The 547,973-nt window shown below is 40.7% G+C and overlaps 7 protein-coding genes and 1 long non-coding RNA gene across 19 annotated transcripts in view; 3 read left to right on the forward strand and 5 right to left on the reverse strand.

Moving 5' to 3' along the window:
* Positions 1 to 60,734, forward strand: part of SMG7 (SMG7 nonsense mediated mRNA decay factor) — an 84,036-nt gene extending 23,302 nt beyond the window's left edge. For 2 of the 7 annotated variants that reach the window (XM_046681437.1, XM_046681436.1), the window contains exons 2-24: positions 12,324 to 12,462; positions 22,266 to 22,297; positions 24,641 to 24,758; positions 26,797 to 26,929; positions 33,150 to 33,321; positions 34,506 to 34,577; positions 35,449 to 35,599; positions 35,988 to 36,123; positions 39,922 to 40,084; positions 40,436 to 40,592; positions 43,587 to 43,657; positions 44,906 to 44,966; positions 47,534 to 47,653; positions 48,552 to 48,978; positions 50,779 to 50,923; positions 51,405 to 51,787; positions 52,407 to 52,778; positions 53,513 to 53,662; positions 55,612 to 55,692; positions 56,176 to 56,335; positions 57,016 to 57,186; positions 57,307 to 57,452; positions 58,342 to 60,734. In XM_046681437.1, the coding sequence (XP_046537393.1) occupies positions 12,347 to 12,462; positions 22,266 to 22,297; positions 24,641 to 24,758; positions 26,797 to 26,929; positions 33,150 to 33,321; positions 34,506 to 34,577; positions 35,449 to 35,599; positions 35,988 to 36,123; positions 39,922 to 40,084; positions 40,436 to 40,592; positions 43,587 to 43,657; positions 44,906 to 44,966; positions 47,534 to 47,653; positions 48,552 to 48,978; positions 50,779 to 50,923; positions 51,405 to 51,787; positions 52,407 to 52,778; positions 53,513 to 53,662; positions 55,612 to 55,692; positions 56,176 to 56,335; positions 57,016 to 57,186; positions 57,307 to 57,452; positions 58,342 to 58,455 (3,651 nt within the window). In that variant the 5' untranslated portion in view covers positions 12,324 to 12,346 and the 3' untranslated portion in view covers positions 58,456 to 60,734. Of the gene's footprint in view, positions 1 to 12,026; positions 12,041 to 12,323; positions 12,463 to 22,265; positions 22,298 to 24,640; positions 24,759 to 26,796; positions 26,930 to 33,149; positions 33,322 to 34,505; positions 34,578 to 35,448; positions 35,600 to 35,987; positions 36,124 to 39,921; positions 40,085 to 40,435; positions 40,593 to 43,586; positions 43,658 to 44,905; positions 44,967 to 47,533; positions 47,654 to 48,551; positions 48,979 to 50,778; positions 50,924 to 51,404; positions 51,788 to 52,406; positions 52,779 to 53,512; positions 53,663 to 55,611; positions 55,693 to 56,175; positions 56,336 to 57,015; positions 57,187 to 57,306; positions 57,453 to 58,341 lie in introns of those variants that run through there. The other 5 variants (XM_046681439.1, XM_046681441.1, XM_046681440.1 and 2 more) reach the window with 5 other exon arrangements.
* A 966-nt stretch (positions 60,735 to 61,700) lies between these two features.
* NCF2 (neutrophil cytosolic factor 2) lies at positions 61,701 to 91,915 on the reverse strand. The gene is made up of 15 exons (XM_046680431.1): positions 91,543 to 91,915; positions 89,628 to 89,710; positions 82,803 to 82,911; positions 78,124 to 78,258; positions 77,110 to 77,217; positions 75,522 to 75,581; positions 74,056 to 74,099; positions 72,390 to 72,531; positions 72,098 to 72,166; positions 71,012 to 71,087; positions 69,276 to 69,301; positions 68,721 to 68,872; positions 68,486 to 68,597; positions 64,558 to 64,735; positions 61,701 to 62,278 (listed from the first exon to the last, which is right to left on the reverse strand). Exons 1-15 carry the CDS (start codon positions 91,714 to 91,716, stop codon positions 62,166 to 62,168), a joined length of 1,581 nt encoding a protein of 526 aa, XP_046536387.1. The 5' UTR covers positions 91,717 to 91,915; the 3' UTR covers positions 61,701 to 62,165.
* Positions 91,916 to 120,063: 28,148 nt separating this feature from the next.
* ARPC5 (actin related protein 2/3 complex subunit 5) lies at positions 120,064 to 129,355 on the reverse strand. Its single transcript, XM_046683347.1, has 4 exons — positions 129,007 to 129,355; positions 126,597 to 126,669; positions 124,259 to 124,435; positions 120,064 to 121,406 (listed from the first exon to the last, which is right to left on the reverse strand). The coding sequence occupies exons 1-4, from the start codon at positions 129,147 to 129,149 to the stop codon at positions 121,344 to 121,346; spliced, it is 456 nt and encodes a 151-aa protein (XP_046539303.1). The 5' UTR covers positions 129,150 to 129,355; the 3' UTR covers positions 120,064 to 121,343.
* An 8,706-nt stretch (positions 129,356 to 138,061) lies between these two features.
* On the reverse strand, positions 138,062 to 144,807 carry APOBEC4 (apolipoprotein B mRNA editing enzyme catalytic polypeptide like 4). The gene is made up of 2 exons (XM_046682270.1): positions 144,646 to 144,807; positions 138,062 to 140,628 (listed from the first exon to the last, which is right to left on the reverse strand). Exon 2 carries the CDS (start codon positions 140,596 to 140,598, stop codon positions 139,498 to 139,500), a length of 1,101 nt encoding a protein of 366 aa, XP_046538226.1. The 5' UTR covers positions 140,599 to 140,628; positions 144,646 to 144,807; the 3' UTR covers positions 138,062 to 139,497.
* Positions 144,808 to 221,509: 76,702 nt separating this feature from the next.
* On the reverse strand, positions 221,510 to 236,125 carry LOC124250438 (uncharacterized). Its single transcript, XR_006891558.1, has 3 exons — positions 235,967 to 236,125; positions 226,727 to 226,920; positions 221,510 to 221,651 (listed from the first exon to the last, which is right to left on the reverse strand). It is a non-coding gene; the product is annotated as an uncharacterized LOC124250438 (long non-coding RNA).
* A 15,021-nt stretch (positions 236,126 to 251,146) lies between these two features.
* Positions 251,147 to 369,047, forward strand: RGL1 (ral guanine nucleotide dissociation stimulator like 1). The gene is made up of 18 exons (XM_046682269.1): positions 251,147 to 251,327; positions 252,315 to 252,425; positions 287,972 to 288,180; positions 307,377 to 307,454; positions 323,381 to 323,565; positions 326,703 to 326,827; positions 328,272 to 328,487; positions 331,978 to 332,081; positions 335,633 to 335,717; positions 340,761 to 340,850; positions 343,244 to 343,330; positions 344,678 to 344,710; positions 346,768 to 346,889; positions 349,469 to 349,558; positions 355,370 to 355,556; positions 359,437 to 359,691; positions 363,826 to 363,940; positions 366,619 to 369,047. The coding sequence occupies exons 1-18, from the start codon at positions 251,301 to 251,303 to the stop codon at positions 366,804 to 366,806; spliced, it is 2,307 nt and encodes a 768-aa protein (XP_046538225.1). The 5' UTR covers positions 251,147 to 251,300; the 3' UTR covers positions 366,807 to 369,047.
* Positions 369,048 to 375,041: 5,994 nt separating this feature from the next.
* Positions 375,042 to 480,025, reverse strand: COLGALT2 (collagen beta(1-O)galactosyltransferase 2). Of its 4 annotated transcripts, none has more exons than XM_046680531.1 (12): positions 479,389 to 480,025; positions 419,872 to 419,982; positions 417,316 to 417,433; positions 415,408 to 415,542; positions 411,313 to 411,517; positions 405,727 to 405,846; positions 396,058 to 396,134; positions 392,283 to 392,389; positions 385,162 to 385,294; positions 383,924 to 384,051; positions 380,642 to 380,848; positions 375,042 to 378,555 (listed from the first exon to the last, which is right to left on the reverse strand). In XM_046680531.1, exons 1-12 carry the CDS (start codon positions 479,649 to 479,651, stop codon positions 378,279 to 378,281), a joined length of 1,881 nt encoding a protein of 626 aa, XP_046536487.1. In that variant the 5' UTR covers positions 479,652 to 480,025; the 3' UTR covers positions 375,042 to 378,278. The 4 variants fall into 4 exon arrangements, with proteins under 4 accessions (XP_046536487.1, XP_046536490.1, XP_046536489.1 ...); XM_046680534.1 differs by lacking the exon at positions 479,389 to 480,025 and adding an exon at positions 446,900 to 447,021; XM_046680533.1 differs by lacking the exon at positions 479,389 to 480,025 and adding an exon at positions 432,087 to 432,161.
* A 17,357-nt stretch (positions 480,026 to 497,382) lies between these two features.
* Positions 497,383 to 547,973, forward strand: part of TSEN15 (tRNA splicing endonuclease subunit 15) — an 88,376-nt gene continuing 37,785 nt past the window's right edge. For 2 of the 3 annotated variants that reach the window (XM_046683569.1, XM_046683572.1), the window contains exon 1: positions 497,383 to 497,571. In XM_046683569.1, the coding sequence (XP_046539525.1) occupies positions 497,455 to 497,571 (117 nt within the window). In that variant the 5' untranslated portion in view covers positions 497,383 to 497,454. Of the gene's footprint in view, positions 497,572 to 500,039; positions 500,122 to 500,397; positions 500,534 to 522,086; positions 522,229 to 522,755; positions 524,161 to 547,973 lie in introns of those variants that run through there. The other variant, XM_046683570.1, reaches the window with a different exon arrangement.

Consider the following 547,973-nt stretch of genomic DNA (forward strand, 5'->3'; position numbering starts at 1 on the left):
GTCAGTTTCAGGCTGTAATCCCACCAGGTTATATATTGACTTGCTTATTATCTCTTCCCGTAACCCCTAATCCAGAATGTAAATTCCTTGATAGCAGGAATCTTGTGTACTTTCTTCACTGCTATATCCCAGGTCCTAGAATAGTCTAAGATATAGTAGGCCCTCAAATATTTGTTGAAGGAATTAATGGTAAATTCTATTCTGCAGCTATTTTCTATCAGCAAACAAAGTGGTTACTCTGGCAGGTGTCTCCCCCTCCCCCAGTCTTCATGTTTCAGGAGTTAGAAGACTTTATGTAATATTTTCTCTCTCATGTGGTTAAAATAAGTGGTCCTCTCATGAATGGTTTATACCTGCACAGTCCAATACAGTAAATACTAGCCACCTGTGGTTATTGTGCACTTGGAATGTGGCTGTTGTAACTGAGGAACTGAATTTTAATTAGATTTTATTTAATTAATTTAGAATTTAAAAATTTATGCTTCATTGAGTTGTTGAAACAATTTGGGTGTGTAAATCTACCTTTCAATAGTAATTTTATGAAATCTACACGTCATATATTTCAGTTCAAAATTACTTACTTGACAGTTGCTGTGATTGTAAAATAAACACCAGATTTTGACTACTTAGTATAAAAAAATTGAAATCTTTAATAATTTTTACATTGACTATCTGTTAAAATGCTAATGTTTTGGATATGTTAGGTTAAGTAAAATACATTAGATTAATTTCTCCTGTTTCTTGTTACTTGTTTTTAAGTAAGAAGAAATAGGTTGCATATGGTAACACATGTAACTCACATTATATTTCCTTCTCTTGGCCAGTAGTTAGTATAGGCCATGAGGAGTTTTTATCGGAGGATTTTTACTGTTAAAAATTTTTGTGTATGAAATCGTATTTGCCATCTTGAGGTTTTTATTTAATATATACTTTTTAAATACATGAATAGTATCTTAACTACTTTTATTCAACATATTTATTCAGGAAAGACTAGATAATGAAGCACTCTTCCAGGCAGTTTTGGGGGCTTTAGTATGAATTACGCTTTTGGAGGTTGATTGAAGAAATAACACCTTAGGATGTAATATGTGCTGTAAGAGGTACAGATTGAAGGGTTGGGACCTCACAGAAATGTCTGAGGAGGTTTTATGAAGAGTATATCATCTCCCTAAAATAGGAAGAATTTTATTGGGAACTGGAGAAGGATATTCCAGGCAGAGAAAATATAATAACTTTTTTTAAAAAGACACAAGAAGAGTCAGAAGTGTCTGAAGCATAGTTCATGAAGGGGAAGGTGTAAGGAGACAAAGTCAGAGACTAAATTGGGGGATGTTGAATGGCAGGCTGTTTAGTTGAGGCTTTATCTCTGGATAAATGGAAATTCGTTTAATGTTTTTGAGCTGGAAATTGATGTGTTTAGAATTGTTTGGTATGATAAATTTGGGAACTCTGGAAGTAAAGTCATGCAGACCGTTTGAGGAAATTGCCAAAATCCATGTCAGAGACAGTGAAAGTCTGAATCAGGGTACTGAGAAACATCTATGAGAGAGAATACACGGGTGTATCAATGGGTCTTTAGTAACCGGTTAGATATGAAGGGGGAAGGAGAGTTATTGATGATATTGAAGTTGGCCATGGAGAAATGGTAGCACTTTTCATGGAAATAGGGAGTAAAGGTACGGGTGTTGAAGGGAATATTTTGTGAATATCTGTGCTGAGATGCCGCATAGGCATTTGGAATGGGGCCATAGCATGAGCTAGGCTGGAAATAATTGACTTCATAATTGTCTTCAGTAACAGTGAGACTTGAATCCACAAGTAGGGAAGGAATTATAGAAGTCTAAGGATATCAGGGCCAGATTCTTAGGGAACCATGTATCAGATGATAATAAAGGTCAGCTTCTATTCTTAATAATTCTGTTACTGTATATAGGTGGAAGCAGAAAGAAGAAACAAGGGGCTGGCCCGGTCGCACAGCAGTTAAGTTTGCACATTGTGCTTCGGCAGCTCAGGGTTCGCCAGTTTGGATCCCAGGTGCGGACGTGGCATCGCTTGGCAAGCCATGCTGAGCAGGTGTTCCACATATAAACTAGAGGAAGATGGGCACGGATGTTAGCTCAGGGCCAGTCTTCCTCAGGGAAAAGAGGAGGATTGGCAGCAGTTAGCTCAGGGCTAATCTTCCTCAAAAAAAAAAAAAAAGAAAGAAACAAGAAATAACCTATCAAAAAGGTGGAAGGGGCCAGGAAAAGCTAAGTTTTCCTGAAAAGCAGAAAGTTTTCCTGAAAGGGTTGCCCTAATGCAATAATTCTCAAAGTGTGATCCCCAGACCAGCAGCATCAGCGTCACCTGGGAACTTGTTAGAAATACAAATTCTTGTGTCCTGTCTCAGACCTGCTGAACGGAAACTGGGGATGAGGCCCAGCAATCATTTTCAAAAGCTCTCCAAGTGATTTCTTATGTGGGCTAAGTTTGAAAAAATGCTGATACAGTATAGTATTGGATACTGCTACGAGTTCAGGAAGTATAAGGACTGAGAAAAAGCTCTTAGATTGGACAAAGTTATTATTAACTCTTGAGAGAATTTGTTTCACTAATAAGGATGGAGGCCTAAATGCAAGTTTAGAAGTGACTAGGTGACCAGAAAGTGAACCCAGTAGCTATATATTATCTTTTTACAAAGTTTAGAGGCAAAGAGAAGGATGGTTGCTTGAAGGGCATAGCAGGATCAAGGGGAACTTTCTTAGATTAGAAGGACTGAAGTACGTTTTATGTTTGGGGCTTCAGCAGACTTAATGGAAAAGGGCATTTATTTTGTAGAAATTATGTTAGTCTGAGCTGTGAAAGCTTTCTGTGCAGAAAGCATTCTAACTATAAAATATTTAGAAATTGGCTTATAGGAGACTTGTTTTTAATTGTTTTATTACAAATGTATATATACATTGAATAAAATTAGAATGTTATGATAAAAAATTTTGTAATATTAAATTGCCACCAGCACTATTCACAATATCTCATCTGTTTTATGAGTGTAGAATATGCATTTATGCATGTACAGGTAATATATTTTAATCAGATTATGTTCATATGGCATATACTCTTTTAAATCACGTTAATTGAAGTAATCATTATATGTAATAAAATGCACACATTTTAAGTGTACAGTTATGAATTTTTATGAACACATACCCCTGTAACTAGCGTCCTTATCAAGATATGGAACATTTCTCAATCCCTCAGAAGTTCTCTGTCAGTCCCCTTCTCAGTCACGCCTAACCCTGCTTGTTCCTCTTTGCCTCAGGCAATCAATGTTCTGATTTTTATCACTATAAATTACTTTTGCTTGTTCCGGAACTTCATAAATGGAATAATACAATATGTACTCTTTTGTGTCTGAATTCTTCTGCTTGACGTGTCTTTTGAGGTTATCCATTTTGTTGCACGCGTTGGTAGTTTGTTCCTGTTTACTTCTGAGTAGTATTCCGTTGTATGACTATACTGCAGTTTGTTTATCCATTCACATTTTGATGAACCTTTGGGTTGTTTCTAGTTTTTTGCTATTGTGAATAAAACTTCAAGAAACATTCTATAAAAGTCTATTTGGACATTTGTTTTCATTTCTTTTTGTAAATACCTGGGAGTGGAATTGCTGGGTCATATAGTAAGTGCATGTGTAACTTTACAAGAAATTACCAAACTATTTTCCAAAGCAATTCTGACATTTTGTACTCCTGCTAGCAGTGTTGCTAGCAGTGTATGAGAGTTCTGATTATTCTACATCCTCACCTACAATGCTTGGTGTTGGTAATCCTTTTGATTTTCACTATTCCGGTGGGTACGAATTGGTATCTCACTGTAGATTTACATTTCCCAGACTATTAAAGATGTTGAGCATCTTTTCATGTGCTTATTGGCCATTTGTGTGTCGTCTTTTGTAGTGTCTCAATCATTAGCCAGTTTTTAAAATTGGATTCTCTTATCTTTGAGTTCTTTTTATATGTTTTGATGTAAATCTTTTGTGTGTGTATACTTCTATGTGTATCTGTTTATATATATCGTCCAGTCTGGCTTGCTGTTTCACTTTATTCATGATGTCTTTTGAGGAGCATAAGTTTTAAATTTTAATGAATCCAATTTGTTGGTTTTTTTCTTTTCTTGAATCTTTTCTTGAATTTTTTATTTACCCTGGGGCAGTGAAACTTTTCTCCTAAATTTTCTTCTAGAGATTTCATAGATTTAAGTCTCACTCAGTTTTAATTAATTTTTGTATACACTGTGAGATATTATTTGAGGTTAATTTTTCCAGTTTTTAGATTTTTATCCAGTTGTTCCAGCACAACTTGTTGAAAAGATTATTTTTCCCCATTAAATTGCCTTGGCACCTTTGTCAAAAATCAGTTGGCTATACACACAAACACACATTCACATGCATATGTATACACATACATAAAAAGACGAGTCTGTTTCTGGACTGTGTTCTATTCCATTGATCTTTATATATGTGCTTATACCAATAGTAGAAGGACACTGTTTTGATTTCACAACTCTATAGTAAGTTTTGAAATCAGGCAATGTAAGTTCTCCAACTTTATTCTTTTTGAAAATTGTTTTGACTATTCTAGGTTCTTCCATTTCCAGATAAATTTTAAAACTAGCCTGTCAGTTTCTACCAGAAACAGCCTGCTAACGTTTTGATTGGCATTGTATTATAGCTATAGATCAGTTTGGGGAGTATTATATTGATCTTTTAAAAGAATCAGCTTTTGGCTTTTTGTTTTCTGTGTCTTTGTTTTCTGCTTTTCTTTATTTCCTTCTATTTAATTTTTGGTTTAATATGCTTTTTTTCCCCCCAAATAAGATAGACACTTAGATCCATGCTTTTAGACCTTTCTTTCTTTCTTTCTTTTTTTTTTTTTTGAGGAAGATTAGCCCTGAGGTAACATCTGCTGCCAATCCTCCTCTTTTTGCTGAGGAAGACTGGCCCTGAGCTAACATCTGTGCCCATCTTCCTCTACTTTATATGTGGGACATCTACCACAGCATGGCTTGCCAAGCGGTGCCATGTCTGCACCTGGGATCCGAACCGGCAAAACCCAGGCCACCAAAACTGAACGTGTACACTTAATCGCTGTGCCACCAGGCCAGCCCCTAGACCTTTCTCTTTTAATGTAAGCATTTAAAGCCTATAAATATCTCTGACCACTGCCTTTATTGAATCCTACACATTGTGTTTACATTTTCATTCAGTTTAAAATATTTTCTAATTTTCTTTGTGATTTTTTCTTTGACCCTATGATTATTAAGAAATGGATTGTTTCATTTCCAAATAGTTGAGAAATTTTCCAGCTCTCTTTCTGTGTTGATTTGCAGTTCTGTGATTTTAGTTCTTTTAAATTTCTGGAGACTTATTTTTTGGTCCAGCATATGGTCTATCTTGGTGAATGTTCCATGTGCACTTGAAAGAGTGTATATTCTTCTGTGGGGTAATATGTTCTATAAATGCCAATTAGATCTGTTTGGTACAACTTTACTAGTTTTCTGTCTACTTGCTCTATTAGTTACTGAGAGAGGAGTTTTGAAATCTCCAAATAATTGTACATTTATCTATTTTTCTTTTCTCTATTTTTGTTTTATTTCTTCTGTTACTTACGTCCTTTTTTTGTTTTGTTTTTTGGGTTGGTTTAAGGTTTACAATATGCGTTTTTATATTATACAATTTTATGTATAATAGAAAATTTTACAACAGTATACTTCCATTTCCTCTCCTTTTGTTATTGTCAAACATCTTCTGCATTTATTTTAGACCCCAGACTACAGTGTTATTTTTATTAAAAGTCAGTTAACTTTTAAATGAATTTAAAAACAAGGAGAAAAAGTTATTTTATATTTACTTACATATTTATTATTTCTGGCACCTATCTCTTTGTGTAGGTCCAGGTTTCCATCTGGTATCATTTTCTTCTAGCCCCAAGAATTTCCTTTTTAATATTCCTTATGGTGTTGATCTACTGACATCAGGTTTCCTCAGCTTTTGTGTTTCTGAAATGTCTTTATTTCATCTTCAGTTTTAAAGGATATTTTTGCTGGATATAAAATTACAGATTGACAGGGTGTTTTTCCCCCTCCTTTCGTTACTTTGAAGATAGTATTCCAGTATCTCATTGTCTTCTGGCTTGTATTTCTTCTGATAAGAATTTGGCCATCATTGTTATCTTTATTATTTATCTCCTTATTAATCTGTCCTTTTTTTCTGCCTGCTTTTGAGATTTTATCTTTATCATTGATTTTTTACCATTTGACTGCCATGCTTTAGTATGGGGTTTTCTTTTGATGTTTAAATGCTCAAGGTATATTGAGCTTCTTAGATCTTTGGGTTTATAACTTTCATCAAATTTTGAAAATATTTTGTCATTATTTCTTCAAATATTTTTTCCATAATTGATCTGAGCTAGATTTTTTTTTTTTTTTGAGGATGATTAGCCCTGAGCTGACTACTGCCAGTCCTCCTCCTTTTGCTGAAGAAGCCTGGCCCTGAGCTAACATCCGTGCCTGTCTTCCTCTACTTTTTATACGTGGGATGCCTACCACAGCATGGTGTGCCAAGCGGGGCCATGTCCGCACCCGGGATCTGAACTGGCAAACCCTGGGCCTCCGAGAAGCCACCAGACCGGCCCCATGAGCTAGATTTGATATGAATTCTTATCTTCTTGGGATCTGTTGCCCAATTGAACTGGCAATTTGATTTTGTTAATATGGTATAAAGTTGTAAATGTTACTTACTACACATTTAGCAACTAAAGAGGGAATTTTTTTTCTTGCTGAGCAAAGAAGAACTTAAATACTGGATTTTGAGTGATGTTGGAATCACAAAGAAGCTACGTTGTATCTTTGCTTTTAGAGGAGCTGGATGGGAGAGGATAATAAAATTTAATCTTACTTTATGTTCAGTGCTATCTAAGAAAGTTGTATAGTGTAAAAATTTGTCCTTGAAGATATCCCCTCCCCTTTTTTTTAATCATATATTCAGGAACTTTTTCTATGAATAACTTTGGCCCTAACATGTGGTGAAAATTACTTGTGGTGATGACGTAGAGTCATTCCAGAGAACATTCTACCATTGCCATTGAAGTCTGTGTGTGTTTATTTCTCCTGTGTAATTCATGCAAGAAAATAGAGTAAACCTGTGTTATCTGGTAGTTATCTTATTAATCAAAATTTTCTGAAAGTTAGGATTTTTGTTTTGCATTTTGAAGAGAAGGAAGAGAGAGTGGGAAGAACAACTAGAGAGACGTCCTGGGACAATCTATGCTAGAGGCCAAAATAAGGAAGATTTCCTGGAGAAGAATTTTTCAGGTTTAAGGGAAAGGGGATATGGATGGGTCTTATGCTGTTAAAAAGGCAAACTCTGAATAAGTTATAAGCAATAAAGTATTCACAGTTTAGCTTTGAATATCTGAATTGTTGAAAACTGAGGTCAGTTGTGCATCATGGAATAATGAATAGAAATTGTTTATGCTCTGGAATTCTGATACACCTGGATTTGAATCCCAGTCTTAGCACTTACTATCTTTATGATCTTGGGCAATTTTCCTAAAATCTCTGAGCCTTTGTTTCTTTATTTATAAAATTGGAAAAATAGTAATTATCTCAAGTTGCTATGAAAACTAAATTGGGAATAGTTTATGTAATCTACTTGTTATTCAGTAGGCCCCCAATAACTGTTAGTCATCTTTCCTTCTCTGTATATTCACTTTAAATTTTATTCTTTCATTCATGGACTTTTTTTCCTTTTAAACGTGCAATATTTAAACAAACCCCTATGGCATTCATGAGACTCTGTTTTCAGCCTTTTTTTTCCTCCATTGAATCTTTCCATCTTATTATTTATCGCATTCCATCCCATTAAAATATGTTATGTATCCCATCTTAAAAAGTTTTTTGACTCTCACATCTCCCTCCAGCTACTGCCTCTCTTCCCTGGATAAAGATGTCTAAACTCAGTTTTAGTCTCAGTTCCGCTCCTCCTATTTTCTGTTGAAGTCAGTCTATGGGCTTGTGCCCCTACTTCTCCACCGAAATTGTTCTTGATATCCTCAATGACTTCCACATTACTAAATCCAATAATCAGTTCTCAGGCCTCATTTTACTTGATGCATCAGCAGCATTTGTTGATTTTGCCCTCTTTCTTGAAGCTCTTTCTTTATTTGGGTTCTAGGACACCATGTTCAACAAATTTTCCTTTCACCTGTCTGGCCATTAGTTCTCAGTCTGTTTACTGTTCCCTTCTCATCTCTAGCCTCTGTATACTGATGACTCTCAAATGAATATCTGTAGTCTAAACTTTTCCTTTAAGCCCCAGACTCTTTAACTATCAGTTACATTCGTGGGATGTATACTAATCATCTCAAACTTATCATTATCAAAAATAATAGCAAGTGCTTATATAATACTGTGTGCCAAGTATTGTTGTCCCAAAGTGGACTCTTCCCCCATACCTACTGTATCATCTTTCTCTTGTTATTGAATGGCAAATCCACTATTCCAGCTGCTTAGACTGAAAACCATGAATGATTTTTGATTCTCCTCTCTCTCTCTTTATTTTTTATTCAACAAATGTTCTTGGTCAGAGTCTGATTACATCTTACCAGCTCCACTGCTGCCTGCTGGTCCAAGCCTGTCAATGCTCAACATAGCAGCCAGGTGGAACCTGTTAAAATCTACATTAGATCATATTGCCTCTTTGCTTTAAATCTCCAAAGTTTCCTGTCGCTCAGCCCATCTAACTCAAGTTGGATGACTCAGTCATCCAGTGGCTCACCCTGACCCTGAATGGTCCAAGATGACCTCACTCAAATGTCTGGAGCCTCAACTGTGGTAGCTGTGATAGGTGGGAAAACTGGGTCTCCTCTTTCCAAGTGGTCTCTCATCCTTAGCTTCATAACATGGTGATGATGTTACAAAGGGGCGAGCCCAAATACCCAAGTGCTTATTAAGCCTCTGTTTGTGTCACATTTGCTGAAGCCCCCTTGGCCAAAGTAAGTCACATGGCCAAGCCCAGGGTCAGTGTGTTAAGGGAGTTCACAAGGGTGCAGATGCCAGCAAGTGTGTGATTCACTGGGGGTCATTAATATAACAGTCTTCCATCTCTGTGATCTTATCAGGTTTAATTTGTTAAATTATTTGATTATAATACAGCACCCCTTTATTCAGATAGGAAAATAATAAGTAAAAAAAGAAGTCTGACTAGATAAAACTGATGTCTGAAAGTATAGGCTAAATAGTAGTTCTTTGGTGGAAAAATCAGATTTGACTTTTGTATATCTCTTATTTTTTGATTTCAGAGACCAAAACAAGTAGGGAATACTGTATGTACCATAATAATGTACAGATTCTTTTATTTTGTTAAATCAGAGAGTATCTTAAATATTGTTGGTAGCTGTTTGAGTTAACTACCTTGGCCATCTTCCATGTTATCCCCCTGTTCCAAGTTGGGAAGTTGTGCTTTATTTGTCCCTAACCTAAATTTATATGGTGTTTTGCCTTATATAAAGGACTGTTTGCTGTTTCTTTTTCCAGTCTAATTTTTTTTACCTGTCACTTCTCAAAGGATATAGTCACACCCTTGTTTTCTTCAAATCAACTCTGTTCTTTGTCATGTCATATTGTCGTCTCAGTTATTTTCTCTCATTCTTACCATTTTCCAATAAGTCTGGTCTGTTATTACTTACGTTAACACTCATCTTAATTGTAGTGTCTACTCATATTTTTGCTTTCACTTTCCTATCTTTGTTTGAAATTCTGTTAACCTTCTCTTACCATTGTAAGTATGTGCAGTCTTTGATTACTTTATTATGTCTTCAAGGGTAGTCTTACCTGACCTTTTATGTATTGAAATACTAATTTTATTAAAAATTGCCTTCCTTTTATTTTTCCTCTTTATTACCTGTAAGGCATTTAGTTATTCATTTTTAATGCATTAAATAAGTGGTTTATATTATCTTGCTATTTTATTTCAGGAAGATACAGGGATTGTTGTATAGATCCCAATACGAAGAAAACAAAATCTGAATATTTCAGAGACCCAAGTAAATGATCATGGACTTCTCTAATTGTATAAAATAGTAAATTTTCTGAACTTAAAAGGAAGTATGTTATTCCTGGTTATCAATAAGATGAAAAACCTTTCAAATTATTTTCTTGGAAGACTTTTGAAGGTGTTGTCAATGTTGAGAAACCTTGAATTTTTAGGGTCTTGGCCTTTTGAAAGACTGTTTAGTCCAAATTAGCATGTTTGTTTGAGCAGCTTGCTGTCTGGCAGGCGTTGTTAGGCACCAGATATGCAAGGTTAAATAGACAGTCTCTAGTGGAGGAAATGGGTAAACAAATAACTTCATCATAGTGCAGTGAGCGCCGTAATAGAAGTGGGCATTAAGATGCACTGGGAGTGCTTGGCCGAGCCAAGGCCCTCTTACAGGAGTTGCTGACTCTTAAAATAAGAGAAAGGGTAACCAGACAAGGAGGGAAGAGGGCGGGCATTCCAGGTTGAGCGACAGAGCATGAATAAAGATACTGAAGGGGAAAAATAGCAAGGAACTGAAAGTAATTTGGTTTTGTTGGGTCATAAAGTGTAAAGTAAGGAGCTGTGGGACCTTACATGCCGTAGTAAGGAGCTTGAGTTTTATCATGGGCTATTTTCTCTCAGTCTTTCCGCTAAAGTACAGCTAAGTCACAGGAGATTGAATATATGCTTTGGAAGTATGGAAACAAAGTCCACATAGACCTTCTGCATGTTTGACTGGTGTTATATTGTTAAAAATTAAGAATAACTTTGTCTTCTATTCTAGAATTGATAAGTGGAAGTTCTTAGCTTTAATTTCCTAATTTATAGAATGAGGATAATAACAACATTTCCATCTTAGGATTGTTGGGAGGAGGAATAATATATATAATGATGATAATAATGACAACGACAGTAATAGCTAACTTTTTTTGAGGGTTGACTTACCAAGGAATGGTCCTAAGTGCTTTATTTCTATTACCTCATTTAATCTTCAGAACATCTCAATGAGGTAGGTACTTTTATTATCTCCTTCTTACTTCTAACAAAACTGGAGCATAGAGAAGTAATTTTCCTAAGGTTACATAACTAGCAAGTTGCAGAGCTTGGTTTGAACCCAGGCAGTCTGAATACAAGACACTTAACCACTACATTATACTCCCATTCTATGAGACCATGCATATAGAACATTCAGCATAGCATCTGCCACATAATAATTGTAAATGTAAGCAGTTATCAGTAGCCAATAATAATTACTTAATTTACTTGGTCCAAATCTTTGAGTTAAATATATGTCCCCAAGAAATTGTGCTGTTTTTTCTGTGGCTTAACTCTGGGCATACCATTGAATGCAGACAGTGTGACACCCAATCCCATGCTTTTAACCACTACTTTCTGCTGTTTCCTCCTTCCTTGTTGGTCTGTCTCCACAGCAGATTTTAAATCCATGGCAAGGGGGCTGGCCCAGTGGCACAGCGGTTAAGTTCTCACATTCCGCTTCGGCAGCCCGGGGTTCACCAGTTCGGATCCCGGGTGCGGACATGGCACTGCTTGGCAAGCCATGCTGTGGCAGGTGTCCCACATATAAAGTAGAGGAAGATGGGCACGGATATTAGCTCAGGGCCGGTCTTCCTCAGCAAAAAGAGGGGGATTGGCGGCAGATGTTAGCTCAGGGCTAATCTTCCTCAAAAAAAAAAAAAAAGTCCATGGCAGGGACCATATCTGTTTTGCTCATCATTGTATACCCAGTCCTTAACACTATATCTAGCACATATAAATGACCAAATCATTGTCAGTATGTGAATGAAGATCTAAAAAGCTCCCATTTTCAGCTGATCTTAGAATTTAAGCATTATTCATACTACCTATAATGTGATTTAATTGCTTTACGTGTTTTTTCTTGGGTAAGCAGTCCAGTTTGGACCAGCCACCTGCTCCTGTGTTCTCCGGGGCACTCTCACCTTGGTACTACAAGAACTCTGCTGGGTAACTGGTGTCTGTTTGTCCTGTAGAAGTCACTCAGCTTTCAGACAGGGAGGGAGATTAGGATACCATTTCGATCTAAAACTAGAATGTTAGAAATACACAAAACAGAATTTTAAAATGTGTATTCTAAGAAACTAAATACAAAAAGGAAAAAGAGCTTTGATATTTTTCCTTTGCCTTTAACATTAAATCATTTCAAATAAAGAGAAATAATTTAATTTTCTTCAAGGGGGTTCTCTGTTATTGTGGGTTAACTCATATTTTCCTCCTCTCCTCTGTCTAGAATGTCTTAAACCATTCTACCTTATGAGAAATTGGATGTTCTTGCAGATAGTCATTGTGGGAGAAAACGTTTCATTTAAGTCCCAGATGAGGACCGGAAACTTGAAATCAGAGGAGCATCTGAAATCAAGTAATATTAGGTAGGATAAAAATTACAAGGGATTTCTACATGTTTGTATTCCTTTTAGAGATGTGTGTTAAAGTATTCATATTCTGTGAACACTAATAGAGTTAGAGACTTTCTGAAGCATTTGATATTGGCCAAGATGGGGGGGAGGGGAGTGCTAAAGATTTTTCTTTACTTATGTGGCTTCATGAGAGCTTTGGCATATGTTTACTTTGTCATGAACATTTATATCTTATAGTCCAAGGAAATTTTTTAAACATTTGCTAAAGTAAATTTAAGAAATTTTTATGTATGAGATCTCTGTTTATGGTAAGCATAGGGACATGTGATCAATCTTGTAGATTATCCTTTAGAATGGAAATTCCTCTGTTTTGGGTTATATATATAGCTGTTCATTTGAGTACAGGGAGCAACAGCTCTTGGTTCTCTATGTCAGCATGGATGTAGTCGGACCTCCTAGGTCGCTATACAAATAGGTATATGATAGTATGCTAGAGAAGCCCTCTCTAACCACATGGTCAGGTAGTAACTCTTGTCATAGCAGCTTGTATCAGTTTTAAGGACAGAACGTGTGAAAGTGCTTGATCTCAGAGATGTGGCTTTTAAATGAGAAGTGATAGTTGCCCCTAGAAATTGATAACATGACAGTGATTCCTATAGCCAGATCACTCCAGAAGACCCCCTTTACTCTATAACGCTTATGAGCTCTGGAACCAGACTGCAGGGTGGAACCCAAGCTCTGCCCCTTCCTATTTGTGTGACTTCAGGCAAGTTATTTAACCATTCTGTGCCCCCATTTCCTGACAGATTTGTTGTGAGAAGTAAAGATTTAATAATATATGAAAGCATGTAAACAGGACCTGGCAAATACTAAGTGATCAAACTATTATTATTGGGCTATTAGTTAATTATTAACAGATGAATTTAGAGTCTGTAATCACTTATCATGGCATTTCTATATTTATAGTTATGTAATCAAAACTAATGTTTGGAGAGAAGTGAAAAAATATAAATTCTTTTCCAGTTTTTATGTATGTACCTCTGGTTTTATTTTCTATGCATAGTACGAATGTGGTCATCATGACTTTCAAACAGTTTGTCTTTTGTCACTTAGCATTATGTGGTGGTAGATGACCTAGAGTTTTTGGCCTCCACCTTGGAATGTTGTCTTCTTCAACCCAGTGTGCTACTTCACAAAGGATCCTATGTCAGTAACCAGATTAGCAAAAGTAATTTGGTGGTCACTGAAGCATTCATGTCACAGTTGGATTACCCTTCCCTCTTGGAGTTATCACTTAGGTTCTTTTATCTAACTTACTTGTGGTCTTATTTGTTCCTCATAGCAACTCTGAAAGAGAGTTTGTATCCTGTTTTACAGATGAAGAAATTGAGGTTTCTTGGAAAGAAGCTCCAAGGTGGCACTGCTAATATGTAGGAAACCAAGATTCAGACCTAAGTCTTTTTTATTGTATATCATTTCCTGTTACATAAAATTGCCTCTTCTATGATGCACATTTTACTATTCATTAATTCAACAAAATTTTATACCAGGCAGTATCCCAGGTGTTAGGGATACAGGACTTAACCATCTTCTCCCTCACTCCCAGTGGCTCTTCTCCTTCTCCAGTTGTCCTCTAGGTATATATCTCTATCCTTATACGCAACCATGTTGTTTTGAAATTGTCTGAATGTGTCTTTGTATCTTCCACTCAACCTTAAGTTCCTTAAAAGTAAGTAGTACCTACCATCATTAAGGCTAGCATGTGTATTATTATTTTGATTATATAGAGTAAAAATATTTACCTGTTTTAATTTGCACTTACTAGTTGTATTTCCTTTTCTGAATTAGTGGTTTGGTCCTCTGCCCATTTATCTGTTGATGCAGTCATGTACCATAGAGCAACATTTCAGTCAATGACAGACCGCATATACAACAGTGGTCCTGTAAGATTAGTACCATACAGCCTAGGTGTGTAGAAGGCTGTGCCATCTAGGTTTGTGTAAGTCCACTCTATGATGTTTGCACAACAACAAAGTCACCTAATGATGCATTTCTCAGGACATATCCCCATTGTTAAGCAGTATGTGACTGTGTCCTGATTTATTTTCATATTAATTTTTCCATTGTGTCTGATCCATATGGTTCTCAGCACTTTTTCTCAATTCTTTTTTTTTTTTGCCTTTCGTAAGGTTCCCTTTCTTATTCATTTTGTAATTATCCCAAAGATTCGTCATTCTCCTTAGTTTATCTCCCTCAAACTTTCAGACACTGATCTGATCTCCTACTTTATCTCTGAAATCGAGGCAGTGTATCTGTGAATTCTCTTGACATCTCTCCACCCCACACTACAGCCAAATTCTCTTAGCACATTTCTGCGTAACCTTACTTCCCTCCAGTTTCATCCTGACTCTTTTTCAAAGCCAATCTTGCTCCTGTCTTATTATTCACATTCTCATCTCCTTCTATCTTTTCCAGACCATGCTTTATCACTTTTGTTCTTTCTTATATCGTCAACCTATTTATTTCTCATAGCTTCGTTTCTTCATTCTAGACATGCTCAGGTCTCTCTCACTGAAAAAAAGAAACTTTTCTTTACCCCTGGCTCCCTTCTCAGTTTCTTCACTCCCCAGTGTCTTAGGAGTTGACTTAAACTTCTCCTTCTCATTTGTTCTTCAACCCCATGCAATTTGACATTGTCTCTTCTCTGGCAAGACTATTGTTGACCCTCATTTCACCAAATCCCACATAATTTCCAGTCCTCATAGTACTTTTCTGCTTCCTTTGATATTGTTGACTGCTCTCCTTTTTTGTCTTTTTCCATACACCCCTCTTCTTTTGCCCTCACATACCTGTTTGATAGTTTCTTCTTGCTGGTCTTCATGGACTTTGTTTTATCTGCTCCTCAAAAATGAAGATAGCCACTTCCACCCTTCTGCCTTTCTGTACAATTACATTTACTCTCATGCTTTTAACTGTCACCAATGTGCTGATCATTGCAGCTCTGTATCCCTAGTCTTGATATATCCCCTGTGCTTCACACTCATCTCTAAGTGTCTGCTCACAGACCTCCACTTTCTCACATACCCAGCTATCCAAGCTAACAATCTGGGAATGATTTTAGACTGTTTCCTCTGTTTTATCGGTCCTTCTGCCAGTTGCACTTCCAGATATTTCTTGAATCTAGGTTTTTCTGTCCATCTGTATTATCACTTCCTCTCTTCCTGTCTTGCCCTTTTAAAATCCAACTTCCATGGATCTTGTTACTGTAATCTTTTAAAAATGCAGTTCTGACATGCTATGCCCCTGCTTAAAACTCCAGTGGTTTCCTATTACTTAAAAGGCAATCTCAGCTCCTTAACATGGAATGCAAGGCCTCACAGTCTGCCGTCTGCCTTGATTGTCCAGCTCATCTCCTGTAGCTTCCTGTCTTACGTTTTGTGCTCTAGTCTACCTCCTTCAGTGGCTTAGCTTTGCTTTTATTGTTGTGCTATTTTCTCTGCCTGGAAAGATAACTCTTTCTCATCCCTTGAGATTCTCAGACCAGAATCCTCCCTTAATAAAACTAGGTACACACTTTCAAATAATAGAGATTGTAGAGTGAATGTTGTAATACACAGCATTGGAGTGTCAGGAGATTTGAAAATTCATGGCAAACTGTAAAATGCCATAGAGAGAAAGCAAGTTAGTATTTTCATTATCTCTTACTGAGAAAAACTCCTTTAGGAGTAGCATCTTCCCTGGCTGTTCTTTTCTACAGGAGATTCAACAGTAGAGCAATATGATTTATTTTTTCCTGATTAATACCATGAAACTTGGTGATGTCTTAGAGATCTGTAGATTGTGTTATGTGTGCTTGCGTCTGTAAGCATACACTCACTTTATAGTTTCTGGCCTATTATTTAGCACAAATAATTGTGATTAAGGTATTATGTTTCTGATTATAATTGATGAATGTTGTTATTATCTAAAATACTCCTTAGTACTCTATGGAAATAAGTAAACAAATTAACTTGAAATAAAACCTGCCCTGGCTCTTATTTAAATTTCCAAAAACGTACTCTAGCGTTGCCTTCCAAAACAAAAGAGGTTGACCCACCTTTCCTTAGCAACTGTGAGTTTAGAAGATATTGGCTTTTATTTCTATGTTCTGCTCGTAGGAGAAAGCGGGTTGGGAGTTCAGGTAGAAGGAATCTTTATTGTATCTGCCCCTGATTTGGAAGTATCTTATATTTTTAAACTGTGAATCTTAATGTGTGTTCTTAAGAGAGATTATCCTATGTATGTTAATCTTGCATTGTTATATAAGTGCTATGTATAATGAAGATATTTGTTAAAGAAAATAACCATTAATTTTCATTTTTTTTCCTCTAGTGACATTATCAAAAAATGGTCATAAAATGTTTAAGTATTGAAAGCCCCAGTTCTAAGATGGGCTATCAAACATTCTAGATTTTTTTTTCTTCCAATCTCGTATAAGAGAGGAACTATGATATAATGGTTAGGAGTTAGCCTCTGGAACCCAAGTAATTGAGTTCAAATGCTACCTCTACTGCTTACTAACTTGATGACCTTGGACATGTTACTTAACCTCTATCTCCTTGGGTTTGTTCAGCTATAAAGTGGGGGCAGTAATATTATATAGAGTGGATTAAATGATTACTTTCTGTGAAACCCTTAGAATAGTGTCTGGCAATAGTAAGTGCTATACACAGTGTTAGCTATTTTAGTACCTGGTACATTAGAATGCATTAAATGTAGTTATAGATCTTGACGATCATGTTGTGTCCAAGAGTATTGTTTTGGATTGTTCGCTTTCAGCATATTTGATTATCCCTGAATGTTTCAGATTTTATTCAGTCTTTTAATGACTTTTTCTATTTTCTTTTTTTGTTTTAGATTTTATTTTTCCTTTTTCTCCCAAAGCCCCCCAGTACAGAGTTGTGTATTTTTAGTTGTGGGTCCTTCTAGTGGCTACTTTTTCTTTTTTATTGCTTGATGGAAGTGCTTAATTTCTGTTATTATTTAAGAACTGAGACAATATATTGAGTGTTTTTAAAGCTTTATGTTTTATAACTATATAATAGTGCTGTTTTATTATTGAAGACATGATGATTTTAATTCTTGGATTCTTCATTTATTCTTTTTGTTTTTTTTTTTTTAAGATTGGCACCTGAGGGGCTGGCCCCGTGGCCAAGTGGTTAAGTTCTCGCGCTCTGCTTCAGCAGCCCAGGATTTCACCGGTTTGAATCCTAGGCATGGACATGGCACCGCTAGTCAAGCCATGCTGAGGCAGCATCCCACATGCCACAACTAGAAGCACCCACAACTAAAAATACACAACTATATACCGGGGGGGCTTTGGGAGAAGAAGGAAAAATAAAATCTTTGAAAAGAAAAAAGATTGGCACCTGAGCTAACATCTGTTGCCAATTATTTTTTTTCCTCCCTCTTCTCCCCCAGTACGTGCTTGTATGTTCTAGTTGTGAGTGCCTCTGGTTCTTCTATGTGGGATGCCACCTCAGTGTGGCCTGATGAGCGGTGCCATGTCCATGTCCAGGATCTGAACTAGTGAAACCCTGGGCCACTAAAGCAGAGCACACGAACTTAACCACTTGGCCATGGGGCCGGCCCCAGTTTATTCGTTCTTTTCATTAATTCCTTCAGCTTAAAGTAAGAATAAAAAGGAACTCATGTTGCCACTCCATCTACCAAGAGAAGACACTTTAAAACTCTTATCTCTTTATACAAGCATTGGCTATAAACTGTAATACTAATCTTTAACAGTATCAGCCTTTAACAAAACTAGGAGGTCTGTTGAAGTGTAGTATTTTGTTTTCTTTATAAAATAAAATAATCGAATAGCTAATTTTGTGTTAATCTTTATGAAAGCAGTTGATGTAAGATCACATATCGATTTCGTTTCTTATATATTATGTACTATTAAAAAAGAAAACTAATAACTGGCGAGGGGATTGGGATTCCTCTTTTTGTGAGTTAGTAATTCTTAGTTTTTCTGTCACCTGTCTGAGTATTTTTGGTACACAGAAAAAGGGAAGAGTTAGTGGGTAATAGTATATAAACCTCATTAGGTTTTAAACAGTTTGCAAATAAATTCCATAAAAAAAATACAGCATGGCCTATAAGTACTAACTTTCCTCTTACATAAGAGTGTATTTTTTTAACATTATGTCTTCATGAGAAGATTATAGTATTACCTAATAAAAATAGATCTGAGGAAACTTATTGATGATTCTTCATATGGGAAAACTATTTGGCTTGGGAACTTATGAATATTTTACTTCTCATTTTTTTGATTGAGTACTCCCTAGAGCAGGAGAGGCAAACTTTTCTGTAAAGGGGCCAAATAATAAATATTTTAGGCTTGGTAAGGCCATGTGGTTGTTGTCTCAACTACTCAGCTCTGCCCTTGTAGCAGAAAGCAGCCATAGACAATATGTAAACGAATGGGCGTGACTGTTCCAGTATAATTTGTTTGCAAAAATAGATCCAGGGTGAAGGAGGGAATTTCACCCACAGGCTGACCACTGCACTAGAATATGAATTTTACTTCTAGTGGTGTTTCTGATAAAAATCTCAGATATAATTTATTTTCTGTTGTGAATAGATCTTTAGCCTTGATGACTTAAATGTTAGGCTTTAATTGACAGCACGAAAGTGAACTAGGTAAGTCTTTGTTAGCTTTTTATGTCATAGAATTTTTTATTCTAATTTGAAAAAATGGAAATAACCTGGACTTTGAAGTCAGAAAGAACCAAGGTTGTACTTAATTGTACCTAATTGCTTTGTGACTGAACAAGTTATTTCACATTTCAGCGCTTCAATTTCCTTCTTTATAGAATGGAAATAATAGTAGCTATCTCCCAAGGTCGTTATATTTTCCATTTAGCTATCTTTTCATCAATTCAATTAGGCAAGATTATTTTAGTCTTTAGAATGTATCTCTTTCGGAACCTAGGAAAGAGCTGTGCACAGAGATCATCACCTCTACCCTTGTCATACTGAGGGATCAGATCGCCTGGAATTTCAAAATACTTTAACATTTGTGTCAGATAGTTTTTATGACATTTTTGTACTTTTGTTAGTGCTTGAATTTTTAGTTTTACTTTTTTTTTGGCGTAGATTGTGGTATATAAAAATAGAGAGTAAAATTTCAATCTTTGTTTATCACTGGAAGCCTATTCCAGAATCTGCTGAAATTCTGGTTCTTCTCTTACTGACACCGTATGAGAGAAGCAGATTATTTATAAATAGTTCTTGTTATATGCTCAATATGGTCTTCGTTTGACTGGAAATTGCTATCCTCATTAGGCAGATGTTAGCATACTGAAATGATTTTTGTTCATCTTTAAAAGCAAATCTTGCTGGGAATGAGAAGACAACCTTGAGACACATGATCCTAAGTGTAAGGTATCTTGTATATACTTGAGTACAAATTTTTAGCTAACATGGAAGTGTAGTAAAATAAATCCTCTGTAACTAGGGACAGAATGAAAAGGTTATTGAATCCAGTAAAAATGCATAGTTAGCACTGGCTCTCTCACTATAATGTTCATAAATTAGTGCTCCAGTAGGATTTTTGAGGAGGAGGAGAAGAGGTTGTTGTGACAATGGCAGAATAGGATATGTGGTATTCATTATTAAGTTGTATGATCTTAGGGTTTAAGGGTATAAGCCAACAACCTTGTGAGAATTTTTTTTTAATGGCATAAGCTTAACACCCAAAGCAAACAGTGATATTTGTGTCTTCTGGAATTTCCATTGTATGGATAATGGAATTGGATGTGATGGTACATTTTAGGACTAAGTATAGCTGTTTATTTAGTATGGTTTATTTATACTGATAGTTCTCATACGGTTCATGATTATCTCTCTGGCACTCTATTGTGATTCTGTTGTTTAAACACTTAATTATTTTGAAACGTGAATATCTTTTTAAAGGCTAAGAAAATGAAAAGATTCGTGTTAACATTTTGATGAAACTAAAATTCACAACTGATATTAAATACCTTATAAATTATGTAAAACATTTGCAGTAAAAATTTTAGAATTTCTCAATATTCTCTAGCTTTTATGTCGAATTTTGTTTTTAAGAATGGAAATCTCTTAAGCTTGTATACTTACCTTCTTAAATAGAGTATATGAACATGATTTATCCTTTTTCTTTTCTTCAGTTAAAATAGTATTTATTGAATGCCCACTGTGTCCTAGTGCTGTGCCAGTAGGCATAGGGGTTGTGATGGCAAGCATTCTTAAAATCTGTGATGCATATTATGAAGAACAAATACAAATGCTTTGGGAGCATAAAACAGAAATATCCTTCATCTATTAGGGTTCAAGACAGGCTTCCTGAGGAAATAATGTCTGTGACTGAGGCAAAGGATGGGTAGTCATTAACCAGACAAAAGGGAAGAAGGTGTTCCTAGCAAAGGGACTCTTCTTTACAAAGGCCCTGAGTGTGAAGGCAGCAGAGCACATTGGAGAAACCAGAAGTCCAGTGATTGGAGCACAGAGATCAAGGAGAGAAGAAAATAAATAATGGTAGAAATAGAGTGCAGAGACTCTTTTTAGAGTGCACATGACTACTGAAGAGTAGGACACTTTAAAAAGGTTATGTTTTTTACCCTAAGAGCAGTGGGAAATCATTAAAGTGTTTTAAATGGGCAGTTGGTAAGGCCAGATTTGCATTTTTGAAAGATCCCTCTGACAGCAGTGGGGAGAAGAGTGAAATGGAGAAAATGGTGGTTTTGCAGTAATCCAGGCAAGGGATGGTTGTAACTTGAATGAGGATGACTGAAGAGGAAGTAAAGGAAAATTGACAGATTCAAAATATATTTAGTAGGTGAAAGTCTCTGGAGTTGAGAGATTACTAGGGATTTGAGAGAAAGTTGTCATAGATGTCTTCCAGGTGTCTGCCCCTCACAACTGGAAAGCTGTGATACATTTGTTAAGGTAAAAAACACTAGAAAAGAGAACCAGGGATGCAAGTGGGGATGGGTCATGAGTTCAGTTTTAGACCTCTTGAATACAGGCACTTCTTGAAGAATTTAAGAGAGAGAAAAGCGGCTAGAGGAGAACATGGGACAGAAGGTTTTAAAATCTGTGAGAGACTTGGGCATGTTTAAATACTGAAGAGAAGGAAGGATCCAATAGAGAGGGAAGTTTCAAAATTTTTGAAAGAAGGTAAGGGATAATTAAAGGAGCAGAAGTCCTTAAGAAAGGCTAGAAAGAGCATACCTAAGTAGATTACTGGCCTTAAGAGCCGCAGTACCTCTAGTGTTTTAACAAGAGAAAGAAAGAAGTGGGCTGTGAGAATGTAGTATTTAGTGACTGGGCATTGTTTTTCCTGAGCTATGAGGCTGTCCTTTGCTTTAAGGGGTCAGGGGTGAGGAACGGTGCAGAAATTAGCAGCATGAGGAGAATGGAGATTTGAAATATAATGGCTAGTGAATTGAGAAACATAGGATTTCCTGACTGCGTTGAGGGAAAATTTTTTATTTAGTGAATATCATTTAATGTTATCTTAAAAACATCAGATTTGGAGAAAAACAGCAAGAAAGTGAACTCTACTCAGTAGAAAAGTTTATGATGATCCTGTAAACTTTTAAGTAACGGCATCAATTTGCCATGATCTAGAGCTAGCTTGGATGTTAAAGCAGGGACACTGTTTGCACTGCCACAAATAGAGCTGTTAGGCATCCGTATTGTAGTGTATGATTTTACTTAACTTTTAACTTTTGGTGTTATTTATGTTGGGTAGTTTGTTTCTAACTAATGTTCTTTTTTCCCTTTTTTAGGCAGGCAGAAGTCCTGAAGGCTGACATGACAGGTATTGGCTGGCTTATTTGTTTTTCACAACTTACTTTATACCACTAAATTAAGGAAAGGGTATCATCTTTCCTGTATTACTTGTAGGACTGGGCTAGTTGCCAAAAAGGATGATAACTTAGTATTTGCTTTAAATATTTACTGTTTTTGACCTTGAATACTTACTAAGATGACTTGTCAAGAATTTTATATAATCTGTGCTACATTGAATTGAATATTACCTAATTTAATACAATAAGCATTAATTTTTATGAACTATTTATCAGCAATTTAAGACATACAGAAAAATAATTCATATATCATATGAACACAAATGTCTGGTGTTAGATTCATATCTTCTGTTTATAATTCCCCAAACTTGAATAGTAGGTAAACCTTCAGAAAAAAATATTTGCAGGAAAACTCTACTGAACATCCTTGAAATTGAGTGAGCTACCTTGACACCTTTCTTTTCTCTCTGTCTTTTATGTTTTGAATAATAGCTAAGATGTTTTTGAAAGATTAGCTGGACTTAGTAACTAAAAGGAACAGGTGATTTTTACTCCTAAAGTAGGAAATATATGGCAGTAACGAAGTAGTGATCATTATGCTCTCTATAATAGCCGCCCTATAGGCCATCCTAAAATGTAAGAGATGTATGATAATGAATCTCATTCTGATTTTTGAGGAATTTAGTTCTGCAGTGAAATCCATGAAGAAGAGTGAAACTATTGTGGTAACGAACATTCTTGCCAAAATTTACAATCAAGAGGAAATGGGCTTATTTCTTCTTTTTTCTCAACTTCTAGAATTGCAGGCAAATGTTCAAAGAATTTGTGAGTAATTTCATTGTCATTTAAGGAAAAAAGCAAAAAACCCCACCAAAAACACTCTGTATGGGTTTACTTAGTAGCACTTCAGTTCTTCCCATTATTAATATCATTGTCAGCATCTTCCATACTACGGATATCGGTGTCAGCTCTGAGCTGCCGTATTGTGTTCTTATATTGGCGTTGGAAGCATAATCTGTATTTATGACAGAAATCATGCATGGAGCAATGTCAAGCCATCTATGCCTTTTTCTTAAGTATTGAACACCCTCTGTAAATAGGCTTAGAGTTTGACTTTTATAGGGAACATTTGACTGCCCAGAAATGTTAACTAAGATAGTAAGTCTACTCATTTAAATGATAGTCCATCTGATAGATCAGAGTTAATGATTCCTTATAATCCTTTTCTTGGCATTGATGAATTGAAGCAGGGTTGAATAAATCTATAAATCTGTTTATTTAGTCATTAAAAACTTAATAAGAGACCAATAAGCTGATAGTAGGCCCTATTTTTAGTAGCCAGCAAACTCCATTGAGGATTAACTCAAATATTCAGGAGACTATTTGCAGAATAGGATTATGGTGGCTATAGATACTCACAGAAGACCTAAAGAAGAGTGAAGATTAGGCCATTGTGCATCAGCGAAATACGAAATGCAACCAGGCAACCTACCTAGCAGTTGGAAGTATATAATTGATAAGTCCATTATTAAGAAGTTCTATTGAGGCAGCTCACTGTCAGTTATTACACTCATAAGCCTAGTAATTGGAAAGGCTATTGTGCCTTATAGGACTCTGGCAGACATTATGGCCCCAATTTGGTATTTGTGTAGTGAGAGCCTGACTTCCTGATTTCATCTTGCACTCGGTCTCTCATTTGGCATCTTGAGCAGTTTAATCACTGTCTGCTACCCAGTTCTCATTTACATTGAATGGCAAGTATGAATTGCTCACAAAAGTGTCTTGGCAAACAGTCTTACCAATCATTAAAATAATGCTCACTGTCATGGCTTTATTGGCTTGACATATATAGAGTAACAGCAGAGTGCCCAAACAACTGCTGGATTGTGAGCTGACGTGAGGATTCTGTAAGGACAGTTGTAAGAATGATTCAAAAGAAAAAGAAAAAAGCTGCTTTGGACAAAGAGATATAAGAATAAACAGACCAACTTGGCAGTCCATCACTTCAAATGGGGTGACTTATGAAGCGTATAGCTTCCTCTGATATGAATACATGGAAATCCAAACCAAGAGCAAAGGGTGAAGCATTTATTTTTTTGGCCTTTTTCATTTCATAGTTTTATTTTAAAGCTACAAGACGAATACAGAAGCATTGTAAACCAGGTTTAGTCATTAATCAAAAGGTGGAAGTCATTTGAAACGTAGTAGTCTAAATCTTCCATAGCACTCTATGGTATACACTTAAAGCAGGATTTTGTTTTGGGCAATGGAGAGGGAATGAATCATTGGTGTGGTATAATGGTCTTAACTAGCTGTTTATCTGTCTACTGTTTTGTTTTGTTTTGTTGCTTCAGATTCTAAGCTGGGTCCAGCTGAGGTCTGGACGTCCAGGCAGGCTCTGCAGGACCTGTACCAGAAAATGCTAGTTACTGATTTGGAATACGCTTTAGACAAGAAAGTAGAACAGGATCTGTAAGTATTATCACTTGGGATGTCCCTGTAAAATCGAGAATCTCACGAAGATTTTAGAATAGAAAAGAACAATTTGGTTGTTTCTTTTTAACCTATCTCAGAGTAAGCTTTTTCAATGAAAAGAAAAAAAAAATTTTTTAGTGGTTATGTGGGGTTTTTTGGGGGGTTTTGGGGTTATTTTTGCTGAGGAAGATTTGCCCTGAGCTAACATCCATTGCCAACTTTCCTCTTTTTTCTTTCTTTCTTTTTTTTTTTTTTGCTTAAAGAAGATTAGCCCTGAGCTAACATCTGGGCCAGTCTTCCTCTATTTTGTATGTGGGTCATCGGGTCAAGATGGCTAACTTAGTGGTAGGTCCACACGCAGGATCTGAACCTGCAAATCCTGGCTGCCAAAGTGGAACCTGTGGAACTTAACCACTACACCATGGGGCCAGCCTCATACTTGTGATTTTTTTAAACAAAATATTTGACCATTGGTATCACTTTAGATACAGTCTTAGGTGGCAAGAGGGGAAAATGTTTAGAGTAGAGTCTTATTAAGGTCTTTAGGGCATATCATAAAAACAAGTGTATGTATATTTCAAGTACTAAGGCAGTATTTGGATTCTTTATGTTGTATTCAGTCCTACATTTAAGCCATGATTTAGAAAAAGAAATTCAAGAGTAGGCTTTAGATAAATCTTTCTATGGTAAATGTGATTCTGAAAATTTCTCCCAAAAGAAAATGTGTTTGCATTGTAAGGAAAGTTCTTTTTAGTCAAATAAATAGGTATTTCCTCCCCCCCCCCCCCAACTAAGACTAAAGAAAGATTTTGTATATTTAGGCTATTCCACTCATTCTTTCTATGAGGAGTGAGATGGCAGATGACCAGATTCTCAAGTGAGTAAACAAGTGCCTTTCGTGGAAGGCCTTGCCCTATTATTTGGAACAGGGACATTAGCCTGATGGAAAATTAAAAATCAATTAAGAATATGCTATTTAGAAATGCCCATTACCCTAAGTTGTGGTGAAGGTTAGCTTTTCCTGTCTTGCACACCTTTCTTGATACTTTGTATTTTTGGGAGATCTAGTAATAGACCTTAATCACAAGCACTCCATGTCTGTGATATTAGAGTCAGGGTTCAGATTATCAGAAATGCTGAGGGAGTGATTACACCCTCATAAGTCATCAAAACTCCCAGTGCTCTAGAGCCTCAAAAGTTGACATTGGTAAAGAAGTAGGTACTTTCCAGGTAGGTTGTAAACCCTTTATCTGTGTTTGCTTCCTTTCATCAAGGCAGTAATAGCTTCCCTCCATCCTAGTTCTGTGTTTTCTTCTTTAATTTCCAGGATAGGGAGTGACTGACTATATTTTACCATAACTGAATTTAAAATGGTTCTCTGTACAACTTGATTAATGAAAGGCATTTTATAACGGGATTTTGGTATACCATATTTCAGCATTGTGTTGTTTCTTATTTTAAATAGCCAAAATTGAAATGTTAAAAAATGGGCTTATATTTCCAGCTCCAAAGAAAATATTAACACCAAAGGAAATAAACTATTAAATAGAAATAGGCCTGAGTGCTGTGGGAAATAGATTTCAGGGAAATAAGAGATATGGCTTAATATTTGCAAAAGAACTTTTTCCCCCATATGTATCATTTGATAGGGTACACTCACTTGCTTTTTGGCACATTGTATGGAAATTTGTTAATAGCTTACTTTTACTTCGGTCTTGCCACTGTAGTTCTGATTTCGTACTGGGATTCCTAAATAGGCGGTAACTCTAGTAGCTCTAAAAGATTAATAGCTGAAGCCCCAATCTGATTATTCGAACATTTGGTAAGTGTTTATTAAGTTCAGTTGGATTCTACTGCGTGTCTAGTCTTGTTCAAAGGGGAGCATAAAGTTATTTAAATCAGTGAATAACTTTAATGCTGGTTTACTGTCTAGTGTGTTATAATTATAACGAACAGTTCTTTCTTGTTCTCAGGGGGACCAGTGTCTGCCCAGTGAGTCACTGCTATACCAAATAGAATTACATTTTGTTTTCAGCTGGAATCATGCCTTTAAGAATCAGATCACAACACTACAAGGCCAGGCAAAGAATCGAGCAAACCCGAATCGGAGTGAAGTTCAGGCAAATCTTTCTCTGTTCCTAGAGGCAGCTAGTGGCTTCTACACTCAGGTGAGTTTCTGCATTGTATACCAATTTTCCTAGAATTAGTGGTGAATATTCTCTTTGTACACATCTTGTTGTTTATAGAAGCACTTTGTATAACCACTGTGTGGGCCATTGATCACCTATAATTTCAAATGAATAGAAATGTCCCAAATTGTTTACCTTAACACCTTTCAAATAATGAAGACTTGGCTCTTAGAAAGGTCGATGTTTCAGCTAAAAGGTTGGAGGTATAACTGTGTGAATAGAAAAAGTGTAATAAAAGCAGTGCCTTAGTGAAGCAGCAGCAGTAGTTAGTTACAAACGGTATTCGAGCAAATGTGAATTTATAGGTATGGGTATAGTCATCGTGAAAGTAACAGCTATGTTGTGCCAGGTAGGAAATAGTCAAAATTTGTGATAGCAAGTGAGTTTTCATAGTATTATGTATACAGTAAAATTTGTATACATAATACAATTGCTTCAAATGCTATTAAACTACCTAAGAAGTGGATTAGCTTTTCCTCATTTTGAATAATAAGCTATTATTCATCAGCCTCAGAGACTTTCCTTGTCCTTAGTTATATCCTGATATAACTTCTAAATCTGACAAGGTGAAAGAATAAATGAAACTTTTTTCTGAACAATGAATTTTCTTTATTGTAAGCAGAATCCTTTAGAAGACTCCTTCTTATCCATTAGTAATAGCATTCATAATTTAATTAATAAAATGTTCGTATAGAAATTCTTATCTTACACTGACAAGACAAGGTTTTGAGGATCTTGCACTGAAAGAAATCTTTAGGCTGTTCTCTATACTGCTGCTTGACTTTTGCTGCCTGTGTTTTAGTTCCATTTTGGTTGTACCATTTCTTGGAATGAAAAAGAAGGAAAGACTCTCAGTGTTGGCAGATGTCATATGGTTGGTTAGCCATCATCTTCAAGAGATTAGTTGTTTTACTTAGACTAAAACATCCGTCACAGTTCATCATTGAAAGAACTCTTGTGTTTCTTATTCTCAAAATTTATTTTCAAATTAATGCTAATTTTAACAGTACAAGTTGATACTTCTGGAGAGAGGGGTTGAGGTGTGCCACTAACTAGTCCTTGAAGCAGATGTATTTTACAGGTAGCTGCTGAAAGCCTGCTGTTTGTAAGATACAATGCTAGGTACAGAGGATATGGAGGGAAAAGAGGCAGTCTTTATCTTCAAGGGCATATCCAGTCTAAATGAAGAGATGGATACGTTAATAGATATGTTTTTTGCTTTCTGAGTATAAAAACAATGCATACTAATTTCAAGAAATTTGAAAATTATATAAAAGTCAAAGAAATTTTTAATAATTCTCCCATTCAGGATAAATTACCACTTTAATATATATCTTTCTGGTGTTTTTATACTTTTGTACATATCCAGTCTTGTATCTGCTTTATAAACATAATGTAAGGTTTTTCTTGTATTGTTAAACGGTTTGATAAGGATCTTTATGTCTAAAGCATTTTCTCTAATACTGGATTAGTTCCTGGGGACCACTTGTTCATGGGATAGTCAGTGAAATCATTGGATGAGTAAAGTTTTAATACTGTTGATAACGTTGTTTTGTCTTCCTAAAAGGTTATTATTTATATTTTTATATTTCCATCAGCAGTGTATGCAAGTGTCTATCTTGATGTACATTTGCCAGTGTTAAGTATTTTCAATAAAAGTGAATGAATGATTGAGTAATTTAAGCTTGGTAGATGGAAAATAATTTTTCATTTAAAATTTAGTGTCTGGATTGCTGGTGATGTTGAAGTTCTTTCATATTTTATTAGATATTTGTATTTTATATAATCATCTATTCATTTATTTTCCTATTCATCATTTGGCACCTAGTTTTTCCATGATGATTTGCCTGAACTCTAAATGGATATTAATTTTTTTCTATTATTTTTGACAAACATCTTTTTCTCCAGTTTCTTCTGTTGTCCTTTTGTTTTATTTAGAGTTTTTTGAAATACAGATAGATGGTATCAGGTTGGGGGTATTTTTGGCAATAAGTTTTTTCTTTGTCCTTAGATCAATGGATGTTTAGTAATGACAATAATAATTATATTTAAAGAAACAAATAGGTATTACAATTCAAATCTTAAAATTTGAAAGAAACACCAAAATCCTACAGTAGAGTAATAAATAAATTATGGCATATCTGTTAAATGGAAATAGAAACTATTATAAATGATAGTTATGAAGATTGTTTCAAGAAGAGAAAATTGTATTACTATTAAGTGAAAAATCATGATATAAAATTATGTTTACAGTTTGACTCTCTGTGCTAATTGAGTAGTCTCAGCTCAGTGGGGTGTTAACAAAAATGGTATCTTTTTTTTCCTCCCCAGTCACTACTTTCAACTATGCTTTTGTTGAATTCTAGATTTCCATCAAAATGTCTTGCACAGATTCCATAACATTCTGGTTGCTTTTAGGCTTTTGAATCATGATCCAGTTTTAAAACTCCAGTCTCATTTCTGATTCAGATCTCTTTGCCTTCCCCCATGCAATAGAAACTGGAACTATGAGCACAACTGAAGTGCGGGGGAGCAGTAGGGACTTGGTGCAGCTGGCCCTAGTGGAGGGAGAGGGAAGGCATCTACTTCTGCAATACTTTTTTTTAAGATTTTATTTTTCCTTTTTCTCCCCAAAGCCCCCCAGTACACAGCTGTATGTTTTTAGTTGTGGGTCCTTCTAGTTGTGGCATGTGGGATGCCGCCTCAGTGTGGCTTGATGAGCAGTGCCATGTCCGCACCCAGGATCCAAACCCACAAAGCGGAGCTCGTGAACTTAACCACTCGGCCATGGGGCTGGCCCCTGCAATACATTTTTATAATAGCCAGTATACAGATTGTACAGATTGGTTTGTTCTCTTGGAAAATGATTCTTATTCTTTTTTCTTTATTTTATTTTTTCGAGGAAGTTTAGCCCTGAGCTGAACATCCACCGCCAATCCTCCTTTTTTTGCTGAAGGAGATTGGCCTGGAGCTAACATCCATGCCTATCTTCCTCTACTTTATATGTAGGATGGCTTCATAAGTGGTGCATAAGTCCACACTGGGGATCTGAACTGCAAACCCCAGGCCACTGAACTGGAACCTGAGAACTTAACCACTATGCTACTGGGCCGTCCCCAGTGATTCTTATTTTTATGATGTGACATACATGTAATAGATTTCCAGAGGTTTAATTGGACATTGATAAACGAATCTGTGAGGAAGTAAAGCAAGAATTATCATTTTTATTGAGGGGGCATGGTATTTGCTAAAACACTTTGTAAGCAGGTGAATGATAAAATCATTCAAATGTCTCAAAATATTGTTTTATAAGGAAAAATATATAGGTAATCTAATTTTGCAATTTATTTTTTGAAATTTTTATAATCATTGATTTTTTTCCCCACCTGCATTTCATAGGCAATGGTTGAATAATTACAACAGCTGTAGAATGAACAGTAACCTTTTTTTCAGATATCAATATTAATAGGACTTTTTACTTGCATTTTTATGTTATTTTGATTTGATAATTGCAACAGTTAGTGATGTTGCTAACAATAATGTTTCATACATCTTTCTTGATTACAAGCGGTGCAGATTAAGCCATCAGATTGAGAAAGTAGACCAAGTCCAGATCATTGTACAACCTTCTAGGCTAAGATGAGTTTTGAATTTTAATCTTAAATGTAGTTGCAAGCCATTGAAGAGTAGGCAAGGGGGTAACATGGTGAGATTTGCATTTTTAAAAGGTTACCCTGGATGTGAATTAGCAGGGGTCAGGAATGGAAGCTAGTTAGGATGTTACTGTAGTAATGGAAAGAAATTGATGGATTTTTGAAGTATAGCCAATGGGACTTGCTGATGGTTTGGATTGGATATGTGGAATCAGGGTAAGGGAAGAGTCAAAGATGACTTGAGTTGTCTTAATTCTCCATTCTTAGCATTGAGTGAAGAGGTAAAGAGCAGTGAAATAGTGTAATAAGTTTTTTCACAGGATAATTGCCAAATACAGTTTTGTTCAATTTATGAAACATCTGTTTCTCTTCTTTGGTTCCACCTTGTCTCTGCCTCTAAACCAACTAGAAACACTCTCACCCAGAATCTTTGAGCCAGCAGAAACTTTTCTGATATCTCCACCCACAACTCCTGGATTCAGGCAAAAAGTTCCATGTGATGTTTTAACCGTGTTTGATTTACTTTTTGTGAACATTCTTTTTTCTTCTTCATAGATGCTCAGCCTTGCCTAGTTTTCCAGTCTGTTCTTTCAGCACCTAATCAGCTCTCTTCTTTATCTTCTGTCACGTTTCTTCATGCCATCTTCCACAGTCATCTGTTGTTTTTTTCCATTTTTTGTTCCTTTCCTGTGCTTCTTGCCTTCTAGCCATTCTGGGCATTAACTTGTTTACCCAGTTTTATGTTAGCAAATTTCTTGCCCATTACAAATGTACAGGTATAAGTAAAGATGAAGTAGATAATTTGTATGCTTGGTGAGAAAGGGTTCACGGAATTTATATTCAGTTATGGAGGTGGTTTTTAGGGAAAAGGTGGGACATTTCAAATCTTTCTGAGTTGGGTCCTCAAGGTGTCTTATTTTGTATTGTGAATTCTGCACGTTAGAAAGAGTGGTAATAGAGCCAAAGTATTTCTAATTCTGTAGCCTTAGTCAAATCACTTGATATTTCTGTTGCTTTCATATCCTCATCTGAAAAAAGGAGTTTTATATCTACGTATACTGTATTGCTACTAGTTTAACATGAGGATAAAATGAGACAAATGTATCAAATAACCTAGGGAATAAAGTTTATTATAAATGTAGAATATTCAGTTGGCCTATGCTGTCTATCATGTTTGATAACTCTCCCTCCCCGTTTCTCTCTTTCCTCTCTTTCCCCCCTACTTTATGTACTTGTCTTGCAGACAAAGATGCAGATTTTCTTATTCATCTCTGTGTCTCTATTGCTTACCATGGTGTCTGATAGAATAATTAAATATTTGAATGAATGTATTTGTAAGTAAATATTTGAATGAATGAGAATAGAATGAAAAACTGTTTGGGGATCAAGAGTGAAACCTTTGGGGGATAGGGTGGGAGGAGAAAAGCCTTCGAGTGGGGACTGAAAAGGAATGATTGGTGAGATAAAAAGAACTAGAAAAGCTCAGTGATCAACCATAAGATCAGCTGTTTTAAATGCAGCAGAGAGGTCCAGTAAGATGATGACTGAAAGATGTCCATTGTATTTACTTATCAGATAACTGGTTGTCACATTGACAACAGTTTCACTAGAGTGGTACTAGGTGGTAGAATGGGAAGAGGGGTTGTGTGGAAGCCAGATCATAATGGATTAAGGAGTGAATCAGAATTGATAAAGCAGGTATGATACATGGACTCCTTTGAAGGAGTTTAGTTGAGAATAGGAAGAGACATTAGAAGGTTGCTAGAGGAGGAGTTTAGGGTCAACGGAGAGTGTTTGGTTCTGGGTTTGTTTTTTGTTTTGTTTTTTTTTTCAGTTCTTGCCTGTTAGATAAAAGAATGAGGGGATGGCAGGCAAGAGACAGAAAAGAATAAAATAGTCATGCTTAGGCAGAGGAATTAGATCTGATTAGGAGGAGGAACCTCTCATACTGTAAGATTAGAGAAGAAATGTTGGGCAAGAATGGGTGGTCTGTATAATGTCAAAAGTCCCTTCCAGATATGTAGTACCATCAGATCTACTGTGTGTGAAAAACGTGAACTGTTCTTGGGCTTAAGAAAATAAATCTCAAGAAACTCCTAAAGTCTGACAAATGTGTTGGCTTGCATTTAAGTCAGGTTTGTAACCAAGCAATCTTTGATGGTTTTTGTGTTATTTCTAAGAGGATAGCACGCAATCTAGTTAGGGTAACACACTATTTAGTAGATGGATAATTTCATGGAGTTGCTTGCTGAATGTGTCTGTATACCCTAGTCAGGTAAAGTATTTCTAAAAAATGCTGCTGTTCCTTTTGGATACACATCTTGGGTTACTCTAATACTTGAAAATTGAAAAGATATGATTTTTAATGAATGTTACTAGTTATCCTATGAAAGGTTACCATATAATTTTCTTACAGTCCTTGCTCAGATCTCTAGCAGTATGGGATATTAGATACATCTGTTAAAGTATACAGACTTTACTGGTACAACATTTCTGACTTACCAGTTCTGACTTAATAGTAAATCTTGCTCATGTTTTCCTTTTAGTTATTACAAGAACTGTGTACAGTGTTTAATGTAGATTTACCATGCCGTGTGAAGTCTTCCCAGTTGGGAATTATCAGCAATAAACAGACGCATACCAGCGCCATAGTGAAGCCGCAGTCTAGCTCCTGTTCCTATATCTGCCAGCATTGCCTCGTCCACCTTGGAGACATTGGTGAGCCTTTGGTGTGAAGGAATTGATAATACCTCCATTCTTGTCTTTGGAGTAGTCATAGAAAGAAACTCTTTTCCTTTAAACTGAGCATGCACACACAATTTAGATTGTCATTAGAAGAAACTATAAAAATGTGTTTTAAGGAACTTAGATTTTCTCAGTGTTTTGGAATTGGCAAAGGATCTTGAAGGAAGTAACTTTCACTAAGATTTAAATGTTATTCAGTCTTTATGCAGTTGTAGGCAAATAATAAACAGCAAAAATATATTCAAAGCTAAATTTTTCAAAGTGGTGCCATAATATTTTCTCAGTTAATTGCGAGGTTTATAAATTACTCCTTCTGAAGCTAGATTACCTTCTTTCCTTCCTACTAGTGCTTTAAAAGCTAATTTTTGTTTCCTTTTTAAAGTTAAATTTGTATTTCTATTTTATATGTTTTATCTGGGAGTGTTATGTAACTTACTTGTTCTTGTTCATTCCTTTAAGGTGACCTTAAAAAGGTTGTAAAACAAATTAACTATAGGATTATATTTTGACTGCCCTCAAATAACAAGGAATGGAGAACATTATTTCTTTAAGTTCAAGGATTTTAGATATCTTGATGTCATAAATCATTGACTCCGTTAGGAGTCACATCAATAAGCACCAAGTTCTGCAGAGATGCAACAAGCAGCGTATTTAGGTTGTTTTTGCTTTCAGTGTATTCTTTGCACACACTTTCTTAATGTTGCAATAGATATGAGGCATTTTTCAAAATCATTTTATAAGATATTGAAGAAATACATAATTTCCAGATCATATTGTATAGTGTTTTTTGTTTTGTTTTTTTTTTAAGTGCCATATAACTCACCCCTTCTTGTGGGCCGGCTCCAGGTCACCAGCATAGTCCGTAGTGGGAGCTGGTGATGCATGACACTGGAGGACCTGAAAATGGGGGCTAGGTAAGCTTTAAAATTGGTTACATGCTGAATGTCCCAAATAGGGAAGGCCGGATGGACACTTCACACATAATCCTATAGTTAATTTGTTTTAAAGTATTTCCTATCTTCAATGATTTTAAATTAATTTTAATGTGTTTATTATCTTTAGAATTTAAAACTATACCTGTTTTGGAAATGTTACCCTACTGATTGTTTTGTTTGTTTGTTTGTTTTTAAACTAAATTTTCTTTTTCCTCCTCTCAGCTCGATACAGAAATCAGACCAGCCAGGCAGAGTCCTACTATAGACATGCAGCTCAGCTTGTCCCCTCTAATGGTGAGTGGGCCTCTCATGTCAACTTGTGGTTGACTATGACACTTTATTCTTTATAGCAATGTGGAAAATAACTCAAGGCTCTTCTTTCAAGTTTTATGAAAGCAAAAGATGTTGAGTTTTGGTATTAATTGTCCTATTTCTCCTTTTAACTGTACATTCTATATAACCGGAGATGAATTTTTTAAAAATAAGGTAACTGTTGTCAGTAAAGCAATATAGATATAGATCCCCTAATGTGATCTAAAATTCTTTCAACAACTCTGGCTTCCATAATGACTTATAGAATACTTATCTCTTTAATTCTACCATTTTCCTCCCGAAAAATTATCTATTACCTAAAAGATAGCACTTTTGTCTTTTGATGGCCTCAAAATAGGTGTTAGCAGTGATTCTTTAATTAAAGAAATTAACAGCAGATTTTTGGTGATGTAGGTCTTTCTTGTTAAGCCATATTGAAATTCCTTCAGATTCTAAAAGGAGCTCCTTGAAAGCAGGTGGCAGTGGGGCAAACTATGCGTTTCATGTTGTCTGTGGCTGCTTGCCCACTACAGTGGCAGAGTTGGGTAGTTGTGGTAGAGACTGTTGGCCCACAAAGCTAAAAATATTTACTATCTAGCCTTTTCTGACGTCTTATTTGAACTTACAGTGCTCTCCGCCCTACTTATGTGACTTTTTAAACTAAACATAGTATGTACCGTCAGTGAAGTGTGCTGTTTTATGTTATGCCCATTTGTAATGAAGTAGCCATGAGATTTACTTTATAAAATACTCCCCATTATTAATTTAAAGGTTTAAAAACTGATCATCTGTATTCTGATAGCAAGACTTTGTGCATCTTGGGTTACTTTAGAATCTTCACTTTCTCCTCTAGGTCAGCCTTACAACCAGTTGGCTATCTTAGCTTCTTCCAAAGGAGACCACCTGACCACAATTTTCTACTACTGCAGAAGCATTGCTGTGAAGTTCCCTTTCCCAGCTGCCTCCACTAATCTACAAAAAGCACTTTCTAAAGCACTGGAAAGGTAGGGTTGACTTTTCCAAGAGGACTTTGTGTAACCCGGTAGCCTTTTACCCCTCAAATTTGGGCATACAAGAAATAATAGCCAGTTACTGATGCTTGTTTTTTCTTATAGTTGCCTAATTTCTAAACATATAGATGTATTGTAATAGTTTTGTGGGTAGTTGTCACTGAATTTCGACCATCCAGCATCTGATTTGTTCCAAGTAGAGTACAGGCTGCTAAATGCGAACTCCTCTGAGTGTGTTGCAGTTGCAAAGTTAGTCACATACAGAGTCTCCTGTGTGTGTGTCAAGTGCTCAAATCATGTGTTTTTGCAAACTGAAGCCTCCTTTAAGAGGTTTGAGCCATTTTGCTGCCTAAGATTCATGGAAATTTTTCTTTCATTTCAGCCGGGATGAGGTGAAAACCAAATGGAGTGTTTCTGACTTCATCAAGGCCTTTATTAAATTCCACGGTCATGTGTACCTGAGTAAGAGCTTGGAAAAGTTGAGCCCTCTTCGAGAGAAATTGGAAGAACAGTTTAAGGTTAGATTTCAAAAATAGAGAATTTCTTGTCTTTTTTAAATCAGGAAGCATAAGATTTGGAGGACGCTGACTCGCAGTTTTTATGTCATTACTTAACTGTGAATTATTGGTAAAAGTTAAATTTGAAATGTATGAAATCCTTGCCTCCAGCATCCCCTCAATTCAAACTGAGGTACTGTCTATATAAAGAAATACAGCAGCGGTGATTTCATTAAGTAGCTGCTATTTGGCAGAAAGTATCAAAGTGGGGAAAAAACAACTCCTCCTTCCTTCTCAGACTAAGCGCCTTTGTTCCTCAATTTTGAAAGTACTGCTTTTGATGGTTTCTGTATTCTTAGATATGATTCTGTTACCTACTTTATAGATATCTCCATTCTGCAAGCCGAGCTCATTACTTCTATTGTGCTTTGATCCATCAGGATTTCTGGTAGTTTGAAGGAAAGGAATGAGAATTTCATTCAATAGGAATATTTTTTTTAGTGATTTGTATAAGGACATAAAATTAAGTAAACTTTGTTCTGTTTATATATATGAAAGTGATCTCTTATTAGTGTATTAAATTAGCAGTTTAAATGTAATCTATAAAATATGGGAGAAGTCAAAATTGTGTTAACTTTATTTTTAATTCATTTATTCAATAAATATTTGACCATTGTGTATCAGTCACTGTTTTAGTTACTGGGACCAACAGTAAACAAGACAGTCTCTAAGAACATTTTATATTTCTTGGTTACTTCTGGGTATCTCTATATACACTTGGGGAATTGTCTATAACTGCTTTACACTTTTATAAGTATTATAAAAGTCTCATATTCCAGAGACTGTAGGACTTAGACAGTTAAGAGACATAAGTTAGCCAAATATAGTCAGTATGAAATAGTTTTTACAGATAATCATTTTTTAATTGATAGTTTTTATGTGCAAGAGATTATACTAAATAACTATAATAGAAATAGTTTGTTTTAAAATAAGCTTCTAGAGTCCCCTGCTGTTTTCTGCTTCTCTTAGTGGCCTATTTAAAATTAGACCATGTTTTATAGAGTTAGGTGCATGAAAAGAATAACTTTTTAATGCCCTAGGCTATTCAGCCTGAAAAGAACAAGTCTAAATAGTTTCATTGTAAGTTTTCAGATGTATGAAGGATTATTTAAAAAAACGTATCTGTGTCTTTCCTGAGGTCAGAAATAAAATTAAATCCTAAAATTTAAGTAGAGATCTGTAAGAAGTTGCTGAAGATTCTCTCTTTTGAGAACTTAAAAGTTGAATTGACAGCCATCTTTCTTGGATGGTTTAGGTGCAGTCCTGTTAGTAGCAGGGCATTGGACTAGATGACCTCTTGAGATTGCTTCCAGCTCTGGTTCTTTGAGAGACATACTACCTAAATGGGAGGGAGGGAGAATGTACCTTAATGAGATCTTGTCTCTGTAAGTTATTTTAGTCTAGAATCTAGTCATTTTTGCATTTGGTTCAACCTTAAACACTAATATTCTCTTCAGATATCTATTTCTGTATGTGAAGTTCTGGTGGGTGTATGTGGGCAATTGCTAAAATACACTTTGGAATATCATTTCAGTACTCTAAAGTTAAACATAGTATGAGACAGATCTATTTTAACACTTACCCAATACTGAAATATCAGAAGAACATTGTTGGAGTGAAATTTTAGCATAGTTGAGTAAATACTCAAAAGTGTTTCTAAAGCCTCTGTAGATAATCAGTATCATCCACACTTCAGTGTGTCTCTCTAACTTGCAGTTTTTAGCTACTAAGCAGAAATGTTTACCAAGTTGAGGTTCATTGAAGGATTTAAGGCCTGGGATTTAGGAATTGAAATACAAGGCTCTTTATATCTGTTAAATGTGTGCTTTTCCCTAATGGTGTTTAGTCAGTATAGTCCTCAGCTGCTGTTAAAAAGCGTCTTTGACTCACAGTAGGTCAGTTCCAATTTGATTTTGTTCTTGGGGAGACCCTCTACTCACTACAATACAATCTAAATTTTATGAAATTACAACTGAATAATTACGCATTTACTTGTCAAGGTGTGGGTTTTCACTGAGTACTTCACTGAGTTTTTATTGAGTACCTGCTGTGTGCCATGTGCTCTTCTAGGCTCTTGGAGATACAGGAGAGAACAAGACAAAGTCTGGGCCTTCGTGAACTTATATTATCACTTGCTAGTCTAGGCCACACTCGTATGCGTTAGCACTTCCATGTATACACAAAAAAGTCCTTTAGAGGGCTGTGATTCTGTTCTGTAGGATGTTGCCTTCTAAAATAAATGCCAGTGGATTTATAGATACAAGGGATACATTGCTGTATTATACTCATAAGAAAAAAAGCTTTTTGAAAAATACAAATTAATATTCTCATTTTATGCCAATATTATTCATTTGTGTAAATGGTCAGCTTATCTAGAAGGTTGGATGTTCAGATTGAAGGAGAAATTCTGTGGGAGAATTCTGGAGAAAAGATAGGATTTCAGGACTTAGTGAGGAAAGTAAAGAAATTCTTGATGCCTTTGGAGAAGCAGTAAGCATTCTAGATGTATATACTGGAATGGCAGATGGCAAGGAGGCTGAGAGATGATAGGGAGAGTAGAGTTAAAGTGGAATGGAATTGTGTCTATCGCCAATGATAATGTGAAAGATCTTGCTAATAGAATCATAGAACTTATTTTGGCTATTTCAGATTCTTTAACATGTAAATAGAAAAAGAAATCTCAGGGCAAAGGCAGCTCTAAATTTCTGAGATGGTGGGATCTCTTGTCACTGCTGGTAGAACTGTAAGTAAGGTTATCTATTGTCACCATAAAGCTAGTGACAGTGACTCCCCACTGTCTCTCAAAATTTTCCCTGGGCAAGGAGGGAGGTTGAGGTTGGCTGTGGTGAAGCCAAGATAGCATCTCTAAGTAGATATCAACTTTGTTAGGAACTTGTGTTTGAAAAATATTTAATATGGGAGTTATCTAAAACAACTGCGGATATTAAGGTAGAAGGGTGTTTAAGTTGAGGCCACCAACTCAGAGCATGTAGGTGAATTCTTCGTTACAGTGCTGGTTAGCAGGTCACTACAAACACACAGTTATTAAGTAAAAGAAATTTGATGATGAAGATCATGCATGTACTTTTCCAATAGAGGAAAATATCAGTGTAATAATTTCTAGAAGTGCCTGTAACACGTTTGTGATGGCGTTAGTCTGTCATTTACCATGTGTTTCAGAGTATATTCTTGCTATATACCTCAAATATAAATAAGTTTAAATGTATCAAGCCTTTGAAAGAGTAAATTTTATGACGTATTTTGGAAGTCATACGTTACATATCAAGAGTTCAAAAATGTATTTTTTTGTCTTTTTGTTTGAAATTCTGTTTTTCACTGTGCATCTACTTTCTAGTCATTGGTCTCAATTTAGTATTTTAGTACATGTGCATCTCTTATAAAACAGCTTCTAATGGATTAAGATGTATAAATTTATTGATGGACCCCCAAAACTTCTTTTTTCAGATCACATTGAAAAAATATGTAGTTTCTCAGGGAAAAAAAGTGTTGTGAAAAACAGCTCAGACAGCTCTATGTTGTCTGGGTTAATTCCTTTCAAGGCAGAGAGTCAGCATGAGAGACATCAGACCACATCAGACTCGATTAAAATACTGGAGTTAAGAGTAGAACAATTTACTCATCTGTTAATTCTACTGTTACCCATGTGGCTGTAAATACAGACTGCTAGTTTAATTCTTGTGTTGAAGATGGTTCCTGTTCTTGTGATAATATGTGCAGTATTCCTGTCTTCTCTTACAGAGGCTGCTATTCCAAAAAGCTTTCAACTCTCAGCAGTTAGTTCATGTCACTGTCATTAACCTGTTTCAACTTCATCACCTTCGTGACTTTAGCAATGAGACAGAACAGCATAGTTACAGCCAAGATGAACAGCTGTGTTGGACACAGTTGCTGGCCCTCTTTAGTGAGTATTAAATCATTTAACTTTCTGTACCATTTTCTTTGGAAAGCATAATCTTAGGCATTTTTATCATTGTAACAAAGCATTAGTGATATGTAAAAAACAAAGTGTCCTGTATTTCTTAATATTGAATCAGGAGGCCTAGACCCTAAGTTCTAGCCTTTTATCTGCTGACACCCACTTAGCAACTCTATAACATTTTTAACACTGGAAAGAAAATGCCTTTTTAGAAGGAAGCTGTAAAATATTTAAGTGTTAAGTAAGATACAGCAGAAGGCTCATAATCATATTTTAATTTGGACTGTTATACAGTTTCAAATATCTGATGCTTTCTGAATACATTTTTTCTTTAAGTGTCTTTTCTTGGCATCCTGTGCAAGTGTCCTCTCCAGAACAAGTCTCAGGAAGAGTCCTACAATGCCTATCCCCTTCCTGCAGTCAAGGTCTCCATGGACTGGCTGAGACTCAGACCCAGAGTCTTTCAGGAGGCAGTGGTGGATGAAAGACAGTAGTAAGTGTCTTAGAATTTCATGTTAGCTTGTGTGCTTTGTTTGTTTGATAGTCACAGAAAAGCAGAAACTGCCTTGTAAAACACAACATTTGAACAATGGAAGACTTTGTATTTTCCACCTACTCTCTGGAAATTGAACTGTGAAGACCTCTTTGTATGTTTTTCATTTATTTGTTTGAATTCTTCAAGTGAGGCACAATCTTAAAGATTTCTGACTCCCTGTGCACTCCCCCTATTCCTACTTGCCATCCTGGGGAAAAGGCATTTATCACATTTCAAAATGAAATTGAAGTAAAACCAAGTTGTTTCTTATCCATTACAACATGCCTCAGTTTTCTGTTCAGGTGTTAAGGGGAGAGAGTTTTACTTCATTTTTCTATACATAAGTTATTTGTTAATACTTCACAGTGACACCCAATTTGAGTTATATTTGTTTGTTTTAAGCATAGAAGATTGAAAGTTATTTTGGCTCTCTGGATTTTCTCTGTAATCTCTGCTCAGAATAACTCTGACAGTTCTTAGAAACTAATGATTTCACAGTGACGAATGAAAGCTTTCCATTTACCTTTCATTATAGGGATAAATACTTCCTTTACAGCAAGTTGCAGTGAGTAGTAAGTTCATCCCTGCATATTTTGATGGTGGGTATAAATAGAATCTCTTTGAAATTTCTGCTTTGTGGCTCAGCATCTACACATTGACCAAGGTCACAACCTAGAAAATGGCCAGGCTGCATTTAAGACCCTGTGATCCCTCGACTGTGTAATTCTCTTTCTTTTTCCCTCAAACCTGACTATAAGCTCCTTCATTTTTGATTTTGTCATGAATAGATTTTAGCAACATAGCACAGCATACTACACATCTCCTTTTCATGTCAGTATAGGTATTAGTAAGTAATACATATTTTTAGGCATCACTTCCTTGCACAGAATTTTTATTTCTTAACCCAGAGGCTATGTAGTTTTCTTTCCCTTGTGTAATTTAGAACCCAAACTTGTGTTTGGTTCACTAAGCTGTATCAGTAATGCTATGGAAGAATTCTGTGTTTTAGATTTGCTTATAGGGTTTTCATATTTATGGGCAGAGATTGATATTTTTGTTTTGTTTTGTTTTGTTGTTCCTGTACGGTGACCATTTTGACCCATTCTGTGCATTCCCGTTTCTTGTCATGGCAAAGGATATTCAGCCAGAAGGAATAGTTTTATTTACAAACTTCCTTTTTCCTCTTTTCTTCCCCGTCATTTACTGTTCCCCCTTCCTCCTATCAGATTTATCAGGATCTTTAGAATTAAGCCTTTACAGTTATCATTGTGTCTTAAATTATGTTACTGCTCATTTTAAAGACACTAGTAGGGTATTTCTCTAAATCTGGAGATTTTCTTTATATGTCTGATACATTAAAGTGATAATCTTCATTTATGTCTTTTAAATAATGAAGAAACAATCCTTTGTTTTTGTGAACTCAGGATTTTACATATATTCAGATAATCTTTAGATTCTTGCTTCTGAACCTTTTCAATTTCTATAACTTGTTTTCTCCTGTACTTTTTTGAGAATGTGTTATCCTAAGGTAATAAATGTTTGAAGTAGTGATGTATATTTTCCTTTGTGGAAAGCAAAGTTAGTCTTAGGTGACTCAAAATGGGGTAAAGCAGTGTATCATTAAGGCATCTACTCATGCTCTTTTTATGCAATCTGTGTTTGTTGAAATACAGAGAAATACAGATTTCTTGAAATCTCATATTTGTTGCATGAAAATTTTTCTTTTCTAATATTCTTTTTTAGGTTATGAACCTTTTTCAACTATCTCATAATATGTTACATCTGCAAAGGCTTTCAGGAGACATTTGTTCTTCACTGTTTCTTCTTATATATATGTGTGTATATATATATATATATATTTTTTTTTTTCTTTTAAAGATTGGCACCTGAGCTAACATCTGTTGCCAATCTTTTTTTTTTTTTGTCATCTTCTTTTCCCCAAAGTCCCCCAGTACATAGTTGTATATTCTAGTTGCAGGTCCTTCCGGTTCTGCTATGTGGGATGCTGCCTCAGCATGGCTTGATGAGCTGTATTAGGTCTGCGCCAGGATCCGAACCGGCGAAACCCTGAGCCGCTGAAGCAGAGCGCTCGAACTTAACCACTCAGCCATGGCGCTGGCCCCCCTCTTATATTTTATATATATATATTCATTGTTTTTTTAAATAGCATTTTCCATATTTCAAAGTGTACAACTGTCAGAAATAGTTCTCTACTTCCAGTTTTTTCCATGATGTGATATTTATATGCAATTTTTCTGTCCTGGGCACCTCACCCTAGGCCTTTTATTTAACCACACTTTTCACCAGCATTGGTTGTTATATATTCCAAGAAAAGCTTACTATTACCTTAAGTAGAACACGATTACTTCAAATTTAAAGTACTAAAAATATTTTTCAATATTTTGCAAACTTTTGCAAAATTTGACTGTGTATTAGGAAACAGTTTAGAGGTAAGGATATTGGAACAGTGTGTGGACTTTATTGTGTCATAAACAAAAAGGCATTTTCGTCACCTTGAACAGAGAATGTGATTTGACTGTGGTGTAACCATATCCTGTCACAGTTTAAGAACTAAAGTCAGTTCCACAACTGATAACTTGAGTGAAATCTCCATGGAAACATAATGTGTTGTTTCTCTGGTCTCAGTTTTCTCAGTCAATATCAATTTCCGGTCTTTAAAACTAACAAATTATTTTCACCAGTTGTTAAATTCGGAGCCTGGGAAATGATCTGCAGTAGTAGGTCCCTATCCTGGAAATTTGACCCTTCTCGTGTATCTTTTTATCTAGACACCTTTGAAAATATGTTTTAGGAGATCATATGGGCTTTAAAATGCTGAAGCAAGGGAAAAATACAGAAAGTCTGTGTCCTATAGATAACATTTTCGTGGCTTATTAGTGTTCTGGTTTCTCTTGTGTACAAAAAAGTCTGAACTGTTTGTTTAATTTACAGCATTTGGCCCTGGCTAATTTCTCTTCTAAATAGTTTTCATCCCCATGAAGAGGATCTTTCAAGTACTAATGGTAAGACTAAGGTCTGCCTTAACCTTGTGTTGTTGACATTGCTCCCCATCACTAATAGTGGGCTTAAGGCCCGAGAGAAACAGAGAAACTCTTTATGATACAAAAGGTTTTTGTTAAGTGTTTGACTTTTAAGTTCAGTATCTCAGAAGTGAGTTTGAACTCTACACTGATGAAGTGGGTAGAAGGAGAGGTAATGTTCTTCCAGTTCTTTCAGCAGCTTATTCTCCTGTTTAGCTACATTTGAATAGGAGTCCAGAGAGTGCGTTGCCTTCAAATTCTTTCCATCTTTTTCCCTTCCTCCTCATTCTTACTATTTTTTTAAAAAGGACTAATGTGAGTAACATTATTCTGTCAAAGTAATACCTGCTTATCATATAGAACATTTGGAATATACAAGCATAAAGAACATAAGTCATCCATAGTTCTCTCATACAGAGATACTTTTTCCGTCATATTCAAGTCATAGTGTATTTCCTTTAGGCCTGTATCTTATGTATACATATACACGTCTGCATGTGATCGGTATCAGATACAGCTTTGTACCAGTTTTAAATTTAACATTATATTGCTAGCATTTTTCTTTGTCATTTAAACATTTTGAAACATGATTTTTACTGGCTGCATAATATTCTGTCCTATGGCTATGCCATTAATTTATTTAATCATAGTCCATTTGCTTTAAAATTTTCCCCATGCTAAAAAATCCTGCACTGAATAATCTGTAGTTGACTCCTTTCTGATTATATTTCTTCCATTAGATCAGTGCTAAAGTTGTGTTAATTTGCAAATGAATCACCTGGGATCCTGTTAAAATGCAGTTTATGATTCAGTATGTTTGGGATAGTGCCCAAAATTCTGCAGTTCGTACAAGCTCCCAGGTGATGTCAATGTTGTTATTCAATACTTTGACTAACAAAGAGATACCTAAACAATTAGGATTACTGGATCTGAGGCTGTGAATTTTTAAGACTGCTGGAAAAAAAAGTCTGTTGTACCCATCCTCCTCAGCATTGAGTAGTAGGTGAGTAGCAGGGCAGTGTCTAGGGCCCAAAGGCAAAATGGAGGATTTAATAGTTGTTATTTTGTTAGGATTACTGTAAAGAACAACAGAGAACTATGAGCATTATAGATAGTTTCTTTCTGTTTAGAAGATAATTATTTTTTGTTTATTTTTTCAGTGGGCATTATTCTCCTGAACAACAGTATTTTAATTACAATGTTTACAAATCTTGATTTCTGCTTCTCTAGTTACACCACTTCCAGAGGAGTTTGAGTTACAAGGATTCTTGGCTTTGAGACCTTCTTTCAGGTGGGTGGCAGCTGAAGGAGGTTTGTTTCATTGCCTGTGATTGCAGTATTAAAGTTAACAGGAATCACACTTGAGTGTAGAGGAACCTTAAATCTATCCCAGCTTTGTCTTGTTTTCCCAGCAGCAAACTAATAGTGAATGTTTTTTGATGTGAAATGGATTTGTGTATGTCGTGCCTTTAATTCCTGTGTTATATGAATACTAAATACTTAAAAAATAAGGAGGAAAGGAAAATTGCTTCTCCCAAGTGATATTTAATCACTGAATTTTACGTTTTATACTTCTCTTGAAATTAGAGGGAAAGTCAAAAATGGGAACCAAATGTAAGTCAAAGAATATTGCTTGACATTTTTTGTATCAATAATAATGATAAAGCAGTCTAGTTTTCCAATCTTCCTTCGTCTCTTTTTTTCCTCTTTCAGAGGAATAACTAACTTACTCCTTTTCAGGTCTAACCCTTTCATCTGGGTCCTTGATCCCATCCCTTCCTACCTCACCAAGAACCTTCCTCCATCTGTTACCCTCTCTTTGCATTGTATTTCCATTATCTTTCATTTTTTTAACAACTAATTACTTCCTTTTAGTTTAGTAACATACAAGTATGCCCTGTTCTTTTTAAAAAGTAAAATTCATAACCCCATCTTTCTCTTCATTATCAGACTTCTTAAAAGAGTAGTGTGGGCTAACCTTACTGACTCCGCTCTCAGTCATTTCTTAGCCTACTGCACATTTAGCTATCAGTGCTCTCCTATTTATGAAATTCCACTGACTTCTTTGTAATCGTCATCCTATTTGGTCTTCTTTAACATTGAGTATGTTGATCCCCTTCCTTCATGAAACCTTCTTTTCCTTAGCTCTGTGACACCACTCTTCTTTTACCCTTAACACTCAGTCTTTCACTCTTTCTTTTGTACCAAATGCCTCAGAATATTGGTACTCTCCAAGGTTCTTTTCCTTGCCCTTTCCTTCCCACTTTCTCCATTCTCCTTGGTGATCAAATCCATCCCTTTGTCTTGAGCTTTCATTTCATGGATAGTAAGTCCAAAATTTTCAGTTCTGACTTCTTTTGGAGTTTGGACTCATATTTCTAACAATATGATCTCTCTTATGCATCTCAAACTTTAACATGACCAAAAATGAACTTATGTTTTGTTATTTGGTCAACAAAAAATGATCTTTCTGTATTTATCTGTGTGCCATTATCTACCTACATGAACAAGTTAGAAATCTGAAAAATCCTTTTTCTGTTAATTTTTCTCATAAAGTCTTTGTGATTCTGTGTCCAAAATGCATCTTAGATACAGCTCCTTTCATTTATTTCTGCATGGTTCAGGCTTTTATCGCCATTTACCTGGAATATAGAAAAGCTTCCTAATCAAGCTTCCTAATCAACCTCCCTACTTACAGTCCCTCTCCTTCTAATAGTTATTTCTACCCTGCTTCCACAATTATATCTTTAAAGTATAGACCTGATGATGTCCCATTACTAATATAAAAACTTCAATTTACCCACCCCAGTTACTCTACTGTCTTTTTTAGCTTGACATCCAGATGATTAGTTTTTCAGCCACATTTTCTATCACTATCTAGTCCTTAGTTTTTAAGTCATGTTTTCTGCCACTTCCACTCCCTCCCCCTCAATTTTAATATGTAGCATACTTTCACTATGTTGTATTCTTGAATAGCTCTGCATCTTTATTCCTCCAAAACTTTGTTCATGGTATACCTAGAACATTTCCTTTTCCTCTCTGCCCTTCCCTTAGCAACCTGTAAGCACTTACCCATACCTGTCTGGGGTCCAGCTCAGGTGTCACTTGCTCTGTGAAACCTTTTCAGAGCTTATGAGAAGCAACTAACCCTCCTTTTACTATGCTCTCTTATTCTTTGCATAGTTTTTATTGTAGTACTTGTCAGATTAAATCATAATTATCTGTTCCTTAAGATAGGGACTATTTCTCATTTATCTGTGTGCTCAGCATCTAGCCTACTGCCTGGCAATTCTTAGATTCTTTAAAAAAAGAGAGAGAGAGATACAGTGTCTTGAGTTTAAGATGAAGAAATCTGAGAAATCCTTATTTTTTCAGTTGATTTACCTTCCTAATTTCATTGAGTTTTTTGCTGTATATACTTTATGATATTTATACATTTTTCTGATTTAGATTTGGCCACTTTAAAGTGGATAAATTAATACTATTTATTAGAATAGGCATCTCAGAGACCCTGAGCATTGCCATGGTCATTTCAAGAAGCAAATTACTTAGGTAATGCAAGGCAAGTGTTAATCAAAACTTTTTTCTTACAAGAAAAGAATCTTTCCTAATAAAGGGTGGTGATTTATTTGAGCTCCTCAATTAGAAAGTGAAATATAAGTTAAAAGTATCATCTTAATGTGGTAAATTTGCATATTATCTTTGGCAGCATACAGTCAAACAAATGCAGTTGATGACATCAAGTAACCAGCCTGTATGGAAACATCTGAAACCATTGCAGTTAATTAGGTGAACTTGGTTGCCTGGAAAATATCTTTAGTAGTTTAATTTTCTGTAATTTGCTCATATCAATTTTAGGAACTTGGATTTTTCCAAAGGCCACCAGGGTATTACAGGAGACAAAGAGGGTCAGCAACGACAAATACGACAGCAGCGCTTGATCTCTATAGGCAAGTGGATCGCCGATAATCAGCCAAGGTATTCCTTACTGGATACACATACACAGCCCACACATGTTTTAGGCTTTGGTATAATGCTATTGATCATAAACTCTTATGTCAAATGTTGGTGACACAATGTCAAATTATCACCCTAAGTAGACTCTTGTATCTCTATTCTTCCCATTGCAGAGCCTCTTATAGAGGAGTTGGCCATGTCTCCTTTGTTTATCATGAGCTTCTCCTCTAGTTTATAAACATCTATGTAAATCTAACTAAGTCTTATGTTCACAGTTATGGTGATTTGTATTGACAGGAGCATGGTCGTCAGTGTCAGTCAGAACAGACCTGGATGGTGCTAGTGGCTAGTTAAATACAAAGCACATATGGTAGTTGGTGTAGTGGAAAGGGCACAGGTTTTAGAGTCAGACAGGTTTGAATTCAGTTTCTAGTTCTTCCACTTCCCCAAATGTGTGTCCTTAGGATCTCCTCAGTTGATTATAACCTTTCCAAAACCAGTAATTATTTCATATTCATTCTCATATGTGGGTTTCTATCTTACTGTAAACACTTAAATGGTTGCATGTTTGAATGAACTTATTACCTCTGAGCTTCAGTTTTCACACCTATAAAACAGGTATTATAGATGGCTATTTCAAGGGCCTAGTCTAATGCCTTGTGCTTAAAACATGCTTGGTAAATGTAGCTGTAATTATTAGAAAAAATCAGAATATGTTGTGATGATGTTAAGTGTGGTAACGAGAATCTGAGTTTCTACATAACTACTTTTTGTGTTCCTGAATCCACATTGTTATATTCTGCTATTTCCAAGTTTTTAGGGCTGGGAATGTATTGCCTGTTGGATCCATACACAGTTCGATTGTTACTGTTTTTTAGGTTTATGTTTTTCATATATGGATTTATTTTTACTTTTTTAGGCTGATTCAGTGTGAAAATGAGGTAGGGAAATTGTTGTTTATCACAGAAATCCCAGAGTTAATACTGGAAGATCCCGGTGAAGCCAAAGAGAACCTCATTCTGCAAGAAACATCCGTGATAGAGTCACTGGCTGCAGATGGGAACCCAGGGCTAAAGTCAGTGCTGTCTACAGGCCGAAGTCTAAGCAACAGCTGTGACACAGGAGAGAAACCAGTGGTCACCTTCAAAGAGAACATTAAGCCACGAGAAGTGAACAGAGACCAAGGAAGAAGTTTTCCTCCCAAAGAGGTGAGAAGGGACTGTAGCAAAGGAGTAACTGTAACTAAGAATGATGGCAAGAAGGACAACACCAAGAGGAAAACAGACACCAAGAAATGCACCTTAGAAAAGTTACAGGAAACAGGAAAGCAGAATGTGGCAGTGCAGGTAAGCTGTATTTGAACTATAACGCAGGTAGAGGAAGGCTCACACAAAAGGCAAGAGTTTTCATTTTGTTACTAAAGCCTTGAGAATTTCTGTTCTGGAAGCTTGAATGCATTCTTTGAATGCTGCATAGTAAGGTCACGTAGAGAGTTATGGTAGGTGGTTATTTCATCAACTCTTGGGAATTAGAATGTGAGTGAAAAGAATCTCAACTTGGTTTGACATTTTTGTCAATTCTCTCCAGTTTTAGTGGTTTGAAATGATCAGTTTAGAGCTGTCAATTCCACAAAGAGTTATATTTCTTTTTGGAAGGTATAATTGCCATTTGTTAGTGCTATCGTGGGAAATTTGGGGTCTTTTATAGATCCAGTAGAACCAGGAGTCTATCAAGGCTTATACAATTTTTTTTTCAGATTCACTATACAAAATAAAATGTATTCTTGGAAAGATGAGGCTCTTTTCCTTGACGTTAATTCCTGTCCCACCCAGTAGCATTATATTGCTTCACTATTATCCTAGCTCATGGGAATTTGTGAAGCAAGAACCCAAGTCTCATACTGGGAAAAAAAAAGATAAACACTGCTCAATTATTTGTGACTTTTTAAAAAAATCTTTTCAGAGAGTTACAAATGATTTCATATAAACGGAAAAGGGTCTTTGTGGTGGTTTTATTAATACCATTAATGTTTGAATAAATATGTAAGTAGCCATTTGATTTGTTAACACGATTTGGCAAATGTCTTTGCAGTAGGCATGTGGAATCTTACATTATTGAAGGTTGCTTGCACGTAAATAATACCTTCAATGCATTTTCCTTATCGGGTTTTTTTGGGGGAAAGGGAGGAATAAGAACATAATAGTTTTATTTTAAGGTTAATAGTAGGGGAGAAACAGAGAAAAACATAGTAGAAATTGAGAAAAAGCACAGAGACAGATGGGGAAAGGCAAGGAAAAGATCACGTGAACTATAAAGCTGAAGGGCCAGTGTCTTAGGAGTAGAGTCCAGCATTTCCTGTCTGCTCTGCCTCCTTTCTCTGTAACTGCCTCCCAGCAAGGTCCAGACTGAAAATAAAATCTTTCTGGTCTCTCATCCCTCTTCAGTCTGCTTATAGATGATTAAAGAAAGGCTGACAGTAATCAATATATCGCCACCCGCTGTACCTCTTCCAAAGTTTTATATAAATCCTTCCTATTTTCTCTCACTTTACTCATCTTGAGCAGTGCTTGTGTCACCTAATTCTCTCTGGCTCCATGTGTAGGATCTCGGGGCCTGTTCCTTATTTATTCTGAAGGATAGGGTTGCAGTGTAGAGGATGGATGCCTGACTGCTCCACTTAAGGCTGCCCTGATGAAATTAAACTGAGGGCCAGAGCATCTTACCTGTGCGTTAACAGTCATTATTAATTCGTAGTTCATGTGTTATTTAATGAGCTAGACTTCGAAGGGCCCTGGGGCCCATAACAGGTGGCTTAAGATCGTAGACAGCTATTTTAACCTCTTGGCATCAGGTGTCTCATTTGTAAAACAGATGAGCTCTCAGGTCCTTTTGGTGTTTAGTATTTTTATAATTTTGTGAAAACAAAATAATTATCCTAGTAAAACTAAGCCTATATATTTTTATTGCTAATTAAGTAATTTGTTTTGATTTTTCCATTTTTAATTTAGGTGAATTTAAATATCTTTGGTATATGCTTTTTTTTTTTTACTTAATGGGGTTTTAAATACTTTCTTAGAGTAGGTGCCTCTTTCTGATACATCTGAGTTTCAGATTATTATAGATAGTTTTGCTTCTGTTGGTCATAGGTGAAATCCCAGACAGAACTAAGAAAGACCCCCGTTTCTGAAGCCAGGAAAACACCTGTAACTCAAACCCCAAGTCAAGCAAGTAACTCCCAGTTCATCCCCATTCATCACCCTGGAGCCTTCCCTCCTCTTCCCAGCCGGCCAGGTAAATATGTGTTTTGTAATTTCTTCTACTTAATCCCATCTGTGTAGAAGTTTGTGTTCATTCATTGAGTAATTTATACTCTGTCAGAGGAACATTACTAAGCCATAATGTTATAAGGTAAAAGGAAGTTCTCTTTTCCCTAATGCTTATGAAATTATTTTTGAGCTGGTTCTCTGTAGTCTATATACAAGTTCATGTTTATCATGAAGGAATTCCTGTCACTAAACGTAGATAGCATTTAAGAAACCCCGTTTAGAACACTCCACTTACTTCAGTGGATGGAAGGAGCAGCCAATAGTCTGTATTTAATTCTTGAAATCAAGTTAAAGATTGACACTTGATCCATCTTACTTGGTGGTTGGTCCCTGCCTTTTATAAGTTTATTCAAGACCTCTTCCCCACCCCACTGCAAAATAGCATATTTTTGCCTTTCTTTGGCTAAGTTTCTTTGGAACTAAAGCTATGTTCTTCTATTTTGAAGGGTTCCCGCCCCCAACATATGTTATCCCCCCTCCTGTGGCATTTTCTATGGGCTCAGGTTACACCTTCCCAGCTGGTGTTTCTGTCCCAGGAACCTTTCTTCAGCCTACAGCTCACTCTCCAGCAGGAAACCAGGTGCAAGCTGGGAAACAGTCCCACATTCCTTACAGCCAGCAACGGCCCTCTGGACCAGGGCCAATGAACCAGGGACCTCAACCACCACAGCCACCTTCCCAGCAACCCCTTACATCTTTACCAGCTCAGCCAACAGCACAGTCTACAAGCCAGTTGCAGGTTCAAGCCCTAGCTCAGCAACAGCAATCCCCTACAAAAGCCGTGCCAGCTTTGGGGAAAAGCCCTCCTCACCACTCTGGATTCCAGCAGGTAAGTTACAGTTAGGGCTACTTTTCAACTCCAATAAGGATGGGGGAATAATCAGTGTTTGGCTAATTAAAAATACTAGTTAGGCTTTCACATACTTGCTTAGACTTGTAATGATTATGGGAATACAAAAGTATTGTCTTGGGCATTTAAGAAAGTTCAGATGTTTTCCTTTTTACTTTTGTAAAGGATAATAGATCTTGACTATCATTCCTTATTGCTACTACTTCTCAGCTTTATAGAAAAGTATTTTCTGTAAATAATTCTCTCGTATTTGAGCATAAGCTACAGAAGGGAAATAGAATCATAATCTTGATGCGGTATTAAGATAGCTATGACACCAATGTTAAATATTTTCATCCCCACAGCACTTGAAGCGGGAGAGGGAAACACACACTCTTTCATTAAGCCTCTTAAATAATTGAACTGAAAGAGCATATGAGTTCAGTGCCCATTATCTGTTCCCAGAAAGCTCTGTCTATTGAAAACCTAAAGGGTAAAAGAAATTGCTGCATTTTGTTGGTTGTAAAATCTCTCAAGTTCATTCTGTGATTCCTGATTACTGAGTGTAAGGAACATCGCATTTTATCCTCATCTTGATGACAGGCATCTCTTTTTTTAGTATCAACAGGCAGATGCCTCCAAACAGCTGTGGAATCCCCCTCAGGTTCAAGGCCCATTAGGGAAAATCATGCCTGTGAAACAGCCCTACTACCTTCAGACCCAAGACCCCATAAAACTGTTTGAGCCGTCATTGCAACCTCCTGTAATGCAGCAGCAGCCTCTAGAGAAAAAAATGAAGCCTTTTCCCATGGAGCCATATAACCATAATCCCTCAGAAGTCAAGGTCCCAGAATTCTACTGGGATTCTTCCTACAGCATGGCTGATAACAGAGCTGTAATGGCACAGCAAGCAAATATGGACCGCAGGGGCAAACGATCACCAGGAGTCTTCCGTCCAGAGCAGGATCCTGTGCCCAGGATGCCATTTGAGGTCTATGTCCTTTCCTTTGACTTTCTCAAGTAGATGTTTATAGAGGTCCTCTGATTCTTTGATGCTGCAGAATGCTGCTGAGTAATCAGTGCAGCTCTTGGTCTCCTCCTCACAATTGCACAGTGTGTTTGATTCTGGGGAGCTGAAGAATTCTGTTGCTGATTTTGAACTGTGATGGTCTGGCAGAGAAATCATGCAGAAATCTCTAACACAGCATGTTAGAGAATTCTGAGACAAAGCTCCTCTCAGTTGGGCTGAATCATCTAAGTTTAAAAATAGGTTTACTGCATATTTATACAAATTGCGTTCTGAGAGGAACAAAGTCAGCTGGTTATCTTTGATAGTGGAGTTCCCCTTTGCCTTTTTATTCATGACAAACAGGTGTGTGTTTGTAACTTTTAAAAAGAGCTGTTTCTCTGTTTGTTAGCACAAGGCATGCTAATCACTTTGCTCCATTGCGTTGTTTTACTCACTAGCCACGTTAAGCTTCTGTGTTCTGCTCTGTTTGTCAATATTTTTACTTCTTTCTGTTGTCTTGATCTTTCACTACCATTGTCCTTGTGTCACTTTGCTTTTGTGTCTCAGAGGCTTTTCCTCTTCGCATAGTACTGGCTCACAATTAATATCTTCTTCCTCCTTGACTTTAGTTGCCTTCCGTCCCCTTAATCATGCTGCCACTCCTTTGTGTTTTGTCATCCCTTATTGCCTCTCACTGTGATCCTTTCTGTCATTAGGACCCCAAGGGCTCCCCTCTGCTTCCTCCGGACCTGTTAAAGAGTCTGGCTGCCTTGGAGGAAGAGGAAGAGCTGATTTTTTCTAACCCTCCTGATCTTTACCCAGCTCTGCTGGGGCCTCTCGCCTCTCTTCCTGGACGAAGCCTCTTTGTATGTATTTGACATAATTCTTCTTGCTCTAACCCCAGCTTTTTCCCTAAGATTTTATAGTACTTGGAATGAGTGATTTCTTTTTCTGAGGCTTTCCTTTACAGAGCTGTAAAACTTATTTCCTGATCGCCCAAACTAACCTTTAAATGGTAGTAGAACATCACAAAACATTTTAACTCCATAATTCCCTCAAATTTTAGAGCCATGGCTTTGTTATACGTGTTATCCAGAAAGCATCCTGCAGGGCTGGTCACACACAGGATGTGTTGCTGGCAAATTAACTTACTTTTCAGGTGGTACCTCCATCTGGACCCAGGAATTTCAAATGTCATTTAATCTTGCTTAGATGGAGTGAGATTTTTGCTCATGTATTCAAAATATGAAATGAAAGACGTTATTGAATGGTACGTGGCTCTTTTATGTTTGGTTAACTAAGAGCCTTGATCTAAATTCAGAGTCAGATTCATAAACAGAATGAGTGAAAATGAAGAGGATTCTATTTATAAACGTTGTTGGAGTGCCATAAATGAGTGAATACAGAGATAAATAACTAGGATGATGTAAAATAAAGTCTAAGAATTGATTAGTGGTATCTTTTAAAAATAATGTTCTAAACCCAGTCTGCATTTCCAAGGATGTCATTCTGTACACTCATCAATATTTACAATCTATTTTACTAAAGTGAGGGAGTATAAAAAAGGGAAGAAAGATGTGTGCTATGTGGTTTTTTCTCCTCCCTTCACTCCATCTTAATAAAATGTAAAACAGTTTTGAGTCTTACTTTCTTGCTGTTTCCTTCCCATAAACATGGGGCAATAAAACATTCATAAGATTAAAATGCATTGATTTTACTATTACGAAAAATAAAAGCTTATAAATGATCCTCATGACAGAAGCTGCCGTCCCTGGTATTTAAAGTTCCCTAAGAATTTGCATGGTTGAGTGGCCATAGAGACATCCCACTTTTTCCCCCAAGCTGGCAGAAGTAAAAGGTCCCTTAGAAATGTGAACAGTGCCCTGACAGCACCCAGGTGGTAGGGAAGCCCAGCTGCTATCCTGTTGCCTCTACACGTTTGCTTTGCTTGCTGCTTTTTCTCCTGGGGTGGCTTGAGGGCCTGGGGGCGTGCCTCTCTATCCATCTGCTTCCTACCCACTTAGTTCCTGTTGTGTTGGCCCCGTCCATTGGAAAGGAAGCTGATTCTGGAAGGCGGGGGGAGGCCTTTTTAGTGGGGTTTTTTTTTTATGTTTAAAAAAAACTTTGACTATAACCATTCCTATATTTAACATTGTTAATGATATAATGTGTGTGAAAATGCCTCGCATGTAGTAGGTGTTTAATAAGTGCCTTGTTGACCAACTATTCAATGCCAGTAAGCATCAGAGATTCAGCTTTTTTTCTTTGTCCTAATAACTTTCTTAGGGCCAATAAATGTAAGCTTGACTTTAGGAACTATTTTAATATATACCATAAATAGAGCTGCTTAGGAACCATGTTAACAAAACAAGTTGGCAAATGGATTTGAAAGACTTTTTTTAAGTCATTAATGTCAGTGTTTTAAAAATTTGGGGAGAAAACAGTGCCAGATCTTGTAAAAGTATTTTAAATGCAGCTGTTGACAAGGGGATTCATGAGACTCATGCTTGGTAAAACACTCAGAACTGCTGTTTTCCAGAGTCTCTGGTCCCTGCCAGGATCTCTGTGCTAGATTAGAGGTACTGGTCAAGGAGGGTTCTCTTTGACTCACCTGCGGCTGCTGGAGCTTAGCTGGTGTCATGGTATTCAACAGCTTTGAATTCACATCTTCTAAGCCTTAGATTGTACATGATGGATGAGTGCAAGTATGCTTAAACTGTGGTCTTTCACTTTGGTTGTACAGTATCTTAAGGTTAATATTAAGAAAATGTAAGGCATAAATTAACTGCCTTTTTTTTTTTTCGGGACTGTGAAGAAATCCTTATTGGAGAAGCCCTCGGAGCTCATGTCACATTCATCTTCTTTCCTGTCCCTCACCGGATTCTCTCTCAATCAGGTGGGTAAACAGTGAAGAATCCTGCTTTGTGCTTTCATTGTCAGCCAGTGTTTTCTTTCCCATTCTATTAAAGCACATCTGTTTTCCTCTGTCCGTTCTCATCTATATATTGGTTTCTTCCAGATATTTGATTTTACCCCCCTCCCTCTGATTGGGGTACACTAGCGACTTGTGTGTTGTTAAGTTTGAACACATTAACTTCTCATTAATATTGAAATCCTTAGGACTTTGTTGTTTAACCAAATAAATTATTCATACTTTTTAACCTGGGTGGTTTAAATAGACCAAAATGAAGGATGAGGGAAAAAGCAAACGAAAAATGAGTTTAATAGGAAAACTGAAAGAAATAAATAAAAGCCTTCAAAAGTTTGTCTTGTTAAGAAAGACTTAAGCTGTATCAAGCATCCATGAACCTGAATGTGGGATTTTCTTACCTCTCTTTCCTTGGAATGAGTTTGTAACTTGGTTGTCACTGTCTTTCAGGAAAGATACCCAAATAGCAGTGTGTTCAATGAGGTATATGGGAAAAACCTGACAACCAGCTCCAAAGCAGAACTTAATCCCTCGATGGCCCCCCAGGAAACATCACTGTACTCTCTTTTTGAAGGGACTCCGTGGTCTCCATCACTTCCTGCCAGTTCAGGTATTGACTAGTTTTTAAATTTACAGACCTTGCATTTCCTATACACTCAAACTGATTAAGAGTTAGTATGATTTTGTAATTATAAAAATATTATTTATTTATTTTTAAAGTAACTTCTGAAAGAAAATAGGAAAAAAAGCCTAATGAACAAGTTCACATAATAAATGCCACTAAAAAAGCTTTTTACATCCTCAGTAACCAGCAGAGTTGTAATCGAGAAAAATATGGGTTCTAACTTAAGGTTTCCAGATGTTTTGTTTGTGGATATTCATTCTTTGCAGGAAAAGTTGCACTTTTAAAAATAGAGATTTTAGCATCTCTGTTTTATAAATGGAGTCTGATTTAATAGTAATTCTTAAGGTTAGGCAATTCTGTTTCTGACAGAGCAGACCACTAGATACTTAGCTGAAACAGGTTGTGCCAGAATAGTGCCTGCACTTGACAGAATTGTATACTGTTTGGTTTTGTTTTTTTTTTTAAGGCAAGGAAATGTGCCCTAGATATGTGTGGTAAGACAAATTAGTGCATCTAGCGGAGTGGGCCCTTATTTTGCCTTTCCCCTAAAGCCCAGTGGTTATTTTTAGTAGAATTTAAGTGATCAGATATACAGGAAACTTGAGTTCTTGGTATGTTTGTGAAACATCTTATATTTAATGTCCTATGTTGTTATTATTTAATAGATCATTCAACACCAGCCAGCCAATCTCCTCATTCCTCTAACCCGAGCAGCCTGCCAAGCTCCCCTCCAACACACAACCATAATTCTGTTCCATTCTCCAATTTTGGACCCATTGGGACTCCAGATAACAGAGATAGGAGAACTGCAGATCGGTGGAAAACTGATAAGCCAGGTGAGATCCAGACTTCATTGCCTAGCAAAAGTGAAATAGCTTACTCTGTCCTTCCCTGGCTTTTGGCATGTGGCAATAATAGAGCATCTTGAATTCTTCTTACCCCTTTTTATCCCTTAGCCATGGGTGGATTTGGCATTGATTATCTCTCAGCAACGTCATCCTCTGAGAGCAGTTGGCATCAGGCCAGCACTCCAAGTGGCACCTGGACAAGCCATGGCCCCTCCATGGAGGATTCCTCTGCTGTCCTCATGGAAAGCCTAAAGGTGAGTGGATTTTAGGAACAAGAACCACAAGAGATGTCTCTGCTTTCATTCACATAGCTAGGCTTATTGCTAAGGCCCTTAGAGTTAATTAATTCATAATACATATCTAGCAAAGTCCTAGAAACATGGTCTGCCTTATAAAATTCTTGAATGGGATTTTTTTTTTTAATTTGTGAATTCACTAGTGATAAAGCAGTAGCTTCAGGGGGGCAGAAACACCAAGGTTTTAGTTGTATTCTAAGGTTAAGAAAAGTCTGATTCATCTTGGAATGGTTGATTTAAGCATTTTCTGAGCAAATAAAAGAAGGGGGTCTAATTTTAGAAATGTTTCATTTGCTTAAAACCTTTATAATAATATTCTCTGTAGGGGCTGGCCTGGTGGCTCACTGGTTAAGTGCACACATTCCGCTTCGGCAGCCCGGGTTTTGCCAGTTCAGATCCCCGGTGCAGACATGGCACCACTTGGCAAGCCATGCTGTGATAGGCATCCCACATATAAAATAGAGGAAGATGGGCATGGATGTTAGCTCAGGGCCAGTCTTCCTCAGCAAAAAGAGGAAGATTGGCAGCAGATTACCTGAGGGCTAATCTTCCTCAAAAATAAGTAAATAAATAAATAAAAGCTCTGTGTTCCCATATGGAGCTGAGTTTTAGTAAAAAGACTTTATACAAAACGTACTTTTACCTTTGCTGGTTTAAAGTAATCTTAATGGAAACTAACTAGTCTTGAAGACAGTCTTAAGATGACTTTTTCTAATAGCTGGATTTTTTTAGGGGGTGGGGATCTTGGGACATATATGTCTTCGTATTTCGCTGGGATTGAAAAACAAATTCCTTTCAGACAACTAGCTATTTGACCTCTGCTGACAAGCTCTGGGCTATTTTTCAGTCTATCTGGTCCAGTTCCATGATGCATCCTGGACCTTCCGCTCTGGAGCAGCTGTTAATGCAGCAGAAGCAGAAACAGCAGCGGGGACAAGGCACCATGAACCCTCCACACTGAGGCCAAAGTGGCAACCCCGGGAATGAAGGCTCCATAAACCATGGCATGTTGGGTTTGCAGGACTGGCCCACACAGTCCCCTGCGGGTGGCAGCCCTCTTTTCTGCTTCTTGCTGTCGAGAGGGTGTAAGTGTTCCACCAGCCCGCTGAGTGTGCACGAAATGTCCGCAGTGCAACAAAAAGAAAAAACCGTCAGGAACTCTCCGTCCCCCCGGGGCCTTCCGGAGGGAGAGAGGAACTGCTGTTTGTCTCACTCAGTTACCTGATATCACCGCCTCTCACCTTCTCCATCGTGCATGTCCCCAGCCACATGGGAAGTGAAAGCTGAGAAGGGAAGGCAGATGGGAGAAGCCAATGGGAACTTCTCAGTCCTTTTTTCCTCTTTGGGGAATAAAATAGGAATCCATTAATGATTGCTTTGCTGACTGAGAATGTAGTTGAAATTATTCCTAAACATCTTTTATTATTGTTATTACTCTCAGAAGTAAAATATCACACTGAATTCTTCCACAGACAGATGTGCTGCTTCTAGGCAGTGTGTAGACAGGAGAGCCCCGTTCACTGCTCCTGGGAGAGGTTGGTGGTGACAGGATGGGGAAACTGACCTCTTCAGCCCGTGGGAGTGTTCCAGAAGGGAGAGTGCAAGGCCTCAACTTTCACACAGAAGGTTCTGGTAGGCCCTCCTCTGGCCTGGAGACTCCAGCAGGAAATGCCCTTCATCTGTAGGTGCTCGAGCCCCAATCGAGGATGCAGTGTGGGTGGTGGTGCTGGGCTGGACTAGCAGATGACTGCTGTAGGATTTTAAATTAACGTTTTTGATTCCTGTACATTTTACGGTAGCATAGCAAGCAGTCTCACAGAAGGCAGGCCAGTCCATTCATGGCCTGACGTATTTTAATAGGTAGAAGCTTTCAGTGTGGTCATTTTTTGTTTGGTTGGTTTTTGTGCCCCCATCCCACTTACCACCCACCTCCTCCTGTCCCTACCTCCACCCCTCTTCTACCCTATGCTGTATGCTAGTAATTGTTTTTATTCCTAATATGTGTAACATCTCGCCAAGAAGCAACAGCATGGGGGCCAGCAGTTGAGGCCCAAAAGACAGTCTGAAGAGGAAGGAAGCAGCGGCGTCCACATAGCCCACAAGGGGGCCCGGCCCCTGCCCGGCCGCAGTCTCCCAGCCTCCACTTTCAGAGTGAAATTCAAGGCAACACGGACACGTGTGCATCACGCGCAGAAGAAAACACAACGAAGTCCATTCTGGAAAAGGTGAAGGAAAGGAAAATAAACTTTTATTTGATATTTATTAGAAGGAAAGAGGACTGAAAATTTTCTTGTGTAGAAACAGAAGGACAGCATTTCTGTTAGTCATTTCCTGGAAAAGTAATATTTTAAGAGGAAATTATGGAAACAATCTAAATGTCCAATTGCTGTGCTAGTGATAGGGTTTATTTTCTGGGAGGTCTCTCCTTTGTGTGTATGTGTGAGTGTTTGTGTGCGCGCACACGCCCATCTGCTCTCCCGGAGGGGAGGGGTGATGTGTATGAGTGTTTGGCGTTAGTGTGGGACTTAGAAGCTGGAAAACAGCTGCAGAGCAAAGCACATCCAGGAGCCCCGGTTGTCACTGGAGTCTGGGCAACCCCAGCAATGAAAAGGGGTGAGATTAATGCTCATTGCTCTTCAGAGAGAGTGGTTGGAGCCCTGTATTACATTATTGCTTTTAGTTTGACATGGTGTTTGGGTTTTTTTGTTTTTGTCTTGTTTTTTTGAAAGGTCTGAAAGGGTGATGCCCTGAACTCAATGGCAATATGAAACCCTTCGTGCTTCTCTCCAGCCCCTTCCCTGTGTCCACCTTTCTCCCATTCCCTCCCTGCCAAGCCTCCTTCCCTACCACCTTTCCCCTCTTTGTGTGTTTGAGCTCTGCATTCAGGCAGCTGCAACATTCCAGTGTTTGAACTGTCACTGATTCTTGCACCCTAGACGAGCTAACCAGGTTCACCATCTCACTCCCAGTAGTACCCAGGTCCCATCTACAGCCCCATTTCTGCATGAGAATTTGGTGTTTGGAATGTTTTCTGACTCTTGGGACAGGGTTCCTCGCCTTAGCATCCTCAGTGTTGAGTAATGAGGGGGGAGAGGAGAATCTTCATCAGAAACTGGTTTTGTGTAGTAGCCTTTCTTTTGTGTTTTCTTTCGTTTTGTTTTGTTTTGGTCTGTCTGTGCAAGACCTGCAGCTGCTGAAATCAGCTTTGCCTTTAATTAAACCATGTTCTCTCCAACCAGATCTGTGTGTAGATTGTTTCTTTTCTATCCTAAAAGAAAATGCAACTTAAAAAGCAAGAATTTAGTCATCTAGGAGAATGCAAAGATGGTCAGAAATCAAATATGTGTCAGGGTTATTTTTGCTTTTAGTAGCATTCCAAACCAATGTGCATTGTATAGAAAGGGGTGGGTAGAAAGAAAATGACTGTCAAAATTCTTTTATTTAATAAAGAAAGAATGGTTCATGCAAAGGAGTTAACAACCTACCATTTTTGTCCCTATTGTCACTGTTAATAAGGCGTTTCAGAGATAGTTTATCCTTTTGGCCTATAAAATCCACTAAGTCTCATCAGCAGTAACAGTAATTAGTGTTCTTAGCTTTGGGATTATGTTTCTTTGAGTTGCGTCCAAAATTTCCAGTGGGAGCCTGCCAGGCCTTCAGTAGTGTCCCCTGAGCCGTGCCATAGCTTAACGGTTTGTGTGTTCACACTGGTCAGCTATCCTTTCACCTAGGTGTTGACTCAATCTACACTTCATTTCCTAACTCTGGTTTTCACAAGCACCTACACACTTGAAAAATTGTTAACAAAGCCATACCTACTTTACAAGAAGAAGGAATGGAGAGGAATTAAGGCTAGTCCCTAAGGTCTGGTATTTATGGAATCCTTCACCCAGGTTAACCCTGAAAACCTGGGCCATTTGGTTAAATGGTAAATAAAACCATAGCATTCTACCATGTATATTAGTATAGTAAATATTATAAAATGTTAACTAATAGGATACTACTAACCAACTGGCTTCCTTGAACGCTGCTGCTTTTCATCACTTAAGTGTTATCCCTCTCTGAGAAGGCATGAATGTCATTCTAGGATTTTAATTCTCTGTGGAATTGAAGCTTGTTCCATGGGAGCCTAATTCAGTCTAGGTTCTGTTTAAGCAATGAGACGTTCAACAAAAAAGAAAAGTTAATTTTGTGTGTGTGCTGTCTGAATTACCTGTAAGGCTCTAGGAGTCTGTGACAATAATGGTACAGAAATAGGGGTATTTACACCTAGGCCTTGGGCCTGCATGCTGGGTGTCTTGTTTTTGTAAGTTTTTTATTGAGGTATCACACATACAGAGAAGTGCACCAATAAGTGAACCACTCGGTGAATTTTCACAAAGTACACACATCTGGGTAGCCAGCACTCAGAGCAAGAAACAGATTATCAGCACCCTAGAAGCCCCCTCATGCTCTTCCAGACACTTCAACCACTCTCCTCACCCCACCACCCCACCAGGGTAATCATCATCCTAAGTTCTCACATCGTTGTCTGTTAGGTTAAATTTTAACAGGGAAATGTAGATAATATTTCCAAACAGTAACTTCTTGGTACAGTGTACTGCAGCGGCGTGCTACATTTTGCAAATGATACTACTCCCTTTTCTTGAGCTTTGTAGGTTGTGAAACATCCTAGACCCTTCTAGGAGTGCTTTCCAAGTCTGTAGTTGCACGTTCTTCAACGAAAGCTTTAGGGAAAATGCCAATCTTCCCTTTGCACTCCCCTTCCAGCCATTCTTCATTCACTGATAAAAGAAAAAGTATACATTGATTTCTAAAACCAATATAGAGAATGACCTCATCTAGATATTCCACACAGATCTTTTGTCAAGTCCTCCACCCCCAAGAGTGTTAACAGGGAAAAGTCAATATTGGAAGGTGATTTGAGGTAAGAGTGAACATAGGACTTAGCCCTCTTTTTATTGGTTGCTGTCTTAGACATGATAATGAAGGAGTAAAACGCAGAAGAATCAATTAGATTTTTCAAAAAGTTGCCAGAGAAATAAGATGAAAGAAATTGAACACTGAATCTTTAGATAGGATTTTTTTAACAGAGGAGAGAGTTTTATCTGAGCTCCGTTGGGAATCTTTGTTTTGACTACTGGAAAGGAACATGCCATTGGTTAAATATGCTAATAATAAATGTTCACTAGTGAATGATCCAAGAATTGAGAGTTGGAGCTAGTGATGGGTTTAGTCCGTGTTTGTAAAATTACAGGGATTTTAATAGCTCCTATTTTGAGCCTTTAATAAAGTACAAGTACCGTACTAGGATATGTATGCTCTCTGACTTCATGCTAAGTCAGTCAGCTGTAGATAGTATCCCCGTTTTACTAAGGAAGAGGAGAGCCAGCGAGATTAATAGTTTATTCAGGGCCACTCTGCTAAGAAAAAGCTTAGGTATGACCGACTCCACAGCCCACCCACCAGACCACACAGCCAGGTTAGGAGTTCATCTTTGGATGTCAGCCATCTAGATTGGACGTTAGAGCACTGGGGCTTGCAGCCTGTCTCCAGAAACTGCTTTAATTTGTGTGGGGTGTTGCAGGGCTTCAGAATTTTTTCTAAAGTTCCCCCAGGTAATCCTAATTGCACTGTCTTGATCCTTCCTACTTATAATGTGAGTCATGGAGTGGAATCCGGATCCTGGGAGCATATTACAAATGCACAATCTCAGGCCCCACCCCAAACCAGAGTCAGAATTCATTTTAACAAGATTCCCAGGTGATTCACAGTAAAGTTTGAGAAACTTTATGAATGAAACCGTCTCGTAACTGAAATACAATTGAACTAACCTCCAGACCCACTCCATGTTTGTGCTGAATTCTGTTTTCTATTTAAGCGTTAAGGATAACTTTTCAAAATATATGGGTGCTTCCTGAATTAAGCCAGCTTAGACTTTTGTACATATTACAGTAAGGAATACTCCACCTTCTCTCCATATCTACTCAGAAGGTTTTTCAGTGTGTTCTCGCGTTTTTACCTTATCCCTGCCCCTCCCATCCCCCCAAAAAACTGGACAGTTTAGCTGTTTGGTTGATATTGGCACTTAAAAAATAGCCCTGGGAGTTACTAAGCCCAATTCTTCCTGTTGAGTTTCCCTTCTCCCTTGTCAGGAGATGCGCACCGCCAGTGCACCTGCTTCTGTGTTCCATTACTCATTTTGAGTTCATTGCCACACTCGTATACTCACCCTCTACCTCGTTAACTTTAAAATCTCCCACTCATTTCGTAATCTGATGGGTTTCTCTTAAAATTGATAATAGTCTTCATTTTTCACTACTTTGCATTGCTAACATGCAACATTTCAGCCATGTGAACAAAGCTTGTGATGGGACTCTGATTTGTTTCCAGGTAGAGAAACAAGACTGTGTCAAACCCTGAGTTAGAACAGCGCTGCTCAGTGGAGTCGGTAGCCCAGCAGCGCCTGTGAGCTTGTTAGAAATGCGGATTTGTGGCCCCCCCCCAGAGCTGAGTCAGGATCGCTGGGAGCTGGCGCAAAGAATTTTATTTAACAAACTCTCCGAAGGATGCTTGGGCATACTGAACTTTGAGAAGCACTAAGTTAGAACCTCCACTTGCTATTTCAGTTTTTAATGTGTTTGGTTCCTAACAGAATCAGGAAAGTCACCAGAGACACAGAGCAATATCTGAATAGCTACTTTGAAGGCAAAATGTATCCCTTTCCCTCACTTTTGAAAAATACGTTAATTCAGAGAACTGTGGTTTGCGAAAGATAAGTATCGTATGGCTTGGTGCAAAGGCAGAATGATTAAAGCCACCTTCCATTCGGTGCCACTGAGAATGACAATCCCTTCTTCCAAAACAGCCATCTTTAATAATCAAAATGTTCTCTAAGTCTGCCATTTGTTGCTTCCCTGCCCATCAGCTGAAAACTAGGAACGAGGTTGAAATTACTGGCTAAGGTTTGGTTTGTAGGTTATTGATGTTTTCTTCTCTCTGCCCTTGAATTTATTTCTGCTAACATGTAAATAAGTCTCTATAATCCAGAAGTAGTGCTTACCCCTTGATAAAACCAGGATTATGTCCCCTTCCAGAAACTCCAGGTCTTCTGGTTGGGTAGCCTCATAACTGAAGAGTGCTACCACTTGGCTCCCTTCCTTAATCTGAGGTTCTTTTGTCAGGTTATTAGCATCAGATTTTTCACTTCCCTTGGATTCATCTGGGAAGCCTTGGTCACCCTGAAATGATAAAGGGCCTGTTAGTTTTTCTAGCTTCCTGGCTGGTGAACGTTGAACATCACTGCAGGAATCAGGGAGATGTCAGTGTGGCACCTGGGATGTGAACTCCGAAAGGCAGGTTTGTGAGCAGCGCCTAGCACGGCCCTAACACGTGCTTTATGAATACTGGATGGTCACATAAACGAAACCAAAAGGTCGGCAGGACCACAGAGGCTTCAAATCTTACCAAAACCTACAGTAATCCTGGAAAAGGTGGAAGAGGTGCTATTGTTGCTTCTTTTCAGGCTGAGAAAGCTTGAGTCAAAAGTAAGTGACAGAACCCACAGTCAAACCTGGTTTCTAACTCTGAACCCAACACTCCTTCCCCAGCACCCACAATACAGGGACCTTGTTAGAAATGCACATTTTTGGATCCATCCCAAACCTATTAAATCATGAACTCCCTGCGAGTGGGGCCAGCAATCTGTGTTTTGAGAAGCAGTCTAGCTAATTCCGATACTTGCTAGAGTTTGAGAACCACTTCACAGCGCCTATGATCTTTCTAAGGCCCTGAAAAAGGCTTTACTTTTTTATGTATGTAACTACACATCTTAGTCACCATTATGGTCGCTTTTGACCCACAAATGTTGAAAAGAAGGAGAAGGATGCAGTTTCTAAAGATGTAAATCTTAAGATTTAACAAGTCAACATTAGAAAACCCTTCTAGGCTAAATGCTGTACCTAGTGTTGAAAGTTCTAGTTTCCTAATGCCGTTTGTCCCAACCTTGGCAGATCCTCTTTAGTGAGGGGTTGTTCAGTAAGGTGGAAATGGCCCTAAGGAGTCCAAAGACCTAGGGCTGTCCACTCCACTGCTTAACAAGCTGTGTGTCCCTGAGCACGCAGCGTAACCTCTCTGAACCTCACTTTCCTCACCTGAAATTGAGACTAGAAGAATGAAATGAGATGATGTAGAGTAACAATAGCTGGCAATTATTGAACACTTACTCTGTAACAGTATCATTCCAAATATATATAAAAATATTTAAACGTGGTTAATAAGTGTTCCTGCGTAGAGTAGATACTTAATGGATGTTAGTTCATTTTCCTTCTCTTCCGGTAAGTGAATGAGAACATGCTGGCTCTCTGCCTCCAAGTGTAACAATGAGCTCCGAGGCTGGATTGAGTTCCAAAAAGACTGGTGGGAATTGGGGGAGACTTAGCCATGTACAGCTGCTAAGAGGGTGGAAGCTCTTTTCAAAGGACAAAAATTAACAATAATAAAAACAAAAGGCTTTTAAGTGAAGAAGTTCACGCTTAGAGCTAAACTACTACTTGGCAGAAGCCTTTTAAGACAATACTGACGGGATTAGTCCAAAGACGGATGGAAAACCTAGAGGGACCTTTCGAACTTTCAGGACAGCCCCGGCACCAGCGCTTATCCTTCCCCAGGGTCCTGGGGCCTCTCCTCTCAGCCAGAGACGCCGGGGGTCTCAGCTCCAGTGACTCCACTTCCTGAAGGCAATTTTCTGAATCCTTAGATACCGCTGACCTGGGGTTTACTATGGGCCTTCCTCCAAGCCCATCCTCTTTAATTCTCCCACTCATTCCCCGCTCCACGCCCCCCCCGCCCCACCAGCAAACCTTTGTCTTTGATTTGAGTGAGAGTCTACCAAAGAGACCCTTCCCCAGCTGAGCAGAAGGCCCTGCCCAGTTGTGGGGATGACGGTTTGGAGGAGGGACTCAGCCACCCACTGTGGGCCCAAGGCCTCGATGGGCTGGAATAGCTCTCCCAGTGTGGTCATTTCCATGGTCTCACATCCACTTGTGGGTGAAAAATAGCAGCTCTCCAAAGGATTCACATATGAACTGTTTCATTTGATACCCCCTAGATTGATATAACTGCAGATGGCACGGTTTAAAAATGCTACAGCAGAAAACACGGGTTAGTGGAGGAAGAACAGAAGCTCTCACAGGGACCCCGGTTAACCACGGCTTTGGTCAGCGGAGAATGCAGTCTCATTAACTCTGTGTTGGACTCTGCAGCCCCAGGACTCTGGATGGGGTGCTGATGACTCAGAGGAAGCCCACTGGCCCGCCTCGCTGAGCTCGCTGCCTGGCTCATATGCTCCATGAATCATCAGTCCAAAGCAAGACCTAATGATTTTCTCCCTGGCTCACATCATCCTAGTGCAGCAGTGTATGAAGTCTCCCATGATCTGGCCCCGTTGCCTCTCCAACCTTGTCTCCCACCACTCTCTCTGTTGTGTCCAGTAGCACTGAGCCCCTTCACTCACTATGCCGACTCTTACGGTCTTCCCTCTGTTCTCTCCATCTCTATAATGTATCCTAACCTCCACCTTGCTAATTCCTATTTACCGTTGTAAGGCTAAGCTTCCAGACAATTTCAGCATCATTTTCTCTAGGGACTGCTGACTTGTCCCACTTCCCTCTAGCACTTTGGGGTGAGATACCCTCCCATGTGCTTACACGACACAGTATGCCAGTTGTGCATCTCCATCGCTTAAGATATGCTTCGTAATCATCTGTTTGCCCTTGTCTTCTCCCCCAGAAGGGCCTGTGTCTTACTAGTTTTTCAATTTCCATTGGCTATCTAGAGACCAGTAAGTGCTCAGCAAATGTTTGTTGAAGAATAAATGTCACTAGACAAACACTGGAAACATCCCAAACGTCCACCAAGAGGTGAGTGAATAAGCAAACTGAGGTATCCATACAATGAAATACCATTTAGCAATAAAAAGAAATGGACTATTAAAACACAAAAGAATATATATACATATATATATGTTCTGTACAATCCACTTATATGAAGTTACATAAAAGGCAAACAAAAATGTGTGTTGACAGAAAACCAATGGTTTTCAGGGGCCATGGTTGTGGGAGAGAATTAACATCAACAACAACAAAAAGAAATGGCAACTTTTCCCTTGGAGACTAAGGGACAAGGTCCAAGAGTGTTCCCTTGTAGCTACTACTTCTAGCCTCTAGAGTTGCTCTTGACTCCCTTTATTCTTACAGGAAAGTCAGTTAACTTTTCTAGACCTCAGGGCCTGTAGATAACCTGCCCTTGTACGGTCAGCACAGCGAGGTGTTCAAGAATATGGGCAGGCTCTGGAGTCACAATGCCCGCCTGAGCCCTGGCTCCACTCTGACCGGCTGTGTAATCTTGGTCAAGTTGACTCTCTTTGCCTTGTTACCTAAATTATAAAATGGGATAACAATACCTACCTCCTAGAGTTATGGGGTTCATAAACGTTAACACACAGAGTGCGCTTAGCACAGTATCTGGCACGTGGGAGGTTCTCAATAGATGCTTGCTCTTGGCAGAAGGTTGTATATCCAAATCATCTCTGTGAGATAAATGCTCACTATTTTCTTTCACTCTGACGTGCTCTCTCCAAAGGAAACTTCTGGTGAAGAATGACTATGAGCTTAGCCTCAAGCTATGACTTCATTCCAACCTTGCTTGGGCCCAACCTTGAAACAATTAAGGGTGGCAGCAGATGGAAGGGACTCGGAGCTTTCTGTGGGCTCCTGGGCCTGCTCTGCTCTTGTGGGAAACCCTCTCCTGGCTGCAACCAGGGTGAGGATGCAGACGAAAGGGAGGCAGAGCTGCGGATGGTTACCCATGTATCCCCAACACCAAGCACAATGCCAGGCCCACAGAAGGTGCAGGATGAATGTTGAATGGTTGTGGAGGAAGCGGCCCAATTGAAACATGACCTTAGGTGCCCTTGAGTTCACTGCACTCACCACTGTGTTCTCACACCATAGGGTCAAGCAGTAGTTTTTCACTTGGCCCCAGGCAGCCTTCATGTTCTCTTGTGAAAGGGGCACCAGCTCATTGCTGTCCCTAGGCCGATAGCTGGGTAGAGATAATAGGAACTGAATCAGAGAACATCAGTACAGAACCATCCTCCTCTTCTGTCCTCCAGGCCAGCACCAGATCCCCAGCTGTACCCCCAACTGCTGCCTGCATGGAGCTCACCTCAGCTTAGTGTGTTCTGGCAGGAGTTCCAGTTTCTTAGACACCATGTCCCGCACCTGGCTGTAGGGGAGCCCAGGCTCCGTCTCCATGACCACTGTGTATTTGTAGTGCACCTTCAGCGTGTAGGGCCTGGGGACACTGATCTTTACTTCCTGAGGGGAGAGGAAGAAGAGGGAACTTGTGAGTGTCTGAGGCTTCCTCTTAGCAGCATCCTGGATCATGAGGAGTACTCTCTGTAGCAGGGAGAAGGCCAGTAAGTAACTGGTTTCACGGTAACATGAAGGGCTTTCAGAGGTCCTCCATACTCAACTGTTGCTTGGATAGGAATTTCTACTGAGTGAGCTCTGGCCCACCAGCTGTGGGCTAGTAGGAAATGTGGGTCTGGCCGGGAGCGGGGGGAGAGGGTCCCTAGCCCATGGACTGTGTACATATGGTGACAACTGGTCTGCCCTTCCTTTGGGACTCTTTCTATAATCCAGGGAGACATGCCCATGGTGACAACCTAAGCTCTTCCATTCTCTACCACTTGAAGTAGTACAAGAAAAAAACTGTTACCTTGGGCTCTTCTTTTTCTTTCTGACCTAAATGGAGAAAGTAAGGAGTAAAACAAAAGAAGATGATGAATGAACACTCTTCACCAGCCCCTGCCACACACAGAATGAAACCTCTTAGCACAGGGCACCCAGCTTCTTACCCTTTAATCTCTGGGGTGATTACTAACTTTCATAAACTGTGGAGGATATCTCACCCTGGCGAAATGTGAAGGCCAAAACCCTGAACGCACAAATGAACCCAGCCTCTGCTTCTGGGGAGCAGGTAGGTAATTATCAGAGGACCACCATATCCTCCTCAACCCATAGGGTTAGCAGAGATCCCAAAGGTCAGTCAGGGCTCTGTAGCAATGGAAAGCAGGCAGTGCGAGATGAGCCAACAAGCCACAAGGAGAAATATCAGAGCCATTTATTTTAACTTTGTCCTTTATTTTTGTGTATGTTTTCTAATATACATAATATGTTAATATAGCAGGATGCATATAATTTATATAAAAGTATTCATAAAGATATTCACTACATGGGGGCGCACGATCAAAAAAACCCACTGATCTCAAACTCAGCTGATCATCAGAATCACTTGGGAAGTCTTTTCTAGAAATGCAGATTCCTAAGCCCAATTCCAGTCCTGAAAAATCAGAATCAAAGGTCTAGGAATCTACAGTCTAAAAGTCTTCCTAAATTAATATGTGATACTTGATGGGCCCCTAGATAGAAAAGATAAAAACAAAAAAGCTATCAAGGACATTTTGGGGGGGGAATTAGAGAAATTTGAATATGAAATATACATTCTATAATATTATATTAATGTTAAATGTCCTAGATATAACAATTGTATTGTGGTTATGCAGAAGAATGTCCTTGTTCTTAGGAGATACAGGCTGAGGCGTAGGGTGAAGTGTCATGAGTCTGGAACTTACTTTCAAGTGGCTGAGCCACTTGAAAAAGAATTTATAGAGAGAGAGGAACAGGGCAAATGCATGGTACAAAATGTTAACAATTGGTGAGTTTAGATGAAGGTATTCTGGTGTTTATTATACTATACTTTCGACTTTTCTGTAGGTTTGACATTTTTCAAAATAAAAATGAGGGTGGGGAACATCCCAAGTGATTCTGATGATCAGGTGGGCATGACAATCATCGATCTAGGATCTGGACAAACCACCTGTTCAATGCATCTCTACCAAGCCCTTATTCGGAATCTGCTTCAACTGCCTTAGTGAAAAGCCAATTACTTCCCAAGGCAGCCCTCTCCACACATCAGGAGACAGGAGAGCCTTTCTTCCCCTTGGTTCTTCATTCATCCCTGAGGGTCTGCACAGCAGTTTCTTTTCCAGATAGAGCCCCTCAGACATTTGAAAAGAGCCACTCCACCCGCTCTGAGGTAAACTTGTGCAATTACTTCAACCTCTCCTCATGGGACTTGGATTCACTACTTGACGACAGAGGGGTTTGGTGACTACTTGCGTTGGCACAGTCACCGGCCTCCAGAAATCAGCTACTTCACCCTAGTCCCATGAGTGTTCTGGAGCAGGTAGAGAGAAAGGGCATCTATTTTCTATGTTGTGGGTGGGTGGTGCAGGAGAGAGGGGGCTCTGGGGCTGCGTGGTCATAAGCTGAGTGGCATGCTGGGAGAAGAAACAGAAATTTCCTGGAAGGCTAGGAGAGCAACTCTCCATCAGGAAGCAGCCTGGAGCTCTCCTGCGCCCAGGCCTAGGATGTTGCTCCAGGGACACTAACCTGGTGTTGACTGGGGTCTCCCAGGAGCACCGGAACTGGGAGGAGCTGGAATATCGGACTCTGGGGAAGTTTCCTCCTGGAGGGGACAGGAAGAGACGGTGAGAACCTTCATGCAGACAGTACTTAGGCAAGGGTAGGAGTGGGGGGGCGGGGGGGGAGACTCTGCAGACCTCCATGGAAAGGAGCCAGATGCAAATGACTTCCTAAAAGTTGGAGTGGTGGTGACATTCAGGGGAGACTAAGGGAAGTGTTGGTTAAAAGGGGAGGCAGGGTTGGCCTGGTGAAAACAAATCACAGTAGAAATGAGAATCCTAAGCCACACCCAGAAGGCCCCTGCTGCCTAATCACCCCTTTCAGGCACGCTGGGACTCCAGTGGAGATGGGGTAGGCCCCTGAGCTCTTGTCTTAGCTCACCCTCTCACTCCACATCTTGCTCCTTCAAAGGAAAATTTCTACTTCTCATTTGTATGACATTTAAAACTTTTCAAGTCATCTAGATATAGTGACTGATCAGGGAGGGCCGAAACACAGAGGACAACTGGTTGCAGCCTAGAGAGAGACAGGTTCCACTGCCATCAGACATCAACATGTCTCCTCAAATCCAACAAAGACCTCTCAGCAGCGAAGGGCAGGCCTTTGAGGGGTGATGGAGGGGGTGGTAGCAGCTTCAGAAGCAGTGGCTGGTAAGCTCTCCTCTGATTCAGTGCTCTAAAGGAGACCTCAATTTTTCATGGTATTTCACCAGCCAACACATTGACTATTCTTCTTTGGAGTAAAGAATACACATCTGGGAAGACCTAACCTTCATATACTATAGGCTTTGGTCAAGTCACCCCGGTCCAGGAAGAATCATAGAGGTGGGTGGGCCCAATAGGTCCTGCTGATGCATCCACTCAGCACATCTGGGCTTTTCCTTCATCCCCAGGTTCAGCTCTGGACAGCTAGTGCCAACTTAAGGCAGGTCCGGGACTAGGGAATCTTTCTTCAGTGATTATGACAGTGCCTCTTTCATACTGCTCTTCTCCCCTCCGTGGAGAGATCTGTCTATGCGGGAGGGAAATGGGTCAGGCCTTGGTATTACATTACCTGCGACTGCTGTTGAGGATGGATCCACAGCTCAACTGGTTCAAGGTAGTTGCAGGGAACAAGCCCCTTCTGCAGTGCAACGTCACGGAATCAGAACGGGGAAAATAAAGATGTGCTCATCAGTACCCACACCATAGAACAGCCCAGAGACATGGGGGAGGGATGGGTGTACAGCCCAAAGGAAGTAGCTGGTCTGCAAATAGGGTAGCAGATACTGCTCCTCAGAAAACTCTGCCATCTGCATCTGCCATCTCCCGTGTCCAAAAACACCACCCCCTGGTCCTCTGAATACCTGCCCGTTGAACATGACGGTAGCCCAGTTATCATTGCCCTTCTTCAAGACAAAGACGATGTTCCCCGGCATGACCTGGAGCTCCTCTGGTGTCTTAGGCACAAACCCAAACAGCACACGGTGAGCTTCCCCTTCCAGAGCCCTGCAGGAGGTGGACACAAGATCCTGTCCTCTGTCTAGCCTGGACCGCCTCCCCTCCCATGGCACTAAGGGACAAGCACAGTGGACTTGGAGCCAGGAGACAAGCTCCAGCCTCCCTCTAACTCCACATCTAACTGCCTATGTGACCCTGAGCAGGGTGCTTGCCTGCCCAGGCCCCCAAGAGGACTAGGTAGGAAACTGCACACAAACGTGCCCCGTAACCATACGTGCAGTGGGTCAAAAATAAACAGAACAAAACAACACTAGACAACAAGGCCTCGCAATGCTTGCCCTCTCTTCCCTTCTGAGCAGGAAGGTCCCTGGGTGTGCTTGGTCAGCTCCCAAGTCTGAGCTGGGTTGGATCAGGTGCGTGTGGCAAAGGGACGGGTATAAGGTGGAAGAGAGGTGAGAGCCAGCTGGGTGCAGAAGGTGAATGGGGAGTAGGGAGGAGAAATCACTCAGAGCCAGCGTATCAGGCACATGGGGGAGAGGATGAGAAGCAGAGCCGGGCTGGGAGGAGGATGGGGGATGTGTAAAGAGGTGCCGAGCCTGCCTTGCCGCTGTTATGCAGTGTCATTTCCCCTTTACCACTTCCTCAAGACCGACAGCTCTTCAGGGTTCTGGGACGTCCCATTTGTGCCACTTTGGAATGTGTAACTGAGAGGCTGGCCTGGAGGCCCCCTGTCACGCTGACTTCCAGGCTGGCTCCCTCCACCCACTCTGGGCCTGCTGGTGGGTTCCCTGTCACGCTTCCCTTTGTTACTTTCCCTCAGCCCTTCTTTTTGTTTCCAAACCTCGTGTCTGTTTACGTAGGGGATACAGACTCCTCCAGCAGACAGACAGTTTAGGAATGAGCTAATCAGCCCCCTCATTTTTATAGTTGCTTTGGTACTTTCTTCACTGTTTTTAAACCTTCTTTATTAGGTGGGGCTTGCTTCCTTACTTAGAGGAAATTTGTCAGAAAGCTGTAGGTTATGCCATCCTTTGTTTCTCTTCTTACAGAAGAATGACTTCTTTCTCGAATCCTTCCTCTTTCTTCAAAAAACCTGTGCCCATAGGGACTGACAAACGCCCACACAGGAGAGGAGCCACCATTCTAGCTTCTCACTCTGCTCGCCTGACACCAGGGAGCTCCAGCTGCCCCTCCTCTGAGGGGCCTGCAGTAGGTTCGAAATGTCTCTCCAACCAGAGGCCAGTGCTCTGAACACAAGGGGCTGTGTTCATGGGACGCCGCTGGACTTCAGCAACAGTCCCTCATTATAGGAGTGACTGTGCATGTTGACCTGGGGACACAAGGACACCACGTAGATGTGGCCAGGCCCCCATGGTCAGTCCTACCACAGTCGAGACTCCCACCCCCACGCTGTCACTCCATTCTAACCTTGAAAGCAGAAGGAGCCCACACGCTAGGCTACATCACAGAAGGTTTAGACCCTGACCCCAGCTTCATCTTCTCAGCCGCTGTATGGCAGCAGTTCAGGCTTGGAGCTTGGATATTCCACGTATCGACCGAAATCTAACTCACCTGAAGCTCTCTGGGGTTTTGGGTCTGGGCGGAGGCTCAGCTGCCTATCGAACATTCAGGAGAAATGAAGAAGGGAAGAAGGGGGAGAGAGAACAGACTGTTAGTGGTAATTTGAGACTCCTTCCAGACCAGAAAATCAAAGAATGCATTGCTGGCTCCATCAGAACACAGCCTAGGGAGAGGGCGCAGTGCACCCTGACTAAACACTGGAAAATAACACCTCCCACCAGCTCCCTGGGTACAGGTTTCACCAGCACAGCAATCCATCTGGAGCCAGACCTGGTTTCTGGAGAAGTTTAGCTGTCACAGAGCAACATGGCGTCACAAGGGTGCTTTTGACCTTGAACTCCATCCCTTTCCTGGGACAGTTTCCAAAAGCTCTGTTCTATAATTAATGTCTGCTATATCACATGACACTTGTGGGTATTTAAAATCCACTCAAGATCCACTGACCAGGCAAGAATCTGCTTTCAATGTCTGTTCCCTGTTCTAGGCTGACCACCATGGAGTCTAGTCATCTGGGCTTCTTCCCCCTCTTGGAGTTCTCTGGCTGCTCTGAAGCCCCAGGGACCTCTGCAAGGCTTTATTTGACTTTATTGTGAAGAAGGAGATCAAAGAATCTCGAATCTCCTTCTAACCCCCTTTGTTCTTCTCACCCTCCAGAGCCCCAGCCTTGGTCTCATTCTAGGCCAGCAGTCATGGTTCTCACCTGACAGACCATCAGCACCGCTCTCGAAAGTGACCAGGTGTGTGCAGACTGGAGTGGAGGCGCCACACTCGGAAAACCCTCCCTCTGCTGGGGCTGACCCATGTCCTTGCTCATCATAGCTCTATTGCAACAGAGCTCGAATTTTCCTCAGCCTGTCTAACCCGCTCCCCTTCACAAGGAAGCTCTGCCTTTGCATTTCTAGACCCACTGTCATCCAGTCCACCTGGGACCATCTCTCTGAGCCCAGCTTGGGTGGAAAAATGGTTCACTCTGGGCATCCTGCCTGTGTTCCCAGGGGAATCCTCTGCCCCAGGCAGATGGATGGAGCCAGGAGAGCCCAGGGCCTCAGGCCCCAGGCCACATGGGAGTCCCCTACTAGCCCCTGTGTCCCAGAAGAGGCATTGTTAAAAAGTCTTCCATAGCTTGCGTTTCAATTTTCTGAGAGAATAGTCGAGGCTTCAGTAGAGACCATCAACAGAAGCTCTCTTAGAACTTAGAGAAGTGAAGACTGGAATTTGAGGGGAAGCAAGAGGGCTAGTCTCTGAGGACTAGAGGTTAAACCTAAAACTGCCTTCTTCCCTACCAGTCCTGGGCCCTGTGACTGAGGACGGTCAGGCAGATCCCTCGGCAGCATTGAGAGGTCAGTTGAAGGAGCCCTTAAAATGAGGCAGGTGGTGCGGCACCAATATCCTCCCCAGTTGGATGTTTCACAGAGAGCTCTGGAGACCTGGATCCATGGAGAACAGGACTGTCTCACCTGTGGCTGCAGAGGGGCAAACCCCGAGAAACTGTCTTGATCCACCACAGATGCCACGACCTGAAATCGAGGAAGGAGGGCGTGAGGGTTCTGCCGGCACTGTTTCTTCACCCTTCTGGGGTTTCCCCAAGATTCCCTCCTTTCTCACACCCTAGATCCATTCTCACTGACGTCTGGTTCCAGAAGTGGACAGTGGCTAAGGATTGGATGCTGACCCTCTGAGTTAGAAGTTCCAGCCACTGAAGAAACTAGTTCCCTCCCCACCCCCGCTACTCCAGCAGGCTCTCTCTGTATATTTTTTTTTCTGAATTTTTTATTCAGGTGAAGTTCACATAATATAAAATTAACTGTTTTTAAGTGAACAATGCAGTGATATTTAGTACAATCACAATGCTATGCAACCACCACCTCTATCTAGTTCCAAGACATCTTCATCACCCCAAAAGAAGACACCATACCCATTAAGCAGTTAGTCCACATGTCCCCTCCTCTTGGCACCTGGCAATCACTAGTTTGCTTTCTATTTTTGTACATTTACCTATTATAAATATTTCATACAAATGGAGTTATATAACATGTGGCTTTCTCATCTGGCTTCTTTCACACAGGGTGATGTTTTCAAAGTTGATCCATGTTTTAACTTGTATCGGTACTTCGTTCCTTTTTATGGCTGAGTAATATTCCATTGTCTGGCCATAACACATTTTGTTTATCCATTCACCAATTGATGGACAGTGGGGTGTTTCCACTAACCCAGGCTCTCTGGAACTCTCTTGAACTACTGTGCCACAACCAGCTATCTTGTCAGTAGGCAACTTCAGCCCTACTAATGTGTCAGAGTCAAGTGCAGTTTGGGAAGAGGACTATTGACTCATTTTGGATAATTTCTGAGAGAACTTGAGACCCAGATTCAGAAAGAGTCCAGTTTAAGAAGAAGTCTAGGGGCTGGCCTGGTGGCTCAGCGGTTAAGTTCGCATGTTCCGCTTTGGCAGCCCGGGGTTTGCCGGTTCAGATCCCACATATGGACATGGCACGGCTTGGCAAAGCCATGCTGTGGAGGCATCCCACATAAAAAAAAAAGTAGAGGAAGATGGGCACAGATGCTAGCTCAGGGACAGTCTTCCTCAGCAAAAAGAGGAGGATTGGCAGCAGTTAGCTCAGGGCTAATCTTCCTCAAAAAAAAAAAAAAAAAAGAAGTCTAATCATTGGCTGTGGAAGTGAGACTACAAGGAGCATTAAGCCAAGAGGATGCCATGTTGGTCCATTTCCCTAACAGGTTCTCTCCACATTAGTGCACCTTGTAGTCATTTTCTTTCCACTGGTTCAGACCCCAGGACTCAGCACCTGTGAGTAACCCTGGGGCTCTCACCCCGGGTCAGGTTGGAAGGGAGGAATGAGAGGAGCCTGGAGAAAATAAACTAGCAGCATTTGCTCACCTTTCAGCAAGACCTCCACACTGTAAACCATCTCTCGCTGTCAACCAGACCACAACCCCAGGTGGGTGCCCTGTTCCCAACAGTCCCTTTCCCCTTGCTCCACGTGGCCCAGGCCATGGGAGACTCAGGGGAAGCTGAGAGGTCCCACTTACCGTCGCCTTGCCCAGGTAATCCTTCTTGGCCAGCTGAGCCACCTGCTTCTCATTTGGTCGAAACAACCTGCCCACAGGGATCACCACCGGCTCGTACAGCTTCTGTTTCTATAACACAGAGAGCAGAATATTTCCTCACTTGTGAAATGGGGGTTACGATGCCTTACTTGCCTCCCTCACTGAACAGATGCAAGGATCCATCAAGATAATCTCACGACAGTATTTTTTCAAAATTTGTAAGGACTGAACGTGTTACTATTTCCAGGTATCCAAGGTAGGAACAGTTGGTTTCAATTTCATCTTATAATGAGAGGCTGTGTGGACGTCTGTCAGTGTTATTTGCCCAGCCCCCTCTTTTCCTGGGGAGGCACCCCTCTTCCTCTCTGTGTGGCCTGGGTGGGGCTGTCACTCACAGCACAGGAGGTACCACAACCACAAGGGTGGCCCAGGACCCAAGCAAGGCCCATGACAGTGCTCTCTTGGGATTGCTGTCTGCTTACATGGACAGACATACAAAGACTGACTTGAGCCCCCTTGTTCCTGGTGTTTTAAAAACCTTATTTAAAACTAGCGTCATCATCCCAAATGTGCTCAGACAAACAGGGGATAATTTTCACCATTCGTTCACATAACCAATACATTTTTGCTGAGAGCCCGTCATGTGCTTGGCACTGTGCCATGCTGCTGCGAGGACTCAGTGCTGAGCAAGCCGGCATAGCTTCCCCCTCACGTGCCCGGTTCCAGCCTCCAGCCTCCCGCGTCCCCTGTGCTGCCAAGGAACCCCACTCAGCGGGCGACGTGAGGCTGGGCTCTGCTGTCCCAAACTCTGGGCCTCGGCTTCTAGGCACTTCCAGATTCAAGACGGCACATGGAACTATACCCCAAGACCAGCGTTACCCAGAGCTCAGAGAAAGTCAAAGCACGACTTTCATGGTTTCTCAATCCATATGTCCACTGAAACAAATAAAAATCCGATGAAACCCTTTCCCCGGCCCATATCACCAGCACACTTACCCAGACACATTCCATGGCTTTGTCAATTTTGGAATGTCTGGGCTCCGACTTCATGCTCGAAGCCAATGCTAAATGTTCTTCAGCCTTTTTCCATTCCTCCTTCTTGGCATACATGAAAGCAATATTATATAACACCTAGAAAAGCACAGACCACAACATAAAACTTGCGGCTGCTCCAAATCTAAGAACCGAGGAACAGCTTGCATGTGTGCTCCTGGAGTGTCGCGTGCCGACATTTCTCCCTTTCCCAGCTGTCCTGGGAATATCTAAAATATAATACAATCCATCTTGCTACCCAGTTATGTCCAGCACAAGGATGGTATTAAGACAACAGCATGTAACGCATAAATCCAATATCGTGTGCATTCTTTCAACAACCAGGTCGGTCAGGAGAAGACAAGAACTATTGTGTTGTTTTAGTATCAAGAAGAGTGACGTGCTCAAGGACCCTTGAAGAGTTGTGAATAAAATACACATATGTGGCCTCCAAGACAAGCTCCTGCCACTGAGCCTAGGCTGAAAGACTGGACAAGGGTAGAGTGGCGAGAAAGAAAGTTCCAGATGCATTGTCCTGCACCAGCACCAACAGAACCCTGCCCAGAACACAGGAGGAACAAGACTGTGATATAGTCATATGGGCATGAGGAAAGCTCGTGGGCAAAAGTCCAGTGCACGTGGAGAGACTTGACACAAAGCCAGGGCGGCACTTCACCTGGAGGAAGGAAGTGGCACTTTCACCAATAGTCCTAATTTTCCAGGTCTTGAGTTGGGTGGTAGGTTCATGAGTGTTTGTTTTATTATTATACTTCACAACTTACACATAGAAGCAAATAATCGTTTGGTGCCTCAGCAAGATAAGAAAAACCACTTGACTAAATGAAGTAAAAAGGACTCTCAAGCAAAGATGAAAAAGCAACAGAGAGCAGAAGAAAATCAAGATGGCAACAAACAAAAAGGGTTCACTTTCCTTCCTTCCCTTTTTTTTTTTTTTTTTTGGCGAGGAAGATTGGCCCTGAGCTAATATCTATGCTGATCTTCCTCTATTTTGTATGTGGGAGGCTGCCACAGCATGGCTTGATGAGTGGTGTGTAGGTATGTGACCAGGATCCAAACCTGTGAACCCTGGATTGCCAAAGCAGAGCACACAAACTTAATTACCATGCCACCAGGCCGGCCTGCACTTTCCTTCTTTTTAACAACAGTGCAGCGGGTTCTGAGGGCTCCCTGCGCCATGTGTGAAGAATGAGCTGAACAGCCAGGAGTTGCTGCAAGATTTTCACAGCTGAAAGTTACATGCATCACAGCCGGAAGCCCTGGGTGCAGTGGGGCCTGTTGCCAGGGCCTCAGAGAGGGGATATTGAGGCCCAGCTAGAGAAGGGCACTGTTGGTCTTCCAAGCTGTAACACGCAGAGGCGGTACAGTGGAGGGGTGAACAGCACAGGTACCTCAGGGCTATTTTCTAGTATGTGGCCCCAGTTTCATTGTAAAATAGTGACAATAACGTTTCCTGCCTCTAGATGGTTGTAAGAAATCAATGAAATCATTCACACAAAGCACGGAGTTCAGTTGTGTGGTACATGGTGGGTGCTCAAACAATATTCATTACTATTATTACCATTATCTGCAGTACTATCTTAGGACTTGCTGGGAGGCTGAGCAAAAGAAGGGCATTCACCCCCGCCCCCGAGTCTCGCAGGCCTTCTCGGGGAAAGTAACAATGCCACACGGTTGGGGGGAAGATGACAGGGCTGAGTTTTGCAGACTGATGCCATCTGGAGATTCTTTGTGATTAGAATCACAAGGCTAAATCTATGAAAAACGTTGGGCTCCTGGAAATCAGTGCTGCCTGTTGGAGGCAGTATCATTGTCATTGTTGTCATCATCGTATCGTCATCATCATCATGATTGTTGATACCATTTACTGAGCACCTATTATGGGCCAGGCACTTTATCTGCATTATCTCTAAACCTCCCCACCACCATCTGAGTGAGGGGCCTCACTCCTGTGCTTCCATACTCCCTCTGTAGCACTTCTCTTACCCTAACCTTACCATCTCACCTTACACGTGACTGGGCTTCTGAGCACTGACACCTTGTCTTGTGGACCACTGGACCCCTATTGCCTGACACTAGCAGGCATTATCAATGTACGCAAAAACGAATGAATTGATTAATGAATGTGTATGAGATAAGAATTGAAACCTTCTTTACAGATAATGAGGAGCCTGAAGCTCAGAAATGACACATATCCTCCCTAGGATCATACAACTAAGTGTTGGGATGGGATTTGATTCCTATCTCTCTGATTCTGAAGTCCTTGCTTTTAGTGGTAGCCAGCTTCCAAGATGGCCCCCAGTGATTCTCACCTCCTGGTACTCACCCTCGTGTGTAGTTCCCTCCCACATCCAATAGAGCTGACATGAGCAGCCAATAGGATATTATGGAAATGAGGGGCTGTGACATTTGAGGCTAAGTTACAAAAGACATTGACACTCTGCATTACTTTCTCTTGGATTATTACTTTCTTCAGGGGAAGACAACTGATGTCATGACAAGACAGGCAGCCTTTTGGAGAGGTTCATGTGGCAAAGAACTGAGGCCTCAAGCCAACAAGCAACACTAACTTGCCAGACATGTAAGTTACCTCAGAAATAGATCCTCCAGCCCCAGTCAAGCTTTCAGATGATGGCAGCCCTGGCCAACGTCTTGACTGCAACCTCATGAGAGCCTCTGAGCCAGAACCACCTAGCTCAGCCACTCTTGGATTCCTGACCCCAGAAACTGTCAGATAATAAATGATATTGTTTTAAGCCACTATGTCTTAGGGTAATTTGGTGTCCAGCAATGGATAACTAATATATTTCTCCTCTATACCAGTCATCCACCCACACCATGATTTGGTTCAGGGCCTCATCCAGATAAAAGGAACAGTGTATCAAGGCAAGAATGGATGGGTGTGGGGATTGGTGTTTCCATGGAGTTAGTGGCTAGTGCTGGCTGATGGGGACCGGGACCAAGCCCAGAAGAGATCTGGACTCCTTCCAGCTGGGCCTGTTTCTGAGCTTTAACGAGCTGTTTCCTTCTGCATAAATGCTTGGCTGGCCCAGACTATCCCTGACCATGTGTGCAAGAAGAAAGGAGAACTCAAACTTCCTATTTGGGTCTCAGCCACCTTCTGTTAAGACCTTTTCCTACAACGGGTTTTATGACTTAGTGACTGAAAAAGCATGAGACTCTTTTCAAAAGATGGTGTGATTTCTCAGGGTTATCTCTGGTGGGAAGGGAGGGGTGGCATCATAAATAGGGAATTACTGAAGGGTCCCATGAGTCAGAAAGGCCTCCAACTCTCAAAGTCCAGCCTCACTTGTGGAGCGGCCCACACAGCCACTATTTCCTGCCCCTGTGTCATTTCAACTCCAACTGTGGGGGAAATACTCCTCCCACAGAATTCTGCTTTGATGTCTTTTTGGCATGATCTTTCTCTGGAGCTTCTTGGTTCCCCATGCCTTTAACCTACATAAGTGGTTCTCAATTGGAGGTGACTGGTAATGTCTAGAGATATTTCAGGTTGTCATACTGGGGGAGGGGGTGCTACTGGCATGAAGTAGGTAGAGGCCAGGGATGCTGCTAAACATCCAGTGATGCACAGGACAGCCCCTACAACAAAGAATTATCTGGTCTAACATATCAATAGTGCTATGGTGGAGAAACCCTACTCCAGAAGCTGGCCAAATGCCAGCCAATTCCCACTGCAAAGCCTCATTTCCCTAGACTGTGAGAAGTGAAGTAACTTGCTAGCCTGCTGCATGGCTGGAAGGGGACACACATCCCAAGGGACCTGGGCAGCTGTGGCCTCTATTATTAGCCTCCAGTGACCCTGGGAACATTCGGCTTCTCCTGCCTGAGAAACTAAAGCAATGGGACTTTTTTCATCAATTCTTCTAAATAAAGATCTACAATATTTACAGGGGTTTTAGTTTTTAAAGCCACTGGTGTATGTTTGGAGGATAGGACGGGAGTGGGGAGGGTTGGTTGAAAAAGTTCACAAACCTGCGAAGTCAAAGCCAGTCATGTTTCTCCCTTTTGGTAATACAGAAAATAAGTTGTCCTTCTGTGGAAACCTTTCCTAAATTTGTTCTTTAAGTTCTTTGAGCAAGAGGGGACAGACTTGTGCCAAATTATCCTCACTCTCTTTTTGGGTATCAATCAAGTACATGAGTCCGACCCATTAATCGCAAAGAGCATTGTCTGTAATTTGGGCACAGAACAAGGTTACAGTAGGCCCTGCATGGATAGTGAACCTACGATTTTGGATTTGTTAGTATAATGCTGTGCAAATAACTTGTCAATTTGAATTATGCAAATTATGAGGAACACTTTCACAGGCCAATGCAGTCGTGTCCAGCCTCCCTTCAGAGAGCTCAGCGAGCTCATTTCTACATCTCTTTGAGCCTCACATTAATAAAATGAGTGCCCTAAGGTAACTGAATACTCCACGATGATCCTGGAGTAATCACCTGAATCTTTTCTTAAGGGAAAATCTGAGTCCCAAGGCATAGGAGACGAAATACCTTTTCCAAGCTCGTGGAAGTGTCAACAGCTGACTGTGCATCTGAACCGCCAGCTGCCCCTCGGCCACTACCCACGACTCCGGCCCAGGCTGGGCCCTCTTTCCTTACCTCACAAGCAAACAGCTTGAACTGTAGCCCCAGGATCTTGTAGTCTATCAGCTGGTTCCCTCGAAGCTGAGTCAAGGCCTCTTTAAGGTCTTTAATAGCTGAATCATATCTGCAGGAGAGAGGGAGAAAATAAACCTCTCGAGGGCATGGAGGAATAAAGGCGGAATAAAATGTGTGCCTGCCTCCCTTTCCCCATCCCTCTCACTGGGACAAGAAGCCTTTCCAATCCCTTTTGACCTGCTCTAGTTTTTCACCGACCCTGAGCCCAGTATTGCATGGAACTCAATGGGAAGGTGCCCCCTGGGGTTGTGCATCCCAGAAACACTGAGTGCCCCACAGTCTCAGGTGGTGCCAGCTATTTTCTTCTCTGTTGACTACATACAGCTCCCACCTCTCTGACGACCGGCTTGTCACTTTCCAATGGTGCCCTCATTCTCCCCCAGGAGCTCCAAGCAGAGCCAGCACCTGCTGGCCCCTGTGTCTTGTGAGCTGATTCATTTCTCACTCCCCACCAGAAGGCCAGGCCAGCCTGACGCAGCTCTGAGGGGCCCCTTCCTACAACCACCGACATCACCTTCCTGCTCAGAGCCTTCTCCTCTGACTTCTTTGGAGTTCAACTTAGCTCTTGCTTTTGTGGCCTTCTTAGTCTCCCCTCCCCTCCCCTCACCTCACACACACTTTGGAAAAAAAAAAAAAAAAGAAGCCACCACTTAAGCCAGATGGCATTTCTAACAGTACTCCTGGCACTGCCCTTTCGCTTGTTGGATTGGCATTGTGCTGACTGGCTCAAGGTGCGTCAGGGCTGCTGTTGTGGGATTTGTGGCAGAGAACGGGGCTGACCTCATCAATAGTGCCCATGGGGGTGTGGGCAGGATGTGGACACACACTCCTGAGGAAGTTGCCCAGGGCTCCTTGGCCTGCCCCTGACCTCCACAGAGGCCCTGGTGGGAGGGAGCCATTGCCGGGCTGCAGGGGGTGAGAGCAGCAAAAATCAAGCTATCCCCCGGCCCCCGGCTCCCTGGCCTGGCAGGAACAAATTTGGCTGTCTGGTTGTGGCTCCCACCCAGGAAACTGAACTGAAAGTCCCTTGGCCACTGTCTGATCCAGAGTTGCCATGGGTGGTTTCTCTTGGAGGCAAGCCTGGAATTTGCACACAGGTTGGGGGGGACCCTCAAGAGGTGATGTGGTATAGTGAAGGCACCCCAGGACAGGGGCCAACAGACGGGGACCAGATCCACCAGCTCTGCCACCAGCTGGGAGGCCCTGACAAATTGATTCCTTGGCTTCAGGCTCCTTGTCAATAATATAAGGAGCATGTTGTGTACTAGGAGCATATTATATTCAAGGATCATATAATATGAGGAGCTTTCTAGTATGTCGTTCAGGATCTGACTTCTGGAGTCAAAACCACATGGACTTGAGTCCTGGCTCTGCCACTTACTATTTAGTGACAAAGGGGAAGTTATTTAACTTCTCTTTGGTTCCTCATCTTTAGAATTAGAGAATAATAATAGAACGTGCCTCACAGGACTGTTGTGAGAACAAATGAGAGGAAGCACTCAGGTGCTTACGATGGTGCCTGGCACACACGTAGTTCACTATTATTAATATTATATTATTTGTCCAGCTCTAAAACTCTGACAATGAAATTAATATACCAGTCGTTTATGACATGCTTCCTTAAAGCTCTATTCTGAATTAGGTATTGTCAGGAGATAAAAATACACGGTTCTAGAAGCTGGAACTCTGATCTCAGGAAAGCTTGAGCTGATGAGAAGGGTAGGGTGGCCAAGAGAGCCCTACGGAGTGTGTACCCAGGGTGGCTGGGGCAGAAGCTGGAATTCTGTCATCGTTTGGTTAGAAGTAACTCCCACAGCAGCAGTGGCTGTGGGAGTAAAGGGAGAAGACAGCCTGGGTTTGAAACAGGAGGATGGCTTTCTCCAACGAATCCTTGTTAATAAAGATGATTGTAAAACCTGTTAAAAGCATGCAGGCCATTCCTCAAGAAGCAAGAAGCATTTCAAGTCTTCTTGACTTGAAAAGGAAATTTCTAGATCCTTTGGGGCATTCCTGTGAAGGGGGAGACAGTACGCATCCCTGTTCCTTCTTTCTAAGCTGGAAGATTAGATTGAGGGACTGGTTTCGATTCACTGAGCCAAGAAGGAGGGGCTGGCAGAAACACAGGTGTCCTGTTCCATGGCTAGATACAACTTCGATTGTGTTGCACGGCCCCTTTGTGAGATAGCTGGAGGTCCTCTGGGGGTGCGCTTTAAGATTGTCAGCGTTAACCTACAAATGTGCCTTCCTCCAGCGAGCTGGCTCAGCAGATGTATTTCAGCTGTGAAGTAACACCACCTGTGTCTACCTGGTATTGTGTGAGCCCAACAAAATCCTGCTCATAGCTCTCCCGTCCATCAGGATGTCTAAAGATCTGGGCCCAGTGGGAGGGAGAGAGAAAGACCTGATAAATTATTCAAAGTGCTTGCTTTGTGTTAAAAACAGGGTGGGGATGCCCCTATTAAATGTCCATTTTTAAAAATATCTTTAAAAGCGTCGCCCTAACTGCCTCCCCAGGCCGCTCCTCAGCTCCCAACTTGTTTACCGGGAGCTGCCCCCCTGGGGCATCACTTTGACACACGGCTCTGTTTCCCCGCTGCACGCGGTCTGAATCAACTCAGTATGAAAATTCCAAAATAGCACTCAGCCCTGAGCGCTGGCGGCCATGCGGCGCAGCCCCTACCTCCCTCCAGCCCTTCCTCGGGGGTTCTGTTTGGTGCCATTTGGAACCCACAGCGTCCCCTAGGAGGCCAAGGTGCTGGAGCTTCCTGCAGGGTTCTGCTGGGCTGGGCGCCAGTACTTTCTTCACGCCCACATCCCCCTGACACCCCGCCAGAGCCTTGGCTGAGCTGGTCCCCAAGCCCCCGCTCCCCCCAGGCAGGGGGTCACCAGTGCAGCGGCAACCTTGCTGGGCCTTTTCACCAGCTCTGAGCGCAGAGGATTTACAATCCTCATTTTTGTCATACTCCCTGTAAAGATTTCTTAGTAACCACTGACGTTCCTGATCCTTCCGGTGCTAACTCCCCACGCGGTCTAGAATCCTGCTGCTCATACACTTGTATCCAGGATAATGGAGCAGTTTAGCAAGCCAAAGGAAGTCAAAATGTCAGACACCTCTATGACAGGGGCTGGGGGCCCTGCCCTTTCCAGTTCCAAAGACAGAAGAGAAAAGACCTCTCGGGGCCAGCTCCATCTAAAGGGTCTCGCTGTTACTCTCATGGCCCTCAGATTCATAAGGCCCAGGATCTGAAGCACAGCTTAGATCTCCCTTCCCCTTTCGGGTGACAAGGCTGAGATCTGAGAGGTGGGACCGTCTGCTCATAGTCATCGTTGAGGCACCATCTGCCTTCTCAGAAATGCACCCTAACTTTGTTCTGTGGAACTGTGTGATGACAGGAGAGCAACACAGGAAAGTGGGGCAAACAGAGAAAAAAACACCCATAACGTTATCACCCTAAAACAACCCGATTGTAATCTGAAGGATTTCCCAAACCACTCATTAAGAAGTAGTTTTTCTAGGTCCCCATGGCACTTATTTAAAAATATCTCTTATAGCACTTGCCCCAGTCTGCCTTATGTTATAGTTACTAGTGTTGTGACCTGTTCCCCCCTTTTGATTTATAAGTTCCTTAAAGTAAAGGCTATATTTTGCTTGCTTTCATTTAATTAATTCAATGAGCATTTATTAACTACTCTGCTAGATACTGAAATATAAGAGTGAATAAATAAAGATTTCTTCTCTTAAGAAACTCACAGAGTAGTGGAGGAGACAAATATACAGGCAAATATCTGTCACAGAGTAGACAGATGCTATAAAAGGAGGCAGAAAAGAGAATGGTTGCCGCCCTAGTGGTTGAGTGTGGCTGGGCAATCGCACAGACGAGTGAGTGGGCGGGCAGTGGCTGGACCACATGGGAACAGGCAAGGGAACTTGGTCTTTACCCTCTAGTAAGGGGAGCCACTGGAAGTTCTTAAGCAGATCCCATTTATTTTTTAAGAAGACCACTGTGGAATATGGGCGGAGAAGACAAGACTGATGGCTGGGATATCAGTTTGGAAGTGATTGCAATAGTCCTGGTGAAAACTGATGGTCCAAACCAGGGCAGTGCTGGTGGGGATGGAGAGACAGGGGTGGATTTCAGAGATGATTAAGAGGTCAACTTGACAGGGTTTAGGAAAAGAGACATTCTGAGTTGATCTCAAGTAGAGATTTAGCAGCTGGTTGGCTACAGATGGAGGTCAACACCATGGCAGAGAGTGGGAGCCCTAAGGGTTCATGTACTGATTTTCAGGGGACACTGAACCCCTTGAAATTGCACATAACAGTATGTAAGTGCAGGGGCCGGCCTGGTGGTACGGCGGTTAAGTGTGCGCGTTCTGCTTCTGCAGCCCGAGGTTCGCTGGTTCGGATCCCAGGTGCAGACATGGCACCGCTTGGCAAGCCATGCTGTGGTAGGCGTCCCACATAGAAAGTAGAGGAAGATGGGCATGGATGTTAGCTCAGGGCCAGTCTTCCTCAGGGAAAAGAGGAGGATTGGCAGCAGTTAGCTCAGGGCTAATCTTCCTCAAAAAAAAAAAAAAAATATATATATATATAAAAGGTAAGTGCTCGTGTGTGTTTTTCTGGGAAGATAGCCCATAAATTTTACCATTTAACAACCACTCTTATGGTGATAAAAGGGAAAAGTATCAAGAGCAGATCCTTGGGACAGGGGACACCAGTGCCTATGGATTGATCGAAAGAAAAGGAGGAAGCTCAGGGTGGAGAATAGTGCCTCATTTATATTATTTCCTCTAAAGGTAGTTTTGAATTAAAGATACCATTTGGAAGACTCCTCTCAGATTTAACGATTATCAATCACAGACTAATGGAATTCTGAATTCTGGGTCTTATTCCTAGATCTTTCTGACTCACTCAAAATCTGAGCCTTTCAGAGTCTGGCACTTCCGGGCATTTTCACGTAGAAATTTCTTCTGGGAGCCTTCCCTCTTCGCTAGTTGTCTCTCCTCATTATAGACTGTTAGAGCTAATTAAAGGATGGCCTTGGCCTGCCCCATGGCTGAGTGGTTGAGTTCCCGCGCTCTGCTTTGGCGGCCCAGGGTTTCGCCGGTTTGGATCCTCGGTGCGGACATCGCACCTCTCATCAGGCCACGTTGAAGCATGATCCCACATGCCACAACTAGAAGGACCCACAACTAAAAGTATACAACTATGTAGCAGGGAGCTTTGGGGAGAAAAAATAAAAATAAAATCTTTAAAAAAAAGGATGGCCTTAGAGTTTGTCTTTTGAGATTTAAGATCAACTACAGGATTTGCGCCCAGGCCTCCCTGCATATCCTATACATCTGGAGAATCTAGGGGATGAGAAGCAGAAGGATGTTAAGAAGGAAGACAGGCATGATGCCCCTGAAAGATAAACGCCTGCTATCTTCTCTGGATCCCAGGCTGTCTATCCCCAGATTGCCTCTGTGTCTAAGGGGATTTTTGGGGGGGAGGGGGAGACTTCACTTCTGCTCGTCCTCATTCTCAGAATTGACTGTATCTACATCTTGGAAGTCCTCTGAGCGGCTTGTAGTTGCCCCTAGCAACAGCTGAGCACAGCACCTTTGATCTTAAACCCTAGGACCAAAGTCTTTCGAAGTTGCACAGGATCAGAGCCCAGCCACCTCCCCAATGCCTGGACGTTCTCTGCAGCCTCCCCTCTGCCCCGCCAACGCCCTGCCTCACCTGCTGCTTGCACGTGTGCGTGTGCACACACACACACAGACACAAACACACACACTGCACACCATGCTCCAACCATTTCTGCAAGTTCTTCATTAGCCTGAGCCAAATTCTTCTTCCCTAGAACTTGTGCACACTAATGTAAGAATTTCTACAAAGGGCCAGTTTGCCATCCCCTAAAATATTTTAAACTGATGCTCAGAAGGTTTTTCCTTGTTATTTGCTATTGGGGTATTCGGGGCAGGGGAATGGAAATTGACATTAACTTGCATTTTCTATTGATGTTTTTACTAATTATTTTGTATTGACTGTGAACACATAAAAAAAAATACAGATAGGCTGATAGAAAAAAAGGGAAATCCGTACAGTTTCACCACCCAGAAAGAACTGCTGACAACGTTTTGGTCTATGGCTTTCCAGACTATTCTGGGAACCAGAAATGGAATTATGTTATACATACAGTTTTGAAATCTGGTTTTAAATTTAACATCTACTGTGAACTTTTTTCTGTATTAATACATACGCTACTTATTTATCTGCGTTAATATGGTCTTATACATAGAATGTTAGCAGTTCATATTCTCGTTTTGGTGTCTGAATTAGATTTCACTGCAAGAACGAAGCAAGGGTTTCCCATGGTTTCGGGATAATCTTCGTTGTGCGACAGCTCAATCCCTCCTGGTAGCAGACCACCATGGGTATTCCCTTGATGGCCAAAATATTTGCAACCAGGACCTCCCAGGCTACGACCCATCAGGGACGATTGTGGGGTACCACACCAGCTGAACACCAGGTTGTAGTGTTACATAGGCTCATTGTGAGCTGTGACACAGCTAGGTTACAACCAGTCACAGGCCTGCCTTCCCTCCCCAGCGAGGGCTTCTGCCTCGTGCTAATTATTGCACAACTGCCCCAAGAAGGTCCAGTCACGTTTCCCTACAGAGGCTGGAGGATACCTCTCAAACGCCAAGTCTAGCAGCACCGAGACCCCCTCTGGGTTTCTCTGCATAATTCCCCAGCTTGTACTACACTGGACCGCTTACTTCTCTATCCGGTAGTAGAGCATCCCCCGTTGGAAGTAGGCCACCGCCAAGTGCTTGTCTCGGTTAATGCTTGCAGCGAAGGCCTGCGGAGAGAAGGGCCCTTAGGTGGCTGAGGAGCCAGGTGGTGGTGAGGTGTGAGATGAGCCAGAGGGTGAGGCTAGAAGGGACCTGAGAACGGTTGGTGTCTTGAAGGTCAGAAGGCCAGGGTGAGAATGCCCTGTGTTGTCACTTCCTAATGGCGTGGCAGGAGGCGATTTCTGTAATCTCCTTGAACTTTATTTTTCTCCTCTGTAAAATGGGGATATTAATATCTGCCTTTCAAGATTACTGACAGGATTAAAATAATACATAAATGTAGTTAAATATGAAAATAGCAAAATGTTATATACATTATTATTATGTTTGTTTGTTATATAAATTCATTATATAAATATTATACAATTAAAATAATAACAACTAAGAATGCACATAAAATGCCAGGAGCAAGGACTCATGCAGGAAACCAAGGAAAGGCAGAGAGAGGGAGAAGGCCAGCAGCAGCAGAACGCCAGGAGAAATCCAGAGCAGTGGGAGGAAGGCGCGGGAGTGAGCAGCTGAGGGTGCTCCAGGGGCGACGCAGCCTCACTGCTGCCAAGGAGCATCCCCGTTTCATCCCGGCACCATCCCTGCACTCGGACTAGCTGCCCTGCATTGTCAACCTCTTCTCCCCGACAATGTGCACTTCCGTGCGCTTCGTCTCCAGTAGCCCTTGGAATCAGTGGTGCTCAGAGTCAGCCCCTCGGCAGGCCCCTGAGAAAAGGTGGGGGCCGCTGTCCTCTCTCCAGCCCAACAGCGGGGGCCCTCGGCGCTCCTGTCGGCCCACCCTGGACCTGAGGTGGACTTGTCAGGCTGTGCAGGCATTCCAAGAGGCTTCTCTCCTCCCTCTTCTTGGCTCCCCAGCTGGTCACAGTAAGGATGGCTGTGGGAGGAACTGGCTCTTTGAGGGTGCTGGGGAGTCAGTTATCTGTCCATACCTTCTTGCAAAGACTGGCAGTAAAAGGTAAAAATAAGAACTAGCATTTACATAGTGGTGTGAAGTTACACAGCACTTTCACAGTTGGTGTCTCACTTAATCCTCATGATGTTTAACCTCTCAAGAAACTGAGACCAGAAGTCTACATGACTTGCTGAAGCCGGAAGATCCAGAGAAACGCAGAGCTGGGATTTGATCCCAGATCTTCTGCTTCCAAACTCCATATCCTTTCTGCTTACCAGGACCAATCCAAAAGTGATTATTGATACACTCAACCCCATACTTGGGAATATGAGAGAGAAAAAATATTTGAAAAAGATGCTAAGACATCCCACACCATGCCCTTGGCAGACATCATCAAACAATCACAGTATGACTTCCTCTGCTAGCCTCAGAATCCTTAAAAGAGTGTGCCACATCACTGATCAGAATTGTCACTTGAGATGCAACCTATTTTTCTTAAGTGACTCCTCTTAGTCTCTTGTGCAGGCAAAGCTCACATGAGATATTCTTGGAAAGCCAAAAGAGGTGCTTTAAAATCAGGTGCAAAGCAACGAGATGGAGATCTTGTTGTCAGCAGTTCAAAGAAGGAAACACAATGAGGGGAGTCTTCATAAAGGTATTAAAGCGTGATTCCAGAATGATTTGAATGCATCGGTGAAGAAAGGAGAGCATAACCCACAGCTTGTGGTTCCCAGCCTCGCTCCCCAGTAGAACCGCCTGGGGAGCTTTCAACACCTATGGCTGTCCAGGTCCCTCCCCGGGCCAATTATATCAGGATGTCTAGGGGTGGGGCCTGGGCAGCTTCTGTTCTTTTAAAGCTCTTGTTCTTTTAAAGCTTTTGTTCTTTCTAAGGAGCAGCCAGCGCTGGGAACCACTTACTACAAAGGCCCCTCCACTCACCTTCTCTGCCTCCAGCATGTTTTCCAGGATTGTGTGTATGCAGCCGATGTTAAAGCAAATCCTGGAGTGAGGATCCTGGATGGCGATGAAGGCATCCAGGGCTCCCTTCCAGTCTTTCTTGTCGGCTGCTAGCACCCCTTCATTCCAGAGGCTGATGGCCTCAGCCAGGGACATGGTCAGATGCAAACCAGGAGGCGGTGAGTGCTGCCAGGAGACCGGGAGAGGACCAGCAGGTGTCTCCCCGAGTAGGGCTGCCCTCAGGCCTTCCTTTCCTGGCCTGGTGCTCAAATGGGGTGCAGCCTCTCTTAAGACAACTTCTCAATGTTGCAAAGACATCCGGAAATGTCCCCACTTTTCAGCAACTAACGCCTAAGCCTGCCATGAGAGAAAGGGAAAGAGAGAGAGAGGGCAAGTGGGGGGTGGAGCCTGTAGGAGGGAGGAAGTACTTAAGATACTGCCTGGGATAGCTCAGTTCCCCAAAATGCTTCTGCTCTGTCACGCAGCTGGTCCTCTGTGTCCTCCACCTCTGCAGCAGCTTCCGGTCAGAGCAAACTCGGCAGGTCAGGGCAGGTCCCCGGGCCTGGATTTCCACACTCTCCTTAAATGACAGTGTTGGGTGAGAGAAGAGTACTCTTCAGTCTTAAACGAATTCCTTGCTCACTTTCTCATCACCTCATCCACAGTCTTGATGTGTTTGTTTTTTTATCTTGAGCTCAAATCAGCAATTAACACCTTTCTGAGGTAGGATGGTCTTGGGTGCCCATCTGAGTCTGAGATAATATTATGAAGGCTTAGGAATCTCAAAGGGGACCAATTTCCTGCAAATGCCAAAATCAGGAGACAGATACGACAGTGAATTATAACTTCTCCATCCTTCTTTGAACAACTGAAGAGACGAGGGGTCCCACCGGTGACTGATGTGTTTACCAGTCTCCAAAAATACAGATTTAAGATTCCTTTCCTTGCTGCCCTGGAAAAGTGAAAATCAGTAAAACCTCCTTGAGGAATAATTGGGAGTAGAGGGTATGACCAGTTTCACTTACTAAAATCCTGACTTCTGTTAATATTACGTAAAATGCATGTTTATGAGGGTCAAATACTTTAGATGCCAACTCTTGCTTTGTAGCAAATGGAAGAACTCACCAGTTATCACCAAGCTTCTCCCAAGAGCCTGAAAAGAAAACTTAAAAATGTATATTCCAGGGGCTGGCCTGGTGGCGCAGCAGTCAAGTTAGCACATTCCGCTTTGGTAGGTGTCCCACATAGAAAGTAGAGGAAGGTGGGCACGGATGTTAGCTCAGGGCCAGGCTTCCTCAGGGAAAAGGGGAGGATTGGCAGCAGTTAGTTCAGGGCTAATCTTCCTCAAAAAAAAAAAAAAATTGTACATTCCATTGGGCTTGTAGGATTGAGGAGTGAGAACTGAGAAGACTTGTGTCTTTGCAGATTGTTCCCTGTGTGTGGGAGGACTCCCCACCTCACTTCTTTGCCTGGCAAACTCCTACTCATCCTTCAAGGTCCACTTAAATGTCACCACCTCTCTGAAATCTAGCCCCAAAGTCCAGGTAGCAGAGAGAATTTTTTCCTCCTTTGTACTACCTCTTCCCAAACATTTACTTATATTTGTTGCAGTTTATCTCTTCATCTGCTCAACTTTCAGACCCCTTGAGAGCTCGAGCCATGCCTTTTCATTCTAGGATCCCTAGCACCAGTACTCAATAAATGATGAGGGGCTGTATTCCAAAAAGGAATCAGAAATCACTGGCCAGTGACCTGCAGTGGCAGTGACGGCAGGAAGGGATAACGCTAGTCTATCCAGTGAATAAATAATCATAGCTCCATTAGCACATTGATTATTCCTAAGGAAACTAAGTGGTTTTGTAGCTAAGCTAGACTTTATTGAAACGTTTTTGGCCCCCTTTTTTTTTTTTCCAAAGATTTTATTTTTTCCTTTTTCTCCCCAAAGCCCCCCGGTACATAGTTGTGTATTCTTTGCTGTGGGTTCCTCTAGTTGTGGCATGTGGGACGCTGCCTCAGCGTGGTCTGACGAGCAGTGCCATGTCCGCGCCCAGGATTCGAACCAACGAAACACTGGGCCGCCTGCAGCGGAGCGTGCGAACTCAACCACTCGGCCACGGGGCCAGCCCCTGGCCCCCTTTTTATTTGATTATCCTAGCCTGCCAGAAAGAACTCTCGGTAAGCTGACCCCCGTGACTTTTCTAGCCTTGTTTTCCAGAAGGCCCCTTCACAGAGCCCTACAAATGCTGCTGCTCCTTCCTCTCCTTCTAGGCTCAGAAGCTAGTTCCTCACGCTGGCTCCTCTCCCTGTGCTGCCCTTCCCAGGTCTGCATCTTCTGACCCACCTTGCAGAGCCTTCAAACCTTCCCACCTTGCACACCTTCCTTCAGAAGCCCCCCTGAAGTCAGCCCCCCCCCCCCCCCCCCCCCCCCCCCCCAACCCCCCCCGACGCCCCCCCCCCCCCCCCCCACAAGTCCCCAAACCCATGATCTGACCTTCTTCTGAACTCCCACGGGGCACTTAATCTCTCTCCACCAAGGCAGAGTTATGCATGCACATGTGTCTTAGCCCCTCGAGCACACTGTATACCTCAGGAGGAACTCCTGGGACTGCCCCATCCTTGTGTCCCCCAGAGCACTAACAATGCCATCCATCCCTTTCTCTCTATCGCTCTTGTCGCCAAGCCACCATCAGCTCATGGATGAATATATAGTCTCCTAATATCTTCTTGCCCTTCCATCCATACCCCACACAGCAGCCAGACTGAGCTTTTTTTTTCTTTTTTGAGGAAGATTAGCTCTGATCTCACATCTGCCACTAATCCTCCTCTTTTTGCTGAGGAAGACCGGTCCTGAGCTAACACCCGTGCCCATCTTCCTCTACTGTATGTGGGATGCCTGCCACAGCATGTGGGGTGCCATGTCCACACCCAGGATCTGAACCGCTGAACCCCGGGCCACTGAGAAGCGGAACGTGCGAACTTAACCACTACGCCACTGGGCTGGCCCCCAGACTGAGCTTTTAAAAGCACAAGTCAGATCACATCTCGGCCCTGTCTTAAAACCCTCAGTACCTTTGCACTTCTCTTAGGATGTAATCCAAACTCTTTCCCCTGCTGCCGGAAGGACCCTGCCTGCTGCCCCTTGCTCGTTCCATGCCTCTCCCTCCCAGTGCCCCGCTGCCCTGGGCTCCTCAGCCTGGAATGCTCTTCCCCCAACCCTCTGCCTGGCTGGCTCCTACTCATCTTTCACTTCCTCTGAATAGCTTTTCTTGACCTATGACCTCACTAGGATCACCCTGCTGTCTCTCTCCCAGCCCACAGTTCTCTCTGGTCACAGTGTTTGCCACAATTTCTAACCGTATATCATCTGTGAGTCTGTTTCTGTCCCCCAGTGCAGAGACGGCCATTACTACTGTGGTTAATTGCAGCAGTCATGGATACCGCTAGCAGATGGCCTTTTGAGCCACCCTTCCCTCCCCTTCCTCTTTTTGGTAGAACCCCAGTTCTGCTCGGATCTCCATTCTTCTGAGGCCATGTGCTTCAGGGGAGATAAGCCCCCAACATTGCCTCAGAGAGTGGGTTTCTGACTGGTTTAGGCAGAAGCATGAGGTATAATTCTGCTGAGAAAGTCTGCTGAGGATTTCTGGGATTTGTTTTCCTTACTGATAAAAAAGACACATGGGAAGAAACAGTACTTGTTTTTTGCTTAGACAGGATTGTGAAGATGTGCCTGGAGCAGTGGCAGCTGTCTTGTGACCATGAGGAGAACCAGCTCAGAACAAGCTATTGTCTTAAGGAAATGAGAATGGAAAACTAGAAAGAACCTGGGTCCTTAATTATCTTGGTAAGTTCCTAAATTAGGCAATCTTGGAGCTGACCTGCTTCAAGATTCCTTTTTTTGGTGAAATAATAAATCTGCTTATTGTTTAAGCCACTTGAATGGGTTTTCTGTTATCTACAGTTTAAAACGTTCTGAGAGATATACCACTGTATTCTCAATACCTAGCATAGCACTTGATATAGTAGGTATTCAGTAAACATTATTTATTGAATAAATTTTGTTGAGACATTGGTCAGATAACTCAAAGTTTCAGCTCAGTGTCTTCGAAATTATTCCAAAATTCTGAATAAACAAGATTTACGTATAACTGGCTAAGAAACCACAAAATCCTGTTGCAGGCATTCATTCAGCTGGAAGCTAAGGACACTCCCAATGTTTTCCTTTCTCTCGGAGCAAGGACCCTGTAAAATCAGACTCATTATTCCTTGGCACTGAGCATTTACCTCCTCAGCCCCACTTTTAGTGTTTTATCCTTCTTTAACTTTTTCTGCTACATGAGGCTTCTCTCTCAAGCTCCTCAAAGGGTAGAACCACATCTCAATTCTCCTTCAGTCTGTCACACTTAGTGTAGTTCCAGGCACAGGACAGGTGCTCTGTAGACCCTTGTTAATTGGTTAAATGAACCAAAAGTAAAGGAAATTGAATCCTACTTGAAAAAATATAATTTGATTGAGTTTGTCAGTATCACATTATTTGCATAAAGTGGGGTACATTTATAACAGCAGGGAAAAGAATATACTTTCTATGCCCTCATCTCGAACATCAAGTAGATATTTACACTGAGTACCAGACAGCATACCCTCAGCAGGTGGGCACAGAGACCTCCTTTATTGTCTACAGACTTGGCCTGGATTTCACAGGGAGGATACAGAAGACTCAGCATGGGTCCTGTTGTTCAGCAAGGCTGGTTAAAGGCCTCAGCGCTAAGCCTTCCTTCTCCAGGAAGACATCATTAGTTAGTTCTGTCTAACCTACTGTTGTATTAGTTTTCGATTGCTGCATAACAAATTACCACAGACTTAGTGGCTTAAAAGAATCTAGATTTACCATCTCCCAGTTTTCTTGGATCAGGAGTCTGGTTATAGCTTAGCTGGGCCCTCTGGTTGGAGTGTCACAAAACTGAGATCAAGGTGTTAGCTGGGCTGCATTCTCATATGGACGCTTGATGGGGGAAGGGTGTGCTTCTAAGCTCCCTCATGTTGTTGGCATAATTCATTTCTTTGTGGATATGGAAGTCATGATGCTTACTTCTTTAAGGCCAGCAATGGAGAGAGAGTCTCTGCTTCACTGCATCTCTGACCTCTAGACCTCCTTTTAAAGACCCACCTGATTAAGTCAGGCCCACCCAGGATATCGCTCTTTTGATTAATTTAAAATCAGCTCTTGAGGGATCTTAATTATCCCTGCAAAATCCCTTTACCTTTGTCATATTCTATAGGTTAGAATCAAGTCATAGGTCCTGTTTGCTCAAGGGGAGGAGAGCAAGAGCAGGGAGCACTGGGGTCATCTTAGAATTTGCCTACCACAATTATAGACTTCCACTCTCCTCCTCCCCTGACTCACCAGCGAGGTTAGTTGTCTCTGTGCTCTCAGAGCGGCTTCTCTCTACTTCTTCTATTGTGTGTTCAACCATACACGATTCTAATTGCTTGTTTAAGTGACTGTCTCCCAACTAGACTATAGCTTCTAGGAGTATAGGACTTGCGCCTGCTTTTGTGCCCATCAGATGGTAGAGTCTCAGAATACATGCTAAATATCAGGGCTGTGGAAGGTGCTTTTAAAGTCACTGTAACGATTTAGTTTGGTTGATTACATATATCCATCCTGTCATCAAAATGAGGGCGTGTATAATGCCTATTTTTTTAAAGGACCCTCACATTGAGCACCCCAGAGACCAGGATCATTTTCATCTTTGTAACCCTTATACACACAATATCTAGCACCTACATAGGTAGGTGCTCAGTAAAAGTTTGATGAATGAATTAATGAATGAACACATAATGATTGAAGCCCTGAACCCTGAGTGCAACAGGCTAATACACTGGATCCTCACTATAAAATTACTCTCTGACTTTTTGGCGCCTATGAATCCTGCCCATGCTTGAAAGCCCAGCTTCATTCATCTCCTACGCGTAGCCTTCCCTCGCCTAAGTTAGTCTCGGCAGTTTTCATTCTTTTGAATTCCTACAGCATTTATGATCAAACCTCAAAACACAAGAACTCTGTGTTAATTATCTATTTTCTACCTTATCTATTCAGCTAGCTATAAGCTCTTTGAGGGCATGGAATGTGTGTTCTATTTCTTTACATTTTTTCATAGAACCTAGGACCTAACATCTTACGTCAAAAGCTTAATAAATATGCGGTAATCTAAAAATTTTTTTGAATTTATGGCTGCTCTGATTTGATTCTAGTCTGCAGCTCTTATAACTTTCTCTTTCTGGACACAATTGGCCTTTCCGGTCCTCTGTCTTCTCTCCATCGTACCCGTCCACAGACCGGGATCTAGCCACAGAGCCAGCAAGGCAGTTTGCATCTCTCCCTTGGACATGCTTTGTAATCCGTGAGGCTTTCTCTCTAGGAAGGTCAGGTCCCTGGATAATTTATCTGTGGGTTTCTTCTGCATATTTCCCTCAAGTGAGCAGATCCCAAGTCAGTGGGTATCTAAGGGGAAATGCTGCTCTAAGCAAGACAGTTACTGATGCAGAAGGAATGGGAGCTGACCAGGAAGAGTTAGAAATGTACCTCACATTTAGCAAAATAGAATTTTTAAAGATTCTGTTTTGCTTCCCATGTAATGTTCCTAACAACTAAAACAGTGTCTGGACGTGCGATAAATATTTGCTGAATGAATGAATGAGTGTAGAGTAGATCACTATTAGGCTGTGTTCCTCCCCCTACTTCTGCACGTCTAATCCACAGCAGATGAGTAGGCCCTGTGGACACATTTGAACTGCATGATTTCTGGCTGGTTGGACCATGGTGGGCATCTGACAAGCTGGTCCAATTAGGTTCTATCTCCTGTGAATCAGAATTTAAGATGGAGAGACAGCAGGCTCATCTCTTTGGGGAGATGGAATCATGACGTGTAAACTTAAGAGCTGTGATTCTGCCATGAGGTCCAGGAAAACAGAGAAAGCCAGTCTGCACAGAGAGAAAATGAAGCAGATGCCCAGTGAGAATCAGACACGAGAGACAGAGGCAGTGAAACCCAGTGACTTTCCAGCCCCTGATGCCAGCGTCTCCTGAGGCCCAGCAAATCCCTGCCCTTAGCCTCTGAGAGACATTTGTAGGCCCTTGTAATAAATTTCAGTGTTGTATCCCCTCCACCCTAAACAAAAGAGCCTTGGCTGATAAAAAATGAAAAATAAATGTGCGCCCTTGGCCCAAGACTTTAAAACATTCAATTGCTAAAGAGAGATGGGAGATTCTCAGAAACAAACATAATCCCGCAGTACTCAGGGATCCTAGAGATGGAGGAAATGGAGAGGCAACGGGACTCCCCAGGGAACTCTCTCAGGAGGCCAGACATGTACAAATGTTGGAGGACATGTCTCCCGACTGAGGAAGAATCCAAATGCAGGGCAGAGATCAAAGGCAGAGTACTGGGAAAGCGGAAGCCCAGAGTGAGCTGAGGCTGCAAGAAATACTGAGGACAACACAACATATAGGGCTCCTTAGTGTCGGAGGAAGAGCAGGGAGGATCACTGCTGGGTGCAGATGGCGTCATGTTAACAGACGTCAAAGAGAAAGCAGAAATCCTCAGCTCCCGCTTTGCTCCTGACTTACACAACCAATGAAGACCCAGACAGAGGATGGGAGCAACGCTCACAGCCGCTTTAAAGAAATTCCGGTTATCAAATCCAGACTCATTAAAGCCCAGGAACCAAAAGACTTTGCAAGCATGATTTCTAAGACCTTGTCGGTAACTGAAACACCGTGAAGACTGAGACAGAAACTAGAAAGCCAGACGGATGGGTAAGCGTGATTCTAGTTTTCTAAAAGGCATGAATTCTAAAAACGACATCAAAGACTTACCGGCTGATCCCTGGAAAGAATTCTAAAATATAGATTATTAAAGAGAGGCACTCAAAAACAAAAAGGAAGCTGGGACCTTTAGGAACTAGCATGCATTTACTAAGAACAAAGCAAGTCAAAGCAAACTCTTTTCCTTTTTTGAGAAGACTTTCCTGACAGGTGCACCCGGAAGGTGCCATGTGCAAATATCCAGAAGATGTTTGGCCAAGATATTTCTTAGACAAGACAATTTAGATGATTTAGTTAGCTAAATATGACATCCACAGAGTCCTTTTGATGCATCAATGTCAACTTGTGCTTTTAACCTTTTTATAAACAACTTGGATCAGATATACAAATGACTCAAAGCTTGGAGAGAGCATCAACATGTACAATAACAGAATCAGAATGAAAATGTTGCCTGACTCAGACGGGTTCACCCACACTCCAAGTTGAAATTTGATAGGGATAAATGTAAAGATTTACTCCTAAATTTAAAACTTAACTTCCCAAACACAGGAAGAAGACAACTCTTAAGAACAGTGTGCTGGAAGAAGCCTGGCCAATTAGGTTGACTGCAAGCTCAGTATGAGTTAACAGAATCATGTGGTTGCCAAAACAGCTAAAGCAACTGTAGGCTGCATTAAGAGAAGTACAACCAACTCTTGCGTCAGATGGTTCTTGACTCAACCACTCACCCAGAGACCTGAGTAATCTCTCTGTTGATCAGCACATGAGACTGGCCCCAACTCCCCAACTCAGAACACACTTACTCATATCCTCTCTTACCCACAGTGCCTGATGTCTGTCATCCAGGGCTCCCATCCTGACTTGGCTGGTCTTCACATCTCTTTTGCCAGACCCCTTGGCTGAGATTAGAAGACATTGTCTGGAAGGCCCCTATTTCAGTCCTCTTTCTCATCTGGTCACAGTTCAACTATCAAAGCAGACAGAGCTCATGCATTCTTCACAGAGGGAAGCAGCCCCTTCTCTCTGGGGCTCACGTTCTTTTCTGGCCTTCAGGGCAGTCAGCAACATGGACTTCATCAGCAGATGATATGACTGAAGAGCCTTTCTTAATGATGGGGTTCTTCCACTTCCTTCTCAGCACTGGGGTTGGCTTACCTTGTCCAGGACTTTCACCTGCTTGACAGTGTACACCAAGGCCGTCACCCCACTCAGGTGAGCACTGGGGTGAAGAGTCCAACCCATGAAAGCAGTGTTTCACCAAGTACGGACACATGCGTTGATGGTTCATGACACGATTTTAGATAGCACATGGATAAACATTTTTATCATAATAATTATTGTATTATTTTAATTCGTTTAATTTTTGGACAAATGATACATTCACATGGTTCAACAAATATGAAAGATTTTCCTCCCATTACTGTCAAACTCTGCCTGCCCAATAAGAACCACTTGTATTAGTTTACTGGCATTCTTCTCTCAGAGAAAATTTTAAGCATATCCAAATGTAGACCCCTTGTTCCCTCTCTTTGTGCACATACCATTTGATACACAGTTCTGCCCCTTGCTCACTTCTCTTAACAACAGCTCCTTATCAGGACACAGAGAGTGTCCTCGCTCTCTGTTTATGGCTGTGTAGTTTTCCTTCATATAACCGGTTCTCTACTGAGGGACAGTCAGGTTGTTTCCAGTTACATGCTATCATAACAATGTTGCGATGAATGTTCTTGTATATACACCATTTCACACATCTGTGACCATATTAATAGGATAAATTTATAGAAGTAGACTACATGCAACAGAGTTTATTTTAATGTGTATTAGAAAAAAATATATAGCTAGCACACCAAACCCAAAATTTCACAGTCATTATCTTTTATTTTTTTAAAGTGAATTAATAAAAGAAAAATATTAAGTAAATAACAGCAAAGGTGGGTTGAAAATATGGCTAAAAATTATGAAAGTGATATACACGGGGTTGGAGTTTGAGAAACACCGACCTAGCGTGAAACTATCAGCTTCCCTGCCAGAAGCTCCTAGAATCTCCTTTTCTTGCAGGGTTTAAAGATAAAGACGATGTGCAGAGGGGATGGGAGAGCTGTGGGGTCCAGAGACCTGGGTTCAAATCTTGGCTTTCCCCCCTGTGGGTCTTCCAGCCTCTTGCAGCCTCCCTTTTCTTACGTGGAAAGGCACGTTGTAGGGGAGGAGTAGTAACACAGTCAAGTGCTTGGAATGTAGGGCCTACGTGGTAAAGGCTGCTGTTACAACTCAGCCATGTTGAGTGAATTTGGGGAAGAAAGAGAAGTCAGAATCTTTGTTCTGGCTAGCACCTCTCCCTTTCCACACTGATCCTCTATAAAAACGTTTATAGTGGCAGCTAGAAGTGAAGCCAGACACGATATATAACAGGAGCGTGACCCGTGCAGTCATGCAGGGCTGCAGGCTTATAAGGTCCTCATGCTTGGTTTAATTCTCTGATATCACTATCTTGAAGTTCTTAATAGTTCTGAACAAGAGGCCCACATGTCCATTTCGCACAGGGCCCTGCAAATTCTGTGGCCGGTCCCGTACGCAGTGTCAGACACGCATGGTCTCCCTTCTACCACCACTCCCGACAGACTGCCTCCTCTCGCTCCTTAAACTTGCTGGGGGATGCTCCCTAAAGAGCAGGGGGATGCTCCCATCCCCTTGGGACCATCTACTGTGGCTAAAACCTGTCCCCTTCTGCTGTGGCCTGGGGCCCCTTCTGCTGACACCTTCTATCCTTGTCCTACATCTATCACAGACTTCCCCCAGAGGACACTCCCAACATCACTGCTAACTTTGGGGCCTGGTTCCAAGTTGCCCTAGGTTTTCCAGGGAGTCTTAACTGGTCAGAACCAGGGTTTGGAGATGCCTCCGTGACTTCTGTCCCTACCCTTGCCCCTGAGCTCCATGGAAGCACTTAACCTCCTGTGGCCCTCTGTCATCCTGTGTTTTGACCAAAAATCATTGTGTTTGGGGTCGGAAATCCTGGATTCAAATCCTGGCTCTGTCATGTACCACTCGAGTAAACTTTCACAAGTCACTCCAATTCTCAGGAGCCTCAGTTTCTTCATCTGCAAAATGGTCGTAAGAACAGGGCCCGATTTGTTGGTTTGTCCTGAAACTGACATGAAATGCCACGTGAAAGTGTCAAGCAGCTGCTCACACGCAGTGAGTGCTTCAAGATTTCCAAATTTGTAACGGAAAAGTGAACAGACCGTCTTTGTTCGCTTCGTGGGGTGCTGATCCTCGGTTCTGACATTACCACCCTCCTACTCCAGGCTGATTTGAGCAAAAGTCTCACAGCGTGCTGGGTGCCACCTCCTCAGCCGGACCTGGGACTCTGAATTCCACCTCTGTCCAAACTTGAGCGCTTCTCTCTCGGCTTCTGGTTTGTCTGCTCTCGATTTCTTTCTAAGAAAGCCATTTCTTTCTTAGAATTCCTAGCACACAAGAGCTTTGCAGGATGGTTTATCACACTGAGGTACAATTAAAGCCATAAAATTCATGATCCTCTGTCCAGGGTTATTAAATCCTCGGAAGTCCCCTTTTACACAAAACACTGGACTTCCTGCTTTAGAATCTGTTGTCATTTTCCATCAAACACAGATTTTCATTCTTCCTTCTCTCCTTCTTCAGAATGTCTGCTTACGAGCCATCGGTGAGGCGGCTGTTTCTCACAGCCACGGTTCGTCCAGATCCTGCCTTGCTCTCTCCTTCAGTCCTTGTCCATTGGGACATAGAATCCTGGAAGGAAGATGAGGAAAGAAGGTGTTCGGAAGCCTGGAGAAGTGGTCCTTAACAGGGCAAGGAAACATATTAAGAGGCTATTGCAATATTTCAGGCAAGAAATAATAAAGCTCAGGCAGCCACAGGAAGAGAGGAAGAGTGTGAATAAATGCAATTTTGCACAAGGAGATAAAGGAGAGGAGGAACCAGACAACAGAGTCCCCGGTATTTCCAGCCAGAGTGACCAGGGGGTTGGTGACACTAGTGGCTGCCACAAGGGATGGAGGAAATGGAGTGGTAATCTCATCCTTTCCCACAGTTTCCTATAAATAAGTCTCAAATGATTCTTCTGGCTGTACTGTCTCCCCAGAGCATAAATCTTGAGATTGGCTGATAATGGCTTTAAGAAAATGAGGATTGCACTTCTGCAAATTCCTAATGAAGGCAGGTGGAGCTGATGAAGGACTGCAAGACAGTGCTCAGAGAGGCAGGAGAAGAGTGAGGGTGATGTAGTCACATGTCAGGAGATGAAAGGTCAACAGTGTGGAATGCCGTGGAACGATGAAGGGGGTGAAGGTCAAGGCAAGGTCATTGTCAGAGCTGGGACAGTGGATTCAGGAGGCAGAAGTCAGGTTGGGAGGAGCTGAAGAGACAACGGGAGGGTGAGGTGATAAAAGGGTAGGCTGTTTTCTTATGACCTTTGAAAAGGAAGAAGGAGAGCTCCACATTTAGTGGGCTCCATGCTCCCAACAGGTGGGAATTGCCCCTGGGACCACAGCCCTCATCCTTTGCTCTGTGTCTTCTTGCACTGGCCTCACACCCCGTGCAGGTTCAAGAGTCTTTCTGAAACCTTGGTCAGTCTGTAGTAACAAGTTTCCACTGATGAAACGTGGTTTTTCTTCTCCTTTCTGCATAAGCTCTAACTGCCTTCCTCCTGAGCAGAACTGAGCAGCTAAATTATTTCCACAAAGTTCACCAAATAAGCCAAGAAACGCCTGGGGTCCCAGAGAAGGGGTTGGTGGCAAGTAGCAGGAACTCTGAGTTCCTCAGAGCCCACTTGCAAGGGGTTGAGGTCTGAGGCCAGTGGTTTCCAGACATTTTCCACATGTGCTTCCTGGACATGAAGCTCAAATGGCGAACATACCTCAAAGGTAGCGTGGATGTGGAAGAGAAGTCATGACTGTGACAAACCAGCAAAAGTCCTGCCCTGGTAGGTGTGCGGAAGTGGGAAGGGCACGGGTCCTCCATGTTCCCACTTTATCTTAGAGGAGGTTGGGGAACAGAGAGCTGAAACCAATGACCAACTAGGAGTATAGAGTTCTCAGACCTTCATCGAAAAGTAGCAGGAACTGCCCAGCCTCTTCTTCTACAACCCCTCCATCCCAGTGTTACTGCCTGTCTGCCATTGTGGCTCCTCAAAGATGAGCCCAAGCCCATATTTGCAGCTTCACCCTGAGGACAATTGCGTATTTAATTGCTGTAGCTGCAGAGGCTGTAATCCCTCAGGGGCAGGAGGGGTCCTGGCAACAAACTCTGATAATAACCCCAACTCTTCATTGAGTTCTTACTGGTGCTGGGGAAGCTTTAAGCACTGGGTGTGCATCATTTCATTTTCTCCTTACGAAAATCCATTGATGGTAAAAGGAGCTGAGTCTTAGTTTAAGCACCTTGTTCAAGGTTACAGAGCTCATAAATGAACAGGATTAAACCCAGGTGTGTCTGACTCCAAAGCCCATTTACACCCTGTAAAGAAGAGGGAGCGAGAAACTGCCTCCTCGGAGGCATTTCACCTATTCTGAATACACTCACGCATTTCTTTTCTTTCCCAGAATCCAAAAAATGTCAAAGATATTTCAGCTGTAAATTTTTTTTTTTAACTAATTAAAAAAAAAAAGCCAAGAACTTTTTCTTTCAGGATTGGTGCTTTCCTGCCTAGAAGCAGAGAATGATTTGACGTCAGAGGTCTCCTAAAACCCTGCCCCACGATCTGATAGACTCAAGCCTTTCACTGACACAAGCACAAAAGCTGTCACTTCCTGCTGTTCAGTCACTGGTCTGGGACCTCTCAGTCCATCCATCAGAACTTGAGCCTCCCCTGATGTGAGTCTGACTATGGGAGAAGCAAGCCCTGTAGGAAGCTGGGCCAGTGGCGCCGAGGGCAGAGGTGAGCAAGGCTGGACCTCAGAGTTGGGGCAGAGGAGGCTGGGAGTCAAAGAGGTGGGGGCTTCCATCAGCACGAGGGCCGGCCAGGGCGCTCTGCATTACTGCTTTGCCCTCCTAACTTTCTAAAAGCTTAAATAAACTAGAAACAACGTTTCCTTACCCTGTGACCCCAAACGACTTTCTGTAAAGGCAAATAAACGGCAAAATAAATACAAAAACAGCCCTCTTTTTAAACAGTCTGAGACATTTGGAATCGGGAACCCCCCGCATAGTGCTGTGTCTTTCCTTTGTCAGCTGTGGTGTTTGTACCTCCCAAGGTGCTGGCCCCACAGGCCTTAGCTTTAAGCACAGTTTAGCTGAAGAGAACCAGGCCTGCAGCTTGCAGCTCCATCCATCTCCTTAGCCATTGTCCTGGGCCCAGGTGCCTTCTCAGATCCCACGGGGCCGCCCAAGGGGTCCCAGAATTCTTCTCCGGCTCAGGCTGGGGCACCTTGACAGAAAGGGGGGCAGGGGAGCAGGTGGCCTGCTAGTAGAATCGGGGATTTGGTGACTCCCTGCTTTCCTGAGATGATTTGTGAAACTACAAATAAAGTACTGCTGAGGTCATCTGCCAAAGCCAAGCGGAGACCAACTCTTAAACAACCAGATTTTCTCTGCCTGAGGAAGAAGCAGGTGAATCCTTGTTCCCCGGGGCTTTCACGTTAACACTGGAAACATCTGTGTCGTCTGCTGATACTCCCACTGAGCTGTTTTCAGGCCCCAGTCAGAGACTCCTCAGACAACTGCTCACTCTGGATTCCACTCCTAGCATCTCTATAGCAACCTGGGCACCAGCTGGAAGACCCAGAAACTCAGCAGCACCCTGCTTACCAGCCCTGAGGAAGTCACTCAACAATCCACAAACAGGAAATGTCGTTTTGCCGAGGGCTTTTTTTTTTCTTTCCAGTTAGAGTTCTGAGGAATAAAAAAATATGTTTAGTTGATGGTGAAGTAGGTTTAAAAATCTGATGCTTTCTGCTCAATTCTAAAAAAAATTATTAACAAATTGGCTCTGTTACGTTTTTATGTCAAATATTCATGTTTTAAATTTAGCAATTCAAGGTCAGCAATTCACTTTCATTTTGTTCCTGGGGAAAAAATTCATAATGCTGCATCTCTGAATTAACCGTCTTCTAAATGACATTATAATAATTTTCTTATCAATCTTTGTACTTGTTGTTTTTAATGAGAAAAGGAAAAGGAGATCTGAAATCCAGGGTTGATGTCAAGCTTAAGTCCTCAGATGATTACAAAGCCCTACTCTGCACACTCGAGTGGCCTCTTAAGCAAGGGTTGGTCAAGATCCTCGCCCTGAAAAAGCTTATGTGTGATTGGAGATGTGAAGAACCAGGGCAACCCAGTCAGGGACAATCCCAGGCCACGTGAAAATGACCTCTACATTGTGTGGGCCGAACACCATTTCCAGAAGATGAAAATGGCTTACGCTTAAATTCTTGGGACTTTGAACAAATATATTCAAGTTAATTCTACTTTCTCACAGAGGTAAAGTGTTCCAGAAGATCGGCTGTCGTGATGCGCCATCTTTGGTGAACCAAAGGGATTCCTTTTTCTTTTTTGGATATCTTTCAGCCACCTGACTTTCAATAAGATTTCCTGTGCTGCTTATAATACGTGAAACTATAACACCTGTCTAGATCTCAAATGACACTTCTGGATCATTTCTGAATGATCTGGGGCCCAGTTTGCTGAATCTTGAGCCAGCATTTGGTTGATTATCATTATTGCCCTTGCTTTAGAAACTATTTCCCAACCATTCAAGCAGCCGAGTTGGGGTTTCTGCACTGCAGCTGATTACTCCATGCTTCCGTTCACCAAGCACCCATTTGGGGAGGTAAAACAATAGAATCTTTGGTTCGTTTGTTCCCCGTGAACTTGACCAAAAAAAAAAAAACACCTGTTACCTTTGACCAGTTGACCCCCCCAGTTCAGTTCTTTTGAACTACTCATGCCCAGCATGAATAAAGGGGGTATTTCCACTTCTGAAGGAGGCCAAGTTTAGGCCAGGTTGTGGGTGGGGAGGGAGAGAAGAAGCCCAGGTGTCAGGTGGGGAATGCAGGCTTGGGGAAGCCCTTATTCATAGTCTCTTTTTTGCTTGATCCATAGCAGCCCCTCAGGTAGTGCTTGTTAGAGGAACTGACCCTTCTCTCCCTCATCCAGTTCCTGGGCATCCCATGAGTCCCATTCAGGGGTGAGGAAGTAAAAAGGGCTGTGAAATGAGCCTCACTGTCATGTGGTCTCTTTTCCTAATTTGGTCTGGCAGGCCTGGGCACAGGGGCGTGGGAAACATATCTTTCTTGGCAAGGGGAGACGGGAAATCCAGAGCCTTAGATTTTTCCATTCAGTGTCTGAGCTGACACTCTGGATGAAAATCTCCAGAGGACTAGAGCTGAGCCATAACTATCTTTTTTTTTTTTCTTTTCTTAACTGTCCCAGTTAGAGCTCTTATGTGATTTCTAGGCTTGGAAAATGCATCTTTGTGATAAGGGTGATGCTAAACATGAGCAAAAACGTCCACTCCTGAGAACTATACTTTGGTGGCAAATATGCATTTTCCCACTAATATAGATATATAAAAAAAGGTCTGTATTTTTCCATAGTCTCTATTTTTAGTTCTCTTTTTCTTCTGATGGCAGAAAACATAATCTTATTCAGTTCCAGGCATACTCAGACACCAGATTTAAACCTACTCAAGTTCCCTACTCTGAAATCCCCAAACTTTTGAGGGGGTCTATAATTTTCTCCCTTTGAAGCTAACTACTCTGGGAGACGATGGCCTCCGGGGCCTCTCCTATGAGTTCCCATCCAGCTGGTGTCTCTCCCTTCTTTGTCTTCTCAGGGGTGGGGAGGGTGGGAGCAGGGGAGAGAGTGGTTGGAAGGGGAGGATGGTGGAGAGCGGAGGAGACCAGCTCAGCAAACATTCTCCATCCCTCCATCCTATCTTTTGGCTTTATATAAGGACCATCACTTTCAGGGTTATAAGGGGAACAATTTGCTGTCTTTCTTCTCTGGCTCCACGATGATAATTCTTCTATGGGACAAATGGTGCCTTCCTGTTTCTCCACAGGAATGGGGTGACAAGTCACAAAATAAAAGGGAGGGTGAGAGGGAAGTCATCCATTAATCCTTCATGACATTCCATCACTACGCTTTGTTATTGTGGGGACTCTCTTCTATTACGCCGTCCCTTGTAGCATGGACTATCAATGATGGATGTACCATTGATGAGCAGAGGGCTCAGGTCCAACACTAGCAGCTCACTTGCTACAGGCTGGAACTCAAGGCAGAAGGTCCACAGGCCCTTTGTTCTCTCAGCATCCTGAGGAGAGGTGTGCTTGAATGGGGCAGACAGCATGTGCTGTGGGACCCTGGCTCCCACTGCCTCTATTTTCCCTTCTCTTTCCTTCTGCCTTTCTCTTTTATGCTCTCTCCTTTCCTTCTCTCTTTTGAAGTATAATTTACATAGAGTAAAATGCACATGTATTAAGTGTACAGCTCAGAGAATTATTACCTGTGTATACCCATGTATACATGACCCCCATGTCATCACCACCAGAATGATCCCTTTTTACGGGAGATCCTGAGTTCAGTCCTGAGTGTAGCTGGGACAAGTGCAGCGCACAGAATGGTCTGACTTTGGGTGCTCACTGTTTATAAGGGTTTCCGGCTTTTGAATTCCTCAACTCCTCCCACCCCGGCTCCGATGGCCAGGTTGGAAAGGCTCCACCAAGGAACCTTTGCAGGCTAGAGGGCCAGCAAGGTCCCATCCACTTGTCTGGGAAGGAACTCAATCACCAATCAACCTCTACAAAGTCCTGGGTGGGAGTATCAGTGGGTCTGTTCGCGACTCATCAGTCACATGAATGTGCTGCCCCAGATGAGGAGCTGCGTCTTGGGGGGGCATCTTAGTGACACCCTGCTTGTGGTGTGGGCTGAGCTACGAAGGTGAGGTCCACACAGCTTCATTTCCTGGTCAAGTACTAGCACAGAGACACGAAGCAGAATCAGCTGAGAATTGCTCTGAGGTTTTCTGATCACAACCATGGCCTTTGACAGAGGAATTTTTCCTCCACCTCTTTGAGATATTCCCATGATTAGTAGGGTCTTGGGTCCTCTCAAAAGGCCACAGACCGATTCATCCAGAAACTTCACTCTGAAAAATGCTCACTGCCAGCTTTGGAAAAGTTGAAATTAGTACCACCTTTCTGGAGAAAATCTAGTAACACATTCATAATACACATTGATTCAGCAGTCCACTTCTAGAAACCTGTTCTGCTGCAATATGCAAATGTGTAGACACATCCCCCCGACACATGCAAACATATATACACATTGCAGCAATGTTTTTAATAGGGAAGAATTTTTTAAAATCTAAGCTACCACAAGTAGGTGAATGATTAAATAAATTAAGACTTACGAGTGCAGGAATAGAATGAAGTAGGTCTCTATGTGCTGATAGTAAAAGATGGTCAAGCTACTGTGTTAAGTAAAACAACACAACACAAAACAAAAACCTAAAGAGTGTTTGATATCTTTTTGGTAAATTAGTAAGAATATGATATTAGCACATGTATAAGGGGGATGGAAGTATATACTGCAGTATTTTTTTTTAAAGATTGGCACCTAAGCTAACATCTGTTGCCAGTCTTCTTTTTTCTTTCTTCTTCTCCCCAAAGCCCCCCAGTACCTAATTGTACATTCTAGTTGCAGGTCTTTCTAGTTGTGTTATGTGGGACACTGCCTCAGCGTGGCTTGGTGAGTGGTGCCATGTCTGCACCCAGGATCCGAACTGGTGAAACCCTGGGCCACTGGAGCAGAGCGTGCGAACCTAACCACTCGACCATGGGGTCGGCCCCTATACGGCAGTATTAACATTGCTTATCTCTGGGCTATGGGAGCAATGCTAGAGGACTTTTATTTATAGCTTTCATATTTTGGTATTGTTGGAATTTCATAGTGACCTTGTATTACTTTTGAAATTGGAAAAACTATGGAGTTTTTTGTTTGTTCTTTTAAGAAAGGGAAGAAGTCTGAAACTGATGAGAGAGTGCAGAGAATTTTTCCCATGACTGCTTCCAGAAACTCTAGGTTCGGCTAGCTATAGAGTTGGTCCCAAGGGGGAGAGAAATAGTAAAACTGGGGTGGAATGTGAAATGAAGTCACTTCTAAGCAGAGAGACACTCCTTAATCCCGGGAGCTCAGTGGATGTAGTAGCAGCTAACTGCTCCCAATGATCCCAGCTTCCTGGTGTTCACAGCCTTGTATAATTCCCTCTCCTTGAATGTGGATTGGACCTACTGCCTTGCTTCTAATGAAGAGAATATGAATAAAATAAGAAAAAAACTAAAATAAAACAAAAACATCAACAATTAAACAATCTTTAAAAAGTGAAAAAAACCCACCAGAATGCAACCAAAGTGATGAGATGTCACTTCCAAGGTTGGGTAACAAAAGACTGATTTCCACCTTGCTAGCACTCTCTTACTCTCTCTCACTTGCTCACTTTGGTGAAGTCATCTGTCATGTTGTGAGCTGCACTATTGAGAGGCCTGTGTGGCCAAGAGGACAGTCTCTGGGCAACAGCCAGCAAGACACGGGGGCCCTTAGTCCAACAACCTGTTCGAAACTGATCCTGCCTTAGTTGAACCTTGAGATGACTGTGGCTCCCAGGCCAACACCTTGATCGTAGCCTTGAGAGAGACCCTGAGCCACATGACCCAGCTAAGTTGTGCCCAAATTCTTGGCCCAAGGCAACTGTGAGATAATAAACGTGTGTTGTTTCAAGCCTCTAAATTTTGTGGTAATTTGTTATGAAGCAACAGATAAGTGATATAGTAGGAAGCAAATGTGACCCCCTGGTCACTCAAATGGGGCAGAGGCTTCAGGGGGCAATAGCTTGTTACTTAACTCTATCTGTATGAGAAGGTCCGCTTTTAAGACTTTCACTAGAATTTCCGAATTTGGAAACCAAAGGTGGTTCTAGGGGAAGTAGAGAAGTCTCAGGGAATGATGCCCTGCCTCCTTTGTACAAATGTTTCATACATCAGGGGTCTTAAAATGGGAGGGTAGAGCAGAGGTATTCGTAGCAGCCAGCCTCCAAGATGGCTCCCAATCATCCATGCCTCCTGGCATTCATGCCCTTATATAGTTCCACAATGAATCAGAGCTGACCTGTGTGACCAGTAGAATACTGCAGACGTGACTATATGTGACTTCCAATGTTAGGTCACAAAATTGCAGCTCTTCCTTGCACACTAGGATAGTTTTCTCTGGTGGAAGCCAGCCACCATGTTGTGAGGAGACTCAAGAAGCCTCGTGGAGACACTCACATGGAGAAGAACTGAGGCTTCTTGCCGAGAGCCAGCAAAAACTTGCCAGCCTTCTGAGGGAGGAACCTGGAAACAGATCTCCAGCCTCAGACAAGACTTCAGATGACTGTAGCCTCCACTGACATCTGACTAATTTCATGAAAGACCCAAAGCAAAAAGTGCTCTGTAAGCCACCACCAAATTCCTGAGCCATAGAACCTGTGAGAGATAATAAGTGATTTTTGCTGTTTTAAGTTACCATGTTTTAGAGTAATTTGTTACCCAGCAATAAGTAACTAACACATTCTTGGTTGTTTTTATCATTCAACGTTCATTTATTTGACCAATATTTTCTGCACATCTGCTAGATGTTGGGTAACTGTGCTAGACATGGGAGAAATACAGTAAGCGTAAACAGACAGCAGCGCTGGTTTTCATGGAGTGGACCACCGAGTAGTGACACAGGTAATCAAATAATCATATAAATAAATGTAAATTACAATAGTGCCAAGTACTACACAGGAAGAGGGCTACAGCTACTCAATGCTATGAGGGGGACCTAACCTAGATCAGAGGGGGTCAGGAAAGATTTTCCTGAGGAAGTAAACTGAATGAGGAGTCAGTTAGGTGAATGGGAGGGCGAGGAGAAGAGCATTCCAGGCAGCAAGCATCATGTGCAAAGGCCCTGTGCTGGAGGGAGCATTGTAGAGGGACTGAAAGGAGGCCATTGTGGCTAGGGCTCAGAGAGTGAGGAGGAGCAGAGAGGCTGGGAGACAGAGGCCAATCTATGCAGGGTTTTGTGGCCATGTTAAGGAGTTTGGATTTTATAGTAAAAGCCATAGGAAGCTCTCGAAGCCTTTTAAGAAGTAGAAAAATATAATATGATTTCGACTTTAAAATCTTTGACTAAAATAAAATCTGACTGTGTACAGAATGGATTGGACGGCACCTGGGGGGAGACCAGTCAGAGAGTTGTTTCAGCAATCCAGGCAGTGTTACCATCAGACAGCATGTTTACAGTTCCCAAACACAGTCAGCCTTCTTCTTAATATTCTTTAAAAAGAGTAAATTATTTAGACATAATTTTTGGCCTCTCAGAAGCTACCTCTTGAAAAATCAACAATGGTAGGGTCAAATAGGATGACACGGAGACATATAAGATAGACGAAAAATTGAGAAATAACTCCACAATGACCCAGATTGATCAGTCAATTAATACATTAAAAAAAACTAACATTTCTTGAAAATCTAATGGATATGCCAGACATTTGACACTCCTTGTTGATTTATGTCCTTTAACAACTTCATGCTGCAGATGACGTTGTATTCACTTTACAGATGAACACACAGTCTCAGAAATGTTAAGTGACTTAAGAGGCCACATGGCTTACTGGGTCTGTTTCTTCCAAAGGGAAAACTTGTTTTATTACACCGTATCACCTACATCTCTTAAGACTCCAATTGAAGTCCTTCCAGTAGTGGAAAAATTCTTCTTTATAACTAGACACCTAAATTCTACGTGATCACTACAATATGTACATATTTCTCCAGGCAATATAATTCTCCAAGCTAACCTCATTAAAATGGGTACAATAATACCTATATTCATTCATTCATTCATCATTCAACAAAAGGTACCTGGTCCTTTAATAAAATATACAAGAGACTCCAATTAACGTGGAAGTTTTATAAAGTGACCAAAGATAAAGAATCCGTGGACCCTGCCCTAGAAGAACCTATGTGTGAAACACACATTTATTGTGTGTGGAATAAGAATCCCGTTTCTGAGAACTATTCTTCCTTTATGTTCCATCCATAGAGTTACAATGAAAGTTTCCATATTAGTAAAGTGTGATCCAGCCTACTCCTCACAGTTGATTGGCCCAGAGGTTGGTTCTAGACTCAAGCTGGGCCAATCAGAATCCTTCCCTGGGGTTTTAGAAGTGGAGCTGAGGAAGAGAAGGCAGTTTTGGTCTGGGTACCTGAATTTCCAAATGGAAAACTTAGGGGGCTTTTGGTGGACATGTTTTGTCACGCGACTGGTAAAGGAGAGGAAGCTGGCTGGTAATAAAACCAAGAACAGAGCAGATCTGCAGAGAAAGGGAGGTATGAGTTTTAGGTGGTTGGAATGCAAAATTAAGAAGAGCTTTAGTCAATATTGTGTTGTACAGCATCAGGGAGCACAATTTACACTTACTTCCTGTGAGTGGCACCCCTTAGAACAGGACTGCATAGCATGAATGGGGTCCCCTGAAGTTGTGCTATGAGACAGTCCTACTTTTAGCTGGGGACGGGGCTGTAGATAAAGGCCAGGGGTAAATAACTCAGGTATTGAATATAATTGAATGGCACGTGTGCTGTCATTCTACCCCTCTGAACCCCACTGCAGACATCACTAACTCTCGTGGTCTGTCTTCCTGCTGGCCCCCAACATGTCCTACTCATCACAACACTCCAGAGAGTCACCATGGAGCAGCACGTGCCTTGCCTATAGACTTCCTGGCTCAACAGCTGTAGCATGTCATTCCTCAGTGGCTTTGTCTCAACAGCAGATGTTTTCCCTCTGGGTAGAATAAACACTGGGAATTGTGTCTAAGTTAAGGAAATCTTCTGCTTTTTATCTGAGGACCAAGAAGATTTGGAACCAGTGTTGAATCACTTGGTGGTACCACGATATCAGTTAATTAATTTGATTTAATACCGATAATGAACAGGATTCTAGAATGCTAATTGTGTGGTTTCTGACATCATGCTGTTCCCTCTGCCCGGCATTCCCTTTCTGATCTTGTCTATTTGGCAAACTCTTATATAGCCTTCAAGACCCAGTGAAATCGTTATATTCTCGCAGTTTTTTTTCTTAACTTTCACTCTTGGAGCGGTAATTGCTCCCCATCTGGTATTCTACATGACTTCATTCCTTTCTCTGTTCTAGCTTGTTTCCTAAAGAATTGTAACTTTTGCTTGTGTGTGTGTTCCCCAGAATCTAAGTCCTGAACAATAAGGATTGTAATTTACATGCTCTAAGTAGCCCGTGGCATGTAGATATTTGATAGAATGACACTGAAATTGTACCTCAACATGGGAAATACTTTGGGTAGTTTTAGCTGTATATCTTAAGAAAAACATCCTCCAGTCCTAAGAAGGGCAACTGAACTAGTCAATTAGGAGCTGTGGAGACTTCTGCACGAGGATACAATAATCATTAGAAATCTTAAATCTGGAACAGCAATTGTTGAGAAGAAAAAAATCAATGTTTTAAAATTTGAAAAAAGTCTGAAATTTAAGATCATAAAACAACAAAGGAAACTTTAGGAAATTTTTATATTTTAATTTTGGATCTGGGAAAATCTTTCTCAGTATGACTTGAATCCTGAAAGCTAAAAATGAAAAGATGAAAAAACTCAATTATATAAAAAGAAAATAACTTTTTACTTCATAGCGAAGAGTATCATAAAGTCAAAAGAGAAAGTGTGAGAAAATGTTTGACATTCCTATTACAAACAAAAGGTTTATACCCTTATGATATAAAGAGCTCCGACAAAATCAATAAGAGAAAGACCATCAAACGGGCAAAGGAAATACAGAAAAGAAAATACAACTGGCCCTTAAACATACGAAAAGATGCTCAACCTCACTTACATGAAGAGAAATGCAAATACGTGATACCATTTTTTTAACCTATTAGATTCGCAAAGATAAAAATGTTTGATGACAAACACATAGGGAACTCAGCATTCTTCTACATTGCCAGGGGAAGTGTAATTGATATGACTTCTAAGGAAGGGAATCTAGCCTCCAGCATCTATCAAAATTATAAATGCACACCCTTTGACCTAAAATTCCACTTTTAGAAATTCATCTATAAATGGGCTTGAACGTAGGTAAAATGGCTTGTGCAATGTTGTACAATGCTATTCATTGTAGCATTGTTTGTAATTGCAATGGATCAGAAACCACCTAAATCTGTAGGGAAATGGTTAGGTAAATTATGGTACATTTATTCATACAATAGAATATTAAGCAGTCATAAAAAAGAGTAAAGAAGTTCTTAATATACTGATAGAAAATTATTGCCAAAATGTACTGTTAATGAAAAAGCAAGGCATAGAACACTTTGTATAGTATGCTGGCATTTATGTAAAAAAGGGAGGGAAATATTAGATAGGTATTTGCTTGTAAATGGATACACTGTATCTGGAAGGATGTCCAAGAATTTAGTAATATTAGTTGATTGTTGAAAGGGGAACTGAGATGGGAAGGGAAATAACCATAGTACATCTTTTTTGCCTTTGCATATTGAAACATATGAACAAATTACTTACTTGAAAATAAATGAATAAAAGTTAAAACGAATAAAATTATAAAATCATAGGGCAAGGAATACACTGGTCTTTAACTCAGTCATCAAATTGAAGAAAATGTTAATTTAGAGGTACTTCTGGAGTCCTGATTCAATTTTTGGATAAATAAAAGGAAGCACAATGTTATTCAGTGGGACTGTCCGTTTATGGCATTCATTGCCCTAAGAGTGATGTGATTAGAAAATTCTAAGTATAAGTAGAATCAAGAAGGGTGATATAAGTTCATGGATACTATTTAATGATTTTTTACCTTTAAGGGAAACAAAAAGTGTTGGGACACATCTCTGATCTCAGAAGATGATGCCACAGAATAATGAAAGCTGCTCCACATAAATTCCCTGATGCCACCGTCAGCCAGATGTGAGCTGGAATTCTGTCCCTTAGCCACTTTCTCTGGTGAGTTGTAGAGCCACACACTATACAGTCTGCACATGCTACCTATCATGGCTCTAATTTCCACCTAAGACTGAAAAATTCTCTGCCTAAATGTCCACAGTGAAGTGAATTGAATTGTGACTAAACTTCATTAGATCTAAGCTATTTGAACCTAGGGGGATTATTTCAGGTTTTGTATAGTTTTCACTTGTTTTGTGCTTCTAATATGTTCTCCATTTCAGGCAGCCTAGGACTTGCACGTAGTAACTTGAGGATATCTCAGGCGACTTGGCTCAATCAATATTATGCAACCAATCAATATTTGTTGAGCATCAACTATGTCCAGGGATCGTGGAGAATGAGTAAGACATTCGTAAGCTATGATGGCTTCGGGAAGGCCATAGAGTCTAGAAGAAAGGTCAAGATGGTGTGTCCTGGAGAGCATTAGCTCTATGCTAGGCTGGAAAGCATGGAGTCTTAGAACGCTGGACTGTGGAGTTCAGGTGAGTCATACACTATTCAATCTGTGTTTTCATTTATATGCCCCTTGGGGAACTGTTTCATAGAGAAATAAGAGATGTAAACAGAGATAATTTATGCTTATTATCTTTAAACATCCAAGTAACATAAATGGTGAAGGAAAACAGAAATGTAAGCGTGAACAGTGTCCCATGTTGTTTGTGGTTGGCTCATCAATGTGGGGAAGCAGCGCCACCTTGAGGCCAACGATATGCTGTCTCTGTGCATCCCTGGCCTCTGTAGCTTGACTGGTACAAGAGGCATCTGCATTTGAGCACACAGACATTTCAACACTGGGGTTTTCACATATTCTATCAATGATGTTGGGCTGAGGTAGAGAGGGGATGGGGGAAAGATCTATGGCAGGAATTTGGACAGAAAAAGCCTTGTTTTAGAGCACTGCACTCTAAAATGTTCAGAGCCCCTTCGATCTGCTTTTTAATTGGGCTTCTCCTCCCATTCTCAATCACTTTGGTGCTCTTTTATACTTTTTTGTCTGTAAGGTGAAGTTATTTGCAAATCTAAAGGGAAACTAATGTACTTAACAACTGGTCGTGGATTTTAGGTTATTTGCTCAATTGCTGGCCAAAGCAACCTATGGAAATAAAAATCAGCACTTTCACAGTTTAGAAAGAAGCAATTTAAACATTTTGAGTCAGTTGGAGAATTGTGGGAGGGCGTTACTGAAAGTAATCTGCCTGAGCACTACATATTTATTAGTAGAAAAGACTCTGAGTGCCGAGGCATGAGCATCAGGTAAACTAGCTGGAAAAATGAGGCAGGAGGAGTAGAGAGGGAAGGAAGTGAGCAGATGTAGGGACTGAGGAGAGAGAGGGAAAGAAAACAGGGAAGAAAAGAATTACGGGAAGGGAAAGATACAAGGCAAATGAAAACAAGAAGTGGAAAGGGCAGAGGTAGACAACAGCCAGGTTAGAACTTATCCAAACACAAGCAAACCCAACCCAAGGCTGGCTGACATGAGATGGTGCCAGGCACCAAGGACACAGCCACATATTTGTTGTTGGGCTGGTGCCTGATGAACGGTGCCTTGGTTCCTTATCCACACAGGTCTATGATTTTGATCCCGATTTCCTCAAGCCCAGAGCTGTCTCAGGGATCTCCCATTTCCCAGGACTTCCCCTGCAGAAACTCTGATCTTCACCTGGCTTTGAAACTAAACTGTGAGGGCACTCCAGAAGCGTGGACCAAGATAAGCTTGGGGTACGTCCAAAGTGGAGCCCCAGGCAATTACATTGCACGGGGCCAAAGGGATTCTTAGGAATTCAATCAGGCAAATAATTTTTAGTTATGACCAATAATCTGTTGAACTTGGCTCATGAAATGAGATTGCAGCTCTGGTTCTTGCTAAAAGGCATTGTGATAAAACTAATTAAAATAGAAGTTAATTAGTTAAAATACATCATCTATGAAAACGGGGAAAAGAGGGAACCTATTAAAAATGTTGGGTAAAGAGTGAGACACAAGAGAAACTGCATGCTTTGAGATGCCCAATCCTCTGTCACTTTTCTCTCTTCTAGTGGAGTTATGCATGTTACGGGTATTGACCTCAACCTCACAACTTTAAAAATCAACAAAAGGCAAGTAACACTCATGGCGAGAAAATAGCAATGCTCCGTGCGCTGCCGAGCATGCTTCTAGTTGTCGCGGCATCTCTCCAAATCTTTCTGACTTCTACACCTGTCCACTTTTGCCTCTCCTAAGGGCTCTTGAGTGGATTTTACATCTCAACAGTGCCCCCCAAGCATCGAGGTTTGAGATTTCTAGAGAAAGCCCCAATCCGTCCTGGAAACATCTGTAATGCCCCAAGCACCGGACTTGAGAAAGAAGTGTGGTATACCCTTGCAGTGAGGCAGATGTGAATTGGAATTCTGGTTCTGGCACCTACAAACCCTGTGATCTTTTATTATATACACTAAGCTTCAGGTCTGAAGGTAAAAATACACCATGGGACTGACACATAGTAAATGGCTTTTGTGTTTTAACCCACCTCACTCAGAATCTAACTTTGGAAATCAAAAGCCATCTTACCAACACATGCTGGGGGTACTGTGCCTTTGGTTTCCTGCTATTTGTGCTATATTTATTTGTGTTATATTTCATACACTTGTGTAACTCTGGGCCACATGGCCCCAGGCAGCATCACTGATGTCGTTTCAATGTTAACAGACTACCTTTAAGTGACTAAACATAACTGACATTTCCAGAAATGACCAAAAACACTTAAAGGATAAAACCATTCATACCCGCTTCTGTGCCAAAAGTGCCTCTTGGCATTTGCATCTTTTTTTCAGCAATTCATCCTGACTATCCCCGACTCTTTCCACCAAGATGATATTGTGACATGGTCAGTATAACCCAGGCTGACATTCAGCCAAGATGCATCAGTTGAGCCAGTCATTTTCAAGCGGCATCCATTCTGATTCAGTCCCTAGGCTGTTATTGTTAAATTACTATCTCCTCTGAGCTAATAGATGGCAAATTTTGAACACATCCATTCTTGTGACTATAAAATATGAAACTCCAGAATTTTCCCCAACACTACAGTTGTGAAACGGATGTTAAGAAGGATTTTACAAAAAAGCATTGCAATATCACTTTTGCTCTCATTTTAAAGTTTGTAAGTGATTCTACCTACTTGACTACCTCTAATATCTATTGCTTAGCTTCTCTTAACTCAGGGCCCTCTGAATGGCCTGCAAGCTTCTGAAGCTTTAAAGCAGGAATTCAGTCAGGGGTGGGGGGAAAGCACACAAAAAGTTGCTGCAAGCAGGCAAGGGAAAGAAATGGATTTGAGGCAGAAAGAAGTTTGGAAGCTGGGAATCAATGACAGCGGCCACTAGGCTAATGTGCACATTCCAGTTCAGGTGTCTGGGCAGTGACACTGCAGGGTACAGCTGCATCCGGAGGGCTAAGGAGCCACCCCAAAGCTGCCAGCAGTGCTCTGGCATCATTAATGACTCTCTCCTCCTCTCTACCACCTTATATTTGAATAAAGTAGTTTTATAAACCTTCTGTACCAAAATTCTTCTTGTCAAGAGTATGCTCACCTGGTGGGAAAACAAACAGGAAATCTTTCCTCTTAATTAAGTATACCCTCATAAGTATTAAAGAGTCAGGAAAATAAATTATTCAACACTGACATTTTATTTTCTGAACTTTATCATTTTTACAAAACAAAAAGCAGGTATCAAAAACAGCAGAGAGTTTACAGAATTTCTGCACCAGTTTTCACATAAGTCAGTGATTATGAAACTGGTGTCCACTGTAAATACTAAACACAGGCTGATTTTTCTCTTGGTCATATGCGTTCAGGCGGCTTCTTTTGGAGCTACTGAGTAATAACTTTTTATAAGCACCGGTCATTTGTTGACAACTGATTTGGTTAGTCCAACGAAGTAAACACTTTCTCCTGCGTGGCATTTGCTTTTTTTAAAAAACAGAGCTAAAATACAGAATGTGTATGTGTTTGGATCGGAAGCAAATCTTCTGAGACCCCAATTACCCTGAAGAACACTGAAGACATTTATAGGGCGTGTTAAATACTACTTATGTGCCTCATAATGTCTGAGGCAGCTACTGTGTTTCTACAGAAAACAGCATTTCATTCAGAAGCTGCCCAGAGTTTAAACTACATCATAGTTTCCACATCCTTTCTGATTTGGAGCAGTTTCTCCAAACAGGGCCATATTATTGGAACAAAAGTCGTATGCTCACGCCAAACAGGCTCTGGTACTTTACAGATACATTTGTGTAGAGCAAGACTCCTTGCTCTGGACCCTGGGGGACCACGAAGAAATCAAGAGGCCATGATTATGGGATGCTGAGAGGAAGAGGCATACTCAAACTCACATGATCTGAAGGCAAGCAGAGACAAAGCCGGAACTTGGTAGTGGCATTCACCCAACACTTGTTCCAGAAACACATTTTGCTTAAATAAGGGAAGTATGGTCCAGTTTTGCAATGTTAATAGCTGCCAGTCTCTCAAACATATTTTTTTTTATAAAGATCATTTCCTGGCTAGCAATGAGTTAGGAAACTGGCCTCAAATCCTGATCAATTTTTTCACTATTAGTCAAAAACAAAAACACCAGTCAACAGGGGTTAAAAATTGCACAATTAAACTTGAATGTAAATTATATTATATACAGACTGGTATACACGTCACTGAAACAGTTTCGAGAGCAGGAAACACTCCTGTTAAAACATCTCTCCTATATTATCCCAATTTTCATTAAAGGAAAACTGATATGTAATTTTCTTCTTTACAAATATGAAAAAGGAAGCAAGAAGGCAAAGCTGAGAGAAACAGATGCTACCCAAAGGGGAGCAGTGGCATTTGGTTATTTTGGTCTTTGTACCAGCAACTCCGACACCCGCAGGAGACATCCAGTTCCTGCCGGACTACACGGTTTTCCTCGCAGTCAAGACTCGAACAATGGACCCTACTCCTCCGGCAGCAAGTGCCTGAAAACAAACCAAAGTGGAGCTGTTGACAGAATCACAAAGGGTCAATTCTCACAACAAGTAAAACATTTTTCTTAAAGAAGGAATGTGTGCAGCTATCGATTTTGAATTCACTAATTTTCATAAATGTTTCCTGAGCACCTATTATGCACCAGGCACTGTGTTCGGAACAGGGGACACAGTAACACACAAAACCTTCCGAGTCCCTGGCCTTGTGCTCTTACACTCTAGTCAGACACCAGTCTACAATCTAGTATGTTGTTTTCGAATAACAATATGTTCTTAAAGATCTGCAGCAAAATCTTCTTGCCTAAAACACCTGCTCAAATATAAATTTAGGACATCTAGTCTGCTCTCATTCTCAGCACTGTCAGGAAGAAATTCAAACTGGGACCAACCATCCCAAGTTCCATTTAGATTAGACAGACTTTGTCAGATTTTTTTTCTCCCAAGCTAAGAATATATTATTTAATAGCTAAGAACTTAGGAACTTTTTGACCTTACCTTGAAAAAATCAGAAGTCATGATTAAGTATTAGGAATTCAAAGCTCTGGTTTACTTGTGTTCAAAAACACTTACTGAATACTTTTGTGCACTGGGTAGTGTGCTAGATGCTGGATATACAAGAGTGAGCAAATACAGCATCTCCTGCTCTACTGGGAAGAGACAGATGCATAAACAGATCATTTTAATATAATATAATGTATGAAATGGCAGAGCTCTGCTTTGGGTGCTATTAGAGCACAGAGGAAGGGCATGTACCCAACCTGAGGGTACAGAGGAATGTGGAATGATCAGGTAAGGCTTCCTGGAGAAAATGATACGTTAAATGGAGAAGTAGGCAAGAGACTGACATAAAAGGGTAAGGAGACACTCAGGCAGAGAGAAAATCATGAGCAAAGGTATAGAGGTATGAAACATTATGGTGTTTTCAGGGAAAGCACATTAATACGCTCACTGCTGGAGCATAAGGGGAAGAATGACATGGAAGATGAAGCTGGACTTGGGGACCTGCATTTTATTCTGCAGGTGACTGACAAGGATAGATATGGATTTCAGAGGGGGCATTCTGGCTACTGGGAGGAGAAGAGAGATGACAGAGGCAAAACTGGTAGCCAGGAGACCGACCAGTTCAGGAAGCCAGAGGAACAGACTGGGAGAGATGCTGCGGACACTTGCATTATAGATGTGTCTGAGTGGATGATTGGAAAGTACTTAGGGGCTAAGATTGGCAAAACTGGTGACTGATGTTAGGAAGAAATGAAGACTTAACATGTGCTCAGTTTCCCCATCTGCAAGAGGGGGAAGAATAAGTAAGCTTTCCCTCCTAGTATTTTTATGACATTACATGAATTAATATTTATAAAGTGCTTGGAATGTAGGACGTGCCCAACCAATGTTTGTCATGATCCGGAGGCTATACTGGAACTAGGCTGCTTGGGTTTTAAAGCTGGCTGTTCATCTGTAAATTGAGGGTGGTAAAGATGTTTATATACCCTGTAGGGTTGTTCCAAGGATAAAAGAAAGAAACTAATAGTACAGTGGCTGGCAAACAGAAAGTGTTCCAGGAATAGGATGACCATATAAATTATTCTCCAAATTGATACACTGTCGAGTGAAAGCGAACTCTTCATAACGATGTTGGGACGACCAGCACAAACTGGGGCTGTCTGGGGAAACTGGGAGGTATGGTTACCCACGCATAAATGCTGCTCTTTTTGTTTGACAGTGTATGAGGGATAAAGTGACTTGACCAAGGCTATAGAACAAGTTTTACTCCCTATTCTTATCTTACACGTGTGTTTTCACTCAGATAGACAGATAGCTTCCGAAAAACTGAGTTTTGGGAATTGTCAGAAGTTAGAGAATATACCCCTTGCCTGTGGTTGGTTTTATTTAAATGTTACATCGTTTATATTTATACCAACATAAGAGTTCAGTATTAAAGATTACCTTACCAACCTTTTACCTAAAGCTAAAAATTCCCCATAGCCATTTTGTTTGTTTGTTTTTGAGGGATAACATACTAGCATCTGCTTATATTGCAAAATAAAATGCACGGAAACAGAAAAAAATATTTAAGAATTCTTGATCCTATCTCTCACTTTTTTTTAAAATTGAGGTAAACTATATAACACACAATTTGCCACTCTAACGATCTTTAAATGTAAAGTTCAGTGGCATTAATTACATGTACAATTGTACAGCTATCATCACTATTTCAAAACTTTTCATCACCTCAAACAGAAATTCTGTACCCCATAAGCAATAATTCTATTCTTCCTTCTCCCAAGCCTTGGGTAATCTCTAATCTACTGTCTGTTTCTGAATTTGCCTATTCTAGATATTTCATATAAACGGAATCACACAGTATCTGTCCTTTTGTGTCTGGCTTATTTCACTTTGCATAATGTTTTCAAGGTTCATTCATGCAGTAGCAGGTATCAGAACTTCCTTTTTTTGGTTGAATAATACTCCATTGTACGTACGTACCACTTTTTGTTTATCTGTTCATCTGTCAATGGGCACTTGAGTTGTTTCCACCTTCTGGCCACTGTCAAAGAATTCTTGATTTTTACTGCTTATTTTCTTTTCAAAGTTTTGATTTAGTTCAAAGTTTAAGATTATGTTTAATGAACAATAACCATTACTGAATAAATATGTGTTGCAAATCAGAATCTCTTAAGACCAAGGCTAGTAAGCATAAATCTAAACTTTCATTTTCAGGTAGTTATTTGTCATAACAAAGATGTACAACCAACAAATCAAAATAGTTAGAGGTGAAAGAGGTTGTCGTTGTGATTCTCTCTTATAAAGGAACCAGTCATATGGATTCATAGTGCATAACTTACCTTTTCATGCCACTGCAATAACACAGCACTGCTATTGTCAGAGGGGCTCTCAAAGCCTTTATAAATATACTTCATGAGGAGATCCACACCATTCTTGTCCAGGGATTGAACTGCCTTTTCAATATCATTAGCTTTAAAAGAGATGAGTACCTTCAAGACAATGCTCCCCGCTCGATCCTAGGGCAAATAAAGAACAACATTTAGACATACGTGTGGGGGGGGATTACAGTTTTAGAAAGGCCACATGAGAAGGTGACATCTGAGTTACAGACCTGAAGGACACAAAAGAGGAAACCTTGGGGGTATCAGACAGAGGAAACAACAAGCGCTGTTAGCGTGTGTTCATGGAAGAGCAAAAAGACCCAAGGTGGCTGGAGCAGAGCCGTGGGAGAAGAGGACAGGAACTGAGACAGGCAAGGGGAAGACGGATCCCCACAGCCCTGCAGGCCATGGTGAGGACTCCGGCTTTCACTCAGAGAAAGGAGAAGATGTTGGAAGGTTTTGAGAACAGTGACACAATCTGACACATTTTAACAGGATCACTGTGGCTGCCATGTTAAGCATAAGCTGGGGGGACGAGGGCAGGGGACAAGGCAGAAGCAGGACTAGTTAGGAAGATACTGCAATAATCTAGGCTGGTTTTGGCCAGCATGGTAGCAGCGGAGGGGGTCAGAAGTGGACAGATTCTTGACACATTAGAAGGTAGAGCTGAAAGGATTTGCTTACAGACAGATCCGACAATTTACCAATTTATTAAATCAACATTGAAATTTTACTTCTAGATCTTAACAACAACCTGAACAAGGAAACTGAATAGCAGTTCTAACTAGAAACACTCTTCAGAAATAAGTTATTAATAAATAAAAATTTAAGTTTTTAAGAAAACATTTTAAGTTTCAAATCTATGGTCGTGACTACAGATAGAAGACATAGTGATCTTCATTTACAATGATCTGTTTTCTTTAATAAAGGCTGCTCCAAGAGCAAAGTTATTTTTTTACCCATCAAGCCAAGCAAAGGGAACATTTAATTTACCCTTTCAACAATTCATTTCTCCTTCCATTTAAGATAAATTGATACCTTTGGCATTCCTACTGGTCAGCATTTTACAGAATGTTTCTACCACCTACTGTTATCTTCAGTTTAAAGACTATGCACTTACCCAATTTAGAAAAATATCCTAGCATACAGAGCTACAACTCCCACCCACAAACTGTGATAAAAAACCACCCATATAAAAGCAGAAGGTGGTAAAATCGAAATTTCCATGATGTTCCTCCAACTTTTAAAAACCAAAGAAAATTTTCCCCTTATACAAAAATATGTTGCCTAGATAATTATTACACATTTACTTATTACTTACTACTATTCAGTTAAGATTCTTGGGATTCCTACGATGTATGAATAGCTACGAATGGAGGGGACCATGGTTTGGGCTTCATTTTAATAAGTAAGTAAATAGGTTCTTAAGAATTACTGAAAGACTGCCACAGGGAATGTAAGCTACACACTTTTCTAAAGGGCAATTTGGCAATATCATAGGTACTGAAAGCCTTAAAAAATGTGCATTCTAAAATCCAGCGATTCACTTCTAGGAATTTATTCAAAGGAAATAATTAAGAATTAACCCAAAATTATTCATTTCAGTACTGTTTACAACAGGAAAAAAAAGGTCAATAATCTAAAAATATGACAAAAGGAGATGAGTTACATATAAACAGCAGCATATCTATATTCAGCCATTAAAAAATGTTATAGAAATAAACCTACTGTCAGGGAAAGATGTCCATGTACATTGCTATCCAGTTGAAAAAGCAGGTTATAAAATTCCATTTTTATTTAAAAAAACACTCACAGAAAAGATCTATAAGCATATAGCGCCACCAAAAAGTAATAACTATTATCTCTGGTTGATGGGATTATGAATGATTACGTTTTCCTCCCCCCTCATCTCTGAGTTTTCCATAATAAATATTTAAGACTCATAATGTAAAAAAATCTTTAAAAAGCAAGGAAGTAGAATCTGTTTATTTCGTGAAAGGTTTGCTTATTCTTCAAGCCTTTGCTCAAATTCAACCTGAGTGGCTTCCTCTAAGACACTAATGATCTGTCACTTGAATTTAGTGTCTACCACGCAGTATTAGCATAACGCTATGTCAGAGTGTTATTTTTTCATATGTAAATTTTTACCTATCAAACTACAGGGCAAGCTCTTCTACTTCAAAGATAAGTCGTTAAAAAGTACATAGTTAAAACATTTGTCCAAACTGTGACACTTCAGAGGATTCTGGCAAGAGTGCTAAGACATCAGCAGAGATCAGTGTCATCTGTGACTCACCTTCACCGCCTGACTCTTGGTGTTGATAGGGGGGTTTTTCAGAGCTGCCTGTAGGGCAGCCATCATGTTTCCTGTGATGGAGGTTAAGGGGACAGCAGCAAAGGGCAGACCTCGGGAAAGCATTATAACCACCAGGAACCACTGGTTCTTAAGACTTGACTTTATGCACGGAAAGAAAAATTCCTATGGTCCCTATGTTCAATATTGGAAAATTCAACAAGTTGGTTTCAAGGATGTCAATCAAAGGTAAAATAGTGAAAACAAAAAGAGAACATTAGAATTTTTTTCATAAAGCAAAGACCCTTTCATCTTTGGTTCTCATTAGCAAATGAACACCTTGATAACCTTTCACTTTCTAGTAAGACACATGCAAACATTATCTAGAGTGATATTGAAAAAACTCTGAAATATATATCAGAATTATTAGGCCCCAAAATGAAACAGCCTATCCTCAGACAAAATATGTCTTTTTATGTGATTCTAAGCAGAAAAATAAAGGCTAAACTTTTATTAGAGATATAGTCTATATTAATTGAAATGCTGGCAGATTAGCAATCTGAATAACATATATTAGCAATCTGTCAATATTCATGAAGATACAATAATTCAATGACCTTTAGGTGGCAACTTAATTTTGTTTTGGATATTTTCTCTCATTATTTCATAAAGGTCATTCAAACTGTCTTAGGCCATACTTATTAAATTTACTCTCTCTTTGAAAGCACCAGTGAGCCAGCAAGTACGAGACACAGAAGGCCAATCAGAATGTAAGAATGTACAGTCATTCCCCTAAAAGGAAAACCACACGGAGTTCATTTGTTCCTCCATCTGTAGTGCCTGACCAGAGCTTGTCTCTTCTGGTTGTACCAAGAGTAGAAGAGACAGTATCTCTATATTTTAAGATGAACTGATACAAAAAGCAGATCTCCTATATGGACACAGCAGCACTATTTAAGAGTCAGAACACAGCACCTAAAATAAGTTAGTTTCACAAAACATCATTTACCCGTCAAAGGATGTTTTTAGACAGAATAATGTTCATCAATTATGTTCTGAAGAAAAAGGTCTCAGGAAAAAACCTACAGTTGGTGGTAAGCTATTATTTTCAAGCCTTGATGGACGTATGGAAACGCATGCCTTTTGTAGACTGGCTCATTTTAAAGATCCAAAACACTTCAGCATGTAAATGATGCAAAATAGCAACAGCTGATTGTGAAAGTTGTGGCAATCAAAGAAACATCTGTATGTTGATAAATGTTTAATGCTGTATTTTAGGTGCCTTTAAGACCAGATATAGTTGCTACCAAATATTTTCACTCGTGTATTTCCCCATTATAATAGGACATTGATGAAGAAAGAGTCTAAAAAGCCTTCCTTATCTTATGAATACACCCAAGAATAATTAGAAACGAGTGAATTCAGTAATTGAGAATCTCTAAAACTACAGCTTGGGTTATCGCAACATTTACACTTTTCTAAAAAAGATCTGATGCAAATACTGTTATGAATATTCAAATATGCAAAACCAAAACCCAGGAACTGACAGCCACGTTTTAACTAAAATGGAAATAACTTCAGGATTACAAAAATGATCCTGCTTTGTACAAATGACTCATCTTCTATTTTATTCATTGGGGTTTATTTTAAATACTTCCAAGGATTCTCCACATGCATTCCCCCTCTTCTCTCTATTGTCCTTTGCTGAGCAGGTAAAGGCTCCAAGCTTGCTTCATGGGAGTTCTGGTTGTTTTGGACTCACTCCTGTTCCACCGTTAACAAATACTGTGCAACCTATATTGTGTCACATCCCTTTCTCTTAAAAAAAGAAAAAAGAGCGAGCCCACGGGCGGAAAGGACACAGGGCCTCAATTCTGCAAACCGCCCCTTGTCTACCGGCAAGAAATGAACTACCCTAATGCCACCAAAACAAAACTACAACAGCAACAAAAACAAAATCCTAAAGAAAGACGCCCGCTCTTCCCAATCAGAAATCTCTGGAGCCAGCGGGACCCCAGTAAACGCCGTTCTGGGGAGGAAAACTCAGGCGCCCTGCAACAGCCCACTGAACAGCCCAGACGCTGCCCCAGCGCGGAGGGCGCGGCCGCCGAGCCCCCTCCGGGGAGGCAGGAACTCCGGGCGCCACCTGAAGAATCACGGCGGGAAAAGCGCGCGGGGCACGGCACGGTCCCGAGGGCTGGACCCTGGGGTCTCGGGGCTACTCGCTTAGAAATGGGAGAGCCCCTTGCCTTCTTGCAATAGGGAACCCCAAAGAGACAGGTTCGAACCGCGCGGGCCGCCGGGGGCAGCTCGGCGCCAGTCCCCGGGAAGGGCCGTCCCCCTCGGACCCTGCAGGCGGCGGGGTCCCGGGACCAGGGCCGCGAGGGATGGGGAGGCGGGAACGCAAGGATATTGCCGCAGGCAGGAGTCCACCTCGCCCTCGTCGGGCCCGGCCTGCCCGTCGCCCCCGTCTTCCTCGTCCACGAACTTGTTCTCGTCGTACTCATCCACGTCCACCTTCCGGAACCGGGCCGACGACACCGTGTTCTTCGACATCCCCGATCCGGACCGGGGGCAACGGCCTCCTCTCGATGCTGCCTCTGCCTCAGCAAGCCCACCGTGATAGGCACCCACAGCCCGGCGCCTTCACTTCCCTCTTCCGCTCTGGGGCGTAGCCGGCAGGCGCGGCTCGGCGGCTCTGGGCCTGCGCGCCAGCCCCGCTCCTTCCTCCTCGGCTTCTAGCTCTCCTCCAGCCTCCCACGCCGCCTCCACTCCCCTCGGGGGAGCGAGCGCGACGGAGGTGGCGCGGCGCACCCAGTGCGCAGGCGCGAACTCTCCGCAGGAAAGGGGCGGGGTGGGGAGAAGGAGGCGGGGGCGGGAGGGGCGGGACAGGAGGGAGGGCAGAAAGTGGTGCCGCGGGCGGAGGTAAGAGGCGATTGGTTGTCCAAGGGCGTCACGTGATCCCGGGGGGTTTCCATAGAAACGCTTCTCTGCGGTCCAGTCCCGGGGGCCTTAGGTTGCTGGCGATGGGCACTGGGGGCTGGTGGCCTTGGCTTTTGCTGCTGCTGCCGCCGCCAACGACCTGTCATCGGGGTCCTGCGTAAGGGCCGGCTGGCCCGGACTTGCCTGTGGGGTGGGATGGACTGGTTGCCGGACCAAGTCCCCTGCAGTTGGCAGGAGTATGGGGCGGAGTGATGCACGCCCGAGCGTCCAGCATCGTTCTAGTTGTCAGAGACATCGCTTCGGACCGTGCGCTGCCGGTGGCTGCGTTCCCGAGCCGGGAGCCTCTTTCCCGGGGTTGGAACTACGCTGCGCGGCCAGCGGGAGGTCCCCAAGGACGGAGTCGAAAGGCCATATCTTATCTGTCAGTGCTGTGTGACAGCATCGCGACGGCACCTGCAGAACCTGAACAACTAGGTATCATATCCATTGGGAGGGAGGGGGAGGTGTCTGTGCGGGGGCTGGGGTCGGCTGGCAAAACTGGGGTGAACCTGTGGAATTTGGGGTAGGACCAATCATTGACGTCTTAAAATAAGTGGTTGTTTGCAGCAAGAATGCTAGAAAAGGGTAGGGGCGAGTTATGCTTCCCGGTGCTGAGAGGAAACAAAATGTGTCAGGATTAGTAAAAAGCAGACGTTTAAGATTTATATTTGTAATTCAGGATTTATAGATCCCGCTAGGCCAGTTTTTAAAATTATATTTGACATTCCAATTTCTAAGAGCAAAGCTCTTGAGGAAGTCAAGGCACTAAGACTAAGGAAATGTTAGTTGTGCTGTGGGCATAACACTGAAGTACAAATATTTTCAGAGTAAAATTAATTTGGACATTTGGCTGGACACTGCTCAGATGGCTTTATGTTATCCTCACTTCCTGTCAGATCTAGTTTAATGCCACCTCTAGCAGAAGGCCAGCTGTTGCCCTGGTAAGTACCCCAATCCTTGGTTTCCTGTGCTTGAGTCTTGACTCTTCCACTCATAATCTATTTGATTGAGGCATACCACTTCAAATTCTGAATCTCCGATTCCTCATTACTAAAGTGGGGCTAATAATGTGTACTTCACAAGATTGTTCTGAGGATTAAATACAGGGAGTGTTTTGAAGCTCTAAAATTCTACATAAATCTAAATGCTTATTACCTGTGCCATTGATTTTGGCACTAGGCTTATAAATTACTTAATGATATATGGTATTTCATCTTGCCCCTAGAAGAGATCGAAAGATTCTGGAGGGCAGAGACTGTCATATTTTTCTTTTTGCATCTTCCTTTACATCCGAACATAAAGCTAAGCATGTGGAAGGTACTCAACACATTCAAGTACTCAATTATTCATTGAAGAATGAATAAAATGTGAAAGGGAGTACAGTTTGAGAGTCACGCTGAGAATAATGAATCAATAAGAAAGAGAGATCTCCAAATCAAACCTTTGTTGGACATATATGCATGCATAAGTATATATCTATATCAATAGGTATATCAATATGTATATCTATATATCTATATCAATATGGGTGCACAGAGAGAGAGAGAGACCCCTCAGGAATGACATGGATCCTTTTTTCTTAGGAGGATGAAGCAATATGGCATTTTTCTTTTCCCGGTTAAATCACTCTTCTAAAAGATGTATCATTAGGTGATAGAAGTGACATTTCTTTAAATTAGCATTCAAGTTATGAGCAAAAACATGGTAAACCTCCCCAAGGACTGTCTTAAGACAGCAAAGGAAAATTTTCTACCTGTTGGTAATATTTATTTTAAAAAGTCATATAGCAAGGTATCAGATCATTACTATGGTGAATGGCATTATATAACTTAGAATAAAGATTGGTTTTAGTGTTTTTTTCTCGGTTTCAATGTTTTGCTAACTTTGTAAGAGCTAAACAACACAGTTGTTTAGGTGCTAAAGATGATTGTACTTTTTGTTCTCCTGAATCAAGATTTTCTTTGAAGAGAAGATTGAACATTAGAAGCGCCATTAAGAGCAAATGGAAACAAGGATTCAAGAGCTAATACATCCCTTCTCTTACATTTCTATTCTTTTGTATTAGGTCTTATTTAGGAAATTTCTTTAATCATTTATTTTAGAACTGGGAGAGAATCCTGGGATAGAAATCAACTTAAAACAATAGTGAGGGGAATTTAAAAAATCGAGCTGCTCAAGGGTATAATTGTTTTGATTGCTCAGAATTTTCCTTTATATGTTGAATGTGTTAAATGTAATTCTCAGCCACATAATGCATATTACATTTGAGATGTAATATTGTCGAAAGTGTCCTTTTCCGATTGCAATATTCTTTGTCTCACAATGATAAGTATCTAGTACTTAGTAGGTACCCAACACATTTCTATCCAGTAAATTAATAATCTGACAAGTTAATTTTAGAATCATAATTAGAGATTGAGTATTTTTTAATGGACACATTAATTACCTCCTTACCCCCATTAGCTAAAGTTGAAATCTTTATAGAGCTTTGGGGAGATTTGTGTGTGTGTGTGTGTGTGTGTAGAAACCTGTCCTTAATCATCTTTTAGTTAGAAAATACACATTATTCCATTTTCTTGCAAATTTCAAATTTGCAATTGTAATCTTGGTACTTAATTCATTTTAGGTAATATTATTCTCCCTATTTTAATTTTCCAAATAAGTGCTTACCCTGAAATAAAGGATCCAAAAGGTTTTAAACGTTTTATTTATTGTGTGAATAACCTGGTTTGGTTCCATTCTAAAGTAAGACTGAATCGGAATTTTCTCAAGGTTAATGCTACATGATAGTATGTAGCTCCCTATTTTCTGTGACGATGCAAAGAGTGAAGGGTCTTTCTGGTTAGAAAGGATTTTGATAAAACCATCATATAATGGGTCATTCTTTTCAGGTATTTTAAACCAAGTACTCTACCTACTATGTGCTTCTTTTCTCCAGACTTGCCACTAATTACTTAAAAAACGAATTAAGACATTGACTCCTGCAGCATGGCACTGTTGTTTTTATTTGAAATGGAAGTGAACCCAGTGTTAATCAAATATGTCAAACGTATTATTAATATAAAATAAACAAGTAAATTTCAGTTGTAGTAATGATGATTTAATACCACTATTCTCTAGCAACATAATTACTACAATATTAAAAGATTTTTTAGCATGTTACCCATGGACTATATTACAGTTTTTATGCTTCTACTTAATATCCAAATCAACTGGTTCTGTGTTGAAACAACCAACCTTCAAAACTTCCAGCGTTTTTCTTTTTGGTGAGGAAGATTAGCCCTGAGCTAACATCTGTTGCCAATCTTCCTCTTTCTGCTGAGGAAGATTGTCCCTGAGCTAACATCTCTGCCCATCTTCCTCTATTTTGTATGTGGGATGCCGCTGTAGCATGGCTTGATGAGCGGTACGTAGATCCGAACCTGCGATCACGGGCTGCCGAAGTGGACTACGCGAACTTAACCACTACAGCACTGGGCCAGCCCAAAACTTCCAATTTTTTGTGATTAACTTTAGCTTTACATAACTTTATGATTACACACTGAAGTAGAGTAGGTAGGGTGAACTATTTTACAATGGGACCTTTATTTATTTATATATTAGTACTTCAAAGATTAAAAAAGTGTTTAATCTGTACTCTTGTCTCAGGAAAAGAGTTTAGTGCTAAATGAAAGAATAAACCTTGTTTTTAAAACATTGTTGTGAATGAGACTTTTTTCTATTTAGTTTTTTTACCTGCTTATGATAATGTAAAGGGAAACTATAGATTTTAAAATTTATTTTTCCTGTATTCTCTCCCATTACTGGGATCTCTTATTAATGCTAATAAGTTGTTTTAAGGTTACATTTCTTGTCATAGTGTGCAATTATAACGTCTGAGAGGATGATTATTTACATCATCTTTTCCAATATTATATCATTTTTATTTATTTTTCTTATCTTACTGCATTTGCTAGATTCTCAAAAACGGTGTGGAAAAGTTGAGTGATAGTAAGCTTCTGTTCTGTGTTTCTGTTTTAATGGAAATATCTTTGGTATTTCACTAGTTTATATTTCTTGTTGCTTTTTGATCTTTAAGAATGACTACTGAAATTATCAAATGCTTTTTTGGGGGATTTAATGATAAAAATCATATAGTTCTTGATCTTTTAATTTATGAATGTAATGAATTATATTTATGTATTTTTCTGCACTGAACCATTCCCACGTTTCTAGAATAAACTCTATTTGGTTACTGTTTTAATTACTTGCTAGATTTGATTAGTTTATATTTTGTTTACATGATTTCAGAATCCATATTTATTAGTAAGATTGGTCCATTGTTTTATTCTTTGTGCTATCTTTATCTGGTTTTGATATTAAGCTTAGTCTAGCTTTGTAAGATGAATTGAGAAGATTTGCATCTTTGTTTCCTATACTATAGAATAGTTTGAATAACAGAAAATTACTGTGCTATTTTTTCTTTGAAAGTTACAGAATGTGCTTGCAAAATTATCTGGGTTTGCTCATATTTTTAGAGGTAGATCTTTGATCATCTTTATCTTCTGTGGTTGGTGACTTGCATTTCATGTAGATTGCCAACTTATTGGCAAGAAGTTGCACAAAATATTTTCTTATAATTATTTTAATATTTTTCATGGCCATGGAAAAATATTACTTTTCTCATTACACTGTTGACTATTTAAGCAAAATATTAAAATTGACATTTTTTCTTTTTTCTCTTCCTAACCTGATTGTCACAAATTCTAGTAGCATGTTTTTATTTCTTATAGAAAATAGCCATCACAGATTCATAGTTTTGATAAAAGTTGAAAGATCCTACAATTCCTATCCTTTTCTACTGTCTCTTCTTATCCTATTAGTATTTTATTAATAACAGTAACCACTTGAGCATTTATTGTATGTTAAACACTTGGTAAATAAGCCCTTTACTTCCATTATTTAATCCTCAGAGTAGCTCTAGGGCCTAGGAATTAGTGTTCCCATTTTATGGATGAGGAACCTAGAACTCGGAAAAGTTATGTAACTCAGCCAATGATACTTAACTGGCAAGGAGCAGACCGGGGTGGGAATTAGGTCCGTCAGATTCCAAAGCCTGTGCTTTTAATCACCACTGCCCAATTCCAGTAAGTCTTTCTCATTATTCCCAACTATAGTACTTACCTTTGTGCTAAAAATAAGGATATCTCTAAATACCAAGGGTCTAAATAAACCCACACGATAGTTTGAAATGACCTATAAATAATGAAATTAAAAAGTCTTGTTATTGTAATGATTTTTTTGAAGTCTCTTTGTTTTTCAGATATTTCTGTGACCTTTTCCCACCTTATCTCAGTTTTTTGAGACTAGACATAAAGCCTATTCCCTAATGTTTAGTCTACCACAAAAGATAGCACTTTTTTTGGTGTATGGAGAGATCAGTGTGGGTTGATTAATAATTCCTCTTAGTTCAAAAAAAAATTGTGGCAGAATACACGTATCATAAAATTTGCCATCTTAACCATTTTTAAGTGTGCAGTTAAGTACTATTAAACCCATTCACACAACATCACCACCATCCAACCATCACCACCATCCAAGTCCAGACCTCTTTTTATCTTGCAAAACTGAGACTCTGTTCCCATTAAACAATTACTCCCCATCCGCCCTCTCCCCAGCCCCTGGCAACCACCATTTTACTTTCTGTCTCTATAAATTTGGTGTACCTTACGATAAATTCTAGGTACCTTATATAAATGGAATCATACATTATTTGTCTTTTTGTGACTGGCTTATTTCACTTAGCTTGATGTCCTCAAGGTTCATCCATGTCGTAGCATGTGTCAGAATTTCCTTCCTTTTTAAGGCTGAATAATATTCCACTGTATTTATGTACCACATTTTCTTTTTCCATTCATCCATTGATGGACACTTGGGTTACTTCCACCTTTTGGCTATTTTGAGTAATGCTGCTGTGAATATGGGGGTACAAATATCTCTTTGAGACTCTATTTTCAGTTCTTTTGGATGTATACCCAGACATGGTATTGCTGGGTCATATAGTAATTCTCTCTTTTTTTTGAGGAACCAATTCCACTCAATTAACTAAATAGGGCAATAAAGCAATGTTCCATTGCTTCAGATACATCCCTGAGAGTCAGGTAAAATAACCCCAGGGCTTCTGTTTAGTATGAGGTCCTGGGTAACAGGGAGTGGGGGTGGGAAGAGGGCCACAACTCTGGGATCTAGAACCTACTTAAGTTCTCCCCCCTAGCCCACCCAGCCGAGCTGGCTCCCATAGTCTAGAGGATGCCATTGGTACAGTGGTTTGGGCAGAATCACAGAAAAGCCTCAGGACTGGTTCTAAGTGGATGGTGATTTTCCCAGGCTTTGTAGGGCGTCCACGTTGTTGTTATTTTGAGAGGCATTAAAGCATCGTGATTAGGAACATGGATTCCGGAGCTAGTCCTCCTGGGTCTAACTCTCAACTCAGCCTTTACTACGTGGGCAGTTAACTTAAGGTCTCTGTGCCACAATTTCTTTATTTGTCAAATAGTTGTTATAATAATATCTACTTCATTTGATTACTGGGAGGATTAAATGAGTTAATATATGTAAGTGCTTACAAAAGTACGTGACATATAGCTCTCACTAAATGTTAGGTAGTAATAATATTATTTTTAATTAGTATAAATTACCATGTGGCTTTCCTTAAAAAATTGCACCGTGACTCAAAGAAGTTACATAATGGCAGTTTAAAGAGATAAGATTTGCTCTCAGGCCCGCAGGATTAGATGGTAGTTTGATGAAACATTCACATCTAAAGAAAATTGATGCTAGTCATGATAGGAATTGGTTATAGAGGTTCAGGTTATCTCTTCCAGTCTTGGCCCACCTAAACACTGTCCAAGGGGTGGGTGCCCTTGTGCATGCCCCACCATCCCATACCAGTGGCAGATGTCTGCCCGTGCTCCAATAAGCAGAGTGTGATAGAATTAAACATTGGACTCACAGAATGAACTCCTCTACTCCACAAAGCCATCTTCTGATTATAATTTGGTTTCTCCTGTAGTTTATTTACATGGAGAGGCTGTACAGGCTCGAAGACTTGAATATCTGGTTGCATTTCCAGTTGTAAGTCTCACTGGAAATCAGTACATTAACTTTCTGCTTTTACATGTTAATGTTGGGAGCTCTGTTAATCCACATCTGCCCCTGTTTAATAAATCCATTTTGAAAAAAAGAAAAATCCATTCTTTCTGTATTGACTAAGTAGGTATTTGAGGCTACAAAGCTGAAAGCCAAATCCTGGACCATGGCAGATTCACTAAGGTAATGTTCCCCTCCCCCACCCCTCATCAGTTTCTTGGGATATATCCCCCTGCCTTTTTTTTTTTTTTTTGATGAGGAAGATTAGCCCTAAGCTAACATCTGTTCCAATATTCCTCTAGTTTCTGTATGTGGGATGCCTCCACAGCATGGCTAATGAGTGGAGTATGTCTTCGCCCAGGATCCAAACCCCATGAACCCAGGCTGCCAAAGCAGAGTGCATGGAACTTTAACCACTTGACCAGAGGATCAGCTCCCCCCCCCCCCCCCCCCCAGCCACCTTTTTTAGATCACCTCACCACTAGCTGCTTCAATTTATTGGCTTCTATTTTCTTTTAAGTTATTGGCTTTTAAATTCTTTGACATTTCCATATGTTCAGTGGCAGTGATAACTCTTCAAAACCGCCATTGCCAGTTTGCCGGAGAGAGCTGGAGCGTTCCAACTTCTGCTCTCCCGGCCAGGAACCCATTGTACGGTGAGCAGGAAGTCCTGACCACTGCACCGTCAGAGGTCCCTCTGGAACTATTGCTCTGCTATATGCCATCTTAGAGCAGATAGAGGTGAAAGGAAACTTAAAGATGAGCTAGCTCATATCTCTTGTTTTTACAAATGAGAAAATAGAGTCTACTTGCCTAGGGCCATATATCTTTATGCTCTCTTAACAGTCTCTTGTCCAAGGCTTGGCTGTATTAGCCTGGCGACAGGACCTGTCAGTAATGTTCTTCTTCCTAGCCCCAGTCTTATTTAACCAGTAAAAAATTCAACTGCCAGGGGCACTTTTCTTTCTGATGGTTCTGGCGACATTTCTCTCTTTGATAATACCATTGCCATCCAGGTTCATATTTGAAATACAAATTCATCATAGATTTCAGACTATGTTTCTCATGGGTCCTTTGAAACCTGATTGAGGTTGTCATCTTTTTGACCACTTGGAGATAGATTTCATGGCAACTAGTTGGATCTACTTTTTATAATGATCAGGGATGCTAAATTTGTCATGTTGGGGTCTTTTTTTTTTTTAACTCTAAGTCGCAAATTGTAGACATATTATTTCATGATCTAATAATAGACTTCAACCTCATTAAATAATAATCACTATATGCCCACAGCACAATTATATTCCAATAATTCTGTAAAAATTTTCAGGTCATCAATAGAAATTCCTTTAAAAATTTTATTCATGTTTATTTTAATCACAATAGAAACTTCTATTCTAAATATTTTTCTTTTCTGTTTTTCTTTCCTTCCTCCTCCTCCTTCCGCATGGAGTATTACGTCCTTTAAGTTTTTTGTTCTAATGGCAAAACTATCTTATTAGCGTAACATTACTTTTTACACATGTTAAGAAAAAATTTAGTAGCAAGTTACAAATGAACGTACATTTTTCTTGTAATGCATTTTTACATATTTCCAGGAGAGAAGTGAGGCCACAAATGTGAATTAATTAAACATAAGCAAAGTGCTTCAATGTACATGCTCAGAGGGTTAGTTAAGGAACACTTCCTGGAAGTGTGTTTTGAACAAGATTTTAAGAGAAGGTATAGATATGCGCTGGTGAAAAAGAAGGGGTCAGAGAAAAAAAGAAGTGAAACATACAAATTATGCTTTGCGGAGCTATATAAGAAGAAGGGGGAGTGGATGCCAACAACAAAAAAATGTGCTTTGCAAGATGGTTAAGCAGGCACCTGGCTGGAATGGAGGATGTTGAGGAGTAGTGACTGGTGAAGTTACTGGGATGTGGTTTCACAACCTTGCTACCCACATCTTGCCTGGATACTCTGCTAGATCCTAAGGGAAAACCAAAGAGGAAGAGACAGTGCTTGACCTATAGAAACTTACAATCTTGCTGATGAGACAGGGCCCCAGGAAGGCCGAGGAGGAGCCTTGAAAGCCAGTAAGAATGGCTTGCGTTCTGTATGGTGTGTGAAGGAAGGAGCCTCTGGAGATTCTCATGTGTCATCCTGCCTCCATCGTCTGCTCAGGAGGGAGAGGTCTGAGCTGGGAAAGATCAAACTGAGCAGGTGGCTAGGTTTCAAAACTCAATTTTTGTAGCTGTGTCTAATCAATTAGCAGAAGAGCTTTTTCCCCACACAAAACTATTTTGAACCACTTTAGAAAAAATGGGCTGCCTAAAATCGTCTGTCCATGATTAACGATTAATGGAAAATCACTGGTTTGCTTTCACAAACAGCACTTAATGTCAGTAACTTCAGGCTGTTTTCGAATTTTACAGTAAATTTTTATCCTGAAACCAATTTAGGAAGCTATGTAGTCCATGGGCTTTTTTAGTGGAAAGATGATATGGGTAGATTAGAATAATGACATTCCTTTTCCACACCAAAGTATTAGCAAGGTACTAATGACTCCATTTTGATACTGTCACTTTCAAAATAAAGGAGAGAGATCAAGTTGCTTATGGAAGCATTTTGGGTTATGTTAAAAATAGTGTAGCTTTATGATAGTTGAGATAGTAAATAATTCAGGTTTTGCTCTTAGTATATCAATTTATCTCCATCTTGGATCAATCCTAAGAGAGAAAGTTTCCAGATTTTTGTTGGCTTTCTAATAAATCCTCTGGGAGTTGTTTGTTCTCTTGTTGTAGGAATGTAGATCTTATTTTTTCCCTTTCTTCTTCTTCTTCTTCTTTTCATCTGCCTCTTTGCTACTTGCAAACTGTTCTGTGATTTCCACTCTTTCTATGGGCATTCCAATGGGAGGCCTTCCGAGGTCCTTGGTTTCCTGGAATGATATTTGAGGCATATTTAAATGCCTTACAATATTCCTGGGTTTATATGGGTTTTGATCCACATGGATTGGTGGTAGGTCTCTGTAAGGCACCAGCACAAAAACAACAGGAACCCTAAGATCTGGGGTCAGGTTGGGTTGCACTTGTCCACTTGTCACTTGAAAAGACTGTCCGGGAAAGACGTTGTTTAAGGGGTAGCTCCCTAAAGCTTTTATGTTCTGAATCTCTTTCATCTGGGGAAGAATATCAGTGAAATAAGGTTTGACTCCTGTTATGGCATTGATTTCATATGCATTGTGCCTGTCAGCCAGTGCTCTCCCAGGCAAAATGGGCTGGAAAACAGTTGGTCCTGAGACACCACTCACAAAGTTGTCGAGGAGGGAATGCCAAATCCCACCACTTATCGGGCTCAAAGTGACCTGTGGCCATAAGCTGGCCAGGCTCCGGAGAGCTTCGCGGTTCCATGCTGAGGCAGGAAATTCAGTCTCAGTATGATACAGCTGAGAGAAGTAAATACTGAGAGTGACGTCTGGATACATTATCAGGAAATTGTACATTTTGCTGATGCAGCAGTGGTTAGCTTCATTACAAGGGGAGTTGTTGGAATACAGAATGATATGCCTGATGCTGTCGTTATTGTGTATGGCCGAGTCAAAATAACCATTCAGCTCGAACAGCATTGATTCTGGATGGGTGTTACTCCCAGAGCAACTGCTAGCATGACCCTTTTGCACCAGGCTTCCAGAAGTAGTTTTTAGTTCATAAAATGTAAGGTGTTTTGTTTGAGGGTACATTGGCCCATAAGGGAATCCGAAAATCTGATAAAATTCTGTATAGGGAACTCTTGCTTCTTCACCTGTCCGAATATGGTAAGGACAATTGCAGCAATCTAGAGAGAAGCTTAGCCAGTAATAAGGTTTCACTATTGTTCCACGATTTGCTAGGTATTCCTCATATAAAGGCTCCATTGCTAGTTTTATTGTCTTCTAGCTGCAACCCTAAACGAGAAAGAGAAATTATATGTAAAACCAGTGCAGGAAAAACTAAAGACAATGCATTAATTTATTGAGCTATACTTTTCTTTAAAGGAGGTAGCACAGTAACTACAGTAGCATCTTTATTCTAAAAGATAGTGATATCTATCCATAGGTTAGAAAGCTCAGGATTCATCTTTCTTCATTGAGGCTCCTGGGGAGTGGGGAGGAGACGAAGACAACAGCGTAACCCAGCTTGACCTGTTGCATGGATTCTGAGGCAGTAGAGCAAATGGGTTAGCAGCGCAGATTCTAGAAACAGGCTGCCCTGTTCCAAATCTGGGCTCTGCCACTTACTAGCTTAGTGACTTGTGGCAAGTTTTTTAACATCTGGGAGCCACAGCTTCCTTGTCTGTAAAATGAGGATAAGAAGAGTTCTTACCTCCTAAGATTGACTTGAGGATTGAATGATTAAATATATGAAATGCTTTCTTATGTGCCCAACACATATTAAAGACTCAATACATATTAGCTCTTGGTAGTATTGGTGGAAATCCCCGGGTTATCTAGATGATTCTTGTTTGTGAAAGCCCAAAGAAATCAGCAGGGCTTTTGCATTTTGTTCACAGTGTTCTTCCTTGGTCCCTTTGCTGGATATGATAGTATCTAATGTATTGCACAGAGGTTTTGAGTGTGCTTGCATTTAAATCAGCTATTTCTTCAAATCATTGGCAATAAGTTGGAGGTGGTTATCCTTTTGGGAATAGGATCGTGGGGTCTATTTTGCTTAAGGCACTTCTTGTAGAAGTGCCACTGGAGTATTCTTTGGGTGGTGAACTCATTCACTGACATTTGAGCGTTTTATCTCCAGTGGGTAGGTCTTATTAGAACATTTTGGAAACTTTGTTATTCTGGAAAGCAAATATCGTTCTCAGGATATTTCAAATAAATAGAGTCTGGGATGTTAAACCCAAAAAGTTGAGATCTTTAAGTAATGATTTTTTCTTTAAAAAATATTTCTTTTGTTATCATTGTTCCCAAGCAGCAACCTAGGTCCTTTTTTTTTTTAAGATTTTATTTTTCCTTTTTCTCCCCAAAGCCCCCTGGTACATAGTTGTATATTTTTAGTTTTGGGTCCTTCTAGTTGTGGCACGTGGGACACCGCCTCAGCGTGGCCTGATGAGCAGTGCCATGTCCTCGCCCAGGATTCAAACCAGTGAAACTCTGGGCCGCCGCAGCAGAGCGTGCAAACTTAACCACTCGGCCGCGGGGCCAGCCCCAACCTAGGTCCTTATAATGTAGTTTTAAAAACATTTTAAGATAACTCTTTATTATACAAGTTTTACATGTTTCTTGTAGAATATTTTTTAAAATACTGCTACATAAAGGAAAAAATAAAAACTCATGCCAGTTTGTATCAGTTTACATTCCCATCACTAAGTCTGTTCCCTCCAGTCTTTTTGCTATGTATGTTTGTTATGCACAACATAAATAAAATCATGTTCTATACTTTGATTTTTCCCTTAGTATTATATCATGAGCATTTTTCTGTTATTAAAAATTCTTCAAAAGACACAACATTTATGGCTAATTAATATTTTATTACATTACTATAACATTTAGATTCTTGCTTCTTTTTTGTTATAAATAACACTTTGATGCACATTTCCATACATAAATCATGTCTCTGATATGAATTTTCTTTAATGTAGATTACTAGAAGTGGTATTATTGGATCAAACTGTGTCAGATTGCTTCCTAGGAAGGTGTACCAGTTTTATCGTGTTCTCTCCCGGTGTTGTTTGTCACCCACTTTGCCAATCTGAGAAGTGAGCATAAGTATCTCTTTGTGGTTATAATTTGTACCTTTTCAATTCCTAGGGAGGCTGAACACTTTTTCACATGCTTGTTGGTCTGTAGTATTTATTCTTCTGTGAAATATATTTGATCCCTTATCATTTTTTTGTTTGGGGTTTTCCTGATTGATTTGCAAGAACTCTTTATGTATCAAGAATATTAGCTGTCATATTTGTTGTAAATATTTTGTAAAGTATTTGTTTATAGAGTCTTTTAATTATGCGGATGGTATTTTCAATTATACCAAATTGTACATTTTTATGTGGTCTAATCTTTACCCTTATGATTTATTTTTACTATTGTATTTAGAAAAGACTTCCTCATCAAAGATGAATTAAGTAGTCCCCATATCTTCTCCTAGTATGTATGATTTCAGTTTTTACATTTAGCTTTTTGTCCAGGCAGCAAAATGGACAAGGCATAAAATTTAAAAGAGATAAACTAACCATTGCAACAAAATGTATTTTTCACTTTTCAAAATCTAATTTATCATTTCAGAAGTATTTATTACCGCCTCTCATATGGAAGCGTTTGATCAACTTCTGTCTTCCTCACCCCAGAGCACCCCAGTCATTGCTGCGTTTGATGCAGCCTGATCTCCAAGGCTGAAACCTGCAAGTCCCTTTGCTAATCCTGTCCTGGGCAGAAAATATTTTAGAAGCCTCAGTCCAGCTGTAGATGGAATATGACTTTATTCGTGTCACCACTGTCCAAGTGGCAAATAGCTGTGCAGTAACTCTGGGCACCACATACCGATCAAATTCCAGATTTCTTCTAACCTCTGTCACGTCAGCTTAGTCTATAGGATTGGGCGTTTACCTCAGTTTCCTCCTTAGTGCTATAATTTCCTGATGCAACTGAATTCCTGCCCTAAGGCTTCCTAGACCTTGCATAGCTTTTCCTTGGGACCCTGCACTCTTTTCCTGCTTAACCCTTGCAGTGGACTGATCACCTGAAACCTGACACCATCTCCTGCTTTATCTTAAGCATTGCCTTCTCCCTGGATCTCCTCTCTCAGCCTTACTCGTCAGACTGGATCTCTCTGAATTTCAAACTTGCTGAAACCAAGCCCAAAGTGTCACTCTCTTTTGAATATTGTGCCCTGGGTATGGTCTGTGTGGGGTGGCACACCTGATTCCCAGGTTACTACGCAAATTACAATTTCACGCCACCCATAGAAAATTTACAGATTGATTTGGCTGAAATGTTATGGAAGAAGAACAAGGAGGCCCTTCTTGCCGTTACTTTTTTTGGTGGTTGGGGGGATGGAGTTAGCTATTTATAATGGTCCCAGGATTACCCTTTTGGGAAGCAGAAGTCTTCTGTCTTTCAAGATAAAAGGCAGTATGGAAACTCCCGATTGCTTTTCTAAGCACTCCTTCCTTTGTGCGCCCTCTCCTGCAGCTATTTTAGCCATGAATGGTACATCATTGCTCTAAGGAGATCTTGAGGACTAGTGGCCTTTGTACATAATGGAGGGAGCTGTGGAGTTTCATTCTAACTGATAGCTTTTCATTTTTCAAAACCACCTGTGTTTCCCTGTTAGTGAAGTCCTCCCTTTTCAGAGGGTCTTTCTGGCATCGTTCTTTTATCCCCCTCAACTGAAGGGGAGGTAGGAAAGAACTCTTGCCTCCTCTGAACTCTTACAGAATTTATGGTTTATATCATCAGTTTGTCATTGATCACAGACTGTCTTGTATAGTTAACTTTTGGTATTTGTCCTTTCATTCTCCCCTAACAAGGCAGAGATGTGCCCTGTTTATCCCAGGGCCTCCCTCAGGAACTTGATTGGTTCCCAGGCCAGGTTGCCTAAGACTTGTTTCCCCAGCCTCCTGTGCCCGTACCACCCAGTCCTTTCCTTCTGCTTTGTCTGTGCTTGGGAAATGCGTGTTGCCCCCCATAGAATAGATCTACTGGCAGTAAGAAATAGAGATCTGCCGAACCCAGCTCCTTGCATCCGGTTGTGAGTGGCCCCTGGACTGTGGCGGTGGGAGGACAGCTTTCCTTAGCTCAACATAAATGAACTGTACGTGAGGACAATCTGCTCTCTTTTCACCCAGCTAGGATTTAGTGCGTACTGTAAAGCACAGTTTGCACTGGAGTAATTGGAGAATGGCGTTCGCCCTTCCCAATCTGTGCGCAATCTGTTAGCATCTAAAAACAAATGTTAGCAGTTATAATTACCATCACTTTGTCTCCAGGCTTGGATCACATTCCAGGTGTTCCAGGAGATGGTCCATTTCCTTTTTTTCCTCCTTTAAGTCCCACGCCCTGTGTCAAGTCGCTTCAGAGGGCAATTGTGCTGTGAAGATTCACTTCCTATATCAGTTCAGGACTCTTTCTGAACCGTTTGTGTGTGTTAGTTCCTTTGGACTTTGCTGTCCTGAGTTAGAAAGAACTTGCTGAGGTGTGGCTGCCTCTAAGAACACTGTTGAATGGGCGCCATGGTAACGTTCGCAAAGTAGCTACTGCTAGGATACGGCTCTGACACTTATTACTTTATTTGCATTTCAAACCACCTGTTCCAAAGATGAAAATATACATGAATGCATATTCCAGCCTGGATAAAAGCGTAATATCTGACTGTTTAAGTGAATGTGTTGGAGTTTTTCTCTTTCTGGCTGTAAGAATCAAATTCTGGGGTCGTGCTCCTCAGTGCCTTTGTCCTGATCTAGAATAGGTGCCAGGCTTGGTGCGTGGACAGGATTTGTTGGTTCTGTTGCCTGTGGAGGCGCCAGGGCCTCTCCTGGGGAGGATCACCCTTTTGTGAGGGGGGGGCCCGCATGAGAGGTAGCAGAGACTTCACCAAAGAGAGGCGCTGTCTACTAAAAGGCCCACACGTCCTGAAGGGGAGCTCTTCATTTTGTCCAAACCTAGGTTATTAGGCGCCAGCAGTTTCCCTCCTCTTACAAATGCCCTGGGAGACGCTTGCTCCTGATGTGAATGTGGTTCCCTCCAGTTGAAGACAAACTTTGCCCTGGATCAGTTGCGGCCCTTTCGGCCCTTTCTCTGGGGCTGATGGAGGAGCCACTCGTCCTTCTGCATTCCTTTCCCCTGCCGCCCTCATCTCCACACATCTCCTAGGACAGTAGACAGTTGATAGTCATGATCTGTTGTTTGTGCTCACTCTGGGTTATTCCCTCCTTCCTCTTAGGCCACTTGAAGGAGCGAGGGGTGATCCCTCTTGTGTGTTTCCATTAGTTACCACCCAAAGTTCTTACCATATATACTACTCTAAAAATAACCCATGAGGGTAATGGAAGCACCTAGAAGGCTTCCTGCAGCAGCTCACAACCTTTAACTTGTTTCTCGGAGTCAAAATTCCAGTCTCTCCGACAGCCACAGTCCTGTCTCATCTAGGGGCTCCTTCTAGCTCAGATATTTTGTGTTGATCTCTGTGGCTTTTAAGGGTCTCAAGTGTATTCATTAACTCCTCAGCTGTTTATTTTTCAGTTACATTTTCCTTCATGCTGTCTTCAGTGCATGCTGACTGTCATATCCCATTCCTTCCCCCACCGTTTGCCCCTGATCATGCCTTTGCTGTTTTTGCTCCTTACCGCCATTTTCATAGCGTCTCCTAACTCAATGAACTTGTAAATATAAAACCAAAAGTTGATCCTCAAAGTTCATCTTTTATTTAACCTTAATAAATGATATTCTATTTAAAAATACTACCTTAAAAATGCGCGTCTATGCACTAGTATATTTACCAATTGCATTTTAGGATGATTTTAGGGAGAGGCAATCCTAAGTAGCCACCATTTTTTAAAACAGCTCTATTAAGTTATAATTGACAAATAAAAGTTGTGTATATTTAGGGCTTCCACTTGATGTTTTGGTATACTTAAACATTGTGAAAGGATCATGACAATGAAGCTAATTAACATATCCATCACCTCCTTTATCGTTTTTGGACAGTGTGTGTGTGTGAACACTTGGGATTTACTCTTAGCAAATTTCAGGTATACAATACAGTATTGTAAACTGTAGTCGCCATGCTGTACATTAGATTTCCAGAATTTATTCATCTTGCATAACTGAAACTTTGTACCTTTTGACCAACGTCACTGCATTTCCCCCTCCCCCCAGCCCCTGGCAACCACCATTCTACTGTACGCTTCTGTGAGCTTGACTATTTTAGATTCCACATGTAAATGACACCATGCAGTATTTGTCTTTCTGTGTCTGGCTTATTTTGCTTGGCATAGTGTCCTCCAGGGTCATCCATGTTGCCACAAATGGTAGGATTTCCTTTGTCTTTTTTTTAAGGAAGATTAGCCCTGAGCTAACATCCACTGCCAATCCTCCACTTTTTTGCTGAGGAAGCTTGGCCCTAAGCTAACATCTGTGCCCGTCTTCCTCCACTTTATATGTGGGATGCCTGCCACAGCATGCTTGATAAGCGGTGCATAGGTCCGTGCCTGGGACCTAAACTGGCAAACACTGGGTGACCTAAGCGGAGTGTGTGACCCTAATGGCTATGCCACCGGCCGGCCCCAGGATTTCCTTTTTAAGGGTGAATAATATTGCATTGTATGTATATACTGCATTCATTATATCCATTTATCTATGGATGGTCATTTAGGTGGTCTCCCTATCTTAACTGTTGTGAATGATGCTGCAGTGAATATTGGAGTGCAGATATCTCTTTGAGATCCTGATTTCAGTTCTTTTGGATAAATACCCAGAAGTGACATTGCTGGATGATATGATAATTCTATTTTTAATTTTTTGAGGAACTGCTAAACTGTTTTCCATAATGGCTGTACCGATTTGCATTCCCACCAATAGTGCACAAGGGTTCCCTTTGCCCACATCCTCACCAACACTTGTTAGCTTTTGTCTTTTGATAATGGCCATACTAACAGATATGAAGTGATATTTCATTGTGGTTTTAATTTGCATTTCCCTGATAAGTCGTGATGCTTGAGCACCTTTTCATGTACCTGTTGGCCATTTGTATGTCTTCTTTTGAGAAATGTCTATTCAGGTCCTTTGCCCTTTTTACAGTCTGATTGGTTTTCTTTTGCTGAATTCTTTACATATTTTGGATATTATGTTTTCTTCTAGTGGTTTTACAGTTTCAGCTTTACATTTAGGTCTTTAATCCATCTTTTTTTTTTTTTGAGGACGATTAGCCCTGAGCTAACATCTGCCACCAATATTCCTCTTTTTGCTGAGGAAGACTGGCCCTGAGCTAATATCCGTGCCCATCTTCCTCTATATGTGGGACGTCTGCCACAGCATGGCTTGACAAGCAGTGTGTAGGTCTGCACCCGGGATCCGAACCTGCAAACCCTGGGTCGCCGAAGCAGAATGTGTGAGCTTAACCGCTGTGCCACTGGGCCAGCCCCTTTAATCCATTTTTAGTTGATTTTTGTATGTGGTATGAGATAAGGGTCCAATTTCATTCTTTTGCATGAACTACCATTTTTTAAGCCACCATATTTTACATCTGTTAGGTGTAGGAAAGCTCCAAAGGAAGGTTGACTTCGCAGAGCTCCATTTAGGTTGCACAGAATGGCTTCTAAAACTGAATTTAGTTACAAGGAAACGAAGGACCATGATCATGGTTCCTGCTCACAATTCTCTTTTTTTTCTTTCTGGGTAATTTGTCATTTATCTATTTATTTTTAAATTATTTTATTGAGGTCATATTGGTTTACAACACTGTGTGATTTCAAGTGTACATTATATCAGTTTTGTGTATAGACTGCATCGTGCTCACCACCAATAGGCTAGTTTTTACCCGTTACCATACACATGTGCCCCTTTACCTCCTTCACCCCCCTCCCCCCACAATTCTTATTGCTACTTCGGCATTTACAGGAAGGGAGAAACTTTGAAGAAACATCTAGTTTCCCAAACAGACTCCTTCGTTCTGTCTTCGTTTGTTAACATGCAATGTTTCATCTTCATTCAGATGAGTTATGATGTATATTATGTATATAAATATGCAGTTATTATGAAGAAGTTTTACAAAGGCCAAACTCTCCTACACTGATATAGATTTTTAAAAGACCTTTTCAGTTTGACACTTCAAAAATTGTTTCTAATCTCTGTTCTGGCATCCCCGTTTGGGGTACTATATCCAAGATAGCTTGGGTGTTGCTAGCTGCTGCATGTAAGGTGACTTTCTCTTTGGGTGGCAAGATGTAAAAGAATTTATATTTTATTGCTAAAATTTTTAACTTTTATTTGAATGTACTGTGTCCAATTAAGTATGTAATTCATTGCTTTTGTAGAAGTTTGGTTAGCATTCAATAACAACACCCACATTCATGTAGCAGTAACAAACTACCCAGAAAATGGAAACTGGAGAAGAAAACAAGCATGAAATAAAGAAGAGCAGAGAATCCAGTAGATTTCACGGAGCTCACTAAGGAGTTAAGTGGGACAGATGGACTAAGATAGATGTTAGGGTTGAGAGGAAAGGGAGACAAAAAAGCAGAGGCTGGATCGCCTAGCTTGGGGGTCATAAGCAGAATGGCCACAGGGTGGCAGCACAGTCTTTGCAGTGGGAAACTTTCTTTTGGCCCACCTGTTAGTTTGCTAAAACCAGACTTTTTCTTAGACTTCCTCCATGTTGGTCTTCCCCATTATCCTAGGGAAACACCCACAAAATGTTTAAAATGAAAAGTAACTCCTAAAACTTCAGCTGAGGAAAAGTGCAGGATGAAGGCGCCATCTTTACTCTCAGAGTCTGTATAGCTGTTTTAAAAAAGGTTTCAGACTATCTGTGGGGAAGGACTAATTTAAGTTTCCAAACTATTATATACTGATAACTTTGTAAAATTCAGTGAAAATGATTTTATAGAAAAATGAACAAAAAAGTCATCGAAAATATAAGCCCATTTAAAAATAATTAGTTCAGGGGCTGGCCCTGTGGCTGAGTGGTTAAGTTCACGCGCTCTGCTTTGGTGGCCCAGGGTTTCGCTGATTCAGATCCTGGGCACAGAAGTGGCACTGCTCATCAAGCCATGCTAAGGTGGCATCCCACATGCCGCAACTAGAAGGACCCACAACTAAAATATACAACTATGTACCAGGGGGCTTTGGGGAGAAAGAGGAAAAATAAAACAAATCTTTAAAAATAATTAGTTCAACAGATATAAAATTTTTAAATTGCATTTCAGTAAATATAAACAGAATGCTTGTCTATTTTTGCTTTTATTGCCTGTTCTTTTGATGTCATATCCAAGAAATCATTGCCAAGACCAATGTTATAAAGCTTTTCCCTTATATTTTCCTTTCAGAGTTTTATGGTTTCAGATCTTACGTTTGAGTCTTTAATAGATTTTGAGTTGATTTTTGTGTGGTATAAGATAAGGGTCCAGTTTCATTCTTTTGTGTGTGGATATCCAGTTTTCCTAACACCATTTGTTGAAGAGACTATCCTTTCTCCCTTGTGTAGTCTTGGCACGCTTGTCGAAGATCAGTTGACTGTGGGTTTATTTCTGGGCTCTCTCTTCTGTCCTATTGATCTATGTGTCTGTCTTTAGGTAAATATGAACAGAACAAACATAACATAGAAAAAAAAGGAGAAAAGAATTACCAAAATTATACATGTTGCTTTTATGTATAGATGATTAATATGGAGAATCACTATTACTATTATATTCTACAATTATATTAAACAAAAAATTTATGAAGATATAGTACAGCTCCATAGTCAATGTCCTATATATATGTATTTTATGAACATCACATATATCCATTCTTAAAATTTTTATTGTGACCAACCACCTTGCTTCTTGCTTGTTACTTTAATCTAGGTTGAACTGATGACAACACTATCTGCAGGGTATAATGTATATCCAAACTGTTTTAATAGCATCATAATAGAGAAAGCTGGTTTTAAGAGGTATGTTGCTAGGAAGAGAGGAAGAGATTTGAAAGCAACTTCACAAGCTCAAGATATCTCATTTTTAGCTTTTTAAAAAATGAAGCAAGTGATGTTGTATTTTCACAATTCCTCAACGATGCTTTATCAGTAACTGCTTCCAACAATTTGTCCTGTAAAGTTATATTAAATTTAAATTATCTTCAGTGAAAGGAATGGTTTATGGTTCCATGAATTTCCTATGTATGGATCTTCTTTTGATGGAGAATAAAAATTTTAGACCTCCTATCAATTCTCTCAGGTATTTGGTAATCACTTTTTGCAGCTGTGCAATATCAGAATTATTACCTGCTGCACTGATGGTAGTTTTTAAATTACAAAACATGACATAACAATCTGTGGAAACGCTGTTCTTCCACACTTTTGATATTTCTTTTGACTTTTCAGTCATCTGCTCCTGAAAAACATGTTGCATTTCTTCCTTGTTTGAAAATATTAAGATTATTAACATACTGAAGATTTCAGACAAATAGGCAAGTCTGGCTGTCTAATATATATCTTTAAAAAGTTGGGCCCAAACTCATTTCTTATCCAGGAGTTTTTTCAACAGTTCAAACATTTTCTATGGAACTTTCTTCCTAGAAAACCATTGTATCTAGCATACAATAATAGTTGTTTATAATCACCTTCCATATTATCACATAAGGAGAATATCTCAAATGTAATGCATTAGCCTTTATGTAATTCATAGTTTTTTACTGTGTCACTAAGCACGTGGTTTAGTTCAGCTGACTTTTTTTCATACTAAGATTTTATCATTGAAGAAAGCAGTGTGTGGCTTTACATTCTGGCTCAAGCTCTTTAATCGGAGCAATTACTTTAGAACCTTCTCCTATGCAAGATTTAAACTCTAAATCACATTTTCTGATATAGATCCTACAAGGTCATATCAAATTTCTATAAAATACTCTCAGTTTCTGTACTTGCTGTGTTCACATTGTTAACAGTTTGTGGATAGGTGCTGGTTCACAGACTTAGCTTTGAGTGACATTGCTTTTGTGAACTTCTTCCAGCCCACTGAAGTCACTATTAGGTAGTGATCCTTCCCCCCCGCCCCCGAGGAAGATTAGCCCTGAGCTAACTACTGCCAGTCCTCCTCTTTTTGCTGAGGAAGCCTGGCCCTGAGCTAACATCGTTCCCATCTTCCTCTACTTTATATGTGGGATGCCTACCACAGCATGGCGTGCCAAGCAGTGCCATGTCCGCACCTGGGATCCGAACCGGTGAACCCCGGGCCGCCGAGAAGCGGAACGTGCTAACTTAACTGCTGCGCCACCGGGCCGGCCCCTAGGTAGTGATCCTTAAGTTCACTAAATTTTACTTAAGTTAATTCCTCTGGCTAGCTTGTAATATAAATGATAAGGAATTTAAATGAAAATATCAGTTGTTGAACAGAGATTAATATTTACTGAATGTGTGCTCTGTGCCAAAAATTCTACATGCCCTACGTCACTAAGACGTGGGTATTATTACAATTTCCATTTTACAGATAGGGAAACTGAGGGTCAGAGTGTTTAACTAATGTTCAAGATAACATAGCTAGTAATTGGAAGAGCTGGGATATGAAGCCAGAGCACTCTAAAACTCTTTTCTGTATAGCATCCCTCCATCACATCCTGCTTTTTGAACAAAAAGAAAATTTCAAGTTTGTGACCCAGTCTTAAGATAAATGGGAAAAATCATATTTCAAAAGTGAGAAAATGATAAGAAAATATAGGAAAAGGGTGTCATGCTATGATGATAGGTATGTGTGGGAAAACAGCTGGAAATGTTTCTGGCAAGAAGAAAGAATTTTTTTTAAATCAACTTTATTGAGGTATAATTTACATATAATAAAATGTACCCATTTTAAATGTGCAGTTCTATGAGTTTTGACAAATGTATATACTCGTTACCACCATTTCAATAAAAATATAGAACATTTCCATCAACCCCGAATTTCCCCTGTGTCCTTTCCTTTCCCATCAATCATCCTTCCACATGGCTCTAGGGTGGTGCTATCTATTTGCTGTTACTATTGATTAGATGTGTTTTTTCCAAAGTTGTACATAAATGGAATTATAAAGTATGAACTCTGGCATCTTTCGCTTATTGCTCAACATAATGTTTTTGAGATTCCTTCATGTGATTGTGTATATCAGTAGTTCATTCATTTTTAATATTGAATAATATTCCATTGTGTGGATATGCTATAATTTATCTGTTCACCTGTTGATGGGTATTTGTATTTCTAGTTTGGGGCTATTATGAAAAAAGCTGCTCTGAACATTCATGTCCAAGTCTTTGTGTGGACAGATGTTTCTATTTCTCTTGGACAGACACTTAGGAGTGCGATTGCTAGGTTGTATGGTAAATACATCTCAACTTTCTAAGAACTGCCAAACTGTTTTTCAAAGAGGCTTGTTATTTTGTATTCCCACTAGCAGTGTAGGAGCATTCCAGTTACTCCACATCCTTGTCAACACTGGGTATTGTCAGTGAGTGGAAGTACTTAACATATTGATTTAGAAAGGCTAGTTTCCTTTAAGCTTGTTGTTTGACAGGAAGGGAATGAACAGTGGTTAGGATTCTGTAGGACTTCTCTTTCTTCATTTGGATAGCTAATCTCCAATAAGTCCCAAGGGCACCATACTCATCAAGAAATTTGGTATTTAGCTTGTCAGTGTTTTCAGCTCCTCTTGTCCCAGTCTCTTCTAAATGAAGTCACTGATAGTGTTGAGCTGAGCTCAGTTTGATCTTGTCCCTGAATTAGGGCAGAGTATGTGGAAGCTGAGAGAAAATATGTCCATCAACTCAGCAGAGGATGCCGTGAGCTCTGAAAATCCTCGAAGTGGTTGCTGTCAAGAAGTCTGTTGTCAGTCTAATGGTTGTTTCTTTATAGATGATTTATTTTTTCCCTGGTGACTCAAGACACTTTCTTTGCCTTTTCATGCTTTATAGTTTCAATATTGTGTGTTTAAGTGTGGATTTAGTTTTATTTATCCTTCTTGCAGCCCGAATTTGGTGATTCTTATTTTTTGTTAAATCTGGAAAATAGCCATTATCTCTTGAAATATTCCTCTCCTCTGTTCTCTCTTTTCTCTTCTTTTGGAACATTGATTAGGTATATGTTGAACCTTCTCATGTATCTTACGTGGCTCTTAATTTGTCTGTTGTAATTCCCATTGTTCATCTTTCAGTGCTGCGTTCCAGGAGTTTTCTCCTGGTAAATCATCTAGTTCTCCACTTTTCTCTACAGGTCTTTTTATCTGCTGTTTAACCCACTTATTGAGTTTTTTAAATCAATGAGTATCTTTATCATTTCCAGAAGTTTTATTTTGTGCCTGTATTTTCCTCTATTTTCATAGTTTTGGGGTTTTGATCTAATTATTTTAAATGTTCTTATTATATAGTCTGTAACAAATAATTCTATTACCTAAGGTTCTTAGGGGTTTAACTCTGCTTTTTGTTCTTTCTGCCCACTCTTGCTTATGGTGGATTGTTCCTTTGGGTGTTGTAAAATTTCCTTTTTTAGGTCATGCTTGGTGGGGATCCTATGATCCCCGCACTGGAGGCGTATCTCTCTAGAGCAGCGCTTCTCAATCTTTGCCGTACGTTAGACTCACCTAGTGAGCCTTTAAAAATTAGGATGGCAGGTTGAACCCCAGACCAGTTAACTCAGATACTCCCAGCAGGAGACGGAGGCATCACTGTTTTTAAAGCTCCATAGTCAAGGTTGAGAACAGCTGCTCTAGAGAGAATTTGCCTTTAAGTTTTACAGACACTTCGAGTGTGTTTCTAGCCCTGGCTCACTTCAGTATCAATTTGTCAGTTCTGGGTTCCTGAACTACTTAGGCAGTATAAATTTTTTTTCAACAGTACAAAAACATTTTTAGTAGAGATTATCAACAAAGCCAGGTTGATTCTTTTTGTTTGTTTGTTTCCAACTTTATTGGGGAATAATTGACAAAATCATATATATTTAAAGAGTAAAACATGATGATTTTATATACATATGCATTGTGGAATAATAACCTAGATCAAGCTAGTTAACACATCCATCACCTCACATAGTTAACTTTGTGTGTGTGGTGAGAATGCTTAAGATCTACTCTCAGAAACTTTACAATACCATATTATTAACTATAATCACCATGTTATACATTACATCCTCAGAACTTATTTATTGTATAACTGAAAGTTTGTATTCTTTGACCTACATCTTCCTATCCTCCCCAACTCTTGGTAACCATCATTCTATTCTGTTTCTATGAAATCAGCTTTTTTTTTTAAGAGTCCACATATAAGTAATACCATACAGTATTTATCTTTCTCTTTCTGGTTTATTTCATTTAGCATAGTGCCCTCAGGTCCATGTTGTTGCAAATGGCAGGATTTTCTTCTTTTTTATGGCTGCATAATATTCCATTGTATATATTTATACACTACATTTTCTTTATCCATTCATCTGTTGATGGATGTTTGGGTTGTTTCCGTATTTTGGCTGTCGTGAACAATGCTGCAGTGAGCATGGCAATGGAGATATCTCTTTGAGATACTGACTTAATTTACTTTGAATATATACCTACGAGTGGGTTTGCTGGATCATATGGTAGTTCTAGTTTTAATGTTTTGAGGAACCTCTATACTATTTTCCATAGTGGCTGCACCAATTTACATTTCCACCAACAGTGTATAAGGGTTCCCTTTTCTCCACATCCATGCCAACATGTTATCTTTTGTCTTTTTGATAATAGCAATCTTAACTGGCGTGAGGTGATATCTTGTGGTTTTGTCTTGCATTTTCTTGATGACTAGTGATGTTGAGCATATTTTCATGTACCTAATTGACTATTTTGTTTGCCTTCTTTGGAAAAAATGTCTATTCATGTCCTTTGCCCATTTTTTAATTAATTTTCTTTTTGCCATTGTGTTGTATGAATTCTTTAGATATTTTGGATGTTAACCCTTTATCATATATATGGTTTGCAAATATTTTCTCCCATTCTGTTGGTTGCCTTTTCAACTTATTGATTGTTGCTTTTGCTGTGCAGAAGCTCTTTAGTTTGTTGTAGTCCCACTTGTTTATTTTAGCTTTTGCTTCCTGTGCTTTTGGTGTTGTATTAAAAAAAAATCATTGCTAAGAGCAATGTCAGGGAGGTTTTCCCTATGTTTTATTCTAGGAGTTTCATAGTTTCTGGTTTTACATTTAAGTCTTTAACCCATTTCAAGTTAACTTTTATGAGTGGTATAAAATAGAAGTTGTTTCATTCTTTTGTATTTGAATATCCAGTTTTCCCAACACCCTTTATTTTTGTTTTTTAAATTTCCATGTGTACTTTTTAAAATTTCAAATGTTCATCATTGTATTTTGATTTCTGTGTTGATTACATCATGTTCATCACCCAAAGACTAATTACAATCCATTATCATACACATGTCCCAACACCATTTGTTGACGAGACTATCCTTCCCCGTTGTGTGTTCTTGGCACCCTTGTCAAAGATTAGTTGACTGTTAAGCATAGGTTTATTTATGAGCTTTCTATTCTGTCCTGTTGGTCTATGTGCCAGTACTGTACTCTTTTGATTACTATAGCTTTGTATATAGTTTGAAATTAGAAAATGTGATGCCTCTAGCTTTGTTCTTCTTTCACAAGATTGCTTTGGCTATTTAAGGTCTTTTGTTGTTCCATACAAATTTTAGGATAGTTTTTCTATTTCTGTGAAAAATGCTATTGGAATTTTGATAGGGATTGCATTGAATTTGTAGATCACTTTGCGTAGTATAGACATTTTATCAATGTTAATTCTTCCAATTCAAGAACATAGGATATCTTTCCATTTATTTGCTTTTTCTTCAATTTTTTGCAAATATTTTCATCAAAGTCTTATAGTTTTCAGTGTACAGGTCTTTCACTCCCTTGGTTAAATTTATTTCTAAGTATTTTATTTTATTTCTTAAATGACTGGTCTGTACTTTTCTTCTTTTTTTTTTTAAAGATTGGCACCTGAGCTCACATCTTTTGCTAATCTTGTTGGATTTTTTTCTTCTTATCCCCAGAGCCCCCCAGTACATAGTTGTATATTCTAGTTGTGAGTGCCTCTGGTTGTGCTCTGTGGGACACTGCCTCAGCATGGCCTGATGAGTGGTGCCATGTCTGTGCCCAGGATTGGAACCGCTGAAACCCCAGGCCACCGAAGCGGAGTGCACGAACTTAGCTACTCAGCTACCTGGCAGCCCCCTTTCTAAGTATTTTATTGTTTTTGATGCTATTTTAAATGGTATTGCCTTCTTAATTTCTTCCGATAGCTCCTTGTTAGTGTATAGATGTGCAAATGATTTTTGTTGTTGATTTTGTATCCTGCAACTTTACCAAACTCATTTGTTGGTTTGAACAGTTCTTTTGGTGGAGTCTTTAGGGTTTTCTGTATATGAGATCATGTCATCTGCAAACAGATGATTTTACTTCTTCATTTCCAATTTGGTAGCCTTTTATTTATTTTTTCTTGCCTAATTGCTGTGGTTAGGACTTCCACTACTCTATTGAAAAGAAATGATGGGAGTGGGCATGCTTGTCTTGTTCCTGATCTTAAAGGAAAGGCTTTTAAGTTTTCATTATTGAGGGTGATATTAGCTGTGGGCTTGTTATATATGGCCTTTATTATGTTGAGGTGCTTTCCTTCCATACCTAATTTGTTGACAGTTTTATCATGAAAAGATTTTAGATTTTTTAAAAAAAATCAAACTGGGGTTTCTCCAAGATTCTCTGAGATTGAAGGTAAGTATATTTTGCTGGACTTGAAAGCTCTGGTTCTTTTTTTTCTCTCCCCTAAACCCCTGTGCATGGTTGTATATCCTAGTTGGAAGTCCTTCTAGTTCTGCTATGTGAGCTGTCACCAGAGTATGGCAACTGACAGGTGGTGTGGTTCCACCACTGGGAAACAAACCCGAGGGCTGCCAAAGTGGTGAGAGTGCTGAACTTTAACCACTACGCTATCAGGGCTGTCTCAAAAGGAAGTTGAATTTTGTCAAATGCTTTTTCTGCATCTACTGAAATGATCATATGATTTTTACCCTTCATTATGTTAATGTGGTGTATTGCATTTATGGATCTGTATGTTGAACCATCCTGGCATCCCAGGAATAAGTCTCACTTGATTATGGTGTAGGTCTCTTTTAATGTGCTCTTGAATTCAGTTTTTGGTATTTTGTTGAGAATTTTCACATCTATGTTCATATGTTGACCTGTAATTTTCTTTTCTTCTAGTGTCCTTATCTGGCTTCAGTATCAGGGTAATAATGCTGGTCTTGTAAAATGAGTTTGGAAGTGTTTCTTCCTCTTCAATTAGGTAGTATAAATTTGAACCTTGTGTTTGGGGAGTCTTTTTTCCTCCCACCAACTGTATGCTGAGGTAGACACGTTCCTTGTCATCTCTTTTTATTGAGAGAGTAGCCCTTTGAGGGTTTATGGGGGCAGAATGGGGCTCTGTTCCACTCCTTCACTTTGAGCAAAGCCCAAAGCTTCATCATCTATTTCCATATGACTGTAAAAACCCAAGCTTCTCGCTTACGAGTATCAACAAACACTCTCTGGACAGCCTAAATATCAGTGCCAATGTAACACATTTATGTCTGCGTTCTTCCCTGGTTTTGGTTCTAGAATTTCCCTTACTTTCCCTTTGACTCAGCCATGCATTTAGAATCTTTGTTATATTTCATCCAACAATTCTATGTTTGTCTATGTGCTTAGATCACAATGTTGCTGGAAATAGAAGTCTTACTTACAACTGTTAGTCTGTACCTTCAAGGCCATGCTCTGCCCTTGAATTCATCCTTCTGTTCCCAATGTCTCCCTGAACCACGTGTGAGTTTCTGTGTCTTTGGACGTGGTACATTGAGTTTGCAAGCATCCACCTGGGAGACAGACCTGTGGACCTTGTATGTGTTTCCCTAAACTGTGCCTGGCCTGGTCTTGGCTTCATCTTGCTCCAGTGTATGTTGCCAAGGTCCCAGGATGCTTTGAATTCAAACCTACCTGAATTCTGTCAACCTTTATTCTTTTTCTTCTATATCCAAGTCTCTGTCTTCACTGACTTGCCAAACATAACTCAAGTTTCAGTTTATTTCCTGGATTCATCTTTCCACAAAGGACTCTATCCTTGATTTGAGAGTTTGTAGTGTGCTTTATTGCAATGTGGGAATGGGTCCAACTCAGGATTCAGATTTCTAGGATGCCCAGATGGTCTTAGCAAAAAAGCTTCTAACTTTCCACCTCATTTAAAAAAACACTTAACTTACTGAGTATGTAAATTTCAAAGACTTTCTATTACATGTTGATCATGTATGTACCTATAGTATTAATTGAGGATCAACCCTGAATTACTCGTTTTGTCAGAAGGAGGAATTTACAGTTGAGGGTTCCCTTTGATTTACTTTTATTTGCTTAATTCATGAGCAGCTATCTCCCTGTATACCAAATACAACCAGCTGTGGCTAGATTGTGACTGTTGTAGTCTGTGCACCGTTTTACTCTGAGACCTCATAAGGAAATTGAGTTTGGTGAAAAGCATCCAGAGAACTGTTGGCAGTATCGGGTGGATCATTTACCCCAGTGTGGAGTTTTTTTAGGAAGCCCTGCCGAGATCACCACTGAAACATCAGTCTTACTCAGAGAGCAACCCCCTAGCCCTGTGCCAGTGGTGTTAGCATTTGATTATGAACATGGCTTTGAAGATTGAACAAGATATCTGGTGGCCAGAGAGCACTGTGCGCTTGTAATGAGCCCACAGAAATTGTGGGTTGAATGTTTGGTCAGTAGTCTAGTAAAATCTTTAATCTGTATCAATTGTATCCTTTGGGGTTCATGTTCGTGTCCTTCTTTCAATCATTTTGTCCTTATTTGGATTTCTCTTCTTACTTTCTCTCTTCCCTTTCTTGGCAGTATCTTCAAAAGGAGTTAGGAGGGTCTCCCAGAAGTTGCCTTTGAAGATTGTTGCTATGTATATACCTGTCAAAAAGGATTGACCAAACGCTGTTGAAAGCTATTTTACACATTAAGTCCTGAGCCAGTCTCAGCTCTTCTGTTCTGATCTGATCATCCAGAATGATCTGAAAGAAAACCATCAGAGCTAATTATAGAGCCCACAGTGATGTTCAGATACTTTTTTTCTTCATTTTCTCATGCTGGGTACTCAGGAATTTTGCACTCTGGATGAACCCAATTTACATTTTTTTGGGGGATTGGGAAAGTAGAGTTTTGGACTTTATTTTGAAGGCAAAATTCTTTAATTTACTTAGGAAACACCAATTCTTTATGGCTTTATTTCTCCTTCTCTCTCTCTTTTTTTTTTTTTTTTGAGGAAGATTAGCCCTGAGCTCACATCTGCTGCCAATCCTCCTCTTTTTGCTGAGGAAGACTGGTCCTGAGCTAACATCCATGCCCATCTTCCTCTACTTTATATGTGGGATGCCTGTCATGGCATGGCTTGACAAGCAGTGCGTAGGTCCGTACCCCAGATCTGAACCGGCGAACCTCAGGCTGCCAAAGCAGAATGGACGAACTCAACAGCTGCGGCACTGGGCCGGCCCCCTTCTCCTTTCTCTTTTTTCATTTTTCCTTTTCTTTTCTCCCTTCCTTCCACCATTTTTCCCTCCCTTTTTTTCTTTCCTTCCCTTCTTCCTTTCCTCCTCCCTTCCTTCCTCTCTTCCTTGCCTTCCTTCCTTCTTTTCTTCCTTCCTTCCAACCTTCCTTCTTTCCTTATGTCTTGGGAGCTTGGAACATACCTAAATATTTTAGACAATGGATATTGTTGAAGGGAAAGTCTTATTTACAAAACTGTGGTTTAGAATAATAAGACCTCAGCCTTGGAAAGAAAACTTCATGTTTTCCTATTTCAGTTATTTAACTAATACTTGAATCGCCTCTACTCTATCCACAGCCTCTGATGGGATACCTATGTCACCTACAGTGATGGGGAGCTCTCTTTGTCCTGAAGTAGCCCATTACAACTTCGAACACCTTTGACAATTACTTAGTTATTCTATATGTTGAGTTAAAATATACTTTCCTGTAACATCTATCCACTGCTCTTTAGTTTCTCTCCTTGGGACCATATAGTGCAGTATTTTTCAAATTTTAGGCTGAAATCCAGCCTAATTCTGTTTCTAAATAGAATAGAAAATATCAGAGTGTATCCCAAGTAACAAGGTTTTCACGAAACCTTTGTCTTGATGGCATAATTAAGTTATTTAATTATATAATTAACTACATATGTGAACTGGATCCTAATGGTTAAAAAAGTTTGAAAGCTGCTGGATAGAGTGTGTCTGTCGTCTTCCCCGTGGCCGTCCATCTCGTTGAGCTGTTCTCATGCCCTACCAAGTCTTTTCTTCTCTGTGCTGAACCCTTCCTTCCACTCGTCCATTGGTGTCATGGTCTCACATCTCCTTGCCATCCTTAATACATCCTAGTGTACGTAATTTGTGTGGAAAATACGGACCTGGAATCAAAACCGTGTCCCTCTCTGTGCTCCAACTGAAACAGAGGCAAGCAGGGCTACACAGGGGCCACTGGCTTTGAGGTCTATCTCTTCAGTTAGTATAAGCCTCATGGCAAGCTGAATAGTAACCTTGGGCAAGTTATTTACCTCTCTGTGCCTCAGTTTACTTATCTGTATATAGGATAATACTTCATAATATTTTTGTGAGTATTAAATGTGTTAATATCTGTAAGGGACTTAGAATAACGCCAGCCATGTAGTAAGTACTTAGTGAGCTAATATATTTTTAAACCTATTACAGCAAATTGTTGATCCATTTAACTTTTTATCAACTCAGATGTCTCAAGCTTTTGGTGTGTGCTGTAAATAATGTGGTGGTATGTCCCCATTTGCCATGGGCAGCCCCAGTTTGCACCTGTTGTCCTAGCGTAATTCATACTGCCCCGTTCTACACTCAAAGGTGGCCCAGGTAGAACTTTGTGTTTGATTATTCTAAACTATGTTTTTGTCGTAGGAATTAATATTTTCCCAGTTATATGCCACCCCAGTTATAAACCACATCTTCTCTCACTAATTACTTGATCAATTATGGACTTATGTGGAAGATCTTGCTTTTTTCCTATTGAAACTTCACCTCAATTCTCCACCCACCACCCCACTTTCCTTCCTTGATAAGTGGCAGAACCAAGATTGAAGCCAGAGTCCGAAGGCTAGGCTTTTCCCTCTGGGCCCAATTACCTGGGTTTTATTTGGCCCACCATTCTGTTCTGTGAAGACCTTTGGATTCTGATTAGTTCATTCAGGGTATTTACTAATCCTCTCAATCTCGTATTATTCATATGCTTTTTATTCATTCAACAAATCTTTAGTGAACTTCCGCAGGATGCCCGGTCCTGTTCTGGGAGCCAGGGATGGAGGAGGGGACTGCAAAGGTTGCTTTGTGTCCTAATTCTAGTAACCTGGGGTTACCAGAGTAAGATTTACATAAAGCCCTGAGTCTGGTCCTTAGATACTCCCTTCTGGATTAAAAATCTGTATCCATTAAAAGTAGCATTTGACAATCATTTAACAGATAATGAGTCTGTTTGTATTATCACTCAGTCTGTATTTCTTCCTCTTGTCCAAAGGATACTATAAACCTACTGTCAAAGCCCTTTTTCTTGTTATACCACATCTGTCATATTTCCTAAATTTATTAGTCTGCTGTGAAACAAGGAAATGGTATTGTTTGGACTAACTCACCCTTAGTGGTGGCCACATAGCGTTCTTTAAGTGACCACATATTTTAATAGTTTGTGCTAGAGTGTTGTTGTGCTCTAGTAGTTTGCAGAACTTGCATTTTATATCGTTTTGAAAACTGGGACTTTCTTTCCTTTCGCCAGCTTCTTCTCATGTTTGCTAAAATTCCTTAAAGATACCCACCGTTGGCTCAGTGATCTCATTTGCTGAATTCTTTCCATATCCTAGCATATAGTTTGGCCAGGCCAGGAGACTTAAGCTTCTTTAGAGAAGCTAGATGCTCTCTTAAAATCTTACTCATCTTTGGTTTCAGTTCCCTCTTATGAATATATGAATGAATTCCTCCCTGAAATTTGGACATTGTAACAGTTGCTATGTATGAAGGCTTTACTATGTGCAAAGCACTATTGTAAGCGTTTACACACATATCTCCCTTAGTCATGCTGTATCATCGTGACATAGGTATTATCTCCACTTGAGAGATGAGGAAAGCAGGTCACACACAGTGAGGTATAGAGAGGGAACTTGAACCCGGTCTGTAGTGCCAGGATGTCTGGAGAACAGGGTACCCTCAGGACTAAAATTTGGACAGAGATTCCTGATAAAATAGACCTCTAAAACGGAAGACTTTCTTCTAATGTGATAAAATTAAGTTTGCATTTGTTATTTATCATTTTGTTGATAATTCATAGTCCTTATTTAACATAGTAATTATTTTACTTCCATAAAGATGAAGCTTATTAAAGCAGATGTCGATGAGGAGGAACTTTGGGGGGAAAGCAGTAATAATTTGAGGAAAACTGTCCAATTTGTTTTCTTGCAAAGCATCCACAACGTCTCTTTGTTTGCTTTTCTTCGCAAAATGAAGTAAAGAATTTGTGCAGCTGTGTGTGACCTCCCAGGCGGTGTAACACAGTTTGCTTTCTGTGGAATAGATTGATGCGCCACAGTGCCTTCTTTTGAATGATTTTCTCATTTTCCAAGATTCATATTCTTTCTTCCCATGATACCATGATCAGTGAGCTTAATTTTCATCAGTTTGTATCAGGCTACTTCCAAAAAGGATTTGAGGTGATGTCGGTGTCTGTTGACTTATTAACAACATGAAAAAATATCATTTCCGTATTACTAACATTATCTGATACTAAACACCAGGCCCTATAAAGACAGGGCCCCACATCTCTTCTGTCCACTGATGCATTGTTAGCTCTGGCACCGTTCATGGCACATTGCCACGTTAGTTGAATAAATGAAGGAATTGATAAATGGCGATCTCCACGTTAGCTTTAAGAGATTTTCTGTACCACTTGTATTTCTTTTGTAGGTAGTGAGTTGAGAAGCTCCTTTGTGTCTCTTTTTAGAAGGAGCAAGAGTCTTTACGAAAAGGTGTAGGGGCCAGCCTGGTGGTGCAGCGGTTAAGTTCGCACCTTCCGCTTCAGCGGCCCAGGGTTCACTGTTTCAGATCCTGGGTGCAGACCTACGCACCACTTATCAAGCCATGCTGTGGCAGGCGTTCTACGTATAAAGTGGAGGAAGATGGGCACACATGTTAGCTCAGGGCTAATCTTCCTCAAACAAAAAAAAAGGTGTGATGTTTGAAAGGGCAAGAGTACTTCCTAAGATTTTCGATTTTGAAGAAGTTTAGTTAGCTTGGTGAAGATCCAGTCTGGGCACAGGCTGTTTATGTGAACGAGAGGAGGAGTAGAGGAGAGTATTTGCAAGGGTGGAGCAAGAGACCTCTCACTGTCTCTATTAGTCCCCCTTTACAAGCCCAGAATAGTTACAGGAGCTGCTGGGGTGGGGCACTGGCTGTATTGACAGTCTGCTTTTGAGTAGAAAGACCAGGAGACTTCAGTCCAAAGTGGACAGAAGAGCCTTTATCCACAGGGTCTAAGCACAGTGTAGACATGAAAGGCTAAACCCATAATTTGCTCCTTGCTCCTCCTGCGCTTAGGATGTTAGTGGCAAGTTGCATTAGCAGAGTTGAAGACTGAGTCTTTCCTTTGGAGAACCTTATTTCTTTCCACTTAAATTATAATTATCATCTGAAAGTATACCAGTGTTTGATTTAAATATTTTTAGATTTACATTTATGTTTATATTTATATGTAGTTATATATTTAAAACCTCATCTAGTGAACTTGAGTTAGAGGAATAGCAATTGGGGAAAGGTATATAGTAAAGTAGAGAACACCCTATATTGGCCTTAAGAGGTTTTTCCTGTTTGCAATGTTTAAAATTTCTTTAATTGTTCAAGAACTTTAATTTTGTTAATAACACACATTCTTAAGTTTAACATAAAACCTGGAAGAGAACTCAACAGCCTGGTTATGAATCGGCAATGCCATCTACTGCTTACTACCTTGGGTCACAATTGGAAGCACCAGCAAGGGACATGGGAGACTAGGAAATTCTCCTCTCTGTTAAGGGACTTACGTAGAGAGTAAAAAGTATTTCTCCCCATGTTAAGACTTTAGGTTTGTATAATCAGAAGGGATCTTCCTTTTAGTTGAAACATGGCAAAGACTATAGTTTTCTTCAAGGCCCCTTAGTGTTGAATTTTCAAAAACATACAGTAACGTTAAAAACAGCAGTTATAATTTCGTAAAGATTACGTAAAATCTTTTCTGTGACAGCAGCTCTCTAGGTGTTCCAACAAAACCTTGGATTATAGGTTAAATTGGATAAATCTGTAACATAAATAGGGTAAGCAGACATAAGTAAGCAAAGCGTGTGAAGAATGGGATCAGACAGTAATCTTGCTCCCTCCATGCTTGTTGTATGGTTACACGGTCATTTTGTGATCCTTAATTTGTCTGCTACTCTGAAAAATTCTTTCCAACAGTTAACAACTATTGATGAGTTCAATCAGAAAGAAAAGTCTACCTATTCATTAGTTTTAAGTTTGTACTAGGTAAGTGGGATCTTTGAAATTTCTAGAATAATTTTATTTTAAAACCTCGGCACTTGTAAGAATATTCATTTGATTCTTATTTTACTTTTTTACTTTACCAACACACATTAGAGTTGAGCAAGAATCATCATCGAGACCAGTTTTATCAGTTCTTTGGTAATTCCAAGCCTCACAGTGGAGCTTCCTGAAAATAGTTCACGAGTTGCTGTTTTTTCCCCATTAGTTATACATGCCATGCCAAATCAACATTATTTTTAGAAGTTGTAATTTTTTATTATACTACCCTTTTGTGTAGCTTTCTTTTTCTAATTATGAAAGTAATATATGTTAATGAAAAAATTTCAAATATTAATCATTCTCTGTAAACTAAGCTCCTGGAAATTTTCACTGTTAATAGCTTGGCATAGTATTTTCAATTGCTGCATATGTTAATGAAAATCTTCTCTCTTTCCAGTGGACCAGAGGTAGGGGTACCCCGTCTTCATTTTCTTCAGTGGCACTTTCTTCTAGGGAATTTGCTGGCAATTTGTTTTGCTCCTTTGCTAAGGTAACTGGTAATTTATTACCATGGTCAGGAAATTTGCGTTTCCACTCTTGGTATTACTGTTTCCATCCTTCCGTAATGGTTAATTTCTTAGGAGCTTGACAACAACACGTACTTGTGTAGTGCTGTGCAGATTTCCTAGCATGTTCAGATGTGTATCAACCCAACATAGAAAGGTTGGAGAAAGGTGAAAGACTTTGCCCAAGTTAGCTAGCTAATAAGTGACAAAGCTATGATTTGAACCCCTTCTGATTACACGTATCCTGAGGTGAACTCATCTGGTCTCATGACTTTAAATACTATCTGAATTCTGATGATTCTCAAATTTGTCTTTCCAGCCCTGACTTTTCCCCGTAGCTTCAGGCTTGTATATCCAACTGTCTTTTTTTTTTTTTTGAACTAACGTGTCCACTTCGATGGCATCTCAAAATTGACTTAGCAATAAAGAAAGATCCTTGATGTCCCTACCCCATCCTGTTTATCTTAAGGTCTTCTCCATCTTAGCTAATAGCATCATTAGCCATTCATTTGCTCAGGCAAAAATCTTGGAATAATCCTCAATTTCTCTTCTTCAAGCTTGACATCAAATCCATCAGCAAGTGCTAAATCTAACTATTTTTCTAGTAGCCTACTTTAATCTCTTATCTGGTTTCCCAACTGTTTCTCTCCTTCCATTCTGTCTCCCATTACCTTGTTTTATTTTTTCATTGTACTTAATTATATATGATATTATCTGTTTATGGGTCTGTTGCCTGTGTTAATCCTTCTAGAAGGTAAACTTGACAAGACAAACAAAAAAAGTCTGTCATCACTGAATCCCCGGGGTCTAGCACACTATGGCAATAACAGTGAGTGTCATGTTGAATGAATGCATGAATGAACAAGCAAATGAATGAAAGAAAAGAAGAAATATTGTGCTCCTTCAGTATCTGGAGATTCAGGAAAAATCACTCCTTTGCTGGTTTTCTCAGGGCTCTTTTCTAAAGTATTGGAAGAGTTGAAAGACTTTTATTTAATAATATGTTCTTGAGATTGATATTAGAGTCTTATAATCTTAAATGTATGGTATCATTTGAGCCTTGTTATATGCATCTTTTGCTCCCTGAGATCTTTCTGAGAGATTTTCTGTGGAAACCTGAAGAGGAAACCAATTATAATGTTTTCAGGGAGAGGCCTGGCCCCATAAGTGAAGTGCACATTCAGTGTGCGCTTCAGCAGTGATATAAAAAAGAAAAAAGAGGAGTGAATGCAAAACATCTTTGTCTGCTTTGGACTGCCCTTCTTCCAGGAAGGTTAACTTTGAATAAAGAGGAAATTGATATTGGGCTGATTAATAAATTTTTAAAACTGGAAACTTGAAGGTCCAAGGATCCTGAAATACTATATTAAAAAAAAATCAATAACTATTAAGAAATGCAAAGTGAGGGAAGGGAAGGGTGGAGAGAGAGATTGATTGGTCATTCTATAGCTGGTGTAATGGAAAAATTTTTTTGTATCAGCAAGATCTGATCTGGGCTTTGATTCTAATCTTGCTGCTAACTGGCCACGTGTCCTTGGACAGGTTGCTTCTGGAATCTAGGTTTGTTATCTCTGTTGGAGGGAGGTTTAGGATGATCACATGAGAGGAACTTGGGAAAGAATTCCTATAAGTATAAAGCATGATACAAATATAGCCTTTTATCCTGATTATCATTATCTCACCATTCCAGTATGAGGACCCAAGTCGTTATTCTCTTGTTATTTTCATCTTTGGGGTTCTAGAACTCCAAGGGCCGTGAAAAGCCAAGATCTGAACTCAGAGTTCAATGAAACAACTCGAAATAGTTTTAAATAACTTTTTTGGGAAATTTTTGCCTCCTTGTTTAATTGATTGTTCGTGTGTATCTGAGATTAACAACAATAACACCTTTTATGTAGCACTATTGGTGAGGCTTTCTGTCTTTGTTATAAATTTATAATAGGATCTAAGGATCTCAAATATGAAGTCTTCTTTGGATATATCAGGGGAGAAAGAATGAGGGCTTTCATGTCTTTAAAAGCAATTCCAGGGTCAGGTCTCTGAAAAAGTATTAAGTGCCAGGAATGGCACCTCTGCAGCCATTTGTTCTTGAATTTTTTTTTCAAGCCAGACTATTGATACATTTTAATACCATTAGTGTTTCTTAAATAAAATTAGTTTAGCAGCGTTATTAATTTTTGTTTTTAAAATGCAAGGCAGGAAGAAGAGCCTTCAGCAGTGTTATTGCATGTGTTTATTAAATGAGTCCCATTTCCAGATATCAGAAGGCATGTTTTTAAGTGTTCTGGAGAAAAGTAAATTTTTTCTTAAGTCCGAGCAGATTGTTTTGTTTTAGAAATACTGAAGATGCAATATGTGAATCATATTTGGATTTTAAAGCAGGATATTAAACTTCACAGTAAAACTGATTCCATGGTTGTTAAAGCCCAAAGAGAGGTTTATAAAGCCAGCAGACAGCGAGGCTGAAACTCACTTGGAGAAGTAATGATGCAGGAATGGAAATGTTGAATAAATAACTTGGAAACCATTTTTTTTCTTGATGTTATTTTATCCCATGAAGGCAGACAGATCACTAAAATTAAAATTGTGTTAAAAATCTTCTCTGTAAAAATATGTAACCTAATAAAATGAATGTTGAGTCACTCACCTGTATTTCTTTCCAAATCCATAATTGAGATTTGGGTTGGATTTCCAAACTAAAAATATTAAATCTACTTAGTATTTGGAAATTCATATTTGCTAGGCAATGCACCTTAGTCAGTCTTTTAAAATAAATCCCATCACTTGGTTCATGTAAATCACCCTGCAGGTGAGGTGAGCTGGCCTTATTGAAATGGAGACTCAGCCGGGCTGACTAAGGAAGGTGAGGAGGGGGTAAAAGAGACCTGTTATTTCCATGCATTTGTGTTTTTTGCATTTCTGTTACCCTCCTGGGATGCCTTTCCCATCCTCGCTCATCTGGTAAATTCATACTAATTCTTTCAACATCCATTTCAAGCATCCTGTTCTCAGTGATGACTTTACTAACATCTCCAGACAGATAGTTGCCTTCTCCTTTTCAACTGCCGCCTTCTGTGTACCTCTGTTATTGCACGTAGCACAGCATAAATCATTTACTTACATTTCTGTCATTTTTGTGTCTCCAATGCCTATCTTAGTGCCTAACACATAGTAGGGACTTAATAAATGTTTGCTAAATGAATGAACAGAATGGTGAGTGAAAGCCGCTGAGCTCTGCATAACCTAGATTCTACTCAAAAAGATATGTTTCTTGGCTCCATCTTTCTCCTTGGGCAAAGTAGAGTGTAGGACAGAAGCTACCTATAGGATAAGCAGATGACTGGATTGGTCATTCAGTAAATATGCATTGGGCTTCTGGCACTACGTGTGCTACGTGCTGGGGAGGAAATTGCTGAGATGTAAGGTAGACTCTGCTCTTAGAGGTTTACCAGTTAGATTTAGAGGTATAACTTACCTGTATGAATCATTTACAGGGAAATTGAATGCTAAATTATAAGACTCGACTCTAAGTGTCTCAGGAAGCCAGAAAAGGTAGAAACCATGTGAGCTGAGGGAGTTGTGGAAGGCTTCATAGGGGAGACATGAGTTAATTTGGGCTCTGCAGTATTGACCGAAGGAAGGGCTGAGGAGGTGGGAAGCCTTGGGCCTGGGGAAAGTTGAATGCTTGACTGTGTGGGGATCAGCTTGTGGAGCAGGGTTTCCCCTGGGGACTACAGGCCCTTTGTCTGCCCCTGGAGAGGCTAGAGGGGCTTCGAACCTCTGGAATTATTTGAAAAATGTTGTTTGTGTGTGTATTTGGGCTTTTTCCAGGGATAGGGTTCAGCTTTTAAAGGTGTAGATGTAGAATTTTAAAAGAATGCAGATTTTATAATTTTAATCAAGAATAGGTAGCATTTTAACCAGCTGTCTTTTTATGAGGTCTTAAAAGGAGGGAAAAAGGGAGAATTCAGGGACAGGGGAGGTAAGGGAAAGAGAGAGGAAGGAGGTTCAGGCTAATGCTTGAAGAGGCAAAATAACAATATACGTATTAATACTTATTAATGATATTTCCCTGAAAGTGTGTCAGTAGCCATGAGGCATCTTTAGCTAATTATCAAGAGATCATCTAAGCAAAGAAAGCCAATAATCTGTGGCCAATACCGCCTATTTCAGAGAAAAAAAATACTGTACTAAAAATGAATGAAAGTGTTTCCCATTGTTGCCCAGTTGAAGATATACTAGATCCAAAGGCAGACTATTCTTTTTTTTTTTGAGGAAGATTAGCCCTGAGCTAACATCTGCTACCAATCCTCCTCTTTTTTCTGAGGAAGACTGGCCCTGAGCTAACATCCGTGCCCATCTTCCTCTACTTTATATGTGGGACGCCTACCACAGCATGGTGTGCCAAGCAGTGCCATGTCCGCACCCGGGATTGGAACCGGCGAACCCCAGGCCTCCAAAAAGCGGAACGTACGAACTTAACCGCTGTGCCACCAGGCTGGCCCCCCTTATTTATTTTCCTTTCAAAGGCAGACAATTCTGTTGACTTGGCTGGGATTTATTTCTTTGTTATTTGTCAGTGTCTTTAATTTAATCAACTAAAATTGGGTTTTTTTTTAGGGATTATTCTATTTAACCTTTTGAGTTTAAGGATTTATCTCGATGAAAAATCTGTATTTCATCATCAAGATTGAACATAATGAACTTGACTTGATTGCTTGCCATAGATGCAGATCCTTTTAATATTGGATGCTCAATATATAGAGAAAACATTCAGATTGGACCCCTTTTTCAGCCATTCCCAACTGGAGGTTAACACACTCACATATCAGGGGCAGGAATGTTGGATTTCCACTTCTGGTTTAGTGAGCCTTTCTCTATCACAAACATGCTTTGAAGTAATAGCTCTGTCATGTCTCAAGGGTGAGTTCATGAGGAAGGAAAGAGACACATGAAAAAGTCTGTTCATTTGTTCTTTGCTTTGTTCCAAAAAGGATTACAATGAAGAAGTGTGTCATATTATTGGTTTATGAGATTGATAAGAACTTAGTAACCGAGGAGCAAAGAAGTTCTAAGTTTATGCAAAGAAATAATGCCACAGGAGATTTTTCTAGAATTCTTTCTTTAGGAAATTAACTAATTTGATAATAGTTAGAAAAGATAGTAATGTTGAGAGAGGGAATAGATATATAAACCTCAATTGTATGTCACACATCAGTAAGCCATAATTTTACATAAAATTCAGTTTAATTGGAAAGGCTGAGCAAGTTGATGATTTTGGTGTGTATATATATATATACATATATTCCCATATACATATGTATGTATAGATACATACATATGTATATGTATAATGTTAGAATCATACAATATAAATTTTAGTGTGATAGATATCTATTGTAATATAGTAATATATACTTTTTTAGTTCTTAATATCTTGTACTTTAAAAATTTTAAAGTCATGCACACAGCAGATACATATATGTGGACATTTCAGATGATTGTCCTGCAAGCTGGGAAACGTAGTGTCTTCAGAACTTGCCCCTTGCTTTGGGACCAGGTTGGACAGAGAAAGTATATTGGCCTAATGGGCCTTTCCTGGGGCTTGGGGCTTGAAGGCTGGAGGTTGGCCCAGGTGAAATAATTAGAGAATCCAGAAGTGCACAGTGTGCAGTCCATGTCCAGAGTGGAGCAATGGATCAGAACTAGATAGAACGTATACATCGTCAATTCTGAAAGTGAAGCTGGTTAAAGGGCGTTCGAGGGCAGGGTGAATGAAGGCTCACAGGGGAGTGAGAGCAGGTCCAGGCCTTCGTGAACAGGGTTGGGTTTTCTGGGCTTCCTGTCCCAGGTTGATGGCTGGAATTAGATGTGAGGTTGCAGATGGTTCACCAAAGTTTCATGCTGATTAACATAAATTTACATTTTATTTTGAATAAATTTTGATATGAGTTAAAATAACTGCCTTAACAAGATGTATAACTTTCAAGCTATAAACAATAGCACTTCTAGTTTGTTTGGGAATGTTGAACAAAGAAAATGTTACCAATCTATTTATGAAGAACAGATCCATGGTTGCTGTGGTTAGGAGTCGGGGGAGGGTATGACCGCAAAGGAACAGCACGGGGACGTTTCCTGGGGTCATGGTACAGTTCTGTATCCTGATGGTGGTGGGATTTGCACAAATCTAAATATGTGTTAAAATTCATAGAACCGCACACCAAAAAAGTCCATTTTGCTGCATGATAATTTTAAAAAATAAAAAATAAAGCACAAAATGCTGGCAGGGAAATGAAAAGTTTTTTTAGTATGTAAGAGGCAAACAATGGAGCAGAGTACAGCAAAACAGACCTAGAAAGCCGTGGGAAAGCAGGGGTCCTAAACAAGTGGTTTGCATGTTTCTAGCTCTTTAGATGGCACACTTCAGAGTTGTTACACGGAAGCCGAAAATTATTTGGTCCACTAGGTTTTCTTTTATCTCTCTCTCTCTTCTTTAATAGACCTAACTTCCTCCCTCCCTCGCTCCCCTCCTCCCTTCCTCCCTTTCTTCCCCCTTCTCTTTCTTTTTTGAGTTAAGTTCATGCTATCTGATATGAGGAAGTGGCATTCTAGATTACGAAGAAGGACATGAAATGAAGCGGGGGGATGAGAAGCTGGTCTAATTCTGCTCCAATCTTGATGGTGGACAGTTGAGCCAGGATAAAACCCAAACTAGGAGCCCTGGTGCTCGTGAGAACTCACCTGCAGTATCCAACCCAACCTGTAGGCCTCCGTAGCTCAGACAACATGAAGCATTGTTCTGAAGCTGAGCATGTGGTTTCAGTTAGAACTGAGCCAGGCTCTTGAAGTTGGATGCAGTCTAGAACTGACCAGAGGGCCCTTGGAGTAGCCTTGAAATTGATCTTGACCTTTTAGTGTTCTTTGGGTTGGACCTTCCAGGAATATTCTTGTCCAAAGTTAGCTTTCTGTCCCTTTGAAAGAATAAATTTGTGTCTTGGGCATGGACCAAATTTAAATCAGTTTTCTAGAGATTTTGAAGGGCTATTAAGGTGAGACATAGGAGGACAACATGGCTTCTTCTGTTAATATTGTCTCTTTAACTTCTCGTTTCCTTGGTAACCTTATTTCTGATTTTCTGAATGGGTGTTCCTCTGGTCATTTGCCCAGGAAACAGCTCTAGATGAGAGACCATAGGAGAGAGTTCTATATCTCTTGGGAAGGGAAAGGTTAACTTTTATTTCTAAGAGCACTGACTGCATGAATTCTTGGATGCAGTGGTTCCCAGGAGAGTGTGGTGTGCCGAGCTGGGGCTAGCGTATGTAGCTCCACACAGGCAGGAGTGGGCTGTGCAGCACTGACTATTTACAACAGCTTCCTGAGTCTGCTAATACCAGGTTGAATAATAAAAGATTAGTTTGAAGTTCTTGACTCACATTCTTTACATTAAACATTGGTAACCACTTTTCTTTCAATCTTTCCTCTAGGTTATTCTGGATTTTAAAACTCCAGCTATGAGATAATGTCAACTGAAAGTCTTGACATTTGCCAACCCTAGCCACAACCTTGCTTAAGATCATTTCAACATAAAGCATTGGTCTTTTAGCTAGTCTGAAAATATATTGTAGTACGTTGCTAGGGATAGATTTCTTGTAGTTGAATCTTTGAGTATCGGATTTGTGACTTGAGCTCACTCTCTGATTTATATACCCTATGGTCATATCAAAACTCAGATTTGCAAATCTGGGTGCTGCTGGGACTGTGGGGCTATTGTGCCTGACTTAATTGCATATTTAAATGTAAGGCTAGAGCTAAAGCTAAAAAAGCAGATGGATTTGGAAGAGGAGACTGTCCTGTTTTGAGGTCGTGTGTAAAGCCAAGAAATTGCTGGAGCAGCTCTGACAGGGATTTCAGGAAAATAGGTTTGTAATATTTCCACTTCTCTCAGCTTGCAGTCTGGCTGCAAATGTAGTAAGATCAGCCTTTTTCCAAAGTTCTTGGTATTTCTGCAGCTGCTTTCAGAAAGCCTTGAAAAGGGAAAGCAAAGGAGTCCACAGAATCTCAAGCATCCCTGCTCCCCTCCCCAAAGCTTTGGATGATCTAAGTGGCAAGAGTTGAAGCCACGTAAGTGAAGGTGTGCATGACATAGTGCATGTGCGGAGGCTGTGCTTCCAGATGTGACATCATGCTGATGGCACCTGAAAGCTGCGGAGGGCATTGGCTCTACAGCAAGCATGCCAAAAAGACCTTTATAGGAGCTCTGCAAGTTGCCTTTCTACTTTCTATTTTTTAGACATTTTTTGTTCCATTCACTTGATTCAGCTAGACTACCTGTCTAGGTCAGTAAACATCTCAAACTTTCTAATTGGTCCAGTTAGTCAGTGTTAATGTGTCACTTACTATCACTACTGAGAGACTGTATTTGCTAGTACTTTTAAAGCATTTTTAATGAATCCTTCCAGAATTTTCATTCTTGGTCTACAGTAGAAGACTAGGGTTCAGAGAATTTATGTGATTTGTGCACTATAGGACAGTGTATTTTATATTGTTAGCTGCCAACTTTCGAAGCTCTCTGTATATGTAATGTGTTCAAGGAAGTTTAAAACAACGGGAATGATTGGATTGTATCAGTGATTTTTAAATATTTTTGGTAAATGAAACTTATGTGAATGCCCAAGATGTTAAGCCATAGGTTCTATTTTATTAGCACAAATTTATTTTACAAGTTCTGTTTTCTAATAACTACCTATTTTCAAGTTAGCCGGTAACGCTAACAGACTATGATGAACACAAATATTAGAAATCTGGGTTTATGTAGTCAGCTGGAGCTTCAACGTCTGATATATTTTTAAGTTTTCTCGATTGCCCAGTACTGAAAAAAATTCAGATTAAGAGATAAATTCTTGTGAGTGGATATAATTTTCTTAACTGTTAAACCTACTCAGAATAATCTTCAATCAGATTAACCTAAGAAGGCTCACTCTTTCCAGTCTCTCTTAAATCCAGTCCAGTCCCATCTACTGAAATTGTGCATGTCAGGGTCGCTAGACCTCCAAGTAGCCAAATCTATCTGTAAGTTCTCAGCGCTCACCTCATGGGACCCTTCAGCTGCATGCGATACTCTTGATCACTCTCCCTTTCACTTACTTTCCAGGTGCCCACCCTCTCCTGGCTTTCTACTCACCTCACTGCCACTTCTCAGTTTTATTTCGCTCCCTCCTCGTTGTCCTGACTACTTTGGAGTCTGAACCACACAACGCTGAAAACTATTTGAAGGACTATTTTCTCCAATTTCCCAACGGAAATAATTAGTACTGTTCTAGATGTATAGGAGGGAAGTTAATTTGTTACGTACAGTCGGTGTCTTAGGGGATTGTCTTAAGTTTTTCACAGAGCCTTACTTGAGAAGGGTTGCCGGGCTCAGTCCACAGACGTTAGAGATCTGATCTAGTTTCACAGCCTTAAATTCCATCTGTATGTTGATGACTCTCCAATTTCTCTCCCAGTGCAGACCTCTACCTGAACACGAGGTAGAGTATTCTATCCCACATCTATTCAACATCTTGTCTTAAATATCTAACTGACATGTTAGCACGTTCAAGTACAAAACCTGACCTTTCTCCCCAGAGCTAGTCCACTCCTAGTTGTTAGCTATCAGGCCCCAAATTTTAGAGTCATCCCTGAACTTCTTTCTTTCTCTCGCACCTTACATCCAATCCTTTTGCAAATCCTATTGTGTCTACCTTCCAACTACATCCCAAATCTGACCAGTTCTTCCAACTTTTATTTCTACCACCCTGATCTAAGCCACATTATCTCTTGAAAGATTGAAATGTTTTAGTAGTCTTCCAACTGGTCCCCCTGCTTTGACTGTTGGACCCCTCCAATTTATTCTAAACATAGCAGCCAGAATGATCCTTGTGATGTCAGTCCTCTGCTCAGAACCCTTCAATGCCTCCCCGTTTCTCTCAATGTTAACAGCTAAAGATCTTACAATGGTGTGCATGATCTGTATCGACTCTTCCCTCCACTTTGCCCCAGTCTTCTTGCTGTTCCTACGATATACTGGGCAACTTCCACCTAAGGCACTCCCTCTGCCTGGAAGGTTCTTCTCCTCCCTCTTCCCCATTCCTGAGGGAGCTTACTTCCTTGCTTCTTTCAAGTCTGCTCAGATGATAACTTCTCAGTGAGGCCTTTCCTGACCGATCTTTTTAAAATTGTGAGCCCCCCATCACTCTCTATCTGTATTCCATTGCTTTTCCTCTCTATTGTGCTTCTCACTTTCTAATGTTCCATATGGTTTACTTGTTCATTTACACTGTCCAGCTCCTCTCAATTGTGCAGGCTCCTCGAAGGCAAGGATTTTGTCTGTTTTGTCCACTGCTGTATGCCAAGTTTCTGCACAGACTGGGTGCACAAGAAATGGTTGCCAAATGAATAATGGTCAGTCTTCAGTGTGAAGATACATGATGAATGGAAGTTTAGTCAATTTAAATTCTCCTTGTATTGCACCAAATACCTCTTAAATGCATCTTATAATATTATGAGATGTTCAATAATATCATTTAAAAAAGTCTCAAAAACCTCAATGCCAGTCTCTTAAATATTTACTCAAAAATGCAAAACTGTCATTGGTTTTGTGTGTTGAGGCCAACTTTGAACTTTTAATTGCATGCTGATACTTCATCTGCAGTTCTAAGCACCATGCATTTCAACCCTAATCTAACTGAGCATATGAAAAATATCAGCAATATTACAAATGTCCCAGATTCTCTTTATTAATCTTCAGTATCAGACCTTGGAGATCACCTCGTTATTAGTGTGAACCCTCAATTTTTGAGGGGCTGATGATGACGTTTCTGAGAGAACAGAAGGTGTGCTCCATTTGCCTACCTTTCTTCCTTGCCCCATATCATGTGATTGGAAGAAATGGAGTAGCAGAGCGGGATAGCGCTATAATCTATCAGGAAGGGCCTCAAGATCTATCTCAATCTCTTGTGCAACCAAGTTTATTCAATGGACATGAGTCAATGAGAATTGAGATAGGGAGCAGTTTCCTGCCCCCTCCCCCCATTGCCTCCAGTAATGTTATGCTTCTGCTCTTCATTTTTCCACCTCCTGTTTTTTCTGGGTCTTTTCTAGGATTAGTGGTGGAGGTAGGAGACTAGAAAAAAGGAGCAGAATCCTTTTGCTTATCTGGGTGCTGCTTATCCAGCTCTCTTGTGGTCCTCGATGCTCTCCATGTGTGACATGTGTATGTGTCTTCTCTCTTGTGGGTTGCATTTCTGGGTTCTTTAGAAGCCTTTCCTTGGGGACCTTTCTGCTTCATTATTCTTTGACTCCCCCCTGAGCCCATGCTCCTGGAGGTTGACCCTACAACCTGTTACTGAGTCAGCCCTTTTAGACAGGATCTGCTCAAGATCTCTCAAGCCTGGCCACCCTTTGCAATGTCCACTTGGATACTAGGGAACTCAAGCATCTTCATGTTGAGAGTGTAGCTGGCCACCCTCCCTCTGCACTCTGCTTTTGCACATTGGCTCCAGTCAACCTCTTCAGTGGGAAGCAGGCCCAGGCTCTGTTTCCACAGATACCTAGATTCTAGGGGACACCCATCAGTTTCTTCCATCAACTGTCCCTGGATGCAGTGCAGTGAACATTTGTCAATGGAGTCTGCAGTCACTCCCAGCCTCAGAGAACAGTTTTCTGGGAGTCCTCCAACTACCCCCCCCACCCCCCCCACCCCCATGCCCCACTGCACTTAATGGGTGTGTAGGGAGTGTGTGTAGGAGTGACAGAGGAGCACCACAGAGAGGAGTGAAATAGTACAACCCACTCTTTTAGGGTCTCTCCAACTCCCTCTTACAGTTACTAAGGCTGAATGGTGAAGGTCTGGGGGCTCCTTATGCTTCCCCTTGGTAAGCCTTGGAAGGAAATTCACTCCACATCCTGTTTTAATGATCTGGGGAGTCTTGCTCTGCATTCAGTTGAACCTGTGGTGCTCAGTGGATTCAACAGCTTCTTCGAGCTTTGCCCTGGGGTGCTCTGTCTGGTAACTCATTAAGTATCTCTCAGATATCCACAGTGTTCCAAGAACTCTGGGAATGGGGGTGGGGGGAGACAGAGAAGAAGCAGAAGATGTTTGTAGTTGACTCGTCTGATAGCAAATAGATACTATTACAAGTTGCTTTATCTACCCAAGAACTAAATGGTTAGCCACAGATGCAAAATGCTGTGTGGTCTCGTGTCTCTCAGTTTTCTCATCTATAAACCAGAATAGCAGCTCAGATTTACTTGGCAGGGCTGTTCTGAGGATCAAAGTACCCTAAATCATGTAATTAAAATGATCATAAAGTCTGTTCCAAATTTGAAGAGTCATGGAAATGGGAAAAATACTTACCAAGAGACGCAGTGAGGGGCTGCGCTCGAAATGTCAGCCATTCCTTGAGCAGTGGTAATTTCTTGGCAGGAAGGGGCCTGGGAGGGGCCTTGGCAGACACTGCACAGAGCTTGTTTAAGAAGGCCTGATTGACACATACTTATTATTTTATCTTTATAAAGCGGCAGTGTGAGGCCTGGGACAGCGGGAGGAGGCCGTGAGGTATTCACTTGACAGCCTGCCATTGTCAACTCTTATGGGAGGGAGGGAGACATCAGTGCCTAGAAGGACAGCCTCGGGTTGTAAGCGGTTCATTTTCAGTTCAGCTGTGGTAACTCCTGCTGGTGATTTAATACTGTGATTTTAAAACCCTCCATCTGTGTCTGAGTGAGTGTGTGTGTGTGTGTGTGTGTCTGTGTCTGTGCATGCACACGTGCGTTCCTGTGAACAATTCCTATCCACTCTCTTTGTGATTACCAGCGGGCCACATTCTTCATAGGTTTTTGAGGCTTGATGTTAAGCAGATTTTACCGGGATGAGCCGGTTTTGTGGACAAGGAAGCTAACATAGTAAGTCACATGATAATTTACTTTATGTCTCATTGTCGTGGGTGTTGGTTCGTAGCAAGGGCAATAGAGGATGGTGGTCGAATATGGCCCTTCGCCTCAATCCCTAAAGTAGAACGGAGTTGTGGAAATCCAGTTTTCTGGTGCTGCAATAAAGAGAGGTTTTGTGACGTTCTTAGAAAAAGAACAAATTGGGAAGCCCCTGTTGAACCTTAATTTTGCCACTGCTACTTATGGAAGATCCCACGTTCCAAGCCTGTGAGATACTCGTCCCTGCTAAACCGCCTGCGAGGAGGGAGTTTTTATGGGTTGGCGTTGAGCAGTCTGCAGCGCGGCCGTGACCGGCCTGGCCTTCCTTTACCTTTGACGACTGCCAGTGGGATGGATGGAGGTTTTTAAAAGAAGCTTCATTGCTTTTTTTTTTTTTTTAATCTACAAGTATTTCGCCCTATTTTTAAATGACCCTTTTGACTGAAATCTTATCTTACAAATTCCAGGATAAGCGGTAAATTAGCCACTAGAATGTGATTTCCATGATTCAGGGATTTTGCACATTTTATTCAGCACTGTATCCCCAGGCCCTGGAACTGAGTCTGGTATACAGAAGGTGCCCAATAAATATTTGTTTAATAAATGAGTCAATCAAAAAAAGGGATATGGCCTATGACTGGGAGTGAACTCAGGGTCTTGGTTAGTCCTTGCCCTTTGGAGTCACCTGTGTGAGTGTCGCAAGTGCTAAAATCTTAAGCCATGAGAAATATGGAGTGTGTTTCCACCACAGTGATTTTCTGTGAAAATACTACCCAAAGTTTCCCTCCATCCCTTTCTGTAAATATTTCTTGAATGAATGTGTATCATGGGTGAGGGATTTTTCCTCCTTTCAGGCAGACACTCATTTATTATTTCATACAGATGTCCCATGTGATGTTTAACTTAACCTGACTACATTTTTCATTTTTTTGCATATGAGTCACACTCAACCCTGTGCCAGAGAACAATGCAATTCAGCTTTCTGATGGCCACATGCAGTTTTTGAAGGGTTGTTTATCTTATTCTTTTAAACTGAGGACCACTTTAGTGTAAAAGATCAGACAGAGATCTATTCCACGTACTTCTCCTTTGTCAGCATACACAGAAACCCACAAGGCTACAAAATCACAGAAACAAGAAGTACACTCTAGAATTAAGGGACGATGACGCTTTGGATGAGACATCACTGAACGAATAAAATTTAGAGTCAATAATAATCTTAGCCCAATTGTGTAATTTAAGCCCCTTGGTTTGCAGCTGAGGAAGCCAAGGCCCAGAGGGGCAGGGAGCAGGGAAGTATAGGAACTGGAATAAAGCCTTAAGCCCTCTGACTTACAGGAAATGTTTTCCACAGTACTGCAGCAGCAATCCACAGGGAGCCAATGTCTTTTTATTCTTTTAATAACTATATATCAAATGATTAAAGCCAGAAACACGAGTACAGATGTTGACAGTTTTTGTATTTGCACCATGCAGCCCCCAGGCCATCCGAAAGAGCTTCGTGGGCCCTTGTCAGTGAGTCTTGGAAGGCCCTTGAACAATCGCTGCTGAAGGCTGGGGATTGGCAGTTGGAGGCAGGCTGGTGAGGATGGAAACGGACTGCACTGGGTTCTGATTCTGATTGCGTTGCTGGAAAGAAACTACCCTTTATTGGGCCCCTGCTATGCTATATGCTTTTTACCTTGTTTAATCCTAATTGCCATCTTTGCTAGGAGGGTATGGTTGTTCTTAACTTAAGAATGAGGAAACTGAGGTTTAGAAAGGTTAGCGAACCTACTTAAATTCCGATAATACAGCTAATAATTGGCAGAGATGCCTTTGAACCCTGGTCTATATAATACCACCCAAATTTACTGCTCAATTTCCCTTCTGGGCCTCACTGTGAAGAGAAAGTATTTGGATGATCTTTGAGATTCCTCCTAGGTCCCGAATTCTCAAGATTCTATATTTTATCCTCTTCTTTTTACTGATGTTTAGCTTTGAAGATTTAGTTTACCCTCTTTCCACCCCCTCTCCCCACCCACCCCCCTGGGCTGTGCACATAGATTTTCACACATCCATCTCCCAGGGTAGTGTGGTAAGAGGACCACTGGAGACTGCTGCACTTGTTTCTTTTAGGTGTAAGCCTTGTTTCTCAGGATACTATCATATCACTATCATCTTAAATAATTAGGTGGTGTGTGCTATTGACACTTTATTTTCACATTACAACACCAAAGAGCTAAGAATCGCTACTATTTTGCCAATGAGTCCATGCAACCTTTAGCACACAGACTAGCCTATTATCTCCATAAGCTAGAACTATTACCTTCACATGTCAAGAGAGGTTGAAGTGACGCAACAGGGCAAAGGAAAGGCAGGGTGGTATCTATGTGAAACCTTGTGTATTAGTTAGGGTAGGCTAACTGTTACGATGAATGGACTCCAAAATTTCTAATACCTCAAGCATAGTAGAAGTTTATCTCTTGCTCATAAGAAGGATTTTATGAGCCAGGTTAGGAACGGCACACATCATTTTCATCAAATTCCTTTGCCTGGAACTCAGTCACATGGCTGCACCCAACTGCGAGGGGGCTGGGAAATGTAGTCATTAGCAGGACAGCTCACTTCCCAGCGCTGACCCTACACAATGGATGAGGAGCACAAATTTTCAGAGGGTAGCTAGCCTTCTGTCACACCCAGGACCCAGATGAGAAGATCTGTGCTCTGATACTGGCTTTCCTATTAACTGGCAGGTAATCTTTTCTTATCTGTAAAATGAGAGAGTTAAACTGTTGATATGCAAGATATACTTTTGCTTTAGAATTCTACGGCTTTATGTTGATCTTTAAAAAAATTCTATTCCGTGCAAAGGCAGCTAGTTCTTTGCCTGAATACAGTGAAAGACCTGGGTTAATGCAGCAAACCTTCTCCCAGGCTGAACTTCGTTCTGGCAAAGTTGGGAGCCGAGTTTAGGGGCTCCTTTGATCCTCTGCTGGCTCAGTTATTATTCACTGAGCACAGTAGGCATTGGTTCCTGGAGGCAGTTCACTGCACAGCAGGGTGCTCCTCGCTGAGGGGTGTGCCCCTGGCATACACAAAGATTTTCCAAGGGATAAGGTGTTACAGAGTTTTAAGGGTCTCAGTTATCTTTAACTTTTATATGTTGATATGTTTCCTGAAACTGATCAAAGAACACCTATAGTTAAGGAGTTTGCCAGTTCTCCATTCTCCTTCTTTCCAGAGAAAAGTCTGCTGCTTACTCATCCTGACTCTTACATAGTTGCTTGTTGTGCCAAGTGTAGAAATCTCTAGGGCACCAAGCAAAGCGGTTTTGGGAAATAAGTGGCATCACTAACATTGAAGATATTAAATGTACTTCCTCCATCCATCTCATTAAGAGAAACATTGTCAATAAAAATTTTACTTTATATGTTTAATAATTATTTATGAAAATGTTTATGTATTTATGCTGTTTTAATCAATTATGTACTACTAATAATTGAAAATACAGCAACTAAGACAATATTAACTTATAGCCTTTTGTCACAGAAATTTTAAAAATTATTTTTGATTCATATATAAAATACTTTTAAATTTAAAACTATTTTGGGGGTCAGCCCCGTGGCCGAGTGGTTAAGTTCGCAAGCTCTGCTTCAGCAGCCCAGGGTTTCGCCAGTTTGGATCCTGGGTGCGGACATGGCACTGCTCATCAGGCCACGTTGAGGCAGTGTCCCACATGCCACAACTAGAAGGACCCACAACTAGAATATACAGCTATGTACTGGGGGGATTTGGGGAGAAAAAGCAGAAAAAATAAAAGAAGAAGATTGGCAACAGTTGTTAGCTCAGGTGCCAATCTAGGGAAAAAAAGCTATTTTGCATTAAAATAAAATTCTGTAGCAAAGGTGAAACAGAAATACAATTTCAAGGAGCTAAAGGAACAATTATGTGCTTGGGATATAGTGATGATTGAGACAGACTCTGCTCTCTTAGATCAATATACTAGTGGGGGAGATGGAATGCAAATGAATAAATTAGTAAATGTGCAAGACAGTTTCAGATCATGATAGATGCTATGAAGAAAGAAAACAGGGTGGTCAAGGAAAGCCTCTCAGAGAAGGTGACATTTGGTATAGGTACAACAGAGGTGGTCTCTCCTTGAGAACAGATACATCCTCCCAGCTGGGGGCAAGGATAGGGTGGGAAGGGGAGCAGAGCTTATTTCCATTAAAGAAGATCTGTGTACACACATTTTAAATGGATGCTGATGAGGATCAAATTGCTGTGGTATTTAAATTCCACTAGATACACTTAAAAGAGTGATCTAAGTTTTATTTTTAAATATTTCAAATATTTCTGTACTTACCACATACCAAATATTATGTCATTTGCAACTATTTAAACTTACAATAAAAATTTTTTGATATCAATGTAAAATGTATGAGTGCAAATAGTTTATCAGAATTTTTTGAAGGATACATGAACAAAGAACTTTCAAGACCTTTGTATGGTGGCTTAGAACATGAGCTTTGAGTCCAGGCCACTGGGGTTGGAATCCTAGATCCACTATTACTGGTTGTGTAATGAAGACTCAGTTCTGTGAGCTACAGTGTCCGCATCTATGAAATAGTACCTTACCATAGAAGAAAATTTGAAGTTTAAATGAGATAATGCATTTTAAAGTGCTTAGCTCAGAATAAGGGCTCAAAAAGTGTTATCTGTTTTATCTATATTAGAGCTTTACTCTCAACTGTGTAAGGCCGAGGGGCCGGCCTGGCAGTGCAGTGGTTAAGTTTGCGTGCTCTGCTTTGGCGGCTCAGGGTTCACAGGTTTGGATCCCAGGCATGGACCTACACACTGCTTATCAAGCCATGCTGTGGCAAGCATCCCACATATAAAGTAGAGGAAGAAGGGCATGGATGTTAGCTCAGGGCCAATCTTCCTCAACAAAAAAGAGGAGGATTGGTGGTGGATGTTAGCTCATAGCTAATCTTCCTCAAAAAAAAAAAAAAATCAGCTGTGTAAGGCTAATCCAACTCTGTTGTCTCTCATCTGGTTGCAGAGCAAGCTGAAAGGTGCATTGTCAAATCTAGCCCTTTGCTGCACTAGGGTAGCACCTGGAGGTAAACCATACTCTTCACGTAATTCTTTCTTAAGTGCCTCATATGTCACAACAATCCAATGCAAGTTATTATTTTTCCCTAGTGTACTGACATGGAGGCTGATGTTCAAAGGGTTGAATAACATATCCAAGGTCACTCAGCTAGAAACGGTATGGCTTGTAATTGATGGAGCTGCAGTTATAACTCAGGTCTTTATAATTCTAAAACATGTTCTTTTATCAGTATCCTATACTGCTTCTCTTCTTTACTGTCCTGCTCTTCTCTACCCCGAGCTCTGAGGTCCAAGGCCATATGGTGTTGCTATTCTAAATGCTAGTGCTCCTGGCCGAGTAGTTAGTGTTCGTTGTTTGACAGTCCAAACAGCATATGCTGAGACACTTGCCGAGAGAGCAGCATCCTTGCTGGTCTTGCTCTCACTACATTGGTGAAGAGAGAAGTCTTGCTGAGGAAATTAGAGACTTTTCCTTCTCTCTTCTCCAGTGCACGTCTCCCTTTCTAGAGTGCAGTGAGATGCAATCATGAGAGGAATGGCTTCTCCCTGAGGAGAAGCTGAGGGCTTTATCTCCTGCTGCCCTGAAGTGGCTTTATCTTTTGGGTTTCTTTTTAAGGCCACAGGGGGTTCATGTGACACACCTGGGGTTTACAGGGAAGAAGTCACCGTTGCAAAGGAAAGGAGACCTTCAAAACACATTCATGTGGTCTGGCGGGGTAAAGGGAAGAGAAGCTGAATGGAGATGGCATTAGAAGAAGAGAGGATTTAGAATTAACTGGGGGAAGGAGTGAGAAAAGAACCTGGAAGATGAGTGTAAAGTATGATAGAAAAATAAGCCTTAAAAAAAAATAGAGTCTGCTAAAAGCAAAAGGAAGGATTCACTAAGAAATATAGCAGAAGGAAAAATGTGAAATGAAGTAAGGGAAAAATACAGCTGATAAATCACCAGGGAGATATAGCAAGCCCCTTAAAAATTATTAATGGAAAGTTTAATGCCAAAATATGAGTGTAAAAAAGTACTTACAAGTACAAAGCTTGCTTGTGTGTGGCTCATAAAAAATACTGCAGAAGAGCCAGCTCCTTTGCCTCTGGCACCCACACGAGCATGTATGCCCTGAAATGAAATCTTTCACACCTCCCCTGGACTCCCACTGCGAACACAAGCTTTGTTGCCATTTTAAAATTTCATTCCCAGTGGCCCCAAACTGTATACTATGCACCTGTAAGAACTCACCCAGAGGTGCTGCCAACATGCCAAGGTCTGCCTCCTTGGGCCACTCCTTCTGGCAAAGGATAAATTTGCTCAAGCTGTCCATTTCCCCTGTCATAATGCTGACTCATCCATATTACAAGTATTTAATTGGCAACCTCCCTTTATTCATTTGAAGGCCCTTCAAATCAGAGCCTGTGGCTGTTTTGCTCGTGGAATAGTCACAGTACTAGTGTATGGAGAATGGATTGGATAGAGAGGGTGGAGGAGTTTATGTAGAGCTGCCAGGTGAGAAGCAGTCTTGGTGAGAATTAAAGGTGACTTGATTTAGGGAGTTGGAAGCTGCAGCATAGGGAGGTGTCTGTTTGAGACTTTTAAGAAATATGTGTGATGACAGAACAGGACTCAGTGATTGATTGGATATGGACACTGAGCAAGGTGGGAGTGTCAAGGATGATCTAGACAGAACTCTGGATGGCTGGAGGTGTAATTGTCTATAACAGAGGACACTGGAGGAGGAAGAAGTTTAGGAGGAAGATGAAAAACCTGAGATACCCAAGTGGAGAGGTTGAGTTGGCAGTTAGATATATGGAGCTCAGATCCATGTCCCCTCGCCACCAGTTCTCTAGACCTAAACTCTTTCCTGATCCCAGATCTCTACTTCCAGCTGCTTACTGAACATTTTCACCTGGAAGAGCCACTGTCTGCTCACAATCATGATGTCCAAATTCAATTTATCACCTTCCTCCAAAGCTCAGTTCTCTTCCTGTAATCCCATTCAGTGGGAATTATCTTTTCCTGCTTCCTCTGTCTCTCCCTGACCTGCAAATCCAATCCACCTGTGTTGTGTCAATCTCTTTGATTTGTACATTTCTTAACTCTATTCTGTTATTTCCATTTCCATTGCCACTGTTTTGCAGATGCTCATTTTGCCCCTGCCTATTTTAATAGTTTCAAACTTGTCTCCCTGGCACTATTGGTCCTCAAGTTCCAGTAAACTTTCTCACTGCCACCAGATTAAATCTTTCAAAGGCTCCTCATCAACAAAAAGCATAAATTTCAAACTCCATAGTATGTCAGAAAATGCCCTTCCCCTTTTGGCCTCTGCATATACCAATCTTATCTTCGTCCTTCTGCCACTCAGTGACCCAACCTTTGGGTATCCTGTTTTTATCCAAATGTGCAATACTCTCCAACTTCTGTACCCTTATGCATGTTGTTTCCTCTCTTCAGAGTGAACTTTCTCCACCACAGGCCACCTTGCATTCGATTTTCTCAGCTTGGAATATGTCCCTCCCACCTCACTCTTTGGTCAGCTTCATGTCACCTTCTCATAGAAACCTCCACTGTGCCTGCAGTTTAGTTTAGCTCCCCTGCTTTCACTCTTAAAGAGCCTCTTCTTTTCCTTCAAGACACTTATCACAATGATGTATTTACTTGTGTCAGTCATTTAATGACTGTCTCTCTGACTAGATTGTAAGTCCATATGGGCAGAGTTTGTGAACACTTTGTTTACCATTGTGATTCCAGTATCTGTGGTTGCAGTTGAAGGAATGGATATAGATGAAATCATTCAGAGAGAATTTCAAGTGAGAAAAGACAGCCAAGACAGAACATGGGGAACACCACTATTTAAGGGGCTAGACATGAAAGCAGATCCCATGAAGAAGTCTGAGAAAGAACACTGCAGAAGGTAAGAGAACAGGGCAGAACAGTGTTATGGAAACCAGTGATGAAGAAGATTTCCTGGAGGGAACAATTAGGAGGACAGGGCCAAATGCTGCAGAAATCCAAAAATAAACATTCAAGAGCATTCATTAGATTTGTCATCTAGAAGGTCATTGGAGATCATGATGGAAGTAATTTCGATGGAGTTGGCTAGAAACCAGATTTCAGGGAGTCAAGTTAATGAGAGTTGAAAAGTAGAGACAATGAATGCATGTTTTTTAAAAAACTTATCTCTGAATTGAAGGAGAAAAATTCATGGAGGTGGTTAGAAGAGAATATAGAATTGAAAGGGGATTTTAAAAAATATATATGTTTATAAGCTGTAGGCAGGAGTAAGCAAAGATGGATAAGTTTAATTATAAGCAAGAGATAGGATAATTGATGGAGAGTGTCCCAAAGGCCATGGAAGATTTAGAGCACATGTACGGAAATAAGCTTTGTGTAAGAGGAGGAATATCTTTGCTTCTGAGGGTGGAGTATGCAATAAGTAAATAAAAATTTGAAAAAATAGAATAATATGCATGTAGATGTGTTTATAGGTTATTAAGCAGATAAAGATGCCAAGGAAATTTCTGCATTGTGATTCCTATAACTATATGAAGGAAGAAGCAGGATCAACTATTCTTCATAGAGAAAGATGATGACGCCATGATCAAGCGGGATTTATTCCAGGGATGCAAGGATGGTTCAACATCCACAAATCAATCAATGTGATACACCATGTTAACAAAATTAAGGGTAAAAATCATATGGTCATCTCAATAGATACAGAAAAAGCATTTGACAAAATTCAACATCCATTTATGATAAAAACTCTCAACAAAGTGAGTCTAGAGGGAATGTGCCTCAACATAATAAGGGCCATATATGACAAGACCACAGATAACATCATAATCAATGGTGAAAAGCTGAAAGCTTTCCCTCTAAGATGAATAAGATAAGAATGCCCACTCTGGCCACTTTTATTCAACATAATATTGGAAGTCATAGCCAGAGCAATTAGGCAAGTAAAAGAAATAAAAGGCATCCAAATCAGAAAGGAAGAAGTAAAACTGTCACTCTTTGCAGATGGCATGGTATTATACATAGAAAACCCTAGAAAAAGCTGTTAGAGCTAATAAATTCAGTAAAGTTGCAAAATACAAAATCAATATATGAAAATCTGTTGCATTTCTATACACTAATAACAAATTATCAAAAAGAGAAATTAAGAAAACAATCCCATTTATAATTGCATCAAAAAGGATAAAATGCCTAGGAATAAATTTAACCAAGGAGGTGAAGAACCTATATACTGACAACTATAAGACATTAATGGAAGAAATTGAAGATGACACAAATAAATGGAAAGATAGTCTGTGCTCACAGATTGGAAGACTTAATATTGTTAAAATGTCCATACTACACAAAGCAATCTACAGATTCACTGTAATCTCTATCAAAATTCTAATGACATTTTTCACAGTAATAGGACAAACAATCCTAAAATTTATATGGAACCACAAAAGATCTTGAATAGCCAAAGCAATCTTGAGAAAGAAGAGCAAAGCTGGAGGCATCGCACTTCCTGATTTCAAACTATATAACAAAAATATTGTTATCAAAACAGTATGGAATTGGAATAAAAGCAGATAGATCAGTAGAACAGAATAGAGAGCCCAGAAATAAACCCACACATATATGGTTAATTAACTTATGACAGGAGTCAAGAATATACAGTGGGGAAAGGACAGTCTCTTCAATAAATGGTGTTGAGAAAACTGGACAGCCACATGCAAAGGACCGAAACTGGGGTGATGTCAGCATCATGGCTCAGTGAGTTGTTCCCTTTGTCTCTCCCCTCTAAGTTACAACTAAACAGACATTCATTAACCAACAGAGGATTCCCTACCCAGTACAGTGGGATGCCTGAGAGATCCACGCAGTCATACATCTGAAGGTGAGTGGACTAGCTCCCCATGAAGCAATGGAACTAGGTGAGTGGACCCCTCCCCGGTGGCAGCAATCCAGGTTGCAGGTCCTCACACAGTGGTGGTGTGACTGTAAGAGGAGGTGGGGGCAGCCCAGCCTGTGCAAGAATGCTTTCAGAGTGGTAGCCAGGCCCACAGGGGTGCCCGCTGTGCTGTGGCAGCCCTGTCTGTGGGATTGTTTCCCACCAAGTGATAGTGACTGAACCCCTGCAAAGGAGTCCTGCCCACCAAACATAGCAGCTCAGCCAAACCACCCACAGCACAGAGCTGTCCTGCATGTATGAAAGGAAAGTGCCCCTCCCCTCCCACCTAGTGCAGCAGCTCAGCTAGTTCCTTGCCAAGCGCAGCAGCCCCAGCTGCATGAGGGCAGCCCACCAGCAGAGCACAGAGGCCCCACTTGCATGTGTGTGTGTGACCTGTCAAGTGGCTGCAGCTAGCATCCAAATGCAGAGCAGCCCTCCTGGCACAACTTCAAGCAGACAGGGTGGGATCAGAAAACACAGCTTTAGCCTCCTGCCAGTGGTGGCAGGTGGAATCTGTGACCTGAAACTACCACAAATGCTCCAGCAAAGGATCAATTCATCAAACACCATGAAGAACTAGAGTAACACTTCAGAGCAGAAGGAAAATGACAAGTCTCCAGAAACCAATCCTGAAGTCACAGAAATTTACAGTCTAAATGACAGAGAATTCAAAATAGTTGTCATAAAGGAAGTCAATGAGTTACAAGAAAACTCAGAAAGACAATTCAGTGAGCTCAGGAATAAAGTTAATGAGCAGAAGGAATAATTCACCAAAGAGATTGAAACTCTGAAAAAAAAAAGACACACAAATTCTGGATATGAAGAATACAATTAAGGAGATTTTAAAAATCTAGAAACCATAAAAAATAGGACTGACATTATGGAGGACAGAATTAGTGATTTAGAGGATAGAAATATAGAAATGCTTCAGGTGGAGGGGGAGAGAGAATTAAGACTTTTTAAAAATGAAGAAATTCTTTGAGAAATATCTGACTCAATTAGGAAAAGCAACATAAAGATTATGGGTATTCCAGAGGGAGAAGGGAGGGAGGAAGGAGTAGAGAGCTTGTTCAAGGAAATAATAGCTGAGAACTTCCCAAACCTGGGGAAAGAACTGGATGTACAAGTACCTGAAGGCAATAGAACTCCTAATTACATCAATGTGAAAAGACCTTCTCTAAGGCATACGCTGTTAAAACTGGCAAAAGTCAATGGCAAAGAAAAATATTAAGGGCAGCAAGGCAGAAGAAAATAACTTACATAGGAACCCCTCTCAGGCTTTCAGCACATTTCTCAACGGAAACCTGAAAGGCTAGGAGAGAATGGAATGATATATTCAAAATACTGAAAGACAGAAACCTTTAGCCAAGAATACTCTATCCAGCGAAACTATTCTGCAGATACGATGGAGAAATAAATCTTTTCCAGATAAACAAAAGCTGAGGGAGTTCATCGCCACTAGGCCTGCATTACAAGAAATGTTCAAAGGAGCCCTCCCATCTGAAACTAAAATGCAAAGGTTTACAAAACCTTGAGCAAAGAGGTAAATAGACAGAATCAGAAAATGGCAGCTCTCTGTCAGAACAGGTTAGTAAACAATTATAACATAAAAGATAAAGGGAAGGAAAGCATCAAAAATATCTATAAACACTTCATTTTAATCATAAACTCACAACATAAAACAGAATAATTTGTGACAAAAATAACTTAGATGAGAAAGAGGAAAGTGATGGAACCTGCTTCGGCTAATGGAGATAAGAGGTTATCAGAAAATGGACTATCTTATCTATGAGATCTTTTATGTAAACCTCATGGTAACCACTAAACAAAAAATCAGAGCAGAGCTACAATTCATAAATAAATAGAGAACTGAGAAAGCCATCACAGAACACCACCAAACTGAAAAGGCAGTCAGAAATATGAGGGAAAAGAAACAATGGAAATATAGAACAACTGGAAAACAAGAGATAAAATGGCAGTATTAAGCCCTGATCTATCACTATCACTCTAAATGTAAATGGATTGAATTCTCCAATCAAAAGACACAGGGTGGCTGGATGGATTAAAAAACAAGACTCAACAATATGCTGCCTCCAGGAAACACATAGCCCTAAAGACAAACGCAGGCTCAGAGTGAAGGGATGGCAAATGATACTCCAAGAAAATGGCAAGCAAAAGAAAGCAGATGTTGCCAGACTTAGACAAAGCAGACTGATAGATCAGGGTTATCAGACTTCAAGATAAAAAAGGCAATGAGAGACAAAGAAGGGCAGTATATAATAATAAAAGGGACAGGGGCTGGCCCCGTGACCGAGTGGTTAAGTTTGCACGCTCCGCTGCAGGTGGCCCAGTGTTTCATTGCTTTGAATCCTGGGCACGGATATGGCACTGCTCATCAAACCAAGCTGAGGCAGCATCCCACATGCCACAACTAGAAGGACCCACAGTGAAGAATATACAACTATGTACTGGGGAGCTTTGGAGAGAAAAAGGAAAAAAATTTAAAAAAATAATAAATTGGGACATTCCACCAAGAGGACATAACACTTACGAATATATATGCACCTAATACAGGAGCACCAAAGTACATAAAGCAAATATTAACAGATCTAAGGGGAGAAATTGACAATAACACAATAATAATGGGAGACCTCAACACCCCACTTACATCAATGGATAGATCATCCAGACAGAAAGTCAACAAGGAAACAATAGTCTTAAATGAAATACTAGAGCAGATGGACTTAATAGATATATATAGAATATCCCATTCAAAAACAGCAGAATACACATTCTTCGCAAGTGCACTTGGAACATTCTCAAAGATAGATCATATGTTGGGAAACAAGGCAAGCCTCAATAAATTTAAGAAGATTGAAATCATATCAAGCGTCTTTTCTGACCACAATGCTAAGAAACTAGAATTCAACTACAAGAAAAAGGATGGGAAAGTCACAGATATGTGGAGACTAAATAACATGATACTGAACAACCATTGGATCAATGAAGTAATCAATGGAGATAACAAAAAATACCTGGAGACAAATGAAAATGAAAACATACCAACTCTTATGGGATGCAGCAAAAGTGGTACTAAAAGGGAAATTTATAGCAATATAGGCTAACTCAACAAATAAGAAAAATATCAAATAAGTAATCTTAAACTACATGTAAAAGAACTAGGAAAAGAAGAACAAACAAAGCCTGAAGTCAGCAGGAGGGAAATAATAAAAATTAGAGCAGAAATAAATGAAATAGAGACTTTAAAAACAGTAGAAAGGATCACTGAAACTACGAGTTGGTTCTTTGAGAAGATAAACAAAATTGACAAACCCTTAGCCAGACTCACTAAGAAAAAAGAGAGAAGGCTCAAATAAATAAAAATGAAAGAGGAGAAATTACAATGGATACCACAGAAATACAAAGAATTATAAGAGAATACTATGAAAAATTGTATGCCAAAAAATTGAGTAACCTAGAAGAAAGGGACAAATTCTTAGATTCATACAACCTCCCAAAATTGAATCAATAAGAAATAGAGAATCTGAATAGACCAATCATATGTAAAGAGATTGAAACAGTAGTCAAAAACCTCCCCCAAAACAGAACTCCAGGACCAGAAGGCTTCTCTGGAGAATTCTACCAAGCATTCAAAGAAGATTTAATACCTATCCTTCTTAAACTATGCCCCTAAATTGAAGAAAACAGAATGTTTCCTAACCCATTCTATGAGGCCGGCATCACCCTGATCCCAAAGCTAGACAAGGATAATACGAAGAAGGAGAATTACAGGGCAATATTGCTGATGAACACAGATGCAAAAATCCTCAACAAAATATTGGCAAATTGAATACAGCAATACAATAAAAGGATCATACACTGTGGTCAAGTGGGATTTATACCAGGGATGCAGGGGTGGTTCAACATCTGCAAATCAATCAGTATGATATACCACATTAACAACATGAGGAATAAAAATCACATGATCATCTCAATAGATGCATGGAATGCATTTGAGAAGAACCAACATCAATTTATGATAAAAACTCTCAATATAATGGGCATAGAAGGAAAGTAACCTAAACATAATAAAGGTCATATATGATAAACCCACAGCCAATATCATAATTACTGGTGAAAAACTGGAAGCTGTCTCTCTGAGAACAGGAGCAAGACGAAGGTGCCCACTCTCACCAGTCCTATTCAACACAGTACTGGAGATTTTGGCCAGAGCAATTAGGCAAGAAAAAGAAATAAAAGGAATCCAAATCAGAAAGGAAGAAGTAAAACTCTCGCTTTTTGTGGATGACATGATTCTGTATATAGAAACCATAAAGAATCCACCACAAAACTATTTCAAATAATCAACAACTTTACAGCAAATTTGCAGGGTGCAAAATCAACTTACAAAAATCAATTGCATTTCTATACACTAATAACAAACTAGCGGAAAGAAAACTCAAGAATACAATTCCATTTACTATCACAGGATAAAGAATAAAATATCTAGGAATAAACTTAACCCAGGAGGTGAAAGACCTATACACTGAAAATTGTAAGACATTATTGAAAGAAAGCGAAGAAGACATAAAGAAATGGAAAGATACTCCAAGCTCATGGATTGGAAGAGTAAACAGAGTTAAAATGTCAGAGTACTGAAAGCAATCTACAGATTCAACGGTACCCTAATCAGAATCCCAATGACATTCTTCACAGAAATAAAACAAAGAATCCTAAAATTTATAGGGAACAACAAAAGACCCCAAATAGCTAAAGCAATCCTGAGAAAAAAGAACAAAGCTGGAGGCATCACAATCCCTGACTTCTAAATATACTACAAAGCTATAGTAATCAAAACAGCATGGTACTGGCACAAAAACAGACACACAGATCAATGGAACAGAATTGAAAGCCCAGAAATAAAACCACACATCTGTGGACAGCTAATCTTTGACGAAGAAGCCAAGAACATACAATGGAGAAAGGAAAATGTCTTCAATAAATCGTGGTGGAAAAACTGGACAGCCACATGCAAAAGAATGAAAGTAGACCATTATCTTACACCATACACAAAAATTAAGTCAAAGTGGATTGAAGACTTGAATGTAACATCTGAAACCATGAAACTCCTAGAAGAAAATAGGGTCGTAAGCTCCTTGACATTGGTCTTGTTGATGAATTCTTGGATCTGAAACCAAAGGCAAAGGGAACAAAAGCCAAAATAAAGAGGTGGGCCTAACATCAAACTGAAAGGCTTCTGCACAGCAAAGGAAACCATCAACAAAATGAAAAGGCAATCTGCTGAAAACATTTTCAAATCATATGTCTGATAAGGGGTTAATATCCAAAGTATATAAAGAACTCATACAACTCAATAACAAAAAACCAAATAATTCAATTAAAAAATGGGCAGAGGATCTGAAAAGAAATTTTTCCAAAGAAGATATACAGATGGCCAACAGGTGCATGAAAAGATGCTCATCACTAATCATCAGGGAAATGCAAATGAAAATCACAATGAGATGTTATCTCACACCTGTTAGAATGGCTATTATCAAAAAGATAAGAAATAACAAATATTGGTGAGGATGTGGCCAAAGGAAACCCTTGTTCACTGTTGGTGGGAATGTAAATTAGTGCAGTCACTAGGGAAAACAGTACGGAGGATCCTCAAACAATTTAAAATAGAACTACTATGTGATCCAGCAATTCCACTTCTGGGTATTTATCTGAAGAAAATGAAAACACTAATTCGAAAAGATATTTGCACCCCCATGTTCATTGCAGTATTATTTACAGTAGCCAACATATGGAAATAACGTAACTGTCCATTGTGTCCACATTAACTAGAATTATTGTGGTGATCATTTTGCAATATATACAAATATTAAATCATTGTGTCATAGATCTGAAACTAATATAAAGTTATCTGCCAATTATGCCTCAATAAAATAAAAAAAGAAATAATGATGACACTATGAACCCAGAATGAATTTTGGATTGCAGGGTTAGTTTTATTCCTGGTTTACCCAGTCTCTCATCCATTCTCTTTTGAGAGTTTATAGTTTTGCTAGAAAGAATTTTGGATGTTGGAGAGTTATGCCTGTGCAAAGCCCACCTTGGACTTAGCAAACTAAGCCTATGATTAAGAACACAGTTTCAGCTGTCTTATGAACCTGGGTTTGAATTCTGGCTCTGCCACTATAACCTCTCATGTGACCTTGGGCACCTTGCTTAACCTTTCGAAGGCTTACTTTCCTTATCTAAAAAGTGGGATACAAATATCTGCCTTGCAGATTTGTGAGGATTACATGAGGTAACTCAATAATGAGATTTTTGAATTGGAAATTTGACAAGGATTTCTTCTCCCTTGTGGTACCCAATCATTTTGGCAGGAAATTTCTTTTAAGCTTCTAAGACAACAGCAATATATAAACTCTGCAATCACATGCTAAGCACCAAGAAGCCTGCAGCACTGGAAGAAGTTCACTGAGTTTAGCAGGGATGTTGGGCAGAATCAATGGAAAGTTTGGCTTGTGCTTTTGCTGTTTGGCCAACTTATGGAACAATTTGCTAGGAATTTGCTGAGATGCCACTTTTAATTCAACTCTTAGTTCCAAGGCCAGGACTACTCCAGTCTTTATGCTCATGAGGCAGCACCTCAGTATGTGTGAGAAACAGAGGGCAAAAGGAATCCATAATCATCAAGTTGTGCTGAGAACATGTTTAGCTATTTTCTCTCTTAAAAATATTTCTCTCTGAATTGGTCTGGATTCTGTACAGAATCTCTAACATAACAGAGCATCTCAAAAAGTCTCTAACGTGTCTAAAAAATGTTCTAAGCAACCAGTGTTATAATGAAGAGTTTGTAAATTAACCTATACATAAACCAACATGAGTTGCATGGTAGTGGTGGTGATGGTCTTGTTGAAGGAGTATGGGGCATAGGGGATTGGGAAGAGGAATCTCAATCTCCTTTAAAAATAAAGACATAGTGTAGACCATTTTTTCTTGAGTACTCTGAGTCTTCAAGTTTGAAGGAGTCTTTATTTTCTAGAGAGACATCAGTGTCTTTGAAAATCTTCTATTCAGTACTCTATTATGAAAATTTTCTTTACATTTTAGATAAGTGGAAATAGCCAAAAAGAGAAGAGTTTATTTGGCATGGTACAAGGAGGAGTCACAAGGAATAATGATGAAATATTAGGATAATTCAGACTGATGGTCAGAAAAGTCTCCCAAGAGCAAAGAACATTAGGTAATTGAATACTATCAGAGAAGTGCTGAAAAAAATGACTTAAAACTAATTATTGTATTATTCAGATGCAAATGATTCTTAGATTCCTTGACGGGCTTTCATTACATTTTGGCAATAGAGTACTAACTCCTCATTTATTACCTGTTCAAACATTTTACAATTTCTTCAAATATTAGGTGATTTATTTCATTCTTCATTTGATTTACTGGTTAGCAATTATATTTTTGGAACTGTCTTATGCCATATGGAGTTGTTATACAAATAATAGGTACTTAAAATATACTAGATTTTTTTCAAGCAAAAACCACTACATAGACTTCCACTCCTAGCCATGGGAGAAAATAGGATCTCCATTTAACCTGCCACCAAAAACAACTAGAAAATTGGACAAAATGTATGCTTTCAGACATCAGACAACAGGTAGCATAGGACTATGATTCCTGAGAAGGGAAACAAATGATGTGAATCCAGTGATTGTCCTGGCCTTTTCCCTCCAGGCATTTTCTGGACCATGGTACAAGGAGTGGGAACCAAACACAACCCTGCATTTTACTGAATTGAGAAGATAGAGATTAGAATTCAGGTGGGCTGAGGCAGCTAGAATTTGTGAGACAGAGTACTGGAAGGGAGGGAGCTATGCTAAGCAAGAGCACCAGAAATTTGCATATATATCCCCTTCAGTCTTTGGCTGAATAGAAATCTGCACAAATGTAGGCTGAAACTTGCAGCAAAGAAAAATTTTTAGGTATATATAAGCCAAACAATTCCTAGCAGTCACACCAGATGAGGAATAATTTGAGGTTTTAGCACCCAGAGTAGAGAGACCTCATTCCACACGTGGAACATTTAGTAGAGACTTTATAAGACTTTGGTGTTAGTGGTGGGGCTAAAATAGCACCAAAATAAAGGATAATCTAGAGCCACACTAAAAAGTTTAAAAATAAGCATCAAAAGAATCAAACTAATCCACAAAAGACTTAATTTGCTATCAGAACAATGTCCAACATTTAAAAAAGGAATTAAACAAAATATAGTATTTAACAATGCAAAATCCACAATGTTTGGCATCTAATAAAAAATTACAAGACATTCAAAAAGCAGGAAAATGTGATCCAAAGCTAGGAGAAAAATCAGTCAATATCAGTAAGTCCCAAAATGACAGAGATAATAAAACTAAGAGACAAAGATATGAAAACATGTTGTAAATACACACAATATGATCAATTATTAAATGGAAAATATGAACATGATGAAGAGAGAAAAGGAAAATATAAAAAGGAACTAAAGTTGTTTTCTAGCTGAAATAAAAATTTCACTCGATAAAGGGATTAACAGCAAAATAGATATGACAGAAAAGAAGATAAATGAAGTTGAAGATAAAGCAGTAGAACCTCTTGAAGACAGAGCAATAGAACCTACCGAAAATGAAGCTTACACACAGAGATAAAAAGATTGAGAAAAATAAACACACCTGTGGGGAAATATCAAACTGAATAACTTGCAAACTGGAGAATTCATTAGGAGAAGAGCAAAAAAAGAGAACAGAAATAATCACCAAATATTTTCCAAATTTTATGAAAAATATAAACTCACAGGTCTAAAGAGCTCAATGAACATGAATCAGGATATATACTGAGAAAACCACACCAAGAACCTTATAATCAAACCACAACAATCTACTGATGCTGAGAAAATCTTAAAGGTAGGTAGAGGGGGGGAAAGGCACATTATACACAAAGGAACAAAAGATTAGAATTACAACAGACCTTTCTTCAGAAACTATGCAAGTCAGAAGATGGTAGTATATCTTTAAAATGTTAGAAAAAAAGTTTGTTAAGCTAGAATTTTAGACCCAGTGAAAATACCTTTCAAACGTGAAGATAAAATGAAAACTTTTTTCAGACAAAGACAAGCTGTGGGTGTCTTGGCCAGCAGACCTGCACTACAAGATTTGTAGTTCTTCAGGCAGAAGGAAAATGATAACTGATGAAAATGTGGACTACACAAAGGAATGAAGAGCTCTGAAAATGATAAATATGTAGGTAGACATGAAGAACTTTTTTTTATCATTTAAAAATTTCATAAAGAATAATTGACTGCTTAAAGCAAAAATTATAATGTATTTTAGGATTTATAAAACAAAAAAGCAAAATGTGTGACAACAATAGCACAAAAGACAAGATAGGGAAATGGAAGTATATTATTGCAATATTCTTACGTTATGTGTGAGGTAGTATAATGTTATTTTAAGGTAGGCAGAAATAAGATAAAGATGCATATTGTAAACCCTAGGTGAACCTTTAAAAATAAAGAGATATAGCTAAACCAATAGTAGTGATAAAGTGAAATAAAAAAAACTATTCAGTTAATCCAGAAGAAAGCAGAAAGACAGGAAAAAAAGACAAAGAACAGATGAAACAAATACCAAACAATAGCAAGGTGGTAGATTTAAACACAACCATATCAATAATTTCATTAAATGTAAATGGTTTAAACTTTACAATAAAAAGTCAGAGATTATTAGACTGGATTGTAAAAACTCCAACTATATGTGGTAAAAATTCTGCTTAATATAAAGATGCAAATTAAAAGGGAAAGGTTGAGAAAAGATAAAGCTGTTTTAATTATATTGATCCAGAAAAAATTAATAACAGAAAAACAAATGTAGAATACACATCCTTTTCCAGTACACGTGGGACATTTACCAAGACAGAGCATATGCTCAGCCATTAGACAAGTCTCCAGAAATTTTAAATGATTGAAATCATCTGTAGTATGTTCTCTGATTACAAGGAATTAAATTAGAGATAAATAAGGGAAAAATACCAGGCAAATCCCAAAAACAATTGGAAATAAGCAGTATACTTCTAAATAATGCATAGTTCCAAGAAGAAATCACAGGGAAGTTAAAAAATATTTTTGGTTAAATGAAAAGAAAACTCACATTATCAAAATTAATGAAATTCAACTTAATGGGAAATTTATAGGTTTAAAAACATATTTAAAAAGGATAAAATGCTACAAGAAACAATCTAAGGTTCCACTTTAAGCTAGAAATATAAGAACAAATTAAACCCCAAATTAGTAGGAAACAATAAATCAATGAAATAGCAAACAGAAAAATAATAAAGAACATCAATGAAATCAGAAGCTGATTCTTTGAAAATATCAATATAATAAATAAACCTCTGGCTATATTGATCAAGAAACAAAAAGGATACAAATATTAGCAATATCAATAATGAAAAAGGAGATATCTCTAAGATCCTACACGCATTAAAAGGGTAACTAATGGAATATTATAAACAACTCGATGTCAATGAAGTCAACAACCTGTATGAAATCAAAAAATTCCTTGAAAGACAATCTAAATTATTTCAAAATCAATAGCAAACCTGAATATCAATTAAATACCTTAATTCATAATTAGAAAATGTCCCACAAAGAAATTAGTGGGCCCAGATGGCTTGACTGGTGAATTGTATGAAACACTCAAGGCAGAAATACCACCAATCCTATATAAACTGATTTTGAAAATATAGTAGGAGAAGAACTTCTCAGCTCATTTTATGAGGACGACATTATCTTGATATCAAAAACAGACAAAAATATTGCAAGATAAGAAAACTACGGACCAATATTCCTCATGAATATGGATCAAAAATCTTTAGCAAACCAAAAATGAAATATATAAAAAGCATAATACACCATGACCAAGTGGTGTTTATCCCAGGAATACAAGGTTGATTAAAAGTCAGTTAATGAGTTCATCTTGTTATCACAATAGAGGAGAAAAACTGTGTGGTCATTTCAATTCATGCAAGAAAGGCATTTGAAAAACTTCAACATTCATTCATAATAATCTCCCAGCAAACTAAGAATAGAAGGGAACCTTCTCAATCTGATAAAAGGCTGGTGATTGCACATCTCTAGAATATACTAAAGCCACTAAATTGTGCACTCTAAATTGTTGAATTTGTGGCATGTGAATTATATCTCAACAAAACTGTTTTAAAAAAAACTATTGCTAACATATCACTTAATGGTGAAATCTGATGCTTTTGCCCTAAGATCAAGAACAAGATAAGGATGTTCACTTCTCTCCCCTTCCCCAGCATTCTACTGGACATTCTTTCCAGTGCAGTAAGACGAGGAAAATAAACAAAAGGTCTACAAATTGGAAAGCTACAAGTAAAATCATCTTTATTCACAGTTGACATGTTCAAACATGCTGCAAATAATCACAAATCTACAAAAAAACTATTAGAACTAATAAGTCATTTTAGCAAGATTTCAGGATGCAAAATTAGTATGCAAAAATCAATTGCATTTCTATATATTAGCAATAAACAAGTAGAAATTGGAATAAAAAATAAGACAATATCATTTGCAATAGCACCCCAGAACATGAAATACATGAAACTTCTACCTTGAAAACTAGAAACATTTCTATGAGAAATTAAAGAAGACCTAAGTGGATTGATTTACCATATTTATAGCTTGGAAGACTCAATATTGTTATAATTTCAATTCTCTCCAAATTGATTTCTAGATTAAATGAAATCCCAATAAAATCAATATTGCTATTGAGTCAGTACTATTAAAGTGTCACTTTGCTCCAAATTGATTTGTAGACTCAATGAAATCCCAATAAAAGTCCCAGCAGGCTTTCTTGTAGAAATTTCAAACCTGATTCTACAATTTGTATGGAAATCTAAAGGCCTGGAATAGCCAAAGCAATTTTGCAAAAGAGGAATAAAGTTAGAGGACTTACACGTACTGATTTCAACACTTACTATGAAGCTACAGTGATCAAGACAGTGTCTTATTGGCATAAGTTTAGACGTTTAGATCAATGAAACACAATAGAGAGTCCAGAAATAGACCCACATATGTATGGTCGATTGATTTTCAACAGAGATCCCAAGACAATTCAATATGGCAAGGATTACTTTTTCAACAAATGGTCTGTAACAACTTATTATCTATGTAGAAAAAATGAACCTCAACCCTTACTTTATCACACACAAAAATTACCTTGAAATGGATCATAGTCCTAAATGTAAATGCTAAAACTGTAAAACTTCTGGAAGAAACTTTGTAACCTTTGGATAGGCAAAGATTTCTTATATGGGACACAAAAAACACGAACATAAAATGTTTGAATTGGGCTACATCAAAATTTAAAACTTCTGCTCCTCATAAGATACCAGTAAGAAAATGAAAATGTGGAGGCAAGCCTCAGACTGCGAGAAAATGTTATCTATATATATATATCTGACAAAGGACTGCTTTCCAGAATGTATAAAAATCTCTTACAACTCACTAATAGAACCAATGAAAAGTCTATAAAAATGGACAAATTTAGGGACTGGCCCTGTGGCGTAATGGTTAAGTCCAGTGCGCTCTGCTTCAGGGGCCCAGGTTCATGGGTTTGGATCCCAGGCATGGACCTACACCACTTGTCAAGCCGTGCTGTGGCAGTAACTCACATACAAAATAGAGAAAGATTGGCACAGATGTTAGCTCAGGGCTAATCTTCCTCAAGCAAAAAAAGAGGAAGATTGGCAATAGATTTTAGCTCAGTGCAAATCTTCCTCACACACACACACAAAAAGACAAATTTGAACAAACTCTTTACCAAAGAAGATAGATAGTCAGTATACCCATGAAAAAATGCTCAATATCATTCACCATTAGAGAAGTGAAAATTAAAACCACAGTGTGATATCACTACACCTCCATTAGAGCATTACTGTGGGTATAATTAAAATGATCAACAATACCAACTGTTGGTGAGGATGTATTGGCAAGTGGAGCTCTCATACACTTCTGATGGGAATATAAAATTTTACAGCCATTTTGGAAAAGAATTTTGGCAGTTTCTCCTAAAGTTAAACATATCCTTACCACATGATCAAGCAATTCCACTCATAGGTATTTATCTAAGAGAAATGAAGGAATGTTTCCACATGAAGAGTTGTATACAAATTTTCCTCTCACCTTTACTTAAAGTAACCCAAACTTGGAACAAGGCAAATGTCCATCCACAGGTGAATGTATAAATAAAATACTTAACAGTGGAATACAATTCAGCCATAAAAATGAGTAAACTACTTAGACATGCAACAACATGGATCGATCTCAAAATAAGTATGGTAAGAGAAAAAAGGCAGACAATTTTTGTGGATATTGTATGATATTCAATGTCACAAAACTCTAGAAAAATGTACCAATTATTTACAAAAAGCAAATCTGTGGTTGCCTGGGTACAGTGATAGGGTGAGATCAACTGGGAAGAGGCCTAAGTGACCTTCTGGGGTGATGGAAATGTTCTAGCTTTTTATTTTAGTGTTGATAACATGGGTGTACACATTTGTCGAAAGTCACAGAATATACCCTTAACACACGATATGTAAAATATACCCCATTAAAATTGTCTTTGTGTGTAGTAGTTGCTCTGTTTTGAGTCACTGTGGGGCAAAGTCTTTGAGTCAGTGTGGGGAAACTTTATAAAGGTGTTGACAAGTTCTCCATTGTTAAGCCTTTTTCTGTATTGGGCTCTGTGTCAGACATTCCTGTGACTTTTGCATTTCTATTTAAGCTATGATAGGGCATTGTGGGTTGAGAGGAAAAAAAAAATAAGTAATGAGAAGGGACAGAAGATTTGTAAGTTGATTTATTCAACAAATATTTTGAGCACCTTATGTGTGCCAGCTTGTGCTAGGTACCCAACATATCAGTGAGAGGACAAATAGTCCTTGACCTCTAAGAGCTCACAGTCTGCTAGGGTGCAGACTAAAATACAGTATAACGACTGCTGTGATAGCAGTATGAACAACTTACACAGGGAGAGTAGTGAACTCTCCCCAGTGGGTTTGGGACCGAGGAGATGACATTTGCATTTGCTTTAAATTTAATTCTCAGTGGTTAAAATCATATCCTTTGGAATGAGACAGATACAGATTGAGATCCTGGCTCTGCTACTTACTCTCTGTGTCAAATGAGAATCAAAATAGAGTGCCATGAAATAACGTATCACAGTATCAGGCATGGATATGGCAAATCAGTGAAAGCTGTTATGTTAGAGGACATAGGCTAAGCTGCTGTAACAAAGGCAAAGAGAAGGGGAGGGGAAGAAGAGTATTCTGAGTAGAAGTCACCACATAAACGAAGGCATGAAAGGTCACTGTTTGGAGAGGAGTGAGCAGTTCAGTGATGTGGGAGAGAGGGGAACTAGAGTGGGGCAGAGGGGAAGATGGGACTTGAAGGTCAGGATACAGCAGACCATAACAAACTGTGTTAAGGACCTTGAATTCTACCCTGTGGAGGTGCATTCCTATTGCAGGTTCCTAAGCAGGGCGGTTTCCTAAAAGAAGGTTTTTAGGAAAACTACCCTGGTGACAGTATGAAGGATGACTAGGAAGAGCCAAGGGGCAGAAAGTCTAGTAACTTGGCTATTGTGGTAGTTCAACCTAGAGATAACGAAAGTGTATATCAAGGCGGTGACTCAGTCAGCCTAGAAATCTGTCAACAGGCTGGCTGGGTGAAGGGGGATTAAAACTCTCTCCTCCGTTTCCTGGCCACGGACCTCCAGAGTTGTTTAGATTCTACTCCAGTTCCTACTGAACCAATTAGTCAAAAATAAGTTCTGTATTCTCCAAATTAAAATCTGGCAACACTAGCCTTCTCGGTAGAACAGTCTAGAGAGAAGGCTCTGATCTGGGACGCCTCGAAGACGTAATCAATAGGGCTTGGTGACCTCTTGCGTAAGGGGCTTAGTCACAGGGAGCAGTTGAGGATGACTGTGAGATTGCCAGCTTGGGTATTTGGGTGGATGGATTGCTATTAGTAGAGACAGGAAATTCGTGAGGAAGAGGTTTCTGTAGTCAGTTAAAAGGTGTGGAAAGTGGAAAAGGTATTTGTGGAAGGCAGTGATTTTGAAAGTGTTTTTGTGGAGTACTCTTCTCGGTACAGTTTTTTTGAGTATCCTTCAGTATATATACAATTATTTATAAATTGTATACATGTACTATTATTCTAACATTTATATGCACTATAAAACATATACAAAATAGAAAAAAAGAGGAGATAAAGATATAAATCAAAGTTGTAATTTTTTTTTCTGCATGCCAGTACATAGTCTTGGGTGCCAAGTGGGGTGTGAACAACCCACTTTGGATTTACTGGGGTTCGACAGCCACTGTCGGGCCTGCCTGCAGCATTGTGGAGTAGCGAGGTGGCGAATCTTCTTCACCTTGGGGAAATCTCATTCACTCTTCCTTTCTTCTCCTTCTTCTTTCTTTCCGGATCTTTTTTGTTTTTTCTGGAATAGATATGCCAATTATTGTTCACTGCAAGCAACATTTGCGAAACTTTCTTAACATCTCTGGTGCATTGCCCTAGAAGATCATTCTAATTCAAATGAAGCAAGATTTAACTATCTTGGCACAAACTTTGGCTGTGATACAAAGCAACTTCTCCTTTAAAAACTGGCGAAGACCAAGAGAGAGGGGTTCTCTGCTAGAGGTCCCCAGCTGGACCCCCGAGGAAGGTGCTCACGTGGTCTGGCCTAGCAGAGAGGATGAGCAAGGAGTTTAGCTGACTCTGCTCCCTTTCTCCCTAAGATAGTGATGAGAAAAAGGGGAGTTAGTGTGTTAGGTTGGCTCACTGGCTCAAACTAAAGCACTGGGGACTCAGACATTTAAAATTGATGTCACTGCTAATGTGCTGCTCCAGTGTATCTGAAGTGCTGGCCTTCTGTTTCACTTTCCTTTTCGGTTCTGTGAGCCCAGCTATGACAGCCTGTTCTACCCAGAAGGCTAGTGTTGCCAGATTTTAATTTGGAGAATACAGAACTTATTTTTGACTAATTGGTCCAGTAGGAACTGGAGTAGAATCTAAACAACTCCGGAGGTCTGTGGCCAGGAAACGGAGGAGAGAGTTTTAATCCCCCTTCACCCAGGCAGCCTGTTGACAGATTTCTAGGCTGACTGAGTCAACGCACTTATTTCTTAGGTAAGTGCTCCAATTTGTTTGGACCTGATTTCACTATACTTCATCCTTTTCATGATGTTATAAAGTAATTAGGTTGGAATTCCTTTTTAGGGCACACGAAAGAATAAAAAGATAAACCCTCACACTTTCTTTCTGTCCAGACTGAAGTGGAGGAATGGAGTGAGTGCACTGAAGTTGTGGTCCTGAGCCCGCTTAAGCTTCACTCATATGTCAATCATTTTTCAGTCCATAATGAAGTTAACAATTAAAACCTCTCTGGTGTCCAGAGTCAGTGTCAACCACAGTCATGTGGAGCAATGGGCCCCATGACTGCGTTCGCTTGAGCTGTAAATCATAAACCCATCACCCTCCAGAGCAGAAGCAAAAAAGAAGTCAGTGAGTACTGTAATGGGTTCCAAATGTTGTTTTAAAGAAAGTCTTAAAAAATAATTAGACTTACAGATCACCATTCTTTTGTAGCAAAAATTTGCATATGTGAATAAGTGAAAGAACTGACAATGTCAATTTTTTGCTTCTGTTTCTGCCACTTCTTAAAAGTCGTGGACTAATTGTTTATTTAGCTCTAGAAGGGCAGGGCTGGGGAAGGTGATGGGCACCAGAGAATGCGGAGGAGCTGCAAAGTAGACCGTGAAGGGACAGGAAGAAGCTGACTCTCAGCTTTGGTGGATAAGGAAGCACAAATTTCAGATAACCCCCTTGTCCCTTCCCCTGCTACCTGAGTGCAAAGAGTTAGTGTTTCTTTCATTAAAGTTACAAAGCCAAAAATTAGCATGGCTACAATTCTGTGAAAGCTTTGAAAGGCCAGGACAATGGAAAGGGAAGCTTTGTTCTGAGTGAGATCTGCTTTCAAATTTGTATTCTGCTGTGTGACCTTGGGCAATTCACTTAACTTCTCTGAGTTTCAGTGTCACCTGAATGGGGAATTAATGCTTACCTCAAAGAGCTCTCAACAGGTGTAATGCACTTATGCATCTCTGTCTCCTAACACTTATCCTATCATTTTGAGATGTATCTGTGAAATATATCCTATCATTTTGAAATATATCTTTTTCTCTTCATGTGCTTGTGAACTTCCCAGTGATTCAGATTAAGAACTCCCAGCGTGAAGGCCAGTTAAAGGGGGACACACATGCTGATTTATCTTTATTTCCCCCTGCCTCACACACACCTGGCATGACGATTAGGCTACAGCTAAGTGAAATGTTAGGGACTTCCCTCACCTCCAGTGCATAGCAGGGTGCCGGGTGAGGTTTAAGCAACCTACCCATCCCGTCCCTGGAAGTTTGCCATCTTGTTGCAGGAAGTCAGATTGGCCCATTGACACCCTCAGCTAGGAAGCCAGGGATGCTAAATTGTCTATTTGCACAATTGCTATTGTGCTCAGAGGTCTGAATACAAGAGCCAGTCTCATTCAGTTTCTAGTTTCGTTTATTGGAAATAGCAAGGTCAAGCTGCAGCAATGAAAAAAATGGAGAAAGTGGAAAGTCCTGTAAAAGTTTAAGGAGGGGAAAATAAAAGAAAGAGAAGAGAAACTGCATCCCAGTTGGAATGAAATGGTGACACAGAATGAAATGCTCTTATTTCCCCTCCAACAGAGACTATGGTGAATTTCATACTGACTCTGAAACTAAAATTGACACCTAACCAAGTAGGCTAGCCACACATTCCATCCGTCCCTCATTTGTTGGTATCAAAATCGAGACATTTCACAAATTTTGCTATCAAATACTGTATATGTGTGGAAAAGGGGTAGATAAAATGGGCCAATTAGACCACAGCCACATCTGTCAAAACTCTAACCCTTGACCTTAGTGAAAACAGAATCTGGGATCAAACACAGAAACCCTGCAGATGTACACAAGTCATTTAATGCAGCCTTTGGAAAGACTCTGACGGATGGCTGGTGCTGTTCTGAAGGCCTGATGAGAAATCCAGGCTTGGCCCTGCTAGGAATATTTGCAATTTTAAAGAAAAAGTAGGTTCTAATACAGTAACTATTTAATATATCCCAGCAAGGTCCTCCCCACAGGCTGAGTTGAAAACACTTCTGACTCTGTTGCTATGCAAAGCAGCTTTCAAATATGTTTTGGAAACCTGTTTGAGATTTGAGAATAGAATTTGGTTTTCAATTGCCTCATTTAGGCTTAAGAGCTTTTGGTTCATTCCAAAATAATGTGGGGGTTCTATCCTTGCTGGGCAGTGGAGGGTAAATTCAATAGCTGCCTCTCATCCAATATACACATGAATATAGGATGCTTCTCTATGGTACACCCTTACAGAGCTTCACATGAGAGGGAAAAAAAATGTAGAAGAAATAAGAAAAAGAAGTTGGAGTGTCCTTATACAGTTCACTAAAAGACTATTTGAAAATAATGATTGAGTCTTTTCCAAGATACTTGGAACGTGACAACCATAACTGCATTTACTGATGAAAATGTCATTATGCTACAGGAAGCTCAAGCCTTTGGGAGGGTTTCTTAGAATTCCGAAAGGTAGGGCTTTGACATTTTGTTGTGTTGGCTCTGGGCACACGGGTCACCAGGGGATCTGCCCACGAGATCTGTGCAAGGGTCAGAGTCGGGAAGCAGCATCTTTAGTGGTTTCTCCTTGATGTCATTGTCTCTCAGTGTTCCTGTGTTCATCTGGGTCATTGAGTCTTTCATCCCACGTGGGATAGGTTTGCCATTTTATATCGCAGTTGCAGATCAAAAAAGGTGAGAAGAAGGTAAAAAATGTGAGCCAGCAGTAGAACTCACCCTAACGCACAGCACACCGATCCCTCCCTCCCCCATGCTGGATGAGTATTGGACCCATTCCTTTGGCCTTAGCACCACTTATGAGCATTTAATCCTATTTAAGAGATCAATATCAGGGAAAGAACAAAAAAGTTAAATGGAAATGAAGATGTTGCTCTGAATATAAAGCTTCTTGCACCTAGTTAGTCTAGCTGATTGGTGTCTGGGTACTCAGCAGTACCAACTAGGTTTAGCAATGACTACGTGAAACTAATCAGCGTCCTCCATGTGGGGCAAGATATTATCTGAGCTAATGAAAGAGGAATTATAATTAAGAATGTATGGTGTATGTAAAAAATCATGGTGTCCTTACTGCTTAGAGACTGAGAGAGAGAGAATAAGGATTGGCCAGCACCAGCTCGCTGTACATGCCTCTCCTAGAAGGATTTTCTTGGAAGAGATTTCTCACCCATCGGGACCTGCCGTTATCCTATGGCATTAGCCTATGGCCTGGTAAAGTGACTGTAAATAAATAGATTAGACTCTGTTTTTGGTAAAGTAAAAGATTGAGAACACACTCCTCTTTAACGTGAGATATGGAAAGGCCAATCTACCTGGAAGGTAGTTAAAACGATTTTGTGTGTTAACTGATAAACTCAACAGGTTTTCTTTCCTGAACCTAACATTTTTAGATTTTTGCATTCCTGTCATGAGAAGTCCACCTCTGAATCCTTTCAAGGGCTGAGATTCCTGGGAATTCAGACTTTTCCACATTTACCTGATGCTATTTTCTAAGTGGAACATTGACTATTAAAGTCGAGTAGTGTCGTATGGTGGCGAGAACACAATTCTGGGGTCAGCACAGCTTCAGGAGAAACTCTGACGCTTGTTCCTTAATCTCTCTTGACCTGAGCTTCTCCTGAGGCTGTTCTGAGGACAAGCTGATGCCTCTGAAGTACAAGCCCGGCCCCTGGCACGGTGAATGCTGCATCTCCTGTGGGGTGGGGAGCGTGTCCTTGTTGGGACCTGAAACATGGCTCTGACCTGAACCAGCTGGATTTCCTTCAACTTGAAGATAAAAATTAGCCTGTGACTGTTGAACTGGATGATGCTCTCCTAAGGGTTTTTGCATTTTGCCCTCATTCAGCCAGTTAAAGCTGGAGTCCACAGAATTGTGAAACATTTGAGCCTGGGACAGTCACGTGATTTACAGTTTCATCTCATTTTAAGCTTTCAAGTGATATAATCACTGAGTTTTTTATTGTAATAAAGATGCAGGCCATGAAAAATTCAGTTCTTTAGAATTCTCTCTCTCTCTTAGAACACCGAAGGATTCTTTGTGATCTCAGCCTGTCTTCTGTTTCAGTATCCTCTCCCTCCCCCACGTCTGTCTTTGCAGATTTGTTTCTAGACTGCCCGTGCTGAATGGAGACCAGGAGGGCAGCCCAGCTGTTTTCCTTGTGTTGGCTCTCTGAGCTGAGCAGGAATTGCTGAGCAAAGAGCAGCATTTCTCCAGGGAGGTTCACAAGGGTAGTACAAACTCAGTCTGGGTTTTTCTTTTTTGGAATTATTATTAAAAACTTCTGCCAAATACTATCAGTGAGGGGGGGAAAAGTACACAAAGTCTGAAGTGTAGTTGGACCAGCCTTTTAAAAATATCAACTTGAATGAAGCAAGAATGCCTTGCACTTCTTTAATTTTCTACATTTAACAGGAGACAGTTGCTTTCAGAGAAAGTCACTTCTGACTCCACAGACTCTATTGTGCAACCTTGCTCAGCATTCAGTAAGACAGTATATAATTAAAATTCCTTTGAAAATGGTTGCCCAATGATTGACGTTTGTTCCAAAACACATCGTCATGGTAAATGCTTTATCTCTTATTCCAGTGGGGTTTTTTTAATAGAAAGAAAATAAAATGATATTTTTAGAAGAGTGATTGAGTTTTTTTTTTTAATTGAAGCCGTATAATAAATATATGTCCAGTCTTGCTCTCAAGGAGCTGGCAGTGGAGCAAGGGAGACCAGAGTAAATTAAGGAAAGCAAAAGAAAGCAATACGCAGAATCTGAGTGGCCTTATATAGATTAGAATGCCGTTGATTCCAAGGGGGAAGACATAATGAGGATCGGTTTACTTCCGAATACATTGTCATATACTGTCACTTTAACACAACCAACTTTTATTATTGCTCTGAAACAATTGGACGTGCCACTTTTCCCGGGACAAATGCTGCCCAGCACTAGGACTCTCTCTCTGCCATGGCTTCCTAGAGTCCTCTCTGTCTGGTGTCTGTCTGTGCCCCAGTCTCCATTTCTGCACAGGAAGTCTAGATTCCAGACAACTGCTTCTGTCTCTGTTTTCAGAAGGAATAGACTGGTGAGACCACTATGATGCACCCCCACATTTGGGAAGGCTGTATCTTAAGACCTTCTTGGCTCCCCCAATTTGTAAATACCACAAGAGCAATCATGATTTGAGAAGTCGACCACCGATCCAGGATTTGGATGCTAAGGTTGGGTGAGCACACCCAAACAGCAGCATTGCAAAGACTCAGCAAGCTAAAAATTGACTACATGTCAGGGAATGTTGGGTTGTTCCTGATTAGTCAAAACTCAGACGTTATATCCATGAATGCCAAGGGCCGTTTTAATATCATGCTGTTTGTTGGACATTTGAGTAGTGAATGCATGCATAATGTGGAAATAAATACAATATGTGAATGGCCCACAGAAATCACAACCTTTCACTGTTTTATTTAGTTGTGTAAATTCCTCAGCTCTACTGGAAAAGTAATTCGATGCACATTAGTTTTGCTTCCTACGTTTAGAGGGAGGTGAGTGCTGTATTTATATCTGTAAGGGTCTCAGCAGGCTTGTAGACTGTCTATTCTTGTTAAGGATGAGGAAACAGAGGCTGAGAAAGTGGTTTGTCGAAGGGTGACTTAGAGAATTTACTGTAGCCTCATGATTTGAACCCAGGTCCTCTGACTGGGATTTTGGTGCTCTTTGTTCTATGCTATTCCGAACCTTTGAGTAAACCAAAATGCAAAGACTGTTCTTGATAGACAGCCTTTTAGGTGGAAGAGTTGAAGATAATAGGAGAGAGAGATACACAAACCTGTCTTATCTGGACAGGAGCTCAGCTCGTTAGGAAGAAGAACAGGGATGAGAGAAGGCAGGAGGAAAGGATGGCAGAAAGACAAATAATCATGGGAAGAGACTGGAACAGGGCAACTGCCAGACATTTTCAAGATTAGAAGAAATCTGAGTCGAGTTAAAAAAATCAAAAGAATTCTTCAGGCAGAAGCAAGAGTTTATGTGTATAAAGGGAATAAAGCAGAAATACGGTATTCTTAATACATATGATAGAATCTGCAGGGGCAGAAGAAGAGCGTGGCCCTGATGGATAACGACGAGAAACACCAAACCATTCCAGCAAGGCTCTGCATATTAAACACTTTCTTTTCCTTCCAAAAATATGTAAAGAGGAGAGGGAGAAGAAAAGAGAGAATGATTTAGAGGGATGTCTCATACATTATTTACTTTCATAGGAAGGAAAGTCAAATTCAGTAAAGTCCAGATTGATTTATTAAACAAAGTCCAGCGTGGGGATTAATAAAATAAATACAGATTTCAGTGAAATTGGGCCCTAGCACTTATTTTTAAAGCCATGTTTCAAAAAGGTTATTGATGGGAGTTATGGATAATTTTTATCAAATGGCAAGAACAGACACTAGTAACAGCAATTTTTTGTGTTCTCAGACTGTCGCTTAATACTTATGTTTTTAAGATTAGCCCCTGAGAAGCTGCCTATTTACTTTTGGTACCTAATGAGGATTTAAGATATGAAGCCATCAACTGGGCCTTTTGTTATGACCATAGAAAATATTATAACCACCAGACAATGATTGTTTTTGAAGGAATGGGAGAAATGTTATTATTATATATTATATCATAAGCATTGTGTAGCAAATATTTTAAAAATACAGACCTTAAAAGCACAAGTTTTAAGGAAATACATATTTTCTCATTAATAGTAATCATATAGTTATTTTTTGATTATATAATCATAATCATAAATTATTTTCACCAATTTCTAACTTATCAACTTCTTATAAGACAGCTAGGGTTTATAAATATTTATTAAAATGGTTTTTGGATTTAATGTAACTTGAAAATAAAAAATAAAAAAACCTTTCAGCTTTGGTGGGAATGTCAGGGCTCTAGGATTTGAAGGCAAATGACCTCAGAAACCCTTACATGGCTTTTCTCATCTGCAGATTGTTTCTCAGTGTCAGGCGAAAGCATCTTTCTTCCATCCTGTTGGACTTGTCTTCCTTGTTCTTATGTTACTTCTCTGTTTTGCGCAGTAGAGATACTGTGTAATCATGACCCTTTCACAATTAGAAAAAACAGTCCTCAAGCACTTGTCTTTTTAATTTTTGAGCAAAATTTTCCTTCTGTGTTCTCTGATCAGACATTTGCCATTCTATACACATGGCTCTCTTTCTCCACATCTCTAACTTAAGGATGATCTCACTATCCAGTGGTTTGAAAGAAATTCTGTTTTGGATATGAGGTGTTTTAGGATGACAGTCCTTCAAAACTGATTTCCAAAAGAGCTCATAAGGCTTATGGTGTTTTAGACCAATGGTTAAGTAGCGTTGAAGATTCTGCCTGTTAGGTTTACAGTGATTTCATCTTATCTGTTCAATGGACTTGTATTAGTGGTATTTGCATGGAAGTTGGCTTATAAATCTTGACTGTGTGTGTTTTAAGAATGAAGACAGTAGTTCAACTCTAAGACGGGTGGCGTTTCAGAGGTAGAAGAAGGTCCACCTATGCCTCCTGTTTTTATTCTAACAAAAAATGGCTCCGCTATATAGACTTCTAGCTCATTTTAGGGAACTAGGAAACCTGTAATGCATGTATTGTTCAAAGAAGGTATGGATTGGAACTTCACATTTGAAGAGGAAAAAGTTGGGTCAGCAGCAGTATTGGCTATATAATTTTGGGGCTGCAAAATGAAAATGGAGGGCCCCTTGTTCAAAAATTAATAATTTTAAGACAGTGACAGCAGAGCATTCAATCTAGCACAGGGCCCTTCTGAGCACGGGGCCCTGTGTGTGACTGCACAGGTCACACCCGGAAAGCCTGCCCTGGTCAGAAGTTGAGAGGGGAGTAAAAAGGAAAAGGGAGGATCTGTTTTCCCATGATGTTTCCCTCCTTCTGTCTATCCCACTCTTACCTGTGTACTCATCAGATGTGACCATTCTCAAGGGGGCTCTATTGTTCCAGTTAGCTAAGACATTGCCACTTCAACTCTAGTCCATGGGGGAATGGGCATGAGAGGGAGGTCACATTCCCCCAGTGATGGGGTGGGGGTAGGGGGTTAAAGGTCTTCTGAACTGTCCTAAGAAGAGAGCATGAAGTTGGGAACTCTACAACTTTCCAGCAGTGTATTAAAGTTACTTAACCTCTCTGAACCTAATTTGTCATTGCTGTAAAATGGTGATATCTACCTTGCAGGGTTGTTGAATGGATTAGAGAGAATGTGGAAAATACCTAGCACAGTGGCTGGTATGCAATGGGAGCTCATATATATTGGATATATGGTCATTTTTTTGTGAGTGAGGAGATGTACTGAAGATGGGTGAAAGGGCCTTGAGTCTCAGATAGGGTGGTGGATCTCAAAATGCTTGGAGAGCCTTGTAAGAGCTGGCTGCCTCTCTGCATCCATCCTTACTTCCCAAGTGCTTTGAAAGGGTTTAAAACTCAGAATTGCATCTTCTTCCCAAACAGGGTAAGGAACAATCTGTGGGAAGTCAGTGCACAGTAGAGTTCAGTCTCCAACACTGAAAATTTGCCAACTTTCACCCACACTGCGGAGATGAGAAAGCAGCTGTGGGCAGACAGCAGAGAAGAGCCCGTGGTCACTGGGATACATTACACTTACAGATGGTCCATTGTTCACCCTGAGATGTTGTAGTTTGTCTATTTTATCCAGTTATGTTTCCATGACATACAAAGGATACAGCCAAAACTATTTCATGTAGTTTTTCCACTTTGTTTTGATTTATTATTTGTTGTTTACAGTATTATCTCCAGTAACAACAATGGAATTTCCTTCCCTACTAATCTGGCCTGTTTCCATTTTGCCTGTTTATTTTAATTTCCTTTTTTTTTGGACTGAAACCTTTACATGACTCTCCTTTGTTTACTTCCTTGCCTGTGTGTGTCAGCATCATTTATTAGCACATCCACTCAGAACTTTGAACATGAATTATAAAGGGTCTGTTTCCTGGTTGCTAGTGGGAGTGTCTGAAGTGCTTCATGTCTCTAAGTACTGCACAATGGCTGGGTTAGCAGCTGCCTCATCGCTGCTCTCAGAAGCAGATGGCTTGCCCTCCGTGGCGTACCGATGGAGCATGTGAGGCAGAGAGGTAACTCCGCTGCGGAAGGTGCTTTTCTCAAATCCTCTGACCCATCACTCCTGCCTGGCTCATCAATGCGGATTTCCATTTACTTTTTTTTTTTTTTTAAGATTTTATTTTTTTTCCTTTTTCTCCCCAAAGCCCCCCTGGTACACAGTTGTATATTCTTCATTGTGAGTCCTTCTAGTTGTGGCATTTGGGACGCTGCCTCAGCGTGGTTTGATGAGCAGTGCCATGTCCGCGCCCAGGATTCGAACCAACGAAACACTGGGCCGCCTGCAGCAGAGCGCGCGAACTTAACCACTCCGCCACGGGGCCAGCCCCTCCACTTACTTTTATTTGGGCAGTAGGTTGTGTGAGCATAAGACCTGCTTTTTTGCAGAAATGCTCAATTCCTTGAAGACATTTCCATGACAACTAGTCTGTTGTTAACTATTGAGTAATTGCAGCTTGCAATATTAGCTGCTTGGGGTGCATGATAAATGTTAGACTTGGTCCTTTTTTATGAAGAACTTACAGCCCACTAAGTCAATAAAAAGGTTAAAGAGGGGCTGGCCCGGTGGCGCAGTGGTTAAGTCCGCATGTTACGCTTTGGCGGCCTGGGGTTCACCAGTTCGGATCCTGGGTGTGGACAACGCACCACGTGGCAAGCCATGCTGTGGTAGGCGTCCACATATAAAGTAGAGGAAGATGGGCACAGCTGTTAGCTCAGCGCCAGTCTTCCTCAGAAAAAAAGAGGAGGATTGGCAGATGTTAGCTCAGGGCTAATCTTCCTCGAGAAAACAAAACAAAACAAAAACAAACAAAAAGTTAAAGAGAAGAGGGAAGTTGACTTTTACACCTGTTGCTTGAATATTAATTAGATCTACTGCCTCATTTTCACTTGAGTCTCATGATTTACTGAATTAACTAATTCATCAAACATTTATTTAGTTCTTACTCTGTACATGGCACCATCTCTAGTGTCAAGATGCTTAAAAGACCAGAAAGTGGAAATAGATTTGAAAGCAAATAAATATAATAAAGTGTTACAGGTGACATGATAGAAATCTGTGCAGAGTATATACAGAGAGTAACAAAGGAGGAGGGGTCCTTATTCTCTTGGAGTTGGGGGTGGAAGGGACGTGTCACAAACAAAGCCTAAAGGTCTTGGATATATTTGAGATCCATGGGTACTTTCCACTGTCTCAAACAGAGTGGCTGAGGATGCAGCCAGGCCTGGTGGGGGAGGGAGATGGAGGAAGCCAAGCACAAAGGGCCTTGGATGCTATATTAAGGAGTTAGGATTTTATTCTCTAGGAAAATTTTCAGGTAGGTGAGACATCATTATCAGATTCGGTTTTTATAAAAATTGCCCTGAGAAGGATAGATTCAGGGGACTTGAATGGAGGCAAGGAGATTCCTTAGGAGAGGACGGTGCTGAGCAGCCCTGACGTGATTCTGAACAAGCCAGTGGCGGATGGAAAGATGTTGAGGAAGTAGACTTTATAAAATTGGTATCAATTTTTAAATATTGTCTTTTCAGCAACTGCCAGTGAAACCAAGGCTCAATAAATATCAAAGAGAATCTTCCTCTGTGCTTCCATTGCAGTCAGAGACATGATTGCTGTGGCATTTCGCACACTGTACGCTAATACGCTGTATTGTGATGACTTGTTTACAACCTTTTCTGCCCTGAGACGCTAAGCTTCTTAAGGTTAAGTACCAAACTACAGAATTATTTGCATATGCCTAGCATGGAGCCTCGTCTAAACAAGTGCTCAGTAGATGTTTGAAGAGTAAAGCTCCTAACACCGTGGCCAGTGCTTCTTCCACACAGACTACGTGGCACGGAAATATGAAAACGCCACTCAGGCTTGTCTTACATCCGCCCGTTTCCATCTCTCCTGCTGAGGGGGTCAGGGCAAAGTGACAAGCAGCTCTAACAGGCAGATGATGCTTTTTACTTTGCTTTAAAATTTATATCACTTTGTCCATTATCAAAATGTGTCCCTACCTCCAGAAGCCTGCATTAAAATACCAATAATAAATATTTAAAATAAAGAAAGTGGCCATAAAAGTTGATGCTTATTGTGATAGTCTTTAATGGTCTCATTATCCACAAATCAAGCCTGATAATTTACTTTCATATTTCTTTTTATGTTACTTAATCTTTTAACCTGGATCACACTTTATTCTTCCACACAGATCCGTAATGCCTTCTGCCTGGCTCTTTCAAGATGGAGGGGAAACCTGTGGGAGAGCCTACTCAAGTGGTGTCTAAAGTCAAACTTTCCAGCAAGGTAGAAAGCACAGGACACTGGCTGGTGGAGGATCATGCTCGAATATGGGAAGTGTTAAAGACAGACGAGGTAAGACTAGTCCAAATGACACAGTTGGTGCAATGATGGATTTCCTTAGACTTGAGATTATAATTCTTAGTGTGGCCAGCACCACAGGCCAGCTTGGCAAATTTTTATTCAGGGGCCATAGGCACAACCACGACTGGAGAACATTAAGTCAGGGGTGTATCTCTTAGGCATTAATAACTCCACAGTGATTCAGCCAAAGGAGGTAGCACTGACTTAGGGCCTAAAATGTACAAGTAGGTATCCTCCTTGTAGAATCCTACCAAACCTAAATGGGAAATCAAGTCATGGTGAGAAAGTTGATTCCTAAGGATCAGTCATAACAAGTGGAATCATATAAATTCATTGTTTGACAGCATGAGGCTGTCAGGGCTCCTTGGATGCAAGCAACAGAAATTGACTCTAAGGAAAATGGGAAATTGTTGGAGGATATTGGGAAGGTCACAGAATTGACGAGAAGTTTGGAAAACTAGGACAGGAACCAAGTCAGCAGGAACTGCTCAGGGCACTGCCCCTGGTATAAATTCCAAACTGGTCCCCACCCTCTCCTTATTCTCACGTTTCTCTGCTCAAGATGCAAAGCCAGGGGAGAGGGAGCTCACTGCCAAGCTTAGTCACATGTCTTTCTCTAGGTTATTCTTTAAAGAGAAAAAGAATCTCCCATGAGAAATCATTATACCAAGTCCTCACAGCACTTGCGTTTGGAGTCCAAATCTCTAATATCCACATGTGGTGACAATACCAATTCAAGAAAGTAACATAACAACTACCATCTTAAATGTGAAATCCAGCCAAAGCAAATGTGAACTCTCTCTGTAGGGGATACTTGCACACAGGAATAAAACTCCACAGAGAGCAGCTGAAGTCTCTGTGTATCCCACCTAACAGGGCCAAGACTAGGGACAGATAAGTGAGTTGCTGAGGGCACAAAGTTTAAGGAAGCACTCATTCTTAGGTCTGTGTCCTGCGCTTGCACAAACTTAAAGGTTAAGGCATCCTTATATTTTGCACTTTAGGCGTCTTGCAATTTGGACTGGCCTCACCCTAGTCCTGGCCCTGCCGCCTGATTTTATTCCCCTCCCTCCTTCCCCAAAGGTAGTCACTATCCCGAATCTGGCATTTGTCATTCTTATGCATATGCTGATACACACACGCACACATATATATATATATATATGTTATCCACATATCCAAGTAGTACTGATTTTCATCTTTTAAATTTTATATAAGCTTTATATGGTCTATGTACTTTTACAGCTTGCTGTTTTTTACTTAAATTTTGCTTCTATTTTATCTTATTTTCTCTTCTGATACTTGTAGTTCTAGTTTATTCATTTTAACTGCTTTTTATATTCTGTTGATTAATAGAGTGAAATTTATTTATCCATTTCTTTTGTTGGTTAACTTTTAGTTTCTTTCAGTACAAGGCAATGTAATACACTTTACACTGTATTACTCATTTTAATGTAATACACATTTTCACCTAGATGTGGCATACTGGATTATAAAGTATGAAAGCCTTCAGTTTTAATAGTTATTACCAAATTGGTCTCCAAGATGAGGACATGAGTTTATATCCCCACTAGCAGCATGTGAGGATTCTCCCTGCTCTAACAGTTGTTGATATTGTCAGTTCTTTAAGTATTGGCTAATCTGATTGTTTTGAAATGGAGCCTTGTTGTTTTAACATGAATTTTTCCATATGGATAATCAATTATCCTAGTACCATTTTAGAATGTCCATCATTTCTTCTTTAGTTTGTAATGCCGTCTCTCATGTATCATGCTTCTGATATACTCTCTCTGCTAATGTGATACTCCCTCAACTATTCTAGATTTAAGGGAAACTTGGACATCTGATAGAGCATGTCCCTCCACTGAGTTATTGCTCTTCAAAATTGTGCTGGGTGTTTTTGGAACTTAGATTTTCAATATGAATTTAGGATGAGCTTGTTAAGTTTTGCAGATATGAAGAAAACTCAGTCTGCTGGGAATCTGATCGGGATTGCAGTATGTTTGTTGATTGATTTGGGGAATATCAACATCTTTATGATAGTCAGTAAATATCTTATCTTATTCTTGACTTTAAGTGGCATGCCTCAATATTTCACCAATATTTTATCCTATACCCTCTTGCTGTAAGATTTTCATAGGTTTCAAGGTTAAGGAAATTCCTTCCATTCCTTTTCTTTTTTTTCTAAATGTTAGTTTCTTTACATTATAATATTTGATCCCTACAAAATAATATACATGTAAGTTATAGAGTATAATATTAAAACAAACACTTGTGAGTTCGCAACCAACTTAAGAACTAGAACTTGACCAATTGTTGAATCCGTGTATGGATTCTGCCACATCCTATCCCCTTGATTCTTTTCCCCACAAGGGTAACTGTTTTCTTGAAATCTGTGTTTAATCATTCTTTGGATTTTTGAAAGTTTTTATTGCACATATATGTATCCCCCCAAATATTGTTTAGTTACGTAAACTATGTATATGGTGTTACACATATGATATATATCTGATTTCTTTTATGACTGACTTCTTTCACTCAACATGTTTCTAAGATTTTTAAGGTTCAGTGACATTAATACGTATAGTAATAATTCATTAATTTTCACTGTTGACTAATATGCCATTATGTGGTTATACCATAATTTGTTTATTTACAGATATGTTGATGGATATTTCAATTATTTGCTGTTGTTTGCCATTATGAACAATGCTACTATGAACATACTTCTACATGTCTTATCCCCCTGTGTAAGAGTGCCTCGTGTATAAGGGTTTTTATAGGTTAATAATTATTAGGTGAAATTTTTGAGTTGGGTATGTACAAGTTCTGTTTTGCAAGTTATTGCCATATTGTTTTCCAAAGTGGTATCAATTTACACTCCCACCAGCAGGGCATAAAGTTTCCCCTATTCCATGTCCTTGTCAACTTTTGGAATTGTCGGATTTCTTAATTTTTCCAACCTGGTTGGTATAAAATAGGATATCATTCTTTATGCATCTCAACTCCATCTCAGATGATTTTTCTTTTTCCTTTAGGGTTTACTTTTCTGAGGGTCTAACTGAAGCAAAAATCTTCCTATTTTTTTGTCTGAAGCTGCCTTCATTTTGAGTCTACTCTTAGAATGATAGTTTAGGTGGGTATAGAATTCTAGGTTACCTTCTTTCAGTACATTCAAAATATTTCATTGTCCTATGCCTTCCATTGTTTCTGTCATAAACTAGCTGAAAGTGCTTTTTTTTTTTTGAGGAAGACAGGCCCTGAGCTAACATCTACTGCCAATCTTCCTCTTTTTGCTTGAGGAAGATTGTCACTGAGCTAACATCTGTGCCAATCTTCCTCTGTCTTGTATGTGGGACACCATCACAGCACAGCTTGACAAGCAGTGCCAGGTCCATGCCTGGGATCCAAACCTGTGAACCCCAGGAGGCTGAAGCGGCGCATGCAAACCCAACCACTATGCCACTGGGCTGGCCCCCCAAAAGTCTAATTTTTATTCCTTTGAATATAATATCTCTTTTCTCTAATTACTTAGATCTTCTCTACATTTTTGCTGTTTTGCGGTTTCGCTCTTCTGTGTTTAGGTGTGGGTTTCTTTTTATTTAAACTCTTGGAATTCATGGGGCTTCATAAGTATGTGGATTGGTAGATATGTGGATCAGCCTGCAAACATCTCTGTAATTTTCTTTTCAAATAATTGCTTTTACTTCCTTTTCTTTTTATAACTCCAACAAGGTTTACGTTCATTTTTCTCACTCTTTGCTCATGTCCCTTAACTTCTCTTTCAGAGTTACTATCTTTTTTCTGCTCTCGGTGTTGTATTCTGATTAATTTAGATCTATCTTCCAATTCACTAATTCTCTCTTCAGTTACTTTTTATTGAAACAAAAACTGGTTAATAATTGGAGGAGATCAGAATCTGCCCTTTAACTCAACTATTGAGTTTTAAATTTCAGTTACTCTATTTTTCACTTCTAGAAGTTCTGTTTTGTTCTTTTAAAATCTTCTAGTCATTTTTTTAGTCTCTTGCTTCCTATTCATATTTTTATTTTTTTAAGTCTATTTGTCAAGAACTGTGAAGGGTATGAGATTTTACATTATTTGCAAGTTAGCGTGCCACAGTTGTGTAAATGCTGAAAGAAGTCATGAGACTCTTGTTTCAGAGACAAGACTTTATTACTTATAGAACAAGTTGTAACCAGAGTGCCAGCATGTTTGTTTGGTTCCCTATGCCCCAATTCCAACAGGAGTGACACAGATGGGCCTAGATAGCTCCCTGCACAGGAGAGAGTCACTGACCTTGGAAACTTGCCAGTTTATAGTAGACTTAAGCAAGCCTGTACTTTCTCCCAGTGGGAGACGTTACCTTGTCCTTTAAGGTTACTTGCTGCAGACACAGGCCTGAAAAAACAGTCTGGGTAAAGATCAGCCAGGGCCAAAGATTTTTTGGCACAAAAAGCAAGCCATGCAGGAACAAGAGAGACTCATGGAGGAGTGTTTCTCAACAATATTAAATATAATGGTTTTATATTCTGAGTTGGCAATTCTAATAGCTGTTCTTATTCTACCATCTTATTCTACTCTCTGTTCTTTCTGTTGGTTCTTGCACATGGTATTTTGTTTCCTTGTTAGTTTTGTGATTTTTGACTGTGGGTTCATTTTTCTTGGAATGAAAGGACTTTTCTCCAGAGAGAATTTACATTTACTTCTGGAAGCACTACCAGCTGGAAGTCACTTCAAAGTAAATTCTTAGCTTGAGGTTTTTTTTTTCAGACCACTCAATGTGAATATAGGCTGGAAACTGATGGATGGGTATACTTGTGGTAATTAATTATGAGGGGAAATGACTCACCTCTCCCTGCCCCTATTCAGCACCATATTTCAAGATAAGCAACTTTCCTTGTGTTGTCATGGAAGGCATTTCATTCCTGGTTCACCTTAAGGCTGAGGGAATAACATTTTGGGGTTCCAGTTTTACACAGTGGGGAATCCCTATAGATTCTCTCTCTTGAGCCAGCCCTGGGCTTTCTCTATTGTTCCCTTTGTCCTTTAAAGGAATAAAATCTGTGTTTGTTAGAGTCACACTAATGCTGTAACAAACACAGCCAAAAATTTAAGTGGCTTAATGCAATAAAAGTTTATTTCTCAATCATATAATTGTCCAATTTAGGTGTTTCTGATGAGAAGGCAGCTTTTGTCCATATGATGAGCAGGGACTCAGACTGCTTCTTCTTGCAGCCCCACCATCCTTTGGGGTCTGGGAGTCTTCTGTGTTCAGCCAGTAATTAGCTAAAAAAAAGATCGAATAAGACACACTCAGTTCTTAACCCTCTTGGACCAGGAGTGACGTGCATTATATCGCTTTACAGTCTATCACTGAGAACTTGTCCCATTGCCCCACATGGTTGTGAAGGAGGTGAGGTGGAGAAATGTCATCTGGCTGGGCAGCCATTTACTAGTGATGACTCAGTACTATGGAAGGGGAAACACAAATGCAATTTTGGTGGGCAGTTAAAAAAGTGTCACCAAAAACAAAGCTTAAGTTTACCTGGTTTGGCCAATGCCTTCTAAATGGAAATTGACTTCAATGCTTATCTCTGTGGGTTCTGCTTTCATATAGGTTTTGACTGTTAAGAGTTCTTAAGTTCTTGCCAGCCTATCAATGTATGAAAAAGGTACTATACTTTTATTTTACCAAGCATTTTAAAATTGTTTTTTTAAATTGTGGGATAGTTAGTTAGGGTATCTAATCTCCCACGTGCTAGCAATGGGAGTCCTACACTCTTCTGAGTTATTTAAATACAATGTATCTTAAAAATATATGTTTTTTAAACCTATTTTAAAAAATTAGTTCACTTGTCAGAAAGTGTCATCCAGATAATGTTGAATCTTTATTAACTAAACACATTTAGTTAAGCACCTTCTTACACATGAATATTCATAACTGACTTCTTATAATCATTTACAAATTTTGTGCAGGTACAAATCAATCTATCAAATCTATTTGAAATTAAAATATTATTTCATCTTCAATGTAGTGATTAATTTCTAGCTACTCTAAATATACCTTTGAAATATAAATATTTAATTTTTAAATTATAAATAATACTTGCATATAGTAGAAAATAATGAAACTTTTATAAAAGAGTCAAGTATGAAAAATAAATGTCTTTATAAAATCTCAGTAATTTTTGTTTTTTAAAATGAGCAAGGGAGCAGTGAGGAGCCTGGACATGTTCTTGTGATGGTGACAATGTTCTATCCTTTCGTTGTCTTGGTGGTTACATGAATATATTTGTCAAAACTAATTGAACTATACACTTAAAATGGACATATTTTATTATATGTCAGTTATGCCTCAATAAGGTTGATCTTAAAAACTGGGCAATAGGGAGGGGGAAGAGAGTTAAATAAATCAATAGCTGCAATACAGTGTGGTGAGTGCTGTAATAAATATGTCCACAGGCATTTTGAGAGTCTAGAGCATGGAGCTGTAATCCAGCATGGGTGTGAATTTGCTTATGGAGGTGTGCGTGTCAGGGAAAGACAGCTTTCCAGAAAGGTAATACTTGAGTCCATTCTTAAAGGAAAAGTAGAAATTAGGCCAGCAAATGGGGTTTTAGAAGGGCACTCAGAGCAAATATTCCTGGAAGAGGAAAAACTGTGTGAAGGGCAGTGTTAGAGAAAGTGTCCTGCAGTTTGGAGCATCTGTAACAGAAGAGGAATGACAAGAGAAGAAGCTGAGAGGGACCAAATAATGAAAAGTCTTCTGTGCCTCACCCAGAAGTGCAGAAATTACCCTGTGGGCCGTGGGGAGTCATGAGGGCCTTGAAGCAGGGGTCATGACATGGTCAGATTTGTTTTCTAGAAAAGCTACTCTGTCAGACGTGTGAAGGATAGCCTAGAACTCTTCAAAACCATTCTAGCTCACTTGGGTCTCTTCTTTCTCTGTCTACACTATGCTAGTCAATATCAACTAGGGATTATTTGCGGTTGTTCTTTTTTTGTTGTTGTTGAGGAAGATTGGCCCTGAGCTAACATTTGTGCCCGTCTTCCTCCATTTTATATGTGGGACTCCTGCCACAGTATGGCTTGATGAGCAGTGCCTAGGTTGGCAGCCAGGATCCAAACCAGCAAACCCAGGGCTGCTGAAGCAGAGCGTGCAAACTTAACTGCTACGCCACTGGGCCAACCCCAAGGGTTGTTCTTTTTTTTCATGATGGGAATTCTCTCTCTCCAGCTAGATCGTCTGTCCTTGAGACCCTGTCTATTAGTTTCTGTTTGTTTTGTTTTGTTGTTTTGGCTGAGGAAGATTTTCCCTGAGCTAACAACTGTTGCCAGGCCAGTCTTCCACTATTTTGTATGTGGTTCACCACCACAGCATGGCTGCTGACGAGTGGTGTAGGTCCACACCTGGGAACTGACCCCAGGCTGCCGAAGTGGAGAGCACCGAACTTAACCACCAGGCCATCGGGCCAGCCCCCTCATCTGTTAGTTTTATTTCTGCTTCACTTATAAACCCCAAAGCACTGGCATACTGCTGGTTGAAATAAATACCTGACGATTGATTGAGGCATCACTTCATGGTAATTATATAATCGTGTAATCATGATTTCATAGTAATATGTTGTTTCTCTGAATTGTAACATCAACCAAAATATTGCCATCTCTGAGTGCAAAGGTGATTCATTTGATTCACCATTGGATGGCATTAAGTAGAGGTGATTTTTTTTTTTTTTTTGGTTGTTGCTGGTTGAGTTTGCATTGGGTCATCCACCATGCACTGGACTTATCTGTGTTTTACGTTTGTGAGAAAGCTGCCAAGATAAGCAGTGTTCTCTGGGGCTAGGGAACAGAGATGTACTCTGTGTGAAATTCAACTAGTGAATGCCTGTGTGGAGACTGGACATATGACCTCTTCCTCTCTATCTAGCTCAGGAATGGGGCCCCACATTGTAACATCATATTCTTGGAAGAGGAAATAGTAATGTGTTCATTATGCACGCTTTGGAGATTAAATCATACTCATCTGAGGGACAGAAAGAGAGAGAATTTTTAAAAAACTGGACGACAATTTGGACAAGCAGTGTGAGTGCATTGTATTAATCTTTGAAGAGCCAGCTCTTTGCTGAACTTAAGGGCTGTGGTTTGATGAAAGAATTAGAATTCCTCTTTGTGATTCTGAATGAGTTTCTTTTTCTCTCTGCCACAAATTTTAATATGAGGCAAAGGGATAGAAACGTCCTGCCTAGGAAGTTATTACTATATAAAAATGCTTTGAGGTATTTTTACTGAGATGAGTAAAGTAGACATGTCATCAGTAGTTGAGAAATGGAATATTGAGACTGAATAATATTCAATTGGAGTTTATAAAGAAAGAAAAATATCATTTATTGAGCACCTACTGTGTGTCAAGAATTGTACTTGGCACTTTCATATTCATCAATGTATTTGATTGTCACAGCCGTAGATATGTTTTTCGTAAGGATTTTGAAGATTAGAGGTTAAGGCGTGTGCTCAAAGATACATAGCTGATAAGTGGCAGAGTAAGCTTCAAACTCAAGTTTGTCTCTGTTTTATACTCTTATCTCCTCATGAAGCTATCTACCAAAATTGTTTAAATCACCCTGATTCTCTGTTTGCTTTGCCTGCACAGACTTCAACTAATCCTGGCTGGGGCAGCATCCTCAGCTCAATAAATGCTACCAATCTTGCTCCCATAGAGCTTGGCTCTACAGCGTCTGGTGTGAACAAGCACCAACATGCCCACTGAGTATAACTTTCTTCCATTTCTCAAAGTGTTGTCTTCAGTGTCCATGATTGGGCTTCCCTCTCAGTTCTCTCATACGGTATCCCAGTATCTCATGGAGACTGCACCCTGCCCTTAACTCCATCCTGTTTAAATGGAGCCCTAAAACTCTGCTAAGCTCCGTGTAGCTCTCTTTTCTACATAACTGAGCTCTGCTCCACATACCCCAAGCTATTCATTGGGGTCCAGTTGTGAACAGTCTGATTGTTTAGAACCTGGATATTTCATCCATTCCCTGAACTATTCCTTGGATGGTAAGATCTGCCAGAAGCACATCCAAGTTTTCCTATGCCCTTGAGACACTGCTCACTGAACAGTCTGCCGGCACTGTAGGGCACACACCTGTTGTCAGGGAAGTCTCTCCAGCTCCAATCTACCCACTTTATATCTTCTTATTTTTATCCATTGGCTCTTGTTGCCAGAGTCCCACGTCGCCTAGTGTAAGACCATTTGAGCTATGGCATGACATTTTCAATAAGTTTCATAGTCTAAACTAAAAGGGGATACTCTAGATATCCAACCTTTTATTATGGTTACATTTTAGTGTGGTCCCCTAACACCTCTGCTGATCTCTTTCATAAGACTCATCACATGAACGGTACCCATATGTTTGTCACATAGGAAGCACTTAATAAATATTTATTGAGTAGAGAAAATATACAGAGGGAGTAAGAGCGTGAACTCTGGAGGCAGACTGGCTGTGCAACCTCATCAAATTTCCTACTCTCTGTACTCGTTTCCTCCTCTGTCAAAAGGGTATACTAAGAGGGATGTTTTGAGAATTGACTTATAATATGTAAACCGCTTAGAACAGCACCTCCTACATAATAAGCAATACATACGGACTTATATTATTGTTGAATGAATCAGTGAGGGGAGGAAGATTACAAAATGTGACACCATCTTGGCCTACCACTTGTACGACAGTTGCTTCTGACCCCTGTTGCCTGAATTCAAGATTTCCCCCACATTCTGCAAGGCCCTGCGCTCCAGGATCCCTTCTGTTTTCAAAGGCCTGCAGGATCTGGACTGGCAGACACAGCTTCCTGACTCCCACGAGACGGCCCCTGCAGGGTGATCTTTCAGGGAGGAAGACAGTCAGACCCAACCGAACAACGTTGTGTTGAGATACACAGATTGTTCTGGGGTGGCTCCCTCTCTCCCCTGAGTGTGCGGCGGGTGACACTCCAGTCAGCGGTGTGGTCCTTGGGCGCAGTGTTTATGAACCAGAGTTGACAGGCTGGCCTCTAGACCTTGTGTGACCCTGGTTGCTGATTCAGATTGTTCCTGTGACAGTTATTTGAATGGGAAAAGGCAAACCCCTCTAAGAGGATAAGATAAGACAGGATTGACATGTAGAGAGCTTTCTCCTGTAAAAATTTCTTAGACATTTGCAACCAATTTGGCCTGTTCTGTTTGGCTCCCAGTTCTACAATGAACCCTGCCTTCACCATACCAGACGTGAACACTTCTTTGCACTTTGGTACAGAGTAAAGGAAACTCCAGGTAAATTTAGAAAAAAAAAAAAAAGAAGAAGAAGAAAAGAAAAAAATACCAGTTTGTTGAGGGCCTGGAAGTCATTCATTCGTGGGGGTCTTAGGTCTCCAAGAAAAAGCCTGCAAAGCAGTTCTGTTTCGGTCCATCATTTTCCCAAATGTGTGCAGTGTAAACCTCAGGGTGTCTTTTTATTTCCTTGAAAGCTCCACTGTGTCAGGACAAGCTTGGCATGAGGCAACAAACAGGTGGGGGCTGCGGGGGAAAGAGTTTACAAACTGAAATGGTTCCCATGGAAGGGGAAGGAAGTGTCTCCTGTCCTTCAGCCTTCTCTCTCCTTCGAGGGGGCGAATGTGAGGAGGAAACGACACTATTTCCCTGTTTCCTTGGCTTACAAAGGAGAGGTTTCTTGGGGAGAGATGGTACTTCTTCCCACAGCAGGGAGTCACTAGTTCAAAGGCCCATCCTTTCTCAGAGGCCTGGAAGAGGAAATAGTTAAAAATCTTCACTATAAACTTCTCTCCCTATGACCTGGCATCTGAGAAATTCACCTGCTCCACATGATGAGAAACCTGGTCTAGAAATCTCTCGAAACTTTAAAGATGAGGAAAATTTCAGAAAGGTAGAGATTTGGTGGGGAGTTGTCACTGATAGGAAAGGGTTAGCGTTCTTTAAAATGCACTCCGCTATGGGTAGCTCCAGTGTCTTTGCACGTCCTGCTGTTCTCTCTGATTAGAACACCCTTCATTTCCTTTTTCCTAGCTAAGTCCTACCCATCTTCCAGACTCTGGGAATTTTCTCTGATCTCCGCAGACCATGTTGTATGCCCTTGTCATTTTATCATTTTATTCTTACTTTTTTTTTTTAGCACCCTATGTTTCCTTTATGTACATTTATCACATTATATGGCAGTTACTTATTTTATATTCTTTTCCAGTATGCTGTGAGCTGGTAACATGAGGAACTGTGTCTATCTTATTCAAAGTTACATCACTATACTGTTGTGATGTTTGTTGAATGAATGAATGAATGAACAAAGGAACAGACAGATAAACAACTCTCTCACATGTTGAGGATTACCCTGAGAAAAGCACCCGAGTGACAGAATTTCTGGGGGTTAGTGGTGTTTTCACTGACGTCATAAAAGGGCAGACTCAAGGCTCGGAACCACATGTTTTATTTTGTGGCTTGTACTTGCCAATAATAGGAACCATTACAATTTTATTGGGTTTCTGAGATGTCAACAACATATGTGTATAGTAAAAATATAGTGACAATAAAAGCTAACAGCCTGATGGAAAGGGTCCTCCGTAAGCAAAATAACCTCTCTACCCACTCTTGTTTACCCTTATGGTCAAATCACGCTTACAAACTAGCTCATTGTTGCCTCAAAAAATTCATTTTAAATAGAATGGATGCGGTGCAAGAACAAATGTGAATTGTTTCAATGTAAAAATGTTGATCAACGAAGCTAAAAATGGCAAAGAGACTTGAAACATTGTGATGGAAGAATCATGCTATCTCAAGGTGGGAGGAGAAGTTATTTTTAAGGAATTATTGAAGATGGTAGATCTGGGAAACAAGAAAGAGCCGGGATTGCAAACACGAGTCCAGAAGTATTATGATTTTCTAAGAGGAGTCCAAACTGCTGACAGTACTGTCACAAAGAACCTGAGCAATTCCCAAACACTCAGAACTTACTGGAAGAAATGTAGCAAGCCCCTCAATACAAAGTACACGTCCAAGGACAAGTCATCCTTCGTGTGCGGGGAACAAGGTGTCATCCATTTTCTGATGGGAGACAGGGACCACAAGGAGGAAGGTGCAGAGGTTTAACTGTCCCAGACCTGACCTATAGAGCCACGCAGGTGCTGGCCATTGAGCAACCATTAAGAATCTGAACTGGAGCCCAGAGGATATATGGAGAGAAGAGACAAATTATTCATCCCTAGGTTTCTTTTTTTTAATTGTGAAAACAAAAATATAGACACTGTAGAAATCACAAGTGACAGCCAAGTTTTAAATATGACTCTTAAATATCCAGTCACCTTGTAAAGTCCTTTCACACCACAACCACAACATTGCAGTCATTATAGGACCAGGAGAAACTTTCAGGGGCCGTCTAGTCTGAATGTAGCTTGTCATTTGTCATCCTTAGCCAGTGGGGGTCTATTCAGCCTTTTCATGCTGTTTTCTCATTGCCTCGATGGTTGCATGTTTCTTTTGCAGTGGAGCAACTCCCATGGCATTATATCACCCCTTAATTTCTTATTCTTCAGCTAAATTAGCCAGAATGCTTGTGAACGCAGTGGCCTGGTTAACTTAATTTTCTGCACATTTATAAGCTAACAGCACACAACCCATAGTAGGCACTTAATTGACATTTTTTTAAATGAATGAATGAATAACATATGTAAAAGTACATTATCTGGCTCAAAAAGTGCAAACTGCTTCCAGACTTGGATAGGATTTGAGAATCTAGATAATAAAGGGGAAGGCCCCAAGGATTTTGGATTTAGATAGAATTTGGTTTAGAACATGGTAGTGACATTTACTGGATATATTATCTTGGGCAGTAGTTAATCCTCTAAATCTCAGTTTCCTCATCAATAAAGTATGGATAATAATCTTCTTTGGGGAAGGTTGACTATGCAATGTATATGAACCATCCAGGACAATGATCGGCACAAAGCAAGTGCTTAATAATATTTTTTCCATTTTTCTCTCTCTAGTTAATTCAGGATGGTTCACAAAACCATTTGAGTTTTGGCTCTTTGAAAATAGTCTTGAATAGACTGGAAGTAACACGAAAAATGGTAACATTTGTCAATTCCAGATGGTGGTAACAAGAACGTGATTATATATATTTGTGTTTCTCTGTATCTTTTACAATTCTAAAAATTAAATGTGTCAAAATGAAAGGGTTGAATGACAGATATCATTAAAGAAAACATATAGAATAAATTAATTACTACCTTAGTAAATACAGAATAGTGAATTGAGTCATTTACTCGATAAACATTTGTTGAGTAACTCCTATTAACAGGGCTGATATAACCCCTGCCTCATGGAGCTTACCATCCAGGGGGGAATACAGATTAAAAAAAAAAAGGCATCACATGTGATCAGAGCAATTGAAAGGAAATACAGGTTGTAAGGGGGTACATATGAGGCACATTTTACCTGAATCAGGGAGGTTAGGAAAAGCTAAGAGTAACTAATGATGTGTAGCAGTAAGTGATGTAGAAAAGGAGACATGGAGAATAAATAGGGTGAACTACACCAAGAGATGGGGCTGGGGAGGGAAGTGCTTTGCACATGCAGAGGGTAAAGTATACGCAAAGTCATAGAGGCTAGAGGGGGTGGGGAATGAAGAGTAGTTCAATATGGATGGAAGATGGGGTTCAAGGTGGGAGGTGTGGAGGAAGATGAGACTTGAAAGAAGGGCAGGGGTCAGATCATGCAGGGCCATGTAAGCTTCATGCCTCCTGGGGAGAGTTCGTCCACTGAAACATTAACACCCCTGTCTGCCACTGTTGGGAAGGTCTCCGTTTTTGCACTAATGCTGTTGGTGCTTAGGAGCTGAGAATTCAGTGCTTGAAGTTTAACGGGATGCTGTGTTTTCTGGGGAGCCTAAAATCACGTCGCTGCTGTTTTTAGTGTACGGAAACTTCCTCCAACTACTTCAAGTGAATAAAATGAATATAGAAGTTCTGTCTCCTGTGTATTCTCAAGCTAAGAACTTGCCTAGATGGATCGAAGCTGTCCTGAGCTGAAGTACACCATTTGTGCCTGCCATCATCAGATTATTAGCAGTAGCTTGTTTAATGTCCTCCTGGACTTACAGAGAAACAGACCGGAAGATAGCCTTTGGGAACCTAACTTGTCTGTAGATGAGCTTTGTAATAAAAAGTTAACTTTATCATATTTTTCTTAGAATGCTGATGTCCTCTTGCATCAGATGGATCAGATTTGTGTCCCTGATCTTGAGGTTAGCCAGAGTTTTTGAAACTAATAAGTAATTTTACACTCTGGAAGATTTTTCTTTTCAGAAGACCAATGGGATTTGTCCATTATCCTGTGGAGACAGGACGAATGGAGTTTGGTTTGGAGAACACAGTCTCACTGGGCACAGATGAAGAAGGATGATTACATTCTAAGGATAGTCATTCACAATATCTGATCATGTTCAAACACAAGACCATTACATACAGTTTCGTAACGGAAAATAGACGGGCCAGACCATTCAGTATACACAAACCATCTGGTGACCTTGCTAGTGGCTCCTCCGGGAGCGAGTTGATAGGAAAACTGATGATCTGAGATTGTGATTTGCCCAAAGTTGCAGAATAACATCATTATACACTAATTCCCAGCTGTTGCTCTGTGCACTTGGTTGTTCACAATTGTATAAGATTCTGAGTCTAAACTTTGCAAACTCTAGTTACATGATAAAGTTCCTGGCTGTTCTCTCTTAATTGGGGAGTGTACTTTTTATTGTCACTCGAGTTCTTCATGATGACAGTCTTTCCTTCCTTCGCTCCCTGCCCTGATCTGCCTCTTCCCCTCATTAATATAAAAATTAACATTAAATTTGGAAAGGGGATGTCTGAGGGTGCAGATCATCTTCATAGTTTGTTGTGTGTGTCCAAGAAAAGCTTTAAGCTACAACTCTGGGTAGCGTTTTTCTTTCCTCCAGTTGTATGTTTTGTTCTTATTTAATGTGCTCGGTAGTTCAAAGGAGGATCTATTTATTCTTGGCTCAGTTTCCACCCCACTGGTTATGACTTTAGATGTATATGTGGGATCTTGTTCTCAGAGGAAGATCTGAGGAGACCCTGTTATAAGTAAGGTTAACCGCCATAAGGCACAGCTGGTGCAAATCAGCACGATGCAGCAATAGCTTAGGGTTATTGGCAGAGCCTGTGTTTAGAATTAAATAATAAAGAAGAAAAGGGGTTCTGTACTATAGGATAGAGAGGAAGGGAAAAGCTAGGGAGAGAGAAGCGGGGTATCAAAGGTAAACAGGAGCGGGAAGATATTAAAAGAGTAGGGGTTTTCCTAGTGACCTAATAAACAAGAAGTAAGGGGAAACTATATACTGTGAAGTAAGGGGAAACTATATACTGTGTATAGTTTTATTCAGTAAAATGATGTTCATAGGGGCCGGCCCCGTGGCGCAGCGGTTAAGTTCGCACGTTCTGCTTCGGCGGGCTGGGGTTTACTGGTTCGGATCCCGGGTGCGGACATGGCATCTCTTGTCCAGCCATGCTGCGATAGGTGTCCCACATATAAAATAGAGGAAGATGGACACGGACTCTTAGCTCAGGGCCAGTCTTCCTCAAGGAAGGAAGATTGGCAGCAGATGTTAGCTCAGGGCTAATCTTCCTCAAAGGAAAAAAAAATCATGTTCCTGTATAAACCTCCATCGTTTGGAGGGATTGGGGGGCACCTTATTTTACATACTACTTTCCTGTCCTTTATGGGATTAACAGAGGAACTGTGGGGAAGCTTGATGGCCATGGAGAGCTGGGAGAGGTGCTTGAAAGAAGCTGGGAAGAATGGAAATTCTAGGATGGAAAAAGGTATGGATTCCATATCCCAGGGGCTCTCTCCCCAGCCTGATTTGATGTATGCCACCCACGGTTCAACCACATGTCTCAGGTTTTGGATCAAGATGTACATGGTCAGCGTAACTCTGAGTCGGGTGACATACTTTCTCAGATCATTTCCAAAATACGCTCAACCACCAGAGAATCACTGTATCTTTCCCTGAGGCCTGGCTTCAGTGCTCCTCGGCAAATAAGCAGTGATGGGGGAGCCCTTCCTGAAAGAGAAGGTCTAGCTCCAGCCCCCTGGCAGAATTGTACACCTCACGCTCTTGGATCTGGGGGCTTCCTGTAGACTCTTTTCCAGTCTTGCAGAGGACACCTCTAGGGGGCTAGAAGGAACTGAGAAGGCAAGACTCCCTCCTCCCCCAGAGGATAGACTCATACCAGTAAGAGAGCAGTGTAGCTGCCCGTTTTCTGGAATCAGGGGTTAAAAATGGTTATTCTTGTAGTATTGCAAACTTTTATGATCTTGACATCAGAGAGCTGACAGAGAGCAGATGTGCTCAGATGTCAAGGTATGTAAGGTGGCCTCCAAGGCTGATTCTAGGTCAAGGTGAGAGCAGGAGAGAGTCCCCAAGGTTAATTCTAGATCTCTATCTGGGCTTCAGATACTGGTTTTCAGATATTGGTTATGTTTGTGGATTGTGTTGGAAACTTCAAAAGCAAGGAGATAGAAGTGTGAAGAAAGACAGTTTGTAAACTTGTTTCTTTTTATGAAAGGTGGAAATGCATCAGTCTTGGGTTCTGTGTGCCACTTGAAAAGAAGAAATGTTTTATGCATAGTGTGTGAGTGAAGGACATTTCTGAGGGAAGAACTGGGGCAATTTGAAGAACTATTGGTTTATAAAAGAGAAAATCAGTATTTAATCAGCATGAAAAATGCTCATATCAAATAGTGATTAAAGTGTTCATTCAGTTTAGTTTTTATATAAAATACTTAGTGAGATATAAAAGGCATAGAATTTGATAGAACTTATCTTGATTCCAGTTTTCTCCTGGGGGAATACCTGTAAACAAGTAGAACAGTCTTTATATGCTAAATGAAATAATTTTCTTTAAAGAACTATTTTAGTAAAAAAATGGGTTCATAGTTCGTATAACAGCCTTCTTAAGAAGGAATGGGTTGTCTTTGAATATATAGCTGTTTTCTGTCTGATGATCAATCTAGCAGTTTTTCAGATCTTTGAGATCCGCTTGGTGTATTCTTTCTGATCTCTTTGGAACAAATACCAGGTGATGTAATTTAATATTTTTAATATGGTTTGTGTCATTTTTCCAGGAGCATGATAAATTTGAACTAATACACCTATTTTACTTTGAACCAATCCCCCTTGTCATCAAAGGCATCCATTTTTGAAACAGCTGTTTAGGTTGAGGGATACAGGATGTGGCCATGAAACAGATCAAAGCTAATTGGCCCTCGGGCTATATAAGCTCATGACCTTGGCCTCATTGGCCTTGTGTTGTTACTAGCTGAAGTATCCTGCCCTGGGGGGTAGTCCACTTCCTGAAGAAGCTCAAGCATTTAGAAATTATCCAACAAAGCTTATAATGTTGCTGATGCACCCTCTTTCACCTTGGCCATGAATGATTGGATGGTGAGTAAGAAGAGGGGAGAAAGCTGTGCTTACCCTGGGACTGTGATCCTGAGATCACCATCAGGTAGAAAACAATGTTAAAGACTTGCTTACTTTATAGGATTTGTATCTAGGCCAATGCCAGTGGATATTTTACTGAGCTAAATGTTGACAACCTTGCTCCATAATGAAAGCCATTGAGGTAGGTTTGGGCCAATAGAAAGCCTCTGTGTGTATCACAAACAAGTTGTGTGACAGGTGAGACTTTCAGTGCAGTGGACTCTTTTTTTTTTCCTAAGGAAGATTAGCCCTGAGCTAACATGTGCCAGTCTTCTTCCACTTTATATGTGGGTTGCTGCCACAGTATGGCTGATGAGTGGTGTAAGTCCACGCCCAGGATCCGAAACCATGAACCTGGACTGCCAAAGCAGAGCACACTAAACTTAACCACTGTGCCATGGGGCCAGCCCCTGTGCAATGGACTGGAGTCTCAGTCTTGCCTTATCTCTTCACACTGTCTGGATAAACAATTGCATATGCCAACACCAACTCGGACCGTGAAATGGATTAATGAAGCTGTAGTTCAAGATTGTGTGCAAAAGCAAAGGGCTTTTTTTTCTTTCCCAGGCCCAAGAAAACAAAGGAGTCATGCTGTTCATTAGAATTTGAGCCACCAGCAGCTCTTGAAGCTCTGTTCTCTAAGGTTGGTTTATATTCCTCATAACTTCAAGGCCTATTCCTGAGTATCTTTGTCAACATTCCCTCCAAACACATCTCCTTTAGCCTTCCACTTGGCCAGTGGGGTGGGAAAGAGGTAAGAGTGCTCCTTCTGACTCTTTCTGGATAGCTGGGACAGCATTTTGGTCCCTCATACTCTCAGGCAAGGGCTAGTTCCTCTTATCAAAGTCCCATTTCCAAAGTAAAATAAGTAGAAAAAATTAAATTCAATTAAAACCCAGATGAAGCAATTATTACTCTTCTTTCCACTTCCCTTTCCACCCTAATACTCAGTAAACATTTTTTACAGAGGCCACCTTCTTCCTCTATGTGGACCGGAATACTTCCTCTTTAGCTTAGGTGGCTGAGGGTATTATCGATCTCTCTGCCAAGAAACTCTTTTTTTCTTCCCTCTTTGGCCACATACCCAATTGCTGTTGAAGACACTAACTTAGAAACCCTTTAAAATAATAGAATATTTATTAGTATTTTTAATAACGTGGAGTACGAATAAGAAACCTATACTGGTGCCCGATCTCTCTCTCCAATGCCATCCTACCCTGTTAAGCTGTTTCTCCACCTCGTCTCAAGTCCTTTACTCAGAGTTAACCATTTCTTGAGATTCTTCATGCGTATGCCTGAATGTAATTACATGCCCATCTCCACATACATATGTGTATTTTAACACTTAAGGGATCAAACTATACACACTGTTCCAGACCTGACTTTTTTCTTTTTAATGGTGTGTCTTAGAAATCCTTCCATATTGACACACACAGATCCATCTCATTCTTTTAACTAACTCATAGTAATCCATTATATGGATGTGCCATTTTTATTTAACCAGTCCCTATACTGATGGACATTTTGATGTATTTTTAAAACCATGACAAATAATGCTTCAGTGACCATCCTTGTACATATGTTTTGTTGAAATCTTCATGTATATCCATAGGGTAAATTCCTAGCGGCGACAATACTTGTTCAAAGGGAATGTGTGTTTTTAATATTGATAGATATTACCAAATTGTGCTCTGAAAACGTTATGCCCATTTACACTCTCAAGATTATAAAAATCTATTTTGAGTAGAAGGATAAATAATGTTTTCTCAGACTTGTGAAGCTGGTTTCTGTTTTTATTCTTAAAGTGCCCTCTGTGTTTTAGCTTCTGGACATCTGATACATAAATAAATGAAGCTCATATCATCTCTCCCTCCCCCCCCCCCCCCCCCCCCCCACATCAGCTCCAGGATCCATCAACTCTGAAGCCAATCGATACAGTAATCTTGTACCACACCTTAAAAGTTAATTTTTAACCTGTGCTGGTACACAAAAGAATATGGGTTCTAATGATGAGGACTGTCCCCTGATGGCCTTCTGTCCCCAGGTACCTACCACAAGGACAGCAGGGCTCCATTCCAGGCAAAGCATCTGGAAGACAGGGCTTGGCCATTTCACCTCAACCCAGACACATGGGATTTTGAGAGGTTATCATCAACTCTGCTGCCCCATCAAATCTGGGAGGCAAGAGAGAATCTTCTTGATGCTTCCAAAGGAAACTCAGTGCCTATAGCTTCAGCAGGGAAATGAAGCTCATCACCCAGACAGGGAAACAGGGAGGAGTGACTAACCACTTGAAAGCACTTTGAAGCATGTTTAATCATGCTTCTTCATAAAACCTGACATTTTGATGTTTGTCTAGCATCATAGGACTCCTGACCTCTGGGCCTTCAGATCTCATGGCCTAGGATTTGGCACTTGTATTTTTACAGTTGAACTGGCATATTAGACATGAAAGCCTCTCAGATGTCTAATATTACAGAATAATGCAGGTAGAACAGACATTGTGGTGGGTGGATTATAATTATTTCATTTTTGTTGGTAATTTGCTCTAGCTACCATACAGGCATTTGGTGAAATTGTTGTCATATTTTCTAAAGTATCTGGAGCTCCTAAGAGGAAAGCTGGAAAATGAGGGCAAGATACTGATGTGCAATCTGCTTAACTCTTCCCCCATCACACTGTGGCATAGACATTGGCAAAATAAGAAGGCAGTAGGATCTCCATGTCTAGATGTACTGCTGTACAGGGAACAAGAGGCTGAGTGTTGTACAGGGTGCAGGAATTAACTTTGCCTACCTTCATCAGAAGCAGAAGCACCCACTTGTCAGTCTGGTTTTCCTACCTGTGCCTTTTCCACTACCAGTGAATTTTAAAAAGACAACCAGGGGAGGGCATGACTATGTTCCCTGGGTCCTTAAGTTTCCTTCTGTCAGTAGGGAAAGCTATGGTGCCCCCTTTCATCACACTTGTGGACCCAGTAGGTGAGGAAAGAAAGAACTGAAGGGATCTGAACTGGGTGACTATATTTATTCCAGCTTTGTTTTGAGGAACTTTGGGGTGGGGGATGGGGGCTTCCAGGCACATTCACAGAGAGAGAGAGACAGAGACAGAGATGAGAGAGAGAGGACAGGAAATGCAAAGAGATAACTCCAAATAGAGAGGCAAAAGGGAAGAAAATAAGGAACATATAGATAGAATAATATTATCATTCCAGAGACTCTCAGTGAATTTCTGTAAAGTCCATAGGGACAGGGCCCCTTATCCCCCATGTTTCAGGGACTTGATTAAGGATGCTCAGCAGGCACTTGACAGAGTGAGCTTGTTCAGTTCTAATCCTTCGAGGAACCATTACTCATTCTGCAACATTGAGCCATGTCTCTCTTTCCCTCTTCTCTAGCTATTTTGCTTTGCTAAGTAATCAGACATGGATCTTATTCCCAAGATGTTTATTTGTATTCTTAGGAAGATAAGACATTTAAAATAAGGAAGAATGCAATAAAATCCATAATGGAAGTCCAGATAATGAGCCGCAGGAGTTCAGAGCAGAGAGATGTAATTTCCAGTCAGGGTGGGGAGGAGATTATGGATTGTCATATTTTGGGGCCTAATTTTTATTAAGAATTCCTCAGTAAAGGCGTATAGAATGGGAAAAAGCCCTTTCCATGCTGAGGTTGGCGGGAATAAATCTGGAAGGTCTGTAAGCGTGGGGCACGAATAGCAATGACCATGAGATTATTTTGACTGGAGCAAAGGGTACACAAGCTCAGAGAGAAAGACGTCTCAGTGCTAGGGCTCTAATCTGCAGGGCCTTGAATGTCAATTGTCATAACTCAGGATATTGTTCCAAATGGCCCTGTTCCCTGGAAAAGACAGGGCAAACTGGCAGAGGCTAGCTCTGCCCAAGGGGAGGGAGCAGGAACTACGAGGAAGTCTAGGCTGGCAGACAAGGCATTGGAAGGAATATGCAGAGGAATGTGGCAGCAGATGACAGGTGGTCACCAAGGCAAGTAGAGCTGGTATTGGGAGGTCTGAAGGCTGAGAGGTGAGATTCTGGTACTGGGAAATCTGGGAACAGGTGGCACTGAGAAATGCAATCAGGAATGAGAGAATAAGAAAGTCTGTCAGCAGTTAGCAGTCTCCAGCCACTAAGCTTAGGTTTACGGGCAGACTTCCAAGCTCTGGAAGGAGGAAAGAGTGGAATGGAAAGCAAGAAGCAGGGCCCCCACCCCAGAGGGACCAGGCAGATTTCCAAGCCAAGAGTCAGACCTGGAACACGGGGCCTGACTAGCAGTAGGAATGGTTTGATGCTCCATTCCAGAGTGCTGAGCTGAGGTCTTTTCATTCCTTCTGTGTAAGGTTATGACTGGTCTTAGATGTTGGGTCTACAGGTGGGAGCAAAGAGGCCCAGCTGTGTGGAGGGGAGGATGCAGACCCTAGAGAAAGGCGGGATCTACTGCTGGCTAAATTGTTTGTGCTTTATTTGGTAGGCAAAAAGCAAAAAATGGAAAAATCCAAACAAGGAGTATCTTAATTAGAGCTGTATTTCAGGCAGACTGGTTTGATCCCAGTGTATAAAATGAACTAAAGTTAAGTGAGTCCTCACCTGTAACAAATTCCTACCGTTCCCTTCCTGAATACTTCTCCAGTGTGCTCACTTCTCTCCACACCTTTCTAACACGGTGGGTTAAATAAACTATATTATTAAAATTAGTAATCTTAGTTAATAAATATTAATTTCACCTGTTTCTTTTTACTTTTTTAATGTGGCTTCTAGAAAAGTTAACATTACATAAGCGGCTCACATTATATTTCTATGGGGGCAGTGCTGCTTTAGTCCTTTCTCCTGATCGTAGTCAGATCTTTTTAAAATGCAAGTCTTCTTGTGTAACTCTACTGCGTGAAACCTTCAGTGGTCGCCATTGCCCCAGGATAAAGTCCAGATTCTGTAACGTGGCTCCCAAACTCTTGGTGATCTGACCCTTGCCTCATCTCTGACCCTAACCTTGTCCCTCAACACGCCTTCGCATTGCACTCATCCTTCAGGCATATCACACTGTTCTCAGTTCTAGCCGTGAGGGTGCTTTGTTCTCTTCGGCACCCATGCCTTTGCTCATGCCATTCCTTTTCCTGAACTGAAAATTTCTCCCTCTTTTCATCTGCTAATTTTTGCTTCCTACTAAAGTCTCAGCTTTCGACATCCTTGATTCCTTGACTCTGAATTAGGTGCCTCCCCTTGATGCTAGGGGCCCCGCCGTGTCCCTACTCTATTACAGCATTCTCACATTCTTTGTAAGGTCATGCCAGGCAATAGGAACTTGAACCAGGATAGTGGCAGTGGGAATGGAAAGGATAAGATACTCGTGAAGGAGCCAGTAAGGACATAATTCTTGAGTGTTGGCAACTGTGTGAATGCACATCTAATTACTAAAGGGTGTGAAGAACTAATGTACTTCATAAGTCCTAAATAATGTAAGCAACAGCAAAGATTCAAACAAATGTTCTAAGAACAAAAAATGCATTCTTTTGAGAGTAGCATGATATTTGGAGTTAAAAGACTTGGGTTCAGCACCTGGCTCCTTGGGGCCGGCCCTCTGGTGTAATGGTTAAGTTCAGTGTGCTCCACTTCGGCGGCTGTCTGGCTATCTGGTCTTCTCTCCCATTCCCTGGTCAGGAAGAATACTAACACAAACTATTTCGAAGGTGGGACTAGAAAGAGGCCCTTACCTCCAGCCTGGTTCCCTCTCCCAGACATGTGCCAGATTCTCACCTGGGACGTGCTAGGATGACTGTTCTAAGTGGAACACACTGTAACAGTAGCATCCTGATTTGAAATGTAGAGTCTGGATGGTTCCATGGAAACCTGCAATAGCGCCTTTCCATCTCGTCTGCTTACTTTGTTCATTCCCAGTTTTCCTCCCTTACTTTAGATCTGCACCAGTATGTGCAATTCGGCTCCTTACAAAGAGTATGTACTCTGTTAAAGTCATTAAAATAGTTATTTATTTACCTGAACCTTCCCAGAAGGTTATTTGAGGGATCATGGGATTACATAAAATAAAGCAAAAGCATACCTCATGTTTCCAAGGGACATACATTCACTTTGTATGTTATACTATTAAGACAAATTAGTGCTCAACAAGTGAAGATATAGCACTACTTCTTTTTTAGGAAAAATGTACAGTCCCAGCCTATTTGGCATGTTTTGTGAACTAGTGGGCCATGTCTAGGATTCTGTTCAATCTGTGATCCGCCTAAATCCTGCGCCTTCTGCTATTTTGATCCCTTTGCCTAGATTGCTCTTTCCCCTTCCCCCATCCCCTTCCTCTATTCCTTCTAATTCCACCTCATGGTTCAGATCTACCTTAGAGATGGTTTTCTCTGAGAAGTAGTCTCTGAATCCTACAAGCTCAGCCTGTATACTCTAGTAGCCACCTTTCTCTCAGCATTTATCATACTGTCATATATGTGTTTTGTCTGTTTCTCCCTCTAATGCCTTAGCAGCATGAGGCAGGTACACAACTGTCTTGTTGAAAGTTATTTCTGTAAGACCTAGCACAGTGCCTGATATATATTGGACACCCAGTAAATATTCATTGCATGGATGAATTAATAAACAGGTAAAGGACTCCCTTTCAGAGCCCAGAACACTTTCAGAATCAGAGTACATCAGAGTAAATCTTAGAATATTACCATCTAGCCTTTGGTTAAGTGACTTCCTTACCTCTACTGATTTCTGTTCTATTTAACATCTATTAAGATGTAGGTTTGTAATAGGGAGCCAAATTTACAACAACCTAAACAAGAAGGGATCCTATTTCTCTCTCACAAAACAGTCCGGGCAGTCCTGCACTCGTATGGCAGCTCTAGTCTATAATAGGAAGAGCCAGGATTTTTCTGTCTCGCTGCTCCACCATCCTACAATGATGCCCTTGTCCACATGGTCCACTATCACAAGAAAAATCCTAGGAGGTCCAATTTTGTCCTGGAATCCTTGGAACCTACGCCCAAGGGAATTTAATTTTTTTGGTACCTGGAACTGATTCTAGGACCGTCTAGACTCTTTTAGGGCAGCTTGAATCTGGTATGGATTTATAAAACTAATCAAATTGAGGGATTTCTCACTGGTTTCCCAATCCCCACTTTACCCTCAAGCCTTTCCAGGTGGGGAAGACCAAAAACTTAGCCCAAGTTAGGTATGCATGCCAAGAATGCCAGCTGGTCCTCCTGCCAAGGTCATGCAGCCTTCAACCAAGGGTGGTGTGGTTTCCTGAGGCACAAGACACACTAACTTCACAGCAGGGCATCCGGGCAAGTTATAGGCGAGAAATTCCTTTGAATAATGTTAAATATATTACCTATTTGTCTGTAAGTATATTATTTATTTTGTTATAAAGTTGCCACAAAGCTTACGATTGCATTGTCATTTCTTTACAATGCCTTTCTGTCACGTCTGTGTTCTTCTGGAGAGAAGTCATTAGATTTTATGATTAAGGATCGAGATGAAGGCTAAGCTACTCTATCAATTCTCCCCTCCCACAATACATACACAGACAGCATAGCCACAGACACACACACACCGCCTCCCACCACATCCACCCCAAACTCCCCTTTCCACAATAGACACACACACACACCCATTACTCCTGGAGGAAAAGGGGAGAGAAACCAGGGTAGGAGTGAGAGCTGTATGCAGCTTTCTAGAGCAGCAGCTATTCACCTATCTAGAAGAAGCTGAATAAACCAAGGTAATGACTCCAGCCCCAAACTAAACACATTTTCATTCTATAGACCTCACTTCATGTCTTAGACAAAACTGATCAGTATGAGTTAGTATGAGTTGATTCTGCCAATTTAACAGGAAAATAACAAGAACCAAAGATCTGTCTGAATTTTTTCCTGGCAAAGTCAATATATGAGATACTTTCTAATTTTAAAAAAGACATCTAATTGATATACAATCCACAATTAACTCCCTAACGTGGTAAAATTTTCACTTTTCTTTGTGTTTTTGTGTGTCTTTGTGTGAGTAGTTACCATATTTGCAGTATTTTGGCTAATTATTGTTAAAGTTATATTTCCATTATATATGTTTTTCTTTTCTTTCTACCTTCTCAAAAGTTCTCCTTTAAGGCAGAAACTTTCCATTCTTGGTTTCATCCAAAAGACAAATATTTCTGGGAAAACACTGTGTTTAAGCTATTCAGCAATTCTGGTGTTATGTAACTGACCACACTAAGACTTTCAATTAACTTTGGTTACATTTTATTGAAGAGTGTCATAGAATAGAATAACCGGTCATAATTTTTAAAAACTTTTCTATGTTTTTGAACAGGGAAAATCCTGTTAAAATATGTGTAGCGTCTGGTGATAATGACAGAAAGTAAATCTCTTGTCACTGAAGTGTTCTAAAGTCCACTGACTGTATTCCAAGACTGATTTCAGCGTGTCTGAGAATTTTTAATTGCATTGAGCTTTCCTTTCAGCATTGGGTCCACAACTCAAACTCTGTTTGTTCTTCTTTCCCTCCTGCTCTTCGCTGGTTATTTTTGTTTGGTCTTCTTTAGTTCTAGGTGCATCTTGAGACTGTTTAAGACTCTGCTTCTCTTCCACTGAGCGGGAATCATGTGAATTCCTGGTTTCAGACAACTTCCTTATATACATACTAACTTGAAACTCTATTTCTGGTCTTTTTCTTTCCTTCCTATCACTTTTCAATATGTTCTTTCTCCCCAGAACTGAATTGATAATATTTTTTCCCAAAGCAGAAAGTCCATACCATTTTCTCTGTATTTTCATGTCCCCACCACAGTCTCAGTTTCCGAGTCTTAAAACCTTGCAGGTTTTTCTCTTTCCCTGCTCATTTACTTGCAACATGCTGCCTATCATCAAGTTGCAACATTTATTTTTACAAATCACTCACATTTATTTCGTTATTTCAAAACCCTTATCTTGTCTCAGCCTATGTGTTAATTATTTGGCATGTAAATTACTGTAATAGCTTCCTATCAGATGGCTCCACCGTCATGGTTTCTTCCCTCTAAGCTAACCTATGGACGAGCATTAGAATCATCTTGTTCACACTCTGTTTTATCATTTCATTTTCCTGCTAAGAAAAATTCAAGAATCTCCACCAACCAGCTACTTTATCTCATTTCCCTGGACTGAATGAGCCACTTCAACCCAATAGCATCCTTTGAACCTGCCATCCTCTCTACTGGAAGACCCCCTTCTCTTCGTTCAAGTCCATGTTTTTTGCTTCAAAGGTAGTGGTTAACGCAGCTTTAATAAAAACTGTAATTATCTACAAGTCCTTTAAGAGTGAGTGCCTCCCGACTGATTTTCTCAGTGTCCTCTCAGTGACACATTGCTCAGTCTGCCCTGCTCTCTTGATCTGTACTTGCTGATCTCTGGCTTTGAAAGTCATTTTTCATTTATTGCCTTTATGTCCTTTCTCTGCTTTTACAGTATAAGCAACTTTAAGGTAGAAACAATATCTAAGGTTTATTTATATCACTCAGCAACAATTACTAAGCACTTACTGAATTTACAGCATGGCATTTATCTATGTATTTGTCTATCAATTGATCAAATAGTTATTTATGGAGCATCTACTATGTGCTAGGCACTGTGTGAGGTGCTAGGATACAATGATGAGGAAAAATTGACATTACCTCTGCCGTCATAAGGTTTGGGGGAAACAGACATTTATCAAATAATCATACTATTATATGTAAAATTACAACTGTAATAGAGCTAAAAAGAAGAATGTGGTACCATGAGAGTACATAATAGGGGGATTTAACCCAGGTGGGAGAGGAGAAGGGGAGAGATATCCTTAAAAGGGAGAATCACATGTGTAAAGGCTCTGTGATGGGGGGAAGACAGATATGTTCAAGACATTGAAAGAAGACTGGGGTCGCTGGACCCTAGAGAGCTTATGTAAAGTGGAGTGGGAGGAAGCTGAAAGTAGGCAGGGGCCAACCTGGGGAGGCCCTATAGAATATGGAAAGGATTTAGGTTTTTATCCTGAGCAATGGGGAGCCACTGGAGGGATTTGAAAATAGGAGGGGATGGTGTGGTGATGTAAAAAGATCGCTCTGGTCCCTGTGTGGAGGTGGACTGATGTGGGAACGAATACAGAGCACAATATTTTTCCGTGCCATGTAGCAACTCAGTAAATGTTGCTCATTGACTGAAGTGTTTGTGGGACTTACGGTTTTTGCTGATGCCTCTGTATCATGAAGTTTTGGCTTCAAGCCACAAGACCTTGTTATTGGATATATAGATCTGATTTTTAATATAGTCAGCCTCCTGTAGCTTTTGACATATAATAATAAGAATAATAATAAAAATAGAGAATATTAATTGACCATGGTGCTGGATACTGTGCTCAAGGCTTGATGTGGGTTATCTCATTTAATTCTCACTGTGAGCCAATGAGGAAGGTGTTCGTACCCCTATTTTTTATGAGATGTTAAAGACCTTGCCTCAGAGAGAAGTGATAGAGCTAGGACTCGAATCTAGGTGTCTCTGACTGTGGAGCCATCACCCTTAGCTCTATGTTCTAGCAGTTCTAATTTATTTTATTTTTCAGTACTATTTCAATACCATCATTATAGAAAAGGGAGGTTCCTTTAGCCCTGAAACATGACATGATTTGGCTAATTGCCAGTAACTCCTTTTGATCTTGGTCAAAGCCCTTCATGGCATCAGGTCACCCATCTCCCATTTTGCAGAATGTTTTATTATATATCACACAGACCTGGCATTATGTCTGAGCTGATTGCTGGATGTTTTGATCTTTTCAACCATGTGAACAAATTTCTGGCTGTCCTTTTTTCTTTTACAGAAATCTATAATTAGATGAGGTAATAATGCTTATTAGCCCAAGTTACAAATAGTATTCCAGTAACCAATTTCCTTCTCAGGCGAGCATCATCAACAATTAAGAGTAACCGCCAACAGTTGGTAAACTCTTGGCTGAAAAATGTCATCATGGCCAGAGGAGTCCTCTGCCTTTGGCCTGCCATCTGTCAAGGGCTATTTGTTTATGTTTCTTCTGTCTCCATTTTCTACCCCCTAGGGCAGCCTCTTCTTTAATTGTAGTAGGTCCATGAAAACTGGCATGTAAATTGCTTGCCTAAATAAGAGAACCTAATAGCAGAGCATTTTCAACCTATACTATAGTATCTCTGTGATGATTAATAAAATCACTTTGGGGCCTCAGAAAATGGAAACAACTGTCTACTGCTTAAAAAGGGTTCGGAGCAGGGCCGGCCCAGTGGTGCAGCAGCTAAGTTCGCACGTTCCACTTCGGCGGCCCAAGGTTCACTGGTTCGGATCCCGGGTGTGGACATGGCACCACTTGGCAAGCCATGCTGTGGTAGGTGTCCCACATATAAAGTAGAGGGAGATGGGCACGGATGTTAACTCAGGGCCAGTCTTCCTCAGCAAAAAGAGGAGGATGGGTGGCAGATGTTAGCTCAGGGATAATCTTCCTCAAAAAAACAAACAAGCAAAAAGTGTTTGGAGCACTGCTCATCTTTAGCCAAGCATGACTGGCTCTTTTCCCTTTGCAAAGCAAGGTTGAAAGTTCAAGCACAGAGTAGGTGAATGGGACAACCTCATTTAGGATAACTAGAAACAACTATAGCAGAATGCCCAGCTGATAGTGGGAAGCTGAATGTGGAAAGTTAATTGGTGAGCAACACACCCTATAAGCCTGAAGAATAAGGGGAGAAGCATTTCATAGGATGTTGAAAGGATAAGTAATTTGCATTTTGACAATACTTTGATATTGCTGGGGAAAGGAGTCAAAAAGTTACAGATTTATTTGCTGTGTCCTCCACCGAAAGTTTCTTTAGGGACCTACAGATAGCTGAAGGTATAGTTTAAGAATAAAATGTTGCAAAATGGCTATTATCAGTTCCATTTAAAAGTGGGAAAGGTTTCAAACTCATCTGTTTAGGAGAGGGCTGCAGGCAAGTAGGGGCAGTATGCACTCCAGAGTCCTAAGGTGTGGAGGGAGAATCCTCGCCTCTCACCTATTTAGCTTTCTCACATAGCTATTGTTGTTGTTATTATTATTGCTCTCTTGTGACTGTTTTCCTCTAAACTTTTACCTGGGCATAGGACACCGTAGTCCAGCATTGAGTTTGAGGACAAAAGCAAGGCCCTCCCATTTCTTACCATCTTATGCTCATATTGCCATCTTCAAGATAAGTTTTTAACTACTTATTTCCAAGTACAATGTCTGTTGTACTTGCACTGCCCTTCCTTTTCTGTCATGCAGTACAATCTATTACCCAAGCAAACGTGTAAAGAACGTGCAGATTGTAAACCTATAAAATGAATACAGAATTGCATTAAAGGGAAAGGGTGTGGGGGCAGGGAGAGAAGGAGATGCATGTTAATTCAAGGCCTCCTATGTTCCAAGCACTCTATTAGGTGCTTTATATAGTATAGTTTATTCTCTTGGATGCCTTATATAGTATAGTTGATTAAACACTCATGCTGAGCCTGAAAGGAAATAGGTGAGGACACCAAGGCTGTGGGAGGTGAGGGTCAACCTCTTAGTTGACAAGTCATCTACAGCTGGGATTCAAACCCTGGCTCTCAGACGATAAATGTTTCATCGTTTATCCAGGCACACAAGAATTATTCCATGTCACTCTACATACATAAGTATACTCTGTCATAATTTTTTTATTTTTCACTTTTTCTTGCAGCCCGAGAGGTAGAATAAAATCCAGGAAAGTGTGGCATCATAGAGGCCAATGAATAAATAAACGCATAGAGTATATAAACTACATAGTTCCACTTTTAGATGGATTCTCTTAAAGAATCTGCACACCAGCTGCTTGTTCTGTTCTGACCAGCTCTGTATCATTGCCTCTGGTGAAACTGTAAAGCAAGAAAGGTTTTCTTCTTCAGTTTGAGGTTCTTCCATACCTCTTCCCTCTTTCCTATTATATCCTAGGAATCTTCTATTGCTACTGTCAGTGACTACCACATATAACAACATAAAACTATTCCTAGCAACATCCTAATGCTTTAAGTATAGATGTTTTCTGACCTCCTTTCCCCCCACTTTAACAAATTTTTAAGCGTACAGTACATTATTGTTAACGATAAGCACAATGTTGTACAGTAGATCTCAAGAACATTTTCATCTTAACTAAAACTTGATACACATTGAGCAGCAACTCCCTACTTCCCCCTCCCCCAGCCCGTGGCAACCACCATTCTACTGTCTCTTCTTATGAGTTTGACTACTTTAGGTACCTCATAGAAGTGGAATCATGCAGTATTTGTCCTGTGACTGGTTTATTTCACTGAGCATAATGTCCTCAAGGTTCACATGTACTGTTGCATATGATAGGATGTCCTTTTATAAGGCTGAATAATATTCCATTGTATGTATATACCACATTTTGTTTACCTCTTCATCCATTGAGAGACATTTAGATTGTTTCCACATCTTAGCTATTATGAATTGTGTGGCAATGAACATGGGAGCATTCAGATCTCTTTGAGATCCTGATTTCAGTTCTTTTGGATAAATACCCAGAAGTAGGATTGCTGGATCATATGGTAGTTCTATTTTTAATTTATTGATAAACCACCATACTGTTTTCTGTGATGGCTGTATCAATTTGCATTCTTACCAACAGTATACGAGAGTTCCCTTTTCTCCACATCCTTGCCAACATTTGTTTTTTTGTTTTTTTAATAATGGCCATCCTAACAGGTATGAGATGATAACTCATTGTGGTTTTGATTTGCATTTCCCTGGTGATTAGTCATGTTGAGCAACTTTTCATATACCTGTTGGCTATTTGTATGTCTTCTTTGGAGAAATGTTTATTCAAGTCCTTTGCCCTTTTTAAAATTCAGTTATTTGTTTTTTTACTATTGAGTTGTAAGAGTTCCTTATATATTATGGATATTAACTCCTTATCAGATATGTTGTCTGCAAATTTTTTCTCCCATACCATAGGTTGCCTTTTCACTCTGTTGATTGTTTCCTTTGCTGTGCAGAAGCTTTTTAGTTTGTAGTCTTACCTATCTATTTTTGTTTTTGTTGCCTATACTTTTGGCATCATATCCATGAAATCATTGTCAAGACTAACGTTATGAAGCTTTCCACCTATGTATTCTTCAGGAGTCTTACAGTTTCAGGTCTTACGTTTATGTCTTTAATCTGTTTTGAGTTGATTTTTGTGTATGGTGTAAGATAAGGGTCCAATTTCACTCTTTTGCACATGGATAGTCAGTTTTCCAGGCACCATTTATTGAAGAGACTATCTTTCCCTATTGTGTATTCTTGGCACCCTTGTCAAAGATCAGTTGACCATATATTTGTGGGTTTATTTCTGGGCTCTCTATTAGGTTCCGTTGGTCTATGTGTCTGTCTTTATGCCAGTTCCATACTGTTTTGATTACTAGCTATATAACACGTTTGGAAATCAGAAAGTGTGAGATCTCTAGCTTTGTTCTTTTTCAAGATTGCTTTGGTTATTCAGTGTCTTTTGTGGTTCCATATGGATTTTAGGATGTCTTTCTTCTATTGCTGTTGAACCTGTAGATCGCTTTGGGTAGTGTGGACATTTTAACAATGTTAAGTCTTCCAATCCATGAGCATGGGATGTTTTTCCATTTTTTTTGTGTCCACAAAAACACTGTTAGAACTAATAAATGAATTCAGTAAAGTTGCAGGGTACAAAATAAATACATAAAAATCAGTTGCATTTCTATATACTAACAACGAACAATCCAAAAATGAAATCAAGAAAACAATCTTATTTACAATAATATCAAAAAGAATAAAATACTTAGGAATAAACTTAACCAAAGGGATGAAAGACTTGTACACTGAAAACTACGAAACATTGCTGAACTCCTTTTAACAAAACTTGACCTGCTCTCTTAGGACCCCGCTAGGTCACGAATAGCCTAATCTGGTAGATAAATTCAAACTTAGTTATAAATGGCTTACAGGTTTATCCTTCCCACATATTGACCAGGAGTATCTTAACCCAAAGGTTTGTGTAATAAGGTAATACTGACTGGACTGCCTGGAGGTAAAATATTTTAAAATAAATATTTAAAAGATTGTAAAGTGTAACACTTGATTGCCCTATCAAACATAAAACCAGCGTTTTTTGTTTTTTTTTTTGCATCAACATTTGGACAAAATCACATACATATTATCAGGCATAAATACAAATAGTTATTCTTGGAAAAGGTCTCTGAAATTATACTGTAATTCAGTGAGAGGACATTTTAGATTTCCTCACGTTGTATACATACACAACTTTTCAGTGAGTCTGGGAAAATACACTTTGGGGGAAGTACAATAATAAGGGAATGGAACTTTTTTGATCACATACCATGTGCTAGATAATTTGCATACATATTTCATTTAGTCCCTTTTCAAACTCTTTGAGGTAGATGTTTGTCTCCTTTTACAGATGTGGAAATTAAAGCTCAGGGAAGTAGCGCCCAGGTTCACTCTTAATGTAAGTGTGGATTTGAAGCTGCGTCTGCTCGAAGCCTGTTCTTTTCCCTTTACACACCAGGTGGCCAGCCAGGGAATTAGTGGTGTAGAAAGGAGGGTGATAAGATCTGAAACCTGAGTGCAGCCTTGTGAATTATAAGCTGCCCCATCCAGTGAAGGCTTCCTGTGAGGGTTGAGCTTGAAGAAACTGCTTGATATTCCTGAGCTGGAAAATTTTCAGTAATCTCCAAATTTACAGCCAAAAATCAGGTTAAGGTAGTGGAGAAATTAATCTTATGGGTTGCTTCACTGTCTCAGGTGCATCTTGTGCTCTTCAGATCACTAAATAGGTCCTCCAGGGGTAGGTAGGCCTGGGGGCCTGAGGATGGCTTTAAGAAGCAGCGAGTGTCCTCTGGACACTGGGGACACTCTGTCGTGGGGATCACAGAAGAATCTAGTCTACATGCTTTTTGTTTGTTTTTTTAATAGAAACCACTTCAGTTTTATAAAAAGAGCATCCCTTCTCTCCACAGTTACTGAGCCCCAAAGGTTCTAATTGTGTAAGGGGAACTTGGCTGAGTGACTTCAAATGTTCTCAAGTGTCTAAAGATCCTTTTGTTTTTCCTTAATGTGCCCTCACTGTCATTTATTCTGCTTTCCTGGGAACATCAGTACGCCTCATTCTCTAGCTTTTCAGCTCATGATAAATTTATTATTAACCAAAGGCCAGCCTTATGCCTTAGTATGGCAACTAGTGAGCAGCCTTTAAAAAACAATTTAAAGGCAATTAAATGCATTTAGGGGTGAATAGTATAACAGACATGAGCCCTAAAACTTTTTGTAATTGGCATGGAATTCTGTCATGTGCCAAAATATGATTACATTATCATCTGGTGTCTCGCTGTTGGTTTATTAAAACTGGATCTAAAAAATGTCATAATCTTTTGTCCTGATAGCAGATCTATTATGACAAAACTCCTCTGGCAGTGTCCTCATGAAAGGCTTTTCCATGCAGTTATTATCCCACTTTGTCCCAGCAGAACAACCACTGGTGGCTTGACAAAGACACACAGAACCTCCAGGGCCACTGGCGGCCCACTTTCCACGCTGTCAGTCCCAGCAAAACCCTTTCCTGCTTTGTCCCCTCGCACACAAAATGGCCACTTGCTGTGGGATGAGCCTTATCATAATGGGTGGTAGAAAGAGGTCCAGGGCAGTTTCCTGTTGGTCGTGTGCTGAGGCAGGATAGGGTACAGCCCTGGGGATGGGTTTTGGAGTATCCTCTGACCAATTCTTTTTTGTCCTAATGAAAAACTTCCTGGCTTCTAATATTGCTACTCTCATTGGGGTCATTCTGATTCACTGTAAATTTAATAGGTAGCAGGCAGATAGACATTTTTCTGACCCTCTCTTCCCATCCTTTTTGCACCTTCTGCACCCTTTCTTTCTTTTAGCAAAGGAAGGAGAAGACACACACTTAGATCCCCCATACCACACCCACTTCTTTTTTGGCACCTGGTGACCATCAGGAAAACCTGATAAACTTGGAAGGGTTGCTTCCCCATCACCCTCAGAGCTGGAGAAATTATTGCATGCTAACTTTATCCGTGGGATTTGAGAAAGGGAGCGTGCTCCCAAGCGCAAACAGGAAAGCCTGACATCACGGAGCGGCGGAGTGGCGTGGGAGGAGTCTGCGGCGCCCGCGCTCGCTCGCTCCCTTTGTGGCCCGATCGCGCGCACCGGCGGCGGCGGCGGCGGCGGGGCAGCGCGGCGCGTGGCTGTGCTCGGGCGGGCGCGCGGGGCGGCGGGCTGAGCGCGGCCGGGACAGCGATTGCCTCGGAGCAGGGCGCATCATGCCGCGTCCACGTACCGAAGAGAAAACTGAGAATGAAATTGCTTTGGCAAGCTAAAATGGTAACGCGAGCTCTCTGACTTCTCCCGAGGCTTCTCTGGTGGGGAATCTTCTCCCGCTTTCTCTGGGCGTGTTTTGGACTCACTCGGAGTGAACGGAGCAATCCGATCCCATACTTGTGAGCTACAGCTTTCTCACTCTGCTTTGTGTGTCTCCCTCCCTGCGTGTCTTCTCCCTTGAAAAGATGCCTGCTTTCTCGGTAACTGCCTTTGGTGCGACTGCGGCAGATGTGTCAGGAAAGGACAACTTTTTAAGGAAAGAGAAACTGTAGTTCGGGTGAAGCGCGGAGCGTTTCTGCGTCCCCGAGGCTCTTTAACACGAACTTGAAGTTTAGCTGGGGGCATGGAACTCCGTGGGGTCGCTGCACACATTTTACTCGAAGCTGCACGATGATGTGTTGCTGCTTCTGCACTTGCCAGATTATTTTACGGAAATAAAAGCTTTCTACGCCCCCGCTAACTTTTTGGGTCCCAAAACAATAAGAGGAGAAAGAGACATGGGAAGCATTTCACTTCCAAAGGAGTGAGGACTCTTGGCATTTTAAACACTTGTTTGTGCCTGAGTTTAAAATGTAGTTTGCTCAAATAACTGGGCCACTTAGAAAAGTAATTGGCTTTTCTACAAATGAATTATTTTTCCTTTCGCTTAAGGAGGAAAAGTTAATCAGGATTAAACTACAGTTTCTTTAAGAAGGGAAAAAAGATTTTAAAAAACTATTTAAGATATGTGAGCGGGTCTAGGAAAAATAACTAAATGGAAAAGTCGGGGGATCCTGATACCCCAGGGAAGGGCAGGGGTCCAAGAAAATCTCAGCATTCCGTCTATCGCAATGTGTCTTGTATTGCTCTGATTGTAATATTTATTTTGAACAGCCCGTCTTGTGCCCTTAGTGCTCGTGTAAGCAGCATAGCAGCTGGGCTAGATTGTGGTTAGCAGAGAGGAAAAAAAAAAATACTCTTTTTCTTTCTCTTTATCCCGTCCCCTGGCAGAGCTCGATTCAGGACTGGGGTGAAGAGGTAGAGGAAGGAGCTGTTTACCATGTCACCCTCAAAAGAGTCCAGATTCAACAGGCTGCCAATAAAGGAGCAAGATGGCTAGGGGTGAGTAAAGCTGGAGAGATTGTGAACTTTGGAGCTGCAGTGTCTGTTTTCCTGTGAATATCATTATAAAGCAGAGGCAGGCTTTTTTTTTTTTTTTCTTCTTCTTCTTCTCTTTTGGCCTTAAAAAGGAAACTGCCAATGACCAAGTGTTTGCACTAGCTGTACAGGTCTGTTTTTGTACTTAATGTTTTCCAAAGCTTCTTCCCTAGGTTTGTCAATAATTCAGAACCTCTTAGAAACATCTTGAGGTATTTGGCAAATAGAGTGGGAGCGGAGCAGTGGGAAGTGACACAGAGGAACAGGACCAGAAAGCAAGTACTCTGTTAGACAAGAGCCATATGCAGTTTTGCTCAGCTGGCACCCTTCTCTTTCCCCGTCCTCCCTCTATTGATGCTGACACACCTTTCCTACTGCAGTACCTTTACATACTACCCAGAATGCTCAGGGGACAGAGCATTCCAAATCTGCTTCCTATGCAGGTGGCAGCTTTTCCATTGATACCTCCTTTCTACAGCCCGTGAGGAGGCGAATGCATGCTTAGTGCCCAGGACTTCATGTATAGTGTGCATAGAGTGCTGGGTCTTTGGAGAAACGCTGCTTCCATACGTAAGATTTGTTTTTCCACTGAGATTCTAAAATAACTCACATGGGTGGGACCACGTGAGTTATCTGTTATCGCCTAATGGATCCTTCCACACATCCCAAATAAGGGGATATGAGAAATGGAAAGCTTGGCGACAGGATCACTACTTGGGCAAACATCCACATGCAGAAGAAGGAAGGAATTCTTGATCTGGAGATAGGAGTAATCCTCAGAGAGAGCAGTGAGAGGTGCCGTAAAAAGCCTTGAGAAAGAAAATAAGGGTCGGCTGAATAGAGGGGATGGGGTGTGGTTTCACCTGCCCTTGTTCTAGCCACACCCAGGCTTCACAGGTGATGGGTTGAGAGCAATGAAGATTAAGCCTTTGCATTTTTTTGGGTTTCAGGAAATTCAGAGCACTTTGAGCAGCATTCAAAGGTGGGGTATGAAGGAGGACAGGAAAGAAAACTGCCCAGGGCCTCACATTAAGACTAGAGGCAGCATGTGACTTGTAATGACTGGAGTTTAAGGCAGGATGGCCAGCAGCAGTGATTTCCTTTGCCACGGGTCTGCTGACACAGGCATTCATTGCTTTTGGCTTCCCCAGCTGCTTCAACTCAGGCCTTTGCTGCTGTGTACTTTGGGCTGAGGTGCCACCCACCAGGGCTGTAAACTGTTAGTGACATCTGCAGGTATGGTCTGGAAAGGTAGGAAGGAACCTTGCCTTTGAAAACCTGAGGTCTTTACTTATCAAGTAGGTGCCTTACTCAGTATATGATTTTAAAATTAGTTAGATGCGTCACCAGCAGACCTGATAGGAAAAGCAGCACTGGAGTTCTGACAAGTCATCGCTTCGTTTTTGGTTGTTGTGTATACGCATTTTATTTAAATGTGGTGTTGATGTGGTTTGGCTTGTCAGGGTATTTCAAAATGATTCACAAGTTCTGAACCAGCGCCTTCAAAAGGATCATTCCATTTTCTGATGCCAGGTTCTTCCTCCCTTTCTAATGAGACTGATGTTGCTTGGGTGACAGTTTTAGCTTTTAGCCAAACACAATAGCAATGAATGAGTAAGTCACGGGGACGTGGAGACGTTAACTCTCTAGGTCCCAAACACACAGAGTATGCTTCGTTTAGATGTTCACAGTTATTCAGTAATCCTCACTGACCTGTTCACTGGACTCCACTTCTCTTGTCTCCCCCCTCTTCCAGTGTTCTCAAGTTTATATAGAATTCACAGTTGGTGCACCCTCCATTTAGCAGTAGAGCTGAAATATTGAGAGGGAAGATAATGTACAAAGATTGCTTTTAGTTGATGGAGGAATCTGTCTCTTCCCCTCATTTCAGCGAAGTGTCGTTTGCTGCTACCACCCCCGTCCTCCAGAGCAAGTTCTTAGGGCCTCTCCGGCTCTGATCCCACTTGTTTTGTTGTCTTAGGTATCCTGTTGGGAAGCTCTGTTTTTGTCCTTGGAAATTCCAGACTTAATTAAATGTGACTCAACCAATTGAGCCATAGCAATTAGAAAACCTTTCTCTTTAGGACTGAGTGGCTTCTCTATATTTGTTTTCCTACATCCCAGTAACCCTTTAAAAATTCTTCAAAGCAACCAGTTGTAGAGTGAACTAGAGATTGAGGTGCCATGAGGGTATTACTGAAATATGACAACAACCTTATGAGGAAGGTGGTATCGTGATTACCTCTTTTTTTCCACACCAGGAAATGAATGCCCAGACAGGTTAAATTGCTTGCCAGGGTCAGACAGCTGTAAAGTGGTGGAGGCTGGTCTGGAACCCAGATGGTTAGTTCTTTGCCATGAGGAGCTGCCTGGGGCCTTAAGGCTGTTTCCATAGCAATGGAAGAGAACGTTGACTCAGAAGAGCAAGGATGCATATGGTGTACTTTCCCCCTAGATGTTGCACCTGATGCAGGACTTGAGCAATATGGTTTTCCTTCATGTTTTGAATGATAACTTGAGCTACAAGTTGAGATAATTTGTTATGAAGATGTGAGTCTTATTGATAAGCTCTCCATTTTGGATGTGTAAAGTATGGTGCACCAAAGATGCATACGAGGTTATGTAGCACCTGAGGGCGGCCATAGCTCTCATTACATGTCTGTAAGCCATATTCAAAAAGCGTAAAAGACTGAGTACAATTTCTGTATTTTCTTGTAGATCTCAAAACATAATTAAGATTCACTTGGGAAGGATAGCAAAATAATTACGCATCCTTAGGTGTGAAGTATCATACAATCCAAAACATTTAGGACATTCTTTTTTGTTTTGTTTGTTTAATTTTGTGTTCACTTGATCTTTTGAAGTAAAACCCTCTGTCTTTGACTGTAAAATATACAACCAAGTATGGCCCAGGCCAGGTTTTCTTATACACGTCAGTGCCTTGCCCATTGACAGTGAGGTTATGTTGGGCAACTTTGCAAAACCAAGGATTATTGAAGTACTGACCCAATTTTTCCTGTACAGTGATATCTTAGACTGGGATAATTTTATCTGGCTCTAGCCCTCAAAGAAAAATGGCTCTGATTATGTCATAGAATCATAAAATTTCAGGATTGGAAGAGACATTAAAAAGTAATTTCACCAATCATTCAGTTAACTTGCAGAATGTCCAGTGATTTTTGCAAGAGCAAATGGTCAAAACTTAGGATTTTTCTTTGGTCCCAGCATTGTGGTTATACATTGACAGTGATATGTAGTAATGATTTAAGAAAATAGCAGTATTCTCTGGAAGCTGGAAATGTACCATTTTAGGAAGAATACTCAAATAGACTCGGAGAAAGGATCCAACTGTTAGGGAAGGGGCTTTGGTGTCAAGAACCCATTCTGTTGTCTTCAGAATATGGCAGATAAAGGGTCCAGAAGAATGTGTCAAACCTAAGATAAGTTCAAAGTGGGGATATTTGCTTCATGGGCAGAATCATAGTTCTGGATCACTTCTGCGAAGTTTGTGGGGAGTAGAATGGTCAGTGGATAGTCAGATAGCTTTTCTCAGTTCTGTGCTTCCATGGATGTGTGGTCCTTGTGGTGGGGCCCCAGTGCCTCCCTACCCTACATCCTGTATTTATCACACTGTCTCCCTCATAGGCCCTATGTGGGGTTGAGTTGAAATGCTTCATAGCTGGGAGGCTGGAAAAGATAGTGGAATAAGACAGGAGAAAGAATACATTTAGAAATGAAAGGAACTGGAAATCTGTTACAGAGCCTAGTGTTTAGGGTGAATTGTGTCCAGTCCATAGGTTATATGGGTGCAGTGGTAAGAGAACCACATGTCACACCTGGATCGAGAAGTTGATTCTCCCTTGAATACACTATTTGGATCGACTCTACCAGGTGTTTCACTGACGTTGCTCTCCATATTGCCTTCAAGTGGCATACAGGTCCTCGAGTTTTCAGCTAACTTCACTTCTGGGAAGCTTCTCTATGTCCCAGGTCTGGAGGAGGTACCCTTCTGCGTGTTCCAGAAGCATTCTCTCTCTCTCTGTCTTGCATTTACCTCACTCTATTGTAATTGCCTGTTCATTTGTGTCCCCCACTAGGCTGTAAGCTTGGTGAGGGGGGACTGTGGCCATCTAGTTGGCAGAAACCCAATAAATATTTGTTGAATGAATGGATCAAGGTTCATCCCTTTTTGGGGGACTAATATTGTCTTGATAAATGTCGATGTATGGTTGCTCCTTATTTAAAACAAAATCAGCATGAAGGTGTTAGCTGATAAAAAAGAGGAGGGGAGTGTGGGAGCGAGAAAAATCAATTAGGTAATGATTATAGCTATCTCACATCCTTTCTGGAACAAAGCAGGGCACAAAGAAAGGTAGTGATTATTCATTTTAACAAAAACATTCATGGCAGTGAATTAACCAGACAATTCCCCAGTGCCTTTTAAACGCAAGAAGTCCAACTGTACTTGTCTTATTGCTGAATGTCGAAGAAGGAACGGCTATGCGCGAGTTAAAAAGTGTTGGCAAGCATTAGTTACGTGTGATGGGAAAGCCCAGGAGTGGGATTTTAGAATGGTAAGGAGATAAGCCTAGAGGAGCCCTTAGTTTACAGTTGATCATCCTTGTTTTCATCTAGGAAAACAGGCCCTTGGGTTGCATTATTCTTGTTTATTGGAATGTTTAATTTAGGCTTTAGAAAATAAATTAAAAAATTTAGCAACCATCTCTAAATGAACCAACTGGTGTTTTTTCATTTTGACCTTGGGAACGTGTTTCTGAAATAATCCAATAATATGGTAGCCTACACCAATCAAGAAAATAGAGTAGATTTCAATTGCCTGAGACATGGGTATTAAGTTGGGTCCTTTCACTGCTTTCAAAATCTGTTGGGATCTGTGTAAGAGACACTTAGCATATCATCAAGAATATTCATTTCAGTTCGGCAGTCCAGGGGACACTCGATTGAGTGTAAAATACATGTCTACCCCCAGCAAATACATTACAGCCTAAATATAAGAGGCACATTAACTCCTTATACTTAAAGTATACATTCTGTTAAATCAATATTGTAAACATATTTCATTCCTATTCCTGTGAAATTAGAAAGAAAAAGTTTCTTGGAGTTTTAAATTTAGAAAGAAAAAGAGAGCAATAAGGTAAAGACTGTACCTTTCCCCTTTAGCGCTTAGCTGGAATTTGTCACTGCCCCATCCCACTTATTTTAGTGTCCTTTGTCTATGGCATGCATGTCCTTTTACACTTCCCCATTCTAAATAATCAGACTCTTAGAGTGACTATCTTATGCATTTTATGTTAAAATATGCAATAATAAGCTAAAATAAGTAAAACATTTAAATTTCTACCATGATATACTTTTTACAGAAAAAAAAAGATTTCTGTAAACAGAGCAAGGAAACTATGGGTTAACTAGGGGAAGATACTAAATGTTGCCTCATTCCATTAGAGAAGCACAGCCAGCTGAGTCTGGGTTGCTGTAGGGTGGGGCTATCTCCACAGAGTTGATTGGGAGTCTGGAGTTTTGGGCAGTTTCTGGGTCGTTTGCTAGAAAACACATTCGCTGTGATCTCCCTCACTGCTGTTGCATGTCTCCTTGTATGATTCTGTCACCTGTGTCTGAATCTGCTAACCTGACCTTTGATAGCATTTATTTATTCATCAAAAGCCTACTTTATGCCAGACACCATGTTAAATCTTGGGAATCCAAGGTAAAACAGTACACCCCTTGTTCTTAAGGAACTGACGGATAGTAGGGGAGACAGAAACTTTAACTACAATATATTGTGGTACGTGTGATCAGTGCTATGTGAGAGATGTGCACTGTGTGTTAGGGGAGGGTGTGTGGGGACTGGAGACAGGCGTTCCAGTCAGAGGGCACAGTGAGGGAAAGCAGGGAAGCCGGAGATGGGACCACTATGTGAGGCTCAGCATGGGGAAGAGGGAAGGATGCCTAGTGACAGGAAGGGAGGCTGGAGAGAAGGGCTGGAGCCGTGTCACTGAGAACCTGGTGTGCTGAGCTGTGGAATTTGTGGTAGTCATCGAAAGGCTTTACGCAGAGTGGAATGGTCAGATCGGCGGTTTAGAAAGATGACTGACAGCTGAGGGGTGGATGCAGTAGAAAGGCGCCAGAGTGGGGCATGGAGAGGGGGAGGAGGCTAAAGTGGTAATGAAGTGAGGAAGGGGATGAACCCCTGAGTGGAGGGCGTGTGGCGGGGAGAGTGTAGGGAGAGCAGTGGGCGTGGAGGATGAGAAGATCCTGTCAGGTGTGGATCTGAGGCACCTGGTTTCACAGAGCAGGTCAAAAGCCTTCTGACTTTCTGGGGTCAGCGTCATCCTCTTCTCATTGAGTGAAATGTCCTGGAGACTTCAAGTCAGGTGTCCTCCATGTGTACACACACTAGCAAGTGCCTTCTTTCCTGTCAGAAGGCCCTGCAGAATACCCAGCCCCAGGTGTGTCTGATGTGTGAAGTCTAGGGATGAAATCTCAGTTTAGACTCACCATGAAAGAGGCAGCAAGCACTGCTTGGTTCTCAGATTCCAGAGAACTTTGAAGAGCTGGTGGTTTCTTTTCTTTTCTTTTTAAGTCTTCTGTTTCTCTACAAACTAAACAAATTGAATCTGTAGGCTGCGGAGAGAGAATAAATATGGAGCCCGCAGGACTATGATTACAGAGTTGTATTTTAGACAACAGCAGTTAAACTTATAATTGTGTTGTCAGGGACAGAAGAAATTTTATGGTTAGGTGTTCTGGTCTTTTTCCCTCTCCCTACTCAATGTCTTTAAACCCTCCCTGACACTATTTATCCTGGCTGCTGGCATCACTGTTCTTGGAGCTGCACTCTGATTGCTAACTCCACTTGTATAGAAGAAAAAATTTGGTAAGATCTAATGCTTCCCTAGTTTACCGTTACCCACAATCTCAGTCTTTCTTACACACACACACACACACATACCCCCTAAATTAAAATGTCTTTCCACATTTTATCTTTTAGGATTTGGTGCAATGTTGTAATGTCACTCCATGGCCTCTATATAATGGATCAAAGCCTGACTTTGTTATGTTTTGCTTGGTTTCCCTTAATTGTGTTATTATTACGAATGGTTAACTTTCCTCTGTTTAGCAGCCATCTTCGGTTTTAAAAAATGCAAACAGAGGAAGGAATACAGGTAGGACACGCTTACAGTGTCGGGTAGGAGACACTGCCTCGGAGGAAGCTCCGTTAGTCTTGTGCAGAGAGAGTCATGTCATATACCACTCATCCTTTTGGCTTAACGTTGTAGAAGTACCTGTGGCTTTTCACTAATGTGCCTGTGTATTGTGTCCCCGTGATTGGGGGTTCTGCCTGGCCTGCTTCCTCAAAGCCATCTTCTCCTTTATGTCATGCAGTGTGTGACTTCTAAGGGTAATAATGGCGACGGTTGGGGGTGGGATGGTGTGTTGATGGTGGTTCTATCTTTTTTTTCACCCTAAGAGACTCATTACCCTACATTTGCTAGCATTTAATTGCTTGTGCCATCTGTGGTCCATTCATTTGAATTCATTTCCACACAGTTAATCTTCTCCTGTGTAAACTCCTCCAGACGTTTTCTGTTTGTTTGCTCTTTTCAGCAAAGAACCGAGCAATTCAACTTTTTCCTGTATTTCGTTTCCTGCTGATTTAAATACCCATTTTCATCTTCTATAGAAGTGAAGCCAAAGCTGAGTCCTTCCAGTTTCATAATTCTAAAGATAATTTAAAGACCAAAAACAAACCTTTTCTGCTAATAGTAGGATGTCTTTGGTCAGTAATATCAGCTGAGGCTCCTTGCAGCCCTCTTGCTAGCACCTCTTCTGTGTTCTATGCCATTTTCATTCCCGTAACTTCTGTCACTGCCAGTGACGGAGCTAGAATCTGTGGATAATTTTTACCTAACAAAAGAAAATTTAATGGATCTGGGAAAAATAATCGAAACTGGATTAGACATTGGCTGAAAATAAAAGGCTTTGTAGTCATGCCTTTCCCATTAAAATTGCAACACTTGAGAATTTTTTTATTGAGATAACTGATACTCCTAAATAGAAAGTTCAGGAAATCATTTGGTTAGTTTGTGAAGCATAGGGAAAACATTTGCTATTTTCTATCCAAATGTTGACTCCTCCTAATGACACGACACAATGAGCATATCTATTTTAAAAATGACTTAACTAAGTCTGAACGGGGCCCAGAGCCATCAGGGCCTGGCTGGAGAATTAGCACACGGTTCTTTCTCCTCAGTTAGAGCCTTCACAGGAGCTGGCAACTCCTGGTTGCTCTTCCTTTTCGGGGGTATTTCCAGCAGGAGCTCAGGACGTGGGGGGCGACCTAGTGCACTGGTCCATCGCCTGCGCTTTGGAGCCAGACAGGCCTGAATTCACAACTTACCTCCGCAATGTGTGAGCTGTGTGGGCTTGAGCTGTGAAGTTACTTAACCTCTCTAAGTGTGAGTTCCTCACCCGTAAAGGAGGTGAAGGAGTTATGTGTGTAAGGTGCTTGGCACAGTGCCCAGGGTGTGGTACGCATGCTCTCGCTGAGTGGTGGCTCTCATCAGGACCCCACTGTCGGGCCCTCCGTTAAACCCTGCTGTGGAACCTTGCAGAAGCATGGGGGCCTTCCCTGCACGTGCCCCCTGAAGCTTGGGGTTGTATGTAAACCAGATTGCTTGATTAAGAAACAGCGTTAGCAAGGCTTTAAGGCATGTTCCTGCATCACTTTCTCATTTGGCACATCTGGGAGGAAGGACCATGGCGGGGTTTAGTAGTCCTTGTTTATTAGGAGTAATATCCATTGTTGTGTTCTTTCTGTCTGGCTGCCTGTACAGTGGAAGAGAATTATTGCTTGGGCTCCAATATTTTGCATTTCAAATTCCTTCAGTTTCCTATGTAATCAATTTGTTGGTGTTTCATTTTTATGCTTCAAAAAATATTTTATCAATGGGTTATATTTTATCTTCTATATTTTCTATTTCCGACTGAAAAATGGGAGGGTAGGAAACAGTTTTTCTAAAATTTGCTTGGTAAGCGTTACACTGATCCTTCTTCATGGGCCATAATTTAGAATGTTAGCAAATTGTGCTTGTGCCATAAATGTCAATTTCTAGATGAAACCATATAAGTTAAAGATAAAATTTCTCCCTATGCTGCATGTTGGTTAGTTAATACAATACTTGAGCTCCAAACAAGGAATGCGCTGAATTGCTCCTGAGGTTGTGACGTTTGGAATGTCATGTGGCTTTTAAAATCATCAGTTTCCTCACCTGTGAAATGGGGATAATACCTGCTTTTCCTCCTGCCTTTGGGTTTTGTGAGGATCGTATGAGTTAATGTATATACAAATACTTTTTAATACGTAAATTATTATACTAATATAAAAATATTCTTATCGTTGTTATTTAACCTAAAGGCTTTTTTTCTTTTTCCTTCTCTCTCCTCACCACCTAAGTGCTTGTTTGGCCTATGGTCTGTTCGTTAGTCCTGCCTTTCTTCCCTCATCCCAGAGGGAATCTTGTCTACATTTTTCGTTGCACTTGCTGATTACTTGACTATAGCTTCATGTTCAGCAAGGAGTAGTGTTTCCTCTGCCACCACCAGTGTCACTACTGGTATTCCAGGTGCACTGAGAATGCAAACAGGCTTCTCTCTGTCGATTGGAGGTGGGAAAAATTATCCCATGCTTACAGGATTCTAAAGACAGATGCAGTGAATATCTTGCATGTGAAAGCTTTCTACTTTCTCTTTCTTTTCTTATTCTTTCCAATATATTGTTTTTTAATTTTAGGTAATGGCTGCTAATTCTCTTTGATTCTCCCTTTCTTTCTGGTACTTTTAATTTGTTGCAGAGAAAGGTGGTAAAGTTAATGCAGCAAGGAATGGAAAGTGCTCCCAGCCTTCCAGAGCTGCTGGGGAAATCAAAGCTTGGTTGGAGGCCAAATCCTGATGTGGGACTTGAACTCATGACCTAATGCCAGAGGCAAGAATGTCACCAACCGACCCACACTGACCCTCATAAGATGTAGACATTTAAAATACTTCCTTTGAGTAGTCCTATTGTTGCTTTCTGTGTTTTCTTCTCTCTTTCAGCCCTTTCTTACAGCATTCCTTGCTTTCCTGTTAGGAATACAATTTCGTGTTAAGACCTATTTTTCTCACCGTCTTTCCATTTCCTTATTATAGTTGCTTCCTTCTTGCTTTCCATTTCTCCATTGTGAGTTCCTTTTTTTGTTCCTGTTCCTTCCTGTCCTTCTTCTGGATTAAAAATAGTCTCCCGGGTCTCTGGCTGTGTGCCCACGAATCTGACCTTCCTTCTATTCATATAGTGTCCCCCCTGAGCATCTTAAGATCTTTTCCTGCTCAAGATCCTTGAGCCCCTGCATCCATTCCCTGTTATTTGTGCCTCTTCTTTCAGTATAAGCTGACTTACTGGGCTCATGACCCTTGTACTCGGAGCTGGAAGTGAAAATTGAATCTCTTGTACAAAGATGCTGAATAAGTGATTTGCTCACGTTAAGTGTTACCAGCAAACACTGAATTTTCTCTGCATCTGCTGACTCTGTGTGTGGTGCTAAAGGCGAAAGGGCTCTTATACACTGACTCAGGCGCGTGTTTAACATGCATCTATGTGCACAGCCATGATGCCATGATCCACTGAGCCCCTGGAGCCGGCTTTCAGCCAGTGTGCTGCTCTGGGTCTCCCGGAAGGATCTGCTACAGTCTTGCCCCCCCCACAGAAGTGTTTCTCAGGGAGCTGAAGTTGATTAAAGTGTTTCTTCATGAACGTTCTTTGGTTAGAATTGGAGGATTATGATATTCTTTACAAAAATGACTTTCTATCCAATGTTGACCTAGACAATCCACAAAAGAGTGTCTGCTTGAGGGATAAAGGCTTGTAAAACTTTAGATGACTGGCCCTGGAAAGTGCTGATGGCAGCAGCTCTGATTTCAGCCCCCAGCCCTAACCTGAACTCCCTGTTATGCTAACAGAGCAGCAGGGTTGCTGGCACTCTTTTAGGTGGCAGAAGGAGGTTTAAAAGATTTCCCTCCACCTCCCTATGGTTATGTCTCCATGAAAAGAACTAGCGCTGTTCTTAGTTGAGAATCTAGAGTTGTAGATTTCATTATCCCTAGTGAAGTCCATGTGTCTACGCAGCTCTCTCTTCCTCTGTCACTGCTTGTGCCATGGTGTCACCTGCAGTGCTTTCTGCTCAGTGATTGACTGATGAACTCCTCCCTACCTTTCACATCCCAGCTCAAGTGGCATCTTTACTCTTCTGCTTTTCCTGATCCCCTTTCTGGAATAATTACCCTTTTATCTGAGTCTCCTTAGCAGTTTACCAAAAGCTCTATTATAGCACTTATCGCAGCGTAACGTGTTTTTTTTTTTTTTTTTATGTTTCTCTTTGCTGTGTTCATTTGAGTGCCTCGAGGACAGGGACCATATTTAATCAATCTTTGTATTCCTATCATCTGGGACCGTGTCTCAGCCATAGTCAGTTGTAAGCATCTCATAAATTGGCTTTATCTCTGTTATAAAACATATATCTTGAGAACATTTTTTTTGGCCATTTGGTAATGTTATAAATCTCCTTTTTTTTTTAAAAAAAAGAAAATACTGAACAAGTAAGCTAGATTTAAATTATATTTTATACTTCAATTAATGACAATTAAAAAAAGGAGAATGCTGCCTTTGCCTCATTTTTGTCATCATCACTTGATCTACACGTTTCCTGATCTTATGAAAATTGACTTATCTATGATGGTGACCTCTATAGATGAGATGACATGGTGTTCACAGTTAATCCATAAGCTTCTTAGTGATGTATCGGTTTGAGTCATGGGTCAAGGATAGACCTCTGGAACCCAGTTTCTGCTTTGGATTCCAAAGTTACTTTACTTAGGGTTTTCACATATCTTATTATATCCTATATCTGAGGGCTACAATTTGCTTCAAGCTTGTGTTAACCCAGTATCAAGCCAATTGGCTTTGCTTTGTATAACACATTTTTGTAAAGGGACCTGACACCCTCCATACACATAACCACTAAGGTTATGCAGAGAATAATGAAGCTTCTTCTCTGAGATTTTTGTGATGGGCTTGTTGTGTGGGGTACTTTTTTAGGGGCGTGCGCCTCTTCCCAGGGTCCACTGGCAAAAGAGGACTTAAAAATGAGTGACATAAATCATATGTTATTGTCTAACATAGTATTATCTGTATGCTTTTCAGTTTTCTTTAGTAAAACTCAACTCCCTTTGTTCTCTTACCCTCCCAAACTTTCCTCCACTTTGTGGTCTGACGTTTTTAACCCTTAAATTTCTGCTTCAGGCAGAACGGAAAGCCAATGCTGGAAGTTTTCAGAATTCTAGCTGTTGTTAGGTGTTTTCATTCAGATTGTCCCTGTAATCAGCTCTGTCAAAATCAAGTTTCCTGACAGCTGCTGCTCCTCCTTGCCTTTTGTCAGAGCACACTTTCCTTATCTTTTTCTTTGTGTAGGGATTCAATGGCATCTATGTTTGCTTTGGAAAAGAAGGAAGAACCGTTTTTAAGCAACGTTATTCTTAAATGAGTGATGCAACAATATTATACATATTTTTTTAAAACAGAAGAAAAAATCACCCATAATCCTCCTGGCATAACACAGCTCTTTAAAACTTTTTATCTTCCAGTCTTTGTTCAGAGGCACACATTTTAACACAGTTGCAGTCAGGCTATTTATTCAGTTTTGTAATCAGCAAGATATATCTTTCAGAATAACTTCTCGAAGTTACTTTCTAGTTTGAATCTTTTGTGACATTTGTTACTTTTCTGTCGTCACAGACAAAAGAATGGGTTTGGACTTTGTGTTTGAAGAGTTTCAAGGTGACAATGCTTATTATTGGTTGACAAGCCTCATCTCTGTCCTTCTGCTTGTGAAATCTCCCACCGTTTATCAGGGCTGTGGAGCTCTGAGGAGCCTGACAGTACAATATGGGAGGAGGGCACGTGAGTGAATGTGAATGGCTCCCCCTCCTTCACTGCCGGACACCGTTGTGGGTCCTGCTGCTCTGGGGGACGTGGGACCAGAAGTCTCTGGGGTTGCACTGTTCAGCGTGGTAGCTACTAGCCACCTGTGCCCGTCAGGCACTTGACATGTGGCTAGTCCGAATTGAAACGTTCTGTGCATGTAAAATCCATGCCAGATTTTGAAGACTTAGCATGAAGAAAATAACATAAAATAGCTCAGTGATTTTCTATAATGATCACATGTTAAAATGATAATATTTTGATGTAATGGGTTAAAATATATTGTTAAAATTAATTTCACCTGTTTCTTTTTACTTTATTTTTAAAATGTGGCTATTAACAAATTTAAAATTACGGGGGCCAGCCCCAGTGGCCTAGTGGTTAAGTTTGGTGCACTCTGCTTCAGCAGCCTGGGTTCACTTCCTGGGCGTGGATCTACACCACTCTTCTGTCAGTGGCCATGCCGTGGTGGCAGCTCACATACAAAAAGAGGAAGATTGACAACAGATGTTAGCTCAGGGTGAATCTTCCTCAGCTAAAAAAATAAATAAATAAAAGTACATATTGTGGCTGGCATTATGTTTCTATTGGGCATTGTTGCTCTAGGGCCTTGCATTTCAAAATGCCGGATATAATTTATTGTTAGGTTCTGAAATCAGTTTATTGGATCAAAAATCGCTATTTTAACATTGGAACTGAAAGGACTACAAAATATCAGACTAGCACTATTGTGAACATTTTTGTTTTAAATATGTACGTGTGTGTACTGAGTCATGTGTAAAATGTATCTTTTCTTTTTGCCGTGAATCCTAGTTAAAAAGTTTGAAAATCACTGTTCTAGGTTCAGCTTAATCTAAAGCACTGCCAGAAGGCCTGGGCTGCTCTGTCAGAGGGCAGGTTGGTGCTAGGAACACCATAGAGATTTTAGGTCTGGTTGGTGGAAGCACTTCTGGAACTCTTCAAGTAAACCAGACTCTTCATGGAAGCAAACCTGAGCATCGGTGCTGATCCTAAAAGCAGCAGCTGCTCAGAAGACTCCCAGAGTGAAGGGTGAACTAAGGATGGCAGCAGATCTGTCAACAGGAGACTGTGGTCAGCACTCAAGTGCCCCTTGAGTCCAGGAGTGACTTTTGTCTGATTAGTTGCTTCTTCAAGACTTCGTCAGAATTCATGGGCGGTGATACTTTCTAAGAAGCAGGATGGTTTCTTAATGACCTTGGAGTCAAACTGGGTGGGACAAGGGTTCCCTTTGACCCTTAAGATCCTCCACCCACATGTCCTGCTGAAATCAGCACAGGCTGTATCTAATCTAGAATCACACCAGTTCTCTTCCCTCCTGACAGAAGACGTGACCTGACAGCACGCAAGACACCGGGGCAGTCACAGGGCAATGCCTGTGGCTGGGTTCTAAATAAAGGACACTTGAAGCCACAGAGAGAGGGCTAGACAGGCTCCCAAAATGAAGTTTATGGCGTTGCATGGGCCTTGTATTTATTCTGACAGTTGTAAAAATTCTTTTGGGCTGACCCATTTTTCCTTTCTTAATTAAAAAAAAAAAAAAATTTGGCAGGCAAGAGTAAGAAATGTAAAACATGTGACTAATGCTTCAGCTTTTTCTCCTGGAGCCAGATTCTTTAAAATTATACCTTAGACGTGCTTGATGTTTTAAAAACAATTGCCCACAAAAGCCACCAAACATTTGTTTCTGAAACTTGTAGACTTAGATGGCATTCATTTTCAGGAAAGAGTCCAAAAGCACAATATTTCAGAGTTATTGAACCGAAATCTTCTTTGGAGATTTTGCCCTGGTGAATTAGATTACCCTAGGAACTGGCAGAGGGCCAGGCAGCCTTTCGCCTCTATTTTGCTTGAGTATTTCCAGTCCTGTTGGTAGTCACCCAGAATTTTTGAGGGAGTTAGACTAAATGATCTTCAGCATTGCTTGTAGATGAAAAGTACTCTCATTGCAATGACGGTCTGAATTGGCTATCGGGAGCTGTGTTTGTTTTGACCTCCTGTTGTTCTGTATCACAAATAGTTCGTTCATTTATTCACTTATTCAAATTTGATCTCCCACTATGTGCCAGATATTCTTCTTGGTGTTTGAAGGGAACTTGCAGAATTCTGGAGTGCTTATCCCAGTGGATTTGAGGGCCTCCAAAGTCTAGTTCCGAACTCCCTCTCTAGTGTTATTACCTGTGTTTCCCCTTTATATCCTTCATGCTTTGATCTAACTAGGCTACTTTCCTGTCCTAGGGTCTTTTTCCCCACTGTCGCCTCTGTCTGAAATGTCCATCACTCAAATTCCAGCTCAGATGCCCTTCTTCCATGAATCCACTCCAGTCTCCCAAATGGTGGTGAATTATCCTTTTCTGAACTCCAAGGCACTTTTTACTTCTCTTATGACACCACATGTAATCTTCTATTAAGTTGAACTGTATGAGATTGCCATATTTGTAAGTTAAAAAAGGTTGAATATTGGCAGTCTTATATGGTTCTTTTTAATATTAGTGTTCACACAGGGAACTTAAATTAGATCCCTTTGCAAATGTGTTGTATTTGTGACTTATGTTCAGCCAAGATTCCTTGGTCTTTTTAGTTTGTATACTCTGAAACAATTAATAGTTATTAAATAATTCAACTAAGCCTCATTTAACCTATACTTGGAGACTTGATTTTTAAAAATCTAAATGTAGAAAATATTTATTTTTATTAAATTTAATTTTGTTAGTCTTAGCTATTTTTTCCAGTTTTTTTCAAAATCTCTGAAAATTTTGATTCAGTAAGCCAGTGTATCAGCTATAACTTTCAATTAAGTTTAATAAAATTCTAAATAATTACTCACTTCATTTATCAACATGATTTAATCAACATGACCAAGGACAAAACTGTGTTATGTTGCTAGAGACATTCCTCACTCCTAACAGTCCTCACTGGTTAACAGAGCTTCACCATTAAGCATTCCTGGACTGTTGGATTTGGATTCAAATTTAGCCAAGTCTACAGCTATTCAACTCATAGAGCTCCATTGTATCTATAAAGATCTAAGGAGAGAGTTGATGGAATGAGTTTTTGATTCCATGAACGTCATGTCTGTAACGTTCCATGTTACTTGCCTAGGGTCAGAATAAGATAGAAAGTTACTTTGGTATGATTTCGTTTTTCTCAGGGATTTTGTGTTAGTTCCTAGTGATCATTGCTTACATACCATCTGGGATATTGGCAACAGTGGTTGGCAGGCAAAGCGGTCCATTGTTTCCAGTCTACATTCCTATCTGAAAATTGGTATGTTTTCTTGTTGTCAGCGTTTAGACACGTCTGTGATTCTCTGCTTCTGTGAAGGTTCCATTCATCCATCTTATGATCACGTCTGCTGGTTCATTCAGTCCCCTTGCAGGTTATTAATCGGGCTCTGGAGACGTGAAGTCACTTAAGGGCTAAGTGCTTCCTTATCATTGCCTTCTCTATCTTGGGCTCTAGTTTCCTCTTCACCGTGTTGGTCCTGTCCTTTCCAGTTTGAAGATCATTTTCCCTGATAGTGAAGATAGAAGCATAAGAGCAGTGAGGTAGTTCTCTTTTCTCTGTTAACAGTACCCCACCTATCAGTAATGAGCCACTCCCTTCCTCATTCTTGCTCCTCATAAAATAGCTGAAAAAAGCTCTTTTACTTGACCTTAACATTTTCACAAGACTCAGTTTATTATAAATGTTAACTTTCATGTTACGGTGCTGTTAGATATGTGCTACCCTAAGTACACAGCCTTAGTTATGGGGCCTTATTTCTATCTCTAATAATTTGGAAAACTTGGACAACCACCTTGATTTCTTTAGGTGCTTTATTTTCTTTTTATTTCATGTTTGAAATATTTTCCTACCTTTCTTGAATCCTCCTCCTTGTTAGAGAGGGTTTACACTAACTTTAAAAAACATTGTTTTCCTAAGGTTTGGGATACTGGTCTGACACTTCCAGGGGAACCTAAGCGCTTTCTCCCAAGGTTTCTATAAATCCTGAAGCAATCCTTTTCCTTAGTGATCACAGTTATGCCTGCAGTAATAGCTGTTTTTATTTCCTCCTATCTGCAGAGTAGATGAAAACCTAGCAGAAAGCGTCAGTAGCTGTGGTGACTGTTTGTACAGTGAGGGGGAGGAATCAAAGATGATTCTAAGATTTTTGGTGTAGTTGAACTACGAGAATGGTAGTGTCATCAGCAGAAACAGGGATTCTGGGAAGAAGAGCTCCTTTGAGGTGCTGGTGGGAGGGTGGTGACGTGATTATTTCAATTTTAGACACAGCATCCTGGAGGAGTTTTCCGATTAGAAGAGATTTGGGGTTAGAGGAATGTAGGTGAATGAAGCAGTAAGAATGAATGATATGGAAAGCAGAGGAGGCCTGAGGGCCCGGCTTGGAGGATGTCTCATTCAGGAGGCAAGAAGGCAGAGAGCTTTATTTATTTATTTTATTTCATGTTTGAAATATTTTCCTACCTTTCTTGAATCCTCCTCCTTGTTAGAGAAAGTTTATACCAACTTTAAAAAACATTGTTTTCCTAAGGTTTGGGATACTGGTCTGACACTTCCGGGAGAACTTAGGCGCTTTCTCCGAAGTCACTTCAGAAAAACTAGTTAGGTCAGAGGAAGAAGCAGGCTAGTTTATTACCATAGACTACAGTGGGGTGGGGGTGGTGGGTAGGGGCAAAGTTTTAAGATGTTTGGAGGCTTATATACTCTAAAAAAACAAGTAGAGTCACACCCTCTCACTTTTGGTTATTTCAGCTTTCCAGAGCATGTTTAAAAACTTTTAGTGGAAAAGTTCTCTGAGCGGCCCAAATAGCTCTTACTCTGTGGGAAAGGCCATTATTCTTAATTCATACAATGTTAATTCCTAATGCACAACAAAGTTGGTTGGTTATTTTTATATAGTAATAATGAAGGTTTTGTTTACAATTGAGTAGATGTAGCAAATTTGAAGAGAGTGTAGCTTTTAGAGGCAGACACACTCTTAACTGAAACAGACAATCCCAGTGGAAGGCTATGTTCAAATGTCACCTTCTCAGAGGGGCCTTCTCTACCACTCATTGAAGTTGCAACCCTCCCCCACCCTGGAATTCCCCATGCCCCCTTTCAGCTTTACCCTCCTGGCGGCTTAAGCACTGTCTGACATACTCTTTTATTGGTTATTGATTGATTGATTGATTGATTGCATTAGAATGTAAGTTCCACGAGGACATGAGTTTTGGTTGCTTTTCCCCCTGCTGTCTTTCCAGAGTCTAGAACAGCACCTAACAGACGGCAGACACAATAAATATTTGTTGAATAAATGGATGTAAGAAAGTGACGATGATTAAATACCAGGCTTATGAACTTGAAAAGCGTAGGTATATGGGATCCTTGAGTTTTAGAATAAGCACTGCTATCTGTGTCGGTGTCTCTGGGGCAGCCACTGCAGTGGCTTGTCGCATCGGTGGCCTAAAGAGCTATGAGTGAAAGGTTAAATCATGCTCAGGATCTTCACTTCCGAAGGCAGAAGAATAACACATTTCAGAAACACTTCCATCAAATAAATAAAACGTTTAGAATGTTGGTGTTTAGAAGGTCCCTCACTGGGAAAACAACTCTTCCCGTGTTGAACGCTAAATTCCCCCACGAAGGATCACTGTTACGTGATTTAAGTGTACTGGTTTCTTAAAAATTTGATTTTCCCTTGACCTCATTCACACCCTGAACAACTTCCTTCCAGAACTACTGGAAGGAAGTGTTAAAGGTATTGCCTCCTTCCGTCCTAGTGTCGGAGACCTTTGGCCAGAGGTGTGGAATTAGACGTTGGGGCTACTGAGAAGTATGTGGTGGCTAAACTTACAAACGGCTAAACTGAAAACTCTCTCACTGGTTTTGCTTCCACACTGACCACCGCTTTATTATGTGACGTCAGTGGCCTGTTTGTACCTCTCATGCCTTTTTGGCAAAATGAATCAATATGTGCTTCTAACTAACCACTAGGTGCACATAAAGACTTTGAAGAATGCTGGATTCTCTCCCCAGTTCAGACATAGCCACAAAGCATAGCTCCTCAGTTCAGCTCTAGCCTGGCTGTGTTCTACACATTGTACCCTCTTCCACAGTTGCCTTCGAGTCCTTGAAGAAGCATTTTTTTCTTGTTCTCCTCTTTCATGATTTACTTTGGACACAGTAGCTGTGTACATGATTTCCTGGGCTCAATATAGTGTAAATTTTTAACCTCACAGGCTATGGAAGTGACCAAGGAGAGCTTTTCAATGTGAAGGGAAAGTCCCCTCGCTTTAATTAGAGTGACAAGGCAGTATGGAGTTATGTAATAGGTGTTCACGCAGCTCCATTCGTTACATAATATAATGGCCGCTCACAATCAGGTACTTAACTCCATCTCACATTCAGGACCATTGTGTCCACTTGCAGAGACAGTGCTTTCTTTGTTTGCACCAAATAAGCAGCTAGTGATTATTAGCTTAGCTATTAGGTTAAATCACATTCCTGGAAAGGGAAATGTTGCAGCTTTTTTTTTTTCTTTTTAATGGGGAAGGAGAATGCATTTTTGAAAATCCAAATGTATAATTACTACTGGCAACATGACCATTACACCTCTTTGATAAGAGAAGCTTATGTTTTGTTTGGTTAAGACAGTTATAATTTCCTATAGTCCTGTGACCCCTGTGCTATTAATGTGAAATCTAAATATTTGCCTTCAGATAGTTTTGGTGACATGGAACCTATGTCCTCATTTGCCTACGGTGGTGTCTTTTCCCTCCCATTACCTTATGGAGGGAATTTTGACTTGCTGTTGAGTACAGGACCTGAGAGTTTGTGATTCATTCATAGCATCCGACATGGAGTAGGCTGTCACTATCTGCCATGTGTGGAATGAGGGGTAGAGGGCAGTACGTGGGGGACCTTTGATGAGCAGATGGGGGTCTGAGCTGCTGGAGCCATCCGGCACTGCCCCCTCAGTGTGGCTGTGGAGTCCAAGAGGTCTGGGCTCTACTGGCCTCTGTCAATTACTAGTAATGTGACTGGGTAGATTACATATCCCCTTGAGCCTTCAGTGTCCTCATCCGTAAATTGGGGTTATTGTGAGGATCAAATGAGATTGTGTACATAAAAGAGCTTTGAATATTAGAAAGGGCCACACAAACAAAAGATAACATTATTCCTAATCTGAATTTTTCTAGTCAGAATTGAACTTGTATAGAAATACTGATTAACTTATGTGTTCATTGCCTCTGATGTGCTCCAGCCAGGAACAAGTCAAAGTAAGTGTATGCATCTACTCTGAGTAAACTGATATCAATTGATGACTGTGGAAAAAGAATAAAATTGGTCTCTTGCTACAGGTAAGGAAGAAAGGGAGTTGGAGAAGAGAGCGCTAACATGAAATTTTAGAAGAGGGAACTCATGCCCAAGTGAAAACAGATTATTTTACTTCAGTCATAGTTTATTTCATTTAATGATCACTGGAATTCCTCTAGTATTGTTACTGTGCTTCTTAATCATTAATGTTTATTATAATAACCTGAGACTAAATGGAGACTCCCCAGTGACAAGGGTTTGGATTGAGTAGGTTGGAGGTTGGGCCCATGAATCTGCTTTTAACAGATGATTCTGATGCAGGTGGATCATGGTCCACATTTTGAGAAACTCTTGGTTTCTCTAGTAGTCCTCTGACTGAATCCTTTCTTACTTTCCTACTGTTCACTTTCATATAGACCCATGTTATATTTGATCATGGTATACTTACCTGCTTAAAATCTTTTAATAGCTTCCCATTGATACTAGGTTAAAGATCAAAATTCTCCTCCTGGCCAAGTTCGTCTCCTGCCACTCTCCTCTGGTTCACTGTCCTTTGCCCATAATCTTCTTTCTACCCTTCCAGTGTGCCAAGTTTCTTCCTACTTCAGGGCATTCACACTTGCAGTTCCCTCACCTGAAATGTTCTCTCTCTCACCCTTTACCTGGTGAACACCTACTGATTATTCTGATCTCTGTTTCCTCAGTGAAACTTTCCCTGATCACCAAGACAGAATTTGATCCCCTTATCTTATGTTCTCTTAGCACCTTTTTGTGGGAAAAGCAGTGATCTCTGCTGTCATTAGATAGTTAATTGTTATCTGTTTAATATTTGTCTTCTCTGCTTCAGTGCTGGCTTCATGAGGATAGAGACCATGTCTGTGTTCACTTCTGTATTTGTAGTGTCTTACAATGGTACCTTGAACATAGTAAAAGCTCAGTAAATACTTATGAATAAGTAAATGAATGAAAGTGCGATTTGTGGTAAAGCAGCACTGCTCTGGATCTCCACTTAAGAAGATTTGATGGCTGCGGTAGCACTTGGCCTTGTTACAAGGTGGGAACCATCCTCACTTAGCATTCTAGAATGAAACGTTAGAGCACTTATTCGTTTCAATAATAAAAACTTATTGTAAATTAAGAGACCTCAAACAATGTTTTTAGTGTTCAAGACTTAGAACCTGGCATGGGAGAGAGGGCAAGTTAAAATGAAATCCTCACTTACTGTGTATGGTATCTTTCATGCAAGAAAGTGTTGGAAGCGTCTTGGTAGTCCGACACCTCATAAGTAAGCTTCTTGCAATGTATTTCCACTTACATCTTGGAGCTGCTTGATTAGCCTGTGTATTCATTTCCTCTGATACTCCTACTTGGAGTTGTAAGAACTCAAAACAAGTGCATATTCCCACTCTCTGTTTTCAAAGCTAGCAGTTGGCTCAATGGCTTTTGCATCTGATAGAACAATGGGGGCAATGTCAGTCTCGGAGAATGAGGGATCCTTGTTATGTGTAGTTTGATTCAGCATCTCCATCTTGATGGGGAAAGAATTCTGGAGAAAAAACCCCATGACTTCAGTAATTTTAAAAATCATGATAATCAAGTATTGAATTAATTGAGATTCAGAAAAGGCTTAGAACAGTCATTTTGATAAATTCACTTCAGTTCTCAACTGCTGTGAAGAGATCGAATCCGTTAACTTGTTTACCTAAGATTTTTTGTTCAGAGGACACAGTTTTGTATTTTTTCAATAGATGTATGGAGTTTAGTAAGCTTTAAATTCAGATTTTTAAATAATTTGCAATTTAATTCAAATAGTAGTTTGTTTCTCACTCATTACCACAAACATTTACTGAGGACTCTTGTGTGATAGACAGCATTCTCTACCCCAGGGAGGTAGTAGTCAAGAAGACGGAGATGCACTCTGCTGTTGCCGAGCTTACAGATAGCAAACAAGTAAACAAGCCAGAGCTATAAAGAAATTGACCTGGAAAATGTGATCTGGGCTGGTGGGGGAAGATGGATAGTGTGACTCCAGAGGGATGGTCCAGGGGGTTTATCTGAGCAGATACCGCCTGGTCAAAAGAGGTGAATGAGGGGAAGGACCCACCATGAGAAGATCAGGCTGAGCAGTGTTTTAGGCAGAAGAAACAAACGCAAAGATCATTAAGTGTGAATGAGCTTGCCGTGTGTTAAGAACTGAGGGAAGACCAGTGTGGCTGGGGGAGGAGAGAGGGAAGGACTGGTTTTGGTGGTGAGGTCAGGGAGATAGGCAGGCGGGGCCTTACGGGTCAGGGTAGAAATCTGCATCTTGTTCCAAGTGATGTGAGAAGCCAGAGGGAGGTTTTAAGCAGGGGAGTGACGTGATCTGATCTGTTTTTGAAAGCTCACTGTGGATGCCATAAGAACACTTTAAAAGGGCTGCTGCTTTAACAGATGAGCAGAGGTGATGAGCAAGCATTACATGCGTTTACTGTATCCTTACAGACTTTCCTTGTTTACATGTACATATTTTTTTGTTTGACTGAATTTGGAAGAATCGAGTAAAGGTTACTTAGGGAATGTAGTGTCAGATTTGTTAGGTAAAAACTCTTTTACCTTAAAAACACCATTTAATTAATATTCATGAAGCACTTATTGCTATGGCTATAGGCCAATTTCTGGAGATATAAATATGAGTGGCCTTTGCCTTTAAAGATTTCACAGTCTGGTGGAGGATTTGTGAGTAAACAAATGCTGACAACCTACTATGGAGAATGTGTGGCTCATACTGATAGAAATGCTGCAGGTGTTTCTGTCGGTGTCTTTGGGGGGCAGATACACTCATTTTTTTGGAGAATGTGCCTAGGAGTGGAATTGCTGAGTCATAGGATAGGCATGTTTAGTTTTAGTAGATACTTGGGCTTTATTCTAAAAGTAGGACTTATGCTTTAGAAAGAACATTTTGCCAAAACTAGAGGAAAATGAGACTAATTAAATGCTTGTTACACATACCTTGTTAAGAAGTGAGATCTAGGGGCAGGCCCCGTGGCTGAATGGTTAAGTTTGGGCGCTCCACTTGGGCAGCCCAGGGTTTCGTGGGTTTAGATCCTGGGTGCAGACGTGGCACCGCTCATGAGGCTGTGCTGACGTGATGTCCCACATAGCACAACCAGAAGGACCTACAGCTAGAATATGCAATTGTGTACTGGGGGGCTTTGGGAAGAAGAAGAAGAAGGGGGAAAAAAAAGAAGATTGGCAACAGATTTTAGCTCAGGTGCCAATCTTTAAAAAAAAAAATCACACATACCATCAGGAATAGGGTAAAAAAATTAAAAAAGAAAAAAAAGAAATGGGATCTAAATTAAGGCAGGACAGTGAGGACAGGGAAGAAGAATAGGATGGAAAGCTCTTTAGGGAATGGGTCAGGTTGGATTTTGGAGGTGAGGGGGAGAGAAGCTGGGAATAAGGATGATTTGCACGTTTATGACTTGGACCATTAACTAAGTCAGAGGCTAGAGAAGGGGTGAAATTTTAGAGAAATACAATGAGTTTCTTTTTGTACATGTTGAATTAGAATTCCTTCTGGATTATCCAGGTGGATGTGTAGTAATTGGAAATTCAGGTCTAGAATTTAGAAGAAAAGTCAGAACTGGAGATAAAGATTTGGGAGTTAATATAATATTTGTGTTAAGTGAAACTGTAGGGAAATATGTATGGGATGGCCAGAAAGAGAGTAGAGACTAAAGAAAAGAGGTTTGAGGTTAGAAATGGTTCCATATTGATGGTAAGTGAAGGACGAGGAACGGGTGATCAACCTGTAGTATCGCACGAGAGCCTTGTGGGAGATGAGATCGAGTTCTGGCTAAGTGTGACTCTGGGTCCAGACCGTGTGGATTTGAGTCATGGTTTCAGTCACTTTTTTAGCTGTGTGCACTGGGACAAGTCACTTAGCCTCTCTGAACCCTCAGTTTTCTGTAAAATGGGGATATTAAATTTATCTGCTGTATAGGGTTATCATGGGACACACACAAAGTGCTTAGAATTATTACTTGTTGTTGATAAAGTGATGTTCAGAAGCAAAAGGGGCAGAGTTCCAAGAGGGACTCGTTAGTGCCGGTTCTGTAGAGAGAACCACAGTGGTAAGTGCTGAAGCATTTCCATGGGATTGACAGTCAGGTGGGTAACGAATAATGAGGGCAGAAGTAAACTCCATAGGCTAGTGTTCGTCCCTTCTTGTAGGAAAACTCGTTGAATTCCACAGGATAAACACATAAGAAAGATCACATGGTTTGCTTGAAAGCATCTCAGGTTATTGACATGAATGTTAATAATACCTTAGTTTATTATCTAGTACTTTATCTCAAGCAGTTCAAAGCATATCCCACATTTTTTTGGAATCGTCCTCACAGCATCAAGGCGAATTAAGGAAGGTAAATGTAATATTGTTCCAAGTTTACAGATGAGGAAACCAAGACTAAGAGAGGTCACATGGCTTTGTCTAACCTTGTGTTGGTTAATCAACTTCTCCTTTATCCTGTAAATTAACCTTACTCATCTTTGTTTTCATGTTGTCAGGCACAGTATTTCTCCAGGGGTAATGGGTGGATCTTCTGCTTTTAGAATCACCTGGGATGCTGGCTAAAATGCAGATCCCTTGGCTTTATTCTGGGTCTACTGATCAGAGTCTCTGGAACGTGGGCTCAGGAATCAGTGATTTTTAACCAGCACCCCAGGTGATTCTCTTGACAACTGTTTAGTGTATTCAAGGAAACAGACAAATAAATCCCCAAATATACATTGGTTTTAGTGACATTTTCATGAAAACCAATCTTAAAATATTTTATATTCAGTAAATCAAACAGCTGTAACTAAAAGTTTAGAACTTTTTCTGAACATTGTCTGATTTGTTATCTTTGTGAGGTTGAGTAGTACCTTTGGTTAAAAGTAAAACTGATTTGGGGCTGGCCCATGGTGTATTGATTAAGTTCATGTGCTTCACTTCACTGGTCCGGGGTTTGCAGATTCAGATTCCGGGCATGGACCTAGCACCACTCGTCAAGCCACACTGTAGCAGCATCCCACATAAAATAGAGGAAGACTGGAGCAGATGTTAGCTCAGTGGCAATCTTCCTCAAGCAAAAAGAGGAAGATTGGCAACAGATGTTAGCTCAGGGCCAATCTTCCTCACACACGCACACACAAAAAGTAAAACTGATTTGACCTATACGGATGAACCATACAATCCACTGGGCTGTTACCAAAGCACTGCTGGAGGTGTCACAAAGAAGCTATGGCCAAGGACTGTATGTGTGTATATATATATATATATATATATATATATATATATATATATATATGTATTTATTTGCTTCAATTTGGTCAATGGTCCCATCTGCAATTACTATTTATAGTTATATAGTATTGATTAGAAAGAGTTGCTCTGCTCTATTTTCATAGCTTCTATCTATTTGCGTGTGATGATGATATCAGCCATCTCTCTCTATGGTATTTCTAACGGAGCCGCATAAAACTCTGAGGATCAGGTAACTTGAAGACTCTGACTCTAGGGCATGGGCTCCGTAAGAGCAAGCCCAGGTCCGGTTGGTGATGGCTCGTGAATCTGCTTTCTTCTCCTTTAGTTGTAGAGGAGATGGATTCATCTGTGTGAGTTGGCATCTTGTCTCTCTGGTTCTTTGTTGTTACCTCTGGCTTGCAGCAGCCACGTAGTGGAGACTCAACAAATATTTGTTGAATGAATGAATCCACTCAAGTGTGTTTAGGAACTCACAAAAACGACTAAATTAAAAAGAGTTATTCTAACCCACTGCTGAGATAAACATAAGGCACTAACACGTACTCGCTGATTAATTGAGCTCGAACTAGAAGCAGAATCTAGTCTATGCCATTTTTTCTCCTGCCTGCCTTCCTTATTGATTCTCAGAGTTGCAAGAGGTCTTTATCCCCATCTGTTCTGAAATGCTCTCTGTAAGGCCCTGCTTTTTACCTGGCATTTATTTAATTTATTAAATATGTACTAGGTATTAAGCTCTATATGTCCCTTTCCTTCCATGCCATTAAATGAAAAAATTCATATTCATATTATAATTTCTGCTGTTAGGTTTTTAAAGATGACAGCCCTTCATGTCCTTTATAGAGTCCCTTAGCACCGCGTGTGGGTTCTTTGCACAGTGGAAGCTCTTTTGACATCTGACACCACGAGTGGGTCATGAGCCATGGGGATGAGAAGCATATTACTAGGAGGATAAATATTTTCTCTACAACTGACACACCTATCTTTTTACATGTATTTTTGTCACATTAAAATCTAGTGAACAAGATGGTTGCTTTTTCAGTTTCGGTTCATTTGGAGAAGTTGGATCTATGTTTTTGCCAGCTATCAGTCCTTTCTATACTCTATCTTTTCCTTTATTTGTTTTTTGTTAAGTGTTAGCATTTACAAACCTGCCACTTTGTCTGGCTGTATCCCATAATCAATCATGTCGTCATGCTGCTTTCATTTCTCTTTCTTTCTAAAAACAGAAGGAAAGTGTCTCTTGACTAGAGAGACTTATAAACCTAGCAAGTGGGAAAATTAGTTAATAATCTACATATCGGAGAGGGACATGAGTGCTCCCTGTGGGTTCAATTTACTCAGTTAAGAAACTGTAATAATGAGGGGGAGGGGTTTTGTTTTCCACCAAAGAGGATGTTTGGCACTGAAGTAGTATTTTTTCCTTCTTAGGTGTTAAAGATTCCCATCAGTGTCAGGAGGTAAGAGGCATAATACCAGAGAGCATTTGATGTGTTAAGACCTAACTTTTGGTGAAAGTAACTGGGGTAAGGGAAAGAAAGGGAAAAGAGAGGATTTTAGTATTATGTACAATATTTTCTTTTATCTGTAAAATCCTGAAAAGTTCTTGTAACTGTTCAACATGCCTTCAGATCTATTGTCTAATTTTATCTCTTTCTTAGAACAATCCTATGAAGTATGGCGATTCTGGGCTGTTGAGTTCTGATAGTCTTGGATGTACAAATAAGGAGATTGAAAACCCAATGCTGTGTCGCTTAATGTCTTAACACAACACACTGTAATAGAAAGACAGGGCTGCTTTATATCTTGACTCTGTCAATTGTGCTAATTGGCTGGGTAACTTTGGGTGAGACCCCTTGCTTCTCCAAACCTCATTTTCCTCAAATAAAGTGAGAATAATTTCTATCCCAGAGGATTGTTGTAAGGATTCAGCATCTGACCTGTAAGTGCTCAGTAATCATCTCTTAACCCTCTCTTGTGTTCCTTTTCACTTAGGGCATAAGGATGGTTTTCTTAGAATTAGTTTACAGCTTATGAAGAGGAAAGCCTATTACTAAAAAGAAGCCAGTTTACTTCCGTGTATCTTTCAGAGAGATGTACTCAAGATAACTAAATTCTTCCTCCTACCTTGCCCCAGATTTGGTCACCTGATGGTATGCTTGAAAGATGCCTGCTTGCTCCAAAGGTGGGCAGGTCTACAGGCCCATGATCTAGGAATATTACCTGTGCCAAACCTAGCACTGAGGGATACCGTACTTGCTGGAGGCTGTGTCCCAGAGCTTTCTGGGAACCGTAAAGTTAAATTTTGCATTTGAATTTATAAGTCCATGTAGACTTTAAAGATTTGGTTTTGGAGGGGAAAAGAGCAAGCCGAACAGAGTTATTACTTGAATTCTGAAATCCAGGGAAGTAATGATTTTACTGGCATTTTGATAATGAGGCTTTGATTTTTATGCTTAATCGTTACAATAGGTGATAATAATAGTGGGAACTAAATGTTTACTTTGCTTAAAACTGAACTAATCCCATAGGAAGGTGGAGAGGATAAGAGATTCCTTAATATGGTATGCAGGATAAGAATCAAACTAATGACTAAGTTTGGAAACATCAGGCAGTCGCCACGCCCTGCCTTTCCCCCACCCCCTTGCCCCCCAAGGATTGGTGAAGGAAAAATCTTTAAATCTCACAAGGAGATAAAGATGGAACTGTCTCTGGGATTTATGGTGGGCTGGGAAAGCTTCTGGGCTGTGAGGAAGGCTGTCCATTCATAGCAGGCTTCATTCACGGAGAATATTAGGTCACACAGAAGCTCCCTACCCCCTGCTGACTTTTTCAGACAGAGGTTGGCTGTGTTTCACAAAAACAGAATGAATTCTAGAAAGCCAGGGCACCTGTTAACCTATGACCTCAGGATATGAAGACCTTGGGCATTTGAAGCTCTGAATGAGAGAGAAAGGAGAGAGTTGTGAATTTTCTAAGTTCACTCTAGATACGAAACTGTATGCGATGAGTTGTGATGTTACTTGGCAAATGCAACGGTGCCTATTGTAGTTCAAACCTCCCTCCTCCCCTGCAACTCTAAATCCTCTCACTTCTCAAAATAGCATGTGATTTCTTCATTTTATGAAGTGGATGACCAAGACATTGAAACTTTGTTATTGCCCTAGGTCCCATAGTAAATTGGGCTCAGAAATGGAAATGGAACCCAGGTTAATTCATAACGTCTTAGTCATTAACATTCTGAGTTTCAAGCAGAAAAGTAGCGTATAAAAGTGAAATTATTTTATTTGAAAAATGTAGTCAGCAAACTCCCTGAAATCCACTTTAATTTTTGAATCTTCCTCCTTAAAGTCTTTGGACTCCTTAGCGGACCAGAATGTCAGAAATAAGGATTTGTGTCAGGGGAGATCAAGTCTGTTATGGATTAACATTGGGCCAAGCAGATTCACAGCCAGGAGGATTGCTGTTTTTTAGGAGATGGAAAACATAACTTCCTGTTTCCCCCAGGAGAGTTCCTGGACTCTATGGGGGTGATCTAGGAAACCCTGCTGAGACAGGATGGCCGAGGGGGCTGGAATTTCTGTGTGATAAAACACTAGCCATTGTTTGTTATTACAGCTCCCTTAGAATTTTCCTGAGGATGAAGGGTACTCATCATAGAAACATGACCACATCCTAACATGTGGCTTCAAGCAAAGTCAACTCTTGGGGATCTTGTAATTTTTTTAGAGCACATTCGTTTGTCATGCACATGCTCCTCTCTTCTTCCTCCACATATCTACTTTTTTCTTAGTTCAGAGGCATCGTTGTCTGTCTTCTGTGAGGTCGAAGATCATGACAATGCAAATGCCTTAATTGTAGTGGACACAAAGAGAAAAATGTTCAAACGGTATGAACGTTTCTTGAAATTACCATTGACATAATCTGAGAGGGACTCCTGGGCAGTGGTGTGCTGATAAATCAGCTCTCCCCAATAAAAGCCCTGACTTGTAGCCAATTTGCCAATTTCCGTGTTATAAATATTCTACCATGGCCAAAGTCACGATAGCAACACAGTGTCATTGAACATAGAATTGAGAAGGAGTGTGCACAGTTGGCTTTTGCAAGCTATGGAAGCTGGCTCCAGCACATTCCTGGCTAGACCTTGATATGTTTGCATAATTAGATGGAAGGTACATATGTTAGCATATATATGAATCTGGCAGTGAAGATTTCTTCTGGGTTCTATGCCCAGAAATTCTACCACAGATTACGCGATGTGTAAATTTGCCACGTGACGTCTTTGTTCTTAGAACCCTCTTAATTTTAGTACTCTTCCAGATGCTGTCCTTGGCCCTCTACTCTTCCTGTTCTACACACACTGCCTGGAAGAGTGAAACCATTTTAATTATGTAACTTCTATGTGTTTCCATCTTAGACCCCTCTTCCCAACGTTTAGATTCTAACTGCCTGTTGGACTGTACCATTGGAAAATCCCAAAGATACTTCATTTCTAGAGTGGAACTCAGTACCTCTGCCCCAGGAAATCTGGCTTCCACTCCTCAGTTTTCTTTCATATGAGTGGCACCATTATCTAGTCATCTACACTAGAAATCAGGTAAAGATTCCTGATTCTCTTTTCCTTCATCTTCATCCTCTGCATCCAATTAATCACCAAGTCTTGACAATTCCTGAATATTCCCTAAATTTGTCCCTCCACCCACCACTTTCTCTATCCCTATTATCATTGCATGAGTTAAGGCTCTTACAGTTGCTTGTCTGGAGTATGAACAATTTTCCTACTGATTTTCTCAACTTTAAAACTTCCATCAAATCTATCCTCCACACTGTGATTTCTCTGACTGTGCTTAAACCCAAAGGGAGTGGAGTCTAAGCTCCTTGGGATTCAACCTGAGTCTTCCATAATGAGGTAGCCTCCTGCTGACTTCTAGCCAAGCAGTTCATTCCCTGTGTCATGTTGCTCCTGCATCCACATTTCCCCCCTTACACCTCTTTTCTTCTTAATGCCTTTGTTTGTCCTGGTCTCTTTGCTTGCTATGTCCACCCCAACGTTGTTAACTGCTACTCATAATTTAAATCCCAGTGCAAAGCATCACCTACTCAGGAATCTTTTTCTGATGCTGCTCTATGCCAGGTCCCTCCTGGTTCTTCCATGATATCTGCCTCTCTCCCCACCATTCTACTCACATGGCGTCATAGTGATTTCTTTGTGTCTGTTTCCTCCACCAGACTGAACAGCCTGAGTGTCAGAACTGCGTGCTATTTACGTTTATATCTCTATTACCTTGCACAGTGCCTGGCACATAGTACTGTTTGGTGAATGTGTGGCTGAATAAGTAAATGAATAAATGAAAGAGAGATCTCTTCTCTACCCTTTGTTTGCACTTAACATAGGGTTATCAGACGTAGCAAATAGAAATACAGAATGCCAAGTTAAATTTGATATTCAGGTAAACAAGTAATTTTCCAGTATGCGTAAGTCCTAAATACATACTTATGCCCTCAAATTACTCAATTATTTGTTATTTATCTGAAATTTGAATTTAACTGGGCATCTTGGCCACCCTAACCTAGCAAAAAAGTGAGTTCTCACCCAAAGTAGAAGTTCACACAATGCAGAAGCTCACACTGAGCTTGCACCACATGCCCTAGGAGTTTGTAGAGACTGTGCCTTCCATCTCTGAATGTCCCATGTGTAAATAGCTCACTATACTCAGATGCACTGGCTCTGCCATGAGGCTCTGCTGTGTGCCATTACATACGTGTGGCAAGGACATTTAATCTATACATATTTGGGCAATATGAACAGACAGTCAGAGCTTATCTGTGAGTCATCTCATGGCATTTCCTATACTGCGATGGTTTCTTGTTGCTGGGTGGTGGGTGTAGGGCATTTTAAAAGGAAGTGTAAAATGTACCCTCGGCGTTCTGGCGTGAATGTAGAGATAGCAGTGTGTACCTTCTTAAAGCCTACAAAACCTTGGATATGGTTTAGATTTTCTTAGGGAGTTATGGCTGGGATAGTACTCACTATTTACTTTTCTGCTCAGGCCAGGATGCCTGAGAACTGCTGTACTGAACACTCAGTGTAGCTTGGAGAAGGTCTCCACTCTACTGAGTGTCTCCACTCTAATACTGTCTCCACTCTAATGAGGCTGTTTACTTAGCACATTCCTTATTAAAGTATCAGATGACTAAAGTATTATTTTGATTGAAGAAAAAATTCTTTTTTTCAAATTAGAATCACCCAAGTTGTTAACAGTTTTAGAAGGTGAAAGAGTATATTTCTTCATGACTGGAAACAGAATTGAAATATGGCACATTTCATCTCTCACATTCTCTTTCTCCTGTCCCCCTCATGCCAAAATGGAGGATTATGGAAGTTCTACGGCTAGGACAGTTGGGCAGAGTTTTAGATATTTACCCCATAGGAGTCAGACATGTTCTCTTAGGAAAAGCTGAGTTCTAATGGCAAAAAGATTGGCCAGAAAAAAATCATGAAACATTTTTGTGGCCTCAGTATCATGATCTTGTCAGTAAAGCGATGGTCTCTGATTAAATCCAGATTGAGCTGTTTCCTGTTAGCGTGCTAACCCAGAGGGCAGGCGCAGCCCTCCATGTCTTGCTCTCTAAGTCTGGGTTATTAAACACTTGTCTGCCAAGCACCACCCCCCCCCAACTTTTCTTTTAAACTAGGATTCTAATGTATTGAGATATTATAAACAAAAACAGATCCTAAAGTCTCTTAAAAGGCTATGTAGCTATTGAATGTTTTGCTGCAAAAATGAAAATAGAATAAACCGGAGAACGGTCTGACCATAAGGCATAGAATATTTTTTTGTGTTTCACTTTTGTGTAATTTTATTTCAAAATAATTCCAGTAATAAGCAGATAAAATGTAGTCTATTTGAATGATGGTAAATTAGAACTCATCTTCAGGAACCTGGTCTTCCCCCTGCTACAGCAAGTAGATTTTAGGGCGCTTAGCAAACGTGCAGAAGATGACATTAAGCAAGTGCTCTGACACTTTAATATGCGTTGTTAATTTTTGTGAGAATGATTTTAGGCACCAGAGCAATTCTTCTACTTCATTTTATGATATTGTCATTGATGCTCACTCATTGCACTTAGAATCTAAATGTTCGAAATATTTTATTAGCTGTTCTGATAGCTCAGACATGGTTCTTCCTAATGTACAGATGCAAACACTGAGGAACAAAAGTGCTTAAAGGGACGTATTGGGATCAGGCATGCATATTGAGATTTTTTTCCAGAGTAGAAGGAGGAATGAAAGGAAGCAACTGGGTTAATGAGAAACATGAGCCCGTTCCCAAGGGAGAATCTTGGCTTCCTGCCAAATCTGCTTTCTGGCAGGAAAAGGGACCCACTTCATCAGGTCCTTTGACAAGCTTTTTTCTGTTGTGTTTGAATTTTTGGCCACATCCACGCTCAGGGAAAAATTAGTTCTTTTAAATAGTTATTACTTTCAATGAGAAAAGATTTAGTTTTAAGGTGAAATTTGCATTGTGAGTAAAATAAAAATCATCAAATTACAAAATTGTTTGTAAGGGAGCCCTGACGTCATCACAAGGTAAGGAAGCTAGATTTAGAATTAGAGTTTGAATATCCCTAGAGACTGAGAAGCCATCCCTGTTGTTGTGTTGTTAACATTTGACATTGAAGTACGTTTTTTAGCTACTTCTTTTTAATATAATCAGGCTGGGAATTATTTTGACCAGGTCCTTTGAAGTGACAAAGTAAAATACACAAAACATCCTAAATTTTGGTATTAAGAAAGAGATTAAAGGAATATAGAAGTTTGAAGATAAAAATCAACATTAAATTTTACAATGTCTTGATTTTTCTTTTTTTCTAAGTGAAAAGTGACAAATGTGAATCAAGTTTTAAATGCATCACAGTGACTTGACTTACTAAGCTAACACTTCCCAAAGTGCATTCATTCTAATGTTTTGCAAGGTGCTCTAAGAATAAAGGGAAATCTATTTGGAAATGTCATATACATATCCTTCTCTTGGAGTTTCATAACATGTTGGCATATTAAAGACTTTAAAAAATTCTGCAGTAAAGAAATGTATTTGACTTTGTTTAACCCTGTAGTTCCCAAACTTGACCCCAGAACCTTTTGTTTTGCCACCAGTGTTATACAGCACACACTCAGGGCAACGCTGTACCAAGTAATTAAAAACGTAGACTTTGAAACCATATATCTTTTTCATTTATTATTCCTGGTTAAAGTTAATTGAAGTTCCTGGGAGACAGATGGATACTGTCAGGCCTATTCTGAGACTACATATAGGGTGATAAAGAACAATTGTTATGCCATGATCTGAGTCAACAGTCCTAAGAGGCCTAAAGAGACTTTTGGTATTTTGCCTGAACTAGATCCCTCTGTTTAGTAAACTAAAAGTATCTTTCAAAAATTAAATAAAGACATAAAGTCGTGTACCACATAAGCTGGAGTCTTAATATTAATTCCTGTTAGCAGTGAGGCCTGCTGACATTAAGCTATTCCAACCCCTTCTGAAAGCGATTACAGCCTCTTTGTTCTTACTGAAAGCAATGTCACCGGCTAATTTCCTTCCAGCGGTTTAACTTCTGACAGGCCAGGTGAAGAGAAAGCAAACGTGCAACTTGGTAAGCAAAATGTCATCATGTGGAGATTCAGTTGTCTCTTTTTTTTGCCCTTCTTCTTTAATTTTCATGTCTGATTATTTCAGTTTAGGAGAATCTGATATAAAACAATTCAAACTTACAATTCAGAGAGATTGCCTGGTGATTGTTTGCATCCCTTAGAATGATTATTTGCTTTGGAAAAAGATCCTCTTGGTAGGTCATCTTCCCTGGTGCCTATGAAGGACAAGTTAAACTTTGAAAATTGCGTCTCTATATAATTTGTTAGACAGAGATTTATTGCAGAATGTAAGGCTCACCCATATTTTTCTCCAGTTCAGTTCTCTTCCCTCATACTCAATTTTTGAGCTTTACAGATTTCATCCTAATCAATTCTTGTGTATTATGGTTTGTGTCTCCAAGGTGCAATTATACCTACCAATATCATTCACAGTTTCATTCTCACGTGATTGCTACTTCTCATGAGCAAATATCTTCTCTTGTCTCCAAGTCTGCAAGTCTCTAGAAGACAGGTCATGTACCTACCCACCCTTAACATTACTCCCCAGAGATTAGCCCAGTGCTGCTTATTACAGGTAACTCTCAGTCAACTCTGCTGATTGCTGATGATATTGTCAGAAAGTATATTGCCTTCCATGGACTGGAAGAACAGCAGATCATGGTCAGATCTCCGTAGATTTCCATGGAGAACATGCTCCTACCCTGGCTGATTTTTTAAGCTATTAACAAATGTCAGCTGGCTCACACAAATCCTAACAACTTAACCATCAGCTCTCTAAAGCCAGTATGAGTCCGCTCCAGCACCGCACTGTAGGAGCTGTCTTTAAGAATGAGTCTGAAAACATAACATGAAGCAATACAGAGGAAATGATTGATAACATTTGCTAAACTCAATCCGGGGGTCATAGAAAACATCCTTGATAAAATATGCTGGCAACATGGTTCTTGATGGGGAGTAAGCAGAAGCAAATGTAAGCACGAAGAAGTAATACCTCTACTTCTAGAGAGGAAGGGAACACACACGTACACCCAGACCCAGGCGCCCCCTCTCTCCCCAATTCTGCTACACTCACAGGTGAGAGGATTGCCTTCCGTGACTTGTAGGGAAATTAAATAAGAGCGAGGGAAAACATGACAGGCCATGCTTCCACTACTTCAGTGTTTTCAGTTTTACTTTAAGGAGTCATTTCTCCTGATCTTAATCATGAATTTATTGTACAGGTTGAAGGGGACCAGCTGCCTCCAGGACACACAGTCAGTCAGTACGAGACCTGTAAGATCAGGACCATAAAAGCTGGTACCTTGGAGAAGCTTGTGGAGAACCTGCTGACGGCTTTTGGAGACAATGACTTTACCTATATCAGCATCTTCCTGTCAACGTACAGAGGCTTTGCCTCCACTAAAGAAGTGCTGGAACTGCTGCTGGACAGGTAAGAGTCTGAAGGCATGCGGGAGGTGATAGCCAGGTGAGGCTGTGTGCCGAGAGAAGGTTCTGAATCTGCTGTGCTTGGCATGCTGAGGGAGATGCATGAGGAAGGATTAACTGGGACGAAGGTTCTTCAGGAGCCACTTTATGCTCTATTTCTGGTAAAAATGTCTCATGAAAAATCTATAAAAGAGGAGTACATACCATAAATCTAGACTCACTCGTTTATAGATTTCAGTTACTATTTGCTACCCTAAAATTTTCTCCATATTTTTATAATTGTGTATAATTGTAGTAAATAATCAATTAACCAGGAATCTTACTGGATTGTGAGAATTAAATGTGCTAATATGTGTGGAGTATGGAGCTCAGTATTAGACCCATAGGAAGCAGCTAATGAACAGTGGCTATAATAATGATGACGAGGATGATAGTAACTATTAACAATCACCGTGCATCATCTGCTTTATGGAAATGCACGTGGATATCATCCTCGATCTAAGTTGTTACGTCACATGTTACATAAAGTTGGGCAGAGTCCCTTATAATTCACACATTGATAATTATGTTTCCTCCATAGGTTTTGTTCCCCCATTATGTTTTGAAATGTGAAAGATATTGCTAGAATGCCCTCCAGAAAGTTGTACCAACCACACTCCGGTCTACAGGGAATGACAGTGCCTGTTCCCTCTCTTTGCCCAGGGCCTTACCAACTGGGCATATTTTCATCTCTACCATTTAAACCATCTCTACCATGACCTGTCCATTGAAAAATAGCTCATTGTCTTTAAATTTATGTTTCTTACATTTATGAGTGAGGTTTAGCATCTTTTAAAATACTTATTGGGTATTTGTGTTTTCTGTGAACTGTCTTTTCATATCCTTTACTTATTTTTATTTCGGACTATTGTCATCTATTTAATGATCATCTAATTATAACTCTTTGTATATTAACAAAATTAGTTTTTTGCTTTGGAAATATTTTTCCTAATTTTTCCCTTGGCTTTTAAAGTTGTTTATTAATATTATTTTTTATGAAAACATTTAAAACATTTTTATGCAATCATGTGTATCAGTCTTAAGAAAGGTCTTTAAGTTCTATTTCAGTGTGAATAAGGTTATTGGTGACAGTGGGTTTTTCTCAAGATATTTTCCTCATATATGAATATAGAGTGAAATCTTTAGGATCAATGGTTATTAATATGTTCATATTCAGGAACATTCACAAAATGTCTGTCCTTTATCATACATTGATCTGGTTATAACTCTGGACTTGAACATAGGTTGAGCGTTCTGCAGTTTTCTGCATAGCATTACTTAAAGTATTAAGCTTGAAGTATAAACCTGTGGGCTTAGTGAGTCATTACTTTCATGATTTGTTTGCTTGTATAATATCTCACACCTATAAATAGGACCTGAAGAATTAGATGAATTTCTTTTAGCTATTTCACATTTATAAGAAGGATGCAGTATGCTGACTGTTGGCAGGCAGTATGAGAAAACAGGTCAACACATCAAAAACTCCTACAAGTTTTTTTGGAATTGGTAACCTCTTCTACTTATGGGGTAACTCCATTGATAATAGGCCACAGATGTCCATATCAGGAAAGGAGTGCACATGAATTGCAGCTGTTCATCATAAACAGTGGGCATACACACAGGAACTACAGTGTTTAGTCTACGACTCGTATACATCCAGCTTTTATTTAATGATTTTTTAAAGTCTTTGTTGGATTTTTAAAATATTAACTAGGTGACAATTATTAAATAACAGAATCAACATGAATTCAAATTACATTTAATGCTACCTGTCATTTAAGTTCTAACTAAATGAAGAGTTAAGATTTGTCTTGACCCATTTGGATGGGCCGAAGCTTGGCCTTGAATTCAATCTCATAGTCATATCCTTTGCTTGCTTCTGAAATGAATGGAATCAGCAAGTACTGAATGCCTGTAAAATACCCAGTGCTCTGCAAGACACCAGATTGATGAAACAAACATAAGACTTGGTTGGTTCTCGCGTTTGTGGTGAATTTACTGAGAAGCTGCTGGTACTTAACCTCCAGGGCCCCTCACTTGCAATACCCTCTACATAATTCATGTTCATAATTTTGTGGGGTTTTTTCTTAGAGAGGACCCCTCAAATTATGTATGCTAGCACCACAAAACCTGGATCCACCCCTGAGAACTTAATATTTTACTGCAAAAGATAAAGCTTCCATTCATAAAACAAGTAGACAACCACTTAAGACAGTGTAAAAATGAAACTCTAACATGTTTTGCAGAAGTTCAGAGAAATGAAACTCATTTATTTTTGCTTCCTTTGCAGAAATTTGGATTTGTCCATGTATATACAAACTTCAACATGACCGCTTCCTCACTCCATTTCCTACTCACACTTAGATCTTGTGGCCTGATGTTAATCTTTGTTTGATTTTAACCAAAATGATTCTGTGAAACACTGGGTTCTTAAATTGGTTATTGGGAGTTTTAACGTCTATAACTGGGAGGTAAGCAGTTAAGTTAAGCACGAACTTACCTTTTCTGAAGATAACCTTGATCTACTATTTTCATGTTAGTTAATTGTGGTAGACTTGTTTGTGGGTCTCTGATGTGATTTTTTTGTAATGACTTCTCTTGGTTTCTTAATAGTACATTGCTTACCTTTTGTGAAATTAACACTGAGAAGTTATTATAGGATGTGCTAATCCTAACTGGTCAAGAATGGATTGAAGGCAGATGCTGTAGTGTTTATTTCCCACCAGAGAAAAGCTTATTTGAAGTCAAGCTTTGATTTTCCTTAAGACTTCCAATTATGTGGCTTTTCTCATATGGAACTGTTTGTTTGCTTTCTGTGATTTTTAAAAAAAACTTTTTATAATTTTTTCATTCTGCTAATGTGAGCCTTCATGATTGACCAATAGATGGTTGTTTGAAGACATGTATGGCTAGTTCCATGTGTTTGCTTTATCCCTTACTTGGGGCAGTCAGCAATTCACAAGGAATGCTGTTTTCTGTGCTTCTTGCCCTGGCTCAGAGTTAATTCTAGGGCTCATTGGCTTCCTTTTAACCTAAGGGAAAGTTTTTGAATTGTGGCTTAGCTGTTTGTGTTGGGGCTTTGAGATTTTATTTTCTCTGACTTCAAACGTAAGTTCCACTTAAAAATATATTCTTCCCACCATACCATTGAAAAAAGTAAGGGAGTTGGGTACCACTGAAAATACCCAACCTCAAATGTAGGGAGAAACCTACTTGCAGAGCGATTCTTGCTGAGAACCATGAAATGTTTATACAAATATCTAGATTTTTCTTCAGGGAGCTGCCACATTAGCTGCTTTGGGGCTATTTCTTAATCATTCTCTCTTTTTCTGATCTGCATATCTGATATCAAAAGTAAGCAGATTGGCAAGGACAAGCAGCAAAATGGTGAACGAAAGTCTCCGGAAACTTGCTAAGCCACTAATGGGACTCAGGTCACAGTTTGGTAAGGACTGAGCAATAATCCGAATTATCCCTTCATTTCAAGAAACGTGAATTCTCCTAATGGAGGACTTTTGGAAGAGATAAAGGTTGAAGCCATCCATAAAAGTTAAGCTTTAGAACCAATCTGACTTGAATTTGCTTGCTTAGGTCACAGAGAGGAGACTAATTCAGTGGGTCTTTGAACTTATTTCTTCTTGTTTGTCTCTTTCTGCTTTTTCTCCCCAAATCTCCCCGGTACATAGTTGTGTATTTTAGTTGTGGGTCCTTCTAGTTGTGGCAGGTGGGACGCCGCCTCAGCGTGGCCCAACGAGTGGTGCCATGTCCACGCCCAGGATCCAAACCGGCGAAAGCCTGGGCTGCCTCAGCGGAGCATGCGAACTTAACCACTCGGCCGTGGGGCTGGACCCTGAACTTATTTCTTCTTGCCATGCGTTTTCACAGGCTTTATGTCATTTAACTCATTTTTCATTACATTACCCCCATGTTTACAAATGAGAAAATTGAGGCTCAGAAACAGTCAGGAAGTGGCAGAGCTGGAATTAAAACCTCCCTCTTCCTGACTTGGAAGGTCTTTCCGAGCGTACCATATCGCTCCCAGGATTTGTTAATGCCATTTTTAAAGGAAGGGATGATTTGGGAATCCCCTCAGCTATCCTCTTCTCTACTGCCTCAATTGATTTTCCTTGGAAACTGCGTTTCCTGAGGGATACTCCCTTCACACAGTTGTGGGCAACTCACTTGAACGTCAATGCTCCTATTCATTCGTATATTCAAATGATATTCACCAGATGTTTAGTATGTACCCTGTACTGTGCAAGGTGCTGTGTATATAATAGTGGACATGATCTCTGCCCTCTTCATGCTTAATGACTAGTGGGGGAGAGTAACATTAAATCAGCATACAAATAAATGTATTTAACTAAAATTGATACAATCCTTGGGAGATAAGAGCAAGGTTCTATGACAGAGACAATCAGAGAGGTTTTTTGGGGAGGATATTACCCAAACAAAACTGGATGTTGGCCAGTGACCTTAGGTGGTTAGATAGGTCGTGAGCCGTGAAGGACACTGTTGGGTTTGTATGTGTGGAGTGTTCCTATTTATTTGATGTGCTCAGGCCAAATCCTGTGACCTGAATCCGCTGCTTCCCAAAGAGGCCTCTTCCTGGAGGATAGGGGCATAGCAAATGAGAAAGCTTGGGAGGAGTTATGCAAACATCTGACCACTATAGGGGTGGTAATCTTAAATCCATGCTTTAGGACACCTGGAGCAGTAACACTTTCATATGTAAAAGGTGATGCCCCAGTAACCAGCAAGAATGGTGCTGCCCTTGCTCATGAAGCCAGTTCCTCCACAGCATAGACAAGAGTCGATCTCAAATAAAGCTTGAAAACATTTTATTTATTTCCATAGACTTTCTCAGAACTGCCAAACATGCTTCTCTTTCCTTTCAGAGTTTTAGGATACTTCATGGGAAAAGCAGTTTTCCTTCCTTTTAGTCAAGGATGCTGGATCATATGGGAAGAGTATATTTAGTTTTGTGAGAAACTGCTAAACTGTCTTCCAAAATGGCTGTACCATTTTGTTTTCCCACTAGCAGTGACCGAAAGTTCCTGTTGCTCCACTTCCTTGCCAGCATTTGGTATTGTCACTGTTTTGGATTTTGGCTTTTCTGATAGGTGTGCAGTGGTATCTCATTCTATTTTAATTTTCAGTTCCCTAATAACGTGATAATGAACATCGTTTTCATATGCTTACTTGTCATCTGAGTATCTTCTTTGGTGAGATGTCTGTTTAGGTCTTTTTCCCATTTTTTAATTGTGTTTGTTTGTTTTCTTATTGTTGAGTTTTAAGTGCTCTTTGCATATTTTAGATAGCAGTCCTTTATCAGATTTGTTTTTTGCAAATATTTTCTCCCAGTTTGTGGCTTGTCTTCTCATTCTCTTGACATTGTCTTTTGCAGAGCAGAAGTTTTTAATTTTAATGAAATCCAGCTTGTCAGTTTTTTCTTTATTAGTGCTTTTGTATCTAACAGGTCATTGTCATACCCCACACCATCTAGGTTTTCTCCTATATTATCTTCTAGAAGTTTTATAGTTTTGTGTTTTACATTTAGTCTGTGATCCATTTTGAGTTAATTTTTGTGAAAGGTGTAAGGTCTGTGTCTAGGTGCATTTTTTTGCACGCAAATGTTCAGTTGTTCCCTCACCCATCATTTGTTGAAAAGACTGTCTTTGCTCCATTGTATTGCTTTAGCTCCTTTCTCAAAGATCAGAGGACTATATTTACTTGGGTCTATTTCTGGACTCTCTGTTTTGTTCCATTGATCTGTTTGTCTGTGTTTTCACCAATACCACGTGGTCTTGATTACTGTAGCTTTATAGTAAGTCTTGAAGTTAGATAGCTTCAGTCTTCTGACTTTGTTCTCCTTTGATATTGAGTTGGCTATTCTGGGTCTGTTGCCTCTCCATATAAACTTCAGAATCAGTCTGTCAATATTCACAAAATAGCTTGTTGGGATTTTTTTTCCTCTTTTTTTTTTTTTTTTTGAGGAAGATTAGCTCTGAGCTAACATCCACTACCAATCTTCCTCTTTTTTGCTGAGGAAGATTGGCCCTGAGCTAACATCCATGCTCATCTTCCTCTACTTTATATGTAGGATGCCTGCCACAGCACAGCTTGACAAGTGGTATGTAGGTCTGCACCTGGGATCTCGGGCCACCAAAATGGAGTGCATGAACTTAACTGCTATGCCACCAGGCCAGCCCCAACTTGTTGGGATTTTGATTGTGGTTGCATTGAATTTATATATCAAGTTGGGAAGAACTGAAATCTTGACAGTATTGAATCTTCTTACCCATGAACATGGAATGTCTCTCCCTTTATTTAGTTCTTCTTTGATATCTTTCCTCAGAGTTTTGTAGTTTTCATCATATAGATCGTGTACAATTTTTTAAATTTATACTTAAGTATTTTGGGGGGTGCTAATGTAAAGGGTAATGTGTTTTTAATTTCATATCCCACTTGTTCATTGCTGGTATATAAGAAAGCAATTGAGTTTTGTGTGTATTCTGCTATCTTGCTATAGTCACTTATTAGTTCCAAGAATTTTTGGTTGATTCTTTCAAATTTTCTACATAGACAATGATATCATCTGCAAACAAAGATGGTTTTATTTCTTTCTTCCCAATATGTATACCTTTTATTTCCTTTTCTTATCCTTTTGCGTTGGCTAAAACTTCCAGTATGATGTTTAAAAGCAGTGATGAGAGGGGACATCTTCGCCTTGTTCCTGATCTTAGTGGAAAAGCTTTGAGTTTCTCCCTGTTAAGAATATTAGCTGTAGGTTTTTGTGATGTTATTTATCAAGTTGAGGAAATTTCCCCCTATTCCTAATCTGATGACAGTTTTATTATGAATGAATATTGGATTTTGTCATATGCTTTTCTGCATCTGTTGGTATGAGCATGTGATTTTTCTTCCTTAGCCTGTTGATGTGTTGGATTGCATTAATTGATTTTCAAATGTTGAACCAACTTTGCATACTTGGAATAAATCCCACTTGGTCATGGTGTATAATTCCTTTTTTTACTTTGTGGCATTTAATTCGCTAATTTTTTTTGATGGATTTTTGTATCTATGTTCATAAGAGAAATTGGTCTGGAGTTTTCTTATAATGTCTTTGACTGGTTTTGGTGTAAGGGTAAAGCTAGCCTGATAGAATGAATTAGGAAGTAGTTCCTTTAATCTTGTCTTCTGGAAGAGATTGTAGAGAATTGATATAATTTCTTCCTTAAGTGTTTGGTAGAATTCACCAGTGAACCCATCTAGACTTGGTGATCTCTGTTTTGGAAGGTTATTATTATTGATTCAATTCCTTTAATAAATACAGACCTATTCAGATTGTCTATTTCTAATTGTCTGAGTTTTATATAGATAGGAGTTTCTGACCTACATCATTTTTCTTCTCTCTGAAGAACAACTTTTAACGTTTCTTGCAAGGCAGGTCTACTGGCAGCAAATTCCCTCAGTTGGTATTTGTCTGAGAGTGTTTATTTCTCTTCACTTTTGGAAGATTATTTTTGCAGAGTAAAGAACACTTGGTTCGTGTTTCTTTTTCTTAACATTTTAAATATTTCACTTCGCTCTCTCCTTGCTTTCACAGTTTCTGAGGAGAAGTCAGATATAATCCCTATCTTTACTCCTTTGTAGGTAAGATGTTTCTTTGCTCTGGCTTCTTTCAAGATTTTTTTTCTTTACTTTTGATGTTTTAATGTTTGAATGTGATATGCCTGGTTGTAGTGTTTTTGGTATTTACCTTGCTTGGTGTTTTTTGAGCTTCCTGGTTTTGTGTCTGACATTAATTTGGGGGAAATTCTCAGTCATTATTTCTTCAAATATTGCTTCTGTTCCTTTCTCTCTTCTTCTTTTGGTATTCCACATGTTACACCTTTTCTAGTTGTCCCGTATAGTACTTGTATTCTGTTCTGGATATTGTTGCCTTTTGTTTTTTTTTCCCCTGTTGTTCAGTTTTGGAAGTATCTATTTTCATATCCACAGGCCCAGAGAACGTTTCTTCCGCCATTTCTAGTCTACTAATGAACCCATAAAAGGCATTCTTCATTTCTGATACAGTGTTTTTGATCTCTAGCATTTCTTTTTTGATTCTTTCTTAGAATTTCCATCTGTCTGCTTATAGTATCCATTGGTTCTTGTATGTTGTCTGCTTTTTTCATTAAATCCCTTAGCACATTAATCACAGTTTTTAAAAACTCCTGGTCTGATAATTCTAGCATTCCTGCTATATCTGACTCTGCTTCTGATGCTTGCTTGGTCAGTCTCTTCAAAATGTGTTTTTTGCCCTTCAGCATGCCTTGTAATTTTTTGATGAAAGGTGGATATGATGTACCAGATAAGAGGAGATTGGCCTTTAGTAATGTAGTTGTAATGTTTGGGGTGAGCAGGGCAAACGTTCTGTAGTCCTATGATTAGTGGTGAGACTGTGCCCCTGGGCTGTTAACATCATCAGTCCTTCTTAGTTGTGTTTTTCTTTTCTTTCCTCCCTTAGGGAAAGGATGCTAGGGGCGCCTGGAGGTGGGTATTTCCCTTTCCCATGTGAAAGGCTAGAGAAGGCTAGAGTTGGGTATTTTCCTTCCCCTGGGTAGGTTAGGCTCTGATAAAACTCCAGCAGGTTAGACTCTGGTTAAGTAGTTTGTCCTGAGGGCAGGTGTTGTTAAGAACAGAGCGCTCTGCTGTGTTTCAAAATGGCTTCTTCTCCCCTTCCTCTTGCTGGAAGCACAAGGAGTTTTTCACCGATATTTACTGTGAAAACCTGGTCAAGCTTCTGGAGGTAAAACTCGCAGAAGTGTGGAGGCCCGTCTGTGACTGGGTCCCCCCCCCATAGTTTTCATCTCTCAGGCTTGTCCACACTGAGCCCCCAGCACTTCATCAATTCCAGTTCAGGTTTTCCTGTCCTGGCACAGGTTCCCATAGAGATTTCTGCTCCGATAGGTTGTGATTCTCTGTTTCTCTCTCTGTCTCTCCAATTTAGGGGCAGCAGTTTGCCGTTTGACCTCACTTCTCTGGTGGATCTAAGAAGGGTGGTGGATTTTTCAGTTTGTTCAGCTTTTTACTCATTGTTAGTATGGAGTGGTGACTTCTAAGCTCCTCGCATGCTGGACTGGAAACTGGAAGTCCTCTTTTGCCCATTTTTTAATCAAGTTGTTCGTTTTCATAGTGTTGAGTTTTTGTATATTTTGGATAACAGTTCTTTATCGGATATGTCTTTTGCAAACATTTTTTCCTTGTCCGTGGCTTATCTTCTCATCTTCTTGCCTGTTTGTCTACTTTAAAAAAAAACCTTTTTTCCCCCGGGAGCTGTGAGGTGGTCATAGTAAACCTCCTTTCAAATCCATTCAGCTCTCAAATGCTTTCTTAGCGTGAGAACCTGGGTAAACATTTTTGAGATGCATACAATATGTTCCAAATTACTTTTTGTTAAACCTCACTTAAAAATAATTGTTTTTTTTTTTATTTAGTTCTGGAGTTAGACTAGGCAGTTGCCAAATATTCCTAGGTTCGTGCTGGCATTCAGTAAAGGAGGTTCCTTCACATCCTTTTCTTTTAGTAGGAGGCAAGGTTTCTAATACCCTCCCTCCATTCTTCCAGGTCCAGGGAGAGGGTGTCGTGAGCAGAGAGCGCTCTAGGGAGCGGATGCTGAAATCTAACCTACTTAAAGGGCCTCACAGCATCTTCCATTGGTGACTGGTCTCTTATAGTAGCAACACATAGTAAACGTTCCTATTAAAATCATAATATGATTTTTCGTATGCTTTGTTTCTTCTCAGGTTATTTATGTCTAATTTTTATCACTTATTTGGAAAGTTTTTCAAAATAATGCCATACTATTCTTTTTATTTTAGTAACTCCCCTTCCCAACTTCACCAAAAATCAAATGGAAACAAATGGAGTGGTCCACCTATTGAGAGTTTTGTCCCACCGTGCTTGAAAAAGTTGAGATTTATTGGTCAGTTGGCTCTAGGATGCTCATCCCATTCATATAGTGGAAAAGCTTTCAGGAAGTCCTAACACTGCTTTGTTTCATTTTCTAGCTTAAAATACAGGCATACTGGATATCCTGACTAGAGTGAGAATTTCTTAGGCATTGAAGGCCATTTCTTAAGATTTTTCTCTAGCAGATGAGTTTAAATAGATTTTCTCGAAGTTTGAGTGTTGATGACCCCACAGGCAAGGAAACCCTTGGATGGTATATGTGTTACGGGTTAAAAAAAAAAAAGGCAGATTGTTGAAAGATAAATTGGACTCAGATTTTATTTCTTGTGACTATTAAGAAGATGAAACTATTTGCTGATAGAAGAGAAAAGGGGATTATAACAAGGGCTATGAGAATCTTTGGGTATTGAAATGCTTCTAACGTTAGAAAGAGCATTGAAAACTTTTATAGGGCATGTCCTTTATGAAAGGTCCCATGCTCTTGCTAGTTCATGCTTTATCAGGTGAATAAAAACAGTTTAGTTCACAAAACTATTGAAGATACAACATTTGTAATAATTTACATACCCATCTGTGGCAGGCAGAATAATGCGCCCCCTGCCCCCCAGAGATGTCCAATCTTAATCCCTGGAACCTATGAATATGTTGAGTTGCTGGTAAAGGAGAATTAAGATTGCAGATGGAATTAAGTTACTAATTAGTTTGACCTGAAAATAAGATTATCTTGGATCATCTGTGTGGGCCCAATGCAGTCAAAGGGTCCTTAAAAGTGTATGGTGGAGGTAGAAGCTAGAATCAGAGAAGAAGATGTGAGGACGGAAACAGGATCAGAGAGATGCTATGTTTGCTGGCTTTGAAGATGGAGGAAGGGGGCCATGAGCCAAGAAGTGTAGGCAGCCTCTAGAAACTGGAAAAGACAACTCAACAGATTATCTCCTAGAGCCTCTAGAAGGGAACACAGTCCCACTGACACCTTGGTTTTAGCCCAGTGAGACTTGTATTGGATCTGAGCTACACAGCTGTAAAATAGTAAGTTTGTGTTGTTTAAGCCACTAAGTTTGTGGTAATTTGTTGTGGCAGCAATAGAAAACTAATACAACATCAATAAAATATTTGATCTATTAGAGACGTTGTTCATAATTTGATAAGAAACAAGGCATTCTTATCAGGGAAATTTACTCCAAAGATCTAGTGCTTATGATCCGCTCCAGGAAACCGAAGGTCAGGTATTCATTCACCTTTGTCTTTATTCTGTCCAGGGCATCATGCCCTGTTCAGCCCTGGTTCACACACTCAGCTCTGGGCAGCATGGCCAGAACAAAGGACATGGCTTAGCATCAACATGACAAACATTGTTATCTTTTCTCCCTGTAACTACACCATTGCTTTGGGTTAACCAGAAAAGTTTAATTTGGTGCTGCTTGAGAATTACGTCTAACCATAATCACATGAGGGAAAATAGAAATAAGTTCTCTTCCCTGCTGGATTAGTTGTCTTTCGTAAATCTTTATTTATTTTTGCCGAATGGACCCGACTCTCACCCGGCAGCACTGTGGGAATTCTCTGTGGGAATCTGCGGTGACTGCAGAACTGTAGCGTTATGGGATGGTGGTGATGGTTCTGTTAAAGTGACAGTAAAGGGATGCTGTTGAAGACTTCGCCTCCAATCGTGGCTAGGCTAGCTTTCCTTTCTGAAAGTGAGGTAAAAATGTTCCTATCAAGTAGCTCTTTTTAAGTTTCATTTAGCAAAGTGAGGCAGGACATGCAGTTATCCTTCTTTTTTAGAAAAGAATACCAAATTGCCCAGCAGGTTTTTAAAAAATGTTCTTTTGTTTGGAAACCACAAAATGAATCTGACAAAAACTTAAAAGCAAGGTGCATATATTCTCGGTGGTAACTGGAAAGTTTTAAATTCAGCTTTGATAATCTAAAGCAAGGATTTTGACCATTTTCCATCAGGTGGTGGGAGGGATTGATCACAAACCCCTTTAAGAATCTTCTAAAAACTATGGGCCCTCTTTCTAGGAAAAAAGCACATCACCAAATTTTGCATACCGTTTATGGATTCCCAGATTTCCTTAAGTTCATCCAGGGACTCTTGTTGTGATCCTCCAGGCAAAGGCTCCCTAGTGTGGGTGGCAGGGGACACGTAGGTGGCCCGTATGAGTGAGAGGAGGGCCCTGCTCCTAGCTTATAGTATGATGGGGCAGATAAGTATGGTTCTGAAAAGCAAGTTCATTAATTTCATTTAAGTAAATTTAATGGTTTTAAAAAAGATGTATCTCTGAATCTTTAAAAGGAAAAGAAACTGGCTGGTTTTGAGTTAATTTTGTTTTACTTATCAATTTTCTCTTATTGGACATTTCTTTTTTTCTTTACTTGTGTGTGTGTGTGTGTGTGTGTGAACTTAGCCCTTGAGAATGACATCAGGCCCCGAGTCCTGGGAAACAGTTCTTTTCCTTTTGGTCTCTACTGAAGTTGCCAGTAAGCAGTGATTTAGATAAATTGATGCTATATTGAGTTTTTGTAAGCCTAGGAGAGGAAAATAATCCTAAAAATGATGGGACACTGTGACTCTAACCTCATATTCATTTTGTACGGTTTCATGTAGCGTATTCCATAAGGTTCTTGAAGAGCTCTGCCGTAGAGACTTTTTGTGGTTGGAGAAAACTGACTACAGGCTTGCAGTGATTTGTTAATAATGTATTAATCCATGTTAAACCTAAGACAGATCTCAGCTTATTAACAGACTCCGTGGTTGTCGGAGTGCTCCTTACCCGCTGTCCTAACCCTGTTCCTCTGTTGTCCCACTGTCGTAGCATGCTAACAAGATGTGTTTGCAGTTGATTGTTCAGAATTGTTATGAAATAGAAGTGGAAGGAGGAGATACTAAGCCACCAAGCTCTGGTGGCAGAGAATGGGCCAGAGAAGAGAAATGAATGACAAGGACTTGGACAAGGAAAATAGAAGAAACCTTACAGCAAGGGTGTGAAAGCCATCATACTTAGAAATAACTTTGAATTTAGATGCGAAACAAGTTATAGCCAGAGACACTTTTTGTTTTCTTTCTCTGGATGAATACTCATCGTAAGATCTCCGTCCTTTTCTTGGTCTCCTCTTCAGACAGTTGTGGGTTGTTGGGCTGGGGGTGAAGGTATTATTCTCAAGGAAAACTTTATAGCATTTTTCAACGCTCAAGCAGAACAGAAATACTAGGCACTTCTTGCTGTTAATGTTGCCTTAACTCTCAGGGACTGCTATGAGAATTGAAGGGCAAGGAAGGTGGAGGGGCCTTCACAGCAAAGGCCTAGAGGGGAGCATGGCAGGTCTTTCTGGGTGTTTTAACCTTTTCTAAACATGGGAAAACTCTTCCTAGAGAACCAGACCTTATGAACGGAAAGCACACTGCTAGGTTCTCTACGCAGCTTTGCTGGCCCCTTCCTTTCTTACAAGAGAACAAGGAGTTTTTGCCTGTTGTCTTTGACTTTTGTCTTCTCCTTAAGTAACTAACTCCACAGTGGTAACAGGACCTTTCCAAGGTAGGCTTAGTAGCCATGACCCAGGTCTTGGGTCACACTTGGGTGGCGAGGTGCCTGCCATGGCGGATATTATTCAGAGTGATTAAAAACAGCCCTCTTGCTGATGAGTAGGATACAGTCCACAGTCTTAATCAAAGCTTCACTTGGTGTTCCAGACATCTGCAGGCTATTTCACCCGTGTCATTCTCCTGAGTCAAGGTCAGCTTCTGAACATTTTTCTCATACCTGACCTTTGTTCTTGTGGGTCAGTTAAAGAAAAATGCCTCAGATGTTCATAGGCTGGGGTTTATTAGAAAAGCAAAGACTCTCGGAGGTCCTTGAGTCAGCAGCTTCATGTGAGGTCTCTCTTTCCTTGACTTCCTCCTCTTTGTTCTTTCATCATCCCCAAAAATAAGTAGCTTCTTCCCTTCTCTTCCCTCCCCAGCTTTTCTTTTATTCCTGGTAGTAGAGGGTATTAATTAATTCATTTAGCAAATGTTTGTTGAGCATCTGCTAAGAGCAGGCTCTATTCCAGGCTCAGGAGATAGAAGAGTAAGCAAGATAAAGAGTAAAACCAAAGTCCTTGTCATGGCCTGCCACCTCTCATGATTTGTCCCTCTCACCTCCATCCCTCATCTCTTTCTGTTTCCTCACTTACTCTTTTCTGCTCCTTCCTCACTGGTTTTCTTGATGCTTCTGAAGCCCACCATCCTACCACTGCTCCAAGGCCTTTGCACCGGCTCTCCCTTCTGCTTGGAGATCTATACAGCCCACCCCTCACCTTCTGGAGGATTTTGCTTCATTGTTACATTCACCTTGGGCTTTCCCTAAATACCTCATATGAAGTAGCCATCTCAGACTCTCCCATCATGTCTGATCACCCTTACCTGCTTTATTTTTCTCCACTGCACTTTTCACTCTCTGACTTAGTATATATTAACTGATTATTAGTTTATTGTCTGTCTCCCCCCCAACTACAGGGTACACTCCATGAAGACGGGGCTCTGGTTTATTCATTGCTGCATCCTCAGTGCCAAGACTAGTATCTGAATATAGGTCTTGGTAAATACTCATTGAATGAGGACTAAATGAGTGAAAGAATGAATGACTGCATGAATGGATGGAAAACTCAAGGTTTCTAACCTCAAAGAATTTATAATCTGGTGGCGGGGAGACATACCATAAATAAGACAACTGTAGTTTGTGTGGTAGGGTAAGACTCACAGGCCGGGCTCTCGAGTCTGACTGTCAAGGTTTGAATCCCTGCTCCACTTATTAGTTGTGCCTTTGAGGGCAAATTGCTTAAGCTCTCTGGGCCTCATTTTCTCATCCATTAAATGGGAATAATAATAATACTGCTGTGTAGGATTATTGTGAGAATTAAATGAAACAATCCATATAATGTACTTAGCACAGTGCCTGGTGTTTAGTGAGCTCTCAGTAACTATTAACTGATATTATTATTGGATCACCTGCCATAATCAAGTGGAGCCTGAAAAGTTCTTCAGGATTACCCGCATCCTGGTCTGGTGGGACTGAGGCTGTTGTGTTAGGGAGCAAAGGTTAGAAAGGCTCCCCCATCAGAAAGACTGTCCTTGGGGACACCTGTATCTTAGGACTTCTGTGAATGACAAATACTCCTGGTCCTCCCTTCAAACACCTATTAAACATTTCTTCTCCCCCAATAGGCTCCAGTGCGTCCATCCCTTCTAGAAGTAACTGTTTCTCATTTAAATATCAGCAACGTGTTGAATATTATGTTGGGCTCTTTTTCTAGTAATTTTTAGGCTACAGCAAATAATTGTTTAAGGCTGTCCTTCAGGAGACATTTGTAAATCTTTCTTTTGCCTTGTGATACAGAGAAAACCATGTCAAAAGTCATTCTGACAACTTGTGATACAGAGAAAACCATGTCAAAAGTCATTCTGACAACTTGTATTTTAATTTAAGTTTTATGAGTTACCATTTAAAGAAGGGCAGGTTCTCATTGTTAAGCCTTCTTAAGTGGTTGGAGCTTTGATCTGAAGTCCTAGGGAAGCTTTGCAGAAATTGGAGGTGACATTGTTGACAGGTTTGTCCATAGTTATTCTACTGCCATTAATTAAACACACACACACACACAGCCTTTATTTACTCCCCTGGAGTGAATGAATTGAACTTGACTTTGGTTTTTGATGGGAAGCTGTGAGAGGGTCCAGGAAACATCAAAGGAACACTCTTAATCTTGTAAAACTAACTCTCAGATGACCTAGCTTGAACATTAAAGAGCTCTTGATTCCAATGCTGGTCTAGTTTCTTTCCTGTGAGGCGTTAATTCTCCTTAATGATAAGAAAAGTGCAGGGGGAAATAAGCACCCTCCCCAGTCCGTTAAGTTCCAGAGGGTTACAGGCTGTTTAATTTTATCTCGCTTCTAAGAGTCTCCTTTGTAAAACTGTATTTGCATTTTTTGTCTTTTTATACTACTTAAACCTTCAGGATCTCAGCTTTAAGATCTTAAAACTTATTTTCTTTTGCATTTTATTTTTAGATTTTTGGAAGGATCACAGCTATCCTAAAGCTTTTTTATGCTCCTAGACCTTTAGAAATGAAGGCACAGACAGGTTAAGACATTTATATAAGCAAAAAGCCGGATGGCGCCTTTGCAGAGAGAAATCTGAACCTAATAGTTGGGAAGTCCGTCTTCATGTCTGCTTAGGGAAACCCACTAGACCACTCATTTGCTCCCAACAAATAGCCGTCAACATGCCTGTTGGGTGCCAGGCACTGTTTTTAAGTTCTAAAGAGTGAGGCAAAGAGACAAAAATCCCGCTCTCATGGAGTTTATGTTTTCATGAACAATTAACACAATAACTAAATTAATAACATAGTATATTAGAAGGTGTTAAAATCTGCGGAGGAAAATAAAGCGGTGGTGGTAGAGTTGGTTTTACGTAGGGTGGTCAGGGAAGGCCTCACTGATAAAGTGACATTTGAGCAAAGGCCTGCAGGAGCTGAGGGAGTGCACCCTTGCCTTTGGCATAAGCGTGGGAAGAAGCAGCAGCGAGTGCAAAGATTCTGAGGCAGGAGGATGCCTAGCATGTGCGTAGAGCAGCAAAGAGGCCATTGAGGCTGAGGGAGAGTGAGTGAGTCTAGGAGACATGGTCAGAGATCAGGGACAGGTCATTTAGGGCCTTGTGAGACAGGTCAGACTTTGGCCTTTTCTCAGAGTAAGGTGGGAGCCATGGGAGGGTTTTGAGCCAAGCAGTGACATGATGATCTGATTTACGTTGAACAGGATTGCTGTGGTTGCTGGCAGAAGCCGGGAGACTAGTTAGGTGGCTGTTGCATTGATCTAGGCCAAAGATAGTGGTAGTTTGAGGCAGGGTGGAAGTGATGAGAAGTGTTTGGAGTCAGGATATGTTGTAAAGGCAGAGCCAAAAGGATTTCCTGGTGGATTTGAGCCTGAGCACCTGGACCATGTGCACTGTCGCACATGCCTTGTTATTGATGGTTCTCACTGGCCTCCAAATTATTATCAACCAATCATTCTGGTCCTGATTATGAAGCTGTAGATGCTCTGGTGGCAGGGAGAAATAGACATGTGGTCTTCTGAGCACATGTTCTGAGCAGATGGCACCAGGTTAATTAATGAGAGAGAACTTTGTTTACCAGTGTAAATTGGTTAGTCCTTTTTGACACCATCTGACAGCACCTGTGGCTTCACATTCTGGGAGAGGAACTGTGATAGGTGTTTGTGTCACCCCAACCAGCATCTCAGCTGAGTCTGAAAAATATAGAGAAAGAAAGCAGAGCATGAGAAGCTAAAGTAAAGACAGAAATAGGAAGATCAGGTAATTTTTAGTACAGACATCTCTGAAAAGGAAAACATCGGGAGCAGTAAAATGTGTATCTTTCCCTTGTAAAGTTTTCTCCCTTTTTTTCCCTCTCTCTCATGGCTTCCAGTTGGAAGATAAAAGATGCAGTATTTCTAGGATAACCAGAGAGAGAATTAATGAAGTTACACAGAATGTGACAAAAACAAAGTGTCATATTTAATCATCGAGGGCTGGCAGGAGCAGAGTTTATGGATCACTCTAGTCAGATCCGTGGAAGGTGGAGTGGCTCTCCCAGAGCCCCACTTTTCACTGCACCCACTGTGATCTTTCCTAGTCAAGTAAACCACAAAGCCTATTCTGAGAGAACATGAGGACATGGTTCGCTCTGGTGGTGGCCAAGGAGAGAGCCAAAAAATCCCACTCTGTTTATTTACTAGGAATCTTATTTCCCATCCCTTCCTTGCTCACATGGGACTGAGTAAATCTTAATCTGAATGAATTCTTATCTCAGGAAAAGCAAAGAGTAGTCCTGGAAGTCCTCTAAATAGCAGGTGCAGAACAGAATGAAGAGAAATAGGGAGGGTGGAGGCCAGTGGAAAATATCTTCGGGAGGCCAAGAAGTCCATAAGGCTGATGAGCTCCAGACAGGAGCAGGTGGATGGGAGGGGGGCTAGTGCCTAAGGGCGCAAACTGGAACCTCCCGGTGTAGGGTGATGGGGAGACCAGATGGACTGGCATTCGGTCAAACCTGATGGTGGGTTTTTATTTTTAAAAGAATTTGTAAATCCTAGGAACAAGGAACCATAAGGGTAGTTGGGCCTTTAATCCCATTAGTAGAAGACAAAGTGTGCTCTTTAAAAATGTAAAGCCACCAATTATAGACTTTCTGTTATCAAAACTTTGGGATGGACTACCAGCTTGTGAAACTCCGGGGACTCTGAATCCTTCACGGATGGGAGGAGAAACTCCAGATGTAGTCTAGCTGTTAGAAGTTAATGTAAAGATTTCTCCTTTAGAATTTAGAGTGAGTTTACTAAATGTACATTCCGAACCAAACAAAACATGATATATCTGTATAAAATAGGCTTGCTTACATATGGAGTTGAAAGAACAACTAACAGTGTAATTAGGGATTGATCAATTATTTAGTAAATTTTGAGTTTGAAATGAGACAAATTTTTAAATTTAAGCACCTCTTGCTTTCCAAAAAATCGTACTCCTGTGTCTCCCTTCCCCCGTTGCTGGGAAAGTCTAGATCAGCCTGGCCTCACTGTACGCACAGCTGCTCTCCTGGCTGCTGAGACGTAAGAATTCTGTTCTTCAGTCCTTGTCTCTATGTCAGCCATTACTTGAGGGTCCAGAGTTGTTTCCATGACCCTCTCCAATAGGACTTATCCTCAAGGAGACCAGACTCATAAACACAGGGTGGAGTCGTCATTTTGTGTTCACGTGTGACACAGGTGGGGAAGCCATGCAGGCAGAGTCCCGTCTCCCTTCAGCAGGTACAGCAGCGGGGCCAGAGAGGAGGGTTGTGTGCTCAAGAGCTCACGAGGAATCTGCCGCCTTTGCATCCTGTAACATACCTGATTCTCCCACTAAGAGGAAGGGACTAATTTCACCTAAAAAAAATTCAAAGAAATATTAAATATTAAACGTTTTCAGTAGCGCGATTCATTGTTAAATCACTTCTATTTAAAATATACGTGTACCCATTAAGTAAATGTTAACAGAACAGTGTCATTTTTTGATGCTATTTCATAAATATTTCTTTCCTTGATTATGCCTGAAAAGCATAATGGTTGAAGTGGAACAGAGTTGCTTTCCAACGCCATTGACCGGGTTTTTTGTTTGTTTATTTTTGTCTGTAAAGGTATGGAAACCTGACAAGCCCAAACTGTGAAGAAGATGGACGGCAAAGTTCCTCCGAATCCAAGACGGTGATCAGGAAGTGAGTATGCCTTTCTCGGCGTTCCAAGCTCTCAGTCAAGACCTATTACCTCAAGAGAATGTTATTTAGTGAAGTTTTTTATTTCTTTGGAATGGTGCCATGGTTTTTTCCATAATGCGTAAAATCATAGAATTATTTTCTCCCTGTGTAACGATATTCATTTATTCATCCAGTAAAAATGTATTGAGCACCTACTGTCTGCTAGGCCCTGTGCTAGGGGAACAGCTATGGACAAAATAAATAAGTCCCAGCTCTTATGAAGTTTGTATTTTAGCAGAGAGAGACAAAGAATCCACACAAAAAAGAAGAATGCGGTAGGACAAGGGGCTAGATCAGATGGAAAGTCTGATTCACGTAGGGTGCCAGGAATGGGCTTTCTGCTCTGGTGACGCTGGAGCAAAGGCCTGAATGTGGTGCCTGCTAGGCCTTGTGAACGTCCAGGGAGGGAAAATGTGGAAAAGGCTTTGAGGCAAGAACAGTGAGAAAAGGTAGGGAGGCAAATGAGGCTGGAGAAGAGTGAGTGAAGTGGCAAGTGCTAGGGGATGAGATCTGGGAGGTAGCGGGGGGCCCAGATCATCACATGGGGCCTCAGAGGCCTAGGGAAGGTGCTTGTATTTTATTCTGAGGAAGAACAGTGCTATGAGCACTTAGAAGCACTTAGAAGGTTTTGTGAAGAACAGTGCTATGGCCTGATTTATATTTTATCAGGCTTGCTCTGGATCTGTGTGGAAAATGGACCATGACAGTGGGGATGGGGGCAGGAGTGGCAGCAAGGAGCCCAGTTAGGACCCTTACAAGGGTCTGGGCAAGGGGTGGTGGTAGCATGGGCTTGAGTCGTAGCAGTAGAATAGTGGTATTAGTAACAAGTAGTAGTAACTTATAGTAGTAACAGCTTCTGCACAGATCTTGAAGGTGTTGCTGTCATGATGTGCTGATGGAGTGGATGGGACATATGAGAGAAAAAGAGGAGGCAAGGATGCCTCCAAAGGTTGTGATGTGAGCAACTGATAGAATAGAACCTCAGCTTTATGAGATAAGAAAGACAGGTAGGGAGGAGCAGATTTGGTGGGGAGCCTGTGTCAATAATTTCATCCTAGACATGTTAATTTTGAGGTAATTGGATGAGTCTAGATTTGAGGGAGAAGTCTGGACTGGAGGTATCAATTTGGACATCTTTAGTTTATACATGGTATTTAAAGCTGTGGGTCTGGATGCGACCTCCTGGGGATGAAAGGTAGATAGAGAAGAGAGAGCTCCAAAGACTGAGCCTTGGTTCCTTCCAGTATTAGAGTTAGGAAAGTAGAGGGCCCAGCAGAGAAGATTGGAAGAGAGCAGCTGGGGGGGAAGGAGAAGAAAGAAGTTGTTTCCAGAAGCCAAGTGAAGAAGGCATTTTGGGGGGAGTGACCAGCTATGTCTGATGCTGCCCATACGTAAGTGAGAGGAGTCTGGGAAGTGACTGCTGCTTTTGCAACGGTTCTGTCTTTGGTACCTTTAACAAGCGCAGTTTTGGTGGATGGAGGTGTGGGTCAAGAGAGGACGGAAGGCGAGGAAGTGGAGACGGAGAGTTCAGCGACACTTTGGAGGAGTTTTGCTGTGAAGGAGAATGGAGACATGAGATGGAGGATGATCTGGGGGCAAGGGAGGTTTTTTCATTGTGTGTATGTATTTGTTTTTAAAAATGGGAGGCAGTTTATGCTGATGAGAATGATCCAGAAGACGCTGAAGAAAAATCCATGATGCAAGGGTGCATCACTGTGTGCAGTGATGCTCTTGAGTGGATGGGATGTATGCCAAGGTGCTTCAAACCACTTGTGGTAAATATTCATTTTGGGGCCAAAAGTCTGGAGGGATAATCCTGCGGAATTTTTAGCCTGTCGGAGGGTTGGCTGATGGACTCTTTCCTTCAGGGGCCAGGGGTGTGACGGTTAGAAAACTGAGTATCTTTTTAACTTCCAAGTTAGGCTCCAGATAGTCTTATAGTTTTATTGGATGGGCCATTACTTCCCAGAAAACCAGTAGATATTGGAATGCCAAGTGCAAGATGCGATGGTCTGTCCCCAGAGGGCTTGGGGAAACTTCTTGGAGGAAGTGACATAGGCCTTGAAGGAGGGTGAAGATTTTAGCAGTAGAGCCATCCAAGTAGAGGGAAAAGTGGGACCAAATTAGGGGAATGCAGCATGCGTGACACTTCGGGGAACAGCACGGCAGTGCAGTGGCTGCTTCACAGTGTCCGTGTTGGGGGAAGGGAGTTGGTGGAGCTGGAGCTGTCATGAAGGGATTTCATTTCTCACGAGAGAATCTGGACTTCCCCAGGTAAGCAGTGGCCTAAAAAGTCTTTGCGGGAGGGAAACAGTATAATCAGACAGCTGATTTGGGGGGAGTGGATTCGACTTACCGCTTTCTTCCTTAAAGTATGATCCATGGACCAGCAGCATCAGCATCGCCAGGGAGCTCGCTGGAATTGCAGTCTCAGGCCCCACCCTACACCTCGATTAGAATCTGCGCTTTTAACAAGATCATCAAGTGATTCCTGTGTACTTGAAAGTCTGAGAATTGTAGGATTAGAGGGGTTTTCTTGTTATTGTTAATTTTGTTTATCCAGGAAAACTTAGTGAAATAATTTTTAAAAAAGAACCTCTTTAGATTGAGTATTTTTAAGCACATAGAAAAGAAGACATGCTGTCAGAATTGAGTGGCCAGCTTGTCAGATGGAACCTCGACCAGATTCAGAAATAAGCATGTTGTTATCCACATGTTTTGCAGTTGAGCGAAATCTAGAGCTACTGTTCAACCAGCCCCCGGAACTCTCCAAAGAGAGTAACAGTCTGAAAAATATCCAGAGCTTTTCTGTTTCCCAGGAGGTGTTTTGAGATTAAATAGGTTTCTGGGAAGCAGCAGTTAAAGAAAATTGATTTGTACCCTGGATGTGACGAGTCATGCTCATTATTTTAAAGACCTATTATAAAACTTCATTCACATTCATTGTACACCAGAAACAGTAGCGTGGGTGAAACTCCAGGATAAGCTTTTTTAAAGGGCTTTGCAGTTTTAAGCATATGAGGCTTTAACAAAGAGCTTCACAGAGAACTCCCCTGAGGGGTCCATCATCTGGGAACAATGGTCCTTTCCCAAAGCCTCACAATGAATTGGTAGAAAGTTCTTGACCCTTTTGCTCAGACTGAGTTGCCTTTTAAAAAAATTATGCCTGATGAAAATATGCCGCCTTATCTTATAATGGGTCGCTCTGTCCTACAAATTCTGGAATGCCGAAATCCCTTCTCTCTGCTGACCTCTTCCTTCCTTCCATTTCCCTTTCTTCTGTCTTTCTTTCTTACTGTTTTTTTTCCCCTGCTTCTCCTTTTATTATTTCTTATCTCACTTTACCGTTTTTTTTTTTTTTTTTTTGAGGAAGAATTGCCCTGAACTAACATCTGCTGCCAATCCTCCTCCTTTTGCTGAGGAAGACTGGCCCTGAGCTAACATCTGTGCCCATCTTCCTCTACTTTATATATGGGACGCCTACCACAGCATGGCTTGCCAATAGGTGCCATGTTTGCACCCGGGATCTGAACGTTCCGTCGAAGCAAAACATGGGAACTTAACTGCTGCGCCACCGGGCCAGCCTCTCATTTTACCATTTTTTGCTTTTTCTTAAGTTATCTTTCTGTTGATCATTTCTGTGACCACATAGGATCACTGCTCTGTCTTTCTGAGAGGAAATCAGAGAAGCACCTTCTCCATTTCATACGTAACACATTGAACGTTTCTCGATCATCCCCGAGTTCTGGCATGTGAGGTAGCAGTGATCAAAGGCATCCTGATGGCTGATGGATGTGTAGGAGATACGGCTATGTGGCAGTTCCCAATGGGGCGATTTTGCCCCCAGAGGACATTTGGCATATTTGGAGAAATTTTGGTTGTCTCAACTTGGTGGAGGGGCGCTGTTGGCATCTAGTGGGTAGAGGCCAGGATTGCTGTGAAACGTTCTACAGTTCACAAGACAATCTCCCTTCCCCCCCAGCAAAGACTCTAAATGTCAATAGTGCCAAGGTAAGAAACATCGAGTGATGAGGTTGTAGCTCTCAAGTGAAAACTGTCTTTATTTATGAATATCTAAATATATGTAAAAATAGGACTATGCTTATTTGGAAATTTATTTATTCATGTCCTTTCTTATAATTAGGTGAATCAAATACTGAGGTGGCCCAAGAGCCAGCCTCATGGAAGGTAAAGGACCCAGATAAGCAGTCTGGAGAACTCAGATTCGTTACCAGCCATATGACCAAGTCACTTGACCTCTCTCAGGTTCAGTTTCTGTATCTGAAAAATGAGTGTTTGGAGTCTCTGCTCTCGGAGGTCCTTTCAAGTTTAATGATGTCTAGGATAAAATTTATTTGGATTTTTCTTCATCTTTTTAAAAATGAACATGAATATCAGAAACAGAAATGTGGTCCAAATATTATATTGAATTTTTGAGAGGTTCCCTTGACTGCTTTTCTCTGTTGGAAAGGCTCTGTAACCAGTTTTGATAAAATAGGAAGAAAACATAGACAGCTTATTTGACTTGCTTGTTATTAATCGTGACATCACAACCGCTCACTGTGATCATAAATAAAGAGATGAGCTCAAGCATTGTATTGTGGGATGAGGCGGAGAGTGGCAAAATGCCCACTGTTTTCCTTTGCTGCGAATCTGTCTTCTTGTGATTTCAGGTGGGAAACAGACGGCAGGAATTCAGTGATATTCTAAGAAGTAAACATCCTGTTTTAAGGCAGATGCATTCAGTTTTGCAGACCTGGGGTGGGGTGGGGGTGGGGAATCCCTGTTGGGTTTGACCATGAACAGAAAAATGCTCAACTATTGTTTGGTTTTTCAGTTTTTGATGTAGAGCATAGAGCAAAGCTTACATTTCATGCAGGCTCCCAAGTCCCAAGAGTAGTCTTTCCTGTATTTTTAAATATGGATCTAATCAACCTGTCAGAGGATAAGAGGACTTCAAAGAAGGAAAATGTGGAAATACCGATGAAACAGACAGCATGAAAGATTGGTTTCTGGTGTCTTGGACCACAACGACTAGTGTTCTTCATGAATTTCAAAAAGTATCAGATTTTGCCTTGACTCCCACTTGTGATTCCAGTCCCCAGTGTGCCCAGTTCAGGTTTTGTGCCGTATTGAGAACCTTTATAGTTAATCTGGCTAAAACAAGAATTCCTTCAGTTGCAAGGAGTTCAACTTCCAAGGCTTCTAGATGTTGGAATCTTTGCCACACAGTGATTTCTGACGTTAGCACAAGACTGTACTAAGTATGTAGTAAGTATGTAGTAAGGCGTGCCGTGTTTATTTCTCCACTCCCTAAACTTGCCACTGTTTCGAAATTCTTCATTCTACCTGGGCTCTTTTCCTCCGTCCTGCAGATGTTTTTACATGATAAAATGCTGTCTATTTAGAATCATGAAATCTGAGCCAGATGGAAAAAGGAAACTTTCCCTAGTGCAGATTCATTACAATCAGTGAACTCAGAAGCAAAGAGAATGTAAAGAAGGGATATTGACCATACGGAGCCCTGACACCGTGAATCTTCATTTTCTGAAATGGATCTGAGATTAGAATATCTATCTATCTATACATAATTTTATTTATGTATAAATAAATGACACATTTTTATTTCTTTCCTTTAATGACTATTATAATATTGAAGTACCTTCTGTTTCCTTTTCTTTAATTGACTCTCATCAGTTTCCTCCTGGAATGCCATGTTTTATTTTCTCAAACTCTTTACCATAGCAATGCTTTACATTGTTGAAATCTTTCTGCTTTCATCGTCACACATTCAGATGATATGAATGTCATTCTTGTAATCTTTTCCCGGAAGTTGTAAATAGCGACACCAGATTTTAGCCCCTGGTAAAGAGTCATATAAATAGTAGTAATCCAAGGCATTGGAAACATTTTAAAGAAGAGGAAGATGAGTTAAAGAAAGTTGGCTTTGATTTTTTAATGCCTGGGAAACTTAACAGTGGAAAATGTTAAAAAAAATCTTCCCAGAGAGCTTGCAATCAATATTCATCCCAGTAAATTCAAATACCCTAAGAAGGCAATTGAAATTAATCTGAGTGATTGTAAGAAACATGGGAAAAGAAAGAGGGAGTAAAGAACAGAGCAAAAATAAGATTTAAAACTCCAAATTTAGAAGAATTAAAGGCTATAGTGTGAAAGGAATATTTTTAAAAAGTAAAAGTAAAACAAGAAATGGAGAAATAATATGCTACATAAAAGAGCCAATGTATTGTCTTTAAAACATCCATCTGGATAAAGACAAATAGAAATTATAGTTTTAAAAGTCATTGAAATCTTGAATCAAAGTTGTGCATTTAAAGGAAGAGAGTAGGCTTCCGAGCAGAAATTACTTTTCTAATAATAAAGGAGGAGTCAGACAATATCAATAATCAGCAATTTGGAAAGAAGAAAAATCAGTCACCTGAGAATCTCCTGAGATTTTCTACATGTTAGAGAAAGGTAAACAGACATCACAACCAGACTCCTTGATTCATTCACTCTGTAGCCCCGGAGTTGATGACAATGGCGATGCCAACATCACCAGTGTTGCCACCTCCACTGGCTACAATTTGTGGTGTGCCTACTACTGCAAGGCATTCTGCTTGGCACTTTCTATCTTCTCTTACCATCACAGATAGACTGTGAGATATTGTGCCCATTTTATAGGTGTGTAAACTGAGGCTTGAGAAAAGTTATGTACTTTGACTAAGGTCAAGCAGCTGGTTAAGTGGAGGTGTTTGAACTCAGGTCCAGCTGACTCTGAGACCTGAACTTCTTACCATTTTGCTCTCAAGCCTGCCATTTCAGAAAGAGCTTTGGGATCTGAGGGCCTCGTGATTCCCACCCCCTCCCACACACACACACAGTGGCCTGTATCACAGCAATAGCGCTGCAGACAGAAGCACAGGATGAACTAGGGTGTAGTATCACTGCGTGGCTATTGTTTTAGCTTGTTAGTGTTCTGAGATCTTTCAGTTTGGGATTCTCTCCTTTTTTCTGTGTTGTTTTGCCTGGCTTTATTATTGAATGAACACCCTGAGCAAGGTCCCCAAACAGCTGTTAGAAATGTGGAAGTTAGACTTGTTTCCTGGGGAAGGAGATGGGTGGCAGGACGTGAGGAAAGAAGAAGGAAGACCAGATTGGTCAGGCCCATCCATCTGAGTGCCTGCTTCCTGTTCTTGCTGCCTGGTAGCATCAGTCATTACCAACGGAAACGCCATTCTAATGGTGAGAACTATAGAAGGCCTCAGCAATTTTTTCGTTAGAGGCCTATTTATAACATAAAAACTCCCTTCTCAGACCATGAGGAATTGGAGAATAGTGAGTTATTGAGGTCCCGGAAAAATAATTTTGTTGAGTGTCAATGTCCCTTTCTAATAATAATGGCTAGAATTCATTGACTGCTTAGCAGGAATAGTCCCTGTGTTAACTGCTGTGTATTCTTTTAATATTCTCATAATAACTGTGTATTATTATTCCCATTTTACAGATGGGAAATCTGAGACAGAGAGGTTAAGGAGCATGTCCAAGGTCATCCAATGAATAAGTGAAAGAGCTGTAATTTAATGCAGGCCTTAACCTCTACACCATGTGGCCTCTACTTGTTTCCCTGGGAGAAAAATGAGAATATTTTTCTTAAGTACTTAGTCTGGACCCTCTTGTTTGTCCTTTTTTTTTTTTTTTTTTAATTAAGATGTTTTTTATAGCAGTTTTAGATTTATATCAAAATTAAGCAGATAGTACTGGGTTCCCGTGTACCTCCCTCACAGTTTCCCTATTATTAACTTCTTATATTCATATAGTACATTTGTTATAATTAACGAACCACTATTGGTACATTATTCACTAAAGTCTATAGTTTATTCAGATTTTCTTATTTTTACCTAGTGTCCTTTTTCTGTTCCAGGATCCCATGCAGGATACCACAGTACACTTAGTTGTCATGTCTCCCTAGGCTCTTCTGGGCTGTGACAGGTTCTCAGACTTTTCTTGTTTTTGATGACCTTGAAGATTTTGAGGAGTACTTGTCAGGTAGATTGTAGTATGCCACTTTATTGGAATTTTTTTCATAATTAGACTGATATTTTTCTCATAATTAGATGGAATTTATGAGGTTTAGAGAGGAATATCACGGAGCTAAAATGCCATTCTCATCATATGATATCAAGGATGCATACCATCAACGCGATTTGTGCCTTGTGATTTGCTGTTGGGCTTGATCACTTGGCTGATTTCAGATTTCTCCAGGGAAAACGTCTTCTTTCCCTTTCTGTCCATTCTGTATGGTTTGGAAGGAAATCACTGTGCACAGCCCACACTTGAAGAGTGGGGAGTTAATGCTCCCCTCTTTTAGGATGAAGTATCTACTTACTTTGTTTGGAAAACTTCTGCATGGGAGCTTTGTCCGCCCCTTTTGTTAATTTAGTCAGTCATTATTTGTATCAGTGGAGACTCATGGATGTTTCCTTTATGCTTTGGGTTGCGGCACAATGCTTTATTTATTTTCTTCCTCAGACTGTTCCAGTTTGGGCCAGTGGGAGCTCTTTTGGTTGACTCCTGTGTCACTTTGACATAACTCCTATCGTTTGTTTGCTTGAGCTCTTCCTTCCTTTATGGCACAACGAGCTGCTCTAGGCTCATCTTGTATATTTCCTGCCCCAGTCCTAGAATCAGCCACTTCTTCAAGGAGACCTGGTTCTTTTTATTGAAGAATGGTGTGAGAAACCAAGATCTGGGTGCTAGGTGTGCTCATTGCTACTGGTGTGTCATTTCTTTTAGGCCCTCCCAGCTGACAGGGCTAGGAAATATATATGTATGCTAATTATGTAAATACACATATCTATAAATGTTTCTATGTATAGCCATCAGTATCTGTATTATGTTAAGCATGAGTTCTTGTTGAAGTCTCCAACTCTAATCCATTACCACATGGATCATTCTAGCCTCCGCCCTTGCTTATTTGTAAATTCTCTCTCCAACAGTGAGAACACTGGCTTCCACCATCTGCCATTCATTATAATGTATAGCAGTATCAGAATTGTTAACTTGTACTCCTGTGGAAAACAACTTTATCAACTAGAGTACAGTGCTTATGCGTGGTTCCTTTTGCCTTTAGTCTTTAGTCTTAAAGACTGCAATTCTTTTTCAAAATAATAAAAACAGCTGATATTTTTTGAGCACTCAGTATGTCCTAGGAATTATTCTAAATACTTTACATCTCTTGTCTCCTTTAGGCCTCACAACAACTCTAGGAGGAGGGATCTGTGGTTACACTCATTTTAAAGATGAGGAAGCTGAGGCGTAAAGTGGGTAGGTTACAGATGCTGAGCCACAGAACCAGCATCCCAGTTAGTCTGACTCGAGACTGTGTTTAGCCACATTGGCTATGCTGCTTATGAAAAGTGGGCATTTAGGAGCCCTCTTAGTTTTTTCCTCTTCAAACAGAATGCAGTCACTGATACACTGAGGAAGGTTTGGTGATAGGGGGTTAAATCTATGCACGATAATTCTCTTCAATTTCTGTAAATTACCTTCAGATGCCAAGGCCTAAGCCTGTAGTTTGGGAATGGAAGACAGGTGTGTAAACACCCTTGCCTTTGGGTAATTGATTTCAGGTTCCTCTCCATCTACTCTTGGCCCTTTCCACCTGTATTTACTGTGTATTTCTGTGTGTCCTTCCTCTCACAATCTTTCTCTTCCTTCTCCTTGCCTTGGACCCTTTCTCTTCTTTAACTGCCCCATGGCTCCTCACTGGGTTCCATGCCCTGTGCTCGCCTTCTGGTGCTTAGCTCTGACTCTGGCTTTGCTTTCGTTTATTTCCCTGGGCCTCTCTTAATTCCTCCTTCACTTTCCCTCCCAGTGTTCTAATCCGTACTCACGACTAGTACCAAAATGTACAATGGAAAGTACAAGAAAATAATGCAAGATGACCTTGACAAGTCCAGAGAATAATGTTTCCATGCTTTCCAGGCCTTTTCAGAAAAAAGAGGGAAAAAAATTTCTGTATCTTCCTTTGTTCTTTCTCTTCTGGAAAACCATCTAGCTAGAGGTCTCAGAGGCAGCCTCTGTCTGGCAGCCTTCCCTGAGACAAAGGAAAACTGTTGTGTTTTCTAGGAGAAAACAGAGTTTTCTTGTTCTCAGGAGAACAAGGTGGAGGGTCTAGCTTAGAGTTGATGTCAAGGTTGGCTTTGCCTTCTTTCCCTGAAGGACAAAGTGCACTGGCTCCCCCCTCACAGCACGGCAGTGTCACAGGCCACATTGCTTCAAGGCCCGCCCTCTGCAAGATCTTCTTACCTTTTCATTATCTGTGGTAGGAAAAGATCTAATTCGTGAAGAGTATCCTAGAATAGAAAAACATTTTGCTGCTTTTTAAAAATGGTTTCATGTCTTATCTGCTGCTGATGATTAAGTAACAATAAGTTATTATCTCAAATAGATTTCTGGGGAGAGAAAAGAGCTCTAAATGAACAGAGTTATTCTTTTTGTCATGGTAATCTTATTTCTTGGCTTGGAAGTTACATGTCATGGGAGAGGTGACTTCATACCTAGAAAATTTTTTATTAAACCTTTTACCGATTCTGGAGTATTTTACTACCTATGGGATTTTAATATAATTTAATACATTTACCTTAAAATCCCTGTATGCATTAAAAAACCTGTGATTTGAGCATAATAGCAGCCTAAATGCTCACCTCAGTCATTGCATGCCTGAAGGTCCCCAAGTCTGGCTAGAAGTTTTGTACTGTTTCCTTGTACCTCTGGCTAAGGCGTCTGTCTAGTGTCTTCAGCCAGGTATTAAATGTGATTTCTGTTTAGCTAAGAAATCAAGTGAGCAAATCTCATTGTGCTCCATTCCTCCCCTCTCTTCTTACTCTTTAAGCAGGTCTTCTTTATGTCCCTTGAAAGTGTTTTGCTCTCTCTCACCTCAGGACCTTTGCTTATGCTGTTGCCCCAGAGTCTTCACCCCACTAATTCTTCCTTATCCTTAAAATCTCAGCTTTAACATTATTTCCTCAGGGAGGCCCTCCTTGAAGCCCTGATGAGGTTCGCTCTCTCTGAAGGTAAATCCTTCTATGGGATCCTAGGCTCCCCTAATGTGACATTCATCACATAAATAGTTTTTGTGAGTATGGAAAATAAAGAGCACTCAATAAATATGAGTTTAATTAATGAATGAATTCTTCCCAGGAGTCTGTTTTCCTAGAGGGAAAAGTCTTAGAAGTTGTGTCAGTTGTTTCCACACGTTATCTGGACGTGTCATTCTTCCCCTACACACCATTGCAGTAGGTGGAAAAGGGTCACATACCACAAAGTTTTGCACGTTGCCAAGAATGCCTGCGGTAGAAAAAGCCATCTTGAGTGTCCCCTCTGCTCTCAGGTTGGGGCCCCTGCCCCTGGCCCCACCTGACCTGCTTACTCAGATATACGTTCCCCCTTGGGGCTGAGGGGCTTTGTTCTGGAACCCACCAAAGATTGCCTTGAAAAACGAGGTCATGGACTGGCTTTTCTCTTTTCTGAGTTTAGATTATGTCACAATCTTAACCTTTGGTTTCAGATTACTTCTTCAGTCTTCACAAGTCATTCAAGAAGCGTGCCTTGTGGTTTATGTTACAATTTGATGTCCCTGAATTGATCTGTCCTGAGGGGGGGTGTTTGTGTGTGTCTCTAATATTTGTTCACAGTGATTGTCTCCCTCTAGCAGGCTTCCAGCAGGCCTGGAGCCACATGTCCTGTGGCTTGTATTCTATGTCATTCTTTCTGTTATAAGGGGCACATCCTTTGAGTTGATTTTCCTGAGTGCTAATTGGTTTTCGCTGAGCCGTTTCCCCTTTTTCAGTCTCTTCCCTTTGTGACTTACGGCAAGTAAGGTTTCTCTCCAGGTATCTTGAAATGTCCTTATTGACATTATGTCATTTGGAATCACAACTGATCAGTGTCATGTAGATGAAGGCAGGTATTATTATGTCTCTTCTCCAGAGAGGGGTCAGTGGAGTTAGGCGACCTCTCCAACGCCCTTCGTTCACAGGTGGCACAGCAAGGGTGAGAATTAGGTTTTTCTTCTCCAGTCTCCTTTCTTGTTCTGTGTGCAGAGCCAAGTAGCTTCTCTAGTTTAACAGTCACACCTTTCCTGTAAGTTTGTGACTTTAAACCAGGATTTTCCTTCGTATTACGATTCTTTACATCTTCCCAACTAACCGCTTCTGGTTAGTATGTAAGTTAGATCTTAGGAGTCGAGCCAGGAAGGGTAAGATGGAAAAACCATTGGCCAGTAATCCTGTTGTCTCTGTCATGATTTTGTGATGTTGCTTTCCTTTTTGAAATCTTAAGAGTTTCACGTTTTATCTGCTTCTTAGTCTATCAAGCATGGCAAGTTTCTTCCCAGGACTGGCAAACATAAAGCTACTGCGAGCTGTGGGTATGTGTCCAGGCCTTTCCGGAAAGCCTCCCTGCCTGGCGTGCTGATAAACGCTCTGTTGATAGGAGGCAGGGGCCTACTCTGTGCTGGATTGTGCTGTTTGAATATGCCTTCCTTTTCTTCTCTTTCTTCTTCCTCCTCCGCCTTCATTCCTCTTTCGAGTGAAATGCTTTTTCCAGCTAATTCAGTGTCTGGGTTTGTAGGGAAATTTCAAAGCCATCTTAGGCTAAGCTGTGTGAAAGGCACTGTGACAGAGGGTCAAATGGGTAGATTACCAGAGCTGGTTAAAAACATCAGACTGAGGAGGACAAAATGTGCACCTAGAGGCAAGTCCAGTCTGGGCTAAGGTCCCCCTTCAGAACTCCCCCAAGCCTTCTGAGCTACAGCTCTCCATGGAAGTAAGTTCTATGTAATGGCCCTTTAGAAATACACAAGTACGCGGGGCTGGCCCCGTGGCCGAGTGGTTAAGTTCGCGCGCTCCGCTGCAGGCGGCCCAGTGTTTCGTCGGTTCGAATCCTGGGCGCGGACATGGCACTGCTCGTCAGACCACGCTGAGGCAGCATCCCACATGCCACAACTAGAGGAACCCACAACAAAGAATATACAACTACGTACTGGGGGGCTTTGGGGAGAAAAAGGAAAAAATAAAATCTTAAAAAAAAAAAAAGAAATACACAAGTACGCGGAGATGCAAACAAGGATACACATTTTGTAACCATAATTGTGAGAACCTGAAAATAGCTGAAATACCTGCGCACTAGTAAAAGAATACTTACGTTAATTATGGTGTATGCATGCAATTACAAGATTCTCATGTAATCCTGAGAAAGTAAGATCTAGAGGTAGTGATTGGAGAGGTGTCTGTAACATACTATTCAGTGGGAAAAGAAATCTGTGTTGGTTTCTATATACATATTGTATCTATCCGTATATACGTGGATACATATCCATAGAGGAGTCTAGAGGCTATACTCCAAACTGTTAGCAGAAATTCATGAGAATAGGATTAGAGTGAAGGGGGAGTAAATGTTTTGCTGTTTTAGTGTATAAGCATTTGTAATATTTACTTTTTTGCAGTAAATCATCAGTTTTGTAATTTTAAAACTAACAATTATGGGGAGTAAAGGAGTAAATGATATATTAATGTCTTTTAATATATGCCTTTCCCCTGTCATTTTGAATTTCTGCCTGGGTTCTCAGTGATGAAACCCTGAGGGGTCATCAGGGTCATTGGGTCGCTGGTCTTGTTGTTAGGTGATGCTCTCTTCGATTTTTATTGTGTGATGTGAATTATCGTCTGTATCTGTTTCTCCATCAAGGTCATCAGCAGAGTATTCTCTCACTGGACTATTAAGACATATTAACTGAGTAGCAGTACTAGTTAAGTTAGTCCACCCTCCTTTTGAGATGTGCAAAACTGTTCTGTAAGAGTCAACCTGATGTAAGCAAATGTCAGATTTTCCTGTGTTCTAGGCCGCCACCTGACTTCCGTGCCTACCACAGTTCTGGGCTTAATGCTTGTCAGGAAAGAAGGGAAATTATTCAAAGAAAAAGTCATATTCCTTATAAAAATGAAATATTAGAATGCCTCTCCGTCATGTTCTTCTTCATGATATTTGGTTTTGGTGAAGAAAGGAGAAATAATGAATGCTCTATCTGGGCTCTCAAAAAATAGAATGCCATCAATTTTGGAGATGGGGGTTAGAGTTTCAATATATGAATTTGGGGAGGACACAAACATTCATACATAACAGACGATGTAACAAGTGAACCAAGTAGTAAAAGTCCATTAATTTCATCTTACTCATGTTTTCACTTAATCCCAGAGCCCAGATTAATTTCTCCTAGCTTTCTGGAAGGGAATGAAACTTTTGTTTATCTTTTTAATCTGGACTGAAGATTTAGAGAATATTGAATTATTTCTACGGTTTTAAGTTCCAATTTTCATTTGATGGTTTTATGTCATCTATTTCTGATGTAGGTATGTGAATGTTATAGTTCCAAATGCCTTCATGTCCACATTAGTGAAACAATGATATGCACAGCAGTGAAAACAGTGAATGAATTTATTTTCTTTCTGCTTGTACTTCAATTCCAAAAGTTAAGCAGTAAATTGGCTTTAGTTGTATTTATGCTTTGGTCATAGTCCAGCTCCCTGGTATGAAATTGGGACGTAGGAAATTTAGACACACCTGTGAAAACCCAGACTGCAGTTTCACATAGATGGATAATAATACCTTTTAGTCTCTTTTCAGTTGGTTAACTAAGTAAATAATATGTTTGAAGTATAATTAGATGATCATTTTAAATTTTGCTAAAAAAATTTTTTCAGCTGAAAAACTTTAGTTAGGTCTGTAGTTAAAACGAAGTGTCACATTGCTGTCAATAAAACCTGCATTGATTAATTTACAGCCCCTATCATCTTCTCCAGCCATCATCAATGTATTTATATACCTTGGCCGTGAGGGCAGCTAGTCATTAATGAGGCAAAGTACCATGTTCCCCATGGTACACAGTTCAGCACGTCTTCTTTGAATATGAAGCATAGAATTAATAGCACTCAAAATCTTGTATCTTTTTTGTCAGTCAGTTGTTTTTCTCTTCCGTTGAGTGAGGGGCTGCCCCTAAACTAGAGACAGCATGCTCGTGTTATTAGTGACATGTCTGGGGGGAGCTGTGCACACACAATGACCCTGTCTCTTTTTGTGCATTGGACCTTGTTTCACCCAAGATGGACTCTGCTGCGCCATCAGAGGAAGTCACCTTCACAATGGCTTTGTGTGTCATGTTTTTCTCCTTTACCTTTCAAAGACCTAACTTCCTTACTCATTCTCTCTCTCCCACTTGAAACATAGTCTCTTCTTGTAATTTGAGAAGAAAAAGGATAATTTTCTGAGGACATTTTTGGTTCTTATGCTGAAACCCTGACTATCTTTGTAAAATTAGATTTATGCATTTATCTTTTCCAAACCTAGGCACTTCTTTCATCAGGTGGATTGCTGGTCTACTGTCAGTCAGTCATTTCCTAAAACGTTAGGACAGTAGGTTTTGTGGTCTCTGATTTGAGCGAATCCAGGATTGGAAGCACATAATCTTGTTGTGCACAGATTGCTTTGAAGTTGCTTCAAGCCTCACTAAATCTTCTGCGTGTTTTTTCCTGCCTTGTGTGGGTTTTTCCAGTTTATGGTCTGTTTTTTTTTTTTTTTTGGTAAACTTATCAATCTTTCCCCTTGCTCTCCAACCACCATTTTGTTATTTTAAATAATAAAATGTATCAGCTTGTTTTCAAGTGCTTTAATTTCATCAACATTGCTGGGAACTTTTAGGTGAACTCTCTGTGGAGTACCTGCCTGCGTTTTCCTGGGGTGTGCCTGGCCTAGGTCCCCGTGTCCCGGGCTTGTTTGGAGTCCCCACAGCTGGTCGGGTGCAGTGACCCTCCATTTCTGTTTCTCAGTGCCATCGCCTCGATCCTGAGGGCCTGGCTTGACCAGTGCGCAGAGGACTTCCGAGAGCCCCCTCACTTCCCTTGCTTACAGAAACTGCTGGATTATCTCAAACGGATGATGCCAGGCTCCGATCCAGAGAGAAGAGCACAAAATCTTCTTGAGCAGTTTCACAAGCAAGAGGTGGAAACCGACAGTGAGTACTTGCTTGGTTCCAGGGAAAAAGCTAGATTCTGATTCTGCGACCTCCATGTTGAGGACATGTTCTCCCTGTACTTGATGAATGACCTTGGTTTCCCTCAGAAAGACAAGCTGCTGGCAATTGGTGGTGGGTGTAAAGTTCTAAAGGTTATTGAAGTGCTGATTATAGAGCCTTAGAGTTTTGGAGCAAAGAGGGGGAATTTCAAGACCACCTAGTCTGGCTCCCTCATTTTATAGGTGAGCAAACTGTGGCTTAGTGAGGTGAAATAATTTCCTAGGCTTTCTTTTAATACCATAAAGAGGATGATCTTTTACCTTCCCTTGTCAACATGTACCATGCTGAACTTGAATTTACTTTTTATTTTCGGCCTAATGGCTTCTCCTTCTATCAAATGGGAACCCGTTACGAACAACCACCCCCATTCAGCAGTCAAAGAATTAAATTCAGTTCTGCTGCTGCCCCCCCCCAAAGCTCGGAAAAGGTGTTTCTCCTTCAGCTAGAGACCGTCACTGTAATCTGTCCGCTGCCAGGGCAGATTACTGTCATTTAGCATCTCTGATGGCTTCATCAAAGGGAGTTTCTGTGGCTGTTTTTTCCTATTTGAGGAACTGACTGCCTTTTTTCAAGGACAAAGCAAGGGCCACCACTGCAGGTCGAGGGCTGCTTGCAACTATCAGGCTTTGAAGAAAGTCAGAAAGAGGTTAGGACAGGCTTTTTCAGCATGACATCTTATCCCCTCGCTGGCGGCTGGGTGATGGTTGCCATGGCGGCTGACCCACTTGGAGCTTCTGACAGGCGTTTCCCTGAAGTGACGCCTGATTTCCTCAGTGAGGGAAGGGAAATGGTTCCTCAACACCGATAAGGGAAGCTGCATCAGCGCCAAAGAAAATATCCTTAAATTCCCCAACAGTACCTGTTGCATTTTTTATGTATGGGGGACCGGAGAGGGGAAAATACAGTTGCATCATGAGAAGCGACTGCCAAGTGCTCTCTATCTCAGATGACTTCATCTGCCGGGAATGCTCGAATACCAGGGGCACTCCTCCAGCTGCTGGACCTCAACTCCCTTCAGGGCCTCCCCTCCTGTCTTTGTGCTGGAGTGGAAAATGCTGCGTTAGAGCCCAGCTCTCCCCATTGGGGCTGCCCCTGGCTCCAGGCCTAATTGGGGAACCGGTGGGACCAGTCGTTCATTGTTTCCAACCCGGGGCCTGGAAGGCAGAGCTCATTTGGCAGGCCGAGGCAGGGAGCAGGAGATTGCCTGACTTTGGAAAGGCTTTTAAGGCAGTACCCAAGAAGGAATTTTTTCTAAGTTTGGAAAATTTTAATCAAGAAAGCTCTAAACTCTCTGTTTATTAAGTACAAGAGTCGTTACTGAAAAGGAGTTTTAGGAGCTTGGTTCTCATGAGCCTGTTTCACTCCATTTTGTGCCGGCAAAAGCAACGAGCTCTCCTACGTGTTTTTCAAAAGTAAAGTTTTGCTTCAAGGTTTTACTTACTTACCTCTGGAAGAGAGTCAAAGGCAGAAACTGTGAAGGCAGGGATAGGCCCCAGAGAGAAAGGACCACATAATCCTCATGCCTAGCAGCATCTAAGCGCACATCAGGCTGCTCTGAGTGTTTGCTAAACCAATGAGGAGATCAAGCCTTACCATGTACACTTTCTGGCTGAAGTGGGTCAGCCTCTGCATTGCAGAGTTATTGGGACAGATTTATTTAGTAGCTAGCAAGAGGGATGAAAGGCCCATTCTGAACCTATGTTTGGGATTTCAGATTTCGTATTCCTCCACTGAATGAGAGACTACAGAGTTTTGTGGGGGAAAGGTGGTGAAGTTGTAGGGTTTTAGATTTCTTTAACTCATGCCTGTTTGTGTCCCAGACTCTGGAGGCAGGCAGTGACCCCCTCCTACCTTCCCCAGTCGTAACTCAACCCCGTTTGCATCAGTACCTTCAACTCCAGGGTGAGGGGGCCATCCTTCAATCACATACGCATCTCCGGAGTTGGCCTGTACCCACGTGGTGCTCCGACAGGGGAAGTGAGATAGGGTCCACTCTCAGAACCCCCTTCTCCCTAGAAAACTAAGAAAAGGCCATCCTACGAATCCCAAATGCCTAAAAGCCTCTTATTCTACAAAGAAAGAGAGAAAAGACTTAAAATGGAAACATTCTGGGGGAGTAGTAACACACTGACTTAAATTTCTGCTCAGATATGACTGAATGCAACTAGGTCTTTTTCTTGAGAAGAGGTTTAACAGGCAGGAGAGCAAGGCGTGTGAGGGGGCATGAGGTTGGGAAACAACCCAGGAATTAGGAAAAGGTTCCGGGGAAAGGGAGGTGGGGGTTCAAATGAAACTTCCTCCAATTCTACAGTCTTTCAAAATGGCATCTGGAGGTCCTATTCCATGTACTGAGCTCTTCAGCTTTTGACTTAGAATCCTAGGTAGTGATGATAGCCGCCTTCTCCCTTCTTCAGTCTGTGCCCTGTATAATCTGCTAATTGATGGTCTTAATCTATAATAAGGCTCAGGTGAATTTAATTTAAGTCTCTTCTACTGCTTCAGGCATCCTTAACTTTAGGTGGCAGCTGAATGCTACTCCAAACATTTTGAGAATTCCAAGGACTGTCTGAGAATTCTGAGGACTTCTTCAGCATTTCTGCTACCAAAATGGCCCACTCTACTCCCCAAACCCTAGCCTGCCTTGATGCCCAATCCAGGCTTCTGGTTAAAAATGGCCAATAATTAAGAATTCCATAGTTGGGGTTTAAGAAGTAGTTGGATTAGTCCTTCAGCTGATCAGAGGGTTTGAGGGAGCCTCAGATGAGGGTAACCCCCTGAATATAAACCTAGCTTTGCTGCTCTAGTCTTTGCCTAACCAGGCCCTATCCTTGGCCTAGGAACTAGGGGTTCATCAAAGCGACAACATGAGGCCTCTGAACTTAATAAGAATCTAAGAACAAGCAGAGATTGGGAAGATCTCCATTTCACTCAGATCTATTATGCTTGCTGTTCTCTCCTTGTGGGTTTTCTGAAGGATTAGCCTTCTTCTTCCTAAATGAAGAGAGTTCAATTTGACTCTGTAAACAAGGTCATATACAGTGGTACCAAATAACTAATTTTTTTGCATCTGTGGACAGATGGATTTCCCAACACCATGTCCTTCAGCCTGGAAGAGGAAGAGGAACTGGAGGGTGGAGGGTCCGCAGAATTCACGTGCTTCTCAGAGGATCTGGTGGCAGAGCAGCTGACCTATATGGATGCAGTAGGTCTTCTCTTTGTGTCTCAGATGTGCTTCTACGTAAAAGGTGGGGAGGGACAGTCCTAGTGGCCTCGGGGAGGGCAGTGGGGTAATGTGAGTTAAGTCTTTTTGAATCCTTGAAAGAGGCTGTTCCTGTAAATGCAGAGTGAAGATGTGACTTGAATCAATCATCTGAATAATTCAGGCCTAAGCTCTTGCAGTCCTTGGTGAAGATGCTTTTTACTTGGCGCTCAATACACAAGGGGAAATAGGAATTCTAATCCTGGTGAAACAAAAATCTACCCTGTCCCGTGGGTATTTCTCTCCCTGTAGACTCGTAAATATTTCAAGATCTGAACTGTTTATTTGGAAGATTGTAAAGGGGTCAAAGTATAAATTAGGATAAAATAAATTCACTGAATCCGCATGTGACTGTATCTGGCAGCTCATTTCCATGTGTGCTTCTGGTACTTTTGAAGTTTGAATATTTTTGTTAACCGTACATATTTGATTGCATCAGTCACATTTCATAGCTTAATGTTAGCTGGTAAATACTAGTTGAAGAAGAGAGGACTGTTATAAATTGTCGCAATGGTTTTAGCTCTTCAGCGCTTACCACTTCAGAAAAAGCAGCATAGAAAGTGGCAGAGAGTTTCCATCTAGTGAACATTCAAATAAACTGTCAGAAGTCAATCAGACAGTCTGTGTAAAGCAAATCCTGTTGTTCTCTCTTTTACACAAACCCTTACACATCTTGTATTGAGTTGTTGTACAAATGAGATAGGATTTGTTCAACAAATTTGTTGGTGGTGTTGTTCCACAACTGACAGCATAAGAGAAACATGGGAAACTTCATCCCATCTTTCTTTTTTAGGCAAAGACCTGGAAATGCGGCTCTAAATTCTCCTTTCTTCCTTTTACTGTGTGACGTTGAATCGTTTTTCCTTTTATATGCTTCTTAACTGTCTTAATTTTAAATAACCTGAAATAGTGACATGGATGAATGTCACAGGTACTGTACTTCTGATTCACTTTTCCCGTGGTCATGGAGCATCCATATGCATTATCCACAATTCATGATCATGAGTGCCCAGAATGTGCCATGGTTATGATTTTGAGGTCAAGATAATCTTAACCACTTCTTTTTGATTAGTAGTATAGATTTTTACCTGACTTTCCTTCAAAGACAGAAAAGTCAAAATGTTTTTGGTCACGTAATTTTTCTTTTGGTCATTATGTTCCATTTGTTCAGTTGAGCACATTTAGAAAGAACATGTAGGAGTTTCTGATCAATTAATATATTAATTATTCACTTTTGTCTATTGAAATGCACACTATGAGGCACATCAAGTAGAAAAGGATTATGGGTCCATTCACGAACTGCTGATTTACAGGTGGTCCGGGTGATGTGCTTTGCCTTATGAAATGTCTTGTGCTGTCCTTAAAGTCAATTCATCTTTTGTTCTAGCAACTATTCAAGAAAGTAGTGCCTCACCACTGCCTGGGCTGCATTTGGTCTCGAAGGGATAAGAAGGAAAACAAACACTTGGCCCCTACGATCCGTGCTACCATCTCTCAGTTTAATGCCCTCACCAAATGTGTTGTCAGCACCATCCTGGGCGGCAAAGAACTCAAAACTCAACAGAGAGCCAAAATCATCGAGAAGTGGATTAACATTGCCCATGTAATTGTCTTTTTTACAGTATTCTTAGTGTTTAGTAGATATTGGAGATGACTTCATCACTCTGTTTAACTGGCTTATCCATTTGGTTGAAAGCCAATCAAAAGACCATGCGTGAGGGCTCACTGAGTTTTTGTCGTTGTTATTGTTGTTCTTCCAGAATAAGAGGAAAAGTTGCCTTTCTTAACTTGGAAGCTTATTTATTTTTCCTCTTTAAAAAAAATTGGTCCCTTGCTTACTTCTTTCTGCTCGTGGGCCCCCACACTGCCTCTTCTCCAGGGTGAGACCTTCCATCTGCTTTTTCCTTTGTAGTCACAGACTGAGTGTCGATTCTGCCCAGTGTTCAGTAAATATAAACTGATGGTCTAAGTGTTAAACAGACTGCTCTTCAACCCAGAATGGTTGCCCACGTGCCCTTCTAGGACCTGGAAGCTTTATATCTTCTGCAGATTTGAAGAGCCGGTACCTTCTCAGAATCCTGAATCTCTTTTCTAAAGGGCTGAGATAGACTGATTGCACGTTACTGGGGCTTTTCTGAGGGCCTTATATCTGAAGTTGGAGGGGCAGAGTCTGTTCCTAGCCCTGAATGACATTCTGCTGAGTGTCAGTCTAGTCTCTTGAATCAGCTGCTTACATGCCATATGACCTTCACTTATCAGCGTCTTATTTCATGATTGAGAAAAAGTGGACAATATTCAGTTAGTTGGTCACCAAATATTTTAGGAGCTCCTAAAGGTGCATAAGCTACAATTTTATGTACTTTGTGGACATAGATAGTGTAAACACAATTAATTTGGTCCACAAGAGCCTGTAGTCAAATAAAGAGACTAAGATATACTGGAATTATCTCGGCCTGGGCAGAAGAGGAGCAGGGCCATGGAGAGCAGTGCTGCAGAAATGGAGGAGGGAGGAATCCCTTCTGACTGGGAGGGCCAGGGAGAGCTTCACGGTTAGGATGACATTTGAATTTAGCTTTGAATAATAGATAAAATTTTAGATATTTGAAGATTGGGGAAGATTTTTTTTTCTAGGCAGAGGACATTAAATCAGCAGAAACTACGTAATTAACAATGATTTTTGAAAAATAATTATTATTTAAATATCTTATTAGTCCATCTTCTGGGCTGTATGGGTCAACCTTCAACCAAAACATACTTTTTCTTTCTATCTCAATATATACTTTTTCATTAAGCCCCTATCTATAAAGCATAATGCTTAAACTTTCATATTCTCTCTTTTTTTTTCCACATTCTCTTTTGTTGCCTTTGATTAGAAAAGTCATAATTGTGCCAGAGAATTTGCCTTATTTTGAGTTTTTAGCTGATGTGTTACCAGAGACTTCTTAGCGTATGAAAAAAGTAAGAAATAAAGAATATCTCATGCAACTTAGATTTCTGCTATTCTGAATTGAGCTTATTTCTCAACAAGTAAGAGCTACAAAGTTCTGATAGAGTGTGATCAAGCGTAGAATTTCTCTTTCTTAGAATGAGGAGAAAATATCTTTGCCATAAATGTCATATCCTTTAATCCATTCAACTGCTTAGAAAGTCTATAGCAAGAATGTAGCATGTGTTTGTATGACAGTGTGCCTCAAACAATGACTTTTTGTCTAAATTAAATATAAATTGTGCGTTTATGCGATAATAAGAAATACAAGCTGAATAATTTGAGGTATATTCCAAATCCCATAGCACATGCTTAAATACCAAGAGTCCTTACTCTTGGTGATGTAGTTTCCTATTACGGAGCATGTTGTGTCACTTAAAATTGTATAGAGTAACTAGTAAAATAATAAAATTCATAGGTGGTTTCCTGCCAAGATTTATTTTATTTTTTCCTGCATTAATCACAGTCAGTGTCTATTGAGAGGATGTTTGAAAAATAATAATAGTTTTGCATGCAGAAAATATTTCTGACCTAATATGACTGTATTTTCTTGGACAGCCTTACTGCTATGTTCTTACTTCTGTATCACATCTCCTGGAAGATACCTCCTTTCCTAGAAATGGAGCCAGATGCCTTTTGTACTCCTTTAAACCCTTAGCTTAAGCCTCTTTCTGAATAATGTGTTCCATATGTTTATTACAATTTGCATGAAATATCTGTGCCTGAGTTCCTTTATTTATTGCAAGTTTCCTGATTTTTAGAACATAACTTTGGGATTCTGAACCTTTGTTGAACCATGCTCTCATGGGCTTGGGTTTCCAGGCTGACTATAATTCAGAGCTCTTTTGCTCGCTCGCTCTCTCTTTCTTTTTAAATAAGGAGAGGGCGTTGAGACGTGCAAAGATAACGGGCATGACTTTTGTAAAATACTTTGACGTATGCTCTAAGAAAACATTTGGGGGTTTGTTTGTTTGGCATAGTTTTAAGTAGCCAGATTTTGGCAGGCTAAGTTAGATAATGCAGTTTTTCCTTCATATTCAGAATTAGCGCTGCTTCGTGACATGATCTTTTAAGCAATGTGCATTAATGCCCAACCACTCTGGGATCTCTGATCCCAGATGCTCTCTACAAAGCCAAACCCGTGTTCACACGGTGTCCTCATTTGTGAACACTGGATGTATTATACTGCCAACGCCTACATATGAAGCCTCTCCTTTGACATAAGGCCTCGTCCACTCTCCCTATGTTGCCAAGAAGGGGACCCTCTCCCTGACTGCTTTGCTGTCCCTGCCATTCATTCAGCAGGACTTTGACTCCAAGGTCACTGGCTGCTGATGTTGTAGACTCCGTATGGTAGCCTAAGTTTCGAGATCAGAGAGCCTTTCTCCTTACCAAGAAAATGACACCGAGAATGTTTCCTGTTCTCTTTCTATTTTGTTTTAAAATGGTGCCAAAATGAATTTTATTTTAAAAGCGCAAGTTATTTTGGAAACATTGAGGTACCAAGGTGTTTCTGAATGTTTATGATTGTGCCACAAGCCAATTTGAAACCAAATGAATGTGTATAAAAATATTTCCTCTTGGCTAAGAGCATGAAAGCCCAAGTTCACCTTGTGGTGAATTTTTATTGCCAAGTTATATTCCCCTCTTTAGACAAGAGTTGGTCATGAGATGTTCGATGCTATCTGACCTCAAAGTGGCTGCTGCCCGGTTCACTCTGTGGTCTGAAGGATACAGTGATCTTTCATGTGTATTTTTAGGGCGTCTGTGTGCTTTCAGCAGAAGAAAGTTTGCTTTCTCTAGCATAGCTGTGCAGACTCACCTCCATTCGTATTTTTACTAGGAAAGCTGGAAACTATAAAACTGTAACAACAACGCAAAAAATATATTAAAGGGAGAAAAACAAGCCTTCAGTGCCAAAATCTATAAAGCGTTTTGGTGACTAGGGTGGGAGTAAGGAGCCACTTTTTGATGTTCAGTATTTGTACAGCTGCCTATTTAGTGGTAAGAATTCATAGCAGCTGCGATACCTCTAAAACAGGAAACCACCAACTCACTGTATTATTGATATTAAATGCCTTTTATGTTTTAATCACTCTCCATACAGGAATGTAGAATCCTGAAGAATTTTTCCTCCTTAAGGGCCATCGTTTCGGCACTCCAGTCCAATTCCATCTATAGGTTAAAAAAGACTTGGGCTGCGGTCCCAAAGTAAGTTCCCAAGTGCTCTGCTTTCTCTACCTGGGGTGATTAGTTGCTGTTTAAATGGTGCGGGTCCTCACCTTCAAAGCTCATATCATGTAACTAGAGAAACATATTTGAAAGCCTCTGTTCCAGGCGGGGGGCATTTTACGCGTAATCATTAATGAGTTTTGAGGCGGGAGTGCTGCAGAAATCACACTCATTCTCATATGTGCCAAAGCCAAGACTGTTGACTTTTGGGGTGACTTTAAGGATGTGCTTATTATCTGGATTTTGAGGGATAAGGTTGTGGCAGGATGAAGTTACAGCAATTTGCCATTCCTTCTGGTTATTTTTCAACCACATTCCAAAGTCCTAAGCTATCCCAAGACATGAGGGAGAATGTGTGCAGACAGGACATTAGTTCTTACTGTTCAGCAAGAACCCCTTTAGGTAGTTTCTGCTCCAGCATATTAAAAACTATCTTAGTGATGTTAAAAACCTCGAAGTGTTCCTTCCTAGGTACCTGACTAAAATTACTAACTGGCCACATTCTATATTGTTTTTCTTCATATTTTTTGCTGTAACCTTTGGAACAATAACAATTTAGTGTTCAGATTGCACTGTTGCTCTCTCCCCTATTTCCAGAGCTTCCCCTGTAGACCAGGGAACTTTTTGCAAAGGAGGGAAGGGTGAGTGAGGAGGCAGTTCTGGTCCCATATCAGCACAGGTTTAGAGGCTGGGGAATGTGTCATGGTTGCAAACTAGGTCAGCTCCATCCAACAAGTCTACCTAAGTTGGAACTAATCAAGAAGTCAGGAAGAATGTGTAAACTGTTTATAGTCTATGCTGTGTGCGGTAGAGTCCGTCAATCAGGAGAGAGGCCAGCTTGCTCCCCAGGCAGGCCTGGTCTTGTGGAATTGGTGGGTTTGGTCCTCAGAGTGGAAGGTCCAGGTACTCCGTTTCCTCAGTTCACTTAGAGCTGATTAAGCCCTAAGGGACCAACACTATCCGAACCTGCGAGGTTGGTAACCCAGAGTTTCCTAAATTTTTGCTGCAAAATGAGTTCCAGAGTACTCATGCTTAGTGATGAGCTCGTATTCTCAACCAGGGGAAAGTCTACTTGGGGGAAGTCAAATTATTGATTACATAATTTTTCAATGGATGAAGAGAGAAAAATTGAAGTGGATGATCTTGCTGCCTGGTGTTACAGAGCTGTAGAAGCCACAGCCACTTGGACTCAAAGCTCAGGCTCTGTTTACAGTGCCATTACCTGTCTGAAGGAAACCTGGCAGAGAGGGTTTTCCAAGTCCAATACAATTTTCTTGATTCCCACTCTTTTCTTGGGTTCCTTCTCCTCTTCATTAGTTTGAATAATCGAGGTGACTGTGTGTGAAAGAGAGATTAGTTGAATGATTTTCCTCTGCACATGAATCTTATGAAAGATACAGGTCATATAAAGTCATTAGATGATGGGCCCTGAAACACGATGGGGAAATCAGATGCATACAGTCTCCTCATCCTCAACACCGCTTACCTCCTCCCTTCCCCTTATCGCTGTTCCCCAGCTGGGGCATCAAAAACAAAGGGATGGGGCCGGCCCGGTGGCGCAGCAGTTAAGTTTGCATGTTCCGCTTCTCGGCGGCCTGGGGTTCACCGGTTTGGATCCCAGGTGCGGACATGGCACCGCTTGGCACACCATGCTGTGGTAGGCATCCCACACATAAAGTAGAGGAAGATGGCCATGGATGTTAGCTCAGGGCCAGTCTTCCTCAGCAAAAAAGAGGAGGACTGGCAGTAGTTAGCTCAGGGCTAATCTCCCCCCCCCAAAAAAACAAAGGGATGCTCAGGTGCTAAAATGCAGCATTGTCTAACTGCAACCTTCTCTGCTTGCAGAGAAAAGTAATCCTGTCTTTCCTTGGTGGTTGATAAATTGAACACTATGGAAAGTCACTTAACCAGCCAAACATTTTGTCCACAGCAGATTTGAGGCTGAAACACAAAGTGGACTTATATCTTAATTTCTTGGTTACTTTAAGAGAAGGTCCATTCTTCCAGTTGGCTTTTTTAACTATTAAAAAAAAAAACCACTAAACAAACCTGAAAGCTTCATGCTATACAATGTGGTTGTCCGGTTGTTTTTCAGTTGGTTGGTTCATGTTTTAGCAGAGATGCTACAGAAATGTCACAGTTCCTTAGAGAAGACAGCTTCTTGGCAGCTTTATGAATTTTACATTGCTAAATTCAAGGGACAGGGTTAAGATATCTTATTTGGTTATCGCTTTCCTATAATCACACTAGTAACTTTCAGTGGACAGGGAAGACATCTATTTTTTTCTTTTTATTTAGGCCCACGTGTAATTAAGTTCTTAATTATTTTTTCCAAAATATAAATAGCTTTAATGGCTTTATTATAAGAGTAATATTATACTCATTGTAAAACAAATTCTTAATAATGACTTTCTCATGATAATGAAAATGCTGCACATACAATACTATTGCCCTGTTAATTCTGTGTGTTCTGTTCTCAGTAACCCTGGAGGGGTATGTAGAGAAAAGCAAGAGGCCCTTGGAGATGTAGAGTACTAGAAAGGGACCAGGGCAGAGTAGGTGCTTTCTTTATGGGATCCTCCTGACTTTCACCACAGCCCCACAAGGGGACGCTTAGTGTTTTCATTGTGCAGATAATAAAATTGGAGCTCAGGAAGGTTAAGTGACTCGTCCAAGATCAACTGGGGAGTGAGTGGCAGAGTTGGGATTTGAACCCACGCCTCTGACTCCAGAGCCCGTCCTGATTCCACCGTCTACTCCGACTCTGAGAGTAAGAACGCTGACCTGTGGTTCAGGAAATTTGAGTTCTATCCATGCAACTCTCAGCAGTTGGTAGTGGAAATTTGGGCATATCCCTCACCCTGGCATCTCCATCTCTAAAATGAGGGGATTGGCCAAGATGATTTCTCAGGTCCCATGGGACTCTATGTGTGTTGCTGAGATATGTTTTTTTTTTAACTTGCTGATGAGAACATGTCCCAGTTGAAAACTTAACGCCCCAATTTAGCAATCCTTTTTTATGATTATAATATGCATGGTTAGAAAATTTGCCTCTCTTCACACAGGTGACCATATCTGCTTTTTAAAAAAGTCACCCTGCGTGGGGCTGGCCCCGTGGCCGAGTGGTTAAGTTTGCACGCTCCGCTGCAGGCGGCCCAGTGTTTCGTCGGTTCGAATCCTGGGCGCGGACATGGCACTGCTCGTCAGACCACGCTGAGGCAGCGTCCCACATGCCACAACTAGAGGAACCCACAACGAAGAAAACACAACTATGTACCGGGGGGCTTTGGGGAGAAAAAGGAAAAAAAAATAAAAATAAAAAAAAAAATAAAATCTTTAAAAAAAAAAAATTATAAAAAAAAGTCACCCTGCGTGAAAAGCGTCGTTGACTTCACATGTGCTCATGTTGCCCACTGATCTTGGGATGAGTACAGTCCTGTGTAGCCATAGGTACTGAGGACAGCTGCGCTGACAGTGTTGGGCTTTTACTGACTCTTCATTTGTTAATATTTTCTTAATCCCTCTTATAGGGACCGAATGCTGATGTTTGAAGAACTTTCAGATATCTTCTCAGACCACAATAACCATTTGACCAGCCGGGAACTTCTGATGAAGGTGAGGCTCTGGGTGATGGTCCTGGGTAGCACTATTGCTACTCTGGAATCCATTCAAGGGAAGAGTAGCTTGAGGGCTCTTTACGTTCCTGCAGTCCCACAAGAAAGCCTTAAGTGACCGGAAGGCAGAATTTTTGATTTTTATGCTAAATCTAAGAGGGTTGGGGCTGAGAACATTCAACGTCCAGCTCCTCAGCTCCACTTATGCAACCAGATTGCGAAATTTGTGCTCGTGTGTGTATCTCTTTAACAAGCTGCTCTGCAAATACCAAGTCTGGCAGTTAGGTGGGTGAGAGGCCCCGGAATATTCCTTCTCAGCAAAACATTTTCTAGCATGACAGAGGCCAAGCCTGCAATTCCACATCCTTTATTTGGACTAAATTGCACAATCCGTCAGTCAGCAATATTCGTTGAACACCAAGTGAGTGCTGACTGCTGGACCACGGGCTAAGTAAAGGTACAGCCTGGTTCACTTTATCTCTCTAGACATTTGTTGAATGCCTGATATTTGTAAAGCATTGGACTGGCCTCTAGATTCCGTGAAGATGACTAATACAGACCCTGTTTTCAAGAATTCACTTTAGAGTTGGTGGATATAGATAGTAAACAAGAGTAAGGCATCCAGTAAAGGTCCAAACAGCAGATGGTGAACGATCATAAGAGGGGAACATAGGCCAGAAGGTATCTTCTCAGCCTTTCTATAGAGCAGATTTTAGCATCCTCATTTTGCAGATAGCCGAGACTCAGAGAGGTAACTTATCCTAAGTTACACACCTGGTAGGTGAATCCAACCTAGTGAGACTCTGAAATCTGTGCTTTTATCACTGTGGCATGAAACGATTTCTTCTGATCACTTGGCTGTAGGGGGCGGGGTAGATCAGGTAAAACTCCAGAGAAAAGGTAAATCAGTAATTCAGCAAATAATTGATTGAGCATTTACTATGTGCTAGGTGAACCGTATTGAAGGCAAGCTCTGATCTTAAGGAGATTCCAGTCTCATGGGGGAGGTAGAGAAGTAGACAGTTATGAAACAGTATGGTATGTGCTACCATAGGAGGAAGCCCTGAGCTGGGCAAGTAGATGATATGATCCTTGTCGTTAGTCTCCTTTTCTGTAAATTGGAGACTATAATGGCATTTAGTCTACTGACCGTGTAGAATTGTTTTGAAGATTGACTAAGATAAAATGTTTGAAAGCACTGTTCAAATGTAAGTTATTTTTAGTATTTGGCAAGGTATACACGTATGAAACCAAAGTATGCATAACAAATGAATAAATTATAAACTATATATGCAAGCTTAGGGCAGACACTTGGAGTAGGGATGAAGGTCAAGTGGAGGTGGGGTTACTAAGAAAAGGCATCAAGTTGATAACTGTTAGTCTGGCTGTTCCTATAAGGGCATCTGTTATGGTCTTCCTGACTGTTCTCCTCCGAAGTCCTACTCTTCCTTCTGTCTCTGTGTGGACTCCCCTTCTTCTGGAAGCCTCCCTTAACACTCTCAGGCCTGATTAGGTACCTTCCCATGTGCTCCAGGAGAGGCCTGTCATTCATCTGTCCTCACACTATCATCATATGCTGTATTGGAATTGCCTGTGTACTTAACCTGTCTCTCTACTGGCCCATAAGCCTTTTGCAGGCAGGGACTGGGTTTATCTTTTTCACTGTTATGTCCCTAATGCCAACACAGTGCCTGGCACATAGCAAGTGGTCAGAAACTGTGTTTGACTGCATGAATTGATGGGCCTTAGAATTCACATGACTTCAACCATTTGCCCGCTCTTAGCCCTTCTTGGGTTAGATGGTATGAGCAGGACAGTTTATGCTGACATTTGACATTGGATTTGGCCTACCTGATTCACTGCGCTCTAAACAATGCTTGCTGAGGTTGTGTTACTCCCTGCTTCACATCCCCCTGAGTTTGCAGACTTTAAATGGAAACTCATCTGGCTGGAAGGAGATGGCTTAGTAGTCTCCCTGTCGGTAATACAAAGCTAGACTAACTGGAGCCACACATTCACATCCCGATAGCTCTGAGTCATCTTTCCAAAGTAGATAAATTGAATACTGTGCAGCTCATTGCCTGGTGGCGGTCTTCTGGCTGAAACCTTAGAAGCAAAGCTATATCTAGACGTTAAAGGTCCCATAAACCTTTCTTAAATGTAAAAGTTTACTCTAGTGCTCTAAGTTAAATTTCTTGTATATAGCTCAGATTCCAAAGAAATGAAGAACTTGGCTGTGAATTCATGCAGTCTGTGCATTGTCATTAATGAGAGTGGAATGTTTTGGGCAGTCCCTATGTATATGTAGGTCCCTTTCCAGTCATCTTTGTTGATCATTCTTCATATGAAGTATGTAATTCTGGTTGTTAATTCTCAGCACAGTTGTAAAAAAATGAAATCAATGTATTTAGGTTCTCGAAAGAACCACTGAGAAAACTGCCAGCCTTTGTGTCTAATATACCACTCCTGGACTAATTCTGATTTGTGGTTGGGTAATCTTAGTCTTAAACAACCTATCCTCTCTTCTACTTCTGGGTCGATACAGTGTGCCACATCTGTAATATTATGGCTGAGGCAACATCATAATTAGCAAAAATCTATGGTTTTCCTTTTATTGTTGGAAAAAGTGTTTTTATTTTTCTCAAAGATTGTCTTAAACCTGTTTCTACCTTATGGTGTCTGAAACTTAGATAATTCCAAGCAGATGAACTGTAGGTCCACAAATTTCAAAACAACAGGAAAGCAGACTATCACCAAATCTTAGTTCTTGGAACTCTTGATGAGACTTCTCCCTGGTTGAACTGATATAAACAACTGTTAGAAAGGCCGAGGAATTTGGCTCCGGTGGAGTGTATGTTTAGTGAAGCTGCAAAACGCACTAAAGTTAGAGTTGGAGCAGAAGACTGTTAGGACTGTGAAAACCTATTCAAATAATTACCGTTAACTTCTGAGCTATAATTTAACCAACATTTATTGAGAAGATCCAATGCCTGTGTAGCAGCCTAGTAGAAGAGGCCCCCCTCCCACCCGGAAACAGGATGGATGAGGGCAGCTGAACTCTGCCAAAGATGGAGATAGAGAGAAGGTGAGACTCAGGTGAGAAATTTGCACAAGGAGAGAGAGAAGGACAGAGGCAGAGAGACAAGAGGAGAGCAGGAGGTTGATGGAGGGAGACAGAGAGACTTGGAGCTCATCCAGACATAGGTGATGCTTAAGGTCATGGGACTAGAGAATATCTATTTCCAAAGACATGAGTATAGCGGAAAACAAGAAGACGCAGGAAAGAAGAAGAGTCACTACTGAGGGAGTGTGAGCAAGCAGCAAAGGACCCAGGGGGAAACAACAAGAGCGACGCAATCACAAAACCCGTGAGAAGTTTCTGGAAGGTTAATGAATTGGTGTTGTGAGTACCTTGCAGAGCAAAGGATTTAGGGCCAGTAAAGGAATAAATTCACACCATTGGATGTGGGAAATAGTGGATTTTCAGTTGACACCTTATTTGGAAGAACTGCCACTAGTCAGTCTTTTTAGTTATCCAGCCAGAATGGAATCTCACTCCCCTGAGATCATGTAGTTGTGGAATCAGCAAGTCTTTTAGCTCCTTATCTCGGGTCTTTATCTCTCCTCCCAATGAGGAGGTTGTCCTAGTGCTCTTTAAGATCCCTCCCATCTCTGTTATTCTTTGATTCTCGAGAGCCTTTTAATTTTTCAGAAATCCTTCTTAAGAATTTTAGATATATGTGCAATAACTTCCATACATTATACCCCTGCCAGTGATTGAGAAACTGGAAGGAAACCAGAAGGACTGACACACTGGAAAGAGATGGACCCTCGCACTCAAGTCAGAAAGAATTGATTTCTCACTCCTAGCAAATTTGCAAGAATTTGGGAGGACTCACAACCACCTAGCACAGGAAATGGCACATTTTAGGCCACTTTCATTCATCCCCAAGAAAATCTTTAAGTAGGAGATCATGAAACAATACCTCTCTTTGTTATCATTTGTAATAGGGAGACTTAAAGAGATAATGAGTCCCTCTGAGTTCTGTCCCCAGTGGGGTACCAGGACCTGGGGTAAAGGCTGGTGAATGATAGAAGATATTGATGTGTCACTGTCATCAGAAAGGCTGAGTCCCTGAAAAACATCCTCATGTGGTTGTGCTGTAGTGGAGGGTCACATGTTTTGGTAATATAACAAACCCGGGAAAACTGACTAAGGAAAAACTAGTGTAGAGGTTATACACTCCTGAATTGTGAAATTTGCCTCCCATTCATACAGTTCCTGGAAAATGAGAACTTAACAGGACCCCGAAACCACAAAACCAAAAACACTTTATGTTCAGTCAGCAAACTTGAAATTAGTCATTATGTAGACGAGTTGGTTGTTAGAACGGAAAGGAGCAGAGAAAGGGTAGCCATCTGTCCTCAGGCACCAGGAGGAAGGATTGATTTGTAAGAGTTCCAAACCTGAGAGGCAACTTGGGAGGACTGACTGTGGGAGGAAGAGGGGGAAAACATGTATGAAGGCCCAGTTTTCATAGATTAATGCTGTACCACGATACTGGACTTCCTCAGAAAACTTCCGGTAGAAAAGTTTGCTTTAGCTAAAAAATACCACAAAATGCTGGCACATGCGTTTCAGGCCAAGATCAAGAAATCACAAAATGTACAGAGGAAGAGATCTTCATTTCTAGGACATGAGATTACTTTGAGTGAAATTTATGATGTGTAAAAATTGTCTCCACTTTCAGGAATTGCCTGCCTTGTATTGATGATTGATTTTGTAACCAAATCAGGGGCTCTTCTTACAAAGTCAAGGAAAACAGGCTAATCCAAGGCCACTGCGCCTTTTTACAAATAGGCCACTTGCAACAAGCCGGCCAAGTATTTGCATAGTACAGCCCAGAGCCTGCTGGAGGCCTCTTCGTTTTGCATGGCATTCAGATGGTTGTGCAGAGGTTCTGTACCACAAACTAGATGCCCTTTCGCCTCTTTCTAGTGTCGTCCTCCGTCACTCTCCTCTGTGTGTGCTTCTGTTTCTTAGGAAGGAACCTCAAAATTTGCAAACCTGGACAGCAGTGTGAAAGAAAACCAGAAGCGGACACAGAGGCGGCTTCAGCTCCAGAAGGATATGGTGTGTACGCCCTCAGTCTTCCCTGAGAGCCTGCCAGGGAGTGGCGCTGTGTGGGTAGCTGGGCTCCGTGCAGGCCTGGCACCGGCGCCTTCAACCTGCAGGGCACCCATACTTTCAAAAAAGATCCCCTGTCCTTTACCTCATTTGTTCCCAACAACCCTGGGAAGTCTGTAGGAAAAATATTATCGCTTCCACTTGACCCAGTAGGAAAGAAACACTGAGAGCCCCAAATCGTGGTGTTCTCTGGAGCGTTTTTTTTCCTGGAGGTCAGGGAAGGTCTGCAGCAGGTGGACCTCTGGCCCTCTTGCCGTCTTCTGCCATCCGCTCCTGCACTAAGGAGCTGCTGCTTCCTTGGCCTTGAGACCTCCTGGGCTTCAGTTCCCAGCGGCAATGCCTGTTGTAGTCAGCTTTGGACACACAGTGGCCTGGGACCTGGGTGCTGAGGAAAGAGAGTGTCTGCTCTCAGGAGGATGTGGTCTGTGTACTCACATCTTTTCATTTGCTCAAAACCCTCCAGTCATTTCCCAGCTCTCCTGACTAGCCCCAAGTACTAACCAGATCTTTCTAGCTTTCCAAACTCAAAAGAGTCTCATACCTCCCTCCTTCAGACTGAGAGGTAGTTGTTGTCATCATTAGCTGTCTTTTAAGACCTCTCCTAATTTTTAGCCTAGACGGGGAAAACCAGAGAAGGGAGATGAGAGACTGACAGACTCTAAATATCCTCATCCCTGCTTTGAGAGGATTTTCTCCTTCTCTGGGAAGCTGGCCGTAAATCAGAAATGTTTTTGAATGAGAGGACTCTTCTGTGATGTAACGCCTAAAAAACGTTCACAGCATTTCAGACTTTTCTGGGTGTTCAAAGACAAGTTAAAAATAGCTGTAAAAAAGATTACTTGAATTCAGGATGAGACCTTGTACACATAATGGGGAAGGACACACTGCAGCTGGCAGCGAGTTCCTGGAGGACAAAGCCCTCCTCCGTGTGACCCTCACGGAGCAGTTCTGGCTGAGGAAACGCCAGTCTCACGTCGAGCAGCCTGGTCTTGCCCTGGTTGAGACTTTATTTTCTTGCCAGAATTTCCCCTAAGTTCCTTCATGGCCTTTAGGATAAGGTGTCCATGGAAGCCCCTTTTTATTTTCTCTTCAGAATGGAAAGTGCCTTGGCCTCATGGGGAATAGAGATCATTTCAAAGGAAATTTGGTGAAATTAATATACTATGTCCCTGCAGTTGGAGTACTTCTACCTTCATTTGCAAGGGACAATTTTTTTTAAATAAACTTTTCATTTGGCAATTTAGAGAAAAGTTCCAGATAGTCCACAGAGTTCATGTGAACCCCTCACCCACTTCCCCCCTTGTTAACATCTTCTGTAACCATGACACACCTGTCAATACTGAGAAACCGACACTGGCATTATACTATTAACTGAAATCCAGACTTTATTTGGGTTTCACCAGTTTTCCATTAACGCCCTCTTTCTGTTCCAAGGACCAACGCAGTGTACCCCACTGCATTTAGTTGTCTCGTCTCCCTAGTCTCCTCTGCTCTGTGACAGTTTCTCAGTCTTTCCTCGTTTTTCGTTACCTTGACAATCTTAAGAAATACTGTTCTGGCACCCTTAGAATGTCCCACAACCAGGGTCTGCCTGTTGTGTTTCTAGTGAGTAGACTGAGGTGATGGGTTTAGAGGAAAATATCACAGATGTGAATTGCCCTTCTCATCACATCGTATCAAGGAGTGAATGACAGCAGAGTGACATCTGGTGTCATTAACTTTCATCACTTGGTTAAGGTAGACTTCACCAGGTTTTCCACTTTAAAGTTACTGTTTTCCCTTTCCCTCCTGTATTCTTTGGAATCAAATCACGAAGTCTAGCCCATCGGGCCATTTTAATCGTGACGTCCCTTCCTCTTGTGCTCACGCTTCCAGTGTGCCACAGCCCACTCCTTTACCAAAGATGAGGCCGTCCCTCTCCTGGGCCATTCTAAACCACTGGGAGTGTCCGCACCTCTGACTCGAGTCTGAGTGGTATATAAACGCCTCTGTGAACACACCTGAACATGCTTGTATGATCTCCTGGCTTTGACACTTAGTTTCTATGACTTTGAAATTTAGACCTTGGTGATAGGGTTCCTGTCCTGTTTGTGTAGGAATTTAAAAATTTTCACTCATGGAGGTTAGCACTAATGGCCCCAAATTTGAATGACCCTTCATTATTCTCTAAACGTTGTCAAGGCTTACCTGGGCCGTTCAAAGATTGCTGCTTCCGACAGCAAATGGGCATGTTGCTAAGTGTAGCCGACAACAGATCCCTTTCCTCCGGTGTGGAGGTGACTGAAACACTTAAACTTTTCAGTAACAACAAAGACAGTTTTGCTGTGCTTGCTCTTCAGGGTGTGATGCAGGGAACTGTGCCCTACCTGGGCACCTTCCTGACTGACCTGACCATGCTTGACACTGCTCTTCAGGACTACATTGAGGTGAGTTGTGTGCTGGTGGTGAAAGTGGACCTGCAGCCTTCTCATTGGACACACAAGAGAGAAATTCACTTTTGTTAGTATCTACTGAGGGCCCGTTATGGACGTGGCATTGTGCTAGACGCTACGAGGAATGCAAAGTTGAATAACAGCAGAAGTGGCTCACAGTCCAGTTGAAGATATATGTCCAAGCAGGCGGTGATTGACAGAAATAGTAAGAATTCAAACAGAAATACTGTGGGAGCAGAGGCAAGGTCATGATGAGTTCCATATGAGGGGATGTGGTGGCAAGGCCTTATGAAGGAGTGGCTTTGAGCAAGACCTTAATGTTGGGTTGGACTTTGGCGGGTGGAGCTGAGGGAATAATAGGCCCTAACATTCTACCTGGTGGGGTAGGGAGTCAGTCAAATTTGTGGATTTTTAGGTATTCCTTTTTTTTTTTCATATCATTACGTATTCTGAGGCGTGCGCTCTGTTCTCTCTCAGCATGAGAAAAGAGGTGAAACCCAGTCATACAAGCTACTTGTTAGTAGCTATAATAAACATTAACTGGAAAAGACATGTGATACTTGGAGTGAGATTGAAGTCTTGCTTGTATATTTAAGATTACCTCGCCTCCCTGGTTATCACAGGCAGGCAGCCTGCTTTTACTCGGTCATAATTAAGAGGAGTAGCAGTTATTCTGCATATGCCTACGTCCAAGTTCATCGTAAATGTGGACATGCTCATTCATTTTGCATTTCCTGAGCTCTGCGTCTCTTCACATCCTCTGCCTCAGCTTATCTCAGGAAACACTCATTAGTGTTGGGGAGTTTTTGGGGAGTGACCAATGATTTACAAGTTAAATTCAGCCTACTGAGAGTAGGAGCTGGGGGCATGAAGAATTGAAACTTAACTTTCATGACGCTGTATAGAAGTGACTTCCCTTTTGATAAACCATTGACAATTTGGTTTCCAGGATGAGTCAATGACCATCTGTTTTTGTTGCTTTTGGTCAAGAGAAAAAGTGTAATGGAACATTTACTCAAGCTTTTGCCTTTACTGACTCTGCAAATGTATTTGGATTCTGAATTGTAACTCCTTTATCGTTACTATTTTAGTTGGTTTCAGACATTTTTTAAAGAGAAAGCTGTCTCTCTGTCCTGTCCTATTATCATTAAAAGAATGCTTTTCTTGAAGCAAACGATGCTTCTCTTCCTCCGTAGCAACCATAATTATAGTGTCATTAATAATTGTGACTTTATCATCCCTTCGATCTATTTTAATAAGACCTGGAACAACATAGGGCTGTGTTTCAAAGTAGCTTGGTTTGTCACTCTTTTCTTTTTCTTTTTTTTTTTTTTAATTCAGGGTGGGCTGATAAACTTTGAAAAAAGGAGAAGGGTAAGTAGAGATCTTGGCTGTGGTTTTTCATTTTAATTCACCTGGGCATGAAAAATATAAAAGAAGTGGGGACTTCACGTTTTTTGTAGGGGCAGAAAAAAATGAGCATTTATTCAACATTTATCATACACCATTGTGCTTTGCATGTTCCTATATATTATCCCCCAAGAGCCCTGTGAGGTAGGTTTTATCGTTCTCAGTTCAAAGGTGAGGAAACTCAGAGAGATGAAGTAACTTAACCAGAGTTGCCTGGTAGCAGAGCCAGGATTCAAACCTTTCCGAAGGAGTCCTGCCTCTCCAAAGCCCACACTTCTTCCCTCACCCCCCCCATCATCTCCTTCTTTACAATTAGCTTCAGCTATAACAGGGTCATCCTATTAAGGAGAAGAGGGTTTCTAGATCGTAAGAGTAAATGATATAGAAGAGTTAATAATGATGGTTAACTCTTGTGGGTCTCTTTGAGAGAGGAAAGGAAACGGCTTCATCATTATATGTGGATAATTATTCTTTTCCTTTCCTGTCACCACAGGAAGGGGTGTTCAACATCGATTTGAATTTTTCTGTGGATCATAAAATAGTTCTGCACTGTACTAAAAAGATAAAGTAGAGCTTTGAAAATTCGCTATGGTTTTAGGGTTAAAATAGTGTATTTAAATGGATATTTAGAAGATTCAAAGGAAGATGAGTGAGCAAAATAACTTCACCTCATAGTACTTTCATTGTTCTGTAGTCGTTCATTCATTCTTTCATTCCACAAGTATTGATCGCATATCTGGCATGGGTCAGACACTATGATAGATTTGGGGATTATAGCAGAAAAAAACCAGAGCTCCCTGTCCTCATAAAATTTGCAATCCACGAGGAGGGTAGACAAATAAATAGGCAATTATTGTACAATCTTTTAAGGGCTTGTAAGCAGAAGTAGTGGGTATTATAGGAGTGTGTAGGAGGGGCATCTGTCCCCTACTTGTAGGGTCTGAGAAACTTTCAGGAGAAAATGACATTGAAGTTAAAACCAAAACGTCAGAAGCTAACCAGGCTGAGCTCATTAGTAACAAGCTATACCAACTTAGACTCTCCCTGGTAGAGTATACTTTCTTCTTGAGCATGATGATAAATGTTCCTTGAGGATACTGAGACCAAGGGCTGAGGTCATTGGAGGGGAAGTGGACACCCTGCCAGTTGTTGAGTTACCTCTGTTATGTCCTCTGATGATAAAACACATTCAGTTACTGCCTCCGCAGTTACCCCTCTTTGTCCTTTAACTTCAGAATAACCCTGGATGGTAATCTCTTTCCTTTTAAGACTAGCAAGTTAAACTTTTGGAAAGTTTGAATAGAAAACCTAAAGCTAAATGTTATACCCATTGCTGACTTAAAAAACTTTTTATTGAAACATCTAAATAAGCATAAATAATTTTGAACATAATTATATACTTGCTTCTCTTGTGAGCTTTAGAAGACTTAGTTAAGTGATTTACTGGAGCAGTAAAAACCCAAGGATTTGGGAAATCTAAACCTTCAAGTTTATGGGCCCTGGACCGTTTAGATATTCAGCTCCACCAAACTCAGTTATTGAGGGGCAAGGGTTGAAGAAGGTGGGGGTGGGGAACTTGGGAGCTTCCTGATTTCAAGTAATTTTTTTCTTTATCTTTTAGGAAGTAGAAATAGAAATTTTAAATATATTTTAGAAGTACTCAACTTTAAAAAATAACTTTTCTGTCCCTAGAATGAAAATGGAAAAGAGAAAAAGGAAGCCACTGTGCCTTTAGGTCGTAGTTGGTTTAGATTGCTTTGCGAGCTTGTTTTATTCATATAAATTGCTTTTTCAAGGAGAAAGGAGGATTGACAATTAAAGCATACAAGGACTTCAGAGATTCAGAGTTAGAATTTTTGAGTTATTCAGCTATTTTATTTCTAAGGAAGGCATAACTTCAGAGTCCTCTTAGATGGTTTCTCCATGGTTTATCCTAATGTGATGTGTTTTCATGTTGAAAAGGTGTATATTTGGTTGGCCTTGTTATTCACTCTTTCTTTTTGGTGTTCTGTCTGCTTTAGGAATTTGAAGTGATTGCCCAAATAAAGCTCTTACAATCCGCCTGCAACAGCTATTGTATGACCCCAGACCAAAAGTTCATCCAGTGGTTCCAAAGGCAGCAGCTCCTAACAGAGGAGGAGAGGTAGGCAGACATATTGCCCATCAGGGTGGAGCTATGGTGTTGGCGAGAGGGATACTCATCCTGTTCCTCATTTGGCCGTTTATTCAGCAACATTTAGTGAGCAGTTGCTAGGCTCTAGATCCTCAGTTTTCAAAGGATGATGGTATGGCGGGAGAAGCTGAACTGATGGCATCAGAAGATACACTTTCAGATTCTTGCTGTACCGTTTATTTATCTTTGTAACTTTGAACAAGTCACTTATTCTTCCTGATATTCAGAATGCTCATTTATAAAATGTTTGTTTGTGAGAATTAAATGAAATCGTATTTGGGAAAGCATTATTAAAGTACTTATCATCATCATCATCATCCCCACCACCACCACCATCAGCACCATGTTTGTCACTACTGTTAATTGGTACTGGCTTTCAGGGAGTTTTCATTTGGGGAGGAGAGACAGACTCGTGAAGAATTGAAGTATCATGGGTAACTAAAGTGCTACAGGACCTATGGGCAGGAACAATTCACTCGGCCAAGGATAGGGGGATATGGGGAAGGTAATCATAAAGGCGTTCACATTTGGGCTGGGCTGCGAAGGAGAGGTAAGATTTCACGAGAACTGGAGAATAGCATTCTAGACAGAGAGAAGATCGTGATCAAAGGCCTGGTGGCCTGACATGCTTGGCATTTGGAGGGACAGTGAGAACTCTGATATGGCTGGGCCATATGGGACAGCTTTCAGAATAGAGTTTCAGAATAGTGACGAGCATAGCGAGGTACATTAACCCCAGGGCCTTGAATGTTGGCCCAGCGGGGTGTAGTCTTTACCCTGGGGTCCAATGGGTTACAGTTCCAATAAAGTTTTATTGGAACCCAGCCCATTCACTTACATTTTGTTTATGGTTGCTTTCCTGCTTTAAAGGCAGAGTTGCACAGTTGCAACAGAGACCGTATAGCCTGCAAAAGCCTAGAGTACTTACTGTGTGGTCCTTTACAGAAAATATTTGCTGAGCCCTGCTGTAGACCGGGGGATTTCCTTGAAAGCTTATCATCAGGGAGAGCGAAACTGACAACAAAATAAGTATTTTGCCAATGAGGAAATTGATGCTTAGAGAAGTATTATAACTAGTCATATTCACACTCAGGTCTGCCTTGACTCTACAAACTAAGCTCTGAAGGTGGTTGTATAATGTAGGGCAAATCATGTGACCTCTAGAAGCCTCAGTTTCCTCGTTTAAAAGATAGATGATTTCTGAGCTCCTTTTTAATGCCAGAGTAGATTGGTCCTGTTACATTAAAACAAAACCTTTGATTCAGAGTACTCATCAGTTGGTGAAGGTTTTTTCTTTGCCATGTAGAAAATAAAGCAGTTATTGCCTCTCTTTACATCTACTAGTCTGATGATCAGTTTGTATGAATTAACTTTCTCTTTGTGCATCCTTCTCACATATGGAACGTGCATACCATGGCTGGTGGTTTGGATCAGAAAGTCCAGGCTCAAAACATCAGCTGTGTATTGACTTTGTAATGATTAAAGGGATCTGTTAAACATATCTCATTTTTTCTTGCTATTTATAAAAACCCTTATGACTTACTAATATTTGAATAATTCCCATATCAATGAATACTCCTACTTGATCAAATACCTGGATACATCTTTAGGTTTAAAAAAAAGGTATGCATAATTAGAAACTTACCAACCTAATATTCTCCACACTTCCCCTTCCTCACCTACCCAGAGCCAAATATATCTACTAGCTAGAGCTACAAGCTTTCATAAAAGGCATTTCAAGTCAGATATAAATTCCTCTTGTGCTTATGGAACTTATATCTGCCTAGCATGTGGATGTCTGAATCTGGAACATTTTTAATTTAGGATATTTTGACAATTAAAAATCATATTTAGAGACTGGCCTGGTGGCATGGTGGCTAAGTTCGTGCACACGGCTTCAGCTGCCCAGAGTTTGCAAATTCGGATCCCAGGCAGAGACCTAGCACTGCTCATCAAGCCACACTGTGGCAGCATCCCACATAAAACAGAAGAAGATTGGCGCAGATGTTAGCTCAGTGACAATCTTCCTCACACACACAAATCATATTTTTGTATCTTTATCAGTAATATAACTGCCTGTGTCACTGAAGATTAAATAGTTTATAAAAATCCCTTCTTTCATTTCCCTTCAATAAAAAGTAAGATGAGCATTTGCACACACTCACACAGAGTAATAGGAGGGAGGTAGGAGAGAAGAAATGATTCTTTCCCTGGCCTCGCAGTGGGATGAGAGTGGTCAGGAAGCAGAGTCGGGTTAGTCTTGGATGTGCTGCCAGAGCACACAAATCCATGATGTGGAGGCATGCAGAGCTGAGCAGCCTCAATCCGTATGCCGGTAGGGGGAGGAGGGGAGGAGGCACAGATGTAAATTTGTAAAATCTGGTCATTAGGTCAGTACCCTCTGACATTTGTAGTAGAACAATGTAGTATACATTTTTACTTTAAATAATCAAAACCTTTCTCTAAAACAAAACCAGTAAATCTTGTGAATTTAAATCTTTTCTTCCATTCTCAAGCTCTGACCTCACGAGCTCGCTTCTCTTCCCCAGCTACGCCCTCTCATGTGAGATCGAAGCTGCTGCCGATGCCAGTGCCACCTCGCCCAAGCCTCGGAAGAGCATGGTGAAGAGGCTCAGCCTGTGAGTGTCCCCCGGGGGTCCTAGGGCCCTGAGAGGGTCCCATCGGGGGAGGGAGAGGAAGGTATTCAACACTGTTCCCCTGAGTCAGGGCAAAAGTGAGGCACAGTTCACTGACTTGGTAAACAGTTTATCTTTCTGTCATGAACTCAATACGTTTTCCAGATCTATTTATTCTTCTCCACTGCTCCCTCTGCTGTGAACCACCAGCCTCTCCTGCCTGGGCCACTCCAGCAACACCCCTACTGGCTTCTGGCCCCACCCTTACCCCAACAATCCATTTTCCACCAGATAGTCTGGTAGTCTCTCAGAATGTACACCAGATTATATAGCTTTCTTGCTTAAAAACCCCCAGTGGTTTTATTTTAAGGTGCACCCAAACTCCTAATCGTAGTTTCCTAGGCCCTGCGTGATCTTCCCCCAACCTTCTTGGCCACCTTCCTCTCCTCCAGTGCTCTTCCTTGTTCACCAAGATCCAGCCATGCCCATCTTCTGGCCCTCCTTCCACCATCCCAGGCTTGTTCCTACTTCAGGGCCTTTGCACTAGATGTTCCTGTGGCCTGCCGTGCTCTTTCTCTGTGGCTACCTCCTTCTGATATTGGCAAAAATGTTGCCTTCTGGGAGAGCATGCTCTCTATTGTTGCCGTCTGCCCCAGTTGCTCTCAGTCATCCTGGCTGTTTCCTGCAGTAGAATGGAAGGCAGCTGAGAGCAGGAACCTTGTCCGTCATACTGATGGCTGTATGCCCAGCTCAGTGCCAGGCATATGAGAGGCCTTCCGTAGCTAACTTCACAACACTTTGAGTAAAATCCAGAATCCTTACCATGGCCCTCAAGACTCTTCAGGATCTGCACTGTCATCCCAGCCTCACCCGCCTATCCTGTACCTTTCTGTCCTCATCTTTCCCTACTCACTCTACTCCATGCATGCCAGCCACCCAGAGGTCCCTGAACGCAGTAGGCATACTCATTTTATTTGCCATTTCTTCTTTTTAGAACACTGTTCCCCAGATAGCCAGGTGGCTCACTCCCTCACTTCCTCTAGATCTTTGCTGAAATGTCACCTTCTCAGTGAGCGTTTTCTGACCACCTTATTTCATACTATAGCCTATCCACCTCCCTGCCCTTGGCACCCTCTCTTACCTTCACCTGCTTTGAATTTCTTCACACCATTTACCTCCATCTGACATATTGTATGTTGTATGTATCTGTTTGTTATCAAGAATGCAAACTCTGTGAAGGCAGGCATTTATGTCTGTTTGTTCGTTACCAGAACCTAAAATGGTGCTTGGCACATAGTAGGTGATTAATAAATATTTATTGAGTGAATAAATTGAGCCATGTGCCCACATTGTTCTAAGAAAAATACATGTATTTCTCATCCAGTTCCAAAATAACCTAAGTGGCAGGTCCTACTTCCTACTATTATACCCATTTTATATACCAGGGAAGTAAGGCGCAGACAGGATAAATAGTAAGCTAGTTATTGGAAGATCTGGATTCAAACCCAAGATTTGGCTCTAGAGACAAGGTTATAACATACTTTTTTATCATCCTGCTTATTAGAAAAATGCTTTCTGAAGGAAGAGAGGAAGTGAAGATGGAATGGAGGTAAAAAGTGGAGGAGGAAGGAAGACGGAGGGAAGGAAGAGAGTGTGAGGAGGAAGGGAGGAAAGCAAGACAAACTTAGACCCTGTACTTCATTGTGCTGATTTTTATAGAAGAGCCTTAAGAGAACCTAGTGTCTGTCTTGAAGTTGCTCTGTTAGACGTTACACTCTGAAAGACATTAGACTAATGAATCTAAGGAAGGCTGAACAGGTGAGTGCAAGGAAATAGGATTATTATTTGATTAATAAATTTGCTCTTCTCTTTTGAAGACGTGTACCCGTGTCTGATCTTTTGGCTGACACAATCTGCATTGGCCGGGGACAAGCAAGAGCAGTGATTAGTGAATATTGGATAGTTTTTTCATGGCAGACTGGGCTTGGGAGCCACGCTGGCCTGACAGATCCCAACCCCGCCAGTTGCTTGTTGTGTGAACTTCTGTCATGTCATTTGTGAGATGAGGTGACAGTGTCATCCTCAGTGGGTTGTTGTCAGGACTAGTGGGGTTGTAACACTCCTAAAACAGTGCCCAGCTCTCAATGGGTGCCTGAAAAGCCACATTATTTCTTGTGAAACAACTTTCTGTTGCTGCCTTTTTTTTTTTTTTGGTTAGGATTCTGTCTGTTTCTGTGGGTTTTTGGTACTTCCCAGCACTGTCTCTCCACCTTCCTCAGTGAGTCGCATTGAGACGTTGAAGCAGGGAGGGCACATGACTTTGGATATTGTCCTATTCCCAGTGTAACATACACGGGCCCTTATTGGGTGTGGACATGCTCTCCATATCAGAGCCTGCGTGGGCTTTTACCTGATGGCATTTGAGGCATTTGAGGATTAGGTTGGAACATGGTGATTTTACAGAAAGCATATTGAAGGTAATCCTCATGTCTTGCCAAACCCCTTTTTTCGTTCAGATGCCTACCCTGGCCTCCTAAACACTAGATTTGTGAGCTTTTAGATTCACCTCTGTGGAATTTTCCATAGTATCTTGCTATCTTTTCATTGCTGCAATTTCGGGAGAGGAGAAACTTTTGTTTTGAGATGACCCAAGGGCCTGACCAAGCCTTGTCAGCTGGTAAGATCGACACCTGCACAGGGAATCAGGCTCACTGACAGGTGAGGCGAGGTTGCAGGGCCTCTTGGTGGTCCTCTCTGCATCAGAAAGAATGGGGAATTTACGCGCCTGCTGTGGCAGTTGGAGGTCAGTGCAGGTAGATGTGATCCCAAGTGCTACTACCTTTGCCCTCCTGCTTTTCCGTCCTCAGTTAGTTGCCACCACATACTCATTTTTCTGTAACTGCTTCTCTGCTGCTCCTCTCCAACCCACGTGTCCATATTTATTGTGCTGGGTTCTCTGGCACCCTGGGTCGTCCCTCTGCACCAGCTCTGGCAAGTGCACTACCTCTGTGAAGACATTCATGTGAAATCCAGCAGAGGCAGGACTGTCAGGGTGCAGTGCCCTGCACAGAGTGTGGTGGACACCCACCATATCTCTCTCAGGAGCGACATCTTGCCAAGATGCTTGCATTTAACCCTTGGTATTTGCAGTTGAGTTTGAACATTTATTATCAATAAAACAGGTCACATGTCCCCCATCTTATTTCTTGTACATATAAGGGTGTTTGTGTACCAATCAATTTCAAAAGATTTTATGACCTTAACTTTTTTACAAATGCAAGAAATGTATTTTTTGCTCTCCCCACATTTAATGACCCATCATCCAAACAGGTTGGAGAGAATTTTGGAGGCCTAGGGGAAGGAGTGCCTTGTTAGGAAGCCGGAGATGCCCGTATTGACCTAGAATTAACCATTACGAAGCAGAATGGCCTCATCGAATTGTGCAGAAGGAAGACCTTTAGTCTTTGAACAATGTGCTTCTGAGCTAGAGACTCTCAGATACTAGTTCACAGCCTTCAAAGGTCTACCTTGTTATTCATGGAGGAGTAAGACACTGGCATTACTTTTTCTTTGAATTGTGGTCAGATTTTAGCTCTTCCCCCTATAGGTCCAGTGGTGCTTGGAGGTCCGAGAAAGGAGGTGACAACCAAAATGGGGCAGGAGGTGGTAGGGTGGAGATGAGGCAGAACAAAGATATGCTTCAGGTCTTGGGATTTGAGCTTACAATTCCTAAAATATTTAATAAAAAATCAAGCCCATCCTCATTGTTCCTTCCCTTGTTGTTTTATACAGTCACTGCTTGTTTGAGTTTGGTCCCATTTGCTAGTGTCTTTACATACCACTCCTTCTTGCATGTTACTCCTTCCCTCCTCTCACTGCTTCTTTCTGTGTTGTCTGTTAATGGTGAACGCTCTCAGTCTTTGAGAAAGTCTTTATTTTGCCTTCCCTCTTGGAATTATGTTAGGTGGGTATAGAATTCAAGGGTGATTGTTCTTCTCACTCATTTGGAAGATATTGTTCCATGTCTTCTGATTTCTGTTGCTTTTGAGATGTCTGAAGTCAGTTTAATTAGTTCCTTTGTATTATCCCCTGGCCCTGTCGATTTTAAGACCTTCTCTTGTCTTTGACGTAGCATTATGAAGTTTAAGTGGGGATTTAGTCTTATTTATCCTAGTCGAGATGTGATTCCTGGATCTCAGGATTCATGTGGTTCATTAGTTCTGGAATCTTCTCAGCCAACCATCTCTTCAGATATGGTCCTTCTTCAATTCTCTCAGCTGGCTTCCTCTGGAAATCTTCTTACACACATGCAGGCATTTCCTATTCCATTCTCCATGTCTTTTAACCTCTCTTATTTTCCATGTCTTTATATTTTGATGCTAATTTCTGAGGATTTTCTTCAGATCTATCATCTAGTTTGCAGTTTTTCTCTTCAACAGTTATTTGATCCTTCCACTGAATTTTTAATTTAATTCACTACACTTTTCACTCTAGCAGTGAAATTTTCTTCAAATTATCTTCCTCTTTTGTCAGAGTGTCTTGCTCTTAATTCACATTTTCAATTTCTTCTCTTATGTCTATAATATTTTTAAGCATACTTATAGCTTGGCTCATGGTAGACACTCAAATATTTATTGAATGCACAAATACATTTTTGGTTGGGTTTCTTTCTGACAGGTCTTGTATCTGAAGTACTCAGGAGTCTAAACTTGCTGTTTATTATGCCTGTTGATTCTCTCTTTGGGTGGGATATTTCTTTGTGTGTATTTTGTAATTTTGTTTTATGAGCTCATCTTTATCAGGGAATTCTCTGCAGCCTGGGTTGAGGGTATATTCTTCCAGAAAGAATTTTTTTTTTTAAATTCTAGCTTCCCCAGGAGTATCACTGGGCTGAGAGTCCCTAGTTCCTAGCCCACGTAGGTAGCACATCTGAGTGAGGTGCTAGCAAAGGGTACACATGCTTTAGGGGAGACATTTGTCTTCTCCCCAAGCTCAAGCCAACAGACAAGTTTCCCTGTTGTCTTCCTGTGCCAGTAGGAAGATATTTTTCTAGCCCATCTTTTTACTAAGGGTGCAGCCCTTTGAGGGTCCTAAGGGGCTTCAGTTCCAGCTCCCCACCTTACATAATCAGAAGCCTTCATCTGTGGGCCCTGTGAATGTGTTAGAAACCCATGTCCCTACTTTCCCAAGGTTGCCGTCCCCCTCTCCCCGTACAGAACAGCTGCAGAATTAGCCCACATGCTTCTGGTTTTCAGTTCCTTTTTCATTTCTGGCCTGTAGGGATTTTCCTTATGGTCTTGCAAACCCAGCTTTACAAAGAAGTTTTAATGGGTCTTATATAATCGTTTTATAGTGAAGTTGTTTAGCTTATTGTAGTTCACCAGATTGTTGGAAATGAAGCCTTCCTCCTAGATTTCTTGTCCAATGCAGTGCTAGCCTTCTTGTTCAACCTCATGGAGTTCACTTTATGGTGGGAAATGATAAGGGTATGGTGATGGTATTTTGATCATTCCAAGGTTGTCCATAGACTGTTAAAAAAATGGAGAACCAGTGACCTAGAAAAACCACAGATTAATATGGCCCTTCATTCAGCTAAACAATCTGTGTGTTTCTTGAGGTTGGAAATAACCTATTGGGACGAGATGTTTACTATGGTCTGTTAGAAACTTTGTAGTAAATGTTTTCCTGAAATAATAATGGCAGGGCATGCAAGATTGAGAAAACATCAAGGACTTGATTAACGGAAAAATATTTGCTTAATCCTGGATTCCAGATTTATAAGAGTCCGAATGCCTGGCATTATGTTTTCTGCAGACTGTTTCTGGGGTCGGACATTATCACCAGTAGCACTCCCACCAAAGAGCAGCCCAAGTCCACTGCCAGTGGCAGCTCTGGTGAAAGCATGGACTCCGTCAGTGTGTCATCCTGCGAGTCAAACCACTCAGAGGCTGAGGAGGGCTCTCTCACTCCCATGGACACACCTGATGATCCTCAGAAAAAGGTATATGCTTAATCCCTTTCCGTAATTCCTAATGCAGGCACCTGACATCGTGTTTGCCATACGAGGAATGTCTGTTTTCAGGTTTAACACTCTACAGTATTTTGAAAGTCATGTTTTTAAGAGGTGTCAAAAGCAGAGTTCTATCTGGGGACTCATTCCTTATAGAGACAGGTCTAAAAGCAATGAACATGTTGGTTTGTTCCTCTAGCCTCTGAAATATTGTTCCATACCCACATCCCAAGGCAACTGAAGGGCTGTGACTGTGGCCTGTAACGTGAGCTATACTTTATTTAGGAAATGTGGGATTTTCTTGTAAGGAGCAGAAAGTCAAGAGACAGAGATGTGTCAGCTTCTTGGTGTCACACCTTGTCTTAGCCAAGCTTTTACCATAATAATGTTGCATAGCAACCACTCCAAAATTCACTGACTTAAGACAGCAACCATTTGTTGTCTGTCCTGCATCTGCAGGCTAGTTGATTTGAGTTGGGCTTGGCCCTTGGCCATGGGTTTGGTCCAGGTCTACTCTACCTGCCTCTCATTCTTTTTGGAGTAATGGGCTACCCAGAGCAAGCTCTCAGCATGCTAGGACGGATGAGCAAGGGGGTAATCTTAACCCTGCAAGCACACACCAAGACTTCACTGGGGTCATATCTACCAACATTTTATTGGCCAAAGCAAATCCTGTGGCCAAATCCCACATAAATAAACGAGGCAGGGAGCTATACCCCACTTCTTATGGAGGAACTGTGGAGTCACAGGACAAAACGCATCGATGTAGGGGAGGGTGAGGAATCAGTAACAGTGAGATAATCTACCACATACCCAAAAAAGGAAAGTGATGAGAGGTGATCAAAGAATTCACATAGGGAGTTTCCATTTTCCATGGCTGCATAAATAAATGAAAAGAAAACAAAGATCCATCTTAATCTTCTATACACATCTGCGTCAATCTGTTGGTCAAGGAGCTTGGATCAGAGATGTCAACTTTAACATAACTAGAATTTACACCGTTTCGGGGAGGATTTTGCCTGGCCAAACTTGATGTGTAAGTGACTTTTGGCCCCTTAGCTTATGCTTGGGCCAGTGAGGTAGAGTGTTGGTAACAATTCCTGCCTTTCATTTGTATCTGCCCTTCTGCAAGGGGATCTGTGTGCCATTCACATTGTGTTGTAAGCAACAGCAGCAATCTGGGAACCCTCAAGTGACTTTGTCACAAAGTAGCCAGTCCAGGCAGGACTCATTAGACTGAGATGACTCAGATGCTACCCCAGCTGGATTTCTCATCTTTCTGCTTTAAAATCTGGGGACACGTCTTTAATGCTCCAAATATTGAAGGAAAAGCTCTTCAGACTCCGGTGGACTGGCTCTTCTCTCAGGCGCTTTTCCCAGGCGAGCAGTGTAATCATTCTCCATGACTTGACAAGCAGCGTTGAATTTGTCAAAATCGGGAGTGAAGTCTCGTCATTCACCTTTTGACAGGTTCTTATGCTTTGTAGGCCCCATTTCTGATGATGGACGTTGTAAAAAAGTGATAATTGAGGTTATTGCCCACATCTTTGTGGGACTCCTCCCTGTCCAGGAAGGAGATGGAATCACATTTGCACATGTTGGTGTGGTGGGCGTGTACATAGGTCCAGCTCATCCCTTTTAAAACTCTGCAGAAGTCCATTGTGTGTCCTTTGCACGCCCCTTGCTTCATCCTTTTTGTCTCCTCCTTTTCTTATCACATCGGCTCTTTAATTTCTTGTACATGTCACGAATTTTTATTCTTTGGATGAATCTCTCTCAGAATCATGGATTTCTGTGCATTTAAAAATGAGTAATTGACTTGGATGCACCTAGTTGCTGGGCTGGCTGCAGAATCCCTGAATGTTAACTGGAAAGGCCTCAGGCTCCTGCTCAGTGCAGAGCTGGAGCTGGGTGACTCCAGCGTCCCTTCCTGTTCCGAGATCCTGCAGCCCTCCAACCCACCCTGCCTTCCCCACTGGCTACACGGTGAGGTCCCTTTTTTAGTGAAGTGTAATTTGCATTTCTCTTCCTTCCATCCCCTGATTGTGATTTCTACACATTTATTTCACATTTGCTCCTCACTACTTAAATTCTCAACAAGAATTTGAGGGCTCATCAGGTGATTTGTTTAGAGCTGCTGTAACCCAGGCATTTTCAAGGCTTTATCTTAATTATAAATGTCATTAAAATCGTGGAAAATCTATCAAAGGGAAAAGGATTTATGTGGAGGAAAAGAAAGATGAAAGAACTTGAACCAAGAACTGGAAAATGGACCCTCTTGGCTACTGTGTGGTACACCTGCAAGCAGAGTTAGGCTAGTAAAATCATCCACCATCAGTTAACCCTCAAATTGAGCCACTAAGTTGATTCATTTGGGGACATAAAAAAATGTAACTAAACTAAGTTATGATTGAGCCACAGTAAGACTCCTACATATCGGAGTTGTCACAACAGCTTGCTGGCTCTAATTAAACTAATCATGCTGTAGAATTTTGTGTATAGCTATGCCGGAGGAAGAAGAAATCCACAGGAAATAAAATAGAGTAGACTCCATTTTACTTGGAAACTGGATAATCCGAAAGCCAAATATCTATTCTCTGTTTCCATGGAAAGGTAGATAGGTTTGAAAGAAATTAGTAAGTTATTTATTTTTAAACTGACTTCCAGATTATTTTATAGGATTAATGTGGTATAATTTAGCTTAACTCATTCTGAGAAATTATTTGTAATTTTCTGCAATAAGAACTGATGCTTAAAATGACTCAATTTAACGATTTTTTGGAACACTACTGAGTGAATTTTGGGCATCCTATTTCTTTGGTAATTGGAATTGCACAGATGATAACTAAGTAGTTAATCAGAAAAGCACATTAACTATAGCACCTCATTCCTTAATTATCCTTTATATACAACATAAAAATGTGAATAGTTGGTTCTAGAAGCAAATGTGGAAAGTGGTATAGCTGCTCATAGGCTGTGTTCCCTTGGGAAAGTCAGTCTCTTTCTCTGAATCTTATTTCCTTCATCTTTATAACACTCTGCATTTTGTTCACAAGATAGTTGTGAGACCAAAATGAAGTAAGATATGTGAAAGCTCGTCACAGACCTCAGAGTGCTGAACATCACCGAGGTAACGGTGTACTGTGTTTGTTCACCACACACCATACACTGCACCGTCTGGGGCTTGGCTACACCCTTGCTCTGTGAACCTGGCCATGGGAGTAAGGAAACCCGGGAGCCAGTCCTGGAGGTGCTGTCAGCAGTTTTCTCTCTGGCTCAGGTTCCTCAGCAGTAGAAAGGGAAGGGGCCAGCCGATCTCCAGGGCCTTTCCAGGACTAATGTTCCCTGCAGAGTTGTGTAATCTATGGTCCTTATCTTAGAAACTTCTAAGAAATATAGACAATTCTCTCCTGCTACAAAATCTGATCATGAAGTCAGAATTAAAATGATCTCTGTGGGCGCGTCAAGCATCATTCTTGCTCAAGGCAGTAAGACTGATAAATTGTTGGTAAGGCTTTCCTCCCGTCCTTTGTAAAGCTCCCTGTTTCCTTTGGGAGCCCGTATTGCCTCTGGTTTCTAGTATCTGCTGCCATCTGCTGGTAGACTTCCTTAAGAGCAGCTAAAAACTAGGAAGTGCGAGAACCACCTTCCTCACGTGGATGTAGAGTGATCAAGTCAAGCACTGTGTCACTGATAGGCATCTGCCATGGGGGTGCTTACACCAGAGACAAGATGCCTGTGTGCTGTGGGCAATTGTGGAGGAAATAACTTGTTCTTCTCAGCATCTACGTCTGCTTTGAAAATTGTGAAGCGCAGTGTTGGCCAAGGTTCTAACAGCTCCGTTTTCTTCCGGGTGTGTTTACTCTTCCAGCTTTCCGAGTCTTCCTCATCCTGTTCCTCTATCCATTCCATGGACACAACTTCCTCAGGGATGTCGTCCTTAATCAACCCCCTGTCCTCCCCTCCGTCCTGCAACAACAACCCAAAAATCCACAAGCGCTCCGTGTCCGTGACATCCATTACCTCGACAGTGCTGCCTCCCGTTTACAACCAACAGAACGAAGACACCTGCATTATCCGCATCAGTGTGGAGGACAACAACGGCAACATGTACAAGAGCATCATGGTGAGGCGCTGAGACCGACACCTGAATACGCACAGTATTCCACAGACACGTACATTCACCCAACATGAATACGTCCCAAATGAATGCACACCCACATCTCCCTGGGTACAGACTAATAATGTATTTATATAAAAATCTACACACCAGCAGTGCATATAGGATATAGCTTTTGCATCTTAAAAATTGCTAAAACGTACTCATCCAGGTCTGTATCACGTTTTTCAAAACTATCAATTTGGATGCCAATATAAATGTATTCCAAGGAGGATGCCACTGCTGCGTACCTTGGAAGTCTTCCTGGGGAATTACATGTCTGGATTTATCATTGAATTGCCCTGCGTTCTTAGCAATGTCTTCCGTGGTGGCGAATTTTTCTTTTTTAGTCATTTGGAATCAAACGTAGTAAAGCAAATGATCAAGCTGCAAATACAGTTTGAGTCCATGAGGGACTATGTTTATAAATAAATGAGACTGACCTTTTTGAGCTTCTTGGAAAAACTGTGTTTCTGAGCACAATCCCAAAAATGTTTTGAATAATGGCAGTCTTTTTGGAATGCATTTGGACCCTCTCCTGGGGATAACCTTGGGTGTGTAAGTCTGGTGTGTTTATTACTGAATAGACTCCTTAGTTTATAGGACATATCATATATTAAAAAGCAGATTCTCCTTTCCAGTAAAATCCTGCAGTGAATCCTACATCTCTCCTCATCTTCATCACTTGTCTTCTTTGAGGGCACACTGAGTGCTTCCAGTCAGCTCTGAATATGACATAAACGATATGGAGTCACTGTCTTTTAACATTCTAAAGAAAATCTCTACTAAAGCATTCATTGAATCAATAAAATATTTCTTGAACATTAGTTACGTACTAGTCATCGGACCAGGCTTTGGGGAGATGACCGAGCCATTGCTGTCTTTGAGGAACTCATAATCAAAAAGCATTATTCAAAATGTCCTAAATACTCTAACAGAGGTCAGGTCAGATTCTAAAGGGCTTAGGGCCCCCATGAAGGAGTTTATGTTAATCCTACAGGGAATAGGGTCTTATTAGAGGCTTTTAAGGTAGTGATCACATTTTTCCATTAGAAAACTAACTGGCATTGTGGCGACTTGATGCTGGAGTGCAGGGGCTGAACTGGAGGTAGGGAAGCAAGTCAGGAAGCTGCTATCATATTCCATGTAGGAGATGATAAGGGCTTGAATGATGGTCATGTGGCTAGAGATAATATGGATTTTTGAAAGATTTTTATCAGGTAGAATTGTAGAATCTGTTCGTTTAGTTACCAACTTTTCAGTTACTGGTGTGGGGGAGGGGGAGGAGGAAGGACTAAAGGCTGTCCAGGCGGCTTGGTGGTTGGTGGCCCTGCCAGGTGAGATGTGAACTACTGGAGGAGGTTGGGGGCATTTGAATCAGAGGTACCAGTAGGACATCCAGATGGCATTGTCTAGTAGATGATCAGAAACATGGGTTGGTGCTAGGCTAGTGCTGGGGTTGAATACTGGGAGTGGTCCAGCCCCCCTGGGTGGGTACAGCCCTGCAGGGAGCCAATGTAGGTTGAGATAGAGCTCTAGTGGTAGTGAGGGAGGGACTGATCAAGGAGCATTGGAGAGGTAGGAGAAGCACTGGGAAGCCAAGGTCAATGTTGTTGTATTTTCAGTGTGGCTTATTCACATGGCTTCTCTTACATATGCTGGCCAGAGGAGTTCGTTCCACCTCTGTAACTCTGTGGTGTCCCTGAACTAAAAGGAACCAAGAACCGATGCATATAACAACATGGATGAATCTCTAAAATGTCACGTTTAGCCAAAGAAACCAGACACAAAAGATTGCATACTGCAGGAGTCTATTCTTTCAAAAATAGGCCAAACTAACCTGTGCCGTTAGAAAACTAACCTCAGGAGAGGGGCACAGGGAATTTTTTGTATTCCCTGTTTAAGGTGCCTCAAGGTAATAACCAAGCATCATTCAATCCTGTGCCGTTCATTATAGTAGCCACTAGTCACACATGGCAATTGAGCGTTTGAAATGGGAATAGTCCAAATTATGATGTGCTGTCAGTGTAAAATGTACACCAGATTTTGAAGACTTAGAGCAAAAAAAAGAAAGAATGTAAAATACCTCATTAACCATTTTTATATCAATTATATGCTAAAATAATATTTTAGATGTAGTAGATTAAAATATATTAAAATTAATTTCCCTTTTTAAAAGCGTTTTTAATGTGGCCACTAGATATTTAAAATTAGAAATGAGGCTCACATTATATATATCTACTAGACAGTGCTGGTTCAGTATATCAGCATGAGGCTGCATGATTGAGCTGTTAATACTAATTGTGGTCATTAGTAGCTTTTATGGTACAAAGTAATAAACACTCAAGGAAAGCCCTTGGCCAGCCCGGCCTCGCTTGGACACACCTGGGGAAGTTTAAGTTAAGGAAAATGAAGGTAGCTTGGCTTTCTCCCTAAGTAGGTTTAAAGTTGACTTAATAAACCTAACGTTAAACTTTTAAACTTAACATTTAAACTTAACATTGACATTTAAACTTAACATTAACACCCTTAGCTTGACATCCATCCCCCAGGTAGTGTCCTTTCTCCTTTAACTTCGTGCTCCTAGTCCAGTTTGATCCAGCTGTGGGGGGTATTTCCTTCAGACTATCAAAGAACATATTTTCCTCCTTCAGAATTTTGTGTGCATCTATTTCTCCCTTGTAAACGGATACGCCAGATGTTGTGGTAATAGACAAATGAGCAAGGTCTTTGTCGAGCACAAGGACCCCATTGTAATGCATGTTGTTTATTGAATTGCAAATATGGGCTGCTGCCCCAGACCAGAGGGAAACATCTAGCCCTGCCATCCTCAGGCTCTCAATGACAGAGTTTCTTGGAAGAAATTAGACTTCTTTTTTGGCTGTCTCTCCTCTTACCTCCTGGTGAGAACAGCTTTTATTTTTAAGTAAGAATAATCTGTGTTTTCTTCTGCTTTCTTTCACGTTTAAAGAAATCACCCAAGGGATGGTACGTAAGTCAGCCCTCTTTTCCTGTTATCCTGAACACCTTGCAGATAGTTGGCTGATGGGCAGAGAAAAAGGGGAGAAAGTCAGAATTGGGAGTGAGGAGAACCTTTACTTGTAATTTTTAAAGAAATGTTAGATTTATTATGTTTGAACACACTGATTTTTATGGAAGCATAATTTACGTACAATTACATACACAGATCGCAAGTATTCAGTTCTTTGGGTCTTAATAACTGTATATCTATGTAAGCACCACCTCAAGTCTAGATAGAGGACATTTTCATCCCCCCCAAATTCCCTTGTACCCGTTCCAGCAATCCCCCCTCACCTTAGTTTGGCTTAGGTTAGTGAAAGGGAGTTTTCTAATGCCACAGCTTAGTTTGGCCTGTTTTTGAAAGAATAATCTTTTGTATCTGGTTTCTTTTGCTCAACAAGATGTTTTTGAGATTCATACATTGTCGCGTGTCTCACTTCTTAGTTCCCTTTAGGGGCTGAGTAGTGTTCTCTTGTGAATATACTACAGGTTTCCCCAGTTGTCCTGCTGACAGAGATTCAGGTTGATTCCAGTTTGGGGCTACTATGAATAAATCTGCTGTGAACAAATCTTTTCGTGGGCATATGTTTTCATTTCTCTTGATAAATACTTAGGAGTGGGATTACTGGATCTAGAGCCACTTGTGCTTTTTGAAATGGTCAGTGTGCAGAAGTAAGGCCATTTCTGACCCACAGGTTGTCACCAGTGCCATAGCAGCAGCTCAACAGGTAAGGATAATTTTGGCCAGGACTGAAAATGTCATGCGTTTTCATAGTGCCCTCATATATATTCCTTCATTGGAACCTCAGCTGGTGGGGGAGATAGACAAGGCACGCATCCTCTCTATTTGAATGGGGGAAGACACTGTGACTCTGAGAGAGGAGATGACTGAAAGAGTTGATGACCAACATCTTTTGACTACTAAGGGTAGAGCCAGGACTAGAACCCAGGAGTTCTGCTCTTGGTCCACTGGGCCATTTCTCCCAGAAAGACACTTGACAGCAAGAATAGAGGGTCAAGAGAACTGTTTCAGGAAATATGAAGCTGAACGCTTTACAAACCCATTCATTGTCTTTCCAGTTGACGAGCCAGGATAAAACTCCTGCTGTGATCCAGAGGGCAATGCTGAAGCACAACCTGGAATCGGACCCGGCTGAGGAGTATGAGCTGGTGCAGGTCATCTCGGAGGACAAAGGTGGGCATGTGTTCCTTCTCTTGGCAGATTGCCCCAGTTTTAGAAGACAGAAAAGGGATACACTGTCTTTGTGTGTGTGTGTGTGTGTGAGGAAGATTGGCCCTGCGCTAACATCTGTGCCAATCTTCCTCTCTTTTTATATGTGGAACGCTCCCACAACATGGCTTGATGAGCAGTGTGTGAGTCTGCTCTGGGGAGCTGAACCCATGAACCCCAGGCCACCAAAGCAGAGTGCAGACTTAACCACTGTGCCACCAAGCTGGCCCCCTGATATCTTTTTTTAAATGGAACCAAGTGGGAGTTTCTAATTGTGCAAGAGTAGAGTTGTGTGGGGAACCATGCAGTCACCTCGCTTGTAGAATTAAGTGTCTCAGGCTGTCGCCTCAACGATTGTTTTTTCTACAATTTGTTGAGCATTCCTCCTGCCCATTCTTTGTAAGCCTCCCATCAAGCATTCTTCTAGGAAGAGGTCTCTCCCTGTGTCAGGAGGTGGGGGTAGCTGGGGGGTCTGTTGGGTCTTTGCAGTTGGCCACGCACCTCCGTCACCCAATAATATGCATCTAAGTTCTGTGCGAACCTGAAATGTCGCAGCTCGTGCTACAATTTCTCATTGTTTCAGTTAATCATTTGTGAGAGTTTATAAGTTTATCTTTCAGTTTATCTGTATTTATGATTAATCTTCAAGTCGCAAAGCTTCCAACCCCAGAATTTGAAGCGTTTTTTTACCTCATACTATTGAGGTAAAGAACTGGTGATCTATGAAATACTTCAGTATGCCTAGGAACCCATTATTTAAAGAAATCCTTTGTATGAAAATTCTGGGCAAATAATCACCCTGAATGTATCTATTTGTTTATTTGAATTGGGGTTGAGAAGAGGGCCAAGCTGGTAGATAACTCCTCTATACCCTGTCACATCGTGGAAGGTGACTCAGTCAGAATAAGTCTTTTTTCCGAAGAGCAGAAGGAGCAGCAAATACTGTTGACTGAGGCCAGCCCAGTCTGCTGACAGACCCAGCACTAACCAGTGCAAATCTTCATATAGGGCTGTTCACAAACAAGCAGCCCCCTATAAAGAAAGAGAAATACTTTTACAAGTTGGGGGAGGAAGGGAGCAGCTATTCATACTCCATTTGACGGACAGATCGCCCAGGGCTGTATCTTGGGCCCAGAGGAGAGTGGCTGAAATGAGAGCAGTACCTTTTCCTGGAGATGAAAAGCTATAGGCTCTGAGAAAATTCTTTTCAACAACCTCTTGGAAGTTTTCTCATTCATTCAGTTGTGCCCTAGGTTGTGGGGCAGACATTTCTTAGTTATAAGATATCTTTGAATGTGGTTATAGTTAAAATCTTAAGCCTAAAAAGTAGTTTCTTGAGTTTTACCATGTTGCCCACAAAACAAACACTAAGGTGAGTCTGGTGGGTCTGAAGACACAGGAGTCCCGAGGTGCAGCCAGGGTCCAACTTTGTTCACCAGCTGTGTGGTCTCAGGAAGGCTGCTTGACCTCCCTGACCCTGGTCCTTAACTAGTTAAATGGAGACAATACCCTTCGTTCTTCATACATCACGGGTCGATTGTGTAGATAACAGGCAATAATGTACCTGAAAGTGCTTTGGAGATACGCTAAGTGACACATAGCTGTGAGGTCTATGTGCAACATGTGGGAAGGAGATTGGGGACGCTTTAAGGGAATTGTTCTTTGTGGAACATTTGGGCGAAATATGCCAGAGTTACCTAGAACCTCATGAAATCAGTCTTGCTGTAGAATCTCAGTGTTTGACGGTAACGTGAAGTTGACTTACGCCACTTCTGGCATCAGCTGCCTCTACTAGCTGGCTTCCCCCATTCCACTGTCACAAGGCCAGACTAGCACATTTTACATTTTTTTATTCCTTCTTTGTTTCTTTAGATACCCATTATCCCTTAGTGCTAAATAGGATATACTTTCTTTTACAAATAAAAGTGAGTTAAATAATTTTGCTTGATAATTTCATATTATACTTGGAGTAATCCTTGTTCAGAAATTGAAGCTATGTAGCTGGGAATCATTGAAGTAGACAATAGTTTAAATGTTAACAGATATACACTATCTTACATGGATGCTATTTAATATTAAAATGCAAACTCTTGATGAAGCAAGGGATAAAATACTGGTTTGATTTGGGATTGCTTCAAAAAATATTTGGATATTCCAAGAAAAGAGTTCTGGAAGAGGCTGTCGATTTCTCCTTTTTTCCCACGTCATTCTCTTAGTCTCTGAGAAAAGCTGCATGCCGGAGTAGAATAGAAAATGGACTTTGGGACGCAGGAAACTGGGGTTCTAGTCCCAGCTCTCTCGTCTACTGGCTGTGATCTTGGGAATGTCATTTAACTTCTCTTGGCCTCTGCTTCCTGCTTCCTATTGCACTTTCTTATAGCTAAAACATTCTGTATTTGAACATTTAATTCATGTGTTAAATTTCTAAGTTCGTATTTGCACTTCGTTTTTTGGAATTGGAATTAAGTTGTTGGAAGCAGTTTTTTGGGGAGTGGTCATTGTCTGGTTGAGTTCACATTCCAGGGACAAAGGGCCATAGTCCCAGACTTGTGACTGGGCAAAATTTCTACCTGCCACAGGTCTGCCAGTGCTGGGCTGACCTACACAAGCTGACTACCTTCTCTTTCCTTATCTTTTTTTAGAACTTGTGATCCCAGACTCCGCAAATGTCTTTTATGCCATGAACAGCCAAGTGAACTTTGACTTCATTTTGCGCAAAAAGAACTCCATGGAAGAGCAAGTGAAGCTGCGTAGCCGGACCAGCCTGACATTGCCCAGGACTGCTAAACGGGGCTGCTGGAGCAACAGACACAGCAAAATCACCCTCTGAAGGGAGGGACCAGTGGCCCCTGCTTGCCAAAGGCAGAGTGGGGCCAGAACAGGCCGTGGTGATTGCAACTACCATCCAGTGTTAGAGAATCGTTGGTGAAGTCAGCAGATATTTATTGGGTACCTCTGGTGTGCCAGGCACTGTGATAGGCATTGTGGGGAAATCAGAGATGAATTTGACATGAAAAAGATGAACGATTCGCTGATTCTCTTTGACCTATTTGAGACTGAAATGAAAAATTATCCACATTTATAAATATATATATGTACACATATTTGGTGTGTATGTGTATGTATATAAATATATGAGGGACTTACGGGATATTCTGGACTATGGAGAAACAAATTTGCACAATGGCCTAGGAAGCTGAGGTCACTTTTTACAGGGAACTAGAAGGAACTGAGAACCTAGTCTCATACCTTCCAGGTAAATGTAATCAGTCCTAGGAATCCAGAGTGTCCTCTGTGCCAGTATTACAAGAAGTCCAAGCTATTTTTATAAAGGGAGAGGACTACTTTCTCAATAAAGTGCCACCAGAAAAGAACAACCGCAGAGGCTGGAACTGCCACGGCTGAATGAAAGGCCACCTTGGAAAGGGTTTGGATGAGCCGGTGGCTCTTGACCTCTGTCTGCATCTGCCGCTTTCTGCTGCCCCAGGGAGGGCAAGGAGGAGCTTCCGAGGCCCGTCTGCCCACTGGTCCAGCCATCACGACACCTCTGGAGTCAACACAAGCCCATTTGGATTTCTGGTCCCCGCATTGTGTTTCTGTTCTCCCCGCTAAAGAACATATCACAACCATTATTGCACAAACAGCTTTGTTCTTTGGTAACTTATCAGCCAGAAAAGAAAGCGCAAAAGAATGATGACTCAGTGGGACTCTTCTCTGTGTTGGAATGCCACTACTTCATTGCCTTTTTCAATTGCCTTTTGCATGGAAAACTGTGTGTCTGGAGTCTTTTGCCATCTGGACTGTAGTGCCTCTATATTATGTGCAATTTGTTCCTCAGGTGTAGAAATTCCTACTGCGATTGATTATATTTGATTATTTTGAGCCTGTGAAAGATTTCTGAACAGTGATTGCTCTGTTAATAGCCCCTCGGAAGGTGTTCCTTGCTGATAGCAGCGTCCTATTTTACTTATTAACTTTTATAGCATTACTGCGCCTGTTCATGGGGAAAGAAGTGGGGCTATGTACATGATCTAAATCATTTCTAAAGAGGTACATTCTTCCAGATGGAATCAATAACATTTTTTTTTTCTGGTCCCCACACTTGTTCTCACAGTGTCACTGTTAAGTGACATTTTTGTCTCTAGTAATCCCGTCACCCTCTCCCTTCCAAATTTGAGCTGTGCTGAACTAAAAAGCCATATGTGGGATGTTGACATGGGTAAGAAGCACTTTCAGAATGTTGTCCTTTTTAAGAAAAAAGGTCTCAAAATACCAATTTTTATTCCAAAAATAAAGAGAACAAACCCAGATATAAAGTGCAGATTGTAGCATGGAGGGTTTCTTTTCCCGCTAATCCTGTAAGACAGCTCCCAAAGGTTGTGTGAGATTTGTGTTATGTAAATAGCCATATGAAATCTGAAAGAAACACCAGGGACCATTTAGAGATTTGTGGCAGTGGACCAAAGAATGAGCCAGGAGGCCCTCCAGTGTCCTTTCATCTTCCTAGGAGATCAGACTGCGCATTGTCAAGACTGGGTTTCAACTAGTCGAAGAGCACTTTGTCCTGTTTTGAGGCTTGTCTGATCCGTGCTTCTGTGCTTAGAGGAGAGATGGCCTGGGTGCTAGACATCATGGAGATTGAAGTAAACGTACCCTCAGCCTGAATTTCTTGGTTTGAAAGTCAAAAAGAAAATATAGAACTGCCAGCGTGGTTTAGGTTGTCACCAAGACATAGATGTTGTGCCCATGTGCCCGCCCCGTGTATTTATACTGTACATGTAGAGTCTAGATTTATATACTGCAATGTAAAATATATATATATTTTCCTTTTTTAAAGACAATGGAAATTCCAAGTAGATAAAACATAGCCTCATTTATTTAATGCCACTTTAAATGTCTTAAATTTGATTCCTGGTGGACAGCTGGGTAATGCTTTTAGCTGCTCGCATGCTTGTCTTTCTGCATTTCCATCATCTGTTTACCTTTTGGTTAAACTAATAAACTGGTTTGGGACTTGGTTGGCATGTGCTGCCAAACCCAAAGGGCTTGTATCTGGCGTATTCATCAGGTGGGTTCTGGGTGCCAGCTACGTCAATAAGCTTTTTGGAAGCCCCCTCTGGCTTGCTTGGAGGGAGCAGAGGGAAAGCCAGTGGCAGAGTTAGGAGGGGATCCTCTCCACTGGCAAGTATCAGGAGCATTTGGGGGAAAGAATGACGTCCTTGGGAAATGGCAGTAAGATATGATGCCTTGCTAGATTGCTATTCTTAGGAGTCAGGTGGTAGTGGACACTTCCTATAAAATCTAACAAAGTTAGGATCTAAGGTAGTTCTTTGCCTTCTTTCTGACAGCCTTTCCCCCAGTCTGCAATTGTTACCATCTGTGTAATTCTAGATACCATCCATGGTGCTCTGGAAGCGAGGAGTTCCTCCATGGAGAAAGGAAAGAAGGTCTTCCCAAAAGGCAGTCAGACTGAGGCGGGCTTCACGCAACAGGTGCACGGTATCGTCATTTCATCATATTGTTTCCCAAAGATCCACAATTATTTTCCAATGGATTCTTAAATGGGTCTAAATTATCAAATTTTCTGGACTCATGTGGGATTTTAGAGAAAGCCAAGTAGGTGATTTAGTAATTGATAATATGAGGTAGCGCAGGAAAAAGGATTTCTATCTTTGGCACTAGGTGACTGTTTTTTCAAGATCATTCTAGATAACTCGTTCCCTTGTTTGGCCTCTGTCTAGAAAGCTTGGTGACTTTTGGCCTGAAGGAATAATGTCTTAAAATTTGTTTCTTTGGAGTCTTTGTAAATTTGCCATGCCGCATCCACTATTAAGAGGCATACAGTATTGCTCTGTGCCCGGATTTCAGTGCTACTGAGAAACTTCCCTGATGCCAATCCTCTTTTTCTACAGATGCTGCTGCAAGGGCACTGGTTACAACCTGTCTCCACAATTCCACTATGAGAAGTTATTTCCATTGTGTTTTGCATTGCTGTTTCCCCTGGAATCTCTCTTAAAATGAAATACTTCTGAAAGGGATGTATTAGGCTAGGTTAGTCTAGGCTGAAGTAACAAACCATGAGATCTCAGTACTTTAAGACACAGAGTTTTATTTTTCCTCATGTCATAGCATAATACAAATCAGGCAGCTCTCCATTGTGACTTTCCTCACAGTGGCTCCAGGATCCGGGCAGTTCTGTCTCGCGACTCGACCGTCTCAGGTTTTTCCTGCAAGTCACAGTGATGGTCGAGAGAACTCCCAACTGTCCCAACTGCCCTAGACCGAAGTGCCAGTGGCCATTAGCCAGCCCATGGCCTGGACCTAAGCGCAGGGGAGGTGGGCGGATGCAGGGAACACCTGAGTGGTTGATGAGCATCACTGTCCTGCCACAGAGCAGGTATGGCTTCTGACTAGGGTGCACGGGTTTGTTCATCTTTCCACAGTCATCAAAAAAGTGTTTAGAAGAGAGAGCAGTAAGGACTTGAGATGGGGGCTGCAGAGAGCAAAGGAATGGTTGAGGAAGAGAGGTGCTCAGAGGAGGAGAAAATACCAGAAAGAGTAATTTGGTCTAGAATTAGCCTTACAGATTTTATTTTTAATTTTTTGCATGCAGTCACCACCAATTTACGTGCTTCTAATGTGGTCTCTACTTTGACTACTCTACGAGCTACTGTACAGATGTTAGTTGTATGTCAAGTTAAAAAAAATCTAGGAAATTTAAAGTGTTTACACATAAACCACAAGATCAAATGGAAACCAGGCAAATTTAATTATTTTAGATTCAGAATTTGCAAACCACTATTTGGTGTGGTTTCACATCTCTACCCAGAAACTGTGTGGAAGCAATTCATTTATGAAACAATTTGAGGAATCCAGTGTATTTAATATTTTCGTAAGAGTTGGAAGGCATCTCACAAATCATGTAGCCAGCCCCTCATACTACAGACACGAGGCTACAGCTCGGAGCAGTCAGTCAATTGCCTGAGGTTAGGGGCAGAGCTCTGAATCATTGAACCCCACTGTGGCCTGTGACACTGGGCTGGGCACTGAGTCCAGGAGACTTTCCTGAGAGAGATTCTTCGTGGAGCTGGCGAGAATGCCTGTGGTCTGCTGGCTCCCTCCCCAGCCTTCCCATCATGTGAGTTCACACAAGCTACCTTGGTCAGATGGGCATCTGATTGGTTCTTTAAAGTCTCTAAGGAACATTCTGCTGCAGGTCAGAGCACCATTCCATCTCACAGATGAGGAAACAGGGCCATCAGGATCAGGATGACATGGTGAGTTAGCTCCCAGCTAGGATTTGCATCTGTTTGTGGTGCATGAACTCGGCCAGCCCATGAGGGTGCAGAGGGTGCCCGGGGAGAGCCTCCTGTGAAAGGCACCAACTGAATGAGGAATTAAAGGAGGAGTGGATGCAGCTGGGGCTCAGATGCCGTCGAGAGTCAGGACCTCCCGGCTCAGCCTCTTTGTGAGCCAGTTATCAGTACCCGAGTACTTTATCTAGGCTTCTCGGAAGAAACCATTTCCATTCCCACCATTGTTTAACCCCAATGCAACATTTTGTGCTACAGTTCCAACTTCTTACACAGAGTGTACCAGTAAATCAAGTTAAAAAAGAAAAAGCAAATGATTTAATCTGTTTCCGGATTGCTCCAGCCATTAAAAAAAAAAAATCATAGCACCAGTTTCAAAATAGAATAGGAGAAGCATTCTAAGTGAGACTTAGCCTGCCCCAGACGTTTATTTCTGATCCCCGTTTACACAATATCTGACGCCCAAGCCTCTAGCAAAATGTCACCAGAGAATTGTCTGATCAGCTGAATAATCAATATATGAACTTTCATACCGGGAAAGTAAACATGGGGGCTGGAGCTGCAAGCTCCTAGATAGATCAGGCTGTGTGTGTGTGTGTGTGTGTGTGTGTGTGTGTGAGAGAGAGAGAGAGAGAGCGAGATGGAAACCCTAGAAGTTAGTGAGAAAACAAGAAATGAGACAGACTATCCCCCAGGAGCTGTGCATGGATGTGGTCAGCATGAGTGGGATCGGACTGCCTAGGTCTGACTCCCAGGACACTTACTACCTTAGGCAAGTCACTTAATTCAGCTATTGCTTCATCTGAAAAAATGGGCATTAACAATAGTTCCTCCCTCTTGAGTGTCATGTACGCAGTACGGTGAAGAAAGCACTGTTCACGTTGGCGCATACTCTTGACTTAGCTGCTGTACTCCTGGAAAGCTTCTGGCCTAACAGGAGTCATGTCTTCACAGAAGCCCTCCAACCTCCCTCCCTGCCTGAGCAGCCACACGGGCAGGTGTGACTCTCAGAGTGGGACTTCAGGTGTGTGAACAGCACCCTGGGAGGATCCAGCCTACCACTGCTGTGGGGAGAGATGGAGTCCCAGGGTTGGAGGGCAGCCAGGGCTCCCGTAGCTCATCCTACAGCCGTGGTCCAAGGAGGCACATGGGGAGGGGCGTGTGGGCCCGGCCAGGCTGGAGGGTGGACACGCACTGGACAGGCTTTGACAGAGGAGCCAGCCGACGTGAAGCAGCCCTGACCGGGCTGGAGCCTCCCTCCCCGAGCCCGGGCTCCGTCACCACACAGAGCTGGTGTGATTCCCACGAGGGCTCCACCTTCTTGGATTCCCGCTGCCATTAGGGAGGGACAGGTTTCTTACCGGAAGCCCCGCTCCCTGCTCCCGTGCCCTCCCTCTTCTGTGTCCACCTGGAACCTGTATCTTTCCCAGCAGGAAGGGGCTCTGTGCTCAGACGGCCCATTTTGAGGACAATTCAGATGCATGACCTGGAGTTGCTGCTGTGCCACCGGCAATGGGGGCACCGGACATCCCACCCGTCCCTTTGCAGGCTGTTCAGCTCAACAACACCTCAACCTTTCACATCGTTGCAGGTTTGCAAGGAAGAAACAGTCACTTTACGGACCAGGCGTTGCCAATTCTGTTCTAAGCCTCCCTTCTACTACTACTGTTCCCTCTGGTTCCCTCCCTTCTTTTCCAGCCTGTGCACCAGCCTCACTTTCTCTGCTGATGGCCAGCCCTGAATCTGTGTCTTCTCCCCCTGTTCTGGCGCTTCTCTCCTGGGCTGTGTGTGCTGCGCCCTGGAAGCCACCTCTCGCCTCTCTCCTCAGATTCCCTCAGGCCTGTGCCACTCCTCTGTCCCCTCACAGTCAGCTCTGTGCAGGGTGTCCTCCCTGTGCCCAGCCTGAACATCACATTCCCTTCAAGTCTTCACAATCGTGCTAGCAGTTTTCAAAGCAGTTAACCCCGCAGACCACACCATCAACACTTAGACCTCTTGACTCCTGGCTAGGTGTCTTCTCCAAACGGCCAGTTCTCTTTTGGGAGAGGACACTCTGTCACGGATTATTTTCTAAGCTTATCTGAAGAACAGAGAGAGAGGGCTGTCCACTACACTTTGAAAATCAAGTTCTCCCATGAGCCAGAGCCCAGACATCTGTCCAGCCTCCCTTAGAACGGGAAACGCCCAGAGGAGCCGCCTCTGGACCCGGGGGGAGCTGCAAAGCTGGCGCTCTGCAAGGCCCAGAATTGTTCAGACGTGGAGATTTTATTAAAACACCCATTCCAGAGGCAGCCAAGCTGAAGAAACTACAGGGAGGGGCATAAAAATAAACCCAGTAAATTAAAAATAAAGAGAAACCCATCCTCAGAGGCAATTCTTCATTCTTTCCACCCCTCTTGAGGGCAGATGGGAGGATAGCTTTGGGCTGGGAGCAGCCCAGCCGGTGTCGCAGGAGCAGCTGAGCAGGGATCATCTCAAGTATTAGTACGTGTACGGGTGGAAACAAAAACAGGCCATTTTAGATGTGTTAGAGCAGAAGGAAGTCATTCTCCCGACCAATGACAAATTTAAATGGAGCCTTTCCACTCTTGCCTTGGAATCCTATTGAGTATTTAATTGTTCTGTCAATAAAGTCTTCCTAAAAGCTCATCTAAATTCTTGATGTTGTAATTCAAGCCATTTCATCTTGTTCTGCGCTCGTGATAACCGGAGGCACCATTTTCTATGTAATCAATTGTAATACAGTGTGCGTAATAAAACCCACCATCATTATTTCTCTCTTTTCCCACCAGGCAAAAGGGCTTACTGACCACCACTGGCCAGAATCTTTGTCCTTGTTCCAGCTGCCCTGTGTTGACTTAGGGCTGCCATCAGCCTGCTCACAGGGAGACCCTCTAACATGGAATTGCCATCTCCTCCTGGCCTTCCTCCCTCTGCCACATTTAATCAGAACATCTCTAAGGGAGGAAGGTTCTCTCTGAAATAATAAACATCACCACAAAACACAAATATGGGCATGACGATTATTTCTAAGGCTGCCTGCTCTTAGGTTTCTGACTATGTCACCCATGACATGCTATTTTCTTACCAAATGACCAGCTTCATTTTAACTGTCACCTTGTCATTAGTTAACTCCTCGGGGAATTAATTTCTTGTCGGTCATGGAGATCATTCCGGATCATTTCGCTGCCACTCTGTTTACTTGGAAAGAATGTTTCAAAATCACATCGTAGAAGCCTCTTGGGAAGACTCATCTTTTTTTACATTTACTAGTTAGAGTGATTTGTAGCAACCATAAATGAAAAGATTCCCAAGTTTGTAGCTGAATGGGAACTTTTCTTGTTTTAGACACAAACATTTTACTAGAAACCTCTGCATTGTCTGTCAGGAAAGTAACCAAACCTAGAGTTCCCACAGGAACAATGGCCTCTACATTCATGATGACATAGTCCAGAGAGGGAGGGTAGCCGACTTACCTTGTCATCATTATTGGGTCTCAAGTCTTGTTTCCTGGCATCGACCCTGTTATATCTGTCATAAGCATTTCCTGTCATATCTGACTCTTCAGTCCTACCCAGTTCCCCATCACTCTCCAGGAGGCCCTTTCACAGTCCCACGCCTTCGCAATGCCTAGAAAGGATTCCCATGCACCGTGCCCAACCCTCCTCCCTCTTTGAAACTCCCACTCCTGTTCCAAAAACCAACACAAATGTCACCTTCCCAGCAAAGCTGCTTCAATAGTCCTCCTCAGCAGAACTAGGTTCTCTGGGGTCCTGGGGTCCACTTTCTTCCAGCCTCTGAAATAAAGCCATCCTGCCTGCATGGCTCCTCCATTGGACCATGGAGCCACGGCAGTGGAGACCTTTCCCAATCCTCTGAGCCTCGCAGTGCCCAGCACAGGGCCTGCAACAAGGTGCTGCTCACACCTGGTTTTTCAGGTTTGGGGAAGTCTGATCTGAAATTCAAGGGGTCATTGAGGCCAACATGGATTCTCTCTCCCCCCAAGCTGGGAAAAGCTCTTTGGCCATGGACAAGCATCTCAGTATCTTTTCATGAATGGATAGACTGACCTATAGCACAAAAATGAAACATGGACCCTCTATCATCACCCAACCACTGGGAACTCCTGACTTCCTGCAGCCTGGAATCCCTTTCAGCATACCCACATCTACCCAGCAGTCTACAATAACCCCCACTGGACAGGAAGGTCAGTGACCAACCTCTTGCTTGCCATGGGGATCATGCAGCAGTGATGGTTATCTCTGGCCTCCAACATCCTTGGTCCAGTGCAGACCTGGAAATTCCAGTAGTGTTGGCAATTGATCGGTGTTGGAAGAACCAATGAACAATCATAGCATTGAGCTGATTTTTTTAATTTTTCAAAAAGAGCTCTAGAAGGCAAGTAGTTTATCACTTCCCCACCCTGAAACGACATAGCATGACAGACAGTGTAGGATGCTGGGATGCTGGCTGTTTCTTGTTTTCCAGAGTTCCTGCATCAGTCTCCGGGGAACCCAAAGCAAGGCCTGGGCAGTGTGTCCTCTGCAATTGCAGATGCTCAGAACACTCAGCAGCACCAGCACTGCTGAAGTTGGGGGTGTCTGTCTAGAAGATTCTACCTTGGATCCCAAGATCCAGACAGGGATCCAGATGGGGAATCTAGATGGAGTTTAACTTCCAGAGGCAGAGAGCAGGTGGTATGGTCAGAGACAAAGGCCTCTGACACTGCAAAGGTCAAATGTCTTGACTGAAGACCAGAGGGGAGGGAGGAAGAATCATGAGGTCAAGGAACCCCTGGATTGCTTGAGAGGCGACTGTTTAAAGAAATGCTAGGTCCATAGTGCACGATGTTCACAGCAAAAGAACACTGCTTGGAACTCTAGACCTGAGCACGGAGAAGCAAGGGCTGGGCTAACAGAGCCAGAACTTTATTCACAGTAGAACAGTCCTAATCTAACATTCTAGAATTTAAGAACAATATCTTCTAAAAATGAGAATTCATAAACCCACCAGACCAGCTGACAGGGAAAAAGGAAAAAAAAAAATGTTCTCTTTTAAACAAAATCACACAAAAATCAACTCAGTCTTCCTCCACTCCCAGTACCCTAGTCACCTCGCACCCTGTTAAAAAAAGTCATGAAAGTCACACACACTTGCACACACTCAAATATGCAAACAACACACAAAATACCCAAGGAAATCTTAGGGATCACCTAAGGGTTTTTCACTTAGCTCCCTGGATGCTCTTTCTGGTTTTCTAGAAGAAAAAAGTCAAGCCCTGACAGCGATGTCTAAGCAATAAAAATTGGAGTCAGCTGAGGTCCCTTTCCTCCGTCTCCTGGCTTATTAGTCAACGTAGAAGAAAATTAACAGTAAGTCAACAAGGGAGGCTGAGGCGGGTGTTCGCGGAAGGCGAGCTGCCTTGTTGTCCTGCAGCCTGGGGTCGTCACTGTGAGCACTAAGCTTCCTACACGCAGCAACCCTGCCCATGGGCTCTGCTCCAAAGCAGGAAGCTCAGATTGTTGGGTCTGCAGAGCCTGACATTGAGGACATCGAGGGAGGAGAGTGTGTATTTCTCCCCTGGGAGGGTACTTCTGGAGGCAATTTACTGCTTGTGGGCATGAGAACATAAACCTGAAGCAAACCATCACAAGGTATCTGAGGATCACAGATTGTGGAGCTGCATGAGATGATGTCGTCCAACTCTGCATTGCACATAACATCAATCTATGAAGAAAGCAGAGAGGTTGTCTGCCCAGAATCCTGACTCCAAGAGCTTCCCTGGTTATTGGGCTAAATCTGTTGATCAGTCCACTGTTTCTGACCAAGGTCTCTCACCTGAAATGGAGAATCATTGGTTTCCAGATGGTTGTCTCCCATTCAACAGGCCTTTCTGCAAGAGTCAGGCTGGGAACTGCGGGAGAACTGGATTGTTGAACCCGTGTCTACACTGACCACTCCTCAGGTGCAATGAAAGCTTGAAACATCTGTTTCTCTATCTTATCCTACAGCTGTTTCCCCCACATTTTGTAAAATAAATAATTCAATATAGAATGAAAAACCCAGGCAAGGACAGTTGCTGGCCTGAGAACGCGCTCTGCCTCTTAACAGTGACTCATAAAAGTCACACCTGCGATTCCTTCCCAGGCTGAGGGGCAGGGGAGAATCTGACATGCCGCAGAGGCGTCTAACCCGGGGGACAGCAACTACACACCAGCCCTAACCCCTTATATATTAAATTTATCTTCATAAATAGAGCATCCTAACTCAAGTGACCACAATAAAAAAAGGTCAAAGTTTGAGTTCTTCTTTCCTCAAATATCTAAACAAACCCTCAAATATAGACTAAACTCTATCCACATGGCAAACTTTATGACAGCTTCAATTGCCATGAGAGTCAAAGGCCAAGACTCAGACCCAAATGCCCATCCCTGTTGGATAACGAGGACAAAGAGGAAAAACTCACTTTGAAATAAGGCTCATGACAAAATGCCTTTAAATAAAAAGCCCAATTAATTTGATTTTAAGTGATTTGATTTTTCCCCCAAACTTGTTAGATACACAAGTTTTCAAGGTCACATCTGTGACATAAAATGGGCCCACCAGACCAACAGATGTGGTCCAGTTGGCTTGGCTGCCTTGCTGACCCATTTACTGATGTGACAGCATGCTGATCACCTTTCTCTTGGACGAGAGTCTGAGCCATATTGTTCAACCTTCATGTGGGAACCAGTATCATCTGGATAATGAGCTGAACGACTAGGTGTCTGGATTGGGGTTTTTCATAACAGTTGCCATAAAGTCTATCTTCTAGCCATCCTAAGAAATTTGGGTTTGGTTTCCCTATTCTCCTTCTCTGTCAGAAATACATTAATTTTGATCAAATTAGACCACTTAGATTGGATGACTGTGACCACGAAAAGAAACTGGAGCAAACAGATGAACAGCCCATTAGAAAAACCAAAGGGTGGTGACCGCCCCTGGAGCCTTCACAGCTCATCCCTGGAAGGCACTGTGTCTAGGGAGCTTGGTGACGGCAGGGCCTCTGTGTTCTTGGAGTTGCGGTAGATGCGACTTTGCTTCCGGGACTTCCAGGAATGTGTCCTGTCCCAGTCAGTGGCCACTGTCTCATTGTCCCAGATGGTCGAGGTCTCCGTGTCACTCAGATACCCCGGCTGGCCTGTGTAGTGTGTGGGGTAGATGAGCAAGGGTTCCGCGGAGAAGGCTTTCAAGTCCCTGGACTCGTAATACTCCTTGTACTCAGCTCTGAAAACAAGAGGTGTACAGGTGCATGAGGAAGCAGATGCTTACAGAGCAGGGGAAGAGCAGAGGGGCCGTGCTGGTTATCTCTTAAACTGTCACAGATTCATTTGATGATGATTATTATTTTTGATGAGGAAGATTGGCCCTGAGCTAATATCTGTTGCCAATCTTCCTCTTTTTGCTTGAGGAAGATTGTTGCTGAGCTAACATCTGTGCCCATCTTCCTCTGTTTTATATGTGAGCCACCGCCTCAGCATGGCTTGATGAGTGGTGTGTAGGTCCGTGCCCGGGATCCAAACCCATGAACCCTGGGCCGCCAAAGCGGAGCACATGAACTTAACCACTACACCACTGGGCTGGCCCCTCCATTATTATTATTATTTTTTTTTTGAGGAAGATTAGCCCTGTGCTAACTACTGCCAGTCCTCCTCTTTTTGCTGAGGAATCCTGGCCCTGAGCTAACATCCGTGCCCATCTTCCTCTACTTTATACATGGGACGCCTACCACAGCATGGTGTGCCAAGCGGTGCCATGTCCACACCCAGGATCCGAACCAGCGAACCCCGGGCCGCTGAGAAGCAGAACGTGCGAACTTAACCGCTGTGCCACCAGGCTGGCCCACCTCCATTAATTTTTAAGTTGTATCCTTTGTGGAAAACTTTTGTCTAAAAATACGGTAAAGCTTTCTTTAGAAGCTTTCAGATTGTCTAAACAAACACAAAGAAAAAGGTCAGGGTATTCCTATTGTATTTAGACAGATTAGTTTAAAAAAAGAATCTCAGGTCTTGCTCTAAAAGTTAAGAATTAAGTTCTGTTGGACCATAATGATAAATAAACGTGATCACTTTTTAGAAAAATGCCCTGTTCTGGATTAATAAATTAGACAGCTGAGATCTGGACAGCAGTGATAGGGCCAGTGAAATGGTATTGGCTTGGAGGCATACCACCTCCACCATCCAGCCTAGGGTTAGGGTTAGAGTCAGGGTTAGGGTTAGGGTTAAGTCCAGCTCCCTGTGAGTGTAAAGTAGAGGGATGACTTGACCTTCCTCCTAAGGCTCCTGTACAGATTATATGAGGCGACATCTACTTGGCTTCTGGGTCTGTGAGTATGCCATAGGTGTTAATTTCCTTTCTGTTAAGGGGCTGATGGCTGACCTCCATGTTGGTGCCAGGACACAGAGATAAAGTCAGTCTCTGACATGGTGTATAAAAGAGGGTGAGGAGCTCCATCTTTACTGAGGACAAAATGAGCAACATGCAAGACAGGAACTCTCAACACTAAAATGAAGACTTTCTAGTGAGGAGATCACCCAGCAACTGAGAGAAGGAGCCGAGGTTAGAACCTGGTATCCTGCTCCATTAATGAATTTAGGAATCACTGATTGAGCAGATCAAGGTGTAGAGTTTGGACCAGGATCTAAGGACATGGAGATGTAAGACTGTTCCTGCCTCAAGGGCTCACAGGTTATCGGGGAGACTGACAGGTAAGCCATCAATTGCCACACTCTGATGAGTGCTAGGTCAGAGTGAACTCCTGGGCTATGGGAACCCAGAGCACACTGCCTTCTTACATGGATACCCTGCTCAGAGGCCACCTCCGCTCTCCCTGAGCTTCTAACACATCTCTGTGACGGCAGGTATCACAATATATCACAATGACTCTTCACGGGTCTAGGTTCTTGACTAGATTGTGAGCCCCTGCCTGGCCAACGGTACAACAAATAGACTGAAAAATCAACTGAAAACTCTGAGGTGCTTAGGAAGATGACCTTCACCTTTGAGGTGTATGAGTTTATAGAAGTGAGAAAATCAAAGACAAGGGGAGGACTGAGCAGATTATGTCCAGTTAAACTACACAATGGGCATTAAAGAAGACCCCTATGCAAGACTCACCATTTCTTCCTCATCTTCCCCTTCTGTAAAAGGGGATAATCACTTGAGTCAACCTCTCTGGGTCATGATTATGGAAAGATCATTTAGGAAAGCAGTACACCTTTAAAAAATATCAAGTACTACCCAGAATCTGAGCAGCATAACTCATGAACTGGGCTGTGCCCAAGGGACAGACAGGCAGTTCAGGGAGACTCACACAGGATGCTTATTGTACATGATCGGCAGAAACTCGTCCACTGGCAGCATCTTCCCAAAAGGATTGGCTCCAACCAGCTTCTGGGCTCCTTCCAGAGAGATGACATAGCCCAGTGTCCAGTAGGAATAGTCAGCTTCGACCAGATTTACCACATTGGGCACTGCTTTCTCTGGCTCTTTTACTTGCATCCTCTTCCTACCAATATAACTGAAAGAAATGGGTGGAGGAGAAAAATTCCAACTGGAATATTAGACAACCATAAGAATGGAGTACTGCTTTGCAGACACTTTTGAAAGCCTGGACCCACTGTGTCTTCTATTGAAAGCACCACACCACAAAAAGCATCATATCGCCAACCATGACTGTCATCTGCCATCAATGTGGCTATTTCCCCACCTCCATTTATCAACATCCCAACTATTCTTGCCTAGCCAACAGTTCCAGCCTAAAAGTTAAGATGTAGAGAGATTAAAAGATCTTTCAGATCATTTCCCAAAGATGGTATGGGATTTCCAGCTGTGTTTACAAGGTTGGAAGGGCACAAAAAAGGCCAGATGTGAGAATCCTGAGTTTGCTGTTTTCAAGTCCCCAGAGTTTCAGCCTTCAATGTTTTCTGCACAGCTCTGCAAATGCTGGTGGTAAACACAGGACAGAAAAGACTGTGGGAAAGAAACAGTCTGCAGTAAAAGACTTGGGAACCCCAGAGTGGCCCCAAGGGGGTTCCTGGGGAGAATGAATGACAACGCCTACATGGCTTTCTCCTCATCACACTCACCCAGCTGTGCTCACGCTTCCTCCCGGGTGCTCCGTTCTAAGAAAGGCACCCAGGCACATCCTGTCCTCCATGAACAACTTCTGCAACACAGGATGTACTCACAACCATCCCCACCTTCCCCTAGTCTACTCACGGATCTGTCATCCATTCCTTTGGTCTGGAATCTGTTTGTTTCCCACTCGCCTCAGCCAGTTGAGGAGGTGCCAGCTTCCTCTCTGCCAGGTAAAGCCACTTCCTTTATTTTGCCCTAAAACTATCTCTTTCAACATTCAAGGGGTTCTTCTTGTCAAAACATCCCAGGATTTCTAGAGCAAGTCTGTGTTCCCCTTGAGTTCCTCTGAGGACATCAATTATACGTCCTCTCCGCCACTGTCTCTCTAGACTAAAACCTGAATTTCTCCCATGTACCCCAAGTGGAGGAGAAACTCCTGTTGAGCACATGCAACGTGGCTAGACTGACTGTGGAATGAAGTCTGTACTCAACTTATTAATTTTACTTAATTTAAATGTAAATTTTAAAATTGAAGATGCGTAAAATATTTTTTCTGTTAAACAAAATTTATTGTTTTGTTAGGCCTAAGTTTTCTTCAGCAGCTGAAAATTTAGCATCTGGATTGAGAAGTTATAAGTGTAAAATACACACTGGATTTGAAGATGATAGGAAAAAAGAAGGTAGACTATCTAAAAACTATTAAAAACTATCTTAATAGTTTTTAAATATTGATTACATGTTAAAATAATAATATTTGGATATGTTGGGTTAAATAAAACATTTTTTAAGTTAATTTCACATAATTTATTTTCATTTTTTTAATGTGATTACTAGACAATTTTAAATGATGTATGTGGTTCATGTTATTTTTCTATTGGACAGCATTGCCCTAGGTGATTCCAATGGCTTGTTCTACTCTTCCCACTTACTAGTTCTTTTTTCTGGAGAAATTTAGTAATGTAGCCATGGAGACCTTATCAGCTTTCATGTTGTGGGTTTAAGTAACATTTGTTTCTTATTCATTTTAGAAAATGAGAGGTAAAAATTTGAAACCCCTATCATTTTTTAAGATTGTATAATAGATTTCAATGGAATATTTTGACTTGATCAATATGTGAAATTTAGGAAATATCTTTTTTTTTTTCCTGTATCCCTATCAGACAATCATTCTCCTTTCTTGGATCTGTTAGTACTTTGTCCTGTGAAATGAACCAACCAAACGACAAGCGGACAGCGACATATGCCAGTTCTAAGCCATAGACTCCTTGAGTCGAGTCCTCTGTGGCTCTCAGGCTTAAGTAAAAGCTGCCTATGCACATGTCATGTGAGCATAAAATAGCTTCCAAGCTCCGTGACTGTGAGGCCTTAATCACAGGCCGCAGAGCCACAGATTCAGAAAGGCTGAGGTGTGGTGACTTCTGGAGGATTATAGGAACAAACAATGGTCTTAAGGGACAGTGCAGAATCTAATCACATGACTGATATATAATAAGAAGCTAGGGCTTTTATTACATTTATTATTCTTATTTCTCTTTCTATTACATAGTACTGATTTCTGGGTCTGTTTCCCATGGGTTCGTTGAGCCATCGCTAGGTTTCTTTTGAGCTGAGAATGGTACATTTTCTGAGAGAGTAACTATCCCAGCTGGGCCCGTAGTTAAGGTCCCCTCTGGGGAGGGGACGGGTAGGGACAGCTTCTCTGCTGCAGCTGCTCCAAAGGAACAGGCTCTCATTTGATGGAGTTGCCTTTGACACACAGCTGGGGAGGAGCATAATGCTTGAGACCTTTCACCCCATTGAAGAGAAGTAAAAAGTGTCATTTTGGTTTAAAAAGAAAATGAGAAGAAGAGGGAGAGAGAGAGAGAAAGAAAGAGATTGAGAGAGAGAGAGAACTCAATTCCCAGAGGCAGCAGACAAGGAGCATTAACTAGACGTCAGTGCAGAGCCAGCGCTCCCTTGGTGAGGCTGGTCCTCCTGTGACAGCCTCTGACCCTCCACCAAACCAGCTGCCAGCATTCCCCTGTTTGCACAGCTTCCATTCCAAGCAGAAGTTTTCTCCCACTGACCTTCCAACCTCTCACACTCTCAGGGGCTGCAGAGGGAAACTGCTCTCCTGGGAGCTGAGGCTCAAGTGTGACACAGGACTCTTGCCCTTGAATGAATGCCTCCTCCTCTCTCTCTCCATCTCCTCTATGTAACAGGTTGCCTCACAGGTGGGATTTCTACTGTGCTCCCAAGTGAGTGCTCAGTCTGGAGGCCCCTGATCTATAGGCAGACTCCAGGTCTTTTAAAGAATCTCCCATAGTTTCTTTCTCACACTGCAGAACATATAGATGCAAAACCCAGTGGCTATCCTCTATGCACTTCTTGTTTCTGGGAACATTTATGGAGTGAAAAACAGGTAAGTGGAGGCTTGAGCTGTATCTCCCACCAGCTGGGGAGGTGGGGCTCGCTGCCCCTTGAGAAGGACTGAGTGCCTCTTGGTGCTCTCTGATAAGCCTGTCTTGTCACTCACATCAGTTCCCAATCCAGCTGAGCACGGTCAATGTCATCCATCAGCTTCATCAACTTCTTCTTAAACTGATGTTCAAAACGCACATCATCCTCAATAACAAGAGTCTTCTCCAGCTCTCGGTCAATTACCTATAAAGGTCATCAGTGGGAAGACACCCTATGAAAAGTTTGGTACTTATTTTTTATTCAATAAGTAAGTATTAGAAAGCTGAGGGTATGCCAGCACAATATATAATAGCTTATAACTAGAATCTAAGAAAATCCATCAACAGTGGAATGGATAAATAAACTGGGTTATATTTACAGCAATGAGAACATACGATTTACAATTAAATGCAACGGTATAGATGAATCTCACGAATCTAATGTTGAGAGATTGTACATACCAGATGGTCCCATTCATATTAAAAAAGGTACAAAAGTAGACAAAACTATTGTGTGCTGTTAGAAGTCAGAATGGTGATTATCCTTGGGGACTAATGACTAGAAGGAAATACAGAGGAGATGCTTCTAGGGTGCTGGTAACCAGTTTCTTGATGTGGGTGCTGGTTAACATGAGTGTATTGTTCAGTTTGTGAAACTTCATTGGCCTGTATTTTATGATCTACATACTTTTATACAAATCTATTACATTTCATTTAAAGTTGAAAGAAAAAAAAGATAGGCATAGCCTGGATCATTCAAAGAGAGAAGGCATTCAAAGGGCCCTTCTTAGGGACTTTTTCTTTTCTTATGGGAATTGACCCTTAATCAAAAACCCCACACTCCAATACTACTCCCATCAATGTCTGGTCTGTAAGACATGGGTTCAAGTCCTGCCTCTGCCACTCCTGGCCTGGACAAGATATTTAATTATTTCCTCTCGAGTAAAATGAGCCCACCCTTCCCGACCCACCTCACATGACTTATGTGTGACATCTTGTTTGAAATCACTGAATAATTGATGACATGCTAGATACATACAAGGCATTTCTACTAAAGATGAGAATGTATCAACAGGAGTGTGGCCTCCAGAACACCGGTATGTTCCCCTGTCATCATCCCAAGTGGCACCAAGGCTACCCTTCCTTGTTTGTTGCCTGCCTTGTGTCAGAGGGAGACATGAAGCAACAGCAATTTCCAAGCATACTTCTAGAACAGTTATGGGTTCACTTTGTGTCTGGTCCTAATTTACCTACAAAGTCCCACTCTCCTTCCTCCTCATTACAAAACCGCACATCTAAGTAAAGCATTATTTACCTCTTTCCAGACAGAGTAGTGGCTAAGAAAGCAGCCAATTTCACCCCGGGTTAGAGGCCTAGAGGAGTAAGGATCTCGGTATCCAGGCAGCATTTCAATATTCAGGGCCTTCAGCTGGCTTGTGTTGAGAGCCCTGCATGACAGACAACATGTCTGAAAATTAACAAGTTGAGATGCCCCCACCATAGAAGCCAGAAGAGAGGGTTCTGCCTTTATGCATGCTGAGAAAGACTTCTCAGCTTTCCCATCACTCCTTAGGAGTTCCTCAGGGTTACTGTGTCATGGCACCATTACGAGCTTTGTGAAGACAAGAGTGTCTTATATTTTGTGTATCCCTCACAATGCCCAACCCTCACAATGCCCAATGTAGTTCTAAGTATCATCAGTTTTTTGGCAATTTTGAAAAAGTATTTTCCTAATGAAGGAAAGTGGTTAAGAGGAGCATTAAACACTGGAAGGGATAAGGACAGGAAGGAATGAGGAGAGGAATTGTGTGCATGCATGTATCTTTGGACATAAATGTAAAAAGAAAAAAAGGTTAAACACAAAAATAGCAGAGAGAATCTTGTAAGCAGCAAGAGAGAAGTGACTCACCACATACAAAGTTTTCTCAGTATGATTAACAGCTGATTCTCATCAGAAACCACAGAGGCCAGAAGGCAGTAGGTTGACATACTCAAAGTGCTGACTGAAAGAGACTCAACCAAGAATTCTATATCTAGATTCACTACCCTTCAAAAATGAAGAAGAAATGAAGATACTCCCAGATAAACAAAAACCGAGAGAGAGTTTGTCACTAGCAGATCTGCTCTACAAGAAATACTAAAGGGAGTCCTCAGAGTGACATGAAAGGAAACGAGAGAGTAACTCACTTCCACGGAAAGAAGAAGCAATGCTAAATGTAACTGCTTAGGTAAATATAAATGACAGTGTCATTGGTTTTTTGTTTGTAACTCTTTTTTCTCTTATCTGATTTAAACTATAGTTGCATGAAGCATTAATTGGAAGTCTGTGTTAAAGGGTATATAACGTATAAAGAAGTAATTTGTGTGACCCCAACAGAACAAAGAAGAGGGAAAGGAATGAAGCTATAGAGCAGCTCAGTTGTTGTATACTGTGGAAATTCAGGTTTTTTTAATTGAGATATAATTGACATATAACATTATATTAGTTTCAGGTGTACAACATAATGATTCGATATTTATATATTGTGAAATGATCACCACACTAATACTAGTTAACATCCATCACCACACATAGTTACAAATTTTTTTTTCTAGTGATGGGAACTTTTAAGATCTATTCTTTTAGTAACTTTCAAATATGCAATATAGTATATTAGTTAATGATAACTATGGTCACCATGCTATACCTTACATCCCCATGACTTATTTATTTTATAACTGGAGGTTTTTACCTTTTGATCCCCTTCACTCATTTCACCTATCCCCCACAGCCTGCGGCAACCACCAATCTGTTCTCTATATCTACAAGTTCAGTTCTTTTTTTCTTTAGATGCTACATATAAGTGAGATCATATAGTATTTGTCTTTCTCTCACTTATTTCACTTAGCATAATGCCTTCAAGGTTCATCCATGTTGTCACAAATGCAAGATTTCCTTCTTTTTACAGCTCAATAATATTCCACTGTGTGGATAGATAGATAGATAGATAGATAGATAGATAGATAGATAGATATCACAATTTCTTTACCCATTCATCCAACAATGGACACTAGATTGCTTCCATGTCTTGGCTATTGTAAATAATGCTGCAATGAACATGGCGGTACATACATCTTTTTGAGTTAGTTTTTCTGTTTCCTTTGGATAAATACCCAGAAGTGGAATTACTAGATCATATGGTAGTTCTATTTTTAATTTTTTGAGGAATCTTCCTCTGTTTTTGATAGTGGCTGCACCAATTTACATTCTCACCAACAGTACACAAGGGTTCCCTTTTCTCCACATACTCTCCAACACTTGTATTTCTTGTCTTTTTGATAATAGCCATCCTAATAGGGGTGAGGTGATATCTCATTGTGGTTTTGATTTGCATTTCTCTGATGCTTAGTGATGTTGAGCACCTTTTCATGTACCTGTTGGCCATCTGTATGTCTTCTTTGGAAAAATGACTATTCAGATTCTCTGCCCATTTTTTAATAAAATTGTTTGTTGTCTTGCCATTGAGTTGTATGAGTTCTTTATATATTTTGGAAATTAACCCTTATCAGATATATGATTTACAAATATTTTCTCCCATTCAGTAAGTTGCCTATACATTGTTTTGATGGTTTCCTTTGCTGTGCAGACGCTTTTTAGTTTGATGTAGTCCCACTTGTTTATTTTTGCTTTTGTTACCTTTTCTTTTGGTGTTAAATCCAAAAAACCATCACCAAGACTGAGCTCAAGGAGCCTACTTTCTATGTTTTCTTCTAGGAAGTTAGTATTAATATGAACTAGATTGCTATAAATTAAGATGCTAATTGTAATCCCCAAGGCAATCACTGAGAAAAATAACTAAAAAATATACAGTAAAAGAAATAACAAAGGAGTTAAAATGATAGAGTAGAAAATATCTTTTTGAATCAAAAAAGCAATAATGGAGGAATAGAGAAACAATGAAGATGTAAGACGTATAGAAAACAGCAGACATAAATCTACCTTATCAGTAATTATTAAATGTGGATGGATTAAACCCTGAAATCGAAGGCAGAGCTTAGCAGAATGAGTTTTTAGAAACATGATCCAACTGTGTGCTGTCTGCAAGAGACAGATTTTAGATTCAAAGATGTGAATAGGTTTAAACTAAAAGGATGGAAAAAGACATACCAGGTAAACAGCAACCATGAGAGAGCTGGAGGAGCTATACAAGCATCAGACAAAATTTATTACTAGAGACAAAGAAGAACATTTTCTAATGATAAAAGAGTCAATCCATCATGAAGACACAATTATAAATATATATGCACCTTACAATGGAGCAAAAACGTGAAGCAAAAACTGACAGAACTGAAAGGAGAAATAGATAATTCAAAAATAATAGTGGGTAGGAGTTGGCCTGGTGGCTCAGTGGTTAAGTTCGCACGTTCTGCTTCAGCAAACCAGGGTTCACTGGTTCAGATCCCAGGTGCAGACATGGCACCACTTGGCAAGCCATGCTGTGGTAGGCGTCCCACATACAGAGGATGATGGGCATGGATGTTCGCTCAGGGCTAGTCTTCCTCAGCAAAAAGAGGAGGCTTGGTGGCAGATGTTAGCTCAGGGCTAATTTTCCTCAAAAAAGAATAATAATAATGGGAGACTCCAATACCCTACTTTCAATAACAGAAAGAACAACTAGGCAGGAGAACAACAAGGAAATAGAAGACTTGAACAACACTGCAAACCAACTTGACCTAACAAATACCTACAGAACACACCACCCAAAATACACATTCTTCTCAAGTGCACGTGCAACATTCTCTAAGAAAGACCATATTTTAGACCATAAATATCATACAGACCATAAATCAAACCTCAGTACCCTTAAAAGGAGTGAAATCATACAAGTTATGTTCTCCAACCACAAGAGAATGAAACTAAAAATCAGTAAGAATAGGAAATTTGGAAAATTCACAAATACGTGAAATTAAACAACACACTCCTAAAGGAACCAATGGGTCAAAGAGGAAATCACAAAGGAAATGAGAAAATATTTTGAGATGAATGAAAATGAAAACACAGCACACCAAAACTTACAGAATGCCCCTAGTGCAGTACTTAGAAGTCTAGTTATAACCATAAATGCCTATATTAGCAAAGAATATCTTGTATAAATAATCTTATCTTCCATTTTAAGATACTAGGAAAAAAGAGCAAAGTAAACTCAAAGCAAGCAGAAGGAAGAAAATAATTAATACTATAGTGGAAATAAGTGAAATAGAGAATAGAAAAGCAAGAGAGAAAATTGACAAAACCAAGTGTTGATTCTTTGAAAAGATCAACAAAATTCATCAGAAAAGGCATTTGATAAAATCCAACTGTGTACGGATTGAATGTTTATACTCCCCCCAAGTTCATACGTTGATGGTGTTAGGAAGTGGGGTCTTAGGTCACGAGGGTGGAACCTTCATAAATGAGATTGCTGTGCTTACAAGAAGAGACATGAGAGAGCTTGCTTCCTCTCTCCACTCTGTGCTCTCCGCTATGTGAGGGCACAGCAGGAAAATAGCCATCCACAAATCAGGAAGAGGTCTCTCACTAGAATCCAGCCATGCTGGCACCCTGCTCTCAGACTTCCCAGCCTCCAGAACTGTGAGAAATAAATGTTTGTTGTTTAAGCCACCTGGTTCATGGTAATCTGTTATGACAGCCAAAACTGACTAAGTCACCAACACCCTTTCACAATAAAAACACTCAACCAAATAAGAATAAAAGAGAATTTCCTCAACCCGATAAAGGCCATCTGTGAAAATTCCACAGTTAATATCAAACTTAATGTTGAAAGACTAGATGCTTCCCTGTAATATTACAAACAAGACAAAGATGTCTACTCTTACCACTCCTGTTCAACACTGTACTTGAGGATCTAGCCAGGGTAATTAGGCAAGCAAAATAAATACATGATATACAGATCAAAGAAGAGGGAGCAACAGTATTTACATTTGCAGATGACATAGTCTTGTATATAGAAAATCTTAAGGAATACACACACACACAAACACACACACTGTTAGAACTGATAAATGAGTTCAGCAAGGTTCAGGATACAAGATCAATACAAAAATCAATTGTATTTCTATACACTTAACAATGAGCAATCTAAAAATGAAATTAGGGAAACAACTCCATTTACCATAGCATCAAAAAAAGTAAAATACTTTGGAATAAATTTAGCAAAATAAATGCAAGAACTTTACACTGAAACTATAAAACAACATTCAAAGAATTAAAGAAGATCTAAATAAATGGAAAGATCCCATGATCATGAATTAGAAGACTTTATATTGTTAAGATAGAAATACTCCTCCCAATTGATCACCAGATTCAATGCAACTCCTATCAAAATCCCAGCTGCGGTTTTTGTGGAAAATGACAAGCTGATGCTAAAATTTATATGGAAATGCAAGCGACCTAGAATAGCCTAAACAATCTTGAAAAAGAATAACAAAGTTGTGGGGCCCGCCTCGTGGCCGAGCGTTTAATTTTGCATGCTCTGCTTTGGTGGCCCAGGGTTTCGCCAGTTCGGATCCTGGGTGCAGACATGGCAACACTCATTGAACCATGCTGAGGCAGCATCTCCCATGCTACAACTAGCAGAACCCACGACTAAAAATATATAACTATGTACCAGAGGGCTTTGGGGAGAAAAAGGAAAAATAAAAAATCTTTAAAAACAATAAATAAATAACAAAGTTGAAGGGCCTACACTTCCTTACATACAAAGCTACAGTTATCAAGATAGTGTGGTATTGGAATAAGGACTGACATATACATCAATGGAATAGAATTGAGAGTCCAGAAATAAACTCTTACATTTATGGTCAATTCATTTTTGATGAGGGTGCCAAGACAATTTAATGGGGGAAAGAGTAGTCCTTGTAACAAACAGTGCAGGGATAACTAGATAACCATGTGCAAAAGAATGAATTTTGACCCCTACCTCACACCATATAAAAAACTAACTCAAAATGGATCAAAGATCTAATGTGTAAGATACATATATATACAAGAGAGAAAACTAAAAAACTCTTCGGAGAAAATACAGAAATAATCTTTGTGGCTTGAATTTGGCAATGGGTTCTTAGATATGACACCAAATGCATAAGCAACAAAAAAATATTAATTGGACTTCATCAAAATTAAAAACGTTTGTGTTTCAATGGACCCCATTGTGAAAGTGAAAAGACAACCCATAGAATTGGAGAAAATATCTGCAAATTATGTATCTGACAAGAGACTTCTATCTAGAATATATAAAGAACTCTCACCACTCAACTAGTTTCCTCTGGTCCATGTGGCCTATGAATGGGATTGGGGCTCTCAGGAGTATTTGAAGCAGTGTTTCCAAACTCTAGTGCACCCAAGAATAGGGTCGCCAGATCTAGCAAGTAAAACATAGAATGCCCAGCCAAATTTAAATTTCAGATAAACAATGAACAATTTTTAGTATTAAGCCCCATGCAATATTTAGGATGAATTTAACTAAGTGTCCTATATTTTATGTGGCAATCTTACCCAAGAATCACCTTGAGGCTTCTTAAATGCAGGTTCTTGGCCCTAGCTCTAGAGATCACGATTCAGCAGCTCTGGGATGGCACTCAGGAAGCTGCCCTCTTAACCAGCCTCTGAGCACACTAATGTGGGTGTCCAGGCCATGCTTTGAGAAACATTGATGAGATTCTCTAAAGGAATCACAAGAACTTCCACAACAGCTTCTAGCCATACTCCTTAGAGCCATTCATATTCCCAACTAACATAAAACATGGAACTGCAGGTTTTGCATAAATCTATGCCTTGAGATAGAATGTCAGATAAAAGGGCAAAGCAAAACGAAGTAACAATGACAGCAATAACAAAAACCTTTGAAGGAATCCAACTGAGTATCAGTGTGACTTTCCTGCCACATTCCCAGGAAAAGTGATCAGCCCAGGCAGACTGCAGCAAGCATCTTATGCAACAGGATACACAGACTGTTATGCATTTTTTCCATTTATTTTCTTCAGGTCGCCCAAGTTTAGACACTTTGCTCTAAATCAGGCTCTGAAGGCTACTCTGAACACATTCCTTCCAACACATTACAGAAAGCTGGAAACCACCACAACCACTGTGAGAACTCCCAGAGACAGGGGAAAATCACTTCCAGTGTGAGCTTTCAGCATAATGAAGACAAGAGATCACTGAATGACGAGTGGATTTCAGGCCTGCTCTACCTGGTGAAATTAACATATACACTACTGTAAGTCATAAAGTTTCTCCCAAAGTAGATTTCTCCCAAAGTAAGTACAAGTAGCTATTGTAAAAACATGTCTATCTTCTAATGACTACAGATTCCTCCCACCCAGGACTAAATTTCTCTCAGAGAGGGCAAATCCCCGCTCCAACCCCATCTTCAAGGGTCTGAGAAAAAACCGACTCACTTTCCATCCACAGCCTCGACAATCTTGACTTCAATCTCCTGCTCGTACAGCGTGCGTAACATCCGGTCCCGTCTGTCCTTTCTGCGCTTGAGGTTTATCATGAAAATCTAATGCGGGAAGGAAAATGGAAAAGAAACACAGATGATTCAAGTCTTATTTTAGGCTGTTTGAAAAGTTAAGTAAACGTAAGCACCAAAGTTTTAGTTAGAATAAGGAGTGGAAAAGATAGGGAAAACTGTGGTGAAGATTTGTTTGTGTTTCATATCAGGCCGAAGGATATTCGTCCAAACAGAATTACTTTCAAAACTGAGCCTTTTGCAGCGACTCAACTCTCTCCTTGTTTCTCTGATTGCTCGTTGATGGACATGTTTGCCCTGCTCTTGAGATAGGAAAGTTTAAAAAGTTACTCTTCAGAAGGCCAAAGATGAATTAAACCCCAAACATACAAGACTAAGGGGTAGGAGGCAGTTGGGCAAGTGGTTAGAATTATCAGCAGACCTAAGTTCACGTCCTGAGTGTTACTTACTAAGTGTTTGCCTTGGACCAATCCCTATGCCTCAGTTTCCTCATCTGTAAAACTGGGATAAGACTGGTCCTATCTCACAGGTTAAATATTAGCTATTACTATAGTTTATATCCACTGTAGATAATGAATGATAATGAATGTTAAAGTCGTTCAAAGGATAAGAAAAATCTAGTCTCAACAGATTCCCTTATTTTCAAAGTTTCCAAACTGAATTATCAAGGTCTCCATTTTAGTAGCTTCTTTGCCAGAATTCTTCAACTCCCTTAGAGATAAGGGAATTTTTCTGAAAGAAGTAAAGAGAAGGGGCCTTCTCCTTGGGGGGCAGCCCTTAGGGGAAGGGAGAAACGGAAAGGCATGATTTCCACATCATGTGGATCTGAAGGAAACCCTATGTAGAGGACACCTACAGGTCCATGAAGATCAGAAAAATGTGCCTTCGGATTTGTCCCCATGAAGGCTGGGTCCACCTGCAGCCCCTCACCTTAGCCCCTAAATTCCTGATGGCGGCACTAAACATACACATATCGTGAGGCCACTACAGGGAGTTACAGACAATGAGGCTGTCCTGACTATGTCCAGATTTAAGGAGACACAAGTGCACCTAAGGTCTCATAAATGCCATTACAGGTAAATAGGTGTTTTAATAAGGTCCTTTTGCTACGAGCAGTAATAAACTCACGTCGAACATTAAACTAAGAGAAGGAGACTTCAGTTGCCAGCAAGAAATATTGATGACACATAGCATGGAAAAGGAGTAACCTACAGGAATGAGTTGTATGACGTTGGCTTCATCTTGACATACCATCTAGATGACTTTGAGGAAGATGTTTAATGTTTCAGGGTCCAGTTCCCTCGTTTGTAAAAAGAGGGAGTTGAACAACCTTATCTCTCAAGTCCAGTAAAGATTGAAAGGTCTATGACATGTGGCTTATGGTAAAGTTTGCTTTATGCACTGTCCAGAATGAAGCAGAAACTGTCTTATAACCAGCCTGGAATTTAGACTTTACTGGGGGCTAAGCTTTGGTTCGCATGGTCATTCTGAATGTAATCATCAATATTTTATCTATTTTACTGGATGAAAAGCTGCACTAACTAAAATTTTAACCCTTCCTTACAAAATATTCTCACTTTACAATACCCACTTTATAAATATCCATTTCTGAAGCTCTAGGCAAAGAGACTGATATGGGAGCAAGATGTCTTCTTTGAAGAAATCATCCACCTGATGTAGGGCAAAGTGGACTAGGTGCATGATGATTTCATCACCTCCTCTGTTTACCTAACTGGGTAATTATTTTTTTTGAAACAATTTCTGTGGTCACTCTATTTGCCTTGTTACTTGGGACTTCATAACTTAATAGGTTATATTCTTTTATATTTCATTTTCTTCCTGCTTAGAATCCTACTTTGATGCACCAGGTTCCATCTCCCAGTTTTACAAATATGGAAAGGAAAGTGCATGTCCTCGTGCAGACATATGGAGCTACCTGAGGTCACTCCAGGAGAGCAAAAACAAAACAGAACAAAAATTAACAGAAATACAAAAAAAAAAAAAAAAGTCCACTCAAACCAGAGACCTCTGGTCTGGGAAGACTTTAGTAAATAATAATCCAGTCCCAGTTCCTGCCAAAACAAGTGCAATAAAAAGTTAGCCATGAAGGAAAAACACAGACGGCTTGCTCCATACTTAGTGAATAGTAAACAGAGAAAGAGCCACACAGTCAGTGCAGCCCAGACACCACAACAAGGTCATGGGGTACTGGGAAGGTTGAAAAGGCCCCTGAAAATCCCTTTTTCCACCATCCTATCTCTGTTCCAGACAGAGAGATGATTATGTAGGCTCAGGACAGTAGAGTCTCTGTGCTGTGACACTTCCTAGAGCTGGCACGTCCCGGGAGTGACCCAGTCCTTATGACCACATCCAAATGGAAGACCAGAGCTGGAAGATCTTGGCTTTGTCTCATTTTATTTGCTTTGGTGTGGTCCTCATCAGAACATGTTTATACAAGGAAAAATGGATACATGTAAAGATACTTGTGTTCTTTTATCTAGAGAACTGAGAGCTGATGAGAACTGCAGAGAAAGGAAAGCTACAGTCATACACGAAAGCTGGTCCAGCTCATGGTGTGGGCCAATCTTTCCTGCAGGCTTGATCATTTTTAAAAATGATTTACTCTTTAGTCTAATTCCTCTCTTCCACGCTTAAAATCATCTCTTCTCATTCTGCCTTCTGCGGAAATAGCATAATAGCTGTTAACTCTTTTCCACTTAATATTTATGAAATACTCCTTCCCATTCCTGAAGTCCAGCTCCAAATCAACTTTACAGACAAAATCCCAATTCCCGGTCCACCAGCTCTTTAAGATGGCCATACTTTGGGGACATGTATTATATGGTACAGGCTAATAGACAAGGCATTTTCTCTCAATGCAGCAGGGGCAATGAGCACAGGGCACAAAGCTTGGCCTATGACATATCCAGAATCCATGGAAAAAAGTCTATCTCAGTTTGTGGATTCCTGAGCACTGTCCTGGCCTCTAGACCACCCAGCTCCTGAATACTGATCAGCAGCTACATGACATGAAGGACTCATGAAGGATTCAGTGACTTGAAATACAATTCTGGCCCCACCAAGCGTCTGTTGTATTACCAAGAGAGGCATTTCTTTATATTTCTGCTTCATTCTTTATACAATTGAAACTTAATAATGAATGGCCCTCAGAGAGCTATTATGACGTTGTTGCCTGCTGAAAGGCAAAATTTTAGAACAGGTTTCTTTTTTCTCTTTTTCTTTGTCTTCTCAAACCTGGCCTCCAAACTTTTTCCATGGAAAAACAGCAGAGAGAAAATAAAGCACAGAGTGTTCCAGAACGGTTTCCACCCACTCAAAGTTAAAATCCTCTAATACCTAATGCATATATCTTCTTTACCCTTGAATCTTGATGAACAGGTTGATGAAATGTGGCAATATCTACTCTTAGAATATATCAAATTCACTTTCATGACTAAATAGCAACTTCTCTCTGATTCAATGATTAATTCACTTTTATCACGATGCTCCTCTTTTAAGATAAGAAAACTGAGGCACGACAAAAAACAAGTACTTCACCCAAAACCTTAATGCCTTTTCAACAGTCAAGCCAGTCTGGCTGGCTCTCAGTGGATGCTCAGGCTTGTGTTCCCATTAAAAACATACAAGCATGCTGCACGCATGCAATGTGCACACACACACATTGACACCTTTCCTACCTCGTCAAATCCCATCTTGTCAGGATATTTAGGGACAACTGAGACAAACTGGGAAGGTTCCATTGGAGGACCATCAACTGGAAGACACAAGAAATACGCAGAGTGCTTTGTTAGTGAAAGAGTCAGAGAACAGAATTGCATCCACACACCCGATCTCTAGGAACACAACCTGGATGAGCAGAGCAGGGGATGACTGCTGAGCAGTTCCCCAGGACTGAGTGGCTACACAAGAACCCTGAAGGTCAGGGCTCTGGTTCCCAGAGCACTTGTTTATACGCAGATGGCAGAATTTGCTCCATTTCCCTTAAGACCTATTTGAAGAGTATTTGGGAGGTGGTTTAGGGTAATGGTTCAGGGTGAGGGCTCTGGAGTCAGATGATCTGAGTTCAGACTCTGGCTATAAAGGTCTGGAACAGTTATGTAACCTCTGTAAGCCTGTTTCTTCATGTGTAAAATCAAGTTAAGAACTGTATCTCTTATTAAATTTATATAAAATTTAAATGAGACCTGCATGCAAAGCACTCATAACCTAATAAATGCTCAATAACTTTGTGCTATTATTTATGGTGGCCCATGATGAAAGAGCTCAGAAATAGGCTAGACTTTTTCTGAATAATGCTTTTTTCTATACACTTAAAATTGTCAAAGTCTGGGAATGTTTTTAATCCCATCCAGGCAGGTTTAGCTACAAGAACACAAAAGTCCTTTAATTTAACCCGAACTCACCTTTGAAAGCCAGCCCATGGACCAGGAGTTAGTACAGGGCTAACACGCAAGTTTCCAGACGTGAGGGACATCGCATCTTAAGCAGTAAAAATTTTATTTATTTGATACTCCAAAAAAGCTTTCTTTACAAACTACTATATATTTTAATTGTTGAATGCAATGTTGATTAAAGCACCCGAGAAGGTCTTTAAGATTTTTGGTATTGGAGAAATTCAAAGTACTTGTTTGGTTTTCCTTAAAGGTAAAATGCAAAGAAAATTTTAAATGGGAGCTGGTGACTGGGTTGTTTGTATCAGCGATGGCCATTACTACTGTTCATGAATATCCATTCTCCTCTATTCCAGGTACATGAGAGGAATACTTTCTTGCCCTTGAAGTTAGTCGCGGTCGTGTAATTTGCTGGGAAAGCTTTAAATTGACGCCACTCAACTCTCCAAACCCTCCTTCCAGCCCCACCCCAGCCTCACCACAATGACCATAGTAGCATATGTTGATATGTAAAAACCACGAATTTGGAGCAGCCTAGAATGATATGCTAACAAATGGAGGGCGGCTGCCCAGGAAAGACGCCAGGACCACTGCAGACTTTGCACAGCAAGAAATAAGCCTTTGCTGTATTAAGCCAATGAGATTTTGGCACTATTTGATATCCCATCCTACCTTTGCCTGTACTGACTAAAATACTGTCCTTTCACCGGGATATCAAAGAGAAACCATAACATCCGGTTTCACAATGATCAGATAATGTGAAATTCTAGAAGATGGTGAGACAGGTTTCCTAAACCAAACACAAGAGTTGGTCTTGTTACTTCAACCTCTGACCCTTGCAGTCACATTTCTGTGAGTACACAGTGCATGTGTTTCTGTTTCCATTAGAGGCTCATTATATTTTGGTCCCTTCTGCTGCATCCCAATTCTCATTAATTTCTTTTAAAATCAACAAATATTGATTGAGAGTCCACCACATACAGGGTTAGGTTTTTAAGAGAAAGAAACTTAACATACAAACTCCTTCCTGTTCATAGTGTTGTTTGAGGAGCTGTCTAGCTCTCCCTCCCTGCGCCCCCTGGGAGGGGGTTATATTTTGAGTTACCCTTTCCAGGCTGTTGGTCTCTGGCACTCACAGGGCCTGCGTGGCTTTAACGTCTCAGCCACAGAGACTGTTTTTAGCCATGCTGCTTCTCTCAATCATGGGCAGTCATTGTGTTCACAGGACAAGTGTCCCAAAAAAAGCCACAAGGGTCTGGTTCCTGAAAGCTACCATTGAGACAAAATATGAGAAGTGTACCTGGGTTTTGCCACTGAAGGCAGAGCTAAGCCACAGGGAAAAACAGGAAGCGATACAATGAATCAGACCTAAGAAACTTACTGTGAAAGGAGAAGGGATATGTCTTTGCTGATGTCACACTTGAAGGTTAGGTATATCCCAGCTTTTGTTTGGGGTCATTTCTGACTCCATCATTCATATTTTATTTAGTCCCTCATTGAATCCCTCCCTATACATAGCCCCTCCCTGTACACTACTTGGGACAATGTTCTTCCTTGGCTCCTGGATACTTTCAAGATCTAGGAATAATAATAATAGCTATTGTTGTAGAGATCTTATTACTCACTGAACTCTGGTCTATATACTCTTGATGTATGTAATCACATTTATTTAATCCTCACAACATGAACCATGGGATAGGTATGAGGTTTCCTATTTTTACAGATAAGAAAACAAAGGCTTAAACATCTTGCTCAAGGTCACAGAGCTGATAGAGCTGGTATTTGAACCCAGGTCTGACTCCTGCATGCAAACCCTTAACCCTACTCTACCGTGCCCCAAAGCTAGTCCTTGGTAGCCATGGCCTCAAGTTGGCCTTGGGCAACTGGGCTGGGTTTACAGTAACTCAGTTAGCTAAGTCCTTGCCCCTGGGTGACCATCACTTGTGGCTCTTCCTGTGGTCTACACTGGAGCATACACCATCCAGTGTACAATGCACCAGCCCAGTCATGCCTGGAAAAGCATTTGAGAGATTGTGTTTGGACCGAATCCTAACACTTCTTCTCTACAGTTTCTCTGGAACTTCTTCCACTGCTGCAGCCACCACCCTAGCTCAGGTCTTCACGCACCGTGCCTGGGCTGTTTTAATATTTTTCCAACACTTGTGTGGTCTTAGTCTTGCCTCATTCTAGCTCATTATGCACACCGTTGTCAAAATAATCTTGCTCACGCACAGTGCCGTTCTTGGCCATAATAGTTATGTTCAACAGTTAGGTGCTTTACAATTTGTTAAGTGCGTTCATATTCCCACACCATCTAATCTTCACTTTTTAGGGGGGGAGGGGTTGTTTGTTTTTATAGATGAAGAAATTGAGACCAACTCAGATGTAGACTTGCCCAAGGTCAAAGAGTGATTGGTTGGCAGAGCTGGAACTCAGTTTTAGACCTTCTGACTTCAGATTCAATATTCTTAATAATCTCTGCACGATGATTTGTTGCTGAGAACTGGCACCCAGGATTTCCCATCACCTCATGCTTTGACTTGCCAGACCAATTTCCTCATGCCTCACAAAGCATTTACTTCTATAACTTATAAGATCTAGCCTTCTGTTATTCATCCCCCAAAGGAAGCACATCCCCAGATTTTCTGTACAGCTCCTAATGTACTAAATGAGTAAGTACATGTAGAGGGATAGGCACAGAGCTTTTAATAAACGTTAGCCATTGTTGTTATGCCATCTCCCTCCACCCTGACTCTTCCACTCTGATCTCTGAAACTCCAGTCTGCAATTCATAAAATCCCAGACATTTCAGTCCTCCACTTTTTCTGAATATCTCTTTGCCTTTTTGTTTCAATTAAAACTTCACTTTCCTTTGAGGACACTGCCTCCCTTTCAGCTGTCAGAGTGGAAGCTGATTTTTCTTACATCCCCCAACTCACTCCAAACTGTCTTTCATCCTTCAAAACCCTCAACTTTTTTGAAGCATATTTTAGCACCTCTCTACCTTCTAATCATGCCCCCTCAGTCACTGATGACTGCAATTTCTGGCTCACAGTCTCACTGTCCCTGTTATCATTCTTAGAAACCTCAGCATCCACATGGTGATCCATTCAACAACCTGGCTTCTAGGTCCTTGACCTTGGCGCCAACATTCTTTCAGTGATCCACTGCCATGTCTGTATCCACCACACCTTTCATGTCCCTACTTTCATGGGTACCCAACCTGGATTTCATGGTCTAGCACTCTAACCATCCCTTGCGAATGTTCTTAAGTACCTCCTATTGATCTCGCTTGGTAAAACCCCAATCCTGGCTAAAGTGACTTGTCCACTTACTCAATGCCAAGAAGAATACTGCAAGAGAAGTTCACACAATTGTGTTGACTGAGTCACTTCCAAATTACAACAGATGTCAAATTGGCACTGGATACTGCCAAATGATCCAACTATACTTCCATAGTAAATTTACTTTCCCACTTTCTGAGAAATATATTTTACACCTTGTCCGCTCTCCTGGAATCTCCAACATCTCTCTTGAGCTGATGACTAGACTACACGTATCATAGAGAAAATATTCAAAGTCAAATTAGACCTACCTTTGCTGTGCGCCTCTAGTCCACCAAGCCAACTGCATTTGTATGCACACATTCTGCCTTGTCAGCTGCTAGAGTGGAAAAAGTATCCCTGTTCCTGTCTAGGACAACCTCTCCAATACCGTCCTGGGTTACAATGCCTCTTGTTTTCTCAAGGACTTCAGTCTTACAATTATCTTCTCTTCTACATCATCAAGTTCCCCTTATACATTGGATCCTTCCCATCAGCATACAAACATGTTAAAATCCTATCTTGAAAAAACAGACAACACAAAAAACAAAACAACCTCTCCCTTGATCTCTCACTGCCTTACAGTCACCATCCTATTTCTCTATCCCCCATCCCAACAAGATTCCACTCTCTCATTGCCCTTTTATCCTCTCTTTGGCCCAGTCCAATGGGCTAGTGTCCTCATCATCGCACTGAAGTGGCTCTTATCAGGGTCATCACAGATCTCTATCTTGACAGAACCAATGGTCAATTCCCTATCCTCATTTTATGTGACTTCTCAGCAATATCTGGCTCCTTCTTGAAACACTTCTCAATTTTTCCTTCCAGCTTTCTGGCTGTTCACCTCCCCAGGGATCTGTCCTCTTCCCTCTCCTCTTCTCTTTCTATGTTCTTTCACTAAACATGTTCACACTGTTCCACGGGTTCAAATATCGTTTTAATGCTGATGACTCTCAAATGTTTATCTCCAGCTGGAGTCTCTTCCCTGAACTCCAGACTCAGGCATCCAAATAGCTCCTAATCTCTCCTTTCAGATGTCTAACAAGTATCTTAAGCTTACATAATCAAAACTTCCTTTCCCAAATTTTTCCCATGAAACTTTTCCCATTTCATTAAATGGTATACCAGGCCAAAATCCTGGAGTCATCCTTGATTCCTTTCTTTCCTTCATGGGCTGCATCCAGGTCTCTGTAAGTCCTGTTGGCTCTACCACCAAAATATATCTTAAATCCACCTGCTTCTCATCACCTCTTTGCTACAGGTTGCATCCCAACCACCATCATCTCTCACCAAGAGAGATGTACTGGTCCCCCTAAACTCTAATCTCCACACCACAGCCTGAACGATCTTTCTAACTGCATAAATCCTCCTCCCCAATCCCACATGGAATCTCATTACTCTAAGAATAAAATCCAAATTCTGTCCTATGGCCACAAGGCTCTGCTTGATCTGGACACTTCTTCATCCATGACCTCATCTCCTTCTACTCAACTCCTCATTCTGTATACTCCAGCCACACTGGCCTTTTCTTGGAGCACCCAAGCTCCTTCCCAATAGCCTTTGTATGTGCTGTTCTTTCTGCTTGAAACACTCTTCCTGCAAATATTCCTGTGGTTGCTTCCTTGATATATTGTCTATCTCTCTGTCTTGGCATATAAATTCCTTGGTGGCAGAGCTTCTGCCACTTTTGTTCACTGCTGTATTCCCAGCATCTTGAACAATCCATGGAACATAGTAAGTGTTTAATCAATGACTCTTCTAAAATCTTCCTTGGCTCTTCACTGCTTTTAGGATGGGCATTCTGCTTTAGCTGGGCATTCAAGGACCACAACAATTAAGCTACCCCAACCCACAAACTTTATTTCCTTCTACTGTTTAAAGCCAACTCTCTTCCAGGGTGAGAATGCTTTTTGAACAATGTCTTTGCTTAGTCTGTTTCCTCTGCCTATAGTGCCCTCACCATATCACTCCTTTTATTTCAACTCCACACTTCTAGCAAAGCCCAGCTTAAGAACCATCAGGACTTGAAGGTCTCCTCGATCACATCAATCCACAGCAATCTCTCCCTATTCCAAATTTCTATTGCCCTTATATCTGCTCCTTTCACAAAGCACTATACTGCATCATCGGGGTCTTTTTTATGTGTCCTGTCTCCCCAGTTAGATATAAACACCTGAAACAGAGAATCTGTTATCAAATGTTTTGAATCCCCAGTACCCTCACAGAGTGACTCAGACATTGTAGGTAGGCATTCAATGTTTGTACTTGAATATAATGCCTGTTCTAATGCTTCAACAGGTATAGTCTATTAGCGGTCATTTATTTACTGCCCATTGGGTTCTAGATGCTGTGCAAAGTGCTTTTAACATTTAGTCCATCTTTCTTAAGGACACCTGACAGATACGACTTCACCATCACCAGCCTTTTATGAATCCTACACGGGCCTCCAGTCTGTATTTCTGCATTGTTACCCTCAAAGGTTTATTTTCTAATTATTTTCTTATTCCAATTACGTTCTATCTTCTAAAACTCAGAATCTGACATTTTAAAAAAATTGTAACTGAAGAAGGTAAATACAACAACTAAATAAAATGCCATATACAAAGTGCCTAGCACTAGAATTGGTATGTATTGGGAGATCGATAATGACAGCTATAATTACGAGTTCTTCTCAAGTGATTTATACCTGCCTAGCATGGTGCTGTGCATTTCCAATGTGTAATCATTAATTTTTACTGACAACGTGTGAGCCTCTGTGTATGGAAAACTTTCTATGTTTTCAGTTCTATGGGGAAAGCAAGAGAGGGCAAGGCTCTGGCCGGCTGTCTCTGAGCTGACATCTACTTGGAGTCAAGACTGACAGCCGTGAAACAGGGATGATAAAGGATAGCACATCATCAAGCTAAATGGAGTCCTAATAATAGCAATAATTCATTATCTTATGGAGTTGATATACATTATTTTATTTGTTCCTCCCAACCTGGCAAAGTCAGTGTTATTTCCTCATTCCGCAGATAAAAGAGCTAAAGCTCTGAGAGGGTTGATTCTCCCTTTGTAAGTGACAGAGCCCAGGTTCAAGTCCATTATCCTGGTCTCAAGTTCAGTGCTCTTTGCAATACAGTTTTCATTCATTTACTCATCCGTTCATTCACTTGTCTAGATCTGCACTCAGCAAATATTTGGTACCAACTATACATCATGTACCGTGCTAGGTGTTTGGCATAAAATAGGATACTTCCCTTGTCCTCTGGAGTCTAAAACATGGAGAAGAGGCGGAAACAGTATTTATTAAAGAAATTCCTAAGGACTGGTTCAAGAAATACTGTCACAGTGAACTAGCTCGCTATTCAATCTCATTCCCCCCCATGACAACTGTTTGTTGTTTTTTTCATTACCCTATCATTCACTATACACTCAGAGAACAATAGTGATCTCTTGTTTCTTTTTTCAAACCCTCGGACACTGAGATGAGGGAAAACCAAATGGCTTGCAAACAGTTATGCACATGAGCATGCAAAGGTTGTAATGGCAGGTGTGCTTTTCTCTTCACCCCAAGTATAGTCTATGGATGTACTCTGCTCAGCAGCACAGATGTGTCCCTGATATTGAACTGACTAATGTTTTACAAACAGAATCTTGTGTAAATACAGTAAGAGAGCTTGCTATTTACAGGAATCTTCTGGTGAATCTTTTAAATTATTATTGTCTTTCTTACCTTCTGCTCTCAACCATGTTTTTTTAAAGAAAACTCTCGCTTTCTCTCTATTTTCTTGCTTCTTAATTACTTCTCAAACACTTTGAACTCTGATTCAGCCTTTTCTGAAACCGTTCTTGTTGTGGACTTTAGCTGATAAAATCCACTGGACTCTTTTTTCAGTCCTTACCTTGAACTTCCTTCCACATCTCTTGCTCCTGTTTTCTTGAAATTCTCTGATATCACATTATCTTGTAGATGAATCCCAACTCAACATCTTTAGGCTTGATAACACTTAAGTTCCAGATTCATCTCTCTGTCTACCCACTGAGCATCTCCACCTGAAGTCATTTATTCATTCACTCAGTTATTCAACAACTACTTACTGAGTGCCTACTAGGTGACAGGCAATGGGTTATGTCTTAAGACTAACATGATCAACAAGGAATTTATTGTCTAGGGGTGAGGAGCAGGAAATAGATATACATAGGCAACTCAGTGGGTCTAAAAATGACTCATGATATTTCCTTGCAAAGGCTTCCTTTATTCTACATGCTCTATACCATTGAAAATTCCTACAGTCATCTTAGACACTCAAGTCAGAACTCAGAAGTTTTTCTCTGCCTCTCTTTTGCTCATCCACAAACTCTTGGCTGAGTCCTTTCAAGTCTACATCATAAATTTCTCTTAATCTGTTCCTTACTCTCCATTCCCACTGCTTCTGTCCTAGCTCAGATCCTCATCCTCTTTTGCCTAGTTTACCATGTAATGTCCCAAATGGTCTTTTCATCTCCGGCCTGAGACCAGCATCCACTGCCCCACCCTGCTCCAGCCATACTTCTCTTACCGCAAGAGTGACTTTTCTAAATGCAGATTCCAACCTGACATTTCTCTGCTAAAATCCATTTAAAAATTGCCCTCCCTTCAGGCAAAGTCCAAACACCTTCTTATATGTTAGAAGGCCTTCTGGCTGGGCTCCTGCCCACTTTCCAGCCTCACTTCCTGCTTTGCCTCCCCAAACACCTCCACTGCCCACATATACACATCCTATGCTCTAGTGATGAATAACAGAATTTCTCAGACGCTATGTGCAAATTCAGTGCAAATATTTCCTCCTTTGGGAAAGCCATTTCCAACACCCTCCCCTAGGCAGGTTGGATCCGTTACTTTATCCTTTAGGCACCACTGCACATTATACATAATAATTAGTGTAGCTACTGATTATTGAGCATTTACTAGTTCTGACATCATGGTAGATCCAGAAGCGATAACAATACGTGAGCAAGGACATGAGCTTTGGAGACAGCCGTATTGCTTCAAATCGCAATCGTTAACACAATCATCTCGGGCAAATTACTTAAGCTCTCTATACCTCAATTTCTTCATCTTTAAATGAGGATAATAAAACCCTTTTCATTGACTTGTAATTAATGACACAATTTATAAAAAATGCTTAGCATGGTATCTGTTACATACATAAGCTATTATTGAGTTGAAGTCATAATTATGTTGTTGTTATTAGACTATATATATATTATGGAGAATTTGCCCAAAAAGCCTAGAAGTGTTCGTTGTCTCCATTTCGTAACTAAGGAAGTTAGATTACTTGCCCGAAGTCATGTAATTATAAAGCAGCAAAATTAGAGTTTAAATCTATACCACAAAATGCCATTATAGCCCCTATGACATTGTGTGAAACGTATTTACTGGGTATGCAGCTCTCCACCTGGACGGGAAGCTCCCTGAGGGCAGAGACTTTGTCATATTCACGTTTCACACAGGAAAAGCTTAAGAATGAATGAACAAATGAATAGCTATGTTTCAGCCAAGGCAGACTGATGGCCATGAGATTCCAGTCCTGGAAGATGGGAGAAGTGGCTGGTAAGGTCACGGTGGCAATGGAACATGAGCCATCACCCAGGCCCCTGAGTCACTCACTCATTGCTTCTATCTGCACATGGATGAGGTTCTCGATGTCCTCCTCCAGGGTCTGCTGCGGTTTCAGGGGGATGGGCAGGTAGCCATAGTGTTCTCTGTTGCAGAGGTACATCTGGATGCCTGAGGACCCAAGAGAGCGACAAAACCGACCAATCAGAAAACACACATCTTAGCTCTATAGTGACAACTGAAGAAAAAGAGACTGGACTGTGGCTGAAGCTGTTTGGAACTGAAATTGAACAAGTAGTTGTTTCAGGCACTGTCTGTAGACCTCAAAAATGCTGCTTTATTAAGAAACTGTAACACAGCATCAGGGGCTAATAAAAACTCTGGGCCATTCTTCAGCACAAAGGAAATTGATTTTTCTCTCTGAAGAAAAAGCATACTCGTGGCCTGAAATGAACACTAAAGGCATGAAAAGATCAAAAAGAAGGCAAAGAATTCCTATTCCAGAGAACAGAATGGAACACTGTAATCCACCTACAGGAAATAAAGAGAAAATGAGGAATAAAATCCACATTTGATATGAAAGCAAACAGGAAAATCCTGTAAGGCTGACAGATTATTAAAGCTAAATCTAGGCATATAAAGAAGAAAAAATAAAAAACAAAGGAAATTTAAAATTCTTCATGATTCTCCTTGGTTTTATTTCCTCTCTTAGCAGGCATGGATTTGGAATCAACCAACAGACATGGAATTTCTATAGTAGATTTGTAAAGGGACAAAAGAAAGTCTGCATTTCAAGTCCTGTTAAAAACCTGCAGTATGACAACACCAGAAATATGGCAAAGCCCTCTTATATCCGACACTGGTCTTCGTTGCCCCTGCTGGCTAACTCCAAGAGTTAGACGACATCTGTGTTCACCCAGATAGCTAGAAATACAGGAATCAAGACGGTCTCATACAGACCCAGCAACTGACAGTCCTGACTAGTGAAAAGATTCCTTAGTTAAAATGACGAGTCTGCCAAGCTCTGTCCATGTGTCCAAGCTTCTGATTTGTTAATTGCCATAATCATCTATGCTTTCCAGAAGAGAATGAACTGCATAGTGACTTCTCTATTTTGTGCAGATGAAATTTCCTCCAGGCTGCTGGAACACCTGCCAAATCAGGTGAAGCTGTCTCATGGCATTAACAGAACGGGGGAAAAAAGAAGCTTTTATCCTTCTCCTTATTGAATCAGGCTCAAATCAGGGCTGGTCCAGCAAGCACTGTCACTTCTCTTGCCTTCACCAAGCGAACTCACCAGTTCTGCTGTTTGCCCACATGAATGCTTCTGGGGAACTTCAAACCAAAACACACCCTCTTGTAAAGTCATAATGAATTCAGGAAGTGGAAGGAAAATGGGTTAATATTTAGATTACCTCTCTACCCTACTTAGGTAAATCATTTTACCATTCAACTTTCCAAAGCTTCAGTAAAAATGGGAGATGAGACCTAGCCAAGCTATCCATCAAGTGTGAGAGGACAAGAAAGGCATTTTTCAGACATGCAAAGCCATAAATATTTACTTTCCATCACACTTTCTCAGAAAGTTACTGGATGATTGAAAGAAGAAGGAGAAAGAAGAACAGGAGTAGGGGGGAGGAAAAGAGGAGGAGGAGGATTACAAAAAACCCAGGAAGACTTGGGATATAGTGAACAGAGAGTCAATGCAGTTGGGAAGAGAAGGGAGTCCAGGGTCCACCACTCAACTCAGAGTATATCAGAAAGAGTATATCAGACATCTTCACCAACACGCAGAAAGAACATCTGATAAATCTGACCATTCCAAGAGGAATATTAGACAATTAGAGATTAGTTTTGAATTGCATTAGTAATAATAAACTAAGGGAAAAAAGGCAACTGTTAAGTTAGATATAAAGGGAAAACTAACCATGGTCTATAAATAGCTCAGTTTGGGATTAGGTTTGCACGCTTATAACAACAAAAACACTGACCATTGATCTATCTTAAATTAACACATGACCACAGTCAGGTGTCGCTTAAAGATGGGTATACATTCTGAGAAATTTCGTCCTGTGCGATCAAGAGTGTACTTAGACAAACCTAGATGGTACAGACTACTCACACCTAGGTTGTATGCTACTAATCTTATGGGACCACCATGCAATATGTGGTCTGTCATTGGCCAAAACACTGTCATGTGGTGCATGACTGTTTATTGAGAGAACAGGGTGATGGAAAGAATGCGTTTGCATGGAGGGGGCACAGGGAGGAAAAAGAGCTAATGCCTCATCTTCTGCAGTGGAGAGGCAACAGATAATGCCTAAAGTAAAACCAGAAAATCAAGAGCAATACAAGCATGTTATTCACAAACGTGGCTGTGAATATCATCTGGAAGAATTAAAAGTGTTTATCTTCTAGAAGAGGGAAACGATACAAGGGGTGATCTTCAGGGGACTGCCAACTTTATAATACACCTTGGGGAACTATTTGCACTCTTTCAACTATGTGCATGGATAATTTGATAAAAATTTTAAAAGGAAATGTATTGATAATTAGATAAAATCTATGGAATCTGGTACTCTCAGTGAAAGCGACTTCTGGGGAAAACAATTTTCTCTTTGAAACGATACTTTGAAATACACCTTGAAGGACTGGACTTCTCTTATGGAGACATCAAACATTTTCCTGTACTCATACAGTACCTTAACATTGCAGATTGCTATCTTTATCTTTGGTGATGAAAAATCAGAGTGAGAAAGGCTGTGGCTTGTCCAAGGTCATACAGTAAATCATTAGCACTAAACCTCTGTCCCTAAAGAGCCAATGCCAAGTATCTTTCTATGCACCCAGGATTTGGAAGCCAAGTTTCAGAACCAGTAATCACTCTGGATTGCCATCCTTGCACGTGGGAGGCAGTTTTGATCATCACCAGTGCTGTCCAGGAGGCAGATCTGCCTGCCTGTCACCCATGCTTCTTGGCTCTTTTGACTCACAGCAGACATTTGGAAGATGACTGGTGGGCACCAGAGATGTTACCTGTGACCATGACAGAGAACCCAGCCACAACAAGACATGAACTCCTGACCCTAGCCTCATTATAGCCACAGAGACTCACCTTTGACCCCTGAGCTCTCTTCTTGGGCTAGATGGGCAGCCATGCCCCCACACACCAGTGCACTTGGATTGCCCCCTCACTCATCACTCACAAGTGGAATGACTGGAGTCTGAGGTGAAAGATTAAGGATCAAGGTTCGTGGTTAAGTGGTCCTGCCTGGGACATGCAGACCCTTTAATTCCTTTTGTACATTTGAAAAATGAGGCTCCAATGGGTGACACACAGCTAGGGTGTTTCACAAGAATGAGAACAAAAGAATACAAATCATCTTTCAAGAGAGAAGGGAAGTGCTTTGCTTTGGACCTAAGAAGGGAAGAGCCTAGAAACACTTCATGGGCTGCACAGGACTCCAGGCTCATTCACGTCTCTCCTGAATACTTCAAGACAAATAAAAGTGCTACCTTAGAACCACACAACTGTCAGGAAAGCTTTTTCATTGCCCCCAAGGACAGTCATTCTTTCCTGTCTTGACTCTTGACCTGTTCACTGTACCACTGATCTGACCCTCAGCTTTCACTGTTTTGTAACTATTACTTCTGTTTCCACATGTAAAGATCTCATCTCGCCAACTAACAAAGAGCCTAACACAATGCTGGGCACAAAAGTAAAGCCAATAGCTTTTCTACCTTTCCTCTTCCCAACTGAATCACCAAATAGCTTTGGGCCTCTGCACCTGCTTTCAGTGTCCTGGGAAGGCCAATGGGAAGTCTGACCAAAAAAGAATGAAGTTCCAATGAACAGGCCAAGCAAAGGACAGAGCTGAAAAATCCCTACCCAGCCTGTCAGTCTTCCAGCCAAAAATCCAGTTGTTGGTTTGTAAAAATATATCATAATAATTTAGTGCCTGGGTCACAATAATGCCCTGTGCAATGGCTATATAGGAGGACTCTGTTAGGCAAGGATCATTAGTGTAATTGTCAATAGCTTACTTTCTTGGAACTTCCTTACTTCAAGCTCTGAAGCAAAGACACTGGCACAACTCGAAGGAATGAGAAGGCCCTGAGTCTGCTTCCCATCCTGGAGAAATCAAAGAAAATCACAGACCAAGCTGAAAGGAGCGGTTTCCATTAACGTTGACACAAGAACCTTCATGAAAACTTCCAATCCACATGAGGATAAGAACCATGCTTTTACCCTGACACAGGCCTAAAAAATGCTTAACCCTGGCCAAAGGGTCTAAATTTCTCTAGCAGCCAAGGAAAAAGATTCAGCCTCCACATTTCCACCAAATATGCTCATTCCTAGCAAATCTACAACTGATGAGTGGGACACCTATGGCTTCAAGCATGGCCTGATATGTGAGCTATAGACTGAATTTATATTAACATTGTCGTCTGCCAGCAACCTGCCTCAACTGCCTGAAGTCTTTGCATAATCCCATCTACCCTAACTTAGATGGCAGCAGTGAGTTTATTCACTATCTTCTTGGTTTCTAAACTCACTTTTGCTAGTGGTTAAGTGGCACATTTCTGGCTCATTGATAACGGGACCTCACTTCTGGCAGTAAGGTCTGAAAGATCCTGAGAATAAGGCTTTGCTTTAGGAATGTCGTGTAGCTTCCTGTTGAACTGCTTTAGTGAATTACATCCCCCTTGACTGCAGGTGCAGGGTGACGCAGAGAAATAACAACTTCCTACTGACTTGACTTCCTTAAAAAGCCTAGAGACCCCACCGGAAATGCTTTCCTGGTGGTTCACAAAAGACTGAAGTCTGGTTTTGCCTTTCCTTCCATGGGGACTGTGGCAGAGACCTCTGGCTACCTCTCCTAATCTGTCCCATCCTCCTTCTAGAGTGAGAGAATTGGAGCTTTAGACTGTATAGAATAAAAATGACATTCTCAGCCTCCCTTACGGCTAGGTGTTTCCCTGTGACTAAGTTCTAGCTAATGGAATATGCATGGACGTGATGTGTTCAACTTCTGGATTGTACTCTTAAAGGGAAGGAGCATGCCCTCTCCTCTCTGGTTTTCCTTTGATGGCTAGAATGCATCCATACTGATGAGACATCTTGGGTCATACAATGAAGGACGATACTTCATGGAGAGTGGAGAAGCAACAGAGAAGGAGCCTGGGTCTCTGAAAACTTTGTGGAACAGAGCCACTATACCAGCTCAGACTTTTTAGAGAAGAAACGAACCTCCATTTGTTAAGTCTGAGCTCTTTGCCAGTGCTGTTTTGAGGTTCTGTCACTAATTAATAAATGGACTTCTATAATGAACAAAGCAATGCAGTGGCACCACAGAGAAACAGTCATCTGCCATGGTTCCCACCACCATCACTGTCCCTGCCCTACTCAAAAAAAAAGAGAGTGGATTCCTGGGCATGGGCAAATCCTGGCTCTTGGTCCTTGATGCTCACAGGGACAGCAACACAGACACTGCTGGTGTGGTTACTGTAGACAATTAATTGTCCCTGAAGAGGAAACCCATTTCCTTTATAGGTGTGTTTTTTAATAAGATGCACAAAAGAGCTGGTTATTTGCAGCGTTTCCGTGGAGGCAGTACAGCTGAATACAATCAGTACCTGCTTGTCTGCTGGAAAAGGCGAAGACGATGATGTCATCAAAGGTCCAGGTGTAGTCCTGGTGCGGGGGATAGAACATCAGCTTGTCAGAGGCTTCCTTCCTGAGGTCAATTAGGAATGTGGAGTGGACCATGGGGACAGGAAAGCAGCCCATCCTCTTCCATTCTCTAATCTGAGGGTAGTCTGGCGTCCGTTTGTAGAAGCCCTGTAAAAGAGTAAATCGGTGGGCTGTGTTCTCTCATCTGAGGGCTTCATTTTTCCTGGTCCTCTGCTAGGCTGATTCCTCCTCAGTCATCACCAGTTAAATGGAAGCCCCCAAACGAAGTCCTCTTCACCCTTCTTTTCTTGACCTAAGAATTTCCAAGTAAGCTCAAGAAATGTCATTTACATATAAAACAATACTAACAGGGTCTTGATACCAGAAATATTTTGGTTTCAGCATATCTTTCGATTTAATAATTTCATCAAAGTGTATTTTATGTTGACTTATCGAATATGAAGCATGAGTATTCAGAGGTGGTAGACTAGAGCAGTTAAGAGCACAGGTTCTGGTATCAGGCTGCCTGAGTTCAAATCTCACCTCAGCTTCTAATTGTCTATAGGTATCGGTTAGGGTACTCAACCTTGCTGTGCCTAGCTCCTCATCTGTAAAACTGGAATGATGGCACAATCTACTCCACAGGTGTCTGTAAAAATTAAGTAAGGCAAAACCTGAAAAGTGCTTAGAATGATGCCCAGCACCAAGAAAGCATCAATAATTATTGGCTATCATTAAAATAACTACATTACATTGGCTGATATTTTTAACTAAACACACAGTACTTAAATATACAAATCTGGTCTTCTTTCAATGCAGTCACTTATTCAGTATTCTGGTGGAGCTGCTACTGTTCCATACTTTTTTGGAGGATTCCCCTTTTGAATCTTCCCTCTGAGCAAGCACACAGGACCACAAATCCCCTTCCTTTGTGGTTTTGAACACACTGGTTTGGAACAATCCAACTTGTTTTCCCTCTAAATTCAACCATTCATTTAACAAACACCTACTGAGTTCCTATAATCTGGGCACTGGGTTAGATGCTGGAGACAGCAGGAAAGAGACAGCCCCAGTGTTAGCCCTCATGGAGTGCAGAGTCTAGTAGAGGAGCTCATACTCCAGTGGCACCAATTGTAACTTGACTATTGCCAATCCTTAAATCCATTCCAGAAAAGATGAAAAAGTCTTTCAACAAAACATACTTAAAAGTATGTGTGGAAGCTTTGAAGGCATTTCCAAAAATGTTATAGGTGATGGCAGGTTCGTAGAACGATGGTAAAGTTTTGCAAGGCCAGTGCAGCATGCTGACGGGCACAATACTCATTGGACACGTAAGTTCTGGTGTGTTCATTAATCAGTCACGTTACTTTATAGACACTTTTTCTGTTGTGATGTGAGTGCCCACACACTAGGTACTGCAGCCTCTTCAACCTCTCTGACGTTCTCTTCAGCGTCTAGACTAGTGCTCTAGCTGAACTAACCCTAACACTGACCATGTGATAAGGTAGCAGGACCACAAACTATGATTGAGAAGATGTGAGTCTTGGAGCCATTTTAACTGTCTTCTAGCTCTTTGATCTAGCCCATGCTTCACCTCTTTGAGTCTGTTTCTTCTCTTTAAAAATGGGATTAAAAGCCTCTTTGTCTCTCTCACAGGGTTGTAAAATGGATCACATGTGATCGGGTATATGAAGATACTTTGAAAACTGTAATTCACTATATGAAGTATTATTATTATTATAATTTTTTATTAGTATTTAACTTAAGGATGTTAAGTGATCCTTAGGTTAAATTAGGAGAACCTCTTAAGGAAGAGGCTGTAGTACCTATTGTGTGGGTGCTGACATCATAACAGAAAATGTGACCATAAAGTAACTTGACTGATTAACGAACATACCAGAACCTGAGCTCTCCTAACACTTCAACTTCAGAGCATTTTTCCAAAGGATAAACAGAACACTGGTTCTTTGAAGGACTACCTAAGAATGCATGACAAATATAAAATTCTAGACTACTAAGGAACAATATTCTCAGAATGAGAAGCTTGGAAAATTCATGACGATGATGAATCACTGAATATCCTGGGAGTAGGGGGGAAGGAAGCAAAGAAAGAAAGAGAGAGAAAGAGAATTAATATGCCTCCTGTAGACAGGTGGAGGCAACAGATGTGTCTCTTTTTCCGCATAAATTGAATGTTGTTGGAAATAATTCCTGTTCATTGGCCAGACAACAACACCGGGTCATTTTGTTTTGGATGTGCTTAAAGGCTTTGGAAACCAGGGCCTGCCTTAAGTTTATGAAGGCACTGGCTGTTTCTGTTCCTGCCCTAGCAGAAGCATGACTAGGGATGGTAGAAAGCCAAAAACAGATGGAGAAAAATTAGAATTGGCCCTAAGTTGCTTGGATCTTACTTTTACTGTCCAAAATAAGTGAGCACAGTTCTCCTGTTTGCTTTTAATCATTAAAACAAATAAAGAGATAATAGAAACCTGTAGACTGCCGTCACTAGGACAATCCACCCGTGTTGCTGATGTCAATGCATAACTCATTAAAAATAATCCTTGAGTGATTCTGCCACGTGAAACATTGCCAATTATCAGCTGAGAGTGGATGAATTTAAACGAAACAAACGTAATGTTTTCTCCTCAAGGAATTGAGTGGCTTTTATAAATATGAACTTAATACTTCCCTAAAGAGATGTGGATAATAACATGCATTCAAAATCTCTCAGAACTGTAGGAAGCAATCATAACAAAAGAGGAATGCCTCCTCCAGTAGTGTGCTAGAACCACAGATTATTAAATTCTCAGGAATTTTGCAAGCCAGTTGGCATGTTGGTAGCTTAAAATTGCCACCATTCTAACAATACCACAGATAGCAGCTTTGCATATTTGTAATAATTATACCATCAAGTGGCTATACTGCAGTTTACTTAACCTTTCCCTTAGCTTAAACGCCATTTAAGTTGTTTGCATGGTGAGAGTATTTATGTCATGAAAACTAGCAAATACTACCAATCAGGATATTTCCCCCACAGAGAACTAGCTATTATATACTTATCAGCACACCACTGGCCTTGTTCTTCACCCCAAATCAAACCAAATATAAAAGAAAGACTCAAAATTTAGCTCTGTGGGTGTGAGAACTCATTTAACATACATTTTTTCCCTTAGCATCTCTTTATCTTGCATTGATGTATACTACATTTATCAGTTTAATTTATCTCTCTAATTCGCTAACTAAAGAACAAAAAATATAACCAGCCATAAGCATTCACTGTAACAGATGTCCAGACTTTGAAGATTTTAAAATGGAAAAGGGAGATGATGGAAATTAAAAATGTTGTTTTTAACTTGAATTTTATAAAAACAAGCTACCATAGCAGTTCTAATTATTAGACCTCCTTGGAAATAAACTTGGCAACACACATCAAAGGTCATCAAAATATTTATACTCTTTGACTCGGTAATTCCACTTCTAAGAAGCTATTCTAAGGAAATAATATTAAATACAGAAAATTTATATCAATCATAAGGGGTGTTATAATAGTTAAAAGTTGCAAACAACTTAAGTGTTTTTAAACTAAGAGAAAGGTTAAGTAAATTGCCTTATAGCCACTTGATGATATAGTTACTAAAAACATGCAAGCTGTTATGTGTAATTTTAGAGTGGTGACATATATATTTTTTTTACTTTTTTCCATTTCCAAATTTTTTTGTAGTATTCTTATGTTAGTTTTAATAATAAAATATTTAATTTTTTAAATCTGTAAATCAGGGAGGAAAAAATTACAAATCCCAGCAAGCTTTACTGGTTAATTTAAAGCTTCTAAAGCTAAACTTGTTAGAATATTTTCCTTATGATTCATTAATACAGAGAAGTTCATTGAGTTGTAGCATTGGACCTGGATTTATCTCCTTTCCTGAAAATGCTTGCTCTAGTAACACAAGGACATGCATGTTTCAAGGGAGGAAATGAGAAAAAGGTTAATGGGGCTACTGTTGACACACAGCTGCCTTGTTAAAACTCATACCTTCATTCATTAGCCAAAGACTTGCCTGAGGTGTGATTCCGCACCAGAAATTAGAGTACAGACCCCGAGACTCGAGCATGGGGGCCACAATGGTCTTGTTTTCTGCAATCATTAGATTGAGGGTCTGTGGATTTGTCAGGAAGTTGTCAACATCTATGAACTAGGGAAAGAAAAAGGATAACGTCAGGTGAAAAGATCTTTTTCAGTAATGGGTTCAAGAGTAATCCAGCACTTTCAAAAGATCACAGAAACTTGCTCATGAGATATGGAACCAGTTAGCTATCTTCTTCTTATGGAAACCCACTGAAGTTGGATGGCTTTCACCCAGGCAAAATACATTTGGTCTAACTTCCACACGTTCAGCTCTGTGTAGGCACCAAGCAATGAATCAGTGTTACCACATTGGGCACACACTCAACTAGGACCCAAACTACACCTCGGTTGGTGCTTTAAGTACAAGATATAATGGCTCCCAAGCCCTTAAAGGTTCATTCAAAAACACTTATTGAGTGCCCACTCTAGGCATAAGTGGACAGACTTATTTAGGTTATCTATGGTAATGCCAAAATGGTGCAACACAGATCCATCAATGCTATTTGAACATTACAGGTAGAATTTTCGTTTAAATACATTATATCATCCCATGCTAACCAATGAAGCTATTTCCGATTCTTAGCAGCAGTCCACGTTAACATTAATTCATTTACTGGGGCAGTGGGACAACATGTTTCATCATATAAAATAAATAATCACACTGAACTGGACCCTTAAAAATGATTAAAATAGTAGATTATATGTTATATATATTTTACCACACACATAAAATAAATAACCAGAAGGCTTCAGTTTTATGATAGTCGATCTGTTTACCAAAAATTTTGTAGTTCATCATTTGTGCACTTCAATGACACTTAAACAGCTACACAATGTTAAATGGCATCAGTATAATTTGAAAACTTGAAATTATTTGTATTGAAGATGTGTATGTGTGATAAATTATTGAGCTGATTTTTGTCATGGTTGAGGGGCTGGGGATGAACATAGGTCAAAAGTATTCCCTTTAGGAATCAGAATCTAGTGACAGGGAGCAGCAGTCAGTAAGTTTAAAGAAACAACATTGGCTTTGCATTTTTGGTGCTGTTTCTAGTGTTGTACGGAAAAGGTTTGCCAAAAGAATTAAATGGATTTGGGGGGCCACAGATGAAGAACTTGGTTCCCACAAATTTGCGGGGGAAAAAAGCCTCTTGTCAATTTTGAAAAGGGAAAAGGGGACTGCAGCTCCTTGCTGCTTACGAAGCTGTCCTTCCCAACTGAGACAGGGTCCCGGAGGACAAGGATGGAATAGAACATTGATCCGAATCATCAAGTCCAATATTTTTCTGGACCACTCTAAAAGTTCTAAGGAAAGTGATGGAACATCTTCATGGACGGAAATCCTCCATGAGAACCCAGCATAATTAGGAGCAACCAGGAAGCCAAGCAGAGATGTCTTTCCCCAAATCACTCAGAAGCAAAAGGGAGTGGAGTTTCAGAGCTGTTAATCTGAATCTCTTTTTATGTAATTAATTTCTCATATCTGCAAAATTCTTCTAAAATGTTACTCAGACAATTTATATTGCTTTACATATCGAATTCTCCATGAACTAAAAAGATTCAGAATTTCTTACGCGTGTTATATGAAAGAGACCAAATAATTCAGGAGCTTATTCACTTAAACTCACTGAAAATGCATGTCAGGAGTGGGTCTGAGATGAAATCTGGGTATCCCAATATTAAGTTCCCCAAATTTTCTCTCGCACCTTTATTAAAAAGTTGGAGAGGTGGTACCTAAACACAAGGTTGTTTTGATTGCTTCCACACTCCTAGGTTTTAGATAATTAATTGGCACACATTCTAGATAACAGCCGTCAAGAAGTCAAATATCTGTTTTTACCAGAATGTAGTCTGACCATTTTTCCCTCGCAGTTCGAAGGGCTGCCTGTCGTAGTTTCATCACATGGGCAAAACGAGAGCCAGGCCAGTGCTTGGGTCCAATTTCATCAGGATAAGATCTAAAATAAGAATAATAATAATAAGGACAACATAATTATTGAATGCCTTTATTTCCAAGCACTATGTACTAACTCATTTAATCTTCTAGCACCCTAGGAAGCAGATACTGTTATTGTTATCATCACCCCCATATTACAGATAAGGAACCTGGAACAAGGAGAGGTTATGTAATTTGCTGCTTACTGTACACAAGAATCTTTATGTGAAATATTTCAGTGAGTTCTTATTAAAACTCACTGAGTCCATATGAGGTAAGTACCACCATTCTCCCCATTTTCCAGATGAGGAAATTGGTGTAGAGCGGTTAATTCATTTGCTTAATGTAACACAGTTAATGAAGGGCACAGTCAGGAATTAAATCCAGGTGTAACTCCAAAGCTCATGTTTCTAGACTTTTTTTTACACATTCTGCTAGCAAATAAATTTGGAAATGTTACAGCATAAAAATATGAGTTTCCCAGTAAAAAAAAAAAAGGTTAATTTACTTGGTCAAGTTTCAATAAAGGATTCAAAAGAGCCTAAGATGTTGATCCATCCCAGGGAGAGTGAGATCATGGAGCAGCTGTATGATGTTGTTGAGATCTCCATCAACATCCACAAAACAGCCAGGCCAGGACTCTTACGTGGCCACGTAGGCAAGCCAGTTGGCATACTCTTGAGAACCCTTCTGAAAGCTCCCATGTGGTATGGACACTGACACTGTCACAGAGGCCCAAAACTGGCCACCACTTCAAGTTCTTGTACCTGTGCTGGCATTGCATTTGACTCAGTGAATGAAAAACCACAAAAACAATAAGACTCTAACTATACAAATAAGATTAATAAAACTATGTACTAAACAGAAATTCTCTGAGATGTCTTCCCCAATTATTGCTTCCATGAAATCAGGAAAATTCCTCTTTTTCTGAATATATTGCCCAACAAAAATGCTTTCCTTAACATTGTTCACACTGACCTTGGCATACAATATGTTTGGTCAAAATTTGGCTATCGAGAAAATTACCAGGCTGCGAGGTAGGTACGTAAAGTCTTTTTGGGTGATTTTAATTAGGCCAAATTCCATTGTAAGCAACTCCAAAAGAGTGGATAAAAATCCAATTATAGTGTTCAAATTCCATCATTAAATTTTGCTCAATATGTGGACCATATGCTGGGATTTCAGATATATGTGCATATATAAAGAGAGACTAGAAGAACAAAAATTTGTTCTGGAATGGTATTTATTATTAGTATAATACAAATTTGGCTTTCAATAAATGACTTATCCTGGGCAAAAATTCAGGCAACTCAATTCATTCTACTTCTATAATTCCTTAAGCTGGAAGGTGTAGCCTTGGGAACGTTTACAATAGTAAGTTTTAAATATATTTATTCATGTTGTCATTCACTCAGTTGTTCAGCCAACAATTATTAATTTAGTGCCTGCCAAGAACATAGCATTGGGGGGAACTATGAAGTATTTATGTGCTCTACCCCTTGCCAAAGAACCTAAAAATTACTTAGAAAAAAATGCATAAATTGCATATTTAATTAACAATATTAGCTAAGCGTCTTGTGTCAAAAAGGATGATGTACAAAATAAGCAATGCAAGTGTTGAGAGAAAGGTAGCTCCTTGTAAGTGGAATGACTATGAACAGCTTCTGTACTAGGTGGGATTTGGGATAAGAGTTGGTTACAAAGAAGGAAAGGGCCTACCCAGAGAGCAGACCTGCATGAGCAATGGCTTGGGGTTGAAAATAAAAAGGAACATTCTGGATGAATCAGGTTTTTTGAGGGGGAAGAAGTCGGAAATATGGGTGCATAGGTATGGGTGCTAAGTTTATGGAATCTTTTAAAAATATGAGTCTGAGGTATTTGAACTTTTTTCTGTAGGTACTGAAGAGCCACTGGAGTCCTTTTAACAGAAAAATTAAACTATGCCACTGGTATTTTAGGTAGATTGATTTGACAGTGTGGTATGTAGGATGACTTGAAGATGGAACCAACTAAGAGATTGCTATGGTTAAGATTGGAAACAATCTAAATGTCCATCAGTAGGAGACTGATTAAGTACATAATTATGGTATACCCACACAATGGGTACTCTGCACTGATAAAAATAACGAAGAAGATCCTTAACTACCGCTATGGAATGATTACCAAGATATGACGTGAAAACACAACATGTACGCAAAAAGTATACAAACCTTTCGCTATGATCCCTCAAGTATAAAAGGTTTATACTCAAAATATGAATAAATAATATCAATATTTTAAAATATATACTGCAGTAATTTACTTGTGAACTAATGAGAACCTCAACTTGGCTGGTAGCTTCAGGAGTAAAAAGGAAGAGAGAAGCATGAAGATCTGTCAAAGGAAGAAATGGATGGCTGGAAAACTGGTTAAGGGAGAAAGGTAAACAATGAGTTGACAAAATGTTCTCTTGCTACTCACTCAGGTTCATCCATAGGCCTCCACTCCACATAGTGATAGAGTCTCTGTACATTTTTCAACCACTCCCTGAGTATTTCTGTTGTATTATCCACGTTGTGATCAGTGGCCACCCTACATGGGAGAAAGTACAACATAGTTTAGTTATGTCATCCAAAGAAAGAGGGGGAAATCCAAAAGACCCCAGATTAACTGAAAGGACAATTTCAAGTTCTGGAAAAAAGTTTTATACGTGAAAATGATTCCCTCGTGGTCCAAATTAGACAATGAATTCCTGAAGTAAGAGAGACTGCTTAAAATCATCCTTGTGTCATCAGATCCTTAAAAAGGGCTCAGCCAACAGTAGGATCAATAAGGGGTTGTACTAAAACAGTAGAAGTATAAAATGAATTAAACTTGAGTAAGTTAGTTAATCTTCTTGGAAATTTTCCTATTTGGCTTAATTTTTATTTACCTAAGATGTAAACTCTGCTTTTTTTTTAAACTTTTTATTGAGATTATGATAGTTTACAACCTTGTGAAATTTCAGTTGTACATTATTGTTTGTCAGTCATGTTGTAGGTGCACCACTTCACCCTTTGTGCTCACCCCCCACACCCCCTTTCCCCTAGTAGCCACTAATCTGTTCCCTTTTGGTTTTTTTAAAAGATTTTATTTTTCCCCCTCGGTACATAGTTGTATATATTTTTGGTTGTGGGTCCTTCTAATTGTGGCATGGGGGACGCTGCCTCAGCATGGCTTGATGAGCTGTGCTGTGTCCACACCCAGGATCTGAACCGTCGAAACCCCAGGCTGCAGAAGCAGAGCGTGTGCACCTAACCACTCGGCCATGGGGCTGGCCCCTAAACTCTGCCTTTTAACTTCACTAACAACTACCCTCAATTTAAGTAATAATTCAATTGCATTTTCATTTCAAGTCAGTTTTCAGGTCACAACAAAACTTCTAGTCAGTGTTGTTTTAATCATATGCACGGGAGGGGAAAGCCATAACAGTTCCCAATATAAATTCATAATCTAAAGTATCTTCGCCTATCATTTTGAATTGACCTTATCATCACTTATACAAAATAGAACATCTTCAAAAACCTTCAAATAATGTATACAAAACTTATTTCTGATTCATGCTGTGTATAAGATACACATCTAAAACCAAGTTATTCAGAATACCTAAAAATAAAGAGATATGTCAGTCAATTGGAAAAGAAAACAAGCAAGCAGGGCTTGTAATCTTGACATCAAATAAGGAAGAATTCAAGCCAAAAAATATTAAACACGGCAAAGAAAGATACTTTATAACTCCAAAGGATGCAATTCACATCAAAGATATAATAAATGTGAATATCCATGTACCTTCATATAGTACAGGGGTTGCAAATTTTTTCTTTAAGAGCCAGATAGTAAATATGTGGGTTGGCAGGCCATACACTCTCTATTGCGACTGCTTAACTCTGCCATTGTAGCAAGAAAGCAGCCACAAACAATAGGTAATGAATGAGTACTGCTGTACTCCAACAAAGCTTTCTTTACAGAAACAGGCAGTGGGCCCATAGGCTGTAGTTTGTCAATCCCTCATATAATAAAGTATAGAAACTGCAAGGAAAAGTAGAAAAACCAATAATAAGAGATGTTAACATATCACTTTCAGTTGAAGTTAGCGCAAATGGGATAAAAGTAAACAGAGGATCTATAGAACACAATAACATTTTCTCAAGTGCACATGGGACATTCACAGGAAATGACCAAGAATTACAACACATAGAAAGCCTCCATAAACTGGGAGTAATATAAACAGACTTCTCTGATCACAGGGAAATAAAACTAGAAATTAGTAATAAAAGAAAAAACAAAACTTCCTTTAAAAACCCTCTAGTGACTCAAGAACCATTGAGTGCAAGAAGAAATGCAAACCAATTTCGGAACTTCTATAAATGAATAATGAAAACACTACATATCAGAAACTTGCGATACAATTAAAGCAGTGGTCAGAGAAAAATTTAGTTTTATATCCTCAAATCAATAAAGATAAACGAGTTGAATTCCTACTCAAAAGCTATAAAAAGAGAACAAACAAGCATAAAGAAATAAATAATAAAGATAAATGTAGAAAGTCACGAGGTATGAAACAGAAAAAGGGTAGAACTAATAAACAAAAAAAAATGATGCTTTTTTTGAGGGGAAAAAAAACAGTAAATGACCCCCGTTAGTTAATCTAATCAAGGCAACACAAATATAAGAAATGACAAGGATAAGGGGAATATAATTGATATGGAAGAAATCTTTTTTTAATCATACAACAACTCAGTGAAAAGTAAATTTAAAAAACTAGATATAATGGAAGATTTCCTAGGAAGATGCATGTTAGCAAAATTGACTCTGGTAGAGATATAAAGGTTAAACAGAACAGTTTCCATATTGTTGAAATAAAGAAAGAAAAAAAAGAAAATATTAGGCCTACATGGTTTCACAGAGGAATTCTACCAAATATCTTAATAGACTAGATATTTCCAATGCTATGTAGCTTTCCAGAGCATAGGGAAAAAAATTCCAAGTTCTTTTAATAATGCAAGTACAATTTGATATCTAAATCTGATGAAGATACACACACACACACACACACACACACACAAACTATAGACCAATATCTTTAAATGACTATGTTGCAAAAATCTTAAACTATTAACAAACAGAATCCAACATCCTATGAAGAAAATATTATATAGCATGGCCTAAGATTGTTCATATAAGGGAAATCCATGAATATAATTCACTATATTAATAGACCTGAAGAAAAATCATATGATTATCTCCGTAAACGCTAAAAAGGTCTTTAACAAAATCAACACCTATTCCTGTTTTTTAAAAGCCACACTGGATAAAATTAAATCAGAAAGGAAGGACGGGCAAACAGAAAAGAAAGAGCCATGGGAAGAGAGAGGTGTCTGAGACTCTTAAAAGGGCGTAGAAATGCTCAGATTTCATTGGCAATTCAGCAGTTCCTTCTGGGAGGGACAGCTGTTGGCATTTTCAGCAGCAATGGTTCCCTGGGAGCACGGCCTTGATACGAGCAAAGAAAGAGATGTGAATGGGAGTTCCACATATGGCAGTTTAAGGAAATAGGATTTTGTTAAACCCAATCCATTATGGCTTTTGTTCTTCTTACTTGAGCTTTTGCAAGTCACTGCTACTCCAAAAGTAACAAATAAGATCTTTAAGAGAAAGAATCTTCAGGAATGCTCAAGAGAAGAGAAAATAAGCAAAGCATAGTGGAACCCCATGTTGTTTGGGGAAATTCCTATAAAACACCAAGTAACATGAAACTATGTAACTAAAGTCATAAGGTATAGAAAAATGGGGATAGAGCTGTGTGACTAATAGTTAAAAATCTTATTTTGTAAAATGAATATTTGAACTAAAACTAGTCTTAATAAAAACATTATTCAAAAAAGAGAGGGTCAAGATGTGATGCCCATGGCCAACTTGATCTACTTTCAAGTCTCTCCTGGAAATCGGATTAGAACCAGCTGGCCCCTTAGAAAAACGTCTAGGCAACCCACAGGCCCACATGGACATTCCACTACCTGGATGGGAGAGAAGTGCTGTGGGCAGCTGACAGTGTTGAGAGACACTAGGTGAGCACCTTGGGAGAAAGACGATGTAGTACAAGGGGGAGGGAGAGTGGGCCAGAAAGCAATGTGGAAGAGTACCACAGGTTCCATTCAGCTCACAATTGTCCTGAGAAGGGCAGCATGTCAGTGAAAATCACATCCACTGTCACACATGGCCGCAAGCCACCAATGTCCAGGGTAATAGCCACGAAGAGCACTATGAGAATAGAATCGCTCATCTCACAGTATGAAGCACTATAGAGAAGATCCTGAAACTGGGAATCAGCTCAAATGCACATTACTCTTTGCTCAAAATATTATGAGTAAGTTAAAACAAACAAACAAACAAAATTATCTTGACTACAGTGTTAGCCAAAAGTTATGAGGATTAAAATTATTCCCAAATTACTTGTAAATGACGCAGGGGAATTTATACCGCATCTGCTTCTTTCCTTGATTATTATTTCTTCATTACACAGCACTTAAATTCTCTTTGCCCTCCCTACACATTCATGCATTTCCTAATCATTCTAACAAAGTGGTTCTCGTTGTATGAACTTTATTTTCCTGACGTACAGACTAAACAACCGCAAACTCTGCCTATGTACGTATCCACTATTGACAAACATCCTTGGAAACTAGCTGCTTGGAGTGTGCAAAGACAGATGTGTCTAATTAAAAATAGAAGTATAGATTTTAGATATTCTCCTTATGGAGTTAAAAAATTTCCTATACATTTACTTCTCCGAATTGTTAAGATTCTCTTTGTTCTCAGGCTTCCGAGGAAATGAACAAATGCTCCAGCTGTGTTCGGAGGTCCATCCACACTGGTCTTTGATGTGCAGGACCAATCTCCTGCACTGTCCCAGAGGAAGAGCAGTGCTGACCACCCCAGCCCACTGAGGAAGTCTTGCATTCCCACCTCAAGTCTAACCGCCTTGCCCCGCCATTCCCCTGGCGAAGGCAAATAAACAGAAATCCAGGCAGACTCTTCTAACTGCTGCCTTTTAATCCATCAGACAAAAATATGTTTCCGTTTGAATACATAATCATGAAAGCACGCAGGCTCTGGTCTATTCAGAGGGTTGGAGAGAGAGATACCAAGGCCCAGATGCAAGTTCCCTGGAGGAAACATGAGGCTTGAGTTAATGGCTCTATTTTCAGAGCCCTGAAGAACAATGCAACAGTGTGGAGCCTGTCCTGCTGCAGGAGTCCACAAGCAGCTGGACACAAAAACCTCTGCAGCTGAGCTGGATTTTTCCATCGAGCCGTGAAGCTGAGGACACAGAATGTATGAACCCTTCAGGAGAAGCCGAGGCTTCTCTCCCAACCTGAAAGCTCCTTCCAGTCCCGTGGAAAATAAGTGCTGCCTCCAGTTGCCATCCTTCTCCCAATCAGACTGGAAAAGCCACCCAGAAAGGTAACAAAAATTGCTAAAGGAGTCCTTGAAGAAAACAAATGATGTGAACAGACATCTGGAGAGGTGATCTGCAAGTGATTTACAGACACTAATCAAACTGGAAAGCCACTGTTTGTGAAACCTCAAGCATGGACTGGCTGGAAGACCACACTCCTGGGAGGCTAAGACTTTTCAATCTTTGCCTCAATTTTCCCAACCAGAGTGGAGTTCCACTTAAATCAACAGCTCCCTCTCTCTCTCTTCTCTGGGTCTCTCTGGCTCAGGATAAGATAGCAAGGAGAGCTCAGCTCTTGAGCTGTGCCAGTCCTCACACAATTAATTTTCTTTGAAGGCCACATTGGGTCAGTGACTTCCCTTTATCTCTAAGGAACACCAAGACCCGCTAGCCCCTAAGAGGTCCCCCTCCTCCACCTTTTGGAGAGATGTGGCTCTGATACAGCTGTGGGATATGTGGCCAGTCTCCTCTCTGTCCATTAGTCCTTGCTGGTTTTCTTGGGAGCTGGTACCTGAAATGGAAGAGCTGGTATAAACAGGTGCAACATCCACTTGGCCTCAGAGGGAAGTCTAGGCCATTTCTCGCCATAACGCTGCCCATCACTTTCTCTCTGATTCTGCATCTAGTTCCTGTTTCCACTGGCCTCCTCCTATTCTCTAGCTGTGATATTAGCAAATGCCCAGGAGTCTCAGGTTCAAGGTCAAATTAGGACAAAGATAAACACATACTGCAAATCCGATCAACAGTCTGTGTAGGGATCACATTGGCTAATGAAGTTCCAGGGTCAACAGGTGCATTGTCACTGTTACATGGAACAGTGAGAGCACATAGAGCAGACCCATAAATAGACATGTCTGCAGGATGATACTGCTTTACTACTTGGCTGTGGCCAAAAAAAAAAAAAAATTGCGATTTCTCTGGCAATGTCTAAACACACTGACATTTCTCCTTGTTCCAGGTCAGTTTTGATTCCTTAGTCTTGGCTCTTAAACTAATAGCCAATTTGAAATAATTAGAACTAGCTCATTTATTTCCACCACAGTCGTCCTGAGGTCGTGAGGGCTACATCCACGTTGGATGTATATTAAAGATGCGGACTGGATCCCTCGGCAGGTGGAAGCCAGCTACTGAGAACACAGCACTCCTGGTCACTTCCATCTGCACTGACCCTCAGGGAAGGTTCTCAGCTTCCCTACCACCCTAGAAAGTCTAGACTTCAGACACAAGAGAGCCACAGGACTGTAACTGGTGGAGGAAGAGAGTGGTGACATTGCCCAGCGATTGGCCTTTACTGCCTCAGAACCTGCCAAATACATCCCCAGAGGCTCAAGGGAATGGTGATGGAATGAACAACAAAGTTAGCCACCACGTGGATGATTCGTACCATGACTGGTGAGTTGGCAAAAGTAAATTTTCCAACTTGAGACTTCAAAAACTGAACTACCCTCTTAACTGCCTCTTGTTTTCATCCAGTCAGGAAGATTCATTGGTGAGAGCTCCACCTAAAAATAAAATTCTACTTTTGGAAGCAACTAGTGAAATTCATTATCAAGAAAGGTTATGTCACCAAGTCCGACCACCTCTGTTTTTGTTCTCATGGAAAGCGTCACCAGCAGCTGTTCTGCCAACGGGAAGAGATACGCTTGGCCACCAGGCAAAACATGATGATGGATAGTTACTATTGTAGAGCTGTTTAAAGATCTAGACTCTATCTGCTGGGTGGAACTAGATATGGATATGGTTAAGGACAGAGATACGGATTGAGGGGCTGGAGATTTTTCCCAACAAAAGCCTTTTCCTACCAAGTCAATTAGTAGGAGTTCTTCTTAATGAACTAAGAACTCAGGAAAACTCACTTCTCATGAAACCCCCTCAACAAAATAAACGTTTATACTCCTTCAACATCCCTCCTTGGTATGTCACATTTAATCCCAGAAACAACGACAGGCATTACACACTTGAAGATTGGGTAAGAGTGATGTAAAAAGGAATGTTTGATTCTAGAAATGCAATCAACCAACGAATCAATTTTATTCCTAAAGGGCGAGAAAGAAGAATGGTAAAATTTGCCAACTGACCAGTTAACAGTCAATTCGAAAGCCCAATACCATCTTAACAAAATCAAAATGAACTTAATTAAACATATTACAAAAGAATCATTTCTTGTTACTTTTGATTCTGAGCTATAGTTTTCCTCTGTTGGTGTTAAGAATCCCTCGGCCATTTGTCATGCAATATCCCGTCTTGAGCCCATGATTACCTAGGTTAGGCATTATTTTTATCTCCTCATGCTACAGACGAGAAGGCTGAGGATGAGATGTTATGACTTGCTCAAGTCATGCAAATGGTGACTTTTCCTTCAGGCCTTCTGTACCCCATCCCAACCCTAGCTCAAGCTCCCCTCACCAGACTCGCCCACAGAGACTGGATGTCCACCTGTCAAATTGGAATTCTCTGCCTTGTCAAGAACATTAATCAACATGGCCCATATGATGATCTCAGAGTGAAAGGATGGAAATGTTCCAGCAGAAATCAAACAAGACAAATGGAAAGATTCATCATTCCCTATAAGCTTTGTTGGGCTTCAGCACTTCAGCATAATTTTCCTTAGAGTAAAAACTCTTGGAATTCTATGAAAATATGAGTGGCAGTGTCGGAGACCAGATAAAAACGTTTCTCATTTATCTAAGTCCTCTTTTTCCCATTTTTCTTCTCCTTTATCCTTTGTTTATTCTTATTCCCACTCTTTCTCACCAACTCCTCATTTCCCCTTTTCTCTTCCTTGCTGAATTTTTCAATTCTATTAAGTTCTTTATTTTGTGGATGTGTCCCAAAGAAATGGAGTTACTAGTGAAATGTTCCTGCATGGTCACGAACTAAAGCACTGATGGTAGAGAGAGGACACCACAGGACACATTCTCCAGGAGCCTCGAACCTCTCCACCCTCAGATACCTCAGGCTAGATCAGATGTCCCTATCTAATTCCACACAGATTCCCTGCCCACACTCCCAGCACTGCACTTGCTCCTGTATTATCATTCACTGGTTCTATGTCTTTCTCCATCACCAGACTCTCTCCCGTGAGGATCCCTGTACCTAACAGAGTTTATGGTGTAAAACAGGCACTAATCATGGGCTTGATGAGTGAATGAAGGAACAATTTCAGGGGAACCTCCCCCAACCCAACCCAAATGCCTACAAAGGCTGAACACGGGGAACATACAGGAGTGAAATGGGCCATGTATGAGCTAGCAGTATGAGAGGAGGACCCGAGAATAGACACATGCAGGCTCCATCTGATTGTTTCCCTGCTAGAATGCGTGCCCAGAAATGCTAGATTTTCCAATCATTTCGAGAGAAGCCAGATATCCAGGTTTTAGAGATAAAAGACTGTTTATAACTTCAAGATCTTTTAGGTTGAGATATCATGAACATATTCCAGCATGTCAGGGGTTCCCCGGAAGCCATGCACCCAAAACAAAGACCACATAATTTCAGCTCTTAATAGCCATGGCCCATCCATCTACACATGTACAGGACACATATTTCAGGGCACATAGTTCGGTAATCAAGTATTTCAAATTTGGCTCAGAGGATAGTAATAATGTGACTTCCCTGCTTTCACAAACACAGAAAGCATTTTTAATTAAGGAAAGACAAACATGCACAGGTTAAGCAAGTTCTAAATAATTCTCTCAGTCAGTCTAATATCAACAGAATTGGAAAAAAGAAAAAACAATGATGCAGGCACCACGGGGTGAACATAACAGTACACATTCCACGAATACCATATATAATTTCTCTCTTTGCACAGCAACTAAGCCATAATTACCACTGCCCAATTTTTTAAATACAGCTTTATTGAGATACAATTCACATATCTAACATTCACCCTTTTAAAGTGTACAATTGAGTGCGTTTAAGTATGTTCATAGAGTTGTGCAACATTACCATGATCTAATTTCAGAACATTTTCATCACCCCAAAAAGAAACCCTGTACTCATTAGCAGTCACTTCCCATTTTTCCCTCTCTCCAGCCTCTGGTAACCGCTACTCTACTTTCTATCTCTACGGATTTGCCTTTCCTGGACATTTCCTATAAATGGAATCATATAATTGTGGCCTTTTGTGTCTGACTTCTTTCACTTAGCATAATGTTTTCAAGGTTCCTCCACATTGCAGCAGACAGTACTTCATTTATTTTTATGTCTGAATAATATTCCATTGTATGGACATGCCACATTTTATTTATCCATTGATCAGTTAATGGACATTTGAGTTGTTTCCACTTTTTAGTTATATGAATATTGCTGCTATGGGCAGTCATGTAAAAAATTTCCATTTCCCTTGGGATTACTGCCCCAATTTTAAATACTATGGAAAACGAAGAACAAAATAGATTTTATTTTATTGTTCACCATTTATGGAGAACCTACTATGTTCCAGGCACTAAACTGGGCATTTTACATATAACTCCCATCCTTCTAGTAATTCTCAAAGCAGGTATTATTCTCCTTATTTTACGGATGGGAACCTTAAAGGCTTAAAGAGGCTTAAAGGCTTAAAGACTCTCTCCCAAGGCCTCTTCTCTTTTCACTTATACTTCATCTCTGATTCATATTTTCTTAATTTCTTAAGTTCTCATTTTCTGTCCCAATGCAGCAAAGATGGATCCTTTGCTATATGAGTATCTTGATTGTACATGACATGAACAGATGCAACCCAGGAACGTGGGGGCAGTTAGTTGCAAGAATGCAAGAAGTGTCACATCTCAGCAGAGGAGCTGGGAAAATGCCACTGATGTAAACAGTCCATCCTTGGGCCTGGCAGAGCAATGCCCTGGGGAAACACAGAACTCATGAAACATGAGGTAATGATGAAGTGGGGCCAGTGCGGCCGCAGAGACAGTCACAGCCCAAAGACTGGGCTTGCTAAACGAAGTACTGTGGGAAGACCTCACCAGCAGGAGCCACTCTCTGTGTGAAAAAGAAAACTGGCTGACCTGGGCTAAAAATGTAAAGGCAAGGTGGTCATTAGGGTGGAGGATCAGGAGAAAGCTGGAACCTTTCTGTACAGAAAGGTTTACTTTGATTCATTCGTTTCTGGAGACAACTGCAATTAAAAATGACAGTAAATATTTGTCACCTGAAATATTTGATCCTGAGTTACTTGACACTATTATATAACTAACCACATGCTTAATCAAATAAAAAAGGGAGGAGACATGGGTCTTCTGCCAACTGGCTCTATAATCTTAATGAGTTTACTTGAACTGTCTGTGCCCTGTTTTTCCATCTGTACAATGGAGCAGTAACACCTGCTGTAGGTACCTGGCTCAGTGGGTTATGTGAGGAGCCAACAGCTTGTGAAGGAGCTTTCAAGAACACTTACTTTGAAAGCTGGCCTCTCCCTGGCTGTCCCCAAAATATATACACGGACGCGTGCACACCCATACACACACACCCACATACACACACCCTAAAATCAGAAATAAGACAGCCTGTTAAATAGGCTCTTAAGATGCAAGCAAGTAAGTTCAACACATGCATTTAAGGCAAACAAACCAGAATTACCACTGTCTATCATTTTTTTAAGAATAAAAAATACACGTGCCCATTTAAACACAGAGAAAATGAAAGAACAGTGTTACAAAGACTGCTAATTGTCTCAACATCAGTTTTCCTCTTCTCCCCCGGTAATAGGATTTTTAGCTGAGCCTGTGACCTTCCAGCTTCAGGAGGAGATTGTAAGCCATGAAAGTAAGATGTTTGTCTGTTCTGTTCACTGTTCTATTCCTAGTACTTAAAAGAGTGCCTGGGGCATAGTATGTGCTCAGCAGATATTTGTTGACTGTTTCCTTTCTCATCAAACTTCTAACCTAGTAAGAATGGTAAAAACACCTGTGCGGTTCTCTCAGTCCTAGAGACACATTTGCCTCTCCCATACATCTCCTCTGCGCTAGGCATTGTGGGACCTGCTAGAAAACAACACTTTGTCACCAGTGTTAATGTGCTCCCAGTTTCTCACAGTTTAATGGGAAATACAGGTGCATAGATAAGTAGCTGTGATTTGGTGTGATGTTTGCAACAGTAGATATATGACAAGGTGTTCAAATGCCAGAGAGGACGGAGTGGCTGGAAAGGTGTGGGAGGGGTGAAAGGATGAGAAGCCTGAACCGGGATTTGAAGGATGAGCAGATATTTAGGGGGAAGTGGAAGGTAGATAGAATATTCCAGAAGGAGGAACGATATGTGTGGAGGCATAGAGGTATGAAATAGTATGATGTGTTTGCAAAACTACATGTACAATTTTCTTGGTCTAGGACTTAACAGCTCAAGGGCGAGAAGTGGTTGCAGAAGGTCAGGGAAGACGCAGCTGTCCCTCAGGAAGGGGAGAAGTGTTAGGAAGCAGTGAAGATGGGTGTGCCACTTTTCTGGGTCCCTAGCATCTTGCCCCACTTGAAAAAATAAACTCATGAATAATTCTCTGAAATAATATATTTTGCCAGATTGTGAAAGGTATTGTCCTTAGCATGAATCTATTGTTTGAGTTCCTCAAAGGAAATGCTCAAAACACACATGAAGTGCTGGCCCACTTTATTCCATTTCATACACAGGGTCAGTTGCCACACATGATGGGTTTTCTAGGAAAGGTGTGATTTCTAACATTCTGACCCATTTTCTCCAAAACTTCGTTTATACTTCTCAGACCATGTGTCTAAATTTCTCACTCAAAAACTGCACCTGATGCATAGTAAACATTTAGCATGTGCTTGCAGAATGACTAAGCGACTAAACAAGTGTTCACATAAATTTATGACAAAATAGAAATATGCTGTCCCTATTTATTAAGGGTCTACCACTTAAGCAAAAGAAGCAGCAAATATAACAAAATAATACTAAACCTGAATAAAGCATTTTGATTTTTTAAAAAGCCATCAAACTTCCTCTTGCTATACTACTTGTTTCCCCATTGAAAAAGTTGGGCTAGAAACATGAACAAAGACAGGAGTGTCCAAGTTGCAAATCGAATTCAAGGCTGTTTTCCCACAGAATCACCTAGAATGAGAACTTGGCTCGGGCTGATGAAAACTTTCTGTCCAGTCCTTTGCTCTTACCCAATACCTGTTGTCCTGGCTCCAGTAATAATACTCCAGGCCAGCTCAGGAGGGAGAGAAACTGTCTGCCTTGAATTTACCTGCTTTGAAAAGTTTTAAGTCTGGCCTCCCCACATCACTTCATCTGAGGTTTCTTTCTGGGGGTGGGAGCGCAGGGACTACGGTTTGACAGGTGTAGATCCGTGTTCCTATGCCACACTCACACTCAGATGCAAATTGAAGAGTACAAAGAAATATTTTCGAGCAGTTTCAAGTTATTTTACTTATTCATGGCGTCAGAGCAAACAGGAGTCTCTTCTGAGGGTATTTTTTCCCCATGTCTATTATGGAAAACTACTGTCAGAGAGAAGGAACACTCTGTGCTCCTAACACTTCCAGGGTCCACGTGGTTCGTAACGTGCTCCCGGGGAGGAGCGCATGCACGAATGCACAGTACACAGAAGCTTCCCTACCACCTTTATGACTCACTACATTCTGCAGAGAGGGAGCAACAGGAGCAAACCTTGGCAGAGCGCTCACTATCTGTCAGGCACTGAACGAGAACCCATTACTTGTAACCTCTCATTTAATCCCCGCAACAAACCTATGATGCAGTATTCTTATTAACCCCATTAAAAAGCTGAGAATCAGGTCGGGAGGGGTGACGCATCGTGCCCCAAGGCTCAGGGGCAGTAAGAGGTAGAGCCAGAATTGAAGGCAGACAGTGGGACTCTGATGTCTGCCTTGGAAACCACTACTCTAAGAGTCTTATTTTGAAATCGTACTTTCCTGTGAAGTTTAAAATGGAAGGAAATATTTTAAAGAAGGTAGAGAGTAAATTGTAATTTTGCCCTCAAAAGTGCTAGATATATCAACAAGCTTTATCTTATTAGTAAAAATGCCACGGCCACAGGGCATTAAATTATTTTAGAGCTCCCATGGCTCACCGGCCCTCTATCATCACGCCTCAGGAACAAACATACCCAACCAAGTGCTCATAATTTTGAATAATGTCTTGAAGAGCAAATGGCACTGAAGAATAACTGACTGACTTCTCTCTTTAGCATTTCTCAAAATTTTCTGGTAACTTGGTTTTCTCCTCTCCAACTGATGGGTTTAAGGATCTTTGCCCTTACTGTGAATGGAGACATGGGGTTTAGGGAAAGGATGACCGAGACACTAGCTTTTTAAAAGCCTCCTCAGATTTCACCTGTTGACTTTGGAAGGCCGGAAAAGGATCCTGGATCTTAGACTCCAAGGTACTAAAGCCTTCCCTTACCTCCCCATGGGAGTCAAATCCCCTGGTTAGAAGTTCTCCTGGTACCATGCACCTCTTCTTTCTAGCGCCTACCACAGTTGCAATTTGATATTTATTTCTATGGTATTGAGTAATGTATTTCTCTCCTTCTGGTCTATCAGCTACGTGAAGGCAAGGATACATTTGTCTTCGTTCACTGTCTCTTCAAGCCTAGGACAGTGCCTGACATCACCAGTGAGTGAAGCGTTGCTAAATGAATAACAGTGCAAGATGGCTGTCCTCACCCTTCTTATTAATTACTAAATCTTTGTGTGTGTGTGAGGAAGTGTCACCCTGAGCTAACATCCATTGCCAATTCTCGCCTTTTTTTGCTTGAGGAAGATTAGCCCTGAGCTAACATCTTTGCCAATCTTCCTCTACTTTGCATGCAGGATGCCTCTACCGCATGGCCGATGAGTGGAGTAGGCCCACATCTAGGATCTGAAGCTGTGAACCAGGCCACTGAAGTGGAGCGCATGAACTTTAACCACTCCGCCATAGGGCTGGCCCCAATCATTAAACATTTTAAATGTGGATACTTTACCTGTAAAAATGAAACACATAATTAGACGTGATTGGAGAAATACCTTTTGGAGCACTTCCTGTCTGTTTCCTAATCCATGTCTGGAAAGTTTGACTTGCAAGTGAGTCCTGGAAACAGGCAGGGGTCAGATGCTGTTTGGTACTGAGCTGTTGAAAAGCTCTGGAGGAGCCCAATAACCTGTCCAGGAGGAAGTGGGGAAAGTGACCAGTCACTTTGAAGGCAGTACCCAGGAGATATTTGGCCAGGGCAGAGTTCAAGCAAATGTACTTGTGGTCAATGGTAAGTATGGTAACAGGTGAGTAATTCTTCCCAACTTTCATTAGGTGTGTCCTTTGAGCCAAATTAGAAATCCAGCCAAAGGACTTGGCACTCATCATTATAAACACAGCCTGGTTCCAGCCAATGCAGGGAGAAGGTTGCAACTTCCCTTTCAGATCTAAAAGAGGGTGCAATGGCTTCCCCAGGACCAAGCAGGCCAAAGGTAGCTTTTACTGCCCTTCCTTCCACAGCTCAAGTCAGGCCATGTCTAAGGCATGCTTTAGTCTTTAGCTGCCGCCATGTTCTTCTGGAGGCACATGGGAAAGAAGCCAACGATGTCCAATGTTCAAAGTTCCTTTCCCAAGAATCTCCAGACCAAGTTTTCAGTTTCCTCTGTAAATTATCTCATAATATGTCAATGGTTAAATTCTCATTTTCATTCCCACATAGCCAAAGTTTAGAGAGGAAATTAGGCATTATAAGAGCAAGATTCAAACTCACTGACCTAAGTTTCTTCAGCAGAGGATCAGAGCACAGCCTAAGAGGAACCAAAATTTTTATCAGGACTATAATTTATATGAAGACATAATAGAAGCCCTTATGTAGCACTCAAGAATGAGGATTTGGTAAAATGAATTGCATGTATTTTCTCCTTTAATCTTCACAACATCCTAGGAAGTAGGTATTCTCCCTGTCTTATGGATGAGAAGACAGTTACATAGTGGGTAAGTGATGGGCCCAGGATTCAAGCTTAATTAACCTGCAAATTAAAGGTGAATTTTCAAAAGCGATGGATGAAGAGATTTCCTTGTGGTAAATTCTTGAGGGCAGAAATAACAAAATATCTGGCATAAAACCAAAAATGTTACATTTGTTCAGATTTTTAAAAAATAGAAAATAAAGGGCCCAGCCTGGTAGCATAGTGGTTAAGTTCTCATGCTTCACTTGGGTGGCCCCAGGTTTGCAGGTTTGGACCCCATGTGTGGACCTACATATCACTCATCAAGCCATGCTGTGGCAGCATCCCATATAAAAAGTAGAGGAAGATTGGCACAAATGTTAGCTCAGGGACAATCTTCCTCAAGCAAAAAAGAAAACAGAGGAAGATTGGCAACAGATGTTAGCGCAGGGACAATCTTCTTCACCAAATTAAAAAAGAAAGAAAAGAAAGTCAAGTGTATCTGGCTATACTGTTACAGACAGATTCCATTTCATCCAGGAGGTGGTATATTGAAGTGGTTTCTGGAATCCTTCAGCTATTTAATCCTGACTAAATTACTTAACATTCCTAAGACTTCGTTTCCTCATCTGTATTGTTGTTAAGAATAAGAAACAACATATGGAAAGAATAAACTTAGAAAGAAACAAAATGGAGAGAAATCATAACACTGGTGCATAACATCAATAGTCATTTTTTTGAATATATAAATTTTCAAATTCATGTAGCAAGAAATTATAACTACAGGTAGCCCATCAATAAAAAAAAAATGTACTGCAATCTAATAAAAGGCACTTGGCCGTGATTTGGTGGGAGAATATTCCAAATAAGCAAAGAATCTTTAAAAATTTAATTCATTTGCAAAAGTGATCTTTGAACCCCAAATCTATAATGAACAATTCCCAATATACATAGTCATGTCTGAATACAGATTTTAAAAATCTTACATAAAACCCTAGCAAAATAGAATACCACAAATGTGTTGAATTCAGAAAAAGAAGGATCCACTTGAGCTGGCTTGGGAGGGAGAGGAAGAGGAGTGACAGCGGGAATCCCTGCGCATCCTCTTCTGGCTGAACATCCTGCAAGTGAAGACCCTCAGCCTCCGGAAGCTGGACGGCCAGGAAACCCTCAAAGGCTTCTTGTGATGTGGCATTGCTTCCAGCTGGGGTGTGTTATCTTTTTTTTTTTTTGGTTTGACTATTTGTTTTTCTAAGGAAACCTTTTGGGTTTTCTTCCCATTTTTTTCATTTAATATTCCAACTCTCTTAAAAGATATCCCAATTACTTTAATCTATTTAAGTGTATTGTCTTCATTTATATTCCTTAAATTGTACTTTTATGGGTTATTCTAATTCACCATCTTTCCCTAGTCTCTTTATGATTCTTACATTTTCTTTTAAAAAGTATAACCCTTTTTATTATGATTTTTTTACTTCTAACTTTTTATTCCTTATTTCTTGTCCTTATTCTTCAATCCCAACTACAATAGATGTATGTTTTTAATTTTTCAAATTTGTTCGATTTTGCTCTTTTAACTATTTATCTCTCATTAAACGAATCTATGTTCCTCTTATTTTAAATTTTATAGTATTCTTTTCAGCCTTGTCCTAACTAATTTGACACTCCAATACCTAATACGGGGCAGGGCCCATGAGAGACACATGTGATCCTTTCGGGCTATGAAAAATATGAGGAAGGAAATGCAGAAAGTTCCAGTTGGTGATGTTCGGAAGCCACTAGAAGCTGGGTAAGCCCATCTAATGATAAGGTGATTTATAGGTAGAGATAGTGATTAAGTTTCAGTGTTCAATAGAGACCCAAAAATCAGGACCAATGAGGTGAATGGAGACAGAGCTCTATGAAGACGCAATGAGGAGACCTAGCCTGAAACGTAGGACTCCAGAGCTGAGAGAAGGGAAGGTTATTTTCTGCCAAGTTCTCTCTCTTTAGACAAAAATAAATGTTTTGACATTCCTGCAGGCTCAATGAATTCTCCACCTCAGGAACAAAGGCCTGCCTGCCTCGAGGTGAGGACCCACCAGCTGACAGGCTGCCTTAAAACCTCAGGGCACTGGCCTTCTTCAAACATGGGCAAGGGTGTTAATTGGAGGAGACTGCCGTTCTCTCTCAAGTGAGAAATATCTGCTGAGAGAAACTGAAGGATGGGTTTGGACACAGAGCAGACGCCTGAGATCCTGAAGAAAGCAAATATCACACAGACTGAAGGAGATGACCCAGTAGAAATAGGGTGAATATGCACCCGGAGGCCACTGCCACTAGGGAAATCAAAACATTAACTACTTAAGCTTTTTACATTCTTCAGCTTTATCCCCTTGAAAGAATTTCTATAGTACAGTGCCTCATCCAAGAAGAGGGACAATACACATTAAGTGAATGAATGGGTGGACAAGTAAATAAATGAACAAGTGAATTCATGGCATGGGACAATGGTAAGCTGCAGAAATATCTCCATAGAACAAGAGCCTTGGGATCTGGCCCCAGCCAACCTAGTGGAATTTCAACCAATAAATTTACATCTCAAATTTATTTTCTGTAGAATAAAACTACCTTTGCTTAAAAGAGGTATTAGGAAGATAAATATAAAATAAAAAAGTTCATTGGACAGCATCATACAAAGGTAAGAAATTATAAATTGTTATACTTCTTACTGTAAACTCTACATAAAGATTGAATACAACATATGTTTAAAAGAATAGCAAATGCATTCGTACACCACCCCCTCCCCCACCTTGCTTAACAAGGAGACCATTATCAATATTTTGAAGTCCCCTATGTGCCTTCATTGGTTACTCCTCCTCTCTCTCAGCCAGGAATCGCTAGTTTGAATTTTTGGTTATTAATTCCCTTGCTTTTCTTTATAGTTTCACCATATACAAGTATGTAACCCTAAACAGAATACTTTAGTTTGGACTATTTTTGAACTTTATGTAAATAGACTCATATTATATGTGTTGTCGGTGGCCTTAACGTTGACTTTGAAATTCATACATGTTGATGTTTCTATCTGTACTTAATTCATTGTCAGTAATTTAGTGATCTATATGATGGCCAATGCACATTTAGGGTGTTTCCAGATTTTGGCCTTCAGAATGGCGCTGCTACGACCTTTCTTGCACATATCCTTGGATGTGCATGGACAATCGTGTATCTAGGAGTGGAATTCCTGGATCAGAGGTCTGAGAATGTTCAAGTTTACTAGGGAATGCCAAAATGTTTTCCAAGTAGTTGCTCCGATTTACACTCCCATATAAATATGTGAGTCCCTGTTGTACACACCCAGCAATACTTGGCGTACATTAGGCTTTAAAATTTTGGCCAACCTGGCTGGTAAGAAGTGATATTGGATTGTGGTATTTCTCTGCATTTCCTTTATTACTGATCAGATATTACAATGTTTCATAGATTTATGGTCACTCATGCTTCCTTTTTGTGAATACCTGTTCATGTTTTTTGCCCATGTTTCTGGTGGGTTCTTTGATTGTTCTTATTTCTTCATAGGGGTTCTTGGTTTATTCTCAATACTATTCCTCTGTCAGTTGCAAAAACAATTTCCCATTATTTTCGTATTTTCAATTTTTTCATAAAAAGATCCCCCTGCACCCCAAATCTAGATTTTTTTGCTTTAGGAATGACTTAGGTATTCTTGGTCCTTTCCTTTCAATTAAATCTTATAATCAGCTTTTCAAGGTTTGTGAAAAATCCTCTCGGGACTTTTATTGGAATTGCATTAAATCTATAGATTAGCTTAGAGAGAATTAATATCTTTTTTTTAAAGATTTAAAAAAATTTTTTTCCTTTTTCTACCCAAAGCCCCCCAGTACATAGTTGTATATTTTTAGCTGTGGGTCCTTCTAGTTGTGGCATGTGGGATGCTGTCTCAGCATGGCTTGATGAGTGGTGCCATGTCCATGCCCGGGATCTGAACCGGTGAAACCCTGGGCCGCCGAAGCAGAGCCTGCGAACTTAACCACTCAGCCACAGGACAAGCCCCTGAGAATTAATATCTTTATTGAGTTTTCCTATCCATGAACATCTATGTCTCCACATTTATTTAGGTATTCTTTAATGTTTTTAATAAAGTTCTAGAATTTTCTTCATATAAGTGTTACTTATTTTTGTTAGATTTGTTCCTCTATATCTAACATTTTCAGTTGCTGTTATAAATAATATCTTTTCTTGAATGGATTTTGTTAGTTGGTGGTAAATAGAAATTAAATTGACCTTTTTTTTAAGGTATGCTTTTTTTTGTTTGTTTTTGGTGAGGAAGATGGGCCCTGAGCTAATATCTGCTGCTGATCTTTCTCTTTTTTCCCCCCAAAGCCCGAGTATAGAGTTGTATATCCTAGTTGTAAGTCATTCTAGTTCTTCCATGTGGGACGCCACCACAGCATGTCTTGATGAGCAGTTTGTGGATCCATGCCCAGGATCTGAACCCATGAACCCTGGGCTGCCAAAGCAGAACGTGCAAACTTAACCACTTGGCCATGGGGCTGGCCCCTCAGTTGACTTTTATATGAAGATTTTGCTAAATTTTTCTATAAATTCTCATAACATCTACAAATTCTATTCTATGCAGTCATGTCTTCTGGGAATGATGATGTCTTATTTCTTCCTTTTTAATCCTTAACCTTTTATTTCTTCTTTTACTTATATTGCTGAGGCTAGAATCTCTAGAATAATGCTGAACAAAAGCAATGATAGTGGCACACTTGTCTTATTTCTAATTTTAAGGGAAATGCTTTAGCATTTCATCATCAAATATCATGTTTGCTACAGTCTGCTTGGTGTTTGGTTTCTCTTGTTTAATTTTGGTTTGTGAGCAGCTTTTATTGGGTTGAGAAATTTTTCTTGCTTTCCTTGACTACTGAACTATAACAAAAAATTTTTGCATCTATTGAAATGAACATATGTTTTTTCTCCAATAACATGTTAATGTGATAAAATACATTTATAGGTTTTTCTAGTGTTGAACTAATTTTCCATTCCTGGTGTAAATCCAACTTAGACAAAATAAAATATCTTTCTGGCATGTTGCTGGATTCCATTGGCTAGTACTTTGCCTAGAAGTTTTACATCAATGTACATGAGTAAGATCTACCAGTATTCTTCTTTCTTGTATTGCCTTTCTAGAGTTTTAGTATTAGGTTACATTAACGTCATAAACTGAATTGGAAAGTATTTGCTCTTTTTCTAATCACTCAAAGAGTATACAGAATGTTGAAATTACCTGTTCATTAAATAGTTGGTAGAACTAATCGATAAAATCTTCTGGGAGATAAAAACAACGACAAACAAACACATAGAGACAGAGATTGGATTGGTGGTTACCAGAGGGAGGAGGGAGAAAGAGGTGATTAGGCTCATACGTGTGGTGATGGATTGCAATTAGTCTTTGCGTGGTGAACATGACGTAATCTACACAGAATTCAAAATATATTACGATGTACACCTGAAATTTATATAATGTTATAAACCAATGTCACTGCAATTAAAAAAAAGAAAAGAAGAGAAAATAAAATTTTTTCAATAAAAAAAAAATCTTCTGGGCCTGATAGTTTCTTTGTGGGAAGATTTTTAACTACTGATTCAATTTCTTTAATGGTTGTAGGAACATACAAGATTTCTCTTCATGAATCAGATTGTTAAGTTTTTTCCTAAGAATTTTAAACATTTTACCTAATTGCTCAAATGTATTAGTATAAACTTGATAATACTTTTAGGTTCTTAATATTAGTTGCATCATTATTTGTATATTCTCTTTTTCATTTCTTATACTGTTTGTATGATCAGTCCTACAAGATTTTGTTGATTTTATTAATCTTTTCAGAGAATTATATATTGGATTTAGTGACTCTCTTTATTGTAACTTCAGTTTTGATTTTATCAGTTTCTGTCTTTATATGTATTACTTTCTTCCTTCATCTCTTTTTGGCTTTATTCTGTTTTGTTTTGTTTTTCTCCGTAGTATCTTAAATTCACCACTTAGCTTATTTAGTAATATTCAATCCTCAATGTCTTCTAAATTCCCATTATTATTTTTTGTTATTTATAATTGTGATTTTTATTTTCAAAATATATGGCAATTTTTGAGTTATCTTTTTGTTATTGATATCTGTCCAGTTGAGCTATAATCTGAGAATGTGGTCTGTATGATACCAATACTTCTAAATTTTTTTTTTTAAAGATTTTATTTTTTTCCTTTTTCTCCCCAAAGCCCTCCGGTACATAGTTGTATATTCTTCATTGTAGGTAGTTTTTTTTCAGTTTTTCCTCTCGACTTATTTTAGATTGAGATATTTTCCTCTTATTTCATTATTTTCTGCTCCAATAGTTAGTGGTTATCATAGAAATCAAAATACATGTATCTAACTTTAAAAAGTTTAAATTTAATAAGCGTTTTTACTCTTTGCAAACCAACACAAGGACCTTAGAATGGCTTAACTCCAGTCACTCCACATCCCAAACTAAATGTTGTTATATATTTTAGCTCTATCTTGATTTTTTAATCCTTTAAATTAGACATTCTTGTTGTCAGTTTATAAAGTCAATAACTGGTTAAGATTCATTCACATGTTTAACATTTTCCTTGCTCACCATTCCTTTCTGCATCTTAAATCTTCTTTCTGGTATCACTCTCCTTCTTCCTGAAGTATAAGCATTTGGATGCTTCCTTATATATTTATATAAACATTTATGTTTATATTTATATAAATATTTTTTGAAGTTTATGATGTCTAAAGTTGTGGGTTTTTTTTGTTTATCCTTTCAGGAGTAACTGGAATCTGGACATGAAGATTGCTGTCTTTTATAGATTCTGGAAAATTCTCAGCCATTTTCTGTCCAAATATTGCCTCCCACCTATTCTCTTTAATATCTCCTTCTGGAATTCCAACAAGCATATATTAAATCTAATCATCCTTTCCTCTATACGTCTAAACATCTGTTTCATATTTTCCATCTCTTTGACTTTCTATACTGAATTCAGGATAATTCTTCAACTCTATTTTCTGATTTATTGACTCACTCTTCTACTGTACTTAGTCTGCATTTCTAACTTAAATCATCATGTTGTTTTCATTTCTAGAAATGACTAATACATCCCTATTTCACATTTTCATATATTCAGAGAATCACATTTTTCCAAAGCACTTTCATTACAGGCCAATTCAATTCACGTGTTTTGGGTTTTTTTTTTTTTTAACTATTATTGAACTTAGCATATGAGTCTCTTTGTTATTAGGAAAGTCAGCTGAAATCCCACAGAAATATTCTGTCTCATTTACAAAACGCCATGAAATTCCCTGCTCCGGTGCCTTCTTACCCCTGAATCTCAAAGTCATTGCAATCTTTTTAGGTCAAGTCAGAAGGCCAAGACCTCAGGTATAGTCAAGAACATCCCACAGGTTGGCAGGGCTGGGCCTTATGCTTCTCTGGCACAAAATTGTTGTTTCTTTCTAAGCTTCTTCCAACTAGAGATTTTGAATGACAAAATTTAAGCCCTCTAACTATGCTACCCCACGCTCCTTTTTCCTCCTCCTCTCCGTCTCTTGAAGACTATGACTTTCCCATTGCACTGCTGCAGAAAGCGAACACCAGTCCACCGGGAGTCTGCGGGGAGCCCAGCCCTCACTGCACGCCCGTCCTGGGCTCCACAGGCAGCACTGCCACCCCCAGCCATGTGTGAGAGCCGGAGCCCGACAGCAAACAGGGTCCACTCCACCTGGAGAGGACAGTTGTCAGGTGACTACTGCCGCAGAGGGAGAAAAGAAATCTGGGTTGGACTCCAGGCCTGCAAATAAACTCGTGGCCATCTGCATTCCCTTTCATGACTCAGCCATTCTTCATGAAAGGATTCACTGTGTGAGGAGCAGGAGGCTAGAAGATCTGAAAGCAGAAGCAGCCGAGGAAAGCTGCGAAGGTTACTAAGTCATCGAAATCAAGGTGCAGAAGTGGCTGCTCTCTGCCGTTGCTGCTTTTAGCAGCAGGAAGAGAATTTTCCACTTAAGGAATAATCATCATGAGAAAGTTAATCTTTCTATACACAATACAAGCACCACAAAAACAAAATAGGACTAAATCATCTGATTGGGGTCTCAGAGAAAAGCAATAATGTTTTAGAATAGGCTGAGTAAATGCTGAGTTTGTGATTTGAAGTCTTAGCCAGTTTGGTATAGCAGAAAAAGGACTTAGGTCTGAATTCTTGTTCCACACTTTCTATCTTTGGGACCACAGGCAAGCTTTTTACCACTTCTTAACTTCACTTCCCTCATCTGAAAAATAAGCATAATAATAACTACAACTTTGTGAGAGTCAGAGATGACACATGTAAAAAAATGATATAGAAATTGCTAGTTACTGACTGGTATCCATTCTGCCCATCTTTCCTAGTCATAGGAACTATGATTTTATCTGGTCACATTACCACTCAGATAAAAGGATATAGTCCCCCAAACCATGCACCTGTGTATGCGTCAGTTTGGGCTAATGATACGTAAAAGATGTTGCCCATGATTTTCCAGAAGTACTCTTAAAGGAAGCAGGGTGGGTGGCCTTTCTTCCTTCTTTCCTCCATCTTGCAACCTGGAATTGGATGAGATGGCAAGCAGCCATGTAGGACTAAGAAGACAGAGGGCATAGCTGCCTTTGATTCAAATCAAAGTGGAGATTCACTGAAGAGCTAGAAGAAGACTGGGTTCCTAATGATACCATGGAATCAACATACTGGCCACGGGCTCTGTATCCAAATGCCTTTATTGGGGAAAAAGAATTTTCCGGTGTGTTTAAGCCAATATTATTTTGAGGTTTTCTGGGTTTTCTTTTTTTAATCACAATCAACCAAACTTAATCCTGATGTGAAGAGCTAGGCTTACTATTTACCAAAATTCAAATTTCACACTTTTTTTTGACCCAGCAATCCTGCTTCTAAAAATATATCCTATAAATATCCTGGAATATATGAGTAAAAGATACAATCAAAAATATTTACTGCAGGAGGCGGTCCCATGGCCACATGGTTAAAGTTCTACATGTTCTGCTTTGGTGGCCTGGGCTCCTGGGTTCAGAGGCCAGGTTCAGACCCACTCCACTCATCAGCCGTGCTGTGGAGGCATCCCATATACAAAGTAGAGGAAGACTGGCAACAGATGTTAGCTCAGGGCAAATCTTCATCATCAAAAAAAAAAAAAAAAAAATTGCATCATTGTTTGTGATATCAAAAGACTGGAAATAAACTAAGTGTTCACCAGTAGGTGACTGGTTAAGTAAGCGATTGATGTTACCTTGACACTCCCCCCATCAAGAGATGAGGTCTAGGTCTCCTCCTCTTATATCTGGGCAGCAGAGGCGACACTGAGTGATTTCCAAGGCTAAGTCAGAAAGGTGACACAGCTGTCTCCTTCTTGACCAGAAGACTCAAGCCCAGAGCCCAAAGTCACCATGTGAGAGGCCGCCATGCTGTAAGGAAGCCATGCCTCATGGGGAGGCCATGGGGAGGTTCTCTGCTTAACGCTCTCAGTCTTCAAATCTGCCCAGTCCAGGGACCAGAAAAGGGAGTAAATGAGCCTTCAGATGATTTCAAACCCCTAGCCTTCGAGTCTTTTGAGCTGAGGACCCAGATACCATGGAGCAGAGAAAAGTCATTTCTGCTGTACTCTTTTCAAGTCTCTGAAGCACAGAATTGGTGAGCATAGTAAAATGGTTGTCTTTTTATGATATGAAACTTGGAATAGTTTGTTGCACAGTAATAGCATTTTTTTCCAAAGGTATGCTTTTTTTTTTTAGTGAAGAAGATTGGCCCCGACCTAACATCTGCTGCCAGTCTTCCTCTTTTTTTCTTCTTCTCCCCAAAGCCCCAGTACATAGTTGTATATCCTAGTTGTAAGTCTTTCTGGTTCTTCTACGTGGGGTGCTGCCACAGCATGGCTTGATGAGCGGCACGTAGGTCCGTGCCCAGGATCCAAACCGGCAAACCCCAGGATGCTAAAGCAGAGTGTGTCAGCCACGAGGCTGGCCTCTAATAGCATGTTTTTATGTGTATTAAAAAAAAAAGCCATTAACCTCAGTTGTTTCTGGAGAGTAAGATAGGAGATTAAAGGGGAGAAAAGACTTAGTTTTCACTGTATGCCTTTTCATACCATTTCAATTTTTCTTTTACCATGGACACATATTACTGCATTTTTCAACTATGTACAAAAAAAGGACATTAGTTAGGAAGATGTGTGATACCATAGACACGCAGGTCTGGCAGCTCCCACCAGCAACATGACTCCAAAAGCCCAAGCCCCTATTCAGCATATGTGCTAAAAAGTCCAAAGAAGATGAAGATAACATTCCAGCCTTTCCAGTCTTTCAAATCAGAGAACATATTACCAACTTTAACAACTACAGTATCGCAACATGACACAACATTCAGCGGTATTTTCATTTCCACAATAAGTTAATAATTAAAAAAGGAAATCGCCACCAATCTAGCTCAGTGCCTAGGATCTAAAATGGTATTATTAATTGTAAATTAAGGTGCATGTTGAAGACACCTTTCACTTCCCATCTTCCAAACACCCCTGTCCAGTCTAACCAAGGGGGGCCTCAGGTTGGTAGGTGAGAAACTAAGATCTAAAAGGCAGTCGGCCGCTCCTCCCCAAGCACTCAGGAAAGCCTGCGTCCTTGGGATTCACAGAAAAGTCCTGAAATCTGGTAACCACAGGAAATAAAAGCTGCCCTACTCACTTAGCTGAACGGTAAAGTTAATGGAGAAAATGGCATGTAACCAGCAACTCAGAGGATTTATTCTAAACAGTACCCGGAAATACGAAGAGGAATCATAAAGCAGAGCCATTTAAGTTCTTAACTGTGCTGTACAACTTTCTTAAGCGTTTTAAAGTGTCTTTGCTTCTTTTAATTTACAAAACCCTTTTAGGAAGAGTTGTAGCAAGCGACAACCAGTTCTCTATAAAAATCACTCCTCAATTAAATAGCCCGCGGGATACAGAATTTTCTGTTTCCCTAATTTCTAAATAGGCATGGTGGACGATTTACAAACATCCTGAGGGATAGACTGGCCCTTTGTGGACACTACAGAGAACATTAATGTTCCGGTGATTTTTATAGAAAAATTGTTTTACTTTGCTACGTTATAAGACAGTCCGGGTGCGGAGCAGCAGGAAGCTCTCACAGCGGGGAAGCAGTGGGGACTGGGAGTCTCGCTGTGCTGGGATCAGTGGTTGATCCTGGAGTTGATTCTCAATATCATTGAAAGGATTCCTCACATGATGAGGTGCATGCAAATCATCGGGAATAATTAATATTTTACACCCAAAGGAAGTTCATTTTTTTCTGCTAACAAGAAAGTAATTTCCCTATGGAGGGCAGGAGACACGGAAAACAGAGGACCCCATGGAATTCTGGTGGAAATTTCCAGCAGGTTCTCCACAGTCCGCTATGCCCTCAGCTGCCGGTAACCAGGGCTGGGACCAGTAGCACATGCAGAGAAGCACAGAGTAGGGGCTCCAGAAACATTTGCTGAATGAATGAACAGCAAGGAAGCCTTAAACTTCTCCAGCTTCCCTAACCTGTGGACACAAACCTATCAGTAAGTGTCAAGTCCCCATATTGCCCAACTTTATCCTCCACCTTCTCACACAAGACCTCTAGCCCCTGTACAGCTCCCCTGACCCCTGGGACCCCAGGTGAGCTGGTTGGCTCCATCTCCCCTGCCCTTCCTGACTGGAACTAGTTTGATGGGTAACTTTTCTCCTGGAAGTTTTCTCAGCACCCCGCACAGCCCACCCATACTCTGCCTCACCGTCACCACTCCACCTGGCCCCTGCATGCCACACAGCTCTGGCTCCTGGGTGCTGATGTCACCCGAATTACTTCCCAGGAGACTCCTCAGCCCTGGTATGAATCATAGGACCTCTCCGCCACCAGGCCTATTGTCACGGACTGAATGTTGTGTCCCTCCCAAATTTATATACTGAAATCCTAGCCCTCAATGTGATGGTAATAGGAGATGGGGTCCTTGGGAGTAATTAGGTCATGAGGGCAGAGCCTTCATGAATGAGATTAGTGCCCTTACAAGAAGAGATCTGAGAGTTTGCTCCCGCTTTCTGCTTTCCAGGATACAAGGAGAAGATGGCCATCTCCAAGCCAGGAAGTGGGTCCTCACCAGACACGGGATCTCCTGGAGCCTCGATCTTGGATGTCCCCGCCTCCAGAACTGTGAGAAATCAACGTTTGTGGTTTAAGCCAGCCAGTCTGTGGTAATGTGTCATTGCAGCCCACACTGACTCAGACGTCTATCTCGCAAGTTCTCCAGATGAGTCCAGGAGTGCCTGAATCCCCAGAAGGAGACAGTAGAAGACCATGGTTCAAGCGCAGCTCCCCCTTACAACATGCCTGAGGCACAAACTGCAAGTTACTGGATGGGTGAGAAAGTCGGTGCATAACAGAAAGTCAAAAGGACTGCGTGGCGATTTTAAGCCATTGCTGCTGTCATAGAAACTGGGGAAGAGTTTTGGACAAACAAGAAAGGAAAAGGCCTTCCCCTGCCATTTGAGGACAGTTACTGGAGAAACCATCTCGGTACCACTTTCTTTTCCCATCCCGCAATATTTCTCTCCCCTTCTAAAACAAGGCTAAACAAAATTGGGAACACGCTGTATGCACAGTGTTGTATCCTCTAGGAGACATTGGTTCATATTACTAAATATTCTCTAAAAATATTATTTTATTCCATTCCCATATGTTGAACATTTGTTTCCAATTGTCCATATTTAAAAAAATGATGTCATGAATATTCAGTTCATAAATCTTTAAATGCATCTCTGATTACTTTCTTAGAATAGAGCTTGAAAAATTAGATTATGAGGGCAAAAGACACTAGCACAACTAAGGCTATTTATATACATTATTAAACTAATCTTCCAGAGGGTAAAAATTTACACTCCCAGGAGCAAAGTGTAAGAGGGTCTATGCCTGCTCCCACATCCTCACCACCTTGTATAATATTATTGTTTTAATTTTGCAAATTACTTTTAAATTTACAATACACAAGTGGCACTTCGTCGATTCTAATGACCTATTTTTTCCTGCATTTTATCATCTCTGAATTCACTGGCATCTTACAATAGCTGGCACCTTCCAGCTATTCCATCACTTAAGACCAAGTAGCAGTCACGACTGAGCATCTATGACAAGGAACTTGGTTGTTCGTTCTGATTTTATGATTGGATGACCGCCATTCCTCAACATTTCAGTCAAAAAGCATTTAGGGACCATTTGAGGAAGGAATGTAAGTCATGGTTATTAACACATTCTGGTAAGATCAAGACAGAGGCAGCATTACAATGAGCACACAGGTGTCAGTGGCTTGGAAGAAAATCCTGGAACCAAAGCAGAGCACACTCTTAGCAATGCTGCAACCTCAAGCTCATGGCAGCACAGGGAATGACAGTGTTTGTAAAACAGAGACCTTGATAACTCTGAGAAAAAAGTGATTCTGCAGAGTTGGACTCTGCCTGTGAAGTTTTAGATATATCTCAACCCATTTATTTCTTTTCTGTTTTTCTTTTCATGTGTTCACAAGAGATGAACATTTATGTATAAATAACTCTAAAAGAGCTCTTTTGGTAAGCAGAAAATAAAAATTTAAGTGGTAAGAACAATTTATCTTATAGTTTAACTTGCAGCTTTTCTTTCTTTCTCTGTAATACATAAAATTATGATGTACCTTAGATTTGATGGAATACCATATTTTAAAATAGGAGCATACTCTACAGTAATGGAAAGTGAAGCAATTTCTAAATGATATTTCATACTTGCAACAAATCACATGGCTTTTACTTCAACCTGCTTACAGGTCCTTCCTTCCTTCCATGTTGTCACTCTTTGAAGAGAGTTAGAATAGGAGCACATTTCCTTGGGACTGCAGCTATTGAGACTCAAGACCACCTCTCCATTTGATGTGGCGGCCTGTGAAACTGGTTCACAGTGGCCACAGACTGCCAGGGTCCTCAAACAAATATTTTGGAAAGAGCCCCACTCTGCTATTCTTCTTTAATCTTTCCTTTACCAAAGTTATCTCCTCTTTATCAAAAATCTCTGAGAACTACTAAAATAGAATATACACCTAGATCCATTTTATCCAACAAATATTCAGCACTCACGATTGTCAGGTCCCACGCTGAGCACAGGAGATATACTGGGGAATGCAGAATGCTTCCTGCTAACGAGGAACTTAAAATCTAATGAGAGAAATTACTTACTAATTTCAAAAAGAAACTATTGCTATACAAGGGAGAAATCGGAGACACATTAACCAAGTGATCAAAATTAACATCACCAGAAAGGAGCCAACAGACATCAGCCTCCAGATGGATACTGAAGATGTATGACTTAGGCAATATTCCAGCCAAATGCAGAAACAGAAGAAGCTAATTGTGAGGCAGCATCAGAGAAACAAACTCAGGGCCATCTTATAAATTACTGGCCTATATATTTTTCAAAGGTCAATGGTATGAAAGAAACGCTGAAATTAAATATTTATTCAGATTAAAGGAAACTAAAGAGACAGAATGAGTTAACGCAGTAAATGATCCTGGACTGGACCCTGTTCTTAAAAAAAGAAAGAAACTTCTATACAAGGCATCAGCAGAGCAATTCAGGAAATTGAAACATATATTATACAGTCAGGTAACCGTATCAATGTTAAATTTCCTGAATTTGATAACTGAACTGCAAATACGTAAGAAACTATTCTTGTTCCTAAGAAAAATACAATGAAGTATTTTGAGGTAAAGAGGCATGAGGCATGCAAACTATCTCAAATGGTTCAAAAAATAATAATACGTATGCGTACACATAGAGAGAATGATAAAGCAAATATAACAAACTGTTATGTAGGAGAGGTCTTTGTATTATTCTTGCAAATTTCATGTAACGTTTTAAATTATTTCAAAGTAAAAAGTAGATAATTCACATGATGGGCTTTTGTATATATTTGTAAGGTTGTAGCACAATTAGAGAGAACTCTATTCTTAAACTAAAAAATAATCTGATGAGAAGTATAGACAAGTAAACTTGCAGAACTTGGTGTTAGAAGTTCTAACACATTATTCCCCAGATCTTGAGAAATGGACCCGAATGAAGTCAAGATCAGAGAGGGAGTTGTCAGTACTAAACATGATTAATTAAATGTGAATTAAGAGCAACAAAAATTTCCCTCTGTTTTAGCATTCCTGAAATTGCATTTTATTAAAAGATTGACATTTTCATAATCAACATAATTCCCTCAAATCCTTTTTAGAAATAGGTGAGGTATAAGTAAATTAACGATGTATAATTCTTATGTTGGTCTCCTTCTTAGCCATATGCATTACATTTGGCCAATTATTCCACAAACCTCATAACGATGGATTGTAAATGGCAACTCTTCAAATTATGTTTACTTGTTTTACACTCTGCCCTCCATATAAATCCCCCTTCCTTCCTCTAAACATCAAAACGTCAGGTTTTGTCCTTCTTTCAGATTTTAAATGGAGAGTTATCATCTTGGGGTTTACATTTGTATTGTTGACAGAAGACAACACTACTTTTTTCAAATCTCTAAACATCCAGAACACTGGTAGTGAGACAGCCCAAGAAGTCGACAGAGACAGAGAGAGTTAAAAAACAAAAAAAGATTTTGGCTTAAATTTAAAATTTGCGGTTATTATAGCATTTTAAAAATAAAACTTCTCTCTACTTTCTGGACATAATTTATATTCATTCCAGACTCGCTTATGTTCTATAGTCCATCAGAACAGTGGCTACTGTGAGGACAGAAAGGAAAATGACAGGGCAACGAAAAATCCAAGCCTAGAGTTGCCAAACACCCTGCTTGGGACCAACTCCTGGAGGAAAAAACTTCAACATTCCTTTGGACTCAGGCCAGTCTTCGCTCCAAAAGTACTAGCCACCTGTCACAGCAGCACCAACAGAACTCCTCGCCAGATTTTGGGCAACTGAAACAAATGATCATCAGCTCCCAAGAGATGAATCACAGCCCCGGAACAGGGAGCCAATGGTGCTCTACAGCCAGGGGAAGCAAATACAGCAGACCAGTGGGGAGGAAGGTCTGGTTTCAGTTTTCAGTGGCACCATGCTGTGGCTCAGTGAAGTGCTGCAAGTTGGGAGAAGACCATTGCTTAACATATACCAGCGGTAGCAACCCAAGACGCTCCAAGTGAAGAGCCAAGGGCTGCTGCAGCCTTTTCAAGAAACAATTCAAAACCTCGTCAGAGCCAGAACACCCATATTTCATCTCCCTCCCTGGTGCACGCCCCGACCTCCAGTTGAACACATGAGGCACTGTGAACATTTCTAAGTGAATGTTAGCTATTCAAGTGCTGGCCACGCAATTTGTTTTGGGAGCCTATTTAATGAAAGCTGGAATCTAGACCAGTAAAGCTTTCATTTCGGCAGCCCGTCTCCAACATAGCTCTTTGACTGTTTTACTGGGAAAGAGAAATTATCCAGAAAATGACAGCAGATTGAAGACCATCTGGTTATTCACAATCTCCTGTCTCCAATTCACTCCCGAGTAATTCCAACCTCCAATCACCTTCAAAGCTGTCTGTTGAAACCTTTTTCTTCCTCATCTGCTGCTGTCTGCTATACAGAAACCGAGGCAGCCTCCATCTCCACTACCAATTCATATTTAAAGTGCCAGCCAGTATGTGCAAAATCAATTTATTTGCTGCAATCAGCTGTCATGCCATTTGACATATGGTCAGGGACCATTCTCTCAGTAATTCAAGGCAAAACAATCTTAAAGGTCCCTTTTAGTCTCAATGTAACTATGTAGTTAGAATCATTATGTGATTCCCTCACTTGTCTGTCTTGTCTCACTTTCAGAGTGTGGAAACCCTCCATGTAAAATCCATATGTGAGGCCCAAGTGGGCAGCAGTCTGATCTATTGGTTAACATGTTCCCAGAGTGTCATATGAACCAATAATAAATGTGACCTTACCAGTATGGTTTGGCAGGAAATGCAAATCAGACAAATTCTCTGCACTTACATTGCTCTTATTATAAAATACTTTATTATAATTCAGAATACTCTTATCTCCAAGAGGAATATAAGACGAGAATAAAAAGGGCAGAAAATGAATGATTTCCTTGTCCTTCCTTATGCCTGCTGACAATACATTTCTCAGACCCCTCTGCTCCAAAAAGAAGAAAGAAAAATAGAATAACAAAGGGAAAAAAGAGGGTAGAGATTCCTCAAGATGTCTCCTGAATTGAGCCCATCCCGTGTCCACAGCCCTACAGTATTTCTGCTGCCTCCTTCTTTAGAATGGTGAGTACAAATGATTTTCTAATCCACGATCTTTACAAGAATTTTTGTGCAGATGTCTTTAAAATTGTTTTAACACATTGTAAAATGTTATCCACTAATACAAACATAGAAAAGAAACTACTTAATCAGATTTTGGTAGTCACTAAATCTCAAACTGCGCGTGTGGTATCCTACAACATCTAGAGTTATGGGAGGAGAAAAATGTTTTCCACTAAACCAGATGAAAACACAATGGTGGGTCACATTTCAAAATCCTTTTTCTTGAGAGACAGAGAAAAAAAAGATTGACTCTAATTTCCATAATGAGTGTAGATCATTCTTTGAAACAACGAATCACAGTTTGTTTTTATTGAACTTAGGATCAAGATGAAGAAACTGTATGTCTTCAGGGTGGATGTGGGATTCTAATAAACACGAAATTCATCCTCACTGTGCACTTCAAAATGCACTCCATTCCTATCATTAAATAAACAAAATAAGAAAGAAGATCCCAGAAGTGAATTCCAAGTCTCCCGCTTCTGGAAAAAAGCATAAGATCTCAGTTTAGGTTTGTAACCTGACTTTGTAACCAAACAGGCCCTTGAGGAACTGGGAGGAAACCATTAGTTATCTTTGGGGACCTCAGTTTTATCATAAAATGTAAATAAGTAAATTGGATATTGATGTGAGAGTGTATTAAAATAACTTATTTACCCTTTCCCAAATATTTATTGAGCTCCTTCCTACTAGATGCCTCAATGCCAGAAGCTGGAGCTACAATAAGAAGAAGACAGACCCTTTTCTCAAGAAGCTGAGCCTAGGGGCAGTTACAAACGAGCAAACAGGTAATTAAAAACTGTTACAAGAATGCTATGGAAGACATTTGAGACTATACAAAAGAGGTCTCGCCCAGATTTCAGTCCCTGGGAGAATCTACTGGAAGAAGGTAAAGTCTGTAATAAGCCTTGAAAGCTAGGCAAGTAAGAGTGGAGGGGGCAATCTGCATCTAGCAAAGAACGGTAACATAGGACACGAGGCCAGAAAGAGTTGTGGCCCCCAGGAAAGCAGTTCAACACGATTAGAGCCTAGGGCATAACAGAGGAGTGGGGAAGGATGAGGCTGCAGAACTTAGCAGAAGCCCTATATCTTGAAGGGCTGTGCCTGCCATTTCAACATATATAGATTTTACCTTCGAAGGCCATTAAAGGTTTGGGAGTAGCATGGCCAGATTTTATCTAAGGAAAGGTCATGTAGCTTGCAGTGTGGATAATAGATTGTTGGGGGCTGAAACTGAGGGCAGAGCAATCTATTAGGGGACAAGAGATGATGGTGTCTTAAACTAAGGTAGTTACAGAGAGGATAGAGAGCAGAGAAAAAACTCTAAAGGATTAAGAAGGAAGACAGAATTTAACTACTAACTTGATGTGGGTGGTGGCAGAGAGGTCCATGTTTCTGTTTGGGGCAAATAGGTGCATGGTGGTTGGAAAATGGAAGATGGGGCTGGTTGAGAAACGAAATGAGAAGGTAGTGAGTTCAGTGTGAGAATTACAAATTAGAGGAATCTGTGGACCATCCTCATGAAGACGTCCAGGAGGCTGCTAGATCTAGAGCTCAGGAGAAATAATCAGGGACAGAATTAAGAGCTGGTGGGTCATCAGCATGCATGTGGTAACTGAAGCTACAGGAATGGACAAGACCACGTAGGATGAAGTTGTCCAATGAGAAGGTCAAATCTAGATCCCTGGGGAACACCACTTTTAAGGAATAGACAGTGAGAAAGAAGTAAACCAGAAAAAAAGACAATAAGAGGAAAACTAGGAGAGAAGAGTTATGGATCTGAGTGAAGACTGTCATGAAAAAGGAAAGTGTCGTCCACAAGATTGAACGCAGCAGAAAGATCACTGTAGAGAAGTTGTCAAAGTGTCACTGGATTTAATAACCAGGACTGCTGGTGATCTTGGCAAGGAAACTTTCAATGGAGAGGTGATTGTGAAAACCAGAGGAGGAATGAATGCAGGTGAGAATGCAAAAGTGGCAAATATATCCCATTCTCTCAAAAGGCTTGACTCTAAGTCCTTGAGGGTTGATACTGTTGAATCCCCAGGTCTAACACAGAACAAGTGATAAATAAACATCCACTGAATTAATGCTAAGCTAAGGGGAAGAAGAGGGGCAAAGGCTACTGGGAGGATAGAGTCAAGGAAGAGGATGGGCTCCAGAGCAGAAATTGAGAAGTTTACATTAGACAAGACGAAATCTCTCTTCCACCAAAACAGGATTAAAGGAGGCAAGGAAATTGAAATAATTGTCACCAAATGGCTTCCATTTTCTTGATGAATTCAGACGAGGTGGTCTGCTGGATGGAGGTCAGTGGAGATGACAGAGTAAGTAGACTTAGCAGAGTGGAGAAGACAGCAAGAACTAACTGGGGAAACAGAAGGAGCACTGAGCAGCTGACGGCCCACTTGAGGGTGGAGAGCTCACTTGTGTGGCAAAATTAGCACGAGTGTGTGTGGGGGCGGGGGGGGATGAACAGTACCCCAAAGTAGAGAGTGCAGGAGGACTGATCTGGGATCGGGCTTTTTCTAGATGGTAAAACAAAAGGAAACGGGAGCAAGGGAATCTAAGGTATTTGCAATTGGTCCAAGCTAGAAGGAACTGAAGACCAAGGAGCTCTCTGGCAGCAAGTAGAAGGATCAACGAGGGGTTAAAGAGGACAAAGATCAGATTGTAGAGGATGTGGCAGAATGAGAGCTGAAGGCTGGTTAGAGAGGGAAGCCCTACGTAAATGTAAGGTAAATACACATCTAATCCTCGTACTTTTCTGTGTGGCCATTACCAAGGGGCCATAACTGACCTTTCCAACCTTGTCTCAGTGCCCCTCCAGGCTCTCAGAACAGTGCCTCATTCCTGAACCCACTGTACTTCTTTTGTGATGCTAGGGTTCCAGTGGGGAGAGAGAGGCAGTAGTTCACCCATTTTCTGAGAGCCCAATTCCTGCCATTAGAAAGATTCTCGGTATCTTTGGTGAATGAATAAATAAAAGAATACCGCCATGTGTTTGCATATCTTCTGATTTGGTGAAATTCAGACTGTTTCTCTCACTTTCCCTGCATAGGTACATATGGAACAGTCTTAGTTCTGAGGTCCACAAGGCAGATCCCTGACCCTAGGCCAGGAAGTCACTATATTGAAAGTTAGGAAAGAAGCTGCAGAAGGAACCATGTGGCTAGGGTGAAGAAGTGATGCTTCATGGTAGAGGACAAGCCACGGAGTTCACAAGTCACCTCCTGAGCAGGGCAGAGGATTCGGCAAATTAAATAAAAGGCTATATATGTGAAACTGTGAAGAGATCTTAAGTCCCAGCTATGGATGTCATAGATGTGTGCGAAATTCAAACATATTTGAAATTCTGACTCATTATAATTCCTTGACAGTCATTACTAACGGTAGTGAACATGCTGAAGAACTTGAAACATCAAAGGTGATGTTATGAAAATGGATTCTTACTCCAAGCCTCAAACTGATATGGGTGGCTTTATTTACAGGCACAGGGTGGTTGTGTGAGGCCACATGCAGTTAATAAAATGTGACAAAATAAGCTTTTTATGGACTAAATGACTCTTAATTATGTATTAAATTTATCTCAGAGTCAAAATGACTTAAAAATTTCCACCATGATTATAAATTGTTGGTCACTAAAATTTTTATCATTCACTGAATTACACCCAAGATCCAGGAGGGAATTACCTAGCAAGTCTGGAGTGGGATGTGTTGTGCTAAGAATTGCCATTCAGTGTGGCAAAGCAGCCACTGAGAATGTTTTCAAAGAGTTTTATTGTGGAAAATGAGTGTGGGTGTTAAAATACTATTTTTAACTACAAATTTGGGGATGCTATGTTTTTCAGTAGTGAGATTCCAGTGTTAAATAAGGATAAACTTCATTAATTCAGAAAGCTCTAAGATGAAACTTTAATTGAAAGAACAGCTGGTTTGTGAGACAATTAGAAGTGAAAACAAGTTTTTAAAGGGACTATTTGTACCACTTAAGTGGCAGAGTGATGCAGAAGGGCAGGAGCTGGGTTTGAAATCTAAGGACTTGGGCAGGGTTGAGTCAAGGTTTTATGGTGCTTGACGCTTATATAACTTGGGGGAACCCATTTTAAGAAAAGGAATACAAGATTCCAAGTACAAAAATAGGTATGAAAGCAAATATTTATTCCGAATGAGAAAAAGAACTATATACATAATTATAACAAATTAATACATTTGTTTCATAATTAATTATAATGAAATAATTATAACAAATTGTCAAAAGCTGAGAAATGCCACAAACATCCAAAATCCAGAAAAATATTTGATTAATTAAGCATCTTTTCCAACCATAATGCTATGAAACTAGAAATCAGCTAGAAGGAAAAAGCTTGGAAAATGACAAATATGTGGAGAATAAGCAACATGTTACTGAACAATCAATGGATCACTGAAGAAATTAAAGGAGAAATCAAAAAATATCTGGAGACAAATTAAAATGAAAATACACATACACTCATATAGGACGCAGCAAAAGTGGGCTGAAGAGGGAAATTCATAGCAATACAGGCCCACCTTAACAAACAAAAAAATCTCAAATAAGCAATCTTAAATGACACCCAACAGATCTAGAAAAAGAACAAACAAAGCCCAAAGTCAGCAGAAGGAAGGAAATAAACGAAATTGAAATTTTTAGAAACAGTAGAAAGAATCAATGAAACCAAGAACTGGTTCTTTGAGAAGATAAACAAAACTGACTGACCCTTACCCGGACTCACTAAGGAAAAAAAAGGAGGCTCAAACAAATAAAATTAGAAATGAAAGAGGAGAAATTACAATGGATACCACAGAAATACAAAGGACTATAAGAGAATACTATGAAAAACTATATGCCAACAAATTAGACAATCTAGAAGAAATGAATAAATTCTTTGAGTCATACAACCTCCCAAAACTGAATCAAGAAGAAATAGTGAATCTGAATAGACCAATCACAAGTAAAGAGATTGAAAGAGTAATGAAAAACCTTGCAAAAATAAAAGTCCAGGACCAGATGGCTTCTCTGGAGAATTCTACCAAACATTCAAAGAAGATTTAATACCTATCCTTCTCAAACTATTCCAAAAAATTGAAGAAGATGGAACACTTCCTAACACATTCCACGAGGCCAACATCACCCTGATCCCAAAGCCAGACAAGGACAACACAAAGAAGGAAAATTACAGGGCAGTGTTACTGATGAACATAGATGCAAAAATCCTCAACAAAATATTGGCAAACCGAACACAGCAACACATTATAAAGATCATACACCATGATCAAGTGGAATTTATATCAGGGATGCAGGGATGGTTCAACATCTGCAAATCAGTCAATGTGATACACCACATTGACAAAATGAGGACTAAAAACCACATGGTCATCTCAATAGATACAGAGAAAGCATTTGACAAGATCCAACATGCATTTATGATAAAAACTCTCAATAAAATGCGTATAGAAAGAAAGTCCCTCAACATAATAAATGCCGTATATGACAAACCCACAGCCAACATCATAGTCAACAGAGAAACTGAAAGCCATCCCTCTGAGAACAGGAACAAGACAAGGATGTCCACTCTCGTCACTCTTATTCAAATAGTACTGGAGGTTTTGGCCAGAGAAATTAGGCAACGAAAAGAAACAAAAGGTATCCAAATAGGTAATGAAGAAGTGAAACTCTCACTGTTTGTGGACAACATGACTTTATAAATAGAAAATCCTAAAGAATTCATTGGAAAACTATTAGAAATAATCAATAACTACAGCAAAGTTGCAGGGTACAAAATCAACTTACAAAAATCAGCTGCATTTCTATACTCTAATAAACGAACTAACAGAAATAGAACTCATGAATACAATCCCATTTACAATCACAACAAAAAAGAATAAAATATCTAGGAATAAATTTAACCAAGGAGGTGAAAGATCTATACAATGAAAACTGCAAGACGTTGTTGAAAGAAATTGATGACAACATAAATGGAAAGCTATTCTATGCACATGGATTGGAAGATTAAGCATAGTTAAAATGTCCATACTACCTAGAGCAATCTACAGATTCAACACAATTCAAATCAGAATCCCAACAACATTCTTCATGGAAATAGAACAAAGAATCCTAAAATTCATATGGGGCAACAAAAGATCCCAAATAGCTAAAACAATCATGAGAAAAAAAAGAACAAAGCTGCAGACATCACAATTCCTGACTTCAAAATATACTACAAAGCTATAGTAATCAAAACAGCATGATACTGGTACAAAAACAGACTCACAGATCAGTGGAACAGAATTGAAAGCCCAGAAATAAACCCACACATCTACAGGCAGGTCATCTTCGACAAAGGAGCTAAGAACATACAATGCAGAAAGGAAAGTCTCTTCAATAAATGGTGTTGGGAAAACTGGACAGCCACATGCAAAAGAGTGAAAGTAGACCACTATCTTACACCATACACAAAAATCAGCTCAAAATGGATTTTACAGGCTTGAAGGTAAGACGTGAAACCATAAGACGCCTAGAAGAAAATATAGGCAGTACACTCTTTGACATCGGTCTTAGAAGCATCTTTTCAAATACTATGTCTACTCAGGCAAGGGAAACAAAAGAAAAAATAAACAAGTGGGACTTCATCAGACTAAAGAGCTTCTGCAAAGCAAAGGAAGCCAGGATCAAAACGAAAAGACAACCCACCAACTGGGAGAAAATATTTGCAAATCATATATCCGACAAGGGGTTAATTTCCAAAATATATAAAGAACTCATGGAACTCAACAAAAAACAAACAAACAACCGATCAAAAAATAGGCAGAGGATATGAACAGACATTTTTCCAAAGAAGACATACAGATAGATAGTCAACAGGCACATGAAAAGATGTTCAACATCACTAGTCATGAGGGAAACGCAAATCAAAACTATAACGAGATATCACCTTACACCTGTTAGAATGGCTATAATCACCAAGACAAAAAATAACAAATGCTGGAGAGGATGTGGAGAAAAGGGAACCCTCATACACTGCTGGTGGGAATGCAAACTGGTGCAGCCACTATGGAAAACAGTATGGAGATTTCTCAAAATATTAAAAATAGAAATGCCCCAGGACCCAGCTATCTCACTACTAGGTATTTATCTGAAGAACTTGAAAGCAACAGTCAAAGAGATATATGCACCCCTACGTTCACTGCAGTATTATTCACAATAGCCAAGAAGTGGAAGCAACCCAAGTGCCCATCAACTGATGAATGGATAAAGAAGATGTGGTATACATATACAACGGAACACTATCCAGTCATAAAAAACAACAAAATCGTCTTATTCGCAACATCATGGATGGGCCTTGAGGGTATTATGTTAAGTGAAATAAGCCAGACAGAGAAAGACAAACACCATATGATTTCACTCATATGTGGAAGATAAACACACACACGGACAAAGAGAACAGTTTAGTGGCTACCAGAGGAGAAGGGGGTTGAGGGGTGGCCATAAGGGGTAAAGGGGCACATATATATGGTGACTGAAAAATAATAATGTACAACTGAAATTTCACACATGTAAACTGTTATGACCTCAATAAAATAAAAATAATAATAATTCTCTAAGGATAGCAATAGCATTACCCTAAATTACCAGATGTATTTGAAAACATTGAAACTACTTTTAAAAATTATATTTGAGAGATTTAACTCATCAAAATTGAACACCCTTTCTTCCCATCTCACAATGTTTGAATTGGGGGATAGTGATTTGTTCCACTATAGTATTATAGTAGAAAAAAGGATGTTTCTCTTCTTGTATTAATCATTCTAAATGATGTGTTATATTTCCTTTCCTAGGAAGCATATAAAGAATGGCATTCCCAGAAATCAAGGTTTCAAAACATTTTCAGAAGCAAAGTAAACAAAATGGGAAACAAATCTCAACAATAATTTCATTCATAGGAAACTTTTCATTGCTAATAAAATCCAGGAACAGTGTAAACCTTTTCCAGGCTATATACGTTCCTCACTGTACCTTAAAAATCTGGACTTTAAAGGAAATATACATAGAATTACCACACAAACTAAGGGAAAAGGCATAAGATGTTTTAGAGCCAGATTTGACACAGAGGCCCCTACAGAAATGAATGTGTGATCTTTCAAAGTCATAATTTAATATGCTGGAAGATGCTCCACACAGCAGGGATCAGAATAAAGTGAGAAAGAAGAAATATTTTCTGCCAGTAGCAAGTAGTAAGAATGCCAAATGTAGGGGGATACAAAAATAGAGACCATTGTGGCACCATACATCTGCTTAAAGCAAGCTCGATTCTCTTATTTTATTAGAGATTAGATTTTGAAACATCTTGAATTTGAACACCTGAATTTGAAAACTAAGGTCCCTTCGCACAGTCCCTATAAATGTGCCTCTCTCTTCTGAAATAAATGAATCATTGCTTTCTACTCTGATTTTTGGCTTTTCAATATCAACTCACTTCTTGGTCGCCCTTATGGCAGGCAGAGGAATGTCATTGACCTAAAGAATCTAAATCTTAAAGAGTGAAAAGCAGTACTTGTGAGGGCTCAGGTATGAGACAGAAAAATCCTGGCAGTTATTTTATTTTTCATGAAGAAACCAGAGCTGAGCTTTGCCAAGTAGACAGCTATGAGATCACTGGTCTGAAATAATTACTCATTGAGACTTTTCCCCAGGACAGAACGAATGGGTTTATGCAGGAAAAGTAACTCGAATATTGATTTACTGGGATTTTCTTTTTAAATCAGTAATCGGTACCCTTTCCCTGTACTTGAGACCGGCAAAGTTCTGTTACATTCATTGACAAAGTAGGAGATTAAAAAGAAAATAAATATTCAGCCAAGGCAGAGTATTTTTAATTCACATTCTTTATGTTTGCTGGTCTCACTCCTGTTTTAGGAGATAAAGAAATAAAAGCTTCAAACGACTAAAACTGAGAGAAGAGTTTTTAAGGGATATAATACTCCACAGTTGAAACTCAGAAATTAAAAGCACAAACTGAAGCAAATCCAAAACAAATGGCTCTGTTTAGCCCAGAGCTAATCTAGAAATGTTCTTTTTAATCAAGATGAGATGTGCTGTGATGTCAACTGAGGGACCAGGGACATAAAAAGCAGACTGTGTTCAAATGATTTCCGTGGGAAGATGCAGAGCAGGATCTATATTTTTGCTTCAGGCCTCAAGAAAAAAAGTTTAAGTACAGCAAATAATTCTCCTGAAACTCAGTGTTGCATGCTGTAAGTTTGGCAGGTTCTTTCAACACTCCTAACCTGTGCTTTAAGTAAGAAATATATGCAGACCTGATGACGTCCAGCACTCACTTATTTTTTTAGACTTTTTGGATGACTGTGAGGAATATGTTCATTTATTGTTGGCGTTGTATGTTTTGTTTAGTTTTATTTCGTTATTTTCAAATAAAGCACTTTAATTTTTGTGAGTACTGCTCGCCTTAGTCTTGTTATGGCATTGCCATTGATGACAATAGAGAAAAGAAAGTATTTTGAGAACATTCCATTGTGAAATCAGGATGCAGAGGATGCTCACGTAGGGAATTTGCTCACATTTAAATTTATCGACCTTTGACAACAGTCAAACGTTAACAGCACAAATAATATTTATTTCCACTAACTTGTTGGGATTCAATTGTATAGTTCCATAGATTGATAAGAATTAAAATAAAAACATATTATACTGTTGTTGACGATATTGAAAAGTGACCATATTTCCCCCAAGAAGAAACCCAAAGAAGAATTGAGTGCCATTCATGGGGCAAATCTAACAAGTCCAAAACAGACTAACCATACCAGCCTTCTTTGCTTTCTTCCAACAACTGAAACCTTTCCCTGACTTAGGAACCTGACTGGTTCCCCCTCTCTCCTCCGTTCCTCCCCCTCCACCATATGACAAGGCGGCTCCTCACCATTCGGGCCTTGGCTCAAACATCACTTCTCAAAGAGCCCTTCTCTGACCAGATTATATGAGAAGTACTCTCCTATCAAAGTACTTCACATATACCCGTTTTCCTGTTTTAGTTTCTCCTTAACACACATCTTTTAAAATCACCTTGTTTGTTTATTTATTTATCATTGCTCTCCTCCAGCACAACATAGGCTCCATGGGAACAGGGTCCTACATCCGTACAACCAGCACCTCAACCAACGACATTTATTATGTTCTCAGATTGTGGAGGTCAAGCGTTTACGACATTCTCACTTGGAGTCCCTCATGAGCTTGTACTTACATGTCATCTGAAAGCCAGACTGGGCTTAGATCCACTTCCTAGGTGGATCACTCACATGGCAGCAAGTTGGTGCTGGCTGTTGGTGGCAGGCCTTAGTTCCTCTCCACGTGAGCCTCTCGTTGGGGCTGTTTCAATGTCCTCACAGGATAGGGGACGTCCCCCAGAGCAAGCAATCCACGAGACCCCAGCAGAAACTGCAGTGCCTTTTATGATCTGCCCTCGGGAGGTGGTGCACGCTCACTTCCACGAAGCCTATTGGTCACCTGATTCAGCATGGGAGGCGACTGCGGACGCAGTCAACACCAGGAGGCAAGGCTCGTTGGGGGCCATGATGGAGGCCAGTTACCACACTGCTGGTTACAGTGGAATGTTAACAAATCAGGCCTTTAAGGTGAGGCAAGAAAACATCCCCGCACCTCATATGTTTACATATTACTTCAATATTTAAAACATTTTTAAAGAAATAAAGTTTTCTATTTTTCTACGGAGACTGAAAAATGTATGAATTTCTTCTGAGTGACAGAATTAAATGAAAAGAATCATAAAATGACTACTGTGGTCCTTTTCACTTTTCATTGAACAACAGGTTCCCGGTTTTTGTTTTACTATCTACTTAGTTGGGGAAATGTGCAGCCCTCAAACTCTTTGAAATGTAAAAGTGAGACTAAGGCCAAGTTCAAAAAAAGCTGGGAGGCGTTCAAATAAGTATTGGGAAGCAGCCCCCAGACAGGATCTGCAGCCCATGTCTCTTTGGGGACAATGACATATGCAATTCTTCTACCAAAAATGACCTCACTCGTTAACAGTTGATCATTCAGGGGCCTGGAAATGAAACAATAGTGTATTATTTTACCACCCAGGATGAAATGAACTACAGACGGCAGCCATGTGTAACCTTGGTCTTCTCAGGGATCAAAGGCCAAGGAAGGCAAATACTTGTTTTTTTTAAGTTGCTGAAAACAGGAATTACCTGTCTGGATTTTTTAAAGTCATAATAATTTTTTACAAGGTGATGCAAAGAATAGCTTCTCCTAATTATTTCAGATAAGACGCCTGAATTTCTAGTACCGCCAATTCTATGGATAAATGAACAGATCAATCCATCAATAAATTAACCAAACCTACCTAGAAAAATGCCTCTTTGAAAAAATTAAAAGGAAAGAATCGGAGAAGAGAAAATAGAGCCAAATCCATGGTGCAGGAGTAGTGAGTAAGAGTGAGATTTAATTAGAATGAGAACTCCAAAAATAGACTAGGGAGAAATGTTTGCAGAAAGTAAAACACGGACTATGGTTTATTTACCCTCTGCTCCTACGACATCAAAAAGATGAAATGTTCCTTTTTAGGGCAACTATTTGCCTTCTAGCTCAAAGCTACAGAATCTCAACGCAGTTTATTGTCTAAAACCTGACACTTGATATACAGATTAGGGGAAGCTGCACCAAATTTCAGATACTTTGTTACACAGAAGAGAGGAAGAGCTTCAAAATCCACTGCACCTCACGGCAGAGATTGTTTGATGCTTTGTCTCTTAAATCGCATTTACTGTTACATCAGAAGATAAACTCACTAGGGCATTTCATGTTACCACGCCTGAGCCCCGGTGCTGCTAAGGCGTCCTAGAAGAGACTTACTTCAGAAACCCAACAGCTGGTGCTAGACCTTAGGGAAGGGAGGTGGCTAGCTTACAGCTTGAGAGCATCACTGGAGCGGCCAAGAGCAGAGAGAGCAGAGAGAAGCAGCCAAAGAGCAGCACTTTCTCAAGATAATTCTAATTCTGATCCAGCAAAAGGTTTGGTTTTTCTTTTTTGTTAGTGAACAAGATTCACAAACGTTTGTTAAAACGTTGGCAATCTTCTTCTTGATTTTGGGGTTTTTTTTTTTCTGCTTGAGGAAGATTAGCCCTGAGCTAACATCTGTGCCAATCTTCCTCTATTTTTTATGTGGGATGCTGCCACAGCATGGTTGGTGAGTAGAGTAGGTCCATGCCCAGGATCTGAACCAGCGAACCTGGGCTGCCGAAGTGGAGGACTCAGAAATTTAACCACTGGACCACGGGGCCGGTCCCCAGATTTAGCTTTTTTATTTATTGGCTATAGCTCAGAAAAGGAAGAGTCTGAGTTTAGAGACTGAATTGCAGGAATGTAAATCAAAGAGTCACTACTGGGAACTCTCTTTGAAAAAGAAAATTGCTGCCTTCTTAATTTTATCTTTCTGCAGTCTATAAATTCAAAATCAAGAGACAAGTGATTCTGTCTCCCCCGCCTCCATGCCCCTACCTTTTTCTTCTGCTCCTACACAAAAGCATCAGCAAGGAAGGACACAGCCCCACCCAGCTTCATGTTACAAGGACCTTTCACAGTTACTCCTGCTCCGGCCTCTGAAGGCGTCAGCACAGACCAATCTTCAGCCTCTCTGCGGTATAACGACACACCTGGGAAGCAAAGCCTCTCCCTGGGGAGGAGTTATCACTTCAGTGCAATAACCCGTTAGCCTAGTGAAACTTCACTTCCAACTGTCAGGTTCTCCTAGGCCCCGAATTGCTCATGCAAGCTATTTCTGCTTTTTCTCCCCAAATCCCCCCAGGACATAGTTGCATATTTCAGTTGTGGGTCCTTCTAGTTGTGGCACGTGGGATGCTGCCTCAGCATGGCCTGATGAGCCGTGCCATGTCCGTGTCTAGGATCTGAACTGGCGAAACCCTGGGCCACCGAGTGGAGCACGCCAACTTAACCACTCGGCCACAGGGCCTGCCCTGGCCAGCAGCTTTTGCAAAGGATGTTTCCCATCACCATAGCAAATGTCAAACTCCTTTTTTTGTTTGTTTTGTGAGGAAGATTGGCCATGGGCTAACATCTGTTGCCAATCTTCCTCTTTTTGCTTGAGGAAGATTGTTGCTGAGCTAACATCTGTGCCAATCTTCCTCTATTTTATGTGGGATGTCATCACAGTGTGGCCTGACGAGTGGTGCTAGGTCTGTGCCAGGGATCCGAACCTGTGAACCCCTGGCTGCTGAAGCAGAGCGCCCAAACTTAACCACTACACCACCAGGCTGGCCCCAAACTCCTGTTCTTTTTTTCCCAAAAAAGAAGGGGATCTTCTAGGAAAGACTCGCATTTACTCATTTTTCATGCATGAGAAAAGTCAAATCTAACAAAACGCCTGCAATATGTATATTCAGCTGCAAATATTCCATCCCAGGCATCAATAGCAATGGCTTTCCCAGTTTTCAGATCTGGAACTTTCTCTTCTGACATAATTCTCTGGGTTCTTCTTCTCATCACAGGCTTTCTTTTGGTTGTTGTTCATAAAAGGGGTGTTTTTTTCTTTCAGGTTAGAGGTTAGACTATTCAGGGTTTTCCAGAGAAACAGAACCAATAGGTTATATAGAGAGAGATACTATATACAACATATTTTGTAATATATTGCATATCTCTCTATAATATATACTATATTATTTACCTGTCTGTCTCTCTCTCTTTCTCTCTGTCTATATACACACACACTCAGATTTTGAAGAACTGGCTCACGTAATTATGAAAGTTGGCAGATTCAAAGTTTGTGGGGTGAGCTGGCAGGCTGGAGACTCAGGGAAGAGCCAATATTGCAGTTCAAGTCCAAAGGCACTTTGATGGCACAATTCCTTCTTGCTTCAAGTGGTCGGTCTTCTGCTCTATTCAGGCCTTCAACTGATTAGATAAAGCCCACCCACATTATGGAAGGTAATCAGCTTTACTCAAAGTCCACTGATTTAAATGTAAATCTCATCTAAAAACATCCTCACAGAAACATCCAGAATAATGTTTGACCACATATCTGGGTACCATGCCCCAGATAACTTGACATATAAAATTAGCCATCACAAAGGGCAAAAAAATTTTTAATTTTATAGTTTTATATAGATACGAATCATCAGTCGATTCACCAAGGATATGAGACACGGATAAGTCAAAACTACCGAAGAAGGTAAATCTAAGTACAAATAAAGAAACTAAGACCCAAATGCCATCTTAAATAATACAGCAACGGAGTAAGTTGTTTCATCTTTCACGGTATCAGTGGTGGAACTGCAAATACATAGCACATCATGGCTAGAGGAGTCTATAGCGATCAGAGTATCCAGCATTCATTGTATAGATGAGGAGACCAAGGCAAGGCAAAGAATTCAAGAAAATCTGAAAATATGATTGTGCGTGGCATAGGTGATGCAAAAGAACAAACAGTTAAGAAATCAGGTAAAACGGGTACTGGAATGCCCTGCGTGGAATGTTGCTACACACTTTCCAGCTTTTTTTCTGGGCTGAGATAAAAATTACTCTCTGTGTCTAAACACACAACTACCCAGCAGCATAGTGGGAGATACAGCTCAGGGGTGTACCACTGGATGATTGGAACAAACTGACCTGTTATCAAAAACTGGCCTCTGTATACCCCAAATACAGATAATTCATGCATGGATAACCCAGAGTTCAATTACTCACTCTATTTTGATAAGACACATGGGAAAATGGGGGTTTGGCCCTCGCCATGCCAACATCAGCAAAGACTGGCCAATGGGCCTGAAGTTTCCATGCTTCCCAGAGGGAACTTAATAATCTGCCTCTCATGGGAGCGGGAAAGTGCAGTAAATATTAGTGAATTACCGTCCTTTCCTCTTCAGACAAACACCGGTAATGTCCTTTTAGCTCACCAGTATTTGTGCAGGCCTTTGGAAAAGCTATTAAGACTCAGCACTGTTATCAAAGGGAACTTGGCAGAATCTAATCTTAGGGAGACAGAAAACTGGCCCAGAGTGGGGCTGTAACCTTCAGTCACCTGCTGGCGTTGCTGCAATGTGATGCCTAAGAAATGAGGATCCAGTGTGTCTTTGATGCCCAGTTAAGGCTTTGAAGCTGTGTCAAGACCACAGGACAAAGGCAGCACTGTTTATGCAAATCTAGAAACAAAAGAATCTAAAATCCAAAGCCATTAAAAGTAACATCAGAATTCGATACCCAGAGATGATTAGAGGCCCTGCACCCGTATGAAATAGACGCCGAAAAGCAAGGCTGGGCAACACACCAAAACACACACCACAGGAAGGAATCCTGAGCAGCTGGAGCTTAGCTAGATGCGCTTAGAAGCCTTGATAGAAGCAGCTCCCCCAGCTAAGGGGCAGCATCTGTGTGCCACAGGAAGGAAGCCCCGGGCTACAGCTGCTTCTCCTCCTGGTTCACACAGTCCCTTCATGAGAAGTTCAGTCTGTGCCCCTGCAAGGTCAGCCCTCTTGTTGCCAAGTCCCTTGGCAGCTGAGTCATCGTGTAGCACACGCCTTCTGCAGGAGACAACACTCTCAGTGAACACCCTTGGGCACCGTATATGACAGGAGGAAATACAACAAGCTTCTAAGAAAACTTAGATTTTTTTTTTAGGCCACTCCAAAATGATCTAAAGTTGGGCTGAGGGTCCAGGAAACACCAATCATGCAGAGTTACAATTCATGAAAATTCTTCAGGTACAGTCACTCCCATGAAGGGGGTACTCATGTCAGCTCGGGAAGGGACCCCAGAGAACCTCTCATCCAGAGGTTCTCAGGCCTGGCTGCACGTTACCACCCCCTGGAAGTTTTCAAAATATGTCACTTGCCCTGGCCCTACCCTAGAGATTCAGACTTCCACGGTCGGGGGGTGGGGCCCGGGCATCGGCATTTTTGAAAACCTCATCAAATGATTCTAATAAGCAGCCACATTTGAGAACTACAGCTCGAGCACATCTCCCTCATGTTACAGGAGAGAAAACTGAGGCCCAGGGAGAATAAGTGGCTTATTCAAAGCAACACAGTGTGAGCAATGCCTCCTAGTCCTTTCGCAAGACAGCGTAAACAATAAAACGATGATATGTGCACACTGGGGGAGCAATGGATGAGGCTGCTTTCGGCCAGAAGCAACTGTCCTGAAGACCCCCAGGTGCTGGCGGGACGCACAGAGCTGTAGAATGCAGCTCACATTTTTGAGAAGAAGGACTAAAAGAGAAAATGGATGCATAAACCTGAGAACATTTACTGTGGAATTTTGCTAGATTTGTCACCAGAAGGACACAACAAAACTAGGGTGTGGAACAGCGAGAAATTTAGCAACTGACTTGTGATCTTCCCCAGAGAAGGCTGCCTGTCGGTGAGGCTGTAACGATGCTGCCATGTCACCCTAGCACATCCCTTTGCACAGCACTGACAAACTGGGAACAATCCTCGGTGCGGCAGACTAGACCTGTGTGAATTTCCAAAAAGTTATATTGTGATTTCATAACTGGTGAAGACACCAGGCTGGCCAGGGGCTTTGTAATATCATATCATTAAGGCTGAACTGCCAACTGCTAAAAGCAGGGGAATTTAATAGACTGTTTTTATTTTTCACAAATGAGGGGAGGAATTTTTAATAGCATGCCAAAGAGAAAATCAAAGATAAGAAAATTAAATACAAGCAACAAAGGAACGAAGATTAGGGAATCTGAGGACTGAAGTGGTTCAAATGACAGCTATTTATTTGAAGGAAATGCACTGGTTGGATTTCCCCCCAGTCGATTAAGAGATGTTCCTCAACAGATATCTTTTCTTCTATAAAACTAGATGCTTAATGAGCTCATGATGTGAGATACACTGAGCAAAAAAAGGTTTGAGGGAGTGTCACTTTACGCCAAGTCCTAGTGCAACGTGCTTACAGTGGGCAGTTTGAGGTACTGCCTCTAAAAATAATTGTTTTTTTTAAATAACCACTGTTGGAAGGAGGGAGAACATACGTGCTTGATTTAATAAAAAACATAAACGATGGATGCCTGGTGGAGCCTCTCCTTTGTAATCCTGTACTTTACTGCTTTTCCTAATAAGAAAACCCCTTGGCCTTCTTGATTGCTTAAGCATCTGGAACCTAGAGTTTAGAAGATTCCACAGTAGGCCAAATTTCCAAGCTCTGTAAATCCCATAGCTTGTACTTGAGATGCATACATGACCTCCAGTCCTTCCGTGAGGGTCCCCTGTTCCTCATGGGGTCTTCCTGGAGCTAATCTCTTGCAGTTCCCAAACCCAGCGGTGCCTCCAAATCACTTGTGTACATGTTTAAGATATAGATTCCCAGGCCCCTCTCACAGGCCATCTGATTGAATGTGGCTGAAACAGGGCCCAGAAATTTATGCAACTAATAAATGTTCTAGGTGTTGTGTCGCAGCTGGCCCCTGAACCAGTATTCAGGAACACTAGTTGAAGCCCAGCAGCCTTATACCAAAAGGTCAGCAGAACGGTGATGAGGGCCATGTCCACTCCTGGCCAATGAACTTGACCAGTGGGGATGAGTCCCTTTTAGGCCCCTGCAATTACTAATTTCAACATGATTACCTGGGTTTACCCACATAGACAATCAGTGACGGCCAAATAAATGAAAGGCTTTACATAACATTTTTTAGTTCATTGCTTTAGAAATTCATAGTTTATCTCGCTAAAGAGAATTTTCCAGGATGGAAATCAATGAGTAAATCTTAAAGTCTAAGAAGATTGGGGAAAGGCAGAGAGGAGATTCATAATTTTCTGAAATGTTTTAGTATGTGGCTGTTTCAGGCCTTACATGCCAACTCCACAAAATCCATCTGAAGCACGAGACACGGTCTGACTGTCTGAATGCTCTCCCACCACAACCTGCTTCTGGCGGAGGGAGTACAGCAATGTGGGAGCTGCATATAAGCTCACTGTTCAATGGTGCGGTGATGACATGAAAAATCCTAATTCCACTTGGCAGCAACTTTCCACTATCTTGGCGGGTCTAAACCATAATCACTCTGGTGTGTGGAGCTTGGACAGACTATGGGGCTGGCTGGAAACCAAGAAACTAAAAAGCAGTCCAGCAGTCCAGCAAGGGACTCCATGTAGGGAATGCCCCCACCCCAAATGTCCACAACCCTATTTCTCACAGATAACCCAGGAATTTAAGTTTCACTGTTAGCCTCCAGAAAATTCTGTCTTTCCCAAGACCCTGAAAAGCAGCAGTTTCTCATTTAGCATGATTTTTGGGGAGAATGCCAATCAATGTACACCCTTACATTCTCCTTTCTCAGAATCATCCCCCGCCCCGTAAGAAGAGGAAGCTTGCCATAGCCCATGGCCCTCCACCTCCAAAACATACACAATCATGCTCAGAAAGAAAAGGGGACAGAAAGAAAGAGTTCTGCTTCCCTATTGTCTAAAATTGAGGCACTTTTGGCTATCTTCATGGTTTTCTTGGGCTTCATAGCCATCTTAGTCTGTTCAGGCTGCTATAATATCACAGACTGGATAGCTTATAAACAACAGAAATGTATTTCTCACAGTTCTGGGAGCCAGAAGTCCAAGATCAGGATGCCAGCATGGTCAGGTTCCAGTGAAGGCCCTCTTCCAGGTTTCAGACTCCTCACTGTGTCCTCACATGGTAGAAGGGTGAGGGATCTCCCTGGAGCCTCTTTAAATGAGGCACTAATCCCGTTCATGAGAGCTCCACCTTCAGGACTTAAGCACCTCCTAAAGACCCCACCTCCCAATACCATCATCTTTGGGGGTTAGGATTTCAACATATGAATTTGGCGGGGAGGGACACAAACTTTCAGACCATAGCAACAGCCAAAATGGGGACAGCTCCGTTTAAGGAAACCTCCCTCTGCAGCCTGACACCCCCTTAACAGACTTTGAAGTAATTCAACCTAGAAGGTAAAGAATTCTTCCAATACAGCCAATTTATCACTTAAGCCAGGTACTCATGACAATGCATCATCAGCCATGGCCTTCCCCCACACTCAATCTTCTGCCATCTTCTTAGGGGCACGCTGCTCAGGATCATTACTTATGTTATCATATATGTTTCTGAAATGCACATCTTCTAAGGGGTCTTGAAACATTAATCAGAAAATGCTGGGGGAGGGGGGACATTTTGCATTATGTTTGCAGAGGAACAAAATCTCATCAGCTAAACCAACAAGTCAGGGACAGGTCTTAGCTTGCTAAATTTGACAAACAACTGAAATAATACCCATTGCTGCCTCAGTTAAATGAAACATGTTACAAAGTCATAAGTTCACCCATGGCAGGATGTCATGAAGCTATTCCTGGAAGTCTAAGTCTGAAACGATTCCTGTATGGTGCTCCTAGAGAGGAAAAGAAATACCCTCCAGCCAAATCTAAGGTTTAATTCATGCAAGAGACTTGGCTAATGCCACAAACCACAAACACTGCGTTTTCATGGATCTGAACGGCAGCAAGCCCCAGTGAATTAATTACAGCCACTCTATTTATATTCTGCATGGCTTTTCAATTATTACCTATAATGAGATCCTTTTTTACTTTTAGGAACATTAACACACAGCTTTCCTACCAGAGGAATGGAGAGCCGAGGGAAAAGTAATATGATCCTGATCCTTTTACCACTAGATCACTCGCTGGCAGCTTGCCAAACCTGCTGGTTCTAGAAAGCAGTTACTACTTGAGTCCCAGGGCTCCTGAGGAGCCTGAGGAGGGAACAGGGTCACCACCCAAATGCCTACAGGGGCCAGGCAAACCACGTCAAAGAGTCAGCCAGCTGGGGCTCGTCGCAAGTGCACACAGGGTGGGTCTGATGGGGACTTGACTGCCTGGACAAAGTCCAGGGGCCGGGGGATATTCAGCCCCAGGGAACGTTGCTGTGCACGAATGCAGACCTGGCAAGGCAGGTGCTGGTTACACAGGCGTGTTCAGTTTGTGAAAAGTGATCCAGTTATTCATTTGTGATATGTGTACTTTTTGGATGAATATTACGCTTTATAAAAAAGTTTTTTTTTTTTTAATGGCTTAAGGTCAGATTTTCTAGGGGCCAGAGACACAAGGACAAGAGAGCAGGATGAGTGTCATCAGGGAGGGGTTTAGAGTGACTGCTTGGAACAGCTGTTGTGTGAAACTGGCTTTTACTGTGCCACCCAGGGCATGGGTGTAGGTGGGCTGGCAGAGTTTTAAAAACCTGGGATAGAGAGACTGATTTAAAAACATCCCACTCATGCAGAACAGGATATATAAAGCGCTCATATTTGGGTTAACATTAAAAGGATACATGTATACACACAGAAAGTTTCTAAAAGAATACACAAGAAACTATTAACATTGGTTGCCTCTGGCAGGTGGTATGGAGTAGAAGGGAGATTTACTTTTTATCCTATTTCCATTCATGCTGTTTGAATTTTTATTATGGGAGTTTATTACTGTTTTGATTTTTAAAAAAAAGTCAGGAGAGAAAATTCTTAAAATAATTAAATTACTATTAAGTAAATCTACAAGACCCCTCCAGGATTTAAAATTTTTTTAAATCAGCAACTTCTGATATGCTAACAATATAAGCGCAATTAACTGAACAAATCACTCCTTTGAGAATAAAAATGTCCAAACAAACACAATATGTGCATTTTGTAATTCCTTATGAATAGCTATGATTTAAACACATATAGTGAAACTTCTTCATAATATGGTAACTGGGGATCTGGACTAACAGCCATACTCTAGGCAAATCATTTTCTCTTAGACTTGAACTCTGCTGTATATTGTTATGTTATTTGAAGAAACGTGCAGAAGCAAGCCTTTTAATAGTCCGACTATGGTTCCCACATAAGCCTTATAATGGTTCTGCTATTCTGTGCCATAGACCTAAGACAGTGCCACACAGTGATATGACCCATGTTCACATTTAAGTGTCGGAAAAAGGACTGAGGCACAACCAGAAGCCTTTCTGGTTACAAAGCTTTCAGTGTTTGTTCCTACGACCACCAGAGAAGTCAAGGGAGAGGGCCACAAGAAGCATGCTTATGTGCCTGGAGTCACAAAGAAACTCAGTGGAAGAATCACCTAGAGAAAGGAAATGAAGACAAATCTATAAGACCAAACCCTGCTTAGAAAACTGGCGTGTCCTTTAAACCATGAGCGATATTCACTATAAAATTAATCAACATAATAACAGCCATAGTGTTTAAAATCTAGAAATCTGTTCTCTCATCCCCACACTTATTCACTACATAATAGACAGGGGGAAATTCCTTTAACTGCCCTGTGCTTGTTTTCCCCATCTGTGGAAGTCAGTTAATAAAATAGAACCAGGACAATGTAGGCATCCTTTTTAATTCTGCAGGCAATTTGTCATAACTAGAACAATAGGATTGGTGACATTTATTAGTCACTTCAGTTTTTACCCAAAGGGAATATATAATTCTGAGGTCCAATCGTGTTTTGAAATTGGAGGGTGGGGAAAGGATTGATTGTTTTCTCCAGCCATTCGGAAGAAAGTTGAGCCTCATGGTCAACCAAATTGAAGACCACTAATTAAAAAGGCTGAAAAACTGATGCTCTGTTTTACCAATATGAACCCCAAATGCTACAGCCACCATGCGTATGAATAGGGCTATCTTATTCATTTGCCACGAACAATACTTGATAAATTTCTTTCGGATGCTATGTGCTGTGATCATAACAAGTGATCTGCATATTTATGTGCACCCATATATTTAGTCTCATTCTGTTCCTATGAAATATACCAACATAGAGGAGAGTTCAGTAACTAGAAAGCACCTAAGTTAAGTGACAAAATTATCAAGACAGCGGAAGGGAATCACTGAGTCCCTGTGTCACTCAAGCAGAAGGGGCCATTCTTGTTTGAAAGAAACACTAGCACTCTTATCTTCCTAAGTTGGGTCAACTGACAGAAACAAAAACTAGAGCTAATTGGTCCTTTCTTGATCTTAAACAGACCATCAGTACTCAGTCGGTGACATTAGCCGTCTGGGTCACATCCTGGCTCCACCATGCACTAGCCTTGTGACCTCACGCATGTTATTTAAATTCTCTGTGCCTCAGTTTCCTCCTGTGTAAAATGAGGAGAGTAATGGCACCTCTTACCTAGGGTTGTTGTCAAGAGTGAATCGGTTATCATACCAAAGAGTTTACAACAGCACCTCCATAAATGTTAGTTTTCATTTTGCTGATAGTTTTTGGCTGGAAGGAAGAAAATAAACAGAGTTCCTTTTGAACATTCTTTTTTTAAATCTTCATTTGGGAAGAGAAAGATAAAGGAGATGGAACCGAAAGGAAAAGACGGATACAAAATAGCAACTATTATCTATTTAGTAGCATTTATGTAAAAGACATTGTGCATACATTATCTCATTTTCTTGTTATAATAATCCTGAGGTAGGTGTCGTTATTAGTCATCTCCAGCTGAGGAAGCCACGAGTAGAGGTTCACTGATGAGCCCATGATCACACAGGAGATTTGAGGCCCAGTCTATGAGACTCTAAGTTTGCATCTTCCCTCCTCAGCACTAAACCCCCAGGGTGGGAAAAATAAGGAAAAAAAGGTGGAAAGCTGAGGAAAACAGACTAACAGAGAGAAGAGAACCAAAGAATCATCTACTTTTTCAGCTAGGATCTGAAACTTCTATCCATAGAGATAACGTAAATTTAATGGCAAGAATGTAATGATAAAATGTAACATCATTCTCACCGCTGGTGCTGAAAACTATCATTAATAGTAGCTTGGAACACTTTACAAACACACTTATATTAGTGTATCTAGTTGAACGTTCACCAAAGCGCTACTGGTTGAGGATCAAGGAGTGGAGATAAATTCAAGCTAATCCTCAAACACTGCACGGGTAAAGTAGTGTGTGAAATGTTGGGATCAGTGCCCCAGAACAGGTAGAAACATCATTGCTGATGTTTCTGTCAACAGAAACTCATCTCTTTATTTAGAGAGCCATACAATGGTTCCCAATGTAGTGTATTACTTTTCAAAACTCTACCAAATGAAATGCCCAAATCATTCTGTAATTACATGGCAGTTACTGCCTTGTGACTGCACAGACGCTTGAATCCCAACTGTCTTCCCACAGGCAATGGTAGGCTCTCCAAAAGACAAACTAACTTAATGTATCTTTTGGGTCAAATGTTTTTCCTCGTGCCCTGCTCCATTTTTTATTATCCTGGTCCTTGGCACTGCTCCCCTTAATCATAGGTTTGGGAAGGGGGATGAGGTCAGCCTTGCCTCTATTGCTAAGGCCGCTGTTCATGGCTCCACTGAATTAAAGAGAACCCACTGAAGCGCACTTCCTCATGTCACAATGCCAAACAGTTCCCTTCATCTCAGCACAGCAGTGATTCCCATTAACTCAGTGCAGGTTTTAATTAGAACACAAGGAATATTTTAGTTCCTTATCACAGAGTTGTGATATTTGGAAGAAAACCGTTTGGTGGGGTTTCAACATCATATAGGTAAATGCGACAAGTTTTTCTTTTTGCTGGTGCAAAGTATCTCTAAACCAGAAACTTTCCTTAATTAAGCCTAATTCAAATAAACTTGATGCTAACTGAGATAACTGCATTCATTCTCCAACAGCAAAATTTTCAAGTCAATTTGTTGGTACTTAGCACGGATCTGGTCCAGAACTTTAGGTGAGAGAAAAATCACATCACCAGGAAGTCTGAATGTGATCAGTGAGCCAGGCCTCCCAATTACTCAGGCGGGAAAGAAGTCTTAGCAGATGCTCCTCCAGCCATGGTTAGAGGTAAGCAGATGAATGAGAAGAGAAGAGTGAGCCTGCACAGTCACTGAGATAAGATTAAATGAAAACTGGCTGCCCAGACTCTGGACTCAACATAGTCCTGTTTTGCCAAGTTCTGGATTGCTCAAAGCCATTTTTGACACTGATCATTTTTGACATCAGTGTATGCTGGCTTTGCAGAGTGCATACTAGTCAGTTTGGAATCTCAGAATGTCAGTAGAGCTTGGGAGAGAGACTAGAGGCAAGTGATTGGCAGGAGCCCCTCAAAGCCGTAGCATCCTAAACTGAGGTACCACCCCCTCCAGGAGGGTTACATCCCATAACCATCCCAGCCAAACATTCTCCTAGTGCCAACTCTGATGGTACAATGCAATGAATTTGGAGATTTACAATCAGTAGACCTGCCACCCACTTTATCTCCCCTGATAGGAAACTCTGGTTAACATCAGTGCCTTTTTTTTTATACCTCTCTGTTCCCTCTTTCTGGAATCCTCCTTCCTTCCCAAGTTTTAGTGGATTCCTGTTTGTCCTTCAAAACCGAGTTCAAACTAAGTGTCAACTCTCAAGACCACACACCTTCCAGGATCACACAACTGCCCCAATCTGATTTAGAAGTCCTTTGTCACTCACCCAAACCCTATAAATGCCATTCAGATCACCTTATACTGCCTAGTAAGAAGAATCATATTTGTCTGTGAGAAGCCACATCTTATTCAACTTTTTTCAGCCCCAACCTGACATAATGTCTGGTTCTTACAAAAGAAGGTCATTAGGAGCATATGCTCGCACAACCTCTCTGTGCCTCAGTTTTCTCATCTGTAAAAGGGTATAATAAGAGTGCATGTCTTATAGGGTTATCATGAAGATTAAACCAGAAAGTTGATGTAAAATGCTTAGAAGAACCGTGAGCTCTTACTATTAAGTATTTGTGAAATTTATAAATAAATGTAACCTTGAGTAAGTCATTTACTTTGGACACAATGTTTTCTTCTATGAAATGGAGATAATTTTATTTCTTTACAGAATGATAGTGAGAATCAAATGAGATAATGTAGTCAGTGAATATATTTTGAGAGCTGTAAAGGACCATTTAAAAACTGCCATTTTGATTATTATTACCAAATAAATGATATAAGGTTTCTAATCCAGAACTCAAAGAGGAGTCTTTAGTGGATAATGCAGGTATTACCCAAGGTCTTACCCAAGCCGGGGGTTTCTTCCTTAACTTTCCAACACTGGCCATGAAGGACAAGGTACCATTGCATGAACCATGAATGAGAGGAAGGGAAAATAGATCCCACAGGTCTATGCAGAATTGGAACACCACCCATCCAAACAGAACACCAATGTCCACAGAACCTGGAATATCCAGGACTTAGGATGTACAATGAATGCTCGTTGATTCTGATCATGTCACAAAGTCTATGGAATTCAAGGGCCAGAAAGAATTTTTGAAATCATTTATTCCAATTCCCTCATTTTACTACTGAGGAAACTGATGTCTATGAATCCCAAGCAACTGGCCCAAAACCACATATCAAGCTAGTGACAAACAACTCAAGTCTTCTAGTTTGTAGCTTATAGGTTTATATAAGCTTTGCTTATATCATGTTCCCACTACTACCTTTTTAGGGATAAACTTGGGTTCAAATTCCAGTTTTAGCATTTATTAATTCTGCGACTTCTGAGTTATTGAACTGATCCAAGTCTCACTTTCTTCGTTTGTAAAATAAGGATCATAGTAAGTATACTGTATGATAAAAGAGATAATGTCTGCACACCAGGGAGCAAAACTGTGCCAAGTACCGTTTACTCCTCACTAACCTCCTAGAGTAAGTACTGTCGTGTTCTTTAAAATTTAACTATGCATAAAGATCAAGACCATATTGTAAACATCTCTTTTGAAAAAAGCAGTTAAAAACTGACATTTGCGAAATTTTCTTTTGGTACTGAAATGGTTAAAAAAAATTCTTCTTTTTGGTTTAAAACCTGGCTGCATCAACGTTCCCACTTTCCACATAACATGCCCCTCTCCGTGCCAGCAGTCACGTATAGCAGGGCATATAGTAAAGCAGTGTATAGCACAGTGCTGCACTATATCTCATGTTTGCTTTCGCACCTCTGCCCCTCTCCCACCAGGTACCATTTGGCTGCCAATTCCAGCTACTGCTTTATCCTTCCTTTACTGCCCAACTGCTGCTTTAAGGATGTGTCTTGTCTGTGGACAGCTCCCTTTATCAACACAAGACAAACTGCTCCGGAGTGACCTGGGCTCTGTCTTCCTTAGAGGGTCACAGTCCTCCTCCTGTGTATGCACCTGGCTGCCTATCCTCTGGCCAGCGTCCACCTCCTTCTCCACAGGCCCCTTGGCGGCTCACCTGGCCACTATCTTCTCGTGCCCTCTGATACTTGCGTTTATAAAAGGTGTGAGACTGGACCGAGTTCTAAAGTTGGGGCAGGCAGCCACCTCCACTGATGCCCTGGCTTTTCCCGCAGCGAACACAGGAACCAGGCCCAGGATTCTACCCTAAGGGCAAAAAAACTGGGCTGTGTACCCTCCTAAAGGCGGCTCCGTCCCCAGGACGCAATACTCCAGGGCGTCCCGCGCGGTTTGCATCTGTGGCTGGGAATGTGCCGCAGGAGGATGCACAGGCGGGGACAGCCTGGAGGGCTCAGAGGAGACAGGGCTCGCGGGCCCCACCTAGCCTCAAACCCTGGGTCCAGACTCTCCTTCCCCCTAGGAGAAACAGGAGCCACTTTTCTAGCCTCAGAGAGGGGAGCAGCAGCCGGGCTCCGGGAAGCGAGGACAGCACACTCTTTGCCACCCCAGGCACTGCAGAGCCCCCCTTGCCAGCCGCTGTTACGTTCCCTGTCGCGTCTGGAGGTGTAGGCGACGACGGGCACCCTATCCCCTCATTCCAGAGCTAGGGATATGAGGTGGGGAAGAAGGAAACCTCGAGACTTGAAAGGGGGAGAAGCTAGCACTTTTGCGGGACCTTCCAAGCCCTTCTGGAGAGGGACGAGGCCACCCCGATCCACAGCACCCCCCACACAGGAGCTCAGGCAGACTGGTTACTCCCATTAGCATCCCGTGCGCACACAGACCCGCGCATCCTTTCCAACCCGACCGCCTGATGCACCCAGAACACGCGCAGCAGCGAGGAGTGTGCGCATCACGTTCCCCAAGCGGTCCCCTGGCCCAGCAGCGGCGGCTTCGGGCGCTCGGGGCGCGGTGCCCAGTGCCCGCCGGCCGAGTGCAGTGCCAGCCCCGGCCCCGCGCGGGCGACGACGGCTGAGCACGCCGCGCTGGGGGCGCTCGGCAGGCCGCCCCGCTCCAGCCCCGCCGCTCACCAGATGGCCATCCTGCTCTTGGGGTAGTCCAGCCGCTCCAGGCAGCCGAGGAAGTGAGGCAGCGTGTGCGCAGCGTTGCGGGCCAGGACGGCCACGAGCACCGTGGGTCTCTGCACGGGCGACTCCGGGAAAACCACCGCCTCCTCTTCATCGTCCTGCGAATCCGGCTCGGCGGCAAAGCGCGCCCGGCAGCCGCCGTGGAGCAGAGCCGAGGAGAGGAGCAGCAGCGACCAGGCGAGGGTGGCGGCGGGGCGCGCAGCCATGTTCAAGGCTGTGGCGGGCGGGCGGGCGGCGGGAGGACCTGCCGCGAGCGCGAGCCGGGCGGCTGGAGGGCGCCCGAGGCCGGCGGGGAGGGGCGGCGGCGGCTCCGGGGAGCGAGGCGGGCTGCGAGCGAGGGGCGGACAAGGATGCGGCTGGTCGGGCCGGCTGGCGTGCACACTGGCACCGACCTCTGCAGCCCGGGACCCTCCCGCCGCCGCCGCGCCGCCCAGCCTCTGACGGGGGAGCACCGCGTACCTGCGGCTGCCAGCGCTCGCCTGGGGCTCAGGCTCGCAGACGGTGTCTGTGGGGCTGTTTGTCTTGCGGAAAGTTCCTCCAGTCCAGGCTCAGCTTGTACAGCTGAGGTCTGTGGCTTCCCCCAGCGCTGTGAGGTGTGGCCGTGTCTGCCAATGGGCGTGTGTGTGTGTGTGTGTGTGTGTGTGTACATACGGTACAACTCCAAGAAAATTTATTCTGCTTTTGCAAACCACAATCTAAAGTCCTTCACAGTGATGCAATGTATCCAGTTTTTCATAATGCACCTATTGATTAAGTGGGTAGACTTCTAAATGGAAAGTCACTCAACTATTCATTACTATGATAAACAACTTTTTAACTTCCACAAAGGCAGAATGTTTGCATTTCCTTATGCAGTCAATTTGTCTTGAGATTCATTCTTGACTGAGTACACCCCGAATAACATCGAGTTTAAAGACTTGGAGAATTTAGAGACAAATCGGCGAACCCCGGAAATGAAAGGAAAGCCTCTTGTGGGACATTGTTCTGAAGATCCACTCGGCTGCTAACTCAGGGTCCTGAGCTTCCTGACACATGGCGTGTGAACGAGGAGATTCGCTTATGTGGCTCTCTTATTCCTCAATGACCCACACTAACAGAGAAAATCCATACACTTGGAGGAGAAGAGATATAAGGAAGAAGAGAAGAAGGGGTAAAGGACAACACAGTTAGCAAGTAAAATGAAATTGCTGGGATACCCTGCCAGAGGATGTTTGCACTTGAACATGACACAGGAAAACTAGTCGTGAACTCTGGAATTCCTTCTTTATGGGATTGTGTAGGCTTTGGTCTATCTATGTGCAGGATGGATTCGTACCCCTATACCTTCATGACTCCAACCCCAGCATGCCCTCAGCCCTATCCCAGAGTCTTTTTACTGGCTGTCTTCATCCTTCTCTGCAACTATTAGAAGGCTTCGTCGCTCTCCTTTGACCTCCTCTTTGCCTCAGAAAAATTCACCTCCTTTACTGAATTCCCTCAACACTCCCGTCTCTAATATCCCTACTAACCTGCTCCTTACTTGCAGCTGCCTATTCATGACAGAGGCTTGATTCCATCCTCTCCCTTCTACTCCATGACTTTTCTCCATTGTTTATGTCTGCTCTCTGCCAAATCTTCAACTGGTCTCTATCAGCTCTTTTCCCTGAAGCTGAAAACTCTTTTAATCCTCTCCTATCCTTAAAAGAATTGTTTTAATCCCGTGTCTCTTTCTAGCAATCCCCACTCTTGGCCAAGTTCCTTGAAAGATGGGTCTACGCTTGCTTTCTCCAGTTCTTCACCTCCCGTCTCTCCTACCACGGTGCAGTGTGGTTTCCTCCTTCTTTACTGAGGCTGTTCCGGCAAAGCTACAGATGACCTCAGAACCAGAAGACTCAGCGAAGTCTCTTCAGTTCTCACCTCCCGAAATCTGTCACATAACCTCTCCTCCTCGGTCTCCTCTGATTCTACTGGTATGCGAGCCCCTTCACTGTGTGCTGCTCTGCTAGCTCCATATGGTCTCCTGGGGTGATTTCATCCTCCAAATCTCTGTCTCCTGCCCTGACCTCTTCTCTAATTGTCATACTTTTGTATCTAACTGCCTACAGACATTTCCTTCTCCTCCATCCTCCTTCAGGAAGTGTCCTTCCTCTCAAGGGGCTCTCAGTCTTGTAGGGGAAGCTGAGAATTAAACACCTGTCAGAGGTATCGTGACAGAAGTACATACCAGCTACAGCAGAGGCACAGACGAGGGCACACTCCCTTGGGCAGGGAACATGGGGATGGAAAGGTTTCATAGAGACCATCTCCATGGTGTTCTGTCCTCTTTCTTTCACTTTCCTAGCCTATTTCCCACTCATCTTTCAAGACTAAGATCCCCACTTCTCAGCAAAGCTTGGTTTAATATTTATCATTTGTTCACCTGTCTGCAAACAGAGGGAGTTTCAAGCTAGCAATCCATGTTTCTCTTATTTTCCTTCTGTTACCTTAAGTTAACACCTTATCTGAATCCATGTTTTTTTGAAGAATGAAGTGGCACCTAAAACAAATACACTGGTACTGGGCCCTGTGTGGCGTCTAACGACATTGGCATGAAACCAGCTCTGCAAGGTTCTCCTAAAATACTTACCGCCTGGTCTGTAGATGAAATCCTAGGTTTCCCAGCCATGTGACTTGCAAAACACCTATTTAAAACTTTTAGTCAATTTAGAGTGCTCATTTAGTCACTGAGGATATTGAGGTCATGACAGAGTGTGTGACAATAGAAGAGCATTCTAAAGAGGAGGGTTTAGGGATGGGGAGGGTGGGCAGAAGCTTGGAGAGCTTCCATCTTACTAATGGATTTGTCTCATAAGTTCTTTAGACATCAGTGATGCAAATCCTGGATGGTTTTCTTTCCTCGTAGAATCAATGTTATAAAAAAGTTAATTCATAAAAAACAATTTAAAAATAAAAGCCAATTATGTTAAAGAATATTCATCACTTATAATGCTCTTTCCATAGAAAATTGGTTGAAAGCCAGGCTTGTACACACACATCTCCTTGTCTCCACTGCCAATAGACGGTCCCCCTGAGTTCTTGCGTGAATGTTGGAAGTAAGCACTGTTTCTCACATCCCCTCCCCACACTGTTCCAGCTCAGGGGCCTTCCTTCCGGGACAACAAAACCTCTTTGATTCTCATCCTCCGCCTGGCTGTGGCGGGGTCAGGGCCTCTGAGGTGGGTAGAGGGCTTCGTGCAGGAAAATGTCTCAAGGTGTCTGTGGCTCCAGCAGCCAAAAACAGGAGGAAATAAATAACTTTGGGGCAGCTGTTCTAGCATGTTCTAGCTGTTTGTGACATGCTAGAAAGAGCAACGGAAGCTTGGAGCTGAATTTTTGTTACACCCGTGTCACTTATTCTCTGTGTGGTTTTGGCAACTTGACCTCTCTTCTCATGTAAAAGGAATTTTCAGTTTCTTCCTATGTAAAAACAATTTTAAATGCCCGCCTCAATTTTTCACTCGACAAACATTTATGAAATTACTACATGTCAATCATTTGGGTGTTGAGTATTTGAATCCTTCTCCCCGGGGAAAAGAGGAAGATGGTGGCCTGCCCCGTTCGTCCTGCTGGGCTGGAGCTGGAGGAGAGAACCTCATGGCTGAGGGCTTGTTTCTTATCATCAGGGCTTATTTGTTCTGCACCAAAGTACCTTTTTTTCACTATCTGGATTGTTTTACTCTCTTTTCTTATCCAGGCTAAAATCCTACAATGTAAACATTCATTAGAATTGACAAGTATACCAATTTTAACAGGAAAATACTTGAGAGAAGAATATTAAGCAATATCTTCTGTAATTTCTACATTTGCGTAAATTAATTACATCAGATTTCTTAATCTCAGTACCTAAACTGCGATACACTACGAGAAGCTTTGATGAAAGGAACTGAATGGCATCCTCATTTGGAGAATGGAACTCTTTGATGACAAAGCAAGATCTATGGATTTCTGATAGGTTGGTTTGAGGACTCTGGGTCCTAGAGAGGGTACGGATATAGGGAGGTGGAAGGAAAGAAAGAGCAATGACTGAGGTGGGAAGAGCTAAAATAAAACTGTCTCAGTTCCAAAGTTTTGTCTATGCTCTGGCCTGCATCCAAGAACTGTATAACAGTTAGAACAGAAAAATGTTTTTCAATTCCAAACAAATTCATACAAATTTAAAATATACTCCTGCATCTCATTTTAAAAGACTAGATGTTGGGGCCAGCCCGTGGCCAAATGGTTAAGTGCGTGTGCTCTGCTTCAGAGGCCCAGGGTTTCGCCAGTTTGGATCCCGGGCACGGACATGGCACGGCTCATCATGCCATGCTGAGGCGGTGTCCCATATAGCATAACCAGAGGCACTCATAACTAGAATATACAACTCTGTACTGGGGGCTTTGGGGAGAAGAAGAAGAAAAAAAAGACTAGATGTTTTCCTTAAATTGAATTCATTCATTCATTCCAACATTTGTTCACTACCTACTCTGTGACAAGGCACAGGTGCTGGAAGTGCATGGATAATTAAGCTGTGTCATATGGACAAATAAATATGGTACATTGGTATATGCGGTATGGTGGAAAAGAAGAATAAGGAAGGGGGTGGAGATGGTTAGGAAATGCTTCATTAAAGAAATGTCTTTGAACTGAGTATTGAAAAATGAGTGGCATGTATTAGGAAAAGGACAGTGGGCAGAAGAGTAGGGAGAGTTTGAAATTTCAGGTAGATGGAACTACAGAGGCAAAAGAATCAAAGAGCATGGCACACAAGAAATCACAATGAGTAGAGCATGACTAGAGGACAGGACGGGAAGTGGGAAGAGAGAAATCTGGAAAATTATATAGTTTTATATATAATCATTTCTAGAAAAGTCAACAATTTGGTTACAAACTGAAAAAAATGAGCCAAATCTCTGATATATAGTTGGCCTACATATTGCTTTCAAATTTTCATGTTTTTTTTTTTTTAAAGATTGGCACCTGAGCTAACAACTGTTGCCAATCTTCTCTCTTTTTTTTCTCCCCAAACCCCCCAGTACATAGTTGTATATTTTAGTTGTGGGTCCTTCTAGTTGTGGCATGTGGGACGCTGCCTCAACATGGCCTAATGAGTGGTGCTATGTCCGCACCCAGGATCCTAACCCTGGGCTGCCAAAGCGGAGCACGCAAACTTAACCATTCGGCCACGGGGCCGGCCCCTTCATCTGTGTTTAAAGATACTGAATGGGCGTGATCATGGCGGAGTTGCAGGTTCCAGGTAATTAAAGCCTCAAACCAGAATTTTGGTTCAAATATACAGTTTTTAAGCTCCATAATTTTGAATTTGTAAATATTTTAAACATATAGGTCTTCATTTTGTTATCCAAAACAGTAGTTCCTAATACTTTTTAGAATGAGGATGCTTTTTTGAACAAATGAAAAGCGAAGACCTGGTGCATGATAGTAGTATTTTAGTAACAACCAAAGTACACAATAGCATGATCTGCTCTGGCCTCAGCCGCTGTGTGCAAGGAAACTCCTGGACAATCCTGCATGTAGGCCCTAGGACTGTTAGACACTGCCCTTTTCCTGAGAAAGATGGGATTGATGGACAGTTGCTGGTTCCTGGAGCCTAGCATTGCAGGATGCATTTAATTTTCTGGATGTTCTCCTTTGATTTACAAAAAGAATCTGTTAATTAATTATGGCCTGGCCAAAAAAATGGAATTTCCCCTGATCTTGGCAGATTCCTAAAATACACATTAACAGAATGTGTATTTTATTAATCATAACTGCATGTATAAAGTATGAAAACAATAGTTCATAAATGTGAGATGTAGCACAGATTTAATTAGTTTGCAGACAAAGCTTGGTACAGAAGTAGATTTCATAATAGGTTACATAAACTTTGCAAAACTCTATTAGCCATTGGGGAACCCAAGGCCTGCTGGTGGGGAATCATCCAATTATATTAAGTAAAACAGAGCCTGAGTGGTACTAGTTCATACATTTTTCTTCCATGCAGTCTCTGAAGTGAGATCGAATATCACCGATACTAGATAAATCTTGCATAAATTTTTTATTTTTACTTAATTGTGTTAAAACAGCATTTGGTAAATATTCTAATATTTAAGTTCAGATTCTGTGCCTGTTGTATTCTAGACTTTCTTTATATCTGAGTTTCAATATCTAAAAGTTTATATTAAAAATTACTTATTTAGTCTCTTTAAAGATAACTGATTATTTAAGCAAAAATAATAACAATGCAGTGTGGGATTTCTAACATATAAAAGTAAAATATATGTCGGGGCCGGCCCCGTGGCTGAGTGGTTGGGTTCGCGCGCTCCGCTGCTGGCGGCCCAGTGTTTCGTTGGTTTGAATCCTGGGCGTGGATGTGGCACTGCTCATCAAGCCACGCTGAGGCAGCGTCCCACATGCCACAACTGGAGGGACCCGCAGTGAAGAATGTACAACTATGTACTGGGGGGCTTTGGGGAGAAAAAGGAAAAAATATATATATATATATGTCAATAATAGCACAAAGGTTGAGGAAAAACTGTACATATGCTATTGAAAGTTCTTATATGTGAAGTAGTATAGTATCACTTGAAGGTAGACTGTGATACTGTATACTATTCATACTATAAACCCTACAGCAACCACTAAAATAACAAAATAAAGAGGTAGAGCTCATAAGTCAACAAACAAAATAATGAAATAATAAAAACTATTCAGTTAATCAAAAAGAAGGCAGAAAAGAGGGGAAAAGAAACAAAACAGTACAATAGAAAAGATATTGCAAGATGATAGATTTAAATTTAATCATATCAATAATCACAATAAATGTTAATAGTCTAAACACACACCAATTAAAAGGTAGAGATGGGGCCAGCACGCTGGCATCATGGTTAAGTTCGTGTGCTCTGCTTCGGCAGCCTGGAGTTTGCAGGTTTGTATCCTGGGTGTAGACCTACATACCACTCATCAAGCAATGGTGTAGCAGCATCCCACATACAAAATAGAGGAAGATTGCCATAGATGTAGCTCAGGGCCAATCTTCCTCCAGCAAAAAGAGGAAGATTGGCAACGGATGTTAGCTCAGGTCCAATCTTCCTCACCAAACAAAAATGAAAAATAAATAAATAAAAATAAATAAATAAAAGGTAGAGATTATCAAACTGGATAAATAAGCAAGACTCATTGAATATGCTATCACAAAACATATCAAGCCACCGATATATTAAAAGTAAAAGATGTGAAAAGATATATCATGTTAACCCTAATCAAAAGAAAGTTGTACTGGTCTATAAATATCAGACAAAGCATATTTTGCAACCAAGAATATTACAGAGATAAAAATAGTTAATTTCAAACTGATAAATGCATGAATTCATGAAGAGAACATAACAATCTTAAATACGTATACACCTAACAACAGAGCTTCAAAATACATAAAGCAAAAATGGATAAAATTAAGACAAAAGTAGACTAATCCACAAATATAGTCAGAGATTTCAATACTCTTCTCTCAATAATTGATAGAACAAATATACAGGAAATCATAAAAGTTTCAACAAAACCATCAACCAACTGGATGTAATTGACATTATGTAACATTCCACCCAACAACAGAATACATGTTCTTTTCAAGTGCACATGGAACATTTACCAAATTAAGTCATATTCTGGGCCATAAAACAAGTCTCAAATTTAAAAGCATTTAAGGAGGTTACATCATCAAGATGCAAGCAGAGGTCATTCTTGACTTCAGTTTCCCTCACAAGAAGGCCAATTAGCAACTATCCATACCATAGACAAGACACCACTGTGAAGATGCGAGAACCCAGGGGTGAGGCTGAAGCATCCACCTTGACCATATCCCCCCTCTTCCAGGCCAGCATAGTGCCAAACCAAGAGGGTTCCCTTGGGTCTACAGTTTCTCCAGTGGGAAAAGAGAGTCCAAGGTGAATATCCAGCTTCTCCAGCATTTCAGGACACTTCCCGGGAGGCCCACTAGGGTCTTGCCTCCCATGGATCACTGGGGGAATTTGTGGTGCTCAACCACTGGGGATCAAATAGAGACCAAAGAAGGAAGTGGGACTTACAACAACCAGTGCTCAGATGTTGGTGGACCATGTTCCTGCTTACAGCGACACTTGAACAGAGATCCCAGTCAGTGGCTCTGCCCATCTGCAGAGCTGAGCTGGTGGCTTTGTCTGGCCAGGGAGCTCAATTAGAAGTTCTGCCTGGTTTGGGTCCCCAGCCAACAGGCCATACTGGCCATGGAACTTATTAGCAAAGCAAATTTACAGCCCTGCCTGATTGCTGAGCATAGCCTCCAGTCCTGCCTGACCTGGCCATAGAACCCAGGCAGGAGTGGGACCCATCCTTCAGCCCCACTCTGGCAGGCAGTCAACCCAGCAGCCCTGTCCAACTGTTGAGCACAGCCTCTGGACGTGCATAACCAGGGAAGCTTGAACAGTGACTCTGGGTAGCCTTGGAACCCAGTCTATGGTACCACCCAGCTTCAGAGTCCAGCCTACAGTACTGCCCAGCCACTGAGCCCAGCCTACAACCTTGAGCCGTGGTAGAGCCCAGAATAGGACCCTGCTTTTTTGCTGAACACAGTTTGCAGCCTTGCCCAGGTAGAGAGCCCAGGCAGTACCTCACCCAATTGTGGATCATAATCTGCAGCCCGACCCAACCAGAAAGCCTGGACAGCAACCCCTGCTTGACCACAGAGCACAGTCTCCAGCCCCACCCAATTGTAGAATACAGCTAGAGGCTCCAGTTAACTAGAGAACCCAGCCAGGACCTTGCGCAGCCATGATCATGGCCTACCTGATCATGAAGTCCAGATGTGATCCTGCTTAACTTCCAGGCACAGCCCACAGCCCCACCTGATCACAGAGCACAGCCTAACGTCCCATCTGACTGTGAAGCCCTGCCTGAGCTCCATCCAAATGCAGGATACAGCCAGTGGGACCATCTGGTTGGGGAACACAACCTGAGACCCCACCAGACCAGAAGCAATTGTGGAGCCCAACCTGCAACCCTACCTAATAGTGGAGTCCAGTGAGTGGCACTGCTCTGCCAGGGGACACAGCCTGTCACCCTGCCCAACCAGAAGTGATTGCAGAGCCCAGCTAGTGGCTCCACCTGACCAGGGAACCCACTCAGTGGCCCCACTTGTATGAGGAGCCTAGCCAGCAGGCCCTCTCAACCATGAAGCCCAGCCAGCAGCACGCCTCCCCTGACCTCAAAGCATGGACAGTGGTCTTACCCAACTACTGATCCTGATTGGAAGCCCTGGCTGCCTGTGGATCCTACCATCTGGCCCATGTATGACCCCAAGGTGAGCTGACTAGTGAAGGTCTTTCCCTGCTGAAGCAAACCTATAAAGTCTGGAAGAGGAAACCGCTTACTCAAATGCACAGATACCAATGCAAGGATACAAGGATCACAAAGAATCAGATGAACATGACACCACCAAAGGAAACTAATAAAGCTCCAATAACTGACCCTAAAGAAATGGAGATCTATGAACTGTCTGACAAAGAATTCAAAACAATCCTCTGAAAGTTCAATAAACTACAAGAACACCCAGACAGACAACTAAACAAAATTAGGAAAACATTGCACAAACAAAATAAGAAGTTCAGCAAAGAAATAGAAACCATCAAAAAAAAAAAAACCCACAAGAAACCCAGAAATCCTAGAATTGAAGAATAAAATGACAGAACTGATGAATTCTCTAGAGAATTTCAACAGGAGACTTATCCAAGCAGAAGAAAGAATCAGTGAACTCAAAGACAAGACGTTTGAAATTATCGAGTCAGAGGAGCAAAAAGGATAAAGAATGAAGAAAGTCTATGGGACTTATGAGACACTATCACAGGAAACAATATACAGTCATGCATCAACTAATGACAGGGATATGTTCTGAGAAATGTGTCATTAGGTGATTTAGTCATTGTATGAACATCATAGAGAATACTTACACAAACCTGGATGGTATGGCTTATTAAACACCTAAGCTATATGGTATAGCCTGTTGCTCCTAGGCCACAAACCTGTACAGCATGTTACTGTACTGAATAGTGTAGGCGATTATAACACAATGGCAAGTAGTTGTGTACCTAAACATATCTAAATATAGAAAATGCGAAATAAAATTACAATATAAAAGATAAAAAATGGTACGCTGTATAGGGCACTTACCATGAATGGAGCTTGCAGGGCTGTAAGTTGCCCTGGGAGAGTCAGCGAGTGAGTGGTGAGAGAATGTGAGGGGCTAGGAGATTACTGAACACTACTGTACACTTCATAAACACTGTACACTTATACCACACTAAATTTATGAAAAGATATTTTTCTTCTTCAGTAATAAATTAACCTTAGCTGAAGGCAAATATTTTTACTTTATAAACTTTTAAATTATTTAACTTTTTGACTCTTTTGTATTAACACTTAGCTTAAAACAAAAACACGTACGGCTGTACAAAAATATTTTCTTTCTTTATATCCATATTCTATGAAAATTTTTCTATTTTTAAAATTTTTAATTTTTTTACATTTAAAACTTTTTTGTCAAAAACTAAGACATAAACACACACATTAGCTTAGGCCTACATATGTTCAGGATCATCAATATCACTGTCTTCCATCTCTACCTCTTGTTTCACTGGAAGGTCTTCAGGAGCAATAACATGCATAGAGCTGTCATCTCCTACGATAACAATGCCTTTTTCTGGAATACCTCCTGAAGGACCTGCCTGAGGCTCTTCTTGAAGAGATGTCACTCTTTTCAGAAATATATCCATGGTGGTTTTCTTGGTTTGTTTCCTTTTTTTCATCATAGATTTGCTCGTAAGCAGATAACACACCATGAACATTCTTCTCTATTAATGAAAACCTTTTGGTGTTGGGGTCCATGTTTTCAAACTTTTTAAGGATCTTGTTGAGATCTTCAAAAGCTTCTGCTAGCCCTTTCACTGTGAATTTTTTGGGGGGTTCTTCTTCTTTTTCTTCTCCTACAGTTTCCTTTTCTCTTGCCTCTTCTTCATATGTGTTCCTGTTCCAGTTCCAACGACTCCTCATTTGTCAGTTCCTCAGGAACCACCTCTAGGAGCCCCTCAATATCATCCTTGTCCACACCCAAGTTAAAGTTGTTTGTCATCTGAACCACAGCTTTGATTTGTGCAACCTCCTCATCCTTGGCAAATCCTATGAAGTCATGGAGAAATCTCTTGAGTGTCTTCTTCCAGATGCCATTCATACACTCCTTGGTGACATCACCCCAAGCCCAAGAAAGCTTCTTGATGCAGTCAGAGATGTTGTAATCCTTCGAGAATTGCATCAGTGTGTTCTCAGTGTCTTCCTCAGTTGTAGCAATAGTCCAATAGTTTGGTCAAAGGTCCTCCTCAGGTAGTAGGTCTTAAGATGTTCTAACTCCTTGACCCACTGATTGAATCAAAGAGGTTGTATTTGGAAGGAGAAACACCACTTTGACATGGGCTGAAGATCACCAATAAAAGGAGGGTGTCCGAGAGCATTATCAACAATAAGCAAAATCTTGAAAGCTATGTTATTCTTCAAACAGTACTTCTTCATTTCACCAGCACAGCAATTCAAGAGTGCATCTTGGAAGAGGAGCTGGGTCATCCATGACATCTTATTTCTCCCGTAGGACACTGGCAGTGTGTGCTTATTGATATGCTTGAAGACCCTGGGGTTCTCACTGTGCCAGATTGCAAAGGGTTTCAATGTGTAGTTTGCAAGATTGCTCCCAAGCAAGACTATTATCCTGTCCTTAAAGCCTTGAAACCTGACATTGACTTGGGATCCTTATGGATAAAAGTCCTTTCAGACATCCATTTCCAAAAGAAGAAGATTTCATCCATATTGAATGTTTGCTCTGGCAAGTAATTCTCCTCCATGATCAGCTTATCTAGAGTTTCCAAACATTCTTCAGCTGCTTTCCTATCAGCACTCACAGACTCACCACTCACTTTCACATTATGTGATGAATAACGATTCTTGAATCATTTAAACCATGCAGAGCTAGCAGTAAATTCAACATCATAGTCAGGTCCAGCCTTTTCTTTCAACGTGGCAAACAAACTTTGTGCTTTGGCCGTGATGGTCGTGGTGATGAGAGGGATACATTTCTATGTTTGATCTTCAGTCCAGGTCATTAGAAATTTCCCCACATCTGATATAGGCCCTTCTCAAATTTTTGTTAGTCTCATGCCTTCAATGAAGCAGACCCTTTAACAGCTTCTGTCACTTTCTTCCTGTTCTTTAAGACCGTAGCTGGGGGGAAAGGGACATGCGTGACTGGTGAGCAGTAACCCTCACTGATTTTCCACCTTTATAATATTTAATCACTTTAAATTTCTTTTCCAGGTCAATCACTTGATGTGGCCTCTTACTGGCAACATCAGCAGTGGATTTTGTACACTTAGGGGCCATGATGAACAAAACAACACAAGATTAAATCAGACATAAGAGAAAATAATGTCATAAGAGAAGTGGTAAACACGAGATGTATGAGGCTGCTGCCAGTGTAACATGGTATACTGTTTTACAGTAAACTTTTTTAAATAAGTTGAGAGAGTATACTCTCAAATAATGATAAAAAGTACAGTATAGTAAATACATAAACCAGTAACATAGTCATTTATTATCATTATCAAGTATTGGGTACTGTACGTAACTGTATGTGCTATGCTTTTATATAACTGGCAATGCAGTAGGTTTGTTTACACCAGTGTCACCAACAAACACATGAGTAATGTGTTGCACTATTACATTATTATGGCTACGACATCACTAGGTGATAGAAATTTTTCAGTTCCATTATAATCTTATGGGATCACCATTGAATATGTGGTCTATAGCTGACCCAAACGCCATTATGTGGCACGTGACTATACATTAGGTATTTTTGAGATGCATCCAAGTTGTTGATTGAAGCTATGGTTCATTGTTTTCACATAGTAATACTTTTTATGATTATACAACAATGAATTCATCTATTCTGTTGTTAACAGATATTTGGGTTATCTCAGTTTTTTTCTATTACAACCAATACTTCCATAAATATTCATGTACATGTCTCCTGGTCTACAGGAGACAAATTTTTTGACCATTACCCTCAGTTAGAAACACACTTGGTATCATGGTATAGTACAAATATATAACTGAAACAAAATTTTCATGAAGCAATACTTAGTAACAATTATTCTAACCACATGCAATGCACACTGATATTTTCTATTGTATTTTTAATAATTTATATTTAAAAACTGGCCCAAATTCATTCAGTTTATTTCACAACAACTAATGGATCCTAGGCCTCCATTTGAAAAATACTACTCTAGGCTATGTACCTGGGAGTAGAATCACTGGATGGTAGGATTTGTGCATCTTTTCTTCACTCTTTTCAGCCAACTCGTGGCTTTTGTTGCCAATCTCACAATGATAAAAAGTGTGGTATAGTAAATACATAAACCAGTAACATAGACATTTGATTATGTTATGGTATATTTGGTTACGTTATGATATCGTCTTGTCTCAATTTGCATATTCTCACTCTACCACTGCAGTTGAGCGCCAATTCATGTTTGCTGGCTATGTCCTTTTTTTTCTATGTACTTCTATTTTTTTTCCTAGAGGATGTTTGTTTTATTTCTTAATCGACTTTTGGGAGTTCTGCATATGGATCTTTTCTTTCAATTATATGTTACAGATGCCTTCTCCAAGTCTGTGCCTTTTCTCCCCCTCACGATCTTTGTGTCAGAAATTCTTAATAGAAATATAGTCAAATTTATCAAACTTGTTTCATATGATTGGTGTCTTGCTTAAAAAATCCTTCTATATCTTGGGGTTATAAAATATTCTTTTTTATTTTCTACCAAAATTTTTACGTGTTTGCACTTCACTTTAAGCCTTTAATCTCTCTGGAATTGATTTTGTTTATGGTGTAATTAGGAATCAAATTTATTCTTATACATATACACAAATATATACTGTAATATTATACAAATACTATATATGTATAAAATTCATTGCCTCAGCCCCTCCCTGCTGCAATAAGTCATTTCTGTCCATATTTGTATGATTATTTGGTTCCATTGGTTTATTTATGTATCCCTGTAGCAATATCACACACTATTAATTACAGCCCCTTATAATAAGTTCCCTCAGTTTGTTCACCAGAAGAGTCTTGGTTATTTTTCGCCCTTTATGACCACATTTCAGAATTAGCTTATCAGGTAATAGGAAAATCTCTGTTGGAATTGTGATTGGAATTGCTAGAATTTATAGATCAATTTTGGGGAAACTGCCATCTTTATAATACCGAATCTTTCTCTCCAGAAGCATAGTATGTCTGTCCATTGATTTAGGAATTCTCTAATGACCTTCGATAACATTTATAATGTTCTCCATAAAGGGCTTGTTCATCCTCATCTTAGGTACCTTATTTTTGTTGTCTTTTTGTTCTAATAGTAAGCAATATTTAAAATAATTAAATATACTATATGCTGATTTTGTAAACGAGGAATTTAGATTGCACTCAAATTCATGAGAAACTAGAGAGAATATATTTTCTTTTTTATATGATAGAGGTCTCATATATACTCATGCATATGAACAGTAAAATACCACAGCATTCTAAATATTTTAATAGAAGTATAAACATTTCACCTATTCTCCTTGAAACACAGAGAATGGGAAATTGTATGCTTTCTGTACAACAAAAGGAACAAGATATATATGAACATTCTCACAACCAATGAATTAAAAGCTGATCCAGAATGCTAGTCTATATGTTTTAGCTTGACACACTGTCTTATACAATACTGCATAAAAGCTGTATCTTTTTTCTTTTAACACACTAAAAATTCACATTAAAATTCAAAGTTCGTTTTCCCTCTTGAGACTCTAACTGAATTAATATGTCTCTGCCTAGACAACACAGATTTTTTTTTTTAGTAGGAATAAAATGGTCTGGCTCAGATATCAAGATGGGAAATCAGTAGAGCAAGTGTCACATTACTGAATTTGAGTAAATCCAGCATACTCGGGGGAATTTTATTTGTTGTTGCTTACCTAGCGTTTTTCCTAACCACTTTGTTTCCCTAAGATAGTGAACTATTGAAGCATTTATAAAAGGAGAAATCCTTCAGTCTATCAGAAACTGAAACTCTAACCTGTTCTCTGATGGATTTCACTCTGGATTGCCACAACGGCCATTTTGATTCTATTTTAAACACTGGGTTGTTTAAGTGGTCCTAAATCCCTTGTTTTCTTTCTTAGTCATTCCCAATCACCAAGCCCTATTTTAAAATTTTCATTGCTTAATACGGAAGCTAAGAGACACTCCATTTTCATTCTTCAGCTCTTTGTAATAGACAATGACATTAAAAGTCAGAAGCATTTAACATTCATGCTTAAATGTATTGTGCTTTTTTTAAGCAATAGAACTTCATCTATTTGCCAAAGGGTAGCATTAGCCTGTTGCTTTTTCAGTTTATGGTTCTTTCTGCATCCCTCTGGGATTCCTGAACCCCCTTTTTTCCTTAAGCTTAAGCTGAAAATCATCCCCTGAAGATGTTTGAGGCTTATTCAGATAGTACCTAATTCCATTGGATCTCCTTACTGATTTATAAAATTTCCTCTCTACTCATCTTAGGAACAAAATGGTCTTCATGCTTCTGTAAATATCATCTAAACCGATGGGGATCTTTAGAGGTGAGAGAGAAAGGTTTATATACTTTCAATTACTTGAATTAGTGTCAGTGTTCAGTGCTTCAAGGAGCTACTAGCCTCAGTGCCATTTGCTTCTTTGAAGGTTTAGCAACTGCTTTATGGGGGACAAAGGTTAATTATTCCATTCAAATGCAATACATTCTAGGGCAATTTATGAATCTTCATGTGTGATTCCACATCAAGAATAGATGCCCTTGTTCCTGTATGTAATGTATTGTTTCTTTTGATGCTTTTGAGCCTTTTCTCCTTCTTTCAATAGTTTGACTTCAGCATGGACCTCATTGTGTTTATTTGGTATTCATTTAGCATTTTGTACCTGCAAATTTCTGCCTTTCATCAAATTTGGGGAAGGTTTTCATTTCTTCAATTTTTTTTTTCTGCCCCATTCTTTCTTTTCTCCTTCTGGTATTCCATTTATATGTCTGTTGGGTTGTTTGGTATCATGTAGCAGGTCTCTGAGGCTCTGCTCATTTTTTAAAACTCATTTTTCTCTTTATCGTTCACCTTGGATGATTTCTATTGCTCTACCTTCAAGTTCCTTTAAGTTTTTCTCTGTAATTTCCATCTGGCTGTTAAATTCATCCAGGGAAATTTTTAATTTCTGAAGTTTTAATTTTCAGGATTTCCATTTGGTTCTTTTTTCTTTTTCTCCGCTGAGATGTTCTTTTTGGTTCCTGAGATTTTCATTCACTGACATGTTTTGTTTTATTTCCTTGAGGATAGTTAAAACAGTTAGTTTAAAATCCTCACATGTCAGTTTCAACATCTGATTCATCTCAGGGCCAGACTCAAGAAAATATACATTTTCTTGATTTTTCATATATCAGTAATTTTGAATCATATCTTGGACTTTATGAATGATAAGTGGTGGAGGTTCTGGATTCTATTATTTTTCTATGATGAGTGTTATTTCCTTTGTATTAGTAGGTAATTTTCTGGACTAGATTTCAACTGCAAACTCTGCTTCTTGGGGGACAGCTCTAGTCTCAGATCTTTTGTTTTTAACCAAACTGCTGTGATTCTGTTTCAGGTGGTTCAAGACCCCTCAGAGATATGAGCAGACAGTGTTTGGGGATCGCCTCTCTGGCTCATTCCCTTCTGGCATTTCCCATTCTCTTCAGCATTCAAAGTTTCCTGGATTCGCTTTCCTGGTTTCCCCAGATAAGAAAAACTGAGATGTTTTTTAGCTGCGCTCCTGCTTCTGCTGAGCCTTCCTCCTGGACCACACTAAGCCTCATGCGAAACGCCAAGGAAAGGGGAACTTACTTGTACAGTTCCTCATCTGTCCTTCTCCAAGCAAGCTTGCCCTTCCTACCAGAGTCAGCCTGCCTCTGTTAGCATTCTCATATATTCAGGTAATTGCTGTTTGTATTATCTCCAAGTTTTACAGATGTTTTCTGCTGGGAGATTGTCTAGTAGAGCCTTAGTCTGTGGTATTTGGAAGCAGAAATTCTATCCCTGCCTGGGACTTTGAAACTTGAGTCATTACCTTGCCTTCCTTAACGCAATTGCCTCCTAACCAGTCCTTGCTTCTGCCCTTGCCCACTAAGGTCTATTCTCAACACAGTCAGAGGCATACTATTAAAACGTAACAGGAACTTCCAGTGTCTCGCCATTTCACGTATAGTAAATCCAAAAATGCTTCAAAAGCCCTACTCTGCCTGTCTGAACCACCCCATCCTTGGCTTCCAGGTCACATGCTGGTTTGCATCCTGCTTTTCTGACCACTCATTCAACAACTCATGCCTTGCTCCTCAAATCCTGAAAGGTGAGTCCACCTTGAAAATATGGTTCTTGGCCGTCTGGTCTTTCTTCTTTCTACTTTGTTTTATAAGGATCTCATCCAATTGCACACTTTAAACTTATATGACATGGCACTGAATGAGGCTTTTCCTGTTCCCAGGGATTGGACCCAATGCTGAAGGCAAAGAGGCTTTAAGTATCCCCCCTTTCTCAACAGAACTGCAAACAGCACTGATGTGAAGGAGAGTTAAGGGCTTCTGGGCTCCGAGTACTTTCGAACCTCCTTCATGCTAGTATCTGCCCAGATTTGAATAAACAGTGAGCGAAACTACAGTGCGTTCAAGCAGGTTCTAGCTACGTTTGTGAGAGGGAGGAGCCGATCCAACTTTCCTCCCATCATCTGAGCCCTCCGGTGCAGAGGCGGCTGGCAGCGGGGAAGCGGAACCTGAGGCGCGCGGCGCGGCTTCTGGCCGGGCGCGGGGCGCGGTGCACTACGGGCGCGCAGCACAGCCGGGCATGGAGGAGCGCGGCGACCCCGAGCCCACCCCGGGCTGCAGCGGTCTGGGCTCGGGCGGCGGCGGCGGCGCCCACTCATGGGCCCCCGAGGACGCCTGGATGGGCACTCACCCCAAGGTCAGGAGGCGCGGGAGGAGCAGGGCGCCGGCCTAGGCCGGAAGCCCCGGGCCGCGCGCCCCTCCGGCCCTCGAGTGCTTGCGCGGCCGGATGCGTAGGATGTGCGGAATTCACAGGGGACCCGTGTGCACAGTGCCCGCTGCAGGCGGTGTTGTTAGTTTAAAGGAGTCGAGCTATTGCTCTGACCCCACCCTCACCCACCCACCCCAAGCCAGTCTTAACTGGGGGACAAGACACTGAACCCAGCGCCCGTCAAGGCGGAGGCCAGTAGTACGCGCTGCCAACATCCGAGTTTTGCCGTCTGGGGCTCGTTCTGGGGTCTTCTCGTGTAAACCCCACAGGAACCACGCACAACAGTGTGTGCACCACGGCTCAGATCTAAGAGTCTGTAATGATAAAGGCTTAGGCACAGTCACGTTTACACCTAGCCTTGGGCTCAGAGTGTGCATCTTGATTTCGCCGAAGTGCAGAGTCCTAATTTTTCGACTTTCTTGGAAAGTTTAAGTAGGTTCTTCCCCAAAGCAGAACTACTCACCTTGTGGGTGTGTTTTTCTGTATGAGCAGCAAAGGAGATAAAGATGGTTCCTTGCTTGCTTCTGCTTGGGACTTGCTGCCTTGTACCAGTAATGTCCCAAGCCATGAACGGACAGTGAGTGGAGATGGGGGTTTTGTAGAAATCTCGGGGGCTGGTTCAGTAACTTGAGTAGAATTGCAGTCTTCTGCAATAATTCGTATTGTCGAAAAACAGTCAAGAAAAGGAAAATTTTGAAGGTATAAGTCTGAAAAGCGTTAACCTTTTTTCATCTTCTCTTGCTTGAGTTTATCCTCCTCTTCTGTCTCCTTATTGCCTGTAAGGTGAGAAAAACAAACAATAACATGGGGATGTTATTCGGTGCCATAAGAAGAAAAACCATAGCATGGAGAGGCAGCTTAGTGACTAAGAGTGTGAACTCAAAGTCAAACTGCCTGAGTTTGAATCCTGGTTCTGTCACCAGATTTTGTGAATTTTACTTTTTTGCAGGTTGTTGAATTTCATTATTCCTCAGTATCATCATGGGTGAAATGGGGATACTAATAATACTTATCTTACAGGGTTGTTACATGATTAACTCAATTAATATTTGTAAAGTACTTGACATACAGTAAGCACTTGTAAGTATTTAATAATGAAACACCACTAACAGGTTTTTAAAAACTCATTGATTTGGTAGTGCTATTCAGTTTTCATACAAGCAGATTTTTTTCGTTCAAGTTAATGGCAGTACAGACCCTGACTGTCAAGTCTTTTGATTTTTCTTCTTGAAGGATCTAATTGGTTAAAAAAAAGAAAAGATATTGGGTATTTGATTTTCCAGTTCTGCATTGTTATTATTCAGTTTGAAAATTACGTAGGTCCATCCAGTAACATGGTATTGGATTTATCATCCTCAAACACCACTTTCATTATGTTATTCTCAAGCTTAGAAATCCTCAGTGTTTCCTTGTGAGTAAAATTCAGACTTTCAGCTTGGCCATCAAGACCTTGCAACCTGGTTCCCAGTTACCTTTTCAGCATCATTTTCAAACACATTTGAGATTTGGAGAGGATGACTGATAACATCCCTGTTCTGCACCTGTGCACACTTATGATGAAGCCGATGAGAGGATGTGACTTCCAATCTGCACTCATTCGGGTCTGCTGACCCACTCGCCTCTGCATTAGCCCTGCTTACCCACCTTGTCACTGACATAGCTGGAAAACCTCAGGCTTCCCCTGCAGGGGTAGCCCCTGAAGAATGTTCCCCCAATGCTGACCAGCAAGTCTGAAAGAAGCAGCAGCTTGCTTGGTCCTTTCTTTAAAATCCAACAGTTAAATAACTCCTTACTCTTAAGTGAGAAGGGGTGGGGAGAGAGACCCGGAGTGGTGTTCTAACACTTCTCCACAGGCAAATAAGAGATCAGGAAGTGGAGGCTCCCACTAACGTTCCCCAACAAAAGTCCTACTAAAACTGTCTCTACTCCTGGCGGATAGGTTTCTTTATAGGCTCTTGAATATGTGTGGCTTATTCCCACTTTTGTGTAGTTGCTCACTGTTACTCCACCTTCTCTATTTACTCAAATCATACATGTCCTGCAGGGCTCAACTTTTATTCCACCTCTGCCGTGAAATAACCAGCAGCCAAGCCACCTGAGGAGAGCTCCTCTGACCTGTTGGGTCGTATTTTTTTTTTATTCCACTTACTTCGTTTTTAATCACTTACTGTCATGTATTGTTAATTGTGTAATAATTGCAAGTGTGCATGTGTTTACCCTAACAATTACACATTTTTTAGAGACAGGGATCAGGTCTTAATTGCCTTGTAACTCCCACTATACCTAGAAGGGAGTCTTATATGTTATATATATTTAATGAATAGTTGTTGATTGAGTGAAAGAAAATATTAAGAGATTCTTCCTTCTCTATTTGACAATTACATTTTGATTTTCAGTATTTAGAAATGATGGAATTAGATATAGGAGATGCCACCCAAGTTTATATAGCATTCTTGGTTTACCTGGACCTCATGGAGAGTAAGTTATTTGTTTATATTGTTTTGTTATTGGGGCTGTGGTGGGGGGATGGGGAGTTGGATTGGTATATAGCCTTTATGCATTTGCTGTTAATTTTGCCAATTTTGTAATTTTTCATTTACATTGGGAATTACTGGGTAACAGAAAATACTAGAAAAGTAAAGGGAAGATATCATTATGAATGATGTTTGCTCAGCTGAGTATTAGGTAGAAGTTTGGAATTTTTATCTTTCATTTTTGATAAACATTATTGTCCATTCGATGATGCCCTTTCAGGTAAAAGTTGGCATGAAGTAAACTGTGTGGGATTACCAGATCTCCAGCTCATCTGTCTTGTCGGTACTGAGATAGAAGGAGAAGGGTTACAGACTGTGGTGCCCACAGCCATCAGTGCTTCCCTCAGCCATAACAGGTGGGCAGGTGGTTTTGGTCTTTGTTTAACAGCTTAGTTCCTTTCCTGAATAAAGCACTAGGAGTCATTAAATTAGAGGTAGTAATATATTTTTAAAGGAATCTAGGGTGCAGGGGTCATCACTTTACTCTTGATTATTTGAGGAGTAAGTTAAATATAAATGTTAACAAGTATTTATTTAGCACTTACTGTATGGTCAGTACTTTTTCAGAGAAGGAATGTATAATAGAAATACCATCCTAAGGAAACAGGAAAAATTTATATTCTTGATAAGGAGGCAGGACCATTCCACTTGAAACAACAGATGTTGTAAGATGCACCAGAATAAGTGAAACAAATCATATTTGCTATGGGTGTTGGTGAAGAGTGTGATTAACATGCAGGTTGAAATGCATCATGCACCTTTTTAAAAAATCTTAGGTGTGCAGAATTGAATTAAACATATCTTTGTTTCATGACACATTTTCTCAATCAACGTCCCAAAACAAAACTGGATTCTTGACAGTCACTTATATCTAACTTTATGGGTCCCCTCCTTTCCCTGCTTCCACTGACCTCAGGTAACTGCCATCCTAAATCCTGTGTTCATTGGGAATTGTTTTATTTTAGATCTTTTTAACTTCATAAAAAGTCATGTGGTCTTTTGAGGCTCACTTTATACGCTTAAGATTATACTGCTAAAATTTATCCATTGTAGTATATTTTCCTTGGCCGCCATATAATATTGCATTGTGTAATTGTACCATGGATTTCACATCTATTCTCCTGATGATGGAGTGTTGCTAATGTTCAACTTCAGGGGATAATTTCAAACTGTTTTCCAAAGTGGTTGCCTCAGTTTGTTTACTTTCTACCTGCAATGTAAACATGATCTTTTGGAGTTGTATTGTCTGTGACACTTAGTATTGTCAGACTTAGATTTTTGCCAGTTGAATGGGTTATCTCATTGTGATCTTAATTTGCATTTCTCTGATCACTGATATTGAACATTTCTTTATATATTTATTATTTCCTCTCCTGAGAAATGCCTGTTCATATCCTCTTCCTATTGGATTATTTGTAGTTTTCTCCTTGACTTGTAGGAGTTCTTTGTATATTCTTGATAATAATCCTTTTGGCTGTGTTTCCCAGTTTTTAAATCTATCTTTCAGATATCTTTTGATGAGTAACAGTTCTTAATTTGAATATAACCACATTTCCCTGTCTTTTGTAATCAACATCTTTGTGTCTAGTTTAAGAAATATTTCCTATCTAAAGGTCTAAAAAAAGTTCACCTGTATTTTCTTAGAGTTTTAAAGTTTTTTTAGTAGTGAGAGGAAGGTTAGGGACCCTGTTTTCATGTGGATAAGCATTTTTTTCTGCCTCCATTTGCTGATAGTCCCTCCTTCTCTCATTATCTGACATACCTTCTCATTTTCCAAAGCTCCATCTATGCACTGATTTGTTTCTGGGCTCTTTTAATATTCCGTTAGTCAATATACCTGTCCTTGTGCCGTACCACATTTTGTTAATCGCTTGCTTCATAGGAAGCCCTGGTATCTGGTTAGCAGGTCTCCCTCTCTGCTTTTCTTCTTTAGAAGCTGTGGCAGGAAGCCTCTAAAATGGCTTTTTGAATTCCAGCCTTTTGGTAGTCACGCCCTTAAGTAATTCCCTGCCCTTGAATGTGGTCTGGACCTCATGATTTGCTTTTAATAAATAAAATTTGGCAAAAATGATGGGGATGTTACTTCTAAGATTAGATTACAAAAGACTGTGGCTTCTCTCTTGGGCACCCTCTCTCATTTGCTGATGCTGAGGGAAGCCAGCCGTCCTGTGGACTGTCCTACAGAAAGGCTGAGAATAGAGGAGTGAAAGTAATTATTGATGGAGCAAGATTCGTGGCAGATGGGGAGGGACGGATTCAAGAGAATAGTTGAAGATACTAATAGAGGAGGAACACCTCACCCTCTGAGACTAGGGGCCAGGAAGAAAGGACAGATGAGAACACAGCTATATTTGGGTGGGTATATAAGTAGGGGAGAGGGCAGAGCACCTTACATTCCAACATGGAGGGCTTTGATGGATACCTATTTTTTTCTGTTTCACTGTGATTGAGTGATTTAGTAGAAAGAGGCCTGGGCTGAAGCCATAAGACCTGGGCTCTGGTCTTGCACTGATATTTAAACGTTTCGTTTGATGATTGGCAACACACCTAATTTCTCTGGGTTTCAGTTTCTTTGACTTTTATTGAGGGATTTAGATTATCAGTAGATAATATATAAGATCCCTTCCAAAAGCTACCATAATTGGTTATGTTCACTGTCTGTACATAAAACTATATTAAACTAATTTTTAGATTTCTATATTTTTTGTGTGTGGTTGGTTATGAGAATTAGTTTTTGATATATCAGGCTATTCATACCCTTCTTTGAGAGGCTTCTTACTGTGAAATTTTTCTGTGTGTTTGAGAATCACAAATAGTTGATAGAGTCAACATCAAATTTGATCACTGATGTGATTTCCAGGCCTTCCTATATCTAAGAAACTTAATAATTAATTCCTCAAAACTCTCCCTTTGTGTCTTTTAATTACTGAAACAAATATCATCCTAGCTAGCTAGTATTATTGTTATATCACTTGTTCTGACAAGGAACTACCATTTGGAATTAACCTAATTTAATTCTAAAAAATAAAATCAATAGCGTCTGAATCAAAATCATTTCCTAAGTCTAGAAGTACAAATTTGTGTCCAATTAATTTCTAGTTTTTTCCAACTGGTGATTATTGCTTTTCTAGCTTTATTACTTTAAGTTTGTTTTCTTCTTTAAATAGAATTAGTTGGAAGGATAACTTAGGAAGCCATTTTTACACGCTTGTATTTAATAACTTAGAGGGCTTAAGTCTTTGTGTCTTGTTTTTATGTAAATATTCATAATTATATCACGCAGTGGAATAATAATATAGAAAATAGCACAAACGAGGCCCAGTACACACTAGTTTATTATGCCTTTTATGGCATAAAATTTTCTCAACTCTCAAAGTATGCAAATAACTTTTTAACAAATAAAGATTTGTGTGTGTGTGTTTAATCTCATTCCTCAGTATTTAACAGGAGTGATATTTTTAGGTGGTAGGCATAATTTTATCTTTTTTTACTTTTATGTGTACTTTACATATAAAAGGTTATATATCTAACAGTAATGCTACAATTTCAGACGTTTGTGGTTAATGTAGGAATTTTCCTTCGTCAGTAACACAGAGAAGAAAATTATTGACTTTGAGTCTTTGGCAGCTTTGTATAGGGAAGAAGTTCATTGAGACATGTCCTGAAAGTATTTGGGTAGGAACTTGTGAAAGTAGCTCACCATAAAAAAAAATGTTTTTTTAAATTTAGGAGAGCAAACAGCTCTTATTTTATTGAATAATAAATCAGCTACAGAAATAAATCACTCTGTGTTCGCTTTTAAATATCGTTATTTGTCAGATAATATTGCTTGGTCTTTACTTAACAAATATTTATTGAGTGACTATTACGTCTCAGGCAGTGATCTAAGTGCTGGGGATACCAGGTTGATTAAAGCAACCTCTTTTCTTTTTTTTTTTTTTGAGGTGTAATTGACAATACAACATTATATTAGTTTCAGGTATACAGTGATGATTTGATTTTCGTATATATTGTGAAGTGATTGCCACGTTAAATCTAGTTGACATCTGTTACCATACATAGTTAAAGAATTTTACTTTAGCTTGTGATGAGAACTTTTACGATCTACTCTCTTAGCCACTTTCAAATATGCAAACAGTATTATTCGCTATAGTCACTACGCTGTACATTACATCCCCATGACTTGTTTATTTCATACCTGGAAGTTTGTCCCTTTGACTCCCTTAACCCATTTCACTCACTCTCCGCCCCACCCCCCTTGCTTCTGGCTACCACCAATCTATTTGTATCTATGAGCTTGGCGTTTTTTTTTTTTTTTAAGATTCCACACGTAAGTGAGATCATGTGGTACTTAAGACATCCTCTTGAAAGTAATGTTCTAGCACGAAATGTTGGCTTGGAAAATAAATTTTATTTCATTTTTTGGTAATTGTTGGATGGGATCTAGTGAAAATGGAATTGTCCTTTGTTCAGAGATTTGACTGTGTAATTTGGAACTGCCTCCACTTATTTTATTGTTACCTAATTGAATAACAAGGATAATGGAGTGCCGATAAGTACTTTATACAAGGTTGTGTCAGGACCCAGAGGTAGGACAGGGAAAGCCTCCTGAAGGCAGTAAGAGACCAGGTTTCAGAGGGGCAACTGCCAGTAGGCAAGCATGACTGCCTGTGTAGCATGGTATCTAGTTCAGAGTAGGCGCTTAATAATGTTGGCTAAGGGGGCTGATGAATAAATGAATGAATAGAACTCATGAGAAAAGAAGGGAAGGATGGGAAATGAGGTGGGAAAGGTTATCTTGATCAGGAAGTCCATTACTGTTTTTACTTTTTTGCTATCCCAAATTGTACGGTAATGAATAGCCTTGTGAGTATCTTCTTGTTCTCTCGTATGAGAGTTTCTCTAAGGTAGAAGCCTAGAGGTAGAATGGCTAGGATGTGTAGCATTTGCTCCTTCGTCTTTACTGGTTGTTACTAAACTGCTCTCCAAAAGGCTATCAGTTTATGGTCCCACTGACAATATAAAAGTTTCCATAGACTAGGAGAAGAGATTTACTAACATACAACTGACAAAGATTAATTCAGAATGTATAAATAACCTCTGTGACTCAAGGGAAAAAACAACCGAATGAAAAACATGGGCAAAGGATATGAACAGGCAGTTCATGGAAGAGGAACTCAAATGCTCAAATCTATTTATAATAAGGGAAATACAAATATAAAATGCGCTTGTTCGTGGTTTGTCTTAACTATGCAGAAGCTTTTCAGACAGGTTACATTGTTGTTGTATGGCGAAGGTATTAATTTACGGGGAATCTTTGATCAGGGTTACAGCTACCTCATAGAGTGCCTTTGAGCAAATTAGAAAAAGGTACTCCTTCTGGACACACACAAAGTCTCTTCACCAGGGTTCGAGGCTTGGCAAGGAGCATAAGCCAGATTTCAGACCCATTTTTATCAGGCACCCTTGTGCAAGGCGCAATCTGTACAGTATACATGATAACCTGCCCCTGAAGCATGTCTGTTGAATCCAAGGTTTCCACAAAGAACACTAAAAATTACTGCTGCATGGATGGTGTCATTGAAGGGCTAAAAGCAGGGGAGTGATACTGTAGATTATTCCTGTGGCTAAAAGAGTCTTTTGCGTTTGTAGAGAATATATTTTAAAGTACATTCACAAGTATACTCTCATTTCATCAGCACTAAAATCCTGAGTGGTAAATAGAGTACTTGTTTTATCCTAATTTCACATCTAAAAAGCTGAGATTAAAAATGTATTTTTATTTATATTCTACTGTTTCCAAAAGATAATAAAAAATTGAGTTACATGAAACTCTCATGGTAGATAACAAAGTCTCATAGCTATTAGAGTTCTTCCTACTTTACTAGTGTTTTAAAAATCTCTTTTTGTAAAATAAAACCAGAAAACCACATAACATAAATGTACAGATTGAGGTATAAGACAAACATCTTGAACCCTCATAAGCACCACTAACCAAGTCAAGAAATAGAACTTTTCCAGCCATCCCAGAACCCCTTCCACGTGCCCTGTTCCAAGCATAACCCTCTTCTTCCCCACAAAAGTAACTGTTATTCTGACTTTTATAGTCATAATTTTCTTGTCCTTCTCTATAGTTTAGTCGTGCCCGTTAAAAAAAATGTCAGGCTTATTGAGTTAAAATTTATATATTTTAACTGCTAAACTATTTTCTGAAGTGGCTAGTTGTGCTATTTTCTCTTCCCACCAGCACTGTTTGAGAGTTCCACTTGCTCCATATCCTCAGCAACATTTTGGATTATCAGTTTATTTAATTTAATCATTCAATTAGGTATGTAGTGGTTTCTCATCATGGTTTTAAATTTGCATCTCCTGAATGACTGATGATGTTGAGCATCTGTTCATGTACTTATTTGCCACGCATACCTCTTTGGCCAAGTATCAGTTCAAATCTATTGCTTGTATTTTAGAGATTGTGTCATTTGTGTTCTTAATAAATTGCGAGGTTGTTTTTTGTGTCCTGAATACAATTCCTTTATCAAATATCTTTTTTGAAAATATTTTCTCCCAGTCTGAGGCTTGCCTTTTCATTTTCTTAATTTCCTTAGAAGAACAGAAGTTTTTTATTTTGACTGATGTCTAGTTTATCAATTTTTTTCTTTTACAGTTTATAGTTTTTGTGTTCTGTGTAAGAAATGTTTACTTAACCCATAGTCATAAAATTTTCTCTTATGTTTTCTTCTAGCAGTTTTATAGTTTTTACTTTTAGATCTATGATTACTTTCGAGTTGAATTTTATACGTGATGTGAGTTAAGGGTCAAGGTTCTTTTTTCTTTCTGCAAATGTATGGCCAATTGTTCCAGCACCATTTATTGAAAAGACTCCCCATTTAATTACCATGACACTTCTGTTGAAAATCAGATGACCATATGTGTGGGTCTATTTGTGGGCTCTCTAGTCTCTAGTATTGATCTGTATGTCTGTCCTGTGTCAGTGCCACAGTGTCTTGGTTGCTGTAGCTTTATATAAAGACTTGAAATCATGTCATGTAAGTCCTCTAACTTTGTTCTTTTTCAAAACTTTTTTTTTGGCTATACTAGGTCCATTTATTTTCCATATAAACTTTAAAATCAGCTTAATTTTTACAAATAAAGCGCTGCTTTATTTGTGTCTCTCAAATTTTGCCCATTAAAAAATTTTTTTTTTCTATATCTTGTAAACCTTTGTTAATCTGCAGTAGAGATCAACAAACTCTTTCCGTAAAGCTGTAGATGGTAAATATTTTTGGTTTTGCAGACTATTTGGTCTCTGTCGCAGCTCCTCAGCTCTGCCATGTTAGTGTGAAAGTTGCCGCAGACAATGCATAAACAAATGGATGTGGCCATGTTCTTATAAAACTTTATCTGCAAAAACAGAGAGCAGTCTAGATTTGGCCCGTAGACCAGTAGTTTCCTAACCCCTGATCTATGATTCTGCCTCTCTCTCTTTCTTTTCCTTGCAGTTTTTCTGTTAAAGAACCTAGGCTGTTTGACCTGCATACTTTCCCATAGTCTGGGTTTGCTGATTGCATACTCATGGTGCATTTCAATGTGTTTCCCTGTCCTCTGTATTTTCTGCAGATTAGCAGCTGGAACCAGGAGCTTCATAAGATTCTGTTTGATCACATTAGTAAGACTATAGCTGGTGGTCTGTTCTTTCATCAGGAGGCATATAATGTCTGGTTACCTCTCTTTATGTGATCTTAGTAGCAGTTGATACTTAATGCCCAGCTTTTACTGATTGTTTTAACCTTTGTTATTATTACTGTTGTTCTGACTCGTGGTTCTAGTCCACTTCCCTTGGACTGCAGCATAGACACAATCTGCTTTGGCTTGTATATTGCTCCCGCGGCCTCTTACTGCTCGCTTGCCTTTGACTCTCACTCAAGAAAGCCTGGTGGAATGTGAGTGGATGAGGATGATGATATATTACAAGGAATATTAATTTTATATTAAAACATAACCTGCCAACTTTCTTACTTTATTGTTAGAATCAAACTACTTACCACACTCTGCACAACCAACGTGAGCGCACCGGTTGTAAATCACTGTCCTAGACCGTGCTGCTTAGCTGCTTAGCTGCTTGATTGTAGTGGTTTTTCTTTTTTAATGCTCTGTATACCTCACAAACTTTAAATAGCACTTTTATTACTGGGGAATCTGGGTAGTGTATAAAGCCTCAGAGCCAGAGGAGTTGGCAGTTTGCTGGAGGTGCAATTTCATGTTACTCACAAAGGGCATATAGCATATAAGGCCCGATAGCTGTCACCCTTATTGAAGTCCCAAGTTGTGGAGTCTGTTTGTAAAACTGGACCAAACTCTAGCATTTACGTAGGTAACTACCACTTAGTTGTAAAATATTTCCCCACTGATGACAATAAATAATCTGTGTCCCTTAAAACCACTAAAGTAGCTATCTTTCTGCTTGGCTACTGAGTGGCAGAGTAGCATAGACATTTGCGTATTCTTTCCATCATTTATTTTATAATGTATACATGTATTTGCTGACTCCTTAAAAGGGAACAATTCTAGGCAAATTTAGTGTTATATCTTTGTGAATTTCTAAGAATTCCTAAACAATTTTTGTATCCATTTCCCACTATTTTCCCAGGCTTTAGACCTGGTGATGGTATTTAAATAGTTTCTGGCAGGAGTGCAGACAGATTCCATTAGAGTGAATGTGTTTGAATGGCAGTGAGTGAATGCGATATTTAGAGCAAAAGTACAATTTGTGACGGGTGTTTTCTGTAAAGTGATTATACATAATATATGTTCATAGTTAAAACACTGGCATATTTTTCAAGCCTAAGACGGTCTTGTGTATACTAGTCCCTCGTGAAAATATTGATCTAATGGCTGATTTCCAATGAGAGAATTGAATTGGTGAAGTGTCCATATCTGATTATCTAGTGAGAAAATTATGCTGATGGAGTATGAGGTGGTTTGTGTTTCTCGAAGGGAAGAACAAATCTCCTTTTTCTCTCATCTAAAAATACTGCTTAATGCTAATGTAAAATAATTTTTAGCCCACTTTTAAAATACTGTATTAAGTTATGTATTTGGATAGTATATGCATGTGGAAAGTGCTCTAGATTGTTTCTTACTAAAGTGAATCTGAGAATCCATGTAGCAAGTTTGGTAAATGACTGTGGAGGTTTTAGGTACAGTTTCCCCAGACCCTGCAATGGTATAAAATCATATTAATAAATCCACACAAGTCAGAGAGATCTGATGAATTTAAAGATGAGACAACCAGAGGAATCTTAATGAAAGCCAGGAGACTTTTTTCAGTGCTAAGGTAGTAAATGAAGTCAAATTTATGTTCAGATAGCTTGATTAGCTTCTCTTTGGACCACCTTGCCATTGATATTTGTTGAGTGTCCCTAAATGGGAGAAACATATTACAACAAAGTTAGGACAATAGTATTACAGGTATTTGTAAATGGGAAAATATCTTAAGTAACTTACATAAGGACCCATAGCAAATTATGAGAAAAAAATATTTTTCTGTTTTTTCACTACCAGTTTTTTTTTCCTGGTAGAATTTATGTCATCTTCCAATTTCAATGTCAATTTAATTTCTTCAGTAAAATATGAGAGATGTGCTGAAAACTAAAACCACAGTTGCCGTATTTTAAGCTTATCTGTGGTTATACACGTTATAAGTTTGAAAAAAAAGCTGAAAGAAGTGTTTTGTATGATTATAAAATCCAGAGGCAGTTGAGATACAGTATTTTTTTTTGAAATGATCCATAAATTTCCTTTGTTACAAAGGATTATAGTTCCTTTCTTAGTAATGTCAATAAATCATTCACGCTTTTAAACCTTTAAATTATAAATGGATCTCTCCTCTCGGTGCCAGAAAAGGATAGTGGATAGCTTATGTGAGGATGGAGCCTCTCCATTGTCCATTTTATCCCCCCAGTTCCCACAAATTACTGCTGTTTCTCTTGATTTATGGTGATTGATAACCTCTCTAAAATAGGTACCCTCAGCCATTTTATCTGAAAGGAAATTTTTCCACATGTTCTTTCTTTGCGTCTTCCAATTTTAATTTTACTCTAGAAGTTTAGAGAAAGGCTTCAACATTCCATATACCAAATTGGTCATCTGCTGGTTCAGCAGCCATAAGGCTAAAAGTCTGAGAACTTTAGTCATTTGGTTTGATCAGGACTCTTGTCAAGATTCTTGTACAGTTAAGGTAATTTATGCCTTAAGAGAAATGGAAACAATTCAGTACCCAGAGAAATGAATGTCAGAGCCAAAGTTAGGATTCCTAGCCTGTGATTTTTTTAATCTGATGCTTAGTTTATTAAGCCATATCAATCTATTTCCTAAATGTTGTTTTCAAAAGAATACACTCTCCTTTCTTCCTACATAGAATCAAATGAACTACAGTTCTTTTTCTGTCAGAATTAATGGAGCCTCTAAATACAGTTTTTAAAGACTGTTAATAGTAATTTTTCTTTTTCTGAAGGACATGATTACTTTAAAAATATTTTATTGACTGTTTATATGTGATCACAGCAGTAACCCAAATGATGAAAATGGACCAGTTGTGTATTTTTAAATCCATAGTATCACTGTTTTTATAGAGAGAAGAAAAAGAACTCATATTTTAAAACACTGAGATGTGTCGGGAAAATTAAAATTTTATTTATCATTCTTACACTTACCTTTCAGTAAAAATGTTATAAATGTATATAATTATACTTTTTCTTTAAGCATTAAATATAGTGACTATAAATGAAAATACATATAATTAGAGACTATCTAGAGGCAAAGTAAAAGCATGTTTTGGTTTTGAGGGGGGATAAAAAGTTAAGTTGCAGATTACCCCAGTATCCTCTAGGCTGTTCATTCATTTATTGGGTGCCTGATGTATACTGGACGCAGGAGGTACAAAACATCACAGACCTTGCCCCTGAGATGCTCACGGTCTAGAGCTGAGATGGACATACATTTATATCCAGCGTGGTAAACATAAAAAGAGATATGTACAGGGCACCCAGGAAGACTGCAGAGGGAGGAGATGCAACCTCAACTGGTACTGTAGGAGGTGGGGGTGTCTGGGAAAGCTTCCGGCAAGACAGGTTGTTTGAAATATGTATAAGCATTCCATATGGAATGAGGACAGATTGGATGTTCCTGACGGAAGTAGTAACGTGAGCAAGGTATAAGGGCTGAGAGAGCCTGAAAATTGCAAATGGTTCGTTATGACATAGTATGTAGTAATGGCAGAAGGAGTGCCTGCCGGAACTGGTGAGAAAGCCCTGGATTGGGAGCATGCATGTGTGTAATGTGAGAGAGATGGGAATGGGGGAAGGAGGAGGAAGAGAGGGAAGGAGAGACAGAGATAGAAAGAGTGTGAAAAAAGTAACCCTCTTCCCGGTAAGGGATAGATCAAGAGAGGCCGAATGGGTTAAGGAATTCAAAGATAAGAGAAAGCCAAATCAAGAGTTTTGCCATTTTGAGGTCTTTGGGAGATACTGGTATATCCTGAAATAAAGGTGGGAAAATCATTTGAATCAGAATATTAGGAATTGTAATGCTTGTTTCCATTTTCTCTAAAGTTAGCAATTAAAATATATAAATCTGTGAGGATATAGGAAATGAGCAACTATGAGTGCAAGAGCATGTCTTGGGGATTTGGGGAGGTTTAGTAACTCTCTCCGTCACTTGCCAATTCTTAGCCTCCTTTCCTGAACCTTTTCAAGTTTCTGGTCTCTAAATGGTAAAGTGCCCTAGAGCTCAGGCCCTGATATTTTGTCTTCTTTATACTCACTCCCTAAGCTCCCTCATATGATTCCATGGTTTTAAATACTCATATACTGGTGACTCCCAAATTTATGTCTCCAGCTCGACCTCTTCCATGAACCCAAGACTCATATTTAACTGCCTTCTTGACATGTCCGCTGAGATCTAAAATGCATTTCAAATTAGCGTGTCCGAAAAGAGCTCTCGATTTGTCCCCTAAACTGTTCTTTCTGCAGTTTCCCCCATGTCAGTAAATGGCAGCTGTATTCATTCCGAAACTCAGGCCAAAAGTCTTCGAGTCATTTTTTTATATATATAGACTTTATTTTTTAGAACAATTCTGGACTTAGGAGAAAAATCGAGCACACAGTACGGTGGTTTCTCCTATAAGCTCCGGTCCAGCACCATGTTTCCTGTATGACTCACATCTTAGTGTGGTACTTTTGTTACAACTAATGAACCAATATCGATACATTAGTATTAACTAAAGCCATAGTTTACATTAGGGTTCACTGTTTTCCTGTACAATTCTGTCGATTTTGACAAATGTATAATGTCATGTGTCCACCGTTACATACAGAATAGTTGCCCCTACCCTGAATCCCTGGCAGCCACTGAACTTTTAACTTCCTCTATAGTTTTACCTTCTCCAGAATGTGATATAGCTGAAATCATGAAGTATGTAGCCTTTTCAGATTGACTTCTTTCACTTAGCAATGTGGATCCTTGCCGCCATGCTATTGTTAGTTTTTTGAGTTTTAGCCCTTATAATAGGTAAGTAGTAGTGTCTCATTTTTTTTTTTTTTTTTAGGTTGGCACCTGAGCTAACGATTGTTGCCAATCTTTTTTTTTTCTGCTTTTTTTCTCCCCAAATCCCCCCAGTCCATAGTTGTATATTTTAGTTGCGGGTCCTAGTTGTGGCATCTGGGATGCCGCCTCAGCATGGGCTAACAAGCAGTGCCATGTCCGCGCCCAGGATCCGAACTGGCGAAACCTTGGGCCATCGAAGCGAAGCACACAAACTTAACCAGTTGGCCACGCGGCAGCCCCTTGTTTTTTCTTTAGTTGGTAATTCCCTAATGACATGTGATGTTAAGCATCTTTTTCTATGCTAATATGGCATTTGCGTATCTTCTTTGATCAGGTGTCTGTTCAGATCTTTTGCCCATTTTTTATCAGGGTTATTTGTTTTGTTGAATTTTAAGAGTTCCTTATGTATGTTGGATACAAGTCCTTTATCAGATATGTGTTTTGCAAATATTTTCTCCCAGTCCAAGGCTTGTCTTTTCGTTCTCTTAACAATATTTTTTGCAGAACAGAAGTTTTTAATTTTAATAGAGTCCAACTTAACAATTTTTTCTTTCGTGGATCATGCTTTTGGTGTTGTATCTAAAAAGTCATCATCAAACCCAAGGTCACCTAGATTTTCTCCTATGTTGTCTTCTAAAAGTTTTATAGTTTTGTATTTTACATTTAGGTCTATGATCCATTTTGAGTTAATTTTTGTAAAGGGTGTAAGGTGTGTGTCTAGATTTTTTTTTTTTTTTTTTTTGCATATTGATGTCCAGTTGTTCCAGCACCATTTGTTGAAAAGACTGTTCTTTTTCCATTGAATTGCTTTCCCTCCTTTGTCAAAACTCAATTGACTATATTTGTGTGGGTCAGTTCTGGGCTCTCTGTTCTAGTCCCTTGACCTGTTTGTTTGTTCCTTGGCCAATACCACGTGGTCTTACCTTGCAGTAGCTTTATAAGCCTTGAAGTCAGGTAATGTCAGTCCTCTCACTGTGTTCTTAAGTATTGTGTTGGCTATTCCCGGTCTTTTGCCTTTTCATATAAACTTTAGAATCAGGTTGTCGATATCCACAAAATAACTTGCTAGGGTTTTGATTGAGATTGTACTTAATCTATAAATCACATTGGGAAGAATGGGCATCTTAATAATACTGAGCCTGCCTAGCCAGGAACATGGACTATCTCTCTGTTTATTTCGATTTCCTATGATTTCTTTCATCAAAGTTTTTTTGTTTGTTTGTTTGGGGTTTTTTTGGTGAGGAAGAGTGGCCCTGAGCTAACATCTTGCCAGTCTTCCTCTATTTTAGGTGTGGGATGCCACCACAGTATGGCTTGATGAGTGGTGTGTAGGTCCAAGCCCAGGATCCAAACCCGTGACCCCAGGGCCACCGAAGCAGAGCCTGCAAACTTAACCACTGTCCTACCAGGCCAGCCCCCTCCTCAGAGTTTTATCGTTGTCCTTCTGTAGATTTTGTATGTATTTTTGTTAGGTTTATACCTAAGTATTTCATTTTTTTGATGCTAATGTAAGTGGTGGTGTGTTTTTTATTTCAAATTCCAATTGTTCATTGCTGGTATATGGGAAAGCAGTTGACTTTTGTATATTAACTTTGTATCCTGTAACCTTGCTATAATCTCTTATTAGTTTTAGTCCACCCAGTTCTCATACCCTAAAAATAATTTATCAACAGATTCTGTCAGTTCTCCCTTAAAAGTGTGTTCAATATCTGTCCATTTCCCACCACTTCTGCTACACTGCCATCACTCTGATTTAAGCTATCATCTCACCCCATGTACTATTACAACCTACGAAGTGGTCCTCTTTTATAACACTTACCATATTTATTGCTACTCAATGTATTGTATATTTGGTTTTCTTTGATTGTTTAATATCTTCCTTTCCCCTCTCTAAAATAACCTCCATGAAAGCAGGAACTTTGGTCTGTTCGTTGCTGTTTCCCCAGTGCCTAGCCTGGTACCTGCTACTTGGTGTTAAGTAAGTATTTGTTGAATGAATGAATGAACTCTCTTAGACTACTCAGTTCCCGCAGCAGAGACTTGCTAAGTAATATCTTAAAGAACATACGGATATGCTACAAGCAGCCTTTGAAGAGTTTCTAAAAAATTAGAATGTCTGCAGAACCCATCCACTTGCTGCAAGATTTATCACTATTTCCCACACTTTACTCTGTAACTATAACATGCATCTGGGGACAGTGAATCATCATAGGTCTGAAGAGGTGCTCTGCGATGCTGGTAATGGCTTCCTTACATTTTCGTTAAATTCTTACCATCCATATCCCTCCCCCTCTTTCAACTCCTCTTTTTTCTTAGTGTCTTGGGGAAAGGACTTATATTAATAGTGGAGTAAGGCTTACTACAACTAATTGACTTCCTTCTTTAGAACATTTTTAAAGATGTTCTTAGTTATGAGATTTAATCCTGAAAGGCTACATACTTTTTTGAAGGATATTTCATTATTCTTTCCCTGTAATTGAAAAATGTTTCCTCCCTCTAAAAGTATATTCTTTATTACACATTCATTTAATGACCATTGTTTTATTAGAGGACTAAAGTCTAATAACTGGTAAAATGATTTCTGTCACTTAGCTTCCCTGAGTATCAGGATGTGTGTCCTTATACTACCTCTGCTGGAAATCTATTGCTGGTGAAACCCCCAATTCTGGCAGCTTCTTTCAACTGACAGAGCATTTTTTCCCTTGCCCTCAAAACAAACACAAAAAACCTTGCAGTTTATTTTAGCAGAATGGCTTCCCACTGGGGTGAATAGCCGCACAGGCGCTTAATTGTTCAATAAACCCTCCTGGGGTTTTAGCTACCTTGATTTTTCACTAGGAAGGCCTTGGCATGATTCCCAAGGAAGTGGTCTGCTATCCTTGAAACTTTTCTTCAGGATTGAGCCTGTGGATGAATAAGGCCTCCTTGGCATCTTTGGCACCAATTTAATTTTGCCTTGCAGTCCAGAGTTACAGTATGGTGTATTGTTCCAATATATCATAATGAGGCAGATCCAGGAGTTAATGTCTTTCACTGATAAGGCTATGGCATGTACCAGTTTGACCACATTGACGAGGACAGAAGGAGATATTGCTTCCTGTGGGTTGAAAATAATAATTTTAACCTGTGAGGCATTCTATTTCAACACTGTCGAAGCTAAAAGTAATGTTATCTTTAGCTTTCTTGTCCTCTGTGCAAATCTCCATTACTTAGTCTCTATTGTAGGGTCATTACAGAAAAATGAATGCTAAGATTTATGGAAGACATTTAAATGGTTTGGAAGAATGGCAGTAGTCAAATAGTGTTACGTGTGTTTACCTCAGGCTTGTTTTTAGGTTAGCTTTGTTAAACTTCGGAATCACCATTTTCAGGATGCTGAGCTCCTCTGTGAACAGTTATGAGAAAGAAAAACCTATTATAAACATCAAATTCTGTTACTGTTGATCAATAAGTATGATTGTTACTGATTTCTCTCTTTGGGTGGAATTTTTCCTTTGAAATATAACGAACTCAAAAACCTGAAATTCTTATTATTAATGCATAGGTTATGTTTTTCATATGTGGATTTCTATCAAATATGAACTATAAGGAATTTTATCTAAGTTATTATTTTAGATTTGTGTGATGAAGCATCTCTACAATATTTTTCCAAAGAACTGAGCTTTTAAAAATTATATGTATAAGGAAACTTTGTCCTGTGGTTTCTCAGGTAAGATTTCAAACTGTAAACTTGTTGGAAGCCAAGTGAGATTATGGTGTTTTAGTATGCTTCATTGTTCTCGGCATCTTTACAGTCATGTGATTTTTGAAGTAGAATTTTGGAACCTGTCATTGTTGTTAGATTGAGAAAGAGCAATCTTCTCAATCTTTGACTTAAAGGCAAAGTAAATGTTTTTAGGAGTTTATCAGTAAAGTATCCCATAAAGGAAACAAACAAGAAAGGTCTGGATGGGGAACAATGGTGGCATTACTTTAAACATACGTTAAAAATAGACTAGAAGAGATCCTGAACTGAATCTTTGTAAGACTTCCCAAGTGTGCTTTGGGTAACAGAGGCAGACAAACCGTTTTATTCTGTTATTGCTGAGAAGATTCATTGGTAGTTTTCCCACACACGCCACTGAGTGGGATGAACAGAGCTCTGAGATGGGAACTTCCATTTCATTTTTGACAGTGATTTACCTCAACTCCGAAGACAAAACCCCCTTTACAACTCTGAGCTAATTTTCAAATGTTAGGGTTTCCCACATGGGTGTTTTGAGGACGTTTGAAAATATTTTGCTGTTTATATCCAAGAACTCTGGAAACAAATACAAACGAGATGGAAATTTCTATCCTAGTTTTCAATATATGGGCTAAAACTCCCACACAGTTTACCTTAGGAAAAACTACACACGTGCCTGTGCGCACTCAGACACACATACATTCTGATTTAAACAATAGCATATCTTGAGAAATGGAAAATTTGCAAAAGTTGTCCTAATGGGTTTGTTTCCCTTCCATGTGTTTCCCATCCTTGTCATACCCTGCCAGTTAGGGATGTTTAAAGAAACTTATTTTAACTTGTGTGTATTTCAGTGTCTTCAGAATGTCACTTCCCCATGAATGCTGTGTAATGAGGTTTCTGATTAATATCTGTGGTTGCTTCTTCTAAACATCTCTTTCTAAAGTAAACTCTGATAGGAACAGAAATCTAGCTAATTGTCCTGCAGTTGTACGTAGGTGGAAATTTGTTTTTTAAGGGGAGGGGGGTGGATACAAACATTATGTCCCAGTTTGTAAGGTAGCAAAATTTGGTATAGATACTATATAATAAAGCTTATATTCAGTGACTGCTTGACAGTTTGCAAAGCCTTTTCAAAGTGTGCTGCCTCATTGATCCTTACAATAATCCCAGGTATGGACATAGAGGTATACTGCTATATTGGAGCAGTTTCTGTATTTTGTTAGAGTTGAGTTATTATTAATCTGAGATAAATTGTGATAAATTAAGGTGCATATAGTAATCTCAAGAACCACCATTAAGAAACTCAAAAAAATATAGTAAAAAAAACACAGCCAAATTAAAGCAGTGCAGTAGAAAATATCTATGTAATACAAAAGAAGGCAGCAAAGGAGGAACAAAGGAACAAAAAAGACGTGATATATAGAAAGCAAAATGTCAGACATAAATCTAACAATATCTATTAATTTTAAATGTGAATGGATTCAACACTCTAATCAAAGGGCAGAAATTCTAAGAGTGGATATAAAAACAAGATCCAACTATATACTCTCTATAAGAAACACACTTTACATTTAGAGACAACAATTTTGGAAAAGTCTTACTATTTCTTCTACACTGCTATACTCTGAATGTGTACCCCCAAATTTCATATGTTAAAACCCCTGAAGATGATAGTATTAGAAGGTGGGGCCTTTGGGGGTGCTTAAGTCATGAAGGCGAAGCCCTCATAAATGGGATTAGTGCCTTATAAAGGAGACCCCAAGACAGGCATCTCTTGCCCCTTTCACCATGTGAAGACACGGTGAGAACGTGCTGACTGTGAACCAAGAAGAGGGTCTCCGCCAGAACAGGACCAGGCTAGAGTCTTGATCTGGACTTTCCAGCCTCCAGGACTGTGAGAAATAAATTTCTGTTGTTTATAAGCTGCCCAGTTTGTGATATTTTGTTATAGCAGCCTGAACAGACTGAGACATACACCACTCTTTCTTTCCTTTCCTTCGGTAATTCCATTTACACGTGTTAAACTGATAGTGTCCCAAAGACTTCTGATGGCTTTTTTTATTCTTTTCTGTCTTTGTAGTTCAATTTGTTTTCTTGTGACCTGTTTTCAAGTTTACTAAATCCTTTCAGCCATGTCTAGTCTACTATTAAGCCTAGTCAATGCTTTGAAAATATATATTATTTCAAAATTCTAGAATGTCCGTTTTCTTTAGAGTCTCCATTTTTCTGTTTAAATTTTTCATCTTGTCACCTATTTTGTCTGGGTTATTTCCTTAATACTATAATGTAATAGTTATTTTAGAGTCTTCAACTATTAATTCCAACATCCGAGCTTTTCCAACAGCCGTAGTTTTCTGAAGGTCTTCTTATACTGACTTTTCGCTCAGGATTATTAGGTCCATTTTCCTGCTTCTTCACAGAGCTTAGGACTTTTCGCTGAATACAGGACATTGTGCATTTATAAGAGATTGATGTTGGTGCTGCTCCCTGCCCCAGAGCTCATCCTCTCCTCTCTCTGGCAAGTCGGGTCAGGGCCTGTTGGGTGGATCCAATCAGAAGTCAGGAGGGCCACAGCTGCAGTGCGATGTTAGCTGCCTCAGTTGTCTCAGCTTCACGTGTCTTGAGAATAGGATCAGGCCTCTCTCGTCAGCAGGGCTTTTAATGAGAGCTTGCTTGCCATTCTCAGGTCCCTCCACCAGCTTTTCATGCTGTCGCTTAAACACCACAGAAGTCTTAGGACGGAGAGGGTGAACTGGAGGGGTTGGTGTCCCTCCAGACTCCAGTCTGCCATGCCAGTTCACATGCAGCTGTTACAAGCCCTGCTGCGTTCTTTCTCCTGGTGTCCCAGGGAAGTTGCTTGCCTGTGACTAGCTCACTCCTCCAGACACTGTGCCCAGACTTGGCAATTGCCTGAGGAATGGCAAGTGGCAGACGGAAGTGTCTGTTTCTTGGTCCCTACTTTCCTGGGAAAGGCTCACTTCTCGCCGGAATTTAGTTCCTTCAAACTTCTTTGTGTTCACATCTCTTTAATGGCTTTGAAGAAAAATGCTATATTTTTAAGCAGATCAGGTGTTTTCTCTGTCATGGTAGGAATGGTGGTCTTTTGAGGTCTTCTATATCCTAATTAGAAGTGGAACCTCCTCCCACTCTGACTTTTGAATCAATAATATTGAAAAAAAAAAAAGAAAGTGCACTGCCCTGGTGATGACATCTTACAATTTTTATTTTTAACCTTTTTCATAGTGTGGGGGTAGGAGTCAGAAAACCTTTTCTTAAAGGGCCCAGTAGTAAATATCTTAGGCTTTGTGGACAGAGTGGCAAAATCAAGGCTATTAATGTAGGTATTTATATGACTTTATACCATTTAAAGATGTAAAACCATCCTTAGCTTTGTGAGCCATAAAAAAACAGGTGACCATAGTTTGCCAAGCCCTGGTCTAGAGACAAATGGTAAAACAATTTGAATGTTTTGATGAACAAAAAGCAAGCAAATATCAGATACTTTTAAGAAATTAAATTCTAGGGAGTTCTTTGGTACACCATCTACCACTGTATCTACAATAATAAGTACCAAAAATGATGACCTTCAGCTGTCAAGAGAAGTTGAACTTTTATTTAGTGTAATAGAATTGCATAGTGAATTTTAGAAAAATATTTTTTAGAATTATATTTTAAAGCTTATGTACCTGAAGAGTTAGTTATAGCCACATGGAAACCTTCATTCAAAAATCTTCATTCATTCTACCGAGGTAGTCTACTACATATTGGGCATTAACGCATTTTTTTAAAAAAGATTTGACCCTCAAAATGGGTACAATCCAGTGGAATACAGGCACTTAGGTGTATAAATACAAGGTAACAATTATAGTAATGTAGGTTTGCACAAGGTGCCTCCATAGGGTCAGATACGCAACTTTGCGTAGAGGGTGGAGACAGGTGGCAGGGAAGACTTCAGAGAGAAGATGATGCCTTGCTGACTCTTGAAAAGGAATTAAGATTTTGCCAGGTAGACAGATTTTATTTATCCAATAAATGTTGCCTGACAGTTATGCTTAACGACTGAAGTATTACCATGTTGTTGACAAATCTTTCAAGGTCATTTTAGCAATGGTTTGAAAATGAGGAAACAAACTTAGAAACTCATTCTCTCCTTATACATTACATGCCTGTGTAAACTTCAATGATACGTAGTAGGTAAGCAGCCTTTTGTGACTGTTTTAACAAACCAGTTGTCACTCTAAGATATTATGCAATGATTAAGTGATATTTTAGCAAGAACAATTTAATTTCAGCTTTTCCAGAAGTTTATTGGTGTTTTAAATCACTTTAAAGTCTCCAGTCTCTACTACAGATTTTAAAAAAAAGCATTTTAATTATTGTAGTAAGAATATTTTAAAGCCGAGACTTTTCTTTTTATACTCTTTATAGATTCAACAGCTAATAGGATGGGTAAAGAGTGACCATACGAATTTTTATTTAGAGATGGGAAGTAGAACCTAAGGGGCCAAATTACACTTTTGCTGAAGAGAATATAGTGTTGAGTTATTTACATATTCATTTGTAGCATGTTAATATGCTAGGAAATCTTTTTCCAATTTCTGGAGAATTGCTTAGCTTAATGAAAAAATAACTAATCATTTTTTATTTGCCTTTTTAAGAAAGCTCCTCTGGAGGTTGCATTTTACTGAATTATTGAACACAGGCTTTATTGAGTAGGTTATAAGGATTTTTAGTTTGTGGTAAACAAAAGCTAATAGTGCTTTGAAGACCTAGATATTAGATTTGGTAAATTATTTTCCACAGCAAGCAAATTGAAGTCCTTTAATACATTGATGCTTGGTATATAATTTTGCAAAAATCTATAGTTTTTTCTTAGCTTTTATTGAGTATCAGAATACATATTGAGAACCATCAAAATATCTATATTCATATCTAATAATTCTGATACATGGAAAGACCCAATAGAAATATTTGAAAAGAAACAACTACCTGCAGAAAGATGATCATCACAGCTTTTCTTTATTAGTGCCCTTCTCACCCCAGAACGCCTGAAAGCACTTTATAGCCATGGGGAATGATTGGGTAAATTACGGATCAATAGACTATTATATAGCTATTTAAAAGTGATAATTATGAACACCATGTAGGAACATGGAGGAAACATTTATTATAGACTATTTAAAAAGAAAAACCTGAATGTGAAATTGTTCCACTATAAGATACCAAGGTGGAAAATTGGAAAACGAATACCCAGGATCCTTAGCCAATTTAGATGCACTAAACACTATTAATTTCCCATTCTGTGGATTCCTAAATACAGTTTGATTCTCCAGGTATAATGATCAGGAGAGAAGGGTGAATACAGAAAAGGAGGACCAAAAGTCAGTAGATAGCCCTTACTTGCAGGTTTTTCTGTAAGAAAAGACAACTTTAAATGTTTATATTTGAGCCTTCAGATATTTCCTTAGCATTAGGCATATAATGTAATTGCCTACCTTTTCCCCAATATTTTACAGTATTTGATCTTATTATTAACTGAGTGACTGTGAATCCTAAATGTATTGTGACTTTATTTTCAGGATAAGGGAGATCTTGAAGGCATCTCGAAAATTGCAAGGTGATCCAGACTTGCCGATGTCTTTTACTTTGGCCATAGTGGAGTCTGATTCCACCATAGTCTATTATAAACTAACTGATGGATTTATGCTGCCAGACCCTCAGGTCAGTTTTGAGGCAACTATCAGTAAACAGTGAAAAAAGAGGAAAATTATGACATGATTTTAAGTGTGAGTCGAGCCATTCATAGAATGGCTTCCTTTGCAATATGAAAATTCAAGGAAAAAAAATGACTTGATTCTCATACCTCAGAACACTGGCTATATTTTGTTCAAAGTAACATGTTCTTTGTTGTTTTCACAGAAATAATTTGATTTCCTTACTCTATGGAGAATTTCAGAGTTCCCCAGAGTACTTCACGAAATCGTGATGCATTTAATTATTTGATGAGTAACTGAGGTTGAGTGAAAAGGCTAATAATAGTTTTAACCAAAAGAACACTTCTTTAGGAAATGTTAAGTTGGTTGACATTTTGACAGGAACATTTTAATAAAGTAAAGATGTTATATATGATTTCTTTACATACTTGTTGGCATAATTGGGATAATTACATTAAATATCTTTCTAATTTTACTTTTACATAATTTGTTGGGGAAAAGGTCTATCCTGATATTTTTTTTTTTATGTTGCAGAATATTTCTCTTAGAAGATGACACCTGTACTTCCCGATGCTTACTTTATTCATTCAAGTGTGGATTTGAGACCCATCAGCCTGCTTCGTCTTTTATCTCAGAGATAGTCAGGGTTGACTCAGCTGGTCATAATCCATAAGTTTTCTTTTTGAAGAATAAAATTTTCCCAGATAGAAGAATGTTTTTTTGTTGAGAAGTGTAGGGTAGTTACTCTAGAACTTTCTTATCTGGAGACAGTTTAATTACAGTTGTATACAAGTTTATGCCTACGATGTGTTCCAAGGGATGGCGCACGTGTGTTTCTTTTGTCGTCCCGCACCCACAGCTGCCTCGTTGTTCACTGCTGCCACTACTAGACTGTTGAGACTGCCACCGCCTTCCCTTACTCAGCCCTCCCGGGGCATTATGGCCACTACGGCAAGCCTGGAATGGCATGGCATACACCTTGACACCTGCAGAGTTTGCTTCAGTCTGCTTTTTCAGCCCCAGTAGAAAGTAAAAGTTTTCTTTCAATTGGTTTTCATGTTGCAATTACTGTTACTTCCCTTTTTGGTTAACTTTAAATCAAAACTAAAAATATGCTCATCCAGAGTGTAAAATTACATGTCTAGATTAATAGGGACCAGAGAAGTGTTACCTACAGGAGTACAGCGCCATCCTTTCCATTCTTATTACCACCACCCTTATTATAGCATAGCTAGAATGTTACAAGAGAGACAGTGGGGGACAGTGTCAGCCTTGAAAACATCTTTATTAAGTAGACTCAGTTATTCTGCTTTTGTTAATACTTCCCAATTAAGTTGCCTAAAGTACAAAAAATTATATGCACAAAGGTGTTCCAAGTGGCATTACTTGTAATAGCCCAAATTATAAATCACTTAAAAGTTTAAGTCAGGAATCAGCAAACTTTTTCTGTAAAGGGCCAGAAAGGAAATATTTTAGGCTTTGCAGGCCCTAGTCTCTCTCACAGCTTCTGGACTCTGCAGTTGGTAGTATAAAAATAACCACATAAACAAATGGGCGTGGCTGTGTTCCAATAAAACTTTACTTCCAAATGCAGAGCCATAGTTTGCCAACCCCTGGTCTGGGGAAGTAGTCAGTAAACAGATATATATAGCCAATGAATGGTACATTATGTACTCATTAAAAATTAGTAATGAATATAATGAGAAACATGAGAAAATATTTGGTAAAAAGGCAAGGTACAAAAGTGTTTGAATGGGTATGATCATAGCTGTAAATAACACACCAAGCATATAAATAAAAAGATGACAAACTACTGTAGTTATAATAGGATGGCAGGGCAGTAAATGGATGACTTTGTCTTTCTTCAATATTTCAGTTTTTGTTTATTTGTATTACTTTTATAATAAAAGTGTTTTAAAATAAAGTGTCTTGAAATCTATCTTACTTATCTGTTGTTGCGTGATAATATTACCACAATCTTAGCAACTTTAAACACATATTTAATATCTCAAAGTTGGGTCCTTTGTAAGCTCATCTGAGACTTGATTGGAGAAGGATTATTTCCTCACTCATGTCGTAGTGGCTTTCAATGCCCTGTGAGCTGGTGGACTGAGGGTCTCAATTTCTGGTGGGCTGTTGGCAAGAGGCCACCCTCAGCTCTTTGCCACATGGGCCTTGCCAGTGTGACTGGTTGCTTCCTGAAACCAGCAAGGGAGACAGTCTCACCAAGATGGACCTTATAATCTTACGTAAGGTAATCGTGTACATCCTGTCACCTTTGCCATGTTCTGTTGGTTACAAGCAAATCATGGCTAATTACTCCAGAAAATAAGAAAGGAAACATGGTGAAAAGTAGGAACGTTACCAAATGGTATAAAGCCTCACTCTTGGTCTGTAGTAGTTCCTGACTCGATGTTTGAATTTCACTTTTATCCTGAATGGAAAAGTCCCGACAACTCCTTCAGACTCCCTCTGCTTCCCCAGAAGGCCTGAGGATGCGCCAGTTCAGAACAGTGTGTGTTTCTGTGACTCCACTTGGCAATTTGCAGATCTAAGGATCCTAAAACAGTTTGTGATCAGTTCTTAGGGTCTCCACCATTTGATTGCTTTTAAGACTTTTCATCGCAGTGCTAGGGAAAATCTACATTTTCAGAAAAAAAGAGTAAGGCTTAATGAATGTTAGATTTGTGTGTCAGATCTGGTGACTAGTGGGCTCTTAGGTACTACAAGACCAGAGTGTCTTTTGGGGTTGACTGTGAAAGGAGCTTTCTCCCAGAAATCTTTAAAACTAGGCCTTGATCCCACTGTACGTCCTGGCATGTTTACTCTGTTTCAGAATGTTCCCTGTGTACTTGACCAAAGTTGTTCTGTTCAAAGCCAGCCAGATACCTGCTAATGTGAATAATGGTCCAGAACTGTTTGGAAAAGGAGACAACCCAGCTGTGTCTGTCTCGTTTTAGTGAAAAGCTAAATAAAGTTAATTTCTTTTGTGTGATCAAGTATGTTTGTAACCGCATTTACATTTGTCTCCCTTGTTACATTGTGGGCTGCTTGAGAACAGAACAAGGAACGGAGCCTTTTTTTTTTTAATACGTCTGTGTATCCCACCATCTTCCAAAGTAATCGCGTATTCTAGGCTCTCGGTAAATTATTTGGTGAATGAATGCTGCTTGTAGACTTCACTATATAGTAGCTTACTTTCTGCCTCAATGCAAACGAAGATGATCCATTTGGACACTAGAGGGCAGTGCTAAACAAAATGTTCAGAGGCCGGGAGTAGATTAATTTGAAAAGCGGTGCTCTTGAAAATTTATTTTCAATGTGTGGGAAATAGCATAAATAAAAATATAAATAAGTTTTATGTGCTCACACTCCCTTTTTCTTTCTGGCATGCCTCTAAAATTACACTCTCTACTGACATTAAATATGTGACTTGATTCATGCTTTGCTCAAAATGTAGGTCTATATTTAAAAATAAAAGCTTGTTTGGGGTAAGGGTGGATGGGGTGGGTGGTTTTTTTCTAGATTATGGTCTTGTTCATATCCATATAACATGATGCATTTTTATTTTTTCCTTGCAAAAGCCTAATTTATTACATAAGTTTCAGGATCACATCACATAGCAAGAGACCTCCGCTTTGAAACACTCACTGAAGTGTCTAAATATGGTGGTGAAAGACATAAATTGCTACTGTAACACATATAAACTTTTCCTTAAAAGGGGAGCCCTCTCTAGGAGAGTGAGCAAGGACACAATGATTTCTCTCTAGTGCCGTCTTTGCCTTTGTTTTCTGGAGTCCCTAGTCAGCGCACCCTGGGCGCTGCGTGGCTCCGCGGAACATTGAGTGACCAGCTCCAGACTACCTTATTTTGCCTCCCTTGCCTGGGCCTCCCTAGAAGAATAGGTCTCTGAGGATCACGAGGGCAGAGGCACTTTGGAATTCTCACAATTAGAATAAAAGAATAATCTACAAAGTTCATGTAATCTGCATTTTTTTTTAAACTGAAACAGCTTTACACTTTTTATATGCCTGGAACCAAATGACTTAACCAAAACTTTATGGTGTTTCATCTCCTCTTTCTGAGCATTTCTGTTCTGGATTCCTCTCTGAGGTCACTTTTTCCATTGCGGCCCCCAGCAGGAAGCCTTTCGCTCTGCAGCACAGCGGTTCCTGCCAAAGTTTATAGTTCTATACAGGAGCTCTTTATTCATCTGCCATATTTTACCTTGATTGTTTACATGCACAGGAGAATGTCGTATCCTCTAAACAATTAGTACAATTTTTCCTGTCTTTCAGACCAATATCTGTTCTGTTCCTTGCCACACCCACTCCTGCAGCCTAATCCTCTCAATGATCTTTGAATTAGAACTGCTTGTGCTCACTAAGGAAAGAGGATGGGAAAATCATGTGACTTTTGGGTGAGTGTGCTTTTAAAATGTTTAGATGATTCTGGAAATTAGAAATCGATTTAACCAAAATCAAACAAAGATTGGCTTTTTAGGTTTCAGGGTACTGAATGGAGGTAATATTAGGAAAGATTTAATTAAAGTGTACTTGAATACGCGATTACTTTGGAAGATGGTGGGATACACAGACGTATTAAAAAAAAAAAGGCCCCGTTCCTTGTTCTGTTCTCAAGCAGCCCACAATGTAACAAGGGAGACAAATGTAAATGCGGTTACAAACATACTTGATCACACAAAAGAAATTAACTTTATTTAGCTTTTCACTAAAACGAGACAGACACAGCTGGGTTGTCTCCTTTTCCAAACAGTTCTGGACCATTATTCACATTAGCAGGTATCTGGCTGGCTTTGAACAGAACAACTTTGGTCAAGTACACAGTACATTGATTTATTAATTTTGACATTAGCTGGGCTCCTTCTATGTGCTCAGATGACTGTGGTAAGTACTGGGGATACAAAGATTAATGAGATACGACCTGTGCCCTCAAGGAACTCAGATCACCAATTACAACTCTCTTTAACCAAAATTCTGATAGGATGTTGTCAATGTGAGTGAGAAATTCCCATCATGCAGCGTAGGAAGTTTATGAAGTTTATGCTGTTTACTTAATGGTGAAGAGGTTCAACAACTTTTGGTAAATTAAACAGTTTTCAAACAATCATTGTATGTATATTGTTTATCCCAAAAGTCTGAACATTGGATAGGATACAAAGAAATATTACACAGTGCATCTCTCAAGGACTTGTCTGGCTTGAGAGGAGAAAAATCTGTGTACGAGAACATTACAAGGCAGTATTATATGTAAATGCTGAGTTATAATTGTGTGGCGCTTTATTCACCACGAAGCACTTCAGTACTCTTTGTTTTGATTCTCACAACAGAGCTGATGTTGTTTACTTGTTATTATTAACTTCCTATCCTCATTTAATAGATGGAGCAATTAGGGCACCAAGTGGTTAATTAAGCGAAAGGCTTCATGTAGTAGCAAGTGAGTGGGTGATGAGGACCAGAACCAGGTCTCCTAACACCTAGCCCCGTGTTCTTTTCAGAATACCGTGCTGCCTACTTCTTGTATGGTGCAGAAAAATATATTAATGTGTCGAAGAGCCTTGAGAAGAAAAATATAACTCTACTTAGTCCTGGAGGGAGTGAGGAAGTAATTTAGGGCTCAGTTATACTACCCTTTTGTACTCTTGAACAAATGTATCAAAATGTCAAGCCACAAAATGTCAATTTGTGGATAATTTGAAAAATTATATTCATAGGCAATAATATATTTACAAAGTTATATTCCAAAGAATAAATACTTTCATGTCCATGCTCTTATGTAGGCAAAACTGAAACAATATTTAATGTTAAGTGAGAAAGAGCTCAAAAAGATTCTCTGCTTATTGGAGCTAAATTTTGTGCTGGTACAAAGAGTAGACTCAGGGAACTTTTTTTTTTAGGAAGATTAGCCCTGAGCTAACTGCTGCCAATCCTCCCCTTTTTGTTGAGGAAGTCTGGCCCTGAGCTAACATCCATGCCCATCTCAGGGAACTTTTAAATGATGATTTCACCCTCAGTGACGAAGGGTCTTGCACCATGAACATCCCCCAGACCTGCCTGAAATCCTACCATAAATCTACTTAATCCTGGAGCTTTGATCCAATTTATTATTTTTATTTATTTTTTGGTGAGGAAGATTAGCCCTGAGCTAACATCTGTGCCAATCTTCCTCTATTTTGTATGTGGGTCACCACCACAGCGTGGCTTGGCAAGTAGTGTAGGTCCATGCCTGGGATCCAAACCCACAAACCTGGGCCACTGTAGCGGAGCACACTGGACTTAACTACTATGCCACAGGTCAGGCCCCTGATCCAATTTAATTTGACAAGCATTTTTGTAGCATCCCATGGGCAAAGCACAATGCTAAAATTTGGGGGAACTATAAGCCCAAATATTTTGTTATTAGACTCAACAGGTAAAGTTAATCAGTTAAATTGTTGTAAGAATTTCTAAATGTTTATTCTCAATTTCTGTACCTACCTTATTGCAGACCAGTGATATTTTGTGGATTGACACCTGTGCATGGACCATGCTTTGAGTAGCATGTACTGGAGCTCAGATAGGAAGTGATGACAGCCTGAACCCCAAGAGTAGCCCAGGTATGTTGGTCAGGATGGGCTAGATTATGGGCATCATGCTGTTGGTTTGCAACTTTGGCAATTTCCTGGGTGAAATCTGAAACTGACCCCCCATACACGGAGGGCAGGGAGAGATGGAAGAGGCGGACCACTCCAGATTGGTAGGTGGCAGTTTTAATAAGTGAGGGAACTTACACATAAGGCTTGATGGGTGTCAGTCACATATTCAGTCCAGGTGGTCTCCTCTCTCAGGGCTACGTCCTTGAAATGGCTCCCACTGTGGGAATGGTGGGCAGAGCGTAGATTCCAAGGATGGGAGGGAGTGAGGAGCCTCCTGTTGCCATCCAGCTCGTGGGTGAACTGGAGGTCACGTCCTCTCGATAATCTCCTTCAATAGACACAGTAAGAACCAGTGGATTCATTTAACAAATGTTTCTTTCTTGCTCACATTGCAAGTCTGTTGTAAGTAGACTTGGAGTTCTTACTCTGGGAATCAGGTCAACAGAGTCTACCATCTGGAATGCTGTCCGTTCCAGCGGCAGGAAGAAGAAAGTGCTGTAGTGTCTGTCAGATACTGCAATTAAATGCTTCCACCAGAAGCAACATATCTCGCCCCTGCCCACATTTTATTGGCCAAAGCAAGTCACATGGATGGCCCTGATTAACTTCAAGAAGCAGAGGAAGTGGAATTCTACCATGTTCCTGGACTGAGGAGAAGGAATAGTCGGAGAACAGTATTTCCAGATAATGGAAGGGAGAGGAAAGATAGCAAGGAGGTAAATTTAATAACTGATTAGCTGTAGGGACAGAGAAGGAGGAGGAGTTAAACCTCAAACTACTCTGAGTCACTTTAATGTAGATGAGTTTCGGGTTGTAATGGGAAGACAGTGAGAAGACGCTGCAAGGACAGGGCACTAAGCACCACCAAAGTGGGAAAAGGGCCGAGCTAGGAGGCTGGGAAGGAGAGGAGAGTTTGGAAGACAAACTTTCCCCACTTTTCCACTCAGGTTCTGGATTTAGTATCTGAGCTCAGAAGGGCGGTCTTTCACGTATCAGGAAACTACAACCATGTAGACCTTACTCTTCTCCCTCTTCTGATGCATTGTGGCTGTTACACAGAATATGTTGTCCTGGTCTTTTCTTTACTTCCTAAGAATGGGAAAAAGAAAGCATTTGTGCCTACAGTGTAGGGGATTTAGCTGGACCCTGCGAGAATGTTTCTGAAGGAAGCTGGTTAAACATAGATGCATGGATGGAGCGAGATTTGTGAAGAATCTGGAGGCTCCTTTTGGGGGATGGATAATTACCTAGTGGGATCATGAACCTGGCAGATTTGGATGATCTAGGGAGCTTTCAGGGTACATTATCGTGGGATGGGGAGACAAATTTAGGGGTCGACATCAGTCCTCAGGGGTTCTCATCAGTCCACACTGGCATCGGCTGAATTGAGCATCATCCTACAGTGCTTGAATTCCACTTAAGTCTCTGCCTGTCCTCCTAGCCCCTGGCCACAACATCTTTCAGATCTGAGTCTCTCTCAGCTCTTTCTCTTGGGTGGTTGGGAAATATTTGGTCTGTCCCCAAACTCCGTGGGCATGTGGGGGGAACTTTCAGGCTCTCGGGTCCTCTCCATCTAGATGTACTTTCCCAACCAGGTGTTCTTCTCTGTTGTCTCCACGAAATGCTGGGTGAATGAGCAGAGGGGCCTGGGGTCTGTGAGGCTTTACCTGAGCCTGGAGCAGCAGCAAGAGGTTGGGGAATGAGTGCTGGCCACAGATTCCCCTCACATGGATGAGGGGATTTCCTCAGTTTCCCCTGTAGTATCTATTATCTCTTTTCTGCACCAGGAACTCAGTTGGACAGGGTCAGGGCAGAGGGGATGGAACACAGGCGTCTGCTTAGTGACCCATTCAAGGATCTAACTCTTCTGCTTTTGCTCTCATCTTTCCTGGCCAGTTTTTTTTCCCGCCCTAGTTTTATCTTATCTTAGGGGTAGGAAAAAACTATGACCATTTCCAGATCTATTTTCTATTTTTCTTCCAAACATACTGTTTTTGCCAAGATTTCAGGTTTTGAAATTCAAAAGGCAAGAATTTGCCTCTTGTTCTGTAGTATAATCCTGTCCCTGAGGCAGTGTGCCAAGAAAGCCTGTGTGGGAAAAGGTTCACAGGTAACCAGAATTACTGAGAAGGGAAAGCGTATCAGTTAATAATATATTAAAATATTATCCTTCTACATTTGCAAACAGAAGGTGTTAATTATCATTACCATGCATATTTATACTCACGAGAACTATTTAATTTTCTTAGTGTACATCTTATTTTACCCATCAGACTGCATCCCACCTATTGGTAATACGGTACTTGGCACAGAGTAGGAGTTCAATAAAGGTTTTGTTTGATCGCATTCAGATGCTCATAAATGAACCACTCGTCACCCAGTCCTATCCCTGCCATTCTAAGGACAAGGCAAGGACTGGCTGCCTCTCTGCCTTGTCAACCCTGTATAGAAAGAGGAGCCCCATGTTCCTTGGGCCATGAGACAGCTCTCATTCCATGCTGTATGCTCTTGTAAACAGGCTTATGCTATGACATCCATTATATTTTGATCCTTGGCCTTAGTAGTTTTGAGAAATCAAGACAAGGATTTCAAAACAAAGTATATCTACCTGATAAGTTTACTTAATATTTTATAACACATCGTTTCCTATGCTAAACCTGGGTAGACATGTGATTGCTGCTAAATTTGGAAACTCTACTTAGAAACGGTAATTCTCTACTCATAATTATAAAATTATGGTGATTATTCTTCTGTTGATGACACAGATGGGGACACTGGGGTTTTATAAATAGGTGAAAAATTGGTCATCTCTTCTCTCATCCCAAGTAAGACCATTGGAAAATGTGGTTCCTGTAATTATAACCATGTAGGTGTGCTTTTCCTGGACTGCCTGTTCTCATCACAGTCCTTTAGGTTTGAATGAGTGTAACTTACCCACTTTGGACCTTAACATTCCACTTCTGTAACGTGAAGGAGTTGGTACACTATCCGAGATCCATTCTGTCTCTAAATTTTGGCAAGCCGATAATTGAAGGATCTTGCTGCATAAATCCTCCCTTTTCATCAACATTCTCATCACTCTCTTCCCACCTCCACCCCTGTTATTTTTCTTCAAGTCCTTCCAATCATGGGCTTTGATAATCCACTGTTAGAAATGTGTTTCTTTGAATTTTTGAGGCTCAGGAGACGTGAAAGGCAGAGCTTTGCCTTCAGACCTTCCAGGGTGACATGGGCACGTAATCTCCCTGAGCCTCAGTATCTCATCTGTAAAATAAAGGACAAAATATGTCCTTCTAGGTTGTGTTTGCCTCACATCATGGAATGATTGTGTGGGAAGAAATGATGTCTGGCACATAATTAGCTATCTGTGTTCCCTTCTCTCTGCATCTCCAAGCACTTCCCATTGATGTACAAGTTGCCACCTTAGGAGAGAACACATGATAACTAGCTGAGAGTCAGGCCTCCAGGGAATGGAACCTAGATGTGCAGAAGGGTAGGAAGAAGGTGCCAGAAGAAGTGAGAGGACACCAAAGACGAACTTTGCCCCTTGAAAATTTTATCGGGCCTAACTAATCCTGTTGCTGCTGTTGGTGATGATGATGATTTTTTTGGTCCCCATTCTGGGGAAACCTTTGAACTCAGATAAACTGCACAGGAATAAGACAACTACCAGCTATGTAGTTGGAGGCTTACATCAAGTAAGGGAAATTTCCACTGGAGGGAAGCTGTATGGGGACAATTCACTGGGATTGAAAACACCGAAGTCAAACTTAGCTCAGCACAGCACAAAAGCACATTGAAAAATCTTTCTAAATAGAAGCTGGACTGTTCAGGGTGGGTTTAAGTCATGGGACCTGGCGTGGAGCCTTCTGTTGATGGTGAGGATTGGACCTCTTCTTGAAGGAATGAATAAGTAAAGAAACATGAAATAATAACTAACAACTTGTATTTGAATAGCATGCTTACCTTAGAGTGGGGGATGTCGGGACTTAATTTTGTTCTCCTCTGTGTCCCCAGAGCTTAGAACAGTGCCTGACACGTAGTGGGTGTTCCATAAATATTTATTGGAGGAAATAAATAAATGAATACATAGAAAATAATGTCAAGTGGTGATAAATGCTATGAAGAAAATAAAGCAGGGTATGGGGATAGAGCACGACAGGAATGCAGCTTTAGTTAGGGTGGACAGGAATGGCTTTTCTCTGCAGATGGCATTGGAGCACAGGCCAGAATGCAGTGAAGGAGTGAGTCATGCAAATAACTGGAGGATTCGCCTTGCAGGCAAAGGGAATGCAAATGTCCTGAAGTAAGATCGTGATGGGAGCTTAGATTCTGCATGACTAAGCTCTCAGAGGATGCCAAAGTAGCCAGTCCACAGACCACACTTTGAGTAGCAAGAACTTGGTCTAGAGCTTCACTGTGGCGTGAGCAGCTGAAGTGAGGAGGTCAAGGAGCTGAGAGGCAAGCTCATTGCATGAGGAAAAGAGGATGAAAATAATCTTATCTATGTAAAAAGCATATGCAAACATGGATATTAAAAATATCAATAGTGTTTTCCTCAGTGAGATTACATTTCACGGGATTTAAATTCTCTTCTTTTTAGATTGTTCCAAAATTTCTACCATGTGTATTTATCATGTTTATATGCAGAAAAAAATTAATTTTTTTAAAAAGTTAGTTTAAAAGCAGGAAATATATTTTTAGTTAATACACTGAGCTCAAAATGCATAAAAAACGTTTCTAAATTTTAAAAAAATCCTATAGACATACGGGGATTGGCTGGGGTTTGTTAAGAAAGGCTTCATAGAGGGAACGATTTTTGAAGTGAATCTTGATATCTAAGTAGGTGAGACCTAAGTTTGAACTCTCTATCAACTTCTCTTCTCTCTTCCTGTCCTCAGGAGGAAATGGGGAGGGCATGTAGGGCATGAGTGGTGTATTAATTATCTATTGCTGTGTAACAAATGATCCCAAAACTCAGCTGCTTCAAACCACAAACATTATCTCACAGTTCCTATGGTTCAGAAATTTGAGAGCAGATTAGCCGGGTTGTTCTGGCTCAGATTTTCTTATGAAGTTCCAGTGAAGACTGGAGCCGCAGTCATCTGAAGGCTTGACTGGGGCAGAAGGATCCACTTTTCAGATGGCTCCCTCACGTGGCTGTTGGCAGGAGGCCTCAGGACCTTGTCATGTGGGACCCTCATAGGGCTGCTTGAATCTCCTCATTATATGGCAGCTAGCTTCACTCAGAATGAATAATGAGAGAGAGAGGAGGAGGTCCTAAGGCCTTTTATGACACCCTTTGCTACTTCTGCTTTATTCTCTTTAACATAAGCAGGTCACTAAGTCCAGTCCATACTCCAGGGTAGGGGAATTAAAGTCTACCTTTTAAAAGGACGAGTGTCAAAGTATTTGTGGATATATTTTTAAGCCATCACGAGTGGAATGAGGTGTGCTAGTTCAAAGACGTCCTAACTTTCACTTCAAGTGGGCTGTATAAGATTATAAAATACCATGGCTTGCTTTGTTAGTCATTTGGCATGCCCGATGTTTAGCAGAGTACAACATGGAACAGCTAAAGGGTAGGAAGATGTGGTGAGGAAAAAATCTAGAACATAACGAGAGCCACATATGTAATTTTAAGTTTTTTAGTAACTACATTAAAGGATGTAAAAAAAAGCCTCAGGTATAATTAATTTTTTTTTTTGTTGAGGGAGATTCACCCTGAGCTAACATCTGTTCCACTTTTCCTCTATTTTGTATGTGGGTCACTGCCACAGCATAGCCATCAACAAGTGGTATAGGTCTGTGCCTGAGAACTGAACCCAGGCTGCTGAATCAGAGTGTGCCGAACTTAACTACTAGGCCCTGGGGCTGGCCCCAGGTACAATTAATTTTAATAATATGTTTTTAACCCAATATAAGCAAAATATTTTCATTTCAACATGTAATCAATATAGACATTATCAATGAGGTATTTTACATTCTTTATTCTTTGCACTAACTCTTTGAAATCTGGTGTTTTATGCTAATGACACCCCTCAGTTTGGACTAGCACATGTGGCTCATGATCACCATATTGGACATGTCAAGTCTAGAGAGCTAGGCCAGGAACAGATCAGTGAGAACCTTGGGTGGAATCCATTATGCAAATAGTGGGGCCAATACAGGGCTTAAGCGGAAGAGAAACATGATCAGACCTCCGTTTAGAAATCACTCTGTCTGCCTTGCGTTTAGGACCGGGAGGGATGGAGTGGGCATGACTTAGAGGGACTGTTGGAACACTTTGTGTCAGAGTTTGACTAATGATGGGGAAGAGGGGATATAAGAGAGACAGTAAGGAGGTGGTTTGTTCTTGGTCCAATGACTGCTTGGATGTTGGGAAGTAGGTGATCAGAAGAGAGAGAAGCCTAGAATGATTCCAAGACTCCTGGCTTGGGTGATCGAGAGGATACAACAAGGAAATACAGGACACTGAACACATTTTGTTTTGGGAGGATGGCAAGGAAAGATTACAAATGTAGATTTGGGAAAAAAAATTTTTTTTTTTTGAGGAAGATTAGCCCTGAGCTAACATCTGCTGCCAATCCTCCTCTTTTTGCTGAGGAAGACTGGCCCTGAGCTAAAATCTATGCCCATCTTCCTCTACTATTATATGTGGGACGCCTACCACAACATGGCTTGCCAAGCCATGCCATGTCTGCACCCAGGACCTGAACTGGCGAACCCCGGGCTGCCGAAGCAGAACGTGCAAACTTAACCACTGCACCACCAGCCCCCTATATTTGGAAAAATTTTGATTGAGGTAACTGTGGAGGATCAAGGCGGAGATATCTAGTGCATAGTTGGATAGGTAGGTCTGGAGTAGAGAAGAGAGAACTAGCTTCAAGTAGAACCATCTCAGAGCTCTTCCCTTCTTGTGTAACATCACTATGAAACCACAGCGCACTGTGGAAAGTTCCAGTCTGCTCAGTTGCTTTTTGTGGAGGTAGAATTGGTGGAGGAGGAAGGAGCAGAGCCACCTCAGGTATAGGCCTCTTAGCAGCGAGCACCAGCCTGGGGGGCCTGCTTTCCTGGCCCCATGACCTGGTCTCTTAAGAGCAGGAAAGATGCCCTGGGAGCCACACCGAGTGACAGGAGCCCCTCAGCCAAAACACTGTGCTGTCTCATGAGAGGGAAGAAGTGTCAGGATACGGCATCAGAAGTTAACTCCTGTCCTGGAATGTGGCTCTTTACTCATATGTTGTCTCCACCTCTGAAATACCTATCCTGTCAGTAAAGCGTGTCTCACCACTTCCTCTCTGGTAATGGAGGTGTTGCCTTAACACAGGGGTTGCAAACTAAAATGCCTACAAGGGCCAGGTAGATAATATACAGGAGTGAAGAGAGCACAACGTGTTCAGCCAAAGGGAGCAGCTGCCACTCAGCTCCAGGAGATTTTTGTGAAGTGGCAACGTGGACCTAGTTGCCAGATATTCTGATTTTTTTTTGTATGTGAAATTTTATTTTGAAGTTTTCCGACTTTTAAATGTTGGATAAATGTTATTTAAGCACTGCAAGCTAAATGAAGCATCTCTCTGGGCTCTAATCAGCCCACAGTCTACCAGTTTTTGACATCAGTCCAAACACTTTATTTATGTCATTCAATATGTCATGCTTAATTGTGTTTTCCTACTTATCTTTCCTACTGTAACCACCGATGTTCACATGGGCTGTTTTTGTTTGTTTGTTCATTTTTATTCTCTAAGAGAAAATATAATGGATCAGACACTATTTATTGATTAATCTCATTTCTGGAAGGTGGGTAGAACTACGTGAGGTATGAGACTCTTCACTCTTTTAGGCCGAAAACATCAGACCACACGGACAATGGCATATTCCCCTGGCAGATCCAGGCCTCACAGTTGGGGTGGGAGAGAAGTAGCCAAGACGCAGTTAGCCATGTTTGGGTGATGACTCCTCTGATAAGCTGCCAGGTTATTTAAAGTAGATCCCATATTTAATAGCAAACTGAAATATTAAAATCATTCATGAGGGTATTAGGTCTCATGATGAAAAAATAGTTACTCTTTCCAATTCTCAAACCTAAACACTAAAAAAAAACTGAAGGAGGAATGAAATAAGAGAGAAAATACAAGAAGAAAAACTAGCAAGGGAAAAATAGGGGAGAAAAACATGGGATAAAAGGGACATAATATGCATTACCCATGGAAATTATGGAGCCATACGCCTTAGGTATGTAGAAGAGAAGTGATGCTTCTCTCATTTTCTTCCTCTTCCTTCTTTCCTATCCTGTGGGGCAGAGTTGCTATAGGTTGGTGAAAATCTGGACCGGGTTTGCCAATAGGTCCATTAAGAAAGATCACGGACTATCCATTAAAAAATTGTTCACAATGTCCACACAAAGACTTGTACGTGAGTGTTCATAGCAGTTTTATTTGTAATAGCCACAAAGTGGAAAGAACTTGATGTCCATCAATTGGTGAGTGGATAAACGAACACTAGTGTATCCACACTGTGGAACAATACTTAGCAATAAGAAAGAACAGACTACTGATAGACACAACAACGTGGATGATTCGCAAAACATTCTGTTGAACAAGAGAAGTCAGAGTCCAAAAAGTTCATACATATGATTCAATTTATATGAAATCTAGAAGAGGCAAATCTAATCCATAGTGACAGAAAACAGATCGGTGGTTACTTGGGGTTCAGGGTCAGGGGCATAGAATACAAAAAAGTACAAAGGAATTTTCGGAGGGGGAGACGGAAATGATCTATATCTTGATTGTGGTGGAGGTTGCATGTGTATCTATAGTTTCAAAACTCATCAAACTTACACTTAAGATGGGTGCATATTATTTTATGCAAATTTTATGTCAGTACAGTTGATTTAAACAATAAGGTCACGTGCAAAGGTATAGTCCTCTCTCGTGCTCTCCTGTACCTCTCTCACCTGTGCTGCAGAAGCAGTCAGTAGATCTAGCTCTCTTTTCGGCTTCCATGTGGCCTGAATGGGGAGAAAATCAGGGCCTTCCTGCTTAGGACATGCCCAGTTAACCTTCTGCTCTTTTCTTGCATCATCAAGCATTTTAATCTGTTTCACTTCTTCTCTTCATTTATGGCAGATGAGGTGTGGTGAAATCTTGAAGTTGGGTTTGGGCTTATGGGGAGAAAAAGTGTTTCCTCTTTGAGCCTTCAGGCTTGCTTGGGTGCTCCAGCCCAGCTTGCAAAGGCTGTGAATTGTGGCAGAGGCCCAACTTCAGCTGAGAATGGGATGTGTCATTTACTTTCCTTTACCATTGTTCTGTAGGCATATAACTCCCTTAGAGACATTTTGAAGAGGGATGGCTGAGATTTAGGACCTGCTTTGGGTATTCCTAGGACCCTCAGGTAAATACTATCTACACATCATAATTATTTCTAAGTCTGCCGTAGACATAACATGCTCATTCAGGCCTCAGTGCCTTTGCACATACTGTTGCTTCAACCAGGAATGTCATTCTCCAGTTTTAATAGCTCTCTGGCTTGTCAGATACTTACTTTTCAAAAATCCAGCTTGAGTCATTGTCCTAATCGTTCCCATCCACCAGTCTCAAAGCAGATATATGTTATTTCTTGCTCCATGGTACAAAAAAAGAGAAAGGGGCTTGAGTGTCATACAAGTTTGTGTCACATCTTGACCTGCCACTTACTTTGTGACTTTGAGCAAGTTATTTATCCTCTCAGAGCCCCAGGATATATACATATATATAGTCGCTGAGGCTTAGAGCCTGATATATGTTTTTAGGTATTTTTTCATTTCTAAAATGGTAATGATAATTCCTACTTTTTAGAGTTGGTGTGTCTATTATATGAGATAATTAAAGTACATAATTTGCACAATAAATATGCATAATATATTCCAGCTTTGATTATTATTAGACTCTGGTGGCAGAAATAGCTCCCAGCCTGTTCATTCATCTAGGTGTGGATACATTACATAGGGGCAATGGAACATGGAGTGCTGTGTGTCACTCCTGGGGCAGGGATGTTAGAAGAGGGTATAGCTTCTCCACCATCTCTTTCCCCTTCCATTGGCTAGAAGCAGAAGACAGATGGTGGGACCACAAGATGGTTGGAGCCTGGATTCCTTAAATCAACACCTGGAAGAAGGTAGTCTGTCATCCAGCAGTACTTGCACTGGACTATATGAGGAAGAAACAAGCTTATTTTGTGTTAGGTCCCTGAAATTCTGTGGTTTATTTATTATAGTAGCTAGTGTTAATTACCCTAGCGAATTTAGAAATTGGTCCGTTGAAGTGGGGGTTAATGTAAGAGAAATGCAAAATATGTGGCATTGACTCAGGAGTTGGATGGTGGGCGGCACAGGCACTGATGTTGAAGGCTGGGAAGATGGAGACCTGGGGAAGTGACGGCAAAGCATTTGGTAAATCTGCTGCTGGTGATCATTTAAAAGGCAGACCAGGTGCCTGGCAATCCTTTGTCTCCAGGGAAGATGTTGGTTATCACTTATTGCGTTTAGCAAAGTGTAAGAAGACAGAGATGCTCAGGCAAGAATTGTTTATATGAGAGCAGAAACGAAAGGGACCAGATAGAGTCCAGAGATCCGATGCTTCACAGAACTGGAAAAGAAAACTGTTTATTGGCCCCAACCAGTAGAAGATACAACTGGAAAAGGCTTTACACAATCGAGGTCCATTTGAAAATCTCAATTTCGTAGATGCCATGCTGGCTTCCCTAGAGGTTATAAAATAACTAGGGACGGTTCTCTGCCCTCAAAGAGTTTCTAGTTCCCTAAAAAGCCCAAGATGTGTGCAAATAACTGTAGTGGGAGGCGGTTAATGATTAAAATATATGTTGCAATAAATAACGGAGGAATCACAACCCTCTTGGGGATCCCAGAGTGGGGATCCAGAGGGGACTGGGGAGGTCGGACCATGGTTACCCACCAAGCCTTAGACCCATGAATGAATGAACCTCAGTCATCTTTCAAACTCACCTTCCTCCTCTGAAACACCAGGCTTCATATTTGGCCCATGACGTAGCAGCTGGCACCTGGTGCGTTGCAGGGATCCCTCCAGCCAGACCGTGACTTCCCTGTGGACATTCTTCCCTGACTTTACAAGCAGCTCGGGCTGAGACCTGTTTGGGTCCTCCCCTTAGGGCCTCATTTCTGTAAAGGTGGGACAGGATCCTTCTTCAACTGCCCTCAGAGTGGGCAATGCCCTGACCTTGAAGCACCGTGTGTTTGCAGAGCTGGCTTGTTTTTGTTGTCCCTTGTTTTTTTAATAGTCATTCTTTGGGCAAGGAATGAGAACTTGCAGCTTCTTATGGTTTCCTGGCATGAGCCTAGTACCTTTTGAGCTTGTTTTTAATGCCTCTTTGGCTGCAGAGAGCATTTATCTAAATATAGAGTGGTGCAACACTAAGGACAGGACTGGAATACAGTAAAATTCTCTTTCCAATCAATTCCCTTGCATCTTCTAGTGAACACCAGGCACTGTTCTTTGCTCAGAGTGGCAAGAGTGGGCAGCAAAAAGAATAATATTGAGTTGTGGAGCTTTCCACAGCAGAAGTCAGTCACTGCAAGGCCTTCTGAGGTAGCGAGGCCGGGGGAGTCTGTGCTCTGGATGCTGGCTCTCCTGTGACCTTGGGTGAACCACACAGTGGTGGTCAGCAGCACATACCTGCTCTTGGAGACAGGGCAATGCAGTGGAAGGGGCACAGGCTTCAACAGACCCAGCCTGGACCTCCTGCCCTGCCACTTATTTAAGGGTGACCTTGGGTAAGTTAATTGACCTCAGCTATAAAATGGGTGGTACTCATACAACCTATTTCTTAGGGCTCTTCTGGGGGTTAAATGAGATGAATATGCATAAATTATTCAGCGCATTTTCAAGGAATTGAAATAAAAGTAGCTATTATTTTTTGTAGGCTGATATTTTATAGCATTAATGTTTCAAATGTGACTATACTCTTTAATTTTGTCTCTGGGAGAAATTATTTATATAAATTTATTTATGATATTAACAAAATGCACCTCTTACCTATCTTATGAATCAGATTCAAGTTTCTTACTACCTTCATTCATTCTGGTGAGAGGGTCTCATTGCTGGAGGCAGTACTGTGTAGTGGTTAGAGCAGGGGCTTTGGCACTAATCTTTGGGGCTCAAATCCTAGTGTGTCATCTTGAGAAAGTTGCTTAACTTCTCTGGGGCACAATCCTTTATCTGCAATTCCAAAACGAGACTTTTCATGAGCTTTATTCCATTTAATGTAAGTCTTTTTTTTGGTGAGGAAGATTGGCCCTGAGTTAACATCTGTGCCAATCTTCCTCTATTTTGCATGTGAGATGCTGCCACAGCATGACTTGATGAGCGGTGTGCAGGTCTGTGCCCAGGATCCAAACCTGTGAATCCCAGGCCACCAAAGTGGAGCATGCAAACTTAACCACTACACCACCAGGCTGGCCCCAAATCTTCCTATTTTTGGTGCAGAAATATTGTGATTGAATCTAGGGGATTCCCTCAGACCCCAAAGGAGGTTCTGTGAAATATGTTACATGCATCCTGTTATCTTTATTAAATCTGAATTCTGAATTCCAAAACATCTGGCTTCAAGGATTTGGGGTAAGGGACGTGTGATACACCCTCATAGGATTCATTTGAGTTATATTAACTTCATGTAAGCCTCTTGGAACCTTATTAGCTATTATTGTCATCCCTGGAACAATCCTTTGAGCAATTATTATCCCATTTTACAGATGAGGAAAATAAGGCATAGAGAAGTTATAGCCAGATAGCTCATATATGGTAGAGCTGGAATCCAAACAAGGCATTTATGACTCCAAATCCCATGCATTCTATTGAAACAAATTAATTCCAGGGGCCCTGTACATGCCCTGGCAGACCCAACTGCAATTAAGATCCTACACAGGGAAGTTAGGGTCTACAGTCAAAGAAACACCATCAGCTGAGGCTGCCCTCTCCAGACATTTCCACAGGCAGACCAGCTCTGGCGTGGGCTCCCCACCCTCTTTCCATGACCACATAGAGGAGGGAAGAATAGGATGCAGGTAAGGTTCCCCAGAGTGGGCTGCTGACCACATGGCACAATGAGAGAACCAGGCCTGCACACTGTCCAGCTGCACTGTCCCCTGTCCTCTGCCCATTTCTCTGATGGCCGCCATGTCTCAGTTTGGGTCCCTCCAGCAGCCAACACTGAGAAAAGGATTTTAGTGCAAGGAGTTGATTTATGAAACACAGGAAACACCATTTGCCATTTGGCAGTGGAGAAGTGATCCAGGGCAAGGGAGGCAGCCAGTAATAGGTATGTTATTATGCCATTTTCCACAGGGATGACTAAAACTCTGTGGGAAAATGAGAGGTCACAGTATAAAACACATGCCTCAGAATAATCCCACCCAAGGGATGAGGAAATTGAAGTATTTATATTCCATCTCTGGAGAGTCATTGGTTGAGGTCTACTCCCAGGGATGTCCTTGGCAGACAGCCATAGGCAGAATGACCTTCCTCATTCTGAAATACGAGGTCTAAGAGACATGAGGGAAGCATTGACAAGAGGTTGTTACACATCCTTTAGCACAGTTCTGTGTGGTAGCAGGAACAGCCTTATTTATGAAAACCCCAGGATGAATGATGGCTCACTCACTGTGGGTTTGATGTCCACTGACAGACCTGACTGCTCTCAAAAAATTCCCATTGTCCTGAATACTACTCAGCTGCAAAACAGAACAAAATCATTCCATTTGCAATAACATGGATGGACCTTGAGAGAATTATGTTAAGTGAAATAAGCCAGCGAGAGAAAGATAATCTGTGTATGACTCCACTCATATGAGGAATTTAAAACTATGGACCAAGAACAGTTTAGTGGATACCAGGGGAAAGGTGGGGTGGGGGGTGGGCACGAAGGGTGAAGTGGTGCACCTACAACATGACTGACAAACATTAATGTACAATTGAAATTTCACAAGATTGTAACCTATCAATAACTCAAATAAAAAAAAATAAAAATAAAATAAAATAAAAAAATTCCCATTGTCCTGCCTGCCATGGTGCCTGAAATTTGTACTGGAAGTCACCAGTCTCCAGAGGTCACCAATAAAACGTCAGTATGTTACCCCAGGGAAGGAACAATGAGCTCTGACCTTTCCTTTCCCAGCTGAGAGACTTGCCTCAAGGGAATGGGACTTGGAACAAAGACGTTTTAATGGAAGAAATATCAATAAAGTTCTGGACAAGTGTGAGGATAAAGGGAGAATAATAAAGGGTGAATTGCCACCAATGAAGACGCTGGATATCTGGGGTGCTGGCTGCCATGTTGGAGGTGGACGTGAAGGAGGTGGCCTCTGAGGACCAAAGCAGGACCAAGAAGGTTCTCTCAGAGAAGGAAGGGGCCCAAAGGGACATTTCTCAAATTTATCCAGATCAGGGCCAGACAGGAAGACTTGCTTCATTGCTTCTGAGACTGGGAGATCCTGGAAGAAAGTGATCACGTCTTCTTGCCTTTGCATCCCCGGAGCTCAGCACCATGACCAGTGACTCGTCTCACTGAACAGAACGGCCACGAAGTCAGTGCTCTGCTCTTATTTTCACCTGCCAGTTCCTTTCTAACCTTTTATATGAGTAACCCTACATTCATACCAATGAGCTCTCCATAGCTCCACCTCTCCTTGTATAAAAAAAGCATCACCACCAACAACAACTTACTTATTGGCAGTGAGACTTCGGGCAAATTACTTAGCCCTCAGTTTACTCAGCACTAAAAAGTGGAGAATGCCGCTGACTTCTTGAGCTTTAACGGGGACTCAGGTTATTCTGAACTGAATTGTGTCCCCTCAAAATTCATGTGTTGAAGCTCTAACCCCTAATGTGACTATCTTTGGAGTTAGGGCTTATATGGAGGTAATCAAGTTAAAATGAGATCACAGGGCGGGGCCTTAATTCGATAGGAATAGTGTCCTTCTATGAAAAGGAAGAGACACCAGAGATCTCTCTCTCTCTCCTCATGTGCACAGAGGAAAAGCCATGTGAGAACACTGAGAAAGTGGCTATCTACAAACTAGGAACAGAGGCCTCAGCAGAAACCAAATTTTCTCACACCTTGATCTTGGACTTCCAGCTTCCAGAACTGTGAGAAAATTAATTTTTGTTGTTAAAACCACCCAGGCTGTGGATTTTGTTATGGAAGCCCTAGCAGACTAATACAAAGGTAACTCATATAGAGCGCTTTGCTACAGGACTTGACACAAGGTGGAGAAGAATTAAGTGTAGCTTTTGCCATTATTATTGCTTCTAATAAAATACTCGCCTTCCTGGGAGAGAAAGAGTATTCTGGAAATCCTGATACCAAACAGTCTGCAAATCCGCTTTAAGCTTCTCATGAGAAATTGAAGACATCAGAAAGAAAGCAAACCACACTCACTGAAATTTTCCAATTTGTGTCAAATAATGTGACTGCGTCTTTGCTCTGAGGAACTTAATGTGCTTATGCCATCTACTTATCCGTCAGGCAAGTGTTTGCATCCTGAAGATGAGCTAAAGGAACATCTTAGGTGGCCAGGTGCCTGAGGCCAGGATGGTACGCAAACGGGCACTAATAAAATACAATAATGGTGTTTGTTCCACCCTCTCTGTAGTTTAGGCTACAGACTCCAGAAGTGCAGTCTGGAAGCAGGCCAGGCCAGTCGCTTTTAGGAGTTGCAGGGTTGGGCTAACAGTACAAGACAGATTTCACTTCAAATGGCTGTTCCGTCTCTTTTATAAGTACAGTTAACTGACTCATGGGCACATCGGGGAGAGGAACCTCCCAAAACTCTGAGGTTCTGGTTTCATAATGCTGTTTACATTCCTCCGGACCCTTCCATCGGGCCCCTCCAAGTGGACTTCCGAGTTCAGACTTCCTAGGGACGGATCGGGGCAGGGGCAGAAGAGGCCTCTCAAGCAATTGCAATTCTTTTTGCCTTCATTTTCAATCCAAATGAATGCAGGGGAGATGGTGCTGAAATCTATTTTGGAAACAGAACCATCTGGGATCACTGGTCAGAGTTCCAAGTGGTGTGGAAAGAGAAAAAAATTGTGCTGACTTCTGATAAACGGGAAGGGGTTACGTTGGCTTAATTGAAAGCAGCTGAAGGGGTTCTTTTGTCTGTTTTTTTCCTCAAGTTTTTCTTTAAATCAGTGTTGTCCAACTGTCTCCAGAGACTACACAGGGCACAGTTGAAATTTCTATTGTCCTTTCCTGTTACTGCCTCTCCATCGATCCCAGCTTCACAGAGTACTGTGGGCTACAGGATCCCTGCCCTTTATCCCTCTGTCACAGATGGATGAAGTGCTCAAATATGAATCATTACACCCTCTTCTTTCTGTATCTCCCAGTTGCTAAGTATTTGTTCTCTGATTCAACGTTGATTCAATGAATTCATTAAATTCAAACATTTACTCAACACTCACCATGTGCCAGGCCCTCTTGAAGGCACTGGGGATGCTAAGGCAAATGAGACCCAGATCCTGCCTTCAAAGAGCTCCAGTTTAGTGGGAGGGCAGAGAAATAGTTACTAACACATGGCCACAGAGGAGGACAGAGCATGAGAAAGGCTTTGAAGAGAGTATCAAGGGATATGGAGGTGACCTTCCAGGAGGGAGAAAAAAGAGAGGAGGGTTAGCAGAGGGGAAATGTGATGGAGACAAAGGGGCAGCCAGGTGGGGTTTTTTGAGAGGATCAATCTTTTTAGATGTACGGCTGAAGGTAGCTGGTGATGTCAGCATAGATTGCAGACAACTTTAGCTTGGACACCAGGAAGTAGCCTCTGTAGGTGAAAGCCTGAATGGCAGAACGTTTCTCATCGGGATCTACACTACGTAATCATTTGGCAAAAGAACGAAGAAAGAGAAGGAGGGAAGGAAGAAAGGAAAGACAGGAGCCACTTTATAGGCTTGAGAAAAAGTCGTGTGTGAATCCATCTGCTCTCATTCCATAATCCCAACCCCTCTTCCCAGGAGGATGTGAGAGACCAGTCCGCCAGAGTTTATCTTTAGCTTTCATAAGACACAACTCAGAGACATCAACTGCATTGCTTCCCTTGTTTCTCAGAAGATTGAGGAACAGGCTGACCTTGCACCAAACCCATGAGAAGTGATTGACTTTGGAAAAGCAATGAAAACATATCTTTTATTACATAGGGTGATATTTAAGATGGAGAATATTAAATATATTTTATTACCTAGTTTGAACATTATAGTTAATTAGCATGTAGGTTTGAATTTGTTATGTTGGTGGCCAAAATCTGTTGTAAACAAGTCAGAATGCTATGCAGATTGTGCCATTCTAAGAGTTTCCAGAAAGGTGTCCTGGCATATACCTACAAAATGTCATACTGCTCACAAGGAACAGGGAAGTGAGGAGCAAGAGAAAGATCTGCTAGCTACTAAGTTAAAGCTCAATTTGAGGATGGGTGTAAGCTTTTCACACGAATTGGGGCCAGTAGTAAAGCTTCTGTGATGGCCATTTGTGGAGGCAGAAGGGGCAATGGGAGCACCCGCATCCCTCCAGAGCTGCAGTCCCCTATTTTTCTCCTTCCCTCCCATTAACTCATTGAGCTTAACTAATTGGATTTGCTTTTGATTTTATCTGCATAGCCATTTTGTGTATATCTGGAGACCACGATAGTGGTGGTAAAGAAGTTGACTCAAACTTGGTAAGTCCAGAGATCAGATGACTGAAATCATATCTTACTCACTTTTGTGTCCTGCGTACCCAGAGTAGATGCTCAGTATGTTCACTGTGTAAATTAATGGGCTTCCTTGCTCCACCTCGTACTACCACTAGAAAACCTATTTTTTCAATAAACATTTAATTACCTACTCCTTGCCAGGTGCTATGTCAGGCAGTAGGGACATGAAAGTGAGAAAGAGAGACGTAACCCTGTCTTCCCAGAACTTGTTGCCCATAAAGAGAGATGATAGTTAAATCAGGAATTACAAGAAGTTATGATAACATCACAATATGGTAAGTGGGGTGCTGATAGGGTCAATACCAGGGGGACCACATCTGTTGGGGAGGTGGATGAAGGGATGCTTCCTGGTATAAGTGACTCAGATGGAGTTAGTCAGAGTTCTCAGCTCTAATGGGATTTATAATCTATTTGGAGAAAGAACACTGTCACACATGCAAAAGTAAGAAACAGCATGACATAAGATACCCTAGGATCAGTGTTAGATCATGGATTGCAGATGGTAGAAAGGGCAGATCAGTGGGCAGAAGTAGGCATGGGAGTTTTCCAGGAGGAAAGAGCACCTGACTGCCCTGGAAGGATGGGTACAACAGTGGAATAGAGCAAGGGGAGAACAGGCAGAGACGAGAATGACACACAGTTGAGGAAATGAGGCCTGGATGAGTGGTGGCGGGAAATAGAGAGACTGAATTATGCAAGACCTGGAAAGTCAGGCAGAAATAGAGTGTGAGCATGGTTGTATTACCATTATTATTTTTAATAATGTGATAAAAGCTACTATCTATCTAGTCCCAGTCTGGGTTATGTGCTGGGCAGCAAGTGTTTAGCGATAGGTCTGCAATGCATCCTCTCTTTGCCAGAGGGAAGCCCATGGGAAAGAATGAAGGAAGGTAACTCAATCAAATCTTCATGTAAACATGCTAACACACTTCATGTAAACATGCTATCACACTTCATGTAAACATGCTAACACACTTCATGTAGACATGCTAACACACTTCATGTAAACATGCTAACACACTTCATGTAAACATGCTAACACACTTCATGTAGACATGCTAACACACTTCATGTAAACATGCCATCACACTTCATGTAAACATGCCATCACACTTCATGTAAACATGCTAACACACTTCATGTAAACATGCTAACACGCTTCATGTAAACATGCTAACACACTTCATGTAGACATGCTATCACACTTCATGTAAACATGCCATCACACTTCATGTAAACATGCTAACACACTTCATGTAAACATGCTAACACACTTCATGTAGACATGCTAACACACTTCATGTAAACATGCCATCACACTTCATGTAAACATGCTATC

Source organism: Equus quagga, chromosome 13 (assembly GCF_021613505.1).
Source record: "Equus quagga isolate Etosha38 chromosome 13, UCLA_HA_Equagga_1.0, whole genome shotgun sequence".
NCBI lineage: Eukaryota > Metazoa > Chordata > Mammalia > Perissodactyla > Equidae > Equus > Equus quagga.

What these genes read in the sequence shown, in the direction of transcription:
- NCF2 (XM_046680431.1), bottom strand. Translation starts at nt 91,716, where the DNA reads ATGTCCCTGGCTGAGGCCATCAGCCTCTGGAATGAAGGGGTGCTAGCA. An exon ending in CCAGAACACACTAAGCTGAG is followed by an intron (nt 68,598 to 68,720) that starts GTGAGCTCCATG and finishes ATCTCTACCCAG; the next exon opens with CTATCGGCCTAGGGACAGCA. An exon ending in TATGGTGTGAGAACACAGTG is followed by an intron (nt 64,736 to 68,485) that starts GTGAGTGCAGTG and finishes TTATCATTTCAG; the next exon opens with GGTGACCAAGGCTTCCCAGA.
- ARPC5 (XM_046683347.1), bottom strand. Translation starts at nt 129,149, where the DNA reads ATGTCGAAGAACACGGTGTCGTCGGCCCGGTTCCGGAAGGTGGACGTG. An exon ending in GTGGACTCCTGCCTGCGGCA is followed by an intron (nt 126,670 to 129,006) that starts ATATCCTTGCGT and finishes AACCTCCATCAC; the next exon opens with AGGAAACATGATGGCTGCCC. An exon ending in CCAAGAGTCAGGCGGTGAAG is followed by an intron (nt 124,436 to 126,596) that starts GTGAGTCACAGA and finishes TATTTGCCCTAG; the next exon opens with GATCGAGCGGGGAGCATTGT.
- RGL1 (XM_046682269.1), top strand. Translation starts at nt 251,301, where the DNA reads ATGAAATTGCTTTGGCAAGCTAAAATG. An exon ending in AGCTGACCTATATGGATGCA is followed by an intron (nt 326,828 to 328,271) that starts GTAGGTCTTCTC and finishes CTTTTGTTCTAG; the next exon opens with CAACTATTCAAGAAAGTAGT. An exon ending in ACTTTGAAAAAAGGAGAAGG is followed by an intron (nt 344,711 to 346,767) that starts GTAAGTAGAGAT and finishes TGTCTGCTTTAG; the next exon opens with GAATTTGAAGTGATTGCCCA.
- APOBEC4 (XM_046682270.1), bottom strand. Translation starts at nt 140,598, where the DNA reads ATGGAGCCTTTATATGAGGAATACCTAGCAAATCGTGGAACAATAGTG.
- COLGALT2 (XM_046680531.1), bottom strand. Translation starts at nt 479,651, where the DNA reads ATGGCTGCGCGCCCCGCCGCCACCCTCGCCTGGTCGCTGCTGCTCCTC. An exon ending in AAGAGCAGGATGGCCATCTG is followed by an intron (nt 419,983 to 479,388) that starts GTGAGCGGCGGG and finishes TCTCCCATGTAG; the next exon opens with GGTGGCCACTGATCACAACG. An exon ending in CAGCTGGATTGGGAACTGAT is followed by an intron (nt 380,849 to 383,923) that starts GTGAGTGACAAG and finishes CATTTCTTTCAG; the next exon opens with TTATATTGGTAGGAAGAGGA.